Source organism: Eleutherodactylus coqui, chromosome 7 (genome assembly GCF_035609145.1).
Source record: "Eleutherodactylus coqui strain aEleCoq1 chromosome 7, aEleCoq1.hap1, whole genome shotgun sequence".
In the NCBI taxonomy this organism is placed as follows: domain Eukaryota; kingdom Metazoa; phylum Chordata; class Amphibia; order Anura; family Eleutherodactylidae; genus Eleutherodactylus; species Eleutherodactylus coqui.
Genome location: NC_089843.1, coordinates 145,130,797 through 145,707,512, shown reverse-complemented (window position 1 = coordinate 145,707,512; position 576,716 = coordinate 145,130,797). Strand labels below are relative to the sequence as shown.

General features: G+C 43.2%; 5 protein-coding genes and 1 long non-coding RNA gene across 10 annotated transcripts; 3 read left to right on the top strand and 3 right to left on the bottom strand.

The window, feature by feature from the left end:
- Positions 1-82,703: 82,703 nt before the first annotated feature.
- Positions 82,704-92,548, bottom strand: LOC136572844 (uncharacterized). Its single transcript, XM_066573786.1, has 5 exons — positions 92,300-92,548; positions 89,237-89,386; positions 87,440-87,568; positions 87,219-87,356; positions 82,704-83,536 (listed from the first exon to the last, which is right to left on the bottom strand). Exons 1-5 carry the CDS (start codon positions 92,300-92,302, stop codon positions 83,447-83,449), a joined length of 510 nt encoding a protein of 169 aa, XP_066429883.1. The 5' UTR covers positions 92,303-92,548; the 3' UTR covers positions 82,704-83,446.
- A 634-nt stretch (positions 92,549-93,182) lies between these two features.
- Positions 93,183-102,256, top strand: BBS12 (Bardet-Biedl syndrome 12). Its single transcript, XM_066573785.1, has 2 exons — positions 93,183-93,287; positions 98,045-102,256. Exon 2 carries the CDS (start codon positions 98,048-98,050, stop codon positions 100,046-100,048), a length of 2,001 nt encoding a protein of 666 aa, XP_066429882.1. The 5' UTR covers positions 93,183-93,287; positions 98,045-98,047; the 3' UTR covers positions 100,049-102,256.
- A 23,417-nt stretch (positions 102,257-125,673) lies between these two features.
- On the top strand, positions 125,674-199,519 carry FGF2 (fibroblast growth factor 2). 2 transcript variants are annotated; one of them, XM_066573784.1, is made up of 4 exons: positions 125,674-125,733; positions 128,717-129,039; positions 176,921-177,024; positions 199,323-199,519. In XM_066573784.1, the coding sequence occupies exons 2-4, from the start codon at positions 128,862-128,864 to the stop codon at positions 199,506-199,508; spliced, it is 468 nt and encodes a 155-aa protein (XP_066429881.1). In that variant the 5' UTR covers positions 125,674-125,733; positions 128,717-128,861; the 3' UTR covers positions 199,509-199,519. The 2 variants fall into 2 exon arrangements, with proteins under 2 accessions (XP_066429881.1, XP_066429880.1); XM_066573783.1 differs by lacking the exon at positions 125,674-125,733 and having other exon boundaries at positions 128,373-129,039.
- Positions 199,520-199,795: 276 nt separating this feature from the next.
- Positions 199,796-233,551, bottom strand: NUDT6 (nudix hydrolase 6). 2 transcript variants are annotated; one of them, XM_066573782.1, is made up of 5 exons: positions 233,478-233,551; positions 228,839-229,042; positions 218,067-218,122; positions 202,430-202,484; positions 199,796-200,206 (listed from the first exon to the last, which is right to left on the bottom strand). In XM_066573782.1, exons 2-5 carry the CDS (start codon positions 228,981-228,983, stop codon positions 199,818-199,820), a joined length of 645 nt encoding a protein of 214 aa, XP_066429879.1. In that variant the 5' UTR covers positions 228,984-229,042; positions 233,478-233,551; the 3' UTR covers positions 199,796-199,817. The 2 variants fall into 2 exon arrangements, with proteins under 2 accessions (XP_066429879.1, XP_066429878.1); XM_066573781.1 differs by lacking the exon at positions 233,478-233,551 and adding an exon at positions 233,114-233,342.
- Positions 233,552-233,698: 147 nt separating this feature from the next.
- AFG2A (AFG2 AAA ATPase homolog A) lies at positions 233,699-558,120 on the top strand. Its single transcript, XM_066573780.1, has 16 exons — positions 233,699-233,853; positions 244,826-244,950; positions 246,130-246,287; positions 251,416-251,477; positions 255,426-256,055; positions 259,423-259,552; positions 262,379-262,435; positions 265,861-265,984; positions 267,942-268,197; positions 293,987-294,141; positions 297,433-297,642; positions 315,071-315,124; positions 318,457-318,536; positions 354,850-354,973; positions 523,336-523,500; positions 557,866-558,120. Exons 1-16 carry the CDS (start codon positions 233,736-233,738, stop codon positions 558,040-558,042), a joined length of 2,625 nt encoding a protein of 874 aa, XP_066429877.1. The 5' UTR covers positions 233,699-233,735; the 3' UTR covers positions 558,043-558,120.
- LOC136573398 (uncharacterized) lies at positions 299,606-304,475 on the bottom strand. 3 transcript variants are annotated; one of them, XR_010785885.1, is made up of 5 exons: positions 304,298-304,475; positions 303,277-303,390; positions 300,206-300,302; positions 299,879-300,068; positions 299,606-299,810 (listed from the first exon to the last, which is right to left on the bottom strand). It is a non-coding gene; the product is annotated as an uncharacterized lncRNA (long non-coding RNA). The 3 variants fall into 3 exon arrangements; XR_010785883.1 differs by lacking the exon at positions 303,277-303,390 and having other exon boundaries at positions 304,298-304,473; XR_010785884.1 differs by lacking the exon at positions 304,298-304,475 and having other exon boundaries at positions 303,277-303,418.
- Positions 558,121-576,716: the final 18,596 nt, after the last annotated feature.

Here is a 576,716-nt window from a genome sequence, read left to right as displayed (position 1 = left end):
TATTAAGATGGGATGACTTTCTAGATGAAGATGGGGACATTACTTGACATAACCAGGAGGTTGTTGGTGTACCCCTTTTTATCAGATATAGAACAACATAGTAATGATAAAAGGTTATCTACAATATACCGACATGATATATTCCGATTGGATAGATATATTCTCCCTGTGATTGGCATGATAGAGAAAGAATGTACTTACCCTGTATCATATCTTCATATTTATTTATTTGATATGCGACATTAATAGATGGATATATACATTAGTGTCCTCTAAACAGGTGTTGCAGGCTATGTGGTGTGTGTCCAGTGTTAGCCATAGAAATGCATGATTGGTGATTGGTGACCCTGACACTCTTCATTGTAACACTGCTGGTGACTAATATATTGAGGAGGTATCCGAGTAAACAGTATGGATGTGGAATACGGAAGTGAAGCTGAGGCGCTGTGGTAGGACCGAGTATCGGCTCTTGTGATGACAGACGACCGGCGCATGCGCAGACGCACTATCAGTGCGCTTTGCCCATTACTGACATGGCCTCTGTGCCCTGCTGTGTCTTAGAGCGTGTTCTCGCGAGAGCTGATGCTCGGCACATGCGCAGATGGCGCGGTACAGCCTAGACGGATACATCAACATGTGAGGAGGTCAATTAAAGATGACGTCATCAACGATGCGCCGGACAACGGCTGAGGCGTGGGGAACGAGGTAATCAGTGATGAGACACTCCTGTGCATGTTTGTACGTTATTGGTTAATGGTTTTCACATCTCCTATATATATGGTGCACTTTATGTGATATGTATTGGCTTGAGGAAGGTCCACTGCGACCGAAACGTTGCTGAAATTTTTGTAATGGGGGAATAAATTTTGTATTTTTCTACATTGCTGAATGCTGCCAGTCACTATTTTCTTTATCTGGATTGCACCCCCGGAGCCTTTCTGGTTCAGGCTTCCTGACTGGCGTTTGCATATCGTCTTGCCTGGCTCTATATGAGGATATATGCTGTGCTGCTGAGAACCTCCTTTTTCTATTCACCGAAGACAATCCGGTTGCACTCCAGTTTTATCATTCATTACACCACTGCCAACAGAAGGGAGTTAGGGCTGGCCTGGGCAGATGGACAGGGATTCCCTATGCCAACCCTCTCCCGTGTCCTTACCTACTTGCCCCCCTGGGCTAAGCCCCAAAGCGACAACTGGGCGACGGTCCCTGTGCTGCACTAGTGTCAGGGACCCAAAGTCGGAGGGACAGGGAAACCAACAGGTAGGAACTGTGTGCCGACGAGGACAGGCAGGTGCAAACCAGAGAATAGTCAGGAAACAAGCTGGGTGAAAACCAAAAGATCACAAGCGAGGTACAGGAGGGCTAAGGCAAAAGCAAGGTCAAAAAACAAGCAGAAGTCTAAGCACAAAAGTCAGGTCACAGAATGCGGGTGTAGTCAGGACTGAGTCAAAACAAACACTGGCACAGAGGTCTGGGCCAGCAGGGTTTATATGCAGACCTACCCCAACCAGAGGGGCAGGAATAAGTCACCTGATGACTGGAGGGAGTTATAAAAGCACCTCCCCCCCACGGCGCGCACTCACCCGAGCAACGTGCAGCCAAACAGCGCACCGGCGAGACATGAGAGCGGGGGAGCCCTGGACAGTGCCCCAGCCACACCAGGAGGAACAGTCCGCACAGACCGGACACCAGCGCCCTTCCCTGAAAAACAATTAAGGGGTGCTGGCAGCTGGCAGATGACAACTGCAGTAGGGAATTCTTTATTCCCCACGGAGATAAAAAACTTCTTTGCTGCATCTGTCACATCTGTAACAGGTGTGGCAGGGGATTCTTTATTCCAAGTGGGAATAAAGAAAACATCTGCCGCATGTGGCAGATGTGTTCTTCATCCCCATGGGGGACACGGCAGCGGTGGACAGGTAAGTGTGTATATATATATATATATATATATATATTCTTATTTATTTATTTACACTAAAAGGGATGATCTTCAGGGAGGAGCTTATATTTAAAGTTCTTCCTTGAAAAATCACTTCAGGGGTGCCGGCAATAGAGCCACCGGCAGCAGCCGTGGCCCCATTGGAGGCAATGCATGGACCTTCATATACGAGTGTTTTTGCGCATACATTGGTGCATACCTATGTATGCACACGCTTGTGTGAAGGCTCCCTAAATGTCATCTACTCAGGGCCCGACCAAAATATCGGCCTGTAATATGTCCGGTTAAAAAAAAAAAATACCTACACTGGTCTGGCTGGAAAAATACCGGCCAGGCCGGTGAATTACTGGCCGGGTGGCAACCCTAATTGCAGTCTGGAGGATACAGGCCAATATTTCAGCCATTTTCAAAATACCATGTAGGGAAGTAGACCCATGCAATAAGACCTGGACACATTGCTTATACTCTATGAATATGTATTTTTTCAGCCTTCCATACTTTGTAACATCTCCCAAATGAAATACACCAGGACAGTGATGTGTTAGCGCATACTTGCCAACGCCGGTGCTTGAGCTGTACATTGAAGGGGTTTTGAGTGAAGACACTTCCAGTATTGTAGGTATTGCTTTAAGCCTGTGTCCCTCTCCAGGATGGATGAGTTAAAGAAGAACGGCATTGCTTGTTTTTATACTGCTGTCCCTTTAAGAGGGAAATTACCCAACTTAAGTTGATGTTCTGTAAGTGGCAATGTTGAGGCTTTAGAAGTGGCGGCCCTGACCACGGTGGATGAATCTGCGTACCTGCCATCTTCACGCTTGCACAGAACTGTCTTCTTCCGGCTTCTCTATACTGCAGATGGTCACCACAGATCGCCGTCGGACATGCACAGCACAGATTTTTTTCTAAACTCCTGCTTTTCCCGCGGAATGCACGTCCCATCCTCAATGTCAAAAACTCCATCATGTCCTTTACGAAGATATAGGACTGGGGGTTACGCTGCTATGTGCTTAGGAAAACACTTTTGCTTGGGCATTTTTAATACATAACATGAAAGAAGGAATGCTGATATGCACCATAATTCTGGTGTCCAAAAAATGCAATTTTGGTGCATAAGGCAAAACTGTAACTTTTAAGGCATTTACACAGTGATATTTTTCAAAAAAAAGGGTGGGACATGGATGATCAAGAACACATGTAGCCTGTCACATTCACTATATATGTGGCACAATAAGGCAGCAGAAAGGCAGTCCTAAGCTCTTACTCACAACCTGAGGGTTGCGGGTTCAATCCCCATGTGGTTCAGGTAGCCTGCCTAAGGTTGACTCATCCATCATTCCAAGGTCAGTAAAAGATGACTGGGGAAACCACCCTGCAAAAATAGTCTGCCAAGAAAATGTCATGACTCTGCGCTTGCACCAGGGGACTTTACCTTACCTATATTTACTATATACTACTCTGAGCTGGTGTATGTTTTCAACTGGCACACGGAATTGTCACCATAATAATTGAGACGATAAGTTACTTATAGAGCTATGGGAAACACCGGTCCTTGTATGTACACAATGGGGCAGATTTACTAATACTGTCTAAGAGCGGTTTCAGACGATCATATGTGCAAATACGTTCACCGGTACGGAACATATTTTCAAATGAACGAAGTTAGGAGATGGCAGAAACAGACTGATACATCCATGCTAACAGATGTTTTGTGAATTGCCCGTTCGCTCGTTACACCCTTACCATTGAATAGAATGGCAATTAAATGCCTAATTAGGGCCATCTGTCTTCTTTTCCCTCCCTATTTTTGGGTAACTCTCTATTTTGCTAACTCCCTCCCCCTCGCTATTTTTGAGCTGCCATACGAGTCTATGGGAGCTTTCTGTGCAGCACGGACAAAGATAGAGCAGATCCGAACTTTTCTCGGAGGAAGATTTTGCGCGGAAAAAATACGTTCAACTGAACGAATCTATTGAAGTCAAAGGCATTGCTTTGGTGCGTTATATGGACGAGATTTTCACGTGCGGAAATGCCTCCGCAAATACGTTCATCTGAAACCGCCCTAATAGTTAGACAGTGCAAACAGACTAGACAGTCTTAAAATGCACCAAGATTATCCCAGTGAATCGGTAAATCTGGTGCATCTTTGGACTGTCTAGCCAAAGTTTGTTAGACTAAGTCTGGACTGATGTCAAGACTTTTAAACCAGAAACAAATGTGGCATCTGAACATAGATGGTTCTATGGTTCATAAGTTTTGAGAAAAAATACAACTTTAATACATAATGTAGGAAAAATTGTAGAGGGTGATGAGGAGAAAGCAAATCTATAGGGTTTTTTTTCAGATATTCACAGAGGAAAATGAAATGTCAGATGAGATACAGAGTGAATAAACTCTCTGCAAAATGTCACCAGTTAAACCCAGGAAGAAGTGCAGAGCCGCCTTCAAACATTAAACTAGACAAATTGCTGGAGCCAGATGGCATAAATAATATGATAGACCGATGTTTCTTATATTTAAGGACTCTATAGTGATAAGTTGAGGGCCTGGGCAAAAAAGTGCAAATGAGGTTTAACACTGGTAAATGTAGGGTTATGCACATGAGCAAAGGAAATACATGTCACCATTATTTGTCTCCCAAAAGTCCAACCAAATGTCCTCGTCGTGGGAGACAGGCAACAATCAAGTAGGGAACTGCCTGACAGGGTGAAGTACAGTGGCCGCTATGGTAGCGGTGAAGGCCTGTCAGGAACCTCGAATACGGCTGGCTAATGAGGCTCTGGTGAAGGCCGGGCAGCAGCAGTTTCTTCCTTGCTGAAGGCAGATACACCTCCTAGTTAAGGCAAACGGCAACAGCATGCAACAGTGAAGGGCCTAGTACCAATACACTTGTGAAATGGGCCTCATTACTGCGCTACCCGTCGCCCCCCCGTGACAAGGCGATGAAGTATCCAGGGACTCCTGATCAAAAAACAATGGCTAACACTTAAAGCACCAGGGTTAGAGCCTTTGACAACCTGAGTTCCCATAGCCAACCAGCACTTCACAGTGCACACATTAAGGGAAGAGCCAAAAGCCATACTCACTCTTAGGCTCCTCTCAGAGATACACAGAGAATTTAACAGACCGCTTCTCATGTCAATCTCAAGGCGGCATTCGACTCGGTCGACAGAGAAGCCCTTTAGAAGGCCCTGTGTGGCATTCATATCCCCACATTCCTTCTAAACATACTAAAAGACATGCAACAGGGCACATCTGCCAAAGTCTATATCAACAGTTCAACCTCTGCTAGTTTTGAAACCTTGTCTGTTCAACAAGGTTGCGTCTTGGCTCCTACACTCTTCTGCAGGGCCATGGACTGGATTCTTCAGCATATTGTCCAACGTAATGGGGTCACTCTTCTGGAGTACCACTTAACCGACGTGGACTACGCCGACTATGTTGCACTTTTGGACGTTGCATCTAATAATCTGAGACACTTATTGAAACAGTTCGATTTTGAGGCGTCCTGTCTTGGGCTTCACTTCTCCTGGCAAAAAAAAAACAAGCTGCAGAATCTAGGAGCCAGCACAATCCCTTCAGATTTAGACGTAAACGGCCAGAGAGGGGACGCTGTCAGTAAGTTCGTAAACCTCGGAAGCATTCAACACACAGATGGGATGGTGCTTCCCATCATCCTGCAGAGAATAGCGCTGGCAGCCTCGGTGATGAGGTCCCTGGAAAAACTCTGGTGGAGGCACAACATAACACTCAGGACTAAGATTCAAGTTTACCAGACCTGCATGATACCAATATTATAGTACAGCTCAGAGACTTGGACTTTGCTGTCGCAAACCACTGAGCATCTGGAGTCCTTTCACATGCAATGCCAACGCCAGATTCTCTGTGTCTGTTTGTTCAACTTCATCAGAAACAGTGAGATACAGGCTTGCACGAGGCTTTAGTCAATCACATAAACAATAACAAGAAGACGATTCGCACTTTTTGCTCATGTTGCACGCTTGTCAGAAGCTGTCCCGGCCCACGGTGCTCTAACCGCAACAATTGCTAGGAAAATCGAGAGACAAACCCCTGCCGGATGGCGGAGGCCTCCTGGTCATCCGTGGTACTCGTAGGTGCAACAGATAGTCAACGTTAACTTCTCCGACATCTACACTGAACGGAACAATGCTCTCGGTCGTGGTCATTCTAAATGGGTGCTACGAACCATTGTCGTCCAAGCGTGAGAACTGAACTGAATTATACACTAAATGGGAAACCACTGTGTAACTCTAACATGGAAAAGGACTAAACCAGATAATTTTTTGCTGTGCAAGAAGAGAATGCAGGGATGATATAAGTGAGCTGGAGGTGCTGTTAAAGAGCTGAAGAAAGAGGCACAATAGTCTTCAGGGAACTTCAAAGAGGAGCAGAGCAGTTGTGCTTTCGCCCTGACCTGGTGGGTGACAGCTGAACATTGACAAGAGACCAAAGAGCATAGTTCAGTAGAGTTGTGCTCCTGGCTCCGGACAGGTCAAAGTCGGTAACAGCGGCGATTCCCACCCGAAGAGACTGTAAGTGAGGCTGGCCTCAAATCTAGTATTATGTATGCGCACCACTAGAGACATAAATGGTTTAGCAATAGGCCTGTTGAATAAGTAGACATTACACTAAAGGATTTTCATGGATAGGTAGAAAGATAGATTGATTAGTGAAAGGATGAGTGGTAGAGAGATGGAAAGCATACGAAGTACCATGAAAGAAGTTTAATCATAAGTGACTTATCTGCTGTAGGACAAAAATAATCTCCACTACACCATGCTGTTTGTATAGTGAAATTCCATAGCAATACTGTTATTTGGTGAATGGGTTTGGTCTCCTATAAGTTATAATTTATGCTGAGCAGTGAGTTTCTTTATTCTTTAGAATGATCTTCAGGTGGCTAAACCTTACTGCAGTATTACAATATAACCTTAGAATAAAGCTATCAAAGATGAAGGAGATATTTCACTCCTGTACAAATGAATGATGCAAATGTGTTCCTCGTCTTAATGGAATATTTGTTAGGATTAATAGCAGGGGTTAATAAATTTATATTAACATTTAAATAACTGAAGACATTACAAGTTGTGAATTGTAATACTAAGTACAAACTCAGATGAGTGAGGTTTATGGACAGTTACAGTATTGTGTTATTAATAATATGTCAATTGTTGGAGTTCCTGCTTTGTAGAACACAAGGTACAGACTATTAAACATTGGAGATATTTGTCTTTTTTCAAAGAGATTTGAGAAGGGGCGCATTATTGGGAGGTGAAGTGTTGGATGGTCGTATCAACGAGCTGCCCACTATCTGGCTGGTCTGGCTATACTGTTAGGAGGTGTTGGGGCCAGTGGATGCGTGAGGGAACACACACAAGGGGACAGGGCTCAGGACGTCCTCGCCAGACCACCAGTAGAGAGCATTGTCCGATTGTGCGACAAGCACGGGCAGCTCCAACTGTTTAGGGGCGATTACCCGCATCAGTGTGCAGCAGATGTCTGTGTATGGTTATTCTGACTTTGGCTCACAATTCCTAGTCATTGTTATAAGGCTTGTTTAAAAAGTCTGACATCGACTTCTAGGAATGATGCCTTCCAATAGGTGGTGCTGCAGAAGTATTGTTTCATCTTCCCAATTACATATTTCCCATAGGAGCATTGATGGCCTTAGCAGTCTCCTCACACCTTCTAGGTGCTCTCCCTCAGGAGAAACGATACCCTTCCTGACCTCAAATGCTTCTGTCCTGCTCATTCCATTGCTGTTATTTTTCTTGTAACCATGCTCCCTCTGCGCACACACATTTACCCGCAGCAACTCCTGTCACATATGAAGCCCTACACTAGTGTACTGTTAAGTGAATGATCTCTACTGCTCAGTGTCAATAGCTGACATCACAAGTGATTGACATGGAGTGCTGGAGACAGCGTTCTTGACAGTACACTAGTGTCAGGCTCAATATGTAATGGGAACTGATGTAGGCGGATGCAGCACTTGCAAAAAGAAAGTAGCAATGACAATGGAGTCAGCAGTCAAATAGCTGTTATGTTAGGCAACCAACCCTGCTTGTCGGAGGAACGGACATGTCCTCTTTAAGTGGACCAGTGGTGATAAGCTTTAAGAGCGAAGTCAGACAAGCGTTTTTTGAATTCAATGAATGACTGAGTGCTGTGACCAATCACAGGCAGCACTCAGCTGTCATTCAATGAATGGCTGAGCGCTGCCTGTGATTGGCTGCGCACTCAGCCAATCAGACCAGCACTTTTAAGAGGATTTTTAAATCCTCGGCTAGAAGAAAGTGCTTTAGATCAGTGCCGGCATGCAAGAGAGAAGACGCACTGGAGCCCAGAGAGCGCTGCTAGGTGAGTAATGTTTTAGGTTTTTTTTCTATACCTTGGGATTATTTTCAGGGAAGGACTTACATTTCAAGCCGAAAATCACACTTCCCCAAAAATCAGCAGCAGCAGCACCGGCCCAATTGAAAGCAGTGGGCACGGAGCTACGGCCACTCACATTTTGTTATGGCGTGGAGCGCTTTTTTTTTGCGCACATAGGTGCACAAAAAAAAAGCTTGTCTGACTGAGCCCTAAGAAGAAAGGATGTGTGCAGAGGTAGAGGATGCACATAGAACAAGTAGAAGATCAAAGAGAACCCCGAGGAGGAAGGGCTGACTAAGGGACCTTTCACACTGAATAGAATTGTCTGCAGGACACAGCTCAGATGTGGGTTTTGTTGGGTTTTTAACAACGGAATGCGTTCTGCAGAACATCTTGTGGAATTTCTTGTTTTTTTTCCCATGGACTATAATTGTGGAGTAACATCTTCTGTTGGTTAGAAATCCACAACAATTCTGCAAGACGTCCTTAATTCCTCAGCAGAAAGCTTAACCATAAATCTTGTGGTTTTCAAGTAAACAATGAAGATTTGAACAGGTTTGGTAGTCAAGCCTCATAGGGTTAACATTATGGTGCAGAAATGTCCGCATGGACTAATTCCATCCCGTGTGAATGGTCCCTAAGACTGACTCTACACTACATTCAAGAGAGCTGCTCATCTGTATATCTTTTCACATCAAATGTGAGAAGAGATCCTACTACAAGGACATTCCCAGAGGTTGTCTTTGCAAATGGCCCATTTTGTAATATGATGCAGGTCGAGAAGGGCATCATCTCTCTTTAAGGAGAGCACCTAGAAGGAGTGTGAGGAGATTTATAAGGTCATGCATGCTCCTCTGGGTAATAGGCAAATAAGGAAGATGAAACAATACCTCTGCAGCGCCTCCTATTAGAAGGCAGCCTTCCTGCAAGTCAATGTTAGATTCGTTATACAGGTCTTTATAACAATTACTGGGAATTAAAAACCAAAAGCCAGAATCCATACACAGACAGCTGTTTTGGGGTTTTTGACCCTAATCAGTGTGTGGTAGGTTTCTGGCTTGGCTCACATGGAGCGTTTTTGCACCCGCATTTCTGTTGGACAAATAAAAATATGTGACATTCATTATTTTTTTGAGTATTTGTGTGCCTGAGGCTCTGCAGGAGTTTATGGGGTGCGCACTTGTCCCTAATGAAATCGTGCACTGGTCAGTGCGATTTCGCAATGTAAATTTTTAACACCAGGGACTAACCAGGCTGACCTGCCTACTAAGCCGTCGGTGAACAGACCCAGCAGCGCATAAAAGTACAAAAAAGGAATGTTGTGGTGCTTGTGAGAGGACCTGATAGCGCTCCATTCAGAATGCAATTACTTCAGGCTCTCACTAGCGTGAAAACGCCATGCCCATCTATGGGAGTCCTTAACGGTGAACTCAAAATACATTCTGAGGGCCCATTCACACTGGTGTATTTTCTGTCCGCATTTAGTCCATATTTTTTACTGACTGACTATGAAACCATTGAATTAAATGGGTTTATCCAGACATGCGCTTTTATAATAATAAATAATCGCAGCTAGAGATGAGCGAGCACGTTCGGATAAGGCAGTTACTCGAGTGAGCATCGCTCTTCTCGAGTAACTGCATTCTCGTTCGAGCAGGCTCGGTAGGGTGGTGGGGGGAGCAGCGAGCGTCAGCACCACACTTCCGCAATAAATACCGTTCATAGCATGCTATGGAAAATCGCTTCTTCCTGCCCACTCGTGGAAATGAATTGCAATTTCCGCAAGCAGAAGAAAAATCACAGCATGCTCTATTCTTAAAATTGCGGACTGGTCGCGGATTTTTAAAAAAAATCTGTACTGCGCATGTCCGGGGGCCCGCTGTCTGGACCTTCCGCGGTACATATGAAGACGAATTGGAATTTCCGCTCTGTGTGAACCAAGCCTTATGCTTTATGCTTAATGGTTTGTTTACACTTTGGTTTTTAGATGCCGTTTAGTAAGGGTCGGAAATATGATTGTGTTCTAGATGAAATTGCATTTGATCTGTATTTGTCTCCCTATTTGTATTACTTGACTTTATTTTCTAGTAGCAAAATATGGATCTATGATACCCAAAATAGTATCATAGCGACATGGTATCATAGCAACATGGTATCATAGCGACATGATATCATAGCAACATTGTAACTTAGCAACATTGTATCAAAGCAACATGGTAACCTAGCAATATGGTATCATAACAACATGGTAACCTAGCATCACAGTATCATATCATGGAAACCTAGCAACACTATCAAAACAGCATCGTTATCTAGCAACATGGTATCACAGCAACATGGTAATCTAGCAGCATGGTATCATAACAACATGGTATGATAGCAACATGGTGACCTAGCAGCATGGTATCATAACAACATGGTAACCTAGCAACATAGTAACATAGCAACAAGGTATCGTAGCAACATGGTATCACAGCAACATGTTGACCTAGCAGCATGGTATCATAACAACATGGTATGATAGCAACATGCTGATCTAGCAGTATGGCATCATAGCAATATGGTTACCTAGCAACATGGTATCATTACAACAAGATATCATAGCAACACAGTATCATAGCAACATGGTTCACCTAGCAACAGGGTATCATAGCAACATAGTTACCTAGGAACATTGTATCATAGTAACAAGGTATTATAGCAACACGGTAACCCAGCAACATGGTTTCATAGCAACGTGGTAACCTAGCAAGTTGGCAACCGAGCAACATGGTAACCTTGCAATATAGTATCATAGCAAAATGATAACTTAGCAACATGGTATCTTAGCAACATGATAACCTAGCAACATGGTAACCAAGGGACAAGGTATCATAGCAACATTGTAACCTAGCTACACAGTATCATAGCAAAGTGGTATCCTAGCAACAGGGTAACCTAGCAACATGGTAGCAAAACAATATGATAACCTAGCAACATGGTGTTGTGCCGCCACAAATCACTATTGTGACGTCACAAAGCGCTATGTGAGCGCTAATTATATTATTATTATTATTTGTGGCTGGCAATTAATTGTGATTTGTTTTGTTCGGACGCCAGTGCCCTCGGGCACAATTTGTAGTTGTGAGTGGTGAGGTGGGAAATAATACACAAAGCCAAATATTTTGCTTAAATTGTTGTAACCACAATATTATTAAAAAAATGCAGTGAGATGAGGTCGTTGTCTTCATATCCAGTGCATAATAACTGAAACACAAATTGCAACAATGTAGACACCTGTGTCTAACTCAATTATACACTGGGAGCTTGCTGTGGATTTCTTCTCTATCCTTCTTTGTGTTTATATCACTTTATTTCTTCATCTCCCTCTCTTCATATTTACATCTCTTTTATTTTTTTTGTATTCACTGTCAAAGCTCTCTCCTCTGTTACTCAGGGTTTCTCAGATTTCTCTCTTGTGTCTCTCTTTCTCTCTCTGTCATGGCTGATCTCTGTCTCTTTTCACTTCTCTTTCCTGCCTGGCACTTTCTTTTCTCCTGTTCGGCGCTTCTTTTTTCTGGAGCTCTCTCTCTCTACCTGGCGCTCCTCTTCCCGGTGCTCTTCTCCCTGTCACCTCTCTTTTCTCACTACTCTTCACTTTCTTTACTTATTGCTTAAACTTATTCTGCCTCCACTCTCTGGCACTTGCTTAGCCTAGTGCACCTCACTCACTCGCTCCTGCGACCGTTGTCTGGCTATTTATTATCTCTGTTACCTGACCAGTTTGTCTATAGCCAATCATAATCTATCTGGTTGCTTGGCTACCTGCCTCATCTGAGTCTCTATGCATTTTTTTCTATCTTGTACAGCTGGCTATAAAACGTCCTAACTGATTGCTAGGTTACCTGCATCGCATGTGTAAACTGACTCAAAATAAACCCCTAGAGCCAGTTATTATATTACCGGTCCCCATAACTAAACGATGCTATGTAGTGCCTATTTTACAGAGCACTACACTAGGAACATGGTATCATAGCAACATGGTAACACAGAAACATGGTTAACTAGCAACATAGTATCATAGCAACATAGTTTCTTTGCAACATGGTAACACAGCAGCAAGATTACCTAGCAATATGGTATCATAGCAACATCACATCATAGCTGCACAGTATCATAGCACAATGGTACCCTAGCAACATGGTATCAAAACAGCATGGTTACCTATGAATTTGGCATCATAGCTATATGGTAACCTAGCAACACGGTATCATAGCAAAATGATACCTAGGCAACATGGAAACCTAGCAAAATGATAACATACATAGCAACCTAGCAACATGGTATTAAAACAGCATGGTTAACTAGGAACAGGGTATAATAGCAACAAGGTATTATAGCAACATGCTCTCATAGCAACATAGTTACCTAGCACCACGGTAACTTAGCAACATGTTATCATAACAATATCATAACCAACAACATGGTATCTTGGCGACATGGTATCATAGCAACATTTTAACCTAGCAACATGGTAACCTAGCAACATGGTTTTAAAACAACATGGTATTAAAGCATCATAGTAACCTAGCAACATGATAACATAGCAACATGGTAATCTAGCAATCTGCTATCATAGCAAAAAGCTAACCTAGCAATATGGTATCATAGCTAAATGGTACCCTAGCAACATGGAAACCTAGGAGCATGATAACCTAGCAACATAGTATCAAAGCAACATGCTAACATAACAACAGGGTATCATAGCGACATGGTTGCCTGGCAATATAGTATCATTGGAACATGGTAGTCTAGCAACATAGTATCATAACAACATAGTAACCTAGCAACACAGTATTATAGCAACATGGTATCATAGCAATGTGGTCACCTAGAATCATGGTATCATAGCAAATGGTAACCTAGTAAAATGGTATCATAGCAACATGGTAACCAAGCAAAGTTGTATCATAGCACCATGGTAACCGAGCAACATAGTATTATAGCAACATGATAACGTATGTATGTAAAAGGAATAAAAACATATCCCGCGCCGTAGCTGGAAACTAATCTTTTTTTTATTTATAAAATAAACAATGCGTTTCGACAGATAAGATAAACTTGAAAAAGACACGTGTAGTGTCGAAATGCGCTGTTTATTTTATAAATAAAAAAAAGATTAGTTGCCAGCTACGGCGCGGGATAAGTTTTCATTCCTTTTTCATACATCTTTTTAAGCTAAGCACGGTCTTAGGAAATTTCCGGATGCCGCTCCAGAACATAGGACACATGGAGAAGCAAGAAACTGACTGAAGGCTAGCGTAGACAACAGGTGCAGAAGGGTTAACTCCTTGCTCACCAGATTAACCCTTCTAGCACCAGGTAAGTCCACTCTTGATTTGGCAACAAGCATTTTTTATTTCAATTGCATGAGAGGCGCATTTTAAACTATAATTTTAACATGATAACCTAGCCACATAGTATCATAGCAACATGGTATCATAGCAGCATAGTTACCTAGCAACAGCGTAATCTAGCAACATCGTATACTAATATCATAGTATCATAGCATCATGTTAACCTAGCAACATGGTATCTAAACAACTTGTTTACCTGGCAACATGGTAACATAGGAACAAGGTATTATAAGCAACATTGTTTCCTAGACACATGGTATCATATCAACATGGTAACCTACAAACAAGGGATCATAGCAATATGGCATCACAGCAATTTGGTAACCTAGCAACATGGTAACCTAGCAACTGGTGTGATAGCAAATATCATAGCAGTAGTAAAAGTGACCCCACATGGTGCCTTCCATAATAAAAGTGATCTCCACATGCTGCCAGCAGTACTAAAAGTGACCCCACATGGTGCATTCAGTAGTAAAAGCGACCCCACATGGTGGCTTCAGCAGAAAACATGATCCCTACACAGTGCCTTCAGTTGTAAAAGTGATCACACAAATGTGCCAGCATTAGAAAAGTGATCCCCACACGGTGCATTCAGTAGTAAAAGTAATGCCATGTAGTGCCAGCAGTAGTAAAAGTGATCCGAGATGGTGCCTTAAGTAGTAATAGTGATCCCCACAAGGTGCCAGCATTAGAAATAATGATCCCATATGGTGCCTTCTGTAGTAAAAGTCATCCCCACGTAGTGCTTTCAGTAGTAAAAGTGATCCCACAGGGTGCTAGCATTAGTAATAATGACCGCACATGGTGTCCTCAGTAGTAAAAGTGACCCCACGTGGGGCGTTCAGTAGTAAAAGTGATTCCAACATGGTTATATCATAGAGACGGAACTGAATTATACTATATTATTATGGGGCATTAAAATGCAAGAAAAATTTACTACAGGTTTGTGCTTTTGCGATGCGACTTTAACATTAGAAAGACCCATTGAAAAAAACTCAACGATATCGCAGTGTTAAAAAAAAAAGCTAGGGGGTAAAAGCCCCTGTTAGCGCAAAATTCGCTATCTTAGATATACTGTGCGTTTCCAAATTAAGATAATATGTGCAGGCCTGGAGAGCCTTTCAAAGAAACACACGGCTACATCATGTGCCCCAAAAAGCAAACTCCTCTTTATTCAGCGCGGGTCAAAACTTAAATCATTTCCAACACAGGAAGTCAGGCAATTTAGCAGTTACAGTGAGCTGATAGGCTACTTCTCAGAGGGAGGTATTTGTGAGGTAGCTTGTGATCTCATCCATCTGGGAGGAACTTCAGTGAGCACGCTCAGTTCATTCTTGAATTTAGCTTCATGAGAGAAACATCCTGTGTTTCTCCTCTCTGTTGTCCAAGACAAAGCACTCCTAGATAGCTTTCTGCCAGTTAGAACCGGTTTTTCCAGTTCTTGAGCACACGGCACTAGCTGTGGAGGTGGGGGGGGGGGGGGGGGCGATGTTCCTTCTCCCAGAGGTTTAAAACATTATAGAAAATACATTATATTCACAGTTGATAACAGAAAATATATACAAAATGGTGAACATATAGGATATCTCCCACAATTCCCTCCTTTGTTGTGCGTATTTTCATTCTCCTGGATGGTTTTTCCTTCCTATTTGTGTTCTCGGGCCTTTCCCTACCACCTACAGGGGACCCTAGCTGTCACCTCCGCCATGTGGCTGCCTCCTGCCTTATCCCTTCCTGCTGCTGGGTGATATCCAGGATATGGAAAATACCACACAACACGTTACAGTTTCCCAACGGTATTTTAGGTAGATGGCTCCTGAAAGATTGATCTTTATTCCACGTTTTCTGCATAAGCCACCTTGTTCATAGTTTAAATGACATACAACATGTTGAATGTGACTGGCTTTCCAAGTGTGATCTCAGGTTATATTGTTTGTTACATGTTAACATTGGTCTGATTACACAATATGGCTGAAACATTGGTACACTTACTGCTACCTTATTGCATCTGTCGACCTTTTTTTTTTTTTTTTTTTGTACTATTGCGGATTTTCTTAAAACAGCAACATTTTTACACTATGCCAGATTATCACAATCTTCTTTTAAAAACAAACTAGTATATTACTCTCTGCGTAATCCTGTTTCCAGCGCCATTTATGTATTGCTGCAAGGAGCAAGACTTAAGTTCAGATTACGCTTTTTAAGAGAGTAAGACACTATAAAAGGTTTTACGATAAGAATTTATTAAAACCAAAATGATAATTGAGCATAGTGAATAATTGTCCTACATTTGTAAACTATCAGATCTATATACAAAACATAAAGGTTGCAGATGTCACATCACAAAGTATAAAGATAGCAAGTTACATTATTACCTATCTATTACAGATCACATATTACCATCACCAAAGGTTCCCTCACTTCTAGGGGTTCAACAGATGTCATCCTAATCTGGTATTGAAGTGTACGGACTACCCAGAGCTTTTCATCCTAGATTCCAAAAGCTACCACTCCTTAGTCCCTCTCCTGTCCTTCATACTAGTATAACTTGTTGAGTCATAGGCCATATTCTCCAAGCTTTTCAAACCAAGATGTTATCAGTCTGAGACCCCCCACCATCTGAAGGAGCCAGTTTCATTGATCAAAGGTTCAGAATCAACAACTCAATTCCCTAGACAATGCTGATGGTATCACAGGATTAACAAGACAACAGGTTCCTGGCCATACAATGTATGTGGACAGAGTTCAAACAAACCTATACAAATGGAACTGTAGTTAATGCAGTTAGCATTGTTCTGTCACATTTCACAGTTACATCAAAGCTTCCTACACCAAAAAGGTTTTGAAGGCCACATGAATGTTCATAGCTATTCGTATGTAAGATACAAAATGGAGAATAAAAGAAAATACAAAATGGAGGATGAAGGACAAAATGGAGGGCTACAAATAGCCAATTATATTTGCACCACAATCCACCCTTTGGCTATTTGTAGCCATCATACAACTATTTCATCAAGATGCATAAAATTAGCATACAATTTAGGGTTGGAATATGTACTTTGACATATCATGGTATGATCTTCAAGTTCTATTAATCAACTTCTGAAATATATTACATAAACAACCAAATACCTGTTCCCTATATATATCCATTTGCTATCAACATAAAACCAATCTTGTCAAATCTGGGCTCGAGAAAATAATGAAAACAAAAAATTCAAAAACCGTTAGATGTTGAATACAAATGTCTCTTCCTGTAAAATTGTTTCTTCTTCTCTTGATCTTCTTTAGATCCTAAACCTATAGGATCTCCGATGCAGGGAAGCAGGGGGATTATTGTGCCCTCACCGCTTTCCCTGGTTAGCCAAAGAACAGACCCTAAGTAGGAATCTGTCCCGCCCATTACATTGGTATCAAACAATCTTCTCCATATCCAGAAGTATCCACAGCTGACTATAGAGCCCCTTTATTCCAATGTAGCAGCTGCCTCTGTACAGCATTTTTTTGCCCAAGGCCTTCAGGGAGGAGCGGTGATGCTTCACCCTCCTTTGACGTCATCTGCTGGCGGTTATTGTGCAGAGTATGAGGATCACCCCAGTGGCAATTTAGCAGCAGTCAGGCACACTTGTCAGTTCTTCAGGCTCAGTTGAATAGTCATAGCGTGTGGATAGGTGCAGCATGCACTTAGAGAAGATGAAATTTCAAATCACACTTAGAAAGTTCCAATGTCCTGGTGGAAATAAATCAGTTCATAAATTTTCTCAGTCCCAAATAAACTTGATCCAAAATAATTCAGTCCATGGCAAATCAAACAAAACAAAAACAAAATCACAATCTGGGGTCTTGTGTGCTTTTCTTCACCCCTTCATAAAAATAGATGAAACAAAAAAATCTGTAGCTCAAAATTATCAATGCAACAATCTCTGCCCAGAGAGACTTGATAAGTTTTCTGCTGTAGCAAATGAATATTTTTAATATTCCTAATCTTCCTACATTATAGCACAAATAATGTCTATATACAGTAGACATATCATTTAAACAAATAAAATAATATCAAATATTGCAAGTAAAATCAATCAAGTAACCATACAATAATCTTCAATTTATCATTATCATCAGCACTATTCTTGGTTTATCACATATGTTATTAAACACTGCAAACCAAGTTAATCAAATATATAACCCAATATTCCTAGATTTGTCATGATCCTCTTCATCAGTAGTTACGTATTTACCACATCCCTTATGAGGAAGAAGAGAAATGACAGCCCAATGACCGCAGGGGTCCTACATATAACAAAGGATTATGGGCCACATTTGTCTCCTTCCTTGATTATCTTTATTCAATGTCTGACATGAACCCAAATTAGCTTTTCTTGAAGTTTCACTGAGACCGTAGTGGTTAACAGCACTTGAAAGGATTCTTTGCATTTTGATCTGGAAACACGGAGAATACACATTTATGAGTGACAGATGATATAACTCCTGATATAAGGCACTCACATGGGAGGTAAGGCCCTCCTTTGTGGCCTGGAATAGGCATAGGCCTATTACAGCAGCATTACCAACCAAAACCTTCATAGGGCCTCAACTTAGTCTTATATTTAGGCGTGGTTCTAACCAAGTAGATGACTAATAAAATGTTTACCTTTATTATTTATTATTACTTCTGGTGTACCCAAATATTCAAAATTACTTTCATAAAACATATTTTTAGGTCATATTTTAAGCGTGTTAATTATTTTTATTTTATTTATTTTTATTTCTCAAGCCACGCCTCCAAATAACATGAAAAGAGGTCTATGCAAACCAACAACTCCAAACACCTACCTGTGGTAGCTGTATGCTATCATCCTACAGTCACTGATACAGATAGTCTGGCTCGCATTTAGAAGGTACCTTGACCAATTGGCCTGGATTGTAACGGGCGCATATCGTGCATCCCTGTACAAACCCTATTGCAGCAGTGTTGAACCCTGGGGTAAGCCAAGCAGAAGACACCATACCACACATTACCTCCTTGGATGAATGGGTTAGCTCAGGGATCAGGTGTTGACATCATGGAGTACAGCGTGCAGGGGAGGCACAGGCATTTACCTTTCTGCCAGACCCCAGTAGCATTCCGCTCGCTTTTCCACTCCTCCTTTTTCTTCTTTTGAGGCCTGTTCCTGTAATTCAAGCAACAGAGAAATATCTACACCTGTTTTAGGTGCAAGCAGGTTACCAGCCGTTACCTCATTCAATGGAAGTCAGGCTGCTGCGGTGCCTGCTCTCTGGTTCCTTCCAGCCTCAGTGGTTGTCTCTGTGGCATAAGCCTGGACTCTGATGATAAGTCACCTGTGCGGAAAGAGCTAAAACCTGGTAGAACAAAGACACTGCTTCTGCATTCTGGATTGGCTTACTCAAGGACCCCATGAAACTTCCACTGTGCCCCATAAGATGTGAAATCGTGTACGATTCCCAATGTGTACCTTAAGTCGGTGCAGACTCAAACAGTCTTACCTGCAGCCAGCTTACATATTTCAGTGAGCGCCATCACCTCTATTTCCTGAGTAACTGAGTGTCTCAGGAGGGAAAGAGTGGTTTTTGTATAATTACCTCTTTCTGTCGGTTACCACTGCATAGCCTGTTTTGCCTGTCCATTTCACCGATATTTGGAACCATCTATGGGTAAAACTCAAGATTTACATTAATCATGGCAGTTACAACATTATTGTTAGGACCCCTAGTATCTCTTTCTTCTGCATTAATCTTCCAACAATCATACAACCATGTGCTTGCTATTGAATGTCATGGTCTGCACCTGCTGCCCCTCCCCTCAACCTTCTAAATTCAGTAAAATACATGAAACGACATTTGGAACTATACCCCTCTTGATTGCGATATGTGAGGGTGCTAGCAGGGCAGTCTCATACATAGTTAGTCTGGAAGCTGAAAGATGTTTAGTTTGCACTCTATACAGTATTTTATGACCCCTTGAGGGAGCATGATGTTACGGGGCCCCACATCATTTCTGGTACCTGTACGAAAACATACTGCAAACAGGAGAGGAAATATTGTTATTACAATCTACAACCATAACAACTGCACAAATGATGGTTAACTACTGGTTTACTAAGGGACTAGTATCCCTAATACCATTCGGGATATACTCAATTACTGGCATCAAAAATGTACTTATTTTTCAAATGTAACGATTTTTCATGTAAAATACTGTTGTTAATTGAAAATGAGATACATTATAAAATAGAACTTTTGTTATTAATTTGACTAAAGTACTTATCAGGTGTCCCAAGTACACAACTATCTCATTTCAGTATCTTAATTCATTTTTAAATTCTCCCCATACTCCATGAACCTATATATATATATATATATATATATATATATATATATATATATATATATATATATATATACTGTGGTAACCCTGGACTATTATCTCACACAACTACCCTCAGGAATAAATTAGATGCTCCTCCTTTGGTCACCTACATTTGTTCAAGTGAGAGACTTAACATGGAGTCTAAGAGTGACCTCCCCTCTATACATTACCACAATATATATATATATACACGAACATCCACTTAAATGGAGACACACTTCTCTCCTAGGCTGGTCTGTGTGGAGGGTGGAGCAAGACCTCTTCCTATTGTTCTTCCCTCCCATCTCCTTACATCACCTAGCTCCACCTCCTGTGGTCTGGCTCAGCGTTTGGTCTTTCTTGCCTCATTTAGTTTCTAGCCACCGGACAGTATACACCATATAACACAGTCTAACTCTCATACGGGCCCTTCATTTTATACACACAAATTCACACTCACTGGGGTTTTTAACTCACTCATATACACAGACTGCTAAGTATCTCATGTGAAGTAGAAACTGGGATTGTATTTACTGTTCATAGAACTTCCCATATTGAACAAAGTATATATTTATAAGAAAACTCTTATGTACCGCGGTTTTTACATATTTTGTTCAGAATAGGCTATCCAATGACAAACACCATACAACTTATGCCCATTTCCACCCACATACTTATATTCACCACTCCAGATAGCAACTATTATCACCGTTCATTGTTAAACCTTCCACCTTTCCTTAACTCATTGACTTGCTTTTTCCTTCACCCATTTTTGTGTGTCCAGTTATGTTTTTACAAACAAAACATCATCTCATTGAATTTGCTTGCGAGTCTTTGATTTTTCTCACACCTCACGACGCAGGTTTGGCTTATCTCACTAATAAGCACTTACAGTTTCGACCCTGCTCTTTTATGTCGTAATTAGAAAAATCCTATTATTATTGAGATTCTCTACTCCCGCACCTCATGGCGCAGATCTGTACTTTTGGCACCACATTGTGGAACCTCAACAGCCTGCTTGGCCTGCCATAATCGGAGGAGACTTCTCTGGCGCGCCCACATCTACCATCAGACAGGCCTCTCTGCTGTCTGGTATCAATTACTCCAAGCCAAAATCCTTTGAGTTGATGTATGCCAACATGGCAAATGCAAGCACTCCATGTGCGCCCCTCCCCCCACATAACAAAGGGAGACCTCTTCAGCCACATGTTGCACAATGGACACTCTCTGACCGCATGGACACACGACTCTGTTTTTAATCACTACTATAACCTTCAGCTAAAATTGCTTATATCAACTTTCCTTTTTGCTTTTCTTTTAACAAGTTATACTACACATTCTTTGTTCCTTATTAACCTGCACAGTCTGTTCACACCATTCACTTCTACAGAGAATATATAAACCCCCATAGCTCACACCTTCTTTCACTCAGGACATTTTCTTCACAGACAAACATAAAAACAACACAGTATATCTATTTCATAGTTCTTTAGATACAGACTTATCATATTTCAACTCACCCGGCCTGGGGCGGATCATAGCAGAGAGGGAGAGATGGGACAGGTACAAGAATAACTTATTACCTTGTTTGAGCTCATTATCTGTCCGTCTCTGCTTCGAAGTCCCCTTGTGTCCGGATAACGATGAAATATCTTCATATCTCTGTATCTTCATTATCTCAGCAGTGCCTCCAAATTTGTTAGCGCAAAATTCGCTATCTTAGATATACTGTGCGTTTCCAAATTAAGATAATATGTGCAGGCCTGGAGAGCCTTTCAAAGAAACACACGGCTACATCATGTGCCCCAAAAAGCAAACTCCTCTTTATTCAGCGCGGGTCAAAACTTAAATCATTTCCAACACAGGAAGTCAGGCAATTTAGCAGTTACAGTGAGCTGATAGGCTACTTCTCAGAGGGAGGTATTTGTGAGGTAGCTTGTGATCTCATCCATCTGGGAGGAACTTCAGTGAGCACGCTCAGTTCATTCTTGAATTTAGCTTCATGAGAGAAACATCCTGTGTTTCTCCTCTCTGTTGTCCAAGACAAAGCACTCCTAGATAGCTTTCTGCCAGTTAGAACCGGTTTTTCCAGTTCTTGAGCACACGGCACTAGCTGTGGAGGTGGGGGGGGGGGGCGATGTTCCTTCTCCCAGAGGTTTAAAACATTATAGAAAATACATTATATTCACAGTTGATAACAGAAAATATATACAAAATGGTGAACATATAGGATATCTCCCACACCCCTAAAACGTATATATTTATTTACAGCATTTTCTGCTAAAGAGGTTCCACGTCAAGCTGCTCCTATGCGTGCTGATCGCCGTATACATGTTAATTATCTCCTCCAATGCTTGCGCCTCTTTATTAAGAGGCGATGCCCAAAAGTGGATATCCCTAGTGCCAGAGTTAGTCATGCGGCTGAAGAATATAGACTTTAATCTCACTATGGAAGATAAACAAGTCAGGAGCATATTCATCCCCAGGACCATAACATTCTTCTATATGCTGTGCCACGAAGCGAACTGATCTCTCCAGAGACAGACTACATAACAGAGCTCTGAGCAGCGCTATATGCATGTTTCTATCTAATATATAGCTATGTTGGCCAGGAAATATCTTACCCAGTAAGGCCATTCTTAGTAAAGAATTCCAGTAATGATTTTTGGGACCGCTGTCTGTCGTATATTTGAGACATGAGTTCCAAAATGCTGCTCATCCACAACAGCCACAAGATTTACAAGACGCTTCTTTGTGAGCTGAAGGCCTATAGTACACAGTAAATACCATCAGTCACCACCTGCCAGTCAAATACCATCAGTCAACACCTGTCTGCCAAAACACCATCAATCACCACCTGCCAGCAAAATACCATCAGTCACCACCTGCCAGCCAAATACCATCAGTCACCACCTGCTTGCCAAAATACCTTTAGTCCCCACCTGCCTTCCAATATACCATCAGTCACCACCTGCCTGCCAAATACCATCAGCCACCACCTGCCTGCCAAAAAACCATCAATCACCCCCTTCCTGCAAAGTACCATAAGTCACCACCTCCCTGCCTAAATAACATCAGTCACCACCTGCCTGCCAAATACCATCAGTCACCACCTGCCGGATAAAACACCATCAGTCACCACCTGCCTGCCAAAACACCATTAGTCCCAACCTGCCTGCCAATATACAATCAGTCACCACCTGCCAAACAAAAAAACTACCAATCACCACCTGCCGGCAAAATACCATTAGCCACCACCTGCCTGCCAAAAAACAATCAATCACCACCTGCCAGCAAAATACCATTAGTCACCACCTGCCAGCCAAAATACAATCAGCCACCACCTGCCTGCCAAAATACCATTAGTAATCACCTGCCTGCCAATGTACCACCAGTCACATCCTGCCTGCCAAATACCATCAGCCACCACCTGACTGCTAAAAAACCATCAATCACCCCCTTTCTACAAAATACCATAAGTCACCACCTGCCTGCCAAAATACCATCAGTCACCACCTGCCTGCCAATATACAATCAGCTACTACCTGCCTGCCAAATACCATCAGTCACGACCTGCCTGCCAAATACCATCAGTTACCACCTGCCTGCCAAAACACCATCAGTCACACCTTGCCTGCCAAAACACCATTAGTCCCCACCTGCCTGCCAATATGCAATCAGTCACCATCTGCCAGACAAAAAACTACCAATCACCACCTGCCGGCAAAATACCATTAGCCACCACCTGCCAGTGAAAATACAATCAGCCACCACCTGCCTGCAAAATACCATCAGTCACCTCCTGCCTGCCAAAACACCATCAGTCGCCACCTGCCAGGCAAAATACCATCAGTCACCACCTGCCTGCCAAAACCCCATCAAACACCGCCTGCCTGCCAAAATACCATCAGTCACCACCTGCCTGCCAAAATACCATTAGTCCCCACCTACCTGCCAATATACAATCAGTCACCACCTGCCAGCCAAAAAACCATCAATCACCACCTGCCGGCGAAATACCATTAGTCACCACCTGCCAGCCAAACTACAATCAGTCACCACCTGCCTGCCAAAGTACCATCAGTCACCACCACCCTGCAAAATACCATCAGTCACCACCTGCCTGCCAAAACACCATCAGTCACCATCTGCCTGCCAAAACACCATCAGTCACCAGCTGCATGCCAAAATACCATTAGTCCCCACCTGACTGCCAATACACAAGGAGTCACCACCTGCCAGCCAAAGAACCATCAATCACCACCTGCCGGCAAAATACCATTAGTCACCACCTGCCAGCCAAAATACAATCAGTCACCACCTGCCGGCCAAATACCATCAGTCACCACCTGCCTTCCAAAATACAATCAGTTACCACCTGCCTGCAAAATAACATCAGTTACCACCTGCCTGCCAAAATACCATTAGTCACCACCTACCTGCCAATGTACCATCAGTATCCATCTGCCGGCCAAAAAACCATCAGTCACCACCTGCCTGCCAAAATAGCATTAGTGGCCACATGACTGGTAATATACAATCAGTCACTACCTGCCAGCCACAGAACCATCAATCACCACCTGCCAACAAAATACCAGTAGCCACCACCTGCCTGCCAAAGAACCATCAATCACTACCTGCCGGCAAAATACCATTAGTCATCACCTGCCTGCTAAATATCATCAGTCACCATCTGCCTAAGAATATACCATCAGTCACCACCTGCCTGCCAAAATATCATTAGTCCCCACCTGCCTGCCAATATACAATAGGTCACCACCTTCCAGTCAAAATCCATTAGTCACCACCTGCTTGCCAAAACACCATTAGTCCCCACCTGCCTGCCAATAAACAATCAGTCACCACCTGCCAGCCAAAAAAACATCAATCACAACCTGCTGGCAAAATACGATTAGCCACCACCTGCCTGCTAAAAAACCATCAATCACCACCTGCCGGCAAAATACCATTAGCCACCACCTGCCTGCCAACCTACAATCAGTCACCACCTGCCGGCCAAAATACCATCAGTCACCAACTGCCTGCCAAAATACCATCAGTCACCATCTGCCAGCCAAAACATCATCAGTCACTACCTGCCTGCAAAAATACCATTAGTCACCACCTGTCTGCCAAAATACCATCAGTCACCACCTGCCTGACAAAAGACCATCAGTCACCACCTGTCCACCGAAATACCATCAGTCACCACTTGCCGGCCAACATACTATCAGTCACCACCTGCCTGCCAATATATGATCAGCCACCACCTACCTGACAATATACAATCAGCCACCACCTGCCTGCCAAAAAAACAATAATCACCACCTGCCAGCAAAATACCATTAGTCACCATCTGCCTGCAAAAATACTATCAGTCACAACCTGCCTGCAAAAATACCATCAGTCACCACCTGCCTGTAAAAACACCTTAAGTCAATACCTGCCTGCAAGAATACCATCAGTCATATTCTGCCTGCCAAAATACCATCAGTCCCCAACTGCCTGCCAAAATACCATCAGTCACAACCTGACTGTCAAATACCATCAATCACCACCTGCCGGCAAAATATCATTAGTCACCACCTGCCGGCAAAATACCATTAGCCACCACCTGCCAGCCAAAACACCATCAGTCACTACCTGCCTGCAAAAATACCATCAGTCACCACCTGCCTGCCAAAACACCATCAGTCAATACCTGCCTGCAAAAATACCATCAGTCACCACCTGCCTGCAAAAATACCATCAGTCCCCATCTGCCTGCCAAAATACCATCAGTCACAACCTGCCTGCCAAAACACAATCAGTCACCACCTACCTGCCAAAATACCATCAGTCACCACCTGCCGGCCAAAATACCATCAGTCACCACCTGCCTGCCAAAACCCCATTAAACACCACCTGCCCGCCAAAATACCATCAGTCACCAGCTGCCGACCAAAATACCATCAGTCACAACATGCCTGCCAAATGCCATCAGTCACCACCTTTCTGCCAAAACACCATCAGTCACCACCTGCCTGCCAATATGCGATCAGCCACCACCTACCTGCCAATATACAATCAGCCACCACCTGCCTGCCAAAAAACCAATAATCACCGCCTGCCGGCAAAATAGCATTGGTCACCAACTGCCTGCAAAAATACCATCAGTCACCACCTGCTTGCCAAATACCATCATTCACCACCTGCCTGCCAAAACACCATCAGTCAATACCTGCCTGCAAAAATACCATCATTCACCACCTGTCTGCAAAAAGACCACCAGTCCCCATCTGCCTGCCAAAATAGCATCAGTCACCACCTGCCTGCCAAATACCATCAGTCACCATCTATCGGCCAAAATACCATAAGTCACCACCTGCCTGCCAAAATACCATTAGTGGCCACATGACTAGTAATATACAATCAGTCACTACCTGCCAGCCAAAGAACCATCAATCACTACTTGGCGGCAAAATACCATTAGCCACCACCTGCCAGCCAAAATACAATCAGTCACCACCTGCCTGTAAAATACCATCAGTCACCAACTGCCTACCAAAACACCATCAGTCACCACCTGCCGGCTAAAATACTATCAGTCACCTGCCAAATACCATCACTCACCATCTGCCTGTGAATATACCATCAGTCACCACCTGCTTGTCAAAATACCATTACTCCCCACCTGCCTGCCAATATACAATAGGTCACCACCTTCTAGTCAAAATCCATAAGTCACCACCTGCCAGTTAAAATACCATTAGTCACCACCTGCCTGCCAATATACAATCAGTCACCACCTGCCAGCAAAATACGATTAGCCACCACCAACTGCCAAAAAACCATCAATCACCACCTACCGGCAAAATACCACTAGCCACCACCTGCCAGTCAAAATACAATCAGTCACCACCTGCCAGCCAAAAGTACTATCAGTCACCATCTGCCAGGCAAAAAACCATCAGTCACTACCTGCCTGCCAAAATACCATCAGTCACCACCTGTCTGCCAAAATACCATGAATCACCACCTGCCTGCCAAAATACCATCAGTCACCACCTGTCAGCCGAAATACCATCAGTCACAACCTACCTGCCAAATACCATCAGTCACCACCTTCCTGGCAAAACACCATCAGTCACCACCTGCCTGCCAATTTACGATCAGCCACCACCTACCCGCCAATATACAATCAGCCACCACCTGCCTGCCAAAAAAACAATAATCACAACCTGCCAGCAAAATACCATTAGTCACCATCTGCCTGCAAAAATACTATCAGTGACCACCTGCCTGCAAAAATACCATCAGTCACCACCTGCCTGCAAAAACACCATCAGTCAATACCTGCCTGCAAGAATACCATCAGTCATATTCTGTCTGCCAAAATACCATCAGTCCCCATCTGCCTGCCAAAATACCATCAGTCACAACCTGCTTGCCAAATACCATCAATCACCACCTGCCGGCAAAACACCATTAGTCACCACCTGCCAGCAAAATACCATTAGCCACCACCTGCCAGCCAAAACACCATCAGTCAGTACCTGCCTGCAAAAATACCATCAGTCACCACCTGCCTGCCAAAACACCATCAGTCAATACCTGCCTGCAAAAATACCATCAGTCACCACTTGCCTGCAAAAATACCATCAGTCCCCATCTGCCTGCCAAAATACCATCAGTCACAACCTGCATTCCAAAACACAATCAGTCACCACCTGCCTGCCAAAATACCATCAGTCAACACCTGCCAGACAAAAAAACATCAATCACCACTTGCCGGCCAAATATGAGTAGTCACCACCTGCCTGCCAAAAACCATCAATCACCATATGTAGGCAAAATACCATTAGTCACCACCTGCCAGCCAAAATACAATCAGCCACCACCTGCCTGCAAAATACCATCAGTCACCACCTGCCTGCAAAATACCATCAGTCACCTCCTGCCTGCCAAAACATCATCAGTCACCACCTGCCGGCCAAAATACCATCAGTCACCACCTGCCTGCCAAAACCCCATTAAACACCACCTGCCTGCCAAAATACCATGAGTCACCACCTGCCTGCCAAAATACCATTAGTCCCCACCTGCCAATATACAATCAGTCACCACCTGTCTGCCAAAAACCATCAATAACCATCTGCTGGCAAAATACCATTAGTCACCACCTGCCAGCCAAACTACAATCAGTCACCACCTGCCTGGCAAAATAGCATCAGTCACCACCTGCCGGCCAAAACAACATCAGTCACCACCTGCCGGCCAAAATAGCATCAGTCAGCACCTGCCTTCCAAATACCATCAGTCACCATTTGCCTGCAAAAATACCATCAGTCACCACCTGCCTGCCATAATACCATTGGTGGCCACATGACTGCCAATATACAATCAATCACCACCTGCCAGCAAAATACCATTAGCCACCACCTGCCTGCCAAAAAACCGTCAATCACCACCTGCTGGCAAAATACCATTAGGCAACACCCGCCAGTCAAAATACAATCAGTCACCACCTGCTGGCCAAAATACCATCAGTCACCACCTGCCTGCAAAAATACCATCAGTCACCACCTGCCTGCAAAAACACCATCAGTCAATACCTGCCTGCAAGAATACCATCAGTCATATTCTGCCTGCCAAAATACCATCAGTCCCCATCTGCCTGCCAAAATACCATCAGTCACAACCTGCCTGCCAAATACCATCAATCACCACCTGCCGGCAAAATACCATTAGTCACCACCTGCCGGCAAAATACCATTAGCCACCACCTGCCAGCCAAAACACCATCAGTCACTACCTGCCTGCCAAAACAACATCAGTCAATACCTGCCTGCAAAAATACCATCAGTCACCACCTGCCTGCAAAAATACCATCAGTCCCCATCAGCCTGCGAAAATACTATCAGTCACAACGTGCCTGCCAAATCTCATCATTCACCACCTGCCTTCCAAAACACAATCAGTCACAACCTGTCTGCCAAAACACCATCAGTCACCAACTGCCTGCCAAAATACCATCAGTCACCACCTGCCTGCCAATATACAATCAGTCACCACCTGCCAGACAAAAAAACATCAATCACCACTTGCCGGCCAAATATGATTAGTCACCACCTGCCTGCCAAAAAACCATCAATCACCATATGCCGGCAAAATACCATGAGTCACCACCTGCCAGCCAAAATACAATCAGTCACCATCTGCCGGCCAAATTACCATCAGTCACCACCTGCCTGCCAAAAAAACCATCAATCACAAGCTTCTAGCCAAAACACCATCAATCACCACCTGCCGGCAAAATACCATTAACCACCACCTGCCTGCCAAAAACCATCAGTCACCACCTGCCGGCAAAATACCATTAGTCACCACCTGCCAGCCAAACTACAATCAGCCACTACCTGCCTGCAAAATACCATCAGTCACCACCTGCCTGCAAAATACCATCAGTCACCTCCTGCCTGCCAAAACATCATCAGTCACCACCTGCCGGCCTAAATACCATCAGTCACCACCTGCCTGCCAAAACCCCATTAAACACCACCTGCCTGCCAAAATACCATGAGTCACCACCTACCTGCCAAAATACCATTAGTCCCCACCTCCCAATATACAATCAGTCACCACCTGCCTGCCGAAAGCCATCAATCACCATCTGCTGGCAAAATACCATCAGTCACCACCTGCCAGCCAAACTACAATCAGTCACCACCTGCCTGCCAAAATACCATCAGTCACCACCTGCCTGCAAAATACCATCAGTCACCACCTGCCTGCCAAAACAACATCAGTCACCACCTGTCGACCAAAATAGCCTCAGTCACCACCTGCCTTCCAAATACCATCAGTCACCATTTGCCTGCCAAAATGCCATCAGTCACCACCTGCCTGCCAAAATACCATTAGTGGCCACATGACCAATATACAATCAATCACTACCTGCCAGCCAAAGAACCATCAATCACCACCTGCCAGCAAAATACCATTAGCCACCACCTGCCTGCCAAAAAACCATCAATCAACACCTGCCGGCAAAATACCATTAGTCACCACCTGCCAGTCAAAATACAATCAGTCACCACCTGCTGGCCAGAATACCATCAGTAACCACCTGCCTGCAAAATACCATCAGTCACCACCTGCCTCCCAAAACACCATCAGTCACCACCTGCCGGCTAAAATACGATCAGTCACCATCTGCCTGTGAATATACCATCAGTCACGACCTGCCTGCCAAAATACCATTAGTCCCCACCTTCCTGCCAATATACAATAGCTCACCACCTTCCAGTCAAAATCCATTGGTCACCATCTGCCTGCCAAAAAACCATCAATTACCACCTGCTTGCCAAAATACCATCAGTCACCACCTGCTGGACAAATACCATCAGTCACCACCTGCCGGCTAAAATACCATCAGTCACCATCTGCCTGCGAATATACCATCAGTCACGACCTGCCTGCCAAAATACCATTAGTCCCCACCTGCCTGCCAATATACAATAGGTCACCACCTTCCAGTCAAAATCCATTGGTCACCACCTGCTGCCAAAAAACCATCAATTACCACCTGCCTGCCAAAATACCATCAGTCACCACCTACCTGCCAAAACACCATCAGTCACCACCTGCCTGACAAAACCCCATTAAATACAACCTGCCTGCCAAAATGCCATGAGTCACCACCTGCCTGCTAAAAACCATCAATCACCATCTGCTGGCAAAATACCATCAGTCACCACCTGCTGGACAAATACCATCAGTCACCACCTGCCAGCTAAAATACCATCAGTCACCATCTGCCTACGAATATACCATCAGTCACGACCTGCCTGCCAAAATACTATTAGTCCCCACCTGCCTGCCAATATACAATAGGTCACCACCTTCCAGTCAAAATCAATTCGTCACCAGCTGCCTGCCAAAAAACCATCAATTACCACCTGCCGGCCAAAATACCATCAGTCACCACCTGCATGCCAAAATGACATCAGTCACCACCTGCCTGCCAAAATACCATCAGTCACCACCTGCCTGCCAAATACCCTCAGTCACCATCTGCCTGCCAAAATACCATCAGTCACCGCCTGCATGCCAAAATGACATCAGTCACCACCTGACTGCCAAAAAAACCATCAATGACCATATGCTGGCAAAATACCATTAGTCACTACTTGCTAGCCAAAATACAATCAGTCACCATCTGCCGGCCAAATTACCATCAGTCACCACCTGCCTGCAAAAATACCATCAGTCACCACCTGCCTGCCAAAACACCATCAGTCAATACCTGCCTGCAAAAATACCATAAGTCACCACCTGCCTGCAAAAATACCATCAGTCCCCATCAGCCTGCCAAAATACCATCAGCCACAACCTGCCTGCCAAATACCATCAGTCACCACCTGCCTTCCAAAACACAATCAGTCACAACCTGCCTGCCAAAATACCATCAGTCACCAACTGCCTGCCAAAATACCATCAGTCACCAGCTGCCTGCCAAAATACCATTAGTCCCCACCTGCCTGCCAATATACAATCAGTCACCACCTGCCAGCCACAAAAACATCAATCACCACCTGCCAGCAAAATACCATTAGCCACCACCTGCCTGCCAAAAAAACATCAATCACCACCTGCCGGCAAAATACCATTACTTACTACCTGCCAGCCAAAATACAATCAGTAACTACCTACCTGCCAATATAAAATCAGCCACCACCTGCCTGCCAGAGAAAACCATCAATCACTGCCTGCCGGCAGAAAACCATTAGCCACAACCAGCCTGCCAAAAAACCATCAATCACCACCTGCCTGCCAAAATACCATCAGTCACCACCTGCTTGACAAATACCATTAGTCACCACCTGCCGGCCAAAATACTATCAATCACCACCTGCCTACCAAAAAAAACATCAATCACCACCTGCCAGCCAAAACACCATCAGTCACTACCTGCCTGCAAAAATACCACCAATCACCACCTGCCAGCCAAAACACCATCAGTCACCACCTGCCAGCCAAAAAAACATCAATCACCACCTGCCGGCAAAATACGATTAGCCACCACCTGCCTGCCAAAAACCATCAATCACCAGTTGCCGGCAAAATACCATTAGTCACCACCTGCCAGCCAAACTACAATCAGTTACCACCTGCCTGCCAAAATACCATTAGTCACCACCTGCCTGCAAAATACCATCAGTCACCACCTGCCTGCCAAAACAACATCAGTCACCACCTGCCAGCAAAAATAGCATCAGTCACCACCTGCCTTCCAAATACCATCAGTCACCACCTGCCTGCCAAAATACCATTAGTGGCCACATAACTGCCAATAAACAATCAGTCACTACCTGCCAGCCAAAGAACCATCAATCACCACCTGCCAGGAAAATAACCTTAGCCCCCACCTGCCGGCAAAATACGATAAGCCACCAACTGCCTGCCAAAACACATTCAATCACCACCTGCCGGCAAAAAACCATTAGTCACCACCTGCCGGCCAAAATACAATCAGTCACCACCTGCTGGCCAAAACACCATCAGTCACCACCTGCCAGCCAAAATACCATCAGTCACCACCTGCCCGCCAAACACCATCAGTCACCATCTGCCTGCAAAAATACCATCAGTCACCACCTGCCTGCCAAAATACCATTAGTCCCCACCTGCCTGCCAATATACAATCAGTCACCACCTGCTGGCCAGAATACCATCAGTAACCACCTGCCTGCAAAATACCATCAGTCACCACCTGCCTCCCAAAACACCATCAGTCACCACCTGCCGGCTAAAATACGATCAGTCACCATCTGCCTGTGAATATACCATCAGTCACGACCTGCCTGCCAAAATACCATTAGTCCCCACCTTCCTGCCAATATACAATAGCTCACCACCTTCCAGTCAAAATCCATTGGTCACCATCTGCCTGCCAAAAAACCATCAATTACCACCTGCTTGCCAAAATACCATCAGTCACCACCTGCTGGACAAATACCATCAGTCACCACCTGCCGGCTAAAATACCATCAGTCACCATCTGCCTGCGAATATACCATCAGTCACGACCTGCCTGCCAAAATACCATTAGTCCCCACCTGCCTGCCAATATACAATAGGTCACCACCTTCCAGTCAAAATCCATTGGTCACCACCTGCTGCCAAAAAACCATCAATTACCACCTGCCTGCCAAAATACCATCAGTCACCACCTACCTGCCAAAACACCATCAGTCACCACCTGCCTGACAAAACCCTATTAAATACAACCTGCCTGCCAAAATGCCATGAGTCACCACCTGCCTGCTAAAAACCATCAATCACCATCTGCTGGCAAAATACCATCAGTCACCACCTGCTGGACAAATACCATCAGTCACCACCTGCCAGCTAAAATACCATCAGTCACCATCTGCCTACGAATATACCATCAGTCACGACCTGCCTGCCAAAATACTATTAGTCCCCACCTGCCTGCCAATATACAATAGGTCACCACCTTCCAGTCAAAATCAATTCGTCACCAGCTGCCTGCCAAAAAACCATCAATTACCACCTGCCGGCCAAAATACCATCAGTCACCACCTGCATGCCAAAATGACATCAGTCACCACCTGCCTGCCAAAATACCATCAGTCACCACCTGCCTGCCAAATACCCTCAGTCACCATCTGCCTGCCAAAATACCATCAGTCACCGCCTGCATGCCAAAATGACATCAGTCACCACCTGACTGCCAAAAAAACCATCAATGACCATATGCTGGCAAAATACCATTAGTCACTACTTGCTAGCCAAAATACAATCAGTCACCATCTGCCGGCCAAATTACCATCAGTCACCACCTGCCTGCAAAAATACCATCAGTCACCACCTGCCTGCCAAAACACCATCAGTCAATACCTGCCTGCAAAAATACCATAAGTCACCACCTGCCTGCAAAAATACCATCAGTCCCCATCAGCCTGCCAAAATACCATCAGCCACAACCTGCCTGCCAAATACCATCAGTCACCACCTGCCTTCCAAAACACAATCAGTCACAACCTGCCTGCCAAAATACCATCAGTCACCAACTGCCTGCCAAAATACCATCAGTCACCAGCTGCCTGCCAAAATACCATTAGTCCCCACCTGCCTGCCAATATACAATCAGTCACCACCTGCCAGCCACAAAAACATCAATCACCACCTGCCAGCAAAATACCATTAGCCACCACCTGCCTGCCAAAAAAACATCAATCACCACCTGCCGGCAAAATACCATTACTTACTACCTGCCAGCCAAAATACAATCAGTAGCTACCTACCTGCCAATATAAAATCAGCCACCACCTGCCTGCCAGAGAAAACCATCAATCACTGCCTGCCGGCAGAAAACCATTAGCCACAACCAGCCTGCCAAAAAACCATCAATCACCACCTGCCTGCCAAAATACCATCAGTCACCACCTGCTTGACAAATACCATTAGTCACCACCTGCCGGCCAAAATACTATCAATCACCACCTGCCTACCAAAAAAAACATCAATCACCACCTGCCAGCCAAAACACCATCAGTCACTACCTGCCTGCAAAAATACCACCAATCACCACCTGCCAGCCAAAACACCATCAGTCACCACCTGCCAGCCAAAAAAACATCAATCACCACCTGCCGGCAAAATACGATTAGCCACCACCTGCCTGCCAAAAACCATCAATCACCAGTTGCCGGCAAAATACCATTAGTCACCACCTGCCAGCCAAACTACAATCAGTTACCACCTGCCTGCCAAAATACCATTAGTCACCACCTGCCTGCAAAATACCATCAGTCACCACCTGCCTGCCAAAACAACATCAGTCACCACCTGCCAGCAAAAATAGCATCAGTCACCACCTGCCTTCCAAATACCATCAGTCACCACCTGCCTGCCAAAATACCATTAGTGGCCACATAACTGCCAATAAACAATCAGTCACTACCTGCCAGCCAAAGAACCATCAATCACCACCTGCCAGGAAAATAACCTTAGCCCCCACCTGCCGGCAAAATACGATTAGCCACCACCTGCCTGCCAAAAACCATCAATCACCACCTGCCGGCAAAAAACCATTAGTCACCACCTGCCGGCCAAAATACAATCAGTCACCACCTGCTGGCCAAAACACCATCAGTCACCACCTGCCAGCCAAAATACCATTAGTGGCCACATAACTGCCAATAAACAATCAGTCACTACCTGCCAGCCAAAGAACCATCAATCACCACCTGCCAGGAAAATAACCTTAGCCCCCACCTGCCGGCAAAATACGATTAGCCACCACCTGCCTGCCAAAAACCATCAATCACCACCTGCCGGCAAAAAACCATTAGTCACCACCTGCCGGCCAAAATACAATCAGTCACCACCTGCTGGCCAAAACACCATCAGTCACCACCTGCCAGCCAAAATACCATCAGTCACCACCTGCCCGCCAAACACCATCAGTCACCATCTGCCTGCAAAAATACCATCAGTCACCACCTGCCTGCCAAAATACCATTAGTCCCCACCTGCCTGCCAATATACAATCAGTCACCACCTGCCAGTCAAAATCCATTAGTCACCACCTGCAGGCAAAATACAATTAGCCAACAACTGCCTGCCAAAAAACCATCAATCACCACCTGCCGGCAAAATACCATTAGTCACCACCTGCCTGCGAAAATACCATCAGTCACCACCTGCCTGCTAAAATACCATTAGTCCCCACCTGCCTGCCAATATACAATCAGTCACCACCTGCCAGTCAAAATCCATTAGTCACCACCTGCCGGCAAAATAAGATTAGCGACCAACTGCCTGCCAAAATACCATCATTCACCACCTGCTTGGCAAATACCATGAGTCACCACCTGCCTACAAAAACACAATCAGTCACCACCTGCCTGCCAAAAAACCATCAATCACCACCTGACTGCCAATACACAATCAGTAACCAACTGCCAGCAAAATACCATTAGCCACCACCTGCCTGCCAAAATACCATCAGTCACCAACTGCCTGCCAAAATACAATCAGCCGCGACCTGCCTGCTAAAATACCATCATTCACCACCTGCTTGACAAATACCATCAGTCACCACCTGCCTGCCAAAAAACCATCAGTCACCACCTGCCTGCGAAAGTACCATCAGTCACCACCTGCCTGCCAATATGCAATCAGTCACCACCTGCCAGTCAAAGAACCATCAATCACCACCTGCCAGCAAAATACCATTAGCCACCACCTGCCTGCTAAAAAAACCATCAATCACCACCTGCCTGCCAATATAAAATTAGCCACAACTTGCCTGCCAAAACACCATCAATCACCACTTGCCTGCCAAAATACCATCAGTCACAACCTGCCTGCCAAACACCATGTGTCACCACCTGCCTGCCAAAACACAGTCAGTCCCCACCTGCCTGCCAATATAAAATTAACCACAACTTGCCTGCCAAAAAACCATCAATCACCACCTGCCTGCCAAAATACCATCAGTCACCACCTGTTTGACAAATACCATCAGTCACCACCTGCCTGCCAAAACAACATCAGTCACCACCTGCCTGCCAGAATACCATCAGTCACCATCTGCCTGCCAAATACCATCAGTTACCGCCTGCCTGCAAAAATACCATCTGTCACCACCTGCCTGCCAAACACCGTCAGTCACCACCTGCCTGCCAATATAAAATTAGCCACAACTTGCCTGCCAAAAAGCCATCAGTCACCATCTGCCAGCCAAATACCATCAGTTACCGCCTGCCTGCAAAAATACCATCAGTCCCCATCTGCCGGCCAAAATACCATCAGTCACAAACTGCCTGCCAAATACCATCTTTCACCACCTGCCTGCCAAAACACCATCAGTCACCACCTGCCTGCCAATATAAAATTAGCCACAACTTGCCTGCCAAAAAACCATCAATCTCCACCTGCCTGCCAAAAAAACATCAATCACCACCTGACTGCCAATATACAATCAGACACCACCTGCCAGCAAAATACCATTAGCCACCACCTGCCTGCCAAAATACCATCAGTCACCACTTGCCTGCCAATATACAATCTGTCGTGACCTGCCTGCCAAAATATCATCATTCACCACCTGCTTGACAAATAACATCAGTCACCACCTGCCTGCCAAAACACCATTAGTCACCACCTGCCTGCAAAATACCATCAGTCACCACCTGCCTGCAAAATACCATCAGTCACCTCCTGCCTGCCAAAACATCATCAGTCACCACCTGCCGGCCAAAATACCATCAGTCATCACCTGCCTGCCAAAACCCCATTAAACACAACCTGCCTGCCAAAATACCATGAGTCACCACCTGTCTGCCAAAATACCATTAGTCCCCACCTGCCAATATACAATCCGTCACCACCTGCCTGCCAAAAACCATCAATCACCATCTGCTGGCAAAATACCATTAGTCACCACCTGCAAGCCAAACTACAATCAGTCACCACCTGCCTGCCAAAATAGCATCAGTCACCACCTGCCTGCAAAACACCATAAGTCACCATTTGCCTGCAAAAATACCATCAGTCACCACCTGCCTGCCAAACTACCATTAGTGGCCACAGGACTGCCAATATACAATCAATCACCACCTGCCAGCAAAATACCATTAGCCACCACCTGCCTGCCAAAAAACCATCAATCACCACCTGCCGCCAAAATACCATCAGTCACCACCTGCCTGCAAAAATACCATCAGTCACCACCTGCCTGCAAAAACACCATCAGTCAATACCTGCCTGCAAGAATACCATCAGTCATATTCTGCCTGCCAAAATACCATCAGTCCCCATCTGCCTGCCAAAATACCATCAGTCACAACCTGCCTGCCAAATACCATCAATCACCACCTGCCGGCAAAATACCATTAGTCACCACCTGCCTGCAAAAATACCATCAGTCCCCACCTGCCTGCCAAAACAACATCACTCAATACCTGCCTGCAAAAATACCATCAGTCACCACCTGCCTGCGAAAATACCATCAGTCACCACCTGCCTGCCAATATGCAATCAGTCACCACCTGCCAGTCAAAGAACCATCAATCACCACCTGCCAGCAAAATACCATTAGCCACCACCTGCCTGCCAAAAAACCATCAATCACCACCTGCCTGCCAATATAAAATTAGCCACAACTTGCCTGCCAAAACACCATCAATCACCACCTGCCTGCCAAAAAACTATCAGTCACCACCTGCCTGCGAAAATACCATCAGTCACCACCTGCCTGCCAATATGCAATCAGTCACCACCTGCCAGTCAAAGAACCATCAATCACCACCTGCCAGCAAAATACCATTAGCCACCACCTGCCTGCCAAAAAACCATCAATCACCACCTGCCTGCCAATATAAAATTAGCCACAACTTGCCTGCCAAAACACCATCAATCACCACTTGCCTGCCAAAATACCATCAGTCACAACCTGTCTGCCAAACACCATCTGTCACCACCTGCCTGCCAAAACACAGTCAGTCCCCACCTGCCTGCCAATATAAAATTAGCCACAACTTGCCTGCCAAAAAACCATCAATCACCACCTGCCTGCCAAAATACCATCAGTCACCACCTGTTTGACAAATACCATCAGTCACCACCTGCCTGCCAAAACAACATCAGTCACCACCTGCCTGCCAGAATACCATCAGTCACCATCTGCCTGCCAAATACCATCAGTTACCGCCTGCCTGCAAAAATACCATCTGTCACCACCTGCCTTCCAAACACCGTCAGTCACCACCTGCCTGCCAATATAAAATTAGCCACAACTTGCCTGCCAAAAAGCCATCAATCACCACCTGCCTGCCAAAATACCATCAGTCACCACCTGCTTGACAAATACCATCAGTCACCACCTGCCTGCCAAAACACCATCAGTCACCATCTGCCTGCCAAATACCATCAGTTACTGCCTGCCTGCAAAAATACCATCAGTCCCCATCTGCCGGCCAAAATACCATCAGTCACAAACTCCCTGCCAAATACCATCTTTCACCACCTGCCTGCCAAAACACCATCAGTCACCACCTACCTGCCAATATAAAATTAGCCACAACTTGCCTGCCAAAAAACCATCAATCACCACCTGCCTGCCAAAAAAACATCAATCACCACCTGACTGCCAATATACAATCAGACACCACCTGCCAGCAAAATACCATTAGCCACCACCTGCCTGCCAAAATACCATCAGTCACCACTTGCCTGCCAATATACAATCTGTCGTGACCTGCCTGCCAAAATATCATCATTCACCACCTGCTTGACAAATAACATCAGTCACCACCTGCCTGCCAAAACACCATCAGTCACCACCTGCCTGCCAAAATACCATCAGTCACCATCTGCCTGCCAAAATAACATCAGTAACCACCTGCCTGCCAAAATACCATCAGTCACCACTTGCCTGCCAATATACAATCTGTCGTGACCTGCCTGCCAAAATATCATCATTCACCACCTGCTTGACAAATAACATCAGTCTCCACCTGACTGCCAATATACAATCAGTCACCACCTGCCAGTCAAAGAACCATCAATGACCACCTGCCAGCAAAATACCATTAGCCACCACCTGCCTGCCAAAAAAACATCAATCACCACCTGCCGGAAAAATACCATTAGTCACCACCTGCCAGCCAAAATACAATCAGTCACCACTTGCCGGCCAAAATACCATCAGTCACCAGCTGCCTGCCAAAATACCATCAGTCACCACCTGCCAGCGAAAAAACCATCAATCACCACCTGACTGCCAATATACAATCAGTCACCAGCTGCCAGCAAAATACCATTAGCCACCACCTGCCTGCGAAAATACCATCAGTCACCACCTGCCTGCCAATATACAATCAGCCGCAACCTGTCTGCCAAATTACCATCATTCACCACCTGCTTGACAAATACCATCAGTCACCACCTGCCTGCCAAAACACCATCAGTCACCACCTGCCTGCCAAAATACCATTAGTCCCCACCTGACTGTCAATATACAATCAGTCACCACCTGCCAGTCAAAGAACCATCAATCACCACCTGCCAGCAAAATACCATTAGCCACCACCTGCCTGCCAAAAAACCATCAATCACCACCTGCCGGCAAAATACCATTAGTCACCACCTGCCTGCCAAAATACAATCAGTCACCACCTGCCGGCCAAAATACCATCAGTCACCACCTGCCTACCAAAACACCATCAGTCACCACCTCAAGGCTTAAAAATACCATCAGTCACCACCTGCCAGTCAAAGAACCATCAATGACCAGCTGCCAACAAAATGCCATTAGCCACCACCTGCCTGCCAAAAAAAAATCAATCACCACCTGCCGGAAAAATACCATTAGTCACCACCTGCCAGACAAAATACAATCAGTCACCACTTGCCGGCCAAAATACCATCAGTCACCACCTGCCTGCAAAATACCATCAGTCACGACCTGCCTGCCAAAATACCATCAGTCACCACCCGCCAGCGAAAAAACCATCAATCACCACCTGACTGCCAATATACAATCAGTCACCAGCTGCCAGTAAAATACGATTAGCCACCACCTGCCTGCGAAAATACCATCAGTCACCACCTGCCTGCCAATATACAATCAGCCTTGACCTGCCTGCCAAAATACCATCATTCACCACCTGCTTGAAAAATACCATCAGTCACCACCTGCCTGCCAAAACACCATCAGTGACCACCTGCCTGCCAAAATACCATTAGTCACCACCTGCCTGCCAAAATACCATTAGTCCCCACCTGACTGCCAATATACAATCAGTCACCACCTGCCAGTCAAAGAACCATCAATCACCACCTGCCAGCAAAATACCATTAGCCACCACCTGCCTGCCAAAAAACCATCAATCACCACCTGCCGGCAAAATACCATTAGTCACCACCTGCCTGCCAAAATACAGTCAGTCACCACCTGCCTTCCAAAACACCATCAGTGACCACCTCAAGGCTTAAAAATACCATCAGTCACCACCTGCCTGCCATATACCATCAGTCACCATCTGCCTGCGAATATACAATCAGTCACCACCTGCCAGCCAAAAAAATATCAATCACCACCTGCCGGCAAAATACGAATAGCCACCTCCTGCCTGCCAAAAAACCATCAATCACCACCTGCCAGCAAAATACCATTGGCCACCACCTGCCAGCCAAAATACAATCAGTCACCACCTGCCGGCCAAAATACCATCAGTCACCACCTGCCGGCCAAAATACCATCAGTCACCACCTGCCTGCCAAAATACTATCAGTCACCATCTGCCAGCGAAAACACCATCAGTCACTACCTGCTGCAAAAATACCATCAGTCACCACCTGTCTGCCAAAATACCATCAGTCACCACCTGCCTGCCAAAATACCATCAGTCACCACCTGTCAGAGGAAATACCATCAGTCACAACCTGACTGCCAAATACCATCAGTCACCACCTGCCTGCCAAAACACCATCAGTCACCACCAGCCTGCCAATATATGATCAGCCACCACCTGCCTGCCAAAAAAGCATCAATCACCACCTGCCGGCAAAATACGATCAGTCATCACCTGCCAGCAAAAATACCATCAATCACCGCCTGCTTGCCAAATACCATCAGTCACCACCTGTTTGCCAAAATTCCACCAGTCACCACCTGTCAGCCAAAATACCATCAGTCATGTTCAGCCTGCCAAAATACCATCAGTCACCACCTTCCTGCCAAAACACCATCAGTCACCACCTACCTGCCAATATACAATCAGCCACCAACTGCCTGCCAGAAAACCATCAATCACTGCCTGCCGGCAAAAACCATTAGCCACAACCAGCCTGTCAAAAAACCATCAGTCACCACCTGCCTGCCAAAACACCATCAGTCACCACCTGCCTGCCAAAATACCATCAGTCACTACCTGCCTGCCAAATACCATCAGTCGCCCTCTGCCTGCCAAAATATCATGAGTCACCACCTGCCTGCCAAAATAAGATCAGTCACCACCTGCCTGCCAATATACAATCAGTCACCACCTGCCAGCCACAAAAACATCAATCACCACCTGCCAGCAAAATACCATTAGCCACCACCTGCCTGCCAAAAAACCATCAATCACCACCTGCCGGCAAAATACCATTACTCACCACCTGCCAGCCAAAATACAATCAGTAAATACCTACCTGCCAATATATAATCAGCCACCACCTGCCTGCCAGAGAAAACCATCAATCACTGCCTGCTGGCAGAAAACCATTAGCCACAACCAGCCTGCCAAAAAACCATCAATCACCACCTGCCTGCCAAAATACCATCAGTCACCACCTGCTTGACAAATACCATTAGTCACCACCTGCCGGCCAAAATACTATCAATCACCACCTGCCTACCAAAAAAACCATCAATCACCACCTGCCAGCCAAAACACCATCAGTCACTACCTGCCTGCAAAAATACCACCAATCACCACCTGCCAGCCAAAACACCATCAGTCACCACCTGCCAGCCAAAAAAACATCAATCACCACCTGCCGGCAAAATACGATTAGCCACCACCTGCCTGCCAAAAACCATCAATCGCCACCAGCCGGCAAAATACCATTAGTCACCACCTGCCAGCCAAAACACCATCAGTCACCACCTGCCAGCCAAAAAAACATCAATCACCACCTGCCTGCCAAAAAACCATCAATCAGCACCTGCTGGCCAAATTACCATCAGTCACCACCTGCCTGCCAAAAAAAACATTAATCACCACCTGCCTGCTAAATACCATCAGTCACCACCTGCCAGCCAAAATACCATCAGTCACCTTCTGCCAGCCAAAAAAACATCAATCACCACCTGCCTGCCAAAAAACCATCAATCAGCACCTGCTGGCCAAATTACCATCAGTCACCACCTGCCTGCCAAAAAAAACATTAATCACCACCTGCCTGCTAAATACCATCAGTCACCACCTGCCAGCCAAAATACCATCAGTCACCTTCTGCTGGCCAAAATACAATCAGTCACCGCCTGCCTGCAAAAATACCATCAGTCCCCTTATGCCTGCCAAAATACCATCAGTCACCACCTGCCTGCCAAAACACCATCAGTCACCACCTGCCTGCCAATATACAATCAGCCACCACCTACCTGCCAATATACAATCAGCCACCACCTGCCTGCCAAAAAATCATCAGTCACCATCTGCTTGCCAAATACCATCAGTCACCACCTGCCTGCCACAACACCATCAGTCACTACCTGCCTGCCAAAATACCATCAGTCACCACTTGTCTGTCAAAATACCATCAGTCACCACCTGGCTGCCAAAATACCATCAGTCACCACGTGTCAGCCAAAATACCATCAATCCCTGCCTGCCTGCAAAAATACAATCAGTCCCCATCTGCCTGACAAAATACCATCAGTCACAACTTGCCTGCCAAATACCATCAGTCATTACCTGCCTGCCAAAATACCATCAGTCACCACCTGCCTGCCAATATATAATCAGCCACCACCTGCCAGCCAAAAAAAAACATCACTCACCACCGGCCGGAAAAATACTATTAGTCACCACATGCCTGCCAAAATACCATCAGTCACCACCTGCCTGCCAAAATTCCATCAGTCACCACCTGTCAGCCAAAATACCATCACTCACCTTCTGCCTGCCAAAATACCATCAGTCACCACCTGCCTGCCAAAATACCATCAGTCTCCACCTGCCTGCCAAATACCATCTGTCACCACCTGCCTGCCAAAATACCATCAGTCTCCAACTGCCTGCCAAAATACCATCAGTCACCACCTGCCTGCCAAAATACCATTACTCCCCACCTGCCTGCCAATATACAATCAGTCACCAACTGCCAGCCAAAGAACCATCAATCACCACCTCCCTGCAAAATACCATTAGCCACCACCTGCCGGCCAAAATACCAACAGTCACCACCTGCCTCCCAAAATACCATCAGTCAGAATCTGCCTGTAAAAATTCCATCAGTCACCATCTGCCTGCCAAAAAACCATCAATCACCACCTGCGGGCAAAATACTATTTGTCAACACCTGCCAGACAAAATACCATCAGTCACCACGTACCTGCAAAATACCATCAGTCACCACCTGCCTGCCAAAACACCATCAGTCACCACCTGCCGGACAAAATACCAACAGTAACCACCTGCCTGCCAAAATACCATCAGTCACAATCTGCCTGTAAAAATTCCATCAGTCACCACCTGCCTGCCAAATACCATCAGTCACCTTCTGCCTGCCAAAAAACCATCAATCAACACCTGCCTGCAAAATACCATCAGTCTCCATCTGCCAGCCAAAACACCCTCGGTCACTACCTGCCTGCAAAAATACCATCAGTCACCACCTGTCTGCCAAAGTGCCATCAGTCACCACCTGTCAGCCAAAATAGCATCAGTCACCGCCTGCCTGCAAAAATACCATCAGTCCCCACCTGCCTGCCAAAATACCATCAGTCACAATCTGCCTGTAAAAATTCCATCAGTCACCACCTGCCTGCCAAAAAACCATCAATCACCACCTGCCGGCAAAATACCATTAGTCAACACCTGCCAGACAAAATACCATCAGTCACCACCTACCTGCAAAATACCATCAGTCACCACCTGCCTGCCAAAACACCATCAGTCACCACCTGCCAGCCAAAAAAACATCAATCACCACCTGCCGGCAAAATACGATTAGCCACCACCTGCCTGCCAAAAACCATCAATCGCCACCTGCCGGCAAAATACCATTAGTCACCACCTGCCAGCCAAAATACCATCAGTCACCACCTGCCAGCCAAAAAAACATCAATCACCACCTGCCTGCCAAAAAACCATCAATCAGCACCTGCTGGCCAAATTACCATCAGTCACCACCTGCCTGCCAAAAAAAACATTAATCACCACCTGCCTGCTAAATACCATCAGTCACCACCTGCAAGCCAAAATACCATCAGTCACCTTCTGCCGGCCAAAATACAATCAGTCACCGCCTGCCTGCAAAAATACCATCAGTCCCCTTATGCCTGCCAAAATACCATCAGTCACCACCTGCCTGCCAAAACACCATCAGTCACCACCTGCCTGCCAATATACAATCAGCCACCACCTACCTGCCAATATACAATCAGCCACCACCTGCCTGCCAAAAAATCATCAGTCACCATCTGCTTGCCAAATACCATCAGTCACCACCTGCCTGCCACAACACCATCAGTCACTACCTGCCTGCCAAAATACCATCAGTCACCACTTGTCTGTCAAAATACCATCAGTCACCACCTGGCTGCCAAAATACCATCAGTCACCACGTGTCAGCCAAAATACCATCAATCCCTGCCTGCCTGCAAAAATACAATCAGTCCCCATCTGCCTGACAAAATACCATCAGTCACAACTTGCCTGCCAAATACCATCAGTCATCACCTGCCTGCCAAAATACCATCAGTCACCACCTGCCTGCCAATATATAATCAGCCACCACCTGCCAGCCAAAAAAAAACATCACTCACCACCTGCCGGCAAAATACTATTAGTCACCACATGCCTGCCAAAATACCATCAGTCACCACCTGCCTGCCAAAATACCATCAGTCACCACCTGTCAGCCAAAATACCATCAGTCACCTTCTGCCTGCCAAAATACCATCAGTCACCACCTGCCTGCCAAAATACCATCAGTCTCCACCTGCCTGCCAAATACCATCTGTCACCACCTGCCTGCCAAAATACCATCAGTCTCCAACTGCCTGCCAAAATACCATCAGTCACCACCTGCCTGCCAAAATACCATTACTCCCCACCTGCCTGCCAATATACAATCAGTCACCAACTGCCAGCCAAAGAACCATCAATCACCACCTCCGTGCAAAATACCATTAGCCACCACCTGCCGGCCAAAATACCAACAGTCACCACCTGCCTGCCAAAATACCATCAGTCAGCATCTGCCTGTAAAAATTCCATTAGTCACCACCTGCCTGCCAAATACCATCAGTCACCACCTGCCTGCCAAAAAACCATCAATCACCACCTGCGGGCAAAATACTATTTGTCAACACCTGCCAGACAAAATACCATCAGTCACCACCTACCTGCAAAATATCATCAGTCACCACCTGCCTGCCAAAACACCATCAGTCACCACCTGCCGGACAAAATACCAACAGTAACCACCTGCCTGCCAAAATACCATCAGTCACAATCTGCCTGTAAAAATTCCATCAGTCACCACCTGCCTGCCAAATACCATCAGTCACCTTCTGCCTGCCAAAAAACCATCAATCAACACCTGCCTGCAAAATACCATCCGTCTCCATCTGCCAGCCAAAACACCCTCAGTCACTACCTGCCTGCAAAAATACCATCAGTCACCACCTGTCTGCCAAAGTGCCATCAGTCACCACCTGTCAGCCAAAATAGCATCAGTCACCGCCTGCCTGCAAAAATACCATCAGTCCCCACCTGCCTGCCAAAATACCATCAGTCACAATCTGCCTGTAAAAATTCCATCAGTCACCACCTGCCTGCCAAAAAACCATCAATCACCACCTGCCGGCAAAATACCATTAGTCAACACCTGCCAGACAAAATACCATCAGTCACCACCTACCTGCAAAATACCATCAGTCACCACCGGCCTGCCAAAACACCATCAGTCACCACCTGCCGGACAAAATACCAACAGTAACCACCTGCCTGCCAAAATACCATCAGTCACAATCTGCCTGTAAAAATTCCATCAGTCACCACCTGCCTGCAAAATACCATCAGTCTCCATCTGCCAGCCAAAACACCATCAGTCACTACCTGCCTGCAAAAATACCATCAGTCACCACCTGTCTGCCAAAGTGCCATCAGTCACCACCTGTCAGCCAAAATAGCATCAGTCACCGCCTGCCTGCAAAAATACCATCAGTCCCCACCTGCCTGCCAAATACCATCAGTCACCACCTGCCAGCCAAAACACCAACAGTCACCACCTGCCTGCAAAAATACCATCAGTCACCACCTGTCTGCCAAAATACCACCAGTCACCACCTGCCGGCCAAAATACCATCAGTCACCACCTGCCTGTCAAATACCATCAGTCACCACCTGTCAGACAAAATACCATCAGTCACCACCTGTATTATTCTACTAGAATAGATTTTTATAATCATAATTTATTTATTTGTTTATAATTAATAGATTTATTAAATATATATTTTATAGTATAAATAATATATTTTACGAAATAAATAATTTTGAAAAAACCTTTTCTCCTCTCTACTGTATTTATACTATAACAACTGCCACAAGAGAATACAGAGTTGGGTGGCTTTACATGGGACAACTATCAGTCGAAAAATATCTCTGATGAGTGATTTTCAGCGATAGTTTTCCGTGTAAATCAGGGACAAGACAGGCTGCCATGTGAGGAAGAGCTCCGTAGTTTGGTATGATTGTACTTTGATGCCACCAGGAAGCTAGGGGTTTGACAGGGCTTGGATTGCTGAACGATCCTGTCTCACGCCTTGTTCCCGATAGGCTGACTGCGCAAAGGTCCTAGCAGCACAGTGTTTTCTGATTGTTGGCTGCCGTGGACGGTTAATGCTAGGGATGTTTTTCCTGTTAGCCTTACATTATTAGTTGTAAATACTTCCATGTTACACCTGTAACATGGAAGCCTTTACAGTTAATAATGTAAGGCTAACAGGAAAATAATCCCTAACCGTGAATCTCCATGGCAGCCAACAATGAATTCACATGAAGCAGCAATTCATTTTGCAGTGCCATGGATCTCCTGCAGCCGCCGCACAGGAGAGATGGGAGAGGGTCAGCGGGGATCAAAAACTGCAGCGGTGAAGGGCCGCCAAATACACTGCAGCATCGGGAACCACATGTAAGTGCCAGGGACAGGAGTCGGTATGGGGCGTTTCAAGTGGCCTTGCAGCGGACATCAGCAGCAGCAGCGCCATAGCCCAGGTAAGAAAACAGCAGGAACAGGGAGCACAGGGCCAAAGACTAAACATCAGCAGCAGCGAGGAGCAGAGGGTCAGGGAAGAACACACCATGAGCGGGGAGCACAGCGGTGCGGACAAAAGACCAGAAGCAGGGAGCAGAGGGCCAGGGACGAAAATGCAGGAGCAGGGAGCACTATTAGGAGCCTGGGAGCTGGGACGGGATTATTATACTGACCTGCCAGGACCTGCAGCTGAGCCATCTCTCCAGCCAATGAGCTTTAGGGGGCGTTACCGGGCAGTCAGTCTTGTCTCCACCAGTACTTCCTGGTGGCATCAAGATACAATAATACCCAGTAGTTGCTAGATGCTACTTTACAGCTCACTTAAATGAAGTGAATAGTGAGTTCTCCCTCAGTGCAAATAGGCAGTAATTCATCAACGACTGCCTGTTCACGGCAAATGGAGGCGGACAGCTGAAGAAATCTCTGGTGAGTATCGCCTCCATTCACCGAACAACTATCGTTCTGGAGTGAAAATCTTGGCATTGTAATGAAATAAATCCACAGTGAATTCCCCACAAGTAGAGCATGCTGGGGATTGGAAAATCCGCAACATCATTTGAATCCACAGTGAATATTTTACACGGTTAGTGAATAGGGGTTAACCCTTTCCAACCCACTGTCTGACCTGTGAAGACATTATGATTCAAGGCTGTACAGCTCTGATGTTGGAAGACATCCGTCGGGGTTCTCTTACTGTATATTGCCAGCCTCTCTGCTCTCAGAGCCTATCCAACGTGTCACCTCATGCAGTGCTGGCTTTAGCCAGCAGATAGCGCCGTTGTATAACAGCAGAAAAAGAGTAAGCCCCCTAGGAAAACCAGGATACAAATTGGACTGAAAAGGGTTAAAACTGCGGATTGTCACAGAATTTTGTGAACTGAAAGGCCTGGAATAAATTTATTCTGGTCGGACTGTTTTAACCCTTTAATGACCGCCGATACACCTTTTGACAGCCTGTATCAGTAGTCTATGTATGAAGAGAGATCGTGGGGTGATATTAACCCCACAATAATATTAAGCCTCTCAGTGATAATATTAACCCCCCTGAGTAATAATATTAACCCCCCTCAGTAATAATATTAACCCCACAATAATAGTAACTCACCTTAGCAATATTAACCACCTGCAGCAATATTACCCCCCTCAGCAATAGTAGTACCCCCCCAGCAATATTAACCCCCCTTCTTCAGCAATAGTAGTAACCCCCTCAGTAGTAATAGTTCCCCCCAACCTATATACTGTAAGACGCACCCCCTACTTCCTACCAAAATTCTGGGAAAAAATGTACACAAAAATAACTATATTACACTACACTACACCTAAAAAAACAAACACCAATACTCACCTACCGCCGGCGTTCCGGTGCGCTTCCCCATCGCTCCTGCAGGCTGTCGGGATGTCCTCCTTGCCGGCAGAGCATTTCTTTCTGGAAGCGGGGCTGTTCTGACATCATTGAATGGCTGTAATTAGTTAACCTAGCACCGGTTTCTAATTGGCTGATACCAGCGCTGGCTAGCCAATCAGAGCATTATCTTTGCTTAAGGCGGAGAATTCAAACCCCGCTTCCAGGAAGAAATGCTCTGCCGGCACAGAGGACATCGAGGCAGCGGGACATGCAAGCGCACTGGTACGCCGGCGGTAGGTGAGTATTAGACCCCGCAGTGTGATTACCAGTGGGGAGCTGCGGCACCCTGGTTGTGAATCACTGAAAATACCAGTCTTGGTGTCAGATGGGAGGTCGGGGCTGGTATTCAAAAATACCGGGCTGTAATATGGTCGATTAAAAAAAAAATGCCACTGGCCTAGCGCGCAAAATACCGGCCAGGCCGGTGAATTACCGGCGGGGGGAGAACCCTAATGTAGACTGTAGATACCGTTTGGGAATGGGCATTCTACTGCTATCCGATAAGGTGCAATAAGGTAGCTTGGCAGAACAGGGGCCCAATTCCTACTGTGGCAACCTCCACATACCTCTGGGAAGGTCAAACCTAACAAACTTAACCACTTTTGCATTGAAGTATATGGAAAATATAGGTGCTGAAAATTGATGAGTAGGGAGTTGGTGAGACCTGCCCTCATCAGGCATTTATGGCATATTTTAGGTATATGCATTAAATGCCTAAATTGGGAATACATTTTAAACCAATTGTGAACCCTCACTAATCTAAAGTTTTAACCCCTTATTGATGGCTAATACATCTTTTTACTGACCTCACTAATGGACTTTTATTCTGCACATACAGGTAGTAGCTTAGATCAGGGGTCCCCAACTCCAGTCCTCAGGGACCACCAACAGGTCAGGTTTTCAGGATATCCTATGGTAAGAACACCTGTGGCAATGTCCGAGGCACTGACAATAATTACATCAGCTGTGCAACACTGAGGAAATCCTGAAAACATGACCTGTTGGCAGTCCCTGAGGACTGGAGTTGGGGAACACTGGCTTAGATGACTACTGACAATCAGGGTCCTGCTCTAAAAGCCATATGCAAAGAAACCGCAGATCCTAGAAGTTTAACCCCTTACACGTCACAATCAATTGCAACTTCAGCAGGGGGATCCTTCTGTCACCCATTGGCACCCTGCAGTATGATTGCAAGGTACCAATGGGTTTCCATTGCAGCTGGAATCCTGACAGAGGCCCCCATGTCTGCTACGTAATATGGCATATTAGACCCCTGCTTTCATAGGCTTAGCAGAATGCATTACATGTCATGTAGTGTACTATGTTAGTGATTGAGTTATTGCATTTTCAAATTCCCTTGAGAGACTAAAAATAACATCAAAAATGTTCAAAAAAGGTTATTTAAAAGAAAGAAAATGTTTCCCCCACAAAAACCCTTTTTAAATGGATAAAATACTAAATAAAACTTTACAAAAGCAATACATAATTGGCATTATCACGTTTGTAATGACTTAGACAATTAAAACATTTTGTTATTTATTGCACATGGTGAACACCATAAAAAGAATTATAAAAACTAATGACAGAATTGCTATTTTTCTTTTGTTCAACTTCTAAAAACCGCAAAAATTTTCCAACAGTCCAGCGTACCTCCAAATGGTACCAATAAAAACTACAACTCTCCCTGTAAAACACAAGACATCACATAGCTCCATTGCCAGAAAAATAAGAATGTTATCGATCTTGGAATGTGGCAATGCAGACTTAATTGTTTTGTTTTGTTTTTAAACGTCTTTTTATTGTGCAATAATAGTAAAAATAAAAAAATTATAAAAATTTTGTATCGCGGTAATCAGGCTGATCCATGCTGTTATTTTTTCCGAATGGTGAGCACCGTAAACACAAAACCCAGAAACAATGGTGGAATTTCTGAGGGTGTTTTCCATCTCTACCCCCCAAAAATTAATAAACGTTATACAATGTAATATATGTACCTAAGAGTGGTGCCATTAATAAATACAACATACAACATCCCCAGAAAAACAAGCCACATACAGCTGTGTCAGCAAGTTATGACTCTTGCAATGCAATGATGACAATCGCTTGTTCATTAAAGCAAAAAAAAGCAAAAATATACAGTAACAGAACTAAGCACTTAATCTCTGTCTTGGATTTCAATCTCTCTGTTCCAGTTTTGGAGCAGAGAGATGGGGAAAAAATGGCAGTAAACAATTCCATTTTTTTACCCCATTGATTTCAGCGTTGTTTTTAAAAAAAAATGGAAAGCAAACAGAAAGACTTCTGTTTTCAAATAAAAGTATTTTTTGCTTTCTATTTTAAAAATGCTATTAAAATCAAAAGGGCAAAAAATGGAATTGTTTAATTCCGTTCTATTTCCTCTATTCTTCTGTTCCTTTTCTGGACTGAGGTTAACTAATAGTAAACATAAGTGTAAATGAGCTCTTCCTGAAGAGAGACGGTACCAAAACCAAATGTACTGTATAGATATTGTACCACAGCCAAGCTTACTACATATGTATGGTACCACAACCAAGCTTGCTACATAGATATGATAGATATCGTACCAGAACCAAGCTTACTACATTGGTATGGTATCAGGGCCAAGCCTTAACTGCAAAGATATGGCACTAGAATTAAGCTTACATTTACCTCTGCGAATTGCTTACCAATAAGGCGCCGTAAAGCAGAATGTAGGATAGGTCTATGCAGCTATCAACTCAGTCCACTACCATTATAGCCATGTAACACATTCATGGCTTTAAGCTACTGTATACGGACATTATACCTGTTGAAAGCTGCATAGACCTGTCCTACATTCTGCTTTACGGTGCCTTATCGGTAAGCATTTCGCAACCTCAGTAGCGGCATGACATCATGACGCTCTACGCCGTGATGGCCCGATAGAGGTGGGGCTTGTATGTATTATCTGCTGACAGTAGCTGTATAGACCTGTCCTACATTTCCCTTTACGGCGCCTTATTGGTAAGCCTGATCCGGCACAACGTCAGTAACAGCATGACGTCATGACGCTCAGCGTCGTGACGGCCCGATAGAGGTGGGGCTCATATGTATTATCCACTGTTAAGCACGTCCCTTAAGACAGACCTCTAACACCATCCGGAAATTCAGGCATTCCCCTACCAGGACGCCATTATGCCCCACCTTCTTACACACGTACACACGTGATGTGTATGCGTCATTACGTCTATCTGACGTCCCCCACGTGACCGCCCTCCAACATGGCGGACACCATAGACAGTACGGAGCAATATGGGCAGATACAGGTAATTGATCCTTCTTTTATTTTTTATATATAAAGGGTGATGTGTTTGTAACATGGTTATGTGCTTGATAAAGTCGGTGTACGACGAAACGCGTTGCACATTGTTACTTGCTTTTTAATAAAAGGAACGTTTTTCTTTTATGGATTACACCTGTTCCCTGGAGCATTTCTTCCTTAAACAGCGCTGAGGGGGGTTTTCCTTTGCACTTTTTTGCACTTTTCTCCTCATCCTTTGAGTGGGTCCAACCGGCCAGTGGGACCCAGATACTCAGCGGCTCTACAGATATAGCCCCTCTGGATTGTTGGAAGCGTGGGAACCATAATGATACTATTTACTACAGGCTAACTTGGACATGGAGGTGATAGTGGAGTCTCCTTAGGCTTCACTATTCACCGGGTAAGTCCATATATATTTTGTCTACCCTCATTTAGTTATCTTGCTCTACCCAGGAGCGCCATCCTAATATCTTCTCTATTACACTGTATGTTGGTGTAAACAGCGACGTATGTTAGGTCTGTGCAGGGTGCCAAACATGGGCTTTATGTGCAGTCCTGTTCTGTATACAGAGTATGTGAACAGTGTTGTGTCCTGTGTGTTTAGTGCATCTCTCCAGCTCCCTGATCAGGAATAGCTAGGTCAGTAGAAGAAGATAGTGAGGCTGCCTTTATCGAGGCGATGACTCCGCTTTTAGGCAGGGGTGCCCCTCTTTCCCTGTTTAGTTAGGGACAGTTATCAATTCAGTTTCCTGGAGAGGTGCAATTAGTCCGTGCAAGTACTATAATGTGTTTGTGGTTTTAAATGGACACATTTGAGTCCGTTTTGAGGAGTGGCGCTTTTGTGCGCCAGTCGGACGTAACAACGTGTTTTTCTCAAAATTCCATGCACAGATTTTGCCCACTGACAGGTCAAACTTCCCCTATTATAATCCACCATTGCCTTCAACAACCACCAGTGTACCTTTTACCTTTGAGGTAATAAAGAGTGCAGTCTGGTCGTATGTCCAGAAATTACAACTCACAGCATATACTCAACCTCTTCCTGTGATGTACACTTATGGCCCTGGTGAGAAGACAATAATGAGAATTGCTGTATATTTATAACACAGTGATGGCAAAAATGGGCATATGTGCTTTCAAATGCCAGTGTTCAATCTCAAACCTAGTCTGGCCATGTGCTGGGCCCAACAAAGTGAATGATTCTGAGGGCAACCATCATTTTATACAGAACATATGCACGTCTACTTTTAATTTTATTGCATAGGATATAGACATTAGTAGTAAGTGACTGGGTCTAAAGTCATCTCCAAGTTGAATAGATTTCTGTTGTACCTCAGAGACCCTCTTGTATTAAGGGTACATAATTGGGGGGCAGTTCAAGTATTAGCCCTTATAGTCTTCTAAATAAGCTACAGACCATAAGTATACAGTCAGAAGGTTGATCTCCTCTATTATAACTGTGTGATGGCAGCCTCTAACCATCATCAGTAACTGTGACAGGAGTGCATGTGTTCCCCATTAGGCAGTTCCTGTGGCAATAGCTGTGGAAACTGCCTAGAAAATGAATCCATATACAATCAGTCCTGCATACTTACAGGACTGAATATGGTATTTGTGCTGTCTCTTTTAACCTAATTTCTGTGCTTTCTGTCTATAATTAGGGCTTAAAGAGATGGGTGTAATTTAGTCCTGTTATGCAGCCGTGATAATCACGGCCGCATAATCTGACAAAATGAAACCATTGATTTCAATGGCTTGGTTTTTAATAGCGGTACTCTTGCCTGTTAATAGTACGGAGCTTGAATACTCAGAGAAGAAAAAAACCCGTTCATGCGTAACTACACTCCGTAGCGGGAGCGTAGTTGCGCATACGCCCATGTGAAGAAGCCCTTAGTTTGCAATTCATTCTTTAGTGTTTTTAATGCAGTTTTATTGTGTACTGCATTTGTCTTGCATTGTGCTACAGACAGTACATCTTTTTTTCTATGTTTTCACTCACAAAGTCAATTCTCTAAATTAAATCTCTGTATTAAAAGTTAATAAGATCTGTTTTACCCCTTCCCACCCAAGGCTGTAAGCTTATGTGATGGCTGCGAAGGGGTTAACCCCTGACATGCTGCAATCAATGTTGAATGTGGCATGTAAAGGGTTCAAAGAGGGAGGGCACACCCTCTTTGACGTCATAGGCCCTTGGCTATGTAACTACGGAGGGCCGATGGATTGCCATGACAACAAGACGCCAGACAATGGCCTCCCCGTCTGCCATGGCCTATGATCATTATAAATAGTGAAAATGCATTGCAGTATAGAGGCACTGCAATGTGTCATCAGACCGATCATAGAATCACTGGTTCAAGTCCCACACAGAAACATAAAAGGGGTTCAAAAAATGTTGAAAAATTGTTTAAAAAAATCATTTTTTGTGCACTTTCCCCTCTTTGTGTAACAAAAAAAAATAAAAATAAAACCATGTTTGACATCGTCGTATCTGTAAGAACTAGAACAATAAATTTAACACATTTTTTATCCTGCACAGCAAACTAAATAAAAAAGAACACACAACTGAGCCAAAATGCTTTTTTGGGTCATTTCACCTCACCAAAAGAAAAGTGATCAAAAGAAAAGGTAAAAGTGATCAAAAAATTCATATGTAACCCAAATTGGTATCAATAAAAACAAGCCCTCACAGAGCTCCATTGATGGTAAAAAAAAAGGTATTGGACTTTGAATGCAGCAATACAATAAAATAAATAATTTACAAAAAAGAGCTTTTTTTTGTACAAAAGTGAAAAAATACAATTTTGTTATTTTCAGCAGATTTTTGATGTTTTTTTTCCCCTACCCTCCCAAAATATTGGACCAAAGGTATACAATACATCATATGTACTCAAAAAGTGTTTTAATTTTTTAATCCAAACTACAGCTCGCCACACAAAAAAACAAGCCCTCATACGGCCATGTCGACGGAATAGTAATAACTTATGGCTTCTGAAAAGTGGAGATGTAAATCCCCCCAAAATCCTAAAGGGAGATGTTTAATCTTAGTTTGTTGCCTATACATTAATAAAATAGTTTTAGCATAAAAAGTTGTAGAATATCTCAGTACCTTCATTTCAAATGCCTGCAAAATCATCGGATGTCGCTCAAGTGGTGCTTAAACGAAAGCAACACATTTCCGATAACAGTTAATAATCTCAAAACATAAAGTACAGATAGTCCAATTCCAGTAAAAAGAATGTATTCCCCACAAGAACCAGAACTTTATTTCATATTGTATTAATTTGTTTTAATCATTTTTAGACTGTGACTAATGTTTAGTTACTTGGCTTTCACAGGTATTGAAAGTTAACGAAACTTCAAACTTTCAGGTACTTTCCTATTTTTTGAGAAAACAAGATGCGTACATACAAAAGGCTGGAAGAATGCTTTGTGGGGTAGACCGATGGCGTGTCTATAGAAAATGCTGATGGAAAATGTGTGATTTACCTCCACAAACTGTCATAAGGATACACCGCTATTATATGCTACGTACAAATAATATCTCCACTATTATGTTCCTTTCATTGCTAACCACTAACTAGAGAATAGTGCTGCATAAAATGGAACATACTCCTCGGTATGACATTTATTCTCATATTGTATTTTACTGTGAATTATTTCTGTATTTCTACATACATTAGTATTCTATTGATATTCATTTAATGAAAACGTTTAAGAAAATAACTATTTTGAAATGTATCTACAAATAATTGAAGTCCTGAATCGTATAAGACCCAATATATCACTGGAGGGTAAGATGACCAGACTCAGACTCACGTATTTTGGCCATGTCATGCGAGCAGAGTCGCCAGAAAAATCTATAATGCTTGGACAGACCAGTGGCAAAAGAAGACCTGGCCGCCAAAGGACACGATGGCTGATACTGTCAGAGCAGATACTGGTATGGATATCACACAACTGAAAAAAGAAAAACTGAATATCATGGAGGGAGCTCGCCTTTAAGGTCGCCGAGGGTCGTGAGTGACTAAATGGCTAACAACAACATAGAGCTATCTCACACAAGCTAAGTCTACCGACTTTTAGGTGTGCGGGCTTTGCATGTGTAATACGCAGTATCGATCTCACTTTTCATTGTGCCTCTCACACACAGCACGCGAAATGTGTGCGCAAAAGAGAAAGCAGCGTGCACTATCTTGTCGCATATTATGTGCGCATACACATCAAGATGATGTATGGAGATTGGCGGCATGCAGCAGGTACGCATGTCATTGTGTGTCATTGCATACTTGCTGCATTCTCCTGCACAGGAGATACATGCATGGAACATGATCGTGTGAGAGAGCATAAAGGCTTGTTCAGATAAGCATATTTTTTCACCAGCATGACCTTTCATGGTGCACATTTGAGCACAAGAACCCAATGAAATCAATGGGTGTGCATAAATGTAAAAAGTAGAAAAGCTGAGCATTTACACACAAAACCAAAGTTATTTTATGCATATTTTTTTGTGTGCGCGAATATGTGGTGCCCGACACTCATCCCCGCACATACTCGCTCTTGTGCTGCTGCAGGGGAGCTAGTATAGCTGGCTCACAGCGGGGCGGCCGCAGAAGATTTCTCTCTTCGCTCTCCCTCGCCCCTCTCCATTCACTTAATATAGCAGTCGTTCAATAACTTATCATCAATCATTTATGCTGTCACTATGTTAAGTCAATGCAGAGGCGTGGCGGAGTGCGAGGAGGGGAATCTCCTGCAGCTTCCCCGACCCCCTGCTGGCCGCTCTGTGAGTGAGCCAGCGATACTAGCTCCCGTGCAGCAGCACAAGGGATGAGTGTCGGGCATCATTTGCACGAAATTCGTCCCGTCTAAACGGGCCTTTACCATTGACCAATCCGGGGTTCCAGAGGTGGACATACTGACTCACACATGTGCTCCCAATTTTACATAAAGAATGGAGACCCAGGAATCCCTTGATCCTGGGTTCAGTGTTGGTTGTGTTGGCTGCAACCTTTATCGGTCCATCAATCATACTTATCTAAATCTAATTAATAAGCTAAAGAGGTTGACTGTGTGAAAACACCTTCAAATTTTGTATGTCCCTCTTATTAGTCCCTCTACTAGTAATTATTCTACACATCTATAGAGTTGTGAAGAAATACACGACCAGTTTAACAATTTTCATTAGAAACTCATACTTTTATTCAGCATTAAGGTCTCTTTCACATGAACATATATGCAATTGAAGTAGGTAGATTTGCGCATGTATCAGCGCTTTTTACTATACTTTTTGCGCACGCAGGGCAGGCTTATTTGAGCACGGGACACTACCATCCCCCGATTTAAAATGAGGTCCAGAGGTGTTCTTCATTTCATGGAATTGCACAGCGTACTGCGAATTTGCATGTATTGAGTGTGAGGCAATGCCATCCACAGGATGTAAGTTTACATCCTGTTGCATTAACTACCACCCTGCCAGGACGTAAACTTATGTTCTGTGGTGTTAAGGGGTTAAGAACATAATTAAACCCTCAAATACCAATGCTTCAGATACTCAAGCAGCCCAAAGAAGGCCATTTATGTTTAAAAAGGACAATAGTTGTCAACTATGCAAACATAATTCCACAATAGTTATCTAACGATGCGTTAGCCTTGTAAACCCTACCCATCGCAGCAATATTTTTTTGTCATTTTTTTTCACCCCTACCTTCCAACAGCTGTCACAAATATATATTTATTTTTCACAGGGCAAGTTGTTAAAATTTTCAAGTGGGGCACAATGCAAAAAATTCAATGCTGTAATTGTTTTCCGGATAAAACGATCACAGACTTCACTGAGTGGTTACAGTGACGAGCTAGCTTATTCCTGTGTCAATGCGATTATGGCAATACCAAATTTTTATAATTTTTGTTATGTTTTATTATTACAAAAAAGAAAAAAAAATTGCTTTGTGTTGACAAATCTGGAGCTCCATAATGTTATTTCTTCATCAATAGAGATGTGTGTGGACATGTTTGCATTGCATATTTTTTTCTTGGACCATTCATTATATAGGATAGATAACATTCTAGATAACATTCTATTTCATTAGTTTGAACTTTTCTGGTTATCACTTGTGGTTCTTATATTTTTATGAGAAAAATGCCTTTTTCACTTTTAATATTTTTTCAGTATGTTTTTATAATTTTGCTTTTTTTAGTCTGCTCCTGAGGGACTTCACTTTTTTAAGTCCCTACCTCAGCTCCTGAGCATGTTCCATAGTGCCCATTGAATATCAAAGGTAAATCTCAGCTAATGAAACATACTGCAGAAAACACTGTAGGTGTAGAGCCACACCAAAGAATCCAAAAAGGTAGAGAAAAAGCCGGTGTTCACATGTACACATCAAGTTTGTCAGTAAGTACATGTGGATCCAGTTTGCCACATACTGATTTACCTTTAGACTAAGTCTGGAGGCAGCATTTGGTGTACCCTGGTTTTTACCCTTTCACCCCACCAGGCTGTTTCTCATAGAAGTAGTCTCAGTTATCTGGTAGCTGATGCTACACAAGACCAAGACATGGTACCTGAGGGTGTGAACACAGACGTACCAGGAGACTTAGCTGAGGTCAAGGCAGGCAGTATATACTACAGTAAGTTAAAGTGCATTTAGAAACACAGATGATCGCTCAAAATTCGTCAGAAACTGACAGTTTGAGCGATCATTTTGCATAGGTATTAATTGGCTAATCAGCCCTTCAGTATTTAATGTGCATGTATTTAGAGAACAGCAGGTGGTCTGTTCTCTAAACACATCACTATCGTTCTCCAGAGGAATAGCAGCTGTTAAAGAATGTTATCAGCGCTGCCCACGGAGAACTAAGTGTGCGGTCCATCTTATCGTATTGTCCTGAGGCACGAGGATTTCACGCGGACCTGAAGTCATCAATAGACGAAAAGGCTGCCTGTCCACAGGCGCTATTGAATTGCGTTCCCCGCGGTGATAATCCGGCCGCAGGGAATGCAATGCACGCGGGCTTCAAATCGCAGTCAGATAGACTGACAGCGGAGATCTGTCTGCCGGCTCCTGCTCCCGGGCAGCGGTGATCCACCGTGGGATACCACAGCGCCTGTGGACAGGCAGCCTTACACACAACGATTATAGCTCAAGAGGTCAGGGCTGGCAAAATACTATAAACAGTCCGAGTCAGAGCAAGCAGCAGGCAGAAAGGGTAGTTCGGGTCAGGGATTGAGAAGTCAGAATACTTATGAAGATGCAGAATTCAAAATACCAGTAAAGTACAAACAACTGATCAAGCTTTAACAGGTGGAACCAAATTGCTTAGGCATTCTCCTTAGGCTGGTTTCACGCGGCCAAGAAACTCGCGTGAGACTTGTGCGTTGTAAGATGCACAAGTTTTGCGTGAATATGAACCCCATTCTTTTGAATGAGTCATAAACATAAGTGATCTTTCGCTGCATGCCCTATCTTTTCGTGTTCCTCAGAACGCATCGCCCATTGTTTTCAATAGGACAGTAAAACACATTGCACAGCGTGTGATGTGCATGCAAGTGCTATGCGAGGATTCTCATTGAATACTATGGGAAACACTTGCCAATACTCTAACACGGCTGAAAGCTGCGCCAGAGGATCGCTACTTTACAAAAGCGATGGGAGACATTTTTTGACACAAAAACGCCTCGCATTTGCGTGCAAACGCACGCCGGCGAGCACCTAATATAGCCTGCACTGACAATGAATAGGTTGGAGAAAAATTAACTGAGCATGCACTGGTCCTTTAAATGTGGGGTGGGCGTATGCACAGGCTTTATGGGCAGTTGCAAGGGACTGAGCATTTGGAAGGATATGTTGTCTGCCGCATAAGAGAGAGGAGTGTGAATGGTGGCCATCCGTGGCAGTGGAAACAAGATCTGATGAGTAAAGATGGAGGCCACAACAGCACACCATAACTAAATCCACAAAGTTTATTCAGGCATTAAAATAAAAGGGTGCAATACAGATATATAATTTAGTAACTCCAGGGAACTATATAACCTGTTAGATATTTTACCACAGATCTTGCTCCTTGGCTACTTTTTAACTCCGTTCTATTAGAACAGAACCGTGATCTGTGACTATAGTTTAGCTACAACGCCTAATCTGAAGTAGTCTGGGACACACCTCCTGTCTCCTTATTGGTTTAGGATTCATTCTGTTCTGCCTGAAATCAAGATTAAAAAGAGGGTGTGTCCCAGGCTCCTTCAGATTAGGCGTTGTAGCTAAACTATACTCACAGATCACAGATCTGTCCTAATAGAGAGCTAAAAAAAAGCTAAGCAGCAAGCACTGATGATAAATAGCAGGTAATCATCCCCCGTAGGTACTGACTTCCATATCAGTTTTAATCTCCTGACTAGAGGAATGTGTTAAATAGGTTCATACATCCAGTAAACATTAATAGAGGGGTCACGTGAAACACATAACATACAAAGTCACATGATCAGTACCTTAAGATTGCATTCACATGTAGCGGATTTTCTGCAGTGGAAAAAATTTGCATCGAATCCACACCAAAATCCATTTTGGTGCAGATCTGCAGCAGATTTCACCCGTTTAATTGAATTTTAATTAAAAGCGTGAAATCTGCTGCAGATCAGCCCCAGAATCCACACTAAATGGTGCCGATTTTCGTGCAGATTTGCTGTGGATTATTTCCATTGTGGAAAATCTGCAGCAAATTTACTATATATATTTGCTTCCTAAAAAGAATTATACAAATGGCAAAGCATGAAAATATATTATTAACTAATACAAACTACTCAAATGTAAATATATTATTAACTAATACAAACTACTCAAATATGATCTAATAATTTAATGCCAAATAATTATTTTTTCACTTTTTTAAAATTTATTCCATATGGTACAGAAGTATTCAATTAATTCATTTATGATAGTAGTCTCCTCCCTTCAAGACCAGACTAAAGGCCCATTAACACGGGACGAATGTCGAGCAAACAATGGCCAACACTTGTCCCTGCATGTACTCAGTGCTGTCACACAGGAGAGAGTATTGCTGGCTCGCTCACAGATCGGCCAGCAGAGAGGTGGGACGGCTGGAGGAGATTTCACTCCTCATGCTTCCCCGCCCCTCTCCATTTACTTAACACAGTGGCAGTTCAGTACTGAACAGCTGCTGTTTACACTGAATGATCAGTGTTTAGGATTTTATGCACCCTAAAAGATGAAAGATGATCTGAACAATGAGCGTTCAGTGTAAACAGCAGCCATTCCGTACTGATCGGTTGCTGTGTTAAGTTAATGGAGAGGAGCGAGGAGTGAAAAATCCTCCAGCTTTCCCTGCTGTGAGCCAACGATACTCAACGAGTACTTGCGGGGACGAGTGTCGGGCATCGTTTGCCCGACATTTGTCCCGTGTAAATGGGCCTTTACTCTCTCTATTCCTTGCAATTAAAAGATGCCAACCTTGATGTAGTTCTGTAAAATGAGATGGCACAGCAGATTTATTTTGTTGATCTTAATAATAGAGACATCAAAAAGATGATAAGTTTCACGTGACCCCTCTATAAATGTTTATTGGATGTATACAACTATTTAAAGGGAATGTGGCATCAGAAACTTACCTATTGTATAAATTATGCTTTGACCGTAAACATGTTTTTAAAGAATGTTTGCTGTTTTTTTCTTAAAATTCTGGATTTTCACATTGACCACTAGAGATGAGCGAGCACCCAAATGCTCGGGTCCGCGTTATTCGAGTCGAGCTTTTCGTAAAATTCGAGAGCTCTACTCAAGTAACGAACTCCATTGACTACAATGGGAGACTCAAGCATTTTTGGATGTGGGACACCGGGTTCCGAGCTTTCTTTTTTTTTTTCTCTCTCTCTCTCTCTCTAAAATTTGCCAATGACGCACGGTGGGGAGGGGCTAAAAACTAGGGCGGGGGTCGAATACGACTTGATGCTCGTTCGAGTGATGAGCACCATCTAGTGCGCTAATACTCGAACGAGCATCAAGCTCGGCAGAGTATGTTCGCTTAACTCTACTGACCACTAAGCCTAATATAAAAAATACTGAGTTTGCTGAATGGTATGCTGGGAAGGGCATGGGTAAAATAAAAAGCTGTTCATTTTGTAATAACTAATCATTCATCCGATTGAGCACTTGTGGGATGAACAGGAGCGAAAGGTACGACACTGCCACCCACGCCTATCTTCACAACAGTCTCTTCTTACAAGGAATGGCGAGCTATTCCTGTTCAGACTTACAGAGAACTTGTGGAAAGTATGTCTCGACGTGCTGCCGCTGTAATACAAGCAAAAGGAGGGCCGACACATTACTAAATAGAAGAATAAAGCACTTTTTCTGAAAAACATGCATTGTCCAAATACTTTTGTTCATATAGTGTACTGTTTTGTTCAGATTTTTTGATGCAGTTTTTGAAGCCAAAACCAGGAGTCGATCTAAAAAGAAGAGAAGTTGTATCCTTTTTTTCTTCCTTCTCTCCTTTTATAATCCTCACCTGGTTTTTGTTTTGAAGATTGCAGCATAAAACCTAAACAAAACCTTTACTTGTGAACACACACTAATGCACAACTGTAATAGTAAAATGAATACTAGTAATAATTAGAAAATTATAGCACTAATGTTTCTGATGGCGCAATGTGCCACACAGCTCTACTATATGCACGCCACATACACACAGCTCTACTATATGTACATCACATACAGCTCTGCTACATACATTCTTCATCCCATACAACTGGGATCACAAGCAGCACACTCGGGATAAAGAACCTGCGAAGGATGTCACTGGCACGCTCCGCGTCTTATCAAATTGACAATGATGTAATTACAGGTCCTTTATCACCTGGCCGGACAGCAGCCGTGTGCTTACAGGACCTGTGATGACGTCACTTGCATGTGATAAGGGGCGGAGCATGTAACTCACTCATGCACAGACGGACAGGTGATCCTTAGTATTTTAAGATTATTTCCTACTGAGTAGGGTTGTGACTTTAAGAGGGGTCAGAAGTGAGAAGCAGACGTCTGAGTGGGAAAACTTGATACTGAAAATCGGAAGGGTGGAGTGCGGCAAAGCTGCAGGAAGAGGACAGACATGTTCTGGAGTGTCTCCCGTTGTGCTGCTGGGTTGCAGTAATTCTTTCCCTACAGGTGAGATTTCCTCTGTGTAGATACTGAATATGAGAATCCTCATGGCCTAATGCTAACTCGCTCCCTCTCCCCTTGCTCCAATCACGACAACATATTTGGATATGTTGTATGCCTGTGAATCCTGGTTACCACGTAAGCACTATAAAAAAGACTTTAAGAGAGAAACCTATTGCACGAAAATAAGACTTGCACCTACCGACCTGTTAATGGTCGTGGAAACTACAGGGTCAGGAATTGTATCATTCATCTGCAGTTAAATGTTTATTGTTAATAATAAAGATGTCTGCTCTAGTATCTTATGGAGCTTTCTACAGAGCCTCTGGATTGTTGCAGCAAATATTCCCAAAGCCAGCCCTCTCCAGAACTAGTCTGGCCAGAAGCAGGCCACGAATCCATGTTGGCATCCCTGCCTGTGTATGTGAACAGGGGTACCATGGTAATGCTAAAGGAGTTTGCCTTAGCCCTCCTGGTTCCAGAGCCAGCCCAGTCCCCTGAGTCCACGGAGAGAATCGTTCGGGAGCCTTTGGTGGAAGGGCAAGACCCTGCGCCTAGACCTGAAAGCCCCTCACACAACCACAGTGCTACTCTAATGACAGAAAGCAAAGAAACCTGATCTCTGCAATTTAACCTCTGTATGCTGCAATCAAAGCTGTCTGTGACATACAAAGTAGGAAGTAAATTGGGAATCCCCCTTTTATTGCATCACAGGGAATTCCTGAGATGCAGTCCATATCCTTCCCTTATAAATATAAAAAGCCAGTTCAATGAAGGATACAATATTGCTTGATAGTGCATGAAGAATTCTTTTTGGATTTTCAAAACATACATTTATATAAATTAAGGAGTGTTCCCACAGAGTTTCTTACCACATTGTGGGATTCCAAAAACTGCACTGTGGCACAACCCCCGAACAGAAATAAGCATAACCATTCTGTTAACCGTGTGCATCTGGGACCTGTGGTTCCACAGGCTTCCTTGTGCACACCTTCACAGGTAGGGGTTAATTGAGCTGGCTGGGTGTGGTATTGTCCACCAGCCAAATCCCACTTGACTGCGGCAGATAAATACCAGCAAACTCTTGGAGAGATTGATGGTCATTTTATAAATCACCGTCTTCAGCCCACTCAGAGTTGGCGTGGTGCATGCTTTTCTGTAGTGTCCCTCTCTCCTTCCCTGAAGATGGTCTGGACACCTGCTGTCCCTCCGTTCCTTGCGTTGTGTAGTGTGTGCATTGTGTAGTATGTGGTACAGTGACCACACAGGTGCAGGCGGCCCGCAGGTTTCTCCCTACCCCATGGTAAGTGGGGCCTCCAGACATCTGATGTCCTATCTGTGTGACAGATGGGTGATATCTGACACTGTTCCTTATGTCAGTATGGTGGCTGACTCTCTACCCTCTTGGTGTGAGGACACTTAGACTGGTTATGGTTGACCACCTGTATGCATGTGAGCTCTGGGTGGGGTTCCTGTTATGTGTTGTATGCACAACCTGGTGTGTTGGTGTGAACAGTGACGTATGTTATGTCTGTGCACGTGGCCAGACATGTGCTTTAAGTTCAGTCCTGTTCTGTGTTCAGTGTGTGTGAACAGTGTCATGCCCTATGAGTGTGTTTTGTGCAGTTCTCCAGGTTCCTAAGTAGGGGTAGCCAGGTCCCAGGTGAAGACAGTGTGTCTGACCTTATTGGGACGAGCACCTCAATTTTAGGCAGGGGTTCCCCACTTTCCCTGATTAGTAAGGGACAAGGGTCCTTCCATCTTTTACCTGGACTGGTGCAATTGGTCCTTGCAAATGCTGTGAGAGTGTTTGTGGTTTTATTTGGAGACCATCATGCGTCTGTATGGAGGCGTGGCGCTTTAGTGCGCGGAATGGACGTAGCACATTCAATGTCATTAGTTTAACAGACTTCACTTCGATATCCATTTGACAAGAATTCTCTTGGTTTCTGTTATATTAAGAATATATAATAGTCTAGTCAACTAAGTTATTCCATACTCCACATATTATACAAACTAACCAAAGTGGAGTCCATTTCACTAATAATAATGAATACTTCCATTTGTCTCTGGCTAGAGGTGCCGCCATAGTGCTGCTTTCGGATTCCAGCTTAGTAAAAAACGCAGTGGGAACAGTGCCTTAATCACTGGCCTACGATGCATGTACTCTAAGATGGAACCAAGAGAAATTACAACTAGTTCTGCAAAAAACAAAGCCTTATACAACTACGTCAACTTGAAAAAGTTAAGTTATGAACATTGGGATACCAAAGAAAAAAAAACTTTTGGTTGCTTAAAGCGAATTTCCAGCTTCCACTTTCTTTTTTGTAAATCTAATGGGTTCCAAATAACCTGCATAGACATAAATGTAAAAGATAAGGCTGGCTACCTGCAGCAGCCACTAGATAGAACATAGGAACCTTTTGGATACTGTTCAATATACAGTAATAGAAGGCATCAAGCTCCCTCTAGTGGTGGCTGCAAATATTTAGTATGCTGTCTTTCAAATTGATGGTAAATGCAGGAGATTTGGAGATCTGTATCAGAAAAACAGCAGCCTGACTGCTATAAATATGTATTAATAATTAATAAGCACAGAAATCTGGACCTAAAAATGGATGGAGATTCACTGTACGTTCACTGTAATAGCGTCCCTTTGTGCTCTCTATACACAAGGAAAAACGCAGTTAGTCTTTCACAGTTACAATACTCCCTTTGTTCTCTTTGTGGGGGGCACTAAGTTATATTGCCTACACATGTTTAGAGTACCTCCAGAGGTTTTGAGTGCCTTCTTTGTACCCTACAAGTTAACGCTGCCTCCTTAGTACCCACATGAGTTAAAGGGGTGGTCTCGTGAAAGCAAGTGGGTCTATACACTTCTGTATGGCCATATTAATGCACTTTGTAATATACATCGTGCATTAAATGTGAGCCATACAGAAGTTATTCACTTACCTGCTCCGTTGCTAGCGTCCCCGTTGCCATGGTTCCGTCTAACTTCGGTGTCTTCTTGCTTTTTTAGACGCGCTTGCGCAGATGCATCTTCTCCCTTCGGCTGGTCTTGGAAGCATCGGCGCTTTGGCTCCGCCCCCTTGTACGCATCATCGTGTAGCTCCGCCCCATGACGTGTGCCGGTTCCAGCCTCCTGATTGGCTGGAATCGGCATGTGACGGGGGCGGAGCTACGCGATGATGCGTACAAAGGGGCGGAGCCAAAACGCCGATGCTTCCAAGACCAGCCGAAGGGAGAAGATGCATCTGCGCAAGCGCGTCTAAAAAAGCAAGAAGACACCGAAGTTAGACGGAACCATGGCAACGGGGACGCTAGCAACGGAGCAGGTAAGTGAATAACTTCTGTATGGCTCACATTTAATGCACGATGTATATTACAAAGTGCATTAATATGGCCATACAGAAGTGTATAGACCCACTTGCTTTCACGAGACAACCCCTTTAATACTGCCTCATTAGTAGCCCTTAATGCCCTCACAAATTTACAGTGCCTCCCTAATGTCCCCACAAGTGAATAGCAGTCGTCTATGCCTGCCCCTTGAGTCCTGACTGTGCTGTTACTCTCAGTCACCTCTTTTCTTCCTTTGTCAGTGGGCATGCTGCACAACACTGTGTATTTCGATTGGAGCAGAGCTATGCAAGGCAGGATGGGAAGTATGGGGGAAGACATACTGGCTAGTATAGTACTGGCAGAATAGTTGGTTTAGGAAATGCCTCCTACCTGTAAGTGGATTGCAAACGGCAGCAGAAAAATAGGAAGATCTACATGAAAAACTGAATTGTGGAGCTCAAACTAAGTGCAAACAACAGCAACCCATGCAAGACCTGGACTGCTTTTGTTAAGAAAACTCAGGATAGGGGACAACTTGCTGATCGGTTGGACCCCGACCAATTCTAAGAACAGTGGTCCTGTGGTCACCTCCTCGTCCCTTCGGGATGCTTCTCCCACCCGCAGTGACGTCAAAATGAATGGAGCACTGGCTGATGCTCTACTCATTTCATTAGGGCTGGTAGAAATACCCAAGTCTTATTGAAAATAAATGGAGCAGGAGTAAAACTTGAATTTGTCGCCTTATTCATTCTCATCACTGCAGGGGGTGCAGTAAGCCCGCAATGAGGAGGACAGGGGGAAACCTATTCTCAGTATTGTGGGTGACTCAGAGGTAAGACCCCCAAAGTTATCCTCTATCCCATGGATAGGGATAACTTGTAATTTTGATACAACCCTTTTAATGAACATCTAAACTTCGTAACCCCTTCCCGCTGCAGCAAGAGGATGTGCAAAATACCGCGTTCAAGTGGGCAAAAATGAATGAAAATCTTTCAGTGTAAATGCAGCCAACAATAGAAAAACAAATATCAAATTGCTCGCTTTTTGTTTGTTTATTGTATGCAGGCATAAAAATCATTGCTGGGACTTCGAATCATCACCAGCGTTCCGCAACCTATATTCTTAAGGCCTCTTTCACACGGGCTACAAAATCTCGCTACAAAACCATGTATGTGAAGCCCATGGTTTCCAGTGGGGTCTTTCACATGAAAGATGTTTGGTAGTCTGAAAGTACCCATTGGAAGCCATGAGCTTCACATATATGCATTTCGCAGCGAGATTTTGTAGCCCATGTGAAACAGGCCTTAAACTCACATGAGACTCAGAGTCATCCAGCTTTCTTTGCTAGAAGACAGGGTTTTCTATCTTGAACCCCCTGCCTCACTCCCCCCACCCCATGCCACACTTATATATCTGTATATTATTCCCCCTTTTCTCTCTAATTTTCTCTCTCCCTCTTCTCATCTTCAATCTTCACTTTTCCTCTTTGGTCGAATTTTTTTTGGATGATACTAAGTTAGCTGCCTACCTCATTGTTGGGATCCACTTGCACAACGCAACTCTGTAAAGGATTGGTTATGTAGGTAGTTGCTTCGTCTTTACATTGAGCTGTTCAATACTCTGTGAATGTCAGAAAGAGTTAGGGATGGCACAAGTTTCTTAATAATGTCTTACCCTGTTATTAAAGGGGTTGTCCCGCGAAACAAAGTGGGGGTAAGCACTTCTGTATGGCCATATTAATGCACTTTGTAATATACATCGTGCATTAAATATGAGCCATACAGAAGTTATTCACTTACCTGCTCCGTTGCTGGCGTCCTCGTCTCCATGGTGCCGTCTAATCTTCAGCGTCTAATCGCCCGATTAGACGCGCTTGCGCAGTCCGGTCTTCTCCTTTGCTGAATGGGGCCGCCTGTGCCGGAGAGCGGCTCCTCGTAGCTCCGCCCCGTCACGTGTGCCGATTCCAGCCAATCAGGAGGCTGTAATCGGCAATGGACCGCACAGAAGACCTGCGGTCCACCGAGGGTGAAGATCCCGGCGGCCATCTTCACTAGGTAAGTATGAAGACGCCGGACCGCGGGGATTCGGGTAAGTGCTATCTGTTTTGGTTTTTTTATCCCTGCATCGGGTTTGTCTCGCGCCGAACGGGGGGGCTATTGAAAAAAAAAAAACCCGTTTCGGCGCGGGACAACCCCTTTAAGGGTCCTGCATGACCTACTTATTAATTTGTATGTATTTTTATTTACTAAACATCAATAGAAAATAATTAAACACAAAAATCACCGTTGGCTCCTTCACTAATCATTCACTTTGAATACTGATCATTCATTCGTTCTCATTCACTTATACAATAAATTAGAACGATTTCTCATTTGAACGAGTCAACATGTATTTGCCTGTATAAACAGGATGTACGACTGAAATCAGCAGGTCTAATCAGACACTAAAGGCCCATTTACATACGATTATCATCAAAATTCGTTCAAACTACCGCAAATCAGCGATATTCATTGCGTGTAAACGCTACCATTGTGCACTTTTCGTCTGAACGATGATTTTAAGGTGAACTTAGAGATAAAGTATCTTTCAACAGACTGCATGCTGTGTTCTCACTGGGAGTTGGGAGATTATATTGTATTCTGCCAGCAGCCCCAACGAGAATAATGCAGCTGTGTGCAGAACCTAGCCCACATGCTGGGCTCTGCGAACCGCTCCCGGAGGCCCTTTTACATGCAAATGAAGATGATAAAGTGTTGATGAACATTAGTGTCCATTAACTCTTTCTGCAAAATGATCACTAAAACGTTCAATCTTTGCTTGTAAATGGGCCTTAAGATTGTCGATAGTTGTTCATATGTCCCAGAAAAAACTGTGCAACAAAAGTGCCACGGTGCTATCCTAACGTCACTGCTACTTTGTTCTAATGATCGGCATGAGTTGGTGGGTGCTGCACTCCTATTGGATTTAAGACAACATTTCAATATGTACATGTGCTATAGATGTCTACACAAAAATAAACCGATATATGGGTTCTTTCAAATGAGCGTTTTTTTGATGCACCAAGAAAATTGCGCTTTTTTTTATGCCGAGATTTCTCGCCGTCAAAAGATAGGACATGTCCTATCTTCTCACAGCACAGCGCCACTGGCTCCTATAGACTCCTATGGGAGTTGGCTGGCAAAGGGAGGTGGTGTGACACACTCGCTAATAGCAGCCACAACGTGCTCATCCAATTTAACGCTCAGATAGCCATGCTGTTTCGGCACAGCTATGTGGGCGTTAAAACAGCGCTCATGTGAAGAGCCCTTATATACAGTAACTTAGTAGTACATTGTTCACAGAGGCTGCTTATGGACCTATAATAGCAACCACAGGTTACTACAAATATCAGTTTACTGATGAAAAAGCAACTCATCAAATTCACTGCAGCAGTTTCTTCATACAAACTGAGTCTAGAGCTCTTTTACATTCTAGGTGTCCAGAAGGGGGCACTAGTGCTTCATGCACATAGGAACCAATGATTATATTACAGAATGTTTACGATGTTATTTATTATAATGTGTAACGTTATTTCCAGGTTAGTCCAGTATGTAAGGAACAAGTTTCTGACTGAAAAAAGTTAAATAGTATTTTAACACCATTTCCAGTGTTTTATTGACATATTTGACTTTATTACTGACTTATAAAGTTGCATGAAAACTTCTAAGAAAACACTTCTGTGTAAAACTACCCTCAGGCCAGGACACATGAGCATATTGTAACACATCCATAATCAGAATCCGTAATACAAATGTATTACAGAGGATGTTGCAACAGTATGTCATCAGTATTTTATCTTTATTTGCCTCGTTTTCTGTCGATGATTTTATTTTATACCGCACATAAATAAGAATCACAACCGAGCCAATTATTATGAAATAATACAACAATCTTTATTACCAAACTATTTTAAAAAATAACCAGGAAGGTTTACAGTCATAATAAAAAAAAAGATAAATGGCTACCAAAAGACACATAGGAATTAGTATGAACACTGTTAGACTAATAACAATACTTAGAGAGAACACGTGTGTCCTATAAAGTTTAACACAAATAGCCAAATGAAATATTCAATTCTATCAAGTATCCAAAAAATACAATAGCAGCATATATGATAGCAAACTTGGAGTCTGCTGCCCACGACGCACGTTACACTCTGCTATGTATGCAAGCTCAAATGGCCACATGTGTAAAACGCTAAGTGTATAACACAGAGTTTTACCGCCGCGTGAGCTGGCGTATCACTGCATAGTTAGCGATTTTGCACTGCGCATGACTGCGTATCTCACACAGGGTGTCTTGTTTCTTTTTCTTTCCCACTCTGTCTCTTAGTGGTGTTGCATATGTACAGCGTTTATTACATGCTCATGGAGAACAATAGGGCTCTATCGCACGTAATACGCGGTAGAATAGAACATGCTGCGTTATTTTTTACGCGCGTATTATACACAATAAAAAAAAACGCGAGTGGGTCAATGAAAATCAATGTACTTTCATTGACTCCATTCATCTCATATTACGTGGTGAAATTACACTCGTGTGAGCCTGCTCATCAAGGATTACAACATTCCAGTCATGTGTGAAGTCCAGCGGCAAGTAGATTGGACAGATAAATCAGGAGTTACATTGCCAGATATAATCTCTAATAAACATACAAAGTAAAATAAAATTAAAGTGCCAATTTTCACTTCTTCAATTACTGCAACTCCTAATCAGATTAATCAGTAGAGAGAACCATCAATGAGAGTAACGAGTGGGGGAACACAAGAGGAACACATAAGGGAAAAACGAAAGGGAAGAAAGGGATGAGGCTGTAATATGATTTATTATGTGGGTGAACCTGAAAAGGAAAATTAAAAAGGAATTTATTGTATTAACCTGGCTGGACCCATGCTCCTCTAAATCTGTTAGGGGAGTAGATGAAATGCTTGAAGGTAAACTAGACCGCCCTGGAAGGGTCAAAGTCTGGCTGTTGTGTTCCATAGGTGCATAGTCTGCGAATAATGGTACCAGGACGACCATGTTTTTTCGTACAACCCTTCCCGATCCATAAGACAGTCTGTTTTTTATTATGGCTCTACACCTTCCTAGTTATTTATTTTTTAAATAGTTTGGTAATAGAGATTGTTACTTTGTAATGATTGGCTGGGCTGTGATTTCTGTTTAGGTGTAGTATGTGTTTTGTTTCACAGCTGTTTACTGTTGGTCTAATTATAGTAACATAGTATGTAAGGACGAAAATAGATATATGTCCATCCAGGTCAGCCTATTACCCCACAATGATGATCCAGAGGAAGGCAGAAAAAACCTCTAATGAGTGAGAAGCCAATTTTCCCCATTTAAGGAAAAAAATTCTCCCTGACTCCAAGTCTGGTAATCGGAATAATCCTTGGATCACCAACCCCTCTGAAGTAATCAGTGACTATGACATGTAATATTGTATCGCTAAAGAAAGACGTGCAGGCCCCTCTTATGCTCTTCTACTGAGTTCACCATCACCACGTCCTCAGGTAGAGCGTTCCATAGCCTCACTGCTCTTACAGTAAAGAATACCTTTCTATGTTGGCGTAGAAACCTTCTTTCCTCTAGACGTAGAGGGCGCCCCCTTGTTAGCGTCGCAGCCCTGGGTATAAACAGATGATGGGAGAGATCCATGTTTTGTCTCCTGATATATTTATACATAGCTATTAGGTCCCCCCTTGTTACAGTCACAATACTGTGTATAAATAGATCATGGGGGGGGGGGGGGGGGGGTGTCACATTTATTTTATACTGGGCAAATACAGATTCATGTTTGTGCAATAAAAATATTATTTATCAATCAATGCAAATACGGAGACAAATGCAGATCAAGTAATTATGATATACTGATGACATACGGTTGCATCCGTATTTTAATCACTTTCCATAGACTATAATGGGCATATTTTTCATGCAATGTGGACAAAAGTAACGTATGCTACGTTTTTAAATACAGCTGTGAAAAATATGCTCAAGGAAATTACAACACAGATTTACATTAGCTCCATATTACGGACCGCAAAACACGGACTAAGTATGGGCTAAACATACGCTTGTCTGTAAGCAGTCTTAGGGCGCATTCAGACGACCGTATATCGGCTGGGTTTTCACACCGGCCGATATACGGCGTCTCTCTCTGCAGGGGGAGGAGGCTGGAAGAGCCGGGAGCAGTGCTCTGAGCTCCGCCCCCTCTCCGCCAACCGCTGCTGCAAAGTCCATTTACGATGTGCTCGTGTGAATAGATGAGAAAATGCTAATTCCTTTTGGAATTGGATTGCGGCAATGCAGTGTTGCCGCGATTTTTTTCACGTGATGCGTTTTGCGTGGGCACGCGACTCTCCTTTGAAAGAGGCCTTAGACAGAATTTTTTTAAACTGAGCATTCAAAAACCACTTAGCAGATTAATTCTGACAAGAAATGCTGAAAATACATATCAGCGATCAAGTGTTACTTCTTTCCTCTCGAAGGGTTTAGCCGGAACAGAGGTAGCAGCTTGGTAGTAGCCCTCAAATAGCACAATGTCTCTTGAGAACTGCATTTTAATGAGGTAGGAAAACAACTCCTCACTAGTAACATGTGGCAGGATGTTTTTGTCTACACGTAATACTTGGACCCCGGAGGACCGAGCGCTGAGTTATATTCGGCACAGCTATATTAGGCTCTGATCAGATTTTCGTTTTATTCCATTATGGAACAGAAGAACAAAAATAAAATACATGACAGATCCGGGCAGCACTTGACAGAAATCATTGACAATAATGGGTTCTATCTGGTTCCATCCAAGGGTCCCACAATATACCCGAAAAAATAGCGTACTATGCTTTGCTATTTCTTCTGGCATTTAGGAAGAAACTCCTTGATGGAGCTGACAGAAATATGAGCAGAGCTTTCGGCCCCCTTCACAGGGGCATATTTGTGGGCACAATACAGAGAATAGAACCCATTCATTTCCACAAGTTCGCTCACATAAGCGTATTTTTTCTATGCCTTTCGCTTGCACAAAAAAAAAAACCCGCAGCATGCTCTACTTTTCTGCACCCAAGGTCCCCATTAAAATTAATGGGGTGCACAAAGGACATGTATGATACGCTGCGTAATTCCGCTGGAAAATGAACACATTTGGAACTCATTAGACTCATTAGCTATTTAAATCGGTACGTCTATTGCCTAATTTAGACACAATGATTATTGCTCAAAAGATGCTTTTGAGCGGTAATCGTTGTGTGCATTTACACGGCATTAAAGTATCGTTAAAACCTTATGTGCAAACAAACAAACAAACAAAAATATCCGGTAAAAGGTAGGGAATGAATAGATATGCTGTCTAATCACAGTTCAAAAACCGGTACCTATCATAGGACTTTATACAATCTATATCTGGCTATGGTCAGCATAAGATCTCATTTGATCTAATAGTCAACGAAAGACCGCAATCTGAGACTTCTCAATGTCTGAGAATAGTATGTTCCCAAACACTAGTATTTAATCAAAATTAGATGTATTCCTTATAGTCCAATATAAAGAATGATGGATGATACAATTATAAGATAACTCTCCTATTTTCCCTACGCGTTTCGCCCACAGGGTGGGCTCCTCAGGGGCTTCAATTTCTCCAGATCTATTTTCCTGGAGTGTGTCTAATAGAAAAAGGTAGCCACAGATAGTATTCAATGGAGGGGACTATAATCCGTTAATCAGTGCGGATAGTTTTGTACCGGGTACTAAGTTAATTCTGTACCCACTGCTAAGTATAGTTAGTCAGATGGTTAGTTCCTATTGTAGACTGGTCAGTGCATTAGGCAGTATTATACTATCTGGGAGTAATGGCATAGACCCAGGTGCTATGGTCCCCTTTGGGGTGCTATCTAGATCGATACCATAGATAGTCTGCACCCAGGGGCTATTCCCAGATTTACTGTACGCCGTAGGTTAGAATCTTTCCAGAGTGAGCTGGTATATACCTATCAAAAATGAATTGATTATGGTGCTCATCTATCTAAGCTCCTCATTTTTTGTATATGCTGTCTCAAAGTAACAGAGAGGGTTCTGCATAATGTAACAATATAGAGTCCCTTTCCTGTCTAGATAAAAGATAAATCAAATAAGCAGCAAAACATAATAAATGAAAGAAAAAACGGCGGCATGACTGTCCTAGTGGTGGACTGTCAATTTTCAGGGAAGGCCTTATATTTAAAGCCCTTCCCCAGAAAACACTGCAGGGGTTCCGGCAATATTCCGGCTGTGTTCACTGAGTGCTCAGCTGGTATACAGCTGTGCACACCATGCAGGGTATGCGGAGGATAGCTGGACCGCTGTCTTCTTCATACTCCGACTATATTCTCCAAGCGGGATACCAGCTGAAACAATAGTATCAGCGGTATCTCAGCGGCACTGATAAGGCTCATCGTTCTCTTTCAGCTCACTGAAAGAGAACAATGATCGACTTGTTACCGAAAACTGCGCGATGTTCGTGCAGTTAGACCCAACGATTCTCACTCAAAAGACGGCTTTGAGTGATTTTTGAACATCGTTGGGTCTAAATGGGCCTATGTTTGCTGCTCGCAAATGAACATGCACTGTGAGCACAAAAATTAGAGTAGAATACGCTGATACACGTGCAAAAAGCCTTGTTTAGTAAGCAAATAAAAAATTGCGGTGAGGTGCACATAAATGCGCATATGCTTGTGTGAAGGGGGCTTTACCCATGTACTCGGGACTGAAATGTAGCATAGCTTTATGTAGCAAGGCTGTAACATTACCTTGCAATTAACCCCTTACCAACATCCAAAGTACATGTATGGTGGCTGCTGTGTCAGTATGTGCAACTCATCCTGCATAAAAGAAGCATCATGCAACTACGTTTCCCGAAAATTAAAAAAGTTATGATTTTTTGAAAGTGGGGATGGAAAAATGAAAAGGCGCTGCAGCAGGAAGGGGTTATTATCAATGGTGCCGCTTGTTTTGGAGCAACGCATGCCGTTGTGTTTAATAAAGAGTGAGATTACTGTATATCTCCTGGGATCACCTTCATTCACACAATAACAGTTTTTTCTCTACTGCAAATTTTCCTCCATGTCATCATTTCTGCAAATTCGCAAAAAGACTGAGTGGGGGGAAAGATTTCTGGTAAGACGTCCACCTACACAGATCCCCTGCAGAAAATAGAAAGTGGATTATTCAGGCTTTCAGTGACAAACCTTACTTTCAGTGTGATGAGTCACAAGTTTTTGGTTGCGCTCCCTTCTTAATACAGTTCTCATCCAGCTGTATGAATGGTGGCCAGCTCCATCCATCACTTTACAATGTCTGAAACTGACCAGGAAATAGGGGTCTACACCATACACTTTAGGGTGCTTTCACGTGACAGCTTTTATGTTCCGGAGTGGAGAGAAAGTATAATGGAAAGCTTAGAGCCTCGTGTGGCGCAGAGTGTAAGCTCTTGCCTACGACCTGAAGGTTGCAAGTTCAATCCCCGCTTGTGTCAGGTAGCTGGCTCAAGGTTGACTCAGCCTTCCATCCTTCCAAGGTCAGTAAAATGAGAACCCAGCTTGGTGGGGGGTAATTAAGTAATAATTACCTGAAAGCGCTGCGGAATAAGTTGGCGCTATAGAAATACCACATTAAAAAAAAAATTAGCATGTCTAGCTCTGGTAGCACAGTCACAGATGGGAGATCACCAGGTGGTACAGGCTGGCAGCGGGATGCGGAGGGCTAACACTCTGGCACTGGTGACAGCAGCAGCAGGGGATTCCTTCATCCTTGCGGGGGAGTCCCCTTATCACTGAACACTGCTGCCACAGTGTTTAGTGATGAGGGTACTCCCCGCAGGGATTAAGGAATCTCCTGCTGTCACAGCATGCTTAGGAGATCGCAATGTTCTCCCATTGCTGGCACGTGTCATTGAAAGCAATGAGATAAAGGGATTCCTTGCAGTGATGCAGTTTTTACATGAAAACACCTCACATGTTTTTTTAGAAGTTTTGCGAGAGCGATATTGGGAATACCGGCCCGATATCGCTCTTGTCAGTGTGCAGAAGCCCTGAATGTGAGTTATTTTAATAGTTAACAACCGCCGGCAAGTTCGCTCCAATCATGGCTGTAAACTCCCAAGGCTTTGTTCACATAAGCGTGGTTTTAGCGCATTATAGGCACGTGAAAAGATCGCGGCTATACTGCACTAAAAATAGCCTGAACGGGCTATTTCCAGCTATTGAGTCTCCAGCTTATTTACAGTGAAATTGCCCATTCACATGATCAGGAGCTGCGTGGTGCGTGTTATCCTGCTCACATAGGAGTCTATGGAAACTCCTGGACAGCTCGCACTAGAGATAGGTCAGGTCCTATCTTTTCCCGCAGCACAGACCTAGATGTGAGCTTTGCAGTCGCATGTTCTATCTTTGTTAGATGCAAATTTTTTGCGTATCTAAAATTGCTTTATCTGAATGGTTCCATTGGAAACTACTGGTTCTAACAGACAATATCTTTTCTCGCGCCTATAATGCACTAAAACCATGCTCGCTCGCGTGAACGAGGCCTGAGATCCCACAGCTGGCTGCGGGATTCCAAACCCACAACACATTCTGGGGGTGCCAATAGGTTCACATGGCAGTGCAACCCTAGTGAAAGTTCTCAGGACTACCATTTACAACAATCTATGTAGCTCTGCTCTCGCAGCAAAGCTTAGTAGACAGACATTCACCCCTTCCCGCTCCAGGATGTACATTTAGGTCCTGGAGCATTGGGGTATGTATGAAGAGAGGTTGCGGGGCGACCTCTCTTCACACAGCGCGTGTGTCAGCTGTTTATTACAGCTGACACGCACGGGCAATAGCCGCTATCGGGCGATTGCGGCTATTAACCCTTTAAATGCCGCTGTCAATTCTGACAGCAGCATTTAAATCCCCAGAACGATGTTCGGGGGTCATGTACGGCCCCCCCCCCCCCCCCCGGCGATGAGATCGGGGAAGCCGTGCACGTGTCATGGCAGCCGGGGGCCTTCTGAAAGGCCCCAGGGCTGCCTTAGCAGACTGCCTATCAAGCAATCCTCGTGGGGTGGCTTGATAGGCTGCCTGTCAGAATGCAGTATGATGTAATGCTGTAGCATTAAGTCATACTGCAGGAGCGATCAAAGCATCGCATATTGTAGTCCCCCAGGGGGATTTAAAAGTAAAGTTAAAAAAAAAAGATCAATAAAGTTTTTTTAATTGTAAAAAAAAAAAAAAAACCTTTAAAGCAACCCCCTTTTGCCATATCTGTAATTAAAAAATCTAAATAATAAAATAAAAATACATAATTGGTATCGCCGCGTCCGTAAAAGTCCGATCTATCAAAGTAGTGCATTATTTTTCCTGCACGGTAAACATTGTCTGAAAAAATAAAGAACGCCAGAAATGCACTTTGTTACCCTGTCTCCCAGAAAAAGGGTATGTTTTCCAAATTGGTACTAACGGAAACTACAGGACATCCTGCAAACAATGAGCCCTCGCTCAACTAAGTCGACGGAAAAATGAAAAAGTTATTGCGCACACAAGATGGCAGCAGAAAATAATTGAAAAACATTAAATGTCTTTGAAAAAAAAAATTGTATAGTTAAAAAAAAAACTATACAGCTTTGGTATCATAGTAATCGTACCGACCCATAGAATAAAGTTATCATGTCGCTTTTGTTGCAGTTTGTGAGCCGTAGAAACAACATGCACTGAAAGATGGCGGAATGGGGTTTTTTTTCCATTTTACTCCTCTTTTTTTACAAGTTTTTCAGTACATTATATGGTACTTAAAATAGCACCATTGAAAAATACAACTCATGCCACAAAAAACAAGCCCTCATACATCGACCGATAAATAAAGGAGTTACGATTTTTTTAAAGGGGGGGAGGAAAAAACGAAAATGGAAAATAAAAGGGGGTGGGCGTCATTATGGGGTTAAAAATATACTGTATAAGTAATCACAAGTTTAGTTTCCTTAGGGGGGACTAAAGTAAAACATAAAAATAATTTTAATACAATTTTTTAAAACATTAAAAAAATACAACTTGAAAGGACAAAAAAAGAAAAAAACCCCACCTTTTTCCAATTTTTTTTATATATAAAAAAATAAATAACATTTTTTGTCGATTGGTGCTTGTTGGGTCGGGCCAAAGATCAGACTATGTAAAAAGGACCCTTAGGGCTCATTCAAACGAATGCGTTTTACACACTGCTAAGCAATGTGTTAAACACGCTGCTGACATGCAGGGAATTCTGCATGTGAACAGGGCTGCCTCTAGTTCCATGGAGTAGCCCGGTTACACATGTGTGGTGCGGGCAGCCTGTTTCCTTGGCTCCCATAGGAGCCTATGGTAAGCACCCTGTCCTTTCCCTTTTAGATGTGCAGATTCTGCACTTCTAAAGAAAAAAAAAAAAAAGGGTCCGTGTGAGCACTTCTATAGCAACCTATTGGTTGCTATAGATGCGTGGCTTTACAGCAGCAGCATGTAAAGCTCACTCATCTGGCCAAGCCCTTAATGACAGCTATGCGGGACTTCTGGAGACAGCTAAGTGCCCTTTTACACAGACAGATTATGGTTTAAAAAAAAAAAAAAAAAAATAGGATTGTGCAGATTGTTCAGTATAAACATAGCCGATGATAAAGCATTATCAATTCGGCCATCACTCACTGTTCATTTTCTATAGGCATAAAAATATGGTTCTGAAGTCATTAGGTGTAAACTGCAATCGTTTAGTCGTTCACATTCACTGGAACAGCTCCCCGACCAATCGGACAAACTAAAAACGTTAATTTATGCGTATATGAACTGGCTGTACAAATGAACAGTGCTGCGCCATTACCATCAGCTCTTTTTAGTCTCATCTTCCTGTTCGCCTATGCCCACTCAGGATAGGCAGCCACTTTTTCCACTACCTATACTACCATCGCATCCCTATGGCCTCTTTCACAGGGCAACGACGATATTCCTTTCTTGTGGCAATATTGCAACTTTATAGTGCTCTGTTGCTGGGATTTTGGGGGAGGAGGGGGGGTTGAAATATAAGCTCTACCCTGAAAATAAGCCCTGGCTGCATTTAAAAAAAACCAAAAAAAAAAAAAAAAAACCACAACATTACTTAACAGGTACTGTCCGCTCCACTGTACTTCTCCTCCGGTAGTTGAATGGCTGTGATTGGTTCTCAAGCACCATGGCTCACCCAATCAGAGCCAGCGCTTCCTGGAGGCAGGATTTTTTGAACCCCCTGACCAGGAAGAGCTGGCTGAAAACTACAAACAAGTGCCACGGAGCAGACAGCACCCGTTAGGTAATGTATTGTTTTCTTCTTATGCAGCTAGGGGTTATTTCAGGGACAAACGGTGGGACTTCCTACTGTAAAAGTTGCATCACACCACAAGAAAACCACAATTTTGTGTGATGCAACACAAAGTAAGGCTCCATAGGGAAACATGGGCTACAAAACATTGTATAGAGCATGCTGCGATTTTTTCCCCCCTCACAATGTAGCAGCCTACACACTATTGCTAATGTAAAGGAACCCATATGATGGCATGGGCTCCACATACATGCGATTTGCAGCACTGTTGTCACCATTGTGAAAGCAGCCTTAAGCCCATGTGTTTTGCTCCATCCTCCTTTTCCATATCCCTATTAAAATAAGGGCATGCCGTGCGATGTGATATTTTCCATTGAAGTCAATGGGAAACACTTGCAATCCTCTACAGGACATGCTCTATTTTCACATGCATTTGCACACCCGAGGCCCCGTAGGATTCTATGGAGTGCGCAAATGTGCACATGTCCCAAATGCAATCGTGCACTGAATGGCATGATTTTGCAGTGTTATCGATAGCACGGGGGACCAATTAGGCTACCTGCCTATTAATTAGGATGACTGCCTATTCAAACATGGTGTGATTGTCCCGCACAAATGTGAACAGGCCCGTCAGCGCATAAAAGTACACAGTAAAGGAGAGTGGTTAGGCTTGCGAGAGGATGCGATAGCGCGCCATTTAGAGCACGCCATTTAGAGCACAATTATGTCATACTCTCACAAGCACAATTACACAACATTTGTCTGCAGAAAGCCTGAGTGTGATATCCTAATAGACCTGTAATAGTTGCCAAAAGTCTTGGTTTTCAAGGGACTGTCTCATCAACTGGGCAGCGTTTATGCGCCAAAGTTGCCTGAAAAAGATTATTTCTTAGGCTTTCCTGGTGAACAGAGTATGGTCCAGGCAGCATCAGATGTATCCAAAATATTTTCTTTATTCCTCCATAAAAAACCGGCAACGTTTCATGGTCTATACTAGTGAGGATGATACCAGCAAGCAAACAGCCTCCCCCCCCCCCCAAGTGCCAAACTGGTGGGCTGAAATAATTCGGTTCTGTAGTCCCAGCACTTTTACAGATCGGAAATGTATGCTATGGAAAAGCTACAGAATTGGGACACTCTTACTAGACTTCACTGGTAAAATGACAGCTGCGCTGTGATTGGTTCTTGTTGCCACCTGCATCAGTTCTAATTTTAGGCCTCATGTCCACTTGAAAAATACAATCCGCGCAGAATCTGCCGCGGATTTCGCACGGCTTTGCTTTAAAATGGTATTTTTTTTGCATGCAGATATCCGTACACATTGCTGTCAATGTGATAGCAATGTTGCCGATCCGCGGCAGAATGGAGCATGCCGCGTTTTTTCTCCCATGCGTGAAAAACGCAATTCTTTTAAAATGCCATCCGCGGCTGCAAAAATCAATTTAATGGACCGCGGATGGCCAATGATTCCCTATGGGCAAAATCCGCAGCGGAATCCACAATTCCATTTAGCTAGTGGACACGAGGGTTTTGGGTATGTTGACACATTGCACATTTTGTTGTGGATCCATGCCAAATCTGCGCCACATTTTGTGGCATATACCATTTGATGCGGATTTTGACATGTTTTTCCCACACATCAACAGATTTGACTCTTTCAATTTAAGGGTCGAATTCTGCTACAAAATCCACACCAGTGAGGCAGATTTTGATGTGGTTTCTACGGTGGAATTTGTTCGGGTATTTCCATTGCATGTGAACACACCCTTAGACAGTTTTGAAAAAGGAGGTCCAGTGATCTGGAATCCCAGATCTCCAACTGACGGATCGTAAATGGAGTGCGTTATAGTTATGTCCTTACAGTATAGAAATATATACTATACAAGCACAGCTCAAGAGCTCCCCCTAGCGAACAGTGTAAGAGTTGCAAGAAACAAAGAAGGATGGGGAGGGGGGCAGGAAATAAAAGCACTTACATAGTGAAAAATATAACATAGCTATTTAATGAAATGAGAACACTGAACCTGAAGCATCCCAGAACCAAACAACTTTAAAAAATAGGTTTATTACAAAATATTCAAGTCACTATATAACAGTGCACTTTAACAGGATTCAATCACCATGTTCATGACATTTGACTCAGAGCTGAGCTCCGAGTCATGGAGGAGGGCCGTGCTGGCCTCTTCCCGCCGGCAGCATGCAGAATGACTGCTCTCTCTCTATACGTACAAGGGGAGGGAGGTGCTTGCATGATTCCTGCGGGGAGAAGTCAGCACGGCCCGTCTCCGTGACTCGGAGCTTGGCTTAGAGTCAAACTCCATGAACCTGGTGACAGAATCTCTATAACAAACACAAAGCCAACAGCAAAGAATGAACCACCCGCCATTCATCCAACACAAAGCAATAAACAGGTGCCAAGACACAATGGAAATAAAAGGCATCTCTAAGCTAGGCCTTACTTGGGTGAGCAGAGGTAAATGCATAAAATAATGCATCTCTGCATACCGGTCACTGTACGGATGTTAAAGCACAGTCAATAGTAGAGATAAAGGTTGTATAGCCATGCGGTGTATAATGGCACATTTCATATAGAGGCTGGCAGATCACAGAACACATACAACTGGGAAACAACTCCCGGTACAAGTCTTAGGACCAGGCATTCCAAACAGGTTTTCTTTCCTGTAGAGCTTCACAGTGTGAACAGGTTTTCTACAACCAACTTAGTACAGGCTCGTCTTCCTCATGATCCTAAGAAATTCCTGCTCGTTAATCTCCCCATCTCCATCACGATCAGCTTCGTCAATCATCTCCTAATTTTAAAACAGTGAAATTTGTGAAAAAAACAAAAACCAAAGAACTGACAATAGGTATCAGCATTATACGGAATAGACTATACAAGTCCTGGATTTAACACTTACTCTGGGAACAAGGATTAGGTGTGTACTAGTAGTTGATGGACACGGGTACAGAACGTCCATCAGCTGATCATCCGGCCCGATGTCGTAGTCATCAGTGGTCAGAGGAAGAAGTCGGAGTGTTGACTCCTGTCAATGGGAATGCTGCGCTGCAGCTACACTTCCTGTTCAGGTCCATGATCAGCACATCATGTCCCGAGTAGAAGTGTAACAGCAGCAGTGCAATATTCCCATTGACTTCCTCCTCTAACCACTACTGATGACAACATCCAGCTCACTGCACTGACATCAGGTCGGACTGATGGATGGGGGTCCCGAGTGGTGGACCACCCCACCATCAACTACTGATGGCCTATTCAGGGGACAGGTTAACAGATTAAAAAGCCCGAAATACAGCTTTAATGTCACTTAATAGTCCCAACATTAACCCCTTAAAGATGCAGCTCTTGTAGGCCCTAAGGATGCAGCCTTTGTTTTTGGTCTTTTTATTATTGCACTTCGATAGTCATTTCTTTATTTTTTTGTTTGACGTAACCTTATGTGGGCTTGTTTTTCTATGACAGTTTCAACGCCACGATTTTGACGCACATACAACTTATTAACTTTGGGGGGAGGATGGAAGAAAAAACAAAGGCAAAGATAACAGCAATTCTGCTTTTTTTTCCATATAAAATTCTATGGAGTTTACCAAGCAGCATAAATAACGGGGGTTTTCTTTTTTGCAGGACGGTACAATTACACTAATATTTTGTAAATATATTACTACTTATGCAGATTAAAGACAGTTGAACTAAAATATGTTTTGGTTTTGGGTTGACTGATAACATTATTATTTTTCCATCAACGTAGATACATGAGGGCTTGTTTTATTGTGATGACTTTTAGAATTTACTGGTAAAATTGTAGAATTAATATGAATTTTTGATCACTTTTAATTGCATTTTTTTTAAAACTCGTTTTATTAAACAGTATGCGTTACATACAATAACAAATAGTTTAACTTTGCATACATCAGAGAGCTCTTTGGTATCGGTGTTCGGTACCCAAATAAGTTACTTTTTCTCTATATTTACCCAGCATATCTTAATACATACATCTGTAATGTTAATAACATTGTTGCTTATTTTTACCTGCCGAGCCTGGGTGTGGTTTGTCTTAATAAATTTTGAAACATTTCTTGCGTGAAGTTTGTGTTTGTCGTCCCGCACCAGATCCCCCATACCCTGTCGAATTTTTCGGGATATTTCCTGTTTTTGTAGACTATTTTTTCATATGGTAGGATAGTATTGATAATACTCTGCCATTTTGTAATTGTCGGAGGGCGCCTATCCATCTTAGCGCTATAACCTTGCGGGCATAAAAGAATACTTTAGTAAGGAATATTTTATCATAGTGTTGCCATTGTTCCTCATCTATGATCCCTAGCAGACACGTCGCTGGATCCAGCGGTACTGGTATTCCCATCAGTTGGGTTAGGAATAGAGATGAGCGAACGTGCTCGGCCCCGCCCCTTTTTCGGCCGAATACCGCGATTTTCGAGTACTTCCGTACTCGGGCGAAAAAATTCGGGGGGCGCCGTGGCGGCGCGGGGGGGTTGAGGGAGAGAGAGAGGGCTCCCCCCTGTTCCCCGCTGCTACCCCCCGCACCGCCGCGCCTCTCCCCGCCCCCCGGCGCCCCCCCGAATCTTTACGCGCGAGTACTGAAGTACTCGAAAATGGCGGTACTCGGGTGCGTAAGTACTCATTACGAGTACGTTCGCTCATCTCTAGTTAGGAACTCTGTGACCTCTTCCCAATACGTGTATACCATTGGACATCCCCATATTAGGTGGTTAAAGTTTGTGTTTGTTGCGTGACATCGGTGACACTGACTGGTAACTGATCTGTTCATGTTATGGAGTCTAGTTGGTGTCAGATAGCATTGGTGCAGGATATATAATTGGGTTAGTTTGTTGTTCGCGGCTGGTGAGACCCCGGTGTACGTTGCCATTGCGGTCTCCCAGTCCTCATTAGTCAGTGTTGGGATAAGTTCTCTCCATCTTTCCAATACCACCATTTGTGTATTGGGGATCTTAGAGTATGGCAGATGGGTATATAACGTCGAGATTAGGCCCCTAGGGCCCTGTGTGCGCAGTATACCTATTAGTGGGTATGTGGAGAAGGGTCTTCTGGGTTCTGGGAATTGCGCTATCAATGCGTGTCTGAGTTGTAGATATCTAAAAAATCCTGTTCTAGGTACCTGATATATTTGCTGTAATTGCTCAAAGGAGACTAGTGTCCCATCTATATATAGGTGTTCCAATGTGGTAATTCCCAGATTTAACCAAAATTGTCTGTCTGGTAGATTCAATAAATGCGGTAGCGCTCTGTTATTCCATAAAGGGGTTTCCAGGGGGGAGGGGGGGTGTCTTCTCGCCCCGTCAGTTTCTTACATGCCCTCCAGACACTTGTTGCAAGTCTGTGAATGGGCAGCATTTGTTTTGTCAACAGTCCTGGTTTTTCCAGGACGATCCAGAGTGATGCTTCCAAAAGGAAGTACATCAGATGGTGCTCGGAGTTCGGGAGAGAGGCGCCCGACAGCCAGCAGCGTATGTATCTGACTTGTCCTGCCAGGTTTTAATTGCATTTTTGAAGGTGAAATAACCATAAAAATAAGCAATCCAAGCATTATTTTTTTTAGGATTTTTTAAAATTAATATATTTTTAGTGTATGGGTTGTTATAGACACCGCAATATCAATTATGTGTACTTTATTTACACAATAAAAGCATTTTATTTATATATTTTTTAATGGCAAGAGGTTTTTTTTTTCCTGTTTAATATTTTTTTTACTTTTTTCTCTTCATCTAGGGGATTAGACCATGTTTGATCGCTCATATAATACACTGCAATACATCTTGATGACAGTAATTCACAGCCATTTAGATATATAGCAACCCGCCATTAATCCTCACTGAGAGGGGCATTGGGAAGCGCTCTCCTCATTAATAGGAGTCCCCGACAGCACTAGAACTATGGGAGGACATTTAAAGAGGTTTTTACACAAGTTTTTGACGTAAAAAAGTTGCAAAATTTTGAGCAAGATTTGCTTGCACGAAAATTTTTGGGCATTTGGCAGTCAGCAGTGCCGTCCACTACTTCCCTGCTGCTGATGTCACAAGGCAAACCTGAAGCAACAGAGCAGGAGATCCAGAGAGCTGGGAGAGGCAAGTATATGCCCGTTTGTTATGTTGTTGAATAGGGAACAGGATTTAAAAAAAAAAAATGACAACCCCTTTAAATGATAAAATTCTGGCTTACAGCAACTTTCACAAGGAGAAACTCACTGCAAACATATTTATACAGCTGCTAGTGCAGGCCACATAAATACATTGAGAACACCTCTTTTTGACTGCGACAACCCATTGTTGCCTGCATTGCTGATGGTGCCGAAGATCTGCCACTATTTCTAGAGCCTCCATGGCAATTTCAGAAAGTAGTCAAGCAAGTCTTGTACTACAGGTACTTCTGATATATGAAAACAACACAAGTGAGGAAGACAGGTACACTTTATCTTTTATTAGGGTGCCATAACATACCTGTAACTCCTCATCTGTCAGGTTCTCACCCAGTTCTTTGGCAACCCGTTTTAGGTTTTTAAAGGAAATCTTCCCTGTGCTGTCATCGTCAAATAAGCGGAAAGCTTTCATAATTTCTTCTTTAGAGTCTTTTTCACTCTAGTTGTAAACATGAATGCAAAGTTATATAACGCTCTGAAAAGGGATTTTAACCTAAAATGAAAAGTGTGCCTTCCACTTACCATCTTCTGTGTCATTAGAGATAAGAAATCCTCAAAGTCAATGGTGCCAGAACCATCTTTATCGATGTCGGCGATCATTTTTTTCATTTCTTCTTTCTTTGGCTCAAAACCTAAGGCACGCATAGCAACCTGTATGACGAGAAATAAGAATACATCAAGAGAGATTCAGATATCATGACACATTATAAAAGAGTCCACCAAGGAGAGAGATGGCTGGGGGCACAAAGGCGGTGGACATGATCAGAAATTCAATCAATTAGCAAAAGGAGTATCTTGACTGTGCATCTCATAAGCTCCTCCTCTTCCCCTGTATAGTTCAGGCTTTCCCAAAGGCACTTTTACATTGGCCAATCACTTGACACGTGTTCGTTTGCTGAACCAATCATTGCCCTGTGTGAACAAGGCAGCGATCAGCCAACATCATCGCTTTTCAGCCGATTAAATGTTTTGTGCCGCCATGGAAATCTGTGTTGTCAGCAGCACATCGCTCATATAAACGGGGCATGAGCTGCCAACAATGATAAACATATATGAAGGATGATCGATCACGTCAACGATAGTTTGCCTCCCCATCTAGTCTGAATCAGCTTATGCGAAGGCCATTTCAATGACAGATCTCGTTAACTGGTGCTCGTCATCAAGCTATGTAATAGGAGTTTGAACAAAACCAGGAGTGGAAGCTGTTACAATGAAGAGTGCTCTGCCCATCTGTCAAGAAGAACACACACCAAATCCCTGATATTAAAAGGAGCACATCAGGATGTCTATGGCTTAACCCCTTAACGACCAAGCACAGTAAATTACAGCACTCTGTCCCGGGCTTTAGGCCTGCTTCACACGGGCTACAAAGTCTCACTACAAAACGCCTGTATGTGAAGCCCATGGTTTCCACTGGGTTCTTTCACATGAGAGATGCTTTGTAGCCTGAAAGAACCCATTGGAAACCATGCGCTTCACATATATGCATTTTGTAGCCCATGTGAAACAGGCCTTAATCCCGGGCAATAGTAAAAATACGGCACTGGATTAAAGCTCCTGTTCCTGCAATGTAGGAGGAAGTTGGGTCACAGCTAATGACTCGGAGGAGAAGGCAGAAGCAGAAGCATTAATTTCGCTCTTCAACCCAGTGATCACATGACCGCCAGTTGCCCCCTGCCAAGCCAGAGCTGCAGGGTCCTAGCAGACCCAGATCAGATCTGTTAGTGACTAGGGTCTCTACAGGGGAATGTTATCCCTGTCACTGGGCTCCTATGGATGTCCCACCTACAGTGGAAAAGTGTGAAATGAAAAAAAGAGGGAAAAAAAGAAGAAGAAGAAGAAGAAGAAGAAGAAGAAGATGCGATTCTCCCCCACAAGTTTTTGATTATGTCATGGGGGACATAGATGTTAAAAATAAATAAAATTACAGAATATATACATACAAAGAAAAATGTGCCTTGTAATCTGAGACTCTACAAATCATATATCAAAACGTCTGAAACAAAACGATAGTATATTTACGCCAAAGTACAAACAAAAAACTATCAGAGTTACAATTTGTTTGCTTCTCGTTCTTTGTTCATTTTACGCAGACATAAAAATAGTAGTTTGCATTTCGTTGGGTGTGAACAGCGATTGTTTAGTTGTTCGCCTTCACCAATACAGTAAATGACTGAACGATATGCCAACGCAATTGCGAACTATCTTCCTGCCTGCATAGACAGGCTGAAGGAGCGAACTAACAAACTCACGTGTGCAAACAATCTATCCCCCTGTGTAAAGGAGCCTGAGGCTTTGTGTAAAGATGTCAGAACCCACCTTCAGCTCCTTCACATCGATAGTCCCAGACCCATCAGTGTCAAACAGATCAAACGCTTCTCGGATCTCTTGTTTTTGTTCTTCCGTTAATTCGGGCTTTGCTCCAGTTTTCTTCCGTTGGGCAAGTCCGGGTTTTCTCATTACAGATGCCTAATAATATAAAAATGGTGAACTTTGTGGTCAGCATACTATAAATGTAATAGCCTTTGTACAAAAGGAAGAGACTTGGTTTACAGTTCCAGAGTGGATAGAATTTACTGTGTAAAAGGAGTGATGGACTAAGATGGACTAAGATGGAATATACCCCGTAAGCCTTATTATTCAGGACCCTCCAGATCCATCCCATATAGAATGGCCCTACAGATCTTGGATGAGAACAAAATCATCGATCTGGCAGGACTTGAGTTAGATACATTGAATCCAATGCAATATAATTTACCATTCAAACTATACCATGAGCTTATAGTAAAACATGAGACATAAGGTTCACTTATGGGGACATAGGGGGCATTCCTATAATTCATTACAAGGACATACGGATCGGACTCGCTTCTAAATCCAAGAACTAAAGATGCTGCTCCGAACACTGTATATAGGTGACCAGTCACATCTGCCCATATGTCCCTGGTCTGCAGTCCTAATACCCCCTGTGCACGATATCCCATATCCTACAGGTAGTAGCACAGATATTACCGTCAGGTTGGTCTGCAGTCCTAATCCCCCCTGTGCATGACATCCCATACACTACAGGTGGTAGCACAGATATTACCGTCAGGCCGGTCTGCAGTCCTAATCCCCCCTGTGCATGACATCCCATACACTACAGGTGGTAGCACAGATATTACCGTCAGGCCGGTCTGCAGTCCTAATCCCCCCTGTGCATGACATCCCATATCCTACAGGTGGTAGCACAGATATTACCGTCAGGCCGGTCTGCAGTCCTAATCCCCCCTGTGCATGACATCCCATATCCTACAGGTGGTAGCACAGATATTACCGTCAGGTCAGTCTGCAGTCCTATTACCCCCTGTGCATGACATCCCATATCCTACAGGTGGTAGCACAGATATTACAGTCAGGCCGGTCTGCAGTCCCAACACCCCCTTTCCATGACATCCCATATCCTACAGGTGGTAGCACAGATATTACCGTCAGGTCAGTCTGCAGTCCTAATCCCCCCTGTGCATGACATCCCATATCCTACAGGTGGTAGCACAGATATTACAGTCAGGCCCGTCTGCAGTCCCAACACCCCCTTTGCATGATATCCCATATCCTACGGGTGGTAGCACAGATATTACTATCAGGCCGGTCTGCAGTCCGAACACCCCCTTTGCATGATATCCCATATCCTACAGGTGGTAGCACAGATATTACTATCAGGCCGGTCTGCAGTCCGAACACTCTTTGCATGATATCCCATATCCTACAGGTGGTAGCACAGATATTACCGTCAGGCCGGTCTGCAGTCCCAGCACAGGATACGTTGGCCGTATTGGTGGCACAAACAAGGGTGGAGGACGCACGACATGGGACGTACTGAGCAGAGAGGACGAGGCTCCCATCCTGATCCACTAACCGCCTCTGTGACTATCATCCTACTAGACTACAGAAATACTGTGCCATCCCCCTCATGCCCCGAGGACCGCAGCAGCGTGGCAACATCCCCAGTCACTGCATTATTACAGGCCAGCGGGGGTTCCTACGTATAATCAGCTTCTTCCTGTTAAGGCTAGTGTCACACGGACATTTGTGCAACCGGCATTGAGTTTTTGTGCACGCATCTGTACGTTTTAATGTACTTTCGTGCACACTTGCGTGTACAAAAAAAAAAAAAAAAAGTACACAAGCATGCTTCTATTCATTGAAATGGCCAATTACGTTAATTCAATAGGTGCTATTTTCATGCGCAAATGCACAGAAACATAGAACACGCTACGTGGTTTTTTTGCAGATGAAATGGGTGCGCAAAATGTGTGAACGAGCCTATTAAAATTAATGGGCTCTATAGACTGCACTAATATGTTCATATGACACAGGCCTAAGGGCTCATATCCACGGGCGTGACGGTCAACATCATCGCTGCCGGTGGAGACAGCGCACGGCCCTCACGGACAGTGGGACTCTTTATTCACCGCTCTGAAACAGAGCCGGAGCGTGTGTGAACGCCCAAGCAAGAATCGCGATAAGCACCTTGTGCGCAGCGGTGTAACCCAATAGCGTGCAGGTCCCGTCGTACGCCGCTATCAGCGTGCTCCGGGATAGTAGAGACGCTCTGCAGAGGATCCTCTCAGCTGTCGTTTGTCCCTTTCAGTTACTATCTTGGGTCATCCGCTTCTTGGTTTTGGTGCAGTACGTCCCTGGCGCCTCCATCTTGTGATCACGTAACTCGCAGCTGATCGAGGTTTTAGCGGAAATGTCACAAAGCGACCGTTCAGTAATGTGACAACCGACAACGTTACCGCGTGTGAACTCTGTGCATTCTTCGGAACGCGGGAGGTTAAGGGAAACAAAAAGGGGGGGCCTGCATCCCGTGTAGCATCTTGTGTAAAGGGGGTCTGTGCCCCGTGTGGCGTCTTGTATAATGGGGGTCTGCGCCCCGTGTGGCGTCTTGTGTAACGGGGTCCGCTCCCCGTGTGGCGTCTTGTGTAACGGGGGTCTGCGCCCCGTGGGAAGGGGGTGGTTTGTCTGCACCCCGTGTAACGAGGGTCTGCATCCCATGTAGCGTCTCGTGTAACGGGGGGCCTGCACCCTGTGTGGCGGGGGTCTGCGCCTCGTGTGAACAAGATACGGATAGGGGCACCCAAATACGTTGGGTAGGATAGTGCAGGTGTTTCCATTCACTGAAAGCAAACAAGAATGACAAGAAGGGGTAGACAGTCATTGGGCACACATAGTGGTGGGGTATCCCCAGACATGTTGTCACCCTTCATTATAATGGATACATAGTAACTTCCAGTGCTGTGAAGTTAACCCTTTCCCTCCCCAGGCCCTAGATGGTGATGGGGGTGATCCGCTTGTACCGCGGCTCCCGTTACCTGCACCATACACACCAGCACCTACCATTTCCTGGAAAGCCACTCGGGTGCCGCAGTATAACCGGCCAGTCGTCCTCGCAGACTGTTACTGGGTTACGGCTGTGGCGGCAGTACACATTGAGCCCCCGGAGCCGCCCAGCCCCCTAGAAGAGCCCGCCTACAGTCCCCAGGTGTCAGTACAATGGCCGCCGGCACTGCCCGCCATTCCTACACAACGTTAGCACAACAGACGCTAATTAGAACATCTCCGTGGCAACGACACGCCCCTCATTTCATTCCCCCGAAAAACTCCGCCCTCTACCGTTGATGTCAGCCCGCCCATAATACTATCTGAACACTCCCATATTTCTCTGGTGAGCACTATGCGCAGGCGCGATAATAAAGGAGCCACGCCCTCCGTATCCATGGAAGGTGACTAGAGTTCTGCACATGCGCAAATGATTTGAAGCGCTAGATAATATCCTAGGTGGTGACTGTTGTAATCACTTCCGGTTCACCTGTGACAACTGCCGCTGTAAGCATATATCTATATTCCACAACACTTCTGCTCGATTCACAACCTGATTGATTGTTTGGGTTGGCTGATTCACAGTGATTGGTTGTTTGGGTTGGCTGATTCACAGTGATTGGTTGTTTGGGTTGGCTGATTCACAATGATTGGTTGTTTGGGTTGAATCGAGCAGAAGTGTTGTGGAATATAAATATATGCCCGCATCTATATTACACGCAAGTTCTGCACTAACAACCAATCATGTTGATGCAGGGAACCCAAACAACCAATCAGGTTGAATCAGACAAGCCAAACAACCAATCAGGTTGCTGGAATTGTGAATCAGAACCAATGAGGTTGCTGGAATTGCACCATAGTGCCGAACTTGAGTGTAATATAGATATATGCCCGCGGTAACTAAGGAGAGCTGCGCTTCCGTTCCCAGAAGTAATTGCGGTGCCGTAGTTCTCATGACAACGGGGTAAACGGTGCCGTGCCGGACATAACCCCTTGTAGGGGCTTGGTAAGAGTGCCAGCAGTATGGAGGGGGCGCTGTAGCTTGTATGCACCCCTACTGGTGGTGTTGGCTTGTTCTATAGAGGTGGTTTTTCCACATACAATGACTGTTTAGTTTTGCTGTTGGTCCCTGTAGATATTTTCCCACAAGATGAACCCTTTGTCCTATAGGAATATTCCAGAAGTCGGTTGATGGTGGCACATGCCATGTAAGGCCGGGCTCACACGGGTGGATTCCAATTGTGGAATTCATGGCAAAACGTGGGCATTGAAAAGCGTGTAAATTCACATTTTTGCTCACATTCACGGATACGAACTGCATATTCCACGAGTTGAGGAAAAATCGCAGCATGCTCTATTTTGAACTCAACGGAGGCCGTCCGACCTGCAGCTTGTACGCAATTGACATTGTCTATGTGCCACAGATACCTGCGTCACCGCTGAGCGACGGCGCGGGAAATACAAACCTGAAAAAAACCTGTACTGCACATGACCGGCGCCGGGCCACCGCAGTCATCCGCAATACAGCAAAGTAAGGTATGCATAGTGACCGGCCGGGCTGACAGCCGGAGTCTGCTGCGGGCCTCCCCCATACAGAATCCGGTCCGGCCGGCCTAAATGTGGGGCGGTGTGAAGAGACACAGGAAGGAATAAGAAAAGGGGCGGGGATTATCAGGTGACCACTAGTGGGCAGCGCTGGCAGTGGCATACGGGCCCTGTGAGTGTTAGGGTCCCGCAACGACCCAGCAGAATAATATGGATTTAATCTTGAAAGAAAATCAAATTTTCTTTCATTGTTTTAAAACATTGAAAAAAGGAATCGATTTTACAAACCCGAAATCTTTCGTCTGGGGTCACACGGGGCGGAAGTAACGTGCAGACGTTCTGCACGGAAATTCTTCCAGCAATTGTTATCCTGGGATAAAGCAGCAAAGTGGACGGGATTTGCAAAACCTCGTCCACACGCTGCAGAGACGCCATTGCGGCCAAGCCATGATGAAACTGACAAGCCGTGTGGGATTTGTAGCCACGGCATGTCAATGTTATCATCGTCTCTGCTGCAGCCTCTCTGTGGGGAGAGATGGCCGCAGCAGAATGCAGGTGGTGAAGCCGCTTCAAACCCTCATCGAGCAGCGCGAGATTTGAAGCTGCATTTCTGCCGCGGAAATCTTGTGGTATTTCTGCGTGGTCATTCCGCTGAATTTACGCCTCGTGTGAACCCAGCCTCACAGTAAAGGCTCTACCGAGCGAATACTGTACTTATGTAATGTAGCCATTAACGACTTAAACCAGTACGTAAACCACAGACAGCAGCGTCACATTACAGCTTCTCTTATAATCTCCCGTCGGTGCGACCTCCGTGGTGTTATGTACAGTAGTGATGTCTTCACCACCTGGCGGCCGGCGTGCGCACTAGACTACTTCACGTTATCCCACTGGAGCGCATGCACCAGAAACGTCTAGAAACAAAGCTTCCTGTGTGCTGGGCTACCCACATGCGGGTGGGCGCGAGACACTCACCCCGATATCACGCTCGGCCACCAGTGCCTTACTCGTGGATGTGGGGTGATTTAGAGACAAACCGTATCACATCTGTGAAATCCTCTCTCACGATGAAGGATCGGAATTGATTTCCATGAGAACCATGGACGCATTAAAGGTCCCATTGAAATCAACAGTCAAGGCATTCCGAGGAACACGAAGAGATACGACGTGCCATCGCTCGTGTGTGTGACTCCATTTAAAAGAATGTTGTTCATATTTGCGAGTTTTGCGACACACAAATCTTGCGCGAGTTTCTCAGCCGCGTGAAAGTGGCCTTAGTATTTTGGGAGTTCCCAATGATTCCAAATCCTAGTGGAATACTCGCGGGTAGAGACTTCAAGAACAGCGATGGCTACGTTTACCCAACATCTCTATACACAGACGAGCGCGATATTGGGCCGCGTTTCACAGCCCAATATTGTACTGTCCAACATGCGAAGTACTTGGGAATACGAGACGTACTAATGTAAAAGATGCCTCCTATCGCTTCAGTACAGTTGCGCCGGGGATTAGTAAGTGTTTTAACCCCTTAGTGACGGCGCTATCGTAAAACTACGTCCTATGGAGGGAGGTAGCACCGCTATCTCCCTCCATACAGCGCGGGCATCAGCTGTTTATTACAGCTGACACCCGCGGGCAATAGCAGCGCTCGGCCGTTCGGCCGATCGCGGCTATTAACCCTTTAAATGCCCCGAACGCTGTTCGGGGGTCCCGCACGGCCCCCCCGTGGTGAGATCGGGGGAGCCGTGCAGGTGTCATGGTAGCCGGGGGCCTTTAGAAAGGCCCCAGGGCTGCCTTAGCAGACTGCCTATCAAGCCATCCCCGTGGGCTGGCTTGATAGACTGCCTGTAAAAAAGCAGTATGACGTAATGCTATAGCATTACGTCATACTGCAGGAACGATCAAAGCATCGCATGTTAAAGTCCCCCAGGGGGACTTCAAAGTAACATAAGAAAAAAGATCAATAACGTTTTTTAAATTGTAAAAAAAAAAAGTTATAAAAGTTTAAATAACTCCCCTTTTGCCATATCAATTACTAAAAAATCTAAATCATAAAATAAAAATATGTATTTGGTATCGCCGCGTCCGTAAAAGTCCGATCTATCAAAGTAGTGCATTATTTTTCCTGCACGGTGAATGTCGTCTGAAAAAAAAATAACGCCAGAAATCCACTTTTTTAGTTACCCTGTCTTCCAGAAAAAATGCAATAAAAAGCGATTAAAAAGTCGTATGTATTCCAAATTGATACTATCAGAAACTACAGGACATCCCGCAAAAAATGAGCCCTTGCTCAACTACGTCGACGGAAAAATAAAAAAGGTATTGCGCGCACAAAATGACCGCAGAAAATAATTGAAAAAAATTAAATATCTTAAAAAAAAAATACAAGTACTACAGCAAAAAAAAAAACTATATAAGTTTGGTATCGTAGTAATCGTACTGACCCATAGAATAAAAATATCAGGTCGTTTTTGTTGCAGTTTGTGCGTCGTAGAAACAGGACGCACCGAAAGATGGTGGAATGTCGTTTCTTTTTTTTCCATTTCTCTCTGCTAAGAATTTTTAAAAAGTTTCTCAGTACATTATATGGTACAATAAATAGTGCCATTGAAAAATACAACTCGTCCCGCAAAAAACAAGCCCTCATACAGCGACGTCGGTGGATAAATAAAGGAGCTGCGATTTTTTTTTTAAAAGGGAGTAGGAAAAAACAAAAATGGAAAAAAGCAAAAAAGCTCCGTCACTAAGGGGTTAATGTTAAACCTCACATTGCACTTGCGTGCACATCTCACAATATTTTTTTCCGTCCCCATTGCAAACAATCGCAATGCCTTCTGAGGGAACGTCCCAAGATAGGACATGCTGCGATTTTTCTTGCCCCGCGATGTGGGGGAAAAAAATCACTCATGTATATGACCCTATCCAAAAGAATGGGTTTCGTATTTGTGCGAGATTTCTACAGTGATAATAAAATTGGTTTATTAAAATTGTTAGTTGGTAAAATTAAAAACGTATTAGGAGGTAATCTGCGAGGGGTCCTGAGATTTTATTGCCAAGGGGCCTCCAGCACTGTTTGATGAGCCACATTCCTTGTGACTTCGGAGCGCCATTCTGTTACGGTAACATATGCGCTGCTCAATCCTAGATTTTTTTTTTGCCCCGACTGTAGTAGATTAATTGATACATCTGATACAATGTATCTGTGATTGCAGTCATTGGTCTTTTGCTAGTATAAACTTTTTGACTTCTTGTCAGTCTTGAATATTACTTAAGAAAATTCAACAAAACGGCGTTCCATAGTGCAGACGGACCGACTACAGCAGAATGTAGGTGAGCTACTAAGAATAACGGTATCTCCAACGGATGTGCAGCGGTACTACACATGTTAATGCAAAGCACTCAGCTGCCACCAGAGGTCATGGAATCCATGGAGAACTGAAGAACAGTGAAGGACAAGCGGGTGCGCTGAAGAAGGGCCAGTGCAGGATGAAGGACAATTCTATATTGAGATGCGGACAACTCGTTTCTGTGCCTGCATTTCAGTATCGCATTCTTCTTCATCCCACACTGGTCTTACCTCAGCACCGGGTTTTTTTTCACTGTTGGCTGACTGCGCCATTTGTGCCATTTGAAGAATAGAAATGAAATGGAACAGAAATAAATGAAAATATATGTTTTTAATGTAACCATTGAAATCAATGGGTAACAAAACAGAAATGTTTGATTCCATTTTTATTTCCGCTTCTTTGTTCCTTAAACGGTACTGAGAAATGGAAATATTTAACTGAGCCTAACGCCAGGGTGAACGAGTCCTTATTGTATGGACTGTAATAATATTTAACTCTTTGTAATCCGTATAGTATTATAAAGTTGGTAGAAAAGTAAATGACCTTGTGAAAATGCTGAGCTGTGCATAGTGAGAGATGACAATCATTGGCTGTAGGGCGGGGGGGGGGGAGGGTTGGCCAGCCTGCACCTCATGAATACACAGGACTAGTTCTGTGTCTGGCTGCTACTGATTACATTCATGTTTCTCCAAAACTACTGCACAGATACATACAGCAGAGATATGATTGTAATCAGTGGGACAGGCATTACCTTATGTGCTCTCAGGGAGGAGTGTAAAAAGGTGGTAATCAAGTCTCTTTAAGTGCAATTGGAGTACCTATTTACACCTAGGTATGGCCACCAGAATAAAGGCATTCTCTTTAACCTTAGGCCATGAATTACATGGAATTAAGAGGCCACTTGGGACTCATTGAATTAGTCAACATATCATCTTCAGTGAAAAGCTTCTTAGGACCACGGAAATCGTACAAGTTCATTTACGATCAAGATACTCAAGAAAGCACTTTGACTTGCTCATCATTTAGGCTTCTGGAGAGTCTAGATTTATCCAGTGCGGTTGGACAACTCTTTAACGAAACAATTCAAGCCCATCATAAAGCTTATAAAACGGGTACAACAACTCTGTTTTTCCTCGTTGGGGTGTGGAGCAAAGCTGTTCTGGAGTGTCTTCATCATGGAGTTCCCGTTTCATTGATTGTCTCAGTGATGATAGAAAGCCTAAATTCTTGCATTGAAAGCGTTGAGGCTTTACACATACCACTTCATAACATACCGGCAACAAAGCAGAACTCAAGTCATGGGGAATCTGTAGTGGATGGAAGGAGTGGTCATGATTCTTCTAATGAAAACCATTGCTTGGTTTCTTCTAGAGGTGGGAACTTGGGCTTCGAATATGCAGAACACAATCCTAACATTGTTGAGCACATAGAAAGTGTTCCACCTAAGAAAGGAAACCTAAATAGTAAAAGTTTGCAGATGGGCAAACTGTCTCATAGTAGACACTTCTGCAACCCAAAAATAAGCAGTTGTCAGAATCCTTCACGAACTAGTAGCCCCAGTTTAGAGGACCTGACAAAGTCTTTGAGTCATGGGAATTGGCAGGTAATGGAACTTGTGGGGATGGCTGCTACTCTTCTGTTCAAGACTGCTCATGAAATATATGCGACCAAAGTGCTCTTCCAGGCTTCCTGTCTAAATATTTGCTTTTTCAAAGGTCTACCTGAAATGAACTCAAGTGCTACCTTAGGATATGTGACTTTAGTTGGACCCGAGTATGCTACCGTTGTCAAAAACTTTGAGGGAAGATCTTTCAAAGTTCTTCTTTTGGATGGAGAACTGACAGAAAAATATAAACATCTTGGCTTTAATAAGGCAAGTAATCTAAAATCAGTATCTGAGTTTGCAGACCATGAAAGAACATCTGAAGATTTCTGGATAGGCACAGCACTTCAGATAATAATTCAAGCCAACGTAAACTTAATTTTAGTAAGGGGTGATGCCTGTCCACAGCTTATAATGCAATGCCTTCACAGAAATATCCTTGTTGTTACTCATGTAAAGCCGAATGTTCTTCAGGCATTTAGCGATTGCACAGGTGCAGAACCGGTGGTCTACCTCACACAGGTAAGTCGCCATAACATAGGCTGTGAGGTGTATGCCACTATGTGCTCAGAATGGCTTTCAGAATCAAACCAAACCATTGCTGTGAGTCTCCATGCGTGTAAGATAAACCTGGTCACTGTCATGCTGAGCTGCAGGGTGATGCCCAAAATTCAAGTGATGGAAGATCAGTTTTGGACCTGCACTTATAAACTACATAATGCCCTTCTTGACCAAAAAGTGTTTCCTGGTGGTGGGGCAGTTGAACTTTTTTGTCTTAATCATCTGCAAAAGCTCGAGGAAAGGCTAGTATGTGTTAGACCAGTCAACAGAGGACCCCAGTTCTGCATGTCGTCATGGTTGTCCACCTCTGCAATCCATTATAGATCGTTCATCTATAAGTGCCTGGCCAAAGGCTGGACTAAATATCTTTCTACTCTTCTGCTTAACATAGGTGAATATTCTTCAGAATTAGAAGCTATGACTTTTATACAGAATGAACTCCACAATATCGGTGCTTTCTCTTCTGCTTCTGCATATGTGTTTAACGAGTACTCCAGAAATATTGTATTGATTGATGATGTGGAACTTCCCATTGAACACAAACGGGTTGCTGTGTATGACAATGTTGTTCCAAAGGTCGAGGCATGGCGTAGTGCTCTGCACTTAGTTCTCACTGTGCTTCAGTCAGATGCAGAGATCGTTACAGGATCAACCACACAAAATCCGATAATCACGGGAGAATCTGTAAGTGATGATTATATATTTCTCTGATTTTCCTAATAGTTATATTATAAGGTCCAACCATGCGATTATGTCACCATTTTCTAGCAAGATGTTGGACCAGGTTGCAGGAGGTGCAGTCATCCCTGTTACAGTTACTGATGATGATCACATGACTCCTGTCACACAGCTAGGACAGAGGAGATCACAGCTCATCCTCCTGACTGTATAATTATGGTCTGTAACTTATTAAGAAGACTATAGGAGATAATGATTAAATGGTACACCCCCCCCCCCCCTTGTAGAAAGAAATGGTATATTTGTGCTGATGCATCATGGGATAGATGGGAAAGTGAAACCAAAATCTTTCAGTATCCAGATGGTGGCTAATAAGGGGGCTATACTGCAGGGAAGTGACTGGAATACATGGAGACCTCCAAAGTGTGATAGGCAATCAGGTGAAAGGGGTCAGATAGAAAAATGTGTTTTCAACAGAGTGACCCTTTAGGAATATATAGCTTGTAGGGCTATACACATAGACATTTTTTCACAGCGCCTGGCAAGAAATAGGAAAGGCTAATGCATATAAATGGCTAGTGTCTGTATACTGGACAGCACATAGACTGGTGCTGTCTGATGTGAGTTGCGCCCAAGTCGCTGACACAGTTCACACTTATGGCTAGTGTGCATCTAGTCTTCTATGGGACAAGAGCAGTAAGGGTATATTAATTGGGCACATCATGGACAGTAAGGAGCCTGCATTCAGCTTCCCTAAACTCGAGCAGCCCACACTTTAGTGGTGTAGAGTAATAAAATCCTAATTGGCTAAATAATGTGTGTCTCTAATCGCCCCCCCCCCCCCCCTCCGCCCATTATAAACCTTGTTACACATATTCCTCCAGTATTGCAGTATATTGCATTACATGAAAGTGTAGAAAATAAACGGTTACAACATTTTTTAATACCAGTCAGTTGTAAAAATGATTTTTATGTGAAAATACACAAATTTACAAAAACATGTCAGCAAAGTTATCCACAGCCTTTAACATCTACGGTATGCCTCATTTATCCGAAAGTGCAGGTATGTTTTATTAAAGGGAACCTGTAATCAAGTTTTTACAATGCAGTCCACAAAAACCTTTCACAGTACTGCTAATGAGATGTCTTTAGCGCTATTTGGTTTTGTAATACGCGCCCCGTTCCTTTACAATCTGCTTTTGAATCTTTCCCATGCTGTATTCTAATGAGATGAAAAGAGTCAGATTTTTCCGCGCCAGCACGCCCCTATTCTTGATTGGCATGCTTACTGATTTCTTCGCTGTAATCCCGCACATGCCCCATAGCAAATCCTGCCTGCACCTGCGCACCTCAGCTCTTCTTTACTAGTTACAACTTCAGCGGCATACTGCGCATGGGTCTTGAGGATTGTTACTCCAACTGCGTCCGAGGTCAGATGACTGTGGGAGTATTGATCCTCAAGGCGCAGTATACCACTGAAGTCTCAGCAAGTAAGGGACATCTGAAGTGCGCAGGTGCGGGCAGGGTTTGCTGCAGCGCCTGCGTAGGATTACAGTGAAGAAGAGAAAACGGTAGGCATGTCAATCAAGAACAGGGAAATATCTGACTCTCTTCAGCTCATTAGAATATAGGCAAGAAAGCTGCAAAACCAGATTGTAAAGTTATCAGGGCATGTATTACAAAACTAATTAGCAATAAGGAAATCTCATTAGCAGCACTGTCAAGGGCTAAAGCCCATGGATGGATTTCTGCCGCATTCCCCGCGGCGGAATAACGCAGCTATTAGGTTCCATTGAAGCTAATAGCTTTCTGCCTGTCAGTGCTCACATGCGTGATTCTGCCACGGATTTCCGCTGTGGTTCTATTTCACCACATTTTTCCGCAGCAGTTGTCTCCATTAATATAGTATTAATAGAGACCGCAGAAAAATGTGTGACTTTTTTTTTACCAAGCGTAAATCTGTGGGCGTATCCCGCTCTGTCCGTGGGCATGAGCCCTAAGGGTTTACCATATTTTGCATTGTAAAAACTTGCTGACTTTAAGGACAGCTAGTTGTGTTGTACCACTAGATGGCGCACCCCTCTATGTTTAACTGCTGCAATGTGTTGTGTGTCATTTGCTCTTCATCTTTTGAGCACCTCTTATTTCTTCACTATAAACAGCCCATCAGTTGTTTTCTAGAACTACACTTTTACCATTTTGTAAAATCTAATTAAAATCCTATGAGTATCATGTTTCAAAGTGTTTTCTCGAGTAAACATTTTCTCTCATGGTTGCCAAGGCAAGAAAGCAGGATGTAAAATAGCACATGCTGATCTGTCTTCACACACTAATGGCTACAAAAGACATGCTACAAAAAGAGATTTTTTTTTTATACTTGGGAGCTCTTTAAATAGTATTTGGTTTTACCTTATACCATAAGCAGTGAGAAGTAACTACAAAATTAATACAAAAGTGTGTGTCGATGTTTTTATAAACGCATTGTCTTTTGTGGTAAGGTTGTAATTACATTTAATAATAATCTTTATATAGCATCAACATATTTCGCAACTCTTAGAAAAACAGCAGGATACAGTATAACAAAAGTACAAAAATACAAAAACCAGTTACATGTAGTAATCAATTGATGGAAACAGTAGGGGTGAGGGTCCTGCTCCAACGAGCTTACATACTACGAATAATGGGGTGATACAGAAGGTAAAGGGGCTGGAGATGGGCACGGTATGGTGAGGTGGAGAGTGAGGGATGCTATATGCATAAACAATGGTCAGACTTAAGCCGTGTGGTGGCTGAATTGGTATGACTGCAGGGGGTGGTTGATGGCGGCTGGCAGGGATTGCATGTTATCAAGCGGAGTACAGAGGGGTTTAGTTTAGTAGATGTGGTATGCCTCCCTGAAGAGGTGCGTTTTTAGAGAACACCTAAAGTTTTGTGTGTCAGGGATTGCCTGGATAGTTTGGGTAATGCGTTCTAGAGGACTGGTGCTGCTCTGGAGAAGTCCTGGAGGCGCGAATGAGAGGTTCGAGTTAAAGGGGCACTCGGTCTGATTTAGTTAGCGGAGCGAAGGGCGCAGGCTGGGTGGTGGATTGAGATGAGGGAAGCAGTGTAGGGTAGCACAGTGATATGGAGAGATTTGTGTTAGAGGTAATGAGTTTAAATTGAATTCTATTTGACGGGCAGCCAGTGCAGTGACTGGCCTAGAGCAGAGGTGTTCGAGAAGCAGGTGGACAGGAAGATAAGCTTGGCTGACGCATTCAGGATGGATTGGACAGGGGAGAGTTGGTGTCGGGGAGGCCGATCAGCAGCGAGTTGCGGTAATCAAGCAGATGGTGGTTAACGGCAACAGTGAGTGTTTTTAGCATGACCACTGTGAGAAAAGGGCAGATTCTTGCGATGCTCCTGAGGTGCAGGTGGCATGTTTGGGGCAGAGACTGGAGGTAGGGGGTAAAGGAGAGATCAGAGTCGAATATCACCCCAAGACAACGGGCGTGCTGTCTGGGAGTTATGGTGGTGCCACACACTGAAATGGAGATGTCAGAATAAGGTCGGTTAGTAGGGGGTTAAAAAAACACCAGTAGGTCAGTTTTTGAGAGGTTTAGTTTTCGGTAGAGAGAGGACATCGTGTTAGAGACAGCGGACAGACAGTCAGTGATGTTTTTAAAGAAAGGTGCAGAGATGTCGGGAAGAGGTGTATAGCTGGGTGTCGTCAGCGTAGAGATAATATTGAAGGCCAAATCTCCTGATTGTTTTCCCAATAGGGAATGTGTAAATGGAGAAAAGGAGGGGGCTGAGGACTGAGCCCTGGGTGACCCTAACAGCAAGGGGAAGAGGAGGGGAGTTAGAGACAGCAAAGGGGACCCTAAATGAGTGGTCAGATAGCTAGGAGGAGAACCAGGAGAGGGCAGTGTCCTTTAGTCCAATGGAGTGAAGCATACTGAGGAGGGATTTGTGGTCAACAATATCAAATGCTGCATACAGATCGAGGAGGGTCAGTAGGGAGTAGGCAACTCTCGATTTGGCTGTCCGGAGGTCATTTGACCTCTTTCTAAGGGCGTTTTCTGTTGAGTGTAGAGGGCGGAAGCCAGACTGTAGGGGTTCGAGAAGAGAGTTTTCTGATAGATAGCTTATAAGGCAGGAGTAAACCAGGCGTTCTAGCAGTTTGGAGATGAAGGGGAGATTTGAGATGAGTCGGTAGTTAGCAGCATCAGTCGAGTCCACAGTTGGTTTCTTTAGCAGTGGGGATATGATTGCATGTTTGAAAGAGGTGGGGAAAATGCCAGAGGTCAGAGAAAGGTTGAATATAGTGGTGAGATGGGAGATAACCACTGAAGAGAGTGACCGGAGGAGGTGTGAGGGGAGAGGGTCGCTAGCGCAGGTGGTGGGGCAAGCAGAGGAAAGCAATCTGGAGACTTCTTCCTCTGTCATTGGTCTGAGAGTGATTAGGAGCTAGATGCAGTACTGATGAGACTAGGGTCAGGGCTAGTCTGCTACTGGGAAGTTATTTCTTGCTGGATGTCGTCTATTTTCTTTTTGAAGTAAGCAGCCAGCTCCTCGGCGCTGAGATCCATCACGGGGGGCTGCAATTTAGGGCTGAGAAGGGAGTGAAAAGTATCAAAGAGTCGTTTAGGGTTGTAAGATAGTGAGGAGACGAGAGAGGTGAAGTAGACTTGAAGTAGACATTTAGCTATTATTTAATAAGTATTGTTTACAATGTAATGAGGTACAAAAGAAATTAACATAGGCAGCACATTACTGTAGTACCTTTTAAAGGGGTTCTCCTCAAACTCTTCCCCCAAAGAGAAGCCGGACCCCTCCCTCCTCTGCTGGCAACCAGCTGATTGCTGTGGGTCCTCTTGCTGAAATCTGGCTGTTCTCATATGAGAAAGCTGTGGGCTGCCCATTTCAATGAATTGGCTACAGTGTAATACATTACTGTGACAAGTCTTGAAGCCACTCTGGCAAAAAGAGTTGAATTGCTTAATTGACTTTAGTGGTAAAATTAACTGGCCATCAATTTATTTGTTACCAGGTATTATAACGTAGTAGGCAAAAAACAGCTGATACACAGAACAGAGACTGATGCGTATTGTGGGCATTTGCCATCAAGAAAGTCCTGCTGAAATGAATGTGGCCATGAAAGGGGTTGTTCCACAGCCCAAAAATAATAGATATGGAGCAGCCAGAGTGCCAGCCCCTTTCTCTTGTAATAGTTGAGTTTGCCAGAAGGTAACCCATTTGCAAGTTCACTGGTTGTCTTTCCTTGGACCACTTTTGGTAGGTTTTAACCACTGTATGCTAGAGACACCCCACAAGACCTGCCATTTACACTGAACAATAAACTTTCAGATTCTCACTGGATTGCAGGAAACCGATGATTATTGGCCTGTGTAAAAGGGGCAGGTATTAAGGCCCTTTTATCTGCTTCCAACACATCAGTTTCAAGAACCAACTGTTCATTTACATCCTAATACGTCCCACCCTTTAAGTGCCACTTTCACAATATAATTAATGTCATTCACATCCTGGAAAGCCCTTTTAATGCTATAGTTAATCTGTATAACGTGCATGCACTATCCTACCAAAAGTATTTGGATACCCCCTATCAGTAGAATGAATCGTGTCATATTAGCATGTCACATGTCCTAAACCATGCTACATAATATGCAGACCCTTGGAGGTATCGGGAACTGCACGCTATTGGATATGCAGGTTATGCCACACAGAAGCCGTCCATCACAAAGCTCAATACATCGGGCCATCTACAATGGTGCAAGAAGCATTGTCATTGAACAGATGGGGAATAGAAGAATGCTGTATGCAATGACAAATTGCACTACTTGATCTTCAAATCAAGTGGACATACCTGGGTTCGGAGGAGGCCTGAGAAATTCCTTTTGCCTGTGTGTGTGTTGTGCCAACAGTTAAGTACAGCAGAGGTTCTGTTATGGTCTGGGGATGGTTTACATGGCATTGTCTTGATCCATTAGTTGTAGTGGAACCTGGAACTCTGAGATATACCTTGATATCCTAGACAATGTGTTTTCGATAATTTGGCGATACTCTGTGACTGGTCAGCCATACTTCCAACAAGATAATTCTCCTTGTCACAGATCCACCGCTGTTTCACATTTATTTGAGGATATGGTTGTTCCACGATTGGACTGGCCTGCATAGAGTCCAGCCTTGAACCCTACTCAACATTTTTTGGAAAAACTGGAAAAATCAGGTCAGGAAATATGAACATCAACCATCTCCTTTGAGAGAACTCATCAGATATTTGCAGGATAAATGGAGAGAAATGCTAGCTGGTGCATCAGACGTTATATTAAGTCTTTTACACTAACGAACTGGCGAAACTCTGGTGGAACTCAGAAACAGTGGACATAACTCACAGACAGACATAATGCAGTGACTGACAAATGCCCAAAACACGACCAAGCATTCCCGCTTGCATAGACAGATGTAAAAAGTACAATGCGAGGCATTGGTTTGTATTTTGCCCAAGATTCTTAAGCCCGCTAGCCCACTTCAAGGGTCCTTGTTGTCTCATGAGTTCCTCTTCTAACAAGACAACTTCCACATGAAACCTGCCTGCATGCGGGGTAATTGTCCCAAGAGGGGCGGCCCCATGCTGGAACCTAGGGACATACCTAGACCTAGATCACAACCAAAACACAGCAGGTCTGAATGCAGCTCACACCAACATGCCAGGGATTTGCATGTAACACAACACACCATACACTCTGAACAGGACTGTTCACACCACGTCAGACACATGCACCAACACATAGGAACATGACACTGAACAAACGGGGAAAGCTCAGTAACCTCTAGCAGAGGAGCTGGTATATATGAGCAGCAGACTGATGGTGATTGGCTGGCTGGAGAAATCCACACCCAGCCAGCTCAATCAACCCCCACCTATGGGGCTGCACTGGAACTTAACATGCTAGTAGAAAGTATGCCACTGAGAGTATTTAATGTCATTAATGCCAAAGGAGCCCCACTAAGTATTAACATTGTGGCAGTGTCTGTGTGGGGGGTGGGGTCGGCGATGACACAGCATCTCACTCAGTCAAGGCAAGAGTCAAAATTTATCATATCTGTATACAGTATATTTGTATATTTTTGGTATCCACAGTGTTAACTTGGTTTTACCCTGTCAGTTGCTTGAAATGGCCAAGAACATATATTGCAGTAAGGAGCTCTGGTGGTCTATAATTCTTGAATAGTAGTGTCACATTTGTCACATAAAGTCTGGTAGGTAAAGTTTCACAGCGAAAAACAGATGAACATCTGTCCATTCTAATCCAGCATTCCCCATTTCCTGATAGGCAGGGAGAAGTACAAGATGTTGGACTATTGAATATTAATTGTATTTACCTGCTATTACATCACTATCCAGTCCTAAACCAATGATTTCCTTAAAGGGGTTGTCCCACTTCAGCTGTTTTGCTGTATGAAGGAGACAGCTCCCTACATTGTGCAGTGGCCCAAGTTGGTACCACAGGCTGAGTTCCATTAAAGTGAATGGCCACTGTGCAATGTACAAAGCTGTCATCTGTCTGCAGCAAAACAGCTAGAAATGGGCAATTCTTAAACCTGAGTCAGGGACTGGAACTGTAAAACGCTTTGGACAATTGAAATAAGTTCATGTTTTGAGAGGCCGGCCAAGCTGAAATATGTTCCATCTTTTCATCCCAACTTTGAGAAAATGAAGATTTTGCTCCAAGTTAGGTCTTTTGTATTTTTACTTATTTTATTTAATAACTGTTTGCTTGTCTTCTGTAATATTATCTTCTTTTTACCTTTTGTAAGCACTGCATCTTTTTACGTTTAAGCTTAAAACATTAATAAGGTTAGTCCTCCTGGCTCCGCAACTATAGTCTTTGATAGTGTTAACCATTTGACTGCAGGAGAGCAGTTTGTGTGTGTTTGCAACTTCTGACTGTTACACTGAATTAACTCAAATGCATGTGTATTTGTGCTGTCTTTCTGCACATCGGGCGTTGTGTTTTCGCACAGTCAAGTGCATTTTTACTGTACTTTTTGCACGCGCAGGAAAACCTACAGCCATGGTCCTGTTAGCCTAATTAGTTTCATATGTTCTATTTCCCTGTGCAAATGTGCATGAAAGTAGAATATGCTGTGTATGTTTGTGCATGACGGAATTGCAAATATGGTCATGTGAATAAGCCCTTATGGGAGTAGTTTATGGTCATTTTGTAACCTGAGTGCAAGATTGAATGATTGAATTAGATTATCCCGGTATTAGTGTATCTTGATGTGATTGGCTGCACAGCTGCTTGCCCTGTAAGTCCTGGAAGGGCACTAAAGGATTGGCAGTAGCAGCAGCAGAGGGGGCAGGTGGGGGGGGGAAGTCAATGTAATGGAGCCCCGAGCCGGCGGCCAGCACGACGGATGTTAGGATGGATAGCGGGACGCAGCACAGACCAGCCGGACAGACGGCTGCCCGGATCATTACCGGCAAAGCACATGCGCATCCTGCAGCCGCAATTGGGACCAGAGAGCAGGGGAACTGACGTTATGGAGCCCTAAGGTGGTGGTCCGCACGAAGGTGACAGGCGGATGTCAGAACGCAGCGGACAAACGCCGGGCGGCTGTCCTGGCGGTAAAGGCCATGTGCGGCTTGCTGCTGCCGTGGAAAGAATAGGGAGTGGGGAAACGGGGGTCGGAGCACAGAGGCGGGAATCGTGCGGCACGGACCTAATAGCCAGAATCGCTGCGGCGCGTGTGTGTATTGATTAGTGCCTGGGCTGCAGCCTCAATCTGATGGTTACTTTTCTTCAGAGCCTTACATTATTAGATGTTAACGCTGCCCTAAAAATGGCAACATTAACATCTAATAATGTACGCCTACAAAGACAAGTAACCCTCAAGGTAAGGCTGCAGCCCAGGCACTAATCAATGCACACTGTGCAGCTAGGGCCTTCCCGTCTTGAGCCAATCAGGAGCTAGAGATGTGAGAGGGGCGTTCTCCCTGTCAAACCCCTAGCTTCTGGTGGTGTCAAGATACACTAATACTGATTATCCCCTTGTATTTGCACACATCACATCATGCTGAAAAAATGTGTACGTGACAATGGACATACAATTTAAGGCTAAGTTCACACTAGCATTTTGTTGTTTCCGTCTAGCTGTTCCTTTGTAGGAACCAATAAATGGAAATAAAAAATGGAGGCAAACAGCTTTCCCTTTACTTTTGTTTTCCATTGTCACGAATTTTAAAAATACAGATCCGTTGCAATCTATTTTGGTTCAGTTTTTTAAACTGGAAACATAAGCGTAGCAGTCGGAGCTTTTGTTCCAGTGTGAAAAATGGAATAGAGACAGAAAATACAGAAACAGATTGAAAATGAAGGTCTTCAGTTTCAATGCTTTTCTATGGGCTGGAAAACTGCAACTTTTTTGTATGCTTTTCCTTGAAAGACATCCTTCCTTTTGCTGGATCTCCACAACATATTCCTAAACTTTATTTTTCAATGTATCAAAGTATATAAATATCTTTTCTGAGCCATGCCTGCAGCGCTATTTCTTCCGGTATTTTGTATGGGATCAGATTGGAAGGCAGCCTTACTAACTCATTCTGTATGCTGTTTATCATTAAGACGGTTGTGATGAAGAACAAAATTATAATTGCTTTTCAAAAAATATATTTTTTCCCATCAGCCTTCATTTGCACAAAAAGAGATAAAACTAAAAAAGTGTTTCTTATTCACTTTTGTTAATTATGAAATATAGAGATGACGTATTTTATATCTTCCCTGGGAATATGTTTATGTTGAAATACATCTCTGACATAAAACAGATTGAGACCTCTGTGCATGTTGCATCCAGTGGAGAAGAATGTAAGTTGGACCGTGTCTCCATGTCCTTTTCTTTCTCTGAATTATGGATTCCTATGGGTAGATTACTTTCTGGTCCGTGTATGGGCCATCTCAAAAGCTGCCAAAAGTTTTAAATGGCTTATAAATAGGTCTCACAAGTATGCAGTTTAACACTTCACATGAACATAGCAAGGCAGCTCAGGTGTAAATCTAACGTTGTTAACCCAAGAACAAGCCATGCCTAAAGTGGCAGCCAAAAACACTAGAAAAACAATTTCTCACAGATTGGTGGAAAAAGCTCCGCTTGGAGATCTCAACTATTTTTAGTATCAGCCAGATATTGTGCAACTGGAGAATTAATATGTCATAGTTAAAATATTCAGGTATGTTCCAGAAGTTATCTCTATTCTTGACAAATTGTTAAGACAAAACATAATGCCTTGTAGTTATCCTAAGGAGGAGAGGGTATTAGTGTATCTTGACGCCACCAGAAGCTAGGAGTTTGGCAGGGCTTGGATGAGTAACACCCCCTGTCACACCCTAGCTTCTGATTGGGTCAAGAGCTGAAGGTCCTGCTACCTTTCTTTTCTTATTCCAGCGGCCGCCGCCGCCACTGAGCTGCAGCGCTCTGACAGCAGTTACCCGGCGTTCCCCCTGCTGTACTCGTAGTGCTGCGGCGCTCTGACATCAGGTACCCGGCGTTTCCCACCTGCTGTACTCCTGGTGCTGCTGTTATCTGTGCCCGGTGACTACCACTGAGAATGGACTCTACAGTGTGCAGTAAATAGTAATCAGTTTTTAATGGTCATTAGTAAAGTGAGTGCTGCTCTTGGTGGTCAGCAAAGGGAACTATGCAGAAACTATTATGGCCACATGTATTTAATACCATCTGGTGGTCCACAGTCAGAGCAGCCCACATTGTCTGGTGGCCAGCTAATGTATTCAGTATCTTTTTAATTGGTGGTATATAAAATATATATCTCTTGTCTGGTGGTCAGTGATATATACAACGTTAAGACATTATCTAGTGGTCAGTGATATATGCAGAGTTTATAATTTGTCTGGTGGTCAGTGGTGTACTGTATACAGTGTATACTATACCTTATTTAGCAGTCATTGGTAGTGTTAGAGTAATCATTTACTTTAGGTGATACTCCACGGGTATGCTAGCCTTATCAATCAGGTATGCCTAATTATTATTCGATGCATTGGAGAAGAATACAATGAGAAACACACAGGTGATGTTTCCAAGATCTTCTGCTTTGTTTTTCCAATGCAAGAGGTTTTATAGTGTAGCATCCCCCACAAGGTAAACAATTCGAAGTCTACAATATGTGTGATACTTTTCCCTTAGTAAAACATTAGTAAAATTTTCCTTACAATACCTGTCTTTTATGCACATACTTCTTGCTATACACACAGCACAGATGTTATACACACGACACTACTGCATAAACTATAACTCAATACTTTCACAATATATGCAGTGCCCAAACCTTGTGGTGATCAGCAGTAGATGTAGTGTTTTTACTTTGATCAGTGTTATATACAATGTGGAAATTTGGCTATTGAAAATTCCAGTGTTCTGGTGCAGATTGCACAAAAAGCTGTGTGGAATGCTTTGCGCCACATTAACTGTGTTTTAGACACTTTTGGACACTTTTTCACTGCGACTGACAATGGGATGTGCCTTTGTTGAAAGGCGGCATGCCCTAAATGCAGCACTGTGCACCAAAAATCATGCCAAAAAGTGGTGCAATTTTTGGTGTCGACTAAGCCAATTAATAGGTCGTATACAGTTAGACTGGACAGTCTTTAGAATTTGAAGTATTTTAAGATTGTCAACTCTGTTTGCACTGTCTAACTATTTACCAGTAGTATTAGTAAATCTTCCCCATTATTTGTATCTTAGCTTTTGGAGACAATATGTTGCTTGGTTTTATTCATGGTTGGTATTTAACTTGGAATTTTTGTGCATATTGGTTCTCAATGTCAGTATGTAAGTGCACAGCCAGGCCTGGACAGGTTGTAGGGAAGCATTAGACCCCTGTAGTTAATCCTCCAGCAAATGCATAGGGATGTATTGCATCCCAAAGCACGCAGCGGCAGCAGCTGTAGCCACTTTCCTCTTCTGTGATTGGACTCCTGTGTGATACTTTCAATGCTTAATTCAAACTCCAAAGGGAGTTTTAAAAAAGCTTGCAAGCGTAGCACAGCAAGATGAGATCATCAGCCATGTGAGCTGCTGACTGGCATTGTGACAGCTTTCTGTTGCATATTTTACTGGCCTGCCCACCTGCTCGCGCTTTTCCCGCAGTTACCACAAGTTCTGTGCAAACAGTATTCAGGGGGAGAGACAGGCCAGGGCAAAGAGTCTCTGCTACAGTGCCATTGCCAAACAGATTACATGGGGCACATGGATTAGGGTTCTTGTTGTGAGACGACCTCTTTAATGTGTTCAGCTATGGCAATCTTCAGATTCCCTCAAAGAGGTTGTCCCACCAACTGAAGTTATCCCCTGTCTACAGTAGATGGAATAATTAACTGAATGGTGGGGATTCAATCGCCAGGATCCCCATCAATCATGAGAACATGGTCTAGAAGGTCTCCAAATGAATTGGAGTGGTGGTCACGCATGCACACAGCCTCTCCATTCATTTTGATGGGGTTGCTGGAGATAACTGAGCTTGGCTGTATCCATCATTGTACTTCAAGGATGGCTGGATCATGGAAAACATAGAAACCAAGACTAGTACTAGGCTGTGACTGCTGCCGGCTCTCTCCCACCCACTTCAGGCTAGCTATACTCTGCCTCTCCCCTGACATCACTACCATTTACACTCCTCCCTGATGAGCATGCTCACTGGACTTATGGGGATTAACCATTTTTGAAGGATGCATGAGCTAAGTGAATTCATATAGGTCACAGAGCTGTGAGGGTGTATTTGTCTTCAAAGGGTTAATCCCCATAAGCTCAGTAAGCAGACTTGTCAGTGGGAGGGTTAATAGTAGAGATATAAGGGTAGAGGCGGAGTACTACAGTCCTGGTTTCTATATTTTCCTCCTCCAAGCATACAATCGGAGTACAATGATGAATATCCCCTTTAAGCACCTGTGGCCCACAAGGTGGAGATTGTAGGGCAGGGAGTGTATTGTTTCCTACTCTAGCATAAGTGTCCACCGTATCTGCATCCACAGTGAAGTGTGGGGTTCGCTCAGGGTTTTGGGACATCGGGTGGGCTCCGCCAAGTGAGTGAAGCTCAGGGCCGCCACCCTGCTTGCCCCTACTAGCTACCCCTCTGGCTTGGACTAAGATTTTAAAAGGATCTTTATAAAACACGCAAGGCTTTATCTATGTCACAGCCACTAGTGGAGAAAAGTTTTCAAAGAACATCTATCTGAAACCTGCTGCGTCAAACAGTCTTGTGAGGTGGGAGAGTCTCCATTCTATACCTACTGCGGAAGGCATTTCCCAGGAGTCTCCACTTTTAGGAGAAAGATTTCTTACAACACAGGACGATGGAGGCACGTGGGTCCTTTACATATTTTTTTTTTTTTAATGTTTTTATTAGGCAATCCGGACATGTATCCAACATTACAGTATCATCTCAGTTATTCTTGACCTTTTCAGTATTCAAGCCAAGACATACAGCAGTATGGCCGCATGCAGACGGGCGGAAATTCCGCGGTGGGAATCCCCGCAGAATTTCCACTCGTACATGCCTGCATAGGATTGCATTACAACACGCAATCCTATGCAAACGGCCGCGGTTTGTCTGCGCGAAATCCCGCGCAGCAAACAAACCGCGGCATGCTCTAATTCTGTACGGGGCTCGCAGAGCCCCGAACAGGAACGTCCCTCACCGGCCGCCGGCACATGAAAGAGCCGGAGCTGCGGGAGCCAGAGTTCGCAGCTGGATCCGACCCGGCCGTCTGCAGGCAGCCTATATTGTAGAATAGTTCTTTGCTGTCCATTGGCAAATACATAGATGGACATAGTCTTAATATAATTTTTTCTTATTTTATAAACTAGCAGTTTACTAATTATAATTAAAATAAACATCAAACAAACAAAAAAACAACCCTAGACCCGCTCTGACCTCAGGACTGCATATGGTCTCCTTTTTTTTTCTTCCTTTAATAAATGTAGTTCTGGATACTTGACCTCACTTATGTGAAAATTACTGCCAGCTGTTTTAACAACTGTTGGTAAATCACCGGGACCTATATGCCAGATTGGCACTGGCACAGCTGAAAATGTGACAACACCTGTTGAACGCACCACAGTGAGGAGTTTTCATTTTGTTGTATTTAAGTATTTCAGGATTTTCCCATTAACATGAATTGCCTTAATAATGCCCCAGTGCACAAACTAAACAACTTTGTAATGTACACCTTTTACAAAATCTGCACCATTTCTGAGCTCTGCAATTACCTTCACTCCATGTGTCAGAAGCAGGAAAAAGCAAGTTTATAACATTTTCTGCCTGCTACAGTGTTCCTTCATAGGTCCAGTATACACATTACATTCCTCTTTCCCCATCTGAGCAGCACTCATCCATACAGTTCTTTGGGCTCCATTGAAATCAATGGAGCCCATCTAAAACCATAATAAGGTAAACCCAGAGTAAAAGTGTGATTGTCGGTACAGCCATCACACCTAGACACCGTCTATTTTATTCTTGATCCCGCACTGTAAAGTGAAGTGAAGCCTCGAAAGCCAAGCCGCACATCCTTGCATGCTTGGTCGTATCAGTAAGCGGAGCGTTTGCAGCTACACTGTCCGCTGTGACCTGCGCTTACTGTGCATGCTCAGCTGCATAATTGCTTTCTATGGCCTTTATTGATTTCAATGGAGCCCATAGAAACACTATTAGGCGATCATGCACAGTAAAACTGGTCTTCCGCAGAGTGCTGAGATAGAGAGTAGAGCCCATGGAACAAAATCTTTTGATATGTTTAACCACATTTTTTTCCTAGCAGCTAATGCTAATATCAAGATGTCCCCAATCTTTCTCTTTTATACCCATTTCACCACCACGTTTTTGTACTTCCCTGTAAGTATTTGAGCATATAAACTCCAATAGTTACACACACACTTATATCTGCTTCATTTTAAATGTATTGGATTTTTGCACAGCAGAAAATTTGGTGCGGATTTTAACTCAGATTTGCAACAGACTTCGCCTCTTCAGTTAAAAGGGGAAATATGCTTAGAATCTGCATCAAAATCTGCACTAAAATCTGCTGTGGACTTTTGTGCGGATCCATACCATATCCCACCATATAGAAATGCACCTATACATATATACACATAAGCATATATGTATGTGGGGTGTATGTACCCCAATAAAGTCTTGGGGTGCATTAAAAGAGGTATAGGGGCCAGGCACGAGAACATTATTCTTCCACTATATAAGGCACTTGTCAGGCCTCACATGGAATACTGTGCACAGTTCTGGACACCGATTCTGAGGAAAGATGTTACAGTGCTTGAGGGGGTTCAAAGAAGGGCAACTAAACTAATACATGGAATGAGAGGACTGAAAACCCAGATGGGCTATCAAAATTAGGATTATTCACCCTGGAAAAAAGACAGCTAAGGGGCGACCAAATAACTATGTATAAATACATTAGGGGACGATACTAGGGTCTCTCTCACGGTCTGTTTATTCCCAGGACTGCGATGGTAACAAGAGGGCATCCGCTACACCGGTGCTGAGGAAGAATGTTGCAGCACTTGAGGGGGTTCAAAGAAGGGCAACTAAACTAATACATGGAATGAAGGGACTGGAATACCCAGAGAAGCTATTAAAATTTGGATTATTTACCCTGGAAAAAAGACGGCTAAGGGGTGATCAAATAACTATGTATAAGGGGACGATACAAGGATCTCTTCCATGATCTGTTTATTCCCAGGACTGCGATGGTAACAAGAGGGCATCCGCTACATCTAGAAGAAAGCAGATTTCATCACCAACACAGAAAAGGGTTCTTTACTGTAAGAGCAGTGAGACTGTGGATGCCTGAGGATGTGGTGATGGCAAAATCCATAGAGGAGTTTAAGAGGGGACTAGATGTCTTTCTAGAGCGCTATGATATTACAGGATATAGATATTAGGTGAGCAGCCGGGTTGTTGATCCAGGGATTACTCTGACTGCCATTATGGTGTCAGGAAGGAATTTCTTTCCTCTAAATGAGCTAAATTGGCTCGTTGGTTTTCTTTTGCCTTCCTCTGGAACAACAAGAGGGGGGATGAAACAGGCTGAACTAGATGGACATTGTCTTCTTGCAGCCTATCATACTATGTTGCTATGTGTATATACCTAATGCGGCAGATTTTTACATGACATTTGATGCCGAATTTTCCACTATAGAAAGTTTGCACAAAAACTAATCTAATATACAGTGGATTTTAAAAAGTCTACCCACCCCTGTTGAAATGTTTTGTCATGTTAAAAAAATCTGACAAGGATGAATAATTTCCGATTTATTTCCACCTTCCATGTGTCCCATTATCTGTACAATCCCATTGAAAAACAAACAAATCTTTTAGGGTGAAAAAAACCCAACTAAAAGTGGTTGCAGAAATATACACGCCCTAAAACTAATTCTTTGTTGATGTACCCTTTGACTTTATGACGGCATTCGGTCTTTTGGGGTAGGTGTCTATCAGCATGGCACATCTTGACTTGGCAATCTTTGTCCACTCTTACTTGCAAAAGCGTCCAAACCTGTCAGATTGCAATCTCATAGGATTCAGGTCTGGGCTCTGGCTGGGCCATTCCAAAACCTCTTTTGATCATCTTCTGGCAAAGCCATTCTCCTGTTGATTTGCAGATATGCTTTGGGCTGTTGTCCTGCTGAAAGGTGAAATTCCTCTTCACCTCTAACTATTCAGCAGAGGCCTGAAGGTTGAATGTTGCTCTGTGCTTATGCACAATTTATTATGTGGTCGTTTCATGTTTGGTGGGTGTTTTTATATCTAACTATAATATAAGCTGACTACTTCTGTTTATCTACTGTCTGTTTTATGTCTGAGATATGGATACAAATATTCCTAATGTCAAACTGAGAGTCAAGCAGCCCGATGAAGCGGTCTCAAGCCATTGTGTCGTAGGGTTTACTTCTCTGCAACATGTACAATATGCCAATTCTACAACACCACCCATTGTCACACTATTGAGGATACAGTGATCCCTCCTATATCGCGGTTCAATGATTGCGACTTCAGTGCATCGTGGATTTTAGATATTAGACCATATATAATTCTGTTTTCGCAGAGTTTTTCGCTATATCGTGGAATTTTGCGGTACATACAGGAAAAACAGTACATCACTAGCGCTTGCCAATGCGAGATTGTACGCGGCACACTATTGGCTGATGGAATGTGCTCTGTATCCTGGACGCTGATTGGCTCACTGATCGTAGCATCGGTCTGTTTGTTCACTTTTGCGATTGTTTAGCAGTTCACCCGACAGATTGATTTGTGTAAATATAATGCTGCTACTTCGCTGATTTTCACGTATCGCGGGGGTCTCTGGAACGTAACCCCGCGATAGACGGGGCATCACTGTATTACTAATATAGTCTGGAGATAATGGTCTCCCATGTAACTGCACATTCATTGTATTAACCCTTTCCAATCCAATTTGTATTCTGGTTTTCCTAGGGGGCTTACTCTTTTTCTGCCATTATACAACGGCGCTATATGCTGGCTAAAGCCAGTACTGCATGAGGTGACACGTTGGATAGGCTCCGACAGCAGAGAGGCTGGCAATATACAGTAAGAGAACCCCGACGGATGTCTTCCAACATCGGAGCTGTACAGCCTTAAATCATAATATCTTCAGAGGTCAGACAGTGGATTGGAAAGGGTTAAGAGGAAGATTTGTGATCCTAAGGATGCTTTTACACACCTGACTGTCATCCCAGCAATACAGAAGTGAGGATTGCTCAGTGAATGAAAGCGGAGCAGTCCGGAGATCGTTCTGGCCACCCACCTTCATTCACAGTAAACAAACCGTAGTTCATAGATGAATGACTACTTGTTTACAGATTCAGATTCCCACCATCCAGCAAGAATCTGAACGATTAACATTCCGTGTAAAAGGACCCTCAATCATATATCTTACATGTTATATCTCTTCGGCAACCAGATGCAGTATTCATGCCCCGTATCAGCAGAACTAATAAAGACACAATGTGATGTAATTTGATTACTCACAATCCTCTTACTTCATTGTCAGTGACTTTAGGAACATACAGATGGCATGACTAAGTCCAGTTCTAAAGATAGGACATTAGACGTATGACTGATGTCAGAAAAATAACCTAATTCCTGAGAAGTGAGAGGTCAACAAGTTAGGTCCAGATTCGGAGTTAATCTAAGAGAATGTATCTGTATTTCTGGGCTGATCTCATTCAGGAGTACTTTATTTCCACTCAGTAGGATATCTTGGATAGAACTCCAGAGCCAAAAGCCAGGGTGTGACTATATTGGCCTGGGATCGCTACCAGCCCGCCCGGAAGCTTCTGCTCATGTCTTAAGTAATAGGAGCTTTGCTGCAGGCAATCAGGTAAGTATAGATGCCCAACAAATGGGCGCAGCCAGTCTGTCTCACGCTAAGATGGTTTCAGCCATGTGGAATGGGGTGCCAAGCCTGGGTTATCACAAGAAAGAGATGTGTTTTGGTAATGCTGTATATTTCAAGGAAATATAGTACCTAGTGCAATTTTATTTTTACATCACGTATCCATTAACATATGCAAAAATATTATTTTTTTCATGTCAACATTGCACATACTCTTTAGGGGCTTACACATACTAAATCCTTTTTGTAACTGCAAGTAGGCTTTCAAAAGCACTTCCTCTGGCTGTTAAAGGGACTCTATCACTGTAGAACCCACCCATTAACCGTTATGGATGGATAGAAGAAAAGATGCTGACTCTGAATATCTAGATTTTATCTCAGTACCCACTGGCATTGGTAAGCCCACAATCGGTTTGTGCACTGACACAAGTATGAAGCTCACCAACTGATTTGGGGTTTACTGCAGGGGAATGCCAGTGAGTAATGAAATAAAAGCTACATATTCTGAAACTGCATCTTTTCAGCTATCTAGCCATTGCAATGGGTTGGGAGGAGCGGTGCATTCTGAAAATCCTGCTATGGACACCAAAAGGACTTGTACAGGTAATGTTTGCTAAACAACACAGCTGATATGAAACTGATTTGCCAGACTTTACACAATTTAAAGGGGGTTTTGGGGGATTTTTCTATTGATGACATTTCCTTAGGATAGAATCGTAGGGTTGGAAGGGACCTCCAGGGTCATCAGGCTCAACCTCCTGCTCAATACAGGATTCACTACATCATACCAGACAGATATTTGTCCAGCCTCTGTTTGAAGGCTTTCATTGAAGAAGAACTCGCCCACTCTTGTTCCACTCATTGATCACCCTCACTGTAAGAAAGTTTTTTTCTAATATCTAATCTGTGTCTCCTTCCTTTCAGTTTCATCCCATTGCTTCTAGTCTTTCCTTGTACAAATGAGAATAGGGCTGATCCCTCTGCAGTGTGACAGCCTCTCAGATATTTGTAGACCGCTATTAGTCTCCTTTCAGCTTTCTTTTTTGCAAGCTAAACATTCCAAGATTCTTTAAAGGGGTTGTCCCGCGGCAGCAAGTGGGTCTATACACTTCTGTATGGCCATATTAATGCACTTTGTAATGTACATTGTGCATTAATTATGAGACATACAGAAGTTATAAAAAGTTTTTCACTTACCTGCTCCGTTGCTGGCGTCCTCGTTTCCATGGAGCCGACTAATTTTCGCCGTCTAATAGCCAAATTAGCCGCGCTTGCGCAGTCCCGGTCTTCTTCTTTTTTCAATGGGGCTGCTCGTGCTGGATGCCGGCTCCGTGTAGCTCCGCCCCGTCACGTGCCGATTCCAGCCAATCAGGAGGCTGGAATCGGCAATGGACCGCACAGAAGCCCTGCGGTCCACCGAGGGTGAAGATCCCCGCGGCCATCTTCATCAGGTAAGTAAGAAGTCACCGGAGCGCGGGGATTCAGGTAAGCGCTCTCCGGTGTTCTTTTTTAACCCCTGCATCGGGGTTGTCTCGCGGCGAACGGGGGGGGGGGGGGGTTGAAAAAAAAAAACCCGTTTCGGCGCGGGACAACCCCTTTAACTGTTCCTCATAGGACATGATTTGCAGACCACTGACCATCCTGGTAACGCTTCTCTGAACTTGCTCCAGCTTATCTTTTTTAAATTGGGGTGCCCAGAACTGGACACAATATTCCAGATGAGGTCTGACTAAGGAAGAGAAGAGGGGGATAATTACCTCACGTGATCTAGACTCGATGCTTCACTTAATACATCCCAAAATTGTGTTTGCCCTTTTTGCTTCTGCATCACATTGTTGACTCATGTTCAGTCTATGATCTACTAGTATATCCAACATGTGCTGTTGCTTAGCTCAGTTCCTCCCATTCTGTATGTGCTTTTTTCATTTATCTTGCCCAAATGTAGGACTTTGCAATTCTCCTAGTTAAGTTCCATTCTGTTAGTCACTGGCCACTGTTTAAGCTTTTCTAGATCTTTTTGAATACTCTCTCTGTTCTTTAGTGTTAGCTATCCCTCCTAACTTTGTGTCGTCTGCAAATTTGATCAATTTCCCCTCATTTTTCTCCTCCAGATCATTTATAAAAATATTGAACAACACTGGGCATAGGACTGAGCCTTGTGGTTCCCCACTTGATACATTCTTCCACTTTAATGTGCAGCCAGTTATGACCACTCTTTGAGTACAATCACTCAGTCAGTTGCGAATCCACCTTACAGTTGTTTTGTCAATCCCATAGTTTCTCATTTTTTCAATGTATGCATAGGTCATCAATAGTTGATCTAGTGGTGAACCCGGTCAATCAGCTGTTCGGGCTCCCGCTGTCAGCACCAAAACAGTGTATGGAGTGGAAGCAGATTGCTCTGACCCCTATGTAGTGGCCGGCACTGGTAATTGCAGCCACAGCTCTCATTGATGTTAATGGGAGCTGCACCTGCATATACAAGCAATAGCAACTACATAGGGGTCAGAGCAGCAACTTCCGCTTTATTCTCCTGTGTATATCGGAAATGACAGCAGACGCCAAAGCAGCGAATCCTAGCTGATCAACTATTGACTATCCTGAGGAAAGGTCATCAATATAAATAGCCCAGAAAACCCCTTAAAGGTATTAAATGATTAGTAAAATTGCCTTCATGAACTATACATTAAACCCTTTGCTTACATTCTGCACAAAGCAGGCATTTAATTTTCTGAACCTTGGCATACTTGTAATATACGGAAAATTAAAAAATCAACCATTGCATTTACAGAGATAGGTCGCGAAGGTCTGATAGATGCAGAGCACACAGGTTGGACTCTTCTACAGTATGAGACATTTAGAGCATATCCTGTGGCTATACCATAGATGTCTAAGATAAGGATAGTTTTTAATGGCAACCTATTTTCAATGTTCCTCTGCTCTACAAGTAGACAACCCTTTTAAAGGGAATCTCACACCATATTAATGTTGCCCTATCTGAGGGTCGCATAAATTGGTGAGAGACCCTTAGTGCAGCGGGTGGTGATTTAGTTTAGTAGCTGTTCTACTTTTCATAAAATCAGTCTCTCTGTGCTGCAGCGTGAGGCCAGCATGTAGTCCGCTCTATACCGTGCTTGCGCCGTGTAGTCCATGGCATTCATGAGCTCCAGCTGCTCCCGCCACTGATTGACAGTTTGTTTTTTTTCCCTATAAACAGAAAACCGTCAATTGTTCTCAGGGGAAGGGGACAACCACAGCTTATGCATATTCTTGGCAAAGTAAGTGAACCTCCTCCCCACTTTCCCTGCTGCCCTTGGATATGAAAGCATAAATATGGTAACAAATTCCCTTTAACCCAAGCCTAGACTGTGCCCAACTGCTAGAGGTTTATCAACTATATGTAGCTTGTATTTAGTGGCTACCCTGCTATGGCTGTGGGGTGCAAGCTTGTAAAGTAACCTCTCTCTGGCATGTGACCATTATCTTATCCAGACCGCTCCTCAGAATTTAGCAGATGTCTTTATGAACACATGAGCAGTTAATAAAAGTTGACCTGCTAACAGTATTTATTCTACTACTAACAGAAATCTGGATTATATGTGTGTTACACTACCAACGTGGTAATCGCTGATCACAGGGATACTTTTACTGTACATATCACCCACAAAATTGTTATTCACAGAAAATTACTATTATTAGGCTTACCTTGATTATATTTGGTTATTTTTCACATTGTGAGGCTTCAGTCACACAAAACCAAGATAATGCAGCATACAAAATGTGTATATATAGTTGCAAAAACATGTAGCTGCTAGCAGAAAGACTGAACTAGAATGGCGTTCATGGGAGGAGGTCACGAAGGGAGCTGCCATTGTCTTAAAGCATTGTAGTCCATCTCAAGTTTGTTTGAGACCAATGGAATGTTTCAAAATGCTTTGGAGAAAATGTTCTATGGACATAAAAAGTGGATATAAAAAGTCTACATAAGCCTCTTAGAATGCCATGTTTTTGTCATCTTAAAAAAATTCAACGAAGATCAATCTTTTCAGATTTATTTCCACCTTCTATGTGACCTGTTACCCATCGAAGAACAAACTGAAGTCTTTTAGGGTGGAAAAATAACAAAACTAAAATAATGGGGTTGCATAAGTGTGAACACCCTCTTATATTTGAGGAGGTGCTTGTGTTCAGAATTAGCCAATCACGTTTTAGGCTCATGATAAATAGTAGTCAGTACTCCGCTGCCACTATTAATAGTGATTCTGATTTCCCCCATATAAAGTTCAGCTCTTCAAGGGGAATTTTTCTGACATTTTCTTAGTTGCATCTTTTAGCAAAAGTCGTAAAGAACTTACAACGCATCAAAGGGATCTGATTGTTGGAAGGTATCAGTCAAGAGAAGGGGACAAAAAACCCTGCAAGGCATTACATATACCACAGAAGACAGTGATGACTTTCATCAAGAAGTGGATTAAATTTGGTACAACAGTGACATTACCAGGAACTGGATGTTCCTCAAAAATTGATGAAAAGACCAGAAGAAAATTGATCCGAGAAGCTGCCAAGAGGCCTACAGCAACAATAAAGGAGCTGTAGGAATGTGTAGAGCATGTGACAGCCACCTCCCGTATTATTCATATATCTGGGCTGTGGGGTAGGAGGGCAAGACCTCTTCTAAGAAAGTAAAAACATCCAAGCTTGACTATGTTTTGCCAAAACCTACATCAAGTCTGCCAAAAGTATGTGGGAGAACTTGTTATGGTCCTATGAGACCAAGGTTGGACTTTGTGGCCATAATTCCAAAAGATATGTTTGGCTCAAAGCCAACAATGCACAGCTTTAAAAGAAAATTATAAACACAGCGAAGCATGGTGGAGGCAGCATTATGTTTTGGGGCTGTTTTTCTTCTGCTGAAACTGGAGCTGTAATGGTTTATTATGTGGGTGAACCTGAAATGGTAAATTAAAATAAACTTATTCTATTAACCTGGCTAGAAATTATGTTCCTCATAAATCTATTGGGGAGTAGATGAAATGCTGGATGGTGAACTAGATTGCCCTGGAAGAGTCAATGCTCTGGCTGTTGGGTTCCATAAACGCGTGGTCTGCGTATAGTGGTACCAGAACTTTTTTTCATGCAACACTTCACGATCTGTAAGGATAGCTGCCAACTTCTCACTGACCATGATCCACGATAATTTAGTTTTCACAGAATCAATGGTAACTGAAGTTTTCCTCCAGGACCAAGTGACTGCGATCCACACAGCTAGAAGGCAATGGGATATCCATTTGTGTGTGTACTTGGGGATGTTAGGAATTTGTTTACCCAGTAGAGCTTCCCAGGGTGACTTTTGCAGTGACAGGTTTGTAATGGAGAATATTAGAGTATATATCTGGATCCAGACTCTACGAAGCCTAGAGCAATTCCACCAAATGTGTAGGAAGGAACCCTCACCTCCTCTGAAGCATAAGCCTGACGTCCCCGGGAACATACTGGCTAATCGTCTCGGAACCATATACCATCGCATTAAAAGTTTATAGTCCACCTCTGTTATTGCTACATTAATAGAAAGCTTTGCGGTTGAAATGCTAATACATAGTGTTTCATTTGTTCAAGACAAAATATCTCCAAGTTTGGAATGGAATGGACAGCCCGGAAAAACTCAAATTGTCTGAAGCCAAGTCTATCCACAAAATCAACTATTCTGTGAGGTCCTGCTCTATCCACCATCCAAACTCCTTTTTGTTCATACCCGAGGGATAGGCAGCATTACCAAATATTCTGGGTATGGGGAGGTGTCTAGATATCAGGTTATATCTTTTAGAGATTCTATCCCAGAGAGCCAGGGAGGAAGAAAGGGTGGGATTCATGATTGCTTTTTTATGTTCTGTGCCAAAATATGTCTTCAAGTGGCAGAGGAAAGACTGCCTGTGCCTCAATTAATACCCAAAGTAGTTTGGATCGTTCAAATTTGAACGATAATCACTTAATGTAAATATAGCCAACAATCGAACAATGAATGATAATTCGTTCGCTTATCGTTCATTTCATGTAAGTATGGAAATCATTGTTGGCTCGTTTGTTACTCGCTCAGTTTAAATGCCGATCGTTCATTCATTCTCATTCACTTGTACAGTGAATGTAAACAACTTAAAGATTTGCAAGTGAATGATTTATCCCTCGTGCAAACAAGCTGCACGGTGGAAAATTTTTAATGAAAGTGTATTGTAAAAATGATTTTTAGCCCAAAGTATATGCATTTTAAGTTAAAACAAATTGCCCCCAAAGGTGTCCATAGCTCTTAAACATTCCAAACCCTCCACACAGGTGAGCAGTTATTGTTCTCCTTGATTATTATTAGTATGTTGTTTTAACACAGCTTAGAGGGTTCATTAGTCACAATTAACCATTTCACCGCTCTAAGCCTCCAGGAATGTTACTATCCATACTATCCATCTCTCTACCACCCTAGGTTAAAATCCGCCCATCAAACCACCCAATGTGTAAATGAAAAAAGACTTCGGCAGCATCCGGGGTGCAAATTGATATCCAAAGTTTTATTCCCCCATCACAGAAAAACAGGCAACGTTTCGGCCATGTTGGCCTTTGTCAAGCCCTTGGAGGGATATACAATTTATGCTGCTGGCGACCTGCTTTCTCTAAACCACCCAATGTGTAGTATATTGTGGTATTCGTTTTTCATTTAATTGCTGTATTATTTGAGGAGTGGCCTTTGCATATTAGATATTATTTCCATACCACACAGTAGCATTGCTTTTAACAATATAACTGAATTATATAGCCTTAATTTGGCAGTATAGTATGAACACTGTATGGGAGTATTATTTAGTCATTGTATGGTGTTCTTATTTGGACACTGAATTCCAGTATTGTGTAGGCACTATTTAATAGTATGTTTTGGGTAGTTTATGGTAGTATAATTGTGGCACTATATGCCATTGCATGGATATTTGTATATTGCATGAAGATCCTATTGTGTAGACCCTGTGTGGAAGTATTATTTATGAGGGTGGGGTGTAAGAAATTGCAAGTAGAACTGCATAAAAAATGTTGTGTAAAGGGCCCTACTTTGCTTTTTGCAAAGAATTTCATTTTTATTAAGGCAGATTCTACTTTTTAATGTGTTGTTTAATCTCTTGTCCCCTAGTCAGAATGAGATGACTCTGCTGACTATTTCCCAGTCTACATAATACAGCTTCAAAATGATCTGCTGAAAACATGTCTCACAAAGTAAAAAATGCCCCATTCTTGCTGGTATGTAAATCTTATTTGGATGATCCACCTTATAACTTTTACTTTTTTTTTCAAAGTTCCATGTCAAATTAAAGAATGGCCAAGAGTATACCAAAATATCGGACTAGCGCACTACAATGTCAGAGATTGGGGGATCCTTCAGTGGCCTTGGTTTGGACATCATAAAAGGAAACACACAAATACTAAAAATGTAAAATATTCCTGATATCAGTGCCACCGATATATTGTGGTGGGAGGATGAAATTGTACCCACCTGGTGTGTGTCTCCTGATGGTGACACACAATAATCCGGTAAAACCGAATATCAATCATGTAAAGGTTAGAAGATCCAATGTACCTGTATTCACAGCCAGACCAGCGTTAGATATGTACCATCCCCAGGAATGCAAACAGGTCGAAATAACAAAAAAAGAAGGGAGAAGTCAGGCGCTCAATCACCCCTGGCCTCCCTCATGCATAGACGCAGTGCTTTGCCGTGTTTTTTCTTTTGTTTTCGACCGTGATCAAAGACATGTCTGCGAGGCCCCATTGATTTCAATGGGAGCATTATACAGCGATTACTGCAGATTTCAAAATGCTGCGTTAATCGTGGTAAAAAACGCCTGAGTGAGAGAGGCCTAAGGGGTATAACAGGAAAAAAAACCTTTCTTAAACATATATAATTTTAGATATCATTGAGAAAGGGTTTTTTCCTGTTATATCCCTGAACTGCATTGGTTAATAAAGTAATTCATCTACATCTGTACCTCCAGACCTTTTTGGGGAACTTGTGAAATTGTGAGATTTGGCGGCTCTGGGGTAAGAGGTTTTCCTCTGCCCCCTTCTTATGTAAGTGCCTTTCTTTATACTTATTTCACTGGAAAAGAGCCAAAAATGCAATACCTGATGAGATGCAGAGCAGGCATAATCGTCGTTAAGCAGGCACGATCGCCGCTAAGCAGGCACGATCGCCATAAGACCGGCACAATGGCCGTAGACCCTAACAATATGCAGCAAGCCAGACTATAAACCAGAGGAGCTAAACTGTCCACTGTAGACCTATATGCAGCCACCCACTCAACCCAGCCCAGATTGGCAAAGAGCGACTGCATGCAACCAAATCTGCAATGTGCATCTTATCAGGTATTGCAATTTTGGCTCTTTTCCAGTGAACTATGTTTTTGTGTTCCCCCTCACCTCTGTGATTTTAATTTACTTTGCAGTGAGATAGTGTAGGTTCTGACGGATGCGGTGTGGCCTTGCCGTCGGCCCGTCAGCTTATGCGTCTTGCCCAAAATGCTAACACCTGCATTTTATTAGTGTGTATCAATAGTTCCTTTATGCAGTTTGCTATAGACTTCTAGGGGAGCCCAAGATGTCAGCCAGTGCGGCCCACTGTTGAGATACAGGGCAACCCACTGCTATGTCAATGTGAGTTGTAATCCTGTATTGTGGGACGCACCCATCTATTGGCTGGCTTCTGTGGTATCGTTCACATTGCAGATTTAGTTGCATGCAGTCTGGGCTGGGTTGAGTGAGTGGCTGCATAGAAGTCTGCAGTGGACAGCTTAGCTCCTCTGGTTTATAGTCTGGCTTGCTGCCAGGGGCGTAACTAAAGAGGGTCCAGGGGATGCGATTGCACTCGGGCCCAGGAGCCTTGGGGGGCCCATAAGGCCTCTCTTCTCCATATAGGACTCCCAGTACTATGAATAAAGCATTATAGTTGGGGGCCCCGTTCCAGGTTTTGCATTGGGGCCCAGGAACTTCAAGTTACGCCTCTGCTTGCTGCATATTGTTAGGTTCTACGGCCATTGTGCCGAGCCTACGGGCATTGTGCCTACCCTACGGCCATTGTGCCTGCTTAGCGGCGATCGTGCCTGCTCTGCACTTTATCGGGTAATGCATTTTTAGCTCTTTTCCAGTGACATATGTTTTTGTGTTCCCCTCACCTTTCTTTATACTTACCCTGTTACATAGAAATATACCAGCTTCAGCGGCGATTGAGCGCCTCTCTTCTACCCTCTTTCTGTTATTTGGTTTGGACATGTGTAAAAGGGTCCCGAGCATAAAGTTGGCAGTACAAGGGAAAAAAAATCATGAAACCTATTTATATTAGGGAATTTCATATACAACAACACTCTAATGTACTTCTGTTATTCTTTTAGGAGTTATTTTATACTGTATCAGGTCCTGCAAGAATAAAAGTATATTAGCTAACTTCTACAGATGCAAACTCCTTAATTACTGCCTGGAGTTCTTGTTTCACGCATGGGGGTAAAAACTACTTTTTAATATAATCTAATACTCTATGAAAGACATTTTCAATCATTTTCTGTAATAACGTAACAAGTGAGACGTGAAATAGTTCCATCGAATGCACATGACTTGAGGCCTGGAACTTGAGCTATTACTGTTAGTTTCATCACCGCGATGCCTGCTTCTTCTGAAAGTTAGCTGAATAATAAAAGTACTGGCAAGCTCCTGGTGCACAAACACCCCCATCTCCTCTCCTGTCCTTCCCTCCTCCTAGGATTGCCCTGCAAAGTAATTCAGTGCTGGGGGAGGGAGCCTAATGCTGAGAAGTGACTGGCAGAGCCTGTCTAAGAAAATACCCAGGAACACTATACTGCTTCTTATAGTTTATAAACTTTCTGGCACTGTACTTTCATGTAGCTTCCTGGGAAAATACAGAGTGCTCACAACATCACTAAGGAGCAGAAGTAGGAGGAAGAAGAAGAGGGAGGTGGAGGAGGGCTTCACCTATTTTAATAAATAAGACCATTTTGACAGAACAAGTACTGATGGTAGAGGGTTGGACCAGGATGAAGATCAGTCTGCACAGTGCCGCAGGCTCAGGCCACTTCTGCCTTCATCACTGAGGAGCATGGATGACACAATTTTAGGATATCAGGAGGCAGACATATAGGGCTGGATGCAACATCCTCATACTTACATCATGAATCTACAATAGAGTGACTCCTAAGACTTGGTCTTTTACTTGCAGCTGCCAGTAATTGAATGAACAGTGAGGAGGCCCAGGCGAGGAGAGACAGCTAACGCAGGACGCATATCTGTCAGCCACTGCTACCTGCCGGATCAGGGCCACCCTGCCAAGAACAAGGGGAAAAACATTTAATACTGAGGTGGGGATGGCAGCAGGGAGTATCACTACTCTCCCACCAGCGGCAGATGATGGGGGTAGCACTCCATTCCCCCCAGGAAACTTTAAGGACCCCAAGAGACTCTACTGTAAGAATGGAGGATACTTCCTAAGGATCAATTCAGATGGGAGAGTAGATGGCTCTCGGGAGAAGGGCGACTCTCATAGTAAGTATTTGGAATATTGTAACATTATTTGGAATGATGTATTTTTGTTTGTTGATAAATATTGGTGGAAATGAATACAAGGTTAATGCTGGTTTTATTGTAACAATACAGATCCAATGCATATAATTCATTGCAACAGTCCTCACAAGGGTGTCATTTTAAGAAGAAAGAAAAGTTGACTGTTAGTTTGTACTGAATGTGGCAATTCCTGTTTGCCCAGTCTTTCATTCATGAATGATCCCATCCTCCTATAGATGCTAGGTGATAGCCACTAATGGAAGACATTACTGCATTGTTAGGAGCTGCCACACAACTATTCACCACTACATCTGTATTTTTTAGACAGAGCTATATCCCCTGCTGCCTCTTCCCTACTTCTTTCTATATCTATGTAATCTGTAGTCATAGCACTCTTTATGAATCAGGAGGATTAGGATGAACACTGCTATAAATCCCATCCAGGTAGTTCAATATGTGAGTTACCTGCAGTGAATGGAAATGGCTGGGATAACATCAGCGCTATCATTTTCTGTTATTCAGCTTCGTCCTTAAAGCCAAACAACGGGAATAACAAAAGTGCCAGATTTGGCATATGCTGGACCAAAACAGCACCTGACAGACCCCATTAAGGATAATGGAGTCCATACCACTCTATGTATGCCCGCCGGTATTTTACCAGACAAAATAGCACAGCATATTGCGTTATGTTGTCCAGCACTTGTGCTACATCTGCAGCGGAGACATGGAGCCTCCAGCCGGTGTAAGCATAGTCTCAGATACTAGATTTGAATAGCACCAACATAGTCTGCAGCGCTTGGCACTTTTTAGACTCAGAGGCTGAGAACATCTTGTAAACAATGACAAATATTAGAAACCAAACATCTGGCAATAACGAAGCACAAAAGAGAGGATAATGCCCTCTAGGGCTTACAATTTGTAGAGTAACCCTTATGACAGCCAATACTGAACTATTTACTGTAACCAATAGGACCCCACTAGAGTGCAGCGTTTATCCTACACCCATAACCATGAATAGATAACGTGTGATATATATCTTTCTGTGTACGTAATACACATATATGCACAAAAATATACATACATCATAGTAATGATATAAAAAAAAACTTATTCTGCAATCCAATTGGAGAACACAATCCTCGCTGAGGTAGTTGCAGACCCGTTCCTGTGGAAGGAGAGAGCATTTCCGTAATTCCTTTCAGCTGCCAGTCAAATAAAATCCCAAAATGAATCATTGTGTAGTGCAATCTATAGTTTATAATATTATATATATATATATATATATATATATATATATATATATGCATATGCATCTTTACTGCCATTGTTATTTTCCTTTGCTTCTGTACTAGACTGCAGCATTTCCCTGGTTCACACAGTTGCACATGTGGAAATTGGTGGCAATATCTAAAAGTTGTGTGTATCTATAATGACTAATAATGAAAATACTCAGATCAAGCCAATTAAGAAAAATGTATGTCATCTGGCACAGCAGGCATGCCAGCTGGTTCGCCTGCCATGGACTGACTGCCAACCACAGGGGATAAAACATCACATTTATTTGTTGTGTCAGCACTTTGCTGTAACAGTAACCCTTCATCAGTACTGCTGTACTAACCTCAACAATGTGATATAAAGCCGGGCACTATTATATATCAACCTCATTTCAGTTTATCAAATGGATAGACAAGTTCTGTACAGCCACTAAACAAAAACCAAAACATTACGTAAAGAGTGCATTTTCATAAAAGATATGCTATAGAGTTATGGGTAAAAACCTACAAAGCTTTGTTCACACTAGTGTACAGTTGTCCCTCAACGTTGGTGATTGTTGTAGGATGAATCTGTTTTCGAGTTACAATGGCCCTGGAAAAACCATTGTATGTTGAATATGTTCTATACTGAAGCCATTGTAACTTGAGGGATCACTTGTAGTGGTTTCCATGTATAATGCCCTGAGATTTTTGGGCACAACTCGCAACAGACAGCACACGGACACAAGTCCAAGCGGCAGAGACCACAGACATTGTATGTCTTATTCTCAGCTGTGATATGGGTCCAAATTAGAGATGAGCGAGCATACTCGCTAAGGCAAACTACTTGAACGAGTAGTGCCTTATTAGAGTACCTGCCCGCTCGTCTCTAAAGATTCGGCTGCCGGCGTGGGCGAGCGGTGAGTTGCGGGAGTGAGCAGGGGGGAACGGGGGGGGGGGGGGGAGGAGAGAGTGAGAGAGATCTCCCCTCCGTTCCTCCCCGCTCTCCCCCGCCCCCGCCAGCAGCCAAATCTTTAGAGACAAGCGGGCAGGTACTCGAATAAGGCACTACTCGCTCGAGTAGTTTGCCTTAGTGAGTATGCTTGCTCATCTCTAGTCAGAATAGGACAAGTGCTCATGCGAGTAGCCTAATTGGTTGTAATGGGACCATGTGCTGTGCATAAAATACATGGATAGAACGCGGATGGGATATATGCCCATCTGAATAGGCTCTTATTAAAATGGAAGACTGCAGGTAAAATACTGTGTTCTACCTTGTGATTTTCTCTTTGTTGTTCTTTGAGTCCCTGTGTCATGCACTGCCGCCTTGTCCCTGTATCAGGCATGGAACGGTTTGGACTGGAATGGTCTTTTTAAAGGATGGGCTCAACAGGGCACCCTATGTCTATATGCTATATGAAGGAAAGGGGCTCCACCTTTGGAGGACTTTGGGTACAAATTACATAGTCGTCATGCATTCATTTGAATACGTACTAAACTATGTAATACTACGTTTCCCATATGGTGGCCGCAGGGTAAATGTATTGCTAGCTACAACTAAATTCAACCATTTCCTCTGATCACCAGGGTTTTCAAAAGCTGGACCATCCACTGTATCAATAAGCAAGGATATGTCATGATATAATTGTGTATATGAATGCTATATTGCTGATTGTTGAGTGATTTCAATTTATCCACTTCCATGTTTAAGAGTTCCAGCAATCATATTAGGCAACATTCACACTGCATTTTCTGTGTATGTTGAACATATGAGTTAAGGTATGCATCACAAAAGTGTAAAAATGTATGCAAAGGTATACCTCATTTGCAGTATTCATTTTCATTAAAAAAAATTTCTCTGAAGTTAGGAAAACATACTCTAAGTGGCCTCCTTCTGCTACGATAGAATCATAGAGTCATAGAATTGTAGAGTTGGAAGGGACCTCCAAAATGATCTGGTTCAACCCCCTGCTCAGTGTAGAATTCACTAAATCATCCCAGACAGATGTATGTCCAGCCTTTGTTTTAACACTTCCATTGAAGGAGAAAGCTCCACCTTCTGTGGTAACCTGTTCCACTCATTGATCACCCTCACTTTCAGAAAGTTTTTTGTAATATCTAATTTGTGTTTCCTCCCTTTCAGTTTCATCCTATTGCTTCTAGTGTTTCCTTGTGCAAATGAGAATAGGGCTGATCCCTCTGCACTGAAAGCCCTTCACATATTTGTAGACAACTATTAAGTCTCTTCTCAGCCTTCTTTTTTGCAAGCCAAACATTCCCAGATCCTTTAACCATTCCTCATAGGACATGATTTGCAGACTGCTCACCATCTTGGTAACTCTTCTCTGAACTTGCTCCAGTTTGTCTATGTCTTTTTTAAAGTAGGGTGCCTAGATCTGGAAATAATATTTCAGATGAGGTCTGACTAAGGAAGTCAGGAGTAGAGGGGCATAATTACCTCATGTGATCTAGACTCTATGCTTCTCTTAATACATCCCAGAATTGTGTTTGCCTTTTTGGCTGCTGCATCACATTGTTGACTCATGTTCAGTCTGTGATCTATTAGTATAGGGGTCCCCAACTCCAGTCCTCAGGAACCACCAACAGGTCATGTTTTCAGGATATCCTATGGTAAGAACATCTGTGGCAATGTCTGAGGCACCGACTATAATTACATCACCTGTGCAATACTGAGGAAATCCTGAAAACATGACCTGTTAGAGGTCCCTGAAGACTGGAGGTGGGGAACACTGTATTAGTATACCCAAGTCTTTTTCACATGTGCTGCTTAGCCCAATTCCTCCCATTCTGTATTTGCTTTTTTCATTTTTTTTGCCAGATGTAGGACTTTGCATTTCTCCTTGTTAAATACCATTCTGTTAGTCGCCGTGCACTGTTCAAGCTTTCCAGATCTTTTTGAATACTCTCTCTCTCTCTCTTCCCTAGTGTTAGCTATCCCTCCTAGCTTTGTGTAGTCTGCAAATTTGATCAGTTTCCCATCAATTCCCTAGATCATTTATAAAAATGTTGAACAACAATGGTTTGGGAAGAGCCTTGTGGTACCCAACTTTGATACATTCTTTCACTTGGACGTGCAGCCATTAACGACTGCTCTTTAGTTTCAAAATACTTTATTCAGGAGTCAAACATATAAAGTACAACTTCTTTTAAAATATTCAAGAGTGAATTTCCCCTCGCAGGGGGTGTAACATAACAAACAGCATTAATCCTATTCCTAAATTGAGTGTACTATTCTCTTATCCAATTTAATTCTAACAATATTATTCCTTAGACTCTCTATCTCCGGTTTTCACTAGAAATATTGTTTCAACAAAAAACAAACAAACAAAAAAAAATAAAAAGTAAAATAAATAAATAAAATTTAAAAAAAAATTTGTAGGTCCTAAATATCGTGGTTCAAACATTAAACTTTTAACGAAGATCAACTGTGGTCGTCTCTCATTCCCTTATTGGGTGCTTTCGTATTTCTCTCGTCTATTCATCATATGGGTCTTATTTTTATGTCGACTGGAGGATGTGTCTCAATCCTGGTATTTCTACAACGACTGCTCTTTAAGTACGATCACTCAGTCAGTTGCGAATCCACCCAACAGTTGCCTTGTTAATCCCATATTTGGTCATTTTTTAAAATAAGTATGGTATAAGATACTTTGTCAAATGCTTTACTAAAGTCAATATATACTATATCCACCGCATTTCCCTCATCAACCCAGTCAGTGATTCTGTCATAGAAGGAAATTAAATTCATCTGGCATGAACTGTTTGTTACAAACCCATGCTGGCTCTGGTTAATTACTCTATTTTTATCCAAGTACTTGCATACATGCTGTTTAATAGGGGCAGATCATGCAGGAAGTCATCCACCGTTATCCGCAGGAGATCCGTGTTGAGAGTCTCTGGAATGAACATAGGTCCAGCAATGGCTCCATGCATGTATCGTAGTCAAAGGAGGCCACGAAATCTGAAATCCGTGTTCCAGGGCCCACAGGGGCCTATGTGCCATACCATCATGTAGCAGGTCTATGCCTTCCTATTCAAGTATGCTGTTTTCATTTTAATATATTGAGATACAGCGGTGGATCAGTCTTTTTGACTATACACCCTGTATAATCATTTTATTTGGTTTGTGCCAGACCGTTGAAACATACATACGGTAGTAGCAAATTATAGCAATCATTACTTGGCAGCTGAATAGCAGTCACTTTCAGTTATACACAGGAATTAACAGTATGACCAATGCAAGTAGTAGATGGGTTTCAATGGTACAGGCACTTCAGTTGGCTTAGGGGTTGCAGAACATTGTAAGACAATTTCAAATACTCTGGCAATAAAATCAAGAACATTCAACAGTAGACTTTGAACCTCTATAACACTAAATTGGCTTACAGGTCTTTGTAGAACCAGGTGCAGTCTCTTAACTTCTTTGTTCAAGTGTGATTGTTCTCAGCAAGAGAAACAAAGTAATTTTGTAGATATGATAACTTTTAATGGATAACAAAAATATATGATGTTATAGTGAGCTTTCCAACCTACGCAGGGTTCTTCCTCAGGCATAATGGAACAGATCTAAAAACGTATTAATATAAAAACATATCACATGGGAAGGCACAAACGCAGTCCAGTTACATATATACAACACTACCTTCGGTACTTGTGACACACTCTGGAATTTGCTGCCCGCGCAGGATACAACACTGTTGCTTTTGTATTCTCAGTCACTTAATGTTCCCAAATGCTTGTTTACACAATCTCTTTACACTCTTTGGTTACTCAGTCTCTTTGGCTACTTATCTGGGCTTTTGCACACTGTAGATACCCAATACGTCTTCAGCTAGTTCTGTCTCATAGTCTCTCTCAGGGACTCGGCAACTCAACAAGTCCCCCGACTGAAGCTACCACAGCTCCAATGGTCCAAACTTTCCAGGCTCTCTCTTCCTTTCTACAGGAGACTCCTGGAATTACTCAGCCTCTACCTCATCAGGCATCCACGGCTTCTCTCTTGGCTCACGACTCCAGGCTGCACCTAACATCTGCCCAGAACTCACACACCTCTCTTGCACACTCGACCAATCTGGCAAACACAACCAACAGTTGCACCTCGCACCCTACTTCTTATATTTCCACAGGCAGGGCTAAACATGCCCTCTGATTCATATATCAGTCATCGTTACAAGTCTCTAATAAGTGTCAGCAACTATGTCACTCAGTTATGATATACATATTTGCAATATCCCATATACCCATGCAGTTGTGCAATAAACTACATAGCATTTCATTTGCTAAATGTCCATATCTTAGCATTAATCAGCTATCACTGCAGAATTACTATTGTAGTATTTCGAACAATATCTCTAATGAACAGTATCTCTAGCATTTCCCTCACATTAGCATATCTTTCCTACATATGCATAACTGTTTACCGAAAGGCCTTTTTACATGGAACGATTATCGTTCGAAAATTTGTTGGATCATGCAAATTTAAACGATAACCATTCAGTTTAAACACGGCCAACGATTGAGGGACAAACGAGAAATCACTTGCTTCTCGTTTGTCGTTCATTTTATACAGGCATAAAAATAATCCTTTGCTCGTTCGCACATCATTGCCTGTGAACAGCAATCGTTTAGTTGTTCACATTCACTGGTACATAAAGTGTAAATGACTGAATGACGTGCTAATGTAATTTCAAACGATTTATCTGCCTGTATTGACAAGCTGAATGAGTGAACCCTATCATCAGTCACTCATGCAAACGATTTATCGTTCCATGTAAAAGGAGCCAGAGTCTTCACTAAACATCAGCATTTACAATACTACTTCAGCTAAACCCTTATATTACATCATCTTTACAAATAATCTCTATCTACAGCAGCATTTGACTATCTACTTAGCGTTAGATTTCACATCCCCCTTATATATAAACACATAGCTTAAAAATATAAATTTCCAGAAATACGTCACAGAAGGGGAAATATAAAGACATAAAAACAATCACAGAACATGGCCATATACTTACTGACTAAGGAAGGCAGATAGCTGCATCCTCTCATCATGCAGGTAGCAGACTACCAAATGAGGGAGCTAATTACACCTGTGAGGGACACCGATGAGACAGCCACTCACACTGCCTCTTAATATGTAAGAAAAGATTTCAGCGCTCTGTCAGAAATATACAGATTCCCTATTAAGGGTCTTACTTGTTATCGGGTGCCCGATTCTGTGGCACCCCTACAATTCCAGAAGGCGTATAGTAAAAGTAAGGAGATGATCCTAGATCAAATTCTTTATTGGCGATGCGTTTAGGCCTGATTCCCAAGCCTTTTTCAAGCATAAACATAAACATTAAATATGCATCTATTTATACATATAGCACTCACATGTATATGGGCGCCAAAATCCGGCGTCCTCCCGCCCTCAACGTTGTCGCTCTTAATATAGAGGGGGATAGATACTCCCACACAGAGTAGATACAGAGTGTCAGACCTTCTGATACATGTAGTCCAACATCCAGACCAGCAACCTAATAATGACGCCATAATAGTTCTCTGGGTTGCCCTGCATCTCAAAAAGTGAACCATATTGGTTCTATTGGTACTTTTGGTAAATATCCAGAAATGTTGCAACTGTTTGCAAAAGGTTGACAAACACTGTTGCAGGTGACTTGTGCCATATTCATTGAAGTGCCATTAAAACAAGAAATAACATAAAATGTAATTCTGCCTATAGTAACTGGTTAACTTAATACACATTTACATTAATGGCCATTAACACTTTATCATCTTCATTTGCATGTAAAAGGACCTCCAGGAGCTGTTTGCACAGCCCAGCATGTGTTTAAACATGCCCAGCTATGTATACAGCGTCCAACACATTCCTGTATTCTCCTCAAGGCTGCCAGCAGATCGCATTGTTCTCCTGGCAGCTAGTGTAAATATGCCGCGAGAAGAACATCATACAGTCTATTGAAAGCTGAGTAAAATACATTCAAATGGAATGTATTTGCTCAGTCTTTCAGCGGCTAAAGAATGGATTTTAAGTTTAACTAAAATCCATCGTTAAAATGAAAAGTACACTATGCCTGCATTTTCATGTAACGATAATTACTCATTTTCGGCCATTTGGATGAATTTTGGCAATAATCATAAAAGGGCCTTTAGATCTGAGATTTGTCTTGGCCTTTTAAGAAACTTCCATCCAGGGTTATCATATAGTCAAACCCTTTCCAGCAGGTTGGTTTTGGTTCTGAATCCCCCACCTGGTTTGGAGGCTACAGAAATCTGAGAGAACTCACTCAAGGATTGAAGCATGGAAATTCTTCTTGCGGGATAGGTAGCTAGATCTCTACATGCTACAGCTGCATCAACTTTTGAGGGAATCCCCATTCCTCCTGTTCCTCATCAAGCAAATAGAGGTTAAACCTGTCTCTCGGATCAAATTCATGGCTCTGACTTTCTTCTGATTCAGTAACACAAGGGTCTTTGATGCTCTAGAGGAATCCTGGTCAGCATACAAAACCCCTCATTTGCGATTTTATAAAAAAAACTGTTCTGATGAACTTTCTCGCTTGCTCCACAGAAAAGAGGGCTATAAAAGAGTGTTCTTCAGCAGAATCAGATTTGACTGTTCAATATCCTCCAAACATGGAGTGTATTTTTTCCTTACCTATGAGGGGAGCGTCAAATTTTTGCAGTTCTTCCAGGTGTCTTGCCATGGAGGACCGCACAAAGACCTTAACCCAGGACATCATCTACTGGGAAGCAGCTGAGATTGACAACCCTTATTCCTATCTAATGTTGTCTCTACAAGACTGGTCATTGCATCCATAAGGAAACTGAGCATCGCCATACCTGCAGGATATGGCGATGCTCAGAAAATCTCACTTAGTAACTCCTCTTGGCAAAAACCTAAGTCCTCACTAGACATCCTTCCTAGTGAAGACAGTATTAACATGGTAGCAGCAAAAACAAAATGGCACCCGGATAAGCATTCTGACATTCAGTATAGAATAGAATGGCTGTTGACCACCATCTCGAATTACAGAAAGAAACTGGCCAGGACATCAAACCCCTCTTGATATGGTGCTGGTAGAGTTATTCTTCAATTCTAAAATTGCATATAAGAATGACTGGTGTAGAATGTAGTGCCGCATAACTAGGCAAATTTATACCTCAGTCGTGGTCCATGGGTGACAACCCAACGAGGGCTGAAGTGGCTACTATTGTGTTTTTTTTCCTCAAATTTATGTCTATTAAGGTTTCATGTTTTAGTTACAGTTGTAAACTTAAAGGGGTTGTCCCGCGAAAGCAAGTGGGGTTATACACTTCTGTATGGCCATATTAATGCACTTTGTAATGTACATTGTGCATTAATTATGAGCCATACAGAAGTTATCAGAAGTTATTCACTTACCTGTTCCGTTGCTAGCGTCCTCGTCTCCATGGTGCCGTCTAATTTTCAGCGTCTAATCGCCGGATTAGACGCGCTTGCGCAGTCCTGTCTTCTTCTTTTCTGAATGGGGCCGCTCGTGCCGGAGAGCGGCTCCTTGTAGCTCCGCCCCGTCACGTGCCGATTCCAGCCAATCAGGAGGCTGGAATCGGCAATGGACCGCACAGAAGACCTGCGGTCCACCGAGGGAGAAGATCCCGGCGGCCATCTTCACCAGGTAAGTAAGAAGTCACCGGAGCGCGGGGATTCAGGTAAGCACTATCCCGTTTTCTTTTTTAACCCCTGCATCGGGTTTGTCTCGCGCCGAACGGGGGGGGCTATTGAAAAAAAAAAAAAAACGTTTCGGCGCGGGACAACCCCTTTAACAACTAGAGCAGGTATATTAACAGTAGAGTAGTACAAAATAAGATTACTTGTAGTACAGAACAAATGAGCATTATGAAAGCATAGTATTGATTTTAATTCAGTTATGATTGTTCTCAGTGAAAGAAACCAAGTAATCTTGTAGATATGATACCTTTTAATGGCTACCAAAAATACATGATGTTACAGCAAACTTTCGGGGATATCTGGCCCCCTTCGTCAGGCTAATGAATGAAACTAGTTTGGACGGCACATCATTATAACATACAGATGCAGAGGGGAGGGGAACACACTGCTCTTGATCTAAATAAATGTTCACACATAGAAATTTGAGACTGTTTTGCACTCAAACCTTAAAACAACAGACAAACTGACCTGAGACATAAATCCCAAATCAGTCCACTGTGCTCAGGACAGCTTTATGATGTGTCTTATCTCTCCTTCAACCTGCACATGAAAGGAGATGCAGGACCACCTATTGGATGGCAACATTATTACGAGTCAAGTTCTGAATTTTTATGACGTTTTAAAGAAAGAAAAAATAAATAAATTATGATTGGGAAGAGGACATCCCTCCTGACCTCCTTCAGACCTTTCATATTTTCCACTTATGTAAGAATCCCGGGCTAAGGTTCATTCCATTCTTGAGGATATCAAACATGGCCATAAATTTGTACTCCCAAATTTAGAGCTGTCTATAGGCACGGGCTTCTTGTGCCTAATGGGAATTTTAGCCCTGAATTTTCCCTGTCTGTTATTTGCTGACGTATAATATCAATTCTGCATCCCTACTTATTTATAAACCCACTGCTATATGAATACATGATGCATACTGCACAGCTCAGCATTATTCAGCTATTACTGTATGTGGAACTATCAATATTTGCTGTATTTCCCTTATGTATGAATTATTGCATTTGATTGCTATTTTACTTACATGTACACAACTTAATAGCAGGATTAGTAATTGTATAAAATATCTAAATTAAACCCCTTTTAAATTAAAATTAATGTTCCATTAAGTTTGAGTTGAAATCTAGGTAACTCTCCTTATTTGCATGCCTAGCAGGTCAGGAAATGAAGTGTTTTTCTGTTCTCAACAAACTCTTATTTATACCTTGTGGTAAGAACACTGTTATGATTACATGTCATTACTCATTATACACATGGACATCATCATTCATCAAACATAGACTAGCCAAAAAATGGAGACATTGTCCACCCCACTCATCAAATTCCAGTGTTAGTGCAAGACTTCCACCATTTGTCCTCACGAGCTTTGATAGATTAGCATGATGATCCCTTTAATACTCATTCATTGTAGTTCTAGTACAGTAACTAACTGTGGACATTCTGATAATGCACAAAGTCATGTTTAGGGTCATTATAAATTCTCTATATGACAGAAAATGAAACAAAATTCAGAATCATTTTCAAGATTTGAAAGAATACATTTAAGTAACCAACTTATATGCATCTATACCCTAAATAAAAAGCTTTATAGAGGTATACTTTGCCCTTTGCTATTAACTTTTTAAAATAATGTTATTTAACTGAACTGTTTCTTGAGTCGGATTTCTAAATGGTGTGACAATGAGTTCATTGATGAAAATGGTAAGAATTTAGACAGAAAAATATTAAATGGGCATGATTACGGAAGATTGCTGGTCATTTCCACTAAAATTAAATCCAAATAGCTCCTTAAACAAATTTTCTTCAGTTTGAAATTACGAATAAAATGTTCCAAAATAGAGTGAGGAGCAGAACTATTGGAATGTTTGTGGAAACGCTGGATAAATTCATACTCACTGTCTTGAGTGACTCTTCTGATAGGAAGCAGTTAAAAAACAGTTCTAGATGAATGTTACAGAAAAGAACCCAAACAACCCTTGGAACTATTTTCCCAAAAGACATCTGTATTAGAGTACATCAGCCTGTCATCCATAACATCTAAAAGGGTTTGAACCTGGAAGTAGGTATAATTTACTTAGTCAATTCTTCTTTCCTGTAGTCCAAGCAGCAGCACATATATCAGTGTGGTATGGGGATTTATCTCCCTACCACATGCTTTGGACAGATAACGTGAAGAATGAATTCATATTAAACAGACCCTATAAGAAGGGCCTTGGTTTCTCCCGTCCTTGTATAATTGAAAGACTATAACGCCATTATTGGGAGGGTAGATATGTGTTGCTGCTTGGACTACAGGAAAGAGGAATTGCGTAAATAAATTCTACCTTTCCTGGGTGTCTGTACAGCAGCACATATAAATATGGGGATGTTTTTGAAACATAAATTATAAAAAGGAAAAGTGTTCTTTATAAAGAAGTCTAGGAGATAATGGTGGTTAAAGGTATTTGGTGTGCTTCACGGAGCCACCTGATGTTCTCAGCAGGAAACCTGGGCAGGGACATAAATATAATGGGTGCAGTCACATCATGCTTTGGAAATTTCGGGGCCCACAAGACCTCTCTTCCTCATATGAGACCAGTACTAAATGAAGTGTTATAGTTAGGTGGCCCTGTTAGTTTTTGTATTGAGGCCTGGCAGCTTCAAGTTATGCTTCTGCCTCTGAGGGAGAACTTTCTTTGCTTTTGTAGAAAGTGCTAATAGCATCTCTGAGCCACCTAGCTATGGTAGGTTTACCAAGGCCAAAAGAGCAGAGATTAGGACCCATTTTATACTTGGGGTAGGTACGTTAAAGTTTAGGAATCCCATGGGCTTAACTCTTTTTTTCAAATCCAATCTGTAGGATTTGGAGGATTTTCCTTCTGCCAGGAGCCTTCTGTCTTCACACCACTCCTGAAGGTAAACACTATGTGGGCATAAGCTTCATGTGTTGTTATTGTTCCTTAGCAAGGGCCAGTTAATTTGCTGTCAAAATGCTGTCAGGCCAAATACCCTCAGGTTCTTGGACAGCTGGCTGTTCTAAAAACACCAGGTCCAGTTTGAGCAGAAGCCTCTGCAGGCTCAATAACTCACCCTCAGAGGCAGGGGAGACCACTCTCTTGGCCATATTTCTATGACCAAGAGCTAGATCTTGTCTGATAATTGTCAGTGCTCTAGAGACCATCGGCATGAGAGGGAAAACATAAGCCAACTAGAAATTTCACAGAGTAGGAAAGGCATCTAGGGCATATGGCCTGTTGGAGCGATAGATTGAGCAAGTCTTCTTGATCTTTGCAGTGGCTCGTATTGGTATCTGGTTGATCCCTGATAATCTTTATCTCTCTACTAGCTGATCAAACATTTTGGAATGAAGAGATTACTTGCCTGGAATGGGCTGAAAATGGTTGAAATGATCTGACTACTTTTGAAAAAAGTCCTAGGAGATGTAGGAATGCCCAAAGCAAAGAACCCAAAGTTGAAAATGTTGAATTTATTTCTCCCATCTCTTGGTTAGCCTCAATAATTTCCTGTGGGCTCCTGTGGACATGTAAGCAGTAGAGATGAGCGAGCACCAAAATGCTCGGGTGCTCGTTACTCGGGACGAAATTTTCGCGATGCTCGAGGGTTCGTTTCGAGTAACGAACCCCATTGAAGTCAATGGGCGACCCGAGCATTTTTGTATATCGCCGATGCTCGCTAATGTTTCCATTTGTGAAAATCTGGGCAATTCAAGAAAGTGATGGGAACGACACAGCAACGGATAGGGCAGGCGAGGGGCTACATGTTGGGCTGCATCTCAAGTTCCCAGGTCCCACTATTAAGCCACAATAGCGGCAAGAGTGGCCCCCCCCCTCCCAACAACTTTTACTTCTGAAAAGCCCTCATTAGCAATGCATACCTTAGCTAAGCACCACACTACCTCCAACAAAGCACAATCACTGCCTGCATGACACTCCGCTGCCACTTCTCCTGGGTTACATGCTGCCCAACCCGCCCCCCCCTGCATGACCCAGTGTCCACAGCGCACACCAAATTGTCCCTGCGCAGCCTTCAGCTGCCCTCATGCCACACCACCCTCATGTCTATTTATAAGTGCGTCTGCCATGAGGAGGAACCGCAGGCACACACTGCAGAGGGTTGGCACGGCTAGGCAGCGACCCTCTTTAAAAGGGGCGGGGCGATAGCCCAAAATGCAGTACAGAAGCAATGAGAAATATAATCCTGTGCCACCGCCATCAGGAGCTGCACACATGGGCATAGCAATGGGGAACCTATGTGCCACACACTATTCATTCTGTCAAGGTGTCTGCATGCCCCAGTCAGACCGCGGTTTTTTATAAATAGTCACAGGCGGGTACAACTCCGCAATGGGAATTCCGTGTGCACCCACAGCATGGGTCACCGGCTGTACATAAATGTATCCCATTGCAGTGCCCATCACAGCTGAGGTAACGTCCGATTAAATGCAGGTGGGCTTCGGCCCACACTGCATGCCCCAGTCAGACTGGGGTTCTTTAGAAATGGACACATGCAGTTACAACTCCGTGTGGACCGACAGCATGGGTGGGTGCCAGGAAGCCACCGGCGGTACATAAATATATCCCATTGCATTGCCCATCACAGCTGAGGTAATGTCATGTTTAATGCAGGTGGGCTTCGGCCCACACTGCATGCCCCAGTCAAACTGGGGTTCTTTAGAAGTGGACACATGCAGTTACAACTCTGTGTGGACCGACAGCATGGGTGGCTCCCTGGAACCCACCGGCTGTACATAAATGTATCCCATTGCAGTGCCCATCACAGCTGATGTAACGTCAGCTTTAATGCAGGTGGACAAAAAATTAATTGGATTACACTGTAGGTGAGGGCCCCAAAAAATTGGTGTACCAACAGTACTAATGTACACTACCGTTCAAAAGTTTGGGGTCACCCAAACAATTTTGTGTTTTCCATGAAAAGTCACACTTATTCACCACCATGCGTTGTGAAATGAATAGAAAATAGAGCCAAGACATTGACAAGGTTAGAAATAATGATTTGTATTTGAAATAACATTGTTTTTACATCAAACTTTGCTTTCGTCAAAGAATCCTCCTTTTACAGCAATTACAGCATTGCACACCTTTGACATTCTAGCTGTTAATTTGTTGAGGTAAGCTTGTGAAATTGCACCCCACGCTTCTAGAAGCATCTCCCACAAGTTGGATTGGTTGGATGGGCACTTCTGGTGTACCATACGGTCAAGCTGCTCCCACAACAGCTCAATGGGGTTCAGATCTGGTGACTGCGCTGGCCACTCCATTACCGATAGAATACCAGCTGCCTGCTTCTGCTGTAAATAGTTCTTGCACAATTTGGAGGTGTGTTTAGGGTCATTGTCCTGTTGTAGGATGAAATTGGTTCCGATCAAGCGCTGTCCACTGGGTATGGCATGGTGTTGCAAAATGGAGTGATAGCCTTCCTTATTCAGAATCCCTTTTACCCTGTACAAATCTCCCACCTTACCAGCACCAAAGCAACCCCAGACCATCACATTACCTCCACCATGCTTAACAGATGGCGTCAGGCATTCTTCCAGCATCTTTTCATTTGTTCTGCGTCTCACAAACGTTCTTCTTTGTGATCCAAACACCTCAAACTTGGATTCATCCGTCCACAACACTTTTTTCCAGTCTTCCTCTGTCCAATGTCTGTGTTCTTTTGCCCATCTTAATCTTTTTCTTTTATTGGCCAGTCTCAGATATGGCTTTTTCTTTGCCACTCTGCCCTGAAGCCCAAAATCCCGCAGCCGCCTCTTCACTGTAGATGTTGACACTGGTGTTTTGCGGGTACTATTTAATGAAGATGCCAGTTGGGTACCTGTGAGGCGTGTGTTTCTCAAACTAGAGACTCTAATGTGCTTATCTTCTTGCTTAGTTGTGCAACGCGGCCTCCCACTTCTTTTTCTACTCTGGTTAGAGCCTGTTTGTGCTGTCCTCTGAAGGGAGTAGTACACACCGTTGTAGGAAATCTTCAATTTCTTAGCAATTTCTCGCATGGAATAGCCTTCATTTCTAAGAACAAGAATAGACTGTCGAGTTTCAGATGAAAGTTCTCTTTTTCTGGCCATTTTGAGCGTTTAATTGACCCCACAAATGTGATGCTCCATAAACTCAATCTGCTCACAGGAAGGTCAGTTTTGTAGCTTCTGTAACGAGCTAGACTGTTTTCAGATGTGTGAACATGATTGCACAAGGGTTTTCTAATCATCAATTAGCCTTCTGAGCCAATGAGCAAACACATTGTACCATTAGAACACTGGAGTGATAGTTGCTGGAAATGGGCCTCTATTCACCTTTGTAGATTTTGCGCAAAAAAACAGGCATTTGCAGCTAGAATAGTCATTTACCACATTAGCAATGTATAGAGTGCATTTGTTTAAAGTTAGGACTAGTTTAAAGTTATCTTCATTGAAAAGTACAGTGCTTTTCCTTCAAAAATAAGGACATTTCAATGTGACCCCAAACTTTTGAACGGTAGTGTACGTCAGAAAAATTGCCCATGCCCAACCAAGAGGGCAGGTGAAACCCATTAATCGCTTTGGTTAATGTGGCTTAATTTGTAACTAGGCCTGGAGGCAGCCCAGTTAAAATAAAAATTGGTTCAGGTGCAAGTTTCAACGCTTTAATGAGCATTGAAACGTATAAAAATTGTTTACAAAAATTATATGACTGAGCCTTGTGGGCCTAAGAAAAATTGCCCGTTCGGCGTGATTACGTCAGGTTTCAGGAGGAGGAGCAGGAGGAGGAGGATGAATATTATACACAGATTGATGAAGCTAAAAGGTCCACGTTTTTGATGGTGATAGAGAACAATGCTTCCATCCGCGGGTGCAGCCTACGTATTGTTTAGGTATCGCTGCTGTCCGCTGGTGGAGAAGAGAAGTCTGGGGAAATCCAGGCTTTGTTCATCTTGATGAGTGTAAGCCTGTCGGCACTGTCGGTTGACAGGCGGGTACACTTATCTGTGATGATTCCCCCAGCCGCACTAAACACCCTCTCTGACAAGATGCTAGCTGCAGGACAAGCAAGCACCTCCAGGGCATACAGCGCGAGTTCAGGCCACGTGTCCAGCTTCGACACCCAGTAGTTATACGGGGCAGAGGCGTCACGGAGGACGGTCGTGCGATCGGCTACGTACTCCCTCACCATCCTTTTACAGTGCTCCCGCCGACTCAGCCTTGACTGGGGAGCGGTGACACAGTCTTGCTGGGTAGCCAGAAAGCTGTCAAAGGCCTTAGAGAGTGTTCCCCTGCCTGTGCTGTACATGCTGCCTGATCTCTGCGCCTCCCCTGCTACCTGGCCCTCGGAACTGCGCCTTCGGCCACTAGCACTGTCGGATGGGAATTTTACCATCAGTTTGTCCGCCAGGGTCCTGTGGTATAGCATCACTCTCGAACCCCTTTCCTCTTCGGGTATAAGAGTGGAAAGGTTCTCCTTATACCGTGGGTCGAGCAGTGTGTACACCCAGTAATCCGTAGTGGCCAGAATGCGTGTAACGCGAGGGTCACGAGAAAGGCATCCTAACATGAAGTCAGCCATGTGTGCCAGGGTACCTGTACGCAACACATGGCTGTCCTCACTAGGAAGATCACTTTCAGGATCCTCCTCCTCCTCCTCAGGCCATACACACTGAAAGGATGACAGGCAAGCAGCATGGGTACCGTCAGCAGTGGGCCAAGCTGTCTCTTCCCCCTCCTCCTCATCCTCCTCATGCTCCTCCTCCTCCTCCTCAACGCGCTGAGAAATAGACAGGAGGGTGCTCTGACTATCCAGCGACATACTGTCTTCCCCCGCTTTTGTTTCCGAGCGCAAAGCGTCTGCCTTTGTGCTTTGCAGGGAACTTCTCAAGAGGCATAGCAGAGGAATGGTGACGCTAATGATTGCAGCATCGCCGCTCACCATCTGGGTAGACTCCTCAAAGTTTCCAAGGACCTGGCAGATGTCTGCCAACCAGGCCCACTCTTCTGTAAAGAATTGAGGAGGCTGACTCCCACTGCGCCGCCCATGTTGGAGTTGGTATTCCACTATAGCTCTACGCTGCTCATAGAGCGTGGCCAACATGTGGAGCGTAGAGTTCCACCGTGTGGGCACGTCGCACAGCAGTCGGTGCACTGGCAGATGAAACCGATGTTGCAGGGTGCGCAGGGTGGCAGCGTCCGTGTGGGACTTGCGGAAATGTGCGTAGAGCCGGCACACCTTTCCGAGCATGTCTGACAAGCGTGGGTAGCTTTTCAGAAAGCGCTGAACCACCAAATTAAAGACGTGGGCCAGGGCTGGCACGTGCGTGAGGCTGCCGAGCTGCAGAGCCGCCACCAGGTTACGGCCGTTGTCACACACGACCATGCCCGGTTGGAGGCTCAGCGGCGCAAGCCAGCGGTCGGTCTGCTCTGTCACACCCTGCAGCAGTTCGTGGGCCGTGTGCCTCTTCTCTCCTAAGCTGAGTAGTTTCAGCACGGCCTGCTGACGCTTGCCCACCGCTGTGCTGCCACGACGCGCGACACCGACTGCTGGCGACGTGCTGCTTCTGACACATCTTGATTGCGAGACAGAGGTTGCGTAGGAGGAGGAGGGTGGTTTAGAGGAGGAAGCATACACCGCCGCAGATACCACCACCGAGCTGGGGCCCGCAATTCTGGGGGTGGGTAGGACGTGAGCGGTCCCAGGCTCTGACTCTGTCCCAGCCTCCACTAAATTTACCCAATGTGCCGTCAGGGAGATATAGTGGCCCTGCCCGCCTGTGCTTGTCCATGTGTCCGTTGTTAAGTGGACCTTGCCAGTAACCGCGTTGGTGAGGGCGCGTATAATGTTGCGGGAGACGTGGTCGTGCAGGGCTGGGACGGCACATCGGGAAAAGTAGTGGCGACTGGGAACTGAGTAGCGCGGGGCCGCGGCCGCCATCATACCTTTGAAAGCCTCCGTTTCCACAACCCTATACGGCAGCATCTCCAGGCTGATAAATTTGGCTATGTGCACGTTTAACGCTTGAGCGTGCGGGTGCGTGGCGGCGTATTTGCGCTTGCGCTCCAACACTTGCGCTAGCGACGGCTTGACGGTGCGCTGAGAGACATTGGTGGATGGGGCCGAGCACAGCGGAGGTGAGGGTGTGGGTGCAGGCCAGGAGATGGTAGTGCCTGTGTCCTGAGAGGGGGGTTGGATCTCAGTGGCAGGTTGGGGCACAGGGGGAGAGGCAGCGGTGCAAACCGGAGGCGGTGAACGGCCTTCGTCCCACCTTGTGGGGTGCTTGGCCATCATATGTCTGCGCATGCTGGTGGTGGTGAGGCTGGTGGTGGTGGCTCCCCGGCTGATCTTGGCGTGACAAAGGTTGCACACCACTGTTCGTCGGTCGTCTGCACTCTCAGGGAAAAACTGCCAGACCTTTGAGCACCTCGGCCTCTGCAGGGTGGCATGGCGCGAGGGGGCCCTTTGGAAAACAGTTGGTGGATTATTTGGTCTGGCCCTGTCTCTACCCCTGGCCACCGCACTGCCTCTTCCAACCTGCCCTGCTGCTGCACTTGCCTCCCCCTCTGAAGACCTGTCCTCAGTAGGCGTAGCAAACCAGGTGGGGTCAGTCACCTCATCGTCCTGCTGCTCTTCCTCCGAATCCTCTGTGCGCTCCTCCCTCGGACTTACTCCAATTACTACTACCTGAGTGATAGACAACTGTGTCTCATCGTAATCGTCCTCCTCACCCACTGAAAGCTCTTGAGACAGTTGCCGGAAGTCTCCAGCCTCATCCCCCGGACCCCGGGAACTTTCCAAAGGTTGGGCATCGGTCACGACAAACTCCTCCAGTGGGAGAGGATTCGGAACCGTTGCTGCCCATTCTGGGCAGGGGCCCGAGAACAGTTCCTGGGAGTCTGCCTGCTCCTCAGAATGTGTCATTGTAATGGAGTGAGGAGGCTGGGAGGAAGGAGGAGCAGCAGCGGACAGCGCAGAACTCTGGGTGTTCGATAGATTGCTGGATGCACTTTCTGCCATCCACGACAGGACCTGCTCACACTGCTCATTTTCTAATAAAGGTCTACCGCGTGGACCCATTAATTGTGAGATGAATGTGGGGACGCCAGAAACGTGCCTCTCTCCTAATCCCGCAGCAGTCGGCTGCGATACACCTGGATCAGGAGCTCGGCCTGTGCCCACACCCTGACTTGGGCCTCCGCGTCCTCGCCCGCGTCCACGTCCTCTAGGCCTACCCCTACCCCTCAGCATGCTGTATTACCAGTAGTGCAGAAACAGAACGCTGTAATTAAATGTGCCGCTTATTGGCCTGTGGTTGGAGGCTGACTTCCCTTACGGAACGCACAGCAGATCCAGGAAACAATTATGCGCCAGCCTGCTGTAACGCTTAGCTGCGTATTAATTAGGACTACTACCCCCAGCAGATAGATACTGTAGGCAGCATATAATATTATGTATACTGTTTCCCTCTGGCGGGATGACGGCGCTGATGTAACAGAGACAGCAGATCCAGGAAACAATTTTGCGCAAGCCTGCTGTAATGCGTAGCTGCGTATTAATTAGGACTACTACCCCCAGCAGATAGATACTGTAGGCAGCGTATAATATTATGTGTACTGTTTCCCTCTGGCGGGATGACGGCGCTGATGTAACAGAGACAGCAGATCCAGGAAACAATTTTGCGCAAGCCTGCTGTAACGCTTAGCTGTGTATTAATTAGGACTACTACCCCCAGCAGATAGATACTGTAGGCAGCATATAATATTATGTATACTGTTTCCCTCTGGCGGGATGACAACGCTGATGTAACAGAGACAGCAGATCCAGGAAACAATTTTGCGCAAGCCTGCTGTAACGCTTAGCTGCGTATTAATACTACCCCCAGCAGACACGCAGTAAACTGAAGACGGTCACAGGCAGCCCAAATATAGTATTTTTACCCAATTTTTTGGAAAAAGCCCACTGCCTATATAGCCTGAATATCTCTTTCCCTGCCTCACCAGTACTGGCCCTATACTTTGTACAATGACTGCAGACTGAGGACGCAATGCTCTGCACGGCCGATATACAAAAAAAAATGTGCAACACTGCAAAAAGCAGCCTCAACAGTACTGCACACGGTCAGATGTGGCCCTAAGAAGGACCGTTGGGGTTCTTGAAGCCTAAAATCACTTTTAACGCTCTCCTTATAGCAGCTCCGGCATCAGCAGCACTTTCCCTGATCTCTGTCAGAATGCATCTGTGGCGAGCCGCGGGAGAGGCCGATTTATATACTCGGGTGACACCTGATCTCGCCAGCCACTCACTGCAGGGGGGTGGTATAGGGCTTGAACGTCGCAGGGGGAAGTTGTAATGCCTTCCCTGTCTTTCTATTGGCCAGAAAAGCGCACTAACGTCTCAGAGATGAAAGTGAAAGTAACTCGAACATCGCGTGGTGCTCGCCTCGAGTAACGAGCATCTCGAACACGCTAATACTCGAACGAGTATCAAGCTCGGACGAGTACGTTCGCTCATCTCTAGTAAGCAGACATTCATGAGATCTAGGGTTATCATATATTCAAACTCTTTCCAGCAAGTCAATTATGGTTCTGAACATCCCAGCCTTGAGCACTTACTCAAGGCTTGAAGCATGGAAAGCCTTCTTGTAGGATGGATAGATAGACCTGTCTCTTTGACTGTAGCTCTTGGATCTTAACTAGGTGTTGTCATTGAGAAATAAAAACAGTTGCCTGCTTTCTACAGGTATGTTTCCAGTGTCAGAGATTAAAGGGTTTTTTTTCGGGGAAAATACTATCGATCACTTATCCTAAGAATAGGTCATTAATAGTGGATTAGTTGGGGTCCGTCCTCGGGACCCCCAACCTATCAGCTGATTGTGTGCTCGCTGACAGAGCTGCAATTACACAGGAGTAGGAGCCGGAGCAGCAGACGTCTTTATAGTGGGTTGCACTTGTAACTCCAGGCACAACTCCCATTGATTTTACATTCAGCATAGAATAGAATAGCGGATAAGCATTTTACATTCAGCATAGAATAGAATGGTTGTTGACCACCGACTCCAACTACGGAAGGAAACTGGCCAGGACATCAAATCCCTCTTAGCTGGTGTTAAATATTCCTCCTAATTAAGAGAAGGAGGCAAAGTGAGGGATCATAGAAGATGCTGAACTAAACACATTGTATAGTGCATTTTCGTTGCCTTAAAGCCCTATGGCTACTATATGCTTATCTGCTTCCCAAGAAGAAAGGCTAAATGCCGACTTATTTAGATAAATACTGCCATTGGCTGACATTATGCATCCAGTTACGATGGCTACCTCATATCTGCCATGTTTTTATCACTGCACTTGCGAAAGAACTATGAGTGGTGTAGAGAGATGGCACAGCAGCCACAAGCTTTCTTGTACGTGTTATGCAATGACAAATAAGATTGCAATAAACACTCTAAAGTAATATCAAAGTCCTCAACTTTGTTACTTATCCATAATACAAAGATACAGCAATAGGATATTAACAGCTTGGAACATAAACAGATGCAAACTACGCAATTTTAGTAGTATTTCTTGGTTTCCACAAAGAACAGGAGTTATGGCAGCATAGACCCAAACCAGCAATAGCACCTGCCTATAGAAGGCAAGGAAACTCCCAAGCAGCAACTATGTACAGCCAGCTGATTATCACAGCTAGTAGCTCTATCTGAGCAGTCTGTCTGTACAAGTGGTAACCATGGCTTAACAGAAAATGACAAGGGGAAATGAAACCCTTACCCAAATCCAATACTGGAAATAATCCCCGAGGAGAGGAGCAGCCACATGTCCATGAACACTAGGTAGGACGATAAAAACACGAGAGGAAGAGGAGCTAAGGTCCTTCTTATAGGGTATAGTTTAATGGGAATTAATTCTTCATGTCACCTGTCCAAAGCATTTGATAGGACGAATAAGTCCTCATACCACCTATGTATATGTGGTGCTGTGAGGATGCTCAGGAAATAAATACTTCATTTTTTAAGTGAAATTCTTTAGTAAAATCTTTTAATGTTTTAATTATTTCTGAATAATTTTGCTTCTTTAGACTCTGGGACTTCAAAAGTGACAATTTGTAATCAATCTATTTACGACCACTTGTCCGTTATATGTATGTATGTGTGTTGGTGCTTCTCATGCTCCGCCTCTGGTGACATCATCGCAGGTCCTACAACATATATAAAGCACAGAGCCTATCCGACAGAGGGACAACAAAGTTAGAGCTCTTGGAAGGGAAGGACAAAAATAACAAAATGAGAATACAACTAAGCCGTTATTATCTCAGACACAACTCAGCGGTCCTGACACAAGACACCGACCTACGATCACCACAAAGATCTGGTGAGCTAAAGGACATGTGGTGATGTCACTGTCATGTGATCATCGGTGTGGGTAAAGTCAGGGATCACATGACCAGGGGAGGATTACTGTACCCAGGAGTCTACTAAGCTGGTGATGTCTGGAAATCAGCATGGATGTACCATAGCTGTGTTTGTGTGATGTGTGTGAATCAGGATGCCTGTAGTAGAGCTGTGTGTGTAATGTGTGGGGATCATAATGGATGTGCCATGTAGCAGAGCTGTGTGGCCATCAGAAACGCTGGTAATATAATTTCCTAATAATTACTAGTAACAGTTGATATGGTGCTCATAGATTTGTTCCTTAATCCCAAATTAGCATATAATAATAATAATAATCTTTATTTGTATAGTGCCAACTTATTCTGCAGTGCTCATAAGAATGATTGCTGTAGATCGTAGTGCCGCATAACAAGGGAGATTTATACCTCAGTCATGGCCCATGGGTGACAACCCAACGAGGGCTGAAATGGCTACTATTGTGTTTTTCTTTTTTTTTAAATCTATGTTTATTAAGGTTTCATGTTTTAGTTACAGTTGTAAACTTAATAACTAGAGCAGGTATATTAACAGTAGAGTAGTACAAAATAAGATTACTTGTAGTACAGAACAAACGAGCATTATGAAAGCATAGTGTTGATTTTTATTCAATGTATTTATTTGCCATTCAACATATGGCAAAACATAGAAAACAGAATGCCCAGGGGCACAAAACACATAGCCATCAACAAAGACAGCACAAATCATAAAGTGCTAATACTTTCACTATCGTAAACCGAAGCGACAAAAAAATCTTTGCAGGTAGGATACTATAAAGTAGCATGTGATATTAGTACGTTCAGATTATCGGATATATAGAGAAAAAAAGGTAAATAGGATGTTATGAGGAACGGCTAAATGAAGTCGTTCTATCCCGCACAGAAAAAAACCTGCCCTCTAGTATCTCTTGCCCATACCATTAGTTCCTCAAATCTACATAGCTGATCAATTTTTTCAAATTGCATAGTAGGAACATTTTGAAATCTCCAGTCTTTTGTGATTTAACAATTTAGCAGTTGGATCACCGGGTTATACTGTTAGGGTCTGAAAAGGGAGGTTGGGGCCCAAAGCAGGATCAACTCAGAAGTGAAATAGATGTCTATTTTACATACTTTGTTGATCACAAACTTCACTTGACTCCAAAATTGCAAAAACATACGACATGAGAGCCATAAGTGGGGAAAAGTGCCTGAGTGGCATCTCCAACAGTTATCAGAAGTAGATAAATGTGCTCTTTTAACAAAGACGGGAATCTTATACCGCTTTGTCAATGTTTTAAAGGAATTCTCTTTTTTCATTTGACCCCAGCCAGAGAAGCTGGGGGAGTGCCTAAGGATGAGCTTTACCCATTTACCGAAAACGTCTTTCTAATTCATCCTCCCAGGCTTGAATGTAAATAGGAGTAAAAGGTGAAAAGGAGTCAAATAATAGCCCATAGATTCTAGAAAGTAATTTAACTGGGAGTTTGGGAAGGAGTATGAAGCTCTCAGGCCAGCTGGCATCTCTCAAAGAAGAACTCATTTTCTTAATTAATCCACTATGTTGTTGTGTAAAGGGCCCTATTTTCTCTGATGGTATTAATTTTTTCTCTATCAACTGGTTGCTTATGGTCAAAGATCAAACTTAGGCTGCGCTCACACGGAGTCCACTTGCGGAGGCCCCCAGCGATTCCATGGCGGTCTGTACTCCACGCCATGTATGGTGGTGAAATTGTATGGGCTGCAGGTATATCCACGACCATAGAGAACAATGGGCTCTACGTTACTGATATCTGCGGTAAAATAGAACATGCTGCGTTCTGCTTCCTGCTAGTGGATTATGCAGTTCCGATCTGCTAATGTGAATGGAACTGCGTAATTCAATGCATTTGATTGATTCGCTTATTACCGCAGATCATACGCTAGCGGAATCTGCAATTCAAATCCGGTCATGTGAGACCGCCCTAAATGTGAGGCTTCTCAGGGAGGATCAAGGCAATGAGGCTTCTATTTGATGTTCATTAAGAAAGGAAGGAGCTAGGATAAGTCATGTTAGAGGTGAAGGAGATGACCAAGTGAGCTGGCCCGACTGAACAGACTTCCAAACACGCACAATACCCCTTCTATTAATTCATCTTTTTCTGCTGTCTACCTCCTAAACTACAACTTTCTAGGTGATCTTCTGTTCTATGAAAGCCGTCCGCGCGGAATCCACGCAAAAATGGAGGATACTGCGATTTTACCTCCATGAACTGAAATCGCAATTGATTTCCACTCGTGTGCACGAAGAATTAATTTTCCATAGCATGCTATGGGCAGTATTTGCTGCGGATTCGCAGCAAAAAGCTGCCCGTGTGAAGTCAACCCTAAGCTTACCTCTTTCAATGTAAAAGCCCAAACAAAAAAGAAATCACATTTTTTCTAAAGAAAGTTAAGGCTGACATAGTCTATTTTCAGGAAACCCATTTTAGATTTAATGACATTCCCAGCCTATCTTAAACCAACTTTCTGATTTGGTTCCATAGTCCATATACCTCGGCGTTCTGAGGATTGAGTATTGCTTTTGCTAAGCATGTCCCTTTTAAATGTCTGCCTCCATTGCAGATCCAGGTGCAAGATACTTATTTTTGAAAGGAGTTCTTGCCAACACTGCAATGACCTTAATTAACCTACATGACCCCAATGCAAGTCAAATTGCTTGGCTTACTTCTACAAAGAGCGAGTTATTACCATTCACAGAAGGAGGAGTACAGCTGAGTGGTGACTTTAATGTTACTATAAATCCTTGGATAGACCCCTACAAACAAACTGCTACCGTGTTTCCCCAAAGATAAGACAGTGTCTTATATTAATTTTTGTTCAAAAAGGTTTAACTTTTTTACATGTATAGCTCCCTGGACACTATTTAAATTGACTTTTTTAATTAACTGTTAGCAGGGCTTAATTTTGGAGTAGGGCTTATATTTCAAGCATCCTCAAGAAGCCTGAAAAATCATTTTGCATCCTCAAAAATTCTGGAAAATCATGGTATGTCTTATTTTCAGGGAAACTGTGTACTTTGTCCCATGCTGATCATGGTTAACTCAGGAGGAACCTTTTCTCTGTTAATCTAATAAATGTTTGGAGGCTTCACAACCCTAATGTCAGACACTACACCTTCTTCTCAGCCCCACACATTGCATACCATAGATTTGACCATATATTTGTTTCTAACAGACATATCAAGTGTGTCTCATTCCCAGAAATAGGCACTATTCAGTCTCTAATCACGAGCCTATATCCATCACTATCACTTTTTAGCTTCCTGATGTGAGGTCTTGGACATGGGTATTAAATAAAACACTACTATATGATACCAGACATTGTTCTATAATAGACCAAGCAATAAGGCCGGTTAGAGGTTCTGCCACAGATCTGGCTCAAAATATAGTTTTTTTCTTCCGGCTAAAAGCTGGGCAGCTGAGCGGAAACCGAAAGACCCCATTATGGTCAGTAGGGTTCGTTCAGTGCTGTTTGGTTCCGACTTGAGACATAGCTGTTCGGCCGTGGGGATTCCCCTTTCCTGCTCGCTGAATAGAGAAGGAAAGGGGAACCCCAGATGTTGGTGTGAAACCACCCTTAGAGTATTCCTGCATTATTATTATCAGATAACTCACTCTTGTCGAGGTGTACATACTTCTTAAAGGGGTTGTCCAGGTTTTCTTTTAAATTCATGTTGCCCATGAATAAATGTAATAACTCACTCCATGTAACTCCAGTGCCGCAGCTCTGGTCTCCTCCTGTGATGCTATATTGACAGACTGCAGTTCTCTTATGTACGGTGATATCACAGGCTGCTGCAGCCAATCATAGACGTCAGTGTTCAAATTGGCTGCAGCAGCCTGTGACGTCCCGTAAACAGACTGACTGCAGACTGTCAACACAGACCCGACACAGAGAATGGAGCTGCAGGACTGGACATGCTGGGACTTGGTAGAGGGGAGTATGGGATCTTCTATTACTTTTGGGCACGGGGATATCAAATTTTTAAAAATAACGCAAAGAACCTCTTAAATGTGTTCCTGTTTCAATACATCTAATATTTTCTTCTAACCCAATAGTGTTTCTGTTTCCACTACACTTACCTGGAGTAGACTGTTTATAGCCATTTCCATTTTCAGCTTCCACCCGAGATTGTTTAGTCTGTGACTACTATATCCCTTGTCCTTTGAATATGAGACGATGGGTGTGCCCGCTGCCCTTTGTAATATATCACAGAATGTATGAATAAGAAATGGAGTGGGGTGACTGTCTAGTCATATGGAATAATGTGATGGTATTTACATTACTCCAGGTTGTGCTGGTGGGCTGCTGTGTCTGGATATTAATTATTGGAAAACATTAGCAGTCAATGGAAACCTTTTACTAGCCCTTATTATTGAGCCTTTCCAGAGTTTCATTTAGCTCTCTTGTTGATGGATGAAATGTCAATTTTGAAATGGAATTGATGGTTCCAGCAGATTAAAGGGTTAGCCACCTTAAACTTAAAAAGTCATAGTTGAAAATATGAACAACTACCATATTCTTCAGACTATAAGATGCACCTCAAGTTTAGACAACAGAAAATGTGGTGTTCATAGAAGAGATGGGATCCCATAGCAAAAACCTAAATGGGCCCTCCCCATTGTGATGTCTGGTTTCACCATCCAGGACAAAAGAGTCTAATGTTTGCTTCCCACTCCATGCCCTTTAAAGTGACCCTTAGGCCGATTCTCTACCTCCTAGTTTGCTTACAAAGCATTTCATCTTTGGAGAAAAGTCCTGATATGTTCTTACTACCCAGTAGCAAAAGAGTCATAGAGATGAACGAGTATACTCGCTAAAGGCAATTGCTCGAACGAGCATTGCCTTTAGCAAGTACCTGCCTGTTCGAGACGAAAGGTTCGGGTGCCGGCGGCGGGCAGGGAGCTGCGGGGGAGAGCGGGGAGAAACAGAGGGGAGATCTCTCTCTCCCTCTCCCCCCCCCCCCCCCCGCTCCCTCCTGCTGACTGCCGCTACTCACCGCTCCCCCGCGCTGGCACCCGAACCTTTCGTCTCGAGCGGGCAGGTACTCGATAAAGGCAATGCTCGCTCGAGCAATTGCCTTTAGCGAGTATACTCGCTCATCTCTAAAAAGAGATATTGCAATCAGAGCTGGCGCCTTCTCTACGGATCCCATAGCAGTTGCATGGTCTGCCTCTATGGTACGTATGCCATTTTGTGTCTGTGTAAATAACAGATCCTCTTTTTAGTGGCTCTCTTCTTGACTAATTGAAGAGTATATTGAGTGAGAGACCACCCTCTATTACTGTATGTCCACAATCCATATCTGTAGCAGGCAACCCCATTTGGTTTAGAACGTCTGAGAAGTCTTCACATTCTTCTGTGTCTTGGCTCGGTAGACATTCTACCTTGGGTGTAAAGTTAATTCTCAATCTTAAATACAATAAAAATAAAACAAAGGAAAGAAACACAAATCCACGACATTGACTGCAGCCACCACTAGAGGAAGCTTAGGAGCTTATTGCCTATTGTTATACACTGAGATCAATAAGACTGTATGCAGTGAGCCCTCTCTAGAACTAGCTGCAGGTAGCCAGAATATTATATGAAAATCTGTGTCAAAACAGGGGATTTGGAACTCTCTATCAGAAAAACAAAGTACTGAATATTTTAAAGGGGTTGTCAAAGATATTTATATGTTATAATGAGGGTGGGAAAAGTGATAAAAAAGAAGCTATACTTACTTGCACTCCACCACTCCAGTTCCAACGCTCTAGACCTCCCGGTTGGGCTTTATTTACATGGCTGCAGCGGTGCCCATACACCCATGTGACCGCTGCCTCTGCAATGTGCATCATGAAACCACTGAGACCAGTGATTGGTTGCAATGGTCACGTGGGTTTACAGACATATAACAGAGCCGAGTAGGGAGGACTGCAGTAGCAGCTCTGAAGCAGCAGGTGAGAATAGCTTCTTTTTTTATTTATTCATTTTTCGTGTCCTTAAATTTTTTTTTTAAATATCTTGGACAACCCCTTTTAGAAATTAATCAGCAAAGAATTTTGGATCTAAAAAGAACACAATAAAAAACACTTTAAAGTCACTTTAACCCGTTACGAACCAGGGTGTGTTGGTCCTAAAGGACCAGACACCTTTTAGGGATTTTACCTATCTGGTAGTTTTACTGCCCTATTTTTTTTTGTTCTTCAGCTACCAAAATTATTTTTGCAGCCTTTTATTTCTTCCGTGACATATAGGGCTGTTTTATTAGATCTTTTTTCACTGACTTTTTTTTCCTGTTTAGTTTTATTGGGGATAAAAAGCTAAAAAAAAACATTTTTAAAAAAAAATTATAGTTGTTTCTTTTTAAACTCAGTATATTTACACTAACCTAAAAGTACAGGGTTCTTTATTTTGTTATTTTTTTGGTCTCCGATTAGAAGGCGCATATGGCTACGATTTAGTTTTGTTTTTTTTAACTTATTTTAGTAACTATTTTTTATACTGCGTCACCCATGATATCATATAAGACCTCTGGTAGTCACTCATATTGTCTTTTGTTTTCCCCCACGCTTTTGCTCTGTAGCTGGGGCATCCATAGGAGCCCCATTTACAGGGAAAAACATTCCCCTCTGGTGACAATAGTCACTAACAGAGCTTATCAGGGTCTGCTAGGACCTTTCAGCTCTGCTGTATCAGGGAACACCCAGCAGTCACATGCTCACCGAGCCGAATCGTATTACTTTCATTTTCTCTCTGCACTGCATAGTGCTCACTGAGTACTATGTAGCCTGGAAAGGAGAAAGCAGATTCGGTTAAAAACCATGTTAACCTTCTACTCTGGGTTCTCGGCTGTGACTAACAGCTAAGGACCCAACCTGCTCCTGCTAGATTGCATAAGCAGGAGCTTTAATCCTGCTCCGTACTTTTGCTATCAGCCGGAATTAAAGCCCAGGACCGAGCACCGTGTATTTACTGCGCTTGGTTCTTAAATGGTTAATGCAAGAATTATCTGAAGCCAACTAGTTACTAACAATGTGCTGCCTGACACCTCGGTGGAAACGGCTGCAGTAGGCCGGTGGTGTATATCCAGCAACCACAGTGTGAGGCATAATTAAGCTGTTCAAAGATCAATTAAGAGCAGCGAAGTGAAAACCAAACTCTCAGGATGTAATACTTATTTGATTTAATAAGGTAAAGTCACAGCAGGCTTAGTTCTTTAGGTAACCAGCTTGGTATCCTACCGTTAACATTTCCCTAAAGCCAGACTTTACACTTCTAAGAGACCTTAATATTTTTGCACATGGTGTGGATGAATGGGTTAGTGGTTAAAGTGCTGGCCTTAAATATACAACTTTGTGGGTTTGTTCTCGGCCTTAGCCACTTAACCTCTGTCTGATGTTGGGCAAATCTCTTTCCCCCTCCTTTTCCTGGTTTAGCCACCTGCACTGGAGAATTAAAGATGTTTTCATAACACCCTGTGGGACTTTACTGTACAGAATGAAATGTGTAGCGCCGCTTCCCATCCAGCCACTGAGGAATCCTTCATGAATTCTCTCTAGTGAACACCACCAACATACTATCAGATAAATCTTACTACATTCCCTGCCTGTCAGGGGCAAGATTACAAATCCTTTAGGATTAATAGGTTTTCTCCACAACATCTCCAGCTGTTTTATTTCTTTACCCTCTGTCTAGAAGATCAGGGCAAAGATATATTCGAAAGATCAGAGGATATATTTGATCTTCAGATTCCTCACTTTATTGTGTCTGGAACACATGTGGCTTACATTTCTCAATGGTCCCAACTATTTCTGTTCATTCATCCCGGGATCTTGTTTTATCTATTTACCGATTGTCATCCACTTGGATGCCCTAGGCCAGTGGTGGCGAACCTATAGCACGCGCGCCAGAGGCGGCACTCAGAACCTTCCCAGCTGGCACTCGCCGCCTTCGGCCGCTCACCACATTAGTGAATACTGGCAGGGGTGCCGCAGCTCCCCTGCTGGTATTCACTCAGCAGCGCTGCTAGAGGCGCTGATCCCGGCGCACACTGTGATGTCAGTGTGCAGCCGGGATCCTCCTCCCCCCTCCTCTGATGTCTCCTACTTGGTTCCGCGAGAGCAGGGGAGGGGAGAAGGTGTCCAGCAGCACATCACATTGTGCTCTTGGGATCAGTGGCAGCAACAGCACCAAGCAGAGGAGGTGGTGGTGGTAGGGGGAATTTGGGTCTCAGAGGGGGGGCGCTATTACTACAGGGGCCACTATGGGATGTCGCTATTACTACTGGAGGCCACTGTGGGATGTCACTATTACTACTGGGGACGCTGTGAGGTGACACTATTACTACTGGGGGCTGCTGTGGGATGTCACTATTAGTACTGGGCTGATGTGGGATGTCACTATTACTACTGGGGGGTCACTGTGGGATGTCACTATTACGACTGGGGCCACGATGCCGTGTCACTATTACCGCTGGGGCTGCTGTGCGGGGTCACTATAACCACTAAAGCCGCTCTGGGTTGGGTCACTATTAGCACTGAGGCTGCTCTGGGGAGTCACCCTTACTGCTGGGGCTGCTCTGGGGGGTCAGTATCACTGCTGGGATACGTTTACACAAGGTGGAAATGCTGCAGAATGTCCTCAGCGGAAATTTCCGTGGCACATTCCACAGCATTTCCGCATCCAAAAGAAGTCAAAATCTGCACGCTGTCTATTTTGAAACAGCTTTGTCCTTTTAAGAACGACGGGAGTAAAAATCATACATCGTGATAAGCCCCATGCCCTGACATGTTGGCACTTTACAATAAATAAGTGGGTTTTGGGTTGCAGTTTGGGCACTCAGTCTCTAAAAGGTTCGCCATCACTGTCCTAGGCCATGATTCCAAAGCTAATCATGACACTTCCTCCTACCTTAATTTCATATGCTTCCACATCTATAAAGATATTGTGTACAGAATTAATAGGTATTCGTTTATATAGTGAATCTGATGATATTGCATCTATTTCTTATAATCATGTTTTCTTACGTGACTTGGGTGACTATGGACAAGGTGTTGGGGCGCAGCCAGGATTGCAAATTCTGAAAACTCCATAACTACATTATGAAGACCTCTTGAATTCTTCTCAAATTCATGCAATATGTGCAGCACAGGACCCTTACCAAGGTACAAAACATGCCCCTTTAAGACCAAGCCTGCTTATGCTTTAATCCCTTAAAGAGGTTTTCCAGGGAGAATACTACTGATGACCTATCCTCAGGATAAGTCATCAATAGTTGATCGGCCGCAGTCTGTCGCTCGGGACCCTGACCAATCAGCTGAGCAAGCGCATGCTGTCTGTGCCACAAATACACAGAGGTCGGAGTGGAAGTCTCCACGCCAACCTCCATGTAGTGGCCGGCGCTCATAGCTGCAGGCATGGCTCTCATTGAAATTCACGTGAGTTGTGCCTGCAGTTACAGGCACCATCCACTATACAGAGGTCGTCGTGGAGACTTACGCTCCGACCTCTGTGTATTTGTGGCGCAGATCTCAGCTGATCGGTCGAGGTCCCAAGCGAAAATGCCCAGCCAGTTAACTATTGATGACCTATCACAAAGTGCCAACATGTCAGGGGGCGGGGCTTATTACGACGTATGATTTTACCCCCGTCGTTCTAAAAAGGACAGGGCTGCTCCAAAATAGAGAGTATGCAGATTTTGACTGTTTTTTAGAAGCAGAAATACTGCAGAATGTCCTCAGAGGAAATTTCTGTAGAAAATTCTGCAGCATTTTCGAATCCAAAAAGCAGTCAAAATCTGCATGCTGTCTATTGTGAAACAGCCCTGCCCATTTCCACCACATGTAAACATACCCCAGTGGTAATAGTGACCCCGCCCCAGCGGCCCTCTGTGTAATAATGGCACCCCCCCAGCGGTAATAGCGACACCCCACAGCGGCCCCAGTATAATAGTGACACCCCCTAGTGGCCGCAGTATAAAAACGACACCCCACAGCGGCCCCAGCAGTAATAGTGACACCCTCCAGCGTAATAGCGACACCCCCCAGTGTAATAGCAACACCCCCCGGTGGCCCCCAGCGTAATAGCAACATCCCACAGCGGCCCCCGGCGTAAAAGTGACATCCCGCGGCGGCCCCCAGCGTAAAAGTGACATCCCACGGCAGCCTCCAGAGTAATAGTGACATCCCACAGTGGCCTCCTTTCCACTCCCCACTCAGTCACTCACAGTTGTGGTGCGCTCTCCTCCTGCGCCTCAGCCTCTGCAGCTCCCAGCCTCACCGCTGTCCTCTATGCCAGGGCTGCTGGCCAGGCTCTGTACTGCTTGTGTCAGCGCTCCCAGCCTCAGGCCCGTTGCTTTCAGCCTCGCCACAGTCCTCCGCCCCCAGCCAATCAGAAGCTGGGGGCGTGAATCAGTTGCTTGACAGGTGTTTTATGTCGCCACCCCTTACTTCCGGTGGTGACATAATACACCAGTACTGAGGAGATGTTGGGGAGGAGGATCTCGGCTGCACACACAGCGAAGCTAGGTATTTACAAGTGGTGAGCAGCCGATGGCGGCGCATGGCAGCAGGGAGGGCTCTGTATGTCGCCTCTGGCACGCATGCCATAGATTCGCCACCACTGACCTATGCTAACTAAATAGTATAGGTGATTGTAATACAAGGGAGTAAATGTATGCTGTTTCACAGTAGGCTCAGCCGCTCTCTCCTCCAATCTCAAACTGACAGGAGAGAGGGTGGAGAGTGGAGAAGACAGAGGCTTTCACAATGCTAAAATGACAGGAAAGTTTGTTACTATAACAAACTTTCCTGGACAGTCCTTGGAGTGCCTCAAGCGGTTGTCACTATGATACCATCGTCAGGACTTGAATCAATCAGGTCTCAATAACGACACGTCAGCTGTTAGTAACAATCTGTTTCTCATGTTTCACCCTGCTGAGGTTGTTTTGACTGCCGGCAAAGTGGCTGACATAAATTTACATTGCTGCTGCACAGAACCCATGCAGCAGTGACGTAAATTTACTGTTGGTAGTTGCAAAGTGGCTACAAGAAGGAGAAAAAAGGAAGGAGCGACTCACTCCATTATTGTTTTTAATAACTATGGAGGCAGAATCCACTGGCCTGGATGGTTCTGTAACTCTCATGGAGGTAAATAGAGAAGTCCCCCTATTGCTTCTTCTCCTCCTTCTTGTGGCTACAGTGACCTGGTTTAACAGTGTTATTTTTCACAAATCACTGATATTTACAAAATCTGTATTAATTTTCCTTTTATATATTTCACTTAGTAACATAGTATGTTAAGCTGAATGAAGACAATGTCCATCTAGTTTAGCCTTTTTCCACCCTCTAGTTGATCCAGGGGAAGGCAAAAACCCCAAGAGGCAGAAGCCAATTAGCTCATTTGGGGGTAAATTCCTTCCCGACTCCGGCAGTCAGACTAATCCCTGGATCAACCTTTTATAGTTCCTACCTGACTGTAAGACTCGGAACTACAAACTTGCTGGTCACCAAATGTCTATATCCTGTAATATCCTTCCGCTCTAGAAAGACATCTAGTCCCCTCTTAAACTCCTTAATGGATTTTGCCATCACCACATCCTCAGGCAGAGAGTTCCGCAGTCTCACTGCTCTTACAGTAAAGAACCCCCATCTGTGTTGGTGATGAAACCTGCTTTCTTCTAGACATAGCCGATGCCCTCTCATTACCGTCGCAGTCCAGGGTATAAACAGATCATAGGAGAGATCCTTGTATTGTTCCCTAATGTATTTATAAATAGTTATTTGATCACCCTAAGGCCTCATGTCCACGGGGAAAATCAAATCTGCTCCGGATTTGTAACGCGGATTTGGGCCGCGGATGCAGTGCGGATGAGCTTAAAATAGTATTTTATTGTATTTTATTGCATGCGGATGACACGCGGATGCGTTTTTTTTCACGCGTGTATGCACGCGGATGGCATTTTTGCATCTGCGCGTGAAAAAAAAGCTGCATTCCAAGTCCTGTAGCTTTTTTATTTTTCTAAATACGGAGCTCTATGTGGGCTTATTTTTTGCGAAATGAGCTGTAGTTTTTATTGGTACCATTTAGGGGAATGTACGGCTTTTTTGATCACTTTTATAGCATTTTTTGGGAGGCAAAATGCTAAAAATTAGCATTTTGCCTCTGTTTTTTAGCGTGTTTTTTTACGCTTTTTGTCGTACAAAATAAAAAGCGTGTTCAACTTTTTGTACACGTCGTTACGGACGTGTCAATACCCAATATGTGGGGTTTTCATTTTTTTTCCCTTTTTTTATGCTAATATTAGAAAAAGCATAAAAAAAGGTGTTTTTTTACATTTTTTTTACATTTTTCTTTTCTTTTCTTTTACACTATTTGAGTCCCTCTGAGGGACTTTCAGCAGTATGCCTATGATCGCTGTCATAAGGCATGGCAGAGCTACTGCTCTCCCATGCCTTATCGCCTATACAGCGATTATAGGCACAGGCAATACAGGACGCCAGTGTCTGGCGTCCTGTTGCCATGGCGACAGGCCGGGCTCTCGCGAGAGCCGGCCGGAGACACCGAGGGAGCGCGATCTCTCTGTCAACTCTTTCCCTGTCGCGATCTACTTAGATCGCGGCAGAGAAGGGGTTAACAGCGGGGGGGTGGCATGCCCCCCCCCCCCCCCCCCCCCCCCCCCCCGCTGTTGCAGCGGGACGCCGGCCGTGACTGACAGCCGGCTCCCGCTGCAGGATAGCGCGGGATCTTATGTGATCTCGCACTATTCCCAGGACGTACCGGTATGTCCTGTTGCGGTAAGTACCATGCTCCGAGGACGTACCGGTACGTCCTGGAGCGGGAAGGGGTTAAATCCGCAGCGGATCTCATGCACCCGATAAATTAGTATTTACAATCCGCAGCGGATCTCCCACACCCATAGAGGTCTATGGGGGCCATCCGGAGCGTGATCCGCACTAAAATGGAGCATGGCACGTTTTTTTTCATGCTCCAGATTTTTTAAATTCCTTTTTATTGACCATCCGCGGGTATTTATCTACCCGCGGGTGGTCAATGCATCCCTATGGGGTGCGGATCCGCGCGCGGGAGATCCGCTGCGGATTTTAAATCTCATTTTGCCCGTGGACATGAGCCCTTAGCCGTCTTTTTCCAGGGTAAATAATCCTAATTTTGATTATTAAAATTTGAAGCTACCTTGGAGGAATAAAATGCTAATTTCAGATGAAGTCACATTGACTATAAGTTCAGTTCAATAACTAAGTAAACCTACTGCACTATTTAGCTTGAAAACACAGAAAAAGGGACCAAATCTATTAAAAAATCACAGATATAGGTCTTATTTAGGGCTCACACCCACTTGCGTTTTTTTAACACTGCAATATTGCTGCGTTTTTTGTAACGCGATTATCAATGGGACTTTCTAATGCTAAATGCTATATGGACATCTACTGGTGCAAAATACTGATGAACAGCCATTGCCACACCTATCACATATTGGAGGCGGGACTGCTTAGTTGACATGATTATCATCAGCAGTTTAGCTAACTCAAATACTATAATGCAGGGTGACAGTTTTTCCAACATAAAATTACTGTAAATATAAAATTACTGTAAATCTCCTGTGGGAAAGGCTAGACTTCCAAGAATAACGATAACTAAATGACAATGAACCAGCAAGGGATACTGAGGGATTTTAACTTTGAAACTTGTAAAAGTAATTCATACTGTACTAGAAAGTGTAAAGAGGGTCTCACTTTTTTCTGTAGATTGAAGAGTTTGAGAGGGGTGCATTATTGCAGTTCGAGCAGCTGGATGGTTGTATCTGTGAATTTTCCACCATCTGGGCTGTTCTGACCAGACCGTTAGATGGTGTTGGGACCAGTGGATGTGTGAGTGCGTGTACACAAGGGGACCGGGCTCAGGACACCCTCGACAGACCACCAGTAGGGAAGATCGTTTGATCATCTGACAAGCGCAGGAAGCTAAAACTATTTCGTTGTTCGCCATCCAGACAAAGGTGGCATCATTGTTAAAGGTCTCTGTGTATCTTTGAACCATTTTAAATCGCTTGGCAAAAGGACATTTGGTCTTGGGTGCCCATTATCTGTACTGCCTTTGATACCCATACACCATTGCCTCTGTTTGCAGTGGTGTCAGAAACAATGAAACTGAATGCCTCTACAATGCAAACAAGGCAACCAGGCTCAGGATGCCCTTGACAGACCATCAGTAGAGAGGATCCTCCGACAAGCTCGAGCAGCTCCAACGTTTTTATTGTCCACCATTCAGAGACAGGTGGCACCATTATTACGGGCTGCTGTGTGTGTGTCAAAACCATTTCAAGTTGCTTGGCTTAAGGACATTTGGTCTTATTGTGCCCATTACCTGTACTGCCTTTGATACCCACCCACCATTGCCTCTGTTTGCAGTGGTGTCAGAAACGACGAAACTGAACTGCTGCTGAATGGAACAGTTTAGTTTGGGCACTCATGATGGCTGTGTCTGGAGACCTAAAAGTGAGTGGCTCAATCCTGCATTTGCTGTGGAGCTGCACACTACCCCCACTGCTAGTGTAAAGGTCTTGCAGGCCATCACATACGATAATCAGTCATCTGTAGTATTGGCAGCTCAGTGAAGTGTTCAGGACATCCTGCAGCCACATGTGTTCCTCTCATGGCGGCTTCCAAGAGGGATTTTCCAGCAGGATAATACTCGGCCGTACATACAAGGGTGTCACAGAAATGCCTCCACAACATTGCTACACCTCCATGACCTGCCTGGTTGCCAAATTTATCTACAATACAATATGTATGGGACCCTCTGGGATGCCAATTTCGACAGCCTACCAGTTTGCACAATGTAGAGGCTGAGTTACAGCAAATGTGAACCAATATGCCACAGGATACCAGACAGAACCTGTATGCCTCCATTCCCACCCATATCATATCTTACATCCAAGCTAGAGGTGGCCCAATGAGGTACTAGAGCCTCCATGCCCTTCCGTATCACATGTTGTATCTAAGTTGGAGGCGGTACAACAGGGTACTAGAGCCTCCCATCAAGTGTTGTTTTCTGCATTAAAATATCCTTGTCCTCTGATATTGTAACCACTTATATCAATGTTACAATCACACATATCACATCACTTCATTGTATTCTGACAATTCCTTCTAGGTGCTTGATTTTTTGACAATGAGTGTACATTAAGTGACTGCCAAGATCATAGAAAAATCAGATGCCGAAGGTTAAAGTGACACTGTCACCTCTGAACAGCACCATAAAGTACCGTGTTTCCCTGAAAATAAGACAGTGTCTTATTTTATTTTTTTTTCCCCAAAAAGGGCACAGTGTCTTATTTTCGGGGGAGGCCTTTTACTTACCTGGTCCGCTGCGTCCTGATTCCTCCCGATGGTGTCCGGCGGTGGCGCAACGTCCTCCTGGTCTTACAAATTGAGCGCTGGCAGCCAATCACAGCCATTCAGTGATGTCATTCACTGAATGGCTGTGATTGGCTGCCGGCGCTCGATTTGCCAATCACAGCACTTGCTTTGCTGGAGGCGTGGTATTCAAAGCCCCGTCACCAGCAGAAGGCAGCTGTAAGACGGAGAAGGACACCGCCGCTGCCGACACCGCCAGGACACCGCTGATGCCGACACCACCGTCGGGACATCGCCGACCATGTGAGTTTTTTTTTTTTTAAGTGGGGCACCCAAGATAGGTCTTATATTTCAAGCCTCCCCAAAAACCCGATAGGTCTTACTATCGGGGTAGGACCTATTTTCGGGGAAACACTAAGTTATGGTGCTTTTTAGGGAGGTGAGTGGGAGCTATATTTTCATACTCACCCACTCCCCGATTCCCGTGTGGACACCTGTTGAAGTCTGCACATGGTCTGAAAATCTGGCTCTTTTTAGACTGCTGTGCACATGCTTCCCCGCAGAAGTCTAAAATCCCTTAATGGGAAAAATGGAAATAAATGTCAGGAGAAAGAAGGATTACACATGTTGACCTTCAACACTTGATCCTTTTGTCCCTCCTAGAGATAAGCCGGTGGTATCTGGCTATGACATTCCCCACTTTCCCCATGTAAAACACATGCTAAATTGAGTGTTATTGTGTATGGAGAACTGGGGGAAATAGCTGACGCCCGGACATTATTGAGGGAATGTGGGGGCACCTTTAAGTCTACTCTATGATTCTGATTGGTCTAAGGAGCTCCGACACAGTAAGAGAACATACTGCACCTCCCCTGATTATGGAAGCATTCCCACATCGTTTTTTTTACTAAACTGAGGGATTACGTCAGTGGCTTCCATCACAGCTGCCAAAAACCACAGTGATGAAAACCCTGAACACAAAAGAAAGGAGCCATTCACTTGCAGTAGTAAAATACACAGCACTTTGCTGTCCGTTTTACATGGGTTCTGTTCATTTCTGTTACATTTGGAGCGAAGAATAGCTCAGTTGGCTAGTTATTCTATACTCCAAATATAAGGAAAACAAACTGAAACCCTTGTAAACCCTAATAATGTAAGTTAAAGGTTCCGTTTAGGGGTTCCATCACAATGTTGTTTTTGGGTGCAGTAGCGGAACCCCCTGATGTAATCCCATGGTGCAGTAAACAACGCCGTGAGAACATTCCCTAAGAAGAGGTTGATTGGATGTGAATGATCCTGCCTTCTTCTCTATAGTAAGGCATCATTTAAAACAATAAATAAAGTATAAAAGCAAAGTAAATGTATTATAATTGTATTTACTATCAAGGGAACGCTAAGTGTAGACTGAAAATTCACTACTGAAAAGTTAGATCATTTCGCTGTTTTAATTGTGGCTTCAGATAATTGCTTTTGAGGTCAGATGATTCAACACGTTTTGGTAAAGTTTTATATAGTTCACATTTTCCATTGTGCTGTGATGCCTGTCTTTAACTTTCATGACCGGAAGAAGACTTTAGACGGCTCTTCGGTGTATGCTGAACACACACACTATTAGTGGTTTCCTTTGGCTGCTGGCGGGAGGTGTGGGGGCAGGATCTGCATCACGCAATTACAAGTCTTGGAACCAAATGAATAACAATACTACCGCAGCATGCTGTAGCTGGGGGACTTACTCATCTGGGCCTCTTTAACCCCTGGAAAGCTGGGGCATCCAGTCCTCAACTAATCAAATCCTCTTGTGCAGTTCATCCTTTGCCAGTTTGGAGGGTGATGAAGAAGCATGGTTATATTTAAGTGAACTACAAGCAATGCCGTGTTATAGGAATACGGAATACTATTCTCATACTTATTACTTAGGCCACTACCTGAAATACTGCTATGCTGTAGAAGGGTTAACCATGAGTTTGTTAGAAAATAGTTTTGCCAAAAAAGGGTTTTAGAGCTAGTAGTAAATGGAGAATTAAAAATAACTTTGTAATATACACGCATTGTCCAAAAAAACCAAGCACGTAGAAGGAGTTGTCGGAATGGAACGAAACTTTATATGTGTTATTGTAACATTGTTATAAGTAAGGTGACCAGATTTTCCTAGGGTCAAAGCGGGACAGAGGGGTGTAGTCAGGGGTGGGGCCTTATCATGATGTATGATTTTACCTCCGCCATTATAAAAGGTACAGGGCTGTTTCAAAAAAAGACAGGGAGAAAATTCTGCAGCATTTCTGCATTCAAAAAAGTTAAAATCCTTACCATTGGTGCAGATTTTGAATGGAAATCAGCCGCGTATCCACAGCTGATTTCATACTATGCAGCGCTCCCCCTCACCTCCTCCCTAGGCTTCCAGCTGTCAGTGCTCCCCGGCTTCCAGTTCCCAACCGCCTGTAGTGGCCTTGACTGACCAGTGGCACTGCACCTGACCAGGCTGCTGGGAACCAGAAGCCGGGAAGTGCTGACTTGTGGGAAGCATGCGGAGGAGGTGATGGGGAGTGTCGCATAGTAAGAAATCAGCTGTGGACATGCGGCTGATTTCTGGTTAAAATCTGCGGATTTTGACTGTTTTTTTGGATGTAGCAATGCTGCGTAATTTGCAGCAGAAATTTCCGCTGCAGACATTCCTCAGCATTTCCGCCACGTGTAAACATACTCTAAGTCAGCTTGAGGTATGTTGCCACGTGCATAGTGGCATCAGTAGTAATAGTGTCCCCTATATTGGCCCCAGTAGTAATAATGGCCCCCCACAGTGGCCTCAGTAGTAATACTATTACTACTGGGGCTGATATAGCGAACAGTATTTCTAATAGGGTCCCCTATATCGGCCCTAGTATTAATAGTGACCCCCAGAGTAGCCCACCTGAGACTGATATACTTGTCTTTAAAACGTCACTGCTCCTCTGCCCGGCACTGCTGTGGGCAGAAGTGTGTGCACCCCAGACGCTTCCTCCCTATTCCTCTCCTCCTGCGGAACCAAGGAAGAGAGTTCAGGGGAGGAGGATCCTGGAGGCATACAATGTCGTCAATGTGTGCATCCCGCAACACAGCCAGTGAGTGATTACCAGACGGAGAGCCACGGCACCCCAGCTGATAATCACTTTCATGGTTACCAGATGTCCCGAAAGCGGGACAAAAGGCTCTCCCGCTTATGGACCCTGTGAAAAGCAGGACTGTCCCACCTAAATCAGGATGTCTGGTCACCTTAAAGTAAGTGATTACAATATCAGAGCAAAAGAATATTTCATTGTAGAAAGTGGAACACTTGTCGGGAGCCTCTAGCTTGGATCCAAGATGTTAAATGGGTGGGCATGGAGGCATACAAGTTCTGTATCATATCCTGCAGCATGTTGGTTCACATTTGCTGTAACTGAACCTCTAGATTGTACACATTTGTAGGCTGTCAAAGTTGTACGGGACAATCTGGGATGCCATGTTCTGTTGGCGATAAAGCTGGCGACGGACAGGCCACAAAAATGTGGTAGTGTTATAGAGGCATTCCTGTGTGCAACCAAGCATTATCCTGCTGGAAAATGCCTCTTGGAAGCTGCCATGAGAGGGACACACGTGGCTGCAGGATGTCCTGAACATATCTCTGAGCTGTCATTGTCTCTCATACCACTACTAGGGGTGACCGACTGTTGCATGCGATGGCCCCCCCCCAGATCATCACACCAGTAATGGGAGCAGTATGCTGCTCCACAGCAAAGGAAGAATTGAGGAACTTACTCCTAGACCTTAAGACAGTAACACGGCCATTGTTGGTGCCTAAGCCTGCATTAATCGCTGAAGACAACCTGATTCCAGGCTGTAGCAGTCAGGTTTGGCATTCACAACACCACTGCAAACAGAGGCGATCTTGGATGGGTATCAAAGGCAGTACACAAAATGGGCGCCATGAGACCAAATCAGCAATTAAGCAACTTAAAATGGTTTTGACACACACACAGTGACCCATAATGATGGTGCCACGTCTCTGGATGGTGGACAAGAAAACAGTTGGAGCTACTCGTGCTTGTCGGATGATGTTCTCTAATGATGGTCTGCCAAGGACATTGTTTGCATTGTAAAGGCGTCTAGTGGTCAACAAGCTCTACACAAGCACAAAAAGAGGTCCACTACATACAAGTAGCCTCTGAGAGCCTTTTCATTGGCTAAGGGGGAAACCACTTTTAGGGCCTCGGGTGGCAAGGCTGTTCATCTAATCATGCCACAACTCGAGAAAGACGTCTAGTCCCCTCTTAAACCCCTCAATGGATTTTGCCATCACCACGTCCTCAGGCAGAGAGTTCCACAGACTCACTGCTCTTACATTAAAGAACCCCCTTCTGTGTTGGTGATGAAACCTGCTTTCTTCTAGACGTAGCTGATGCCCTCTTGTTACCGACGCAGTCCTGGGTATAAACAGATCATGGAAGAGATCCTTGTATCGTCCCCTTATACATAGTTATTTGATCACCCCATAGCCGTCTTTTTTCCAGGGTAAATAATCCAAATTTTAATAGCTTCTCTGGGTATTCCAGTCCCTTCATTCCATGTATTAGTTTAGTTGCCCTTCTTTGAACCCCCTCAAGTGCTGCAACATTCTTCCTCAGCACCGGTGTCCAGAACTGTACACAGTATTCCATGTGGGGCCTGACGAGTGCCTTATATAGTGGAAGAATAATGTTCTCATCCTTCGCCCCTATACCTCTTAATACACCCCAAGACCTTATTAGATTTTGCAGCAACTGACTGGCATTGGTTGCTTCAGTTAAATCTACAATCCACTAGTACCCCCAGGTGTTTTTCCATCTCCCTTTTCCCCAGCAGTACCCCATTTAGTGTATATTGGTGACATCAGTTTCTCCTGCCCATGTGCATAACCTGACATTTATCAACATTGAACTTCATTTGCAATTTTTTTGCCCAAGCAGCCAGCATATCTAGGTCCTTTTGTAGTCGTACATTGTCCTCCATTGTATTAATTACCTTGTATTTTGTATCATCTGCAAATATTGATGTTTTGCTGTGCAGCCCCTCTATCAGGTTGTTGATAAATATATTGAACAGAATGCGGCCTAGCACTGAGCCCTGTGGCACCCTACTAGCAACGGTGGCCCAATCTGAGTACGCACCATTTATTACCACCCTCTGCTTTCTATCTCTGAGCCAGTTCTTTACCCAGATACACACGTTTTCACCCAATCCAAGCTGCCTCATTTTGTATATCAACCTATTATGAGGCACGGTGTCAAATGCTTTAGAGAAATCCAAATATACGAGATCAATAGACTCTCCCAGGTCCAGTCTAGAACTTACTTCATCGTAGAAGCTGATCAGATTGGTCTGATATGATCGACCCCTCATGAACCCATGCTGGTGAGGAGTTGTTCTCCTTGAGGTATTCTATTATGGTGTCTCTCAGAAACCCCTCGAATATTTTTCCAGTTATTGAAGTGAGACTTACCGGGCTGTAGTTACCAGGCTCTCTTTTGGACCCCTTTTTGTAAATTGAAACCATGTTGGCAATGCGCCAATCCAATGGTACAACCCCAGTCTTGATAGTGTCCATAAATATAAGAAATAGTGGCCTAGCTATCACATCATTTAGTTCCCTTAGAACCCTTGGGTGTATTCCATCTGCACCTAGTGGTTTATCGATTTTAATCCTCTTTAACTGGCTCTGCACTTCCTCCTGTATTAGATATGCTATATGCAGCAGGGGGTTTATTTTATTCCCCTGCATCTCATGTAACATTACTTTTTCATTTGTGAATGCACTTGAAAAGAAATTATTTAATAGATTTCACCACCCTCCCCAATCGTCTTCTATGATCTCTCCTGCATTATTTGTTAAAGGGCCAGTGCTCTCAGTGCAAATCCTTTTGCTGTTAATATAGTTGAAGAATAGTCAGGGTTGTTTTTGCTTTCTTTGGCGATCAGTCTTTCTGCCTCCTCCTTAGCAATCTCGATCTTTCCTTTGCATATTTTTTTCCCCTGTATGATTTTAGTGCTTCTTCGCTGCCCTCTTGTTTTAGTAGTTTAAACGCTTTTTTTTGTTTGTTTATTGCCCCCCTTACAGTCTTGTCAAACCACATTGGTTTTCTTCTACTTGAAGTTCTCTTTTTTTTTAAAGGGTATGACCTGATCACGAGGTGATTAGGATGTTTTTAAACGTTTCCCATTTGTCATCTGTACTGATATTTTTGAGGATGTTATCCTACTTAATGTTACCGATAGTAGTTCTGAGCTGATCAAATTTTGCTTTACTAAAGTTTAGCTTTTTTGTCGCTCCCTAATGAGGTTTCTTATTGAATGACAGCTTGAAAATTATTATATTGTGGTCACTATATTTCCCAAGTGCCCCTCAACCTGCACCCCCATTATTTGGTCCGGTTTGTTAGTTAATACTAAGTCCAGAGTGGCCCTCCCTCTCGTTGGCTCCTACACCAGTTGGGTAAGGTAGTTATCTTTAATTGTTCTCAAGAACTTATCATCCTTGTGAGACTTACAGGTTTCGTTTTCCCGTGTTATATCCGGATAATTAAAGTCCCCCATAATAATTACTTCATTGCGGTTTGACACCTCTTCTATCTGCCTTAATAATAAGATTTCAGTTTCTTCTGTTAAACTACAACTTTTTCTAGGTGCTTGATTTCTTTTTGACAAAAGAGTGTACATACTGTATTAATTTTCTCTCGCACACTGCCTGTGCTTTGATAAAATGACTAGACAGTAAAGTTTTGTCATTTTTTTATTGATGTGCAGATACTATCATGACTCACATCAGTGTCTATCAAATACACACTTAAGTATTGATATGTCTTGGAGTGAGTGCAGAAACCTATGCAATCACCAGGAGAACATACAAACTCCATGCAGGTGGGTTTTCTTGTATGGGTTTGAATTCAGGAATCAGTGCAAGGCATTTGTGTTAATGACTGATCCACTGTGCTGACCTTCCAAGATAACATCAAGCGACCACAGTGAATTTTTGTCCATAGTGACATAATATCTCATGGCAGCCTTTGGATGGTATAATGTGTGATGTTGCATTACTATGGATAAAATGTCAATGTCACCTAGTCATCACTAGTCATGCAAAACCCAGAAAATCCATTTACGGCAACTATGGACATCGCTAGATTTTGATTGTCCTCCGACTACCAATGCAGAGTATATCTCAGGCAGTTAGAAGAATCTGGTGGCCATCTCGAAAGAGTGAAAATGGGGCCCAGAATCAGCGGATCTGTGAGACATCAGCACAGAAGACAAATGGCATGTAATATACACTATCCTCCCCAACATAAGTGTGCACCTGAGAAAGAAATAAAAGTAGTATTTATTTACATATTTTAATACTTAGTGGGTCCTCCTTGGTCCTAATGACAGTGATTACTCTCTGTGGCATACTTTCTACTAACGTCTGATACACTTCAACTGGTATTTCCCTCCATTCATCCCGCAAACATCTGGTGAGTTCTCTCAAAGAAAAATGGACGCAGTTCATATTTCCTAATGTGAAATTTCAGTTCATCCCAGTGATGTTCAGGGCTGAGGTTTGGACTTTGTGCAGGCCAGTTCAATCATGAAACATTCATATCCTCGATTCAATGTAAAACAGCCTTGGATTTGTGACAAGGCGTGTTGTCTTGTTGGAAGTATAGCTGACCATTCCCAGAGTATTACCACATTGTCTAGAATGTCAAGATACACCGATGTGTTAATGATTATTGCCATTACAACCAATGAACTGAGACCATGCCATGTATAATATCCGCAGACTATAATGGAATCACCACCGTAGTTAAAGGGGTTGTCCCGCGCCGAAACGGGGGGTTTTTTTTTCAACCCCCCGCCCCCGTTCGGCGCGAGACAACCCCGATGCAGGGACCTAAAGAAAGCTTACCGGAGCGCTTACCTTAATCCCCGCGCTCCGGTGACTTCTATACTTACCGGTGAAGATGGCCGCCGGGATCCTCTTTCTCCGTGGACCGCAGCTCTTCTGTGCGGTCCATTGCCGATTCCAGCCTCCTGATTGGCTGGAATCGGCACGTGACGGGGCGGAGCTACACGGAGCCCCATTGAAGAAGGCAGAAGACCCGGACTGCGCAAGCGCGGCTAATTTGGCCATCGGAGGCCGAAAATTAGTCGGCACCATGGAGACGAGGACGCCAGCAACGGAGCAGGTAAGTATAAAACTTTTTATAACTTCTGTATGGCTCATAATTAATGCACAATGTATATTACAAAGTGCATTAATATGGCCATACAGAAGTGTATAGACCCACTTGCTGCCGCGGGACAACCCCTTTAACTGTTGGCACAATACACTCGGTCAAGAGGTGTTCACCAGACATCCTCCGCACCAGGAACATCCATTGGATTTGAAGATGGATTAGTGTGGGTCGTCACTCCATAGAACGTTCTTCCATTGCTCAACTGCCCAATGACAGCCCTCTTTGCACCCCTCAAGACGGCCAATACATCTTCTTTGAGAGATCTCGCCAGATGTTTGCAGGACAAATGGAGGGAAATACCAACTGATGTATATCAGACACTAGTAGAAAATATGCCATGTAGAGTACCAGATGTCATTAGGACCAAAGGAGGCCCTACTAAGTATTAACATATGTAAATAAATACTGTTTTTGATTGTTGCTTAGGTGTCCAATTACTTTGGGTAGGATAGTGTATCATCTTCCTCTGATCCCCGGACAAAATTTTGCCCTGGAACGAATGGATCACTTTAAATTGCTTTTACTTAGCAGGGATTTTGTGAACCAAGTGAATAACTGCAAAACACAAGCATTCTAATGCCTAGTCTTATCAGATTAAAAATGTAGAAAACTAATTTTTTCTATTATTTTATGGTTCTTCCCGGGAGGGAGGAGAGGTCATGGCCGCTCTTATCATTAATAACTAGAACATGTTTAATTGACTGCTACTTTATTTATGCTTAAAAATGAAACAATATAAATTGCAAAATGAAAACCTTCTTCTTCTGTTTCTGTCCATAAAGTGGGTAATAGAACTAAACTGAACACAATTTTGTTTTGTTTGCAGTAAAATTACAGCTTCAAGCAGAAGAGCGAGGTGTTGTGTCAATCAAGGGAATCAGTGCAAACCGCTACCTTGCAATGAAAGACGATGGCAGATTAATAGCACTGGTAAGATTTTAATCAGGTGCTTAATGTATGCGTAGAAAGTATATCATGATTTTTGCATGAGTAAGAACAAATGTCTGGTATGGTCAGTGAATGTGTAATATCCCAGTCATGTGCTTTAGTATCTATGTGGTCAAACTCTTTCCATAGACATGATAAAATGTTACATTAGGCATGGGATGTATTGGACATTTTATTGGCCAACTAGAGGGTTTTCATATACAGTGAGTAGCTGATCTCCCGACTTTGAGAATGAGGATATTGGTTTGATGTTTTTATCAACAGGGGCATATTCTGAGGAGGGAGGGACCCCAAAAAGACAACATTTTAATAGGTGATGATGATTATCCGTTCAGTCACATCCAACCTTCTTCGGTCACTCCATGGATCAATGTCCTCACGCATTTCTGTCTTCCACAGCTTCCTTCAGTTCGTCAATTGACATGTTCGTGGTTGCCTTGATTATATCTAGCCCTCTTGTTCTTTGTCATCTGATCTTCTCTTTCCACTGACCTTGCCAAGCATCAGTACTGTTTCCAGTGAGTTAGCGCGAATCACGTGTCCAAAACAAGAGAACCGCTGTTTGATGATTTTCCCCTCTAGTGATATTTTCGGTCTGACGCGATCTAACACTACTTGTTGTCACTGCAGTCCATGGTATCCATAGCATTCTCCTCCAGCACCATAGTTTGAACGTTTCCTGAGCGTCCAACTTTCTCAACCATACATCATTATGGGAAAGACATTACATTGGACAGTCTGTTTTTTGTTGCAATGCTAATGTCCTTGCTTTCCCAGATCTTTTCCATTCCTTGCATTGCATTCCTACGAAGTGTAATCCGTCTCTCGATCTCAGGTCCAGATTGCCCGCTGCAATCTATTTTAGATCCAAGGAAGATGAAATCTTGGACCGACTCGACTTCTTTGTTGTTAATGTTTATGTTCACCATACCATTGCTTACCGTGGTCATGACTCGTTTTCTTGCTGTTGAGGAACGTTCTAATGTGTTTGCTTTCCTTTTGCACTCGTCAGATAAGGTTTTTCAGGTCCCTTTCACTTTCCGCATGCAGAGTGGTGTCATCTGCATATTGGAGGTTAACATTTCTGTCACCGATTTTGACTCTGATTTATAATTCGTCCAAATTACATCGCCTCGTGATCGTTTTTGCATACAGATGTAAAAGGACTGGTGATAGAATGCAACCTTGCCGTACGCCTTTCTCGATTTCAAACCAATCCGTGTTTCCATAAGCTGTCCTGATTGTTGCTTCTTGGTTGTTGTAAAGTGACCTTATATGACCTCATATGTTCAATATGTTTTTAATATCTATTATAAGTAGTTATGACTCTATTACAATGTACGTAATAATATATGTTACAGTTCATCATTATATGGTAGTAGAATACTAATAAGACTTGATCACTTTTGAACACTACATCTCTACATTGCTTACACACATGTATATTCATGGACTATGTCATGGATATTCATATACAGAACAGAAGTGGTCATACAGGACTTTAATTCAAAGTAAATAAAGCAATCAAATACAAGACATGGCAAATTTTCCCACAGCTAAATCAAGAGTCTGATGTTGACGTTTCAGTACCTACTGCACAATGCTCACCTTGTTTCATGGTGAAAAAAGCTGCCGGTTTACAGTTTTCAATACTCGGCTTAAGTGTGAAAGTTTATAATAATGTTAATGAAAAGTATTTCTGTGAAAGTTCCTATACATTTTAGACTTTACCTCTTTGGAAGTTCATCATGATCATGAAGTTTTTATCCTGTATATAAATTTCTTAAAGTGTATAGTTTATTTATTCAAACATGAATGGAGTAAACTGGAAATAACCTTTTTGATATACACTGAAATAAAATCTGTACTATTTGGCCAAAATATCTTCCGCAATGACCTTTAAAGGGTTTGTTCAGTGGGCCTATGCAGGAGTGTGATGAAATGTCAGTACTTTATGCCCCCAATTCAGTCCTGGGCTTGCCGAATTTTAAGGGTGGCTTGGCGAAGGTAAGTGGCAGAGGCATCGGAGGACATTGACATGTGGCTGCTACAGTCTATGTGTGGCTAACTTTAGCTGTAATGGGGCATGTGGGACTGGTCTAGGCTGTAAAGAGGGGCACCTGAGACTGCCACAATGTGAAACTTAGTGGCATGCTCAATAATAAAGTTAATGGGGTCAATATAAAGTGATGCCTTGCCTAGCAATTTGTAATATGACACACTAATTGGTTCTTCTTTCCCTCCTGTGGAGACAGGCCTATTTAAAGGGACACTCCAGTGATTTTTAAAATTCATTCATTAAATAGGCTAAGATCTGCTTGGAGGTTATGGATTAATTTTCTAGTCAATTTCTCAGTCTGTGTGATGCTGTTACATGAAACTATCACATAAACTGCTTAGAGGGGGACACAGTTACTGATGATGATCACACAACTCTTGTCACACAGTTATAATAGAAGAGATTACGGTTCAACTTTCTGACTGTATAATCATGATCTGTAGTTTATACAGGTGGATATAGAAGGTAACGATAATTAAACTGCGCTCCTGCAGGCAAAGATTGTATAGCCTTAAAGGGGGTGATTAAAAAAAAACAAAACAATAACTTACCTATTCCTCCCCCGTCAGTCTACTTACCGCATCTTCTCCTGGCTCCTCCAGTTCTCCGGGTCACCTCACCTCCAGCCAGCAGGATCCCCTTCTTCCTGTTACGCAACGACTTTCTTCTTCCTGCAGGTCAGTGCAATTCAGGGGGCGCCGAATGCTATGCCGGGTTATTGCCAAAACTACGCATGTGCGCTGTCTCGCGGCGTTAGATGACGTGACCCGGGGAACTGCAGGAGCCAGAAGAAGATTGGTGAGTAAGAGATGCGGTAAGTAGATTGCTTGGGGAGGAATAGGTAAGTATTGTTTTGTTTTTGTGTTTTTTTTTAATGACAGAACCCCTTTAACTAATGCTTGGCTGATGCATCATGGAATTGATTGAAATTTAAAGTAAAAAAATCTCACTATCATGGTGTCTAATAAGGATCAGACAGGAGGCTATACTGCATGGAAGTAACTGGAATGCACAGAGAAGACCTCCAGAGTGTGACAATCGGGTGAGGGGGGCAGGTATGGAAAAATGTGTTTTCACCAGAGTGGCCCTTTAATTGATGGTCCATGATCACTTAACTCTGACTCAGCAAAAAGTAGCTGTCATACCAGTAACATCTGGCTATCCCTGACTCAGACTGATACATTGTAACAAACAGCTGTATAAGCAAGCTTAGATCAGGATGGGTTTTCAGTTCTTAAATGTAAACCAGAATATATCCCTGCATTGACAACAAATAGACCTTTTCCAAATAATGAGGAACTGAAACCAAAACTGCGCAAGAAAGTCCAATAATGCCTTTATACAAAGAATGAAGTGTATTAGCAGAAGACGAGACTGTTCATTTATAGCATCAAGTAGCAAATGCTGGGGTATCCAAAATTTACGCAGCTCAAAGAGGTCAACAAACAGCTTGAAAATTTGTGAAAAATAACTAGGTTTATGAAGACAACAAAAAATATTTTGCAGAATCAGAAATGTCCAAGCGGGCAATGACACATCTCAAGCTACAGGAATTCAAAGAAAGAAATGTGGTATGGTAGTACATGACCAGAGGAAAGGTATATGAATTTGGACGCTGAAAAAATAGTGGATCTAGAAGGATGTTTTGGATTACAGATAAGACAGAGAAAGGCAGCAGAGAAAGGCATATAAGAGAGTGGGGCCGGATTCACACTGGCAAGGGCGATATCTGGCTGTGAATCATGGCCTGATATCGCCCTCTCAATCCTTGTGAAACCCCTGGATTCGAGGAGTTTTCATGTGAACTTTTTGGACATCACCATAAAAAATTCGAACAGCTCAATACAGACATCCCTATACTGCAAACCGATTGATCAGCCCACATACCTCAGATGGGACAGCTTCCACCCTCAACACATCAAAAAGTCCATTGTTTACAGACAGGCCATCAGATACAACCGGATCTGCTCCAACCCAACAGACAGAGAGGAACATCTATACCATCTTAAAAGTACATTTTTAAATCAGGGCTACCATCCCACCTCAATTGATGACCAAATCACCAGAGCCACCAGGATACCCAGGAATCAACCACTCCAATACAAGGAGAAGGAAAGAAACAATCATGTGCCTCTAGTAGTGACCTCCAATCCACAGCTAGAGGTACTAAGGGAAACCGCAAAGAAACTCCACCATACTCTACACAAGGATGACCGTCTGAAAACCATATTCCCAGACCCTCCGCTTCTGTGTTATAAACAACCCCCAAATTTAAGGAACTTTATTATCAGGAGTGCATTGCCCTCTGACAAAGAAAAAGGAACTTATCCCTGTAATGTAAGGAGCTGCAAGACCTGCTCACATGTACTGACTGCGGACAGGATACAACTCCTCAACACACAATGGGACTATAAGATCCCGGGGACATTCACATGTTCCACGTCTGATGTTGTGTACCTGATCCGGTGCAGTAAATGTCCTGTTGGGGGCCTTTATGTTGGAGAAACAGGACAAAAACAGAGCCAGGATGGGCTCTCACTGCCATACAATTAAACAGAGAAAGCACTTTTCTAGTCAGGGACATGACTTAGAAAATATGAGAGTTATGATATTGAAGGGCGGTTTCAAATCACAAAACCATAGAAGAATTTGGGAATATAAATTTATAACAACTTTTGACACTTTCAATGGAGGATTTAATTATTCACAAGGATTTATGGGTGAATGGGAGGTATGAGACATCTATAGCACAGATAAGACTGCTGGCCTGGTGAACTCCCCAACAGTAATTCAGGCACCATGAAACTGTCATTTCCTTATCAGTGTCTTTTTAAAAATGTTTGCAGTATTCCTTTAAGTGCAAACCAATCACATCCATGTCTGTGCCCTTTCATAAGTATATGTGTCATAAGTGTGTATAAATATGCATACCTCTTCGGATGTATTTCATTTAAGCCTGAAGAAGAACCCCGAATTGTTTTGGTTGCTCGCTATAACATAATGTATTTTTGTTAGCCATTAAAAGGTATCATAGCTACAAGATTACTTGTTTTCTCTCACTGAGAACAATCACATTCTACAATGGAGAGACACATGCATTGTCTCCTCCTGTCTAGAGTGCTGATTTGGGGAAAAAGTGACGACCCCCATTCTCCCAATAGGTGGGAATTCTGGAAGTGGAACTTGTTCTGATTTATTGCGGCATATACTTAGGATATACCATAAATGTCTCAGATGGGAATACCCTTGCAAGTGATTCAGTATGGCAATGTGGCCCTCAGACCAGAAAAAGTTGTGTGCCCTCTTTGATTAAATTATACTGGTAGATTGCCACTCATTTTTGTGTGCCAATCTGCCACCTTTCTGGTCTGGGAAAAGTTAATTAGATTTAGGCAGATGTTTGAGTGCATTTCCTGCCAAGCAGAACCCATCAGTATTCATTCAACTGCCTTTCACACCTGCATCAGAGGGGACTTTGATCCTATTTGCTCCTTTTGGGACTAGCAAGGAAGCCATTTGTTGTAGTGGTAACAAAATTAGTATTTGCAAGAAATCACATTGTCTCCCTGCACCTCTAATATGCATCCTCCAGACTTGCTGAATGCGATTTTTCTCGACTGAAATGGGATAATTGCTCAACGGGAATTTTTAAAACCTTGAGTGTACCGCACAGAAATAGAACATGCAGCGATTTGTTTTCCTCATGTGTTTTCACGCGAATGAATCACGGCCATCTGCCTAGGATTGTGTTTTGCAATCCCTTGCAGGCGGGCACAGGCAGAAATTCTGCGGGAAATCCCGCTGCAGAATTTCCGCCTGTGTGCAGGGGGCCTTACTCTTTTCTGTTTGTTGTCATGTTATGGGGTTTGTTGTTTGAAGAATACTTAATCTGGTTAAGTGTAGCTGATCCAGTTCTGCCCTAGGGTAATGGGCAATTTTGTCTCTTTTTCAAATAGTTTTTGAGGACAGAGTACTATAGCTGACGTTGTCAGTGAGACCTTGAAGCCCACACACACACACACACACATTATATATATATATATATATATATATATATATATATATATATATATACACATATATATATATATATATATATATATACATATATATATATATATGGCCTCATTATGCATGTTAATGTATTTGTCTTTGTTGTTTTGTTACTTGCTTGCAAAGTTCAATAAGCAGATTAACCATAGTTAAATCCAGCACCTAATTGTAAACATATTTTGTATTTACATGTAATAAATAAATCTTTCTAACCCCAGATATTCCAGGACTAATATTAGAATAGCGCTACCTGCTGTTTCCATTCTATGTCCACCTCAGTCATTGCTCCAAGGTGGTCACACATGCTCAGTCTTGCTTCCTTCTCTGGCCCACTGGGTATGTGAAGGGATCCCTGGTGTGGTGAGCAGCTGCTTCTGAAGCTCCAGCATCTTCTCTGCCTGGCAGAAGAAATGCTAAGCAATTGAGGTAACTCTGTCTCACTCTCTTCTCACAAATGGAGCCGCTGCAGATTCAGAGATCTCTCCACATACTGAGTGGTGCAGAATGAGAGGCAAAACTGAACATGTGTGACCACCTTGGAACATTTACGGAGATGGACACAGAATAGAAACAGCAGGCGGTGCCATTCTGACATTAGCATCGAAATATCTGGAGATATTCTTGATAGGTGTAAAAACAGACAATGTTTAGAAATATGGGCTGGATTTATCTGTAAACAATATTTTTTTCATTCGAAAACCCCTTTAATGTTTCAGTGTGTACCCTAAAAGGTTCGGACAACCCATTTAATACGAATTCATTACAGTTCTAATACATTGACTTACTGCAGGTACTACTTTGATAATGCCAAAGTTATGTTGAGAGTCCTCAGATATCACTAAATGACATATAGTTAGTAAATTACACTAACGCACATCTTAAATTTACAATGCATAAAAATGTAAAACATTTAAAGGCAAATTCAATTTATTACATGCCACAAAGTGGTGGATGCTTGGCTAAATAGTTCTTGGCACTCTCCATCGCGCTGTTTTTGGCGGGTTCATTCGTAATTTTCTCGGACATAACAAAATTTTTCATTAATACATTTATTTGGAGGAAAGTGTGTTGTTATGGTAAAAATAAGTTTGTTTGTCATGGAAATAATTCAGAATTCTGGCCTTGTACATGCAGAGATGGATCAACCTCATTCATCAGTGGCAAGGCTCAAGGGAGCGAACTTGTAGGCTTTCCCAGCATTTCCTGTAACTGGTAGTACATGGATGCTGTGACCTGCCTTTGTTTTCCGTTGAAAAACATTTACTGCTACAAAATCATATTGTTAGTTCTCTCTCTCTCTCTCCTCTCCCCCCCCTCCCCCCAGCCACATACTGCTGTGGACGTGCGGACGCTAGAACGTCACAGCAGGAAGTGGTAATGCGGGGAGGGGGTCGAACTCAGCGTGGTACTCGCTCGAGTAATGAGCGCCATCGAGAATGCTGATACTCGAATGAGCATCAAGCTCGGATGAGCATGTTCGCTCAACTCTAGTTTTTAACCCCTTAGTGACGGCCCTACAGTGTTTTTATGTCCTGCTGTTGCATGACGCGTATGGAGGGAGATAGCACCACTATCTCCCTCCATACAGCGCGGGCGTCAGCTGTTTATTACAGCTGACACCCGCGGGCAAAAGCTGCTATTAACCCTTTAAATGCTGTCAATTCTGACAGCAGCATTTAAAACCCCCGGACGATGTTCGGGGGTCCCGTACGCCCCCCCCCCCCCCGGCTGAGATTGCGGGAGCCCTGCAGGTGTCATGGCATCCGAGGGCCTTCTGAAAGGCCCCAGGGCTGCCTTAGCAGACTGCCTATCAAGCCATCCCCGTGGGGTGGCTTGGTAGACTGCCTGTCAAAAAACAGTATGACGTAATGCTATAGAATTATGTCATACTGCAGGAGCGATCAAAGCATCGCTGGTTGTAGTCCTCTAGGAGGACTAAAAGAAAGTGTAAAAATAAGATCAATAAAGTTTTAGTAATTATTTTTTAAAAAAAGTAATAAAGTTAAAGAAAAAACCCTTTTGCCATATTTGCAATAAAAAAATAAAAATAATAAACCAAAAATACGTGTTTGGTATTGCTGCGTCCGTAAAAGTGTGATCTATCAAAGCAATGTATTATTTACCCCCCACAGTGAACGTTGTACAAAAAAAAAAAAACACCCGAAATGCACTTTTTTGGTCACCCTATCTCAGAGAAAAAATGTAATAAAAAGCGATCAAAAAGTCAATTGTACGCAACAATAGTACCAATGGAAACGACAGGACGTACCGCACAAAATGAGCCCTCACATAACTATGTCGACAGAAAAATAAAAAGGCTATTGTGCGCAGAAAATGGACACAGAAAATAATTTTAAAAAATTTAATTAAAAAAAATACTAGTACAGCAAAAAAAAAAAAAATACATAAGTTTGGTATCGTAGTAATCGCACTGACCTATAGAATAGAGCTATCAGGTCATTTGTGTTGCAGTTTGTGCGCCGTATAAACAGAACGCACCGAAAGTTGGTGGAATGTCGTTTTTTTTCCATTTCTCTCCGCTTAGAATTTTTAAAAAGTTTTTCAGTACATTATATGGCACATTAAATAGTACCATTGAAAAATACAACTCGTCCTGCAAAAAACAAGCCCTCATACAGCGACGTCGATGGATAAATAAAGGAGTTAAGATTTTTTAAAAGGGAGGAGGAAAAAACGAAAATGGATAAAAGCAAAAAAAGCTCCGTCACTAAGGGGTTAACAATCAATGCAGTTTTCAAAAAAACAGATGCGTTTTTTGATGCAGCTTTTAACTGTGGAACTGCATTGAAAATCGCAATAAAATGCTGTGTTTTAATGCAGCCTAAAAGGCTTATCCAGGACTGAAAAACTGAAGACCCACTCTTAGGACAGACCATTGATTTCACTCTCAGAATCCATACTGATTGAATGGGACGCCCTCTTCATAGTTTACCAGGCACAGCTCCATGCATTTGGTAGTGGCTGTGCCTGGTATTACAGTTCAGTAGGACAAAGATGTAGTGAGCTGTAATACCACTAGACTCTTGATTTGCAGCAATCGCATAATTTAAAGGAACATTAAATACTGAAAATAAAGAAAAGTAGAAACAAGCTTAAGAATTCCTTCCTTAATCTCCCCCTTTCTTTTGATCTTATTTTGTCACACATTACAAATTAGAAGCATTTCAAGAAATCTTTTCTATGTGTCCCAGTAGATCAGCCGTGTTCCCCTTTCTAATCCTGCATCTAAGACAACCGGCTGCAGCAGGAGCTTCCCCCCGCTGCTCTGTCTGCAATGAAACATAAATCCCTCCTCCTTAGTTAAGCCACACCTTTCCCCACTGTTTAGCAGTCAAAAATTGAAGACGTTAGCAGAAAATTAATTTCTATTATTTAGAGAATTTCTACATGACCGTTTCAAGAACATGCAGAGCATTCTGCAAATTTGTCTCCTTTTTTCATTCCCCTGTAGGTGTAGTTTTCCTTTAATGGCCTCAACATTCGCCAGGATAAAAATAATTCTTGGTACATCAAATTAAAGGAATATTTAAGGAAATTTTATACATTGTGTTACGCTTAGTGGAGGTTCATGACACATATTAAAACCACCAAAGAAAGCGTAGTAGTCATTTTGTACTGCATGCTTCTTTCACCGATGAGTGGGTGTTTAAATCCTCCAGCTCTGTTGTATGCCAGACCAATGCTTTTTTGGCTCTGCTGCATGCCAGGCCAAGCCTTCATTGGCTGTGTTGTGCACCAGACTGACCCTTTTCCAGTTGGGTTGTGTGCCAGATAGGCATTTCTCCAGCTGAGAAGACCCTGTAGATCACAATGCTATAGACTTATTCATTACAAATTAGGCAGATAGGTGAACTAAAATGATAGAGATCAGCCATACAGCCACTAATTATACCTAAATTAATTTTGTAAAAAAAAAGGTATGACACAGTTAGGTGTTTCTACAAAAACAAGGACAGTCCTTTGGAAAACAAACTTTAGTCACGGCTATTGACATACTATGTGTAACCCAGTAGCTGTGACATCATCAGACTATGACACTAGTTCCGGAGGCTGAGTCACCACTATGTCAGGGAAGGAGTGGCAGGAAAGGGGGCAGATTTGGACTGGTTGTAAAGTCATGGGGTGGATGGAGTGACAGGTTTTTCTTTTTTGTCCTCAGTAAGTTGTGATGTTGAATATAAGTTTTTCGGATTCACTTAGATTTGTACGGACGTCCCGGTGTTTGAATTGATCAACTCCAGAAGAGATCACTGCAACCATTCTTTTAGATCCTTTTAGTCGAATGTGCTCAGTAACAACATGGAGGCCAAAGAATATTCAAGGCTGCTTGACTGGCAGTGTTAAGGAGTAATACACGTCACTGATTTTCCTGGCCCTGACTGTGCAGCGATGCATTCGGTCCGCACATTAAATGTTTTCCAAGTGAGTTACATTTACGTACGGATATAACAGATCCCGTTTGCCAACGATTCCCAGGCCCACGATAACTGAGTATTTGGGACTTGGAACTTTGCGGATGTACAGTAACAGCTATTATGGTTTCTTAACTGTAATGTGTTTTAAACAGGCATCACATTGTTTTAATGCCAGTGCTTCTTCCATTAATCATTAAATATAGATTATTTTAAATCTATGAGTTAGTGTTGGAATCCTTTGGGCATATAAAGCATTATTATTACTAGAGGCAGCTGACCTGGGTCTGAAAATGTGCTTGTTAAAGGGGTAAATGTTTGATGATTGTAGATCCCACCTCTGGGCACTGCATCTATCTGAAGAGCAAAGGTCCTCCAGCCCAATCCAAATACAGTATGCAGATGTCCGGCGGCACTCAAGAGCGGATCCCAAAATAGGGTGAGGTCTACTTATGCACAGCCACCAAAAAGTGGGATTGTGGACCTTCAATCCCCAAGATCAATCCATAATAATAAAGAGATGGCAGCAGCATTAAGGGTGTAGAGTAAACTCTAAGTTCCTTTTATTGCTCCACGTCATTAAAAAGGCAACGTTTCGACTACATGTCTTTACCCAATCCAGCCTGTGGAGGTGGCCTCTGGTCACCGAATCCAAGCTCCGATTGAATGCACAAGTAGCTGGGATTATGGAAACAAAGTTTTTGTGTTAGGCCGTTTCTTTAACTCTCACAGAAACGAATAGTGTAGCTTACTGTGCTTATACTTTTTTTCTGTAACTCCTGCCGTTTTTCAGCAATTTGTTAATGAAATCATACAGGACAATCTGTACCAATATGTATCGGTAACCTTAACAACATCTTAACTTCTTTCCAGGAATTTGCATGTTCATTCTGTCTTATTCGGTCTTTGTGAAGATTCAAAGTTATAGCGCCAGTTTAACCCCTTAAGGACATGGTCCTTTTCTCTCCCCATTTTTGTTTAAAAAAAAATTAAAAATCATCCCTTTAAAAAAATCTTAACTCCTTTATTTATCCATCAATCTAGCTGTATGAGGGCTTGTTTTTGTGGGTTGAGTTGTATTTTTCAATGGTACTAGTTAATGTACCATATAATGTACTAAAAAACGTTTTCAAAATTCTAAGTGGAGTAAAATAAAAAAAAACCCAATTCCGCCATCTATGGGTGCGTCTTGTTTCTATGGCGCACAAACTGCAACAAAAATGACATGAAAACTTTATACTATGGGTCAGTACGATTACTATGATACCAAATGGCATTTAAAGGGTTAACAGCTACGATCAGATGCGCGGCTTATCGGAGCCGTTGCTGGCGGGTGTCAGCTGTAAGAAACAGCTGGCGCCTGCGTTGTATGAAGAGAGATCATTGCGCGATATTCCTCCATACATACCCCAAGGCTGCAGGACGTAACTGTATGTCCTATAGCGTTAAGGGGTTGAAGGGCTACTCTGGCAAAAAACAAAAAACAAAACATTTTTCCATCTCTGCCCCCTCAAATGATTTCCTGTCACACTCTGGCCATCTCCTATGTATTTTGTAGTCACTTTCATGCAGTGCAGACTCTGGTCTGATACTTATCAGACACCATCTTGGTGCTGAGATTGGGGTATTTTTCTTTCTGTATTCTATATTCACCTAAATAAACTACAGACCCTAATTATACAGTCAAGAAGATCTCCTTCACTATAGCTGTGTGACAGGAGCCTCTAATCATCAGCATTAACTGTAATAGAAGTTTCTGCCCCCCCCCTCTTATGAAGAACTTGTGTGGTACAGTCAATGTAATATCACACTGGAATTATGCTGACTAAAAAACTGCTTGACAATATATGAAGCCAAATAAATCTCAGGTGGTCAGAATGAGATCACATGACCTACCCTGAGGAGAGAGCCTCCAGGAAGCTTGACATAGACAGGAACTAATCAAGGTAATACTGTGTGACTAACCCATGCAGGGGGGCCTCGTTACATAATGAATGAAAAAAATTCACTGGAGTGGCCCTTTAAGCAGGAACTGCTTTTCCTGGGTTATATTCTTTTTCATTAGAGGTCTCTCCGTGGATCAAGAAAATGTCCCTGCTGTGGTAAATTGACTTTGAAATGACTATTCTTAAGTAATTGTAGCACTCACCGCCCTAACCCAGAAAGGGAGAAACCATCGTATCTGGTCCCACTTGCCAGTTCAAGACTTTGACTATGAAGTCCTACTTCTCATTGGTTCTGGTCCTCTATCACTTGGATACAAAGAGACCATTCTTTTTGGAAGTCGTGCAGAAAGAAACACATCTCATCTCTGCATTTTTCACCAAGAACATCTCCCTGGCCAATAATACTTCCTCCATTGATGGCCGTGATTCAGTGGTGGGGAGGATTGTTCTGCAGGAGTGCTGTCATCTTTTCAATGGAGCTAAATTTCCTGTGACCATATTTACTGACCACAAACATCTGGAATATCTTCAGTCAGCCCACAAACTGAATTAACGCAGAGTCTGGTGGGCATGCTTTTTCTCGTGCTTTGATTTCATCCTCACCCATTGTTCTGTTTAGAACTGCAGAGCAGACGCTCTTGCCAGATCCTTTGTCTATATTCTGCCTGCTGTGCTGACATGTCATCAGATACTGATACTTCTCATAAAGTTTGCAATATTTTATCCTGGCCTTGTTCCTCAGCCTGAAGTTGCACCTAAAGTTTTGCTCCTTTTTGAAGCTTTGTCCCAGGCTTATTCTACTACGTTCTATGGCTTTTCCGGAGGGCTATTCTTATGCTAAGTGTGGTGGCTGTTCCGTTTGTGCCCATCAGCAGGCACAGTTGGATGTTCTCTAGCCATTGCCTATTCCAAGGGTACCCTGATGTGATATATTTTGTTACACACATTCCCAGGTTCCTGTGTTCCTTCGGCAATGCAATGGTTAATGTTTCCTTGTCCCAATTTCTGCAGCTGGTTAGCTGTCAGAATCAACACTCACTGTCTGAAAATAAAGGTGTTTTCCTTGTAGGTCTTGCTTTCCTTGTGCTTTACCCTTGTTATTGTTCTTTTTGCTGACTTTGGCTTGCATCTTGCTTTGCTTTCTGGATCCACATTTGGCACTACGGCACTTCTATGTTACCGACTTCAGTTTTGCTTCTGATCTTGCTGTCGGATTGTGGTATAGAGGATCCACTTGTTGGAACATTACAGGCACTTAATCTACACCAGGATTTTTAGGTTTGATTGGACTTGGATTATAGTATCTGACCAACCTCGTTGTAGATGCTCCAATTGTCATCATTTTGATCTTATCAAGCATTTGATGGAATTGCAGATTCCGCAGCGGATTTTGCCCATAGGGAGTCATTGGGCATCCTCGGTCCATTAAATTGATTTCTGCACCCGCGGATGGCATTTTTTAAAGAATTGCATTTTTCTCACGCGTGAGAAAAAACACGGCATGCTCCATTTTGCCGCGGATTCCGTGCGGATCGGCAACATTGCTATCACATTGATAGCAATGTGTGCGGATATCTGCATGCAAAAAAATACCATTTAAAGCAAATCCGCGCAGAATCCTAAAATGTTGAGCGATCACTTTGCGCTCTGAGAGGGGGATGCCGAAGACAAGCAGGCCCGCTTCTCTTCTGCATGCAGCTGGTATACAGCGGAGCACTCCGCAAAGGGGGATGCAGAACACAGCTGGAGCGCTGTGTTCTTCATACCCCGCCTGTCTTCAGGGAGCGGGATACAGCTGAAACAATAATCTCAGCTGTATCCCGCTGTGAATTCCTGATAAGGCTGATCGTTGTCATTCAGCACTTTGAAAGAGAACGATCAGCGATTCCTTAACGAAAACTGCACGATGTCAGTGTGGTTACACACAACGATTATCGCTCAAAAGATGACTTTGTGCAATTTTTGAGTGAAAATAATTGTCTAAATCAGCCTTAGGCCACTTAATTGATGAGGCACCACCACCGTTGTTCAGCATGCATTATAGGACAGCTTTGTCAAAAATCAGGTCAGGATGACTCAATCCGATTCTGAGACAATTCGACTAATTTTACCTGCTTGCCAATCAAGATGAGCAACCCTACTGATAGTCACTAGAAAGAAACAATGGCAATGACTTAACATAATATAATGAATCTTTCAAAACTGTAAGACCCATTTACTTGTAACGATTATTATCGCTCAAAATTTGTTCAAACGACCGAAAAGGAGCGATAATCGTTGCATGTAAACGTGTGCATCGTGCACTTTTCGTGTGAACCATGTTTCAAAGTGAACTTAAAATCCATGGTTCAGCTACTCAGAGATAAAATGTCTGTTAATAGACCGCATGGTGTTATCTTCACGGGAGACAGCAGATAACATCGTAATCTGCTGGGAGCCAAGAGCAGAACAATGTAGCTGTGTGTACAGTTGGGCGTGTGATTAATCACATGCTGAGCTCTGCAAACAGCTCCTGAAGACCCTTTTACATGCAAATGAAGAGGATTGCAAAATCTTTAAATCTTTAAGTCATTTGAAAGATTATCTTCGCATGTAAATTGGCTTTAGTGATCCATTTATGTGCCCTACTTCTAAAGGATTGACCTGACTGGATTTTTAATGGCCATTTGTATTGTTTCAACCATTTATGATATATACCAAAAATATTGATCAAATAAATCAACAAATTATATGTGTAGCTCCTATGCAGATCTGTATGTACCAGGCTCACGGGGCTGTGCCAGTGTTACAAACAAACCTTGCATGCAGTCTGTTCCTGCAGTCATGTGCTACTTCCCCGATTATTGCCAAACCACCCTTGAGCATCACAAAGCACATAGAGAAAGCAGGTTGGTATTATTCATACATAGCATATCCACAGAATAACCATAACATTAACATAGTAACTTAGCTTGTAAGGCTGAAAATATACATCTATCCAGCTCAGACTATGATCATCTTGTGTCTGTGGCACCTGTTATATGACCAGTGATTTCTTGAAGTTGACGAGTTGATGTGAAAAAATTGGCAAACATAAGGATGTGTGTCCATCAAGTTTCCCCAGGGTATGGGTGAGGATGTGGATGAAGGAAAGGGTTGTGGATAGATTTTAGAACTTATTTTCTTTCTGATCCCAAGTGACAATCAGACTGAATCTACAATCAAAACAATAATTCTATATATTAACTCAATTGTTGATCTCATTTGTATTAGGTAGGCATCTAAGCCTTTTTTGAAGCCATCAACTATTTCTGCTTTGACAATGACTATCCACGTACCTTATACCAACGTTTCCCAAACTCCAGTCCTTACGACCCCTCAACGGGTCATTATTTGAGAATATGCTATAGAAAGAACACCTGTGGCAATGTCTGAGGTGCTGGCAATAATTACATCACCTGTGTAATACTGTGGAAGTCCTGACCTGTTGGGAGCAGCAAGGACTGGAGTTTGGGAAACACCGCATTATACTTGTTGCCTCCAGAGACTGAACCTCTCATTCTCCAGATGGAGGGGATGTTCCATTGTCTTTTAAATAGATTTTATATGGAACATTTATATACTTATACAGGTTAGTCATCTCCCTCCCTTAGAGGTCTCTTCTCAAGACTAAATACATTTAATTTGATTAATCTTTCCTCATTAGTAAGGGTGGCTTTACACTGGACAACCATCAGCCAAATAGTCGCTAAAGCGAGTTGTTAGCATTCAAACAATTTGTGTGCTTTTAGACAAAACAATCGTTGTTTAGTAGTTGCTTCACCTCGAAGGAGAGGAAAAAGAATGAAAATATTTCCAGGCTGATTCATTCGCAAGTTGTTCAAACACTAATGATGGAGACTTTAACCCCTTCCCACTCCAGGATGTACATTTACGGCCTGGAGCGTCGGGGTATGTATGAAGAGAGGTCGCGGGTCGACCTCTCTTTATACAGTGCGGTCGTCAGCTGTTTACTACAGCTGAAACCCGTGGGCAATAGCTGCAATTGGCCGTGCGGCTGATCGCGGCTATTAACCTTTTAAATGCTGCAGCAAATTCTGACAGCGGCATTTAAATCCCCTGAACGATGTTCGTGGGTCTAGTACAGCCCCCCTTGCGGTAAGATCCAGGGAGCCGTGCAGGTGTCATGGCAGTCGGGGGCCTTTTGAAAGGCCCCAGGGCTGCCTTAGGAGACTGACTATTAAATTGCAGTGTGACGTAATGCTATAGCATTACGTCATACTGCAGGAGTGATGAAAGCATCGAATGTTTAGTCCCCCAGGGGGGCTTAAAAGTAAAGTAAAAAAAAAAATCAATAAAGTTTTTATTTATAAAAAAAAAAGAAAAAAAAGGAAAAAAAAAAAGAAATGAGTTTAAATCACCCCCTTTTTGCCACATCTGTAATTTCAGAAATCTAAATCATAAAATAAAAACACATGTTTAGTATTGCTGCGTCTGTAAAAGTCACCCTGTCTCCCAGAAAAAAAGCAAAAAAAAAGCGATCAAAAAGCCGTATGTATTTTGAATCGGTACTATCGGAAAATACAGGACATCCTGCAAAAAATGAGCCCTCACTCAATTACGTCGACGGAAAATTAAAGTTATTGCGTGCAGAAGATGACAGCAGAAAATAATTGAAAAAAATTAAATGTCTTTAAATTAAAAAAAAAAAAGTACAGTAAAAAAAAAAAAAAAAAACCATACAAGTTTGGTATCGTATCAATCGTACCGACCGATAGAATACAGGTATGTCGTTTTTGTAGCAGTTTGTGTGCCGTAGAAACAAGGCGCACTGAAAGATGGCGCAATGTCATTTTCTTTATTTTACTTCACTTAGAATTTTTTAAAAGTTTTTCAGTACATTATATGGTACATTAAATAGCACGATTGAAAACTACAACTCGTCCGGCAAAAAACAAGCCCTCATACCGCGACGTCGATGGATAAAGGAGTTACGATTTTTTTAAAGGGGGGAGGAAAAAACAAAAATGGGAAAAAAAGGGGCTGCGTCATTAAGGGGTTAAATCAACCAGCAACTTTTTTCTAGGTGAGCTGAAACTAAATAAATAGCGACTAGTAAATGAATTATTGCTAGTCCCTCTATTGGTTGCCAAGTTTACGCGGAATGACTGTGATTTGCATTTGCTCTTTTTAACGATTATTTGGATAATCATCCTCCTATGTAAAGCCACCCTAACATGTTCTATGTCCCTTATCAGTAGAGTTGCGCTTCTTTGTACGGTTTCTAAACGTGGCTTTACACAGGCCAACTATTGACTGAAGAAAAAAAAACGCTCAAATGAGCAATTTTCAACCATAGTTGTCTCATGTAAATACAGGACATGACAGGGTACCGAGTGAGAAAGAGCCTAGTTCACAATGAAGAGAGATGGTTGAATCTCCATGTGGTTAATTCACTAGACGACTATCGCTCCTGTGTGAGAGCAGAGGAGTAATAGGTGTTGGGACAACTATCGGGCGTTTGTACAGAAGAGATCTCCATGCACCTAATTCACTGAACGACTATCGCTTCTCTATGATGGGCGTTGTGACAACTGTCAGGCTTTGGGCCAACTGCACCCAAGAATCACACTGCGTAAAGCCACCCTTACTCCAGGGAATACTTTCTATGATCTGGCCTAGAATTGAATTGCATACTCTAAGGCCGGTTTCACATGTCCAAGATTCTCGCGCAAGATTTCTGCGTTGCGCGATACACAAATATGAATCCCATTCTTTTGAATTGGGTCATACACATGAGCGATTTGTTCCCCGCACCGCATGACAATGCAGGAAAAAAATGACGTCCTGTTCTATTTTTGTGTGTGCCCTCGCATAGCTCGTTGTTTTCAATAGGGCCGGAGGTGCAATGTTTCCCCATTTAAAACAATGGAAAAAAAACACTCCACGAGTCGCTACTTCCCCGAAGTGATGCAAGGCGGTTTTTGATCAAAAACGACTCGTATCATGGCTAAATAGAATGTCGTCGAGTGCAATATCGGGCCGATCAACCCAATATCGCGCTCGCCCATGTGAAATTAGCCTAGGTGAAGACACACTAATGTTTTACAGAGTGTATGCATTAGTACTGAGACTTTACATTTTTCCACAGTGAATTTCAATTGCCATGTGGATGCCCAAACACAGCTTGTGATCATCTGCAAAAATGGAAACCAAATTATTAATACCCTCTATATCAATAATAAATAGGCTAATAGTAGAGATGAGCGAGCATACTCGCTAAGGACAATAGCTCGATCGAGCATTGTCCTTAGCGAGTATCTCCCCGCTCGGAAGAAAAGGTTCGGCTGCCGGCGCGGATGAGAGGCGAGTTGCAGCAGGGAGCAGGGGGGAGCGGGGTGGGAGAGAGAGCTCTCCCCTCAGTTCCTCCCCGCTCTCCCCGCCAAATTTTTTCTTCCGAGAGGGCAGGCACTCGCTAAGGGCAATGCTCGATCGAGTAACTGCCCTTAGCGAGTATGCTCGCTCATCACTTGCTGGTAGCAATGCCAGCAGTGACCCTTGGGGTACAGCACTTCTAGGCAGGGACCATAAGTACAACTCTCCAAAATATCGTTCTTGAGTCCGTTTTCTATCTAATTACAAACTACTTTTTAAAGCATTAAACCTTATTCTATCCATTGGGTGTCTATGAGGGACAGTGTCAAATGCCTTTTCAAAGTCTAAAAATACTATATGCCCCTCTGTGCAGACTTCCACTCACATCTTCATAACAACCTCCGTTCTTAGCACAGTTTTACTAACAGTTGTAACGCTATTTTCTGTCCTGTACCCCTATATATAGTCCGTTAGGAGCCCTCACATATTTTCCTACAATGGGTGTTAAATGGGTTTTTCCCCCCTAAAGACATTCTGATCGCTAGGACCCCTAGACCTCGTGGACCAAATATGACAATTACAGCAACAATTTAATGGATACGTCCATGGAAGAGATTCTTCTAATCTGTTCTCCCTTCATACAACATGAGCAGAAGCACAGGATAACAATTGTTAATGAAAATTAAATATACTTGCCCTGAAAAGATGATATTGCTCTGCAATGGGATGTACGAAATGAGAAATGAAAAAATATATGCTCGTTAGAGGTAATCTCACTCATTGCACATCTGCATTACAGATGCCACTACCAGTGAAATGCTATGCAAAGTTGGATGTGTACAGCATGTCCAATCATTGTACGGATGAAAAAGCTCACTAGATGCACAGTCGGTGGCTTAAGAGAAAAGACCGGATGTGTACTTTAGTAAATAGTTGCATTCCCCATAATACTGAAGCACCTTTTCTTAGATCTGTGTTGAATAATTCTTCTGTTATTCCTCCTGGAAACTGTGTCCGTACGCAGTGGCGGCAGCGTCCAATCCCTGGCGGCAGCGTCCAATCCCTAGCGGCAGCGTCCAATCCCTGGCGGCAGCGTCCAATCCCTGGCGGCAGCGTTCCAGTGAGCTCCTCATTAATGGAAGGCCAATGTAACTTAGGATTTCAATTACAAATTGGCACAACTACTTGAGTAGGAGACATTTTCTTACACAAGCTCAACTCAATTAGCCATCAATGTGAACAATTTTGCGAGTTACGCCATATCTTAATAGAAGGCTAGATGATGGGACTGGCTGTTTTTCCAAACCCACATTAATAAAAAATGGCCCTTAACACGATTAAATCTAAACTAGGTTGCGTGAATCACTGTCTAATATACATTAGCTTCTCTGGCACTGAACAGTGTTTAGAGCACTTTACAACAAACTTCAAAAGATGGCTATCTGAACTAAACAGTAATAGACACAGGAAATACTTAACGGTCATTAACGTTATGTGACAGAAAACAGTCCCTGCCGCTGCGCTCGTCATCACACTTTACTGGAATAATATCCCAATCTGATTACTTCTACTGAGTTTACCCTTACAATAGTTTATAGTCTATGCCAGCGCTTTTCAAACTTTTTCTACTGCAGCTTCACCAGTCCGAAAGGAAGTAGCAAAATCATTTTGCCGTGTATATATAAAATTTGCCTATTTTTTATATTTGTGGTGAAATGGTAAACATATGTGAAAAAATTACGATCAATAGGCTCTAGAGATGAGCGAACGTACTCGGTAAGGGCGATTTCGCAATCGAGCACCGCGATTTTCGAGTACTTCACTACTCGGGTGAAAAGTACTCGGGGGCGCTGTGGGGCGGGGGGTTGCAGCGTGGAACAGGGGGGAGCCCTCTCTCTCTCCCTCTCTCCCCCACTCCCCGCTGCAACCCCCCGCTCACCCACAGCGCACCCGAGTACTTTTCACCCGAGTACTTTTGAGTAGTGAAGTACTCAAAAATCGCGGTGCTCGATTGCGAAATTGCCCTTACCGAGTACGTTCGCTCATCTCTACTAGGCTCCCATGAGGAAGCCATGGCCTACTGGGTCACCATACTTTCTTCCGTTAAGACCTCTAACAGCACCATGCTATATGATGTGGTCAGAACTGACCAGTCAAAGGGTCAGACCAAAATTTCCATACATGCTATGAGCTATCCTCAGGATAGGACATCAGTTGTTGATCATCTGGGGTGCACTGCTCAGGAACCCAGCTGATTGGCTGACTGGGCACGCCCGCTGTCAGTGCCGCAACATATGGCTACAGATCAGAAGGAGTTGACTCTGATTCCTGTGTAGTGACCACTGCTGCTAATTGCAGGAGCAGCTCATTAAAATCAACAAGAGCTGTGCTTGCAATTACAAGCGCCGGCCACTAAACAGGGATCGGAGCGATCGGCTTCCACGCCATACTTCTGTGTGTTATGGCTCTGACAAAAGGCGCCCGATTAGCGGGGATCCCAAGCGGTCTAACGCAGCCAATCAACTATTGATGATCATCCTGAAGGTAAATCATCAATAGTATTCACATGGGAAATTCCTTTAAAGAAAAAGCTCTGATATGTGCTGTACGGGTGACATAAGGAATTTCATGCTTTCATGAAGTTATGATGTATAATATCCTGTGTCAATACGTTATATCACATTGAAACATCTAGTTAGGATCTCTTTTTCCCTATGTTAGCCTAATTAACTAAGTACTCTGGTTCCTAGTGTCTATATTCGGCACCATGACAAAATGCATTATCGTCCCATTTTTTCTAAATTATTGTTGTAATTATTTTACTTCCTGTTTTTGTATGTATTTATATGTATTTGTATACGTGTGTATCTTTACTTTGTTAAAGCAAGCCATTAACCCTTTCCAATCCACTGTCTGACCTCCGAAGACATTATGATTTAGGGCTGTACAGCTCCAATGTTGGAAGACGTCCGTCGGGGTTCTCTTACTGTATATTGCCGGCCTCTCTGCTGTTGAAGCCTATCCAACGTGTCACCCCATGCAGTACTGGCTTTAGCCAGCATAATGCGCCGTTGTATAGCAGCAGAAAAAGAGTAAGCCCCCTAGGAAAACCAGGATACAAATTGGATTGGAAAGGGTTAAAACAGACTGCAGGATTATTTTTTGCTATTAGTGACATCAATTAGACTTTTTTCAACTTGTTAACATGATATCAATCATATCTTTTTCCCCCCCCTTTGGTCCCAAACAAGAACCATTATTAAAGGGATTGTGTAATTAGTGCTTTCCTTTGCTTAATGCATTTATTAAACACGTTTGTGATGTTTTTCAGCCTGACGCTCCAAACATAAAATGAGAAATAAAACTCTGTTTTCTATGGGATACACTGTCTTAATGATATATTGCTCCAGTAACCCTCTTCTATCTCTCTTACAGAAATGTGTAACCGATGAATGCTTCTTTTTTGAGCGACTAGAAGCAAACAACTATAATACTTACCGGTCTCGCAAATATAGCGATTGGTACGTGGCATTAAAGAGAACTGGGCAGTACAAAAACGGATCGCAAACGTCACCAGGACAAAAGGCTATCCTATTTCTTCCCATGTCTGCAAAAAGCTGATCTTACCAGAGACGTCTTTTATTCAAAGAAGGAATTCTATTAAACATAGGCTATATTGTAAATATATATTAAGGGATTAAAATACAGTTTTCTTGTATGCCAGTGATTAAAAATGAAAAAAAATTATAATCATTTTAAAGTATACCGAAATTACACTTAAAATATTGTAAATAAGTAGACAAACTTGGCACACTTATTACAAAACTATTGCCCTTGATGAGGTATTCTTTCATTCCTGAAGAGTCAGTTGGGTAGGAACTGACAAATGTGTGTACAGGGGTATTGTTTTACTGTGAAACCCGTTAGAGGTCATTCCTGAACTTCATAAGCTGCTGGCAATTCTTTGTGGTACAAGGAATAAAAGAGTCTAGAGTAAACGGCTGGGAAGGTCCTCATGGGCAGGTCAATGTTGTGAAACCCTTCCTTATAGCCATAAAATAGCAATTTAGCAATTCTGCTGGTGACAGGAGTGGTGCGGCTAGTGTATGCAAGTTCTTTGAGGTCCATCCATTCACACTTCAAACACTCCTGAGGGCAGAAATTAATGTTGTAAGACAAGGGCTTCATACGACATATAAAGTACATATCTGACTTTCCGAAGGCACCAGGATGATTATGTTGCTGCCTTATGCTCAAAAGGGACTGAAACTCTGACTTAATGCCAGTCTCTTCAAGTACTTCCCGTACAACAGTAGCTCCTGCAGTGAAAAATAAAAGAACATGTGTTACAATTAATGTAGAGTCGTATGCCGATACGTCAAGACAACAAATGCATCCACTCAACACAGATCTTGTAAAATGAGGTTCAAACTTATGTAATATCAGTAGTCCCACAAGATGCTTCACGTACTGTAAGACTCTAGCAGAGCATTCAGTAGTCACATTCCTATTATGGAATGGCCATCTTCAGAAAAGACTGGTCGACAAACCCCCAAGTGGTTTTCACTCATTCTATATATAAAGTAGAGCTTTGTTAACTTGACTGTCTGGGTAGATACTGTAGGTCAATGACAGAACACAAGACTGTTTAACCCCTAGAGGACCAAGCAGGGAAAATATACAGTGCTTGGTCCTGAACGTTAATCCCCGACGATAGCATAGGTACGGCACAAGATTAAAGTTCCTGCTCCTGCAAATCAAGCAAGAGCAGGTTAGGTTCTCAGCTGTCATACACAACAGACGACCCGGAGCAGAAGCATTTTAACTGCTTCTGCCTTCTATTTTTCAAGCTACATAGTGCTCAATGAGCGCTATGTACTAAAACTTGAAAGTATTATTTCCACTATGTGACCTGGCAATCACTGAGTGCCCCCCTGACATTGCAGAGCTGCAGGGTCCTAGCAGAGCCGGAACAGCTCTGTTATTACTATTGTCACTACAAGAGAATGTTTTTCCCTGTAACTCCTATGGATGCCCCAGCTACGGTGCAAAAGTGTGAAATAAAAAAAATAAATAAAAGACAATGTGAATGACCCCCAGAGGTCTTATATGACATCATGGAGGACACAGAAGGTAAAAAAAATTGTTACAAAACTAAGTAAAAAAAATTACGGAATAAAATAAAAATATATACCGTATTTTTCGCATTATAAGAAGCACCGGTCTATAAGACGCACCCCCGTTTTAGAGCGGGAAAATAGGGGGAAAAAAAATCAGTACTCACCTCCCCCGGCGTTCTGCAGGCTGTCGCTCCCTCCTGGTCCCCGGCAGAACATTGCTTTCTGGACGCAGGGCTTGAAATCCCCGCCTCCAGAAAGCTAATACTGTGATTGGCTAAAGGTCATTGAATGGCTGTGATTGGCTGACAGCGTGCGTTAGTCAATCACAGTATTAGCTTTCTGTAGGAGGGGATTTCAAGCCCTGCGTCCAGAAAGCAATGTTCTGCCGGGGACCAGGAGGGAGCGACAGCCTGCAGGAACTTTCCCCCCCGCTTTGGAGGCGGAAAAAGTGCGTCTTATAAAGTGGAAAATACGGTACATAAAAATAAAAAGACGCAATGCAGACGCCAACCAAAACACTTGCCGTTTGCATCCTGTAATCCAAAACTGTACAAATTATATATCATAACATCCAAAACAAAATGAGGAACCCATTCCCATACTTTATTTTAGCATAAATATACTAATTAAAAAAATACAACTATAAGTTTTTAAAAAATCTTTTAGCTTTTCACTCCCAATAAAACTAAAATACGTTAAAAAAAAAAGATAAAAAGTAGCCCTAATGTGTCACTGAAAAAAATGCAGCAAAAATAATTTTGGTAGCTGAATGAAAAAAAAACAACCACATGGGTACAATCCCTAAAAAGTGTCTGGTCCTTTAGGATCAAAACAGACTGATCCATAAACTGATCCTTATGGGGTTAAAGAGCATTTGTAGATTTCTAATTAATCTTGTATAAATGAAAAAAGTTTTCAGGAGTTAAAAACTAAACAAATAAAAAAAAAAAATCTGTCCAGAAAAAATGTAATAGAGTACCAAACACATTACTGACCTGTTAAATCCCTTGATGGTCCTGTGGACCCTTCACTGTTCCTTGTTTGCATGCCAGCAGCAATAATAACCTGCTGCAACCAATCACGAGGCGCTGTGGTCACATGGTATACTAATACCACTCTGGCTGCAGCGGTCGTGTACCAGTATGACACATATCACTGCTGCCATGAAAGCATACTGGAGATCCAAGGCAGAACAGACTGTGGAAGAAATGTTTTTGTTGTTGTTTTCTACCATTCTCTTTGGGCAGATTTTCCGTTTTTTTTTTTTAACTACTGGACAGTTGAGAGAGATGAACAGAATTCCTTCCCTATAAGGTCTCACAATGACAATTAAGATCCAGTGGAAACTTTACATTATTTCCATAATAAGCAAGAATCTGATACTTTTGCTTTAAATGCAGAGACACATAAAAGGATACTAACCGATATCCTCACCAGGATCAGACAATCCTCCGGGAAATTTCCATGCGTTTACAGTCTGAAAAGTTAAAAGACATATGTTACATTTTGCTTCTTTCCGTGGTTCTCTCATGCAGGCTGTACTTGAGAAAGTAAGGCTCCGTTTACATGTTTGAGGCCTCTGTCAGACGTGTTAGTAGGGAGTACTCCTTGATGGAAGGCTTCAAGGTACCCTACTGTATAGGTATATAACGGCATGTCACGCACAGCCACTAGAGAGGAGCGAGCCTACTCGGCGGGGCAGTTACTCGAGCGCGCATCGCTCTTGAGTAACTGCTTAGTGATCCGAGCAGGCTCGGGTGGGCTGCAGGGGGGTGGAGCTGGAGGAAGAGTGAGAGAGATCTCTATCTCTCTTCCCCCCACTCCGCTCGCCCTCGCAGCCCACCCGAGCCTGCTCGGATCACTAAGCAGTTACTGAAGAAGAGCGATGCTCGCTCGAGTAACTGCCCCGCCGAGTAGGCTTGCTCATCTTTAATAGCCACTAATGTTTAAAAAAATATATACCGCTTGGATATGTTTTTATTTTTTTAAGGTGGCCTACTGCATAGGAATTTGCAGTTTCCTGTGCTTTGCTATAGGGGTAGAAACCCCCCCCCCCCCAAAAAAAAAGTTACGTATAGCATGCAAGTAGGCACAATATAATCAAAAACCAGTATGTGAAGAAGACATCCTCATTTATAGTAATCAAACAGGAAATATGTGTTGTACACCTCTTTACGAAATACTTAAAGGGGTTGTCTCGCGGCAAACATCAAAATTTTACCTTACCCCATTCCCCCTGTCACCCCCTGGCATAAAATAGCAATTTAAAGCGGTTTTTAAACCACTTGGCTACTCACCGATCCGACGAAATATGGAGTTATAAAAATCTTCTCCCTAAGATGGCCGTCGGTCCTTTCCCAGGGATGCACTGCGGTTTTCTCCCATGGTGCACCGCGGGTCTTCTCCCATGGTGCACCATGGGCTCTGTGCGTTCCATTGCCGATTCCAGCCTCCTGATTGGCTGGAATCGGCACACGTGACGGGGCGGAGCTACGATGACGACGCGGTAACCAGCTCTCCGGAACGAGCGGCCACATTCACCAGCCAGAAGCACGGACTGCGCAAGCGCGTCTAAAAACGCCAGAAGACATCAGAATTAGATGTATCCATGGCGACGGGGACGCTAGCAAAGGAGCAGGTAAGTGAATAACTTCTGTATGGCTCATATTTAATGCACGATGTACATTACAAAGTGCATTAATATGGCCATACAGAAGTGTATAACCCCACTTGCTGCCGCGAGACAACCCCTTTAACCCCTTGAGTGGCACGCCCGGAAATTTTCCGGGTCGAGCTCCACTGCTCATAGCAACATAGCCCGGAAAATTTCCGGGCTATGTATCACTATGGGAGCTGCAGAGCACAATGCCACAAGCTGTGACAGTGTGCTCTGCCTGCACAGACCCACAGAGAGCAGTGCAGGACTTTGAAAAACCAGCAGAAGATATTGCCGGCATATCGGCAACCTCCTGCTTTGTTTACAAGTTGCCATAGAGACCATCGGCTTGTCAGAAGCAAGCCTATGGTCTCTGTGGCAGGGAGAGCTTGGTGCTTGGCTGTGAGAGGACAGCTAGGTACCTGCTCTTACAGCAGAGATCAGAGAAAACCTCCGATCTCTGCTGTGTTAACCCTTTACATGCTGCAGTCTATGTGACTGCAGCATGTAAAGGGCTGTCACTGCAGCATGTAAAGGGCTGTCACCATCAGACCCCCGGAATGTGATCAGGGGTCCTGATGGGTCCCTGTGGAAGTCCCCTAAAGGGACAAAAAATTAAAATAAAAAAATAAAAAAAAAAGTTAAAAAATTATTTAAAAAAATATAATAAAAACACTTGTCTCCCTTTACTTTGTAAAAAATCAAAAATACAATCACACATGCGGTATCCATGCGTCGTAATGACCCAGAGAAGGAAGTTAATACATTATTTAACCCCTTAATGACATGGCCCCTTTTTTTCTTTTTTCCCCATTTCTTTTTTTCCTCCCCCGTTTAAAAAATCACAACTTGTCCCGCAAAAAACAAGCCCTTATATGGCCATGTCAATGGAAAAATGAAAAAGTTATGGCTCTTGAGACGCAACTGCAAAATTAGTTGAAATTCAATGATTAGACCATTTTAAAAAACCTGCCCTGGTGGGCACGACAGGGTGGTAGGAAACCCGCCACTCAAGGGGTTAAAGGGGTTTTCCAGGGAGAATGCTACTGATGACCTATCCTCAGGATAAGTCATCAATAGTTGAGCAGCTGGGGTCTGTCGCTTGGGACTCCGACCGATCAGCTGAGCAGGCGCATGCTGTTAGCGCCACAAATACACAGAGGTCGGCGCAGAAGTCTCTCTGCTGACCTCTGTGTAGTGGCCAACGCTTGCAACTGCAGGTACGGCTCTCATTGAAATCAACGCGAGCTGTGCTTGCAGTTACAAGCGCCAGCCACTACACGGAGTTCGGAGCGGAGACTTCCGCTGCTTCTGCTCCAACCTCTGTGTATTTGCTCAAGATAGGTCATCAATAATTGATCAGTGTGGGTACACCACTCGGGATCTCTGCTAATCGGTTGTTTACTTGACCTGCTGTCATTGCGGACAGAGCAGGATGCAGACAGCTCTGTCCATATTACAGCAGCATGGAATGGTATTGCAGGTACAGCTCTCATTGAAATCAATAGGAGCGGTGCTTGTAATATAAACTTGGGCTGCTGCAATACTGACAGAGCTGTCTGGTGTGCCTGCTGTCAATTGGGACAGAGCCAGAAGCTACCAGCTAATCAGCAAAGGATCCTGGGCAGCGGATGGCCACAATCAACTATTGATGACTTTTTTTGAGGATAAGTCATCAATAGTAAAGTCTAAGAAAACCTTTTTAATGGTTAAAAGTATCTTATTCCAGCATACCAGAGTTTTCATAAAAATATAACAGATTCTCCTTACCCACTCATTTGCTGCTGTTTGCAGTTTCATGTTTTTATGTTTTGATTTTCGGTGGTTTTCCACATTTTTCTGTTGCCCTGTCATTTGCAATCCACTTTCATGCAGGGGGAGTGCAGCTAGCATTCTGCCAGTAGTTCACTGTCCTGCACTTGCTTGCCCAGACTTCCGATGCTGTATTACACAAGCTGTGGTCCAATCAGCAGGGGCAGTATCTGAATGCCCACCCCTCTGATCTGGCCAAATGGTAAGTAAATCCAATACAATGTGTGTACACACATGTATATACACCCCCAAGAGAGGCAGTGACTGAGGAAATCATTATCACAATATCTTCAGATCTGGCAGCCTGCAATCTCTGAGTGCACAGGAGCACCCTATGAACATAGCTCTTCCCTACTTTGCTAAGAAAACTTCCCTGTGTTTTTGTTACTACAGAAGCTTTGTACCTAACAACAGACAGTAGATTGCAGAGGAGATGGAAGGGAGACCCCTAGTGACAGCCACTTCAAACGTGATTTACTGTGGTCAAGTAACACATTTTTAATGCAAATATATTACAGAAATGATGAGACTAACACAAGCTAGTAGATAAGCATTATCTATCTGAAAATTAGTGCCCCTTTAATATAATAGTCATCAAAAGCTATTGCCTAATATACCTCCACTCCTTAAGGTTAAGGGTACTGTTATTTGGAGTTAATGACAGCTTCCCTTTTTGTTGTATAACAAAGCTAAATATGGGGAATAAGATAACTAGCTCGATCAAAAATGCTAAGGATGATGCCAATCATACTACATATAACTAAACTACCTTTTTTTAGTGTACAGAAGTATTCTCATGTACAAAGTTATAAATACTACAAAAATCACGTAGTTATTTACATATTTGGTGTACAATTACTGTACTGTAGACTTCTACTACAGTTATACTACTATGGGATCAGGTTGTTTTATATTGCAAAATATAGGAAAACTTGTATGGAACAGGAAAGACCATTCTAAAGGCCAAATGCACACAGCTGGGTCAAATTGCGCAGCAGAATCCGACCTGATGCCAGACGGTGACCCCTGCGTCTCCCTTCCGGATCTCTCTTGTAGATGTGCTGGTTGGCCCATGCGCAGTACAGATGATGTGGATTCCTGCGTCTGTGTCCCCGGCGCGATGGTCTCCCCGACGCTGCGGCATGTTGCTTGAGAATTCTCCTCTCTGTGATCTCCCTGCTCAGCTTTGAATTCCCCCGCCAGCACTGTCATTGGCTGGCACTCGATCCAATCACAGCGCTTACCTACACAGCGCTGACGGCAGGGGAATTGAAAATCGAGCAGGGAAATGACAGTGAGGAAAAGTCTGAAGCAGGTTGCCACACTGCCGGGGAGACCATCGTGCTGGGGACACAGACACCGGCTGGGAGGTGAGTATTGCGTTTATTTTTACCTAGAATATAATCTAGTCTAGCTAGGCTTATACTCGAGTCAATAAGTTTTACCAGTTGTTTGTGGTAAAACTTATTGACTCGGCTTATACTCAGGTCGGCTAATACTCGAGTATATATGGTAACTAAACGGTAAAATTATTTTATTGCAAAAATACATAGATTAACCCCGTAAGGACCATGTACGGTAAATATATGATGCTTGGTCCTTGGTTTTAATCCATGCCGATAGCAAGAATACGATGTGGAATTATAAAGCCTCTGCTCCTGTAATCAAATTAGTGCCAGGTGAGAACCCAGAGGGGACGGGAGAAACTGTTTTTTAACCGCACCTCTTCCTCCTTTCCTGGGTACATAGTGCTCAATGAGCGCTATATACTAAGAAGTGAATGTGGAAGTGTTTCTTTCACTATGCGACCCGGTGATCAAATGACTGCTGAGTGCCCCCTGTTTTTTAATTCAATAGTTTATTGGGTTTTGACATTTTTTCCAAAACATAAACCTATATTTCTATCCCCCTTCCAACTCCCCTCTTCCTGTACTTTCTCACATTCCCAACAGATCAGCTTGTAACACTATATACATCAATTATTTCTGTTGATACGTAATGTCCTTAGATGAAGAAAGCCTTTTTCTTTGGTAACTTTGATAACTTGTAGTTCGATCCCCTCTTCCAGAGAACAAGGGGGAGTACCCACTGTCACGGCAGAGCTGCAGGGTCCTAGCAGACCCTGATCAGCTCTGGTAGTGACTCCTGTCACTACGGGGAGAGGATATTTTGCCCTGTAACCGGGGATCCTGTGGCTGCCCCAGCTACAGGAAAAAAAAGTGTAAAAAAAAAAAAAGACAAAGTGAATGATGCCCAGTGGTCTTATATGATGGGGGTCATAGATGGCTAAAAAAAATAAAAATAAAAAAATAATTAAAAAAAAACAACTAAGAATAAAATAAAAAATATATACATAAAAAAAGAAAAATGACCCAAAGCCGACACCAACCAAAACAGTCTGTTGTATGCGCCCTGTAAACCACAACCATACATATTATATATCAAAACGTCCGAAACAAAATGAGGAACCCATTCCATACTTTATTTTAGTATAAATATACTAATTTAAAAATGGCTATAAATGTTGAAAAAAAATATTTTTTTTGCTTTTTGCCCCCAATAAAATGAAAAAAAAAAAAATATTAAGAATAGCCCTGTATATCACAGAAAAAAAAAGCACGGCGAAACTAATTTTGGTAGCTGAAGGAAATAAAAATAATAGGGCAGTAAAACCACAACATGGATAAAATCCCTAAAAGGTCTCTGGTCCTTTAGGACCAAAACAGCCTGGTCCTTAATGGGTTAAAAGGGAGTAATGGTGTTCTTATTTTTTAGGTAAATAAAGGGATTTTTACTTTTGCTAGTTATTACTTTGGCTATCATAGTAACACAAGTTGTCTCCAAGTGCAGTGACCATTTAAAGTACAAAGACTTAAACCAGCAAGGTATATGAGAGAGCTGCCCAGCTTAGTACTATACATAGGACTACACCGCACCACCGACTGCTGGAAGGTATTTACAGGACAATGCTGCTAGTCATCTTTACATCAAATTTAGAAGGTTTACTTCAATTCTGTAGAATTTTTCATGAGAATGCAATACTTTAGATGTTATTCTGTACATAAGGCTGTTGGGATGTCTTTGCTGTAATTCTGCTTTTCTGTACCCGCTGTGCATCACTGCAGCCAATCTATAATTGATTTTTGTGCAATAGCAATAAAGAAGCAACCAACACTAATAAATAGCCTACGTTAATCACACTATTGAATAAATGTGACATGTTCTATATAAAAGAGGTTCTGAAGTTAAGGAATTAGATTCATATAGTAGTGAAAGATAGAACTGAGCTCCTTTGGGTGAAGATCTGGGTAATCAGGGACTACCTGGTCGCTAGTGGTACGCTTTATGACAATTGCCATGTACCCAAGCAACCTCTCTCTTATGACATGTCTGACTGTGCAGCTCCAAGCTTGAGAAGACTGTAGCACTTTGCTGCCAGTAAAGGAGGGTCAAGCAGCTTGGCAGTCATTCCTTGTTTCAGTTAGCACTCATAGGTGGCGCTAAAGAGGTATTGTTCCATCTCCCTTATTTGCATATTACCCAGAGGAGCACGAATGGCCTTATAAGTCTCTTTACTCATCTTCTAGGTGCTTTCACTAAAACCTCGAACCTTTGTGCACAAAAAATGCGCTCCACGGAAGTGCAAAATGCGCGTGACTGAAGCTCCGTGCTTTTTTTTTACATGTGCGCAAAATAAAACGTGGGAACGGACAAAGTTTCATATGCCCGTTCACTGAAGCAGCTGTGCTTGTACAGGTGCAGCTGCTCCACGAAGGTCCCCTCATCACTGAACACTGTGACAGCACTGTCGCAGCGTTCAGTGATGATGGGACTCCCCAAGAGATGAAAGAATCCACTGTCACAGCTGTGGCAGGGGAGGCTATGCTATCCCATTGTTTTCAATGGGGCCAGTGCTGCTGCCACCCCATTGAAAGCAATGGGACGAAGGCAAACCCTGCAGTGATGATTTTCAGGGAAGTGAGTGGGAAAAAGGAGCTTGAACTATAAGCCCTCCCCCGAAAATCATCTCTAGGTGTAGGAAAAAAACTCAAAAATAACTCACCTAGAAGCGCTGTCTGGCTCTTCTCCCCGTCAGTCTTCTTCTGTATTCTGGGGGCTGGGGCTTGAAAACTCCCTGCCTTCAGAAAGTGCTGCCTCTGATTGGTCACAGCGCTCAGCCAATCAGAGACAACACTCAGCCATTGAATGACAGCTAAGCACTGCCTCTGATTGGACACAGCGCTCAGCCAATCAAAGGCAGCGCTTTTCAATCCCCAGCCACCAGAATAGAGAAGAAGACTGGTGGGGAGAGACGGACAGTGCTTCTAGGCGAGTTAAGTTTTTTTTGTTTTTTTTTCTACAGCTTGGGATAATTTTCGGGGTAGGGTTTATATTTCAGGCCCCCCTCCCCCAAAAATCATCGCTGCAGGGTTGCCTTCATCCCATTGCTTTCAATGGGGCGGCAGCAGTGCCAGACGCATTGAAAGCAAGGGCATAGCATCAGGGTACTCTGCCACAACTGTGACAGGGAATTCTTTCGTCCCTGTGGGGGGTCCCATCATCATTGAACACTGTGACCCTGCTGTCACAGTGTTCAGTGATTAAGTGACTCCCTGCAGAGATTAACTGAATTTTTATGTGCAGCACAGACTTTACCGGCGCGCATTCTAGGCACATATGTCCTATCTTTTGCACATGTGAGTATTTTGCACCTCTAAGAAATGGACATGTGAACATTTGGAAACCAATGGTTCTAATAGATGCAATTTTTTTTTCTGCGCACATAGGCACGCAAAAAGAAAAACACGCTCGTCTGACCGAGGTCTATGGAGAAAAGATAGCGTTTCTGACCCAGTTAGCACTTATAATCAAGTCTCTCTAACAATACATTGAGATAGAGAACCTCTTTTGTAATATGATAAACGTATAGACGCTGCTATGGGAAGGGATATCAGTGCCTTGTAAAAGCTTTTATTTAATCACAAATGTATTTAAACACAAATGACTGTTTTAATCTATATGGAATACAAGTTGATTTCTAGTGTTGTTCTTAATGCACTGATCTCAGTTATGTCACTTTTAAACTATTAAAATATATCTATTTAATACAATGAACTGTATTGACTGCTTTATTTTCCTATGGACTCATGTTACTGATCATTGTCTGCTCACTTTGACTATGGTACAAAACAATTGGTTGTGACTAATAGAACTCTGTCCCGTTGGTTGAGCACTCATCGATCAAGCCTACAAATCCTTCTTAGTGGTAAAAGCATTTACATTTGGCCACCAAGAGACGTACGGCATTGCAGAGTCACAATATTTTCCCACATAAGGATTCCAATACCAATTCAGGTTTACCTTTCATGAATCTATAATACTTATAGATTCCCTACTGACTGGTATAGTACCGGGAGACTGGCACAAGGCCAACATGGTGCCGATTTTCAAAAACAGCTCTAGGTCTTCCACAGGTAACTATAGACCAGTAAGCTTAAAATGCATGGTGGGAAAAAGGTTTGAGGGACAGTTTAAAAGATCTTGGGTCCTTTGACACAGGACGACAAGCCATCCAAGCAATGATGGTTTTGTGTTTTGGCACAAACAATAATTGCTCAGTGAAAGAAGGCGGAGTGGATTGTGGATCGTTGCGACCTGCCCACCTCCACAGTAAACAGGTAGTCATTCATAGGAGGACGACTGCCTGTTTACACGGGCCATTCATCGTTCACTTTCATGCATGCGGAAACTCAACGATTAGAAAATGAATCATCATTCAGTCGGCGCATGTATTTAGACAGAATGACAAATCATTCACATTCTCACTGGACATGAGAATCAGAACGATCGGCCTGGAGCGGAGAAGGCTCAGCGGTGATAAGGTTTCTATATCATATGAGCTGTGAATCTGTGAAGTAGTCTTACCCATGAGCTGGTCACAGCAGTAACAACTGATGGCTTCCCTTTATCCATGTCCTCCCCATCTGACGGCTGAGCACACCCTTGCCCTACTGTAGCCAAATGTTTATGCTTAAGGCCTGGTTTAAAAGTAGTCCCTGTGATCAAATGGGCATTATGATCCACTGGGAACATTTTCTGCCTTGAGGCTCCAATATTGTTCCTATTCTTGCCAGAAGCCAGCCTGTTGACTGACAGATCTAATTCACCTTAAAGGGGTTGTCCCCCTTCTAGCTGTTTTGCTACAGGAAGCGCACAGCTAATTATCTTGCACAGTGGCCCAGGCTAAGTCCTATTAAAGTACATGGGATTCGGCCTGCAGTACCAACCCAGGCCACCGTAGAATGTATGGAGCTGTCTGCTTCCTGCTGCAAAACAGCTGAAGTGGGACAATCCCATTAATCTTCCTGCGCTGAGGTCTACTTGGGCAGACGAGACGGATGAGGGTTAGAAAGGAGCTGTCAGATGCCACAACATACACGAATGTGCCTGTATGATATATCACTACTCAGAGGAAAAAGTGTATGCATTCTCCAAGCTGCTTGGCAGCCCTTTATACACTATATATACATTTAATTAAAGGATTTAAAAAGTTTCTAAGGTTACATTGGGGGTTGCAAACTTTCTTGTAATGTAAACCTGAAATCCACTTTAAAAATTAACAAGGACACTTTCAAACATTTCATTCCAACAATGCCGAGTACAGGATGATCGCTTCCAATCTTATTGTGCCTTCAATTTAGTTTCCGAGACAAAAGTTCTTTTCATTCTCTGCCAAGAATATTCCTCATCAGGAAAAATGGCCAGAGTGCGGGCTGAGGCCCTGCTGAAGGATCGCACACATCACACACATGAAATGCTATTTCTGCAGGACGCCTGATGCGATCCAGCCCTCACTGTACTGCGCTAATGATGAACGAGGCTGGTGTTTATTAGATGCATCTCGCGGCGTTGTATAAACTATACTATTCTGTAGATTGTTGTATAAACTCAAGACGTGTTATTTATCCAAACGGAAAGAACAGCGGCTGCTGCCAGGGTGTCATAGGATAGACAACTGACAAAGAAGGAGTTTAACACCTTCATTACCACCTCATTTCACAGTATTTTCTTTAGCTGCTTTCACCACTTAAAGGCTCTTTTAGACACAACGAGAATCGCTCAAAGCCGTCTTTTGAGCAATTCTCGCTCTGTCTAAATGCAGGGACATTGTGCAGTTTTCATGCACGCGTCACTGATCGCTATATTCTAGCTTGCTAGAACTGAGCGATCAGCTGTTATCAGCCGGCTGCGCTGATAAGATTCTCTGTGCCTGTGTCCTGCTGTGAATTCACATGGGAGACACTGGCAGTCAGAGTGGAGAACACTACAGCTGTTTGCATATGCAAAGCAGCTGTATTGTTCTATTTGAGGCTGCAGAGGTGTCCCGCTCAGCTTGCATATTTTATAGTAGCTAATTAGCTACTAAAAAGTATGCAAAGATGATCACGCCGAACTGTCACTCAAACTATCGTTTGAGCGACTTTTGAGCGATCATCTATCAGTGTAAATAGTACAAACCAAAATCACAGAAAAGGGAAAAATAATCAGAAAAAAAAAAAATAATCACAGAAAGCTGCCAAATACTTACTGATAGAGGTGAAAACATCCATCCCTCAAAATGCAGGCCGCAGACTGGTAAATGGAGGAGCAGATGGCACTGATGAACAACCACTCACACGCCTTTTTTTGTCTAATTATTTTTCCCTTTTCTGTGATTTTAATTAATATTAGTGTAGGGACTCCCAAGGACCCTTGCCACAGGTTTGTGTATTTTGGCCGAAATATTAACCAGTACCTCATATTTATCAGTAACATGCAGTGTGGCTTTGAACGCAGGGGAAGCCCAGGGTGCCAGTGTGGCTCATGTGTGGGGTGCAGGGCAACCCGCTGGATTGAAATATGGCATTATTAATAGGTTGTAAGCCTGCGTGGTGCACTACATGTACCATGTAGCCTGACACCCTGTATTTACTTTTTTGTGCAGGAATAAACACTAAACAGCTGCCCCCTCAATATAAGGAGGGTGTTTGAGTGGTTGTTCATCAGTGTCCTTCACATGTGCTGTCTGCTCCTCCATTTAGCAGTCTTGCTGTCTGCATGTTGAGGGATAAGTGGTGTATATGCCTGCCCTCTTACATAGTAACATGGTATGTTAGGCTGAATGAAGACAATGTCCATCTAGTTCAGCCTGTTTCAATCCCCTTGTTGATCCAGAGGAAGGCAAAAAAGCCCAAGAGGCAGAGGCCAATTTAGCCAATTCGGGGGAAAAAATTCCTTTCCAACTCCATAATTGCAGTCAGAATAATCCCTGGATCAACCTTTGATAGTTCCTACCTGAACGTAAGATACGGATCAACAACCCCGCTGGTCACCTAATGTCTATATCCTGTAATATCATAGTGCTTTAGAAAGACATCTAGTCCCCTCTTAAACTCCTCTATGGATTTTGCCATCACCACATCCTCAGGCAGAGAGTTCCACAGTCTCACTGCTCTTACACTGAAGAACCCCCTTCTGTTTTGGTGATAAAACCTGCTTTCTTCTAGACGTAGAGGATGCCCTCTTGTTACCGTTGCAGTCCTAGGTATAAACAGATCATGGGAGAGATCCTAGTACTGTCCCCTAATGTATTTTGCCAAACTACTAACAATGACCTGTCTGTCCGTGAGTGACTTACATGCTCCGCCTGTGATCACATGACGGTGACGTTATGAAAGGTTCTTCATCCCCAGTGAGGGAGTTCCGTGCTTCACCAATGACGGTGACATCCTCACAGGTCCTGTACGCACACGGCTCCTGTCTGGCTAGGTGTTCATTAGTATTCCATAGCAACTGAAGCCGCAGGGGGTTTGTAGTCCGCCTGTAATCTGCACAAGGATGCAGAACCTTTGATGACATCACCGTCATGTGGTCAGGGGCAGAGCATGTAAGTCATTCACTCAGGAGGAGTGTCAATGTCATGTGATCACGGGCGGAGCATGATGGTGACATCACCACAGGTCTTTCATCTTCATTGCTGTGTTGCTTCTGATCCCTGTTGTATGGGATTAACAATATATGTAGCAGTGCTGTCTGTGTGACGTGCATGTAGCAGAGCTGTGTGGCGAATTCCCCACCAGAAACACTGGTACTATAATTTCCTAATAATTACGAATATCAATATATCAGTAAGTATATAGCCACTTTCTGTGATAGTACAAACCAACATTCACAGTGCTTCAGTAAACATAAGTGGTAAAATATGGTAAAATGCAAGATAAACAGTAGTGGCCACAAAGACAATCAAGTACAAGAATATCAATGACACTCAGACCACATCCACACCGCAAGGAGTAACCTCAACAATCAGACAAGGAGCATGCTTTGGCTCCCAGTCAGCAACCCCAAATCTTTTGTGGTCTCTCCAGAAAATGAGTTTGTAGAGGGGCAAAGAATCGTTTACCAAATCAAGAGCCTTTCCTGATTGGAAGAGACATTTTTCTCTTCAAAAGCAAGCAAGCCAATGTGTGGGAAGCAAGTGTGATGGAGACACAGCTGAGAGCCGACGAGTTGTGAACCGGTCCCGAATACACATACATGTGGCGGACAACCCCAGATCATTAAGAAGCCTCTGGAGGACTTATGCCCCATTTACATGATTCCCGTTTGAATGAGCGATGTCACCGCTAACTCCTGCCACCCATTCAGACGGCCAGATCATTGCTGAGAATCGGTCACTTCCCGTTCAGTGTTTTACATTGTGTAGCAGTGTTTAAGCACAACGATAAGTGAATAAGCGAATGACAGGTGTAGGATACTTGTTGGCTCGCGTATAAACCGAATGATTATCACTTACTTTCGCTCGTTTGAACGATTTTGTGAACAATAATCATTATGTCTAAAGGCAGCGTTACAAATGGAAAAGTAGATGGGGTGAGGTGAATGCTATGTATCCTTTCTCCCCGGAGAAGAGAGTCTCTCACACGGACGGAGAACAGTTAATCCGGAGGGGGGGGGGGGGGGGGTGGGGGGTGGTATTAGCTTCTGTTACTGGAACACAATATCTCTAAAGACGACAGAGGACCTGATAAGCAGCTCTGGTGCGGATGAAGTCACCAGATCCATGGGATCCTCTTACCCGGGTCACTGTGTCTGCACCGCATCGGTCTATTTCACATCTATAGAAGGCGGACTATGATGAGAAAGAACAATAGCCAGTGATCTGCAAACCTCTCCCATAGGGCTCATTCACACGTATTTGCGCCATGAGTTATGTGTGCAATTTTTGCATGCGTAATACGCAGTAAATAGAACCTATTGATTTTATTAGGATCGTTCACTTGAGCAAAATATGCAATCGCATTTAAAAATACGCAGCATGTCCTGTGTTTTTGTATTTTCTGTGCATTTATGCATAAAATAAACGCGATTTTGTGCATTCTTTTTTAGCGCACGCAAATATGCAGTGTATTTGCGAACACAAAAATGCAGCAGCAGGCAGAATACGTGGGCGTAAGCGTTTTACGGTCGTGTAAATATGCAGCGTATTTATGTGGCCAAAATGCGCTTATGCCCGTGTGAACCGACCCTTAGCTATTGTAATGGAGGTACTTTATTTCAATTAGAACTGGCTAATTATATGGATAATATAGATAATCGGGGATGTCCGTGCTCAGGAAAATTATTCAGTGGATTTAGGATTAATAGTGATGATACAAAGGTGTTAGCTATATGGAATACATACGAATATTTAGGGTGAACCATTGTGGTGGGGGGCTTTGTGGTCTCATTCTCTCTGCTTGCACAGCTTGGCACTCCTCTTTGGTATCACCATGTTTCCCTGAAAATAAGACCTAGCCTGGTTTTTTGAGATTTTCGGGGGAGGCTTGAAATATAAGACCTATCTTGAAAATACTCTCTAGCTAGATTACATTAAAAAGAGCAATACATTACCTAGCAGGCATGGTCCAGGTCCCTCAAGCTGCGCTTGAGTCCCGCAGTCCTCAGCCGCTCATACAACATCACTTTCTGGTTAAGCGATTCATAAATCCCGCCTCCAGGAAGCGATGACTGTGAGTGGTTCTTCGACCGCTGCATTGATTGGTTCTTCGACTACTGCTCAGCCAATCAACAGCCATCGCGTTGTGGAGGCCGCGGCTAGCCAATTCATAAAACCTGCTGCCACAACACGACGGCTGTTGATTGGCTGAGTGGCAGTTGAAGAACCAATCAATGCAGTGGTCGATGAACAAATGCGATGGCTGTGATTGGTTAATCGAGCACTGCATCGATTGGCTAATCAGCGATCAAAGAACCTACCACAGCCACCATTTCCTGGAGGCGGGATTTATGAATTCCTTAACCTGGAAGTGATTTCACAGGAGTTAAGTTTGGAGTTTGTTAAATTGAGATTTTGCTTTGTGAAACCATCGCCATGGAATCTCAGCAGATTGATGAAAAAGTGCAAATTTTACGATGTTGGCTTGTGTGTTCGATTGAGAGAGGTAGCTTTATGCCACTTATATGTATGTAGATGATGTGATGCATGAAGTGTGTTGTAGATGCTATGGTGATGATGAGTGAGAGTAGTATGTAGTATATAAGCATGTAGTTACATAATACACACTGGACGGCAGAGTTGTTTTGATAACAAACCGCACCACAGGGTAAGCTTGGTACCCCCGTTCATCGGCTGATCATCCGGCTCTTTTATTGCTTGGCATGTTTCCAAGTGCACACCACCCCAATCCCACATATACCAGTGTTAGACATACTGTGTGACACAAACATGTTTTCGGAGAACGGGGGTCCTGTGTTAATGCTGAACCCCCACCAATTATAAATTATCTCTTATCCTGTGGATTTTGGGATAACCCCTTTAAAGAGACACGTAAATAAAGCTGGCTCAAACCATAGTTGATATTAAAAACATCTGTGTGGAAGCGAATTGCTTCGTGTGCCACTTCTCTTAACTGGATTTCTGCATTGATTACTAATAAAATGATAACATGTGGAGATATGGTCTGATTGGTATCCAAGTCACAATTATAGCCAAAACACAGACTAAGTAAACTAACAACATACAAACCGTTGTACCACGTTCATGTATTTTACAAAGCACATTTGAGTAACTATCCACAGTACTCAGAAAAAAGGTAAGTGAACCTCTGTGTTAATGAGTGCTCCAGGAGCTAATTGGCAAAGGGTAGTTCAATTAAGGAGATGTGATTGCAAATGTTGGTTTCACGGGTGCTTTGCCCATTAAATGAAGGCACACAAAACCTGGTTACTGAAAAATCTGTTCACCTCAATAAAGAGTGGCTAGAGTGAACCTTTAAAAGAGACACATTGGTATATTGTATAGAGGTTGCACCCCTACTACAGCAGTGTCACTTACTGACACAGCTTGTGACACAGGCACAGTGAGGACGCCTACTCTGTGCCATATAGGCGTGTCCAGAACATTGCACAGACATTGAAAGATAGCGGGCCAATGTATGTTTCAGAGTGCCGCTGCAATGTTTATATACATTGTGCTTACGTAATGAAAAAAAGGGCTAGATATGAAAAGCACACAGCCTGGAGTGACCCTTTATTAATGAATTTATGTACCTTATTTCTGTCTTGGACAACCAATACTTTCCCAGAGACTTCATCCAAAACAGCACCTGGAATAGATTAGATTACATTACGCTCTTCTATTGAGCATTGCAAGCAGACAAAACATAGAGGCTTGTGTTCAGATCTCAGATCATTTGTTGTCAAGCCATTTAGAGAGCTAAAACCACGAGAAAAACCTGTATTGTTAAGCCGGGCTCACGCGAACGTGTAGTAAACTGCTCCGTGTATAACGCAGCATTTCTCCGCTGTGTGAACCCAGCCTATAGCCACGTATGGCAGTGATTTTGGACTACGCATGCCACGTATCTCACGTGCGGTCTCCATTGTCTTTTTTTTATGTCCTGCTTTGTCCCTTAGCGATATTGCGTATAAACGTTGCACATACATAATGTAATTGCGTATGTATTACGCACCCATAGAGATCAATAGGGCTCTATCGCGTGTAATATGCAGTAAAATAGAACATGCTGCTTTTTTTTTTTACGCGTGTATGATACACAATGTACCGTATATACACGAGTGTGAATAGATCAATAAAAATGAATGTACTTTAATTGACCCTATTCACTGCGTATTATTCGCACGTAATACGCTATTAAATACTACTACTGACCATAGAGCCCCCCACACTGAAGAGTGCGATATCAAGCAATGATTCACAACCAGATATCGCACTTGCCGCCATGTGAAAGCCCTGTAAATGCAAGGCATTTTCGTGTGATAACAGCCTCGCATCACTGCGAGGCTAAAGGAATCCCCCGCCGCTCCTGTCACAGCCGCGGCAGACAATTGCAAAGTTCTCCCATTGCTTTCAAAAGGGCCCCATTGAAAATAATGGGCAATCTCGCAGAAAGACAGGACATGCTGCAATGGGTTTCCCGCATCATATCTAGGTGCCAAGCAGGAAAACATCACTCACATGTATAAACCCATTCAGAAGAATGGGTTTCATATTTGTGCAAGGTCTCACAATGCACAAACCTTGCACAATTTTAACGCTAGTGTGAAGGCAGCCTTAGTCTGTGACACACAAGCGTATTCTGGCTGCCTTTTTGCATCCATAGTACAGATGAGTATCCCAACCCAAAAATGGGTGGGTCTCCTGACCCGAACTCTGAGCATCTATTCAGGTTGGGAAGCCCACAATTAGGCTGGGACACTCGTCTATATTACAGATGTATAAATACGCTCGCGTGTCATCATCCAGGTGTATTCAAATGCTGCAGTCATATAGCGTTTTTGCAAAAAACATGTCGAAATCTGCAACATGACCATAAAGATCGCTGAGCCCGGTTAGGGTCTGCTGTCCCTGTGACGTCCCACTAAACAGGTGGGACTCCAGTGGTAAACTGAAACCAGAGTGGAGGAGCCAGCACCGGCGTGAGACACAGCAGGAGCGAGGAGGGGAGAGTATATGGCTATTTGTTACTTTACTGCCTGGGAAGGGGTTGCCCCAATGTCTTACAACTTGGACAAGCCCTTTAAGGTTTGAATATGCCCTCCCCTTCTATTTCTGTGCACTTTCAATGGAGTAGAGTGACAGCTTTTAATACTACACAAACAGTAACAGGAAACGTTCCCAGAATAGTTACCTTCTGCCAACCACAAGGTTTATCCTAGTGCCGTTCTTTCCCTGCTCAAGTCAGTGAGGAAAACCATCAATAACACCAAAGCCGGAGCGGCCGGCAGCCCCGTAATAACCTCAGACCCACCGCCACAGACCTGATCTATATCAGCGGAGCGCCAATTATCTGCCGAACGAGAAATTGTTTGCTTTTCACTTCTTTTATGCCGGCACAAAATACATCGTTGGCTTGTTCACTAATCGTTCGCTTCAACCAGCGCTCCTTCAGTCGTATTCATTCACTTATACAGCGAATGTGAAAGACTGAATGATTTCTCATTTGAACGAGCCAATGATGTACCTGCCTGTATAATCAGGCTGCCCGAGTGAACTCCAACATCGTTGGCTCACTCATACAGGAAATCGGCAGGTCGAAACGGACTTTAAGGATGCATTGACACGTTGTGGATTGTGCACCAAGGCACAGAAATTGACACGGATTTTCTGATACTGAACATCTAATTCCGCTACATGTGACCGTACCCTTATATAAGATTTTATTATGTCATTATATAAACATTTTCAAGACTCAAGATGGAAATATGGCAGGAAAACCGGCAAGGTGGCTGAAATCTAACTCCCCTACAACACCAATGCACGGGGACAAGATGGCTCGTTATAGCCGTAATACCTATAGTAAGTGAAATTATGGAGTAGCTACATCCAAGTAGCCGTCATGCATCTTATTCCATAGGTCTAAAGTAAGAGCCACGCTGTAACCTGTGAATGTGCTCTCCGGTCGGAGCAGACGCTGTTTATCTGCACTCATCTATGGGACTTGGGATGTGTGCCCAGAGAGGAAAACACAAACAAGGACTTCTCTGCACCCGCAATTCCTGAAACTGTTGCTCGGGGACAGAATTAAAAAGTTAGAGCTCAGTTCAAGTTAAGTAATCAGAGCGATTTTAATATTGTTCTAAGTGTGCTGTCTGAATAATTTAACCCCTGCTCTACAAGAGTGGATTACCTCAGTAAGTGCAATGCCCATTAAAGGTGTCTTTCACCATTGAACTTGCTTGGGTAAACTAACTATAATATGAATGGACTGCCGCTCCCCCTGTGGGCACTAGGTCTGAAAGGGCTTTTACATGGGCAGATCTTCTGCCCATTAATGAAAAGGAATCAACAATATAGCATGTTTATCAGCGCTCATTACTGCATTTTGCATATAAGCAGACCTTAGTTGGGGCCAACCGTTCAGCCTCAAACATATGGCCTTTGTTGGCAACACATCCCTTTTTCCACCAGAGGATATTCTGTTAAAAATAAATTACCTGAAAGCGCTGCGGAATAAGTTGGCGCTATACAAATAACAAGATTTATTTTATTTTGTTATGTACTATTTTTATGAACTTCTGCTTTTACAGGCATAGTAGTGTCATTCCCATCTTTACTACTCCGGTTCTACTTGCTGATAGTAATCTCTGTAAATGCTTGTATCATTACGATGCGTCTATCGCATCTTTTACGTGAATTTGTTGTGGCTTCTATTTATATTTCAAAGAAAACTTTTTTTTTTTCTTAAGAAAGTCCAAAGAATACAAAATTGGAAATTCATTGAAAAAGGCCCTATTTTATTATGTACAGTGAATTCCTAGTGTTACAGCTTGGTTAATGGCAGGAAAATATAAACGACAGTACAGCGTAAAGAATGCACAATTCAGAACATGTAGCAACATGTCTGCCATAGTGTTTTCTTGAGTTGCTGCCCTCTGGTGGGAAAAAGGCCTAACCACTTGCATTAGATTTAATCCTAAAATTATAATTAGGGTTCCTTCACAAGGTCAGTGTTGTTTTCCCACAATTTGCACTAAATCATAGCACAAACTGTACATTTGGCAGAACTCATTGTAAAATATGTGATTTAACCACACTGTATGGATACTACCTTACATATCAGAGTAACGCTGCCTGTCCACGGGCGTTGTGATATCCTGCAGTGGATCTCTGCAGCCTTGGAGCAGGAGCCAGCTGACGGATCTCCGCTATCAGTCTACCTGACAGATAGGCTCACTGCGGAGAATCGCTGCAATTCGCAGCATGCTGTAATTTGCCGTCCGCGAGCAGAGAATTGTATGATTCTCCGCTTGTGGACAGGGGGGCTGCGCTTTCCATAGCAACGCTATGGAAAGCATTCACTGCTTTCCTCGCGGCCGGATTATCGCCATGGGGAACGCACTGCAAAAACGCCCGTGGACAGGAGCCCTAAGGCTCCTTTTAGAGTGAACGACTCTGAATGAGGATCGTTTGCACGGGTGACGTCATCATCAGCTTGTTCACGCTCATGCAGCCTGTACAAGCCTTACCTGTGTCCAGGTATATTAAGCAGCCCCCACAATGACTGGTAGTTGTGTGAGAGGTTGTTCATAGGTATTTTGCACCGGAGCTCCCTCTCCCATATAGCTATAGCATTTTGTCTTCTGCATGCTGCTGGGAAACAGTGTCTATACCTGCCCTTGTATCAGTAAATATGGCCGCTGTTCAGTGATTTTTGTATGGATTGGATCTTTTTCTCAGTGAATTGTTTTTTTCTGTCATTAGATGGCAACTTTAGCGTAAGGGGGGAGAAGCTCATCTAATTTACATACTGAACCGGCCTCGCCGCCTCTGAAGGGTTGTTGTGGGGATGGATTACGGGTGCAGCAGCACCCAGTGGAAGGTTTTACTTACAAGTAGATTACAGGTGCTAGGAGTACCGTATGCCCAATTATTCCTTCCTTCTGTACACATGTAAGTGACAGGGCATTCTACACACTAAGGGCGCGGTCACACGAGCGTAGGCGTATTTACGTTCGCACGAGTGCAGCGTATAATCGACGGAAAGAACGTTTTTCGCCTATCACGACCAGAGCTAGAAAGCGTATTTTCGTTTGTTCCTACTTTGCAAACTATCTTTTCGGCCATCGAATATGCTTTGGCCCGTATTTAGGTCGCATATGTTCCGTTTTTTTTTCGGGTTGCCGTTTTTACGCGCCGTAAAATCGCCCGTGCGAACGAATACATTGGAAACCAAGGCCTCAGATGGTCACGTTTATACGATTGGACACAAAAACGCGCCATTTATGCGCTCGTGTAAACGCACCCTTAAAGAGACCCTGTCACCATCTTTTTGCAGCTCTCGCTGAGTACCATTATGTAGTGCCTGCGCCACTGTCATATCTGCTGTGCGGATCTGTGCAGTAGTTTGGAAAAACTTGCATTTAATTGATAGCAGGGAGACACAGAAGTAGTCCTCTGTATTCATCAACCGCAGGTTAGCCACACCCACCCCGCCATCCAGTGACGGACTGGCAGTTCTATCTCTATGCACAGTAGTGAGCAGAGAGCTGTCAATCATTGCCTGGAGAGTGGGGTGTGTGTAGTTGGCCTGCAGCTCATTAATATGCAGGACTACTTTAACCCTTTCCAACCCAATTTGTATCCTGGTTTTCCTAGGGGGCTTACTCTTTTTCTGCTGTTATAAAATGGCGCTATATGTTGGCTAAAGCCAGTACTGCATGAGGTGACACGTTGGATAGGCTCCGACAGCAGAGAGGCTGGCAATATACAGTAAGAGAACCCCGATGGACATCTTCCAGCATCACAGCTGTACAGCCTTAAATCATAATATCTGTAGATATCAGACAGTGGATTGGAAAGGGTTAATTCTGTGTTTAGATTTGCAGCAATGATCCAGTGATGGATTTTGAGAAATTCCATTCATATTTATTCTGTATTGGTTGTCAGTGTGAAAAACTGCAGCAAAAATATGAGTATTTTGCCTTGTCTGAACGTGGTCTTAAAGGGAACATGTCCGGGCAGCACAGCATGCTGATTTCAGGGCCGTCTCTTATGCTGCTCCATGCAGAGGTTTTTAAAAACACACTTGACAGTGTGCAGCACTACTTTTGAGGAGTCCATTGATATTTATGTATTCCCACTCCCAGCCCTCCAGCGGCTGATTGACAGGTCTCTCCCTATGCACGGTGGATACAGAGACCTGGTATTCATTGGCTGGGGGAAGTTGGAAAAAGAGTGAATACATGATCATCATCAGACTCCTTTCAGACACTGTCAAATCTATGATTTTAAAAACTGCTGTAGACTCAGCTTAAGCGACAATCCAGTGAAATCAGCATGTCTGTCGCTAAACCATGCTGCCCTCAGCTAGGGTAGTACAAGGGACCTGACAGCTTCCATTTACATGATAGCAATAGCAGAGACTGAGTCTTGAAAACAACTAGTTTTCATAGTTGATTAATAAACAGCTGATATGACAGCAGGGTGGGGATCACAGATCTCTGGATTAAGGAGACACAGGAAAGCTAAGAAACTCAGAAATCAATGATTCTGTATTTTGGGTGTTGTTACCTTTAAAGGGCACTATCACAGGTTTCATTCAGGGATAGATTCAAACAAACAAGAAGGGAAGCAGCATCTGTCCTTTAGGCTGCTTTCACGCTTTAAAAGAAAACAAACAAAAACAGCAAAAAAAAAAAAAAATGTTTCTGAACCTAAGCAAAAAAACATAACAAAAAAACGCACGTGGCTTCTAGAGAACGCATTCACATTCTAAAAAACGGATGCAGTTTTTAACAAGACACGTAGTTTAAAATAAATAAATAAAAATCAAAGTGCCAAGGCAGCCTTAGGCTCCCTCACACAGGGCGTTTTATACAGCGTTTAGCGCTGCCTTTTCAGCCCGGCGCTAAACGCTATACAACACTCCCATTCATTTCAATGGAGCTGCTCACACAGGGCTGAAAACGCTGCGCCTTCCAACGCTGTGCTTTGACAGCGATGCGAGTTCTATTTTGGGGCGTTTTTAGCCCTGCGTCGCCCATTGAAATGAATGGGCAGCGGTTTTAGCACTGCTGAAAACGCGGCAACACTTGGTGCCGCGTTTTTGGCAGCGTTAACTGCTCGCCGATTTTCGGGGTGAGGGCTTGTAATAGAAGCCCTACCCCAAAAATCAGTCCCAGCGGGCTAGAGAAAAAAAAAGAAAATAATACTCACCTAGCCGCTGCAGTCCGGGTCGCGGCCGCTGGTCTCTGCCGCTGATCCGGGCTTCCTCGGCACTCCCAAGTCTATTGCCGGAGGCCAGGTTTGAGAACCCCGCCTCCGGCAATAGAGTGCTGTGATTGGTTATCGGCACGCTCGATGCCCAATCACAGCCCTTCATTGACTGTCTAAGCCAATCAGCGCCGGCAAGCTCTGATTGGCTGAGACAGTCAATGAAGGGCTGTGATTGGGCATCGAGCAAGCACCGACAACCAATCACAGCACTCTATTGCCGGAGGCGGGGTTCTCAAACCTGGCCTCCGGCAATAGACTTTGGGGTGCCGAGGAAGCCCGGATCAGCGGCAGAGACCAGCGGCCGCGACCCGGACTGCAGCGGCTAGGTGAGTATAGCTTTTTTTCTTCTTTTCAGCATTCTTGGCTGCGTTTTCTGCCGAGCTGAAAACGCTGCCATAAAGTATGCCAGTGCTGCGGAAACTGCAGTAACGTAGCGTTGAAAAACGCTGCGTTTCTGCAAACGCCCTGTGTGAGGGAGGCCTTAGGCCGCTTTCACACGGGCAATAATCGCATGTATGAGAAGCCCATGCTTTCTTAAGGGTTTTTTCACATTAGCGATGTTTTGTAGGATGCTACATTGTGAGAAAAAAATTTTTTGCTATGTTTTGTAGCCCATGTTTCCCTATGGACCCTTCCTTTGCATCACATAAAAACGCAGTTTTCGTGGGGTGCGATGTAACTTTTACAGTAGGAAATCCTACTGTTTGCCCCTAAACTGAGCCCGATCTAAAAGAAAAAAAAACAAAACCAATGTATCACCTATCAAGTGCTGTCCTCTCTATAACACTTCTTCTCCCGATGCTCTGCCACACTTGTCTGCAGTCTTTAGCGAACGCTTCCTGGTCAAGGGCTCAAAAGCCCCGTCTCCAGGAAGTGCTAGGTCTGATTGATTCTCAAGCCCCACAGCTCAGCCAATCACTGCAGTGCTTGATGAACCAATCACAGTCATTCAATGCAATGGCTGTGATTGGTTCATCAAGCGCTGCAGGGATTGGTTCTCGAGTGCTGCAGCTCAGCCAAACACTGTTTGGCTAAGCTGCAGCGCTCGAAAACCAATCACAGCCAGCTTATTGAATGGCTGCGATTGGTTCATCGAGCGCTGTAGTGATTGGCTGAGCTGCAGTGTCCGAGAACCAATCAGAGTCAGTGTTTCCTGAGGGCGGGGTTTTTGAACCTCTAAACAGGAAGAGTTGGCTGAAAACTACAAGTAAGTGTACTGGAGCTGTAGAGAAGTGCAGCAGAGCAGACAGCGACAGATAGGTGGTGTATTGTTTTGCTTTTTTAAGGCAAATAAGAATTATCATTAAATCCCTCCCCCCTTGAAAAATCCCGGCAAAAGAGCGACTTTGTAGTGCCACAAAATTGCAATATCGCCACGAGAAAATGCAGTGATATTGCACAGAATGCAGCTGCGATATTGCTGCGGTTATCTCACGGGGATATCTCTGCCGCCTGTGTGAAAGAGGCCTTCTAGGGTGGCCAGACATGCTGCAAATGATCTCCTGTAACAGCATGTGGGTCATTACTAATAACTGGGCAGCACCTGGACTTGTCATTAGATTATTTCAATTAGGCAATTAGTGGTAATCGGCACGTGCAACAAGCTGCTGCAAAAATCCACATCAAAACCCACATATGTAAATACAGATATTGATGCAGAATTGCCCGCAGAAGTTTCAATTCTGCAGAATTTTCTCCATATTGAGGCCAGATTCCGCCCCTCTGAAGGTCACTTAGGATCCTCATACACAGCATTTTTTTTGTCTGCATTAAAAATCACATCAAAATTGCACTTTGAAAAATGCATATAAAAACTTATGCGTTTGTGGGAAAAAAAAAACCCCATGCATTTTGCATTTTTTGATCAATGTTAAAGGGGTTGTCCCGCGCCGAAACGGGTTTTTTTTTTTTCAATAGGCCCCCCGTTCGGCGCGAGACAAACCCGATGCATGTATTAAAAAAAAAAACGGATAGTACTTACCCGAATCCCCGCGCTCCGGTGACTTCTTACTTACCTTGCTAAGATGGCCGCCGGGATCTTCACCCACGGTGGACCGCAGGTCTTCTCCCATGGTGCACCGTGGGCTCTGTGCGTTCCATTGCTGATTCCAGCCTCCTGATTGGCTGGAATCGACACACGTGACGGGGTGGAGCTACGAGGAGCAGCTCTCCGGCACGAGCGGACCCATTCAGAAGGGAGAAGACCGGACTGCGCAAGCGCGTCTAATCGGGCGATTAGACGCTGAAATTAGATGGCACCATGGAGACGAGGACGCTAGCAATGGAGCAGGTAAGTGAATAACTTCTGTATGGCTCATAATTAATGCACAATGTATATTACAAAGTGCATTAATATGGCCATACAGAAGTGTATAACCCCACTTGCTTTCGCGGGACAACCTCTTTAATTATTCGTAAAGATGTAAAATGCAAAACTCTTGTGTATTTTTCAAAAACACATGCAATTTTCAAGTGCATTGTTTTTAATGCAGACCAAGAAAAGTAAACATGTAATAGCAGCCTCCTACTTTCTCTCCTCTCATGATGCACACCCGATTTTGGCTTGAAAAATAGGCGTTAGACTGTTTTCTCAGAAGTGGAATATTTTTGCAATGAATACACAAAGTTCCGCACCAAAATCCACATGACTTAAAACTGCTTCACAACCACTCTGGTTGCTGTTAATCGGCACCTGTGACTGCTGCAGCCAATCACTGACAACAGCAGTGACCTTCTATAGCCAGTGATTGGCTGCAGCAGTCACATGTCCTGGTAAGCAGTAACCAGAGAGGTTGTGAAGCAATTTTAAGTCATGGGGAAACCCCTTTAAGCCCCTCTCACACAAGTGCTTCCAAAACACTGCGGTAATCGCGATATAACACTCCCATTGATTTCAATGGGGGCTCGCAGACATGTGCTTGATTGTGATGCTTTCCAGAGCCGCGGTTTTCGAGCGCCATCTGCTCTGTTTTTTGGCATTTAGCTCACCTCTTCACCATCCCAATGATGGGGTGCGCTAAAACAAGCTGTGGCTGAAAACTAAAGTAAAATCGCAGCAAAGCGCCAAGTGATTGAAATCAAAGCGTTTTGCCGACGGTATGTGTGAGAGTGGCTTTAAGCTGCGTCTTAAGGTGAGTATTGCAGAAATATTCCACTGGTGTGAAACCACCCCAAGGATACATTCATGTGGGTGGAATTATTCCGCCAGGATGCACCACAAGACACAGCTTAAGCTGCCGCCGTGGATTCCACCACAGGGCTAACTGCAGATTTTGATGTGGAATTGCAGGAAGATTTAACCCATTTTCAATTCTGCATCAAAATCCGCAGTTAGGCCTGCAGATATTGCTGCGTGTATCAGTGCAGACTGTGAGCTAATTCTACCCGTGTGAAAAGGACCCTTAGGCTTTATTCCCACAAGCGTATATACGCAGCTGTTTACCCATGTAAATACGCTGGCTAATCCTAAATAGTGAATGTTTGTAATACTATTGCAATTTCAGATGTGTACCCGATTTGGTTAATAAAAACAAATTTAAAAGAAAAAAAAATATGCCGGCCATCAGAAGGAATGCATTGGATTCAATTGTGTATAAGGAACCCTTAGGCCTCATGTCCACTAGGAAATGCGCCATGCACTCTTTTTTTTTTAACTCCTGCTCTCCCATGCTGGAGAGCAGAAATTTAGCTGCGGGTGTACTGCGGATACGGACGGCTTCCATAGGCTTCTATGGAAGCGTGCGAGAGACCCCCAGAAAATGGAGCATGCTGCGGGTGATTTCCCGCACACGTGATCCGCGCAGCAGGGAAAATTGACATCCGCAGGTATTTACTTACCTGCTGGTGTCCAATGCATCCCTATGGGCGCGGATCACGCGTGCGGTACACCCACGTGGATTTGCTAATTCTAATTGTCCAGTGGACATGAGGCCTGAGGGTGCCTTGTACACAACTTGGTTCTCAGTTGATGCTAGGTGGTATCTGGTCTTGTCAAATGAAACAAAATGAGAAATCCAGGTGTCGGCTGGCAATCTGTGAACCACTGCAGTAAACCAACTTACAGGAAATTAGGTATTGAACTAACCTGCAACTCCTACTTGGTGTGTGGCATACCCAGGCAACTTGTTTGGACCATTCTTTAACCAAAGAGTCAACGTAGAGGTGTCCTTTTCAGCATGATGAAATGTAAATCCTTCCGAGGCAGCGCAGGTTATTAGTCCGCTTAGCATGATAGGGATGTGCAGCCACACCGCAATCCGGCCTTCTTCTCGCCATCTTTTAAGGGCACCTAAAATTAGAAACAGTTATTTTTTTCTGTATTGCAGCACATTTTGATGCATTCTGGGCAGCTTACAGCAACAACTTCTGATCCGAACTGCACAGACAAACTTTTCTTTTAAAGGGTCATTTGAAGGGTTTTTTTCCCTTTAATTTTTGCTCCTCGTGGCCAAAACATTAAAGAAATTCCTGCCCTCTCCTCTCCCGGCTCTCCACGTGTCCAGTGCTGCACCTCAATACTCCCGCCGGGTCAGTGTTTACAGGCTGCTGATAGATGTCACTACATAAATACCGCACCAGAACTGAGCTTACGGCATAGATACAGTAACAGAACCAAGCTTACTGCATAGATATGCTAACAAAACTAAGCTTATATGTGTCTCTGTCAGCAGAAAACCTATGAAACAGCATACAGCCGACATACAGTTGGGTCCCCTTCTTTTGTACTATGCCTTGCTATATTTGAAAATGTCGCCTAATATGCCCCAAACATGTGTTTTCAAACACAAATAAGTTATGGCCAAATAAGGCTGCTCTCACAGAGGCGTTTGTAAAAAAAAAGCGTGTTTTTAAATATGTTTTCAACGCATCCCAACATTGCAATAGGCGATTTAACTGGACTATTCCGACGCCTTTACAGAACTCTGAAAGCCCCTTTAACCCCTTAAGGACATGATCTATTTTGGACATAAGGGCGTAATGATTTTTGAGGGATTTTCATCTCCATTTTTCAAAAGCCATGGTTTTTTTAATTTTTCCATCGATGCGGCCGTACAAGGGCTTGTTTTTTGCGTGGCGAACTGTAGTTTTTATTGGTGCCATTTTTGGATACATAGACTATATTGTAAAACTTTTATTATTATTTTATATCAGGGAGAGAAAACGCATCAATTCTGCCATTGTAAAAAAAAAGTGTTAATCCTGCAGCATAAGGCTGCCCGTCCACGGGCATTAGTGCATTGCGTTATTCGCAGCGATAATCCGGCTGTGAATAACGCAGTGCACACTTTCCATAGCGTTGCTGTGGAAAGCGCAGCCTCCTGCCCATGAGTGGAGAATCATAGCGATTCTCCGCTCACAGGATTATCTCCGTGGTGAGCCTATCTGTCAGATAGGCTCGCCGCAGAGAACGGACAGCGGTCCCCCCCTCCTCCCCCGCTGTGGAATATCACTAGCGATATTCCGCAACGGCAGTGGACAAGGGGCCTAAAGGACAATCCATTTTTTCTGCGGATCAGTACGATTACAATGATACCAAAATTCTTCTTTTTTTTAGGTTTCTCCACAATGAAAATCTTCTCTTTTTATTTTTCCACAGAGTTCTGCGAGGGCTTGGTTTTTTGCTTGACAAGCTGTAGTTTTTAAGGGTACCATTTTGGGGTACATAAGGCTTTTTTGATCCCTTTTATAATGTTTTTTTAGGAGTCAAAATGAAAAAAAAAAAAGCATTTTGCCTTAGTTTTTTTTAATTTTTTCCGCTTTTTGCCGTGCAGCATAAAGTGTGTTTAATGTATTATACAAGTTGTTACAGATACGACAATACCAAATATGTGGGATTTTAATTTTTTTTTATACTAATAGGGAAAAAAAAAAGCACAAAAAAAAGGTTTTTGTTTTTTTTTTACACTATTTTTTTATCCCTGTAGGGGACTTGTACCATAAGGACTCCCACACACTTGCGATTTTGTAATACTGCGTTAACGCTGCGGTTTTTTAACACGAATGTTAATGGAACTTTCTATTGTTAAAAAAGCATGGCAAGTTTGTGCTTTGCGACTTTTATGTGATGCGATTTTAACATTAGAAAATCCCAATAACATTCACGTTAAAAAACGCAAGTCCGTGGGGAGCCCTAACAGGTATGATAAAGCATTGCAAGACTGCTGTCCTGCAATGCCTCATCGCTTGTAATAGCGATTATAGGCATTCTGCGATTACATCGCAGGGGTCTGATGACGCCACAGTGGGAGCGCACTACATAGATAGCGGCATGTAAGGGGTTAACAGCGGGGGGGGGGTCACTGTCTTTATGCACCCCCGCTGTGTCTCTTCTGATCTCGCTCCATCTACAGGACGTAAGTGTATGTCCTAATGCGTTAAGTACCCCACTACCAGGACGTACACTTACACCCTGTGGTGTGAAGGGGTTAATGTGCTCAATAAAACACATGAATGCTACAAGTGTGTGTGTTATAATCGTGACTTCGGGAACAATCAGACCACATAATATTAGGAATTCAGGTAGGGTTTCTTCTAACTTTATGCACCTAAAAACTAATTTTAGGGGGCTATATAGTAAAGTGTGCCAAATGTATCACTCCAGCCGTACCATTAGGATAAATTGACACAAGACGAGCCATTTGCACCTTAGGGCGCTATGAAATGTGCGCTAGCGTTTGACAGATAACCAGCGGGGTGAGGCTGCCGTGGCCGGTGGAGGCCGGTAATTATCCCTATTGTTAGCGGTCTGTGTAACAGTGGCCAAACAAAAATGTTGATAGATCTCGCTTAGGGGAGTTTCACACGAGAAAATCGCGGCATGGTCGCATTTTTACTCATATGTGTGAACCACAGCACTGCTTTATCTCACAAACATCGCTGCCGCTTTGCGATTTTCTCATGCGAAAGACAATAGCAGGTTCTAATGTTAAATACGCATTGCACGAAAATCGCAAGTTTGTGCATTGTGATAAAACGAAGCCTCCATAGGGAAACTTGGGCGATAGAAAAAGAGCAAAACGTAGAACGATGGGACATGCCGTGATTTTTTCTTCACGCAAGATCGCATGAGTGAAAACATTGCGAAGGTGAAGGAAACCATTGAAAAGCATGGGTTTCATAATTCTGTGTTTTCACCGACTCTCGCTTCACGCAAAAATTGCGTACTTTTTTCGCCCGTGTGAGACTGGCCTTATCATTGAGGCAGATGGGCTATACCGCCTATGTGACCCTCCAGGTCCTCCTCCTGCATCAATAATAAGGCAGGTTTGTGAAACAATGCTGCGCGCTTGGTGCGGCAGGAAGAGTGCGGTACTTGGAGGTAAAAAGGAGCACCGTGCGACCCAAAGCAAGGCAGGGGTCACACGGGCGTACGTGTAAACCGCTGCTGGGTCACATCGAGCTGTGAAGCCGGAGGTGACCCGGCGTACGGCTGCGTATGGCGGCAAAATTGTACTGTGCAGTCCACGTTTTTTTGGTTCACATTTCCCGAGTGATTACGTATAGGCACGCGTATATACGCACCTATAGAAAACACCGGCTCTGTCACATGTATGTACACGGCAACATAGAACACGCTGCGCTCTTTTCTTGCGCTCCTATATTACGCCCTTCCGACTCGCTGATGTGAGCAGAACCGCGAACAACAATGTAATTGACTGTCGGCAAGTTACCGCGTATCACATGGCGTACAGCGCCCCGCGTAATATGCGGTAATCATACGCCCGTGTGACCGGAGCCGGAGCTGCATACTCGCAGCTGATTTCGATAAATTCGGCACCAATGAAACATCTGCCATATTTTCCGCCATGTCTGTACATAACCTTACGCTGGTTTACACGCAGGGATGAAGTGAAGGAAAGCGAGGGATGAGGACATACATAGCGACTCGCAGGCGTCCGCACCATCGCCTTTCACACGCCAATAATTGGTTTCTGAGACGCTCATTGCACGTTAGTCTGCGTCGCCGCCATTCACTCCTCTGTGAATGATGGGAAGATGGTCTTCAGACCGCGCAACTTTCCGCTGAGCGACTAACTCTTACATCACTATAAAAGATGAACTCAACGACCGAGTTATCATTCGTATTCGCTCCGCATGACGATTAATCGCGCAATAGTCGGCAACGGGACGGAAGGCTTTGTTCACACCTGCATTGCAGCTTCGGTGCATTACGGGAGCCGCAACACTCTACCGCAACTCATACACGACTTTAAAAAGGGCCCGTGGCGCTTCAGACCGCTGTTCGCCATTTTGATAAGAAAAATAGCACCGGAATGGCACGCTGCGCCACAGATGTGAGCGGCGGACATTACTGAGACCCGGTGCCCCTCGCCACCCCGGACTGCAGGCAGACACTTGCCCTGTAACCAGCTCCTGAAGGCCGCCTCGTCTCGCTGGTGTCCCGGCTGCAGCCGCACAGTCACTGCCCCAAACTTGTCTACCGAGCCCCCCGGCCACAGCTCCACCACACCCCCCGTGCTGACAGAGCGCCCCCGTGTGCTCAAGTACCCGGCACCCCACAGCCGCCGTGCTGCCAGCAGCCACATCCCGGCACAATCTACTCAGACGTCGCTCTTGCACTGAGCCACCATGTTTACAATTGGCACGTCATGTCTACTATTGGCACGGTGAATACGGTACTCGGAGCCCCAGTGGCCGAGCGCTCTCCTCTACTGCTAGGTAGATGTGTTATGGCGCGCACGGTGACAGACTGAGAGCCTTACATCCTATAAGAAGTCTACGAATGACGCCGCTAACCGCTTATACCAGAACACAAGATGGCGGTACGGGCTTCACGACGTCATCCACAGTGAGCCAAACAGCTGTCTCGGCACTAGAAAGTGATGTAAGTCGTATTCTATGTATGACGGACGCATATTACTTGGCGTGTCCCGATTACAGAGAGTTTTGCGCTTTTAGTTCATGCTATACGGCGCCAGGGAAGCGTGAGGAAGTTGTGTGTGTGAGGCCGGCGGTGCGGCATGTCTGCGAGCAAGAAGAAGAGTAGAGGGAAGCCGGCCGCTATGGGCGCCTCTCCCGGGCCGGAGCCCGCGAGCAGCCAGCCCTCTGTCTTCAAGGTTACAGACTTCTTAGAGAAAGGTAGTAGTGACCCCGCTGTCCTCCGGGGGCGCCATTGCTAACTACTGGGGTAGTTTGAAAACAGTTAGTGGCCCACGTGATCACCTGTGGGGGCTTGTTTTGGTAATTTGAGGATGCATTCATGCTGGCGGCTGCATATTTTGGTCGGTGTAGATGCAGCGTATCTGTGGGCTGCAGTGCGCCGCTCACCATCATAGTTTGTTAGGCTGGTGGGGGACAGCGGCCATGCAGTTCAGCCCGTGGCTACCCCCCCTTGTTGATCCAGAGGAAGGCAAAGAAACTCCCACCGAGGCAGACTTTTCACGTGTGTCCAAGTAAATGGCTCGAAATCCCACTGATTTTGTGTGCTAATATGCACGTCTGTGTTTAGTGACATCCACTGATATCTATGGGCCCCGTCACACGGGCGTGCGGTGACCGCGTATCGTTTTGATCACCTCTCTGGGTCTTGTAGTCCGCCCGTTCCAGTTATTACTTTAGTTGCCCACCTTTGTACCCGCTCTGATCTGAGCCGTACCCCTGCAGAGACCTGCGGCTCGCCCCCTCCAGCTTAGCCGGCACATGTGAAGAGTGCATCCGGCACGTCACCAGTGACCCTTCTGTGCGGGCCCCATGCGAGGCACAGAAATAGGACCTGCCACAATTTGTTTCCCGCACGAGTTTTCCCGCAGTCAAATCGCGGCTGTCTTCATAGGATTGCATTATCTAAGGCTATCCCATGGCAGCGGGAAATCCACCTGGGAATTTCCGCCCGTGTGCGTTCAGCCTACGGCTCTTGGTCTTATCGCCTGCTCAGCGTTTCTTCTGACATGGAAGAAGACTCTTCAGGACCGGTCGCCTGCCACACCGGAAATCCCTCCTCCTACCCCGTAGAGCGGAGACGGAAGCCAGACTGAGCAGGTGGAGACAATAGAAACAGCAGGTGGCGCTATTCGAGCAGCCGTCCTGGAATGCAAAAACTGTTGATACTGATTGGCGGGTTTACCTGGAAGCGGCCCCTTAAACTGAACCCAACTGCAAAAAATGCTTTCCAGCCAAAAGTACCGGCATAAAAGTTTTTTTTTTAAAAACCCCCGCCCCAGGGTGTCCATAACCTGATCTACTAGAGCGGGTGGGTATGCCTGTATATATGGTTCAAACATCCAGCAGTAAAGGGTTATAAAAGATGGCGCCCATTATTTATATCTTGCTGCATGTGACGTATGATGGAGCCCTATTCTCTATGGGCGCGTAATAAACGCTGTAGATATGCAGTTACATTGTGTGTGCGGCATTTATACGCAACATCACTAGGTGACAGAGCAGGAAATGAAAAATAAATGAAACCAGTCAGACAGCGCATGATGGCGTGCGTGAGATACTGTCATGGGCATTCAAAAATCGCTGCCCCACGTGGCACTAGACTGGCGCACACGGCGGTAAATGCTCTTATACACGCAGTGTTCTTGTGAGTCCGGGCTAGATGTGATCCCATTGTTGTCTGGGCGGCACAAGTCTATGCAGGAAAATGCTTTTTAAAAAAAAAACCTAGTGATTAGATAAAACATACTATTCGTAAGATTTGGTTTTGCGCCTTGGCATTCCAGGAGCCAGAGCATTATTCTTCCATCCATGGACTCGATGGGGGCTTGTTTTTTGCTGGATGAGCTCTAGTCTTTATTTAGCCAGTTTTTGGGAACATGTAACATATTAATAGCTTTTTATTTCTTTCTAAAAGCAAGATAAAAAAAACAGGTCAGAATTGCAGATTTTGTTAATTGGCGTTCACTGGGCAGTATAACTAATATGTTAAAGGGGTTTACCAGGGCGAATGCTACTGATGACTAACTATTGAGGACCTATCCTGATGATCAATCAGCTGGGATCTGTCGCTTGAGACCCCGACCGATAAGCTGAGCAGGCACAAATAAACAGAGGTCGTAGCGGAAGCCTATGCGCCGACCTCTGTGTAGTGGCTGGTGCTGGTAACTGCAGGCATGGCTGTCATTGGACTAAATGTGAGCTGTGCCTGCAGTTACAAGCGCCGGCCACTACACAGAGGTCGGCACTGAGGCTTCCGTTCCAAATACACAAAGGTCTTGGTTACAGAATGTTGGTGCTGATTTCTCTACAAGTAATGCCACATGTTGGGATCCTCCTTCGTTTTAAGGCCTCTTCACGTGGGTGAACGTGAGTTGCACCTGAAATTCTGGGGCACACCCACGTGAAGAGGCCTTAAAACGAAGGGTGATCCCAACATGTGGCGTTACTTGTAGAGAAATCCGCTCCAGCGTTCTGTAACCAAGTACAGTAGAATGGAGGTTATTGGGGTTTCACCCAATCCTACTTACAGATTCCAAATGCCTGCTTGTTGTAATTCCGCAGCATACCTTGTGCTGTGGGAATGGCGCAGGTCTCCACCGCAGACTGACTTCATTGTAATGCAGTAGAATCTGTGGCTACATTTTGCATTGGAATTAATAACAGACACCGCATGTTAAATAGGGGGTTTCATTGCACATTTTGGTGCAGGTTTTTAGACCGTATGCAATTTGTGATCCCAACTGTCACTTCTCAGACTTGGCCAGTGTGGAGAAACGTTGCACATAAATGCGCATTTTATACCAAGAATTGGCTCTTCTATCCCTGTAAGTTGAAGTTACTGTATTCTATACACTGCTAGCAGCACCCCATAGACCTAGCCTGGTAACAACTAGTACGCTACTCGTGGCTGTAGTGGGGATGGTAGGTATTAGAAGTAATTCAAGGTAACAGTACTTTTTAAGACACTTGCATTGCAGTACTGCAGACATGTTTTTGTGCCCCCCACCTTCCCCATTGAAGTTAATGAACACCTTTCCATAAACGCGAAGGTACACTTAGGCCTCATGTCCACGGAGAAAATCAGGCCCGTCGCGGATTCTCCATGCAGAATCCCGCAGCAGGTCCCTCCTTTCCCGCGGACATGAGGCTAAAAAGTAAGCATTACTTACCTGTCCGGACTCTGCGGATCTGCCCTTCGTCGCGGCCAAATCTTCTTTCTTCGGCCCGGTGGATGTGCTCGGCATGCCGGCAGCGTGCCACGCGCATGTGCCGTGCACTCCATTCTTTTTTTTGACCTCCTGCGCTCCCGCGCCGGAGAGCAGGAATTCAGCTGTGGGTGTGCCGCGGATCCAGACGCCTTCCATAGGCTTCAACAGAAGCCTGCAGGAGACCCGCACTGAAGTCGAGCATGCCGCGGGTGTTTTCCCTGCACACGCAATCCGCGCCTCAAGGGAAAATGACATCCGCAGGTATTTAATTACCTGCCGGTGTCCAATGCATCCCTATGGGGCGCGGAACACGCTGCAGGTGAAACGCTCCGGATTTTAAATTTTATTTTAGCCGTGGACATGAGGCCTAATGAATGGGCGTCGGTGGGAGTTGGGGGTATACTGAGGGGTATGTTGGCGCTATAGATACTGTGAACTTCCAACTATTTGGGGCTTCCGTGGCAGCTGTGGGGCTATAGATCACGGCTCACAGATCTTATTAGAGTAGATCGCCACATTTCACCTGCAGCGGCCCTAGCGGGAAAACTGCCTGGCTGTGGCTTCCCTGGCAGAATGGGTTATATACTGGGGTAGATCTAGGGTGATCCGCTGCCCCTTTTGTTTCTGATGAGATAATCCCTTGAAATATCCAGATGAACATGGGGAAATGGGTACGTTTAGGATTGTGCACCCCTGGAAACAAGAACCTGCTACATACTAATAACCTTTACTGTTGGATTGTTTGAATAAAGCTCAGTGAATATCCAAACTTTTGTCCGACTCTCTTTGGCTGTTTTTAACTTTTTATATTCAAAGGGAAAATCAAAATAGTCTGTCATTGATCAGAAGTGGTCATGGCGATGTGGGGGGTCTTCCATGCATCCCTGGACTCAATCAAAAGCCAAAGATCACAGTCATGCGAGGCTGGGAGAGGCACAGAAGCACATACAGCACTACCTGCAATACATCACATAACCAGGTTGGGCGATGTTTGTATTTTTCACCTCAAAACCCATGTTGGATCCAGAAGGGTAAATCTTTTGTATCTCTCCTCCCCCTTGGACCTGTTCAGAGTAGTGGCCAATAAAGCCGACAGCGATCACATCGGAGCCAGTATGTGTTACCCTGCCATACATGTCACAGCAGTGGTTCCCTTTTCCAGTAGTACCTTTCACTGCTTTTCCTAGTTGTAGCAGTGGCAGGATCCCTCTTTATTATAATAATAATAATAATAATAATAATCTTTATTTGTATAGCGCCAACTTATTCCGCAGCGCTTTCAGGCATGGATAAATGCCTGAGTCTTTATCAATAGTAGTAAAAGCTGGAATACTAACCCCCTACCCCAAATAAGAGCTATCAAGTTCTTTCCGCTATGGTGACAGCATAGTTTTCATTGGTGCCATTCTGAGTTACATGTGCAGTTTTGATTTTTTTTTTTGTGTTTTTGGGAGGTGGTTGAAGGAAAAATGGAAGTTGTGTTCCACCCCTTCACCCACCCTCCCCTCTTTTAAATCTTTTACCATCTGGTTTAATGTACAAAATATTTTTACAATACTAGTTATTACAAATGGGGTGATGCCCAATGTCTTTTTCCCCCCTAATGTTCAGCATTTTTATAAATGATCTGGAAGAGGGCATTGAGGAGAAATGGATGAAATTTACAGACGACGCAAAGCTAGGAGGGATAGCTAACGTTATAGAAGAAAGAGCGAGGATTCAAAAAGAGCTGGACAAGCTTGCACAGTGGCCAGTGACTAACAATGGTATTTAACAAGGAGAAATGCAAAGTCCTACATCTGGGCAAGAAAAATAAAAGGGGCACATACAGAATGGGAGGAATTGGGCTAAGCAGCAGCACATGGGAAAAAGACTTGGGTATACTAATAGATCATAGACTGAACATGAGTCAACAGTGTGATGCAGCAGCAAAATAGGTGAAACAATTCTGGGATGCATTAAGAGAAACATAGAGTCTAGATCATGTGAGGTAATTAGTCCCCTCTACTTTTCCTGCACAGAGAAAGATCGCTCATGTATATGACTGCATTCAAAGGAATGGGGTTCATACTTGTGTAAGATTTGTGTGTTTCACACTGCACAAATCTCACGTGATTTTCTTGGCCGTGTGAAAGTCAGACGTCATCTAGAATACTGTATCCGGTTCTGGTCACCCCACTTTAAAAAAAAAAAAAAAAAAAAAGACATCGACAAACGAGCAAGTTCCGAGAAGAGCTGCCATGATGGTAAGCAGTCTGCAAATCATGTCCTATGAGGAACGATTAAGGCCTCATGTCCACGGGGAAAATCAGGCCCGCTACGGATTCTCCATGGAGAATCTGTAGCGGATCCCTCCTGCCCCGCGGACATGAGGGCTGAAAATAAGAATAAACTCACCTGCTGCGGTCTGTGCGTGTCTTCCTTCCTTCGCGGCCAGATCTTCTTTCTTCGGCCTGGCGGATGTGCCGAGCACATCCGCCGGGCCGGAGAGAGAAGTTTACGGCCGCGAAGGAAGGAAGACCTGCATCGCCCGGAGCAGGTGAGTTTAATTCAGACGCGGGTCTCCTTCAATAGAAGCCTGCGGGAGACCCGCACCTAAATGGAGCATGTCCAGATTTTTTCCTGCACGTGGGACCCGCGCCTGCAGGGAAAAATGACATCCGCAGGTATTTAACTACCTGCGGGTGTCCAATGCATCCCTATGGGGCGTGGATCCGTGTGCAGGAAAAACGCTGCGGATTTAAAATCCGAATGTGCCAGTGGACATGAGGATCAGATCCGCTGCGGATTTGTAACGCGGATTTGGGCTGCGGATGCACTGTAATTGTCTTTTATTTTTCATGCGGGAGATCAATTGAGCTATGTGCTCTATGAGCTCCCGCACGCGTGATCCGCACTAAAATGGAGCATGGCAATTTTTTTTCCTCATGCTCCAGAAATTTTTAAGTTCACTTTTAAATACCATCCGCGGGTATTTATCTACCCGCGGGTGGTCAATGCATTTCTATGGAGTGCGGATCCGCGTGCGGGAAAAACGCTGCGGATTATAATTCTTATTTTCCCTGTGGACATGAGGCCTAAAGGATCTAGGAATGTTAAGCTTACAAAAAAGAAGGCTGCGAGGAGACTTACTAGCTGTCTACAAATATCTGAGGGGCTGTCACAGTCCAGAGGGATCAGCCCTATTCTCATTTGTACAAGGGAAGACTAGAAGCAATGGGATGAAACTGAAAGGGAGGAGACACGTGATTGTTTCCAGCAAGAGAAACCAAGTAATCTTGTAGATATGATACCTTTTAATGCCTAACAAAAATACATGATGTTATAGTGAGCTTTCGAACCTTTCAGGGTTTTTCCTCAGGCAAAAAGTAATAGATCTGAAGATTTTATAAACATACATACATACACAGGACAAGGCACAGACATGTATCTGATTAATTTGCCCTTATAGCAATACCAGAACAGGATGACTAGAGAAATAAATAAATCCTACATAGAACAGGGTGTTGGACCCAATGACACGGGAGGTCCCTTCCAACTCTACCATTCGAGGAAAACTTTTTTTTTACACACTTTTTGTCCCTCGCTTGAAGATGTGATTGGGAATTCCTAACCAGCAGGGTGATGAAACAAATCCACTTATACAGCAGCCACCTGACCACACACTATTGGTGATTGGCGTCCCTGTCGGCTGGGCCAGCACTCTCACATATCGGTGGGCTGGGCAGCTGTTCCATTAGTTTCCTTGTAATTGAGCCACCCTGCACATCTCTCCAGCCCTAGATGACCCTTTCACAGCATATAATGTGGTAGAGGGAGCATTTAAGCCTTGTACAATACCGAACGTTCACCTTCAGCATGCTTACACACAACGATTATTGTTAACCCGCCCCCCCCCCCCCCCCCTCCTGCGGGAGAACGATAATCCTTGTGTGTACTTTACACGTTGTAATAATCGTTTGCCAAAGCGAATAAGCAAATGATCGGTTTAAACGCAAAGATACATCTGTTTTTTTTTTTTTAACAGGATTGTTCTGTCATTCCATTCACTACACCAGTGAATGAGAGCAGGTGAACAATCGATGATTACTGAATGAGCCAACAATGAGTTTAATGCTTGCATGAAATGAACGATAAGTGAATGAATTGTAGTTCATCATTCAGTCGTTGGCATTTAGAATGATAATTGTTCCGTGTAAAATCATCTTAAGGGCTCTTTCACAATGGGCTCTGCGATTTTTGGCCGTTTGCATCGTGGGCGAAAATCGAGTGAACGAGTGGTGTCTGCGACCAAGTCGTGGCTGCATCTCCCATATTACCGCCCATTCAGACAGCTGGGTGCAGTGTATATACGCTGCAGCCCGGAGTACCATCGGCCGGGGGGAGAGAGATCTGCTCTCCTAAACTCCCAACCCCTCTCCGCCCCTTGCTGTCTGTCGGCAAGGGGAGGGGGTGGGAGCTTAGCAGAGCTAGTCGTGCTAAACTGCCTCCCCAGCCTATGGGAGCTGCCAGCCAAGGGAGGGGAGGGACTTTAACAACACGAGCGGTTGCTGAACTCCATCCCCTTTCCCTTTCCTGATGGCTCTCATAGACTGCTATAGGAGCCATAGGCTGCTTTTACACCCTGGAAAATTGCCCATCTGAACAAATGCATTGGAATTCAAAGTTTCCGATGGTCGCGATTTTTGGACGCCGCTTTATTGCGGTTAAATCGCAGTGATAAACCGCTCCTGTGAAACTAGCCTAATGCCTAATTCACATGGCCAAAAAGCGCAATCGTGAAGAATAGTTGCATTCTAATTCCAACATTATTTAGCGTTTTCTCGTCAATTCACATGACCATACCGTATGAAAAAAAACAAAACGCTGCAGCTCAGACTTCCGTCGGTTGAGAGAATGGCTTCTATTAGCTTAAATAGCGCTAACTGTCTTGTTTCCAAGCGCCGGACACAGGTAAACTCCCTCCCCATCCCTTTTTAAGCTCCCATAGGAATCTTTTTTATTAAAGGATAGGTCATCACTAGAGATGAGCGAGTATCCTTGCTAAAGGCAATTGCTCGAGCGAGCATTGCCTTTAGCGAGTACCTGCCCGCTCGAGACTGCAGGTTCGGGTGCCGGCGCGGGGGAGCGGTGAGTAGCGGCTGTCAGCAGGAGGGAGCAGGGGGGAGAGAGATCTCCCCTCCGTTCTGCCCCGCAGCTCCGTGCCCGCTGCCGGCACCCGAACCTGCAGTCTCGAGCGGGGGAGATACTCGCTAAAGGCAATGCTCGCTCGAGAATTGAATGAGGCCTAAGGTTTACACCTTAGTTAGGAGCAGTGTATAGGTAAAAGGCCTTAAAAAGCTACACGGATTACGTGTTTGAGCTGAGCACTTCATCACGTAGGATCATCATGAGCTTTTAGTTTTACCTGATCAAGAACTTGGTTTGAGTAGATAAGGTGTTGTGTAAACTTAGGTGCTCACTCACATGGGTGTATGGGGGCTGCGCATTACACTCGTACATTTCATCCATATGATACTCGGTCATAAAAGACCATTGATTTACATTGGGTCATCCAGACATGCATTTTTTTCACATGAAAAGAAAACACGGCATGTCCTATCTTGGTGTGTAACGTCTATATGAATATCTATATATGCCTCAAATCACAAAGCCACAGAAAAACTTGTGAGTACAAATTTATAACAACTTGTACAATCATGTGAAGACAATGCTAGGTCGTCTGATCTCGGACCGGAGTAAACAGAAAATTTATAACAACGTTTGACACTTTAAACAAAGGGCTAAATTCTACAAGAGGATTCGTGCGTGACTGGGAAGTATGAGAAATCTATAGATAACACTCTGGCCTAGTGACCCTCTAACACTAATTCAGAGACAATAAAACTGGCACATCTTTATCAGTGGACTATTTATGTATTTATTTATTTCTCTATTCATTCTGTTCTGGTATTGTTTTAAGTGCAAATTAATCACATCATGTCTGTGCTTTGTCATATGTTTGTCTATTTCATTATGTCTGAGGAAGAACCCTGAGTAGGTTGGAAGGCTCGCTGTAACATCATGTATTTTTTGTTAGCCATTAAAAGGTATCCTATCTACAAGATTACTTGGTTTCTCTTAGGCTGCATGTTCACAGGCATGATTCCATCGGCGATAAATCGCTGGCGAATCACGCTGTCTAAAGCTTTCCATAGCTTTAGCCTGGCCGATAGACTCAGTGTGGAGAACCGTCAGCTGTCTCCTGCTCCCCAGCGGCGGCTCCCTATGCTATGCCCATGGACAGGCAGCCCTACTGAGAACAATCACATCTATATGAATGGCACTTGCAGAGAGGCATGCACACGCTGCAGAAGCATCCCCGCTCACATCTGTAGAATGGGTTTTTTTAGACAGAAATTTCTGCAAAAAATACTTTTTGTGCGATATCAAATTATTAGTGGATACAGCTGGTTCTGCTGACAACTATCTTAACTACTATAAGCGTTATTGAATATACTCAACAGAATTTACCTATGGGTAAATACCCACTTGCATTTTTCTTGCGGGTTTTTTTACACGATATCGCTGCGTTTTTTTCACGCGATTGTCAATGGGACTTTCTCATGTTAAAAACGCATCGCAAGTTTGTGCTTTGCGATTTTTGTGCGATGCGTTTTTAACATTAGAAAGTCCCATTGACAATCGCGTAAAAAAAAATGCAGCGATATTGCGTGAAAAAAACGCGCAAGAAAAACGCAAGTGTGTATTCCCCCTATCAGTGATGTCTGAAATATACTTTTTCTTCAAATATGACTGTGTAACAAATAACAAAGCTATGCTGGTAATAGCAAATCCAAAAAGTAACAAAGTCCAGCTGGATGGTCAGGAAAAATAGCCGCTTTGAAAGTTTTACTTCCCGAGAATGGAATTCCATCTTCATTTGGGAGTTGGCTTATCAGCTTGTCTCACAAATAGACTGAAAACAGGTTTGGTACCGTTTTAGGCTGCCTGTCCAGGGGCGTTGCAAAATCCCGCGGTGAATCTCTGCTGCGGAAGCCGCCGCCCGGGAGCAGGAGCCTGCAGACAGATCTCTGCGGTGAGCCTATCTGACAGATGGGCTCACTGCAGAGAACCACGGCAATTTGCAGCATGATGTGAATTGCTGGCCACAAGCGGAGAATCGCTATGACTCTCCGCTCGTGGACAGGGGGCTGCGTTCCCCGCAGTCGGATATTCGCCGCGGGTCGCCTGTGGACAGGAGCCCTTAGCCAGTAGAGCAAAATGTTATTGTTCCCAGCAAAAGAAACCAAGTAATCTTGTAGATATGATAGCCTTAAATGGCTAACAAAAATACATGGTTATAGCGAGCTTTCCAACCTACACAGGGTTCTTCCTCAGGCTTATGGAATGGATCTGAAGAAACATGTTTGCGCGCGTGTGTGTGTGTGTGTGTATGTATGTATATATATATATATATATATATATATATATATATATATATATATTATGACAAGGCACAGACATGATGTGATTAATTTGCACTTAAACGAATACCAGAACAAGATGAGTAGAGAAGTAAAAACATATAGTCCACTGATAAAGATGTGAAAGTAGACGGAGCACCACAGTTGAACTCCTGGATGGTATGTGTTTTAGATACATTGGCCGGGGAAGCCACACATGAACTTTTTGCCTTTATGCTGATGATAAACAATGACATGGGATTAAGTGAAAATAAGTACCAAATTGGTTTAAAAGTAATAGATGGAACAGGGCGTCAGTTGTGGCTCGTACTGCTTACCCCTTATAGTCATGTGGTCTAAGGTTTCATAGACCCCAGTGGATAAATAGGCTAGTCCTAAGAACTTTATGATCTTAGTATGTACTTGCATGTGACAAGCTTATATCACAGTAAGGTTATATTCACTACATGTTAGACAATGAATTGCTCATATACAATCTGATTTTTATTCTTGCAGAGGAAGACAAAGTGCCCAAAGCTCACAGAAGCTCCTTTATACAGCTTGGCATCAGCAGTATGAAACTAGCTGAATTATGCATCGGACGGCCGGTTCTACTCACCAGTGCAGCGGGCAGACAGGAGGTAGAATTTACATACAAGTTTAATTAAAATGTAATCCTAGTTTTAAAAAGATTGACCAGTTGTGTGTAAATAAAGCGGATACGGCTTGTAGCATCACATGGTGGCTCGTCAGATGAACGGCTGATCATGTAGTCCTTGGATGAACCAGGTCCAACGGAGCTGCTCTCCAATCTATGTGATAGAGGAAGTCCCAAGCCAGGAGCCTCCTTCTATCACGTCCATATAGACGGGGGTTCTTTTCGCCGCATGCTTACGATAAGACGAAGGCACGTTTTTAGCCACTGAATGTAAGCAATAATGTTTCTATTCATTGACAGCGATTAGAGGTCTTGAAAACTGTAAAATTGAAGCACAAAGTATATTAGTAAGTTGCATAACTTTATTTAAACGCGTTTTTTTAATGCATTAAATTTGCATTAACTGTAAAACCCTTTAATTATACCTATTGCATAGTTTGTTTAAAGGGATTCTTTCATTAAAGGGGTTTTCCATGTAAATACTTTTAATGACCTTTCTTCAGGATAGGTCAACAGTAATTGATCAGCTGGGATTCACCGCTCGGGACCTTGGCCGATCAGCTTATTGGGCGCCTGCTGTCAGCACCACAACGCACAGGGGTACGGAGTGGAAGCAGTTTACACCAAACCCTGTGTAGTCGTTAGTGCTAGCAATTTCAGGCCAACTCTCATTGATTTTAATGAGAAATGTGCCTGCAGTTTCGAGCGCCAGCCACTACACAGGGTTTAGAGCTAACCACTTCCACTCTGTACCCCTGTGCGTTGTGGTGCTGACAGCAGGCGCCCAATAAGCTGATCGGTTGGGGGGACCCACATGGTGGACCCCAGCCGATCAACTAATGATGACCTATCCTAGGGAAAGGTCATCAATAGTATTTGCTCAGAAAACCCCTATAGGTTTTATTTATGCCCTAATAGGACATGTAGACAACATAAAGGGGCTTAAGACCCTCCGTGGTTCTTTCCTCTATTACCCAGAGTGGAGATCTACTAGCAGACAGTGGCTCTCAGTCTGTCGGACCTGGTCTGATCATGTGCAGCAGATGCTTAATTTTCTTAATTACATACAAGCAACCATAACTGCTATGTAGCACAGGTCATAGGACTGTTGGACATCTTTACTTTGCCCTTACGTGTCACTTGTGTCCTGTACTCCCTCCAGGTATGTACTGCATGGCCAGTCAGTGGTTTTCCATCTGGGAAAGTCGGTATAGCGCTCACTGCTCAGAAGAACCTGAAGGTGAAGCCCGGTGATTCAGTCTGTATCCAGCCGGTGAGCGGACATGTGTTACAAGCAGAAGAATTAGAGGTGACACTCAGGTATGAGACGCATACAGAATGGTTGAACACCTTACTATACGGCACATCTGACACAACTGAGACATGCAGAAGTATTATAAATGATGTACTGACAGGGTGCCCGCTGTGTTCACTGTCTGGTGGCCTGCATAGACTTCATGGAACCTCGCAGGGATTGGATATTCCAGCAGGATAATGCTTCGTGCCATCAGACCTAGGGCCTCATGTCCATGGGTAGATCAGATTCAGTGGACGGGAGCCCGCAGCCGAATCTCACCCCGCCCTTAGCAGGAGGACATTATTTACCCATCCGTATCCTCTGCATGGCTATGCGGGTCTTCCACCTTCTCCACTGCGGATGTGGGTTTGGCGCGCCTCTGCACATATGCAGTGGATTTTTTTTTCAAATCTTCTGCTTTCCTGCGGGATCTGCGGCCCGTCTGCAGTGTCAGCTGCAGGCAGGCCACGGATCGGACGGCTTCCATGGACTTCAATGGAAGCCATCCGTGCAATACCCGCAGCAAAATAGAGCATGCTGCGATTTGTTTTCCGGACCAAAAGGTCTGCAAATCAAATCTGCATGCGTAAATTCAGCTGCGGGCGTCCATGATTGTCTATGGGCAGCTTGATCCAGAAACGGTTTGAGGAGGATTCTGCAGAGTTCCTACAAATAGTGCACGTTCACCTAGCATTAGCCTAATTGACCATTTATTGGATGCTTTGGAGGTCATTCGGTCAATACGCATGTGAGATCCTGCACCTACACATACCGTTGAGCTGTGGGTGGCTAACCAGATACATGGCTCAACATCTCTAGACGTCCCCTTGTGAAACTCATGCCACTTTGAGGTGCTGCCCTTCGCCAGGCAGCATGATATTAGTTTCTGTCTCATGACTTTTGACATGGCAGTGTATATGGAACTGACCAAAACACACGTGAATTGTCTCATAACAAAATGCTGTATGTATGTAAGAAAAGATACGGGGTGGAAAGTAATCATTTTGTGAGTCACAAACAGCAATGTGGCATTTTACACATTACAGCCCATGCGCTCTGCTGGCAGAGAATCGGCCGAGTTCGCGTATGGGCTGAGTATGGTACTGTACATGATTTGCGGGGGCAAATCATACATAGTGCATTGAAGCGCTGCATATCTTACACTGTTGTGCATAGAAGAATGACAGTCCATTGTCCGAATCCACCGCATGTCATGCGTTTGTGCAATGTGATACGCGGTGTAAACATGGTTGTGAACGTAAACCCAAACCTACTGATTTATTACTTATGATGTTTACCGTATAACATTTAGGGTGACTTTACAGGAGCCAACAGGTAGTTATTGAAAGTAGAATTACTTATAGTTGTTGCCCCTTGTCTCCTCAACTGATGCAGGAGATATGTGTTCACATTTCTGCAGTGCTATAGCACCATCTAGTGGAGTAATGACATATTTCTTTCAGGTACTCTAGATTAGTAATGCAGCTGTTCTCCCTTGAATGAGTACAATTTTCAGGAAAAGTACTTGTGCCGACATAACTGTTCTGGTTCTCATTGTTCAGCATTATAGAGCAGAATGTTACTTGTCTTTGTAACTTGTTTATCGAATGCATTTTAGCTTTGATTGACATCATATCAAGCAGTGATTTAGCCCTTGCAAGCTATGTCATAGTACCCACTCATTGCTCCATTATAGAACAGTCTTATTTCATTGCCACTATGTTATGTAATGAAAGGTTGAGGGAAACAATATATTTTGATACGTCAGTATAACATGAATGACGTATCTATTGGAAATTTGATGTGCATGAGAAATATTTCCCATGCCCCACATGTATCTTTCTGGGGTGATTTTTAGAGTCATTGATGTAACTATTTATTAACTATTGTAACATTCATTAGATTGTTAAGGCAAATCCTCATGTCTATGGCTAGCTTAATACATAGTGAAGACATTAATTTTATAAGATGTCCTTATGTTCATCCCAAAGCTAGTCATGTGTTTACTCCCCTGTATGGGACCTGCTCATTCATGAAGGGCCACTTTGGTGAAGTTTTTTTTTCATTCCTTATGCCACTGATTTCCCAGTATATATAAGTGAGCTAGTATTACCTTGGTTAGTTATTCCTTTCTATCTAAAACTTCCTGGAGTCCTTCTCCTTGGCTGGGTCATGTGACTTAATTTCTTATTACCTGAGATGTAATTAACTTTTTGTGTTTCTCAAAAAGTCAGATTCTCAGTCAGCATAACTCCTGTGTGATGGACCCTACTGCACAAGCTCTTTACAGGTGGAGACAGACCGTCCTATCACAGCTACAGCTGGTGATTAGAGACTCCTGTCACACAGTTATAATGAAGGAGATGATAGTTTAGCTTCTTGACTGTGTTTCTATGGTTTGCAGCTTATTTAGGTGAATATAAAAGGCAATGATAATTACAGTGTCCTCCCTGTGGGCAGAAATGGTATAGTCTCTACCTGCTCATGCAATGCTGTGCTGATGCATGATAGGATTAATAGCCCAGACTAATGAAAGAGAAATCGGGGAGAAATCTGAGAATCAAGATGGTGCTTGATAAGTATCAGACAGGAGGCTGCACTGTGTGGAAGTGACTGTAGTATATATAGGAGATGTCCAGAATGGGACAGACAATGTGGATAGGTGTCTCATACACACCCAGTTCCCCATTCCAGTGGTGTCCCCCCATCAAAGTTAACGTGTGAACACCAGCTTGACACTTTTCAGAAGGCTCTACGTATGAACTGCCATAGAGATGAATGGGAGTGTGTGGGCACAGTCATCTGATAAGAGTCAAGCTGGCTGTGCATGCACTGACTTTACTGGGGAACACCACCGGAAAGGGGAACCGGGTATGAAAAAAAGAGGCTCCACGGACCCCAACTCACCTAAACTGTAAACACCATGACTTAGTTTATGCTGGTTATAGTTACCCGTTCCCTATAACGCATATTTACGGATACTAGTAAAACACAGAACGGTAATAAACCAATATGTAAGTACAGTACAGCATACACCCTACTCCCAAGACCACAATTATGTCTATGGAGGAATGTGCCGTACATTACTGATCTCTACCTGCTGTAGTACCACTGCTGGACTGGCGTTGGTGGTGACAACCTTGGCTTGATAGATATGGTGTTCACAATGAGTGGTGAATTTTAAGTGCAATTTTATCAGACAAACTAATCATTGCATTGATAAATCTGCCCCCATGGGCCTTGTGCATAAAAAGTGTTCCAAGAAGACATGTCCGTATTGCCTGGAGGAAGAAATCAGGTTCTGGATTTCTTTTATGCAAGGTAGGATGATCTGATTCCAAAGGATCTTATTGATCTTGTGACAACTCACACTTAGAATAGTTATGCCCGGAGCTCTCTTTTAATGCCCCATTTAGACAGAACATTCCAATGATTATCATTCAGTTTTGCTCATTCAGTTTAAACGCAACCAAGGACTGCACAACAAGCGGGAATGGTAAGGTTCTCCCTCGTTGTTCAGTCTCAGCCGGCATAGTGTTATCAGGCAGTATAAACACTGATTGTTCAGTGCGTCACCTAGGGATGTGAACATTGAGAGACTAGTGCGCATGTGCCATTTAAACAGGGTGCGCAAACGAGGACGAGCTGCTAATGATGTCACCAGCTTGTCCTCTGAGGTAAACAAGAATTATGAAATTCGTAGTAAGGGTGCCTACCCACTAGCTTTTTTTTTTTTCTTGTGCTGCAAGAGCGAGTGAAAACACACGCTTAGCAGCGCATAGAAAATTCTGCGATATCGCTAAATGCTTTTAATAGGGCCGGCAGCAGCACCCGCCCCATTGAAAACATAGGGAGTATATTGCAGACTTCTGCCACAGCTGTGGCAGGGGTTTCCTTCATCCCTGCTATGAATGGCTGTGCACTGCCTGTGATTGGCTGAGCTCTCAGCCAATCAGCACAGCCCTTTCAGGAGGCCCGAGCAGTGGAGAGGTGAGTATATAAATTTTTTAATTTTTTTTAACCAGTTAGGAATGATTTTCAGGGAAGGGCTTATATTTAAAAAAAAAAACGTTAGTGAGTAGGCACCCTTAAAGGGGCATTGATGATGATGTATCTGATCAGTCGTTGACCACTTTTGGTCACCTTGTGGATGAGCATATACCATGCTTCCTTGTCTTTGGCAGCTTCCTTTAGATTTTCCAGTCATGTTCGTGTCAACCCAAAGGGGCATTAAGCAAACACAGATTTATTAAAGAGGGTTTACGAGGAGAAAACACTATCCCCAGGATAGGTCACCAATAGCGGATTGTTGGTAGTCTATGGCAGACGGTGTTTTCACACTTTCAGTCGTCCACAGCAGCTTCTCATCAGCTGATTGGCTGGGGTCTGCGGCTCAGGACCCAAACCGTTCTGCTAATGATGACCTATCTTGATGATAGCTCACCAATAGTTTTTCTTCTGAAAAAACCCAAATTATGGCAAATAGCAGAGATTTTGTTTAATTTGTCTAAAAAAATCTGCTGAAAAATGACTTAGCACTGTACACAGATCTATCAACCCTGGTACCCACTGGGGCAAACAATCTCATTTCTCTATCTCATATATACGTCCATAAACTGGAAAGTGGTGCACGATGGGGAAAAAGGGTTATATCACAAAGTGCCTTTTTTCGGTGACTTAACAGCTTTATACCCAAAATTTGCAAGCCATCGTGTTGGAAAAAAGGGACAGACATCACTATAAATCTATTATAAATGTATGTATGTTCAAATAGTTTTAATATCCATCGACATGTTCAAAACCCATAATCCACAAAAGTCAAAATATTTGTCTCATGTTTTTATCCATACTGTTCTGTGAAGAGCGAGGATCATCAGTGGGCATTAATATACAGCAATACCCTCATACACACCTGGTACTGCAGTATATTTCCCTGGCTACAGATGCACAGTGCAGATTGGCTTTGTCTGCATGAATTCCTTTATGCGATATGATTTGTTGTATGTTAGAGGGCTTAAGTACATGAACCATACTAAATAAGTTTATTACTGCAATGATTGATAAGCCGTAAGTAGTACCATCTGTAAACCCCCAGTGCCCACCGCACACATTACACATGAGACGCTAACTTGTTTCCATTCGTCATCACAGGGAGAAGGATGCCGGGGCTGTCAATACTGACGAGCTATCTTCTTTTCTGCTGAGGTTTATGGGTAAGAGTTCTTTGTATTTTTTATATTTTGCCATTATAGCCCATCAGTCGGGGACTAATGAATCCAAGATTTTTGACCAGATTTTTTTAATATGGAGCCAATTTTTTATTCGTTAACTACACACGTAAACATATTTATTTAAATGGTCACTGAGCTTTCAACAAACTTTGCATAAATTAGTAGTACAGGTCAATGTAAAAAATGTTGTAATATGTCTTATCAGAGAAAAATGCTTCTTTCTCCTTTTATCAAACTCCTTTCCCCTCCCTTTTAGGCCTCCTGCACAGAGGCAGATATGCATTGTAGCAAATCTAGCCCAAAGCATGCTATGAGAAAACGCAGTCTCCTGCCCACAAGCGGAAATCGGTTGCGATTTTCTGCTTGCGGGGGAGAAATTGCAGCATGCCACTATTTTATGCGGGCTACTATTGAAGTCAACGGAAGCCGTTCGTTCCGTGGCCATTCTGCAATCATCATTGCAGAATGGTTGCAGATGGCGCGGCGTCCTCTGTACTGCGCATGTGCCAGCCGGCACTCCAGTTGGCCCATTCGCAGCAGAGCAGAAGACAGCGGAGAGGTAAGCTGGGGTCACTGGCCGGGTACTGGGTCGAACTCCAGTGTGCAAGCAGCCTTAAACTGTTCACTTACTTTGAAAGACTCCTAAAATCTGTCTTAGGCCGGTTTCACATCAGTGTCAAAACTTCCGGTTGGAGGTTCCGTCACAGATACAACTGAAAATACCGGAAGAAAAAGTGGTGCATGCATCGCTTTTTCTTCTGTCCAAACGCCGGGCAGCTGAGTGAAAAGCAAATAACTTTTGTATAGAAATGATCTCACCTCCTACGTCCACGGAAGCCCATTCATTAGTAGATCCTGATAAGAAGATACTCATGTCCGAAACCACTCGATCGGGTGGTTGAATACACAAATGGCAGAGAGTTGGGAGTGAAAAGCAGGTGGACCCCAATTATGGTCAATATAGTCCATCCGTCGCTGTTCAGTTCCACCCAGAGACGGAACCGTTCGGCCATGAGATTTCCCTTTCCTGCACCCTGAACAGAGCAGGAGAACAGAATTCCCAATGCAGATGTGAAACCACCCTTACACAACATGGACTATCTGCTCACTGGCAGGTCAGATTACATGCTGCCCATAGAAGTCTATGGAGGGGAGATAGGGAGGTGGAGCCAGGTGATAGAGAAGCAGAGAGACACAGCGATGGTGCTTCAGCAAATAGTATGTGTTTTATTGCATCACAGCTCCTGAAATGAGATCTACTCTGCAAGGACGCGAGCAGCAGCCATCAATGGCTTCATCCATAGCTCTGCTATATATCTGATTGGCCCAAACGCTCCTTTGTATGGATGATCAGTCGGTGCTATTTTGGGGGAAATAAGCAGAATTTATATGAAGCAGTTCCAACCTTTTAGAGTATTGTATGCTAATCGTTAGCTTCATATTGAAGTATTTATGTTGTATATACAATATACAAAGAGTACTTTCTCTGGATGTAATGAAGTCCATTTAAAGCAACGTCTGGTGTGGGATGTCAGATAATGGATTGATTTGTGACATTTTTTGGTTCACTTTACTAAAACATAAATCTAAAGCTATGCGTGACATGATATATGAGATTTGCTCCATTACTGCGGGATCTCCCATTAATGGTTAATGAGGTGTGCAGATTGAAGGATTGTAAAAATCAGACAATTTGCAATCTCCGGCCTTCTTTAATTACAACTATGTGAGGCAAACAGACCATGGCATGGGTTAGGACCTGCGTGCAATATGTCTTTAGACAAAGATGTGGTAATATGCTACCGTTTGCAAGTGAAGTGTAATAAACTCTCTTAGTGAATAAATTAATTGAAGGTACATGCGATACTATCCAGTGAAGCATAAGACATAGACTACACACAAGAGTCAGAGTTAGGGGGCCTTCACACTGGTGAGAAAATCGTGCGAGATTTGTGCGTTGCGAGACTGGTCAGATTCCACTTGTGGATATACACAGCGGGAGACCTGCGAAGGATCCTGAAAGCGAATTGCATCTGGTCGCATATGCGTGTGATACATTCAAGGACAGCATATTGTCCGCGCGGAAGAACGAACACAAGTAGGGAATAGCATCAGAAAGTTGCCCAAACCCTGGAAACACCCTTCTATCACTCAGGCAACATTCGTCTGTGCTGTTTTGAGAATCATGCCTTCACAACAGCTCTCTTGGCTTGGCTGGTTTATACTACTTTTTTGGAAGTAGTATAAACCACTTTAAAAAAACAAAACACTTTCTTGTGTAGGAAGAACCCAGAAGAACAGGCGGAGGTTGCAGACAGCAGTCTGGATGGGGTGTTGCTCCCCAGACTCCATCCTGCATTGTCTGCCCACAAATTCCTGCTTTCTTTATTCCATTTGTATCTGGTCTCCTAGCAACTTGCGTACAAATCCGCATCCATACTCAATATTAATTGCGTATGCATTACGGATCGACGCATCCATACAGATCAATAGAGCTCATTCATACCTGGGGAATCTGTGGTAAAATAGAGCATGCTGCGATTTTTCTTCCGCTTGCGGAATCCGCAATTTCTGCCCGCAAGTGTGAGCGAACTGGCGAAAGTCAATGCATTTCAGTGCCCGTGAATTACCACGTATCATCCACACGGACAGCGATCTCAGAATCCACAATTCAAATCTGTTCGTGTCAGACCGGCCTTAGGCAATTTGTTTTCATGATAGGTATACAAGTACATGATGGTCATTATTTGATAAACTGAATGTTTGCAGCAGATCTGCGGCTTTATTTATTGAATGAACATGGAATAATATTTTCGTTCACAATTTTCCATAAATTTGTATTACATCATCGGTGCTGATGCGGCATTTTTATACATCATTAGTCAAACAGTCAGTTTTCTGATAACCAATGTGATGTTCTAATTATTAGTATGGCCAAAACTTTTCAAAAACTCTTTGCTCAGCGCCATGATATGATTAATATGAGGCCTGCTAGTTGTTAGGTATGTGCCACCTTACTACCTCATTGGGCGGACTGGTTGGTTCATGTATTGGGGTCACCAACCCTTTTTTTTTCTTTCTGGAAAATAATATTTTTTCCCAATTTTCCAAAAATCACAGATGGTCAACATTTTTTACAGATCTGTTCAAAAATGACATTGAATCATAACGTTTGTAAGTCACACATTTTTGAAGCCCCAAATTTAGGCGAGAAGCACCTTTTTAAGTACCGTATATAGTCGAGTATTAGCCGACCCGCACATAAGCCGAGTCAATAAGTTTTACCACAAAAAACTGGTAAAACTTATTGACTCGAGTATAAGCCTAGCTATACTCAAGTATATACTAGGTAAAGAAAAAATACAATACTCACCTCCCAGCCGGCGTCTGTGTCTCCGGTGCAATAGTCTCCCCGGTGGTGCGACAAGCTGCTTGAGACTTCTCCCCACTGTCATCTCTCTGCTCTGCTTTGAATTCCCCCGCCGTCAGCGCTGTGTAAGTAAGCGCTGTGATTGGATCGAGCACCAGCCAATCACAGCCGGCGCTCAATAAACCAATCACAGCCAGTGATGTCATCCACTGAATGGCTCTAAATGATCGAGCACTGGCTGTGATAGCCTGGCGCTCGATCCAATCACAGCGCTTACCTACACAGTGCTGATGGCAGGGGAATTCAAAGCTGAGCGGGGAGATGACAGTGGGGAGAATTCTTAAGCAGCTTGCCGCACTGCCGGGGAGACCATCGCGACGGGGACACAGACGGAGGCTGGGAGGTGAGTATTGCGGGTTTTTGGTTGTTTTTTTTTACCTCACTCGCGTATAAGCCCAGGGGGGCTTTTTCAGCATAAACTAGGCTTATACTCGAGTATATACAGTATATCCTTTCTGTAAAACAATATATTAATTTCCTATTTTTATGCTGAATTTTAGATGGGAAAATAGTATTGCCAGGAAATCTCATAAACCTGAGTTTCTACGGGAGATTGTGCAGCTTGTTAGTGGTGAGTGTGAAAGGACCCGATGGCGGTGTGCAAGAACCCCTTTACAGCACCACGCACGAGACCACTATGGCCACGCACGAGACTACTATGGACACCACCAATGTGGACTCTAGCAGTTTGGACCTATCCTCACAGCTGAGCTTACTAGCTATTGAGGACGGACAGGATATAGCTGCTACCAGTACACCATGCAAAGCCGAGGGGAACAAATCCTCCCTTCCTTCTTCACATTCAGAAACGCTAATGGAAGATCAAAGCAGAGGAGAGGCTTGCCAAGAGACTTTGCGGAGTCCCATCTGTGTCATATCTGGTACCACTGATGTCAGCGCTGGAGCGTCGCCATTTAGGAAAACTGGAGTAAGATGTAATACAGATATATTTTATTATATATCACCTCTAACCCGAGTCAAGTGTAAAAGTCCTAAGCTACTTTCAGAAACAGAAGATGCAAAAAGCAAAATTACATATGATATGATTGGTGGTTTACAGACTCAACTGAAGGAAATCCGGGAAACCATAGAGCTGCCACTGAAGCAACCTGAGTTGTTTAAGTCCTACGGTAAGTGGCCATAAAATTACCTAAAGTGGTTGCCTGTCTTAATTTTTTTTTTAATTCCTGCTTTTCATGCCTAAAAATAATAAAGGGTAAAGCTTCTCCTTGTGGAGAGCAGCTAGTAGTGGCGAGGAGACTTATAAAGCCGTGCATGCTCTGGGAAATTTATGCAGATGGGAAGATGGAACAATGTCTCAACAGCGCCACCTATTAGAAGGCAACATTCCTGCAAATCATTGTCAGACCTTTAACCACTTAACGCCACAGGAGGTAAGTTTACGTCATGGGAGCGTGTTACTTAACGCAACAGGGCGTGAATTTACGTCATGTGGATGGTGCAAGAGCCGACTGTTACCAATAGCTGGCCTCCTGCTGCAACAGCAGTGCTACATAAGAACAGCCACCCCTGCTGTTAAGCCCCTACATGCCTCGATCTATGTAGATCACGACATGTAAAGGGTTCACAGAGGGAGGGCGCTCCCTCTGTTATGTCATCGGACCCCCACAATTTAATCGCGGAGGGCCGATGGGTTTTTATGGCAATGTGTCCCGGTTTGCCATTGCCTATGATCACTATTGTAAGTAATAAGGCATTGCAGTCCTGTAATACATTATCATAGAGATCATAGGTGCTATGATTTAAGTCCCCTATAGGGATATAAAAAATGAAAAACAATGTAAAAATAGTGTTAAAAAAATAACAGAAGAGAAAAACTTTTTTTTGCGTATTTTTACCTCTTTGTATACAAATTAAGAATAAAAGAAGACAAACACATATTTGGCATAATCATATCCGTACCTACCTGTACAATAAATTGAATACACTATTTATCCTGCGCGGCAAAAATTGTAAAAATATACCCCCTAAAAATAGAGGCAAAATGCTTATTTTGTTCATTTTGCCTCCCAAAAAAACCCAATAAAAATGATCAACATAGCCATATGCTCCCAAACTGGTGCCAATAAAAACTACAGTTCTCTATCCAAAAAACAAGCCATCATACGCCCATGTTGACAGAAAGAAAAAAAAAAGTGGAGATGAAAATCCCCCCCAAAATTGTTGCGTCCTCATGGCCAAAATAGGCCATGTCCTTAAGAGGTTAAAGAGGCCTTGTTACAATGACTTGGAATATAACAAGCGCTGCGGAATATGTTGGCGCTATATTAATAAAGATTATTATTAATAATGTAAGACAAAACCAGGGTCTTCTGCAGAAGGTTACAATGACCATGTACAGGCAAACTGTTTGGGGTTTCTTGGCCCTCATCAGTGTTGCCAGCTTGGCTGGGTCTGACATTGACTTGCAGAAATGCTTCCTCTAATAGTGGTGCTGTTGAGGCATTGTTCTAGCATTCCATTTGCGCTGTGGCGCCGTTCTCCGTGGCAGGTCTGTGTTGATCCCAGCTGACAGAAGCCTATAAGCACAGCGTTGTAAGGGAAACCTGAGAATGCGACGCTGGACCTATAAGGAGCCAGGAGAATGGGTATACCATCTGTTATTATCTTTGGGTCAGTAGGCGTATCATTTCTCTTTAAGGAGAGCACCAAGAAGGTGACTTATAAGGCTATCCATGCTCCTCTGGGTAATATGCAAATAAGGAAGATGGAACAATACCTCTGCAGCGCCACCTATTGGATGGCAGTATTCCTTCAAATCAATGCTTCACCCTTTAGAGAGGTTTGTAGAGCAATGATTTGGGAATTGGGGTTTTCAATTCCCAATCAGGGCTCTACAGACCTGTATAAATGGTCAAGCATTGATTTGCAGCAATGCTGCCTTCCAATAGGTGGCGCTGCAGAGCTATTGTTCCATCACCCTTATTTTTATTATTTTTAGGCATGAGTTGCGTTTTAAAAATGGCCCTTGATGTGTATTCCTTTAAAAAAAAAATTCCTGTAGCTCCGTAAAGAGGTTTTCCAGGATTAGAATAACATAGGCGCACACTTGTCCATGGGGGAGGTGCTGAGCTGCAGACCCCCGTGGACAGCTGTGATACCGTTTCTGCAAGAAAACGGCCATGTTTTTTAATCCTGGGAAACCCCTTTTTTAAGGTTGTCCTGATTTATCATCTGGCTTACTGTCACCCCTGCTTAGTACAGCTAGCAGAGGCTTAAGGCAAGAAGTACTCAAAGCAGCTGAATTCGGAGGAAGTTGTTTCCAAGCCTTCCTTGTAATCGTTTTTAATTAGTAATCATCATTTCAGAAATTTCTTTTTAATTTACAGAAAAAAGATTTTTAAAATAATAAACCTTACTAAATTGTTAGATTTTTTTTTTTTTTTTTTAAAGCATTGCAAGTGCCTTACCCTCTAGTAAGAAGCACAAATGGTTTTCATAAATATGGTGGTACGAGTGCCATTTCTTATTATTTCAGTTCTTCACTTGGTTTGCACTGCTTTGCATGCAGTTCACTTTGGCAGTAGAAACAGCTGGTATGAGTAATGTGAAATCTTTAATGCTTTTTTGTTAAAAACATGGCAGGACGTACAGTGTATTTTTGCCAGCTTAGGGGTAGTGCTGGCACAGAGTCTAAACGGGCTCCCTGCTGTTCAGCAGGGACCACCACAAGGCAGCATGGACGTAGCTGCCAGGGACATGCAGGTCGTGGCGCTCTAACTGTCCTTTTAATGTGGCTAGTTGGAGATAGACAGCTGATTTGAAGAAAAGGTACCAAATCACAATTCCAGAGAGTAGTCAATTGAAGCCAACATAAGAGTCAGAAGCAATGGTTCAAAAGTGAAGGCACAAGCCAAGGTGCTAAAAATGCTATTTTTTTCCAAATTTTGGGGAAATTTTGGATAGTTTTACAACTAAATGCAAGACCTAGCAACCAAAAATGTACTAAACGATCTCAGAATCACTTGGATAAGTAATAATATTCCAAAATTAAATAGCATCGCACTTAAAGTGAAATTTGGCTGATTTGAAAAATTGACCTTTTTGACATTGACCAAAACTAGCTTTAGTTGAAAACAGTTAAGCACAAGAGTGCTGGAGTAAGGATGGAAACTAATACTCTGGCACCTGTTGGTGCACTGTACAAGGTTTCATATAGGTTGTCCTATTAGGTGTCATATGACATCAGAGGGAGGTCTTCAAAATTGATAGTGGTACCTCATGCTGGCCAGTAGAGGGGGCTCTGGCATGTAGTGAGTGCTGGCCACCAGAGGCAGCTTAGTCCCACAATGTGGTATGTGTGTCACTAGAGGCAGCTGCAGTTTTGAAAATGGCCGAAAAATGACATCTGACGGAAGAGAGTCCGCATCACTGCTGAAAGCGTCAGACACAAAAGTAGATGCTTTGAGCTCTCTTGATATATTTTTTAACCACTTTAGAAAAAACTGTTTATTCATCTTTTTTTTCAATCTGCAGGAATTCCTCCTCCTCGTGGAGTATTATTATACGGACCTCCTGGGACAGGCAAAACACTGATAGCACGTGCAATCGCTAATGAAGTTGGTGCTCATGTTTCAGTTATCAATGGGCCGGAAATAATGAGCAAGTAAGATGAAACTTTGATTTTCCTTGACTTCCTAATTTGCAGAGAAGTTCCAGTATTGAACTGATATACAGTAATTCAAATGACTGACTTGCATATTTGGAACATTGGGTATCTACTTAATTTAGAGAAGTCCAAGGAATCTGCTTCTGGAACTCATTCTATCCTGTGCACAAGGGTGTAGTGTTCCGAATGCAGCTATTTCTAGAGGAATCGCACGGTTTGGATGTTCATCTCTTAACCCTTTCCAATCCCATTTGTATCCTGGTTTTCCTTGGAGGCTTACTTTTTTTCTGCCGTTATACAACAGCGCTATATGCTTGCTAAAGCCAGTACTGCATGAGGTGATATGTTGGATAGGCTCCGACAACAGAGAGGCTGGCAATATACAGTAAGAGAACCCTGACGGACGTCTTCCAACATTGGAGCTGTACAGCCTTAAATCATAATGTCTTCAGAGGTCAGACAGTGGATTGGAAAGGGTTAATAAGCTGCCATCCATCCTTTTATATTCAAAGTTCTATATAAAGAAGCAAACCCTTAATTTGCATCAAAATCAACCTTAATAGAATCTACATTATACTACATTTGCGGTCTATGTACTGTAGCCAGTGTTTTTTTTTCTTTAGTTGTGCCCTTTAAACTAATAACTGATTGGAAAGGGCAACCCTTTTCTAAATATTGCTCAATTATCCCTAAAAAAGGTAAAATATATATCAGGCCCCCTGTCCACGGGCGTTATTGTATCCCGCGGCGGATCTCTGCCACGGGAGCAGGAGCCGCAGACAGTTCTCCGCAGGTCAGCCTAATCTGACAGATAGGCTGACCGCAGAGAATTGTAGCATGCTGCGAATTGCCGGCCGCGAGCGGAGAATCGCAATGATTCTCCGCTCGTGGACAGGGGGCCAGCGCTTTCCATAGCAACGCTATGGAAAGGTTCAGACGGTGTGATTCACCAGTGGTTTATCGCCGGCGAAATCACGCCCGCGGACAGGGGGCTTTAGATTTGGTGAAAATAATACAAATAAAAGATAAAGACCTAAAAATGTTATTCTGGGTTACATCAGTGAATGGTCCGTACATCAGTAGCGTCGTGAAGAATGATAGTGTTGCAGTCATGAATGGGTTAAGGTGCTTTTGGGAGAAGTCGTTTTTAAATCCTTGCTGTCTGTAATTCCCTTCTTCATATCTGTGTCTGTTTTGTAGCGGCTCAGGATGTAGAGCTAATTCCCTGTTTGGTAAGGTAATATATCACAGTGATACTAAATTGTAAACAGATAGCAATAGTTGGAGTGTCGGAACAGGAAAGCTTCTCTGCGGAGGCTTTCATACTCCCCCAGGAATGTCCTCAATAATTTGATATCCTGCTCAACAGGAAATTAGAGCAAGGTCCCAAACGGTTGTAGTGATTGCATTAAGAGGAAAAGGTTTGAAAAATCTAAATTTCATACACTAAAAATGTTATTAATTGTAAGACAAAAATCTAATTCTGTATGTTTGATTTATAGAACCATTTTAATGTCCATAGCTTTTTAACCCTTTCCAATCCAATTTTGGATTCAGGGTTTTTTCTAAAAGGCTTTCTCTTTTTGCTGTTATACACCGGTGCCATCTGCTGGCTAAAGCCAGTGTGTGTGCGCCAGAGAGGCTCTGACAGCGGAGTAGCTGGTAATAGACGGTAAGAATACCCTGTCAGATATCTTCTGACTTTGGAGCTGTACAAGCTTCAAATGGAATGTAGGAAGACATCAGACAGTGGATTGGAAAGGGTTAATATTAAATATTAGGAATGGTATAAACTGCAATTTCTATTATAGTGTTAGTAAAATATTTAATCTCACTAGTACCAGTAGTTATCCAAGTAGTAGTTTTCTGATTCTCCAGTTTATTAAATAGATGTCAAAAGGGTATTTCCATTTAATACCATGCTCAAACATAGTAACATCAATAAAGTCAGAATTTGCGCTCTGTGAGACGAATAGTTAATGGAAAATGAATATCAACTCTGGTGCGGTGGGTTAACCCTTTCAGGGGTTCCCACTCACACCCGCTGTCCAAGCTGGCGTGTAAAACAATCTATGGGCTGTAATCCAAATCAATTGAGAGACGTTCAGGGTCATTTACAGCAACCAGGAGCTGATAATTGCTCAAAATCAAAAAGTGAAGAACAAAAAGGTACCCGCGCTCTTAAACAAACCGAAATGCTTCTGAAAAATCCGGCATAGACCTTTCTGGCCATTGTACGACTCGTATATGGTATTCTCAATAGTTTTATCCTCTGTAGGCTTCATCTCTAATTGTCAATTTAGTGGGTGGAAGCTGTTATGATGTCAGCCGTACTCTGCACACACAGAGAAGAGGAGATCCTGCTCACTTTATTTCTCATACACACACAGAAGCAGCAGTAGTATGCAGGACATTGTGCAACAGTACTGAGTTGTGTAGATGTGAATCAATCACTGGGTGAGATAAAACTCCAGAGACTTCTGCAGTGTCTTTATGGGTCTCTTTCTCACCCTGCAGTTGGTTCCTCCTCTTCCCTCCCATCTCCATAGACTGCTGTGGGCAGCACATAACCTGATCTCTCAGTGAGCTGATCTGTCTGGAGACTGATTTTAGCAGTATTTTAGAGTGAATGATCACTGCAAGAAGCAGGAGAAGAAGAAATAGTTCATAAGTGTACAAAGAGCAATTTCTCTCTAATTAGATATATGGCAATGCTACTTCTATTCAGTTGCACTGTTGAAACACCTATTATGTAATAAACGCTATACTAAAACTATTGGGGACATCAATGGTTTATTTAGATTTATTCATTTTCTATTGCAGATTTTATGGAGAGTCCGAAGCTAGACTGCGGCAGATATTTGCTGAAGCATCGCAACAGTAATTAAATCCATAAGACTTTTTCTACTTTTTTTTATTTAAAGGTTTTTAAAGCATGTATATAACACAAAGAGAAAATATGTTTTTCTAGAAATGCTTTGCAATGCAGAAAATCCACAGAAAAAAGGCAAATACTAGTTTTGAGTGAAAAGGGTACTGTGCCCCACTGGCCCACAGACGCTTTAGGGTGCATACAAGTATTATTTACTGTGTAAGATAGAAGCACAACACTCTTAGCCCCAATGTCTATGAACGAATTTGATTTGCGGAAGATCCGCAAGTCAAGCCGTCCATAAGGAAGCATGGGCGGCCGCACTGTAATTAAAGCATGCGGATTTGTTTTGCAGATCTTTTGGTGCGGAAAACAAATCGCAGCATACTCCGTTTTAGTGCGGATTTCATGTGGACGGATTCCATTGAAGTCAATGGAAGCCATCCGATCTGCAGCCCGTCCGCATTGGGATGGGCAGCAGGAGTTTGAACCCCCCCCCCCAAAACTCTACTGTGCATGAGTGCCATTCAGCGCTTCTGCACACATCCGCAGTAGTGAAAAAATAACATCCAGACAGGTACGTAGAGTCCTCGTCCGCTGGCAGGGCCAGGGTCCACTGCGGGCTCCCACATGCGGAATCTGATCCGTCCGTGGGCATGAGGCCTTAGAGGTTACTATAGTTCTAAGTGGTACACAAGCATAACAGTTCCAGTCCCCAGAAGAGGTACACACTTTGGCGGGCCAAGTTTCTTAAACAGCAGAAGAAAACTATTGCAGAATACTTACATTACAATATACTGTTTAGTACAATACACAAAGCATATATATATATACACACACACATGCACAGTACTTTGAAAACGCAATGTGAATGAACAAATCAATCATCTAAATCAAATCAATATTTGGTGTGACCACCCTTTGCTTTCAGAACAGTATCAGTTTTTCTAGGTACACTTGCACAGTCAGGGACTTTGTAGGAGTGTAGTGAGGTGTATGGTTAACCAGTTTTAGCAAACCTTGTTTTCATATGTAGATTGAAACACAGTCATTAACTTGAACAGAAACAGCAATGTAGGAGGCTTAAAAATGGGTGAGGGACAGCAAACGCTGTTACAAATGTGAGGTTCTGGAAGACAGTTTCATTCTACAGATCATACATCATGCAACACTGAGCTCAGCAGCAAGACAAAATATAGTTATACTGCATCACTGCAATGATTTCAAAGCAGACTGGTGCTGTTCAAGCTATTTTGAAAACGCACAAAGAAACGGGCAATGTTGAGGACCTTAGAAACAGCAGATGGCCGCAGAAATGTAGTTTTGTACAGGCCTAAAAAAAAAGGGTGAAGGAAACTGTAAAGGAAAGCTGTCAGCTACTTTGAGCTCTATCAGCAAATGGAGTAAGGGATTTGATCAGATTAATGGTGCCCTCAATGCTGAGAAATACAGGCAGATACATATCTATCATGTAATACCATCAGGGAGGCGTCTGATTGGCTCCAAATTTATTCAGCAGCAGGACAATGGCCCCGAACATCCAGCCAATGTCATTAAGAACTATCTTCAGTGTAAAGAAGAACAAGGAGTCCTGGAAGTGATGATATGGCCTCAGAGAGCCCTGATCTCATCATCATCAAGTTTGGAGAGATAAAAGGATTTGAGCAATGCTACATCCACAGATCTGTGGATAGTTCTCTAAGATGTTGGGTACATTTTCCCCGCCTAGTTTCTTTAAAAAACGGGTGCAAGTGTATCTAGAAGAATTGATGCTGTTTTGAAAGCAAATCTTGATTTGATTTAGATTCATCTTTTGTTCATTCACTCTGCGTTTTGTTAATTGACAAAAACGATTAAAGGGGTTGTCCCGCGCCGAAACGGGGGTTTTTTTTTCAATAGCCCCCCCCCGTTCGGCGCGAGACAAACCCGATACAGGGGTTTAAAAAAAAAAACGGATAGTACTTACCCGAATCCCCGCGCTCCGGTGACTTCTTACTTACCTTGCGAAGATGGCCGCCGGGATCTTCACCCACGGTGGACCGCAGGTCTTCTCCCATGGTGCACCGTGGGCTCTGTGCGTTCCATTGCCGATTCCAGCCTCCTGATTGGCTGGAATCGGCATACGTGACGGGGCGGAGCTACGAGGAGCAGCTCTCCGGCACGAGCGGCCCCATTCAGAAGGGAGAAGACCGGACTGCGCAAGCGCGTCTAATCGGGAGATTAGACGCTGAAATTAGACGGCACCATGGAGACGGGGACGCTAGCAACGGAACAGGTAAGTGAATAACTTCTGTATGGCTCATATTTAATGCACGATGTATATTACAAAGTGCATTAATATGGCCATACAGAAGTGTATACCCCCACTTGCTTTCGCGGGACAACCCCTTTAACACTGTTTTGGAAAGCATTCTTACTTTGCCGCTCTTTTTTCCACACCTGCCTAAAACATTTGCACAGTACTATAGTGCTTTAAGTGGTACACAAGCATAACAGCTCCAGTCTCCAGAAGAGGTACACACCTTGGCTGACCAAGTCTCTTAAACAGCAGAAGAGAACTCTGGTAGTAGCAATGGTAGTAGTTTCTTAGGTGTTTTTTTCTGCAGTAATTGTCAGATTTCGGTGTTATTAGACAGATTGTTGTGTGAAACCTTCTTAGTAGTGGAACAAGTTATTTCTATTCCCGTACTGACAATCTACTAGATCTATGGATGCAAATGGTAACATAGTATGTTAGGCCAAAAAAAGACCTATATCTATCCAGTTCAGCCTATTTCCCATCACAATGTTGATCAAGAGGAAGGCAAAAAAAACCCCAATGTGGTAGAAGTCAATTTTCTCCATTCAAGAGAAAAAAACTTACTTTCCAACTCCAGTCTGCCAGTCAGAATAATCCCTGGATTACCGACCCTTTTGAAGTAATTATTGACTATACAATGTAATATTGTATCGCTCAAGAAAGGTATCCAGACCCCTCTTAACCCCCTTTATCAAGTTCACCATCACCACGTCCTCAGGTAGAGATTTCTATAGTCTCACTCCTCTTACAGTAAAGAACCCCTTCTATGTCGGTGTAGAAACCTTCTTTCCTCTAGACGATTCCCCACCCGCAAGTGGAATATCGCAGTTGATTTCCGCTCAGGGGCATGGAAATGCATTTTTCAATGCATGTCCCATGGACTGCATTCTGCAAAGATTCGAGTGCCAGCGGGGGTGAGCGATGGGTTCCGGGAGTGAGCAAGGGGGAGCAGGGGGGTGGGAGAGAGAGAGATCTCTCCCCCGCCGCCCGCCGCCGTTCCCCGAATCTTTGCAGGCGTGCAGGCAGATACTCGAAAAGGACGATACTTGCTCAAGTATTTGTCCTTAAGGAGTATGCTTGCTCATCTCTAATTATAATTCTATTGACAGTTCTTACTATTGTTTTCTTTTGTAGTGTGCCTTCCATTATATTCATCGATGAACTTGATGCACTTTGCCCAAAAAGGGAAGGGGCGCAGAATGAAGTGGAGAAAAGGGTGGTGGCATCATTACTCACACTAATGGATGGGATTGGCTCGGTAAGACCTATTCATTGAATGTAGCTTGAACTTGCTTCTGATGGGGTAAACCTAGGCTTACCACTTGCCTGGTAAATACTGATTATCCTACTCATTGTCACATTAAAATGAGAAAAACCTTTCTGAAAACTTTTTTTATTGTAGATTTTGAATTTATGTCTCGTGTAAATATATTTGGAGCAGAAATTAGACATCTTCAGTGTATTTTTAACTCCTTAGTGACATAACTCATTTTAGTAAGTCATTGATCCAGCAGTTCTAACTTTTTTTCATCAATTTAGCTGTATAAGATTTCCTATTTTTCAGGGCAAGTTCTAATTTTCATAGAAACTAATTTTGGGTACATATAATGTATTGAATAACGTTTTAAAAAAAATTTCTACGGAGCAATGACAAAAAAAGCAATTTAACCATTGTTTTGGATTTATGACATTCACTATGCGGTAGAAAGTTTATGGTAACTCTATTATACGATTATGACAACACCAAATTTCTAGAGGTTTTATTATGTTTTACTACTTTTACACAAGATAAATACATTTTTTTTCTTTTTTAAACAAAGAGACTTTGTTTGTTACCACACTCCAAGAGCAAAGCAGTTATATTTTCTTGTTGATAGAACTGTATGAGAACTTGCTTCATGCAGGGTGACTTGTAGTTTTAAAAAAAGCCCCTTAAATGTGACAATCAGAGAACAAATATGCTCTCTGATTGATTATGGATTATGAAATAAACAAAAGTCCGGGGGGACAGACAGGAGGAGTAACAAATCATTCTCTGCTGCCCTCCTGTCCCTTTGCTCACAAGCAAGACAGCTGTAGATTTAGTATTCTTCACCTTCATTTCAAATGGCAATAGCTCTGGTTCTGTCAACATTACCATCATGCTTTTGTGTCATTTTAAAGCCATGATTACTGTTGGTAGTATTGATAGAACCGGAGCTACAGCTGTTTGAAGTACAACGAGCTTGGTTTATCCAAAACTGCAATGTCCTTCCCCTGTAGAAAGATCTGTGTTTGGTGTAAACTGTAAAGGGGGTTAAGTTTACACTGGTAATACTAATTGCCCGTAATTTAAGTTGTGTTTATATGTTGTGACATTTTCTCAGTTTTGGTGCGATTTCTGCAAAACCATGACAAATACGCTACATGTACCTGGAAATCACAGAAAACCATGATAACTCATTAAAGTGTTTACAAGCACTTATATTCTACTTGGTGAGTGACTACAGACTCCTCCTCCTCCTTAGAATGATGCAGCCTGAGCCCTGTGATCAAACCAACATAGAGCGTTAGGACATCATGGGAATGTGGGCAGCTGATCGGGGGGAATTTATTATTGTAAAACAAGTGAGATGAACCAAAATCTGACACTCTTTTTGTCCTTATAAACTTGACTGGTATTTTGGGGGGAGAAAAGTGGCAATCTTAGGTAGACCCCTGCTACTGTATTACAAAAGGGGTTTTCCAGGCATAAATATTATTGATGACCTGTCATCAGGATAGGTCAACAGTTGATTGGCTGGGATCAATAACATCAGTGAGAGCCGTGCTTGCAGTTACAAGCGCCGGCCACCACACAGAGGTCGGCGCAGAGAATTCTGCTTTTCTGTTATTGCCGTGCTGACAGCACAGCTGATCGGTCAGGGTCCCGACCGGCGACCCCAACCGATCAACTGTTGATGACCTATCCTGATGATGGGTCATCAATAGTATTTATGCCTAAAAAAACCCTTTAATTGCTGGATATCAAACTGCCAAAGCTTACCAGTACTTGAAATTGTACATTTTTCTTTGCAAGGACCATAGTTTTGATACACTTCTGCCTTATATTGTGCTTAATTATCTTAACCATCATTGTGTGCTTCACCTGCATCTTCTTCCTGTCTTCTTCATTATGCATAAGTATAATAACGTGAAATATGAAATATATACTTTATTTTTTATACCATGTTTAGGAAGAAAGTCAGGGCCAGCTGCTGGTTCTGGGTGCGACCAATCGTCCTCACTCTTTGGACCCGGCATTACGTCGCCCTGGTCGATTTGACAAAGAAATAGAAATTGGTGTCCCCAATGCTCAGGGGCGCTTGGACATTCTTCAACGGGTACTTGTTAAAGTTCCACACCAGCTGAAAGAAGAGGAACTAGCAGATTTAGCCAATAGTGCCCACGGCTATGTGGGGGCAGATTTAGCAGCTTTGTGCAAGGAAGCAGGTAAGTGATTTTATACTTACGTAAAGCTGTATGCATTATTAACCCGTTTGTCCTCTGTCAGGTAGATATATGTCACAGAGGTGTGGGTTGGGTATGAAGCTGGTTGAAACAGCTGACATCTGCTGCAAGTAGCTGCATCCGGTGCTAGCTCAACTCGTGTCTGTTTTATAGCTTACATGCAACTGTTAATCCTTGGTGCAGCATGAACGACGTCAAACGGGGAGTGTGGGTTAGGGTATCGAACATGGGGAGCCAACAGTTACCATCGTGGCTTTGGGTCTTGTGAAATCTCCCATGCAATGTATAGGTGAACATTAGGAAAACAATATAAATACTACATACTAAAAGTAAAGTGAAGTCAAATTACATAAAAATTAAAATAAACAAAACAATTAGTATTGTTGGGTCAATAAGAGCCTGAACTATCTAAATATTGCATTATTTATCCAATATGGTGAACACTGTCAAAAAGGGAAAAAAAACATCAGAATTATATTTTTGGTCACCCCATCTTACAATAGAAATTGAATAAAAAGTGATCAAAAATTGTAAGTACCAAAAAATGATAGCAATAAAAAGTACAGCTTAACCCGCAAAAACTAGCCCCTAATGGTATATTAATGGAGACCTCCAGCGGCGTAAATCCACAGCAAATAGAAGATCCCGCGATTTATTTCCCGCGGTAGAATTCCACATGTGAGCACTGGCAGGCAGAAAGCTATTAGGTTCAATAGAACATAATAGCTGCGGAATTCACATGCGGATTTCTGGCGCAGGAAACGCGGTAGAACTCCGTTTGTGGGCATTGACCCTAAATGTGTAGGGCATCCATTTTATGTTATCTTAGGGCAAGTTAGTAAAGCTGCCCCGTGGCACACTTACCTTCCAGAGGATAACAGATAATGGATTTCTGCTGCAGTTAGCCTTCCATGATACTGTCTTCTCATACAGTCCAGTGATCTATGGGACACCACCAAAGAGTTGTCTACCTTGTCCAGGAAGTAGAACAGAGGAGAGGCATATGCCCGAGCCTTCTGTTGAAGGTGTTACAGTAGGTTGGGAAATCTTCCAGGCGTGTAATAAATGTAGGATATTTGAGACTAAAAATCTCTGCTTGCTATGTGCAAACGTAGATTTGTGTCAGAATTAGTGTCATTTTCTGACTTTACAGTTAACTGTCTTAAATTGGGAGCCCACACCCACTGTGTGATAAGCATGCCCAGTTTTCTCCTCAGAAACTGGCAAATGTGGTGAAAAGTGTAAAATTTTGTGCAATTTTATTTACACAGTTTACACCAAAAACTTGCAAAAAGCTCATTAAAGGGTTTTCCAGCACATAAACTATTGATGACCTATCCTGAGGGTAGGTCATCAGTAACAGAGCAGTGGGGGTCCACCAGTCAGCTGATGTGAAGTTGCTACTGCCGGCAGAAAAATTCAACACGCTGTTCGTAACGCAGCGGCTTGGGATAGAACCGCAACTCTCCCATTTTCTGTATTGGGAGAGAGCTGCCATACCGTAATCAGGCCCTACAGACTTCATTATGAGGCCCCCGGAGATCTGCATAAACTTCACATCAACTGATTGCCGGTGGTTCTGATCGGTGGACCTGGCCGATCTGCTATTGATGCTGAGGATAGATCATCTATAGTTTTTGCATCGGTAAACCATTTTAGTAAATGCAGGTCACAGCGTCTTTACCATAAGGGGGGGTATAACGTCTCCTCCCTTTACAGGCTATGGATCTGACATGATAGCTGGGCTTTGCCGCAACAGAACCCTTAATATACCTGTACATGATGTGGATTGTCTGCAGCGTATCCATAGCAAAATCTGCAGCATATCTGCATGGATTACACTCTCATTTTGTTGTGGATTTGCTGCTGATTTCGCTACTGCATTGCAAAGTGTGACATCCACAGTGCAAATCCGCAGAAGGAATCGACATATTGTGGATTTCAAAATCCACAGCACAGGTCAGCTTACGCATGGAAAATACCGACAGCGTGTAGACATATATCCGTATGTAATACGCAACATGTGCATGTAGCTACAAGGTGACGCAGGAGCCGACCCCAGCTTAAGCTGATTTTGGAAACTTTTGCTCTTTAGGGTCTGTCACTTTCCAAATGCACATATTAACCCTTTCCAATCCAATTTGTATCCTGGTTTTCCTAGGGGGCTTACTCTTTTTCTGCCGTTCTACAACGGCACTATCTGCTGGCTAAAGCCAGTAGTGCATGAGGTGACACGTTGGATAGGCTCCGACAGCAGAGAGGCTGGCAATATACAGCAAGAGAACCCCGACGGATGTCTTCCAACATCACAGCTGTACAGCCTTAAATCATAATGTTCTGCAGAGGTCAGACAGTGGATTGGAAAGGGTTAATGGAGGGTGAGCCCTGCAAATAATTAATTTAAACTATTAATTCCCTTCAGATTATTTATAGTGCAGTAGGAATTGAGTTCACTTAGTTAGAAAACTTTCTGCCATGCCGATCCGGGATTCTGGGTTGTGCCTATAGAATGTTCGGAGAAAGATTGAGTGATCACGGATTGTGACAGAAAGCCTATTGTCTGTAGTCCGTGTCTTCACATCCTTCAAGTGAAGCCTTGTCCTTGCTGTATCCTAGGTATATACGGCAGAGTTAAGCTCGCAGGACTCACATCTGCTTCTTCACAATGCTGTATTAATTTCCAGCACTGATTCATCGGCCCTCTGCCCCTGAGCAGGATATTAATCTCCTGAAGCATGCATGACTTTCTAATGTCATGAGAAAGATAAGCCTTGCTTTTTTTCCAAACCACTAGGAAATGTTAATAATGGAGCGGAGAACAAGCTGCGGAGATGGCTGGTTAGCAATCGAGGTTTCCTAATATAGGGATTTATTGCGACCGTGGCCTTCTAAGGCAGCCTGCGCAGCTGCGTCAGGGCGAATGTAAATAGAGCCTGATTTCTTCAAGAAGGGGATTCATGTGATTTGTTTAGAGTGGAAGGAAGTATTTAGTTTGTAATGCTTAAAATTAATCTTCAATATCCGCACGATCTGCACACCATTTTGGCGTGCTGTTATAAAACACTGGGCCTCTGATGTGATAGCATCATGGGGGCCAGAAAGGTTTGAAGGCATTGTTTAAAGAGTAAGACTAGACAGTGAAAGTCTAATTGAATCCAGACAGGACTGTATTATTTGAAGGTTTATTATCATTTAGGGGAAGGAGGGGGACGGCTGCAACAAGAAAAGGAATTGCTAAACTTAAGGTTTTTTTATTCCCTTTCCTATATAGTCTCGTGGCGACCAACGCTGTGGTCTTAAATAAACGCTAGCGTATCGTTTCATCGTGGCATCCCGGTATTCTTTTAGAATGAAGTATTCATTAATATATATCTTTGTGCAGGAAGAACACATCTGGTTCACATGACTTAACTTAAGTTGTTGTGAAAAATTGATACATAAAATATATTAAAAAGTTGCATAATTAGAGATGAGCGAGCACCCAAATGCTCGGATCCGCGTTATTCGAGTTGAGCTTTTCGTAAAATTTGAGAGCTCTACTCGAGTAACGAACCCCGTTGACTACAATGGGAGACTCGAGCATTTTTGTATGTGGAACGCCGGGTCCTGAGCTTTTTTTTTTTTCTTGGTTTGTGTCTGTCTCTCTCTCTCCTTCTCCCCCTCCCCCTCTCTCCCCCTCCCCCTCTCTCTCCCCCTCCCTCTCTCTCCCCCTCCCTCTCTCTCCCCCTCCCTCTCTCTCCCCCTCTCCCCTCTCCCCCCCTCTCCCCCCCTCTCCCCCCCTCTCCCCCCCTCTCCCCCCCTCTCCCCCCCCTCTCTCCCCCTCTCCCCCTCTCTCCCCCTCTCTCCCCCTCTCCCCCTCTCCCCCCTCTCCCCCCTCTCCCCCCTCTCCCCCCTCTCTCCCCCCCTCTCCCCCCTCTCCCCCCCTCTCCCCCCCTCTCCCCCCCCTCTCCCCCCTCTCTCCCCCCTCTCTCCCCCCTCTCTCCCCCCCTCTCCCCCCCCCTCTCCCCCCTCTCTCCCCCCTCTCTCCCCCCTCTCTCCCCCCCTCTCCCCCCCTCTCCCCCCCTCTCCCCCCCTCTCCCCCCTCTCCCCCCTCTCCCCCCTCTCCCCCCTCTCCCCCCTCTCCCCCCTCTCCCCCCTCTCCCCCTCCCCCCCCCTATCTTTCTCCGGCTGAGCAATGGATTTTAAGCTCACCAAAAAAAACATCGTTCAGCCGAAGAGTAAAAGATGGAAGCGCTTACACACAACGATTATTGCTCAAAAGCCATTGTTTGAACTTATTTTGAGCAATAATCGTTGCGTGTAAACGGGGCTTTAGAGATGTTCTGTGACTTGTGCAGGGGTCATTGTACACTGAAGGGGAGTAGATAAACTGTGATTATCACTTATGGGGGACATGCTATCTATGTATAGGTGTCATCTTTCATTGTAATCCTGCCTGTGATGATAATGAGATGACTACTGAAGAGTTTTTTTCTGCAGAACAGGAAGTGTCAAACTATTATTAAACTTGGTGGTTGATGTGAAAACTGCAATATATTAGGAATTTTTAAAAATATAGAATGTTACATGAAAAATTAAAAAAAATCAATGAAGATTCATAAAAAATATGTTTAACATTAGAACTTGATAACGAGACATTTTTTTGATGGCACATTTCCTTTAATGGGCACATAAGTGTATTGATCAATACATAATGTAAAGCATGTTGACTTGGAACATTACATTTATATGTGTGTGTTGCAGATTAAATGTGGAATTTAGTTTCTCCTCCCACACTTTGCCTTTATAACCGCATAGATTTTAAAGCTCTTATGGCCACAGGAAAGGGATTAACTTGCCAATCAGTGGATATCCAACTGCTGAGACCCCAACCGATCCAGAGACATTGCCCCTGGTGCATGACCGAAAGTTCAAACACTCGTCAATCTCTAGCAATCCCATTCACTTCAAGCAAGCACATTCGGCTATCTCCAGCAGTTACCATTAAAGTGAATGGAGCCGTGTCTTGGCAGTTACCGGCAGTCCCATTCACTCCAAGCAAGCACTTGAACTCTGCTATCTCCAGCAGTTCCCATTAAAGTGAAGGGAGTGGTAGTTCGGCAGTTACCCGCAGCCCCATTCACTTGAAGCAAGCACATGAACTCGGCTATCTCCCGCAGTTCCCATTAAAGTGAAGGGAGTGGTGGCTTGGCAATCTCCAGAAGTCCCATTTACTCCAATGGGACCACTAGAGATTGCCAAGTGTTTGAATTCAACAGTTGACATTGAAGTGAATGTAGCGGTAGTGAGCATGTCATGCCACCGCTGTCAAAATTTGGGATGTGTCTGGTACAATATCTCTGGAACTCTGGGGGTCCCAGCGGTCTATACCACACTGAGCAACAGGTTGTTCCCTGTCCTGTGAATAGGGGATAACTTGCAATGATGGGAATAAACCTTGAAAGGGATTATTTGGGGACATAATATTCTGTAAAACCTTGCTCAGTCTGCAGTATTAAAATAACAGGTTACATACTCTCTCCTCCGCACTCCATTGCCATCTTGTCGGTTCTCCAGTCCAAGCTCGTCTTCACTACCGGGTGAGGGGGGCCGGTGATGCTGTCCCTGACAAAAAAGCCATGGGATTGCAATAGCCAATCACCGGCTCCCTTCAGCCGGTGAATAGCTGCAGCGCTCATGTGACCCAGTGTTGGATCTTAATCACTCCCTTCCCGGAAGTGAAGTTCAGCGGGGACCGGTTTTACATGCTATTATGTCCCCAGATAACCCCTTTAAGCCATTGCTGGCAAGATGACACTTGACATCCTTTCCATGACCCCTATAGTGTCCACTACAGTTATCTAAAAGAGTATTCTCCTAAGTTCCCATATAACATTTGCAGCCTCGGTGCTTTCATAACACGGCCAGGCATATTTTCCCCATAATTGCCAGTCACAGTGTCCCCTTCTACGATATGCTTAAACAATACTGGCAATTCTAAGTATATTGGGAGTTATTGTTTCTGTGATTCCCTAACATACAACGTAACTTTATTCCTTGTTTCACTGAAATTAATTCCGAGCACCTGAAAAACCCTGTTCAGAACAGTGTACAATCATATAGGAAAAAAGCGGCTACAGTGGTTAAACTAAAAGCCTATAAAGAATGTAGGACGTTTTTCTAGCGGTATGTTTGTGTTTAGGTGTGATTTAGTTATACCGTTGTATGAACATTCAAGAGGTTAGTGTGTATTTTTGCATGTGGCACTATTTTGGTTATGGATAAATCATGTGTTGTAAACGCAACTAGAAAATCCTTCTTGGCAGCCGGGTCTCACTGTCATTCATCTGCCCTCCTGCTACTTCATTGACAGGGACATGTGACCACACCAGCTCACTTTGGTGTGATTAATTTTGCATTATGTGCACATTTTCAATGAGCCATATAAAACGTTAGTAGCAGTGGTGGGAAAAAAATAAATAAAAACAAAACTTAATACTCACCTGTCCAATTACCTGCTGCCTCCCCGTCACCTCGCCCATACTCCTTTTGCAGTAAAATATAAGTAACTTCAAATGGAAATGGATGAAAGTGAACATCCTAGAGTTACTGACAAGCCTCGTAAGCGAAAGAGGCATCCACAGACACAAGAATGTGATAAAATAGGTCGACTAAGGGGCACAATACAGGACCTTCCTGTGACTGTACGCGGTTCAGGAAGATTGATGAAGAAGAGTGAGGGAGGATTATACATTTCATGAATTTCTTTAAGGATGAAAAGTGTCATATCTTTCATCGTTCATTAAAATTCGCTCTGCAAAACGAAGACGTCCTTGGAATTCTGATGGGGAATCAAAACAAAAAGGAAATTCTTTCACTCTTTGGTAAGATGAATGAAAACCAACGTAGCAGAAGATGTGCACGTCTGCCAAAAAGCTTTTATTACAATTCACAGAATTAGAAACCGTACAATTCCAACCAATCAAGATGGTCTATCGAAAACTAGGAAATCACTCCAGTTTTCATCACCTGTGGAAATCAACCTCAAATCTCAGACAGGAAGTTGCATCTGCCATTCACTCTCAGTCACTGAAATGCAGAAAATCCCATTACGGTACATGTGACAGCTGTTGTTTCTATCCGCCAGAAGAGGTGAACTGCAAGAAACTGTGCAACATGGTCAAGTCTCTACATGCTGAAGCCAAGTTGTCCTACGACACCTCCAGAAATGTCTTTAGTACATCGTACAATATTAGCTCATGTTATTAGCTGAAATACACAATTCACTATCTCAGGAAGTAACTGATTTAGTAGCCATGGAAAAGAAGCTGGAAGCAGAACAACGGATACATCTTGCCAGAGCCAACCATTTTTACAACCGGATTGGGTGGCTCGCCGTACCGTAAAGTGAAATCCAATGAAAGTAGCTATTGCTGTGGACTTTCCAAAGAATGTAACCAGTTCCCAGTATAAGAAGCAGTGATGTTTATTGCACATGACAGCTGTCATTCTTCTCTCTTCACATCTGTATACTTATCCAGACATCGTTGTGAGAAAGGGAAGTGATAAAATGGCTTCAGTGCTGCACCATTCCATCCTCCATCACCTTGATGCTTGCATCAAGCATCTGCCAAACTTTTGTGATTTGTGTTTTATGGTTCAAAATGTATTTCATTTATTTATACATTTATGTTAGCTATCACCATTAGCCATTGAATACAATCTTGTTACATTTCACTCATCTCTAGGCAATAAAGCACATATCAATCTCCAGATCTCGTATAATAAACATTTACACCCAACAATACATCGCCTAGATCCATTTACCCAAAAATTGTATTTTAAATCAAAAGAAATGAGAAGGAAAAAGTATCACTACTCTCAAAAGAATAATAAGAGAAAGAAGAGAATTAAGATATAGCGTTAGGAAAGGAAAGAACTAGGGGGTGTAGGGAAATGGGAGATAAGGGTGGGACAGGGAATCTGACCTTTCGTCACCTCAAAACCACTTATCTATTTTCTGGTAAACCTATGGAGGGGGTATGTTTCCGTTTGAAACATACACATCCACGTAGTCACATCCGGGGTGTCACGGAGCTGGTTTCAAATGGTCCAGATTGGCAGATACTTGTTGTACCTCATCTCATCCCTACTGCATAATTCCTCCATATAGCTGATGTTGTCAAGCGCCTACAACCACATTATCCTAGTAGGCAGAGATGTGGATTTTCATTTTCTGGGGATCACCTGACGTACCGCCAAAATAAAGAATATCAACAATGAATTCTTGGCCTGGGCCAGTGAGCCAGGAAAGATTGACAGTAACGCTGGCTCTGGGGTCAGCCGTAACTGATTCCTACAAACCCATGAGTAGAGGGCGCCAACCTCCTGCCAGAGGCAATGAACCATTGGGCTAGGCCACCAGATGTGGGAAAAAGTACCCCTTTCCGTCAAGCATTTCCAGCAGGTATCCGGGCATCGGGGGCATCACCCAGCTCCCTCTCCCATTGTGTTTTGAACAAAACAAAAATTACCATTTTTTATTTAATTCATTATATATTCTTCATTGTTGGCAATGCTGATGGAGCATCACTGTCACTTTTTCTGGTTAGAGGCCATTCCTACATAGAATGGGATAAGGGCGTGGGTGTAATCAACACAAAGGAGAAGGTGAAGGTCCTTTAATATTGTCATTCAAATCTTCAGATATTATAATTCGTGTTTTGAAATATGACTTGTAGTGGACTTGTACTGTTCTTCCTCTTCACTTGTAGATTACAGAAATGACTTGCATTATACCAGCCCACTGGCTCAAACATCCTCTCATCTGGCAGTGTGAAGAGTGTTTATTCCAACGAACTTGTTTCTTATTTTATGAAGATATCTTTTTAAACGTGGAAACATTTATTAACAAAGTAATTAAGTGAACGAATACTTGATACTTCTAACAGTGTATTTCATGAGGATGCCATAAAAACAAATGTTTCCAGTACAATTGGACGGCATTTTCACTTTATTTTATTGTTGTCTTTAGCAAAGAACTAAACATAAGAAAATAATGAAACCCAGTCACATTCTTTCCGGTTAATGGAAATCAGAAAGGGCTTTTTGTCCCAGCTTGTAAATAGAATTAACTTTGGAGGATTGCTGTCCAAGAGAAGACTGCATGCTCAGTCTATTAAAAATAAAGATGTATGCAGTGTATTGAGATGTACATAAAGTACAAGCCGAAGTGACTAATAAAAGGGATTGTTTGAGATTTATCCTTTTTTATATAGTCTTCTTATTCTTGAAGAATTAAAAGGGCTTTCCAATATGATGTTTATTAAAAAAAAACATATGTGGTACAACCGCAGCCAAACACGCTTTGCACATACAGGGATGCGCCCAATGTACGGACGTGATTGCTGCTACATTGTTTGCAGTGGGGTTTTGCAGTGAGGAGTGCTCTAAATTTCCTCCAAGATGATGTATTTACATGCAGTTATTGCTGCACAAGAGAGTCACACCAGATACGGAAAGCAAAGGTTCACATACTTTTGCCAGACACGTGTGGTATTGGATCATTTTCCTCAATAAAAGGTCAAGTCTAATATTTTTGATACATTTATTTGATTTGGTTCTCTTTATCTTCTTTTAGGACTTGACGTGAAAATGTGATGCAGTTTTAGGTCAAATAGAAGAAATATGGAAAATTCTGAAGGGTTCACAAACTTTCAAACGCCATTGTACATGCAGTGGTGCTCAGTAGAGTGGGCGCTGTAGAGACGGAGGTTATTGTTTAATAAACATCCTATTGAAAAGACCTGTTAATGGCTATATTAAAAAAAATATATAGATCCAGGATAATCCCTTTAAAGATGACTTAATTTATTCATCTGTGACTTGGTTGCTACAGATTGTGCTGTTAGATTTACTTTGAGGTTGATATCTAGTAGGATATATTATGTGGGATGTAACTTGAGTCAATGGCAGATCTGATACATTCAGGCAAGTGGCATTTGTGGCCTGTACCGGAAGCATTTGGTCCATGAACAGTAATTTGGAGCTTTTTTGCTTCAAACATAAGCTCATTCAGTCTATAACTGATGTAATGTCCTCCCAAAGAAGACTTTTTGTGTCCTTACATATTTGACTCGAGGATATAGGGGAAAATTTAGCAGGTACAGGATGAACACAAAAACAGTCCTTGACTTACCTCCTATATCTGTTGGAAATCAAGGACTGTTTGGGTGCTCACCCTGTATAATTTCCCCCAGTGTATGTTGCACTTTACACATGTAGAAGCACACGCCTCTTTATGTATTAAGCACATGCCCTGCAGCTCTGTGTGCTTTTCACAGAAATGTCTAGCCCCTACTAGGCATACATTTCTGGCACAGCGTAAATGTTACATAAATTTGTCGGTCTGGGATGGCCACGCCCCCTCCCGACATGACCGACCTACCTGCTTTTACCAAAAGTGGGGAGGTCGGCGCAGAAGTTTGAAAAGTAGCTAAATTTTTGCACAAGCAGCCCCTGTGCCAATGTTTGTGATTTTTTTTTTCTTTTCACGCCAGTATTTTGGCATAAAGTCTTTGTAAATGTTCCCCATAGCTTTTTCTCCTATCTGTTTCTCAACCAATCCTTTCTCACAGACAGATCAAGTCCAAATATAAGACCACTAAAGCCACCTTATGGACCCTGCTCTTACATAGTCCATACTCCAGAAAGCACTTTTTTACGTTCAAGGGAAAGCAATACATAAGTGTCTCGGAGAGGTAATGTTTTTTTTTTTAACTAAGTGAAGATGTGTAAGTGAGTGTGTAAGAGACTAAACGTGCAGTAAGAGTGAACGAACGGTGGGCAGCGAATCGGTGTGTGAATAGGCAGGAGAATTGTGAATGTTATATATGAAAAAAAAAGCGAGAACGGACGAGGCATGTGACGAGGCGCATGTGGGTGGAGGCACGTGAGGAGTGCGATCTATTTGAGTTTTGTTGCTTTTTAAGTTTAATTGTAGATCCCCACTAGATTGGGCTTCATGCTTGTCAATACTGTCCTGTGTGCTACTTGTACAATGTATGCAGTCCTTAACCACCTTGCAAACTCGGATCACAACCTCCTCTCCTTCTCCATCCGGGACTCTAGCATGTCACCGGACCCCCCCCCCCCCCCCCTACCTATTGCACTTCTAGAAACCTCCAGACCATATCCACCCAACAGTTTGCTGAGACTTTACAGTCTTGCTTGTCCTCCATCTCTCTCTCATCTCATGTCCCAATCTCGCTACCGAACTTTACTCCACTACCCTCAGACTTGCCCTGGATGAAGCGGCACCCCCCATGACCCGAGCCGTCCACTGCAGACTTCGGCAACCTTGGCTCACACCCCAAACGCACTTCATCCGGTGGTGCTCCAGGTGTGCTGAGTGGCTGTGGAGAAAACAGCCCGCAAACTTACTCCACTTCAAATTTATGCTCAAAACCTACAACCTCCATCATGCCGAACAAGTTTATTTCACCTCACTTGTCTCCTCACTATACCACAACCCCAAATGACTTTTCAATACATTCCACTCCTTCATCCCCAAAGAACGGGCCCCCATGATAGATCTCAGTGCTGAAGAGCTAGCCGCCCGTTTCAAAGAAAATAAAATCAAAAACATCAATAAAGAAATCAATGAACACTGCATGGCTAGCCCCGATCTCGGTCTATTCAGCACTGCCTCTATCACTCACTCACTATGTATACTAAAACCAACTACAGAGGAAGAAGTCTCCCAACTGCTTTCCGCTGTGTGCCCCACCACCTGCGCTAATGACCCTCTCTCCTCACACTTCCTCTGGTCCTTTTTCCCGGCTATCATTACCCACCTCACCACCATCTTCAACCTCTCCCTGACCTCTCGCATTTTCCCTCCCTCATTCAAACACTCCACCATATCCCCCTGCTAAAAAAAACCAACCCTTGACCCGACTGACGCTGCCAACTACCGAACCATCTCAAATCTCCCTTTCATCTCCAAACTACTTGAACACCTGGTCTATTCCCGCCTCATATGCTTTCTCTCTGAAAACTTTTTCCTCGACCTCCTCGAGTCCGGCTTCTGCCCCCTACATTTAACAGAAACCGCCCTAACAAAAGTGTCAAACGACCTGATGATGGCAAAGTCAAGGAGCAATTATTTCCTACTAATCCTCATTGACCTCTCTGCTGTGTTCGACACTGTTGACCATGACCTCCTCCTTGCTATGCTTTGTTCTATCGGCCTAAAAGACGTTGCTCTTTCCTGGTTCTCCTCTTCCCTCTCTGACCGCTGATTCAGTGTCTCCTTTGCTGGCTCTGCCTTCTCCCCACTTCCCCTTGCTGTTGGGGTTCCCCAGGGCTCAGTCTTCGGCCCCCTCCTCTTCTCTATCTACACAGGTCCAATTGGACAAACCATCCGAAGATTTGGCCTCCAGTATCATCTCTACGCTGATGACACCCAGCTATACACCTCTTCCTGCGAGATCTCAATATGTCTACTCCAAAATATCACCAAGTGTCTGTCCGCTGTCTCTAACACCATGTCCTCTCTTTTTCTCACACTAAACCTCTCAAAAACTGACCTCCTGGTCTTTCTGCCTTCTGCCAGCCGTCCTCCCCTCAACATCTCCATATCAGTTTTTGGCACCATCATAACCCCCAGACAGCATGCCTGCTGTCTTGGGGTCACACTAGACTCTGACCTCTTCTTTACCCCTAACATCTAATCTCTGCCCCGAACATGCCACCTGCACCTCAGGAATATTGCTAAAATCCTTCCGTTTCTCACCACGGAAACGTTAAAGACACTCATATTCGCCCTCATCCACTCCCAACTCAACTGCTGCAACTCACTGCTCATTGGCCTACCCTGCACCAGACTCTCCCCTCTCCAATCCATACTAAATGCGGCAGCTAGACTCATTTTCCTATCCAGCCACTTCTCAGACACCTCTGCACTTTGCCAGTCGCTGCATTGGCTGCCCATCCATTACCGACTAAATTTAAACTCATCACTCTCACCCACAAAGCTCTCCAGGGCGCCATGCCACTGTACATCGCTTCTCTCCTGTCCATACATCACTCCGCCTGCACACACTGCTCCGCTAACACATAGGCTAAATGGCTCTCTAATACAAACCTTACATGCCTGCCTCCAGAACCTTTCTAGAGCATCACCGGTTGTCTGGAACGCACTCCTCCAAAACATGCAGGCAATCCCTGACTCACTGAACTTCAGACACATCTTTAAAATGCACCTCTTCAAAGAAGCATACAAAATCTCATGATCTAATCCCTCACCCCCCACAACATGCCCCCTGCCCCTCCCTATGCCTATCATGTACATCTCGTGCCCCTACACCTCCATATCAACCCCTCCCTGACAGTTTCCTAATAACTGAGTACCACATGTAATTGTCATATTATTTGTGTTCCCTCGTGCCACTGTACCTCTTGTATCACCCCCACTCTGTTTATTTCCAATTAAATGAATACCACATGTAATTGACGTATTGTTTGTGCTCCCCCGTGATTTGAAAGCTCTGCAAAATAAGTTGGCGCTATACAAATACATATTATTATTATTACCGTATATATTAGACCTCTTTTTAGAGCACTATGACATTACAGTATATAGACATTAAATAACCAGCGGGGTTGTTTATCCGAGTCTTGGGGTCAGGTAGGAGCTTTTCTAATGTTGATCCAGGGATTATTCTGACTGCCATTATGGAGTCGGGATGGAATTTTTTCCCCAAATAAGGGCTAAATTATTCTTTTGCCTCCTAGGGTTTGTTTTTGCCTTCCTCTGGATCAACAAGGCGGGGGTGAAAACAGGCTGAACTGGATGGACATTGCCTTCTTTCAGCCTAACATACTATGTTACTATATTAAAAATGTGTTTTACCATTGTGGGTTTCAAAAGGTCTTCTTTCATGACAATGTTAAATTGGTCTATGTGAAGGCCCCAACTGTTTCTTGTGAGCCACATTCAACTTTGACTGATGGTTGAGAGCCACATTCAAGTCAAATATATTAAAGGGCCGCTCCAGTGAAAACACATTTTCCAATCCCTGTCCCCATCAGGATTTGCCTGTCGCACTCTGGAGGTCTCTTCTGTGTATTGCAGCCACTTCCCTGCAGTACAGCCCGCTGTCTGATGCTTATCACGCACCATCTTGAGAGTGAGATTTTTTTTACGTTCAGTTTCACATCTATCCCATGATGCATCAGCACAGCATTAGCTGATGCTATACCATTCTTGCCTACTGGGAAACAGTTTAATGTATATCATTGTCTTCTATATTCACTTATATAAGCTGCAGACCGTATACAGTCAGGGGGATGAGCTGTGATCTCCTCTATTATAACTGTGTGACAGGAGCTGTATGGTCATCAGTAACTATGACAGGAGTGTCTATGTCCCTCTCTCAGCAATTTCTATTTTAGGTGAATGTAACAGCATCACACAGACTGCAACTGACTTAACTTGAGAATACAAAACTTCAAGCAGATCTGAGCTGGTCAGAATTGAGACCACATGACTTTGAGGAAAAAGAAGTTTGGAGTTTCAGACAGAAAAATAACTAACCAAAGTAAAGGTCCATTTACACTCAAAGATAATCTTTCAAACGATTGAAAGTTTTAGCGATCTTTTTGCATAAAGTGTTAATGGCCATTAACACTTTATCATCTTCATTTGCATGTAAAAAGGCCACCAAGAGATTAATGCACTGTTCTCACGTTTGCCGGCAAATCACAATGTAATCTCTCAACTCCAGTGGAGAACACAGCATGCGGTCTATTGAGAGACACTTTATCTCTCTGCAGCTGAACAATGGATTTTAAGTTCACCTTAAAATCATCATTCAGATGAAAAGTGCCTGCGTTTACATGCAACGATTATCGCTCATTTTCGGTTATTTGGACGTATTTTGAGCGATAATCGTTATATGTAAGTGGGCCTTAACACTAGCTTATATATATATATATATATATATATATATATATATATGGGGGATAGCTACATGATGAATTAATTAAATAAAATGTGCCCCTTTAACATATTAAACATGGAGAATCAAAATTTCAAGTTGCAGGTAAATATTTTTGTATAAAATTTGACACCCTGGAATTAACACCCTCCCCCACTCCAAATTGTCAGCGTTTTGGGGATAGGATATGCTTGTAGACTTGTTAGTAGATGTTTTATCACAGCAGGTGAATGCATCTGGGCTTCTATGGAGAGCCATAAAGCAGGGGGTCACAAGCCACATTTAGTTTTCGGTCCACTTGTTGGAAATCAGTGGTCTAGTGGAAGAAAATTGTCAAGTCCATAGTCTATTTAAGAAGAAGACACCAAGGGCTGTTGTTTCCTCTAACCAACCAACTGACCAGGAGAAGAAAACTGCAGCTAAGAAATGACAGCACAGGTTACATTCATGTACGTGATAATATACTAAAATAGTTAAATTGCTATCATCCGGCACCAATGTGAAATGAGCAATGCCGTATCATGTTACTGCAGAAGCATTGGGTCAAAGGCTACAATGGTGGGAATTTTTAAAATCACGTTGGACATGGATGTTTTAAACATTCTTTAATTTGGAATTTTCTTTAGCCTTGTCAGGTCCAAGCATGCTGGATTATAGGACTTATGTATACACTGCAGCTCTCTAAGCAGTCTACCTGAATTTGGGGGATCGTGTTGTCTACATCCTTATATGCTGGGGGCTTTTGGCAGTCCCACATTATGCCTTCACAAACAGTAGAACTTCCTGCACTATTAAGAATTTTGAGAGCGTGTGCATCCACCCACACAGCCTCTCAACAGCCAAAAATATGTCCCGGTTCCTAAGGACTTCTCTAAGTTGTCAAGAGCTGCATTCACATTTAACACAAGGATAATTGCATTTTAGGAAACCACAATTGTTCGGAAAAGAATTATGCCTCCTTACAAAATGTCTAACACATAACAGACATCCAAATAAATCTGAGGCTACCAGGAAAGAGAATGAACAAACCACAAAAACCACATCCTTATTCAGTATGGTAACCTAGGGCAAATGGACAAGTATTAAAGGAAAGAACAGATTTTCACGTGATTGCAGCGAGCAAATATTAAATCCAGACCTGAAAAAAAAACCCTCAGAGGAGGCTATTCAAGTGCATATTTTACTTGTCAGCTAATAGCGCCTGTAACTATCTGTATTGGGAGGATTGCAGAGTTTTCTGGTATGCAACAGTAAACTTCATTTTGGAGTTCCTTTTACATTTGCAGCTTTATACTGCTGGTATATAGCTGGACGAGTTACTAGGGACCTTGGATAACCTTAGCAGGTATGATTCAGAAGACTAACATGTCAATAATTAGCTCAATGTTCTTGGTCCTAGTATGCTCACTTGTATGGATACAAATCCAGTTGCCAAGATGTTTACAGACCATTTGTTGATAGGAGAGATCTCTTTAAATCTTTAAGATGCTGCATTGGCATGGTATGCAGATAATGTATCACCTTTCACTCTGTTCTAGTAGGTGGCGCTGAGAAGGTTCACATCACCATGTAGACTTTTTTGAACATTTCTACCTAGAACAAGTCTACAAGGGAAAAATACAAAAGAGGGTCCTAATTGCAGCTGGAACACCTCAGTAAAAAAAAGTTTCTTAGTTGCATATAGAGCTTGCTAGTTTTTGGCACTTGGCCAGCATTTTGAGGGTCCATTTACTTTGGTGTAAGTGCACTATCTGGCAAACATCTATTTGTACAATGCCTTACTATCAATGGGTTTATGGTATAATGATATAGGGTTTTTAAATCTTCACCAATATGCAAGGTAATAATAATAATCTTTATATAGCGCCAACATAATCTGCACACTTCTAAAACAGGGGGAGAACAGATAGAAAAAGCAAAGATACAAAAACCATGGTTACATGTAGTCATCGATTAATGGAAACAGTAGGGATGAGGGGCTGCTCCAACGAGCTTACATACTACTGATAATCGGGTGATACAGAAGGTAAAGGGGCTGGAGATGTGCAGGTATGGTGATGTGGAGAATGTGAGATGCTATACACATAGACAATGGTCAAATTGGGCCGTATAGTGGCTGAATCGGTATGACTGCAGGGGGGCGGCTGATTATGGCTATCAGGGATTGCAGTCAGCAGGTCAGGGAGCATGTTATCAGGTGGAGTACAGAGGGGTTTGGTTTAGGAGATATGGTATGCTTCCCTGAAGAGGTGCGTTTTTAGAGCATGCCTGAAATTTTGTGTGTCAGGGATTGCCCGAATAGTTTGGGGTAGAGCGTTCCAGAGGACTTGTGCTGCTCTGGAGAAGTCCTGGAGGTGGGAATGAGAGGTTCAAATTAAAGGGGCACTTAATCTAATTTCATTAGCAGAGCAGAGGGCGTGGACCAGGTGGTTGATTGAGATGAGGGAGGCAATGTATGGCGGTGCGGTGTTATGGAGAGCTTTATGGATGAGTGTAGTGACTTTAAATTGAATTCTGTATTTGACAGGCAGCCAGTGCAGTGACTGGCACAGGGCAGAGGCGTCCAAGTAGCGGCTGGACAGGAAGATAAGCCTGGCTGCCGCATTCAGGATGGATCGGAGGGAGGGCGAATCTGGTGCAGGGGAGGACGATCAGCAGCAAGTTGCAATAATCGAGCAGAGAGTGGATGAGGGCAAGAGTGAGTGTTTTTAACGTGTCCACGAGGAGAAAAGGGTGGATTCTTGCGATGGTAGTGCCATCATATCCCTCTGGATTCATGCTAACTCTCGTCTCCTCACAAGCAGCTTGAAAAAATTCTTATACATAAACTATATTCACTGTGTATGCTGTAAGTTACTGGTCCAGGATTGGTTATCTTTCAATGCCAGATGACATCACTTAGCATTGAATGATCTACTGATTGATATATTAAAAATAAGAAGCTATGAGTGCAGGGAAAAGTATTCCACTTCTCTGATTTCGTATAGAAAGAAAAAATCTCCACGCTTGATAGACCGGGAACAAAATCAAGCCGTCTAAGTAATGGGTACAAATAGCCATGGCTTATTATAAAAAGGTTGTGACGCAATTTAGCACTATAATGTGTCCTTCTCAAGCTTGGGAATAGCACATTATAATTCCGAAAAACACGTCACAACCTTTTTATAATAAACCACGGCTGTATTCCATATATGCTTTGAGTATCTTGTTCATAGACTGGATTTGTTTTTGTTTTTTGGTAGTGTACTTTTGCTCCTGTGGCTGTTTCTGGTTCAGTCCATGCCCCATGCCTTGTAGGTTCTTGTTGCTTTCCCTGTTTCATCTGTCTTGTATTGTTACTCAGTAGAGATGAGCGAGCGTACTCGTTAAGGAAAATTACTTGAGCGAGTATCGCCATTTTCAAGTACATGCTTGCCCGAAAAGATTCGGGGGGGATGGGGGGGAGATCTCTTCCCTCCGCTCCCTCCTGCTCACTCCCGCAACTCACCACTCACCCCCGCCGGCCCCCGAATCTTTTCGGACGAGTCGGCATGTACTCGAAAATGGCGATACTCACTTGAGTAATACGAGTATGCCCGCTCATCTCTATTCCTTAGTTTAACTCTGCTCTATTTGATTTCCTTGTCTCTTGGTGAGTGTGAGTTTCTTCTCATTCTTTATTAGGGTCAGTATTTTAGATAGGGTTTCCATTCAGAATATCTTTAGATATACTCAGACAGTGGTGTCTGGCATTAGGGTCAGCATCAGGGATACATTAAGAAAGGGCCAGTTATTGACAGTTTGTATTATCTGCTTATCATCACCATCTTCTGCATTATCTGATACCATCATCATTATTATTATTCAATTACCATCACTATTCTGTTTCTGTCATCCATTGTTGAATTCCTATTGTTGTGTTCTTTACTTACTATTGTTGATATGTGCTTCATGTTAGTGCTCACTCAGCTGTTCAGTTGTTTAACAATTCAGCCCTTTTGTAAATCCTGGGAGTATCTGAGTATTCTGAGTCAACATTAGTACGCACGGAAGACAGTTGCTATAGTTCAAGCCCAGTTCTGCTGTCTTGTGTCCAGCTGTCATTGTTGCAAGTCGAGAATGGATTTTTTTTAACCTAAGAAATCCAGTGCTACTACCCTGTTTCCCCCAAAATAAGACCTACCCTGAAAATAAACCCTATCCTCAATTTTTGGGGGGAGGCTTGAAATATAAACCCTACCCCGAAAATAAGCCTTAGCTGCATTACATAAAAAAGGGAATACATTACCTAGCAGGTATGGCCAGGTCCCTCCCGCTGCTCTCAGGAGCCTTGACGCTCGTCTTGCAGTCCACAGAAGATCACTTGCTGGGTAGAGGATTCATAAATCTCACCTCCAGGAAGTGATGGCTCTGATTGATTGGTTCTCGAGCGCTGCTCAGCCGATCAATGCAGCGCTCAATGAGATGAACCAATGCGATGGCTGTGATTGATTCATTGAGCAATGCATTGATTGGCTGAGCAATGCATTGATTGGCTGAGCAGCGGTCGAAGAACCATTCACAGCCATTGCGTTGTGGAGGCAGCATTTATGAATTAGCCAGTCAGTGCCGCTGCTGAGCGCGTTGGAGCTCCAAAGAGCAGTGGGAGGGACCTGGACTGAGCCTGCTAGGTAAGTATAATAAGACCTAGCACTTTTTGGGGGGCAAACATTAATGTAAGACAGGGTCTTATTTTTGGAGAAACACAGTATGCTGATCAAATGATCAGTCTTGCACAATAACTACATAGCTTTTAGCATCCATCAAAACATTAATAAGTGATATAGCGAAAAACAACATAGATACCTGCTCTTTTCCTATATGAGGGCTGTGCCAAAACTTTTTTTTTCTGGATGGAAGTTTAAAAGGAAGTCATGTGATGATGATCATAGTCCCAATAATCTCTGGAATTATGCAGGCTCTTTGAAAAATATAGGCATGGCAGAGCCACGTCTGTATGCAATATTTAGGTTGTACATGGTTTTGCATGTGTAATTTAGTAGGATTATGGATCTTAAAGCTGACATATGATTTTCCTTGCATTGTGAGCCTGGGAAAAGAACACAATTGCCCGCACATCTGAGATTTGCTGTGGGTTTGTTGTGGTATGTCATACAGCCCGATGCATCTTATTAGGTTTTGTGTGGTCAGGTTTCAGCGCTGGAGTAATGTGGGAGGAGAGACTTATGATTATGAGAACAGCATAAGGAAACAGGAAAATACATGCTCTTATTCCCTGTCTGCTTCTTATTATCGCTCAATGTAAAAAAATATTTCCAGCTCGATGATGACCCCAGAAGTGGCTTGTGCACGCACATTCTACTCGAATGACTTCAGGCTTTGTTTGGAAAGCTTTGATCACTCATTCCTCGATTAGAAGAGGGGAAACTGGATTTTCGAAACATAAATAGATCAGAATTTCTTCTTTTCTGGGGTTTAATAAGAACACAATAGGGATACATCTCTCTCACTTGGTGATTTACAGTTCATAGGTTTTTATATATGATCGCGCATTTACTTTTAACCATAATATAAGGAGTGCAGATGTTAGGCCCTCCGTCATCTATCAGAAATAACACAGCAGTATTGTGGCAGACATTGTTTATTTAGAACGCCGTACACAACCTATTGTAGCACCTCACACATTAGGCTGGGGTACAACTGCTGGTCCACCGTGACCAACCTTCATCGTTGCCCAACTCTGGTTGAATCAGGGACGAGCCGCACAACCTGTGTCCCGTCCAACACAGACAAGTAACCCTGCCACACTGAGGTTGAGGTTGCTACTGGGACTCCCACAATCACTAAAACAGGGATTTTAAGTATCCCTAAAAGAATGAAGCAATTGTCACTCATGGTCACTGTTTCTCCATTCATCTCTATAGCATTGATGTAGATAACTGAACACTTGCACTTAGCTGTCTCCAGCAGTCCCATGCAAATCAATGGAGTGGTAGTGTGCACGCATGACCGCTCGTTCCGGGACACTCAGGACTCGTTCAAGTGTGTCCCAGCAGGCTCCACCAACCAGACACTTGTCACATATGAATAGGTGATAAGTTATTTTCGCAGTACAAACACTTTAAATTTCCCCATACGATGGATGAATTTCCTCTCATCTATTTACCTTTACGCCTGTCGTTCAACAAAAGAGTGCCCCCTCTTCCCTTGTCTTCCCCCAGATGACCTGGCACCATCAGCCATGAGGCCAGCACCATTTTGCCCAAAGAGACCCCTAACCTAGACCATCCCAATTGCTACTAATTATCTGAAGCTTCCTTCTACTATCACTTTCTTCCTAGGGACCACATGGCCCTCTTTATGTTTTCTGTGCCCTTCATTGTCTTTCCCTATACAAGGAACTGTAGCATGGCCCCATTATAGTGATGGGGGCCACATTACAGAAAACTGCAGAGACAGTGGCCAAGAGTACTACTGTGCAAGGAGACCAGAACGCCAAACCCATGTTGCAGCCTCTTTATTCTTAGGATGACTGGTGGTACCAAAAGTCAGATCCCCTCCATCAATCTGAAAGTGTTGGCTTGTTTTGCCTACAGGCAATCGCTTTATGAGATGGATATCCCCTTAAAACCCGTAATTGAATATTCATGTACATCATCTGCGGGGGTCAGTTAGCAAAGAATGCCATACATGTACCTCATTCGATCGAACGATCACAGGAGCTGTGTGCACATGATCGCCATGGGAGGCTGGCTCTGACTGACCCATAGACTAAAGGTTGTACGCTGTTTATGCCACACAATGAACGGCACAAAATGTAAAACCCAAAGTAAAGACAAAATTGCTGTCCACACTCTCCTTCCAGAAAAACGTAAAGGTAACCTGTCATTAAACCTAGTTATGGTGCTTATAGTTTAGGTAACAGGTAGTTCAGGAAGCAGTGTCTCATGCTTACCTGGTTCCCCATTCTTCCAATATCCCCCAGCAAAGTCAGTGCATAATCAGCCAGCATGACTCTCTTCAGAAGGCTGTGCATGCACTCCCATAGAGATACATGGGAGTATGCGCGCACAACCTTCTGAAAATAATGGCTGTGTGCGTGATGACTTTGCTGGGATGCACCACAGGAACGGGGGCTGAGTGGGTACCACACTTAGCTCCCCCGACTCCCTGTCACCTAAACTATAAGCACTATAACTTAGTTTTATGGTTTTTATAGTTAATGTCAGGTTCCCTTTAATAAAATTTAATCAAGTTACATGTACCCCTAAATGGTGCCATTGAAAATTAAAACCCATCCAGCAAAAACAAACCCTCATACAGCTGCATCGACTGAAAAAATGTAAAAAAAATGTATGGTTGTTGGAAGACATTGTTGGAAAAGTGAAAAAAAAAAGTTTGTTTCTTAAAGGGCTTTTCAGGGACCCCTGCTGATCAGCTAATGAGAAGGAGGTGCGGACAGCTGGGACTCTGAAAATGCCTTCTGTAGCACAGTGGCCAGGTTTGGTAGTTCGGCTTTTATCCAAATAAGTGACTGGACGAGAGGTGCACTACCAAACCCGTCCACTGCACTTTGGACAACTTTTTTAGAGCTTTGCCTGTCTGAAGCCCGTCTCATCAGCTGGGTGGTGGGGGCTCCGGGCAGCAGACACCTGAGGCTAGGTCACCAATAATTTTTTTCCTGGACAACCCTTGTAGGCCTGGGTGTGGAGGGGTTAAAATCATCAAATCTTATGTTGATAAAGTCCAATGGGTTAAACTAGTAGGTATGCTTTGGGTGATCCATTCCATAACTTTATGAGCGCTACGTAATATATTCAGGAAGCAGCATTTCTAGACAAACATTAGAAGGATATTCTATTGTAATACGATTCAAGTAAGTTTTGTTACTTTTCCAGCCGTGGTCTTGTTAATAATTGGCATTCATCTGGTGGATACGATAGCCTGTGTATTGTTCGAACTTGTCTGCCATTGCCATTGGGCTTCTTAAAATAATTAGCTTAAAAATATGATCTGCGGTCACAATAGGGAAGATATTTGTAGCATTTCCTTTGCCTGAAGACTGTTGGTCTCTCTTTCTTCTCCAGCTGGCCTCCTGGAATGTTTTTATTGATATTGTACCGTATCCTGTTCATTATGAATGTGCCACATTACAGGAAGTCTGTATTGCAAATATTTGTGATTCTGTAACAGAGCCTGGGGAGTTGAGGCAGGTGTTCATGCCCTTTTATAGCTCTCCAGCCTTGCTGTGTAGGCACCAGATGCTACATTGTACGTGGTGCAGTTTTAGATCAGGTTAGAGCATAGCAGCTCTCGGTAACTGGATTTAGGAAGGGATGTCCAGTATACATTAACATTGTTTCTTTAGTTCAGTTTTCGCCTTACTAGCTCTACAAGAACACAACTGGACACTGAGACTTCGGAGATTGCCCAATGCCTTTATAGAAGCAAGCATCAACAGAAGAGCATAGTTTACGTTCTACTCAATTGTTTATGTGCAAATCCTTCATAAAAAGCTCGAATGATGGCAGGATACATTATACAGGGCATAGTCTATCTATGGTACAATGAAAATTGTATGATTTAGGATCATGGGGTGTATCAAAAGAGGTCTAAGGGCACATGATGAGAACATTGTTCTTCCTCTTTAAAAGTCACTGGTCAGACCACAAGTGGAATATTGTGGACAGTTTTAGGCACTGGTACTCGGGAAGGACATATCAGAGTTTGAGCGGGTACAAAGGCAACTAAAGTAATAAATAGAATGGGCGAACTGCAATACCCAGAGAGGTTATCAAAATTGGGATTATTTAGTCAAGAAAAAAGACGTCCGAGGGGTGACCTAATAACGATGTATAGATATATCAGGGGACAATACTGAGATCTCTCCCATCATCTGTTTATACCCAGGACTGTGACAAATGGGAGGGGTCTTTGCGTTTAGAGGAAAGAAGGTTTCTACACCGACACAGAAGGGGGTTCTTTACTGTAACAGCAGAGAGACTATGGAACTCTCTCTGCCTGAGGATGGGGTGTTGACAAATTCGATAAAAGAGTTCAAGGGGGGCCTGAATGTCCTTCTGGAGCGATACAATATTATATGTTGTAATCATTAATAACTTCAAAAGGGTTGCTGATCAAGGGATTATTCTGATTACCAGATTGACATCAGGAAGGATTTTTTTCCCCTAAATGAGGAAAATTGGCTTCTACCTCATTGGGGTTTTTCTTTGCCTTACATACTATATTACCAAATCCTTATGATTGGTGCAGACAAAAAAATGCACAGCCTCCCCAACACAGCTAACACCTAATATTCCTAATGGTTTGGGTTGTTGCAGGAATTCAAGGAGTATTGCCATCTCTATGTTCCACCTTTTCTTCCTGGTCCGTTGCCAGCTACTTCCACATTCTCCTCCACTTTATGTGTTGGCGAAACTTGCTAGTGGCAGTTGAGGCCAGTGGAGCTGTGCTCATGTCATCGCTCTGCTGGCACGTGTGATCTCGGAAACTATTTGTGTTTAGATCGCTTGAGCAATATAGAACAGGTTCAGGGCTATTGCGCATACCCAGAAGCTGTCCTATAGACCTCTGTAGAGCAGCAGAAGCCACTGTACATTCTACAGCAAGATCCCACCTACAATAAAAAATACAACAGGATGAACGGCACAAGCTCGACCGCCACTACTATATCTCAGCAGCTGTCATAACCCTTGATAGCAAGCTATAAAGAACCAGAATGAGAGTAGAATATACGGATTATGGGATAAAAAGGGGTGCTTTTAATGCAGCCCTTAAATGCAGATGGTTTAGGGTATGAGAATGTACCTGAAATTTAAGTGACTTAATAAAAATTGATCCAAATTTTTTCTGGGGGTCAAAGCTCTTTAAGATGTTAGTCAATGTCTCACTGTATCGTCTAAAATTCCCCCATTTCAAACTCTAGAACACTGAGGCCAGGCTCACAAGGGCGGATTTCATTTGCATATTCCGCACCTGCACAGACGTTACGTGGTAATATGGGGCCATTGAAAGTCATGAACATTCGCAGCGGCGCTCTGACATGCGGAAAAGACTGTAGGCTTCCACGGGCAGAATAAAAATCGCAGCATGCTCTATTTTTGTGTGGATTTCGCACAGATGGCTCCTATTGAAGTCAACAGATGCGAGTATACCATCGCGCATACGCAATTAACATTGCATTGAAATTGTGGTGAAAACGCTCGAAATTCAATAGAAACGCCAGAATGCCAGCTGAAGGGGAGAAAGAGTTTTTTTCCGTGTGGACGATACGCTGTGCATCGCGTTCACCTGCGTGGAAAACTGCTCGCAGAACATTCACAATTACTTTCCGCGAATGATCGCGTGTCTTCCTCTGCAGACATCTGCATGTGGAATCCAACCCGTTTGTGTGCGACCAGCCTGAGGTTTCAGTATTTACCAATATTATGTCCGTAGTGCATGCATAGAGCAGCGGCGGTTGTGAGATGGAGCTTCAGCCAATAACTGCATAGCGGGAAGTGATGTTGCAGAAAGAAATGTCAAAACTTCTGTACAACCTAGCAAGATGCAGCAGCATATATTATTTCCTATGGCAGTAAGTGTACAGAGCACCTTGAAATCTTACATTTGAGGGGTGTGGTACGTTAAATGAGCTGGAACCTAATTGACACTTTTGTTTTGCCGTTATTTGATAGCATTTGATGATTGTTAATAAATTATATTTGTTCTATATTCGTGTATGATGAGGGTTAAATATTCTTTTTTTTCTGATGGCATCCTAATTCTTGACTGATTGGCTTCCTTTGCAGGCTTGAATGCTCTAAGGAGGAAACTAGGCGAAATGAGCGACCCATCAGACAGTGAAGTGGCCGGCTCGGTGGTAATCACTCTGAAGGATTTCCTGCAGGCGATGAATGATGTCAGGCCCAGCGCCATGCGGGAGGTGGCGGTAGATGTGCCCAATGTATGTAAAGCTTCTCTTTAGTGACTGTGAATGTTTCAAAATGTAACGTTTGAACCAAGGCAAAGATGTACAGATATATTGTATCTATAATATTTCTAACTATGAAACTGTTTATATAATATAGCTGAGTAATAACCCTTATGTGCTGGAATATCATTTCCTATAACAAGTTGTTCTTCAGTCATCAAGTTGTTATAAATTCTCTTCTTCATTGTGGTCATATCCGTTTCTGGAAAAGCTCAGTGACCGCTAACTCGACACTTTATTCTACATTTCTTTCTTAAAGAATCACTCTGGGCAAAACTGATAAACTGTATGCCTAGTGCAAAGAGGACCCAGTGTATTATACCAGCCCTGCAGCAGGCATAGCACAGTGTGTCAGCTTAAGGCTGGGTTCACACAGGGCGGATTTGCTGTGGAAATTCTGTGCAGAATTTCGCTGTGGCATATCCGCCTGCGGCTGCTAATCCCGGGATTAGTCAGCCATGTGGATGAGATTTGTTAAAAATCTCGTTCACACAGGACGGCTAATCTGTCGCGGCAAAGCCGGCATTAGCCACAAAGCCGGATTCCCCAGACACAGCATGACTATTTTTTTTTTCCGTTGCGGTCGTGCTCCTCTCTATGGGAGCACCAGCTGCAATGGAAAAGCATGTGGCCAAGCCGCTCCAAAACCCGCGCTTTCCGGGCAGAAATCTTGCATGTTTTTGCTGTGGCAAAACCGCGAGATTTCCAGTGGGATTCCGCCCTGTGTGAACCCAGCCTTAGGCTAGTTTGACATCTGCGTCAGGGGTTCCGGTTTCCTGCTCTGTTCGGGAGCAGGAAAGGGAATGCTCCGGGCTGCGAAGCTCTCTCCTATGATGGAACCAAACAGTGCTGAACAGACCCCATTGATTATAATGGGTCCGTGTGCTTTCCGCTCAGCTACCTGACTTTTAGCCGGAAGAAAAAGGGCTGTATCTGCCATTTAATATATATATATATATATATATATGTATATATATATCTCCTAAGCAGGAAAACAAAATAGTGCCTGGCCCCCCACCATCCCAGTATTGAGTTGAAAATATTAGAAAAGGGAAAAATAATTTCCTCCACTGGCTTGAGTTCTGTTTTCCTGTATAGTTTCAGATTCCAGTAACAGGACTCTGCAAACCTAAACCTTTTGGCGCTCCAGCTGGAACATCTGGAGATGCTGTTGCGTGTCTAGTCATTTCTGAGTAATTAATCCATGCAGACTTTTCTCCTGTAAACTCCTGTTGAGGAAAGACTCTTGAAGCTAGTTAAATAAGCAGGTGATCCCAATGTGTTGCGTTTTGGTAAAAGTAGGATTAAGTTTCCTTTGTGGAAGTGTGTAAGATATTCTATTTGACACATGAAACCCCCCGTGCTAAAAATATCACACAAGATCACATATGGTATCAAGATTTGACATTAGCAGAGCCCTGCACTTATTGGCCTCATATTGGTTGGATTCCAGATACATAACATTAAGTGTACATAATTTAATAGTTTCTATGTGGTGCATACTGAGAAAAAAAAGAACTGGGCAGGGATTGGAGATCTATGCAGTATTGCTTGGGAAAAGTATAGCTATTTTTACGCTTTTTCTTTTATGAGGTGTTTGATGCAGACATATAATGGGTCTATTCTGGAGCCATCACTGTATTTCACATACCCACCCTTACAAATATGATGTCCTGTTAACTAGTAATATTTTCCACATCGCAGTTTGAGATGCCTAAATGGATAGTAAAGTTAAATAATAATAGAGGAGAAAAGTACATGCAACTCTATGATGTTCTCTTTTTCCTTGATTGTGTCCTGTCACATGCCCAAAGGATGACAAATACTTAAAGTGTCCAGGGGTGGTACATATGAAACACTGTATATAATAAAAACTAGGCATGTACTAGACCTTGCCTTATAGGTTATGGAAACATTTGTGCATGGCAAATCAATACTAATTTCCTGCAGGAAAAAGAATCCCTTATCTTTTTTTTTTTTGCATATCCTTGTCATGCATTTAGAAAGCATCATACTTGGTTTGCTCAACCTCCCTTCTCCTCTTTCAGAGGCTGTGTAGCATAACCACGCCTACTCAGAACTACACAGCTGTCTCTCCTCTAACTCATTTTTTCTCTGAGCAGCTGTTGGTCTGTTACACTTAACTATTGATAAAAGCAGAGAATTCACCCAGAATGAATTACAGCACTCTGTAATAGTAGTTTTTTCTGCTCTGCTCTGCTCTGCTCTGCTCTACTCTGCCATCCCCCACACAGCTCTCTGTAATAGCTCAGTGGAAAGTCAATGAATGCACATTCACAACAGGAAAGGAGGCTCGGGGAGAAGTCAGTTAGTTTACTCTGATTGACAGAATTTGCTAAAATTTCAGTCCTCCAGTCTGCAGTGCCTTGGAAAACAATATAGCGTAGACACCAAACAGTCAAAAATTTATGATAAAAACCAATTACGAAAGGTCTTCATGTCCAAAAACACATTGATTAAAGTAAAGAGTGCAAAGGTGTACACAGCCTTCAAGATAGGCCTTAGAAGAAAATGGTCAGAAAGAGAAGGAGATGGGCATTTGTTTTTTATTTCTTCCATATTTCTGCAAGACACTTCATTTTGGGCGGGTTATAGGAAATACTGTAGACATTTGAATAGGCAAGTAACCTCTTTTCTAATTCATTTCTAGGCTTAAGGCTGATTTACATGCAATGATTATCAGTTAGGATAGCCGTTGCGGGTAAATGTGTGTCCATCGTGCACTTACCGTGCACTCTTCGTCCATCGCTGAGTTCAGCTTAGCATAAAAGCCATTGTTCCTTATAAGAGGCACGACATGCTGTGTTCTCCGCAGGCAACGCTGATAGCATTGTATGCAGCCAGCAGCCCACTGGAGAACAGAAGTGATGCATTTAGAGAACAGACCACCTGCTGTTCTCTAAATACATGCAAATGAAGTTAGTTAGCTACTAATGGGCTGATTAGCCCATTAGTACCTAACACAAAATGATCGCTCAAAACTGTTAGTTTCTGATGAATTGTGAGCGATCATCTTTGCTTGTAAATGGACTGTAATGTCCATTTACTGTAAATTTACTGTATGTCCCTTAAAGATCAGATCAGGGAGAGACAATAGGGAACTATGAATATAAAGACAAATCGTTCTCCAATTAAAAATAAAGCCTTTAGTTTCCTCCGTCTTTCTATTAGTAGAATTGTTAATACCACATCGTTCCAAGATAACATAGATTACTGTTGTGTAAGCTGTACTTTTTTTTTCAGGTATCGTGGACTGACATCGGAGGGTTGGAAAATGTTAAACTTAAATTAAAGCAGGCAGTGGAGTGGCCGCTGAAGCACCCTGAGGCCTTTATCCGCATGGGAATACAGCCACCCAAGGGAGTATTGCTTTATGGACCACCAGGCTGCTCCAAAACTATGATCGCAAAGGCTGTAGCAAATGAAAGTGGACTGAATTTCCTGACAGTGAAGGTATTTCACTATATGTTGTATCATTAATGCACTATTTGAAGAACAACGTTATTTATGACCATTAAACGGAACCTATCACCAACATTTCACCGCCAAAACAAAGTTGACTGGCCAGTAGGGAATCAAACATCAATCACTTGCAATACCCTCTCTTTTCATAATGAGCTCATATACCTCCGCAATTGGCTTTCAAAGTTAGGGCCCTTTTAGAGAAGCCGATTTCTTGTTTGAACAAGTGAACGATGTCAGAGTTTGCTTATGTTTATACAGCAGATACATTGTTGGCTCGTTGAGATGAGAAATCCTTCAGTCTTGTTTAGCCTGAGTAATTATCGTTCACTTTTGCTCTTTTGAATGATTTTTTGAACAATATTTATTCCATCTAGAAGCACCTTTATTCTGTACAGTATGCAAATGAGCAGGAAGAGTAATTCTGCTTTATTAGCTGAGGATCTAACCAGATCTGACGCATCACCCATTACACAGGAAACCCTGTCTATCAAGAGAAATGGGGTCTGGTTTCTTTGGCAGCTTACGAAGCAGCATGACTCTTCTTGGCCAGAAGACTCTTCTCTGCCTATTTGGATAAAGTGCAGGATAATTACAAAAAAGGAAAGGGCATTAGAAACAATTGTTTCATCCTCTGCTAGCCAGTGAAATTGGTATTGGGGTAAGATGGTGGTAATGGGTCCCCTTTAAAGCGGAAAAGTCCTAGAAGACTTAAAAAAAACATTCATTGCCATTCAAAATCAACCACAATCAGTCTTACTGCTCCCACACCCCGACTGTAGCACCAAGATGATAGTGGGTAAACTTAGTCAGGGTCTCAAAGAACAGCGAGAAAGCAATAGAGCGGGCCATATATGCTGCGCAGTTTCCTTGGCGAAATTTGTTGCAGCAGATCTGCAGCATTTACACTACAAGCTATGTGGATGGGAGTTAAAAAATCTTGTCCAACCGGAGTGCAAACATTCCATGCTGAATCTGCAGTAAATTTGAAATACTCTGCAGATTCTTAATCTGTTGCCTGCCAATTTATGCTGCAAATTTTGACACCGAATATCAACCTTTGTAATGCAAAGGTTGAAACTCGGGGCAAATCCGCAGCAGAATACGCACCAATTAGGTGCAGTTTAGGGCAACGGCGAATTAGCTGTAAATTTCCTGCCGATTTTTTTGCAGCAGAAAATATGGCTTACGTGAAGGCATCCCAAGGGTGTATTTACACAGGGCAGAAACGCTGCGGAATGTCCACAGCCCAAAATTCCATGGCAAATTCCGCAGCATTTCCGCACACAAAACATAGTCAAAATCCACACAAATATCAGAATCTGTACCAGTAGCTGATTTCAGAAGATACAGCGGTTACCTCCCAAGTCTTCGGCTGTCCATGCACTCCTTCACCCGCTACGCGCCAGCCTGTACTGAGCGCAGTGTCGCTGGTCAGGTGCTGCGGAAGTGCCATCACTTAACCAGTGGTGCTGCGCTCACTAACTTGGCATAGGGGCAGGAAAAATATAGGAAGAACATAGTCCCATCAAAATGTTATGGAATGAAGGAGGTTTGAGGGTACCTGTGAGTGGGGAAAAAAGGTCACCTCTCACCTTCCCCTTCTCTGGGAATGACTGGGAATAAAAATTATATTTATGATACATAAAGACTGCAGGGCAAGGGGGGTAGGTGCACAAGACAAGTGCTGAAGAGAGAGGTTCTTGGGTTATTCTGGGTTTATGTAAATTTCCAGTTTCAGCAAAAAGATTTCTGCAACAAGTCCATTCACTTCTTCTTAATCCTGAAGGTTGCAAGCTCGATCTCCGCATGATTCAGGTAGCCCGCTCAAGGTTGACTCAGCCTTCCATCCTTCTGAGGTTGGTAAAATGAGAAACCAGCTTGGTGGGGGGTAATAAGTAATAATTACCTAAAAGCGCTGCAGAATAAGTTGACGCCATACAAAATACCAAGATTTATTTTTATTTATGCCAAAACACCAAACAAGTGGTCCCCAGTCTAATTGGAGAGGTGTCCGTGCATGAAATCCGTGTTCATTCTGGGAGTCTATGATGGTAGATGGCTGCAGCATTCATCCACTGGGTGCAGAATGCAGCTGTCCACCAGGCCTCCTGTGCATTATTGATGGCTGGTACATGGTGTTGCTTCACCTCTTGTTCCTATGAAGGTAAAATCAGCTATTTCATAATAGGACTACTTGGATGTAGTCTTACTTGTATATACTAACCGAATGCTACCATGTAGGCTCAGCGTATCCATGTGAACTTGATGTCACAATCGCTCATTGTCTTCTCCTAATAGTTTACAACATTTCACTTCTTATCTAACACATCTTTGCTATTGTAGTCCTTCCAACTTTAGCCTTTTTACCTTGATGTTTCAGAAATGTTCTTCCTGTGGTAATTGTTAGGTGTTCTCTGTGAAAGATAAAAGCCGAGTTCAAAGTCTGTCTTGTATATCTGCATCCGCATCTGCTCCTGCATTTACCTCTCTGCAGGTATTCTCTCATACTGACCAGGCCAATAATTAGAACAGCTTTTTCATTGTCTCTCACCTGGAACTTCCTAAACAGACTCTTTTCTCTTTCATCAAAGGAGTACACACCATGCCTGCTGCTAATGATAACAGGTTGGACTTTACTGTTTATTGGCCTGCAGAGAAACACTAGTTAAGGCTAGGGAAAGGGTGATGACAATTAAAGTGTACTGAAAATTACAATTAGATTTAAGGCAAATGTTTCTTTATTTTAAAGAGTTCAGATCTTGGGGATTTTTTTTAAAGTCAAAATTAAGTCATCCGAACTTAACAGCCTAAGTAATGTTAAAAAACAGAGTGTTAGAATGATAAAAAATGCATATACCTAGTTAGACAGTGTACCCAATGTGGGGCCCCCGTCAGTCTCCCCGTCTGTTAGCTAGAGGCTAGAGCAGCTTCCGCTATGGAGAACTCTATTATATTATCTCCAATCATTTCAATGGGCTCTCCTTAAGGAGAAACCATACCCTTCCTGACCACGTCATAGGCTTCTAACTAGGCAAGCCAGCAACCTACTGATGAGGGGCAAAACCCCTAATCGGGCTGTCTGTGCAGGGTTGATCGTCTCCTTCTGCAGAAGACACTCACTTTGGCTCATATTTCTAGTCATTGTTACAAGGCTCGTTAGAAGATCTGACATTGACTTGCAGGGATGCTGCCTTCCAATTGATGGTGCTGTACAGGCATTGTTCCATCTTGCCATTTACATAAATTTCCCAGAAGAGAATGCATGGCCTTATAAGTTTCTTCAAAAGAGTTTTCGAGGGGCCTCAACACCTTTCTTGAGCGTTACAATGTTACATGTTATAGTCACTAATTATTTCAGAAGAGTTGTTGATTCTGGGGATTATTCTGATTCTGAACCATACTGTTCCTGACCTAATGGGCTTCCTGTGATGCCACAATTTGTAATCTACATTAAAACACAAGCTGCATCCGACCATTGGCTTATATACAAGCATATAGCTTTCCTGTATGATTTTATGAGAGGTTATCCAAAGAGCTCTCTCATTTTCTTTTAAGCTGTCGAACTGCTTCTTTGATGCAATGAATTTAGTAAGACATAGTGATTTGCTCCATAATATATACCCCAGATTTTACATTTTGAACTTGGAGTTGATAAAGATAATAAGTAAAGACCCAGCACAGCGGAAACGATAAGAAGCAGACTCCTGTCTCATGCCAGATATACAGAACAGCTGCACAAATATTTTCTGACTATGAAATTTTGTTTTGACATCTTTGTAAACTCTGAATATGTGAGACATTGATAAAAAAGGCAAAACCATGCAAGAACTAAAGGAATAGGAAGAGAATTCTGTTCTGGCCTCTTCTAGAGCTCTGCTTTTTGACACCTACCTTTAAATCCAGACATCCTGCAGTAAATGACCACTGCCTGCCCATTTCTCCCAGGATGTCCTGACATTACCAGGTGGCATTTCCTTTGTACAGATACCAAGTACTGCTAACCTACTTTTACACATTTTCCGACTAACCTGCACCAAATGGTGACGTTGGCACGTCACTCACTCCCATACGGTTTCATCGCTGTTTGCAGAGAGGGATGTACTGCTGACAAATGATGATTTATTGTCCACATATAAGATGCAATTAGCCAACAAATTAGTATTTGCCCCTTTGTAGGCTGATTGCTGGCATGTTTACACAGGGCAATCATTCAGGCATGAATGTTGGTTTGGCCGGTCATCAAGTTAGACAGTTATACAGGAATTGCCTGTCCTGGGGGCTCGCAGCATGCTGCCATACATTTTAAAGATTATTCGGTATGATCTGACCAACTTTGAGCATTCTTCATTGCTGGCTCAATGCTTAAAATGTTCAGCCCCATTCACAGTAAAACTTTGGTAATGACCCTCAAACATATATATGGATTTCACTTCGCAGTTCAGTGGTCAAACAGTGATTATTGCCAATTACTTGGGTATAGTAGATGCAGTAAATATCATTTACATTGACTAAGGAGATTGTCTCAGCAAGACAGCCTCTTATTATTGCTGTGGATAAAGGGAACAGTTTTGTGCCTTTTACATTGGACAACGGTCGGGAAAAGGACTGCAGAGCCCTGACGTCACCGCTAAGGTCGTTAGCGCTCATGCAGAACGTTTAGACAGACTTCGCCGCTGCATCGCAAGCTTCTCGCTCAGCGCCTCACCTTCTGTGTGAAGCGCTGAGCAGGCAGCATTTACACGGAATGAGAAGTCAGCAATCCAGCGATATTTTTTATGTTGACTGAAAGTCAGTGATAGTGACTTGTGAACGAACAGTGAGCATTTTTCCTTGCATTTGCGCTGCACGATTATCGCTCAGATTTGTTCGTTTGAAAACATTTTGAGCGTTACTCGTTACGTGTAAATGGCCCTTTATGCAATCGATTGTTTTAGTAAGAGAATCCCTCTGTACAACTAAAAGAGCAAACTAATTAAGAAAATTAACAAGCTCCATCTGACTGCAGTGGTCCTTACTGCAAAAGTTGGATACAGTCTATCCTTCTGAAGATGAAAAAGGTATTGCGGTTTTAAAACTGAAGTATCTACATTTCTTGCCCTCCCACGAAACCTGGTAGATGAGGATTATACCAAATTAGTGTGTTTTTGAATTTATTTTTTTTGGAATAAGGGGTATAAATACCATTTATGTTCATGGATCAGCGGGATTGGCTCCATCGCTTTGCCGCCATGGCCTCGCTGACTCTGTTGCAGCTTTTCTTTTGTTTCTACTTCCACTCTCCGTCCTTCATACCAGGTCCTGTTAGATTCGGATCCTGGTCCTCTGTATCTGTCAAATCAGCAGTTTCCAACTTACACTGTCAATCAACGCCATCCATTGACGGTAAGTGACAGAGTCAAAGCGTCATGAGCCGAATGTAACAGGACTCAGAACAGGGGAACAAAAGATACGCCATTATAGAGACAGCAGGGATGTGGCTGCAAAGCTACGGGGCTGGCAGTACTGACCCAAAGACATGATGGGTCTTTTTTAACCCTTTCCAATCCGCTGTCTGACCTCTGAAGACATAATTTAAGGCTGTACAGCTTCGATGTTGGAAGACATCCGTCGGGATTCTCTTACTGTATATTGCCAGCTTCTCTGCTGTCGGAGCCTATCCAATGTGTCACCTCATGCAGTACTGGCTTTAGCCAGCAGATAGCGCCGTTGTATAACAGCAGAAAAAGAGTAAGCCCCCTAGGAAAACCAGGATATAAATTGGATTGGAAAGAGTTAATATAGTGTCTTATTTTGATCAATATTTGCATTCTAGGGATCATATTATGAACTTCGATCTAAAAATCTTTAGTGGGTCAGATAATGATCTGATTAGATGAGCAGAACCAACAGTAGTTCCTCATATGAAGAAGCTGCAGAGAACAATTCAGAGTATCATAGTATATATGGCCGAAAAAAAGTTCCCGTTTCTTATGGCGTGAATCTATTTCCAATTAACAATAATTTAGCTTTGTGAGGGGGCGTGGCCAGCGACCGGCATGAACAGTCGCATGTAAGGAGAGCTCCCCAGGGGAAAACTTAAAATCCTGCAAAAATCCTGGCCAAACTCAAAACCTGGAATCCCAAACAAAGCCTAAGGACTCCTAGATCCTGAGGGGGCGATTGGACCGTGGCCGAAAGCGACTAAAACCCCCTGAGACTTACTACAAGGCCGTGGACCGGGGGGGAAGAGGAGCGGCGCCAACGCCCTACCATTCTCCCGCGCACAGCCCTGTGGGCCAGGTAGGAACCTGAGGACCTGCCCTTGCCTGCCCGGACGTGCTGTGCCCGGCGGGTCTCCCTCGGGACCCGGTTGCTCTGTCTGGGCCAACCCTCCCCCTCCCCACCTTGCCGCCGCTGTCCGGACGAGTCCCGAACGGCGGGAAAACCCCTGAGTTAAACCCCGGACCCTGGGACGGAGGGACCTATTCCCGGGGAGAAGCGGCCGCGCTAAACCTGAGGGGCGGACCACGGCTTGTGAGCTGCTATGACCGCCCTGCCGATCCGACACCCCTGCCGCCGCTGGCCGGAGCCGACGCGCGGCTTGCGAGAGACCTATCCTCCCGGATTGGGAGGCCCGCTTGACAGCCCCCCCAGCGCGCAGTACCTGCTGCCGGGTCCCGGCTGGGACCGCGGCTTGCTCCAGCGTCCGCTCACGGGCACCCGGAAATCCTCCACGGCCGGTGAGAAACTGGTCCCTCTTGGACGGGAGGGGCTGCCTGACCTACAGCCTCCGGTCTCTTCTCCCTGCTGCAGAAGCCGAGTGGATCCTACGGCTCGCCCGGCCGGTCGGCCGCCTTGTAACATCCTGCTACCGCCCCCTAGCGGCACAGGACACCCTGCAGAGCCCCGATTTCAGCCCGGAGAGCCGCATCGCTTGCAGACCGGCAGTCTGGGAATCCTCTCATTGGGTGCAGTCACCGGACAGGCAGACGACCACAGACCCATTTGAAATTGCGGTCGACCCGACCACACCATCAGCCACCCATCAGTGACCCGTCTTATGACACCCGGGGATTCCGCGCCGCCATACCCCTCTTTCCACACCCGGCCCAGCGGAGTCGGCAGCTGAATCGTGAGTAAACCAGCGGGGGGCTGAGGGACAACACATCTGCTAAGGGACACTGACCCCTCTGGGGCGACACACCGGGCAGATAGCCCACAACAGTGGACCCCCACCACCCCTTGGGAAAACATCTATAGCTGCTTTCAACATTATATAACAGCACCCTGGGAGGTGCGTGAGGAGTGGACTGCCTCAGATCATAATTCCATCTGTCCGACCTTTTACCCGCAGCGAACGGCGATACGACAAGCGGCCGGCGCCGTTCTTCACCCCCAATTGCAACCAACCCCAAACTCGGTCAAACCACACACAGTTGTGACCCGGACCGCGGGACCTTCGCCCTCTAACAACCATTGTAACCGCATAACTACAAGGACTGGACAGCCAACTATATCCAAACCCCACAAAAGTCGCATCAAACTGCCGATTTTGCTTCTAGGTACCTGCCACAAGCAACAACTTCGACACCCTTCATATCAAACTACACTAAACGGGAAAGGACAGGAACCTTCACTCCTTAATAGCCAGCGCAAGCGCATAACTACAAGGACTGTATAACCAAAACATTTAAATCCTGTAAAAGTCACGTTAAAACACCAGAATCGCTCCTTGGCCTCTGTTACAATCAATAACCCTCGACACTCTATACACCGCATTATACTAAGCGGGAAAGGCCCCTACCCTCTAACAACCACCGCAACTGTATAATTATAAGGACTCTAGCTGACAACATCTAAACCCTGTAAGAGTCATATCAATCCATTACAGTCTAAATCTCAGGTCGGAAAAGAGGAAAAGCCATCCATTTCCATATACCACTATACCAATCTACGTCCCCCCATCATGAGCACACGAGCCAAAAGTGGCTCGGCAGCAGAAAAGTTTAAAGAATTCGCCCATTCCAAGACCCCGGATCATACGCTAAGACCAACACGACCTATCCAGATGAGGGAGCCCGAAGACGAGAGCGGGCAACCCCCGGAACCGACCATGCGACAGCTCCTTGAAGCAATCAACACTTGCAAGTCCTCTCTCACTAATAAAATAGAAGAGATAAAATCTGATGTATCTCTACTGAGAGAGGACTTACAGAACATGAGAGGTAGAATGCGGGAAATGGAGGACCGCATCTCCAACGCAGAAGACTCCCTACGCCCGCTCTCCGTGGCAGTTAAAAAAGCCACGCGGGTAGCAGAATTCTGCCAATCCAAGATGGACGACCTAGAAAACAGGTCGCGCCGTAACAACCTACGGATAATAGGCCTACCCGAAAAATCAGAAGGCCCCCACCCAGAAATATTCGCCGAAACCTGGCTGAAGTCTTTGCTGAGTGACGAAGCCTTTTCTACGCATTTCACAGTGGAAAGAGCCCATCGGGTCCCAACAAAACCACCACAGCCGGGAGCCCCCCCTGCGCCCCTTCCTAGTAAGGATCCTCAACTGCAGAGATCGCGACGCTGCGCTTCGTCAAGCTAGACTAAAGGGCCCATTAAAACACAATAACGCAACAATCTCCATATTTCCTGACTTTTCCGCTGAGTTACAAAAGCAAAGGGCCACATTCATAGAAGCAAAAAGAAAGTTCAAAGAAAGAAACATCCCGTATTCAATGGCATACCCAGCACGCCTGCGGATCGTAACCCAAGGAAAGGTCGTTTTCCTTCAATCTCCCACCGAGGCCTTGGAGTGGCTGGACATGCACCCGCAAACACCGAAGGACGATTGATTCTGCAACATCTATGGCAGGACTTCAAACCTAGTCACAATTTATGCGACCGATATCCCTTTGACCTATAGACGGTGAAAATGTGGGGCAACGATACCTTTGAATTGCCAATGGGCTTGGCAAACACCCACAATCCTCTGTAGGCCACCGGGATATTTCCCCCCCCCCCCCCCCCCGTATTAGAGTAACATTTGCTATTTCTGAATAGATTGTAGCTAAACTGTTTTATTTTTGTTTGCTGTGTTTGACATTTGCGCCGAAATTAAGCAAAATGTCAAAAGTTAAATGTTTAAGTTGTTATAATCTGCTCTTTAACAATACTATTAGCAGGTCTGCATTGACACAATTCCCCTTCCCACACCCACCGGTCTTTCCCCTTTCTCTTCACCCCAGGGACACAGAGGCAACACTTCAATTATATACCCACACAGCCAGCGATGACTTTAAAATGTCTTAGCTGGAATGTCCGGGGCCTCGGCACCGCCCTCAAGCGAAGAGCGGTCTTCGCTTATATTCGGCAAACTAACCCACACATTATAAGTTTGCAAGAGACCCACCTCATCAAAGAAAAGGCCGACGCCCTTGCAAAGCCGTGGGTGCAGTGGGCCGCCCACTGCTTCCACACCTCCTCTTCCAGGGGCGTCTCTGTGCTTATCCATAGGTCATTGCGCTGGAACCCTATCAATGTTTGCAGGGACCCCGAAGGAAGGTTTATATTCATATTTGGCGAAATAAACTCCAAACCTTACATTATCCTATCTATCTACAACCCACCCCACAATAATCTTCATCTTTTACAGTCCGCCATAACATATGCACATCAATACCCTTCGGCGGGGGTGATCTGCTTAGGTGACTTTAATATGGTAATGGACTCTGCAATAGACAGATTCCACACATCCCCCCAACATGACCCCCACCCAAAGTTCTTCTCTAAAACAACTAATCGAAAGTGTCGGCTGGATTGATCTCTGGCGATTTAAACACCCTGACGCGCGGGAGTTCACCTGTCATTCCCCGGGACATAGCGCGCTGGCAAGGATTGATTATATATTTAGCTCAGCAGAACTGGCGATATACCTTTCCAACATCACGCACTGCCCGCGCGGCATATCCGATCACAGCCCCATACTGCTAACATTGAAATTCCCTCAACAAACTATAGTACCCACCTGGAGGCTTCACCCTTCCTGGCTGAAGCTGATCGGAACGGATGACCAAATGCCTTTCCACATATCTCTGTTTCTAGAGGTCCACAGTGAGAACACCCATCCCGCTCTGAAATGGGATACCCTGAAGGCTTACGTTAGGGGATTCCTCAAGTCCGCCATCTCATACATCAAAAAATCGACAGCCCAGGCCGACAGAGAACTAGAAACCCAGACAATAGAGGCTGAAAAGATATACACATCTAACCCCCCAGACGCTAACAAAACAGCCTGGCTCAGTCTACTCCGACTTCATAAACATCAAATATACGCTAAAGCCAAGCGCAAACTATTCTTCACCAAGCAACATTATTTCGAACTGGGAAATCAATCCAGCCATCTACTAGCCAGCCTCATTAGACGGGAAAATAAAACTAACACGGTCCTTAAGATTAATAACCAAAGTGGGGTGGAGCTGACTGACGGCCCATCTATCACAAATTGCTTTAAAGACTTCTATAGCAACTTATACAACTCCTCCTCTCATAGCACAGTGGCTGATATCCTGAGATACTTGGAGGATCTAAATTTCCCAACCCTATCCGCAGATCAGGTTGAACTTTTGGAAGCCCCAATCACGCTGGAGGAGATCCAGCAGATAATTCAGGATATGGCCCCCAATAAATCGCCCGGCCCGGACGGCCTCCCAATAGAGACATACCGGAAATACAGTGAACAGCTAGCCCCGCTACTACTTGAGACACTAAATCAAGCCCAAATAGACAACACCCTCCCACCTTCATTCTACAAAGCCTCCATAGTAGTGATACAGAAACCTGGAAAGGACCCGATAGAATGCAGCTCTTATCGCCCAATCTCATTAGTAAACGCGGACTACAAAATCCTAACTAAAATCCTAGCCACTAGATTTAATCAAGTAATCTTATCCATTATCCATCCGGACCAGACGGGTTTCATGCCTGGGAAATCTACAACAATAAACATTCGTAGAGTCCAGACAGCCATGCAATTAGGTAAGCAATACAATATGCCCTGGGCTTTAGTCTCACTGGACATGGCAAAGGCCTTTGACTCATTGGAGTGGGCTTTTCTCGGGGCTTGTCTGGTTCGCTTTGGATTTGGACCCAAATTCCAACAATGGATCAAAACCATATATAAATCCCCGAGCGCGAATGTAGTAGTAAACGGCATCCCATCACCCGAATTTCAATTGGCAAGAGGCACCCGACAGGGATGCCCCTTATCCCCGGCCCTATTTGCCATAGCCATTGAGGCGTTGGCGATCCGCCTGAGAAGCACCCCCAATGTAAAAGGTATTAGATGGTCAGAGCTTGAGAGTAAGGTGGGACTATATGCGGACGACACAATTCTTTTCCTATCAGACCCAATGAACTCTTTTTCCCAGGCCATGATCCACATAGACAGGTTCTCCAGTTTCTCGGGTCTATACGTTAACTGGTCCAAATCGACAATTCTGTATACAAACCTTAACCCCGGAAATGACCCCTGCGTTACCAGGTACGGGCTAAAACCGGTCCAAACGTTTAAATATCTGGGGATACTTATGCCATATGACCACAACAACGCTATAACAGAAAATATAGACCCGCTACTAGACATTATAAAACACAAGCTAAAAGGATGGACAAAACTACCGCACTCCGTGGCGGGGCGCATAAACCTCATTAAAATGGCCGTCCAGCCTAAATGTTTGTATATACTGCAGCACATGCCAGTAACCGTCCCCAAACGTTTTTTCCAGACATTAAACTCCCTGATCATCTCCTTTGTATGGAACTCCTCTCGCTCCAAACTAAACCTGTCGACACTACAAAGGCCCAAGAAGCAAGCCGGAATGGCCCTCCCGGACCTCCGACTCTATTACCTGGCAGGACAATTGAGGAACATACGGGCCTGGGTCTTAAACGGGGAGCTGCCCATAGCAGACAAACAACTGGCGAAGCAAGTAAAAGGCAATAATCTTTTTAATTACTTAGAGTTCCCGCAACACCCAACCCCACCGACGTGATCCCGCTTCACAAACTAGCCCTTGGCGTGTGGAGGGAGGTGAAGAAGCTGCAGCGATACCAAGACACAATACCCGAGCTCTACCTTTGGAATAACCCTGGTCTTACCGCCTTACAATCAGTCCCAGACCCACAGTACTGGATGGCCCAAGGGGTATACACACTAAAAGATGTATACGCAGACGATACATTCCCTACATTCACGGAGCTACGCGACAGGCTGCAGTCCCCACATCTCCAACTATTCCGATTTTTTTCAGCTAAGACATGCCCTAAACTCCCAATTCCCGCCCACCTCAACACACATATCCAAGTTCCCTACAATTGGCATTCTCAAGTCCCAGGGACCCAGGGGGCTAATCTCGGCCCTATATACACATCTCCTTTCGGCAAAAATAGCCCTTAACCCGCCCCTAGCATATGACAAATGGAAACAAGTTATCCCGTCCCTTACATCCGAGGAGTGGCAGGACATCTCCGAATCCCATCTGGCAGTCTCCCCCGCCGTAAATAATAGACTAATTCAACTATACATAACACACCAGGCCTATCTTACCCCTAGCCGCCTATACAGAATGGGCACCACATCCTCAAATGCCTGCCACAGATGCCGCCAACCAGAGGCGAACTTCTGGCACTTGATATGGGAATGCCCTCCAATTAATGAATACTGGTTGGAAATTATCAACCTCATAAACATGCTACTACCTCCCCCACTAGCTGTAGACCTAGATCCTAGGGTGGCGCTGTTCGGCCTACTGGAGGAGGAGGTGTGGCCACATTACACCCGCGCCTTTCTTGAAAAGGTGCTATTCCTGGCCCGTAAGATAATAGCCATGAAGTGGATGGCCGTCGAGGCCCCCTCAGTCCCACACTGGATCCAAATGGTAAACACCGTAACCTCCTATGAGAAGATCATTTACCAAAACCGAGGATGCCCGGCCAAATTTAGAAACATATGGGGTATATGGATCGACTCCCACTCTACCCTATACACGGAATGAGCCTTGAGACCTGACTTACACCCCCCCTTCCCCCCCCCCCCTCCCAGATCAGTGTCAGCAGACCTGCACTCTAGCTCTACTATTAAAACCGAAAGAAATCAGAGCAGAACCGTTTTGCAAAAAAGTTATAAAGTTTATTGTTATCAAGTTACCTAAGGAATCGAGTAACAAAATTAGACTGATTTAATTATAATGGAAAATGCATATATGTACAATGATACACCTAACAAAGTTTTCTATTCTGTATTCTATAATACCTTTCCTCATTTAAAATAAAACGAATTTAAAAAAAATAATTTAGCTTTGTGTGGCGGTCCATTGTGTGCCCACCAGTTTATATGCAAGGGTTCACTGGTCAGGAGTACGAGGGAAGTTCCCAAGAAGGTCAGGGCGGGATGGGGCAGTGGCCAAAGGTAGATGACATTTCAATGTAATTTGCTTGCTTTATGTCAATCTCATATGCTTTCAATGTCTGCGAGGTCATTATTCTGTAATTGAATACATTTAGGGGACTTTAAAACATGACTCTACGGCACTGTTCATTTTTCAGGCTTCTATGTCTTAACCACACAATAATGTGGAAGTTTTGTTTGGCTTTGGACAGCTTCTCATGACTCATTTTCTAACGATATTATAAATGCGTTCTTGTGTTTCTCATGCCACACTTAGGTCAACTGCATGTGTCTGACATATGCAGCTTTTGAAGTTTAAAGTTATTGTATCTGCTTCTTTATATGACAGATGTAGCTTACTTTGCAGAAAAAGCCCTAAAAAATGCCCCCGTGAACTGTTCACAATACAACTAGAATGATACAAGTTAAAAGGGCATGAACTATTCAGACAATTTCTGCCCATCCACTAGCTTGTGTTAGTATCATCATTTCTATTATATACTTTTATTAAAAATATTGTTGCTTTACCACTGTAAATCACGGCTACCACTATGGGGCACGTTGAGCTGCTGCCCTTCGCTTGACTAGAAAGGGTCCTGGATATTGATGTTAGATAGGTCTCCAAAGGGACTAAATATGCGATTGGACTTGATATATTTTTACTGAAATTATATAATACATATAGGATAAGTAGGAAGGATCAGCATAGACATGGAACATACATAGGGTTAAAGCAACTCTCCAGTTTCTGTCTCGGGACAAGAGAAAGGTGGTATATAATCTGCCGTTGTTCTCTGCTACCCTTCCAATCCACTGGTTCTATGCTGCATTTTCAGCTGGCCCAGATGGCTTTGGCAATTTTGAAACTACCTAATGCATACTGTGCACTACATTCTGATTGGCCAGTGCTGATCACATGATGAGTTCTGACCAATCAGAGAGCATATATAGTGCATTGGTAGTCTAACGTTACCAGTGTATTGTGCGGATTAGGTAGTCTGAAGATTGTGTCGGCCATTTTTGATGGCTGATAACGGGACCTGGAACTGACGGATCAGAGGGATGGCAGAGAAGAATAACTGCAGGCCATGTATCGCCTTAGCACTTTGGTTTTGTTACAGAATTTTGTCCTGAAACCAGAGGGTCGCTTTAAATTTTCTAATTAATCTACTTATGCAACATTTGTAACAGGAAGTTCAGCCTGCTTCTTAAACACTGGTTTTAATGGACACCCAACAAGAGCAAGGCCCCTTTTAGACTGAACGATTGTAGTACGCGCAAGTGACATCACCTCTGGCTCATTCGCTGTCTTGCAGCCTATTTAGACAGGCAGATTCATTGTTGACTTGTTCAACAAGAATTGTTCAGTATCATTCAGTGTTTCACATAAGTGAATATGAATCCCTGAACGATCAATGTTTAAACTGAATGAGAAGTGAAAAAGCCAATGATGGTTTTTATGCCTGCATAAAATGAATGATGAGCGAGAAGCAAACGACTGTCATTTGTCATTAAGTCATTGGCTCGCATTTAGACCAAACAATCATTGTTAACTTTCACTTGGTTGAACGTTTTTCTGAATGTTAATCTTCTGTCTAAAAGCACCTTAAGGGTCAAAACTTACTGGTCAAAATGCGTAGGATGTTTGTCCGTCTATTTATCCCTGTTGTAGAAGTATTCAATAAAAGTAGATGAGTGAGCATACTCACTAAGGCAAACTACTCGAGCGAGTAGTGCCTTATTCGAGTACCTGCCCTCTCGTCTCTAAAGATTTGGCTGCCAGCGCGGGTGAGTTGCGGGAGTGAGCAGGGGGAAGCGGCGGGGAGAGAGTGAGAGAGAGATCTCCCCTCCGTTCCTCCCCGCTCTCTCCCGCCGCCCCCCGTCAGCAGCCAAATCTTTAGAGACGAGCGGGCAGGTACTCGAATAAGGCACTACTCGCTCGAGTAGTTTGCCTTAGTGAGTATGCTTGCTCATCTCTAAATAAAAGATATGTCTTTTAAGGGGTTCTGTCATAAAAAAAAAATTCTATACTCACCTATTCCTCCTCTGTCAGTCTTCTTACCGCATCTTCTCCCCGCCGATCTCCTCTTTTCTCCTGCACTCCCAGGGAAGGGGGTCACCTGACCTCCAGTTGGCTTATTCTTCTGCTTCCTGTGACGAAGCGTCTATTCTCTTCAGTCTTCTTCTGCTGGCCAATGTTTGCTACGTAGCTACGTTTACTACGTGACGTAGCGTTCATAGCCTAGCAGGGGATGTTGAGCTATTGCCGAGACTGTGCATGTGCAGAGCCTCGCTGCAGCAGTATGTGAACTCTCATGGCGAGCCAGCGTGCATGCGCAGTCTCGGTTATAGATCGGCATTCCTTCGTAGGCAGTGAAGGTTATGTCACTAGCGATGTAACCTACACTGTCATGCAGGAAGAAAAATGCAAAGAAAGAATGCTCGATAACAAGAAGAAGAGTATCCGCGCAGCTTACGGTGAGGTGACCCTGGGAACTGGAGAATATTGACAGGGAGAAGATGCGGTAAGGAGATTGCCTGGGGAGGAATAGGTGAATATTGATTGTTTTTTGTTTTTTTTTACAAAACCCCTTTAACCCCTTGAGTGGCACGCCCGGAAATTTTCCGTGACGAGCTCCACTGCCCATAGCGATAAAGCCCGGAAGATTTCCGGGCTATGTATCACTATGGGAGCTGCAGAGCACAATGCCACAAGCTGTGACAGTGTGCTCTGCCTGCACAGACCCACAGAGAACAAAGCAAGGGCTTTGAAAAACCAGCAGAAGATATTGCCGGCATGTCGGCAATGTCCTGCTTTGTTTACAGGTTGCCATAGAGACCATCGGCTTGTCAGAAGCAAGCTGATGGTCTCTGTGACAGGGAGAGCTTGGTGCTTGGCTGTCAGAGGACAGCTAGGTACCAGCTCTTAAAGCAGAGATCAGAGAAAACCTCCGATCTCTGCTGTGTTAACCCTTTACATGCTGCAGTCTATGTGACTGCAGCATGTAAAGGGCTGTCACTGCAGCATGTAAAGGGCTGTCACCATCAGACCCCCGGAATGTGATCAGGGGGTCCTGATGGGCCCCTGTGGAAGTCCCCTAAAGGGACAAAAAAAAAAAAAAAGTTAAAAGTTAAAAAATTATTTAAAAAAAAATTATAAAAACACTTAGTCTCCCTTTACTTTGTAAAAAATCAATAATACAATCACACATGTGGTATCCATGCGTTGTAATGACCCAGAGAAGGAAGTTAATACATTATTTAACCCCTTAATGACATGGCCCCTTTTTTTCTTTTTTCCCCATTTCTTTTTTTCCTCCCTCCTGTTTAAAAAATTACAACTTGTCCCGCAAAAAACAAGCCCTTATATGGCCATGTCAATGGAAAAATGAAAAAGTTATGGCTCTTGAGACGCAACTGCAAAATTAGTTGAAATTCAATGATTAGACCATTTTAAAAAACCTGCCCTGGTGGGCATGACAGGGTGGTAGGAAACCCGCCACTCAAGGGGTTAAGGAACAAGAGTCAAGTGCTGGATACAATTCCTATACAGAGGCCACTGCGGTCTGTTGCTGCTATCCTGGCTCTATCGGAAGCTATTAGGTGTTCTGCTTCATGTTGGCATGGGCTGGCTAAATCTCTCTTCATCTATAGCAGGGGTCCCCAACTCCAGTCCTCAGGGATCACCAACAGGTCATGTTTTCAGGATCTCATATGGTAAGAACACCTGTGGCAATGTCTGAGGCGCCGGCAATAATGACATCACCTGTGCAGCACTGAGGGAATCCTGAAAACATGACCTGTTAGTGGTCCCCGAGGACTGGAGTTGGGGAAGACTGATCTATAGGGTACATCAGTGCACACCAATGATCTGGCACAATCACCCTTAGATCTTGATTTCCTTTAATGTATGCCCCTTCACCAACCATGTGACTTATATGGCCAACTTATATAGCTCCATTTAAAGTTTTGTTCTGTTCATCTCTCCACTTTTAGGGTCCAGAACTGATGAATAAATATGTTGGTGAATCAGAAAGGGCAGTTCGTGAGGTAAGTGTAACCTAAAATGTAAGATCTACACTAACCTATGTGCTACATTACTTGGTGGATAAAGAAAGTACTTTTTCTAGGATATTATGTTTTAATTGTGTTCTGTCACCATAAATATAGTCTAGGTAAAAGGATAGAACTGACGTACAGTAATCAGGTAAAATCACAGCTAGAACCCTAAAATAGCACCTGCCGATCTGCTTCATAACTTCGTTATGTCCCGTGAGCTCACATTTATTAATTTCAAAGGGCTCACTCCTGTCTATAGGTTCTACCCAGTAGACTCATTTGGAGACACCCATAAGATGGCCATACACAGGAGGTCATTTGTGACACACCCGTCAATTTTGAAGAGATTTGTTGACAATCTAAGGCCTTGTTCGCATGGGCATTAACACTTACAGCACCCGTTGTTATGCTGCTTTATAGGAGCAGAACAATAAAAGTAATGATGGTGCCGGATCCATCACATGCACGGTGTCAAAGGAGCTTGATGGACACCATTGATTAAAACAGAATATATTGGGTTTTCATATTGTACTAAAAAAAAAAAAGAACGCTATGCTACTTTTTCGGTACCTTTTTTGAAATCTGTGATGGAAGCTTAAAACCTAACATCTGATGCAGGTGTGAAGGAGTGTATGTGAGTCTATGATCTGGTACTGTGTCTATGTAGTAAGCGCTGTTTTGTTATGGTATCTAGGTAGTAATAATAATCTTTATTTGTATAGCGCCAACATATTCCGCAGCGCTTACATAGACAGGGGGGATACAGAAAGACAAAAGTACAAACATTACAGAACCACGGTTACATAGTAATCAATTGATGGAATCAGTAGGGGTGAGGGTCCTGCTCCAACGAGCTTACATACTACAAGTAATGGGGTGATACAGAAGGTAAAGGGGCTGGAGATGTGCACGGTATGGCGAGGTGGAGAGTGAGCGATGTTATACACATAGACAATGGTCAGACATTTAGCCGTGTGATGCCAGAATCAGTATGACTGCAGGAGCGGTTTATGATGGCTAGCAAGCATTGCAGTCAGTAGGTCAGGGAGCATGCTATCAGGCGGAGTACAGAGGGGTTTGTTTAGGAAATGCGGTATGCCTCCCTGAAGAGGTGCATTTTTAGAGCACGCCTGAAGTTCTGTGAGTCCTGGATTGCTCGGGTAGCCTTTGGTAGTGCGTTCCAGAGGACTGGTGCTGCTGTGGAGAAGTCTTGGAGGCGGGAATGAGAAGTTCGAATTAAAGGGGCGCTCAGTGTGGTTTCGTTAGCAGAGCAGAGAGCCTGGGATGGTTGATGGATTAAGATGAGGGAGGCGATATATGGTGGTGCTGCGCTGTGGAGGGCTTTGTGGATGAAGGTAGGGAGTTTAAATTGAATTCTGTATTTAACGGGCAGCCAGTGCAGTGACTGGCACAGGGCAGAGGCGTCCGAGTAGCGGCTGGACAGGAAGATGAGCCTGGCTGCCGCATTTAGGACGGATTGGAGAGGGTAGAGTCTGGTGCAGTAAAGGCCGATCAGCAACGAGTTGCAATAATCAAGCCGGGAGTGGATGAGGGCAACAGTAAGCGTTTTTAACGTGTCCACAGTGAGAAAAGAGTGGATTCTTGCGATGTTCTTGAGGTGCAGCTGACATGTTCGGGCCAGAGATTGGATGTAGGGGGTAAAGGAGAGATCGGAGTCGAATATGACCCCAAGACAGCAGGCATGTTGTCTAGGAGTTATGGTGGCACCACACACTGGGATGGAGATGTCAGGAGGAGGTCGGTTAGTGGAGGGTGGAAATACCAGTAGGTCAGTTTTAGAGAGGTTTAGTTTTAGGTAGAGAGAGGACATAGTGTTAGAGACAGTGGACAGACAGTTGGTAAGAACAGTACTACATCTAGTACTATATCTGTATATTAAGCTTTACTCTGGTACTGTATGTAGTAAGCTTGGTTATCATATCTATGTGACAAGCTTGGCTCTGGTACCGTTTCTATGTGGTAAGCTTAGTTATGCTATGTATCTGTGTAGTAAGCTGGTTCTGTTACTGTATGTAGTAAGCTTAGTGTTGGAATTAGATCTATTTAGTAAACTCAGTTCTGTTATTGTATTCTTGTAGTAAACTTGGTTCTGTTAGGTCCCTTGTCCACTGCAGTTATTTTGCCGGAATTACGCCGTCTAAAGCTTTTCATAGCATTGCTATGGAAAGCACCGACCCCTTGTCCATGAGCGGAGAATCATTGCGATTCTCCGCTTGTGGACGGCAATTCGCAGCATGCTCCGAATTGCCCTGATTCTCCGTGGTCAGCCTATCTATCAGATTAGGCTGACCTGTGGAGAACCGTCTGCGGCTCCTGCTCCGGGGTGGCGGCTCCACGGCGGATCTCATACCGCAACACCCATGGGCAGGGGGCCTTAGGGCTCATGCACACGAGCGTTGCGTAATTCTGCTGCGGATTTCCGCTGCAGATGTATTATGTTTAAAAACGCAAGTGATCGCGGATTTCCGCGGTCTCAATTAATACTATATTAATGGAGACCTCCTGCTGCCTAAATCCGCGGTAAAAATCGAACCTGCCGCGATTTCTTTTCCTGCGGCAGAATTCCGCCTGTAAGCACCTGCAGCAGGAAGACTATTAGGCTCAATGGAACATAATAGCTGAGGATTGCCGCTGTGGGAAACACTGCAGAAATCCATCCGTGGGCATTAGGCCTTACTGTATTTATAAAGTAAGCTTGGTTCTGGTGCCATATGTATGTTCACACAGGAGATAAGTCTCTGACAGAGGTGTCTGGCAATAGTGTGGTGGTGGGCCCTAGCTGAACTTTGTGCACCTGAGCCCATGGCCTCTAGCTATGCCCCGTTAATTAGTTACCTGTACACCAAATTTTGTAACACATGAAGTCATATTGTGACCGTGCCCCTTTCCATGAGGCCACACCCCTTTGCCAAACTTTACCAAAAAAGGGGCCAAAAGTGTCTTAAACACATAAATGTGGTGCAAAACATTTTAAGACAGTTTGCATTGGAAAACTGTTGAATTTTTAATAGTCATCTGCCTTATGAGGAACTGCTATACAGAGCTGCACAGCCTGAACACAGTCAAGACAAGAAACACCCTTTAAATACCAGCATTCAGAACTTCTATTGTGTGCTTCTTCAGGTTTACTTCATTACATTCTGTAAAGATCAGTAGGATATGGAGTCAGATATTCAATAAGGGACATCTGAAAGGGGGATATAAGTTTTCACAGCTCGTTATTTTTTGTAGTCACATTTATTTGTCATTAGTTGATTTTCAAAGTCTGTATAAGCAGATGATTGCATTATGTTTCCCCTTAGATATTCAGAAAAGCACGAGCCGTTTCTCCCGCCGTCCTCTTCTTTGATGAAATCGATGCTTTGGCTGTTGAGAGAGGAAGGTAGGACTCTGATACTTATCCTTCATGCTTCTTCGGTCTTCCTACATTCTTAACTGTTTATTTCTGAAGCCCGATGTACTGTGAGTTTACAGTAGAACGCAAACATGTCTTCTAACATTTACTAGTTCTATGTTTTACATTTGTGAATTGTGACAATATTTGCTAAACTTTTATTCATCTTAGGATCCCTCTCAGTGCAAAATTCTAGTAAAATTTCCAATCCGGCCATGGGCATTAGCCCTAAGAAGGAACATTAGTCTCATTACTATTCAGCAACACACGGTATCTTTAAAATATTTATGTCACGGTACAGAAATTGTATTCTAACGCAACAAATATGTCAACTTTCTGTTATTCTTTATTATAAAACCCAATTAAAATGATTGAAAATGAAAAAGTCAGAGACACAAGAATTGCAACAGTAAGGCTGCTTTCACATGGGCGATAAAATCGTGCGATTTGTGTGTTGCGACACACACAAATCTTGCATGAATATGAACCCCATTCTTTAGAATCGGGCCATTTCCATGAGCGATTTGTATATTGCAGCATGTATATGTTTGGGTGTTCCCTCAAAACGCCTCGCCCGTTGTTTTCAATGGGGCTGGAAAAAACATTGCGCGGCTTGCGAGGTGCACGGAAGTGCGGGTACATTGCATGTGCGTTTGACGCCGCTGGTTGATACTTGTGGTTGCTTTCTATGTTTCCTATGCATATAGAGCACTCAGGATCACGATAGCCTTTTAAAGTTGTATCTATGCTTATAATGAGTGCGAGGCCTTAGGCCATATAGGATGTAAACATTGGAAAGTTGCCCACTCCTTTCTGATACGACACTGGACATCCCTGTCATCGGTGATTGTATTGCCTAAATAGACACACTAGTTGACCTCTTCCAACCCCTGTAGTTGATTGACCATGATTTAGGCATTTGTGGATGTGGTGTACCCAATTTACATAATCTGTGTCTTCTCGCAGTTAATCCAATAACCAACATCCCCATATTTATTCTAGGTAGCCCTCCAATGCTATATGGGATCTGTAAATGGGCCCCATATATCTCTTTACAAAAATGATTTTTTAAGTGTTAAGTGCACATATGGTAAAACTCTGAATGTAAGCAACTTTTTTTTTCTTATATTTTTCAAAAGAATTATTTTGGGTAGTTTTTTAGAAGTCATTTTTTTTTGTTGCCAGAAAGGAGGGTAAAACTTTTTAGACATGTCGATTTTCTACTGACAGTAATTTGATGAAATGTCCTCCCAGTCACAGTCTACTGCATCTCCTCAGTCTTTTGTTAAAAGGCTGTAGACGTCTAGATCATCCGGACAATGGGTAGCGGAATATTCTACCAGAGCATATATTTTCTTTTTTTTTTTTATTTTTAGAACTTTTCCTCTAAAGAGACATCTATTTGTTTTCAGTTGTTACTAGACATCAGAAAATCCATTGTTTACCATTTACCATTTTTAAAGTAGGCTGCAAAACTTGTTCATCCACTGGGTAATGATTTCCGTCCACAGTTCACTATTTAGGAGTTATAATTATTGGTGCGTATGGCGTAACAGGACAGCGTAACGGACAATTGCTTTTAAAGGAAGTCATGGATGTGGTAATAGCATAACAGGGCAATAGAGGACAAAAGCTTCTGAAGAAAGTTCAAGTTTACTTTTATTTATGTCTTGTATCCATAGCATTCTCTTACAGTTTCCTTCCACCCTGCCTTGCAGCCTGTAGTATTGTTTTCTGTCCCCTTTGTCGACTTCATTCTTGGACTGAACATGACTTTCCCTCCTACTGGATTATATGATTCTTACTATTTTATGTCAAACTGACCTTTTGCTTTTTGGTTCTCCTCCATTATCTCTTGCTTTTCCCTCTTTTTCCAAAGCTTTAGTGAATTAGGCAAATGCAGCGGAGGTTGACATTATGTAACTTTCCTTCCCACCCACACTAAAGAAAAGTACTTTAAGAATTTCCTGATAGAAACGAGAATGGAATTTTAAAGCTGGACTCGCTTTCTCTCATTTGTCTCCATAAAACCTACTCTCGTTTTTTATATTTGGAGCAGTAGAGGAAATCGTAAACCGCTGGGTTCTTTGGTAGGTTGATTAATAAAAAGTTAATTATTTCTTGCCGTCGTCATATTCTAAGACGACACATCTGTTCTTGCAGCTCCGAAAAGTTGGGACGTACAAATGCGTTCATTATCAAATAAGAAGCAGATGGGAGGTAAAATGTGTGGCGGAGTTCTCATTAAAGTCATCTAAAGTCAAATGGTGGAGGGACGTGGACACGGCACTTGTTAGGGGCGGCCTGCTTTTACAAGCTGATTTTGCACAGTAGGAATTTGAAAATGCATTAGAGATGCTAACAATTTGCTGCCTCTGGAGATCAATTTCCTGTACTATTAGCGCTAACCATGCCGGGGTTTTTAGGGAAACACCTGTCTACTTTGTCTCTGCCATTCACTCCCCTGTGCCTCCTGGTTTCTCTGCACTATAAATTAGTTTTTCAGGCCTCAAACAAGTCTGCTGCAATTTGTAGGGAATTATCTGAAACTGTAGAAGTCTATTCAGCAGAAATTCTATCAGCTGAAAAGGATTTTCAGTTGGACACCGTACGGCTGTTTCCTACTTCAACTTTTTACCCATATACTCGTTTTGGGGTTGATCCTTGTTAGTAATGCCACTTCTAACTATCGAATGAAAGTAAACGACTTCACAAGTGAACTCACGGCATTTTTAACTCTTTCCAATCCACTGTCTGACATCTTGCAACATTCTGATTAAAAGCTGACGAGGAAGACATCCGGCAGGGTATTCTTACTGTATATTACTGGCCGCTCTGTTGTCGGGGCCTCTCAGGCATGTCACATACCGCATTGCTGGCTCTAGCCAGCAGATGGCGCCTTTGTATAATGGCAGAAAGAGAAAGGGCCCTAGGAAACCCTGAATTCAAAATTGGATTACAAAAGGTTAATACTGTATGTCTATATTAAATGCGGATCCTCATGGTCATGATTTTGCAGATACTGCAGCAACTAAAAAAAAAAAAACTACCAAAAAAATCACAGAACTGACACTCTTAAATATAATACAAATTTTGGTATCAAACTTCTTAAATTAGGTAATAACATAAATGTTATATCTGCCTCAGGCATACTTAAATGGCCTGTTCATGCTGGATCCAGAATTGGAAGCGGGTGTCTAGGAGACAGAAAAATGAGCACTGTTAACCATTGTAGGGTTATGGCCCATTTAGACACGACAAGAATCGCTCAAAAATAGCTCAAAGCTGTCTTTTGAGCGATTTCTTGTTCTGTCTAAATGCAGGGACATCGTGCAGTTTTTGTGCATTAGTCGTTGATCGCTGAATTCTAGTTTGCTAGAATTGATCCATCAGCTGTTATCAGCACTGTTATCACAGCCGGCTCTGCTGATAAGATTCTCTCTGCTAGTTTCTCACTGTAAATTCACAGCGGGGACACTGACAGTCAGAACAGAGAAGAATACAGCTGTTTGCTTATACAAACCAGCTCTATTGTCCTATTAGCGGCCGCGGCAGTGTCCCACTCCGCTTGCATATTCTATAGTATATTCTTAGCTACTATGAAGTATGCAATGGTGATCGCTCAAAACTGTCACTCAAACTATCGTTTGAGCGAGTTTTGAGCGATCATCTTTAAGTGTAAATGGGGGCTTACTGTGCAGTATGAGTGGCTCACAACAGCGGTAATCGGTAAATGAATAGACCCCATTGTAGTCAATTGGGTCCGTTCTGTGCTGTTCGGTTCCACTCTAAGACTAAAGGCCCAGTTACACGGAGCGTTGATCGCTAAAAAAAAACGCTAAAAGGTGATCGTTTTAGCGATAACCGTTGCGTCTAAATGTGCGCCCATTGTGCATGTTTCGTTAAGTGCTAGCTGATCAAGTTCAGGCCAAACTAAAAATCGTCCTTCAGCCTTATCAGCAGTTCTCCACGGGGAGTGCTGATAGCATTGCTTTTCCCTGGAGAATAAACGATCTGAATGCAGATAAGAGCCCTCGGGCTATTAACTGCTTTCAGTGAAGGCTTCATTTGCACACTTAATTGCTCTTAAGTAGCTGAGTAGCTACTTAATAGTTTATGGAAAATAATCGCTCGAAGCTGTCACTCAAACGGTCGTTTGAGCGATCATCGGCTGGTGTAAATGGGCCTTAAGCCGTTTGGCCACAGGGATTTCCGTTTCCTGCTTCTGGAACGGAGCAGGAAAGTGGAACCCTGGATGCAGATGTGGAACCACCCGTAGCTGCATACTGCCTATTGTTTTACACTGAAGTCAGTATGCAGTAAGTTCTGTTGTCTTTAAGATCAAACTCTGACTGCTATAAAGATTTGTTAACCAGAACATTGGAAGTCAAAATAAATGATCATGAAATGTGGAGATTTAGTTTAACGCTAGGGCTCACTGGCGACTTTATAAAAAGTTTGTGGTGACTTGCAAATATTGCAGGAATTTTGATCATGTCTTGCAGCAACACATTGAGGTTGGGCAGTGATTACGCTAACCTGTGATTTTACAGCAACCAAAAGTTTCTGTAAACAAGTTTGGTCAAATTAGAGGCAAATTGGCACATAGTGCCCCTAGTAAAAAGGTCAGAACATAAAGTAGATGGGTCACAAAATGGAATACCATGCAAATTCACAGCCTGGGGCCAGTGAGGGCTGAAGCGAGTGAATTCTAAACGGTCTTTGGAAGTGACATCACCACAAGAACTGTTTGTCAGGAGCTTCTTCAGTTGGGTTTCCATGAAATCTGTCAAGCCACTGCACATAAGTCTATAATAATCATGCACATTTGCAAGCGTTGTCTGGACTGCTGTATAGCCCCCTGTTACTGGACAATGGGGCAATGAAAGCATGTAGTCTAGAGTGATTAATCAAATTTCACTATCTGGCAGTCTGATAGGTGAATCTGGACCTTTCCTGTTTCAGCATAATTGTGCTTTACGAGGTGAAGTGGCCTGCATAGAGCTCTGGAAGGAACGAATAGTGTCGGGCAGATCCCATTGACTTTAATGGGGTCCACCCAGCTGGCCGGTATTTTCAGCCGGATCTGTGCAGAAACCTCCGTCAGGAGGCTCCGACACAGATGTGAAACCACCCTTACTACAACAAAAGACAGCACAGTGGATTAGTGGTTATAGTTGTTGCCTGTAGGCTCCTGGGTTTGAATCTAACCTATGTGCCAAAAACATGCTGATAGGTTAATTGGCTTCCTATGAGATAGGCCATAGTATGTGCGTATGACATCACAGTGATGTAAAATATTTTTGTGTAAAAAAAAAAAAAGTCAAAAGTATTATACCACACTATTTTTGTACATGTATAAGATAAGGAAATTAGATTATAAACTCCATTGAGGACAAAGATTGACTAGTATGATGATAATCTTGTCGAATATGTTTTGACTCTATGTAAGCAATTGCATAATAAAAGAGGGCCAAACCCCATATTTATGCCCATGGAATGACATGTCTAACAAGATCCTACAGTGGTGACGGTAAGGTGTACACATACCTTTGACCATATACTTTACTTTCTCTTACTTTTATACTTTTGACCATATATTTTCTTTACCTTTGTTGAGAGTGATAATGCCACAAGTTATGTTTACTAGATTTCCTGAAATGGGTTGTTGATCCAGGGACTTATTCTGATTGTTGTTTTTGCAGTCTGGAAAGAATTTCTTTCCCTAAGAAGATGAGGAAAAATTGTCTTTTGTCTCAAGGGGATTTTTGACTTCCTCTGGATCAACATTGAAGGACATTAGGCTGAACTTCATGGGCTTCTGTCTTTTTTCAGGCTTAAAAAATACAGTATGTTTCTATGTTACTTAAATTTGTCTCATATTTTTGCTTTGTTCCTTTAATTAAGTAGGATTTTATTCTACATACAGTATATTACTAAAATGGTTGATATCAATGGTTAAGCTAGCATAGACTAGAGCAGTGAAATATCAGTCATCATGATTTATGGTCAACTACACTTACGGCCTTCAGATTCTTATTGTGTGAGGCTGTGTTTGACTTGTGATAAGCCCACTGCCTCATTTGAGATGAAGAACGGTGTTTATAAATAATAACAGTGGCAATCTTACCTTGAAAAGTATAAGCTAGCACTGCTGTTTGTCTGGCACTGACCAAAGTAAGATGTGGAGTCTAAGGTAACCTTCTTGTCCTTTTACACGGGAATGAGCATCGCTGACTGGATGGAGGCAGAGTGGGCTAGAGATCATTCCGGCCCACCCGCTTCCATTTACAGTAAACAGGCAGTCGTTCATAAGTGACGACTGCCTGTTAACACGGAATATTCCATCATTCTGTCTTCTGCATGCAGAAGCTGAACGATAATCATTCAGATTCTTGCTGGATCGCAGAAATCCTAATGATAATCGTTCCATGTAAAACCACCCTAAGAAGAGCATTGATTGACAGCTGAACGCTGCCTCTGATTGGTCACAGCGCTCAGCCAATCAGAGGCAGTGCTTCAGGAGGTGGGGATTTTCAATCCCCGGCCAGAAGAAGAGTGCCGGGACCTGCAAACAGATGCGCCGGAGATGGCAGCGCTACTAAGGTGATGTATTCTACTTTTTTATTTTTCTACAGTTATTGATTATTTTCGGGGAGGGAGAGGCGTGTGTGTGTGTGTGTGTGTGTGTGGGGGGGGTAATATTTTAGAGCCCCTAACCCCCCCCCTTCACCCCCTTCCCCGAAAATCCTTGTCGTGGACAGTCCCCTACCACTGTACAGTATCTCCTGCTGTGGCTGTGACACAGCAGGGATGCAGACCTGCAGGGATGGGAGGCTGTTTCGCTGTGGAAATGACTCACATCCAGGGCTTCAAGAAGGATTGCGAGAACGATATCGGAGCATCAATCACATCCCGATATTGCTCTCGCCAGTATGCAGGAGCCCTTAACCTTAGATTTTTTTCTTAGTGGGTACTGTCAAATGTTACAGAATCCAACAATTTAATGAGCCTTTTATATTGTCCTTTAACATTAGTAGCATGACACCCCATAGACAAGATGTGACCAAGCATTCATGTGTTTTCAATGGACAGAGAAAGGTCAGCTGCTACCAGAAACCTCTAGGGGCAGCTTATCTCCAGGGGAAGCAAATGGATTGGGCATTGAAATTTAACATGCTCCATCTTTCCTTCCTTTGACGTTGTCTGGTGGGTGACAGTCCAGAGGCTCCCATACACTTGAGATAGTCGTCCAGTTCCATCACCATCAGCAGGTCCAAACAACAATTCCCCAATGTGTATAGGGGTCTTTAGGCATGTCAGATTTTTGCCACAATCTACAACTTCTTATTCCCCAAGCTTTAATAAAATAACAAGGAATGGCGTGTTGATCGCGTACCCAACATTCATCTGACATGTATGGCCAGCTTTCGTACCACTATCAACTTTTTGGATTGATTGGTTTCCATGCCTCAGACTCAGCGGTTTATTCTTTTCTTGTATCTCTTATCTGAAACCTAAACAAGAGATCCCAGACTTCTGTAATTGGATAAATACTTTATGCTGATTGCATCCAAATCAAAATACGTCTTAACGCCTACAATGCCTTGTTGTTCTGAAAGCCAAACAATGCAGACAATCGGGAAGCCCTCTCATCCAGTGGATACGCTTTCCTGATTACACTTTCCTAAAAGCTTTAAGTCGCAGCATATACAGACCCCTCTTAAATTACTTCCCCATCACATCATTCTGTTTAGAAAGATAAATTAGCCAATTGTATCCTTTAATTATACATTCCTTTTACAAGCTTCCCTAGGTTTCTCCCAAAGCTGTTGTAATTATGTGATACTCCTGCTATAAATAACCTGCAAGTGTTTAGTCTCGGCACTTCATGATTAAATCTCATCTCGGAGATGACAAATGGAGGAGTTGTTTTCCTGATGACTGTTTCCGCTATATGTTACTGCATGCTAACTAGGAACTTTCATGATATTAGTAATCATTTTTACCTCAAGGCCACTTCCATACCACAATCTGTACTTGGAGTAATCCTACAGCAGTTTATTAGAACAGAACATAGAAAGCTATCGAAAATTAAGCAAAAATACATATTTGTCAGTATGCATGACTTTTGGAAAGCATTTCAAGTAAACAATCTTGAAGAAATTGTGAAGGAAACATAGGGCTCCATCCAGGGGCGTAGATAAAGGCTCATGGGCCCGGGTGAAAAAGTTTATCTTGGGGCCCCCCAACTTCTCTTAATCCCTTAACACAGACGCATAACTGGAAGCCCCAATGCAAAACCTGTAACAGGGCCCCCAACTATAATGCTTTATTCATAGTACTGGGGTCCCTATATGGAGAAGAGGCTTTATGGGCCCCCTAAGGGTCCTGGGCCTGGGTGCAACCGCATCCCCTGCATCTCCTATAGTTACGCCATCACTCCATGGTCTCATCCATCCACAACTGATAGTGTAGGTCGTAAGAGAGAAGGTTCTCTGTAGTTGTAATAAAACAATATAACTTTATTTTTCTCTTTACTAACTTTAACAATAATGGTCACAGATCACACTTGGTGGGATAAGGAGGGGTAGCTTTCTATTGCTTGGCTTATAGACCCTCTCAGCTTGTAACTGTCTCTACTAACCCTGGCACATGTTGATTTGCTGTATTGAATAAAACAGAATCAAGAAAATGAAAGATATGAAAAGCTCTACTAGTAACCTTATTTACTGATGTGAGCAATGTACATTCATATTTGGGCAGTTCTGAACTTAATTATTAAAAATAAACTGTAGCAATATTTAAAGGGGCCTTTGCATATGTGGCTTTTATGACATTTCCATGGGATATGCCTTAAACGTCTGATAGATGTGGGTCCCATCTCTGGGACTTGCAGCTCTCTCTCGAGACCGATCCACCCAGACTCCCATTCTGTATGTGGCAGTAGGGGATGGCCAGCTGAGAGAAATGATCTGCATTGTTTCCATAACGCCTATAGAAGAGAATAGGTATTATGGAGGCAGCATATTACAGTGAGGTACACTGTTTCTGCAGCTCCCAAGTTAGGGGCCATTCACATCTTTGGCAGAGGTTTTGTTTGCAGCCTCCAGCGCAGATCCGACAAAAATCCCAAATGAAATAGCGCAGCATGCTGTGATTTTTTTTTGTCCGGTGAAATATCTGTCAAAATGCCAAAAGCCAGACAGCCCCCTTTATAGTCTGTGGGCTCTGTTCGGCTCCAGCCTGATCCGGCGGTTCCGGTATTTTCATAGTGCTTCAAGGATGGGAGCCAAACAACGGAAATAACCTGGAGTCCCGATGAAAGGGGCCTTTTGGAAACAGCATAACTCGCTATGCTAGACTGTTTCCATAACTCCCACTCACTACTATGGCTGTTTCCATAATCCACAGCCAGGATGGGGTATAGACATGCTATGCTATTTCATCCAGTATGATGCTGGTTGGAATGCTGAAAGCTGGACGGACATCATTCTAGTTAATACGTTTTGTTCAACTCCGGCATGTGCCAGATCAGGCGGTTCATTGGGCTCCGAGGGCTGAGCTGAACAGAAATCACCCAGAGCCCTGGAACAGATACGTACGGGGCCTTATGGAAACAGCATAGCTTGCTGTGCTACATTGTTTCCATTACTCCCACTCACTACTACTATGGCTAGATGATGCAGAGACTCCAATATTCTAATCTCATGTAATAAAAAACATGGTTGCTGTGTTTTTTTTTTCTTTTGATTCATCCTAATTGTCCTGTCTGTCAGATTATCATTTACATGCTGCAGTCAGTGACAATGCTGATTAAGATTTTTGGCAGGTTGACTGTTTATGCACCCCATTTTGGACTGATTACAGGTTGGATAAGAGACATGGGGACCCTTTAGAGCATGTTGGAAGTTTTTGGAAAAGTAAAAATTCTTTCAAGCTCGGAAGTGTTACTTTTTAAATACTGTATAACAACGTTGCGTATGTTTCCATGTCTCCATAACACTGTTCATCCGTAGTGAATAGCTTGTACTATTTCAGGAGGGAACAGGTTAAAAGGACCATCTGTTATTCTTTTAAATATTATTGATATGAAAGAAAAAAAAAATCTTGGCTGGCCTTTGAGAAGAATGTGCAAAGGAAATAATGTCCAGTGTTGCATGCCAGATTCCTTTCAGTTTGAAATATGGAAATCTTAGGCCCTGGCAGGAATGGCCTCGTACACCCGGGGCCTCGAAATGATTACATCAGGAAGCGAGGGGAAAAATGTGTTTTTCAGCACGTTTGGCACCAATTTACCAAGCCACTTTGTCCAAGAAATGTTTAAATTAAACGAATGCCTGAAAGCTACAGAATGTACTCCAAATGAAAGTAACTCTGGAAAAGAACTATTGCTGTAAGGAAGCCAGGACTATTTATTAGTGAGTGCTTTACTTGTATTTGCATTCAGTGCTTGATTCATAAATCCTCAATTAGAATGAGTATGAGGGCTGGCCTATAACTGTGTAAACTTTCAGAAACTTCTGCAGAGCTGACATAAAGTTCCATTATGTTATCTAGAATGAACTCTTAAGCTATATGACGGGACTGTAGATGAGTTATATTCAGTTAGTGACGGCCTAGTTGCTTCATAACAAAAACACCTACATTACTAGAAGAAAGTAGATTGGAAACTTATAGAAGTAGGACTTATATATCTTGCCAACATGTTTCACTTGTCTGTACCGCACTTTCTTTTGTAATTATTGCAGTGCTCTCAATTATGCTTTGTAAAGCGCTGTAGAAGTTGATGACTCTATAACACCCATGTTATACCGGCGTTAGCATATATAAAAATAGTTTTGTAATATCTTACTCCTATACTGAGATGGGATTGAAGTTGCAGTAGCAAAAACACACACCTCGGTACTCGTGCACCTTAACCCTTTGCAATCCAATTTTGGATTCAGGATTTCCTAGGGGGTTTTCTCTTTCTGACATTATACAATGGCGCCATCTGCTGGCTAGAGCCAGTACTGCAGTATGGGACATGCTGGAGAGGCCCCCCGACCACAGAGCGGTCAATAATATACGGTAAGAATACCCTGCCGGACGTCTTCCGACATCGGAGCTGTACAGCCTTCAATCAGAATGTCTTCAGATGTCAGACAGTGCATTGGAAAGGGTTAAATATCTGATTAAAAATGGATACATGTTATATTTACTAACCACATAAAAATGTAAGCTTCTTATGGCACATGTTGATCAAAGCATGTAGGCCCATCCGCCTTGTCCAGGTGACCATTTGCTTTTGGTCAGATTCTTAACACTATCAGTCATCCCTCGTTGGTATTAAGCCCCCAGTATATTCAGGGACAGCAGGATTCGGGCTATGTACTCTAATTAAAAGAGCTTAAGCCTTGTGGAGGAGTGGCTGCCTCCATATCTGTCGTGCACTCTATTTTCCACATCTGTTCCAAAGCCTTTTATTTAGAGTATATAATATAACCTGGGTCCTACATTTCCTGAATACATTGGAGGTTTAGGCCCAAAGGGAGGTGAGTCTGTTTAGAATTAGGACCCCATCTGAAATAAGTGCTGCCTGGACGTGGCAGATGGATCCACATTCTTTCTATCAAAGTATGCGTGCCACGGTGCTCCCCTTGCTCACCTGCTACTGGGGCAGCGGTTAGATGCTGTCATCCTCTGCATGCCATGTCTGCTCTACTACCTGCTCCCTAGTGTCTGCCCATAGGGCTAACAGTCTCTCCCACCCAGCGTGCGCGGTATGCCCCTATTCTGTCCCCTACCATTCAACCCCAGTTATTTTAGGTGTCTGTCCCCATGGATCATGCCTAAGCTATCAGTCTCATTAGCCATTGTGACAAAGCCCCTGTAGTGTTCTCCTTGGTTCTGACCTCCTGCCTGTTTACCCATTTGTCTGACTTCTGTGCTCCTTGACCATGGCTCTTTATACTGGACCTTGTTATTGCTTGCTGCCTGTCCTGACCATCTGCCTGGACGTCATTGCACTTGTGCTGCCAGCCCCAAACATTGCCAGTCCTCTGGATATACAGCTGTTCACACTGTCAGGTACCACGGCTTAGCCCTGTGCAGTGTCAGCAGCCACATTCTGGGACTATCTCTACGAGTAAGGCTTGGGGAACCTGCAGCAAAGACCATATCCGGCTTGGAGGGGCCAAAGGTAGAAAATGAGGTTCCCCAAGTGCTGTCTCCCTAGATAGCCCTATGTCAAACTAGTGCGTGGCAAAGCTGAGCCACATCCATCTGTCTGATACTGCGCTAAACACCTTACACTTGTATGTGGTTCGAAAATATGAGCTATGTATTTTTTTCAGATATTAAATGCTCAATGCTTACAAGTGCTGAGGCATGTGTTTATGCGATTGTATTTATTACAGCCAGTGGCGTAACAATAGAGGATGCAGGGGATGCGGTTGCACCCGGGCCCAGGAGCCTTAGGGGGGAAATAAGACCTCTCTTCTCTATATAGGGAGCCCAGTACTATGAATAAAGCATTATAGTTGGGGACCCTGTTACAGGTTTTGCATTGGGGCCCCGAAGCTTCAAGTTACATCTCTGCGTTAAGGGGTTAAGAGAAGTTGGAGGCCCCAAGATAAACTTTTGCACCCGGGCCCATGAGCCTTTATCTACGCCCCCGGTTACAGCATGCTTGATTCATTTGTAGGAAGTGCTAACTGAATTATTATTGCATTTGCTTGAAGTTACACGTCTAAATTCTGAGGCTGCACTACTGAGAGATTATGATGACGTCCTTCTTACTTTTGTGTCAGGTGCAGTGTCCTCATGGAGATCATTTGTGACTCCAAATCAACAAATACATCATTATCCTCTTCCTACCTTTAGTTTCTCTGGAAAATATCTTAAATATACTATGGTTGGCTAAAAACAAAGGTTTGTGTTTTAAGAAAATCATGGATTTGTAGATATCTATAGTGATCTCCAAGGACCAGATGATCTTGAGATACCGGTTGATCAAAGGATTTAATTGACTCTCCCTGCCATAGTTGTGCCAGCGTAGTGGTACCTAATGAAATCCAATTAGAGATATTTAAGTCAGGGATGTTTTGTTGGTTTAACCATCCAAAGTGACACACAATAGGGCATGCTAAATATTTAGCGTTGAGCTCGTTTACATGATTTCTCGGTATGCCATTCTTTTGATAGATGTTGGAGAACTTGATTAGAGTTCTTGGTAGGTATGGAGACATCTAAGTTCCATTGTTTTAGAAGAGTGATTGTGTCTTCCAGGGGTTCGACCATGCAGTTAGTATTGTCCTTGGTACTCAGTAGACATGCAGGGAATCCCCATCTGTACAAGATTTTCTGTCCTCTGAATGTTAATGTAGCAGGGAGTAGCTCTCTGGTCTAGGCCAAGATTGTTGCAGACAAGTCTGTGTACAAGGACGGAGGTTGGTAAGGTGCAGGTAGAGGATTTACTTCTCTTGTGGAAGTTAGTAATTTCTCCTTGATGAGGAAAAAGTGAATGTGGACCAAAACGTCCCTCAGTATATGACCTGCTAGGTGTTTAGGGCGAGGGAGTCTATGAGCCCTATCCCATATAAAGTCCTGTGCTGGACACTCTCATGAGGCCCTGCAGTCATATTCTCTGGAATTCCTCTAAATTTCCCATTATTTGTGACAAAACCTGTTTTCCAAGTCTTCCGCTTTAGCCCAGATTTGTTCAAGTTTTGATTCCAGGTTGTAGTGTGCATCCATAAGCGAGTTGTGTGATGTTGCAAAGTCTTTCATTTTGGCCTCAATATAATAATAATAATCTTTATTTGTATAGCGCCAACTTATTCCGCAGCGCTTTTAAGCATGGGAGAGCACAGACAATACAACAATTACATATGATATACAATCAGTTTGAAACAAACGGAGTGTGGGTGATACAGAAGGTACAAGGGGGGGATGAGGCCAGGGGGAACACAGGTAGTATGGGAATTACATGTGGAAATCCGTTAAGAAGCAAATGGGGTGGGACGATAAGGAGGCGAAGGGGTAGAGGTCGTATGCGATAGGTAGGGTGGAAGGTTTGGGGAACCGTGGGGAGGGGCATGGGGACTAGGTGAGGAGATTTGGTATGCCTCCCTGAAGAGGTGCTTTTTTAAGGAGCGTCTAAAATTTTGTGCATCAGGGATTGTCCGGATGCCTAGGCGTAGAGCGTTCCAGAGGGTCGGTGCTGCTCTGGAGATGTCCCAGAGGGTCGGTGCTGCTCTGGAGATGTCTTGGAGGCAAGAATGTGAGGTTTGTATTAGAGGGGTGTTTAGTCTGAGCATGTTAGCGGATAAGAGTGTGTCGGCTGGGCTAATTCTGCGTTCTGCCTCAGTAATGGCAGAGTTGGGAGGTTAGATAAGCTTTGCAAAATGAGATTGCACTGAGATTTGTAAGGCTTTCACCATGGCTTTTATGGTGGTGTCTGTGGGTGATCTGTCGCTCACCAGAATGCCGTTTAGGATGTCTGCTAAGGGTGAGAGTGTGGGATGTTATGCGGAGTATCACTCGCCCTCCGGAGTGTCCCACCTCTGTCTCTGTTTCTCTTGACTAACAGAGGGAGAATATATTGTGAACCCCATGTGCTCAAGTTGTTGATAGTGGCGGGACTTTGTGGGAACTTTCAGGGGGTCTTTTCAAGGTATAATTTGTACGAACGATCGGAGCAGCGAGACCAAGAAAGGAAACTTTGCTATGCAAACATTCGATACTGTGTGCTCCATTGATTCCATACAGTTGGGTGAGCACTCTGCTGCCTTGTGGACTTCCGGCCGCTCCATCTTGGTCCTAAGTTGAGGACCGAGAGAAGAACAAATTAATAGGCTTGCCTGGATTAGCAGCTGATGGCTTTACCCTCTCAGGCATCCTGAATGTATTAGTAACAGGTAAGATTTGGGTTGCAGGTTATTTAGCCACTGTGGCTTAGCTTTATGCACTGGTGGTGTAGGAATTCTGCACTAGGCAGCCATTAATTCCAGCAGCCAAACCACGCACCCTGATTTTCACTTTCAACTCCCTAGGTGTTACTTTGGATCACGCAGTATATGCGCTATATGAAAATACATCTCTTTTCCTGCCAGTGAATAGTGAACTAGGCAACGCGCTTTCTGGGCTTTGAATGATCTCAAAACATAACTATGCTTTTTTTTTGGTCCGTTTCTTATTACATTATGTTGTTCTTGCTCAATCTTTTAATAAACAGCCGGATATGCTAACTTAACTTTGTTTCCTAATGGTGCACATGGGTCAAGTATTTCATGCTTGGAACTAAAAAAAAAGTCACAATGGAGGTTATATATTAGCCTTGGCTGTAACCTTTGTATACTCATCATTTCTTTTGCCTTTTTCCATTTCTTTTAACAGTTTTTTTTAGCTGTTGCTGATTTTATTGTAGGCGAATTTGCCTTTGGTCAGACTTGCAAAACTGTACTTGAAGTGTACCCAAATTATTTATATATATATATATATATATATATATATATATATATATATATATATATATATATATATGTGTATATAATTGCTGTGCAGAAGTGCATTCACAATTTTTTCTATTGGATATGTTCCATATCCATGCAGAAATTGGCCTGAGTTCAGATCTTAAATATGAAGCATGTCTGTTTATTTTCACATTAGATTTCACCCCTTTCAATGAGACGGGTAAAATCTACAGTGAATTTGTGACAAAATCTACATGTAATATATGCAGATTTTGCCTTGAATACACCATGGATTTCAATTTCAATCTGCGGTGACTTCTGCAATGTTTTTTCTCCTTTGCATTTACGTCCCACATGAACAGTGTTACTCAGGGTGCTTTTACATGTAACAATTTATCGCTTGCACGAGCGAACGATGATCGGGTTTGCTCGTGCAGCCTGTTTATACAGGCAGGTAAATCGTTCACTCACTAAATTATTCAGTCAATCACATTAACTGTACCAGTGAATGAGAGTGACTCAACAATCGGTATTTAACCCGAACGATTAGCGAATGAGCCAACGATGATTTTCATGTTTGCATGAAGTGATCGATAAGTTAATTATTTATCGTTCGCTTGTTGGCAGTTTTTACACTAAATGATTATTGTTCAAATTTGAACGATCTAGCAATTTACACGAACCTTTGAACTGGCGTAAGATATTCCAGTCTTCCAAAAAGTGGGTCATTGTATGGAAAAAAACCAAAATGTATGTTTGCTCGTAGGTACGTTGAATAACAACAACATGGCAAATGATCTTTGAATCATCTAAAATTAATTTAAATAAATGGCATACATTATTTCTTAAATTATGATATAGTTTACTATTAACCCTTTCCAATCCAATTTGTATCCTGGTTTTCCTAGGGGGCTTACTCTTTTTCTGCTGTTATACAACGGCGCTATATGCTGGCTAAAGCCAGTACTGCGTGAGGTGACACATTGGATAGGCTCCGACAGCAGAGAGGCTGGCAATATACAGTAAGAGAACCCCGACGGACGTCTTTCAACATCGGAGCTGTACAGCCTTAAATCATAATGTCTTTAGACGTCAGACAGTGGATTGGAGAGGGTTAAATCTCTATTTGGACTGCTACGAAGGATAACTGTGTCATGAACCATTAATACCCAGACTTTGTTTCTTCCATGGTAATTCTGAGGTAGACAACACTTTCTCATAACTGAGGTTTCACTAAATCATTTATATACACAAACTGCTAGTCAAAAGTTTGTCAATTTTTCCAGTTATTTTTTACATTAACACAGTTCAGGTCTATCAAATGATGTGAAATAGTTCAAAGTTTCAACAGTAAGTTAGGCCAGTTTCACTTCTGGATCAGAACCTCCAGGGGGAAGGTTTCATCGCAGATCCAGCTGCAAATACTGGCAGAAAAAGCCCTGCATGCAGAGCTTTTTCTTCCGCCAAAAAGTTGGGAGTAAAGCAGGCGGACCCAATTATAGTCAATGGGGTCCACCCGGGGCTGATCGGCTCCGTCCTAAGACGGAACCATTTGGTTGCGATGATTCCCCTTCCCTGCTCCCTGGACAGCAGGAAATCGGAATTCCCAGCACAGATGTGAAAGCACCCTTAGAAACATGAACATATTATGAAATTTTAACCTGAATTTTAACCAAAGAGCTTTATTTAGGGAACACATTGAGCACATGAAAGCAAACTATGGTTTCAAATTGGATGCAAGCTCTTCCTACATGTGTCTCAACTTTTGTAGATTACTTTTGAACCGCCTAATCACCTTCTATGGGAGGATTAGGACAGTTTCGCTTTCTAATGGCAAAAAAGAGGCAATTAACCGAAGACGACAGACAATTATAACCCTTAGACATGTCAGTCTGTCCTACAGACAAATTTCCAAGAACGTCAAGGTGAAAGTCAGTATAGTCTCCTATTTCTGATGGGAAGTGGTCTGGCAGACCAAAGGCCACTGCAAAACCAGATAACAACTTTTTGAGAGTTAACAGTTTAGTGATCAGCACTTCACAACAAAATCTTCAAGCACAGCTTAAGGCATCAAAAAATAAATAAGTTTCCATTTCAACTGTGAAGGGAAGACTTCTATCTGCAGGTTTGAGCAGTAGAGTATCAGTAAGAAAGCCACTGCTAAGATTGCAAAATAAAAAAGAAAGACTTAAAAGACTTGCCTGGGCCAAGCAACACCTCCAGTGGACTACTAGAAAATAGAAGAAGGTCTTATGGACTGATGAAGTAAAATTTGACATCTTTGGTGATCCGCATTGAAGACAATGGAAGCCGTCCAGTCCGCGGCCTATCCGCAAATGAATTGCAGACGGGCCACAGATTCCGCGGGAAAGCAGAAGTTTAAAAAAACTCTACTGCGCATGTGCGGCGGTGAAAAAGATAGAAGATCCGCAGTATCTTCAGTGCAGGCAGGCCTTAGTTTGTACACCCTAAAACTAATACTTTGTTGATGTACCCTTTGACTTTATAACAGCGCTCAGTCTTTTTGGGTAGGTGTCTATCAGCAGGGCACATCTTGACTTTGCAATCTTTGCCCACTCTTCCTTGCAAAAGTGCTCTTAATCTGTCAGATTGCGAGGGCATCTTGTGTGTACTGCCCTCTGCAGGTCAACCCACAGCTCTTGAATGGTATTCAGGTCTGGGCTCTGGTTGGCACATTCCAAAGCTTTGATCAAATGCGTGGTGAAACTATACTTTTGTTTATTTGCAGGTCTGCTTTGGGTCCTGGTTATGCTGAAAGATAAAATTCCTCTTCATCTTCAGCTTTTTAGCAAAGGCCTGAAGGTTTTGTGCAAAAATAACTGATATTTGGAACTGTATATAATTTCTTCCACCTTGACTAAAGCTCCAGTTCCAGCAGCAGAAAAACAGCCCCAAAGCATAATGCTGCCTCCACCATCATCACTGTATGTATGGGTTTCTTTTGGTGATGCACAGTGTTGACTTGGCACCAAACATACCTCTTGTAATGAATGCAAACAAGTTCCATCTTGGTCTCATCAGACCATAACATGTTCTCCCGCAGACTTGATGTAGGTTTTGGCAAAACATACCTGGGCTTGGATGTTTTCTTAGTTAGAAAAGGCTTCTGTCTTTCCACCCGACCCTACAACCCAGACATATGAAAAATACGGGAGATGGTTGTCATATGCTCTACACAACCAGAACTTGCAAGCAATTCCTGCAGCTCCTTTAATGTTTCTGTAGGCCTCCTGGCCACCTCCTGGACCAATTTTCTTCTGATCTTTTCATCAATTTCTGAGGGACGTTCAGTTCTTGGTGATGTCAATGTTATGCCAAATTTAATCCACTTCTTGCTGACCGTCATCACTGTGTTCCCAGATAGTTGTAATGCCTTGGAACTTTTTTGTTCCCCTTCTCCTGACTGATACCTTTCAACCTATTTTGTCCATTAGGTCACCCCAATTGTTGCAGGAGCATTTGACAAATTCTGCTATTTATTTGAATAAGACAATATCCTTACTGTTCAAATAGCTGCTAATGAATTTGAAGTTCATATGGGTGTTAAATAAATTATCCAAAAGGGGACCAGTCACATTCGAAATGCAGTTCAGTTTGCAAGCAGCATGTAATAGAGCAGAAGGAGCTGAGGGGATTGATATATAGCTTTGTGGGAAAAGATTCAGTAGAACCTTACTGAGTCATTAATTGATCCAAATATCTGCTGATTCTGGTGTTGTAGCATGTCGGCCAAGTGGGTCCAAGGTGATGTGACAATGTTAGCCCCGACCCATGTGCTCGTGGTGATGGCATATGCGCCCTGTTGAAGTAAATGGAAACCTTCTGACCCGCGACCCATCTGCAGTTGACATTGTGGATACGCCACTGGTATTTGCGTCATCACATAGCGATGGTGCAGGAAAACCAAATATTTAAAAAAAAAATCTTTACTGATGGTGGTCATCAGCAGTACAGGAAAACAAGGCATATGGGGTCGCCGGCCGTGGTCAGAGCTGCGAGCTCCCGCATGCGGAATCCGACCTGTCCGTGTGAGACCAGCCTTAGGCTGTGTTCACATCGGTGCCATGGTTTCCATTACTGTGCCAGATTCTTCATATGGCAGATCCAGACCATGTCTGACTATGCCAGCTGTACTTTATTAGGGATCTTTCAGATTGGCGGAATTTGTCCGCATCGCAAGATAGAGAAAATTCTGCACCAAATCTGCATGCCTCCATATGGATTTTGATGCAGAATTGAAAACGGCTTAATTCTGCCGGTAATTCCACATCAAAATCTGCATTTAGACATGCGGATTGTATCACAGATTTCTAAAGCGGCAGATTCAGCCACCTGTTGCGGCACATGTTGTGGCCATATTCCGCCTTTGTAAAATCACCCCATAGGGTTGTGTCACGGCTTCCGATGTTATGTTGGTAAGGATAGTGCTGCATGCCTTATCCTTGATGGAGGTTCTGAACGGCAACAGAAGCTCATTAAAGCTACATGACTTTCCTGAGGAAGTAAGAATAGGGCTATGCCATTTTTGGTCATTTCTACTGAACTTTTTACTTTGATCGTTTTGTAGTTGCCTAACTTCTCAGTTATCACATTTAGTATGGTTGTAGATGCAACATTGATTTGAATATTCTACGGCTGGGGAAGCGGGAGAGAATATAGCATGGCCTTACCGCAGTCAACGTGTGGCCATGGAGTATAGTAATTGTCTTATTCACATTGTGACAATATACTAATTAAAGGTATACGCAAGCCCCGATGAATCCCCCAACACGATTTGTCCTTTTGCTGTTGGTTGTAACAAAAGCTTCAGGAGTTCGAGAGGAAGCTTATAAATCATCTGGCAGGACACAGTGTTACAATAAATGTATACGGCTCTGACACAGTTGTCCATGAGAAGTAGTTACAGGAATTTTTTCTAAATGTCTGCTGGCATTCTTGCACAGTATCGCAGTAAGCCCAAAAGCTCGGTTTCCATATACTCACATCCAGCATTGCTTGCCTCAAGTTTCTGGCACAGCAAAGACATATCTAAACAACGGATGTCAGACTGTTCATGCGTCACAAATTCTTAGCATTTTGCTTGCTTGCGTTCATATCATTTTTTTCTGTTTGGGAAATGTATGGGAATTAGGAGGGTGACATAATTTGTATATCCACTGAGCAGCTGCATGACCATTTATCATGGTCGATGGACACTTTGCAAGGCAGGCCGTTGACCCGACAGTTCATTATGTTACATTTGAACTTCACTTAGTTTATCAGCTAGCTCGCAAATCTCAGTTACTTGGAGGTACGTTTTTCTCAATGTGCGCCAGAGGAGCATTACTATGTGTCTAAAGACTATTTAGAAACTACTTTTCATGGTGTGTTCTCCGAAAAAAATTGATCTATATGGCTAAAACCTGCAGGTACACAGTTTTCGGGGCATACCCAGTCCACTAGTTGTCTTCTAATACAGAGCATTTTCTGGTCTAGAGAATATTATTCCTAGTCATCTCTATAAAGCTTAGTGGGGTTTTCCATGGAAAATACTACTGATGATCTATCCTCAGGATAGGTCATCAATAGTTGATTGCCTGGGGTCCATCACTCGGGACCCCGATTGATATGCTGAGTGGGCACGTGTTGGGTACTGTTCTATCTTGTCTCCACTGGAACTATGGGTGGAGACAAGGGTTTGTCCAGGGAGATTGTAATGGAGCGCCCACAGCTGCCGATTCGCTAGCTCAAATTCCTCGCGGTACGGCCGCTGCCATTCTCCCCTGCCCTCCCATCTTCCCGGTCTAACATAATATCCCCTTGCGCCTCTTGTCAGTGTTGCTGCCACTCTTCCTTCTGCCATCCTGTCTCTGGCGCTGCCTTCTTCCCCGGCACTCTCCCTGCCAGCCTCCCATTAGCGATGCACTCTCTCCGGCCTTGTCAGTCTCCCCCATCACCAGCGGTATAATAGCCCATCAGCTGTCACTTTCCCCGGCGCTCTGCCTTCTCCCCTCCCTGTTCCAGCACTGTCTGTCCCCCACTATGACTCTCCCCGCCGGCCTCCCATCAGTGATGAACTGTCTCTGGCGCTGTCACTCTCCCCCATTTTCGGCGGTCTAATAGTCCATCAGCTGTGACTTTCCCTGGCGCTCTGCCTTCTCCTTTCCGTGTTCCAGAGCTGTCTGTACTGTGCTGTGAATGTTAGCAGCTGCGCTGCTCTCATCAGCGCTGCTCTATCAGCTTCTGTCCGGGTGGGCAGCCACTGCAGCTGGCCCTGCTGTCTGTGTCCCTGTCCCACGATGGCTGTCAGCCCCTGTCTTCTGCCATCGTCAACGTTAACGGCCCCGCTCTAGCTCTTCACATCCCCTGCCTGGTGTGTGCCGGCCGCCTGCAGTAAGCCACTGGCGGCAAGTTAGCGAATCAGCAGTTGTGGGGGTTCCTTTGATCTCCCCTGGACAAACCCTTGTCTCCACCCATAGTTCCGGTGGAGACAAGATACAACAGTACCTGCGTGTAGTCAGTGCCACAAATACACAGAGGTCGGAGCAGAATAGGATAGGTCATCAATAGTATTTTCCATGGAAAACAGCTTTAAAGGAGTATTCTTTTTACTGTAAGGTATCCACTATTTACAGGATAGGGGATAACTTCATCATTGGTGGTAGTCTGACTGCTGGGACCCTATGGACAATGAGCATGTATGCCTTTACTCCATGTATTTCAAGTGTTCGGATATCTCTGGCAGTCCCATTGAAGTGAATAGGGTGGAAGTGCAAATGCATTTTTTCTGCTGCCCACATGTTGGGATGCTCTAGGGTTGCAACTTCAGGATCGGTGGATACGCCGGTGGTCAGACTCCCACTGATCAACAAGTTATTCCCTAGGCTATGGATGGGGGTTACCTTGCTGTGCTATGTTGCCTATTTTCATATTCTGTATATTTCGCATGCTGTTAATTCTGTACATCCTTTAGTTAGGGTGCATATATAACTCTGCCTGTAGAAAAAGAGCAAAGGCTTATAGGGGTTGTCCGAGTTAAGGAAAACTCCTGGCATTGGGTTTCCCATGCTATAAAATAACAAATACGCAGTTACTCACCTCTCCTCAATCCTTCGTTTGTCCTCCGCCAACAGCTCCAGTCTCCCTGTAATGTCAATTTGCATGCTGAGTTGATTACAAGCAAGCTGCAACAGCCAATGACAGCGCTCAGTGATCATGGCTAAACGTTGTCATTGGCTGTTACAGCAGGTTTATGGGAGTCACAGCAGCCTGTAAACAGACAGCGGAGAACGCAGCTGGCAGTTGAGGATGAACAGGGAAGCAGGAAAAGGTGAGAAACTGCTGATTTGTTATTTCATACCATAGGGGATGCAATGACAGGGTTATCCTGATTCCGGACAACCCCTTTCTCAGCTATGCGTAGTGGAGAATAGTGCACATGCTACTACCTGGGATGGTTTAGTTCACTCATTTCCAGTGAATAAAATTGGTGGAAAACATATTACTTAACACTAAGGACGGCTGCACATGGGCGTATTGGCACAGGCAATTTTTGCGTGTGCAATATGCAGGGATTGAGCATATTGATTTCAATTTTCATTCTTTCTGTGATTTTTTTTGGTCTGTTTATATTTCCCTTTCTGTGATTTTAACTAATGTTAATGTAGGAACCCACGATAAATGAGGATCCGTGACGTGGATTGTGGGTTCACGTATTTTGGCCAAAATATCAGCTAATATCTCGTATTTATCAGTATTTAGCATTAACATGTAGTGCAGCTTTAAATGCTGGGGGAGCCCAGGGTGCACTTCACATACCATGTGGTCTGACACCCTATATCTACTAGTTTTTGCAGGAATAAACACCAAACAGCCACTACCCCCCCATATAGGTGTGGGAGTGGCTGTTTCTTTGGTGTCCTCACACGTGTTACTTACTCCTCCATTTAGCATTCTGGCTGTCTGCATGTTGAGGAATATGGTGTATATGTCTGTCCTCTTGTATCAGTATATCAGTGGATATATGGCCACTTTCTGTGATTTTTCTTTTGCCTGCTAGATTTTTTCCTTTCTGTGATTTTAGCATCTGTAGTATGAACTCAGCCTTTTGAAACTTAAATGCTATGTTCCTTCTGCCTACAGAAATTACATTTGTTTAATAAACATGGTATGCAGTGTGAATAATACTATGCTTAGGCCGCCTGCAGACGATTGGAAGCTGCCATAGGATTGCAAACGCAATCCTAGACAGATGGCTGCGGTTTGGCCGTGCGAAATCTCGCGCGGCAAACAAACCGCAGCATGTTCTATCTCTGTGTGGGGCTCTGCGAGCCCCCGCACAGAAACGTCACTCACTGGCCACCGGCTTCCGTCTGCGCAAGCAGCCGGCACATGAAAGATCCGAAGCTGCGGGGCGCGGGTGAGTACGCGCTGCTCTCTGCAAGCGCTCGGGTCGGGTCCCGCGGCAAGAATTCTCGCTGCCGGATCCGACCCGGCCGTCTGCAGGTGGCCATAAACAGCTCATTACCGGGCTAAGGCCTCCGTCACACAGGCGTTTACTGCGATTTCAGCAGCTCTGGCATGCATTTTGCCAGCGTTTTGGATGCGTTTTCAGCACAGCTAAAAACGCAACCAATGAAGCTGAAAAAAAGCAATACTCCTTTAGCAGGCACTGTCCAGGTCCATCTCGCTGTTCTCCGGAGCTCTAGGCAGGCTTCTGGGCACTTGAAAGCGCCGACAGAGCATTTTTTGCTAGTAACAGCGTTTGAAGACCCCGCCTCCAGTCTGTGCTGGATGCACTAATCAGAGCCAGCGCTTGAGCAACCAATCGGAGCACTCTCTTACTGGAGGCGGGGTCTTCAAACCCTGTTAGCAGCAAAAGATGCTATGTTTGCGCTGTAGTGTAGCTAAAGCTTGCGTTTAGCACTGTCGAAAACGCGGCACCAAGTTGTGCCGCGTTTTCAGCAGCACTGAAACCACTGCCCATTCATTTCAATAGGCGACATAGAATTAAATATGGCCAAAAATAGAACAGCTTTGAAAAGGCTGCGATTTGACGCCTGTGTGAACAGCCCCATTGAAATGCTCCGTTGTACAGCGTTTAGTGGAGCGCTGTAAAGGCAGCGCTAAACGCTGTACAAAAAGCACCTGCATGAGGGAGGCCTTCTTTTGTCTGTATTTTGTTTTTGGTTTTGTATCTCCACATTAAGAGGCAAACATTTTATATTTCTGCATCAATATTGCTGTACAAGGGCTTGCTTATTGTGGCATGACTTGTATGGTTTTATTTATTTACTGTGAACACGTTTTGTTCTTTAAACTATATTTAAAGGGATTGTCCAGCCTTGCACTATTGATGACCTGTCCCCAGGATAGGTCATCAATAGTTGATCGTGGAGTTCTGTCACTGTCTTGATAGATAGGTCATCAGTAGTTCAAAGCTTGATAACCCCTTCAGTAATATTTCTAAAGGCCCATTTACACAGAGCGATGATCGCTCAAAAATCACAAAAAAGCGATCGTTTGAGCGATAATCGTTGCGTCTAAACGTGTGGCCAATGTGCACTTTTCGTGCACTGCTGGCTGATCGTTAAATTCAGGCCAACCTAAAAATCATCCTGTGGTCTTATCAGGAGTTCTCCGTGGGTAGTGATGATAGCATTGGTTCCAGTCGGAGAACAGAGGAACTGTAAGCAGATAAGAGCCCTCGGACTATTAACTGCTTTCAGCTAAAGGCTTCATTTGCACAATAAATAGCTATTAAGTGGCTGAGTAGCTACTTAGTAGTTTATGCAAAATGATCGCTCAAAGCTGTCACTCAAACTGTCGTTTGAGCGATCTTTGAGCGATCATCAGTCCGTGTAAATGGGCCCTTAGTCCCATTAGGGGACTTCACAATGCAATCTGTCAATTGCTTATATAATACTTTAGTAAGCTCAGTACTGAACTGATAGGCAAATACAATCTTTAAAAAAAAAAACATCAAGCACCTAGAAGAAGTTGTTGTTTTGCTGCAAAACTCGGCATGCAGTTCCATCTCAGGTAGATAAGCCGATGATGAGAGTTGTGGTGTGATTAGATGAACGGTCTTGTCACCTGCGGCACTAAAAGTGGTTCCACCCTTGGCCTATAAGAGGCTCTTGAAGACTCCTTGTGTGTAGTGACCTCTTCTTCCCCTTGTGTGGAGCCTGTTGCCCACTAGACGCCTCAACGGCGCAATTATAGAGATTTTGTCCAGTTAACAGAGTTTGAGAGGGGCGCATTACTGGAATGTGAGAAGCTGCATTGATGTATCGACGAATTCTCTGTCACCTGAGCCGTTCTGACCAGACTGTATGGCCGCTCTCACGCTGGACGCTTTTTACCGGAATATCGCAGCTTTCCGAACACTAACCGCAGTCCTACGCTCCCATCAATTTTAACGGGGCTTCGCAGACCTGCGTTTGAACGCGGCGTTAGATTTTTAAAGCTTTGTCTGTTTTATTTTCGCACATTATAACGCACCTTATCACAATGTTGGGGTGTGTTTAAAAAGCGCTGCCAAACGCTTTGCAATGCATTCAAAAACGAAATTGCGGTAAAATGCCGTGTTTTCAAGCAGCGTTTTCTGAGTGCATATGTGCGAACAGCCTTAGGAGATGTTAGGACCTGTGGATGCCTGAGGGCACGCAAACAAGGGGACCGGGCTCAGGACACCCTCGACAGACCACCAGTAGAGAGGATCGTCTGATCATCCCACCAGCACGAGCAGCTCCAACTGTTTCATTGTTCGTCATCCAGAGACAGGTGGATATTGGCATTTTACAGGACTGACTAGTGCAGCATTCTGCGCTACTTCATCCCTTTTTTATGGGATTCAGTGACAGAAGTGCCAAATGGGTAGAAATATGTAGGTCCGCAGCACTCAAAATATGGCAATAAAACTCCCGCAAGGGAGGAACCGCGTCCAGTATAAAAAAATGTAACAGCCACGAACAGGTTGTGAACTGTCAACCTCCGTATGATCAAATATAAATGAGTGTGGTAGCATAAACTGGTGCCGATAGTTGTTAATTGCAAAAAATCAATACTGTATTATTCCATGGAGCAAGTATCAGGAAGTTCCAGATGGAGCGCTAACTCCTTCACATATCCGGCTGTCCTGCTGGTTGTGACATAAATCCCACAGCATTCTGCTTGTGGATCGGCTCTCTGTATTTTTCTTCTCTCCCTTGTCTTCTTAATGTTAGGCCGCTTTCGCACAACTGACAAAATCGCGCCATTTTGCCGCGATGCGATAGCGCGAGTAAACGCATGTATGTGAAGCCCATGCTTTCCAATGGTTTCCTTCACATTAGCAATGTTTTCTCTGATGCTATCTTGCGAGAAAAATAAACCATGCTTGCCACGGTTTGCGGGTTTTTTTTGTAGCCCATGTTCCCCTATGGAGCCTCCTTGTTTATCGTATTGCACGAACTTACGATTTTCATGCGATGCGTTTTTAACATTAAAAATTTCTACTGACTTTCTCAATTAAAAAAAATCGCTCGATTTTTATCTCAAGCGAGATTATTCTCACAAAAAAGCAGCAACATCCCTGAAAAATTGCAGGAACAAAGACGTGATTTTTGGCGCGATTTACTTGCGCTAAAATTGCTGTCGTCCATGTGAAGGAGGCCTTAGGGCTCCCTCGCACAGCCGCTTTTTTTTGCGATTAGCCCGGCGTTTACAGTGCCACGCTATTTGCGGTATAACGCTCCCATTTTTTCAATGGAGCTTCTCAGGCAGCCGCTCGATCTCAGCGCTCTCCAGTGTTGCGATTTTTGAGTGGAGTCTGTTCTATTTTGGTCGTTTAGTGCACCTCATCAGTGATGAGGTATGCTAAACTCCCCTCTTGGCCGCAGCCAAAAGTTAAAGTAAAATACCGATAAAGCGCCGCGATTTCAATTGCGCCGCTTTGCCGAACGCCTGTGTACGAGAAGCTGTGAAGGGGAGGAAGTTTTACACAACAGATGAGAGTTAGTAGAGGGGAAGAGTGTCCAAGTCTTCTGAGAAGGCAGATCACACAGGCTGTACTGGGTCACCATGTAAATAGATATGAAAGAACACATAACACTCTGAATTAGGGGCGACTCATATAGGCTGTGTATCAGGGCTCGGTCAGACGAGCGTGCATTTTGACGCATCCATGCTGTACAAAAAAATGTGCTGAACGGATGTGCAAAATACACGTGACCGAAACTCAGTCCCATTGCTTTCAATGGGGCCGGCGCTACAGCAGCCAGACCCATTGAAAGCAATGGCATGCAGGCAACCCCTGCAGTGATTTTCGGGGAAGGTCTTGAAATATGAGCCCTTCCCTTAAAACCATCCCTAATTTGTGTAAAAAAAAAAAAAATAAAAAAAAAAATTATATATATATATATATATATATATATATATACATACATACATACATACATACATACATACATACATACACGCACACTCACCTCTCCACTGCTGTTGGGGCTCGGCGCGTCTGATGCTTTGCTCCCCGACACTGTACTGAAGTTCTTTCAGCAGGTGGGAATTTAAAATCAGCACCCCTTGAAAGGGCGGTGTCTGATTAGCTGAGCGCTCAGCCATTCATTATTAGCTGTGCGCTTTGACCAATCACAGGCAGCGCTCAGCTGTCATTCAATGAATGCCTGAGCACTGCCTGTGATTGGCTGAGCGCTCAGCCAATCAGACACAGCCTTTTCAGGAGTCAGGGATTTTAAATCCCCGGCTGCTGAAAGAACTTCAGTACAGTGCCAAGTGCCAAGATGCAATGGAGCCGCAACAGCGCCGGAGGTGTGAGTATATGTATATTTTTTTTAATTTTTACACAAGTTAGGGATGATTTTCAGGGAAGAGCTTATATTTGTAATTCACTTTTTATCACTAATATTTAAAGGCCTTTTGTACACCTTTGCTCACTTTTTTAAGAACCATGTATTTTTGCCCCCAAATATTTTTCGTAATTGGAAGTAATTAAAAACGTTGCACCATTTCTCCTTTACCCTTGCAGTGTAAGCACTGCACTGCAAGCTGGAGGACTCAATTTCTTGCAAAAGAAGGGAAGGAGGGGAGAGTTGATACATAGTTTACAGATTGGCTAGGAGGGGGAATGTAGGAGCTCCATAACAATTGCCAATGGCTGGCATGACTAGATGCTTGTCATTACAAGCTCTGGCTGCAGAGACCTGGCTCCTGTGAGCAGCACAAGCTGGGTCCCATCCAAGATAATATCGTTTTCTTCGCTGTTCTCACCGCCATTGCTGCCAGGGGTCCAGTGGCTGAAGGGGAGAAAATTTGGACTACGGGCAGCAGTGACAAAAATAGCATATAGGACCAGTCTAGCATCACTCACAAGAGACAGGTCCTAGTGGCCAGCACTTATAATGACAAGCAGTTAGTATTCGCTGGCCACCAGCACTTGTTAGTTAGATTGTGCTATAAAATTAATTATTTATCATATAATCGATGCAGCTCACACATCTCCACCATCCCCTTTCCTGCAATGAACTTTTTATCATTTACCCTATTTCTTGCTGTAAACTAGCATTTAAATATGCCCCCCCCCCTGACTCACTGCTGCCATTGGCACACATATTCTGCACTTAAGGCCCATTTACACGCAACGATTATCGCTCAAAATTCGCTGAAACAATGTCTTTTGAGCGATAATCGTTGCTTGTAAATGCTACTAACGTTTACTTTTGGGCAAAATGATGGTTTTAGGTGAGCATAAAATCTATTATTTGGCCGGAGAGCTGGTAGCAGGGAACGCATGCTGTGTTCTTCACAGGAGCACTGATTACACTGTATTCATCTTGCAGTTCCGCAGCAGAACAAAGGAGCTGTATGCAGAGAACAGACCCCTGCTGTTCTCTGCATACAGCTTCAGAGGCTCATTTACATGCAAATGAGGGCAATAAACTGGTAATGGACATTAGTGCTCATTAGCAGCTTATGCAAAACGATCACTAAAACTGTCACTATTTTTTTTTTTTTTATAGATTCTTTATTCATTGCAGTTATTTATTCAATAACAACTGGGTTGTGACTTTCAGAAATCAATACAATACACATTTCGGAAGAGACTCAGTGTTAGAAGATTAGAAAAAAATGGGAAACATTTTCTATGTATGCATAAAAACATGACATGAGGTAGATTACTAAAAATCAGAACTTGCCGGTCTTCAAGTCTTCATATGTAGTCCTTTCCATTGGGCACTATGGGGGGCCTCTATGTACTGTAAGTTCTATTCAAGAGTATCTAACTAAACAAAACACGACACATGAGGGGTGAACAGAGAGAATGCGGGTAAGAATATAGCGAGTAGTAGCGGAGATAACAGAGAGTGTAGGTATATGAAAGGGAGTAAGTTAATTAGTTTGGGGGTGAAGAAGCAATCGATATTCTTCTGAGTCCTGGAACACTATCCAGTGGTACCATGTTCTCCGAAACCTTTCTTGTGTACCCTTAAGTGATGCAGAAAGGTCCTCCATCTCCATAATCCAATTAACTTTGTTTAGCCACAGTGCCAGTGAGGGCGGGGCTGTCTGTCTCCAGAGTCTGGCAATACAAGACCTCGCCGCGCCCACCAAGAAGTTCACCACAGATTTTTTGTAAGCAGCCAACGGTATGTCACTGTGATGCAGGAGAAATAGAGCCGGGGATTTTGGTAGAGAAAAATGGGTACATTTTGAAGTAATCCGCCAGACCTCTGACCAGAAGCCTGCCAGCATCGGACACTCCCAGAAGACGTGTAACATAGTCTCTTGCTCCGCTCCGCAACCTCCAACATAGGGGAGAGACCGACGGAAATATTTTGTGTAAGTGGGAGGGCACCGTGTACCACCTGGAGAGAATCTTAAATCCAGATTCCTGTATTTTGCTGGATATTGATGAAGAATGTGTGATGGTGAAGATTCTGTCTCTTTCCTCCGGGGCGAAATTGATTCCCAGCTCCTCTTCCCATTTCTCCATGTATCTTGGGGGAGAGGCCTCCAGGTGTGTATTGAGGGTGTTATATAGTCTGGATAGGGTGTGTCTAGAGGGGCCCTCTTCACTACAGATTGATTCAAACTGTGTTTTTTGGCAGAAGAATGCGTTAGGGTGAGGCAGGGACTGTAGCGTCTGCCAAGTTGGGAATGGGGCTGGGACAGTAGTTCCTCTTAACATTTCCATCGAGAGCCACTGGCCATCTTGTATAAAGTGTTCTGCCCTAAATCTGCCCTCTGTAAACCATATACGGAATACTCCACTCTCACTGCCTGGTGGAAATTCTGGATTGCCTGGAACCGGAAACGTTGGGGAAGGCCTGGGGGATATATCTGCCCTTGCCAGTACTCTGGTAGCGATTGACAACGTAGGGCCGATAGTGGGATGGAGCGCGAGATCCATGGAGCCTGGGCCGTCAGACCAAGGAAGAACTACCAGTGGCACTGGAGACGCAGCTTGTTCGATGGTGACCCATTGCTTGAGTGCTGAGTGCCGGTGCCAGTCTATGATACGTACCAGGTGGGCTGCCTGGTGGTACTTCACAAAATCTGGGAGTCCCATGCCGCCCTCTTTTTTTCGGTCTGGACAGCGTATTCGGCGCTATCCGGGAAGCCTTTCCTGCCCAGATGAATGTAGATATGAGCGATACTAGATGCTGGAAAAAGGTTTTTGGCACGTGTATGGGAAGGGCTTGTAATAGGTACAGGACTCTGGGAAGAATATTCATTTTAATGATTGCCCCTCTACCAAACCAGGAAAATGTGCCTTTGGTCCAGGAATTAAAGGGGTTGTCCCGCGAAAGCAAGTGGGGTTCAGCACTTCTGTATGGCCATATTAATGCACTTTGTAATGTACATCGTGCATTAATTATGAGCCATACAGAAGTTATTCACTTACCTGTTCCGTTGCTAGCGTCCTCGTCTCCATGGAGCCGTCTAATTTCAGCGTCTAATCGCCCGATTAGACGCGCTTGCGCAGTCCGGTCTTCTCCCTTCTGAATGGGGCCGCTCGTGCCGGAGAGCTGCTCCTCGTAGCTCCACCCTGTCACGTGTGCCGATTCCAGCCAATCAGGAGGCTGGAATCGGCAATGGAACGCACAGAGCCCACGGTGCATCATGGGAGAAGGCCTGCGGTCCACCGTGGGTGAAGATCCCGGCGGCCATCTTCGCAAGGTAAGTAAGAAGTCGCCGGAGCGCGGGGATTCGGGTAAGTACTATCTGGTTTTTTTTTTAAACCCCTGCATCGGGTTTGTCTCGGGCCGAACGGGGGGGCTATTGAAAAAAAAAAAAACCCGTTTCGGCGCGGGACAACCCCTTTAAGGACTTGTCTGAACTGTCACGAATTTTTAGCGATCATTTTTGCGTGTAAATAGGCCCGTAGAGTTTCTGCTAGTGCTGACTCTTTAGCTCATAGAGGATTGCCTGGACTGAACACATTGCAGTAAACCCTAAACTGTGAGAGGGCTTTGGATGTAACCAAGAATGTTTCCATTCAATGACATTTACTAAAAACTATAAAAGTGATAGGGAACAGAAGCAGAAATTAAATCAGAAAGCTGCATACATTTTAGCATAATGTGATTACGCTTTATTTACATAAGGTCGGACAACCTTTTTCGTTAGAAGGAAATAACTTTTACATGGACCCCTGGACAGGAAAAATGCAAGGTCACAGAGTTTATTTCCATAATCAAAGTCCAGGCTGTCGCGCTTCACATATCCCTAACCATAAAAAGTTAATGAGCAATCTGATTTGTGCTTGTTTAGTGAAAGATGTCCCCCACTCCAACCTCTAATGTATCGTCATCCAGAGGCTGCTAAGAGCTGCTTAGCATTCCATGCTTCAGTGGAAAGAGACAGTATTACAAGCCCCGGCTTCCTGCCCTTCTATCTACACTGGATCACAATGTCAAAAACATCCTGCTTAAACTGTGATTCTCCTGCTTTATGGCTGATGAAAACCTCTTGGATATCAACCAGCATACTTTCCAGACCTCCTGTCAAAAATGTAAATTACAAAAGGGAACACTGGAACTCACTCAAAGGATTTACAGTCCTCTATGTTCCTGTTAGACTAATGTTAAACAATAGGCGCACGAACGATACTCTTTATATGTTACTTTTCTGCAGAACCTTCTTCTTTTTTATTGGAACACAGCACAGACCTTGTATAGGGAATCGCTCTGTTTATTTTCCTCTTTATTGTGTAGAACATATTTATATAATGATGTACTGTAGCATTTTCTTTTGTTCTTCAGGTGCCAACCGTTTGGCTTTGTCTGCTGGGGTAATGCTGGTACGGCATCATGCCTATCCTCCAAAACATTCCATTTAGAACCTTTCAGCTTATTCCCCGTGGCTTGCTGCATTCATCCATTTCATTTTCCCTTTGCTCATCCTTTGTTCATTTAACCATACTTGCATGCTTAGATTGGCTTTTAATAGTTTGCAGTCCAATTAGCCACTAGTCTTGCAGATGTCCTTGCACTCTATGACTTTAGATCACTAGACAGTACCCCAACTGACACAAGTCATGTCCACATTGTTTTTCTTATTTTTGGAAATAAGTATATTTTAGAACTAGATACATGTATTTCATTTAAAGAGAACCTGTCATGTCCGCGGGTCAGTGATCCTGGCTGCATAGCTTTGCAGTCTTGATCCGGCTACATCTAATGCAGTTTGTCTTTTGTCTGTACTCTCTCATTTTCCCACACCAACCTTTGTTCAATTGTGCTCCTAGTGCTTTGAATTGGTCAAGTGGGCGGTCTGCACCACTTACTGTTAATCAAATCTGATGTAATCATTTAACAGTGAGTAGTGGAGACTCATATAGGCTGTGCATCATGTAAGGCCTCGGTCAGATGATCATGTATTTTGACGCATCCATTCTGCGCAAAAAAATGCGCTGCACAGATGTGCAAAATACGCGTGACCGAAACTCTGTGCCCATTGCTTTCAATGGGATGCAGGCAACCCCTGCAGTGATTTTCGGGGAAGGGCTTGAAATACAAGCCCTTCCCTGAAAGTCATCCCTAACTTGTGTAAAAAATAAAAATATATATACACTCACCTCTCCGCTGCTGTCGGGGCTCGGCGTCTTTTGACGCTTGGCTCCCTGGCACTGGCTAAAGTTCTTTCAGTAGGCGGGGATTTTAAATCCCCACCTCCTGAAAGGGCTGTGTCTGATTGGCTGAGCACTCAGCCAATCACAGGCAGTGCTCAGCTATTCATTAAATGATAGCTGAGCACTGTGACCAATCACATCATTGATGTCATCATTTAACATTGAGTAGTGCAGACTGCCCAGTAGAGTCAGGAGTCAAATAGGGGAGGGGAGTACAGACAAAAAATTAGCTGCACCAGAGTCAGCAGGGTCTCAGCTGCAAAGCATTACAGCTAGGAGTGCTGACCGAGGACATGACTGATCCTTTTTAAGTATGCTCGTTGATATCCTTATCCTTTTAATTGTACATTTCCTCTCTCGAAAGACTTTCTAGACTCTTTGCCAGTGCACCCATTCTCAAGCCATTATTTTTTTTCCTCTTTTCCTAAGTACTTTCTCCCATGCATTACATTTATGTTCACTTTCCTTTTCCTCTATTTTGAAAAAATTTAAAAGGCCACTCTGGCAAAAATACATTTTTCCATCCATGTTCCCTCTTGATTGTCAGTCACACTCTGGACATCTGCTATGTATATTGCAGTCACTTCCATACAGTGTAGCCTCCTGGGGGGAGTCCAGTGACCAATCAGCACAGCATTAGCTAGAGGATATACTTTTTCTGCCTGCTGAGTGGGCAATTTAATTATCATTACCTTCTATATTCTTCTAAATAAGCTACAAAACCATCAGTATCTTGCCAGGATGATGAGCTGTGATCTCCTCTGTTATAGCTGTGTGACAGGAGCTGTGTGATCATTATTAGTAACTGAGATAGGAGAGTCTGTGACCCCTCTAGGCAGTTTCTGTGGTAGGGTCCATGCTACAGCATCACACAGACTGTGAAATTGACTAGTTTCAGGCTGCATAACTCCAAGTAGGTTGAGAGATGAGATCACATGACCTATTAGAAAAGAAATAGGCCAGGAGTTTAAAATAGCAATAACTAACTAACCAAGGTAACACTAGTATATATATATATATATATATATATATATATATATATATATATATATATATATATATATATATCTCCATATATATCCTGGGGGGCTAGCTACATAATCAATTAAATTAAAAAAAATCACCCTTTTTGTCCTTTAACACATAATAAACAGTTGTTTTTTTTCTTCAAAAGACACATGGTTAGTGCAAGGGTTTTTTTCCCCCCTCCCTAAGGCCAAATGTCCATGGGCGGGTTTGATTTGCAGGAGATCTGTGGGAAGCAGTCGCAGTATGTTCCATATTCCTGCGGAACCCACAGGGACGGCTTCCATTGAAGTCAATGGAAGCTGTCTGATCCACAGCACAGTCACAGCTGTCATTGTGGATGTGCCGCGGGAAAGCAGGAGATTTAAAAAACAAAAAATTGCACTGCACATGCGTCCCGCATGTCGTCTGGTGCGCCCGGTCGCATCCATCATGTGAATGTGGCCTTATCAGGCCTTCTTCACCTGGAAGAACTTGCATGAATTCTGTGCCAAATCTGTGGCAAATTGCCAGGTTTTCTAAAACCCATTATGTCCAATGGGAAATTGACGTTTACAGCATAGAAAAAAAAACAAAAAACCAAGATGTTGTTCCCTGTCACGGTTTGGCCCATTGAATGGGGCTAAATTCATTCCTGGATCCGCTTTTTTTTCAAATGCAAATATTTAGGCTGAAAGCAGACGGTCAGCCTTCGATTTCTGCCTCAGAATATGTGGCAGATCGGCGTTCGATTTTTCCGAAGCGTGTGATGCCATGTGAACGAGGTCTTAGGGTCTTTCTCCTTCCTTATGAACAACATTGCCAGTAGTCGGCCTCGGAAGTTCCAAAAGCGCTGTAATGTCCAGTACTGATTGGTTGCTCAGGTGACGTCCCACCATCATACTCTGTTGGAAGCCTCTCTGCTCTACACCGGGTGACATTCTGATGGTTTCTGTACTGCTATATACCTGTGTGATACTCTCCTTTATAGCTGATGCTCACATCGAGCGGTGCTGCTCAGTAGTCCACTCATTATAAAATTAGAATGGGCGGACTACTTAGTAGTTCTGCTCAATCCACTGAGCTGCAGCTTGCAGTGCTCACATCAGGGAAATGACAGCGCAGGTAAGTATAACACTCATATCTCCAAACTCAGCAGGTCACCTACTTTCAGCCCATCAGCATAGCTTAATGGGGTTAAAAGTAGGTGACAGATTCACTTTGGTAATGTTATAATAAGCTCGATAAACATGCAATGCAATTCAGATGTATGGTTATAGATAATTGTATCCAATGACAGCTCCAATCTTGATGGCATGACAGTTCTGTGTATTGTCGAGGGTGGTAAAATGAGAACCCAACTTGCTGGGGGGTAACAAATAGATAGATTACCTGAAAGCGCTGCGGAATAAGTTGGCGCTATACAAATAAGAAGTCCCCTTTCCCCCCTATAGTGGAGTTATTGGAGATGAGTCTGTAACTCCAAACGCCAATTCACTGCATTGATACACTTCTTGCGGGTGCACGAATAGGTGCGGGTACGCCGTAAACAGCAATAGAAACATTTATTGTTTTGCTTCTATTGGAAATAGTATGGCAGTCTTATTTTTTTGCTGGCAGTCACATCCCGGTGACATGTTTTTACTTTAATCGATATTGACACATATATTGGTATATGTTCTGATTTATATTTCTTCCATAGCTCTGGCGCTGGGAATGTGGCTGACCGGGTTTTAGCTCAGCTTTTAACGGAAATGGATGGAATAGAGCAACTGAAAGATGTGGTGATATTGGCAGCTACAAATCGCCCCGATTTAATAGACAAGGTAAGACTAGATTTTACTATTAGATGCTCCGAAATTCTGCAGTACACACATTCAAAATCCAGCCTGACAAACCACATTTTTTGTGCACAACAGACTACCGGCAATCATTGCATATAATGTTCAAGCTACGGTCGCCAATAGCGGTCTTTTTGAACGACTTTTATCTTAAGCGTATAGGCAGTTTTAGAATATCATAGCTTCAGGGAAGTTTGACACTGGGGCTAGAACTCTGGGGCAAGCAGACGACAACTACATCACTGCCACTTGGCGCCTGGTGCAGCATCATACACACGGTTCTGTACCAACACTGTGGAATACTTGGCATCTGCACATTAGTGTTACCATTCATTGTTTTCTGCACTAATATTTACCCCTGGTTACTTTATTTCCCCTTTAGTTTGTCATGCAACATACGTGAATATGAATCTCGGTAATATTTAAAGGGCTTCATTGAGACCCACATCTGTTATTAATTAAACTATTACAGCGACCAGTAACATTTTTGCAAGACAGTTGCCATTAAAAATATGTCCCCATCCGCCGGATGGTCACATGTCCAGGGAGTCGAAAACTCTGAACCTCCGATGGCGTCACGTTCACAACTCAGGAACCTTTGTTTTCTGGTGTGTATGTGTACATTAGCAGCTGCATCCCTGGCAGTGAACTGTGCGGGCACCTGGAACATCAGTGCATGCCCAGTTCACCACCAGGGATGCAGCCACTGATGTTTGCATAAACACTGAGCCGCAAAGGCTCCTGGATTGTTTACGGGACATCAATGGAAGATCGGGATTTTTGACAACCCAGGCATGTGACCATCTCGTGGAACGGGGCATCTTTTAAATGGTACTTCTATTATAAACATGTTACTGATCGCTGTACAAGTTTAATTAATAGCATGTGTGAGTCTCGGAGAAGCCCTTTGATGTAATTTTTTCTTTAATACATATTGTGACTCAACACTATATATGTATGTGGACTTCTAGCTTATATTTCATTTAAGGATGTGTTACTATATTGCTGCACTGAATGTTACTTTTTAACTCCCTTATTATTCTTTTTAACTTCATCTATACATGATCGGCTTTAGCAAAAGAATGTGCTTGATAATTAGTACAGCAGTTTTTAAAGTTGTTTTAGCCAAATGGAGTTAAATGGTCACTAATTTTTAAAACCATTTCTGTTTATATGATAGCTTAGTGTGATAACTAGCAAAAATGTAAATCAATTCATTAGCCTAAAATTATGTTTTTCTGCTGAAAAATCACTCTAAACTGCTATCCACAAGAGGTCTACTTTCCTTCTAATTTGCTGTCCACCACCAGTTGTCGTGTGATGCCTGTCTCTAATGAAGAAGAAAGCAAGATAGAGAACATGAAATGGAGGAGGGTAATGACTCATGCTGCCCATAGAAGTCTATGGAGCAAAGAGACGGGGAGAGTAATCTGCTGGAGTGATACATAGGCAGAGATACACACCCAGATGTGTCTGCTGCTAATAGTATATGACTAGTTATTAGTATTATTTATACTACTATTCTTTCTGTTGGCACAATGCACCACTTATAATATTGTGAATGAGATCATCACATGTAACTTACTGAAGGACCTATGGTGACGGTTGGAGTTGGTCAAAATATTCAAAGACCTGTGATGACATCATCGTCTTGTGATCAGGGGCGGTACTCAGAGCTCCGGGAATTCAGCTGCTTGCTCAGGTGGGATGAAGGGCCTATGATGATGTCACCATCATGTGATCATGGACGGAGCATGTAACTCAGTCACTCACGGACAAATTGATATTACATCTCAGTACTGCTGTATAATATCTCATTGTGTTACAGACAGGGAGCAGACGAGGCAGTTTTCACTGTGCACAGAGTATAGAAGACATCATAGCAATCAGGCTATTCCCACCAGCTTAGAGAGAACTGAAAATTAGATATACAGCCTACAAATGGGAAAAATTAGTCATAAATGCAGGATGCAAGCCATATAGTGGCTAGAAATTTGGTTATTCCTCGTACACACATGACAGTTTGTTTTCAAAAGTCATCTGGAAAGTTAGGCATGCCTTAAATGATGAACCTATAGCTTATTGAATATGAGACTGCAATATAGCTAGGTGTAGGAGCCGAGAAGAATTAATTAATATGAAAAGCAGTTATATGAGCAGTGGATAGCTCTTCAAAATAGTGCTGTACTTTACAGTAGCAGGTAGTTAGATTGTGCATTTTGGTATTTTTGCTTTACTGTAGATACTATAGTGTTCCCGATTGAAATCGGGAGAGATCTGCAGCTTACCCTTGTAGTTCAATGTCTTATTAAAGAGGCCCTCTGGTTGTGGACAAACAAAGATGGCAGCACCTCTTCTCTGACTACCTGGTGTACACTGTATTAGGCCTCATGTCCACGGGGACAGATCCGCAGCGGGTCACCCGCACACGCGATCCACGCCCCATAGGGATGCATTGGATACCCGCAGGTAGTTAAATACCTGCGGATGTCATTTTCCCTTGAGGCGCGGATTGCGTGTGCGGGAAAACACCCGCAGCATGCTCCATTTTAGTGCGGGCCTCCCGCGGGGACGGCTCCCACAGGCTTTTATTGAAGCCTATGGAAGCCATCCGGATTCGCGGCACACCCGCAGCTGAATTCCTGCTCTCCAGCGCGGGAGCACAAGAGAGCAGGAGTATAAAAAAAAAAAAGAGTGCACGGCGCATGCGCGCGGCATGCTGCCGGCGTGCTGAGCACATCCGCTGGGCCGAAGAAAGAAGATCCAGCCGCGACGGAGGGCAGATCCGCAGCGTCCGGACAGGTAAGTAATGCTTACTTTTTAGCCTCATGTCCGCGGGAAAGGAGGGACCCGCTGTGGGATTCTGCATGAACCCTGAATCCAAAATTGAATTGCAAAGGGTTAAAAACCCCATCCTTAAAATTTAAGTTTATAATGTAGTATATTGCAATTTACTGTAATTTTAATGAGGAATCAACATCTTCTATGGTATTTATGGTCATTTGAAGTCCTTGAAAGTGTCCCAAAAATGATCTGGTACTTTACATAAAGCAGAGATGAAGCAATTTTGTTTTGCATTTATCCATGCCTGAAAGCACTGCGGAATAAGTTGGCGCTATACAAATAAAGATTATTATTATTATTACATAAAACTACTTGCATCTTGATGAAGAACATACCATACCATGGCCACATTTCCATTGTGACTGTAAAATGGGCTTCGGGCCGAAATAGCTCTTGATTTTTTTATATGGCCTAAATAAGCCTGCAGTTTACATAGCACTTATGCTCCTATTTAAGGGGTTAATTTCCAATGCCCCAAAACAATGAACCTCAGGAGTGTTATATGACACGGACTACTACAATGTGGGTCTTAGAGGGAGCTGAGAAATGGGATTACTTGGTCTCCCATTAACCTGGATGTTAATCTCCGACACATTAGCAGAGATGCAGAGAATAAAGACGGGGTCTGCTGTCTGTGATGGCCCCCTGGGGCCCTTGACAGCCTTTCTCCACCTTATCACAGAGTGTAGAAAAGATGCATCCTCAAGTGTCCAATTTACATAAGAATGACAGGATGTGATTGGACAAATGAAGATGAATGAAAGGCAGTGATGTCAGCCAGGGCTATTGTCTAAAGATGGATGGGGGGCCTGAGCTCCATCAGGCTGCAGGGGCTTCCTCGCAGCTACAGAAAGGACAGCGGAGCACAAAGGGGCTTATTGAACGCCAGACAGATGGGAGTTTATATTTTCTTAGTAGCTGTCATTTGCTGTGATCTTGTAAGGCTGGAGTGTCTTCATTAAAATAAACATTTCCGTGACAGACTCATGAAAGATTTCTTGGTTACATGAATGGAAGGGAGGCAGCAAACACTTTCTGGTGCTGTTGCTGTCATGTTAGGTAAAATACATGTACTTCTTAATCAGGTGGATGCACGGCACTGAGAATGCTGCATGCAGCTTACTACTTCCATCAGAGTTTGTCTACAAGAAGATAAAAGTTTTGCTGCAAACTTTTAAGACCAGGCCAGAAGTGGATACCAGAGAGCGGAGAAGTAACAGTGTTGCCTTGATACTTTTCCTTCTTTTTTTGTATCCACTCCTGATATGGCGATAGGCAAACTGCAACTAGATGGCACATGTGCATCCGGCGTAAGGCTGCTTGTACATGGGCAGACCTTTCTGCAGTATTCCACCTGCGTTTTTCTATCTAAGGCCGGCTGCACAAAAACAGATATTTGCGGTGGACTCCGCGGCCGGTGTCCATACGAAGGATCCGCAGCAAATACTGTTCAGGACGTGCTATGGAAAACCTCTTTTTCCTTCACACTCACGTAAACAAATTTCGATTTCCGTGAGCGGAGGAAGAATCGCAGCATGTTCTATTTTTGTGCGGGCTCCGCATAGATGGCTTCCAACGAATTCAATGGAAGCCGTCTAACTGCGGCCCATCTGCAATTGCCTAGTGACGGTGCAGACAAAACAAAGAATTTAAAAAAAACCTGTACTGCGCATGACTGACCGCGAGCCACCGTGGTCATCCGCAAAGCAGAAGAAAACAGGTAGCCAGGGTCACTGGCCGGAGCCGGATTCCGCTGCGGGCTTCCGCATGTGGAATCCGACCCGTCCATGTGCAGCCGGCCTAATACAGAGCTAATGTTAATGTAATCTGTATGTATTTTAAAAGCACAGCATGCCCTACTGTCATCCATTTTCGAGATGCAAAATGCCGATTAAAGGGGTTGTCCCGTGCCGAAACGGGTTTTTTTTTTTCAATAGGCCCCCCGTTCGGCGCGAGACAAACCCAATGCATGTGTTAAAAAAAACCAAAACGTTTAGTACTTACCCGAATCCCCGCGCTGCGGCGACCTCTTCCTTACCTTACTAAGATGGCCGCCGGGATCTTCACCCACGATGCACCGCGGGTCTTCTCCCATGGTGCATCGTGGGCTCTGTGCGGTCCATTGCCGATTCCAGCCTCCTGATTGGCTGGAATCGGCACACGTGACGGGGCGGAGCTACGAGGACCAGCTCTCCGGCACGAGCGGCCCCATTCACCAGGGAGAAGACCGGACTGCGCAAACGCGTCTAATCGGGCGATTAGACGCTGAAATTAGACGGCACCATGGCGACGGGGACGCCAGCAACGGAGCAGGTAAGTGAATAACTTCTGTATGGCTCATATTTAATGCACGATGTACATTACTAAGTGCATTAATATGGCCATACAGAAGTGTATAACCACACTTGCTGCCGCGAGACAACCCCTTTAAGGTCTACGGAGAGTGTTTGAAGGGGGTGTCTGGTTACCGGACAACATGTTTGCAATAGCTTCAACCACCTTAAAATAACAAGCAGAGCTGTTCTTACCTGTCCTCTGCCGCGGTGGTCCAGTGATGTTGCCCTGCCGTCCTTCCAGTGCTTGTTGTAGAAGATCACGTTAGCGGAAGTCATCTGACTACTGCAGCCAATCAGAGGCTGCAGCGTCCCCGCCAGTGTGAAAGTGGCCTAGGGGGTATAGTCACGTGTTGGTGATAATATGCAATAGAGCTGTACCATTACTACTCAGTAAAATACGCAGTTGTGGCCTTACAAGGGTCACAATTCTGGGAACATCTCCTTTGAACTGAATTTATGAAGAAAAGTTTTGTATTGAAGGGGTTGTCCATTTACAGGATAACATCCCTTCAATAGCGCTTATTGTAGTAAATGAACTAATAGACAACCGATCAGTACTACTGTGGTCCCAGTGTCTGTTGTGACAGCTGACGTTACCGGAAGCCCGGTGACCTCTGCAGCCAATTAGGCAGTGCAGTGTCACCGTTCAGCTTTCCTGGCATCAAGGCACCCAAGATGTGAGCGCCGAAACCAGGAGAACGAGCATTGATATTGCAGCAGTCACTAGACTTCCAGTAGCGTCAGCTGTCTCAACAGACGCTAGGACCACGGCAGGGCTGTAGCGCTGGACACTAACAGCGGTAGAGGGGTATGTGCCGCTCAGTTTATCATTTGACTACAGTGAGCACTACTGAAAGGTTGTCTGATAACTAGACCGCTCCTTGAATACGGAGTGTTCTTGTAACGGATTTTGATGTGGATTCCGCACTGAAATCTGCAGCGGAATTCGTAGTTCTTACCGCGCAGATTTTTACACGTTCGTATTTCTTACATTGCAGGAATAAACATCTGACTTTCTCATTTTGGATGTGGAGTCAACATCATTGTTTTCGTATCAGGCGTTCAATATTTGCATGCGCAACTGCATTTACTACTGAGCTTTTTGCGCATGGGTCATTCCGTGTCAGTTCAACCAACGCTCCCAGTCGACCATCTCAGATTTCAATGAAACTTTGCACAAAGATAGACCCTGACCCTAAACTAAGATAGCCAGAATATTAGGCTTCAAACTGCTTTGGTTCACAAGCTACAGGTCTTAATCTAGGGGGTTGTCATGTGATTACAACGTGCAACCTGAAAAAAGTGGCGATTTCAATCCATTGCCAAGCCAGTTCTAATGACTCTAGAGCAATGAAAGGCTAGCATTTGTGGAATAAATAACTAGTTATGTGATCAAAAATTGCATGGCGAGTTCAGAACTAGTTATTTATTCCACAAATGCTAGCCTTAGATAATCTTAGTATCCAATATGGATAGAGTGCTAAATAAGCCCAGTGATTACTGTAATATACCACAATCATTATGCAACACTCAATGAGATTCTGACCATCTTAGGCCAAAGCTTGTGGCTCACCTGAACTTGCCATGCAATTTTTGATCACATAAGTTTCTTGAGCACAAAAAGTTGTCTCATTCCAAAAATAATTTACCTTCTCATGATTTCTAAACTAATTATACATCCATGCAAAACTTACACTTATTTTATTATTTGACCTCCGCGAGTGCATAGGACCTTCACAGGCATTGATATTTTCCCATCTAGAAGGTCTGGGAACAAAATGAAAAACATCGAATCTTGTAGAGCAAAAAATTCTCTTCCAAATAGAACAAAAATGGAAAAAAATAAAAATGGAGTACATTCCGATTTTCGCCTTTGAAAAAGGGAAAAATTAGCAAAAAAGTGTTTTTTGCCATTTTTGACTCATTGTATCTTAAGAGCTATGCATCCTTTTGGGTCCATAATGAGAATAATGAGAAACATTTCTATGGAGTACACATTGATAAATTCAGAGCTGAGTTGGATTGCATTGATTATGAGTTATTACTGCTTAAAATATGAGTTTTATTTTGCGCGATAGAATTTTTCAGCTACTTTGACATGCAATGGTGGCAGAATGATGATAAGAGTGGCAGTCTGAGTAGCTTAGCTGGATTCAGCACCAAAAGTTCTCCTAGTGTGTGAAGTTTCATTGCTCTAGAGTCATTGGAACTGGCTTGGCAATGGATTGAAATCGCCACTTTTTTCAGGTTGCACGCTGTAATCACATGACAACCCCCTAGATAAAGACCTGTAGCTCGTGAACCAAAGCAGTTTGAAGCCTAATATTCTGGCTATCTTAGTTTAGGGTCAGGGTCTATCTTTGTGCAAAGTTTCATTGAAATCTGAGATGGTCGACCGGGAGCGTTGGTTGAACTGACACGGAATGACCCGCATGCCAAAAACACGCACTGATGCTCTCGGCCACTGAAATGGCTAATTAGCTTAATGAGTTGAAGATGTGTTATTTTCGTACGTAAATGTGCAGCAAAATAGATCATGCTACAGGTTTTTTGTTTTTTTTTAGTGACGGAATTGCGCACGCCAAATACACACATGTGATCGAGTCCACTGAAATCAATGGGTTCTATTTTCTGCGTAAACAATTTTGTTGCGTGCAAATTCGCCAGTTGAAAACCGACCTTAGAGCCGGTGCATTCACCATTTTTTAAAATCACTACTACCGTGTTTCCCCAAAAATAAGACAGTGTCTTATATTCATTTTTGTTCAAAAAGGTTTAACTTTTTTACATGTACAGCTGCCTGGACACTATTTAAATTGACTTTTTAAATTAACTGTTAGCAGGGCTTAATTTTGGAGTGGGGCTTATATTTCAAGCATTCTCAAAACGCCTGAAAAATCATTTTGCATCCTCAAAAATTCTGGAAAATCATGCTATGTCTGATTTTCAGGGTATGTCTTATTTTCAGGGAAACAGGGTATTTCCTTCTGTTATATGTGAAAACAATGTAGTGCCCCTTTTATCCTTTTTTTTTTCTCAGTTAAGAAAACGAACGCAAAAAATGCATTAGTTGTATTTATTTTTCTATTTCCAACTGATTCCACTGTTGACGGCTAGATAGACCCCAGCCTTGTACAACTTTGTGTTATTTATCCATCATAAAGTTTTCAGACTTTTCAGGAAGCATCACTTATGTAATTGCATCAAGTGTTCTTCTCGTTGCTGTCCTGTACTGCACCTTCCGCTCTCAGATATCTATAGTAAATACTCTTGTAGTCACCGCCTGGCTGCTGACAGTAGGTGGCATCGCCGGTGGCCCGCCAGGATACTCCTGTCCGTGAGCAGTTCATGTTGATATGAATACCTGTATGTCACTGACATCCTTTCTCAGTCAGCAATGAGATTTTTACCACAACTTTATTTTAATGCTCAACAAAAATTTCTACCAAAACAAAAATGTTAATGCTTACTAACGATCAGACGTGTCATTATAACAGAAGTGACCAGAAGATATTAAAGCAAAACAAAGCATTTTGAACATATTTATTTTTCATATTGTTTGTGCCCATGTCCTGTTTTACTAGCTGACCTTAAAGGGGTTGTCCCGCGAAAGCAAGTGGGGTTCAGCACTTCTGTATGGCCATATTAATGCACTTTGTAATATACATCGTGCATTAATTATGAGCCATACAGAAGTTATTCCCTTACCTGTTCCGTTGCTAGCGTCCCCGTCGCCATGGTGCCGTCTAATTTCAGCGTCTAATTGCCCGATTAGACGCGCTTGCGCAGTCCGGTCTTCTCCCTTCTGAATGGGGCCGCTCGTGCCGGAGAGCTGGTCACCGCGTTGTCATCGTAGCTCCGCCCCATCACGTGTGCCGATTCCAGCCAATCAGGAGGCTGGAATCGGCAATGGAACGCAAGGAAGGAGAAGAAAATCCATGGTGCACCATGGGAGAAGACCTGCGGTCCACCGTGGGAGAAGACCAGCGGCGCCATCTTCACAAGAAGAAAAGAAGAAGCTGCAGAACGCTGATGCAGGTAAGCGCAATGTGCTTTTTAAAAACTAACCCATGCTTTCTTTTTAACAGGGCAGAATGCGGGGGTAAGTGAAAAAAATTTTTTTCACTTTCGCCGCGGGACAACCCCTTTAAGCAGCCTGTAATCTGAGAAAGTAGAACACAGGTCAACCTTTTTAGACCCCATTTACACTGAAAGGTGATCGCTCAAAAATCGCTCAAACGACAGTTTGAGTGACAGTTTTCAGTGATCATCGTTGCATAGTCTCTAGTAGCTAATTAGCTACTAGAGTGCTATGCAGGCAGAGCGGGACACCGCCGCTATCGCTCAAGAACAATACAGCTGTTTTGCATAAGCAAAAGCCATCTTCTAAACGATAATCGTTCTATCTAAATGATCTGCCATCGTGCACTGTTCGTTCATCGTTAATTTCTAGCAAGCTAGAAACTAGCTATGAGCCTTATCAGTGCCGCACGTTGATTTTCTTAGTAGGTGGCACTTATTTCAGCTTGTATCCCGCTGGGACTTCTCATCTATCAAAGTAGCACGTTATTTTCCCCCCATGGTGGACATAGTCCGAAAAAAAAAAAAAGAACGCCAGAAATGCACTTTTTTCGGTCACCCTGTCTCCCAGAATAAAATGCAATAAAAAGGGATCAAAAAATCTTATATATTCCAAAATGGTACCAAGGTAAACTACAGGATGTCTCGCAAAAAATGATCCCTCGCACAACTACGTGGACAGAAAAATAAAAAAAATTATTGTGTATATTATTGCGTAGAAGATGGCGGCAGAAAAAAAAAAAAGTTAAATGTCTTTGAAAAAAAATAAAAGCAGTATAGCCACAAAAAACCTACATAAGTTTGGTATAGTAGTAATCATACAGCCCCACAGAATAAAGTTATCTTGTCATTTTTGTTGCAGTTTGTGTGCCGTAGAAACAAGACGCACTGAAAGATGCCCAGAATGTCATTTTCTTTTCATCTTACTCTACTTAGAATTTAAATGTTTTTCAGTACATTATATGGTACATTAAATAGTGCCATTGAAAAATACAACTCGTCTTTCAAAAAACAAGCCCTCATACAGCGTCGTCGATCGATAAATAAAGGAGTTTTGATTTTTTTTGAAGGAGGGAGGAAAAAACTAAAATGGTAAGAAAAGGGCTGCGTCATTAAGGGGTTAAATATCATAGGACCAAGATGTCTAAGTGCAACTTAGGGGCTAACTTTTTTTTAATGACAGCCAACATACAGAGTCCATTGGAGCATACTGAAAAAAAGCTCTGTATGAAATGGGAGGCTTCCGCTGGTGCAGTAGAGGCCTCTTTGCTGTCCTATCAAGCCTCTGTACAAAATAGAGTTGTAAAGCCACGTTCACACAGGGCGGATTTCTGTAGAATTCCGTGTTGGAAATCTGCGGCAACTCTACACCATGTGAACATGGCCTAATACAGTTGTGTGCACCAGTCTTAAGTTAGCAATGCTAATCTCGAGTAATCGATAAAACCACCGCTCAAGATCTTTTGCTCTTCTACCCCTATTTCACCAACCACAACAGTTGGCATCTAGCATAGCTTACGTGTGTTCCCGTGTGATGGAACATATATGGTTTTGTCTGTTTATTTCCATTTCCCTGTCATCGGGTACAGGGGCTTTACTTCGGCAGAACTTATTACAGTGCTCAGGAAAACAGAGGGCTTTTCCTGAAGTACAGCTAATAAATATTTCCCAGGTGTTCAACAGCGATTTTTTTTAACTGCTAGATTGTCAGAGCTTTAAAGAAGTGCAGTAAATCAGTGGCCCCAGCCTTCAGGCCCAGGTATAATAAAACGGGGTGGTGACAGCCCAAGTACACTGCCACTTTTTGGGCAAAGATTTATTGCAGAGAGAAGAGAGGTTGCCTTTTTAAAGTCCCCTCAGTTTGGAAATGATTCGACTTCATTAGGGGGAAATGGATGGCAAATTTATAAACTGCTTTTATATGAAAGAACATTTTGTAATATGCATAAGTCATCTATATTTTGTTGTAAATGCATACCAGAAAAGGAAAGTGTCAGGTGTTAGGAATGGTTATAAATCTGCAGACAAATAGCCCAATGTCATGGAGCTGGATGTATTAGAAAGTGATTATTGGTCAACTGATCATCATTGAAAGTGACCTGTTTATGGATTCTTATCTTTTCATCTTTTACTGGACTTTTCTTTACACTTGCCAATTCCTCCAGAGCATCCTGAAGGCTCCTGCAAAAAGGGGAGACCTCCCAGATTTCAAGAAAGGTTGGCAAGTCACCCGTGCTCTGCAGAACCCCAACAGAACGTATTGGAAAGCAGCATTCCCTTGCCCAGGCATTTCTTCTTTTGCCAAGCTAGCCACTACACTAAGCTAATGGCACTTCTGGTAATTCCTCGGGCGGTCCCTGATTTTGTGCACAGAGACTACAGTTAAGCGTACAGTTAGGGCTGTAGCTGAGCTCGAGGGTGAAAAATGATCTTGGGCTGTCAAATTATGTTTCTGTTGAGGATGTGGGGGTGAAAAACTTCTTGAAAATGGAGAAAGTAGGGGTGAAAAATGTATTGAAAAACGGAGAATGTGGTAAAAAAAATAAAAAGTACTGTATCTGGTCATATGTCACTCAAAGTCCCCCTGAAGCACACTTACAAACATTTCTTAGTATGCTTTAAAATCATTGTATGCACCTTAGTAATTGGATGCTAGTGTTTAACCCAATAAGGACCAAGTACCGTAAGCCTGGGGCACTTGCTTCTCTGCTTTATACCATGCCATTGTAAATATACGGTGGGGGTTTAAAGATCCTGCTTTGGAATCCAGTAAGAGCAGGTCAAGTGCTTGGCACTCCATAACGTCTACTGCCTTCTCTTATTCAGCCTAGTGAATAGCGGAAATGGTGATGCCGTTTCCTCTATTAAGGCCCATTTAGACATAACGATTATTGCTTAAAGCCAACGTCTTACCGATAATCGTTGTGTCTATCTTGCGCCCATCGTGCAGTTTTCATTAACGATTCGCTAATCGTTGTATTTTAGTCCGATTAAAATCCGTTGTTCGGTTTTTTTGCTTCTCATTTGGTTAAAATGACATTCGTTCAGTGACTCAATGTAGCGTTCAATGCAAACACCACACAACAATAATACAACGACTGGAAAGCCCTGCCGATACATCCATTTTCCAACAATTTTCATTAGGTTAAAAACTTCCGTTTTTAAAAGCAAAACCATTGCTCACTTTTATCATTATAGCAAAAATTGGACGATAATCTATGGGTCTAAATGGGGCATTAGACCTGGTGATCACATTATCTGCGGTGACCCTCAGTATGGCAGAGCTGCTGGGTCTGAGCAGATCCAGTTCAGCTCTGCCAGTGGCTAATGTCACCATAGTAGGATGTTTTTGGTTTTTTTTTATTCCATATTTTTAGACATTTTTTTACAAACCGAAGTGTGATCAATCAGAGAGTTGAATAAAGTGATATCATAACCCTGTGGTATCAGTCTATCAATTTCAAAAATTTGTATCCTTATTACTTTCACCACAGAAGGGAGATTCTGGTTAATGTGGGGGATAGCCACTTAAGGTGATGTTCTCATAATGTACTATAGAGCATCAAGTGTGTGAGACATCAGGGGGTATGAAACCTTAGGTCGATAAGGCTGCAAAGAGCGCCAAAAACATTATTTTAGCCAACTGTAAGAAAAGCGAGGCAGAAGGGAACAGATAAAAAAAAGGGGTAGATACAAGGACAGGATAGGGAAAAGAAGAGAGTGAGAGAAAAAATAGTCCGGACCACCCAGGTTGGCTTGGTACTTGACATAGCCTTGAAATAGTATCCACGGAGTCCTTGACAGGATAAAAGACTGGTGGAGGAGCTCACCACATCGCCATCTCAATTATCTCATCCACCATGTGAATCCAGTGAGAGAGTGTCGGGCTGAAACAGACCTCCAAAGAACAGGTATATATGCCCTGGCAGCATTAATGAAATTTTTCAGTATCGACTTACGGTTTGACTTTGCTGGTAGGTCCGCGAGGTTAAGGAGGTACATAAGAGGTGACCTTTGCAAGTCAAAGCATAGGATGTTACAGGAAATTTAATGAATCTCATTCCAGAAAGTCTCTAATTTGGGGCACTTCCAAAAAATGTGACGAAGGGAGCCCTCCGTTGAGTGAAAACACTAGCTGAGGGGAAAATTGTATGTAATTTAGTGAGCACATACCGGTAGTACCACCAGGAAACTAACTTGTAACCTGCCTCTTGACATTTTTTATAGCTATAGAAGATTTGTGGGTGAATTCTATCCACTTTAGGTGCAATCAAGATCACTTTCCTAGTTAATCAAGTAAGATTGCGTGAAGTCTACATTTAGGGAGTAAGTAGAGTCGTGATCCTAAAAATGCGGACTAAAATGGATCCGTTTTCTAATAAAAGCTTAGGGTGGGAGGAGGGAGGCAAGGAAGAGTGATAACAGAACAGCTCTCCAGAAACCCGGGGGAAGTGGATCCTTTATAGGAACGAAATTCTTTAGTCAACAGGTACGTAGCTCTGTACCTATCAGCTAGCCGCCATTTGTGAAATGGCCTTAGTTCTTAACTAAAGTGAAATTGTGGGTTCCCAATTATAGGAAATAACGCAGAGGGGTATAGGGATATATTTGACCAGTGAAACAGTTGTTTACAGATGGAGAGAGAGTATCCTGTTGTAGAATGCATGTCAAATTCAGGTGGTAAACTGATTGGCAGCCAGAGCTCTAGAGCAATGCACAATTTAAAGTGTGTGTGTGGCGATACCAATCTAGTACTCTTTTGAAATGAGAAGCCTTGTGATATTTTTTAATATATGGAATAACTACTGCACCTCTGTCTTTGGGGAGAAAGAGAAGAGAGCGACTCATGCATGAGTGCTTGTTTCGGCATGTAAAGTGCGTAAAGGCCTTGTTTACTGGGAAGGAATAGTGCAACAGATAAACCAAGAGTTTGAGTTTGTAGACCACTTGCGAAGATCATTCTTAATAACTGTCAGAAGATCCAGGAGATTGTGAGAGAATATGAAGGGTAGATGTTTGGGAAATCCAAACATCCAGGTATTATAGGGCCTCTAGGGTCCAGCTAAACAGAAAAGACCTAGAAAAGACCTTAGAGGGAGGAGGATAGGGTAATATTTAGCCCTTCAGACTTTGAAAAATTAATCATAAGGTTTGAAATCTTCTGCAAGCAACTGAATTCTGCCATAAGGACAGGAAGAGAGGTTTATGGAGAGGTCACAAAGAAAAGTAGATCATTTGTGTAAGCCATGATTTTAATTTCCCACTCCATGAAATGAAAGGTCTTTATATCTGTATTTGCATGTGCCTTCCTCAGAAAGGGTTCTAAGGTGAGGACAAAGATCATCGGTGAAAGGGGGCATCCTTGACGAGTACCATTATTTTTAAAGTGGCTGAGAGTATGCAGTTGACTTTTGTCGATGCCATGGAGGAACTGTAAAGAGACGAGACCCAAGACAACATTGATGGGCCAAGACCAATTTGTTTCAGGATAGAGAGGAGAAATCGGTCAGAGGCCTTTTTTGCGTTGGTAGACAACAGACACACAGACCTTCTTGATTTGAGCCTAATGAATATCACTAAGTATCTTTACCGCATTGTCTTGGGCTTCTCGAGAGTGTATGAACGCTACTTGATCTATATGGATTAACTCCATAAGAAGAGGGAGTAGGTGCAATGCAAGGACTTTAGAAAACAGTTCTAGGTCCACATTTAGTAGGGAAATAGGGTGGAAACTAGCACAGAGGTTGGGCTGTTTACCTTCCTTATGTATTACTGTAATGTGAGCACGCAACATATCCAGCATTATGGGAGGGCAAGTGGCTATAGTATTAAAGGCATGGACCAGAGTGTCGCCCAGCAGTTCCATATATCTTTTATAATAACGGAAGGTGAAGCCGTTGGGGCCTGGAGCCGTACGAGATGGCAGGGAGCGAAGAGCACCTGCTTATTCTTCTCCCGTCATAGGAAGCTCCAGCTCCGGCATAGCTATATGTTCCGTCTTCAAGGAGGGTATACTGTAGTCTAATAGGTATTCACCTATCATCCCCATTAAAGTTGGGTTGTGAGAGTCTTGTGAGGGAGGGGTGAGATTATAAAGATTCAAATCAAATCTTGAAAATTCTGCAGCCATTTTATTGGGGTCTAAGTTGTGGAACGATTATGCTGATTGATAGACAGAATGAAATTTCAGGCTTTTTGTTCTCACAAGAAATTAGCTAAGGACCTACTGCACTTGTTGCCATATTTATAAAAATGTCTCCTACCCTGGCTCAGGGAAGCTTTAACTTTTATGTTGAGCTTTTCTTGGAGCTGCTTGCAGGTTGAGGCTAGATGATGTTGGAGGATGATGGCATGTGATTGAATGGGGGAACTCTCCAGTGATTCAATCTCATACAGCAGGGCCTTAATTTCTCATGTCTGCTTTCTTCTCCCATGCCCCATGCTTCACCAACACACTTCTACTTGTGAGCGGCCCCACTGCGAGCCAACGATACTTGCTCCTGTGCACGGGAGCAAGTACATGCAGGGACAAGTGTCGGGCATCGTTTGCAAGTAGTGCAAGGAGAAAAATGCTAATCACAGCTAATCAGTTACTGCATTCATTTTTACAGTGGCCCTAAAAAACAGAGAAGTAGAATCTGATTGGTTACTGTGAGCAATTACTCAATTTTGCTCTAGATTTGATAAAACTTGCTAATTTAAAAAATAAGTAAGGCCTTGCTTGAGTTTGATGAGGTGCCAATGAAAAAAAATAAATCAAGAACAGCTAGGTAGTAATAGTATTTTTTTTCTTATGTAGGAAGAAAAACCCAACAAATTTATACTAAATTTGGGAATCAAGAAAAGTTTGGAAAAATAAAATCAAGATTTTAATTTTCATATTGTGCAGCCCTGGTGCAAGGTATTGCAGTGTTGTCCCATTCAAGTGAATTGGGAGAATGCTGTCAAACCTTGCATCGCCACTGTTCAAGTGAATCACACAACACTGCAGTACCTTCACCATTACTACAAAATGATGACGTTTGCAAGTAAGAACTGGGCTGAAACTGATATAAACATTGACTAGGTTGAAGCAGATTGGGTCTCCCACAGATTTTAATGGCCTATCCTGACGATTGCCCATGAGTTTTACAAGGCTGATAACCCCTTTAAATCTCTTCACTAGTTGCAGCTGGTGCAAAACCAATTCCAAAAGGAAACTAGGCCAATACTTTTGCTGCTAATGTCGGAGGAATATAGAAGAACTTTTGCACTTGTAGTCACTGCTTTTAGGAATTTAAAGGCAAATTGGTAGACTGTGATATAAAATAACAGTAGTTGGTGTTGATTCCTTTTATCTGGCCATTCACTTTAGTTACCTGTTGACCGAACACTTGATCCGCTGACAGCTGTTTTCCCAAAATTGATAGGTATCCTTTAGCAATATCTCTCATGTGTATGATCCTCTTTAGAATCCATGATGCAGTCAATAACCACAATGTTGGATAAACTGGATGGGGCTTTTTAACCCTTTGCAATCCAATTTTGGATTCAGGGTTTCCTATGGGGCTTTCTCTTTCTGTCATTATACAATGGTGCCCTCTGCTGGCTAGAGCCAGTACTGCGGTATGGTATATGCTGGAGAGGCCCCCGACAACAGAGTTGCCAGTAATATACAGTAAGAATACCCTGCCGGACGTATTCCAACATCGGAGCTGTACAGCCGTCAATCAGAATGTCATCAGACAGTGGATTGGAAAGGGTTAAACCCAGTGGATTAGTAAGAAGCAGTATAGTGTTCACAGCCTTAACTACGCCTTGGTGCTTAAAGTGCCTAAAAAGCAGCAGCACTAGAAGTATGACCCCCATGTTATTAAAAATGCACAAATATGTGGTAATGCAGGTATTTATCATTTCACCTAAGAATTGGTTGAAATTACGAGAATTCGGATTTTCATTACTATAAGCGGTCTTCTTATTAGACCATAAGAATGTTGGCTAAAGCCTTGTTTACTTCATGCAATGTCCTTATTTCCTGTTGCATATTATAAAAATATGTTTTTATATTCCTGTTGCATATTATAAAAATATGTTTTTTATGGAAAATGTTGAAAACATGTAATATATTTTCGTTCGGCTGACTTTATTCCCATTGCACTTTAATTTCCTCGCATTGTGAGTTGTTCTCTTGTTAAATTAAATCCAGGAACCATGAAAATACTTTCATTACCATTTAACTCTGAAATATTGTGGAAATCATTATTAAAAGTATAAAGGGAGTGATCTCAATCCTAAAAAAGTGATAGTTAAAGCATTCATAACTTTTCCAATGATTTTTCAAAATAAGCTGCCATATGAGAAATAACACTCTATTTGGCCATTATATCACTGTACTTTTCTACATTTCTCCTTCTGCTGGGTGATTCTTAGTCCTCTCAGGTCAGGAGGGAGGATCCTGGCTGCTGTGCTGTGTCATAAAAGCTGTACACAGAGAACTGCAGATCCTGCTCTCTACATGTCTGTAACACACACAAGCATAAAATCATGTAGTACTGTGTAGATTTGATACCTGTGGCTAAAACACAGTAAAAGGTGACTTACTGTAAGCTCGCAGGTCATGCCTGTGAGTCTCCCCTTCCCTCCTCCACAGTGGTGTAGCTATAAGTGTCTCAGGGGTTGCATTTATGACCCAACCCCTAAGCCAGGGAGGGGGGCCCACAGGGCCCCCTTACTATACTAATAATGCCTGCACTGTCATGGTTACGGCCTCTGCAGTGCATGCCGTGTAGCAGGCACTGTCTCATATCTTTATTTGATTTCTTCTATCTGCTCCACTCCAGCGCCGCAGACAAAAAACAATGAAGCAAGATACTGCATAGCGCTGGAGTGGAGCAGACAGAAGAAATTACCTGGTAGACATTCCAAAAAACACATCAAACCGCATTTGATACCAAAAAGAATAACAATAATAAATGAATCTAAAACACTACTGTAAAGAATAAATGAACATTTAACATGTTATTGAACATGTTACTGTGTGTTATCTGTGGTGTTACATAGGAGTGCAGGTCACATCTACTACATCATCTGTCCTCAGAGTTATCACTGTGTTCTATGTGCTGTTACATAGGACTGCAGGGGACATCTGCTATACTACAGTACATCATCTATCCTCAGCGTTATCACTGTGTTCTCTGTGGTGTTACATAGGATTGCAGGTGGCATCATCATCTGTCCTCAGTGTTATCACTGTATTCTCTGTGGTGTTACATAGGACTGCAGGTCACATCTACTGCATCATCTATCCTCAGCGTTATCACTGTGTTTTCTGTGGTGTTACATAGGACTGCAGGTCCCATCTACTACATCATCTGTCCTCAGCATTATCACTGTTTTCTCTGTGGTGTACATAGGACTGCAGGTGGCATCATCATCTGTCCTCAGCGTTATCACTGTGTTCTCTGTGGTGTTACATAGGACTGCAGATTATATCTGCTGTAATAGAGTATATCATCTGTCCTCAGCGTTATCACTGTGTTATCTGTGGTGTTACATAGGATTGCAAGTCACATCCACTATATCCTGTGTCCTCAGTGTTATCACTATGTTCTTTGTTCTGTTTATAGGACTGCAGGTGACATCATTATCTGTCCTCAGCGTTATCATTGTGTTCTCTGTGGTGTTATATAGGATTGCAGGTTACATCATTATCTGTCCTCAGTGTTACCCCTGTGTTCTCTATGCTGTTACACAGGACTGTGGCCCTGCACACGCCAGTGTTATTAGAGGCAACCAATGTTACTAAAGACAACATATTGGCTAAAAAAACGGCCTTATTCGAAATCGGCCTTAGTAGATGTCAATGCTAGTAGAAGTTTTACTGTAGGTGTGTGTGTGTGTATGTGTATATATATACATATATATATATATATATATATATATATATATATTCACACACACTGTATCACTGTATATACATATACAGTGTATATACATATCCAATGATACCTGTATATACATATACAGTGATACCTTGGGTTGAGTGCCTCAGCTTACAAGCTTTTTGACTTAAGAGCAGACTCTCTCCGGAATTTGTGCTTGTTATTTGTGGAACGAGCTGTATTTTTAATGGTGCTGTTTAATGTACCATATAATGTACTTAAAACCGTTAAAGTTTTAAGTGCAGTGAAATAAAAAAAATAATAAAAATTCTGCCATCTTTTGGTGCATCTTGTTTTTACAGCGCACAAACTGCAACAAAAATGACATAATGACTTTATTCTTTGGGTCAGAACGACTACTACTATACCAAACGTATGTGTTTTTTTTTTTGCTGTACTACTTTTATTTTTTTTTTACCTCCCTAATGACATGGCCTATTTTGGCGTTGAGGACCAAATGATTTTTGGTATTTTTTATATCCATTTTTCAAAAGCCATAACTTTTTTATTTGTCCGTCGACACGGCCGTATGAGGGCTTTTTTTTGCGTGATGAACTGTAGTTTTTATTGGTACCATTTTTGGGTACACAGACTACATTGTAAAACTTTTATTATTTTTTTTATGATCGTAGGGAGAGAAAACGCATCAATTCTGCCATAGATTTTTTTTTTTAAGCGTTAATTATGCAGCATAAATGACATACTACATTTTTTTTTGCGGGACGGTACGTTTACAACGATACCAAAATTCTTTTTTTTTTTTAGGTTTTTCCACTTTTCCACAATAAAAACCCTTTTTTTTGGAAATAATTTTTTTTTTCTAAACTCGCTGCATTCAAAGTGCTATAACTTTTTTATTTTTCCATGGACGGAGCTCTGAGGGCTTATTTTTTTGCGAGATGAGCTGGAGTTTTTATTAGTACCATTTTGGGGTACACACCTTTTTTTTAATCACTTTTATTGCGTTTTTTTGGGAGGCAAAATGCTAAAAATTAGCATTTTGCCTCAGTTTTTTAGCATTTTTTAAAACGCTTTTTGCCGTGCAGGATAAAAAGCATGTTCAGTTTATTGTACGCGTCGTTACGGATGCATCAATACCAAATATGTGGGATTTTAAATTTTGTTAAATTTTTGTTTATGCTAATATGAGAAAAAGCATAAAAAAAGGGTAGTAACTTTTTTATTTTTCCGTCCTCATGCTTGTGTAAGGCCTCACTTCTTGCACCACTCCTGTAGTTTGCATTAGTACCATTTTGGAATACATACGATTTTTTGATCGCTCTTTATTGCATTTTTTCTTGGGGAAAGAATGACCAAAAAAGCGCATTTTTGGCGTTCTTAATTTTTTATTCGGAGGACATTCACCTTGCGGGGTAAATTAATGAGTTACTTTGATAGATCGGATGTTTACGGATGCAGCGATACCAAACATGTATTTTTGTTTTATGATTTTGATTCTTTTGTTTAGTCTACCCAATAACCTGTAAACACAGCTCATTAATTACATCTTGCTGGTGGATGATCTGCAGTGTTTACACCAAGTGGAAACATACCCTACATGTTACATAAACCTACCCTTCTAGTGTTCAGTCAGCACGCGGTATGTAACAGTGATTTCGAAATAGTTGCCCAATAACTTTTGTTTTTTTTTATTAAGCAAGGTTAATAGTGAGCCGACTGGATTAATTGTAGAGGCATATTTCCAAAAAATACAATACAACGGCAATCGGATTATATTATTCCCCATAATTGGAAAACCTTAGTTTATTTAAATCCAACATACTAAATTACTATAGGCGGCCTATCTGCATATCGTTTACAAAAATTGTGTTACACAGTGTTATAGGCCTCCTACTACATCCATCAGCCTCCAGAAACACTGGTTCTGCACCCTTACAACTATCGGTAATCCTATGCCCAAGCATATTATGTTTCTAAAAGCCACATTGTAAAAATTCTGTACAACAGTATCTATTCAAATGTTCAGTGACAGCCTTCTTTCTCTCCATTAAAGGGGTGGCGCCAGAATTAACTTTTGCCACCTTTCCATGGGATGGATCATAAAAGTCTGATCAGTGTATGTCTCACCGCTGAGACCCCCCACCAATCCTGAGAATACGAGTCCCATTTCTGCCATCATCACTGTGGGCTCACTACACCCCCACTTTGAGAAGGAGATTGAATGGAGAGATGGCAGAGCATATACGATGCCACGCTATTCATTTTTAATGGCATTGCCGGAGATAGCCGAGTACAAGTGCTACTTCTCTTTTTTTGTATCCACTCTTGTTCTTGGCTCAAGAACTACCTAAAAACTGCTTATGTAGCTCCAGTCTCATGGCACAAGGTAAAATATTTATTGCTGTGGGGTATTCCCATCTCGGCCACTTATGACTGAGCTGGCAATAGGCATTTGTGAGTTCTGGCCAGGACTAAGGAAACTGCCAAGCTGGCTGAGCTACACTGTTTCCTTATCTCTCACAGTTACAGAAACAGCATAGCACATTGAGCTCGGCTGCTTCTGTACTCCCGGCCATCTCTACTACAGTAACAGCCACATCATCAGGCAGGACCGGGATCTGGGAACTCCAGTTCTAAAGACAGGTGCGGGTACCAGAGGTGGGACCCATATCTATCAGATATTTATATAGAGTAGAAAGAAGATGATTTAATGTAAAACACTAATGAACTCAACATGTGGGATCTTCAATATGTTCATAAATAAACCCTATTTCGACCGGCTCACACGGCCGTATGTGTAAAACTATCACGCAGGGTTTTACCGCTGCAGAGCCGGAGGTAAGACAGTCTATCGCTGCGATATTGTACTGCGCATGACAACATATGTCATGCACACTGTCATGCACAGTCTTCCTGGTTTTTTTTTGCTTCACAATGGCGCTTATATATGCCACCCATACGCAATTTAATTGCGTATGGATGGCGTTAATTACGCATCCATGGAGAACAATAAGCATCAAAATAGAACTTGCTGCATTCTTTTTTGCGCTCGCATATTATGCAATGCTTACACGCAAAAGTGAGCGAAACCGCGGAAGGCATTGTATTTCATTGCCTGCAAATTAACGCTTTTCACACGTGCGGACATCGCCCACGTAATAAGCGGTAATCCTACGCTCGTGTGAACCCGGTCTTGAGCAGCTGACACTCCACCCAACCGTGGCAGCCAAGGGACGAATGATCTTGCTGATAGGGTTGACAAGATCATGTGGCTATTGGCAGCTGGCCAGAGTCGTCTTCCATCTCCTTACCTAATGTGGTATCTACTTTTGCTTAATATTACTTTCCTTTTAAGTAAGAGGTATTTTTGGAGCTAATGGAAAGCTTTAACCCACATGGGTGTTTCAGATGATGGACATCATCTCAGCAGACAGTGCCCTAGGGACTTGAAATCAATAGACTGTGCAAAAAGCAAACACTTGAGTTGGCCAAAGACAGTAACATCTCTCGTTTAGAGTGAACCTCTGCTTTTCCTACTTCTGGTCCATATGTTGACAGAATCCATCAGTGCTGGTTACTGATACCTGGCCTATTTGTCTTGCCTTTATTTCTGTCTCTTGTTGCCTAGTGGAATCTTCTTCTTTGTCTTAGTGTTCACTTGTGAATGATTGGCTCACCTAATTTATACTTACTGTTTCCGCAGCTAGTATTTGACATTTTTACTGTGGCCGATGTCTTTATGTTCATCCAGTAGATTCCATCCCATTTATCAAGATTGATGATCTGTAGATATACAAGTATGTATCTTAGGATGAGACTTCAGAGGTGTCTGTATGTTTTTTTTAGGGTACCATGCTTCGACATATTTAATGAGTTTGAAAGCACCAAATCTAGCTGTGCACCTTCTGTAGAATTTTCAATTTGACCTACCAGAAGATAAAAGTAGAAGTCCATCATGAGAATTTAGGCAAAGAAACAGAACATTAATCCTAGCCCCTTAGTGACAGAGCTTTTTTTCCATTTAGTTTTTTTCTCCCCCCTTCCCTTTAAAAAAAATTGTAACTCTTTTATTTATTTAGCTGTATGAGGGCTTGTTTTTTGAGGAACGAATTGTATTTTTTGATTATACTATTTAATGTACCATATAATGCACTAAAAAACTTTTAAGAAACTTGAGAGAAATGGAAAACCACAGTTGTATGACTATATTACAGCTCTCTCTTGTTATGAGATTCACCTTTGTTTGCAACTTGTGAAAAATGTGAGGAATTTTAATGCAAAAAATACAGTAATAGAAAAATTTGTATAACCCTCTAAACGTGTGGCCTGTTCAAATTTCTTGTATTGCTCCTTCCATTTCTGCACTCTGTATTAAGGCTCATGGCTTTACAACATTTATTAACCTACATTGTCAACAGCCTTCAAATGATTGTGGAAGATTTGGGTGGACTATAGCTAGGGCACATGTATTTCATTTCAAATAGAAGGTCCATTTTAACCCTTTCCAATCCACTGTCTGACGTCCAAAGACATTCTGATTGAAGGCTGTACAGCTCCAGTGTCATAAGACATCCGGCAGGGTATTCTTACTGTAGATTACTGGCCGCTCTGTTGTCAGCGGCCTCTCCAGCATGTCACAAACCACAGTACTGGCTCTAGCCAGCAGATGGCGCCATTGTATAATGGCAGAAAGAGAAAGTCCCCCTAGGAAACCCTGAATCCAAAATTGGATTGCAAAGGGTTAAGCTTTCATTCATGAACATGCACAGTAGATTATTATCCCCTTAAACTCCGCAACATTTCCTATATGATTTATTGTAACATTGTTTCTGACCCACTCCGTTCTAGAATGAAATGTGCATTGATGTGGAGGATTAGGAGAACAAAATGTACTGCTAAATGACAGTGTTCATTTCTTTTTATAGTGCGATGTTCATTTATTCCAAGACCCCTAACCACATGAAACATCGCTGTGTGTTCTACGAACCATAGTTAGTGGGAAACCATCCTGAAATGAAATGTTTCTTTAGTTTAGTATTTTGTCGTAATAGTAGTCGTCTGAATTTTATACACATGTTCTGCTATTTTGGGCATCAGCCTTTATTAAAATGAAATTTTGGTAAAGCCTATGAATTGTGGTCTATCTACAGTACAACTCTAGTGATCCAACATTGAGGCTAGAACATGTGCTGACTATTAATCAGCCTTATAAAAATTACTCCCTCACCCCGGTAGGCCTTTACTGAGCCTATAATTGGCTCACCTATAAAAAGTTCTCTTTTCTTGATAAACTCCACAGATAGATGCAGTCATCCAGTTAAAGGGTAATAATATTTCTGAGTTTATGCAATGATTGGCTTTGTGTTTAATTCCCAGTCATTGTTACAAGGCTTGTATAAAGAGTCTAACGTTGGCTTGAAGGAATGCTGCCTTCCAATAGGTGGCACTGTGGAGGTATTATTCCATCTCCCTTATTTGCATATTACCCAGAGGAGCATGAATGGCCTTTTGAGTCTCCTCACTCGCAATCTAGGTGCTCTCCCTAAGGAGAAAACATAGCGTTTCTGACCCCCGTCCCAGGCCTCTCACTAGCAAAGCCAGACTCCTACTGTACATTGATGAAGGGCAAATACCCTGAAACAGCTGTCTGTACATGGAGTCTGGCTTTGCTTTTAATTCCCATTTATTGTTACAAGGCTTGTATAAAGAGTCTAACTTTGGCTTGAAGGAATGCTGCCTTCCAATTCTAAGGAGAAAAGATAGTGTTTGTAACCCGCATTCGGAACACACACATGTCCAACTGAGCCAACCTCGCATATGTATGGATGGGTTGAAAAAACTAGCTATAGCTATTAAGTGTTTAGAACCTTTAGAGGCTAACAAGATGTTCATGTATTTCTGACACAATTGCACAAGATGATGTGCAAGAATTCTCCCATTTATTGATAGTAAGCCTTGAAAAATGGTAATAATATGATGTATTTGCTGAAATTTGTATAACTGATTAAGCTTTAGTAAGCGTCCCTTTACACGATCGCTCAGTGAATGGAGTGCAGGCCGGAGATCATAGATGAACGTCTGCCGTTTTCTACAGGCCGATCATCGTATGATTTTTGTGCCAGCTGAACGACAAACGAATTATCCTTCATCATTCAATCGCTGACGGAATTTACAGTGAACGATTATTGTTCAGATTCCTACGACCCAGCAAGAATCTGAAGAATAATGGTTCAGTGTAAAGGGGGCTTAAGTTAAAACTAGAACGCTTTATTTGATTTTATTAAATTATGACTTACGATCTACCGGTAAAACAAATGTCTCTGATATTGGCAGCAGCACAAAGTATATAGACTTCCACTGTTATCTGACGTGTGCCTTATTACTTGTTCTGTAGATGCCGTCCCCTGCTCTACAGAAAGGAAAGTCATCTGGAAGTGTGAGAATCTGATGTTTGGGTATCATGCTGTGGTTGCTTGGCTGGCACTTGGTGGCACTGCATGCCCTTACAAGTCAGGAGACGCTTTCGTCTTCCTCTCTGGTACTTGCATGCACAGAGCAGCTCACTGTGTTATTTCAAACAACGTCTACAAACATAATAATCACCCATTTCCGAAAAGCTGTGGAGAATGTTACGAATATACACAATTGAGAAGAGAAAGTCAGGGAGGAGGGTGAGCGGGAGGAAGCAGCGACACATAATACAAAGCTTTATCAGATTGTGAAGTGCCCCTGTCTGCTCCATCCACTTCCATATTGCAGGATTAAACAATCCATTTATTTGTACTTTGGTGAAAAAGTTTGCAGCTTGTTGAACTCTGCAAACTGTAAACACTTTCTGCCCCGCACATTCCTAGAAGACCCGTTACTGGGGATCCTCATGGCTGTACATGAGATTAATGTGTTGGGATCTATTTGTTTTATGCGTAAGGCTTAGTATTACTTTAAATATACAGAAAGCTGACAACATACATTATTTTGTGCTTGACAGTAATGCTAAATGCAAAATTGTCATTGGGATTTCCAGTAGGTTTAACCCTTTCCAATCCATTTTGTATCCTGGTTTTCCTAGGCGGCTTACTCTTTTTGTGCTGTTAGACAACGGCGCTATATGCTGGCTAAAGGCAGTACTGCATAAGGTGGCACGTTGGATAGACTCCAACAGCAGAGAGGCTGGAAATATACAGTAAGAGAACCCCGACGGACATCTTCCAACATCAGAGCTGTATAGCCTTAAATAATAATTAGAGATGAGCAAGCACCCAAATGCTCGAGTCCACATTATTCGAGTCGAGCTTTTCGTAAAATTCGAGAGCTCTACTCGAGTAACGAACCCCATTGACTACAATGGGAGACTCGAGCATTTTTGTATGTGGGACGCCGGGTCCCGAGCTTTTTTTTTTTTCTTGGTTCGTGTGTTCTCTCTCTCTCTCTCTTCCCCTGCCTGCCAGCCAAAAAATTTGCCATTGACGTGCTGGGAGGGCCAAAACAGGCACTTCACAGCAGGGAGGAGCCAAAAACTGGGGCCGGGTCGAACACGGCGCGATGCTCTTTCGAGTAACGAGCACCATCGAGTACGCTAATACTCGAACGAGCATCAAGCTCGTCAGAGTATGTTCATTGAACTCTAATCATAATGTCTTCAGACGTCAGACAGTGGATTGGAAATGGTTAAAGTAAAATTAACTAATTATTGTGAAGCAGGAAAAGTGCAGTAGTATAAGTATTCAGTTTGAAGGCTTACTTACATGGGTGAGAAAATCGCAGGCGTTGCACACAACTCGCGTGATTTATTAACCCATTGTTTCCAATAGGTTAAGTTACACAGCATTTGTCCTATTTTTTCTACGATATCACAGAAAATTCACCTATTATTTGCAATGAGTGAGATAAAAAATAGCATCACACTCACATGTATACGTAAGTTTCATGGGAGTGTATTGCAATTTTATTTATTTTTTTCTATTAAAACAACATGCGTCCTTAAACCCAAAATAGGCCGTGTCCTTAAGGGATTAAAGAACCATTCCAGTGAATCTTTTTTTCATTTATTTTGTAGTTAATCCCCTTATATATTTCAGCTATAATAAACTTGCTTAGTTATTCCTCTTCTATATAAAACTTCTGGATTTCTTCTCCTCGGGTGGTCATGTGATCTCAATACTGACCAGCTCAGATTTACTGGGTGTTATGTCAGTTGTCAGTTTTGCAGACAGCATAATTCCTGTGATGGACAGCTACCACACATGCTCTTTAGAGGGGGACACAGACACACAGTTAGTGCTGATGATTAGAGGCTCCTTTTACACTGCCAAAATGATGGAGATTACAGCTCAGCATGCTGATTGTATGCGTATCATCTGTAGTTTATTTAGCTGAACACAGGAGTTAGTTCCCATGTCCTTCCTGCAAGCAGAGATGGTACTGGCTTTAGCTGGTCATGTGATTTCGGCTGATGCATCATGGGATTGATAGAATAGAATAATGAAAGAGGAAGCAGGGAGAAATCTCAACATCGAGATGGTGCCTGATAAGTATCAGATAGGAGGCTGCACTGCATGGAAGTGTGTGCAATATATTGAGTGTTACAGCCAATAAGGTGCGGAGTACAGGGATGGGAAAATGTGTTATCCTTGGAGTGGTCCATTAATGGGTTAATAAATTCAATAACAATCTACATACTGAAGCAGGACATTAAAACAAGGTGTGCTTTCTGATGTATGATGATAATGCCTGTAAACGTAATTTTAAAGGGGTTGTCTGAGTTATACAATTGTAATGTAAACAGGCTTTACATGGGTTAAAAGAACAAATCAACTTATATTCACCTCTACTGGCTATTTCCTGTGTCCAGCGTCACTGCTTCGGGGCCTCCCACAACGTCATGATTACAGGCTGCAGCAGCCTGTTTACAGGACTGATGTCACAAGCTGCTGCAGCCAATGAAATGAATGAGAACTTTGCCTGCAATACGAAGTCTAGCTACTGTAGAGGGAATGTAGCTGTCTGCTTCCTGCAGAAATCAGCTCATTATATGAACACACCAACCCTGTAAACAGCAAAGTAGTGGTGGTCCTTAGTGGCAGATCCCACTGATCTATTATTGATGGCCTTTCCTGCTGATAGGCTATCAATAGATTACAATACGACAACCCATTTAAGGAATAAAATAAGCAGGGCTGGCTGCACAGTTCTGGAACTGCTGCCCTGCTGACTCTATCACCTCGTTTTGCTTGAACGAGTTTTTCTTCGAACTTGCTCCCAGAGCTGTCAATGCATCATGTGGGCAGTCCCAACTACTCACTCTCATTGGGTGACTATGAACTGTCAATCAAGTCTGATGTCACCCAATGACAGCAAGGGGTAGGGACTGCCCACTTGACACATTGACAACGCAAGGAGCAGGACCCTAAGAAAAGCTTGTGCGGGCGAAGGAAAAGGAGTATGGATTAAAGAAAAAACTTGGATAGAGTCAGCTTAGACTCACCTGTGGAGGTATGCAGCCAGCCACACTAATTTAATGCAGGTCCTTTTTAACCCTTTCCAATCCACTGTCTGACGTCTAAAGACATTCTGATTGAAGGCTGTACAGCTCCTATGTCGGAAGACATCCGACAGGGTATTCTTACTGTAGATTACTGGCCGCTCTGTTGTCGGGGGCCTCTCCAGCATGTCACATACCGCAGTACTGGCTTGAGCCAGCAGATGACGCCATTGTATAATGGCCGAAAGAGAAAGCCCCCAGGAAACAGAAAATCCAAGATTCGATTGCAAAAGGTTAAAAGACAAAACAATAAAGGGCTGCTTATAGAATAATATGATGAAAGAAATCCATGTATATCATGTTGATTCCGCACAGCACCAGTGAGTATAAGCTTTCTTTGATTTTGGTTTTAGTTTTTTTTGTATTTTTTTCTTTTTTTAGGCTTTAGAACCCATTTAATGAGGAACACTACTGTTGCATGCAAGATTTAAGTAGCTAGGTACAGATTTCTCGCTCAGACATCTGCCACTCTCAAGGTTATTAATCCTCAATATAATTAACACTGTTGCACTGCCTAGGTATTTTCTTTTTGTTAGCCTGCTTCCTCCCTAGCACTCCTAAGGCTGAATAGGTAATCCAGTAATACCTTATATATGTATATAGATTTTTTTTTTTTGCATATTACCAAATATGTACACAGTACTTTGCAAAAGATACATAAGAACACCGGGAGCCATGATACAATACAGGGATAAGTGCATCCAAGCATGAAGACAAACACAGAGGAGAAGGAAGCTTACTGTCTGAGTGGTATATTGGAAAGCGCACAGAGAAACTTGGAGTGCGTATAAGTGCATAGGTTTGTAGTGTTTGATCAGACTGGTGAAAATATTAGGAAGAGGTTTGTTGAGTCTTGATATGAAGTCATTGAAATGCTTTGTTAACAAGGTGTGTTTCCAGTAGGTGAGGCAATGACCATTGCTTGTCCTGTAATACGGAAGCTCTCTTGGCACCCGGATAGTTCAGTCAATGGAATTTAATATCGGAGAAAATATGAAGCAATTATATTCTGAAAAGATAAGATGGTTATATTCAACGCTATTTATAAGCAACAGGATGTATTATATTATAAACCCAATGAGAGATGCCAAGGTAAATATTAGTAAAGGCAAACTGCATTTAACTACTGTCAACATGTCAGGTCAGGAGACAAGCAACATATTTACCATGAAAGATTGCCATATATGAGGTAGGTGCATGCGCAGACTTTACAGTGAGTCATTCTCTATACAGGTTCCTGGGCAGGTCAGGACAACCATTGCCCAGGATAGACCCATGGGCTCCCTGATGTGTAGTGACTAGCTTTAGGGACTGTAGCTGAAGTGGACATCTCTCGGTCCTGGCAGTAGCTGGACATCTGATTGGCTTAGTGCACACACTACAAAGTTTCCACCACTTCAGGAAGTTTCCGTCAACTCTGCAGAGATGGAGAAATTGCGTTTTATAGAAAGCAGCAGAGAGAAGGGAAAAGGGCCTACGATATGAAGTCTAGAAGCAACATTTGGGGTTGCAATACAAGAGTGCAATTGGTATTTTCAAAGGAATGTTGAAAATTGCACCGTCTAGAAACAATGGGGCAATCTAATTGCTTCATTGGGCCATATGTTCAGTTACTTCCGTCTAGATAGTATGTGGACATTTTTTTCCCGTTGCTGTATGTAGATGTATGGTTTTCTGTGGTTTCATTGAAGAATTAAGAGCTAGATGTATATGACAGTACTAGCTGATATACCCGGCTTCGCCTGAGTTAATTTGATACAGGTGTTTACGTGTTGTTTGCACTGAAAATTTTATGAAGTCAAGGTTACTTTAGAGTAACCGAGGAATAAAATACGTTTACACATAGAGGAGCGTTAGATTCCCCTCAGGCTGCATGTACCGATGTCCCTCTGCAGAATGTGCCACCCCTCCCACTCTCCTCATTTAGAACCTAAAGAATGCTCGCCCCACATTTCATGCTTTTCCACACCGAGTAGTTACATTACATAGGGGTGCACTTACTTTTGCACTTAGCATTGAATAAATGAGTTGTGACCTATTTACTTTTCCTATTTAGGACCTAAAGAATAGTCGTGACAAATTTCATGTTTGTGCAACACCAGGAAGTTACATTACATAGTGGTGCCAATACTTTTGCACTTAGCATATAATAATTAAGTTGTGACTAGAGATGAGCAAGCACACTCGGTAAGGTCAGTTACTCGAGCGAGCCTCGCTCATCTTGAGTAACTGCCTTCTCCTCCGAGCGTGCTCGCAGGGGCAGCGGGGAAGAGCGGAGGGGAGATATCTCTCTCTCCCACCCGCTACCTCTTCCCACCCCCCAAGCACGCTCAGAGGAGAAGGCAGTTACTCAAGATGAGCAAGGCTCGCTCGAGTAACTGACCTTTCATGTTTGTGTGACATCGAGAAGTTAGAGAATTAGATTTGGTACATTACACAGGGGCGCCAATACTTTTGTGCTTAGCATTGAACTTTTGAGTTGTGACCCCTTTTACTTTTCCTATTTAGGACATTAAAGAATGATCCTCCCAAATTCCATGTTTGTGGGACATTGGGAAGTTAGAGAATTAGTGGCGATTCAGTCAGTGAGTGAGGCTTTCACCTTTATATATCCATAGATATGCCATACTTCAAGAGGGTCTGTTGCAGCATCTATAAAGCGTACTTTATTCCAGTTTCTTAGACACTGTACACATGATAATTGAAATGAATGGTGTCCACAGTATCACACATCTTGAGTTGCATAAGCACTCTGTCAAGCCTTTTAAAGAGGATCTTTTGCATTTTTTCCTAAGAAATCTATTTTGTGTGAACAACTTTTAAGAAAGGCTTTACATATGCATCTCTATCGGAAGAGATACAGACACTGGTTTATAACTTGTTGCACTTTACAGTTTGTTAGCTTGACAACCTACGTCTCTCTTATCAGCCCTATTCTTTATTATTGATTCTAAATATTTCTTCATTTGTGTTTCAAAGTACAAGGTGATCAGTTTGCATGAAGTAGGGATAAAAAGGTTGGCTCTACATTAATTACATTTAGCGTTTGCTGTGGCTTTTCAATGGGGCCGACGGCCCCATTGAACGCAATAGGATGCCGGCAACCCCTGCAGTGATTTTCAGGGAAGGGCTTGAAATATAAGCCCTTCTCTGAAAATCATCCGTTTGTGTAAAAAAATAAAATTTTATATATATATATATATATATACACACACACATACACACTCACCTCTCCGCCGCTGCCATGTAAATATTTCCTGCAGGTAGTCCCCTTGTCACTGAACACTGTGACAGCACTGTCACAGTGTTCAGTGACAAGGGGACTCCCCATGGGGAGTAAGGAATCCCCTGCCACAGCTGTGACAGCTGTGGCAGAGGATTGCAATGTTCTCCCAATGCATTCAATGAATGGCTGAGTGCTGCCTGTGATTGGCTGAGCGATCAGCAAATCAGATACAGCCCTTTCAGCAGTCGGGTTTTCAAATCCCTGTCTGCTGAAACAGAGTCAGATCCGTGCAGTGAGAAGACAGGCTGGCTGAGGAGAGGTGAGTATATTTATTTTTTTATTTTTAACACATTCTAGGGAATATTTTCAGGGAAGGGATTATATTTAAAGCCTTTCCCAGAAAATCCCTGCAGGGTTTGCCGGCATCCCATTGCTTTCAATGGGACTGCAGAAGCGCCGGTCCCATTGAAAGCAATGGGAGAACATCGTGATCCTCTCTCACAGCTGTGACAGGGAATTCTTTACTCACCATGGGAGTCCCCTTGTCACTGAACACAGTGACAGTGCTGTCCCAGTGTTCAGTGACAAGGGGACTCCCCGTGGGGAGTATTTACACGCACCATGGACCTATGGTGCACGCATGTCCTATCTTTTACAGGTATGTGCATTTGCATACCTGTAAAACACGGACATGTGAACACACCATAGGGAACCAATAGTTCTAAAAGACGCGTGGTTTTGTGCGCACAATGATGTGCACATAAACACGCTCGTCTGAATCCACCCTCAAGGACCACAGTTGCACAAAGATGGGGGGTTTATGTACTTGCATATATCCTCGCAGCACTGTGTACTATAGAGCCTCATATGGTGCAGAGTTCCAAGGCAGCAGAAATGCAGCTCTAAGCTCTCGCTCACGACCTGAAGGTTGTGAGTTCAATCCCTGCATGGTTCAGGTAGCTGGCTCGAGGTCGACTCAGCCTTCCATCCTTCCGAGGTCGATAAAATGAGTACCCAGCTTGGTGGGGGGTAATTAATAAATTACCTGCATACACTGCAGAATAAGTTGGCGCTATACAAATAACAAGATTTTGTATAACACAATGCGAGAAAATTAAAAAAGGTGCATCTGATTGCTCACCAAATTAATACTTGAAATGAGTTGTTTGCTATCTTACTAAATCTTCTAAACTTTGAATCGATTCTTAGTCGGTTATGGAGTAGTGCCCATTGAAACATCCTTTTTTTTTTTAGCTCTTCACATCATATTTCCTTAACATACCGTACATTCCTTCCTCTGGTTCTGATCAAGTTGGAGCTGCAGTTCAGTTCTCTTCTGTGGTGTGACAACTGGCCTATATGAAAGCATTACAGTTACGCATGTTCTTTGCAATGATTGCAGATTACCCCAAATTAATTGAAGCATCACTTTAGGCAACTCTCTTTGGATATACCGCACTGGGAAGCAATAATTTTTGCTATATATATTGCACATCGCAATATATATGTATATAGTGCATTATCATCTTATCATTGTTAACTTCATCTTAAAGAAACAGTGAGGGATATTTAAAACAACGGATAGGCGAAAACTAGGGCATTTACCAATACTAACTAGTTGGGTTCCCACACTCCTTTTTCCGACCCTTTAGAATGTATTTATGTTTTTAACTAGATTTTCCAACATAAGTACTAATGGACAACACAACTGCTTTTGTATATAGCATACCAAGTCATGTTGTTTTAGACTTCTGTAGAACAATGCACTATCACAACCCTATGTAATTCTAATAAGAGAAAGGAAGTCCAAGAGAAAATAAAAAAAGAAAGCACTGTGCTCTGAACTTAGGGACAGTCTTGTGCCTGTGAAGCGTACTCCCTTGGGGTAGTGCAGCTGAACAGCCTGTGAGCTTGGCTGCTTTTCCGTTTGCTTTCCCTCTTCCTTCCTCCTCAGAGTCTATCAGTAATGGGTCCCTTGTTCACGAAGAACAAAAACCAGAACTTAGCGGTCATTCAAATGAATTTATTAAAACCAGGAACAAGGTAATTGTATGCAGACAGCCGTTCTACTATACCTTAGGGCACAGGGCACATGTTTTTTATTCTGTTGGACAACTTTTTTTTTCCCAAGTAAGGAAGCAGAAATGACTTTATCCACAGCAGAGATTGCTAAGTACAGTAATTTCTTCTTCTTCTGTATGCATATGGGAGATATTCATTTTGATGTTTTAAACCAAGAGCTCAGTAGGATATAATATACATACTTGGTATTCTAATTGCACACAAATACAACTTCTATAAAGGCGTTGTTCAGTTTCCTAAAACCCATTTTCATGTATATTTTTGGGAATTATTCATTAATAGAAGAGAGTTCCCTGTTCAGAATCCTTGTCTCTTGGCTGACTTAAAAAAGATCTTCTCTCGCTCTGAAGGATCTGTCCTGTCTTAAATTCTACTGTGATCTGTTCAAGTCTCCATTTTACCTGGGGTGGTGCTGAAGAAAGGCTGAACATTTAGGTCTCATTCACATCTGCATCTTGGGCTCCGGATGATTTCTGCTGTTTGGCTCTATCCTCGGAAACGAAAAATGAAATTAGCAGAACTGCCTGATCCGGCACATGCCGAAGTTAAATGGCACTGAAAAGACTTCATTCACTATACTTGCACTTCAAGAACATCGCAAGAATCTGCCCTTTTCTCACCATGGACACGATAAAAAAGCTCACCATTGCCCTCATTCACTCTTGGCTACATTATTGCAACTCGCTGTTGATCGGCCTCCCCCGCACCAGACTCTGCCCCCTCCAATCCATCCTGAATGTGGCAGCCAGGCTCATCTTCCTGTACAGCTGCAACTTGGACGCCTCTGCCCTGTGCCAGTCACTGCACTGGCTGCCCGTCAAATACAGAATGCAATTTAAACCCACTACCCTCATCCACAAAGCTCTCCACAGCACCACGATGCCCTACATTGCTTCCCTTATCTCAATTCAACACCCAGCCCGCGCCCTCCGCTAATGAAATCAGATTAAGTGCCCCTTTAATTCGATCCTCTTATTCCCACCTGTAAGACTTCTGCAGAGCTGCACCAGTCCTCTGGAACATACTACCCCAAAACTATCCGGGCAATCGCTGACACCCTAAACTTCAGGCGTGCTCTAAAAATGCACCTCTTCAGGGAGGCATACCACATCTCCTAAACCAAACCCCTCTGTACTCCACCTGAACATGCTCCCTGTCCTACTGACTGCAATTCCTTCTAGCCATACTCAACTGCCAGCTGCAGTTATACCGATTCAGCCACTGAACGGCTTAAGCCTGACCATTGTCTATGTGTATAGCATCCCTCACTCTCCACCTCGCCATACCGTGCACATCTCCAGCCCTTTACCTTCTGTATCACCCCATTATTTCTAGTATGTAAGCTCGTTGGAGCAGGACCCTCACCCCTACTGTTTCCGTCAGTTGATTTCTTCATGTAACCGGGGTCCTGTTTTTATTTCCCCTGACTCGTAAGCGCTGTGGAATATGTTGGTGCTATATAAATAAAGATTATTATTATAATGAGGTCAATCCAGAGATGGGCTACAAAACTGGTGGAATGCCTCAGGAAAGACTTGAAGAACTTAATTTGTTTAGCTTGGAGAAGAGTAGGGAGAAATGGGACATGATCAAAACTTTTTAAATATGGTAAAGGTATGAATGAGATTAAGGAAGGAAGTGCTTTTTTTTAGAAAGTTAAGCACTAGAACATGGGGGAATCTGAGATTAGTTGGGGGTAAAATCAGAAGCAACATTACAAAGTATTTTTACTGAAAGAGTAGTGAATGCTTGGAACAAACGTCCAGCAGACATGGTTGGAAAATCAACAATATATGAATTCAAGCATGCCTGGGATAAGCATAGATCTATCCTAAGAGAGGAATAAAAAGGAAATAATGCAGACTAGATGGACCAAGTTTTGGGCCCAAACTTGGCAATGAAATGGTCTGTTACAGGTCTGATCTTATATAAACGATTGGGGTCATCACTGGGTGGACACTGTATTATTGTTATAGTGTAGAAATCTAAGGATCACTTCAAAACACGTCCTTGCCATTGCCATGCGGAACATTAGGGTGTGGTATACAATATTCATTCTTCATCAGGCCCTAATGTTCAGTTCCTCACTAGCCTCATGTTTAATACAATGCCCCAAGATTTGACTTTCTCTGCAGCATCCACACGGGTTCACCTGTGGGGTTTAGCTTCAATAGAGGTGTTTTTTTTCTGATAAATTGTTGGACCTACCAATCAGATTAAGTCACCATTAGGCTAATAAAAACAACCGAAAAAAAGAACTTAGGAAAAGTCCACACCTCTTGCTGTGTCAAACTGTATTCCTGAATTCCCAGTCCTTAGAACCTTCTCGGGGATTCTTCAGAATTGCTAAATGACGTAAAGCATAACATCAGGAAAGATGTGTCTTCTTCACCAGCCTTGTCTGTGTTGGATGCAACAACGGCATACGCCTCATCAACAGCAAACATCCCGCAGGCCATGTTTTTGGTGTAAAAATTATTTTGCACAAAAAATTATTTACTGGAGCTAAATGCATGCTAAAGTTTGTATAATGGCATACAAACTCTGCACTAAAAATTATTCACTGGGTAGATGACTACGAGACAGGTGATTATCGAGTAGGTGACCATGGGGCAGGCGATCACTGGGACGGGTGATCACTCAGCAGTACCATGAATATTATATTACATTCAGACTACATTGACTGATCGCACAGCACTGACTGACCAATCACAGCTATCACTGGGGCAGGACTGCACCGATTGGTCCCCAAGCAGCTTGTATTGATTGGCTGTTAGCAATGTCAGCCACTGTCACAGCAACATCTTAAAGAATGTTGTTAATATATGGCAGTTCACGCTAACTACTCCACATATTTTTGGTAAACTGCCTAGTATCCGCAAAAAGGCCCCAGAGTCCCACGTTATATGGCAAATATGGTGTGTGCCATAATTTACAACTATTTTGTGCCTGAAATCTGGGGGCATTGGAGTTAATAAATTACCAACATTGTAGGAGATTTAGCAACGTCTTTTTAGCATAAAAAGTCACATAATTTAGCTCAATTTGGCAACTTTTTGAGCGATATGCTGCTCTGCACCACTTTCGCATATAGGGTGTGGCCACCCCGGACCAACATATTTACGTATAATTTACACCAAAAACTTGGAGCAGTAATAGATAGAGTTGAGCGAACATACTCTGCCAAGCTTGATGCTCGTTCGAGTATTAGCGTACTCGATGGTGCTCGTTACTTGAACGAGCATCAAGTCATGTTCGACCCCGCCCCAGTTTTTGGCTCCTCCCCGCTGTGATGTGCCTGTTTTGGCCCCTCCCCGCCGCGACGCAGCGAGCGACATTGGCAATTTTTTCTGCAGGCAGGCAGAGAGACAGAGACCTAGGAAAAAAAAAAGCTCGGGACCCGGCGGCCCACATACAAAAATGCTTGAGTCTCCCATTGCAGTCAATGGGGTTCGTTACTCGAGTAGAGCTCTCAAATTTTACGCGAAGCTCGACTCGAATAACGTGGACCCGAGCATTTGGGTGCTCGCTCATCTCTAGTCATAGAGGAGCTGGGACGTGCATCTCCTCATATATTATTTGAGGAAATTATATTAAGACCGGCATTAGCAACACTGTTCTTAGTAAATTTTACCTTTGTGTTTTCTCTTCATTCTTCTGGGAATTAGTGCAGTCAGTAAGCATGGCCTCTTTCATTTTTATGTTTTTGATCTGATCCCCTTTTCAGTTATTTTCTTATAAGACATGTAAATGGAGATCTTCTATTACTTGAAGACGTGACCTTTTCTTAAAATTCCAGCCATCGTTACTACTCTTTACAGTTTTAGGAGCAATATGGATATAGATTTGATTTCCTGCGGCAAGCCACTGTGAATGCTAATCATCAGACTTCCTGTTGGATTCTTTTTGGCTTCGTAATTACCCATGATTGGAGTTATGGAATAGCGAGCCTCGGGCATCAACATGGAACAAAAAACAAGGTTAATTTAGGTCTACGGGAGACTACTGAAAACGACTGCAATTAGTGCCGGTCAAGTGCTCCCATTTGATTTGTCAAAGGAAATAATTGTTTATACTCCATCTATCATAGCTTATGAGGATTCTTAAATGACCAAAATGGCTCTAAGTATATGGAAGTTAAATTGATGAATTGCATTTTATGTAGTAGCTGCTTTTGTTTCTTTTTATTTATCTCAGATAAAAAATAACTATTCTGTAAAGCGGAAATTTAGCAGCAATACCATAAGAAGCTGTTTAGTTTAAGTCAGATATGCATGATTTTAGATATTATATTACACAAATTATGTTTTTACAAGATATATACAAGATGTCAACGTTACTGGACCAACGCAATGTCAGTGGCTATCCGCCACTATACATAGTTGGTTAACCTTTTCACATTTGACCCTTCCCCAAACTGATGCTATCCCTCCCCTACCAAAGCACAAAGGTACTTTAGACAATATGATATTAAATCACATTGGAGCTCAACATTATAGTAACTTCTCTTTGATATTTAATTCCTTTAACGGTAGAAGAATGAACACCCCAGAAAAAAGGTTGCAGGTTTCTACTTTTTTTTGAAAATATAAGGCTGATATTTGCTGATATTTAAAGCATGGAAATATCTCTAACCTCCCACTCTGTTATTTCAAATGATTGTATCACAACTGTTTTCACAAAATCACCAGAGTGGGGTCAGCATTGCAATTAACAAACACATTCCGTTTGAACATCTTCTGACCCAAGCCAATTCCGAAGACCACTTCTTATCTGTTAAAGGGAGGATAGGTAATATTCCTATCTCTTTTACAAACCTTTATGACCCTAATGCACACCAAGTAAAGCCCCATCTACACTGATAGATTATCGCTCAAAAGTCGCTCCAATAGTTTGAGGGACAGTTTTGAGCGATCATCTTTGCATACTTTATAGTAGCTAAGAAGCTACTATAGAGCTATGCAGGCACAGCGGGACACCGCCGCTATCTCTCGGCGAACAATACAGTTGTTCTGAATAGGCAAACAGCTGTATTGTTCTCCGAGCTCACTGCTAGTGTCCCCGCTGTGAATTGACAGTGGGACACAGATAGAGAGAGAATCTTATCAGCACAGCATGCTGTGATAACAACAGAAAGAGTGGAGGGTTACATTTCTAAGCTCTCTCCTATCTCAAATTTGTGCTCTTGAATCAACTCATGAAAAGAAAATCTCAGAAAGTGCAACAAGATTTATGTAATCTTAGGAACCAATTACGAAATCACTTAAATGTTAAACTGGCTAAACAATACCAATTTGCTATGTATAAACATTATTCTTACAGGATTAAGGGGGGTAAGTTAATGTACCATTTCTTGAAGAAGAAAAAATACTCCTTATTTTTTAATAGCACTAAAACAGACTACAGCATCGGCGTATCATGTAAAAAACATCGCCAAGGAGTTTCAAAAGTTTTATCATTCCCTTTATAACTTATCCAACCCACTACCCTTTATTCCTAAAATATTTAGCATTCTTTAGTCTCTCAAGTCAAGAGTATGAGGCCCTTCTGTCTCTAGTGCCAGCAGACAAGCTTTTAGGGTTTATTTCCTCGATGCAGCCAGGAAAAAGACCAGGCCTGATGGCTTTCCAGCTTGCATTTTTATAAAAAAATGTCTTCCTATTTTCTTCCCCCTAAATGGCAAAATGGTGCACTGCACTAATGGAAGGTGCAAGCCTCCCAAAACAGGCTCTGGAGGAGACTATCTCCATAATTCCGAAGGAAGGGTAAGATCTGGAGGACTATCCCCTAGTTATTTCATATTAGTCATGGAAATATTGCACCAGCACTCGGGTAACATCTTGGCATTCGGGGACTCAAAATTGAAGACTAGACCCACCAGATCGTGGTATTTGCCGATGATCACTAATCCTGTACAAGCCTTCCTCCACATTTTAGCAACCCTCAAGAGATGTGGAGCCATTCAAATTTTAAAATCAGCTATAGCAAGTTGGACGCATTAAGCGTTAATGTTTCCTCAACTCTAATGAAAATAATACAGAAGGATTCTCCTTCAAATTGTGGCAACCCTTGCAGTTAACATACTTGAGTATCCAACTCACTAAAGATCCTTCTTAGCTATATAACACGAACTACTTACCTATGCTTTCCAAATTAGACATCAATTGCATTTAACTGTCCATCCATTTATTTCCTGAATGGAGAGAAAAAACTTCCTCAAAAACTATATTTTACCAAAACTCCTATATATAATGTAGATGGTCCCAATCCACCTACCAGATCATTTAAAAATAAATATTATCCCTCTTTATATAATTTGTCTTGAAGAGGAGACATCCAAGGTTACCAAATGATAGACTGATCCTTGGACATGTTTTGGTGGGTTTGGTCTCCATGATATCCGTGCATATCGGGAAAGATGACTACAGCTTTGCCACACAACTTTTAGAACTCTAGGTTTGGATATTGAGTTGACCTTGGTGGGTACGGAGGAATTGACTTGGCTCTGAGATTTCAAGAAGCCAGTGGTAAGCTTTAATTCTGTTGCAAAAGGGACAGTTAAGTCCTTCCTATTTTTACAACCTTGTTTCAAGCACACCTCCACAGATGTCACTCTCACTTCTGCTGGCCCTGTCAAGATCGACTTATGATCTGACACAGCCCTTTTGAGAAAGCTTCTCTAATTTCACAATCTCCACGGACAGACCTCAGGCACAGGTTTTCTGAGCCTGAAGTAGCCTGTATCTTATCTAAATCTCATGATTTCTCGAGGTGTGTCCATATCCAATAGGGGTTATATAGACTCCTAACAAGGTACTACAGAACTCCCCCTTTTTTTATGCTAATTGGACTTACTGTAGATGTGACTGGTATGGTAGGCTTCCTAGTACACATTTTCTGTTCTTGCCCCAAGATCCAGTCTTTTTGGAAAGAAATAGAGAAGCACATTAAAAAGATTTGCATGTCCTCCATATGATTAATACCCAAGTCTGTTGTCCACTGGGTCCCCCTCTCTACTTGGATACAGAGAAAACACAAACTCCCCACTTAGCTGATACAAGGAGCGAGACTTCTGATAACTCTGAACTGTAAAAGTACAGAGCCCCCATCAATAAGCATATTATTCAAAATAGTTGAGCTCTTCAGGTTGGAGGAGTTGGCTAGTTGGGAGGTGAGTACTGAGGACCATTTTATTGACATCTAAACACCATGGATCATGTTTAGAGCAAATACCCTAAACATGTGATCTTGTGCTTTCTCCTTCCATCCTCACCCCTTTTCATTTTAACCTTCCATGGACCCTTGATAGCCAACAGAGAAATTGACCTAATGATGATGTTCTAGAGTATATGTCTTATACACTTAAACTCATCTTTCACCTTTTCACTTTTTTCTTACAATTCACTCATTATCCCAATTTTTCTTCAACTCTTGTGTGATATTTGCTCCTAACCGGTGTGACAAAGCCTTTGTGCTGTATCCCCCATGCCCCGTTCCTTTCCCCTTCCTTCCCCCTTCCTTCCTTCCTTCCTTCCTTCCTTTTTTTCACTCTGTTCACTATTTACTTAAGTTGGTTTAGTTTTTATTTTAAGATGGTTTGAACTGTTTAGCGTGGGTCTGGCATCTCAATGGCCCAGTATAATAAGCATTTTCAGCTGCTTGTTATCTATCCCTTGATCCATTCCATTGTGCTAATGCTTGTGTATATGTGTAATGACACGAGATGCTATTATCCCTTTTGTTCTTGTTTATCGTCAATAAAAAGAATATTGGTAAAGAAAAAAAAGGTACGGGACCATTTGTGTGGTGCTGATTATAATATGGAAACTTTTGATATGACATTCGGTAAAATGGTATAAGGGGTAATTAGAATTTTGGAAAAGCAAAATTCATTTAATTAAAAGAAGCAGTGAACGGCCTTTTGGATGGACAGATTTTCTTACCATTAACGAGAGCCAATCGTGAATGTAGCACGTTGATCAGCCCTTGTTACAGCAGTTTACATGTGACAGATGATTGCAATATTCATTGGCAGAAGATCCTTTGTTTGAATAGAGAGGTATGTTACCAACAAGCGAGCATTTGAATTTTTTTGTCCGCTTAACTATGCAAACGAGTGTTTTCTCAAACGTTGGTTGATCACTGCAAACATCGACCCAAGGCCTATTTAGACACAATGATTATCGCTCCAAATTCTTTTGAGCGATAATCGTTGTGTGTAACTGCACTGACATGGTGCAGTTTTCGTTAAGCCATCGCTCATCGTTGTCTTTCAGCATGCTGAAAGACAACGATGAGTCTTATCAGTGATTCACAGCGGGATACAGCTGGTACTATTGTTTTAGCTGTATTCCGCTCCCTGATGAAGAACAGAGTGGTCCAGCTTTGTTCTCCATACCTGGCATGGAGCGCTCGGCTGTATAACAGCCGGGCGCTCCATGCAGGAAACATCTGGATGCAGAAGACAAGCGGGGGCACCCTGCTTGTCTTCTGCATCCTCTGCACAGAGCGCTCAGCTGTATAACAGCCGGGCCCCCCATGCAGAAAACAGCTGGATGTAGAAGGCAAGCAGGAACACCCCACTTGTCTTCTGCATCCTCCGCACTGAATGCTCGGCTGTATAACAGCCGGGCGCTCGGAGCGGGGAACAGTTGGATGCAGAAGACAAGCGGGGACACCCCGCTTGTCTTCTGCATCTTCCGCTCGGCTGTATAACAGCCGGGCACTAGAGCGGGGGAACATCTGGATGCAGAAGGCAAGCAGGGACACCCCGCTTGTCTTCTGCATCCTCCGCTGGCAGCGCAAGGTGACTGCTCATCTTGAGCAATCATCTTGGGCTGCAAATGACGCAACAATTATCGCTCAAAAGTCGCTTGAGCGACATCTTTTGAGCGATAATTGTTGTGTCTAAATGGGCCTTAAAACAACTTTAGTGTTATCTTATAAGGTTCATACCCTCTGGTTACAGATTATCTAGGAACAGATCGGTAAATAGAAAAGTCTTGGATATAATAAAGGAAAAATGTGGACATAGAAATCTAGACAACTGGCAGAAAAAGTCCAGACAGTCCACCCACCCTTATATTATTTCCTTATGATTTCCCTCTTAGAACAGGTTTATGTTTATTCCAGGTATGTTTAAGTTCACCTACTGTAGATTTTTCAACTACATCTGCTGTTTATTCCGAGCATCTACTACTCTTTCAACAGAATCGTATTTTCATTCATTGCTTCTGATCTTCTCCTCCAACTAATTTCTGGTTGTGCCCCCTTGTTTCTAGTGTTCAGTTTCTTAACAGAAACCTGCATTTTAAATATTGAGCGAATGTACTAAAAAAATTACAGACAATTTCAAAGGTGAGGAATGCAAAATAAAATATTCGTAGCAACATTAGACGTAGAAAAACACATTTGTAACAATAGTAATAGAAATCACCAAAGTTACTGCACAAAGTATATAAATGCTAGGAAAATATAAATTAGAAGATGACAAATATGGTTCAGGAGGGATCAGTTTATTATGGCTGGTCCTGCTTGATCTTTTGGTACTTGTTTTGTACCAGTTTTTAATATTTTTCATATTTTTTGTACTCCTAATAAGGCATTTTTTGATTATGTAACTGCTATACCAGTGCATGTTTGTGTTCCTCATGCACTTATTTTTTTAGTTGGGGCCTGGATAATAGTCCCTGTTTAGGGACAATCCCAAGGAGTTTCCTGCACTGCAGTGCAGATCCCTGGGGAATCCCTTAATTCTGTAAGTCTGGTCTTGTGTAATTGACATAATGGACCATCAAGCCAAGTTCTTGTGCTTGGGTATTCTAAGAGGGCAAAATTAGAAATAAGCCCAGCAGTTTACTGTAACAAACCGCTCTGTGTCAGGTAATTAGCTGCATAAATAGTGTATGGTCTGCATACATTCCTAGGGTATTACAGCTGCCTCACTAATGTATGTGTATGCATGCAGCTTTTATGTGAGTGTTACTTTTTATGTCCATAGACCATGGCAAATATATGTTTTTATCTGTGCAATTTAGTCCTCACAGCTGGCAGCCCCATGGCCAGGAGCACCTGCTCACTTTGATGCTACTCACGAGGGCCATTGCACACATGGCTATGCTTGCCAAATGTTGCAGTAAACTGAGATGTTTGTGACTCGCTTCTGTGTGTCCTTTATTTTTATGGGAAGCTTTTACTTCACAGGTCATGATAATAAGTTTTAAAGCATTATAAATTTTATTATCGTCTTATCTAAGAGTTCAAATACTAAGCGGTTGCTTGAAGACAAACTCGCCCAATCTTCTCAAGTTCTTGTTAAGGCATGGTGAAGAAGTTATATTTAGTGTTGGAGAAATAGTTTTGGGACAGGAATATAACATGGATATATACCATGACGAGCGGTTTGAAAAATAATTGATAGCTCAGTCGTTCGAACAGCTGCCTTGCAGCACTGGGGCCACAAATGTGATCTGCTGTGCAGTATCTGCGTAGGGATTGAGTTAGGGCTCTTTTAGGCACTCTGGGTTCAGTCCGGGACAGTATATAAAAATCATATTAAAGTACCGCAAAGGCTATGACCATACACTGTCTTGTACATTTATAGCATTTGCCCTTTTTTTTAATAATACATTCATTTATTGGGCAGGTCGTTATGGACGTGAAAATACCAATTACCGTATATACTCTAGTATTAGCCGACCCGAGTATAAGCCGAGTCAATAATTTTTACCAGAAAAAAATGGGAGAACTTATTGACTCGAGTATATACTGAGTAAAAAAAAAAACAACTCCATACTCACCTCCCAGCCAGCGTCTGTGTGGCAAGCTGCTTGAATTCTCCCCGCTGTCATCCCCGCCAGCCAATCACAGCTGGCACTCAATCCAATCACAGCGCTTACTTACACAGCACTGACGGCAGGGGATTTGAAAGCCGAGCAGGGAGATTGCGTGCAGCAAGCTGCTCTAGAATTCTCCCATTGTAATCTCCCTGCTCAGCTTTCGAATCCCCCGCCGTCAGCGCTGTGTAAGTAAGCGCTGTGATTGGATGGAGTGTCAGCCAATCGCAGCCAGTGCTCGATCATTCATAGCCAATCAGTGAATGTCATTCACTGATTAGATGTGAATGATCAAGCGCTAGCTGTAATTGGCTGGCGCTCGATCCAATCACAACGTTGATGGCGGGGGATGACAGAGCTGAGCAGAGAGGACGTCGGGGAATGACAGGGGGGAGAATTCAAGCATCTTGTCGCATCGCTGCTGGGAACACAGGAATTAAAGCAGCTTGCCGCACCACCGCCGGGGACACAGACGCCGGCTGGGAAGTGAGTATAGAGTTTTGGGTTTTTTTAACCCTTCCCTAACTCGAGTATAAGCCGAGGGGGGTCTTTTTAGAACAAAAAAATGTGCTGAAAAACTAGGTTTATACTTGAGTATATATGGTATGTATTGTTTTTAATTTTAAGTAGTAGGGGCTGATACACTGACAGAAGGAGCTCCCTCTGTTAATCACTTAGATGCCATGGTCAGCCTTGACTGCCTAATACAGCTGGCACATGCAAGTGATGAAGCAGGCATGGCTCCTGAGGCTAAGCTATCACTTCACCATAATAGTACGATGGCTCTTTGGAATGGTGCGTTTCCTGTGACGTACTACAGCGCAGGGTAGAAAGGGTTTATATGTCTTTATAGGGAACTATCAGATCTCCTGACATGACTGTTTTAGAAAATAATTGCATTCCCTTTGAAGTAATAATTCTGGAACATCTTTTCTTGGAACTCTGCGTTGTGCCATAATATTTGAATGACACAATGCAGAACTCTAAGGAAACACACTCCAGAATTGTTAATAGGAAATACAAGTATTTTCTAAAACAGACTTGCCAGGAAAGACTCTTTAAATAGTTTTTTTTGCAAATTGTGTCATAAGGCTAAGTTGACACATTGCACCAAACCGACTGTTATGCATGTAGATTGGATGTAAGTGGGGGTCAACCACAACAAAAAATGGCAGATTGGTTTGCTGCAGTGTAGGAAAAAGGACTGGGAGTGTTGCAAGTCCAAAGAAATGCAGTTACCGATACAATGTTTAGATTTTATAAAATATCATTCACCTATAACATCAGCAATTTTCCAACCCTAAGAAAAGCTCCAAACCTCAAATTGCTGCAGGCTATTGATAAAGATTGTGACATAACCTGATGGTAGATACAAGTCACTTACTACCCTGTTTCCCTGAAAATAAAACAGGGTCTTATATTAATTTTTGCTCCAAAAGATTTAACTTTTTATTTGTATAGCTGTTTGGATACTATTAAAGTTGACATTTTTATGAACCGTAACATGGGATTATTTTTGGAGTAGGGCTTATATTTTAAGCATCCTTAAAAACCCTGGAACAATCATGCTGCATCCTCAAAAATCCTGAAAAATCATACTAGGGCTAATTTTGGGGTAGGGCTTATTTTCCAGAAAACAGATTATTGTAGGCTTTGTTCACATAGGTGGTGTAGGCTTTATTCAAATTTGATGGGAAGAATAGTGATGCATGCAGTGTTATTCTTGCCGACAGAATAACACAAAGCTTGACAATAACCCTGATGGATCCCATTCAGCAGGGTACATCGGAAACATTGTATAATGGATCCAGCATGGCATTATTATTATGAATGGAAGCCATGTATGTGAACGTACAGGGGGTGGACAAAAATATGGAAACACCGTACAAAATCCATGCCTTAAGTTACATGGAATTCTAAATCCTATTTCAATAAGACAGGTAGAGACCGACTTTAAGTAGAGGTGATATGACAGCTGCTAATGGGCAGAAGTGAACATCTGCCCGAGCAACAGGGCTCCATTGGTCAGGGGTTTGAGCCACTCAGCTGCTGTTACCAGCTGGCTCCCAAAACCACCCAGAGCAGGGCAAGAGGTGAAGTAAACACAAATTTGGCTGTAATGCTTAGAACCAAGCAGGGGTCAAAAGGGCAGCTCAGTGCTAATGATTGAAATCCCAGTACTTTTGTAAGGTGTTTCCATATTTTTGATCACCCCCTGTATATGTGAACAGAGCATTATCCATCTGGTTCTCATTGGGCTATGTGTTTTTTTATTTCATGCTCTCGAACACAAACATCATTTACAGTATATTCTTCTAATGGGTTTGAATAAATGATGGTCCAGCTCTAAATTCTACAATAAATTAACGGTTACCAGAGCATACTGTACATTGATAACCGCATATTCTCTGCCAAAAAGAAAAGGCCCGTCTTATTTACCCCTAGGGCATTTATTTGGATTCACAAAACGTCTGTTATCTGAAATGTGAAGATGCTTCATCAAAGGTTGATTTACGAAACTGCTCGCTCCAGCTTGGAAGGAAAATAGTAATTTTCTAAACAAAGGCCTGTCATAATTATAAACACCAACCTACTTTTGAAGTGGTAAGTGCTGAACACATTAACCGCGCTCTGTCTTTGTTCCGTCATTACCAAACTTAAAAGTATAAACAGTGTACAGCGATGGGTGCCAGGTCCTTAAGAGGCACCGCCGATAAAGTTACATTTGGAAAGAAAAGGCATCACATTAAGTGAGAATAAATAATGTGTGAATCCGAGGGAAGTGTATCTTCTGGAAACCACAATGTGATGATAAAGCAGAGTAATTACCCTGAATGCTACGTTCCCCTCTTTGAAGACGTCTCAGAGGTAATATTTATCTTTAAGCAAAAATAATCCACAGCCGGAAATTTCAGAACAAAAGCAGAAACATTTTTTATTTGAATATGAGATGTTCTCCGAGTCTTAAATGAGCTTTACTTGGGCTTAGAATGAAATCTCATTTCATTTGTCGAGGAAAGTAAGAATTGCCTTTTGTATTGTTACAAAACGCATCTCCCTTGGGGGCGGTCACATTGTGGTCCGCACATTGGTGGGGGGGTGAAGCATATAGCTTCATTATTAAAACCATAAATGGGATACTTGTACTTACTACTGCCTGGATATTTGTATTCTGGTGGTGTTATAGAAGTTCCATATATTCACTCTCTCTTAGGTCTGGCTCACACAAGCGTAACTTAATAGCGTGTAATGTGCGTGATGTACTCGCGCATAATTCGCAGTGGGTGGAGTCAATGCAAGTACATTGATTTACATAGATCCATTTACATTTGCCTATATATATTGCGTATAATACACGTGTAAAAAAAGAACGCAACATGTTCTATTTCGCCTCGATAGACCTTATTGTGCCCTACGGGCACGTAATAGATATTGGACATACACAATTAGATTGGGTAGGTTCGGCATTTATAAACACCTTCTCTAAAGAAAAAACAGCGGAAATAAAAAGAAAAGACTGCGCATGACTGTGTGTGTGAGATACGCTGTCATGCGCAGTCAAAAATCACGTCGATAGGCCGACTCACACAGCGTTAAAACGCAGTGTCATACCACATGCTTGTGTGAGCTCGGCCTTATAATGATGGTTACATGACAATTCACTTGTGTGGCGTCTAAAATTTACCACCCCATGGTGTGTCATTACTTAAGCCCCATTTACACTGAGAGATGATCGCTCAAAAATCACTCAAACGACTGCCTGAGTGACAGTTTTGAGCGATCATCTTTGCATTGTCTATAGTAGCTAAGAAGCTACTAAAGAGCTATGCAGGCGGAGCGGGACACCACCACTATCACTACGAGAACAATACAGCTGTTCTGCATAAGCAAACAGCTGCATTGTTCTCTGCGCTTACAGCTCGCGTCCTGCTGTGAACTTCCAGCGGGACACGAGCTGTAATAACAGCCTGCACTGCTGATAAGAGTTCATCTCTCAATTCTAGAAAACTAGAACTGAGCGAGAACGAATTGTGCACGAAAACTGCACCATGTCCGTCCATTTAGAGCCAATGGTTATCGCTCAAAAGACAGCTTTGAACAAATTTTGAGCGAGAATCGTTGTGTCTAAATGGGCCTTTAGAGTCCTTTTACATGGGACGATTGTTGGACAATTATTGCTCCTCTGCTGTCACAGCGGAGTGATGATCGCTCAGTGATTGGAGGTGGAGCAGGCCGGAGATGGCTTCCGGCAACCCCCCTCGATTTACCGCAAACAGGCCGATCGTCATTTGATTTTTATGCCTGCCTAAACTAAATGACGAACAATAAGCAAACAAATTATCATTCGTCGTTCAGCCGCTGGCAGCGTTTACATTGCATGATTATCGTTTAGATTCGCACTATCCAGCGATAATCTGAACAATAATCATTTTGTGTTAATGGGGCCCTTTAGCCACAAAAACTGGTTGACAGCTTCTTATATTTGATATGGCTATTCAAGGTTAAAAAGCGTTCTGCTTTTTTTTTCTCAAAAAAACATCACCTCTTATTTATGGGTCATTCCTGGTATTAAAACTTGAATGCAGACAGAACTATAATACTAGACATAACCAATTGACAACAGTGCTGCTGTTTTTGAAAACTTTTTTTTTTTTGTCATCAACCAGTAAATGACACGGTTCCCTTATTTTCTTACTGGTAATTGATAGACAGGATTTACAGATAAGGGGACTTGCTATTTGTATAGCACCGACTTCTTCCGCAGCGCTTTCAGGTAATTTTTTTTGTTTTATTACCCCCCAACAAGCTGGGTACTCATTTTACCGACCTCGAAAGGATGGAAGGCCGAGTCAACCTTGAGCCGGCTAACTGAACCAATCATCTTTCATGAGATAAGCGGACATCTATAAGATTTTGAGTTTAGGAGATGCGTTTGGTGGGTGTTATTACACCCACTAGCTTATGGGGTGCACTAATGTAGAGGGGCTTGTTCAGTGACAAATTGTTATTTTTAAATTGGATCATACATTTTCAAGTAGTTGGATTACTACATTTCCAGGCCGAATAAAAGAGGAAGGTCAAAATACAGATTCAAGGAAAAGATGCTGCAGAATTGTTATATACACAAAGGGCCTCGTTTATCAAAACTGTCCAAAAGAAATTGTCTTTGTTGCGATACAACCAATCACAGGGCAACTTTCATTTTATCAGAGTGGTTTGAGAAATGAAAGCTGTGCTTTGATTGGTTGATACGGGCAAAAAAAAGACAGTTTTTCTTTTAGACTGTTTAGATAAATGAGGCCCAAAGTATTTAGGGTACAACTTTTAAGACTCTGCTGACTTGACGACATACTCCTTGCCTTCCTTCCTCTGAAACTAGATGTATGGGCTAACAAAAGGACAGATTTGGCTAGGGTTTATCTCTTAGAGCTGAATGGGTTCTGTAGGCAGATTTGTCAAGACTCTGTCCTATGTTTAAATAGCAGTTAGTTATGGATAACACACAAGCAATATAAACAAGCCAGAATAGTGGAAACTGGGAAGCTTGCCATAGCACAGGAAAGAAACACACCGCTACAGTATGCAGGAAGTAAGAATTAAAATAATAATTAAAAAAAGCCAAACAAAGAGGATGATAATTTAACTTGGGCAAACATATGAATCAAATTATGAACGTGCAGCATTTAACTCATTGATAACTGGAGTTTCCACATTCTAAGGTCTTTTTATGTATCAGCACCTCAGTTCATATATTGATTGTATAATCTTTAGCGCAAACAGGATAGCAGTAGCTTGAATGTCCCTCCAACATCTTTCTAGCTCCAGCATTCTGTGCTGATTAGTTTATTAATATATAGCTGTCCTAGTTCCATTTTCCTTAGGCCGAGCTCAGACAACCGGGTTGGATTCTGCACTGTGTATCGGCTGTGGGTCGGACGCCTCAGGCTGCCTGAGCGGATTCCGCGGGAAAATAGAGCATGCTGCGATTTTATTTTCCGCTCACAGAATACACAATTTATATCCACGAGTGTGAATGAAAATGTATGCCTTTCAATACCCGCATTTTACTGCAGAACATCCGCGTGCGGAATACGCAATTCTAATCCAGTCGTGTGAGACCAGCTTGATAAAGAGCTATGAATCCCCTGCATGGACATAAGGCTAAATGATGACATTCTGGCTGCCTGAATACAATGTATCAACAGTGTACAGTAAGCGCCAGCCAGAAATGTAGAGACAAACAGAGCTCTAGAATTGTATCATTCTTCCACAGTTGGGACAATGTAGAAAGAAGCAGAGCTCTGACTGGTATAACGATATTATAAACTGGCACTGACTTGTGAACCTGATTAGATTGTGAAAAATATTGTGTTCATTGGCGGATGTGAAGTTGTATGTTGTTGGTTTTTTTTTAAATTTGATGTAGCATCAAAAGCCGAACCTTGTATTTGGTGGAAGAATGTAGTTAAGAACTTTGGTGAAATTCCTTCAACTGGTTTGGTGCAATAATATTACCTTATACAGTATGTGACATTGCCAGATAGTCTTGGCCTTGCCGTGCACACTACATAGCTAGCTGCTGAACACTCCTTCAGCTGACACTGCTCGCCCAAGATGCATGAACACTCACCTTATGCATGTGTCTGAATGTAAAGAAGGAAGTCAAGCTGTGTTTAGACTGAATGACATTCAGAAAATTGCTTAGTTTAAACGGGAGACAACGACTCAACGATGGAGGATAATCACCAGGTTCTCATTCATTGTTCAGTTTCAGACAGCATAAATTATCAGCACCGGCTTGGATCGTGAGATTGTTGTTCTGTCTAAAAGAGCCATAAGCTGCTAACAGACACCTCTGGCAGCGGCTTATCTCCAAAGAAGAAAAGGATAGGCAGTTGAAATCCAACTGCTCAATCCTCATCTCCCCAGGCATCTACCTGCGGGGCGAAGTCTGGACATTTCCATACAAACTGGATTATTATCAGGTTTGGCCGATATACATCTAAAGACCCATTTACACTCAACAATTATCGCTCAAAATGCGGTCAAAAGCCGTCACTTGAGCGATAATCATTGTGTGTTAATACTCCCATCTTTCACTCTTCGGCTGAACGATGATTTTTAGGTGAGCATAAAATCCGTTGTTCAGACGGAGAGAAGATAAAACAGGCACATGCTGTGTTTGCTGTCTATGGTGCTATATTCTCCATGGGAGTGCTGATTACATTGTATTCAGCTTGCAGCCCCACGGCAGAACAAAGGAGCTGAATGCAGAGAACAGACCACCTGCTGTTCTCAGCATACAGGTCATAGAGGCTCATTTACATGCAAATGAAGGTGATACGCTGCTAATGGACATTAGTGTCCATTAGCAGTTTATGCAAAACAATCGCTCAAAACCTTTAATCTTTTGAACAATTATCTTTGCGTGTAAATGGGCCTTAACATCTATGGTCATCTTTAACACTGGTTGCTGTGAGCATCTACAGTGTTTCAGCGATACGTGTATATTTTGCTCTCCGGATCTCTGGTATTCCCTAGCCTCCGTGCACAGAGGGAATAAAAACCCTGCTGCAGTGAGGGTAAAATACTTATGTTCAGTCTGAGCATGATCTAAGCCATGAAAACTAGATTATTGCAGTCATGTCAGCACTGGCTTTGTGCCCAACCTACCAGAATGGTACTTCAGATGGGAAATTATACTACCGGCCAGGGAGTGGCAGATCCTGTAGGAATACAATTATAATACAAGGACGAAATAAAAAGTTACAATTTATTATAATATCATCATCTTACAATATCAAGTAAGCCGTTATTATCGCTGGAAAACCCCTTATGCCTGCAATAGATGCTGACATATTTCTTCCTTCTAGTAATCATCCTATATTTTTAGTGGTCAGGTTTATTATTAGTGACAGATTTTTATCTATTTGTGTGTGGCAGCATTTATCTGTTATAAGATGCACTACTGAACGGACATCCCTGCATGCTTCTTGCATAACCCTATCGAAGACCTGTTTGATGGTCATTCATGTCTGGGGGACCATATATGAAGTCAGTGACCTAATTTTGAATAAATGGTATTTGCATAGAACGCTGTGCACATTGTAGTAAAAACATGGGTCGCCTTTCATTACAGTCCTCAGAATGTGACATGCCAGGCATCACAAATCATTCATCTATGAATGACTGCCTCTTTACTGGGAATGAAGGCAGGCAGCTGGAGTGATCTTCATCCCACTCCACCTTTGTTCACTGAATGATGATCAGTCCAGTGCGAAAGCACAGGAGCAATAATCGCTGAGACAGCAGCGAGCCGCTTAACCGCCCGACAGTTGACCCGTCTAAAAGGACCCTTAAGGCCCATTTACATGCAACGATTATGGCTCAAAATTTGTTCAAACGACCGTAAATGAGCAATAATCGTTGCATGTAAACGCTACCATCATGTACTTTCCGACTTGATGATTTTAAGGTGAACTTAAAATCTATCGTTCAGCCACAGAGAAATAAAGAATCTCTCAATAGAACGCATGCTGTGTTCTCCTCGGGAGTCGGGAGATTACATTGTATTCTGCCGGCAGCCCTGATGAGAACAATGCAGCTGTGTGCAGAGCCCAGCCCATATGCTGTGCTCCGCACACAGCTCCAGGAGACCTTTTTACATACAAATGAAGATGATAAAGTGTTAATGAACATTAATGTCCATTAACACTATATGTGAAATGATTGCTAAAACTTTCAATCATTTGAAAGATTATCTTTGTAAGTAAAGGCCCATTTAGGCACAACGATTATCACTCAAAATTAGCTAAAAATCCAAATTTTTAGCGATAATCGTTGCATATAAATGTGCCCATCTTTCACTTTTCTGCTAAACGATGAATTTCAGTTTAGCATGAAATCCATCTTTTGGCAGAATAGCTGATAAAAAGGACAGCACGCTGTGTTCTGCTCAGGGAGCGCTGATTACATTGTCTCAGCTGTCAGCCCCGCAGCAGAACAAAGGGAATGTATTCAGGGAACAGCATGTGGTCTGTTCTCTGAATGCAGCTCCCGGCGGCTCACACGCTACTAATTGGTACTAATAGGCATTAGTACCAGGTAGTAGTTTATGCAAAATGATCGATCAAAAGCCATCTTTTGAGCGATCATCTTTGTGTGTAAATACACGTTTAATGAGCCTTTAGTCACTACTTATATGCCTTGATGAAATAAGAGAAAGAAAGAAGCCTCAAGACTCTTGAATATGCATCCAAGTTCATAGGATTATCCACTTTGGACTAGAGACCCTCAATAATAAAGGGATCATGTCCCATTTTTTGGGTCCCCCAGCAATCACCTGTAATCTTTTAGTAAACTTGTCAGCATGTATTCACTTTACTTACCACCTCAGGGGAGATGAGGCATTACACAATGAACAATGAAAACAATGGGCTATCCATGTAATGCAAAGATGTGCTGGGTCCTCCAAGGCAACAGAATTGTCTTTCTGAATCCATCGCATTCTGGCTGATCTTGAACGGGGCGCCTCTCTCTATTCACTCAGTATTCCTTAATACAGTAATTGAATAAGGGTCATTTCATATATAACAATCCAGCAGTATGGTTCTGTTATCACTGTTTATGAGAATCATGTAGAAATAGAGCAGGGCAGGCATGCAGCGTTATCTCATGAGTTAATATGCAGAATACAGGCTGCTGGTTTTGTCAGAATTTTTTTCATATACTAGCCAATTTAAATGGTCATAGAGGAGGTTGACTATGCTGATGGTCTATAGACAAATGTATGTGAAATACTCAATGGTGACCATGTTCAGTTACCCGATTGCTCATATTCATACAGGAAGTACTGCAGTGCCGATAAGGATGATGATTGCTCAGTGAATGGAGGCGCAGGAACATTCTGGTCTGGCCACCTCCATTCGCAGTAAATGGGCATAGATGAACAACTGCCTGTTTACACAAGCCGATTCAGCAGTAGACTTAGGCCGGTGGCACACGAACGGGTCGGATTCCACATACGGGAGTCCACAGCGGAATCCTGGCCTGTCCCCGGCCAGCGACCGAGCGTACCTTTTCATTTTCTGTATTGTGGATGACTGCCGAGGCTCACAATTTGATTCCGAGAGTGTGCAGGAAGAAGCGATTTTGCATAGCATGTCCTGAATGGTATTTGCTGTGGAGCCACGGTGCGGACGCTGACCGCAGATTCCGTAATGCAAAACCGTTCGTGTGTGCCACCGGCCTAATGATGATTTTTGGGTTTGTATATAGGATCAAACAAGCAATTTATCACAGATTGTTCTTTTACTGCATGCTTATCAATTATCGTGTAAACAGCTACATTTAACGAGGGCCTTTAGATCCATGTTGTGGATCCATCGACACCCTACCACTTGAGAACTGGGACAAACAGGAGAATGGAAATTACAATGTGTTTACCTTGGCAGGACCTGGGTGATTAGCAGTTAGTGATGAGCTGATGCAGGGTGATAATGGGGAGAGTGGCTTTGGTAATTGTCCTCTTGTATGTTTCAGGAAGAGGTGTGTCTGTCTCTTGCCTGCAGTAAAACTGATGACACTGTCTGATAGACAAGGGCTGCACAAAGACAGAGGAATTTATGGGCACCTGAAGGCAATACAAGTCAATGATGAAAGGCCTTCTCAATGTTATAGACACTAATTCATAGTGAAATGAAATCCTCACCAGCGCTTTGTGTCTGCTAAGAAGCCTCCATGGATGAAAGAAATCCCCAAACTCTTAAATGCCAAGAGGTCATAACTCAAGTGTGGCTCGGTGCCACTATAAAGTTTATAGTGGGCATTCAAGGAGTAATTAGGGAATGGTTCATATTCTATGCTGCTCTTTATCACATATGGCACTAGCTCTTCAATAGGTTTACAGGGAAATACTGTACATGCCATTGTTCTAATGAACAGACTAAAGTACCATCAACGGAGATGGCCAGAAGAGGTATGAGGGCTGCAGTGCTGAATGATCAAGTATAAAAGAAAGATACTTTTCATTACCTAACAGAAAAACACAACAGTTATTCATAGTTAAACTAGCCTTATATACCAACCAATTGGTTCCAGAAATTTGAAACTTGCTCTGATTTCCGAATTCATTAGACTGAGTCTACATATTAAGGATACATGCACACTGGTGGTAAAAAAGTTTCAGCCCAAATTTTCGGATGGGACTCAGATCAGGCAGAAAGGCAAAAGTTTGGTACCGAGTTAGCCAATAGAGCAAAATGTGATTGTTCTCAACAAGAGAAAACCAAGTAATCTTGTAGATATGATGCCTTTTAGTGGCTAATATATCTGTATATTAGAGATGAGCGAGCATACTCGCTAAGGACAAGTGCTCGATCGAGCATTGTCCTTAGCGAGTAACTCTCTGCTCGTCTCTAAAGATTCGGCTGCTTACGCGGGTGACAGGTGAGTTGCGGCAGGGAGCGGGGGGGAGAGAGGGAGAGAGAGATCTCCCCTCCGTTCCTCCCCGCTCTCCTCAACAGCTCCCCGCCCGCCGCCGGCACCCAAATCTTTGCTTCCGAGCGGGCAGGTACTCGCTAAGGGCAATGCTCGATCGAGCAATTGCCCTCAGTGAGTATGCTCACTCATCTCTACTGTATATATATATGTATGTTTGTATATATATGCACGCCTTTTCGGATCTATTCCGTAAGCCTAAGGAAGAACCGCGAGTAGGTTGGAAGGCTCGCTATAACGTCATGCATTTTTGTCATCCAGTAAAAGGTATCATATCTACAAGATTACTTGGTTTCTCTTGCTGAGAACAATCACATTCAGATCAGGCAGCACATGGACATCCCATCCGTGTGCTATCCAATGTCCCAGAGACTACACATTAACATTTGCTATTCTCAGCCAAAAATAAGATTAAGAAATGCTCAATTTTTTTTTTTTTACTTGGACTATTCGTCTAAGTAAAAAAAGAGTCCATATGCATATACACATTGAGCTGAGTGGCTTATGGACTCCGATGGGGTCAATATTTTAGGTTGAAATCAAAGAATTGCCTGAAAGCGGAAACAAGTGTGTCTGTCGAGACCTATACACATTAGATTGCTGGTGGGGTATATGCTTCCATTAAGTTTGAACCTCTTAAAAAAAATAAATTTCCAATGGCTCAATATATGGAAAAAAATTAAAGCTAATATACTTTCTTCAATATAAGGAAAGCCATTGTGTCTGTGCTTTGCTCTATTTCCATAGCATAAACAGTGCATAGTAAGTGCTGATAACAGTGAACAGGCACATTACCAAGCTGTTGGTCTGGATATTGTATCAGTAGAGCAAGAAATGTTCAAGCCCTTTTATGTGTCCCTGTTAAAGTTAATGGAGAATATGTAACAAAGAAAGTGCAAGGAAACTTTGAGGAGTTGCCCATTGCAACCGATTACCTTCCAGCTCTGATTTTTTTTCAAAGGAGATTTCAAAAATAAGTGGTACAACAGGAAGGTTTACTACTTCTCCAATTTTGCACTAGTTTTGATAAATCATCCATAGTGATATTATAAATGCGAAAGTAAAGGCCCATTTAGACACAACGATTATTGCTCGACAGATGTCTTTTGAGCGATAATCGCTGTATCATTTACATCGCAAGATGATCGCTCAAACATTAAGCGATCACCTTGTGCTCCGGAGGCTGCAGAGAACAAGCGGGGGCGCTTGTTCTCTGCATCAAGCTGTTCCCCGCTGGGAGCGCCGGCTGTCTTACGGCTGAGCGCTCTGAGCGGAGGATGCAGAGGACAAGCAGGGTGTCCCCGCTTGTCTTCTGCATCCAGCTGTTCCCCGCTTGGAGCACCCGACTGTTATACAGCGGAGGATATAGCCGACCGCTCCATGCAGGGTATGAAGAACACAGCGCTTCAGCTGTGTTCTTCATACCCCGCCTGTGTTCAGGGAGCGGGATACAGCTGAAACAATAGTATCAGCTGTATCCCGCTGTGAATCCCTGATAAGGCTCATCGTTGTCTTTCAGCACGCTGAAAGACAACGATGAGCGATGGTTTAACGAAAACTGCACGATGTAAGTGCATTTACACACAACGATTATCGCTCAAAAGGCGGCTTTGACCGATTTTTGAGCGATAATCGTTATGTCTATATGGGCCTTAACTCTTTCTTTCTGTCTGTCTGTTTGTTACCTTTTAACGGCCAAACCGCTGAAGTGATTTTGATGTCTCTGGCTGACCTAAAAGGCTTTCTAATGCACTACTGTACTGATGTATAACAGTGTATTAGAAGAGTAAAGAGAATGCTGATATTCAGGCCCCCTAATGGGACAAAAATAAGTTAAAGTATACAAAAAAATGGTCAAAAAATAATAAAACCACACCTTCTTTCCGTTTACTATGTAAAAAAATAAATTTAAAAAAATCACATATTTAGTATTGCTGCATTATAATGACCCAGAAAAAGTTAGTACATTATTTAAGGTGTACAGTGCACGCCATGGAAAAAAAATACAAAAACCATGTCGAAAATAGCTAATTTTGCCTGTCTCGCCTTGCAAAAAACAGAATAGAAAGTGATCAAAATGTTGCATGGAACAATAACTGGTACCATTAAAAAGTGCAACTCATCTCGCAAAAAAAAAAAAAACCTCATATAACATACTGATAAAAAACAAAAAATATATTCTTTTAAAAGTTTGAAAAAGTTGCATTAAAAAAATTTGTTAAAAACTAGAGATAAGCGAGCACCCAAATGCTTGGGTCCGCTTTTTTTTTTCTTCTCTCTCTTCTCTCTCTCTCTCTCCTCACCAAAAATTTGCCAATGACGCATGCTGTGGCGGGGAGGGGCCAAAACAGGCACGTCACAGCAGGGAGGAGCTAAAAACTGGAGTGGGGTCAAACACGGCTTGATGCTCGTTCGAGTAACGAGCACCATCGAGTATGCTAATACTCGAACGAGCATCAAGCTCGGCAGAGTACGTTCGCTCAACTCTGGTAAAGACCTAATGGTACTGGCCTGCAGAATTACTTTAACATATTATACTGCATAAAAATACAAACCAATGACAGAGTTGCAGATTTTGTTTGCCTTTTTTTTGTAGAAAAAATTGAATAAAAAGCAATTAAGATGTTATATGTTCCCAAAAATTGGATAAATGAAGACTGGATTTCATTCCTCAGAAAACAAGCCCCCATAGAGCTGTCTCGGTGGAAAAATAAAATTACTATGGCTCTTGGAATGCCGCAACACAAAAGCACATTTTTTAAAAAAAAGTGTTTTCTGTGTACAAACATAGCAGAGCATAAAAAGCGGTATAAACTTGGTATCTCTGGAATCGTGCTGACCCAGAGAAAAATCTTATCATAGTATTTATTTTGCAGACTAAATGCGTAAAAATGAAATCCAAAAAAACAAATAGAAATATTTCTTTTTTAATCAATCCCCCTGAAAAAAAAAAGAAAAGCTATTCAGTACATTATATGTACCCAAAAATGATGCCATTAGAAGATACAACTTGTCCTGCAAAAAACAAGCCCTCATAAGTTATGTTGACAAAAAGTTTAAATAGTTATGGATCCTGGAATGTGATGTTGAAAAAAGAAAAGAAAAATTAATTGGTCATTAAAGCACAAACAGACTTAGTCACTAAGGGGTTAAAGTATAACTAAACTTTTTAAAAACACCTGACATGTCCGAGTGATATTTTTCATCCCTGATCGCTTTGTTGTCCTATTTATATATGCTATAGGAACGCTCATCAGGTGGGAAACCTTATAATGAACATTAGGTATCTTGCACATCAGTGTTCTTCCATATAAAGATTACGTAATCTTGTAGATATGATACCTTTTAACCCTTTCCAATCCAATTTGTATCCTGGTTTTCCTAGGGGGCTTACTCTCTTTCTGCTGTTACACAACAGCGCTATATGCTGGCTAAAGCCAGTACTGCATGAGGTGACACGTTGGATAGGCTCTGACAGCAGAGAGGCTGGCAATATACGGTAAGAGAACCCCGGCGGATGTCTTCCAACATCCGAGCTGTACAGCATTAAATCATAATGTCTTCAGAGGTCAGACAGTGGATTGGAAAGGGTTAATGGCTAACAAAAATTCATGAGCTTCCAAACCTCTCAGGGTTCTTCTTCAGGCTTAAAATAATTTTTATGCATGAACAAGAACCCTGCGTTGGTTCGGAAGCTCGCTATAACATCATGTATTTTTGTTAGCCATTAAAGGGTATCATATCTACAAGGTTATTTTGTTTCTCTCACTGAGAGCAATCACATATTGCTCTACTGGTTAACACGGTTCTAAATCTTTTTCATTATCCATATAAAGAAGTATCATCGAGTGTTCTTGCACAGGGGACCACTGTTTGCCCTTGGACAAGTTACTGTGATGTCACAAAAGTGACATCATATACAGTATATGCACAGAGCTCTTCTCCCCTAGAAGCAGTGCTTCTACTTCATTTCATGGCCCATACCATCATTTTAATGAAACCCAACAGACAAATCCTCTATATGACATTGGGTATATGGAGATACAATGCACAGTACACATACACTAGAATGTCTCTGTACAGATTTGTTTTTTGTAAGGATGAGATTTCAGCTCCTTGCCAGCAACATATATCTGCGTGTAACTGGCGAGTTTTGGCTAAATATGCATTTGCATGAGCGTATTATTGGGCACGAACAGAAGGATGTAGCGTACTCTCACACACGCCATACTTGCTGCAGGCTTTCTAAGGCATAAAGTGATAACTTATCTCACATACACAGTTGCAGGAGAGATGACGGCTTCATAGATACCAGAATGTTTGTAAATTCCGTACAGGTAGCTTAATACACAGGGTCAACGTCTAAAGTAATGATTCAAACCAGTAGAGGGCAACAGTGGACAGAACCTTCCATCCTCAGTACTCTGGTGGTGAGGACGCCTATTAACAAAAGATAAATAAGGTATTTGTGCTTAGGAGTGACATTACTGTAGAATTACTATGGTAGGCTCATGTCAATGCATTCGTTTGCAGCTATTCCTCAGTTTATGGCAGGCCTGCACAACTTGGCAGTAGATAGGGGCCAAAATTCAAATTGGGGCAAACCTCTTGGGGCTGCAGATAGGTTTTTTAATGGCTTACTTACAAAGTAATCTATAGTTAATAGAGATGAGCGAGCATACTTGCTAAGGACAATTGCTCGAGCTTGCATTGGCCTTAGCGAGTACCTGCCCGTTTGGAAGAAAAGGTTCGGGTACCGCCGGGGGGGCAGGGAGTGGCGGAGGAGAGCAGGGGGGAACAGAGGGGAGATCTCTCTCTCCCCCCTCCCCGCTCCCCCCTGCTAACTCCCGCAACTCACCGCTCCCCCGCCCCAGCACCGGAACCTTTTCTTCCGAGCCGGCAGGTACTCGCTAAGGACAATGCTTGATCGAGTAATTGTCCTTAGCGAGTATGCTCGCTCATCTCTAATAGTTAACTGATTGAACTATTTTGCAAACTGCTTTGCTTAGTGATTCAAGCTTTTAAACACATTTTACAGTTTTGCCATTTTAAAGCCAAATGACCTTGTTATTAAGGGGTCAATAAGTAAATACATAAAAAAGGTCAGATTGGATGGACTTCTTGGTCTTGTTCTGCCGCCATGACTCTGTTTCGAAGCCTTTACTTTTGAGAAACTAATGCTTCACATTTACAAAAGCTCATGCGGAATCATATATTTTACCCTGCAATGCACTTACTACAGCATACACACACGGCTCCAAATACTGGAATATTCTGCCGCACCGCCACTCCCAGGGTCTACAGGACCTTCCCTGACTCGAATGACAGTCATGTGTCCAGCAGCATGACTGTCATTCACTGAAGGTCCTTTACCTTGCAGTCATGTCACGCTAGGCTTTACCGCTAGCGTGACATGACTGTGCCGTGGACTGTGACATGATCATGATGTCAAGAGACTAGTGACTAGGTTCTTGACATCATAAGCATGTCACACTTTGCGGGCCACCAGAAATACTCTGCTTGGCTGCATGTGGCTTGTAGGCTGTATATTGTTGTGCAGGCATGGTTTTTGGCATATCGCTAAAATGGACTGTAAGGCTAATTTAACACGGGTGAGTGCGATATCGGGCCGGGATTCACGGTCCAATATAGCGCTCGACAACATGCGAGGTGGTTTTGTTTTGAAAACTGCCTTGCATCACTTTAGGGAAGTAGTGATCCTTCCCCGCGGCGGAGCATCGCAGAGTGTCTCCCATTGTTTTCAATGCGGAGACCTTGTTTCGCATGGCGTGCACCTAGCAAGCGATGCGATGCTGCCGCCGGCCCTATTGAAAACTATGGGCAATGCCATCCAAAGATAGGACATGCCATGATTTGTGTATGACCCCATTCAAAAGAATAGGGTTCATGTTTGTGTGAGATTTGTGCATCTCGCAACACAAAAACAGACTTATAGGCCCACTTAGGCCGCCTGCAGACAAGCAGGTCAGATCCGGCGGCGAGGATTCTTGCCGCGGGACCCGACCCGAGTGCCTGCAGGGACGAGCGCGTACTCACCCGCATGCATGTGCAAACAAATTTTTTTTTATTTCTGTATATCATTATTTCTTGCATGTCAGAGTAAAATTGCAGGACTACGGTGAGCGCCCTTTGATTTTAATGTTTCCATAGCGAGTAGGAGGCTCTTGTGGACTGTTGTCTCTTTCTGTTAGTACAGGTCTCATTAGTGTGTTTTTGCTAATATACAACAGCACTGAGCTCCATTGCACCATTCAAGTCTTCATGGGTCCAGCCTTTTGCAGCCTTCACATTACTCACCCTCTGCATGACAATATGTTATTATGTCTATACTTAACCTCCTGCATATAAAAAATACCCCACAGCAATTTACAAAGTCGCTGGATATTAGATGTGTCACTTCAGTAGGAACATTTGTCTGGGAACTCTTGAGTGACAGTCATGTAATCCTAAACCGCTGGAAATTGTTAAATGCAATTTTACTTTAGGTAGAAAATCTTTTTAAGAGGCTATGCCCACCTTTGCAACCATGTTTTTTTCAAATACCACAATTTAGCCTTTGTCCCAAGTTTCCATCCTGGTGCTGCATCTGGATCACCAAAAACGGCATCCAGCTGGGACCACAAGCTGTCATTGGTCAAACAGAGGCCAATAAGGTCTCCATTTGAGTGGGTCTCCATTCCTTTGTGCCAGATACAAGGGGGTGCTGATAAGTATTGAGCCTTACCCAAAAAAAATTGAGCTAGGAAACTGAAACTGCCCCACTATTCTACATATTCCTTCAAGACAAGAGATGCACTTGTGACATCTCTCCTGCAGCTTTTAAAGTCCCTACAAATAGAAGTCTCCCGACTGCTGGTCAAAACACTCATTTGCAGCATTAGTTGCCTCTAAAACACTCCACAAATGGTGTCCCTTTAGGTCTTTTTGGGGAACAGATGATAGTCAGACGAAGCCAGATTGGGCGAATAGGGTGGATGGGGCATCAGTTGAAAGCCTAAGGAGGTATTTTTTGCACCTCTGGCACCTGCAGTGTGTTACAGGGTATTGCCATGCAACAGGATGACACCTTTGGAGAGCTTTCAACGTTTTTCCTTAATATTTTGCCTCAGCTTTGTCAATAATGAACAGTAATATGTTGCATCGATGATTGAACTCTTTGGGAGGTAGTCCACGAGCAGAACTATCCTTTAGGCTGGATTCACACGAACGTATATCGGCTCGGTTTTCACGCCGAGCCGATATACGTCGTCTCTCTCTGAAGGGGGGGAAGATGGAAGAGCCAGGAGCAGTGCTCTGAGCTCCCGTCCCCTCTCTGCCTCCTCTCCGCCCCTCTGCACTATTTGCAATGGAGAGAGGCGGGCCGGGGCTGGGCTAATTCTCGGAACTTAGTCCCGCCCCCGTTCCACCCCCATTCCGCCCCCTTTCATTGCAAATAGTGCAGAGGGGGTGGAGAGGAGCCAGAGAGGGGGCGGGAGCTAAGTTCTTGCTCCTGGCTCTTCCATCCTCCCCCCCCCCCCCCCGCAGATGAGGACGACGTATATCGGCTCAGCGTGAAAACCGAGCCGATATACGTTCATGTGAATCCAGCCTTAGACTGTTCCTTTGTCTCTGGATCATAACAGTAGATCCATGTCTCATCATCAGTTAATGGTTTGTCCAGGAAATCTGACTCATTTCTTAAAAAATGCTGAAAAAAAAACAATTGATGTCTCCACACGTCTCTTCTGTTCGGTTGTCACAAGTTTCAGGATCCACTTGGCTATAAGCTTTCTCATTTCCAAGTCCTTGTGGATAATGGCACCAACTCTCTCACTTGTTATCCCCAGATATGTAGCAATACTTTTGGCTGATATTCGGCAGTCCGCCATGATCATGTCATGGATGGCTTTCACATTTGCAGGCAATGAGATGGAGACAGGCGTTTCACTGGGTTTCTCACTTTCAACACCGATATGGCCAGTTTTAAAATTTACAACCTAACAGTTAACTGTTGCATATGAAGGGCCACTGTCACCCAAAGTTTGTGACATTTCATCATGGATCTGCTTAGCACCATTCCCTTGGAGAAACAGGAACTTAATTATGGCTCTATAGTCTTGCACACTGAATGTCTTTGGAGATGCTGCCATGCTCACTTTGGACCCGAAAAAAAAGATAATTTACAAACATAGGTAGCTGATTTTTGCATCATTGAATATAGACAAGTACACCCTGCAATGTACAGCTTCCTACCTCAATTATTTCTGGGTAAAGTACAATACTTATCAACACCCCCTCTTAAATACCATAGACTCACATATTTTGATCATATAATGCTTGGACAGATCAGTGGCAAAAGTAGACCTGGTCACCAAAGGAAACAATGGCTGATACTGTCAGAGCGGATACTGGCATGGATATCACACAACTGAAAGAAGCAAAACCGAAAAACATGGAGGGAGGGAGCCTTTAAGGTCCCTGAGGGTTGTGAACGGCTAACAGCAACAATAACTACCATAGTTGACCATACTCTAAAAACTTGCAAATATAATCTTTCTTGTTAGCCTATAGAGGTATCACTTCTGTATTACTCAAACATCTGTTATCATATGATCCCAGTAGGCGCCATGTCTCTATGTATTAGAAACATCTTGTGTCGTCGTTTGCAGCTAAAAAGAAAAATATATCCACTTCGAGCTGTTTCTAGTGTCTATTATACTTAAATCTATTGGAATGGGGTGGCCACACAACCTCCCGACAAACCATGTCCACTGGCATGAGCTAGCATAAAGGTAGAAATTTGCAATTTTTGTGCGCAAGTAAGTCTTGTGCCTAAATTTGTGACTTTTGGCATCATACAAAAAAAGTATAACAGGGTAAGCAGGTATTATCCAAGCAACCATATGAGGATTATTTTTATGAAATACAGGAATAAAACAACATTTGTTTGGGGTTTTGGTCTACATTTTGGTTACTTTAATGTAATGGCTTTCTGGGATAGGAACTAGAGCAGCAGTTTCGTATACTAACCACTAATGGTACTAACTAGATTGCTGAGATCCGTACCCAATCTATCAAACATGCTGTGAGTTTTACCCTTATGATGTGCCTTAAAGGAACATTCTATACATTCTATATACTAGGAAAGCATGAAAAACAATTTTCCTCTCCCTTACGTGGCCTATAAAGATGTGAAAAATGTCAAGTTCAAAGTTTATAGGATATCTTTAAATATGTTATATAAAAGTAATTAGAATATTGCTTTTCTTAAATGTACCTATAGCAAGTACTTTCATACAAAAATTGTTGTCATGCTTGTTAGCCTAAACAGCGGCTTGACTCTGCGGAGTACACTTGGCTCTATGCCATGTGTTATGAGTGCATTTGGTTTATGAGTTGAACTAATTAGTGAATAAACATTTTGCTACTGGACAGCTCCAATTAGTGCCACTTGGCCTAACATAGCCCTGGAGAGTACTTAGACTAGGATCATGCCATCCGAGTATCTCAAAGAGATAGAAGAAATATGGTGGAATTTTAATTAATATTAAAAAAAAAACAACCAAGAACAATGAAATAGCTTATTAAATGGAGGAGCAGTCAATTAGTCATGGAGGAGCAGTCAATTAGTCATTGGATTGGTATATGTGAACATTCAGGCTAGGAAATGAAGCCTAGAGAAACTGATCCCGATGTAATACTGCAATATTACCATAACTTATGTGTACTTTGTGTTACTGTTAAGCCTGGCTTTAAAGAATAACTACACTTTTTTCATAAATCTATAGTACCAACTTTGTAACATATCAATTACACAAAAATGCCTCTTTCCCTAGATATCAGGATCTTCTCCTCCTCCCTACAGCAATTATCACTCACTCTGAATGCACTGATAAAATCCATACAGCTACACCCCATAAACATCTATAGGGAGAGGTGGAGGAGGAAGTAGCTGCTGGACAGATACACACAGTCAAACAGAGCTGCTGCTGTAAGCTTTAGCAAGCATTTCATCTCACCCCAGTACCGCATTCACACTGACACTGCTCAGTACAGCTGTATAAAGTCCTTCATGCTACTGTTACTTATGAAGATGTGTTACAGGGAGTTAGGGAGCAGGATCTACTCTTCTCTGTGTGTAGTATGTGGGAGACATGATAGCAGCTAGTCTTCACCTGTTAGCTCAAAAGAAACTAAGAACTAGAGTGCCTGCAGAAGAGGGGAAAAGTGCTAAAAATGCAGGTTACAAGTCTTAAAATGCCCAGAAATAGTGTTATTCCTCACGTGCGCACACAACGGCTTATTCTGCAGAAATAACTTGCTGTATTGTTTAACAGCTCTTTTGCAGACCTATGTGTGTGCTTGGTTACAGACTACCAACCCTGTGTTTAGTCTGATTCTACAGACTAAACATAGACAAAAGACTTAAGGCAGAAGATTCTGTCTTGGATATTGTCATCCTCTTGATAACTTATACATAGTTGGAGAGGAAGCAGATGGAATCCATCAACCAAATGCAGAAGCCAGAATATGCCTTGATGTAGCAAATCCTGGCGATCAGATGGAGGAAGCAGCGTCTAGGTATAAATGTATCCTGCAGAAGATAATACTTCAGTGGAATAGGAGAACTCCTTTTGGCCCCTCTGAAACATGTGGCAGGCAAATGCCGCGATTTCAATCGTGGCGTTTTGCTGCAATTTTACTTTCATTTCGGTCTCATGTTCCTGCCTCCGACAGCGGGATTTAGCGCACCCCATCATTGATGAGGTACACTAAACGCGGTAAAATAGAGCAGACAGCACTCGAAAATTGCTTGTCCGCGAGGCCCCATTGAAAACAATGGGAGCATTATACTGCGATTACTGCGGCGTTCACACGGGGCAGATTTGCTGCAGAGAAATTCTGCACCATACCTTTCCAGATTTGACTTAACATTTTATAGTGGAATGTAATAGCACAGGCTACCTGCAGCCAGTAAACGGTTCGTCAGCGGGAAGACCAGGAACCACCAGTGGAGGACAATTGGGGATCAGGGAAGATGAGCGCTTATGTTTTGCACACGAGGGACCCAATTTTATAAGGAAACTGTATCTCGTACAACCCCTTTAAGGAAAAGTTGAGATTTACTTAAAGAAGTTGGCTAGCTCTGGCCTCCTGCAAACAGCGGATGTATCCTGAGGAGACCATAGCCAGCCAGGTATTTCTTCTGCAGTGACTGCTGCATGGAAAATGTGGCATTACATGGCAGCCATGCATATGAGTGGCCGTCTATGTACGAGTGGTGCTAATGACTATTTTGCCTACTTTTAGATTAATAGTACTTTCATCATACCAATATTTATTAGTTTTTATGTCGCTGACTTAAATTTCATAGTTTTAGCCTGATTTTTTTTTTTTATTGTAAAATATGGTCTCAAAATTTTGAGGCAAGTTTTGAAGGGAATCTTGTTTCTTCAAGAGAATACTTGGAGTTCTGAAACACCCGGAGTACTCATCTGATCTGGAAGTTTCCTTTCAAAGGCTTGCCTCAATATTTGAAGACCATATTCACTGCAGATGGGCAAAAAAATAAATTTAAAGGGGTTGTCCAGTGACTAAAAATATTTTTAAAACTTGGTGGATGCTTATAAAATAGTAAACGAGCACGTACTAATCTGTTTTGGCCCCCCGCCATTCTAGTGCTTGACAGTCTCCATTTCCCTTCAGACAGCTGATCACATGCCTTTTAAGTATGTGAACATTGTGGCCAATCATTGATCTAAGTTGCTGGTTTTGCTAAGGCTAGTGATTGACATCATCGGTCATGTGATTAGATGGCACATGATCAGCTGCCCAGAGGTAAATGGAGACCGGCAGGTGAGTATAGAAGTGTTCACTTAGGGTTTTTTTTTTTAAATTTAGTTACCGGACAACCTCTTTAAATAATGAGGCTACAACTATGAAATTTAGGTCAGGCACAAAATACTTTTATCAACTCAAAGTTTATTGTTTGTCGTTAGTCTAAAAGTAGTTGAACTTAAAAAAGTCGAAAGATTTATCAACACCACCCCATGATATCAGGACATCTTGAGTCCACATACAAAGCAGATTTCATACTGACTCATAGCAGTGGAGCCCAAGTAACGGCCCATTTAGACACAACGATTATCGCTCAAAATTCGCTCAAAAGCCGTCTTTTGAACGATAATCGTTGTGTCTAACTGCACTGACATCGTGCAGTTTTTGTTAAGTAGTCGTTGATTATTCTCTTCAGCATGCTGAAACACAACGATCAGCCTTATCAGGAATTCACAGCGGGATACAGCTGATACTATTGTTTCAGCTCCATCCCGCTCCCTGAAGACAGGCGGGGGGTATGAAGAACACACCGGTCCAGCTGTGTTCTTCATACCCCGCTCGGAGCACACAGCTGTATACCAGCTGAGCGATCCATGAACACAACCAGGGTATGAAGAACACAGTGGCCCAGGTGTGTTCTTCATACCCCGCTCGGAGCGCTCCGCTGTATAACAGCTGGGTGCTTCGAGCAGAGAACAGCTGGATGCTCGGAGCGCACGACTGTATACCAGCTGAGCGCTCCATGAACACAACCAGGTTATGAAGAACACAGCGGTCCAGGTGTGTTCTTCATACCCCGCTCGGAGCGCTCAGCTGTATAAAAGCCCGGCGCTTCCAGCAGAGAACAGCTGGATGCAAAAGACAAGCGGCCAGCTTGCCTTCTGCATCCCTTGTTCGGAGCACTTAGCTGTATAATAGCTGGGCGCTCCAAGCTGAGAACACCTGGATGCAGAAGACAAGTGGCCCCACTTGTCTTCTGCATCCACCGCTTGGAGCGCTCAGCTGTATAACAGCCGGGTGCTCCGAGCAGAGAACAGCTGGATGCAGAAGACAAGTGGCCCCGCTTGTCTTCTGCATCCCCCGCTCAGAGCGCAAGGTGATCTCTCAACGTTTGAGCGATCACCTTGCCCTGTAAATGCACACAATGATTATTGCTCAAAAGACATCTTTTGAGCGATAATCATTGTCTAATTGAGCCTTAAGGGGCACCCTCCATATGCACTAATAGGAGATAACCCCTTTAAAGACAACTTCAAGAATTCCGCACTGCTATATTTATGAATGCTCTCAAAGTGACATTTAGTTGCTTTCTGCTTTCGCTGTAACTTGCGGGAAAATCTGGCAGCAACTGTTCAGATCTCTTACAGCATCGGCACAGAGGAAATGAAACATTACATGATGCCCATTAAAATCAATGGACTGTCCTTGAAATTCTTGAATGTGCCGAGTCCTCTAGGGAGAGATAAAGCTTCAGAAAATAGGAATAAAAGTTTTGATTATACTTTCAAAGTCTTGTATCCTGGTGAAGGATTACATAAAACGATAGTTTATTATTTTTTTTTCCTAGTCCATTCCATATTGTCCTCTGCTTCTGGGAGCGCAAAATTATAGTTTCAGCATCACCATTTATTAAATAGTTTTCTTCTCATTCATTTTAGTGTTTCACAAAATAAAACTGTGTAAAAACTGCGAGCAGCATTAAAATGAGCATATTTAATGAGCGAGCGTAAAAATGGAAACCATACATTTATGAAATGTAGCAAATATTGCAGCTGCTATGCTTATTTACTTATAAAGTTGCCAGAAAGTGTTATTGAAAGGTGCTAAAAAGCATTCACGGATTAGAAATTGAAAATATTTCTTTTATTAAGTAGTGAACATAAAATTAATGTTAATAAATGTAAATAAGCTAAGCTAGAAATATGATTAGTGGAAATAAAAAGCATATAAAAATTAAATTTCCGTTATTAATGTTAAAAAAAAATATTGGTCTAGCGCGAATGAATAAAATAGTGTATCCTGAAAATTAATAAAACGGTTTAATGGAATAATAATATTTTATTGTATGCATATTGTGTTTTTCTCAGCACATGATTCATTATTGCAACATTTTATGCAGCTGTCATGTAATTCCAATTAAGCTAATAATAATTGTATTCATTGCTGTTTATGATCTCATATTTTCATACCACACGCTAAAAGTGGGAAAGTGTCCCTGTTACCTACACATAGTAGAGGTTGTATGAGCAGCACTAAATTACTCATGCGTTGTTGTAAATGTCTAAAACATTTCGACGTAAGGGTCAGTGCACAATGTATTCGAGCCTCCCCTCGGAACGTATAGAATGGAAAGATTTCCTGACATGTACCTCCCATGTATGCCACTGTATAGCCATATAGAGGTGTACATCATCCATTGGCCACAATTAAAAATGTGTATTGTGCAGAATACAGTGTTTTGTGGAGTAATAAAAAGAAATGTCGACGCATACAACCTTGATGGAGACCAAAAGGACACTTTTCTGGTCTCCGTCAGATGAAGGAAGCTCTATGGTTGCGCTTGACTAGAGATGAGCGAGCGTACTAACTAAGGAAAACTACTCGAGCGAGTAGTGCCTTATGCGAGTACCTGCCCACTCATCTCAAAAGATTCGGGTGCCGGCAGGGGAGAGCGGTGAGTTGCGAGAGTGAGCAGGGGGGAGCTGGGGGAGAGAGTGAGAGAGAGATCTCCCCCCCCCCCCCCCCCCGTTCCTCCCCGCTCTCCCCCGCCGCTCCCCACCGGCACCCAAATCTTTTGAGACTAGCGGGCAGGTACTCGCATAAGATAGATTGAATCACCAGTAAATAAAGCATTCAGTTGTCCTCTGCTATTAAAACTCTATTTAGTGGTTTACAGTGAAATCTGTTTCTTTCCTCCATGTTTTTCTAAAGTTCCAACCACTGATGGCCACTTCTACAACTTACTGTGAGGTTGTTGCCAGTTCTTCCAGACTAGTAAATGCCAAATGTGTCTACCTTTTCAGTTATACATAGGGTGGTATGCTAATAAGGACTCTGTAGATCTGGCCATAGACATAATTTTTTAGAATAGCCCATCCGAGGTTCGCCATCCAGTGAATCGGGAATCTGACAAGTTGTATTTCAGCCAGTTGACTTCAGTGGATTTCTTGTTAGATAAACATTGCCATAGATGTCTAGTAGTCACCTTCTCATACTCCCTGCAAAAAAGATAACGTGCATTTGCCCAACCAGAACAGGAATTTTCATAGTAGAGTCAGATGTGATAGAATCATATAATGGTAGAGTTGGAAGGGACCTCCAGGGTCATCGGGTCCAACCCCCCTGCTCAGTGCAGGATCACGAAATCATCCCAGACAGATATTTGTCCAGCCTCTGTTTGAAGACTTCCATTGAAGGAGAACTCACCACCTCCCGTGGTAACCTGTTCCACTCATTGATCACCCTCACTGTCAGTTTTTATATATAATATCTTATCTCTGTCTCCTCCCTTTTAGTTTCATCCCATTGCTTTTAGTCTTTCCTTGTGAAAATGAGAATAGGGCTGATCCCTAGAGCTCAGACAAAAGTTAACTTGTCTTTATGATGGACTTAAAATTCTTGAAAAAAAACATCTGTATGATTTAGAAGGGGGGCCATTTTCCAAAAGAGAAAATGTGTTCTCTGCAATTTATTTATTGCAAGAGCTTATATTTTGTAGTTTGAATTATAAAGGAATTCTCATTTTCTCTGTGCATAATCCAGTCTAGTCCGGTTGTCAAACTCTAGTCCTTAAAGTGGTTTTCCAGGGAAATCATATTGACTTATCCTCAGATAAGGTCATCAATAGTTGATCAGCTGAAGTCCGCTACCATCAACCCCAGCTGATCAGGCAGCCACTGTCAGCGCTACTAAAAACAGAGATGCAAAGTGGAATCTTCTGCTCTGCCCCCTGTCTGGCTTGGTGCGTGTATCTGTAGGTGCAGCTCTCATTGATTTTAATGATAGCTGTGCCGGTTACAAGCTTTGGCTACTACACAGGGATTGCAGCAGCAATTTATGCTTCATACCCCAGTGTGTAAAAGTAATGACAGCGGGTGCCCAATCAGCTGATCATCCAGGGTCTTGAGTGCAAACTTCAGCCGATCAGCTATTGATAACCTATCCTGAGGATGGGTCAACAATAGTATTTCCCTGGAAAACCGATTTAAGTGCTGCCAACAAGTCTAGATTTGAGGATATCCCCTTAGAAAAGCACCTATAACAATTCCTGATGCTCATGAATTGCTGTAGTAAGAGCGGCGGAATCAATGAGATAGAGCCTCATGTGGTGTAGAGTACTAAGGCAGCAGAAATGCAGTCCTAAGCTCTCACTCTCGACCTGAAGGTTGCAGGTTCAATCCCTGCATGGTTCAGGTAGCTGGCTCAAGGTTGACTCATCCTTCCGATGAGTTTACACTAAACAAGATTTATTTATTTGATTAAACCCCACAGTGTTTACAGTACAGGCTATGTGGAGGAGATTTTTTAGAATCTGGTGAGAACATTTTGAAACCCTTGAAATACAAGGGTTAAATTCCGCAGCTGTCCGCAATTTAAAACCCGTCGAAATTCGTACCATTTAGGTTTGGATTTAACCATGGCGTATTTCAAGTGGAATTGCTGAGGTTATTCCGTTGGGGAATGCCCACAGCGCTTTCGCGAAGTCTGAAGGCACCCTTAGACTTGTTGGAAACCATCAATGTTCACAGGTGACCATATTGCCGTGGACTCGGAGATCTTCGTTCAATGTCCGGATTGTATGCACCTTTGTATTAGCAGAGAATAGCGCGTTGTGAAGGTTAGGATAGTGACAGCCGGTGACACAAGGCATCACAAACTAACTTGTGCATTACACTTGTAGATGATTTCTGTATGCCTGGGCGTTGTTTATACTTTTCATTTGGGAATAGCAGGTAATCGCCGTACAAGCCGGCCCGTGACTCAAGAGATTAATGACTAGCTAAAGGGAGGAAACTCTTAATTCATTCCTGTTCAGACTACGAGCTAGCTCGCAGTGCCAGTCAGTTGCAGTGGCCCATACTTTACAGCTGTGCCCCCTGTCATTCACTCTTACAAAATATGGCATAACAGGACCAGAAATGTTATGCCGGTAAATGACTTGTTTGGTGTCCTTATATGACAGCTGTTGTTTTCTTTTTCTAATCTTTCCTAAAAATGTAGGCCTTACCCCTATTGAGAAAGCTTATGTTATGATAGCATGCCTGAGCTTGTTGAAATAAAACATGCCCGCCAGTGTGAAATGAGACCATTAATATTTCGTGCAGGATCATGAATCTGACTTTTAAATGACTCAGGGGCTTTGAAAAAAAAGACCCATAGGAATACTCTTTTTTGTTAATGTGTTATGCTTTCTGCAGTCATAGTTCACATTATAGCTGGGCAATCTGCCCCTATGCAGCTGCTGTTCATCCACTAATTCATGTGTACTGTGACCGATGCTCCAGTCCAAACACAATGGGGTAAATCTAGCCCTAAATTCTGCAGCTATTTTTGTCTGTAAGGCCGGCGGCCCACGGGCGATGCGGTATCCAGCGACGAAGCTGCACCGCTGGAGCCGCCGGCGAATCTCCGCCGGTCAGCCCTATCCAATAGATAGGCTGACCGCGGAGAATCGGGGCAATTCTGCCCGCCGCGAGCGGAGAATCGCAATGATTCTCCGCTCGTGGACAGGTGCCGGTGCTTTCCATAGCAATGCTATGGGAAGCATCGGCCAGCGTGATTCGCCTGCTTTTTACCACCGGCGAATACACTGCCGTGGATAGGGGGCCTAAGGCTGCGTTCAGACTTTGAGTTTTTTTGTGTGTTTTTTGAACCTGCAGCAGAAAACATCATTTTTAAATGCTTGCATTGTTAAAAAAGCATACATTTCTTTTAAAACTGCGTGCGTCTTCTAGAAACAGCATGCATTTTTTTTAAAAAGGCATCCTTTTTTTAAAAACTGGATGTTTTTTTTTTTTTTTTGAGAAACACAAAGTGTGAATGAACTCTCAGATATTTAAAGAGCCACTACAGTCAAATTCATTCATCATGTAACTACCGGTAGCCCTCAAGTGTGTGTGTAAATATATATATATATATATATATAAGTCGGCTAGTATTGCCTTGTTTAAATTGTTTATTAAATTATTTAAATAAATTATTTATTTATATCTGAAACTTTCTGGAGTCCTTTTCCTCGGGTCAGTCATGTGATCTCATTCTGACCACCTGAGATTTACCTGGCTTTATGTGTCTCTCAAAAAGACAGTTTTTTGGTCAGCATAATTCCTATGTGATGGACCCTACCACACAAGCTCTTTAGAGGGGGACACAGAGACTCCTATCACAATTACTACTGATGATTAAAGTTAGGCCACTCTCACATATACTGTCGGCAAAACCAGTGATTTCGATCGCGGCACTGTGCCGCGATTTTACTTTCCTTTTTGGCCGCAGGGTGATGAGGTGTGGTAATCGCAGAAAAATAGAGCAGAAAATAGCACAATCCAGTGCCGTGATCAAGCGCATATCTGCAAGGTTAGCGTTATACCGCAATAATTACCTCTGTGTTCAAAACATAGTGGTAATCGCAGTAAAAAGTGTATGTGTGAGAGTGGACTTACAATGAAGGAGAAAACATTTTAGCCCCCTTACCGTATACTTATGGTCTGTAGCTTATTTAGGGGAATATAGAAGGTAATGATAATCATAGTGTCCTCCCATCAGGCAGAGATGGTACTGGCTCTAACAAGTGCTGACTAGAGATGAGCGAACGTACTCTGTTCGGGTGTTTTTGGACTCGAGCACCGCTTTTTCCGAGTAACTGACTACTCTGACGAAAAGATTCGGGGGGCGCCGGGGATGCGCGGTGGGTTGCAGAGGGGATGGGGGGGGAAGAGAGTTCCCCCCTGTTCCCCACTGCTACCCCCCGCTCCACCACGCCGCCCCCTGGCGCCCCCCCCCCCCCCCGAATCTTTTCGTCCGAGTAGTCAGTTACTTGGAAAAAGCGGTGCTCGAGTCTTAACACACCCGAACCGAGTATGCTCGCTCATCTCTAGTGCTGACGCATAATAAGATGGATAACACAGAATAGTGAAAGAAAAATCTGAAGTATCAGATAGGAGACTACACTGCATGAAAGTGAGTGCTTTCATGCAGTGGCCCTTTAAAATACTTTATAGTTTGCCTACTACGTGCAGAATATGAAAAGTGTTTCCAGTGGTCGCATAGGTATTTGACAAAATGCTGGAAAACTTCCTGCTAACAAAAATACAATGGTATGAGCAGGAAACGCTGCTGTCCTCTTTCTACAGAAGCAAACTGAGAATAGTCTTCACTTACGGCCCAATGGTAAGGTTTATAATATTTGGCCACACCCTATAAGGAGGCAAGAATAGGCAGATCTCTTACCTGTGTTATTTGCTCTTTTAAGCTGTCCATGAGCTTTGGGTTACTGCTTGTCAAAGGTTGGTTGGATTTGTGGACAATAAACTACATGAACAGATTGAGGCTATGCACATGCCCAATCACAGGTTTCCCAGAAGTTGACCTTCTACGTGGCTTTCGTGTTTTCATTATGTACTTGTCTATGTTCACATAGGAGAGTGCAATTTTGTTCAGTGAAAAATTGACCAATTTCACTGCGAGTGTTTGCATTTTACATCAGTTTCTGCATTTTTAATGAGCGAGTGTCATTAGAGTTTTATTTGTTTTTCACGCTCACCAAAAAAATGCAAGGTGGCCCAAATTATGTTACTTAAAACTCCAATTGACGTTAATAGGTGCATAAAAAAAAGCAGCATGCCATTCGAGTGCATTCCTTTTTTTTTATTGCACCCATTGATGTCAATGGGCGATTCTGGTCCAAGAATAGGACACACAGCGATTTTTTTTACACATGCCATAGGACCGTGAAAAAAAATTGCACGCATGTGAATACACACATTGGCTTTAATAGGTATGGGTTATGTCAGGGATTTCAAACTCAGACTGAGCTGGGACTTTAAAATCGCCCATGTGAATAAGCCCTTAACCCTTTCCAATCCAATTTGTAGCCTGGTTTTCCTAAGGGGCTTACTCTTTTTCTGCCGTTATACAACAGCGCTATCTGCTGGCTAAAGCCAGTACTGCATGAGGTGACACGTTGGATAGGCTCCGACAACAGAGAGGCTGGCAATACACAGTAAGAGAACCCCGACGGATGTCTTCTAACATCGGAGCTGTACAGCCTTAAATCATAATGTCTTCAGAGGTCAGAGTGTTGTGCCAAAAGTCACATAGGGATTTGCAACACTTATGAATTTAACACTTGTCACAAACAAATTGCACCAATTTTGGCAACAAAAAATTAGTTGGCAAGATGACTTTTTTTTAAAATAAATGTGACCATAACCTACATAAAGAAGCAAAGTAGGAAAATCTTTGCCAGTTGTGTTGTATTTAATGACATATGTAATAATGGATGTATTAAAGCCTGTTAAAGGCATATGATTTATGCTAGGAAGTATTTGTTCCATAAAACATCTTGCAAAGTTTACAAGGGAGTGAATACCTATACTTGACGTCATGATTAACCTCAGTGGTAAGGTTCAGCTCCACCGAATACTAGATACTAGGCTTATTGTATGAATGTCAAAGGATTCGTTTTAGTGCATATCATCTATCTCTATCAGTAGCAATTGACTGCTACTGTAAAAAAAAAACAGTGGCTCTGTTTGTACAGTGCTGAAGAATGTATAGGTAGAGTTACAATGAGTGGCAATTTATGGTTCGAGAGAACCATAAAGGCTGAAAGCTTTCACTAGGAAGGTCCTGCTTGGGATTGAAACATTGATGATGTTGATTTATAAAATAATAGCATTCTAGTGGTGTCTACCTGTGAGTCCTTATATCTCATTACACTCATATCATAAACCTGCTAACAAAGCTAGGGGGTTTAGTTTATAGCAGCCTCCAGTATGCCTCAGCAAATTGGACTCTTGGTTTTGGTGCCTGACTGTCTGTCTCTACCTGGACACTAGACAGTGCGGAGCTGAGAATTTCCTCCCAATATTTCTGCTCAATGTGGCATGTAAGCTTAAGTGGTCAGAGGTGTAACCCAAGGAAGGTTTACTCTTAATATAAGCTAAGCCTTAGCTTTCAGCGTTCCTTGAAAACAGACATGGAATTTGTTTTAAGATAAAAAAGTATTTATGTTTAAGTACTTTTGCCATGGTATGCAATTCTATAGAAGAATACATACAGGCAGAAGACAGAAGGTCACATCATGGTACCAAACATAAGAGGAGATGAAATGACTAGTTCAAGCTCACAGACTGAGCAGCTGGATTAGCAACTTAGTCTCTTTGATAATACCTCCCAACATCAAAAGTATGGATTAGTTCAAAGAGTATTAGTACTCTGATGACACCAACAGCCAGAGGTGATGGGTTCTTCCATACATTTATTTGAAGTAGTAGGGTTGGAGTTTGCATGAATGTACACTATGGTTAAATGGTGAGTCTGTTTGGAGGTTCAAATTATTACACTGTGAACATATACGTCTGCAGAATTGCTGTCAGGTTTCAAACTCATGACCTCCTATACTCCAATCAGTAGTAGCTCCCCCCAGTGAACTATCCAGCTTGCTGAATAAGTTCTCCTGAATACCTCAGCCTTGTTCTCTAGCTCCTGCCTCCTGGTCCTGACCCCGCCTCTGTCTTTGATTGCACTTCCTAGATATGCCTGGCCCTGCCACTTCCTCAGATTATTCTACTCTAGTGTTTGATGCAGCTTCTATTTGCCTGCTATTGCTACAAGACTTCTCAATATTGACTCCTGGCTTTTCCTCCTGGCTACGTTACCCGCCTCAGCCATTGTATTGCAACCGAGATTAGCCGTTACCAACTCCAGGCCTCCATCTAACTACTCTCTAGTGCCCTGCACGGCTACTACTCTCGCGGCTCCTCCCCAGCGCCAGTAAGACCTTACAGTTCCTGTTCAGGACTCTTGCAAAGAGTCCTGAGCAGTAACTCTTCTGAGATAGGATATACTGATCAGGCATAACATAAAAACCACTGATAAGTGAAGTGCATTGATTTCATCAAGACAATTGCATCTATCAAGCAATGATATATATTAAACAGCAAGTGGACAATCAGTTCTCGAAGTTGATGTGTTGGAAGTAAGAAAGATGTAAACATTAACATCTAAACAACTTTGACATGGGCCACATTTTGATGGCTAGGCAACTGAGTCAAAGCATCTCCAAAAGGCAGGTCTTGTAGGGTGTTCCTGGTATGCAGTTGTTAATACCTACCAAGAGTGGTCCATGCAGCGCTTTTTCTTCCATCCAAAAGCTGGGTGGAAAGAAGACGGACCCCATTATGGTCAATGCGGTCTGTCCAGCACTATTCGGCCACAGAGATTCCCCTTTATTGCTCCACAACTGTTTTCTATCATGTGGATGGCTGGGTGTATGTGCGTTGCTTACCCGGGGAAGATAGATGGCACCCGGATGCATTTTGGGAAGAAGGCAACTTGGCGGAGGCATTGTGATGTTCTGGGCAATGTTCTGCCTTGAAGTCTTGTATTTTGATTTTCACATAGATTTTATTTGGACATGTACTCATGTACCAGCTACTTAAGCATTATTGCAGTTGAAGTGCACCCCTTTATGGTGAATAGTATTCCCTACTGGCAGTAACCTCTTTCAGCACAACCATGCACCCTGCCACACTGCAAAAATTGTTCAGAAATAGTTTGACCCTTTCATGGAATCTGTCATAAATAAGCAGACATTTGCAGGGTTAGTATGGAGGGGTCCAGGAAATCAAGCCCACTCCATACATGGTGGGTATCGTCTGTCTTTGACTGCAGCAGTAGCAATAGGAGATACCTTCAACCCTGGTGATTAAACATTTCAATGGCCTGACAGAGGGAGGGGATTCCCCATAGTAAGATCAAATAATTGTTAGCTCAAGTCCCCTATGGGGACTAAAAAACAAAGTGAAAATGAGTTGGTGGTCTTCAGTTATACAAAAAAATTAAAAATATTGTTTAAAAAAAACATTTTCCCATTTTTAACATTAAAAAATTCTAAACAAAAAAAAACACATTTGGTATTGTCGTGTCCATAAAAAGTTGATCTATTAGGTCAAATGTATGTACTGCGAATTGGTTCCCTATACAACTACAGCCTCATAGAAAACAAGCCTCCACACAAGCCCAGCAACAGAACATTAAAGGGTTGTCTGTTGCCGCTGTGGATGTCTTTATGTATAGGAAGAGAGCTCTGTCCTCATGCATTCCTTGGGTAGAGGCTGGTGCGGTACCAACCCCGTGACTCGGAGCTCAGCTCTTAGTCAAACTTCAAAGTGTATTTACTCTAAATACAGAATAAAACACCCACAGGGGGCACCATGCATCCCTGTCCTGGGTTCAGGCAGCATGAACCTGATGACAGAATCCCTCTAAATAAATTAGGTGATAAAAAAGATGGCAACAGAAAGAATTTTTTAAAAATTTTTATATTGTACTACTTTTAGTAGTACAGTGAACAAAACAAGTATGTAAATTTGATATTGTCGTAATTGTACTGACCCACAGAATATAGTTAACATGATCTTTACCACATCAGGTATGGAGGGGCCTCATGTGGCGCAGAGTTTTAAGGCAGCAGTATACAGTTTGATCTGCAAAAATTAAACCCTCGTATGTCTAAATCGATGGGAAAAAATAGAAAAACTAAAACATTTCTGCTACTGAAAGGACTAATAACACTAATATTTACTTACGTAGCACCAACATATTTTGCAGCACTTTACAAGAAGATGAGAAAGAGTTCGGAGTGATGACTTGGCCTTAAAATTTCCCAGATCTCAATCTGTTCAAGTATCTGGCCCCACCTTGCAACTTACAGGACTTAAAGGATCTACTGCTAACGTCTTGATGCCAGATACCACAGGGCACCTGCAGAGGTCTTGTGGAGTTTAGAGCTCTACAGGTCAGAGCTGTTCCCACAGCATAAGGTAGACCTACACAGTTTAGGCAGGTGGTTTTAATGTTATAGCTGAGGGTTGTAGGTAATATAATAATAATAATCTTTATTTGTATAGCGCCAACTTATTCTGCAGCACTGGGAGAAACACAAACAATACAACAATTACATGTGATATACAATAGTTTGAAACAAACGGGGTGTGGGTGGTACAGGAGGTACAAGGGGGTGGGGGAGCGAGGCAGTACAGGGATTCCATATGGAAATCAGTTATTGGAAAGCAAACAGGGTGGGGCGGTGGGGCGGTGTAGGGGTAGAGGTCAAATGTGATAGGCAGGATGGAAGATATGCGGAGGCATAGGGAGGGACAAGGGGAACAGGTCAGGGGATTCGATATGCCTCCCTGAAGAGGTGAGTTTTTAAGGCCCGTCTGAAATGTCGTGGATTGTCCGGATGCCTTGGGGTAGAGCGTTCCAGAGGATGGTTGCTGCTCTGATGAAGTCCTGTAGGCAAACATGTAAGGTTCGTATTAGACGGGTGTTTAATCTGAGTGTGTTAGCATATCAGAGTGTGCAGGCTGGGTAATGTAGGGACAGAATGGAGGCGATGTACGGTGGTGCGGCGCCATGCAGAGCTTTGTGGGTTAGGTTGAGAAGTTTAAATTTAGTTCTGCAGTGGATGGGCAGCTAATGTAGTGACTGGCATAGTGCAGAGGCGTCTGAGTAATGGCTGGATAGCTCTATATATATATATATATATATATATATATATATATATGAAATTTGTAGTAAATATTTGCATTTTACAATGTCAAAAACTAGGCTAAATGTCTACAGAAGCGCAGCTGCTCAGGAGCGGTCTGCAAACCATAGTTGGCATTGTAGTTGTGGTAAGTAAACTGGAATGCTCGGAGCAGTTGTCACATCTGTCTATGGAAGAGCAGCTGTAGTACCAGACACATTTTTTCTCTCCAGTGTGGTTTCATGATAGCGCGGTCCACAGTGATCTCAGTGTTATTGCATATGGAGATTACAGAGAGACTGCTGAGTAAACAGTCATGGTTTATTGCACCTTGCCAGTCTGCCTATGACATGTGTATGTGCAGTGTGTGCTACAGGTCTTACAGATGCATAGAGTTTTCTATTTATCTGGTAGTCATTTCTCACTTAAGTTAAAGAGGTTGTACCAGAATACACTTTTATCGCCTATCCATAGGATAGGTGATAAATGTGTGATCGGTGAGGGTCTCACCATTGAGACCCTCATGATTCCGACAACCTGGGTCCTTTGTCCCCCTCTCCTTGTTATTGCGGCTCACTACACCCACCCGCAGTGACATCAGATTGAATGGAGAAATGGATAAGCATGCACGGCCACTACTGCATTCGCTTCAATGGGGCTGACAGAAATAGCCAAGTCCAAGTGGTCGGCTGTCTCCAGTAGTCCCATTGAAAATGATTGGAGTGACACTGCCACCGTTCCATTCAGTTTCTTCCTCACCTCAGAGGGTGCAGTAGGCCTTCAGTGAGGAGGAGGTTGGACATGGAACCCTTGTTCTCAGTATCAGTGAGGGTCTCAGCAATGAGACCACCACTAATCAAACTTTTATCACCTATCCCATAGACAGGTGATAAAAGTGTATTCTGGTACAACCCCTTTAATATGCAGTTAAAGTAATTTCTATGAGAAAAACCCGCTTCAGCCTTCCCTCTGAAATCTCTCACTACTAACTTCATGGTTATGCACATCTTTGTAACCACTTATTTTCCAATGAATTTATAGTTACAAATAAAGTAATTTTGTAAAGAGTCTTGATTAAAAATTTCTGATTTTTTTTCTACAGTTCCTATTCAGATCCTTATGTCTCCATTATAACAGACTAAAGCGCAGTGTAGTCAAATTCTGCATTCACATTGTCTTTTATCTGTCCTTTACTTCTTGTTAACCTGCCTAGTACATACTAGGAAGTGGAGGACAGATGGAAGGGATGTATGGCTGCATGATCAGACTATCTTTTTTGTAGCCTGTGACTATGGAGATACTTAGCTCTGCATAGGAAATGTAGATAAGAATGATGGGAAATTTTGAGTGAAGACCTGAGAAACATGCAACCGCTACTTCATTCGTGCGGGGACGTCAGGACCCCCATTCACAGGATCAGAGGAGGTTTTCGCGATAGGACCCCCACTGATCATAAAGTTATTCCCTATCCACTTTATATTTTGATACAACCCCTTTAACTCCTTCATTGGCAGGTTTATTATTACCATGTCAGAGCAGCAAGCCCCGGAGATTTTCCTGAGTTAATTCCAAGTGGCAAAAGTGTATAGTGGCACTATAACTATTTGTCATGACCAGCATTTCAGCACTAGAGCTGTCCACAGAAATCTTCCGGGGTTTAAAGAGGTTGTCCCGCGGCAGCAAGTGGGTCTATACACTTCTGTATGGCCATATTAATGCACTTTGTAATGTACATTGTGCATTAATTATGAGCCATACAGAAGTTATCAAAAGTTATTCACTTACCTGTTCCGTTGCTGGCGTCCTCGTCTCCATGGTTGCCGTCTAATTTTCGCCGTCTAATGGCCAAATTAGACGCGCTTGCGCAGTCCGGGTCTTCTTCTCTTCTCAATGGGGCTCGGTGTAGCTCGGTGTAGCTCCGCCCCGTCACATGCCGATTCCAGCCAATCAGGAGGCTGGAATCGGCAATGGACCGCACAGAAGAGCTGCGGTCCACGGAGGTAGAAGATCCCGGCGGCCATCTTCACCGGGTAAGTAAGAAGTCACCGGAGCGCGGGGATTAAGGTAAGCGCTGTCCGGTGTTCTTTTTTAACCCCTGCATCGGGGTTGTCTCGCGCCGATCGGGGGGGGGGGGGGGGTTGAAGGGAAAAAAAAACCCGTTTCGGCGCGGGACAACCCCTTTAACTGCATGGTCAGTGCAGCAAGCCCCGGAGATTTTTCGGGCGTGCCACTAAAGGGGTTAAATAAGAGGGCATTTCAAGGAATTGTGGTATTTATTAGCAAAATGTATTATTTTATAGGGACATACTCAGGAAGGAAGTGTTGCCCCTTAAATGAGGAAAATTGGCTTCTATCTCATTGGGGTTTTTTGCCTTCCGCTGGATCAACATTGTTGGGGGTAACGGGGTGGGGGTGGGGGGTTCTAGGCTGAACTGGATGGACATATGTCTTTTTTCAGCCTAAAATATTATGTTACACTCTTTACACTATAATGTTATGGTAGAATTCCAGCTATTCCATAGCCTGTGCTAAACATACATCTTGGACTGTTTATGTCCATTGTGATCCATGAGTAGCTTAGTTGGTTCAGTACTGAATCCTCCTCTATATTGGTGTGGTATCTTGGTGACTACTATCGTGTATGGTAAGTTAATGTGTACTAATATATCTATGAGATGTGTCAATCATGACCAGGATGGTAATGTTAGTGATTAGCACTTTATGAATCACTTCTCCTCTTGCTCTGAATGGAAGCTAGAAGCTTTTGGTAATACTCCTGGAGACAGCTAGGAGGGATTATAGCTCTTGTCCTGTTTTGGCTTAAGAGCAGTGTTTGCTTTAAATAGCCCCACTAATGTGATAGCTTTTCCAACTCTTAAGAAAGCAATTTTCAAGGAAATGTCAACAGTTTTTCTGAAAGTCAGTTGAGCTGTGTGAATACTCCACTTGTTGACTGCTCAGTGAAAGTGAACGTCTTCAGCATACTGACTATAAATGTTCGTAGGAGCATTGATGGGGAAATTCTCTGCTCTAATTGCCTTTTTTATTTGCTTCCTCTCCTTTAATAGCCTATTTAAGTTTATTGATGTGGAAATTAAATACATACATGTTTTTCTATTGCTATTATGTTTGTGAAACTTGGAAATGTGCAGTAAGAAATGGGGTAATTCCATGTGAATGGGCCGGACAGGTGGCAGATTATCTTAACGACATGCAAATTATGAAGGGAAAGATGAAAATATTGCCTGCAGTAGTAGTAATTGTTAAGTCCCATGCAATCCCCCAAACACCCTGTAGTTTTACTTCTGATAAGCTATGACTGGTCTGATTTAAGATATAAAACTTTTTTTTCACATACATACTGGTTTGTTTGCACTACTGTAAACAACAAAAGTTTTAGGTATGTCTGGATTTGTAGAAAATGGGTCCCGGAGCGATCAGACAAAGTAGGCTATTCCCCTCTTTACTCAGCATTTTAGACCATTTTTCACTTAAGGGGAATCTGTCGCCTACTTCTAGCCCTATAAGCTAAGTTTAGGGGCTGAAAGTAGGTGACCTGTGGAGTCTGGGGATGTAAGTTTTATACTTATGTTCTTTGTTGTTCCCCCGGTGTGAGCATTGAAAGCCACTGCTGAATGCATTGAGCGCATTCTAAGTAGTCCGTCTGTTTTAATTTTATAATATACAGAGTAATTAGCAGCATCTCTCAATGCATTTAGCGCTCACATTGGGGGAACAAGGGGTAGGGAAGGTAAGTATAAAAATAACAACCATAGGTCACCTACTTTCAGCCCATTAGGTTAGCTTATAAGGCTAAACGTAGGTGACAGACTCCCTTTAATTTTAAAATCCCTGGTGGGCTAGGGTAGTTGTTTGGTGGATTAGGCAGTAAAAAGGTTAATTTTACATTCTTTGGTTGTCTGGAACATTAGAGGGGTAATTAGTTAATCTGGTCTGGGTTGCTTCTGGAGGCCCAGTCCGTTGGGGGGGGGGGGGGGGCGCTAGACATTAAGGGCGTGGGCAGTTGCCCGGTTTGACACCGGCTAAAAGCAGCCTTGGTTGTAATGGCTCACTGTGCCAACTTTTTACATATCTATTATTTTTTTTGTCCTCTCATTCTAAAAATAAGTTTTGATTGTTGTAATTAAAGCTGTGCCCGCTTTATATTTTATTCAGAATATTTCATAGTCTGTAGCTGCATATTGTTAGAAGTCCATTGTTAGCAAACAGCATTATTTAACATGTAAAAAGGATCAAAATAACCAAACTCCAAGCTAGAGGGAAACGCAAGCTTTTTTTAAATTGTAATTACTCAATAAAAGGCCCTTCAGACTATAATTAGGCTGATTTGAAATGACGCAGTTGGCACCAGGGCTGTGAAGATGGTAACTTAAACTTTCAACTTGGACAGCTCTACTTTTCAGCACTTCCACTCTTTCATAAATGGCTCTTGTATAATAATTGGCTTTATTGCAGCAAATGGTAACATCAGGCTTCATTTATTGTATAATAAAGGGGTTGTCCGAGTTATATAATAAAACACATGTTCCCCTTGCCAGAAAATAATAAACAAGCTTGTACTCACCTCTTCGGGGTCCCTGCAGCTCCTGCACTGCAACCAATCACAGACCTCAACATTTGTGTGACATCCAATACACAGGCGGACTGCAGCTTGTAAGCATAAACCCGGCATGGAAGACTGAGCTGTGTCATGAGAGATGCGGGAACCCAGGAGAGGTGAGGGTAAACTTATTATTTTCTGGCACGGGGAACATGTTTAAAAAAAATTAGTGTGGACAACCCCTTTAATGTACAATATTTAATATGTTTATTTTGGAGCCAGAGTTGGGGGTCTGTATGTTTCTACTAACTTTGGTTCCACCCAAAACTGACTCACTCCATGACCCTGGTTGACACTCCAAGTCCCAACACTAATCCGGCTATTAGGATATCACAGATCATTTTCTAGGATCTGTGAAGCTCAAAATATTGCAGTCTGCTGAGTAAAATATGGAAAAGCTTCAGACATCGATTCTGCAAATGCATTTAGCACTGTTACAGTATTATGTATGGAAAAAACAAAATATTGTGCCTACTTTTAAAGTACCTCTGATTTAGGGAGAGAATTTTTTACCAAGACCAGAGCGGTAGGCGGTACGTACATTACTTGCAGTGATCAGCACTGGCAAACCAGAGAGCAGTGCACAGTATGCATAAGGTAGTTAGGAAATGGCAATAGGCGACATGGACAGCCGAAAACCGGGACTGTAATCAGCAGATTGGAGGGACGCCAGAGACAAACCACAGGTAATATACTTCCCCTGCCCAGTCCTGGGACAGAATTTTGTTGCTTTCATAGAATTAATTACTGCTGGCTATTGTGATTTAGTGGCATTGGAAATATTATGCCAACTTATGGTGGTTTCACTTTCCTAGTGCGGTCAGGCAGCAGAAAAGGGAAATCCCCATGGCCAAGCGGCTCCGTCTCTGGATGGTACCGAACAGCGCCAGATGAGCCCCATTGAGTATGATGGGGTCCGTCCGTTTTCAGCCCAGCTGCATGGTTTTTGAACAGAAGGAAGAACGCTTCATGCAGTGTTTTTTCTTTGAGCCGGATCTGCGGCGGAACCTCCAACACTATGTTAATAGTAATTCTGCTGATCCATATTGTAGCACTACTGTCATTTATTTCTCCTTTGTGTAAGTATTTCAAAAGTCATTTAACATAAAAATAAATGTTCCCACTTTAGAGCGGTGTAATGAAATAAGTGTTAGTGAAGAGGTGAGCTCTTGCTTATACGAAGGATGTAATATTAGGCGCTGGCCGCTCATGCAGAAGTATCAGTCTGTTTTTGAAGTGCATCAGTACGAATGATAAGTTTGTATTCCTAGTTCCTGTTCAGAATAGACAGAACAGATGTGGTCCTTGGCTTAAAAGGTTTTAGGCTCTTACAGGAAATGCTAAAGGTGGCGTAATGATATGAAATCCTTATGTTTCCATCAGCTTTGGGGCCAAACAACAATTTGGGTGAAATCTATGTTAAACTAATACATGTATGATGATGGAAAATCTGTTCTCCGCTTACACTTTTGACAGGCTCAGTAATAAACCACTTGATTTATTTAGCAGAAAGCTCTTATTCCCTGACGAGGGAAACATCTAATCAAGTAGGCACTTCTCACTGCGTGCAGCCACTGGGCAGTAATGGATCTCTGCGGCTGAATACAGTGTTTTTGCCCACTATTAATGTTATTCTCAGTATTACTTGTTCCTATGTCTCGATCGTCTTTTGGGGTGCTACAAAACAGATATTAGAATAGTGCATCCGACTAAGAATCCATTATGTAACAAGACAGATGTACACAGTATGACCTTAGAATCTATAAGAAATAGGGCTGAGTCGGGGCATTGTATGCTTTGTTATAGTATGGGAGCAATTGAAATGCAGGTTGGGGCAGGTTTTAAACCTGTGGGAAAAGTGAGTTGCTATTACATTTGAAGTTTTGGAGAATGATAAGTAAGGTTGGTTTTACATCTGCATCGGACCCTCCAGCCGGAAGTTACGTCACAGATCCGGCTTAAAATGGGAAAGCTGGGCGGATTTGTTAATTTTTATTTCCTTGTCACTATTTTGAAGAAAAGAAAATCATAAAATCTTGCAGTTTTTACCTGACCACTGAGCCTTATAATAGGTTTACACTTCCTAATCTGTTGTCAGTAGTTATCTCATTATCATCACAGGCAGGATTACAATGATAGATGACGCCTATATAAAATGTGACAATTTAGGGTATATCAACTCTCTGGGATCGCCATGTTCCTGTGTAAGGGCTTATTCAGACGGGCATATATCGGTCAGGTATTCACGCCCGGCTGATATACGTTGCCCTTTTTTCTGCAAGGGGAGGAGGTGGAACGGGTTGGGAGCTAGTCCACTGAGCTCCGGCCCCCTCTCTACCCCTCACCACTGTTTGCAATGGGAGGGAGCAGGGGAGAACTTAGCCCCTCCCCATCCCACCCCTCCCATTGCAAACAGTGGCAAGGTGCGGAGAAGGGGCAGGAGCTCAGTGCACTAGCTTCCGTCCCGCCCCGTCCTGCCTCCTCCCCTTGCAGAAAGGGGCAACGTATATTGGCCAGGTGTGAAAACCCGACTGATATACGCCCGTCTGAATAAGCCCTACTGCAGTTGGCACAGAAAGTAACTCACTTTGACACTGAAGTTTTTCTTTTCAAATCTGGCTTCAGAAAGATTCTTTTCAGCACACACTTTACAGACAGTGCAAGTACTTCACGGATCACAAACAAAATCTTAGGCTTGTGTGACCTCCAAAACGTTCAGCTTTCCCTAGCTGATGAAGATGGAGGTCTACCACCTGCCCCCTCAAAACCCAAATGTTTGTTACCACTTTTCTTGGTGTGCCTGGCACCCTTAGGCTTACACTGCCTCTTCTTCCCAGACTGGCGCCAGGACTGAGAGCCTCACCCTTCTCTTTGAGAGCATGCTCAGTTTGAGCATAATAATTAGCCTAATTGGTCAGCTCCAAAGCAGAAAATCCTCTTCTCTTTTGCACAGGCTGCTTGAACTGTTTTGTAATTAGGCCCTCTAGTGGCCACTTCAGTAGCTGCACTACTGTAATAGATAATAGGTTCCAACATTCACAATAGGTGATGGTCAAAGCTCACCTCCTGCTTGCGCAATGACCTCTGCACAGGTTACAAAACATGCCAAGAACACTATCCCATAGAAGTCAATGAGTCATCTCCAAACTACAGGTTCATGTAACTGCTGCAAAGCATATTTCAGAATGCTTTTAACAGCAGGTCAGGCAAGATAGCTGCCCCATTAATTGTATGCAGAAAATAAATGGAATTTTAAACATCTGCAATGAGAAAATAGAATAAACACATTTAAGTAGTTTTAATTGATTAAAGCAGGTTAAAAAAAATATGCATTACTTTCTGGTTTCAATTACAAAAAAACATAGGCGATACATTTAGTTTGTGGTGTATGAATAGTGAGGTCAGCAGCTACATAGAACTAAACTGGAAAAAGTCATGAGACCGCCTTGGTCTCCATTCCCTTGTACCGGTATGCAGCTTTTGCAAGTGTATGTGAAGTTCTATGCATTACAGATTCATTGAAGGGGTTTCCCAGCAGTTAGTAATCAATGACCTATCCATACTGCCGGTAATTAAGAGACCATCACTTTTCTTATGTTTTCACACAAAGCCTGAACAAATTTCACTTTTATATTTTTCTCACCAGACAACCCAGTTAATAGATTTATCATTTTGGACTTTTATGACAAGTCGGTAGTTTATTGGTTTGGCTCGGGTGGAAATTACATTAGTAGAGGAGCGCTCTGAGGATTGCTTGACATTCCCGACTGCAAGATCTCAAGCGATCAGACTCTTATAATGTGCTGCTAAAAAGTCAGATATGGAAAAAACCTATATAAGTAGATGCTTCAATGCAACACAGTGGTATTACATAATGGCAATGGCTGGACATTTTAAGAGAGTTTTCTGGAGGCTGACACAGACCACAGATACAATTACGACCCTATTTTTTAATTTGCTCATATTCTATTTAAATTCACTTTTTTCAGTCTAACTGAACAATCAAGTGCGGTGGAACATTTCTCTTTCTCTGGTAAGCAGTTGAGATTCTTTGAGTCCCCCCCCCCTGTTGTCTTTCTCCCCTCCCACCCCCCCATTGTCTTTCTCTCTCTCCTCCCACCCCTCATTGTCTTTCTCTCTCCCCTTGTGCACTCTCCTTCCTTGCACTATATTCCCTTCACACTGTCCCTTCTTTCTCTCTCTCTTCACCTCTCACACTCCCCCCACCCCCTCGCTCGTTCTCTGCCTCCCATCCTGGTAATGAAGGTTTCCTTAAATTCACTTTTTACAGTCTAACTGAACAATCACGTGTGGTGGAACATTTCTCTTTCTCTGGTAAGCAGTTAAGATTCTTTGAGACCCCCCCCCCATTGTCTTTCTCTCTCTTCTCCTACCCCACCCCCACCCCATTGTCTTTCTTTCTCCCCTTCCACCCCCCCATTGTCTTTCTCTCTCCCCTCCCTCCCCCCATTGTCTTTCTCTCTCTCCTCCCACCCCCACCCCATTGTCTTTCTCTCTCCCCTCCCACCCCCCCATTGTATTTCTCTCTTCCCTCCCACCCCCACCCATTGTCTTTCTCTCTCCCCCCCCCATTGTCTTTCTCTCTCCCCTCCCACCCCCCCATTGTCTTTCTCTCTCCCCTTATGCACTCTCCTTCCTCGCACTCTATCCCCTTCACTCTCTCCCTTCTTTCTCTCTCTCTTCACCTCTCACACTCCCCCACCCCCTCGCTCGTTCTCTCCCTCCCATCCTAATAATGAAGGTTTCCATGAAGCTCTATTTCATATGTATTGTTTGAATGGTTGTATTTATATTGTTCTTGCCGTGTTGCATTATAAATCACAGACGTTGGACTCTGAAATAAGACAGACTTGTAAACTGTTATTTCCAGTGTGACAATCACTCAAATTATATGCACGACAGCTTGGTACTTGGATGATCCAATAAACATATATATAAAAGTTATATAAAAACCAGTGGAGGGCCTTTCTGGATACAGCATCATACAGAAAAACACCATTAAAATGCAACAGGTAGCCAGCCGTACATTGTTTGGATCGTATTGTGCTGATATAGTCCCAATTGCCACTTATTCACTTCGCAAGGCGATTAATTAGTAAATCTCATGTCAATTGGAATCTGTTGTTTCATAATTACTAGAAGCAATAAATATGTTGTCTTATTGGATAAAGGCTGTATTGTTCACAGGGTATTGCATGGTAAATCAAGCAATCATTTTGTAATGTATGATTTTCTTTTATTAAAACTTGGCAACAAAAGCTACTATTCACATACTACCGAAAGTGTAACTATGTAGAAACCCACAACAACCAATCAGCAATTAGCGTTGTTCTGTGTAGTGGAAGTAGAAACAAGCATCATTCATTAAACAAGGTGAATGTTAGGCTTCTATTCATACAGTTGCAATCACAATTATTCAACCCCCATTGCAAATTATGTTTTCTTGCCTGATTTACAAACTTTCAGCTGTTTGCAAAAAAAGCATTTAAACAAGACCAATTTAAAAAACTCAATGCAACTAATATAACAAGTGTTTTTTTCCCCCAATGCAATACAAAATGCCACTTTTAATGACTACTGTGGTCTCAGAATTATTCAGTCCCTTGAATAGAATCCTTCATAAAAGCAGACATTTGCAAATCACATGTTGTCTCCAGCACACCTGAGGAAACTAATCAAAGGGGTTCATTAGTTACATCAGGTATGTTTGAGACCTAATACATCAAATACCTGGACTGGATAGGGTTTTTTTGACTGCGATGTTTGATTTCATGTTAGCGATATGGCTCGGTCCAGGGAGTAGTCCAAAAAGTTACATGAAGAGAGCATTACCTTGCACAAACAAGGCAAAGGATAGAAGAAGATAGCAAAGGTAGTTCTAGAGGAGGAAAAATGAAGCATTCACTGAAAAGAATATCCCATCCACAGTGAAGCATGGTGAGGGCTCAATGATTCACTGAGGCTGCTTTGGCACTGGAAACCTGCAGCATATGAAGGGAAAGATGGATTCAATCAAGTATCGTAAAATCCTAGGAGAAAATATCATGCTTTCTGTGAGGAAGTTGAAGATTGTGTGTCATTGGACCTTGCAACAGGACAGTGATCCCAAATATAAGTCCACCAAAGCTTGGTTTCAGAAGAAGTAGCAGATTCTGGAGTGGCCGTCATAGTTGCCTAACTTGAAACCCATAGAAAACCTTTGGTGGGATTTGAAGAAGACAGTTATAGTCCACAAATTTAAGAATATTAGTAGACTGGAGGCCATTGACCATGAGGAATGGGCTAAGATTCCTCAGGAATTCTGTTAGACTATGCATCAGTTCACAACAGCAAAAAGATGTTCTACTAAGTACTAAGGACACTTGACATGAAGGGTTGAATAATTATGAAACTTCAGTAGCCAATAAAAGTGGCCTTTTGTGTTGCATTTGGACAAACCACTTGTTATATTAGTTGTGTTGAACTATTTAAGTTGTTCTTCATTTTTCTTTTTGGCAAAAGTTGTAAATTTGGCAAAAAACCCGTAATTTTAAATGGGGCTTGAATAACTTTGCAGTTGTAAATGTTCGTGTGCCCCATTGTATACTTTCTATAATGGATTTTTGGAATAAGGCTGGACAAGTACAGTATTTGTGCCATGCAGTGCTTGTCAAAGTAGGAGTACTAAATAGTTAAACAAGTTCAGGTTCACTGCAGGCTTGGAGCTTTTCTAAAGGCCTCTTCCATCCCACACTTATGTCCGGTCCCACTGATGGTACCCTGTTTGTAGCTGTGAATGATATAGATTATTTCCCAATCTACTGGCTATTTTTGACCGTCAGCTAGTTGATTGGTTTAGTATCGCTCATTAAAACAGATCAGCAGCCTGTGATGTCCGGGAAGCAGGCCAACTGCAGCCTATCAACACAGACCCAGAACAGAGCTGCAGTTCTGGACATGCAGGGAGTATCAGCTCTTTTATTATTTATGGTCACATGCAGCAGGACTTAAAGAAAAAAAACTCAGAAGACCTATTTAACCCCTTAAGGACCAGCCTGTTTTGTACTTTAGGGACCAGACACTTTTTAGGGGTTTTAGCCATGTGGTAGTTTTACTGCCGTATTTTTTTTCCTTTTAGCTACCAAAATTATTTTTTTAATATCTTTTTCACTGCCTTTTTTCATTTTTTTTTAGTTTAGTTTTAGGGGTAAAAAGGTAAAAAAAAAGTTTTTTTTTAAACATTTATAGGTATTTTTAAAAAAATTAGTATATTTACACTAAAATAAAGTATAGGAATGGGTTCCTCATTTTGTTTTGAATGTTTTGATATATAGTATGTATGGTTCTGGATTATAGGGCACATAAGGCAACGGTTTTGGTTGGCTTTGGCTTTGTGTTATTTTCTTTCCTATGTATATATTGTTGTTTTATGCTGTAATTTTATTTTTTAACTTATGTATGTCATTATTCTTTTTACTATCTACGTCCACCATGACGCCATATAAGACCTCTGGTGGACATTCCAATGTTTTGCAGGTTTTTTTATTTGACATTTTTCCAGTGTAGCTGAGGTATCCATAGGAGCCTCAGTTACAGGGAGAAACATCCCCTGTAGTGACAATAGTTGCTGGCAGAGCTGGCCAGGGTCTTCTAGGACCCAGCAGCTCTGCTGTAGCAGAGAATCCCGACGGTCACATGACCCCCGGGCTCCCGTAGTGAAAGAAACACTTCCACTTTTACTTTTAGTACATATCGCTCATTGAGCGATGTGTACTGAAGAAAGGAGGCAGAAAAGGTTAAAACCCACTTCTCTCTCCTCCTCCGGGTTATCAGCAGTAACTAACAGCTGACAACCCGTCCTGCTTCTGATTGATTACAGAAGCAGGAGGCTTTAATCCCCGCCGTAATTTTACATACGGCTGGGCTTTAAGCCCGGGACCAAGTGCCGTAAATTTACAGTGCTTGGTCCTTAATGGGTTAAAGGGGTATTCCTTCATTTTACAACTGATGACTTATCCTCTAGATGTCCAATCCTGACCATGAGAGTAGCAGCAAATGTAATAGAAGCATGGTGCTCTCATTAATTTCAATGTGAGAGAAACCAATTTTATCACTTTCTGCCCTGATCACTGATGACAACATCCAGTCCCGTTGCATTGGCAGTAGACCAGACGATCAGCTGATGGACAGAGATGCCCAATGGTGGATCTCCGTTGATCAACTAATGATAATCTATCCAGTTGTAAAAGGCCGGAATAGCCCATTAAGCTAAATACTGTATGTAGACTGGGTCTGAGAAAAGATGTCCTAGTTTCCCTTGTTCAAAAACCATAGCTACAATTTTTGTTTTTATTAGGAAAAATTTTATAGAGACTAGGCCTGAGAAAAAATGTCCTAGTCACCCATGGGTACAAAACAAAACTGCAATTTGGAAAATAGGTCAGAATAGCGCCTTGTGGGATACACACACTATAGCTAGCTTGAAAGAAATGAACTTACCTGGTGCATGGTTGGTTAACCCTGGTAACGGAAATCCCACCGGCACCCGCAGTCCAAGTAAGCATGTAGTAATACCCTTAGTCCGCGATCCAGGGGTCTGGAGAAACATCCGGAGCAGGTTCTCAAGCATTAGAAAGGCAAAGACGTTCTCAAGCATCAGAAAGGCATTGGTTTAAAATGCCGAAACGCGTTGCAATAAACTTATGGTTTTGACCTCTACATACCGCACATTTATGGTATCATCCCCTTGTGCCCAATTTGGGTTTTTGTAGTCGAAATTAGAAGATAATGATTGACTTCGGGTTCTGAATGGTTCCCTTCACTTGTGGTCAGATAGAATTTGGTCACTTTATCTCCTTGCTTACATTATACTAGTTGTGTCAGTTGCTTTATTGTAACATTGCTGGTTGAATGAACAGATGATTGCCATGACTTGTATTAGTATGCGGTCCCCCTGTTCTGTCCAGGAAGGGGAAGCTCTGGAGCTGTCTGTCACTTGCACACCTGGATTCTCAGCTCTATGTGACAATACCCTGCAGATGGGGCTGCTTCTGTTTGCTGGGTTCATATGCACCTTGATCTCTGTGGGTCGTTTCCTGTGTTATTTGCTATTTGAAGCTAATGGTGAAGCCAGGCTGCCTACTAGGACTTCATCTCTGTGTCCTCCAGCATTGCTGAATTGTACTAGGGAAGTGAAAGGACTCTGCAAACATTGGATTTACCCAAGAGACCACCTGTAGAGAAGATTTCAGTGTTTAGAAAGCTGTGCTTACACTTTTTTAAATTTCACACAGCAAATGCATTATAAGAACATTATAAGAACCGGAATCAATCCTAGGACTTCTGCTTCTCACTGTTATTTATGTGCCTTGTAGGAATCAGATGTTGATTAGAGGGTTATGATAAAATTATAGACTAGCATTATAAAAGACTTTAAAGGGAACCTGTCACCTGCCTAAAGTACCATAAACTAACTCATCGTGCTGTTACGGAAGGTGACAGGGAGCGGGGTGCTGAATTTTTTTATACTTGTCTGTTCCCACGGTGCCTACTGCCGAAATTCGCCCAGCGTCCGAAAATTCAACAGTGCACACGCTCTCCTATATAAGTCTATAGCGCATACTACCCTGTTTACCTGAAAATAAGGCATACCCTGAAAATAAGACATAGCATGATTTTCCAGAAATTTTGAGGATGCAAAATGATTTTTCAGGCTTTTTGTGGATGCTTGAAATATAAGCCCTACTCCAAAATTAAGCCCTGCTAACAGTTAATTTAAAAAAGTCAATTTAAATAGTGTCCAGGCAGCTATACATGTAAAAAAGTTAAACCTCTTTGAACAAAAATTAATATAAGACACTGTCTTATTTTCGGGGAAACACGGTAGTAGGTGAACTTTGACTCTGAGCCTCAATAAAGACATCAAGTAATCTACGAGATGGAGATAACCCAGAAAAAATGCCTGCGCTCATAAGCAGGTGTAGTAATCGAAAACAGTACTTACTGGAGAGAGGGGGGTCTATTTACCAATAGAAGCCCCTCCAACAGTAAAGTCAAGGTAGCCCAAGCGGTGGAGTTGATGAACAAACAGGTTTATTATTTAAAACATAGGACAGGTTGTAACGCGTTTCGGTGATGGGTGGTCACCTTTATCAAGCATAACCATATCACACAAAGTACAACATATATAAGCATGGAGAAAATGCAATACACAGAAAAGGAAGGAGGAGTTAAAGATGGGAAGTACTAATGCTCCAATAGTTACCATACTGTGATTTAGAGTGATGCCTCTCGGTGGGGTTAGATTGCAATCTGGAAAGGGTCCAAGTATTAGCATCCAAAGGTTGATTCAAGTTATATGTTCAACTGTAAATACGCATTGCACATTATCTGTGATATAGGAGCTAGCTCCTTGCGGGTACCAGTGTGAAGGGATTCTTGAGAGGGCCGAGATCTACAGCGCTGTGGAATAACTATGTACTATATAAATGTATAAATAGCCTATACAGCCAAAGACATGGTACCCATTTGTATAAAATGACACATTACGGCTGCATTAAGTGTGTTGTAACAAGCGCCGATCAATAAAGGATGCCCATTGGCACTCATTTGTTGCCATTCTAACATGGTAAAAGATCGCTGGTATGGGGTCGAATGATTGCTAATACAAGTCTTAGAGCCCAAACAGCGATCATTGGCCCGCTGTACATCTCCAGATGTTTACACAGGAAGATGTGCAGCCGACCAGTTAACATCTTTATTCTTGTCTAAACAAGTGTTACCATGCGGCGGCTACGGGTCCTTTCGGGGGCGGCCGGGTGCTGGGTCCCGCGGTCGGGGCGCGTCCCCCTGGCTGGTTGTCCAGCTGCCGGGGGCGCAGGTGGCTGGTCGGCACGGTGCGCTCGCGGGTCCGGGCAGCAACGCGCGCACGCCTGTGATTGCGGATCCGTGCACTAGCCCCTGTATATTAGATCCTGCTGGATGGAGGCTTCTGTTTATAAGGCTGGCAGTGAGGTGCATTCACTGCCAGTTATTGGTTTCTGTCAGTGTGCTTGCATCCTGCCTCTGTCAGTCTCCTGTTTGTCAGCTTGTTTGCTAGTTCTGCCAGGTTATCCATCTGCCTCGGTCTGCGGTTATTTTCTGTTGGAATAGTTCATCAGCCCGTCCTGTCGATATTTTACCTTGTTCCATCAGGGTACGCCAGACCTCTCTCTCGGTCTCTAGTGAGTGTAGGGATCGCCGCCCAGTTGCCCGCCTGGGGTTAGCCAGGAGTGGATGCAAGTAGGCAGGGACAGGGGTTGCGGGTAAGTTCTAGGGCAACCTGGGCTGGCGTATCATTGGGTAGGATCCTGCAACAACAAGCTGATGAACTCGCGCCTACTCATTTCTCGGCTGATCATGGGCATATATACATGGCCTGATGATCGGGCAAACGTTCTTGCTCGATAAATATGCAGTGTAAAAAGGCTCTTAAAGTTTATATAAGTCGATATATTTCAAGTAAAACTTTTGGTAAACTGTAAATGAATTGCAGTAAAGCTCTGTACAACCCCTTTTGACAGGTCATAAAACACTACTTTAGGAAACTATCACTTAGAGTTCCTAGTGAACTCCGTTAGGTAGCCAGTGAAAGGACTAGCAGATGGGAGAGGCAGGCGAGTAAAGCGGGGAGAGGTGGAATAGTTGGGCAGTAGAGTTGGGAATGGATTGGAGACAAGAGTGTTGGATCATAGGCCACAGAGAAAGATGTTGCAATAGTCTAGGTAGGAGAGAATGAGGGCATATACTAGTGTTTTGGTTGACTCTGGGTTGAGGAAATAGTGGAATAATTATGAATAACATATCACTGAGGCAGAGGAATTCTGACAAGTGATGTTTAGTCACTGATAGGCTATAAATTTAAGATTGATGGAGGTTCAACCTTTCAGCTCATACCTCTTGAGAGAATGAGGCCCATTTGTGGAAAGTTCAGGTTTTTCACGTTTATCAAAAAATGTCTATAATCATAATATGGACTATAGCAGCCATTAAAACTTCTGCTATCTTTTTTTTTGTAAAACACTGCCTATCTTGAGCAGAAGGTTATGGAATTAACCCTTTTCAATCCACTGTCTGACGTCTGAAGATATTATGATTTACATAATACAGCTCTGATGTTGGAAGACATCCGTCAGGGTTCTCTTACTGTATATTGCCAGCCTCTCTGCTGTTGGAGCCTATCCAATGCGTCACCTTATGCAGTACTGGCTTTACCTAGCATATAGCACCGTTGTATAATGGCAGGAAAAGAGTAAGCCCCCTAGGAAAGCCAGGATAGAAATAGGATTGGATAGGGTTAATAGGAAGAAGTGATTAGTAGAGGGATGGGAGGGGTGAATGCTTTAAGCTGCTCATTCGCTTTATGACCTGGTAACTAGTTTTTGCAGATGCTGAAATCAATGTAAGCCAAAATAATAGACATAGTTGTCACGACGTTCTGTAGTATTTCTCTGGCATTTTACATTTCCTGTCATTTCCACATAGGGTAGGATATGTTTCTCTGAAAGCGACTTGTTGCCTCCGGGCCTGAGCAAACTATCAGGTGCATTGTTATTTATATTTCTCCATTTTCCAGAATTGAGTTTGAGCCAGGACTTTTGCAGGGGAATGGATAACATTAACCTTCTCTGCTTACTTTGCTTGGAGGAAGAAATTAAGTACTCTGAACCTAACTAGAGCTAACTATCTGGCAGCAGCAGAGCGCTTGTAGGATACGCTCATCTGCAGGCTGCTCAGCTTAGAGGAAGCTACACACCAACATAAAATGTGCTCTGATTCTGTATTAAAGCCCTGCTTAATAGGCGCCTTTATGGTTTAGTTCTGCTTTAGTAGTTGTTGCAATATGGGTCGAATAACAAAAGGAATAGTATGTATGTATGTATATATATCTATATACCGTGTTTCCCCGAAAATAAGACAGTGTCTTATATTAATTTTTGTTCAAAAAGGTTTAACTTTTTTACATGTATAGCTGCCTGGACACTATTAAAATTGACTTTTTTTTAATTAACTGTTAGCAGGGCTTAATTTTGAAGTAGGGCTTATATTTCAAGCATCCTCAAAAAGCCTGAAAAATTATTTTGCATTCTTAAAAATTCTGGAAAATCATGCTATGTCTTATTTTCAGGGTATGTCTTATTTTCAGGGAAACAGGGTGTATATATATATATATATATATAATATATATATATATACACACATACATATGTATATATGTGTGTGTGTGTGTGTGTGTATGTATATATATGTGTGTGTGTAAATATATTATAATATACAGAACCTCAATTCCAAAACAGTTGGGACACTGTATAAACTGTAAATAAATGTAAAGAAAAAAAGAATGTAATGATTTGGAAATTTCATATAACTATACTTGATAGAACAGAGAAAACATATCAGAAGGTGTCAGTGAGACATTCTGCCATTTCGTTGAAAAAAAAAACTACCATATATACTCAAATTATTAGCCGACCCGAGTATAAGCCGAGTCAATACGTTTTACCACAAAAAACTGGTAAAACTTATTGACTCGAATATAGGCCTAGCTATACTCCAGTATATACTAGGGAAGAAAAAAGTGCAATACTCACCTCCCAGCTGGCGTCTGTGTCTCCGGCGCGATTATCTCCCCCGCGTGCATTAAGCTGCTTCAGACTTCTCCCCACTGTCATCTTCCCTACTTGGCTTTGAAGTCCCCCTCCGTCAGCGCTGTGATTGGATCGAGCGCCAGCGAATGACAGCCGGCGCTCGATAAACCAATCACAGGCATTCAGTGATGTCATCCACTGAATGGCTGTGAATGATTGAGCGCCGGCTGTGATTGGCTGGCGCTCGATCCAATCACAGCGCTCACAGCGGGGGATTTCAAAGCTGAGCAGGGAGCTGACAGCGGGGAGAATTTTTAAACAGCTTACCGCACCGCCGGGGAGACCATCGCGCCGGGGACACAGACGCAGGCTGGGAGGTGAGTATTGCGGGTTTATTGTTGTTGTTTTTTTACCTCACTCGAGTATAAGCCGAGGGGGGCTTTTTTAGCATTAAAAAATGTGCTGAAAAACTAGGCTTATACTCGAGTATATATGGTTACTCATTTAGAAATTGATGGCAGCACCGCATCTAAAAGTTACAGTACAGACATCTCGCACACAGTGATGTCACAGCGCAATGGTAAGTATGCACACAATGATGTCACAATGCAAAGTTTAGCTATTCAATCAGGGGTGTAACTATAGGGGATGCTCTCGGGCCTAGGAGCCTTGGGGGGCCCATAAGGCCTCAGTTCTCCATATAGGGAGCCCAGTACTATGAGTAAAGCATTATAGTTGGGGGCCCTGTTACAGGTTTTGCATTGGGGCCCAGAAGCTTCAAGATACACCTTTGTATTCAATAATATGCTTAGGCACTGGACAGGGATGCAAAAGCAGGGATGGCATAACACAGGAATACATAATGGGATGTCATAATATATCGACATCACAGCACAAGACATGGTGTAAATATATTGTACACAACTATGTCACAATAGTAGGATAATGCAGGGATATCACAGCACAGAAATGCTGCATAAAAAAAGTAACACGGCAGTTACATTTTTCTCAATCAGTAAAGCGATTCACCAGGGGCCATAGTGTTCAAAGCTAAAACTGTTAGTTCCTCTGTACATTCTTTATACACACGGATTCATCATACAACATTGTTTTCTGGCTGAAACTAATATCAGCTTAGCTCCTGAACTTTATAAGGTTGTCCAGTGTAAACTATTGGTGGCCTATCATCAGGACACATCATCAATAGTAGATCCATCATTTGGGATCAGCTGTTTGCCAGTTCGGCATGCTCATGTGCCAAGCTCATTTGTGCCGGAAGCAGACAGCTCCGTTCTTATAGCTGTGGCCAGGCTTGGTATTACAGGCAGTGTTACCACTGAAATGAATGGGAACTTAGCCTACAATACCACTTTTGGCCACTGAAGTAAGAACGGAGCTGTCTGCTTTCGGTACAAATCAGCTCAGTGCAAGAGTAGGACAACTCGGTGAACAACTGATTTGCGGGAGTCACAGGCGACAGACCCCACCTGATCTACTGTCGATGAACTATCTTGCGGGTAGGCCATCAATAGTTTACAACTGGACAACCAGATTAATATATACATGGAGGAATATAGTTTTTCCCTTCAGTTGCATGGTGCAGCGAAAAAGTAGTTAACAGGAAGTGTTTCATGCTATGATCCACAATAGACTGTTGGCTTAATTTCACGGTGAGGTATTGATTAGCTCAGGTTGAATGTCGTACATTGTGGTATCAGCTTACCTTTTTGCAGCACACCTCTAACAACTGCCTTTACTGTATGTGTGTTTACAGTTAAGAGGCAAATTAAGGACAGAATTCTATCGACATTTCTGGGAACTAGGATCAGGCCTGTTAATCGTCATCACTTCCCATAATACAGGAACTCCTTTAAGCATTTAGAATATTGTTTTTTCAGATTTCTAGATTAGAGGTGAAGCATTTAATTATATGGTTGTTCCCAGTGTTTGTGCTTTGGCCAGTGCATTCACACTTTGCAAAATGTTACAAAAGCTAGCTTCAATTTTGAACAAGCTATAGGACTTCTGCAGCCCAGACATATAGCTTATATCCAACCTACCCCTGCAGAATGTAAGGGATATACTATACCTATGACAATAAGAGTTAACCCTTTCCAATCCACTGTCTTGACGTTTAAAGACATTCTGATTGAAGGCTGTACAGCTCCGATGTTGGAAGACGTCTGGCAGGGTATTCTTACTGTATATTAATGGCTGCTCTATTGTCAGTAGCCTCTCCAGCATGTCCCATACTACAGTACTGGCTCTAGCCAGCAGATGGTGCCATTGTATAATGGCAGAAAGAGAAAGCCCCCCAGGAAACCCTGAATCCAAAATTGGATTGCAAAAGGTTAAAGAAGCTCTGTCCCAAGGAGTGAGATTTTTAACTTAAAAATGCCCTAGTAGTCCTATAGAATTTGATGCAATCACAACCATTAACCCCTTGAGTGGCGGGTTTCCTACCACCCTGTCGTGCCCACCAGGGCAGGTTTTTTAAAATGGTCTAATCATTGCATTTCAACTAATTTTGCAGTTGCGTCTCAAGAGCCATAACTTTTTCATTTTTCCATTGACATGGTCATATAAGGGCTTGTTTTTTGCGGGACAAGTTGTGATTTTTTAAACAGGGGGGAGGAAAAAAAGAAATGGGGAAAAAAGAAAAAAAGGGGCCATGTCATTAAGGGGTTAAATAATGTATTAACTTCCTTCTCTGGGTCATTACGACGCATGGATACCACATGTGTGATTATATTTTTGATTTTTTTTACAAAGTAAAGGGAGACAAGTGTTTTTATATTTTTTTTTATAATTTTTTTACTTTTTTTTTACATTTTTTTTTATTTTTTTGTCCCTTTAGGGGACTTTCACAGGGACCCATCAGGACCCCTGATCACATTCCGGGGGTCCGATGGTGACAGCCCTTTACATGCTGCAGTGACAGCCCTTTACATGCTGCAGTCACATAGACTGCAGCATGTAAAGGGTTAACACAGCAGAGATCGGAGGTTTTCTCTGATCTCTGCTGTAAGAGCTGGTACCCAGCTGTCCTCTGACAGCCAAGCACCAAGCTCTCCCTGCCACAGAGACCATCGGCTTGCTTCTGACAAGCCGATGGTCTCTATGGCAACCTGTAAACAAACCAGTGCAGGAGACTTAGAAACAGGAGATTGCCGGCATATCGGCAATATGGCAATATCTTCTGCTGGTTTTTCAAAGCCCTTGCTTTGTTCTCTGTGGGACTGTGCAGGCAGAGCACACTGTCACAGCTTGTGGCATTGTGCTCTGCAGCTCCCATAGTGATACATAGCCCGGAAATCTTCCGGGCTATGTTGCTATGAGCAGTGAAGCTCGGCCCAGAAAATTTCCGGGCGTGCCACTCAAGGGGTTAAATGACTTTACAAAGTGTTAAAGGGGTTTTCCAGGCAATTTTTTACCCTCATAAGATGTCATCAATAGCTGATTGGTTGGGGTCCACCACTTGGGACCCCAAATGATCAACTGCCTGTCGCCCGCTGTCACCAGTAAAAGACAGAGTATGGAAGGGAAGCAGATAGCTCTGACTCCTGTGTAGTGACCAGCACTGGAAATTGCAGGTGCACATTAAAATCAATGGTGCGGATTTTGACATGAAAATGGTGGGGATTTTTGTGCTTATTTTCAACTGTGGAAAATCCGCACCATTTCCATTCAGTGTAAATGTACCGTTAAAGGGGGTTGTCTCGCGGCAAGCATCAAAATTTTACATTAGCCCATTCCCCCTGTCACCCTCCTGGCATAAAATAGCAAATTAAAGCGGTTTTTAAACCGCTTGCTACTCACCGATCCGACGAAATAAGGAGTTTAAAAAATCTTCTCCCTAAGATGGCCGCCGGTAATTTCCCAGGGATGCACTGCGGTTTTCTCCCATGGTGCACCACGGGTCTTCTCCCATGGTGCACCATGGGCTCTGTGCGTTCCATTGCCGATTTCAGCCTCCTGATTGGCTGGAATCAGCACACGTGACGGGGCGGAGCTACGATGACGACGCGGTGACCAGCTCTCCGGCACGAGCGGCCCCATTCACCAGGCAGAAGACCGCACAGCGCAAGCGCGTCTAAAAAAGCAAGAAGCCAGCGAAATTAGACGGAGCCATGGAGACGGGGACGCTAGCAACGGAGCAGGTAAGTGAATAACTTCTGTATGGCTCATAATTAATGCACGATGTATATTACAAAGTGCATTAATATGGCCATACAGAAGTGTATAACCCCACTTGCTTTCGCGAGACAACCCCTTTAAGTTGAGAGTAAGACCCCCCTCACACAGATGTTTTTGTACAGCGTTTAGCGCTGATTTTTCAGCGCAGTGCTAAACGCTGTACAAAGCCCCCATTGATTTCAATGGGGCTGTTCACACAAGAGTCAAAACGCAACGCCTTCAATGCTGCACGTTGACAGCAATGCATGTTTTATCTTTGGCTAATTTTGGCTGCGCGTTGCCGAGTGAAATGAATAGGCAGTGGTTTCAGCGCTGCCAAAAATATGGCACAACTTGGTACTGCATTTTTGGTAGCGTTACACACCCTTGCTACACTACCTGAGGGAAAAAAAAGTCCACACTCACCAAGCTGGCGCCGTCGGGGTCCCAAACGATGTTCTCCTTAGTTCGGGACCGGCTGCTGGGCACTTGTCAGGCCGGCAAAGCATCTATTGTGAGAGATTGCTCTAATTGGTTGAGCCATCTGTCACTCAGCCAATCAGAACAATCACTTGCTGGAGGCGGGTTCTTCAAACCCTGTCACTAGCAAAAGATCCTCTGTCGGTTTGACAAGTGCCCGGCAGCCGGCCCAAAACTATGGAGAACTCCGACGGCACCTGCTAGGTGAGTATGGATTTTTTTTCAGCATCCTTAGCTGCGTCTCCGAAACCGGGCTAAAACGGCAGTAAATGCAGCTTTGAAAAACGCTGCATTACTGCAAATGCCTGTGTTAGGGAGGCCTAAGTGCAAGGAAGCATGCCACACCAAACTTTTTGGCCACATCCATAACCCTCAATTCATGGGGACTTGTTTAGTGGATCTGATTTCATGCACTAATGTCAAAAAGAATCACCCCAATTGCCATGTTGCCTCCAAACCCTCTCTGGGAATCATCATTCCTGAGACTGAATCTTACCAGGTGGATTAGGAGCAACACCACTGCAAATGTTCACAATGATGGTGCAGTGCGTGGGGGCAGGTTTTACAGCAGATGGCTTGACCGCATACCTGCCTCAGCCAATATATGTGAAACTATTAGGGCTCATGTCCACGGGGAAAATAGGATTTAGGATCCGCAGCGGATTTCCTGCATGCGGATCCGCACCCCATAGGGATGCATTGACCACCCGCGGGTACATAAATACCCGCGGATCGTCAATAAAAGTGATTTTAAAAAAAATGGAGCATGAAAAAATCTGGACCATGCTCCATTTTCATGCGGGTCTCCCGCGGGGACGGCTCCCGCGGGCTTCTATTGAAGCCTATGGAAGCCGTCCGGATCCGCGGGAGACCTAAAATAGGAATTTAAAGCATTTACTCACCCGCAGCGGACCGCGAAGCTCTTCTCTTCCTCACGGCCGCATCTCCCTTGCTTCGGCTCGGCGGATGTGCCCGGCGCATGCGCGCGGCACGTCGACGACGTGCCGGCGACGTGCCGCTGGCGTCAGGAATTCATCCGCCGGCCGAAAATGAAGATCCGGCCGTGAGGAAGAGCAGAGCTTCGTCGCCCGCGCCGGAAAGGTAAATGCTTTAAATTGCTATTTTCGGCGCTCATGTCCGCGGGGCAGGAGGGACCCGCTGCAGATTCTCCATGGAGAATCTGCAGCGGATCTGATTTTCCCCGTGGACATGAGGCCTTACTGTCATCGTCCATATTGAAGCATTGTAATGTATCTGTGCAGAACGTTGCCAGCCGTGGATTGTGAAGCCACCAGTGCCCGACACTGGATGTGTCCATCTGTGCATAGTGACCTTCGTCTCCGTGCTCCAATCTCACAATAACAAGGCACATTTTGTTCTAATGACCACCATATTCAAAGTTTACCCACGGTTGTGGCATCCCATTGAGTTTCTGATACATGACAACGCAAAGACCAACCAGCTGTATGTAGTCTTCTGACGAAACCTTAGTAAACTCATCCTTTCGAGGAAATGATTGCTGATGGGCTTAAAGCCTCTTCATCCCTTAGGGCTTTTACCCACTAGTGTTTTTGTAGCGCTCCGATATTGGTTCGTTTTTTTAATGCAAATGTCACTGGGACTTTCTAATGTTAACAACGCATCGCAAGTTTGTGGTTTGCAATTTTTGTGCGATATGTTTTAAATGCAAGAAAGTCTCATTGACATTTGCATTTAAAAAATGGAGCGATATTGGAGCGTTAAAAAAACGCAAGTGGGTAGAAGCCCTTAATCTTTATTCAGTCACTAAAAATAAGGTTGCAGAGCAATTTCGGTGGTTGGGAGAATGTTTCCAAATTAAGTTTCAAAGACTGGTTTTCCCATGTTGCCAGCTCATGCGATTGGCTCGAAACGATCAATTTGCATAACTTGGTGTGGCATTTTCGCTGTGAGGCAATGTGTGTATGTATGTGTGTGTGTGTATATAAATAGATAGATAGATAGATAGATATCTATATCTATATATATATATCTATATATATATATATGTTAGAGATGAGCAAGTACCAAAATGCTCGGGTGCTCGTTATTCGAGTCGAGCTTTTTGTAATATTTGTAATATTTGAGAGTTCTATTTGAGTAATGAACCCCATTGAAGTCAATGGGAGACCCGAGCATTTTTGCAATGGACCCGCCGAGTGCCGATCTCTCTCTCTCTGTCTCTCTCTCTGTCTCTCTCTCTGTCTCTCTTTCTTTCTCTCTCTCTCTCTCTCTCTCTCTCTCATATATGTGTGTGTATGTAATATAATAACTCCTGGAAAACTATCATCATTAAAGGAGTTGTACCAAAATTGCAAATTGTCCCCTACCCACAGCAGGGCGGGATCACTTTCTGATCATTGAGGGTCTCACTGCTAAGATCCTTGTGAATCTCAAGAATAGGATTCTCGTGTCCCCCGTCCTCCCCTGTTACTGCACCCCTGCAGTCAGGAAAGACTGAATGGAGCGCTGGTTGTACAAATGCACTAGTCTTCCATTCACTGTCAATGGGACTGCTGAGATACCGGAGCGTCACCTGCTTTCCATCAGCCCCGTTGACATAAATGCTGACCACGCATGGGTGTGGGTGGAGAAGTGACTCCCGCAGTTACTGGAAAGCAGGTCATGGGAATCCTGCTCTTGAGATCGGTAGGGGCTTCAGTGGTGAGACCCCCACCGATCAGCAACTTATCCCTATCCTGTGGATAGGGGATAACTGGCAATTTTTTGTACAACCCCTTGAGTGGCACGCCCGCAAATTTTCCATGACGAGCTTCACTGCCCATAGCGATATAGCCCGGAAGATTTCCGGGCTATGTTTCACTATGGGACCTGCAGAGCCCATTGCCATAAGCTGTGGCATTGGGCTCTGCCTGCACAGACCCACTCAGAGTAGTGCAGGACTTTGAAAAAAGAAGCAGGAAGATATTACAGATCTGCTGGCAACTTCCCGCTTCTATTTTCAAACTCTTGCACTGCATTGTTTACAGACTGCCATGGAGACCATCGACTTGTCAGAAGCCAGCCGATGATCTCTGTGGCACAGAAAGCTGGTGCTTGGCTGTCAGAGGATAGCCAGGCACCAGCTCTTACACAGCAGAGAATGGAGAAAACCTCCGATCTCTGCTGTGTTAACCCTATACATGCCACGGTCTATGCGACCACAGAATGTAAAGGGCTGACAGAGGGAGGGGACTCCCTCTGTCAGATGATTGCCGGGCACCAGCTCTTACACAGCAGAGAATGGAGAAAACCTCCGATCTCTGCTGTGTTAACCCTTTACATGCCGCGGTCTATGTGACTGCAGCATGTAAAGGGCTGACAGAGGGAGGGGGCTCCCTCTGTCAGAGGATAGCCGGGCACCAGCTCTTACACAGCAGAGAATGGAGAAAACCTCCGATCTCTGCTGTGTTAACCCTTTACATGTCGCGGTCTATGTGACTGCAGCATGTAAAGGGCTGACAGAGGGAGGGGGCTCCCTCTGTCAGAGGATAGCCGGGCACCAGCTCTTACACAGCAGAGAATGGAGAAAACCTCAGATCTCTGCTGTGTCAACCCTTTACATGCCGCGGTCTATGCGACTGCAACATGTAAAGGGCTGTCACCATCGGACCCCTGGAATGTGATCAGGGGGTCCTGATGGGTCTCTGTGCATGAGGGCTTGTTGTTTACGGGACAAGTTGTATTTTTCAATGGTACTATTTAAAGTACCATATAATGTACTGTAAAACTTTTACAAAGTTTTAAGTGGAGTAAAATGAAAAAAAAAATGACATTCCACCATCTTTCAGTGTGTTTTGTTTCTACGGCACACAAACTGCAACAAAAATGACATAACTTTATTCTGTGGGTCAGTAGGATTGCTACGATAACAAACTTGTATAGTTTTTTTTTTTTTTTTTTACTGTAGTACTTTTCTTTCAAAGACATTTAATTTTTTAAAATTATTTTCTGCTGCATCTTCTGAGCACAATAACTTTTTAATTTTTACGTCGACATAGTTGAGCAAGGGCTCATTTTTTGCGGGATGTCCTGTAGTTTATGTAAGTACAAATTCGGAATACATATGACTTTTTGATCGCTTTATATTGCATTTTTTTCTGGGAGACAGTGACAGGGGAGGGGGTGGAGAATCCTGAAACAGTGCTGTTTACAGGTGGGTCATTCTTTCTTTTAGAGGAGTCTCCATTTGGCTGACATGAACTAAACTTTTCCCCATGGATGATCACCTGAGAAATAATTCTCCATGCACCTGCTCTGTATCTGCAACGAGAACCAGTACCCTCACTGAGCGGCATCTCATCCAACCAACCTCTACTCTGCTCTGTACTGATGAGGGCAAGAAACCCCAAACAGTACTTGGCTGGCATGAGTTAATCTACCTACAATATGGAGGAGAGATAAGCTGCTGCAGACACCTTTGGTGTTGCTTATCTCACCAGTGCTGGTCCTAGTGTTGGGCTCCTCTCATATACACATTGTAAGCCACCTGCTATGCTCAGGCCTCTTCCTTGTGCCTCTGGGGTCCCATCTCATCCTATCCTGTAAGGAGAATCAGGGGTTGTTCACATGCTCAGATCTATTGTAATAAATATTTTAATGACCTGATGATCAACAGAACTATGTGATATGGGCCCTCTATACCTCGATTATTGATGCAATTGTGTGGAGCAGCAGAAAAGCGGAACATCTTGATTTCTAGTGACTGTGTAGCTAGCCAATGTAGAAAAGTTAATAGAACTTTTAATTATAGTGTGGTAAGCAACTAGTAAGTATTCCATTGATTAATCTTCATGGGTATTTACAAAACTTCGGAATAGATTTTCCTCTCCACGAGTGCATCTGACAGCACACTGTTATTTCACTTACAGTATATCCAGGCCAAGCCCATTGTCAATAAATCCAGCCTTCCGCGCAGCGATACAATTCACAGCAGATGTTGCAATGAAAGTAACTTTTTGTAACATTTTGTATTTTGCAGTGATATGTCATCGCTGTCTGATTATGTATTTCATATGTTTCTACTCTGTTCATTGAACAGAAAAGCTGAATTTACTATCGATCTTCTGAACTGTAAACCAGGGGCTGCTCCAATAAGTTGTGTAACAGTTTTGCACGTCAGATAGGGTTAATTTCCGAGAGCGGGGCATTATGCAATTGATATACATGCAAGCTGCGACTATGCTCTGCATAGTGCTATCTCCTTCCACTAGCCACAAGCCTATTTAGTTTTGTAGCTCTCACTCATCATTGTGTACGGAATCATCATGCTCACCCTCCTTGTCAGCATCAGTGGCGGCAGCCAGTCTGACCTGGAAAGAAGCCGACACACACTGGAGGTCTCCTTTAAACCCGGAAGTGTCAGTAATCCAATGCTTTCCTCCAAGCTGGCTCTGTGTATAGTGGATATGAAGTGGTTTCCTTACCTGATTCCACTGTCACCAAGTATCCTGAGGCTCTAGCACTGTGTTGTCTGACCATTAGTTTTCTTTTTGCTGGGTCTCTCCATTTGTTTCTTCCTGGAAATAAATGCATGCTCCAAAGTTATCTGGTTTCATGGACAATGATCCCCATTCAACATGACAAGTTCGATCTGTTCCAAAATAGATATACTAAGGAGTAAGTAAATCTACAGCACACCTTGAAGCTGAACAATAATGGGGCTTATTTACAAATATTGTCTTAAAGTTAAGACAGTGTAAACGTAGACTAGACAGTCTTACAATGCGCTACCCCGTTTCTCCAAAAATAAGACAGTGTCTTATATTAAGGTAGTAGCTCTGCTAATTGATACAGCTGTTGGATTTTAAGAGTGTCTAGTCTTTTAGAGCATCTTTTAGGGCTTAAGGCCCATTTACATGTAACAATCATAGCTCAAAATTCATTCAAATAACCAAAAATGAGCGATAATCGTTACATGTAAGCGCAGGCATCGTGGGGTTTTTGCTTGAACGATGACTTTAGGGTGAACTTAAAATCCATGGTTCAGTTAGGGAGAGATAAAGTATCTCTCAATAGACCGCACGCTGTTATCTCCATGGGAGTTGGCAGATAACATCCTAACATTGCTGGTAGCCGCAAAGAGAACAATGCAGCTGGGCGTGTGATTAATCACACACTAGGCTCTGCAAACAGCTCCTGGAGGTCCTTTTTATAAACGTGAAGTTGATAAAGTGTTAATGGTCTTTAATAGCCATTAATACTTTATGCAAATAGATCACAAAATCTTTCAATCTTTCAGTTGTCTGAAAGTTAATCTCTGCGTGTAAATGGGCCTTTAGTTTACACCAAAACATAGTGCAAATCAGAGAGATATCAGACATTACAAATTGACAATTGAAATACTAGGAGTGAGAACCCTGCTCGGAAAAGTTTATAATCTATGAAGAGATAGGGAAGATTCAAAAGGTAAAAAGGGCCTGTTCTATATAATGGTCCAGCTATCTTTTATAAAACAAGTAATACACAGAAACCTGCATGAGCCAGTGACCCGGCAGAATCTGTGTGCACGTACATTAGAGTGTAAGGAATTGCGGAATACTGTTAAATGAAGCAGATAAGCCAGCTGATGTGCTACTACAGCTACCAACATAAAGAAAAATAACAGCTTTATTGAATGTAGGTACTTACGCTATGAGTGTGGGCCCCTAATCGGCATAAAGATAAACCAATTAGTTAATGAGGAAAGAATAGCGAACACATAGAGGTTAAGTCTGGTTTAGACACAACGATTATCTTTCGAGCGATAATCGTTGTGTGCCTCTATAAGCGCAAGGTGATTGCTCAAACGTTGAGCGATCACTTTGCGCTCTGAGCAGGGGAAGCAGAAGACAAGCGGGGCCGCTTGTCTTCTGCATCTAGCTGTTCTCTGCTTGGAGCGCCCGGCTGTTATACAGCTGAGCGCTCCGAGCAGGGGATGCAGAACACAGCTGGAGCACTGTGTTCCTCATACTCCGCCTGTGCTCAGGGAGCGGGATACAGCTAAAAACAATAGTATCAGCTGTATCCCGCTGTGAAATCCTGATGAGGCTGATCGTTCTCTTTCAGTATGCTCAAAGAGAACGATCAGCAATCTGTAACAAAAACTGCACGATGTCAGTGCGGATACACACAACGATTATCGCTCAAAAGACGGCTTTTGAGCAAATTTTGAGTGAAAATCGTTGTCTAAATCAGCCTTTAGTTAGACTACCTGAAGGGGGCATAATTTTGTTTGAACAGTCCTGTATCCAGATTCCTTCAGGTTCCTACCAGATAGTAAAAAGTCCACCATGTACCCAGTTTCCCTGGCAAGCATTCTTTAACACAGACTAATTCATTTATTTTTACCAATTAAGGGCCCACACTTCCAGTGTCGGTACCCACATTCAGTTGAAGGGGTTGTCCCGCGAAAGCAAGTGGGGTTATACACTTCTGTATGGCCATATTAATGCACTTTGTAAAATACATCGTGCATTAATTATGAGCCATACAGAAGTTATTCACTTACCTGCTCCGTTGCTGGCGTCCTCGTCTCCATGGTGCCGTCTAATTTCAGCGTCTAATCTCCCGATTAGACGCGCTTGCGCAGTCCGGTCTTCTCCCTTCTGAATGGGGCCGCTCGTGCTGGAGAGCTGCTCGTAGCTCCGCCCCGTCACGTGTGCCAATTCCAGCCAATCAGGAGGCTGGAATCGGCAATGGAACGCACAGAGCCCACGGTGCACCATGGGAGAAGACCTGCGGTCCACCGTGGGTGAAGATCCCGGCGGCCATCTTCGCAAGGTAAGTAAGAAGTCACCGGAGCGCGGGGATTCGGGTAAGTACTATCCGTTTTTTTTTTTTAAACCCCTGCATCGGGTTTGTCTCACGCCGAACTAGAATCACAAAATCTTTCAATCTTTCAGTTGTCTGAAAGTTAATCTCTGCGTGTAAATGGGCCTTTAGTTTACACCAAAACATAGTGCAAATCAGAGAGATATCAGACATTACAAATTGACAATTGAAATACTAGGAGTGAGAACCCTGCTCGGAAAAGTTTATAATCTATGAAGAGATAGGCAAGATTCAAAAGGTAAAAAGGGCCTGTTCTATATAATGGTCCAGCTATCTTTTATTGGAAAAAAAAAACACGTTTCGGCGCGGGACAACCCCTTTAAGCTGTTAATTTGCTGTATATTGGTAGATGTAGCAGCACATTAACTGGCTTTTTTTGCTGTATAGAGGGTGGACAAAAATATGAAAATCGCTGACAAATGGAATTGGTGATGTTCACTTCTGCCCGCAGCATCTGTGTCATATTACCTCCACTTAAAATCGGTCTCTCTATGTCTTATTGATATAGCTATAATTTACTGGTAGTATTGCGAAATATGATTTAGAATCCCATGTCATTTAAGGCATGCATTTCCTTTTTGTCCACCCCTGGTATATGTCTATTTGATTTTAATTGTGACCAACAGGAGACACTGCTGACTTCTGATATTCCTTATATTCCTGCTTGGAATTGTTGATAAGGCACCAGTATATACGATTTTGCGTTTTTACTTTTGTAACACTGTTGAATGAAGGGATCGGGTTCTGAAGAGTTAGTGTAGATGTTATTAGGGCACACTTAAACTGGATATTGAGTATTTTAATTTGATTGCCTCGGGTAACACATTTCAGAGAACTGGTGCAGCTCAGGAGAAGTCTCACAGATGGGAGTGGGAGACTCGGATTATGGAAGCTGTTAATCTTGAATCATCGGATAAGCTCATATAAGGTGGTAAACAGAGATGAGGGAGGATATACAGATTTAGCATGCGCCAAACTAATGTTTTACATGCTAGATCTGTTATTTTTTTTGACATGTTGGGCTATTTGTGTAGCCTTTAACAGATAATAGCTGTCAGGCTATGCAAATAGTGTAGGTGCACTACATTAATGACATGGAGTGCCACAATATTCAAGTTTTAAAGTGTTGTATCTGTATAGAGCAGTGCATCACTGTGGAGAGCTATATGGATGTGAGTGAATGTGAATTTGAAACTGGATGGACAAGCAGTCCATTGACAGGCACAAGGTGAAGGCATTGGTGAAGAGGTTGGACAGGATGATGAATCTGGCTGCTGCTTTCAGGATAGATTGGAAAGGTTAGAGTTTAGTGAGGGGAAGGCCAATTAGTAATGATTTAGAGAAGTCAAGATGGGAATGAATCACATCAACAACAAGTAAGAAAAAAGTGGATTCTGGAGATGTTTTTGAGTTGCAAGTTACCATGATTCAATATAGGGAGTAAAGGAAGAATATGAATCAAAGATAATCCCAAGATAGCGGGTGTGCTGCCTATCAGTTATGGTAGTGCCACACACGGAAATGGAATGATCAGGTTTTGGTAAAATAGTAAAAACACAAGAAGTTCGGTTTTGGAAAGATTCAGTTTCAGATAAAGAGAAGACATGATGAAAGAGACAGCTGACAGACAGCCATTTGGTGTTTTGTAGTAGTGAAGGAGTGATGTCAGTGGAACAAGTATATCATTGGTTGCCGTCAGCATGAAGATGGAACTGAAAGCCAAATCTGCTGATAGCTTGCACGATACGGGTGTGTAGAGAGAACAGAGGACCGAAGAGTGTCAGTAAGGGTCCGTTTACATGGGAAGATGATTCGCTTGTAGTAATCGGCGGTGACCAACAAGGAGCATATCAGTCAGCACTCTTTAATGATATCTACATGAGCAGGTGATTTGCATTATGGAGGCAAAAGAGATGGCTCTGCTCAATGCAGATTTACATGGGAATATCTTGCAGCTATGATGAGGTAATATAATGTATAAAACATGATGTTTAATAGATATACATTAAAAGTGCAATAAAAGCCCTATAAGTCCTCCAAGAAAACATATACATCAAACTGATACGCAAAAAACATCCGTGAGTTTAACAAAATACTGGAAACACCTAGATGTTTCATGATTTAAAAGAAAAAAAATTAATAACATATAGGACCGTCTTTGGCTGTTAATATAGCCTGAATTCAGTTTGGAATGGTCATACAACCGCTGATTAGTGTCTAAAATAGTGAAATAAAAGACCACTCGTCATGAATAACTGATCAAGCTCCAGTTGGTATGTTAGTCATGGATAATTAGAGATGACCGAGCATACTCGCTAAGGCAAACTACTCGAGTGAGTAGTGCCTTATGCGAGTACCTGCCAAGATTCGGGTGCCTGCGGCGGAGGGCGGTGAGTTGCGGGAGTGAGCAGGGGGGAAGAGAGTGAGAGAGAGATCTCCCCCCGTTCCTCCCGCTCTCCCCCGACACTCCCCACCCCCCGCTGGCACCCAAATCTTTAGAGATGAGCGGGCAGGTACTCACATAAGGCACTACTCGCTCGAGTAGTTTGCCTTAGCGAGTATGCTCACTCAACTCTATGGATAATGTGTTCTTACTCTTGTTTCCAAAACAGACCATACTGGCTTGATGATGTGGAGGTCTACAGTGAATGTGCAGGCATAGGAAGATGCTGAACCTCATCTTCATGCTCCTGAAATCACACCTGGACATAACGAGCTGCAGGCATAGGGGCACTATCATCTGGGAAAATTGCATCTCCAACAGGAAAGAATGTCTCTCCCATTGGTTGTACCTGATCGGCCTAATGTCAGAATAGTCCTTACTGTTACTCTCCCTTTTAAGGTGATGATGGGTCATGCAGAAAGCCATGGGATGGCTGCCCAAGCCATGATGGATCCACCATCGTATTTGACTGTGGGAAGCATACATTAAGGATGAATGCTAGGCTTCCTTTGATATTCACCAGACATAAACATGTCCTTTGATAGGAAATAACGTAAAAGATAATTTGTTGGGCCAAAACATGTTTTCAGTCTTCAGACAAGAATTTGCCCTTGTGGCACCATTGTCATTTTTTGAAGGCCTTATAGGACTCTTTTAATGCATTAAGTGTTACTTTTTAATATTAACCTTATCATAGCTGCAAGATTTGTCTGCATTTTGGAGAGCTTTCTAATCAGAGTCAGGTGGACTTATGGACTTATTTCATGGGCTTATTATCAGGAGAGTGCCCCTAATAGTGTGCTTTTGAAAGGTCCCAATAACTATGTCATTCTGTTCCAACTAATGAAACTGTCAGAAGATGAGCAGAATTCATAAAATAATATTTTGGCTGCAGTTTTTTGCACCATGCCTGTTGTTTGTAAGTGATTGCTGGCGGAGGAGTAAGGTGGTCTTACACAAACGCAATTTCAATTGCGGATTCTGCTATTGCTGTCCACACGTATGATATGTGGTAATACACAGGCATTGAAATGCATTCACTTTCACCGGGTTGCTTACACTTTGGTAGAAATTGCAGCATGCTGCATTTTACCACAGATTCCGCGCGTATGATCTCCATGGAAGCGTTCGATCCGCAGTGCATACGCAATTATATTGCATATGGACTGCGAATTGACTGCAAATTGCTAGGACAACAGATAACAAATGGTATAAAGAAAGCAGGAATTTGTGGGTACAAAATGCAGGACAGGGTCTGGGGAGCAACACAACCATTCAGACTGCTGTCTGCAACCTCCAGTTGTTCTTCTGGGCTCTTCCTCCAGAAGAATAAGTGTTTTGGTTTGTTTTTTTTAAAGTGGTTTATACTACTTTCCAAAAAAGTAGTATAAAACCAACCAAGCCAGAGAGCAGTATCCTGTTCTGAATGCTCTCAGAACAGCTCTCACCATTACAACACAAGAGAATGTCGCCTGAGCAATAGAAGGGTGTTTTGAACTTTCTGATGTCATTCCCTGTTTGTTGCGTAGACGATACACTGCCCTCAAATGTACGGTACATCCATACAGAAAACAGCACGCATACGTGACCATATGCAATTCATTCACATGATCAATCGCAGGTCTTCCGCTGCTGATATCCGCACATGGACTAATTTATATATAGTATTAGTCCCCTCACATGGCACCGAGTGATCTTTTAAGTGATCCCCGCAGGCTCATACACACAGGTGTAAGCGTTGCCTCTGCACCATCTATTGTTACCCTTATGACCAAGCATCCATAACTGGGGTAAAGTTGTCCCGTGTACACCCGTCGCAGTGCTCTGCTATGTGCTTACTTGATTTGAATCTCAATGACTGGACCCATTTAGTGTGGCAGCTTCACTTTTATATAGTACCATAAAGGATCTGTTTACATTAATACTATGTGGATAATTCATTAATTGCTACTAATGTAATTCTCTGACTCATTGTTATGCTTTATCCAAGCTTGTTGTGCTTTGGGCTGGATGTCAGCACAACCCATGCCAATAATTGCGTTTCAATGAGAAGTTGGCTGCCTTATATTAGTGTCAAGCAACGTATACAATTTTGTATATAGCTTCCTTATTTCTCTTTTATTTTTTTATACCCATTCAGCCTCCTGGCATGTGCCCCCTTTTGTCAACAAGGCATCTTTCATCACTCAATCAACATCCAGAAGCTTTTAATTGGTCTTTAGCCCTGTTTTTCCCACAATTCGCCTTGTAAAAACTTTCGAGATAATGTTGCCAAAAGGCCTTTCCTGAGTGAAACAGGATTATCATAAATACTGGTCCTGAAAAGAGGGGGATTACTCCATCCCACTTCATTTCACAGCTCCGAGTTCAGAAAAAAATGCCTTCTAATTATCTTCTCTCTTCTGAATAGGCCTGCCTGACAGGAAAGTCTACTTCATAAAGGTGTCTTAAGCCAGCATGCCCCAAGCACAAGTTCCTTGGAACTAAAGGCCTCTGGAGTAATGAGCATGTTAATTAATAGGTTATGGAAGGAGACTTATTGTTGGAGAGGAAAGTGCGAACCATTTTTGTTTGAAAAGAAAGAAGCTAATGTTTCTGTTCTGCCCTCAGCTCTCTGTGGTCACAGTAACAACAGGTACACATATTGGATAGAGCCATGCAGACTTCCGCAGTGTGTGAACACCAATTACATTAGTGTGTCATGGGTTTGGTAGCATACACTGCAGCAAGCCGCTGCTTAGAAAGGCAGTGTGGGCTTTAAAAAGTAAAGAATAATTCAATGACAGCAGAAAACTTGGACCTTTTATATATGTTTATAGTAGTTTATAGTAGTAGCAAGGGAAATAAGACTTACTTACCCTTTTTCCATAACAAACAGTAAAGAAAAGTTGTTCCAGGCACTAAAATCTAGCAACCTTCTGAAAAGTGCAAAGTAGAGTACTGCTCATTGCCCATCAACACCTCCGAAGGTGACTACACTGATCTCTGCAGGATGTGAAGATCCAGCAGGATCACCTCTGGTGCTAAGTAGCAGCATGAAATCCTTTAAGGATGTTCTAGCGAGCTTGGCACTTTTAGAAATCCTGTAGAACTCTGGTTCTTTGAAAAATAAGAATGGGCAACTGGTTAGGTTCTGTAGCTCAGGCTTTTCTGGACATGGTAGCACTTCTTGGCTTATTGGGCTAGACACTACCCAGTGCACCAAATTATTTTGGGTTCTCGAATGAGAGGTAACTGGTGATGGCATCGGCAGGAACCTCAGAAGTGAATAACTACCCACTTGGATACCAGAATATTGTTTGAAAAAGTTGAACAATGGATGACAGACAGCACACATTTTGGCAAGAGATATCTCATCCTCATATGGAGCACTAGTAATTATTAGGAAATTATAGTACCAGTTTTTCTAGTATATGGTACATCCATTGTGATCCCCACACATCACACACACTGCTTTACTACATGCATCCTGACTCACACACATCACACCCACACAGCTGTGGTACATCCATGCTGATTTCCAGACATTACCAGCTCAGCAGACTCCTGGATACAGTGATCAGCCCCTGGTCAAGTGATCCTTGACTCCACCCACACAGGTGATCACATGATGGTGAACTCATCATAGGTCCTCGTGGCTGCTGACGGCTTATCCAGTGTACAGTACTTTTTATCAAACTGCACAATGGCTCCTCCCACAGCAGTGATGTCACTGTAGGTCCTTCGGCTCACCGGATCTCTGTGGTGGTGGTAGGTCAGTGTCTTCTGTCAGGACCGCTGAGTTGTGTCTGAGATAATAGCGGCTTAGTTGTATTCTTATTTTGTTATTTGTTGTCCTCCCCTTCCAAGAGCCCTAACTTTGTTGTTGTTCTGGCGGTCAGGCTCTGTGTTTTATATATGTTGTAGGATCAGCAATGATGTCACCAGGGGCGGAGCATGAGAAGCACCCACACACAAACATACATACTCAAGGACAAGTCATCGTTAATAGTTTGATTTATCAGGAAGAGTGAATGCAGCCAAAAGCCGGATTAAGGTGGCATCACTATTGCTGCATTTTAATGTCCTTATTATGGCTGCCAGACCCAGACCCGTTATGATTACCTGAGATCCTACAGTTATCTCCATTCAGTAAAACCACAGGTCCATCTTTATGAAACTAAACTTTGAGACTTCTAAAAACTGTCTAAAGAGAAGGCCCAATCAGTCAACTTCAGCCATTGCGCGGCATTCCCAAACCTCCAAGTATAGGAACATGTGGGGCGCTAGCACTATAGTATAAAAGATTTCTCTTTGTATTGAAGATCCATTTAAAACCACTCATCAGCAATATAGCAGCTGGTGAAGAAATACATGCAAAACATCCATACAGGAGAAATCTGTGACCCAATGGTCTTTAGTCATAGCCTCGGGGATGTAATATACACAATATATCCTGTTGATGGCAGTGAAGGGGAATATCACTTGTACACAACTTTTGATGTTGCTGATAAAACCTTTATATTACAAATGTTTGTAATGCAGTTGACTGTCACAATATGGCTGTAAATTTTTAGCATTCCAATATATGTATGAGATATACAGTAGAAATGGAGAATATGTAACATGTCACTTGGCATCTCAATCAAAACTGGAAACCTTAGAATCCAGCGTTATACTTGTTACATCACGCATTTCAAGCCCTGTTTAACTGGAAGACTCACGTAATGATTTGTAAAAGTTGATGTGTTATAAAACATTACAGTATTTGTGCAGCTGCCTATAGATTCAGGAAGAACGCATAAACTTAAGGAGCATAAACATTTTTTCTGCTTTGTTTTTAAAATCAGTAACAGCAGGAGCATTTCCTGCCACAAGACTCAAACAAGTCGTCTTTTGTTTGCATTTCACATAAACAAGAAAACTGGCATGACTGCACATTAATACGTTCTCATTCCCTTTTAATGTACCTGTTTACAGTGGGTTCTCCAGATGCTGGCTTAGAAGGGTGGAGGCAGGGTTTTAGATCCAGCCACCCCCTCAACAATCACTCATTTTAGAGTTATTTTCATGTATGATTGGTCTTCTTAATCATCATAAAGTAAGGGTGTACTCAGCATCATTCTAGTAATGCCTGCACGTTCTTGGATCATTCATATAAAGGGGTTGGCCACTTTCTAGGCAGTCTTTGTAAATGAGTATCAATTACTTTTATGGTACTTTATAATACAGTCTGTTTTGAAAATGTGGCTTGTTATCGTCATGATAGTCCCCAATTTCCCACACCACTTGGCCAGCCTCCCTTGCCCTCTCTCCATAAAATGCCTTTATATGGTGGGCTATAGATAGAGGTCTGACAGACTATAAGGCAGTGGTTCTTAATAGAGATGAGCGAGCATACTCGATAGGGCAAACTACTCAAGCGAGTAGTGCCTTATTCGAGTACCTGCCCGCTCGTCTCTAAAGATTCGGCTGTTGGAGCGGGTGACAGGTGAGTTGCGGCGGTGAGCAGGGGGGGCAGGTGGAAAGAGAGGGAGAGAGAGATCTCCCCTCTGTTCCTCCCCCGTCGTCCCCGCCCCCTGCCGGCACCCGAATCTTTAGAGACGAGCGGGCAGGTACTCGAATAAGGCACTACTCGCTCAAGTAGTTTACCTTATCGAGTATGCTCGCTCATCTCTAGTTCTTAACCTTGTTGGAGGTACTGCACCCCACAAGTTTTATACGTACATTCACCAAACACTTCGTAATTGGAAAACTAAAATATGATTTTTTTCAAATTCAAGACATTAATAATTGATTTGCAGTAATATATTTTATTAGCGCATCAGTTGTACACAATGAACCTTTTCTTTGATTTTATGTCTACCATTCTCGAAATGGATGGCTTGCAAAGATACGTTGTAACAAACAGTATAAGTATCTCAAGGGCTTTCTTAGCAATGAGAGGGTACGCTACGATTTGATGACACCAAAGCGTTGAGAGCCTTGTTGTTCTGAAGAGCTGCTGTTGAACCTGGCTCTGCCGAAGTTCAATGATTTTGTCGAGGTAGTCACCATTGACCTCTGCTGTCGCAACACTAAACGTGAACGGCTGTCTCACCCATGCTGATTATGACTCTCATACCAATGGGGTGAATGGAACGTACACACTCACACAGTGTGTGTCTTGGCCTCTGCTGAACCCCTGAGACTGACTCACCAAACCCCTGGTCTTTGATCGAACCCAAGTTAAAAACCACTGCGCTAAGGGTAATGTCAAGTCCTGCAAAAAAACTCTCTTCGTATGTTCAGAATTAGAAAAACACAATACAAGAATGGTTCTCGTGGAGGGACACTATTGAAGTCGCTACTGCTGTCTGTCTACTACCACCTCTTAGTGACACCATACTGTACATAAAGCAAAGTATTTGTAAGGTGTGTACATATGAAAAAAAAGTTTAACTTAACACTTAAACTGGGGCACCAAATTTTTTCTTAACTGTCTTTTACCTATTCGATGGCTTTTGTTATGTTAAGATAACTTGTTGCAGCAAGTTATCACAGTTAGGCCCCCTGTCCACGGCAGTTTATTCGCCGGTGGTAAACCGCCAGCAAATAACGCCGGCCGACGCTTCCCATAGCATTGCTATGGAAAGCGCCGGCACCTGTCCATGAGCGGAGAATCATTGCGATTCTCCGCTCGCGACGGGCAATTCGCAGCATGCTGCGAATTGCCTCGATTCGCCGCGGTCAGCCTATCTATTAGATAGGGCTGACCGGCGGAGATTCGGCGGTGGCTCCTGCTCCCGGGCAGCGGCTCCCGTGGTGGAGCTTCGCCGTGGGATACCGCATCGCCCGTGGAAAGCCGGCCTTAAGCTAAATTTGCTACATTCTGTGACAATCGCTGAGGCTAATTCTGATGATTTAGCTGGACATAATTGTTTTCAATCCTTTTTTAGTATGGAATGTTTTCAGAAATCAACAAGACAGAGATTAGGTTTGAGGTGGTCTGTCCTGTGTGGCATCTTTCAACAGCAAGGCTCTAGAGGAAGTACATAAAATCCTGTTACATGAGGTTCAGTGGAGCACAGAGTACAGGAAGCACTGCAAACATTTACGTGTTACATGGACTGTTGTCTTAGTAAACATTTGGAAGCAGGTGCTTGCTGGAAAAATGCTATACACTTGAACCTTAAACTGTAGGTGTTGTCTTTTGCACATTACAGGTAAAGTGGTTTTTAGATACATAGATGGAGCTGGTGTTCTTTTGATTCCTTTTCAGAACATCCAACTAGTGTGTCCAGTAAGAATCAACACACAAGAATCATCTTCTCACCAGCGCTGAATACTGTGGGTCACAGACAATACAGAAACCAAAATCAACCCTAAATTATTAAAAATCGTTTCCTAGGACAGACCAATGTAAAAATAGCTTTCTTACTACTCCAATAATGTGATTCAGAAACATCAGGATCCCATTAAGTACCCGAACCATCTGCATTTCTCTGGAATGGATTCAGTTAGAAATGGTCTCAGTGGCTTTAGGGAATAAAAGGCAGCACACAATCCAACCTTTATCTCTGAGTGTAAAAGCAGTCTAAACTTACCCTAATAGCAGAGCACCATCCCTGAAAAGGGCAACTCCACAGATATTCCATCCTCTGTGCTCCTATTCGACTTGCTAAATAAATCACCAGTTTGTAGTACTAATGTAAATAGGCATGAGTCCCATATATGTGTAAGACTCCATACACATCATGGCTTTCTCGTCCTTTCTTTGCCTGCTTAACATCGTAAGCGATAGTACATTTACTTTCTCTCCTTAGGAAACCACTGACACAGATGGCAGAAATGTGTTGGTTAGGGACAAGTGTCACTGGGATTTGTATCTGTTTACATAAGTACGAAATACTGGTGATTTGTTTAGTAGTTCAGTGGTTATTAGGGACTCAATACCTGTGGGGTTGCCCTTTTCAGTGCAGGTGCTGTGCTTTTAGAGTAAGTTTAGAATGTCTATAGGGTCAAAAAATTAGGCTGGATCAAATTCCCTACAATCACTGACAATTTCCAATTAAATCTCTTCCAGAGAAAATAATTATTACTATGTACTTATCTCTCCAATACTGCATTGCCTCGATATCTGTGTGTTTCCCATTTTTGATAATTATGGTATAGCCATTGATGCATTCATTGCTATATGGATTCATTTTTTGTCTTATATGTTGGGACAAGATTTTAGGTACACTATTTGAATAAAATCTATGTTTTACATTGCCCTATTCCGTGGAAATGCACAGAATATGTTAGATGGACGTGTGAAGGGAATCAAAAGAATACCTGGAGGAACCATAGCAATTTTATGTAACAGCAATATCTAGATACATGAGCATGTTTAAGATGATTTCAATTAAAAATAACTTTATTTTATGCAATCTAAACTATAAACCTGAAAGGCTCCCACTTCATAAATATTAGTTTTTATATAGATAGACTAATAGACCTTTCAAGCACAAAATTCATTAAAAATTGTTTTCTTTTTTTTTTCTTTTAAACTTGTTTAAGGGAGTTTTCCTAAATATTTTGCCACTTCAATCCCAACTGTCACCATTGCTGGATTTATTGTTGTTTTTGTTAGCTGTTTAGTTGTTTACGACCCTCAGCAACCCTAAAGGCGAGCTCCCTCCATGTTTTTCGGTTGTGTCTTGCTTCTTCCAGTTGTGTGATACCCATGCCGGTATCAGCTCTGACAGTATCAGCCATCGTGTCCTTTGGTGGCCAGGACTTCTATTGCCACTGATCTGTCCAAGCATTATAGATTTTTCTAGCGACTCTGCTCATATTACATGGCCAAAATACGTGAACCTGAGCCCGGCCATCTTGTCCTTCAGTCATATATTGGGTCTTATACGATTCAGGACTTCTCTGTTTGTTACTCTCACTTTCCAGGGCATACGCAGCAGCTTTCGCCAGCACCACAGCTCAAATGCATCAATCCTCCTATCACCTTTTTTCACAGTCCAGCTTTCACATCCATACATGGCTATAGGGAAAAAGGTGATTTGCACTATCCTGCGTTTAGTTGCTATATCCCTACTTTTCCAGATTTTGTCCATATTTAGCGTCAGACTGCACCCCAATGCTATCCTACATTTTATCTCTTGTATAGATTCTCCAGCCTGGTCAATTTTTTGAACCAATGAATATGAAGTCTCACACGCATTCTATGACCTCATTGTCGATTTTTTGCAGCTGTCATTATTTTTGTCTTCTTTAAATTCAGGTGGAGGCCCATTTTTTCACTTTCAGTATTAATCTTTCATTTCAGCTGCTTCAGATCAGCTTCTGTTGCTGCAAGCAGAGTTGTGTCATCCGTATAACCAAGATTGTTGATGTTTCTGCCACCTATCTTCACCCCGATTTCCAATTCGTCTAGGTCCATTTTCCACATGATCACATCTGGATACAGGTTAAACAAGAAGGGTGAGAGAATGCAGCCCTGTCGGACACCTTTACCGATCCCAAACCAATCTGTGTCACCATACTGTGTTCTCACGGTGTCTTCTTAATTGATATAAAGTGATTTTATCAGCTTGACTAGATGTGCCGATATGCTCAGCTCTTGTAGGGTCTGCCATAGCTTGTCATGCTCGACGCAGTCAAAGGCCTTGATGTAGTGCATGAAGCACATGTAGATGTTCTTTTGGTATTCTCAACCATTGCTTTATATAAGATGTACTAAGCTATACAAAGGGTTTTTTTTTTACTACTGACATACATAGCTGTATCCAAAATTCAATGTTTTGCAACTTAGGATCTATCATGTGACTGCTATCACCTGACTTCTAATAATGTAACATGCTTGAATAAATGGATTCAGACATGCCTAGGATTAGTACAGATCTATCCTAAGAGAAAAATAAAAATGAAATAACATAAGGGCAGTTTAGATGGACCATGTGGTCTCTTTCTGCCATCAGTTTTCTATGGTTCCAGGTTAACCGGAAACCGGAAGAATTTTTAATTTAGCTTTGGCATTCTGAAACTGAAAATTTGATCCAAATAAGGCAAAATATTGGCATGAAAGTTGTTCCAAATGTGAAACTCCATTCTTAATTGGTAAATGTTGGCAGGTATCTTATTGTATTTGATTAAAAAAGAATTCCTATGGAGCCCTGGGGACTGTTGAAGGTACTCTTAGGGAATAGTTATCCAAAACCCATACATGAAAATGCATTTCTGCCCCTCTAATTAACTCTATTGCTTGATAAGGGAGGGGCTTATAAATAAAATGTGTTTTAGTTAGCAAGGAAGGGCAAGCAACGTTTAGAACTTTTGGCAGGAGCTATATGTGGTGTATTACCGTTCCTATACATCAATGGAATGTGGGGGATGGAAAGTGAAAGTGAACTTAATAGACGTTTATTCAGCCTTGATCACTGGGTTGCTACATTGCAGTTCATTACTATCTCTTTAATTAGTCACTGAAGTGTCATGATGGAATTTATGAGTCAATTAAGTAGAAAAATCTGTTCTTCATAATGGGGGATTGTGTTGAATAGTCTGTACTTTTTGTCTAGACAGAATATATTTGGGTCAATTGATGACATTATGACTGTATGGAAAAGTTTTGATGAATTCCCCCTATTGTGTTGTACAGAAAGTTCCAATGTGAACAGTGGAGGAAATTCATGCAATGGAAGTTCCTTTTTATTAGAAAATGAACTCAAGTAAATTTATGACATTTAGTTGTCTATTTCATGAATCTCCGTAAATCCTTCAGGCATGAAGAATATAGGATGAACCTATATTTATATGAAGAGCAAATTCCTAGTATACTGTTATTATTGGATTGGTTCCCTTAGAAGCAGGAAACATCTCATTAGAAAGGATTCTATGGAAATTCATCAGCAGAATACCAGCTGGCATTTGCAGAATTAGATACAGAGGGCAATAAAGAACATACATGTCAAGACTGTGGTGTCCATCCAGCCTGAGGCCCTCTAGCTGTTGCAATTCCCAGCCCAAATATATAATACTAGCTGATATACCCGGCTTCGCCCGAGTAAATTTGGTACTGGTGTTTATCTGGTGTTCACACGGAAAATCTTATGAAGTCGTGGTTACTTTAGAGATACTGAGGAAAAACATATGTTCACCATTTTGCATAGTTCTCTGCGTTACCCAGGAAACACCACGTGGAGGTAACCATGCAACGTTTCCTTCATATAAAATGACATCAGGAAGTGAGAGAATTAGATTACGTACATAAAATTTGGACACTATTTCTTTTGCGCTTAGAATTGAATAATCGAGTTGGGACCCATTAACTTTTCATATTTATGACACAATCAATGCTTGTGCCAAATTTCATGTTTCTATGACATTGGGAAGTGAGAGATTTAGATCATGTACGTAAAATTTGGACGCTAATTCTTTTGCGCATAGAATTGAATAATCGAGTTGGGACCCATTAGCTTTTCCTATTTATGACATAATCAATGCTCATGCCAAATTTTCCGTTTCTATGACACCGGAAAGTGAGAAAATTACATTCCTCACGTAAAATTTCGACGCCAATTCTTTTGCGCTAGAATTTAATAATGGAGTTGGGACCTATTAACTTTTCCTATTTATGACATAATCAATGCTCGTGCCAAATTTCATGTTTCTATGACACCGGAAAGTGAAAAACTTACATTCCGCACGTAAAATTTAGACGCTAATTCTTTTGCGCATAGAATTGAAAAATCGAGTTGGGACCCATTAGCTTTTCCTATTTATGACATAATCAATGCTCGTGCCAAATTTCCCGTTTCTATGACACCGGAAAGTGAGAAAATTAGATTCCGTACGTAAAATTTGGACGCTAATTTTTTGCGCATAGAATTAAATAATAGAGTTGGGACCCATTAGCTTTTCCTATTTATGACATAATCAATGCTCGTGCCAAATTTCCTGTTTCTATGACACCGGAAAGTGAAAAAATTACATTCCGCACGTAAAATTTCAACGCCAATTCTTTTGCGCTAGAATTGAATAATCGAGTTGGGACCCATTAGCTTTTCCTACTTATGACCTAATCAATGCTCGTGCCAAATTTCCCGTTTCTATGACACCGGAAAGTGAGAAAATTACATTCCGCACGTAAAATTTGGACGGTAATTCTTTTGCGCATAGAATTGAATAATCGAGTTGGGACCCATTAGCTTTTCCTATTTATGACATAATCAATGCTCTTGCCAAATTTCCCGTTTCTATGACACCGGAAAGTGAGAAAATTACATTCCGCACGTAAAATTTGGACGGTAATTCTTTTGCGCATAGAATTGAATAATCGAGTTGGGACCCATTAGCTTTTCCTATTTATGACATAATCAATGCTCTTGCCAAATTTCCCGTTTCTATGACACCGGAATGTGAGAAAATTACATTCCGTACGTAAAATTTGGACGCTAATTCTTTTGCGCATAGAATTGAATAATGGAGTTGGGACCCATTAGCTTTTACTGTTTATGACATAATTAACTAATATTTCTTACATGGCATCCATATATTGTGCAGCAGTGTACAGAAGCTGCCGTCACTCATTGTTCCCATGTGGGCTCACAGTCTAAATTTCCTATCTCAAAGTTTTCGGAGTGTAAAGGCTGATTTACACACAACAATTATTGCTCATAATTCATCCAATGACCGCTTTTGAGCGATAGCCGTTGCGTGTAAATGTGTGCCTACAGTCCATCACTGAGTTCAGCTGAGCATAAAATCCGTCGTCCCTGATAAGAGGGACGGCATTCTGTGTTCTCCGCGAGCAGCGCTAATAGCATTGAATGCAGCCATCAGTCCACAGTAGGACAAAAGCGCTGTATTTAGAGAACAGACCACCCGCTGTTCTCTAAAAACATGCAAATGAAACTCGTTAGCTACTAATGGGCTGCTTGTCCCATTAGTATCTAATGCAAAATGATCGCTCAAAACTATCAGTTTCTGACAAATTTTGAACGATCATCTTTGCGTGTAAATGGGGCTTAAGCTTATGTTCACACAGGTGGAATTTGCTGTGGAGTGTCTGCAGCGGACATTCCATAGCCATGTAAAAGCCATGATTTGGTGCAGAATTCACCTCCTGATTTGAAGACGTGGAATCTGCAGCACAGGTCTGCAGCTGTATTTGACATGCTGTGGATCCAAAATCTGCTTTGTCGGTCGATTTATTCATAGATTTTTTTTCTGTAAAATGTGGACGAAATTTTGAAAATTTCATCCACTTTGCTGTTACTGTGAATGGAAAACTATTCAGTTGAGTTAGGAATAATAGTTATAGTGCAAAGGCATCAGCTATTTCAAACAGGGCAAACCAACATGGAGGTCCCTTCAATGTCTCATTCTCTCTGCTTGCACAGCTTGGGACCCCTTTTCGCTATTTCATATATTCAAGTTCCCTAGTGGTACGGAAGTAAAAAAAAACAAGAAAAAAGTGTAAAAAAGAAATTACAAATAAGAAATCAAAATCCCACTTTTCCTCCTTACCATGTAAAAAAAAAATCTCAAATTTGATATCGCTGTATTCACATATTACATTATTTAACCCACATGGAAAGAAGTCAAAAAGTCATCTGGATCAACAAATGATACCATTGAAAAGTATAACTTGTACCGCAAAAAAATACAGACACGGCAGCATTGACAGAAAAAATATGTTAGGCATTTTTGAATGTGCCGATACAAAAAAAATGTAGCAATTATACATTACACAAAATGATACCATTAAAAATAAAACTTGTCCTGCAAAAAACAAGCCCTCATACAGCTATGCTGATGAAAAAAGTTATGGCTTTGGGAGTGTGATGATGAAAAAAACTGAAAAATTAGTTAGTCATTGGGACCTAAAATGGGCCCATCATTAACTAAGTGGTTTCCATTACAGCATATAACTCTGATTTGCTTGCCGTGTTGGTAAAAGCTTTCATGGACACTGTAATGGCTGCCATTATTGTTTGTCATACAACTTATGTTACCCAAGTTATTGATTAAAGAAAATGGGAGGATGGAAGAATACCTTTGCAGCACCACCTATCGGAAGGCAGCATTCCTGCAAGTCAGTGTCTAACTTTTTAAGCAAGACTTATAACAATGACTGGGAATTGTGAGCCAAAGTCAGAATAACCATACACATACAGCTGTTTGCCCTCATCAGTGTGCAGTAGGTTTCTGGTTGGTTAGTGAGAGGCCTATAGATGTGGGTCGGGAACGGTATCATTTCACCCTAAGGAGAGCACCTAGAAGGTGTGTGAAGACACTTATAAGGGCATCTATACTTGTTTTAGAAGTCTGACATTAAGTTGCAAGAATGCTGCTTTCTGGTAGTTGGCGCTGCAGAGGTATTGTTCTATCAACCATTTGCATATTTCCCAGAGGAGCATGCATGGCCTTATAAGTCTCTTCACACCTTCTAGGTCCTCTCCTTAAGGAGAAATGATACCCTTCTTGACCCATAGATTAACCCTTTCCAATCCAATTTGTATCCTGGATTTCCTAGGGGGCTTACTCTTTTTCTGTTATACAATGGCGCTATATGTTGGCTAAAGCCAGTACTGCATGAGGTGACACGTTGGATAGGCTCCAACAGCAGGGAGGCAGGCAGGCAATATACAGTAAGAGAACCCCAACAGACGTCTTCCAACATCGAAGCTGTACAGCCTTAAATCATAATGTCTTCAGACGTCAGACAGTGGATTGGAAAGGGTGAAAGAGTAATTGAGTTTTTAACACGATTTCTAAAATACACCAGATTCTCCTCATTTGCTGTTTGCACCTCTTCATGTCCGTAAGTTCTGAGTTTCAGGTGGTCTTCCATTTTTTTTTTCTGTTGCCCCTTTGCTTGCACTACCTTGCTGGGGGGCATGCAGAAAGCCTAACATTCTGCCATTATTTCACGGTCCTCCTCTTGGATTGCATAGAAGCTGGAAGGGAGACCCCTAGTGGCATCTACATCAAATGTAATTTACAGTGGTAAAGCAACAACATGTAAGTGTATTACAGAAATGTTAGGTGCATGGCCTAGTATGTGATGTGAGCACAGGTGGCAAGCCAGGAGAACTCCTACTTACAACGCTGGTTTCATCCTCTTCCTGAAGCAGTTTTTCGTTCTCTGCTGTGCCGCTGCCTTGCTGCTCCTTGGGCCACTGGTTGTGCCGTGGGGGGTTCTGTGCCATGTTTTTTTTACTACGGGAGAGTGGAGGAATGATGAAGCAAAATATCGGTACCATCTGAGGCTGACAAGGGTAAGCATGGCCCTATTTTAGATACTTTAGGGTGCCTGTCTACGGGCATGATTTCGCCGGCGGTTTATCACGCCGTATGAAGCTTTCCATAGTATTGCTATGGAAAGCGCCGGCACACTGGCCATGAGCAGAGAATCATTGCGCCGCGGGATACCACAACGCCCGTGGACAGGGGGCCTAAACTGCTTCATCTGCCTTGGCAAATGTTATCATGTAGGCTACTTCGGAACAAGCTGGCGGTGTTGATACACAAAACTATATACAAAGTGAACCTAGTCTGCGTGATGTATTTTTCTGTGACTAAAGCAATACGGTCTTGGCCTCCCCCTCTGCTCAGGTGGGTAGCCTGAAACAGGATATTGGATTCATAAGACACGATTTGCAGAAAGTTATTGAACTATTGTCTGAGGGTGCCTTTACACTTGCGATCGCGATATCGCTGCATTGTTTTAACGCAAATGTCAATAAGACTGTCTAATGTTAAAAATGCATCGCACAAAAACCGCAAAGCTGCAATTTTTGTGCGATGCATTGACATTAGCATTAAAAAAAACGCAGCGATATCGCGATCGCAAGTCTGAAGGCACCCTGAAGCAGAGACATGTACTAATGAAATGGAAGAAAAAATGGCCCTATGCAGGATGCTATTAGGAAATCCGAGCAGTCTTTCAGGGCAAATAAGACCTACTCCAAAATCGCAGCGATATTGCGCAAAAACGCTGCAATGTCGTACATAGATCGCAGAAACACAACTGCAATACCGCTACGATTATCTCTTGGCCATATTTCTGTCGCCCGTGTGAAAGAGGCCTTAGGCTGGCTCCACGTAGGCGAGAAAATTGCACGATTTTCGCCTCCTGCGATAGTCAGTAAAGAAGCAGATTATGGAACCAATGATTTGCGATGTTTTCACTGATTCGATGTTGAGGGGATAAAAAAATCTTGTCTTGCAGTATCTTTCTGCGATGTGCGATTTTTTTTTTTTCTCTCCCATGTATTCCTATGGAGGCTTCTTCTTATCGCATCGCAACGCTACAAACACGTGTTGCGATGCAATTTTTAACATGACAAAGTCTTATTGACTTATGCAATAAAAAATTGTGTGAATTTGTTGCAGGCAGCAGCGATACGAGATTATTCTCCAAAAAAAGCATCGCTGACGCTCCCAAATCACAGTGAATACAGATGCAATTTTGCGGTGGCAAAATTGCGATCGCCTGTGTGGAGCCAGCCTAAGGGCTCCTGTCCATGGGCGAATTTTCATTGAGTTGCCCGCGGCGATAATCCGGCCACGGGGAACGCAGTGAGCGCTCTCCATAGCAACGCTCTCCATAGCAGCCACCCTGTCCACGAGCAAAGAATCATTGCGATTCTCCGTTCGCGGATGGCAATTCGCAGCATGCTGCGAATAGCTGCGATTCTCTACAGTGAGCCTATCTGTCAGATAGGCTCACCGCGGAGATCCGTCTGCCGGCTCCTGCTCCCAGGCGGCAGCTCCCGCGGCAGAGATTTGCCGCAGGATTTTGCAACGCCCGTGGACTGGCAGCCTTAGGCTGTTGCCTCCTGGATTGAGAAACACGAGGCATAGATTGTGGAGATCGTTATCACAGTGTCTGCTAATCTGTCAGCCTGCAGCCTCTGAATGCACTGGAGCACCCATGTGGAAACAACTCCTTCCCCATTGTTAAGGAAACTTCCCTGTTAGTACTTTACCTAACAACCAACAGTAGATTGCATAGAAGCTGGAAGGGAGACCCCTAGTGGCCATCACTTTAAATGTGAATTACAGTGGTAAAGCAGCAAAAATTTTAATGCAAGTATATTACAGAAATGCTGAGACTAACACAAACTACTAAATGACCATAAATTGTCTGCATAGTTAGTGCCCCTTTAAGATAATGCACAGTTCTCATTTGTAGAGGAATACTTTTGTCCTGGTCGCCATCGCATGCTCACAATCTCACTTTCATGTTTTCTGTCATCAGGAACAATACAGAATAAATCAGATGTTTTCAGTCTGCTTCCTAATGGCTGCCGGACTGGTAAACCTGATCTAATAATTGCCATGTTTCTCGGTTTTCAGTGATCCCCTTAGCTGGGTCCCTTTGCTGAAGATTTAGCTTTCTTGCTCCGTCTAGGATAGCTGGAGCAGGTAAGAAAACAAATAAAGCCTTATTGTCTCCTCAGCCCAACATCTGCATCTTAAACAGCCCCCTTGCCTATTACTTCTCCTTCACTCCAGCTTGTTTTCCAGGATGATTTTGTTTAATTATCCTTCTGGAGGAATTCTTCTTGTTCTCCTGAGAAGACAGAATTTTTTTTTCAAGCCAGAAAACCACTAACACATGTTTGTGTGCATACACAATGTTTCAAGAAAAAAAAAGTTGTTTTTTTTTCGTCTTATATTTTCGAAGTTCCAGCCTTTTCACTGGAGACAGGATGAAGCCGGACAAGATGTTTCCTATTAGTAATGAGGTTAAATCTTGGATACGAATCATTCAGCATTGCTTGAAAGGCTTAGAATACAAGCCCAAGAAGTCCGCTGCATACAAATTACTTACTAATTCAAATGCTTTATGATTTGCATGCAAATGCCCACAGTTTGCAGTTTACATTACCAAGCGAAGAGTCCCCTACAAGATTGTTTACACTGGCCTTCATGGCTTATGTTTATATTGGAGCCATGACGGATCCGTTATGATCTGTTTTGTATTGAACCTTAACAGATCCTGACGGCTCCCGTTGACTATAATAGGTCCATCAACTCTCCACGTTTTAGTTAACTGGATAGAATAGTGAAGCATGATACTCTATTCTGGATGTGGGAGAGCAATGGAAACCTGACGGAGAGACCTGAAGTAGAAGCTGGGTCTCCAAATCAGAGGGTCTCCACCAGGATGTCAGTTAGAAAGTAACGGCTGAACTTCCTCATATGCTTACTAACTTTCACTCATCTACTTTCCACTTGTTTACTTCTATCTTTCTGGAATTTGAGAGAATAGACGCCCCCTTGTTTTACTGTTAATGTATGTGAATGATTTCATAAATATTTTCATTACATAGAACATCTGTTATTTTGGGACAAGAATCAAGTTTTGAGGAATTTCACATGCTGGAGCTACATATCCCAATTGTTATAAAAGCATGTGCGAGAATTGTTGCAACCTCTGCGGGCTGGGTGGATATTGCTTGATATGCACTAAGGTTCTATAAATTGCTTTCTTGTGCGTTGTTAGGGCCAGCGTGAAATAATCACTGTTTCGCACATATATTTCCATATGTACTAAGTATGAGTCATTCGTAGCCTGAAGATATGATGCTCATTTCTGCATTACCATAAGATCTGCTTAAAGGGGAATCTTATCAAAATGATCGTTTGATATGTGATAGTTAGAGTCATAAGAAACAAATACGCATAAACTCTTTGAATTCTATGGTTTTATGTATTGGGACATAATAAAAATAGTTTGGTTCTTGGAAGATTTTGTAATTAGGTAACTACAAGCTGAGATGAACAACACATGACATATTACACGTGTCGGTATTTATTTCACAAAAACTAGGCCAAAATGCAGAAGCAGTGTGTGAAAAATTAAGTATATCTCATGAATCAATGGATTATAGAACCACCTTTAGTAGCAATAACCTGAAGTAATTGTTTTCTCTATGACTTTATCAGTCTCTCACATTATTCTGGAGGAATTCTGGCCAACTGTTTTTTACAACTTTGCCTCAGTGCATTGTTGTGGTTTGTGGGCATTCATTTATGCACAGCTCTCTTAAGGTTCCGTCACAGCATTTCAATTGGATTGAAGTCTGGACTTTGGTTGGGCCATTGCAAAACCTCAATTCTTTTAATTTTCAGCTGTTCTGAAAGAGACTTGTCCATGACCCAGTTTCGGCCAAGCTTTAACTTTTGAATAGATAGGTGCACATTTGACTCTAGAGTACTTTGGACTGCAAGATGCCCAGGTCCTGTGGCTGCAAAACAAGCCCAAATCATCGCGCCTCCACCACCATGTTTGATAGCTGTATGAGGTGTTTGTGCTGATATGCTATGTTTGGTTTTGCCAAATGTCACGCTGGGCTTTATGGCCAAAAATGTCCACTATGTTATTGTCTGTCCAAAGGACATTGTTCCAGAGGTCTTGTGGATTGTTGAGATGCAACTTTGCAAACTTTAGCCACAATTCCATATTCTTTTTAAAAAGAAGAGGCTTTCTCCTGGCAACCCTTCCAAACAAGCCATACTTGTTCAGTGTTTTTCTAATTATAAGGTAATGAATTTGAACATTTAACATGCTAACTGAGGCCTTCAGAATCGGACATGTAGCTCTTGTTTTTTTTAAAATTTCTCTGGGCATTGGGGTGAACTTGGTGGGACTGCCACTCTTTGGAAGATTGTCAACTGTCTTGAATGTTTCCCACTTGTGAATAATATTTCTCACTGTAGAATGATGCTTCAAAATGGCCTTTCAACTCTTCCCAGATTACCTTTCTAAGATCAGTGCTGATATCTTTCCTCCTTGGCATTGTGTTAATACATGCCTGAATGCTCCAGACCAGCAAACGGCCAAAACTTCAGATTTTATAGAGGTGGTCACACTTGCTAATAATCATGTAATCAAGGGCATTTGATTAGTAGCACCTGGCTGCTACTTGCACTCTTAATTCCTATGGAAGCAGTAAGGGCTCCTTCACACTGGCAATCAAGAAATCATAGCAAGAAAAACATGGCATAATGGCAACTTTTTTCCCTGTGATTTTTGAGCGTCATGCCAGTGTTTCACATGTTTGTAAGATACAATGTTGCTGTGTTATCCAAACATTGACCCTGCATTGCGGTAGGGGATTGAAACACGCAACAATTTTGTGACTGCATTACAGGGTCACTATAAAAGAAATAAACACTTTCAACGTTGTATAGAACAAAACTGTTAAACAGGTAGACACGCAATATACATAGTAGCATAGTGTTGGGATCAAAGTTTTTGTGACTACTGTTTTTCATAAGCACCCGTGGAACAAGACATTTCAGAGCACTGGTTGTTTATGCAAAAAAAACCAACCACTTTTAGGGAAAAGTTCTGTAGCAGAGGAACAAGTGAATTATGTTCAGGGAAAAGCTTATACATAATTTGTAAATTAGGGTGGCTGTACACGGAACAACTATCATCCAAATAATTGCTCAAGCAAGCGAATGTAAGCGATAGTTGTTCCATGTTAACAGCTACCAACAGAGTAAAGATCCATTTATTCACCAGTTGCTTCATTTCAGGTCACTTAAAAATTGTAGCTGGTTGATTATCATCTGGTGTAAACAGACAATCATTTATCTCTTAATGTCTAGCCAAAAAACCTTGCAGGGAGATGTGCACTTCAGTGACCACGAACATGAACAATCATTGTGTGTAGAATCACAAACAGTTGCCTGTACATTAACAACTTGCTGTCTCCAGTGACTGTTCGAACACTAGTTGTCCCGTGGAAACCCACCCATAGTCATATAAACGTAAAAGCATATAAAGTATTTTGGCTATATCAGTAATACTTTGGTTCCTTTTATGCGAGCAGTAAACTTGTACATTCCTGCTCATGTTATCTCGCTCAACCACTAGTCCATGCATACCTTCCTTTCAATTTGCGCTCTAGAATTGCCAGTCAGCATACAACAAACTCCCCACCATCCACGACTCTTTCACTGCTAAATCCCTAAATCTGCTAGCTCTCACAGAAAGGCCGCCTGCACACGAGCGGGTCGGATCCGGCAGTGAGAATTCTCGCCGCGGGACCCGACCCGAGAGCCTGCAGGGACGAGCGCGTACTCTCCCGCACCTGGCGGCCCCAGCTCTTTCATGTGCCGGCTGCGGCGCAGACCGGAGCCGGCGGCCGGGTGAGTGCGTGCCCCGCACAAAAATAGGACATGTCACGGTTTGTTTGCCGCGCGAGATTTCGCGCGGCCAAACCGCGGCCGTCTGCATAGGAGTGCGTATTGTAATGCACTCCTATGCAAACTTTCAGTGGCGGAAATCCCGCGGGAAATCCCGCGGCGGGATTTCCGCCCGTGTGCAGGCGGCTAAACGTGGATACTGCAGTCTGACACTGCTTCCCCTACTGCACTGTCTTACAATGGCCTTAAGTTCTCCCATACCCCATGACCGAAAAACAGGCGTGGTGGAAGAGTAGGTGCTCTTCTCTCCCCGCAATGTATCTTCCAGGTCATTGCTCCAACCTCACTGTCCCATCGTTCGAGATACATGCCCTACAACGTTTCTGTTTTCTGTCCATGTGACCACCCCCCCGGGTCCTTCTTACCTGTTTCTGGATCACTTTGCCACCTGGCTCTCCTACTTCCTCTCTTGCAAAATCCCAATCTTCATCTTAGGCGACTTTAACATCCCCACCAATGACCTCATCTCCTCATCTGCCTCTCAACTTCTATTGCTTACCTCCTCCCTTGGTCTCTCACAACTCACAGCCTCTCCCACTTACAGAGATGGCAACACTCTGGATGAGGTCTTCCTCCGTCTCTGATCTGCTTCTCACTTCACTAATTCCCCTCTCCCACTCTTGGACCATAACCTCCTCTCTTTCTCTGTCAAACTCCCTAGTATCTCCCTAGGCCCTCCTACCCACTGTACTTCCAGGAACCTTGAGGCCATTCACACCCAAAACTTTGCGGAGTCCCTACAGTCCTCTCTGTCCTCTATCTCTCTCCTTCCCTGTCCCAACCTGGCTGCCACACATTACAACACCACATTTAAACATGCCCTGGAAGAAGTTTCATCCCTCGTGACGCAAGTCATCCGATGCAGACCGCAGCAACCATGGCTCACGTCTCAGATGTGCTTCATCCGGCAGTGCTCTAGGTGGGCTGTATGGCTGTGGAGAAAGTCACAAAAGCCTGCAGAACCTACAACCTAGCTCTCAACCATGCCAAACAAGTCTACTTCACCTCTCTCCTTTCCTCACTATCTCACAACCCGAAACAACTCTTTTACACTTTTCACCCCCTTCTCAGCCCTAAACTGCAGCCCCCCGTGATGGAGCTCAGTGCTCAAGAGCTGGCTGCCTACTTCAAAAAGAAAATCAACGACATCCAGCAGGAAATAACCACCCAATCCCAGACTAGCCCCGACTCTAGTCTCGTCAGTACTACATCTAGCTCTTGCTCACTCTCTGTACTCAGACCAATGACAGAGGAAGAAGTCACCAGATTGCTTTCCTCTGCTCGCCCCACCACCTGTGCTAGCGACCCTCTTCTCTTACACATCCTTCGGTCCCTCTTCCCGGTTGTCATTTTCCACCTCACCACTATATTTAACCTCTCTCTGAGCTCTGGCATTTTCCCCTCCTCATTCAAACATGCTATCATATGCCCACTGCTAAAGAAACCGACTCTTGACTCGACTGATGCTGCTAACTATCGACCCATCTCAAATCTCCCCTTCATCTCCAAATTAATAGAACGCCTGGTTTACTTCTGCCTTATAAGATATCTCTCAGAAAACTCTCTTCTTGACCCCCTACAGTCCGGCTTCCGCCCTCTACACTAGACAGAAACTGCACTGACTAAAGTGTCAAATGACCTCCTTATGGCTATATTGAGGGGACCACTCCCTACTGATCATCCTCCACCTCTCCACAGCGTTTGACACTGTTGACCACAAACCCTCCTAAGTATGCTTCGCTCCATCGGTATGCTTTGCTCTTTCCTGGTTCTCCTCCTACCTATCTGACCACTCATTTAGCATATTCTTTGCAGGCTCCACCTCCTCTCCTATTCCCCTTGCTGTTGGGGTACCCCAGGGCTCGGTCCTCCGCCCCCTCCTCTTCTCCATCTATACAGCCCTATTGGACAAACCATCAGGAGATTTGGCCTCCAATACCATCTCTACGCTGACGACACCCAGCTATACACCTCTTCCCATGACATCACAGCACCATCCCTCCAGAATGCCACCGACTGTCTATCTGCTGTCTCTAATACTATGTCCTCTCTCTACCTAAAACTGAACCTCTCAAAAACTGACCTACTGGTATTTCCACTCTCTACTAACCGACCTCCTCCTGACATCCCCATCTCAGTGTGTGGCACTTCCATAACTTCCAGACAGCACGCCCACTGTCTTGGGGTTCTATTTGACTTTGATCTCTCCTTTACCTCCTACATCCAATCCCTTGCCCGAATATGTCACCTGCACCTTAAGAGCATCGCAAGAATCCGCCCTTTCCTCACTGTCGACACGCTAAAAACGCTTACTGTTGCCCTCATCCATTTTCTGCTCGATTATTGCAACTGGCTGCTGATCGCCCGTCCCCCCGCGCCAAATTCTCCCCTCTCCATTCTGAATGTGGCAGCCAGGCTCATCTTCCTGTCCAGCCGCTACTTGGACACCTCTGCCCTGTGCCAGTCACTGCACTGGCTGCCCATCAAATATAGAATTCAATTCAAACTCACTACCCTCATCCACAAAGCTCTCCACAGCACCACACCACCCTACATTTCTTCCCTCATCTCAATCCAGTTTGCGGCCTGCGTTCCGCTAATGAAATTAGATTAAGCACACCTTTAATTCAAACCTCTCATTCCCGCCTCCAAGACTTCTCCAGAGCAGCACCAGTCGTCTGGAGTACGCTACCCCAAACTATCCGAGCAATCCCTGATTCACAACTTCAGGCGTGCTCTAAAAACACACCTCTTCAGGGAAGCATACCATATCTCCTAAACCAAACCCCTCTGTACTCCACCTGATAACATGCTCCCTGTCCTACTGACTGCAATACCTGCCAGCCGCAATCAACCACCACCTGCAGTCATACCGATTCAGCCACTATATGGCTGAAGTTTGACCATTGTCTATGTGTATAGCATCCCTCACTCTCCACCTCGCCATACCGTGCATATCTCCAGCCCCTTTACCTTCTGTATCACCCCATTATTTGTAGTATGTAAGCTTGTTGGTGCAGGACCCTCACCACTACTGTTTCCATCAACTGATTACTACATGTAACCATGATTTTGTTTCTGTTTCCCCTGGTTTGTAAGCGCGGCGGAGTATATTGGTGCTATATAAATAAAGATTATTATTATCTTTCCCTTAAAGGGGTTGTCCCGCGCCAAAACGGGTTTTTGTTTTTTTTCAACCCCCCCCCCCCCCCCCGTTCGGCGCGAGACAACCCCGATGCAGGGGTTAAAAAAGATCACCTTACCTGAATCCCCGTGCTCCGGTGACTTCTTACTTACCCGGTGAAGATGGCCGCCGGCATCTTCTCCATTCGTGGACCGCAGGGCTTCTGTGCGGTCCATTGCCGATTCCAGCCTCCTGATTGGCTGGAATCGGCACGTGACGGGGCGGAGCTACACGGAGCCCCATTGAGAAGATAAGAAGACGCGGACTGCGCAAGCGCGTCTAATTTGGCCATTAGACGGCGAAAATTAGACGGCAACCATGGAGACGAGGACGCCAGCAACGGAGCAGGTAAGTGAAAAACTTTTTATAACTTCTGTATGGCTCATAATTAATGCACAATGTATATTACAAAGTGCATTAATATGGCCATACAGAAGTGTATAGACCCACTTGCTGCCGCGGGACAACCCCTTTAAATTAGTTTATTTCTGTCTGTCCTCTCTTTATTGGCTTACACATACCTAGAAATCACCACCAGTTAAAGGAAATGGCTAAATAAAAAAAAGGAAACACTTGGCTATATAGATAATCTACATATGTTAAAGGACCACTTTGGTGAAACCTTTTTTTTGTCCTCAGGGTGCAGTTGGCACAGAGGACATATTGCGGCAGATAATATGTTTACTGATGAGAGAGCCGCTCTGCACTGGTTCCCTGCCATCCCAAGTGACCTGCATTGTGACTAGCTGGATCCTCAGGCAGATCGCATATCACAGTCTGTATTCTTATGAGACCAACTTTGCGGCTCTTCCAAGAATGAATAGAAAAAGCCACTTCTGATCCACACAGCAGATGCAGGAAAATTTGGCTAGTCGCAGTGGGGGTCCCATGAGACAATGGGTTACCACAGAGGTCCTCTCATCAGTGAGGGTTTCAGGAAGTAGTATATTATTTGCCAGTTTCACTCCAAAGAAACAAAAAAAGTTTCCCCGGAGTGGCCCTTTAAAGATATTTGTAACACTTTGCATCCAATATTTTACAATCTACTAAAAATAATGTTTTTAATCGCTTTTATTTCAATTTACCCTTTCCAGTGTTTTTGTATAGTTCTCAATTGTTGGAACACACTGACATTCCTGTCATAAAGGTTCATTAGACATCTGATAATTCAGCATCTTTGGGTGCTTACAGTACCAGATTATTAGATTTTTTTGGACTCTTTTATTTAAGAGACAGGAACATATCAAACTTGTAGATTAGTGTACAATGTGACAAGGCCACAGACAGATTGGCAATAAGATAGATGTTGCATCAGACCCTCGTGCCTAAATATGTAATGAAAAAAACCCTATGCCACAAGAGAAGACAGCAGTGTTACAAATGCACATGGTATGTAAGGAGTCCTGTTACAGATTTTAGGGCCCAGGACTCTTCTGGAGAGACCGCAGCACATGCCACCTTTATCTCAGCTGCTGTGCCCATTACACGCCCCCATATTAACTCTTAAGTACCATCCAGTGATGATGGCGACTATTACGGGGCAAACGTTCCATAAGTTAGGTTTTGGTACTTTAAAGGGGTTGTCTCGCGGCGAAAGCGAAAAAAAATTCACTTACCCCCGCATTCTGCCCTGTTAAAAAGAAAGCATAGGTTAGTTTTTAAAAAGCACATTGCACTTACCTGCATCAGCGTTCTGCAGCTTCTTCTATTCTTCTTTTAAAGATGGCGCCACTGGTCTTCTCCCACGGTGCACCGCGGGTCTTCTCCCATGGTGCACCGTGGATTTTCTTCTCCTTCCTTGCGTTCCATTGCCGATTCCAGCCTCCTGATTGGCTGGAATCGGCACACGTGACGGGGCGGAGCTACGATGACACGGTGAGCAGCTCTCCGGCACGAGCGGCCCCATTCACCAGGCAGAAGACCGGACTGCGCAAGCGCGTCTAAAAATGCAAGAAGCCAGCGAAATTAGATGGAGCCATGGAGACGGGGACGCTAGCAACGGAGCAGGTAAGTGAATAACTTCTGTATGGCTCATATTTAATGCACGATGTACATTACAAAGTGCATTAATATGGCCATACAGAAGTGTATAACCCCACTTGCTTTCGCGAGACAACCCCTTTAAGTAAGTATTTCTATATAAACAAGTTCAAGGTCAGTAAACTGACCTTCAACATGTCACAGGGGCATTGCTAGACCCTTGTGCAGGTTGCACTACATTTCATATACTCAAAACAATGTACTTGTTTTAGTTGTGGTTTATTTTTTTCCCTTCTCTCCATTACTTTTAGTAAGAAGCTTGTGTTGCATAAGATATTCAGTATCCTGTTCTCATATAACTAATGTTGCAAATACCTGAGCCGGAGCTATTAAGGCAAATGCTGTGTTTCCTAGATATGGATGTCTCTGGCTTCCCTAATACCCATGTCTATGTAAATTGGTGGTATTAACGAAAGGCTAGCTCATAAAAATGCAACCAATGTTTCCTCGAGTCGCTGATTATAAAGAACTCATTTGCATTCACTTGATGCGACAGAAGATGTTGTGGGAGAAAACCAAAAATGTATTTAAAGTGCACATTTCCTCACCCCCCCCCCCTCCTTCCTTCCCCCATTAATAATGTAAGACTTATTCCATACCGCAGTTTATACATTCTTTTCTGAAAGCCTGAGCCTGTTTTGCTATTTCCTTGGCACTGCTACCTGTATTTCGCAATCAAGGGGCTTCCTTGGTAACTGCATCTGGCTGTTCCTTAAGATTTTTTTTTTCAGCACTGAAAGGAAGGAGGTGATGAAAAGGATCTCCTCAACTCGATGGTCTGGTTCCAGCGACTTGCTACAGCTTGCCCTCCTCCTCCTATACACTGCCTGGCTCTTGGCAGCCCCGTCTGAGGCATTACATAAGCATGTTTATTCTTATTCCCCACAGCTCTTCCTTCATTGTTAACATGAAAGTGAGAATTTCCTTAATGAAAACAAAGGCAGAAAATAATATCTTGATAAAGTTAGAAGCCTACCCCTCTCGCATGGAAAAGACTTTAGAATCGGGTCCTTTTGAACACTCTACATGTCTTCTTTCAGACCATCTTACTCTTGTTATGTTAAGCCTGAAGAGGAATTTCCCTGAATGAATTTTGTAGGAGATTTATGCAAACTAACATAGAAGAGTTGCCCATAGAAACTGACCCACAGATGCAGATACATTGCCCACAGCTCTCTAGAACATACTTCTACTAACCCAGCTACATCTGGACCATACTTGGTGTCCCACTCGTCCATATACTTCTTACTCTCTTAGGTTCTTCCATATTACAGTGGCAGTCTAAGGTTAAACTTTGTATTGCATATATATGGATTTCTTTAACCTTACATTTGAGTATTGGATTGAACAAATAGTTAACACTGTATATTATAACTGTGATAGTCATTGGGGGAGACTAGTAGGAAAAATCAGAACAGTTGCCCATAGGATGTAATTACAGCTCTTCTTCTATATTACAACCTTCCATATATTTTCAGCTATAATTCAATTGGCGTCCAGAGAAATTAATCTTCCTTGTACCAATTTTGCCAATTTTGTAAGAGTGCAAAGAATCTAGGCCTCATTTATGACCTCACGCAACCATGGAAAAGTAGTCCTTAGTGGCAGCTAGTTTAACTGTAATAAAAGCTGGAATGTGATTGGATGGCTGCTAGCAACCCCTCATAATCTATATCTTCGCCGCTATACATTCCTTAGGAAATTCAGAAAACAAAGCTCAAATATTTTTTTTCCAAAAATTCCAAAATATCTACATGTGTTTTGACATGTTATACGAGCATGTTCTTCCCAAAACCTATTGATATCCGGTCTTGGTCAGAATAGTTCTCGGCACAGTAGCACAGGAAAGTCCCCTACTGCTCCCTGACAGCTTTTCGCTGTACTTGCAAATAATGGGGATGGAATAAAGAAGCGGGCTGCTAGTTTAGCATGGCAGCAGGGGGCTCACTTAGCATGTAATGTAGGCAATCCAAAGGAATGACAGATATGTTCTCCAGCTAAAAAATATCTTGTTAAATGAGTCGCCTCCTCAAACTACACAAATTTCATATTAATTGTGGGTTTTTGACCAATGAGAACTTCAATCTTTTAGTATAATGGTAGAGCTCTTTACTTACCTCCCCACATAGCTGCCTCGCTCTGTCAATGTCTTAGATGCCACAGTCACATTGACCGCAGCATCTAAAGGGTTATTGTTTGGGATTGGAGCTAGTTGCAAAATTCATGAGAAAACTCATTTATGTTGATTATTCAGTAAAAGCTTGAAGAGGTTGTGCCATTTGTAGCTGTATTGCTGCAAGAAGCAAACAGTCAGTATATTGCACAGTGGCCTTGGTTGATACTGCAGGCTGAATCCTACTGAAGTGAATGGGACTCAGCGCTTGCGTGCACATCACACGCCATGCAATCCTGGGTCGGCCACATTGAAAACAATGGGCCATACGAGGTGTTCTAAGGAAACGCCCAAAGATAGAACATGCCGTGATGCGGGAAAATATCGATCATGTGTATGGCCCCATACAGTTTCGTGCAAGATTTGTGCGTCTCGCAACGTATAAATCTCATGCGATTTTCTTGACCGTGTGAAAGCGGCCTTATACTGAAATTCTGCAGTGTTTAAGAATTAACACTCTTTAAAGTTTGCCTATTTGCTTGAGGAATAGAGATTTCAAGTCAAAGAGGCGGGCCGTGCCGGCCGCACCCTGCCTGGACGGACAGCTCCTCTCCCTGCTTGTGTATAGGGACAGAGAGTTGGCAGTCTTGATGCTACAAGTGGGGTGAAGTCACCTCTTTGACTTGAGAGCTTCGTTCCTGAGTCACATAGGCAAACTTTCCAATGCGTCTATTCTGAAACTCCACAGCGTTTCAGAATAACACTTACATGGGGCACTGTGCAGATCGGTCGCGGGCTCACGCTTTCCATGGTTCGGACTGCATGAACTCGTTGACAGATTCTCTTTAGAAAGTCCCTCTGCCCGCCATAAAAAAAGAATCAAAAAGTTATCAATACATTCAGATTTTGTTCTTTCCGTCTTTATGCGTGCAATGGTTGAGACAATATATCATATATAATTATAGTTAACAGAGCCGGCTACCTTAGCTTTAACCCATTAGTGACCACCGATACACCTTTTCATGGCCGTCACTCTTCTGATACACGCACATTTTTATGGCACTGCATTGAAAGCCCGGCAGGGCTATCCCATGACAGTTATGGCAAGACCTTGGCTGTTTGAAGTCAGCTCGGCTCCTGCACTAACCCTTTAGATGCTGCGGTCAATATCACTGCGGCATGTGAAACGTTAACACAGGGAGGGGGCTCTGTATCTTTGTATGCGTCCATCCCCCCAAAATATGTATGTTATTTAAATAAGTGTTTCTATTCTGCAAACGTAGTAAAACACAAAACCTGTAAAAATTTGGTATCTCTATAATTGCATTGACCTCAAAAATTTAATTAACTTGTCATACATACTGGACAGTGAACATAATGAAAAATAACCTAAAAAGAATACTTTTCCAGAATTGATGTTTTTTGTTGATCTTGCTTTAAAAAAAATGGAATAAAAACAGATCAAAATGTCATATATTCCTACAACTAGTATCGATGAAAACTACAGCTCATTCCACAAAAAAAGCACTTCTAAAACTCCTCTGATGGAAAAATAAAACTCTTATGGCTTTTGGAATGCAGCGATGCAAAAGCATATATTTTTTTAGGTGATTTTAGTGTGCAAAAGTAGTAAAATATAAAAAAACCCCTGTATAAATGAGATATTGGTGCGGCTGTGCTGACCTGCAGAATAACACTTTCATGTTATTTATACTACGCAGTGAACGCTGTAAAAACAAAGCCCAAAAAACAATGAAGGAGGTTTAAGGTTTTTTCCCTCCCCCCCATAAAAGCATAATAAAAGTTATATGTACCCTAAAATGATGCTTTTAAAATTTACAACTTGTCCCACAAAACACAAGCTATGTATAACCAAATCCAGCTATGTTGATGAAATCGTAAAAAACGTATTACTCTTGGATTGCGACATTGAGAAATAAATGAAAAATTGGTTGGTCATTAGGACGTAAAATGAGTGGATCATTAAGGGGTTAAGCTACCAATTTTTCATTGTTTTTGGCCTTTTGGTTCGTTCACGCTTGGGCTCATGAGGTCTATCTGCATTTTCGCTATTTTTGATGGTAACCACAATGCTGTCTGCAGCAATTTTTGCTGTCAACCAAACCAGACCACCTTAAGGACCCCATTAAAGGGAGTGCCGCAGGAAAATGGTATTTCCTATCTACGATAGGGCATACCGGCTAGACCACCACTGACCCTGAGAATCAGGGTCTCAAAGTCCCAAGAATTAATGGAAGAGAGGTAACACATGCTCTGCTACTTTATTCCTTTTCGAAGTGACTGCCAGAGATAGCTGAGCGCTTGAACTGGGCTATAACCTGCAGTCCCATTGAAAGGAATGGAGGGGTGTTGCGCATGCAACCAATCAATTAATTATCCCTATCCCATGGTTAGGGAATGTCATGGGACAACCCCATTTAATTATTGAGACCAATCCGGATTTACCGGTATCCTTTTTGAAAACTGATGAAGAATTGGTGCCATGACACTAGTTTGAACAGAGCAAAGTAATTCAAGAATTGCAGTGTGATTGTTTTGTTTGCGCTTGTTTTATAACTATATATCCACATACTCTGCTAGCGAAAAAAAACAAAAAAGCAATATCTCTTCCACACAAAAAACCATGCTGTTTTGCATGAAGGCAAGAAGAAGGTGCCTGTTCTCCCAGTAAGGCCGGCATCGCACGGGCGTATGCGTATTTGCATGCGCATGAGTGCAGTATTTCTGTGGAATGAACTATGCTTTTTTTGCGCATGCACTGGCGTATTTTACTGCACTTCTTCCACGCACAAAGCATGTGCATTTGTGCATGGCAAAAAATTTGCACCGATTGAAATGATCTAATTCATCTAATTAGTTTCAGATGTGTTCTTTTCCCTACACAATTATGCAGTTCTTTCCAAATCACCTAGCGTATTTTGTGCACATGTGCACATCCCCATTAACTTCTATGGGGAATTATAGTGCGTACATGCGCAGGAAAATAGAGCATGCTACGTTTTATTTTTTGCATGACTGAAATACGCAGGAAAATACACGTGTGTGAATGAGCCCATTGAAATCAATGGGTGCTATTCCCTGCATAATGTGCGCACAAATACGCCCAAGTGATGCCGGACTAATACTGCAGTCCTGACTGCGTTGTATTATATCCCTGAGGTGACATTAAGTGATGTCATATAGCAGTGTCATGTGATGGGACCAATGCAATGTGGAACCAACGCAGACAAGAGCATGCTCAGGATTGCTTGCAGCTTTTATTGCAGTTGCATTCCTTACAATTCAAGACGGTCGTTGAAAATTGCAGCAATTTCAAATTCTTAGTAAATAGCACTTTTTCGAAATGTAAATTTCTGCACACGTCCTAAAATCCATATAGACTCTTTATGCTGTGTGTGAACGGGATTTTGACCATTACTATAGTGTAAGTCAATTAACCAGGCATCTGATAGTCCAAAAAGTTTGAGTATTTGGCATTTATTTTTAGGAGAAAGCTTGAAGCTAACCTTGAAGCTAATAACTCTGAGACTGTCTGGTAATTCCAGAATTTTAACTGAAATTAAGATGCAACGGCTGTACTATGGAGCACAGCAATAATGCGTGTTTATAGGGCCTTACCTGTTTGTAACCTGCATGCCAGTATGATACAACACTGGTAACTCAATCAGCCATGGCAGTGCTAATCTAAAGGACTGGCTGTGCAAAGCAAATCCAGCAACGTGACACAGATATTGTTACAGCCTGCCGAGAGAATTCACTTTCCAAAAAGGAGCAGATATTTTTGGATAAGGACCAACTTCTTTTTCTATAATGTCATTTTGAGGTTATCGAGTAACATCTGTCCAAAATACCATGAGCTCTGTCATCCATCTGTTGCCGCAGTGGCATTTTCATTCAAGTCTCCAGATCTACAATCTACTCCCCTCTTTGGTCCCTCCTGCAAACATCTGCCCTATCTCTGAAATTGTATGAAAAAAAATCAGGTGGAATGAAGTGGTTAGAAAAGCATCTATCAACACATGTGGAGCCTGCCAAGTAAAGTATTTGGGTTGGAAGTCATGCCTTCCCAACTGCTTGAAAACAGGAAGTATCTCTGTTAAGTGATGGATAGCCTTACTTCGCGGAGAGTTGGAAGAAGAAAAAAAAAAAAGAAACCTCTTACATATGTGCTGCACAGTATAATGTCACACGTGTACCATAATCTACTACAATGATGCAGTAGGCTTGGCGTTTATTATTAGGGACTAGTTTACCATGGCAAGTCAAGAATGCGAAAAAGAAAACTTTGGAGCCAAACTACGCACTTAACTCTTTGTAGTTGCTCTACAGAGCTATGAACAGCCTTGCCCATAGCACTTATTCATATGCTTCTATGCAATACAGCACTACAGTATATGTGGCACCATATTGCTACAAGTATGGAGAACCATATATCGCAATGCATTGCCCACTTAGAAGACCTGAAAACTGAAGAATGTATCTTGATGTATGGCATTCAATGGAAGTTGCTGCAAACTTTCTAGACAGGCCCTATGCAAAAAAAAAAATCCTAAAAAACACCACCGTATACTGTCATTAGAAAATATGGAGGTATTCGTGACCCAATTGAAATGCATGCATGCTTCAGGCCTTGTAGGAATAGACACTTTGCAATTTAAGTAGAAAAGGTAAATACGACATATAAAAAGCAAGTTGGTTCTGGCAGGAATCTGTAGCCTGATGAAGTTTTAAGAGATGAGCTCAGTTTCGATCACCACTTGTAATGCAAATGTAGGTGCTGAAATCAGTTTCAGACCTGAAATAACCTTAGCAACAAGTTCTTGCAGAAATCAAGATGCCTCATAAGAGGAAGCATTCCAAGATTTTGCTTTACTTTCAGAAGGCAGATGAGGCACACTGGCTTTTCTTACAAGCCTCTGCAGAGACCTAGGACTCTATCATCTACAGCTAGTTGTTTTTAGATGGTGTATTGGCCAACTACATGGTTAAAAGGGTGACACATTTTATGCACTCGGTACAGTTTATTCGTTAGTAGGGACTGTACTGAGAAATGCTAGGCCTCATGGAAAAACTAGTATACACAAGGGTTGGAGCTGTTGCCTCATAAATACTACTCTGCAGCAATGTGGGCATAGGTATTACAGGGCACCTCATTATTGGGATCCTATTAGAGTACATGGACATCATCGAGGGGAATCCTATGATCAGGACCTCTTCAGCCAAAGTGAAAAGCCACTGCAGAGAGCTGAATCTCACTCTGAGGACTTGACAAATGAATATACTCCCACCTATTCGAAGTTTCGGCAATGGCAGCAGTAATAAGCATCTTTTCATAGACTGTCCAGGAATTTACAGATGGTTGGCAACCCTACTCTAGCAACCAGTGGCCTGGTAATTAAGTCACTGTTAGTGGAACTACTTAAAGGGGGGGTTCCAAACGAAGAGCCAGATGTGGCGTAGAAATGCTGTCCTATTACTCTGCACCATGACCTGAAGGTATCGGGTTCAATCCTCGTATGGTTCAGGTTGACTCAGCCTTCGATCTTCCCGAGCTTAGTAAAATGAGTACCTAGCTTGGTGGGGGGTAAAAAGATTACTGGGAAAGGCAATGGCAAACCATTGGACACCAAAAAACAGTCTGCCAAGAAACGTCGGGGGCCTGTACCTTACCAAAGATTGCAAGTTATCCCCTTTCTACATCACTTCATTCAGTACTCCATTCTCCCGTAACCGGACCCCCGTTATCAAGATTGGCAGGGGTCTCAGCTCTGAGACCCTCACCATCAGCACCTTATCTCCTATCCTCTATATAGTAGATGACTTGGAATCTTTGGTACAGACCCTTTAAGTAAAGAGGGTTGTCATAGCAGGCCAAACCCCCTTTAGTCCACCCAACCATTGCTTCTGTAGTCCAGCCTGTAATTATCCCAGTCTCCTTAGGGAGTTTAAAAGATTCCCTAAGTAATAATTGCCAACATCTCCTCTTAATAAACTCCATGAAGACTGTATATCGTTAGATCGGTTGAACCTAACAAAGCCGTTTCTCTATGTATTCATTGTGTTCTACGTATTAAGAGTAATGCCTTTTTGCTGGCAGACCCTGATAAGAAGAATCCAAGGAAAATGCTGAGAGGACGTTTCTTAGAACAGAACTATATTAGTATATAGTAATATTCAGTGCATTAGTAAGACATTCAATATTTCAACGTCGGATCCCAAATGGGGCCGGCATTGTGTTTTTTTAGGAACATTAAGTCTCTGGAGTATGTGAGGATAGACTTAAATCAGATGCAATCATGTTCCAAGAACAATTTTGGTAATTTATCTCAGTTACCTGCATAAGCTGAGAACATGCTTTATGAAGACAATATGCAGACAGTATTTGTTTTCCCTAGAAAAGAGGCCCCAGGAAGGACAGCAAGCTGAACGCACAATCATGCTTTCTAGGGGATTAGAGCTGCAGGGCCTGAATGTAGAAGTCTTAGAAGCAAAAATAACCAGATTCACCATGAATTGTGATGTTAGACTAGCTAATTAGAATCAGCTTATAGCACTGTACTTTATCTTGATGTCTGTCTTTATGTATCTTAAATTCAATTATTCTCGTCATATTATGTACAATGGATCATTATAAAAAAAAACCTCCCTAGAAACTCTAAATTTAAAGTGAAAATTTGGGCAGAAACTTGAGATTTAGATTTTGACCAGCTTCCTATCTCGATTTACGAAGCCTTTCTTACTTAAGGTCCCAGGATATTTGTGGCAATAGGCATAGAGCTGTTTACATTGATTTCCCTTTATAGTTACAGCTCCGTTTTAACATAGTAACATAGTTTGTTAGGCTGAACAAACACATATGTCCATCCAGTTCAGCCTATTACTTCCAATGTTAATCCAAAGGAAGGCAAAAAGAAACCCAATTTTCCTTATTTAGGGAAAAAAAACTCTTCCTAACTCCAAGTCTGGCAATCGGAATAATCCCTGAGTCAGCAACCCTTCTATGACATGTAATATAGTGAGAATGACATCCAAGCTCCTCTTAAACTCTTTTATTAAATTCACCATGTCTCAGGCAGAGAGTTCCAGAGTCTCACTGCTCTTACAGTAAAGAACCCCCTTTTATGTTGGTGTATAAACCTTCTTTTCTCTAGAAATTCTGGGCATAAGGGGGGAGGGATTTGTTATTTGTATAGCACCAACTTCTTCCGCAGCACTTTTAGGTAATTTATTTATTACTCCCCCCAGGAAGCTGGGTACTCATTTTACCGACCTCAGAAGTAGGGAAGGCTGGGTGAACCTTGAGCCAGTTATCTGAACCATACGATTGAACTTGCAGCCTTCAGGTCGTGAGTGAGAGATTAGGACTACATACTGCTGCCTTAACACTCTGCGCCACACGACGCCTGTGTAAATAGATGATGGGAGAGATCTCTGTATTGTCCCCTGTGACATGGCTAGATAGATTGCCTGTCAGATCGTGGTATAATGTAATACAATGGTATTACATCATACTGCAGGTGCAATCAAACCATCGCAAGTTCATGCCATCTAAGGAGTTTAAAAAAATTTTTTTTAATCAATTTAAAAAAGTTTTTAATAAATAAATTTTAAAAAATGTAAAAAATTAACATATTTATGATTTAAAAAATCTAAATAAAAACCTCAAAACATATAAAAGCTATAGGACATCCTGCACAAAACAAGTGCAGACAAAAGAATGAAAAGGTTGTGGCTATCGGAAGATGACAGAAAATGATTTCATTTTTTGAAAAGATATTTTATTTTTTAAAAGTAGTACAGCAAAAAAAAAAAACTAGATAAATTTTGGTATCGTACTGTCCCATAGAATAAAGTTATCGTTATGTCATTTTTGCTGCAATGTGTACGCCGTTAGAAACAGCACCTCCCCCCAGAGATGGCGGAATTGCGTTTTATTTGCATTTCACTCCACTTAAAATTTGTAAAAAGTTTTTCAGTGCATTATATGGTACATTACATAGTACCATAGAAAAATACAACACATCCCGTAAAACACAAGCCCTCAGACTGTTACGTTGATGGATAAATAAAAGTTATAATTTTTCAAACGTGCAGAAGAAAATCTGAGAGTGAAACAAAAACGCTGTGTCCTAATGGGGTTAAATGCTTTATTTTTGCTGTTTATTGCCCCCTTTACATCTTTATTGAGCAACATTGGTTTATTTCTATTCCTAATTCCTTTATTCCTGTAAATTATGGAACGCTCACAGTAAATATTTACGATGGTTTTAAAAATTTCCCATTTATTGTCTGTACTATTATTTTTGAGAACATTGTCCCAGTCAATAAATTTAAGAGCAGCTCTACGCTGATGGAACTTTGCCTCCCTAAAGTTTAATATTTTTGTAGCTCCCTAATAATACACCCTTTTCAAAGACAAGTGGCAACTTATTATATTATGGACTCTATTTCCTAGCTGTGTCCCAACCTGCACCCCTGTTATTCTGTCAGGTCTGTTGGTTAATATTAAGTCCAAAATGGCCATTCCTCTAGTTGGGTCCTGTACAAGTTGGGTAAGGAAATTATCTTTAGTTCTTGACAGAAACTTGTTACCTGCTTCATCTATTTGCCTCAGTAATAGATTTTCAGTGACTTCTGTTTATATTTGGTGGTCTGCAGAAAACCCGTATGTGGATTTTATTATTGTTTTTCCCTTCATGTATTTCTACTCATTAAGACTCCAGTTGTTCATCTCTCTCACATATATCTTCCCATAGTGTGGGCTTTAAACAGGATTTTACATAAGGACAAACTCCTCCCCCTTGCCGTTTTTTTACTATCACTGTAAGTTCACCGCCCAGTTACAGCTTTCATCAAACCAGGTCTCAGTTATTTCCACTATGACGTAATTTTCCTTAGACATTACTTCCAGTTTGTCAACTTTATTGGTCAGACTTCTAGCATTAGTCACCATACCGTTTAGAACATTTTAGTTATTTTTTATTTTAAGTGTATCCTTATTAACTGTTTTGACAGTTCTAATTGTACAAACCCCTCCCACTGCTCCATCCACAATTTCCATTACGTAGTCCCAGATTACTTCTCTACTGTCTTCCCTTCAATCTCAGTGATTGTCCTCCCCCCAATCCCTAGTTTAAACACTCCTCCAACCATCCAGCTATCTTTTCCCGCAGCACAGCTGCATCCTCCGCATTGAGATGCAGCCCATCTCTACGGTAGAACCTGTAGCCAAAAGCAGTCAGCCCAGTTCTTCAGGAACCTAAACCCCTCCTTCCTTCACCAACTCTTGAGCCACTTGTTTACCTCCCTATTCTCCCTCTGTCTTTCTTGTGTGGTACAGGTAGTATTTCAGAAAATACTACTTTAGAGGTCCTTATCCTAAGTTTACATCCTAGTTCCCTGAAATCGTTTTTAAGGACCTTCCACCTACCTTTAACTTTGTTATTGGCGCCAATGTGTACCATGACCACTGGGTCCTCACCAGCTGACATTGTTTGCTTGTTCAAATGATAAATCTTTTGTTATAAACGGACCCGTAGGCTAGGTCCACACGGAGGCCGATTTGCAGTGAATTAATCACCTGTACATTTGACCTCTGGGAAAAAAAGACAATATAGCACAATGTATAAGTTTAAAGATTACTGTGACTTGATACAAAACACAAATAAACAAATGTTAATAAAGCAGGGAAAGATGCACTTAGCTATTCCAATAATCCCAAGTCACACACTTAGGATACAGCTCGCACACTCACTTATGTTTGATTTAGATACTGTGTTTCCCTGAAAATAAACCCTAACCCAATAATAAGCCCTACCCAATTTATTTGCCCAATCAATGGCCCACATAAAACGACTTAAATCTACAGAAAAGACTAGATCAGTTGACAAACGAGCATTTTCCATTTTTTGGTCTAATCGACAACATATTCACAAAGGCAATAATCTTGCAAAGGTTCGTTTGACCGATTATCGACCCCAGTAAAAGAGCCTTAAGTGCGCAATACATTGACCTTATGCAAGAGTGTGAGATATCTGAAAGTGGGAAATATGGAGACAACCTCATTTAAATAAAGCCTATTCCCTGGAAAATAGTCAAGTAAAATAGTGGTATCTGTGATAATGTTATCAAGTTTTAAAAACCATCTGTGGGATGTAAAAATTCATAGAACACTCAAAAAGGATTATTCTAGTTATGCACAAGAGAATAGGGTTAATGTAATAGACAGATGTGTGAGAGCCCAGTAGATAGCAGGGGGATTTCCCTTTTACTTAACACAATCTTCTGTCTACATTTGGCCAATAGAGGCTTGTTAGTGCTCAACCACTTGGCAAGAACTTGGTTTCCATTGTGGCTAAACATCAGTCTAACAAACTAACAAATGGCAGATGCTTTTGACTAGCGAAGCCCTAGGGTTCAATCTCGTAGAGGAATTAGTTTCTATCACTGTAACATAAGCCACAAGTAGTTTTGTTGAATTGTATTGGCATAAATGTAAGTGTTGTGGTTAGTCTTCTACATAGGGGAAATATTTGATGTATTTTAAGAGCGATTGACAAAGTTTGGGATTATTTACAATTTTATTTAATGCTACAATCAAAATTTATATTTGAGATTACATTGTAGAGTAAAAACTATGGTTGGGATTTTGCAGCCTTGCAATATGTAAAATAGGCACGGTATGGGTGATTATTAGAGATGAGCGAGCGTGCTCGGATAAGTCAGTTACTCGAGCGAGCCTCGCTCTTCAAGAGTAACTGCATTCTTGTCCATGGACACCCATGGAGCAAGAAATTTCACAACACTGGGTGTTTTTGCAAATGGAAAAGTTGGATGGTGTTCATGAGAAGGCTCACACATGGAACATTTGTAACTAGGCATATACACTTAGATATATACTAAAGATATGTAAGTATTTCGGCTCTATCAATACTACTTCGGTTTCTATAAAGCATTGTAAAGTGTCTGTTTCTTTTATAATAACCCCGTATAATTCTACAACAAGACTTTCACTTGCCTCTTGTCTTAGGAAAGACATTATAGCCCAGGTGTTGAGAAGCGAGCGTCAAGTCACATGAAATGATGGTAGGAATTGGGGATAACACAGCGAAAAGAACTAAATGGAGAAAACAAAGCCAACATACCTTCTAGTGCCCATCGCTCTGATCATTTTATGCCACTTCAGCTGATTGTTGGGTTAGCAGGAACACTTGACCATTCATTTTGGATTAAATGGCACATACTGTTCGTTAGTGTAATTTATTAACAGAGTAAGATTGGTTCACTAGAAGACCAGAGGATTCTCATGGGCCAAGAATATGTGATGGTAACATGAGCCCATCACTACATGAGGTCACTCCATAAGGAGCTAACAGAATGGAAGATCACATAGGCTCTGTTTACATTGTGTTTGTTCCATACATTGGAGGTATACCTCAAGGATATTCTCCAAAGTGTATTACTTTCAGCTTTCATTTTGGTAATTAAGACTATGTATGATGGGGTGCTGATAAGTCCTTGGCTTTTGACCACAAAAAACAAATCACATGGAAAAATGAAATTTCAGAGTTAGTCCACATAGTCCCCTTGGATATCAATGCACTTCTGACTGCGGTGTTGCAACTTCTTTAACTCATCCAGATAGAATTCCTTTGGTTGGGCAGCAAACCGGGCAGCAACCACTGCAATTGCATTAGAAATAGCAGGAAATTTGGTTCTCTTGTGGTGTTTCTTCAAATTAGACAACAGATGATAGTCTCAGGGTGTCAGATCAGGTGAATAAGGAGCATATTCAGCAAGTATGCACTGGATGAAGGGCACTGTGTAGGCCAAGGCATTATCATGAAAAAACATGACACCTTGGACCAACTTTCTACCACCTTTTAGACTTCAATGCTTCTTTCAAATAATCCAGAAAAGATGTGTAATACACAGCTTTGATGGTAGATCCCTTTGGAAGGTAGTCCACAAACAGTATCCCATCTTTATCCCAGAAGAAAAGCGTATCACCTTGGATGACAACGTTCCCACTTTGAACTTCTTTGGACGCGGGGAACCACTGTGTCTCCATTCTTTTGACTGCTCTTTTGATTTAGGATCATACATAAAACCCATGTCTCATCCATCATCACCAGATGAGACAGGAAGGCATCAGCATCCTGCTGAAAATGCTGCAGAATTTGCTGAGCTTGCACTCAGTCACCCTTTGGTTTACAGCCGGACATTGCAGGACTCACTTGGCAGATGCCTTCCCCATGGCCATGAACTATGGACCCAATTATTTCCCTTGAAATGTTCACAGCCTCGGCTATTGTATTAGCAGAAATATGCAGATCTTCCAGAATCATGTCATGGATGGCATCCATGGTTACTGGAAAGGTCAACATTAGTTTTCACCTGGAACAGTCTTCATCATAGGTGTTGAAGTGTCCGGTTTTAAATTTGGCAATCCAATTTTTCACAGTGGAGTTTGAAGGGCATTTGTCACCTAATGTTTGCACCATATCACCCTGATTGTCTTTGGCCATCATGCCTTTCAGTAACAGGAACTTCATCATTGTTCTGATTTCCATTGTAGTGAAGTCCGCTGCAGATCTGCCGTGTTGCCTTCAAACCTGCATAACATAAGAATGGCACATGAGATCATGCCGAAGTATTGCAAAAATTAAGCTTTTCGATCATATAGCTTTGACTAATGTGAAAATAAATGGGGGGTTGCAAAGCCAAGGACTTATCAGTACCCCTACATATATTACTATTGATTATATGACCTGTGTCTACAAAAATATCAGCAGAATTTACAATGAACTGAATGTGGCCATTTGTTCTATTTACCTGGAGACTGGGCCCTCGGGGTAATTTACAATGTAGTTTGATCCAACAGTCCTTGTTAACGCTTCTGACGGTGTATGACTTATTTATGCCAGATTTGATAACCCTGTAGTTTACAATCTTTGGCGTAAACTGTTGTTGTGTATGTACTGAAAGGTCTCTTTGTGCAGAGGCAAAATGTCGATTGATGGAAGTGAACAAGCCCTTTTTTTAGAGGCTGGCATGTCAGAAGTGCTCACTTCCAGGGTTGGTGCCATGTTTAAGTAAGGGTACACGGAGTACAGAATGAGTAAGTGGTGAGGTCACTTCTGCTGAACTAAGTACACAAGAATGGCTTTTTACCTGCTTGAATACCAACTTTTAGTCTAAGGCGCCTTTGTTCTTTATGTTGAACAATATTACACATGTGATATCAGAAACATAGGGAAATGATATACATTTGCATGCCAGCAACCCCCAAGGGCATCCTTATTCACCTCTGAGAAGAAAATCTGTTAGATGAGCCTGACAAAAGGAATCCAGAAAAGTTTAGCTATGTTTTACGATGTAGAAAATGAGTTCAAAGGCGGATGACTGACTTCAGCCTGCATATGAAGAGCCCTCTGTGAAAGGGAGTGCAAACTGTTTGTATTAATACTAGCAGAGCGAATCTTACTGAAACCCGAGACAACAGCCTCTCAGACCTGTCAGAACATATTCCGAATTTTAGCATACCAGAATTATGTAGGTGTCCCTGGGAATGAGTGCGCTCCGAGGATGCTCCGATTTCAGTCTTGGCCAATGCAAACATTCTGTGATGGAAACAGTCAGGAGCAAGGACAAACATCTTCAGTTGCTTGGTGGATTCATGTTATTTATTGCATAGTTAAAAAGAGTTATAAAAGGTCATAGGCAATAGTTTCCAGCACAACAGCCTTTATAAAGAATCATCAGGAAGGGTGTTAGCTATATTGGTGTGTTACAGGAAGGAAGGCGCTTTCCTTCTATTTTTCTGCATGACTTTCACTGACACCATGAAGCTGGGAAAACTCTTATTGGCCACCAGCCCAAGGCAAGCATGCAATATTTCTGATTGATGGGAACTTATATTACCTAGGGGACACGTGGCACACAACTGTTAATAAAAATGTAGCTTAGAAGTAAATATCCTACGTGGTCGGCCATATTGGTATAGAGCTTCCATTTCGCAATTCATTACACTGTGAATATGGATCGTGCAGGCGACAGGCCCAAGAACTCATGAGGCATTGGCCTTTAGACAATAATAAATCATCTCTTCTTTGGTGGCGAGTTGCCTGGAGATACTCTGTAGAGTATATGTCTTCATTTTATAGTTTACTGTATCTACAGATAAATTCTTCACAATCTCGCAGCATTCCCAGCTTACAGATTTTGGACTGGTGACTTGCTTTCTGAAGTGTAGACCCTTATACCAGACATGATTAAGTAAGGGTGGTTTCACATTTGTGTCAGAAGTTCTGCTCTCCTGCTCCGTTCGGGGCACAGGAGAAGGGAATCCCCACGGCTGAACATCTCCATCTGAAGATGGAACCAAACATCACCAAATGGACCACATTGACTATAATGGGGTCTATTTGATTTCTGCTCAGCTGCCCTGCTTTTGTACAGAATTTTAAGCCAGATCTGTGATGGAACCTCCGACCAGAAATTCCAATGCAATTGTGAAACCGGCCTAATCTGTGTTGATTATCGACTATTTTCATTAGTAACCCACATAATCATGACTGCAGTTCTGTCAATTGAACAGCATGATTCACTTTTTTTTTTTTCCTGTGGATCATGAACATGTAATCGGCCTAGTAAACCAATGACATCTCATTGTATTCATTTTTGGGCAACTGATAGACAGTACTAAACAGCTCACTCACTGGAAGTGTATAGTGATATTTCGAATACGAAGTAAATATGTATAATTACAAAGATGTAATGGTTTGGGAGTCAAAAAGAGAGTCCAGTTGCTGTAACAATTCTGGGTACTAATAGGCAGTGGCCAGAAACAAGCCAGAGTTTAGTACACAGGTATACACAGAAATGTTGGTTGGAGTAGGACAGTATGTAGTAAATACTTAACCAATAGTTGGTACAAGGATAATAGTAACAGTTATCCAGGAGGATTGCAGATGTATGAACTAGGCTAAGGCAAAAGCAGAACAATTTTGCACCGAAGAAGTGAAAGGGCTAGGCCTTTACAGGAAGTCCAAGGGCAGGGCCAATCAGAAAAACAAGGCCTAAAAGTAACAAGTTACAAGGACCTAGATAATTTAAGTGATGAAGACACTGTCTGGCAAGACTAGTAGCTCAGTGAGAATAGCCACTGCCTAGGACACAGGAGACCTCAGGTTTTATTCCTAACTAGAGATGAGCGAGCATACTCGCTGAGGCAAACTACTCGAGCGAGTAGTGCCTTATTCGAGAACCTGCCTGCTCGTCTCTAAAGATTCGGCTGCCGTTGGGGGGCGGGGAGCGGCGGAGGAGAGCGGGGAGGAACGGAGAGGAGATCTCTCTCTCCCTCTCCCCCCCCCTCCCTGCTCCCCCCTACTCACCGTCGCAACTCACCTCTCAACCGTGCCAGCAGCCGAATCTTTAGAGACGAGCGGGCAGATACTCGAGTAAGGCACTACTCGCTCGAGTAGTTTGCCTTAGTGAGTACACTTGCTCATCTCTATTCCTAACTAAAGATTGGTCTCTTATATGAACTACTACCCAAAGAAGCACAAAACATTTAGTAACGAGAAATCCGGAGGTGCTTCATATATTCCACGTGCATTACTACAATTATTACATATTCTTGTGATATTCTGCAAATGTACTTGGGAACCAGTGGGACTGATGGACTGTGAAATAAACCATAACCTTACAGAGGACATGAGGGGGTCGTTCATTACTTTGTAGGATGCCAAACATTATGTAAGTAATTACAGAAAAGCAGCACCACCAGTAAGGAAATATGAAAAAACTAAAAAGAAAAAAGACATATAAGCAAAATAGTTCCTCAGTGCAAGATTCTCCTGGAAATTAGAAATATTCATGTTTTCTATTCATTATGACTATATGTATATACTTATTATATATGTGCTATGACTAATAACAGTATAATTACAATGACACAACCTGAAATGTCCAAAGATATTTCATCACTTTCATGTTTGCTGTTGTAAGCGATCGTATAATAGCATAATATTCAGTGATCTCATGTTCATCATAGGTTACGATAATTCTTAGCATTTTTCTGCATTATGATTGCTGTGGTATTTTACTACATAAGACAAATGTTATATGTTACTGAATACGATTTTTAACCTGTTTTGTGACAGTAAATTTATGTCGCTGCTGCCTAGGCTCTGTGCGGCAACTATGTAAATGTATGTCAGGCACTCCACTGCCGATCGCGGCTCTTCCCAGCCAGTAAAACATCCACACAGGCTGTTACTAACATCCTGTTTGGGTGTCATCATCGGGACCTGATTGGTCCAGGTCATGATAATATCAGCAGTGACAGCCAACCACAGTGCTGCCTGGGAAAGTTTGTATACTACAAGTTCTCCAAACATGACAGTGTTGTAATATGTCCCCCTCTTGCTCCTACAGTCTCCTGTCTGTGTGAGATCAGAGGAGAGAGAAACCCCCACATTAACTATATATATATATACATGTCATAAATTAATGTAAGGGTCCATTCACATTTTTTTTTTAACTCGTTTTATTGAACAGTATGTATTATACATTACATGGATAAACAATTTCTCAAACCGTGTGTATTTACATACACTAACAAATGGTTAAACCTTACATACATCAGAAAATTCTCTGTTAACGGCATTCAGTACACAAGTGCATTACATTTTCTCTATGTTTATTCAATATATCTCGGCATGTACATCTGTACTATTCATAGCTTTGTTGCTCGTTTTACCTGCCAAGCCTGGATGTGTTCTGTCTTAATAAATTTTGGAACATTTCTTGCGTGAAGTTTGTACTTGTTGTCCCGCACCAAATCCCCCACACCTTATCAAACTTTTCAGGGTATTTCCTGTTTTTGTAGACTATTTTCTCGTATGGTAGGATGGTATTGATAATACTCTGCCATTTTGCAATTGTCGGAGGGCGTCTGTCCATCCATCTTAGCGCTATAACTTTGCGGGCATAGAATAATACTTTAGTGAGGAATATTTTATCATAATGTTGCCATTGTTCCTCGTCTATAATCCCCAGTAAGCACATTACTGGATCCAGTGGTACTGGCAATCCCATCAGTTGGGTCAGGAATTCTGTGACCTCTTCCCAATATGTGTATACTATCGGGCACCCCCATATTAGATGATTAAAATTTGCGCTTGCTACGTGGCATCTGTGGCACTGGTTGGTTACTGATCTGTTCATTTTATGCAGTCTAGTTGGCGTTAGATAACATTGGTGTAAGATATATAACTGGGTCAGTTTATTATTCGCGGCTGGTGAGACCCTGGTGTAGGTGGCCATTGCGGTCTCCCAGTCTTCATCGGTCAGTGTTGGGATCAGCTCCCTCCATTTTTCCAGCACCACCATTCGCGTGTTGGGGATCTTAGAGTATAACAAGTGGGTATATAACTTGGAGATTAGGCCCCTGGGGCCCTGTGTGCGCAGTATACCTATTAATGGGTACGTGGAGAAGGGTCCCCTGGGTTCTGGGAACTGCGCTGTTAATGCGTGTCTGAGTTGCAGGTATCTAAAAAATCCTGTTCTAGGTACCCCGTACATTTGCTGCAATTGTTCGAAGGAGACTAGTGTCCCGTCTATGTATAGGTGTTCCAGTGCGGTGACTCCCAGATTTAGCCAGAATTGTCTGTCTGGGAGATTCAATAGATGCGGCAGCGCTCTGTTATTCCATAAGGGGGTTTCCAGTGGGGTGTCCTCCTGTCCCGCCAGTTTCCTACATGCCTTCCAGACACTTACTGCGAGTCTGTGAATGGGCAGCATTGGTTTCGTCAACAGCCCCGGTTTTTCCAGGACTATCCAGAGGGATGCCTCCGAAAGGAAGTACATCAGGTGGTGCTCGGAGTTTGGGAGAGGAGCGCCCGACAGCCAGTGACGTATATATCTGACTTGCCCTGCCAGGTAATATATTTTAAAGTCCGGCAACGCCATCCCCGCCAGCTCTTTAGGCTTTTGTAGAGTTTCCATACGGAGTTTGGCTCTGGCCTTTCCCCATACGAATGATGTTATTAATGAATTAGTTGTTTTAAAGAATTTTTGTGCTACAGTTGTTTCTGCGTGTTCTAGTCGGTACAGGAATTTGGGGAGAATTATCATTTTAATAAGATTTATTCTTCCTGCCACAGATAGTGGCAGGGAACTCCAGGCTTTTAGTTTTAATTGCAGGGTCGCTAATAGAGGTGCGATGTTTAAATTAAAACTTTGAGTATGGTCCCTGGTGATGTAGACTCCCAGATATTTAAATTGGGGGACGATTTGCAGGTTGTGGTATACCTCCCCCACCTTCCATTCCTCCTCTCTCAGTGGCATAAACGTAGACTTCTGCCAGTTAATACGCAGGCCTGAAAAATTCCCGAATTTGTCCACCTGGGAAACGGCTAAGGGCAAAGTGTTCTGGGGTTCTGACATATAGAGTATTATATCGTCCGCATACAGTCCTATCTTGTCCTCTCTAGGACCAATTTGGGTCCCCTTATATAGTGCGTGTTGTCGAATTTTAAGTGCTAGGGGTTCTATAGCAATCGCGAATAGGAGGGGAGAAAGTGGGCAGCCCTGTCTGGTTCCCCTGTGAAGCGGGAAAGAGGCGGAGACCAGGCCGTTCGCCATTACTCTTGCCGTCGGGGCTGTATATAGGATGGAGACCCACCTGATGAACGGCTCCCCGAACCCGAATTTCCGCAGAACCTCCATCAGGTACGGCCACTCCACTGAGTCAAATGCCTTAGCGGCATCCAATGAGGCCAGTGCCCAGCCTTCCCTCCACCTCCGCCCCACCTGCGTAATTACCTGGGTCCTTCGGATGTTATCGGATGTGGACATTCCGGGAATAAATCCGGATTGGTCCGGATGTATGATATCCTTGATTGCTTGATTTAGCCTGCAGGCTAGCACCTTGGCGAGGATTTTGTAGTCTGTATTTAGGAGGGAGATAGGTCTATACGACCCACACTCCTCCGGGTTCTTTTCAGGCTTTAGTATAAGGACTATATTAGCCTCCAACATCGACTCTGGAAGGCGTCTTTTCTCAAATATATCCTCATATAGTGAAAGTAGTTGTGGTGTTATTTCCTCTCTGTACTGGAGATAGACTTCTACTGGTATGCCATCTATACCCGGGGTCTTATTTTTTGCCATGCCCTCCATTGCCTCCTGTATTTCTTCTATTGTGATAGGGCCATCTAGTAGGGATCTATGTGTTTCTTGTAATACTGGGAATGTTATGTTAGTTAGATAGTTCTCTAGCTCTGCTAAGGTATAGTTAATCTGGGACTTGTATAGGTCTTGGTAGAATTGTTGAAATCTCTCTAGTATATCTTGGGGGTCTGTGAGCACCGCACCCTCGGTCGATTTGATTCTCAATATTGGGGGGGAGGTATTTTCTTGCCGGGCCATATATGCTAACAGTTTACTGGACTGATTACCTAGCTCAAAAAAGGACTGACGGGTGAAGAATAGTCTCCTCTGAGCCTTTTCTTTCAAGTGTGTCAGATACTCTCTACCTACTTGTAGCCATTTATCTCTTTTTTCATTTGAGGGTTGAGCTATGAATTCTCTCTCTAATTGTTGGCATTGCTGCGCTAACTGTTCTTCTTCTCTAGCTGCGTTTTTTTTTATGTAAGAGATTGAGGATGTAAAGCATCCTCTAAGGTATGGCTTGAAGGCTTCCCACACTAGCATCCTGTCCCGGCTTTCTTCATGTGCCTCGTAATATATTTGAATTTGGCCTAGAATTCGATCGTTTGGGCCAAGCAGTGAAAGCCAGAACGGGTGTATCCGTTGCTTCCTAATTGCGGGGGGACCTGGTTTTTTGAGGACCATACAGATTGGTGAGTGGTCTGAGACCCCTCTTGGGAGGAATTCTATAGATTCTATTTTTGTGAACAGCGAGGGGGATCCAAATATATAGTCTATGCGGCTCAGTGCATGGTTATGGGCTGCATGGCAAGAAAATTCCTGTTGGTGAGGGTGAAATGTTCGCCATAAGTCCAGCCATCCAGCCACTGAGATCATAGAAGCCAGGCGAGTCGGTCCCCCGTCTCCCGCCCCCCGAGCACCCCCCCCAAATCTGTCCTGGTGTGGGTCCATGACCATATTCATGTCCCCCATACAGATAGTTGTTACATCTGGTGTAAATGAGGCAAATTGTATGCCTTCTGCCAGCAGGGCTGTTGACGTTGTTGGTGGATTATAGTAGCATAGGAGTACATATGGTTCATTGTTTATTTTGGCTCTTACGAAAATATATCTACCCTCTGGGTCTCTTTTTAATTGTTCTACCTCCCATCTGATGGACCTTTCTATCAGTAGGGACACCCCCCTAGAGTACGATGTATGGTATGAGTGTGCCGACCACTGAACCCATGGCTTTAGCAGGCATTTAGAAGTTTCAGGCGTGAGGTGGGTCTCCTGGAGGCATAACACATGCGGTCGCCAGGAGCGTATTAAGGAGTTTATTATGACTCGCTTCCTGGGAGATCCCATGCCTCTGACGTTCCAGGATACAAAAATCATCTCAGCCATTGGCAAAGGTGTTTTAATTGAGCCCGGATGAAATTATTTATGCTACTCAGTCCGCCAGGAGACCCCCCACCACGCCCCACCACGTCCCCCCTACCCGCCATGCAATCGCACTTCAATACATTTATAGAGAAAACATTGAATATCTGATGCATACACTCTAAAAACATCATGGCAGCGTACTACCAAATTATAACTCTTAAAACCGTTTACAACTGAACAGGCTTTGAATACTGACTATCGTTGCGTTAGTATTCGTGGCTAACTTTAACTCGGGGTAACCAACTTAGCATAGCTCCATCGTTGCTATACTTGTGGTTTTGGTTGTTAATACAATGATGTGAACCGACCATGTCATATTGTGCATTTATTAGGTGGACTCCCTTCCAAGAAGATGGGAGGGAATAAGGAGTTCTGGGGGAGGCGGAGGGGGGGGGGGGGGGACGGGGAAAGGCGAGCACAGGGCGGTTATTGTCAGGGGTGACCCGGAGGGGGGAGTGATTCCCCCCCAGATCAGCAACCCACATCACAACTAGGCGGCCCTGATGGGCCTCTTACATATAATATGAAAGTCCCGTCACCTACAGGAGGACAGAAGTAATGGTTAGGTTTTGATATACATTACAGTCTCTCTGGCCGTCGTCTGGTGTTCAACCACTCCCCTGCTTCAGATGGTGAGGAGAAGAAACGGGTGCGATCTCCGTCTATCACTCGTAGTCGCGCTGGGTACATCATAGAATACGGGAGCTGCAGATCTCTAAGTTGCCTTTTAATATTGAAGAACGAGGCTCTTTGCTTCTGGAGGTCCGCCGAGAAGTCCGGGAAGATGGAGACCGTAGCGTTATCGTGGCGTAGGGGTCCGCCTTTTCTGGCAGCTTGCAGGATATTATCCCTGTCACGGGAGTTAAGTAGCTTTGCCAGTAGCGGTCTGGGTGGGGCGCCGGGTATGGGTGGCTTCATTGGCACTCGATGAGCCCGTTCGATGACAAAGACCTGCGATAGTTCTGCATTGGGGAGAAGCTCACGGAGCCACTTCTCTAAGAATTCTTCTGGTCTCTGTCCCTCGGTTCTTTCTGGCAGGCCGACTATACGCAAATTACTGCGTCGTGAACGATTTTCGAGGTCGTCCGCTTTCTGTCTCCAGTAGTCGGCCTTCTGCGTAAGATCTCTTATTGCGGCTGACATTGGGGGAACAGTGTCGTCTAGCGTAGAAATTCTATCTTCCGTCGCTGTGACTCTTTCTCTCAGATTTTGAAGGTCTTGTCTAAGAAGACTGACATCCATTTTAACTTCATCGATTTTACTGGTAAGAGTAGTCGTGGATGTTTGGATTGCTGTCAGTAGCTGTTCGGATAATTGTTGTAGAGTTTGAACTGTCCCTTCTGTTAGATTTGGATTAGTGTTCTTTATTGGAGGGGATGAGCCCCCCGGGGCCGGCGGCCCAGAGTCGGATCCTGCATCTCTGCGATTTTCATTTCTGACAAATGCCTTTAATTTGTCTGCTGCAGCGTTCTGCCTGGTAGGCCCCATGCTGCTTAGTCAGAGGTATTTAGCGGCGTATTCGGCTGTCTGTCTGTATTTTATAGTGCTGGGTTCACCAGTATACTTGTTGCAGGGCTTATCTGCGTGGTGTTTGGTCTATGCTTTGTAGCCAGCTATGGTGGTCTTTTGCAGGCCTTACTCTCTTCTCCCCCTTTGTTTTGGGGGGTATTCTGGGTCTGTTTCTTTTGGCCTATTCTCTAGGTATTGTGGGGGAGGGGGGGTTCCACTCTCTGGCACGTGTCTATTTAGTATACAGGAGCTGCTGCTCCTTTTCTCCCCTTCCCCCCCAGCACACTTAACTGTTTGTTGCTGCTGGCGCTGCCTTTCTCCTTCAGATAGGGGACCTCTGTATGACCTCTTCTCCTGACCTCTCACCTTCAGCTCCAGCAGTCCAACTCTCTGAGTAGGGTTATGTCAGCCGCAGCAGTGCAGATCTGCCGTTTATGTCGCTGTGGCTGTCGGCACTTTGGTTGTTTCACCCGGCGTCTAATCGCCCCCCCGCGCTGATAGAGGCTCACCGGGCCCAAGCTGTTGCCGGCTGGGTCCTCTTCCGCGAGATGGCGGCGGTAGCTGCAGCACCACGTGTGCCTCCACCGGGTCCCTGCCGTCAGGGGGCGCCTTATAAGTATCTCGGCACCCGGGGCGCCGCCGGTCGTCTCAGCCCCCTGCCTCCCTCTATGTGGTCTCCTCCGCACAGCCCTTCACCATTGGGCCCGTCTGCCCCGTCCTCAGGATGGCGGCCGTGTCAGCCGCGGCGCTGCAAGCCTGTCGCCGGCGTCGCTATGGCTGCCGGCGTCACAGACTCCGCACCGGGGCTCAATCCTCCTCCTCTCTGTGGTGGCAGTGGGGGCGATAGGCCCGGGAAGTCGCTCGCCGATCGGGAGCCCTCCTCACAAAATGGCGGCCGCAGCTTCCCGCGCTCACCTCCAGGGTCCTCTCGCCGTGGTGTCCGGTAAGCGTCCCTCCGCTCTGCAGCCCCGCCGGTGGTCTGGGCACTTCACTCCTCTCCCTCCGCTATGTGGAGCGCCAGGTCCAGAGCCCGCCAGTCAGCCGGTGACTCCCGCTCCGCAGCGACGGCTCTCTCCACCTCACAGGCCCCGTTTCTAGCTCCGCTCCCGCCGCACCTCGGTCGTCAGGGGTGGCCGTCCGGAGATGCAGTTTCTTCCCCCTTCCTCCGGTGATGGTATATCGGGGTTGGGAGTCCTCAGGATCAGTACAGGATTACCGGTAGGTCAGCTTGAGCAGGAGCCCTTCTTACATGCGGCCGGTCAGGACGGCTGCTTGGCCACGCCCCGGGTCCATTCACATTTAGCGGAATTTGTGTGGATTTTCTGCTGTGTGCAATTTGTGTTAAATTCCGCAGTTCACAACTGCTAAATATGCTGCGAATTGAGCCCAACACTATATACAATATACATGACCTATAACTTGTTAAATAGTGTGTGTACATATAGATATACCGGTACAGTATGTACATTATGTAACAATTTATAGGTGATGTATATTGTATATGGTGTTGGGTTCAATCTGCAGCATATTTTGCGCTGTAGATTTTGGCGTGAATTTGCACCAAAATCTATGTTAAATTCATACCAGTTGTGTAATGCCGGATTTTATACAAATTTTCCGCAGCAGAAAATCCGCACAAATTCCGCCACATGTAAACGTACCCTTACATTAATTTATTACATAAAATAGGTGTTCCATCAATTAATTTAATAATCAATACCATTTATATAAATTAAAAATTGTAAAAAAAAATCTACTACCGTCACTGGGGCAGAGGAATCAGATATACTTTCAGGAAATTTCACTGGATTGATTCCTAAGGCTGGGTTCACACGGGGCGGATTTGCCGCGGAAATTCCGTGCGGAATTTCGACGCGGCAAATCCGCCTGCGGCCGCTAATCCTAGGATTAGCCAGCCATGTGGACGAGATTTCTCAGAAATCTCGTCCACACGGGGCGGCAAATCCGCGCCGCAGCGGCGGCTTCTGCGACTGCAGCATGTTCTTTTTTTTTTTTTCCCCGCTGCGGCTGCGCTCTTCTCTATGGGAGCGCCGTCCGCAGCGGAAGAGCGAGTGGCCGGGCCGCTTATAACCCCCGCTGGTTTTGAAGCAGCGGTGCTCCTGGAGGAAATCTCGTGGTTTTTCGCTGCGGCCAAACCGCGAGATTTCCGTCGGGAATCCGCCCCGTGTGGACCCAGCCTAAAACTTAACTTTTCTTTCTTTCTTAGATAAAATTGTAGGCTGCAAAAGACAAACAAAAACATAAAAAAAGTATTATTATGAGTGAATAAATTCCCCACCACTGTTATCTCAATTCAGTGGTTCTTTTAGCTCCAAGGTATGAGTAGACCACATAACTGGATAGAAGCACCTAAAATAGTGTATCCGAGATATCAGACTAGATTCTCATCCTCACGATGATTTAGTAGGATCGAGATCTATTCCGTCTTCCACCATTAACCTCTTCAGTGGCAGGTTTATTATTACCATGTCAGCGCAGCAAGCCACGGAGATTTTCCTGAGGTAATTGGAAGTGTCAAAAGTGAACAGTGGCACAATAATTGTGTGTCCTGGCCAGCATTTCAGCACTAGAGCTGTCCACAGAAATCTTCCGGGGTTTAACTGCATGGTCAGTGCAGCAAGCCCCAGAGATTTTCTGGGCGTGCCACTAAAGGGGTTAAAGACCTATAACCTGTGGGTAGGCCCATCTATAGTTTTAAGAAATGCCCTAAACAGTAGCCCACATGGTCAAATGGCTCTTTGAATCTCATTTTAATGATTTTGTGTAAATTGGTGTAATTTATGTGCAAGTGGTGTTTTTAGCACTTTTTCTAATGAACTAGAAATCCCCTTAGGAGTGAAAATGAATAGATCTGTACTAGGTAACAGACGGATTCCAGATCTTAGTATGGCTAATACATGCCCTTCTGGATAACTCTTTTCGGAGTCCAGTGTGCCCAATACAAGTAATAGACTCTAAGGTCCAATATCCACGGGCGGATTTTAATTATAGAATCCACACGGGAGATCCGCAGCTCTAGGCGCCCATAGGGCTCCGAAAAAAGGTATCCAGAAGGGCATGTATTAGTTCCTGTGTTAAACATAGGTGTGATAGGCAGTGGGTCAGCAGTCAGGCGCTTATGTTCCATAAAGATTGAATTTTTTTTCGTGACCTGTGGGTTGAGATAACTTTCAAGTCGCAACGTGATACCACTGACCTCAATGGAAGTGCAAGGTCACAGGGCTACACAGCAGTCTTTGGATATGCAACCCCTGTCTTGGTTAAAAGTTGTTGTGTAGCTGTAGCCTAATTCTTACACAGGGAAAGGTAAACTTATTTGTGATACTGTATTTATGTAGTAAGCTTGGTTCTGGTATTGTATCTATATAGTAAGTTTGATTCTAGTACTGTATTCGTACAGTAAATTTGGTTTTGGTAGCATATCTATGTAGTAGACTCAATTCTGTTATTATATCTATGTAGTAACTTTGATTCTTGCTCTGTATATATGTAGAAAGGTGGTTTTATGGTATATTCACACAGGTTTGGATATATAATAATCATACATATTTTGCTATATTTCTCTGTTTCAGGCTCTTATGCGCCCAGGACGTATCGACAGAATCATTTATGTGCCGTTGCCGGATGCTGCCACACGCCAGGAAATCTTTAAACTTCGTTTACAAAGCATGCCTGTTGATAGCGAGGTCAACCTAGATCGTCTTGTGTTACTAACGGAGAAGTATTCAGGAGCAGAGGTAAGCATGGACATAATCGTAGTCACAATCTGCAAATATGTACTTGTATGTTTTGGAGCATCATTTCGCACTTTACAGCTGGATAGAATATTGAGTGACAAATACATTTTCCTACTTACCTTTCACTTCTCCTGAGGTCCAATTCCTGAGAGTACATTCTCATACAGAGCTGCGTTTAGAATGGGTGAAGAATAACTAGGGATAATCCATACAAGGAGCCATAAGGGAATTGAATCTATATATTGTATTGTGCAATCTGTTCCTGGTATGCAGGAAATAAAAGATGGCACTTGGCTTCCAGCTTGGGCATGAAGGGGGGGGAGCTATATTTTTTAACAATATTGCCAAAAAAAAGTATGATCATGGACTGGCTCAGCTGAGCTGCTAACTTACAGTTTGCTAATTAGGTAAGCTGCACCAGAGAAATTTCAGGAGTTACGCTATAAGATTAGGTTTTTACATTTCTACCCAAAGTGTGGCGCTGTGGCTTTTTCAATATGTTTTTATAAAGGCTTTGTTGATTGCGATATTTTGACTTTTTCCCCCACGATTTTTGAGTGTCAGCGCTGCTTTTTCTCACAAAAATTTTGCTGCCACTTGCGATTTTCTTGCGCGTTGAAAGTGTGCTTTGCGATGCAATAAAAAGGAGGCTCATAAGGAAATATGGGAGCTAAAAAAAACACAGAAAGATAGGACATGCCACGATTATATTTTCCCGCAACATTGCATGAGTAGAGACCTCGTTAAGGTGAAGGAAACCATTGAGAATCATTGGTTTCATAATTCTGTGTTGTCAGCCACTCTCGCATTGCGCAACTGTATCGCCAGTGTGAAGGCACCCTTAGCTTGGATCGCAACGCTTTACTCACCTGTGTGAGTTAAAAGGGACTGTAAAGTTTGGACACTAATGGTACCCTACAGCTTATCCTTCAAGTGAAGCGGTACTTGCTGTTCTGTAGGTTTCCATATGATTGGCCTCAGTAGCCTTCAATAGGCACTGTAATAGGCACTGTTTCAGCAGCGCTGGTATGTGTTTTTAACAACATTTTGGCTGCGTTTTCAGCACAGCTGAAAATGCAGTCAAGGAAGCTGAAAAGAAAAGAAAGCAATACTCACCTAGAAGGCGCCGTCCAGGTCCCTGCCCCAGCTCTTCCGCCTTCCTGCAGGCTCTGATTGGCTGAACCAGTACTCAATGAACCAATCAGAGCAGTCTCTTGCTGGAGGCGGGGTCTTCAATCCCCGTTACGAGCAAGAGATGCTTTGTTGGCACTGACAACTGCATGGGAGGCTTGCCCGGAGCTCCAGAGAGCAGCAGAAGGGACCCGGACTTCGCCTGCTAGGTAAGTATTATTATTTTTTTCCAGATAGTGTAGCTAGGGCTGATTTTTGGGGTAGGGCTAATATTTCAAAATGAAAATCAGTGTGCATTTAACGCTGCCGAAAAAACACTGTACCAAGTTGTGCCGCGTTTTCAGCAGCGCTGAAACTGCTACCTATTCATTTCAATGGGCTTTAAAAACGCTGAGAAGCCCAAATATATAACAGACAGCGTATCACATATCAAGGGGAAGGCTTAGATTGTGGAGTGACTAGTACCCAACTTTTTGGGGCTCTGCCTATACTTAATGTCTACACGCACATGTGCATAGATCAATGTAAATCCATTGACATTCACCGTGTATCACGCGGCTGTGAAACGCTCACGAAATATGTAGCGAAAACACGGTCATGGACATGAATCCTTATACAGTACTCTGACTTCCCACAATCCATTGCACTGCAGCTTAGCTGAGCCACGAGTATTAGGGATATTACTGGCAGGGTAGCAGTTTTAGGAATGCAGCTCCGAATGTTAAAGAAGACAGGAATACATAGTGTTACTCTTCATCAGTATCCTGTTTAGGCCTTGTTCACACGGGCGACATGGCATCGCCATCAGAAAATTGCAGAGATATCGCATCGCTGGGCTGTGTGATATCGCTGTGGTTTCTCGTGATGATAGCATGATTTTGTAGCGTTACATGCTAGGATTTTCACAAAGGGGGTTGGTGTCAGCCAATCAGAAGTGGTGCCTCCAAGAGGCAGGGATTGAAAAATCCTCAGCCAGAAGAGATGAAGAATAGGGCCGGGGAGAACATGCGTCGGAGGGTTGTAGCAGGCTCCAAAACATTGCATGTGTGAATTAACCCATAGGAAAGCATGGGCTTCACATACATGCAATTTGTAGCATTGTCGCAACACGACAAAACCGCGCAACTCTGTCGTCCGTGTGAACAAGGCCTTAGTAACATGCATACAATAGGGAGAGTCATGAAGTTAATTTGGACATAATGTAGACCAGATCAGCAGCTGATTGGACGCTGTGGAATTAGTACCACCTATGCTTATGATGGCCACTCTAGGCCACGCCAGCGTGCTGGCATGAACAATGCCGCTTATTAGTGTGCATATTATGCTACAGGTGTTTGTATGTAAATTTGTTCAGACAGGTTTGGGTTTCATAGGTTACGTAAATTGGCAGACAGCTTATCCTTTACTACAATTTGCTGTAGGCAAACCCGGGAAAGCTGTTTATCGCAATAACATCCTCCTCCCCCAGAACACTGTGTGCTGCCCTGACTCAGACCCTGTCGGCACGCCAGCTATTTGGATATGCTGGGAAGCCATGTTACATTCCAGAGTACTACATAATAATACAATTGGTCCCAGATCTGTGTTGATTTGCACAAACATGGTGTCTTTCTCTCAGATTGCTCTCTGTTTGCACTTTGCAGAAGTGTATATGTATTGGATGGTGGCCATTCATAGTCAGTGAAAGCATTGTTTCTGTTGTGCATGTTCCAAATCCATTAATCTCAGCAGCTGACAAAATCAGCAGTTCTCGCATCTGATTGAAGGCACTATGAGTATAGGGTTTGTGCATTGTGCTGAATGTCCAGCCTTCCATCTTTTACTTATGAATGTTTTGTTTGTGCCGGAGACCCGTCCACGGCTCTGCGAACAGCCCACTTCACATCTTTGGGGAGGAAGACTCCAAACAGGCTTTGTATCTCATCGCAGAAGGATTCTTCTATCTGCCTTTTTTTCAGTGTGGACTTGTGATGCTGTATTGTATACATTGTAAAGCCAATATATACATAGAATCTGGTATATAATAAGTGTGCAAATAAGTTGTTTCTTACAAGATAAGGGTATAATATTAATTAAGACAAATTTGCTTCTAATGCTAGGAAACTTCTATGAAGTTATATCATTATGAAGTATTAAACAGGCTTGCCTTTTTGTTGGGAATCTGGTTTTCTATTTACCACAAGTATACTTCAGTTTATGGACTAATCTATCATTACAAAGTCCAGGAGCAGAGAGTTGGATAGTCTCACTGCTTTTACACTAAAGAACCCCTCCTATAACTGGTGTAACTATAGGGGATGCAGTTGCACCTAGGTCCAGGAGCCTCAGGGGCCCATATAGCCTCTCTTCTCCATATACGGAGCCCAGTACTATGAATAAAGCATTATAGTTGGGGGCCCTGTTACAGGTTTTGCATTGGGGCCAAGGAGCTTCAAGTTACTTCTCTGTGTTAAGGGGTTAAGTTGGAGCGCCCCAAGATAAACTTTTGCACTCGGGCCCATGAGCCTATAGCTACGCTCCTGCCTCCTATGCTGATGGTAAACCCGCCTTTCCTCTAGACCTAGTAGATGCTCTCTTGTTAGGCCACATTCATTCCTACAGGATCCTATCAGGATTAACCCTTTCCAATCCACTGTCTGACCTCTGAAGACATTATGATTTAAGGCTGTATAGCTCCGATGTTGGAAGACGTCCGTTGGAGTTCTCTTACTGTGTATTGCCAGCCTCTCTGCTGTCCGAGCCTATCCAGTGTGTCACCTCATGCAGTACTGGCTTTAGCCAGCATATAGCGCCGTTGTATAACGGCAGAAAAAGAGTAAGCCCCCTAGGAAAACCAGGATACAAATTGGATTGGAAAGGGTTAAGATGCGGATCCGACACCTGAATCCTGATGGAATTTGCTGACATTGCATCAAAAATACAAGTGAATGTGGCATTTGCCGTAGACAAATCCAAACCGTTGTTTATTTTTGTCAATTAACAAAATGCAAAATGAATGAACAAAACAGAAATCTAAATCACATCAACATTTGGTGTGACTAACCTTTTCCTTCTAGGCAGCATCAATTCTTCTAGGTACACTTGCACATAGTTTTTGAAGGAACAAAGCAAGAAGGTTGTCCCAAACATCTTGGAGAACTAACCGCAGATCTTCTGTGGCTGTAGCTCGCTCAAATCCCTCTATCTCTTCATGTCATCCCGGCCAGACTTGGTGATGTTGAGATGAGGGCTCTGTGGGGCAATATCATCGCTTCCCGGACTCCCTATTCTTCTTTACGTTGAATGAGTTAATGTCCTGCTGCAGAATAAATCAGAAGTCAATTAGACACCTTCTATTTTTGAAAAAATTCGTACTTTGCAGCATTTTTCCCCACACCTGCCTAAAACTTTTGCACAGTACTGTGGCTATATGGCGTGCAGAGGGAGCAATCACATGTGCACCCTGGTACTGGAGGGGCCCAAAAGCCTCATAAGAGTAAACTACAGACTCAGCATTGGAGTTCTAGTTTTGCTAATATATCTGGGCGCTGTAGTTCAGCCATTCACTTAGTTACCCCAGATCTGAACCTGCTCTGTTTCACTACTATGAAGTGCAGGAACATCTCTTGTATTCCTGTATGATTGTGGTATGTACCTTGGCTGATTGACTTGAGCAAACTATTCCATTGAATTACAGACTGCAGAGAAATCACTCACAAGTTGCGTGACAAGAGTAATGAAATGATTAACAGCTGCATATTTGCTCCTTTGCCTGGGGGGCTTCATATTTCCTCTGCGATCCTATCTTTGTATTGTTAGAAGACGTTGTTTAATCCTTCCATGTTCCTTCTCTTCTGTCTCTCTGCCCTTTATGACTTTCTCACCTCCTATCCTCCCGGGCTAAAACACTTTGCAGATTCTTCCATCTGTTCCATACAACATGTGCATGCAGTAAAAATACAGTGCAGCCTAGTAAATTCATGGTTTTAACTAGCAATGTTCAAGTTTTCCTATCAATATTGGGTATATTCTGCTATACTGTATAAGGCTTCTTATGTTTCCCAAGAGGCAAGAATGTTGTCAAATGTTTAATCTATAAGATGCACTGCTAAAAATTAATTGCATGAGTTTACCTGCACAAACTACACCACCACCAATTTTCCTACAGGGGAGCTGCATGTAAACCCATGGTGTATGCTAAATACATTGCATTTCTTAATTTCCACTGATCCTGACTGATCACTTGTATGATAGTCCAAAGCTGCATTCAGAATTTTGATGTCTGTCAATGGAAACAGTCAACAAGCTTGTCATCAATCACAAATGTAACTTAACTAAGTTCCAGTAACACCATGAGTGCCTGGTGTATAAATGTAATTGAGGCAGATGGAACAATGCCTCTGCCTGCAGAGTCGCCTATTGGATGGCAACATTCCTGCAACTCAATGTCTGACCCTTTTATACAGGTCTTTACAAATACCGGGAATTGAAAATCAAGTTAGAATCCATGCACAGACAGCTGTTTCGGGGTTTTTGCCCCTCATCAGTGTGCAGTAGGATTCTGGCTTGGCTTATGACGTGAGTCGGGAAGGGTATTGTTTCTCCTTAAGGAGAGCACTTAGAAGTTGAGTGAGAAGACTTATAAGGCCATGCATGCTCCTCTGGGTAATATCTGTATAAAAGGTTGGACATTGATTTCAGGAATGCTACCATCCAATAGGTGACGCTGCAGAGGTATTGTTCCATTTGCCTTATTAGCATATTACCCAGAGGAGCATGCATGGCCTTATAAGTCTCCTCACTCACCTTCCAGGTTCTCTCCTCAAGGAGAGATAATACCCCTCCCGACTGGTGTATAAATGACACTTTCTTGAATGCAAATCTCTAAAGCGTGACACTGAGCCAACAAAGAACGCTAGAAGATTTCAGCTATGGAGCCTGAAAAATTGTGAATGCAGCTGAATAAGTGTGCTGTGAACAGTTCTTTATGTCAGCGGGGTAACTTCCAACTAGCTGAATGTCAGCATTAAAGGGTACATACCCCCTAAAGAGGTAGAAAACCTTTCCACTTCCTTATGGTTGGGGCTTGCTCAGATGAGACCTCCTTGGACAGTAGATCGCTGCGGTTCAGTATCCTCGCACAAATCCAGGAGAGTGACATCACAAAAGGCCATTTGCGCTGTTCTTTTGCATTTATGCTTGTCGCTAATGACCTTTTCAGCTTCTCCACTGTGCTTTGTGTAAACATTCATTCATGATCACAAGACCTTTACTCCTTTTCATCCTGTTCAACTTTCCCAGCTGTTTCATTGCTTCCTTCCTGTGGCTTTATTTAGTCTTTGTTACTTAATCAACCATTCAAATACCATAGCTATATGTTCATACTCCCCATCTCCCATGCTCGGTTATTTCATTACTTGGATACATGTAAAGAAATCTGTGTCTGGGCAGCTGTTTGAAGACTAAACTTTTCAGCCGGTTCCCTCCCAGTCCGTTTCATAGGAGTCAATAATATTCTGATGTATTTTCATCTTTCTGCTGAAGCCGTTAACTGCTTAACAATGGTTGATGTGAGACATGTGACCTCCACGTGTAGGGAAGGGGAGGCCTTACATAGAATTGCATCTATAGGTAAACTGTTTCTAAAGCCTTTCTGGAAAAGGGAATATTTAGTCTTCAAAAACAAAGTTGTGTTTTCCACATGGACGCAATAGAAGGTGTATGGCGGCTGCCAGATATTATTTCTCACACTCGATTTTGCTAATGCTTCTATCTTTTACAAATAATTCAATTCTAATGCCTTGTAAGGCCACAGGCACATGCCCTTTTACTGTCCAGTATATAATTTCCCTTGTTCAACTCCACTATAGGAAGTGAACAAAGAAAATACCGAACACGCTGGACCCGGCTCATGACAGACACGAGTGGCACAGGATGGACCCTATTGACTTTAATTGGGTCTGGCTGGCTTCTAACATGGTGTCCAAAATTTTTCCAGATCCATAATTTTTCCATAACCCAGTATCAAATAACAGCTAAATCTTCTATGCGCTGCAATAGGCCACACAGTGCTTTGTGGGGGCAGGTGGAGGTGGAGTGAAGTGCATCTTGTGGATACTGAATCTCAACCAACATGGGAAAAGGTGATCAGAGCACACAAATGGTCGATGGAGGTATTAATGATGAAGTAATTCCTAGCAGTATAGCAGGGACCTCAACATGAACAATAATCATTAAGCTACAAGAAAGAGAACAGGAGAAAGGAAGAGAAGGGTAGAGTAAAGTGAGAGAAAGAAAAGAATGACTAAAAGTAGAAGGAAGAAATAGTAGAGGAGAGAGTAGGGAAGGGGTGTGGAGAGGATGGGGGGTAGCATGGGTAGTGGGGTTGGGGCGACCTGGGTGAGCCTACTTTATGTATCTAAAGGTATCTAAGGAAGAAAATGTCACATCAGGGCCAGGAAGGAGGAGAGGTGAGGGTTGGCATAATCAGTCCATGGCTGCCATATCTGCAAAAACTGTTCATGTTTATCAAGAAGTGTACTTGATAGCTTCTCATTTATGAGGAACCCATCCATCCTAGATTTAACCTCCTGTAAGGGAATGGTCATATTTTTGCGAGCGATAGTTTGTTTTGCAGCCAAGAGAGGGAAAATAAAACTGGTTACAAGTTAAAGCTCATGTGCTGTGATGTAGTAGGGCCACCCACAGATCACAACAGAGATTCAAAATCATTCTACTCAAGGGCAAGACCACCATTTGTGGAACATTGTACCTGGATTGGGGCAGCCTCGAAAACAGGAAGAGGGGAAGTTTGGTATATAATGCGCTCTCCGTGTTGGCACCAGATACCACCGCATGAGCACCTTGTAAGCCATTTGTAGGGAGATGATGTTGATTAACCATTTAAAAACCATAAGACACATTTTGCGCCAAGCTGCATGGGTCCCTATTTTTAGTCAGGTTTAGTTCCCATGCCCGGATATAATGGTGCCTAGAGGAATGGGGAGACTTGTTTATCAAGAAATACAATATGGAAATTAGGCCCGAGGAGTGGGGAAAGTAAAAACAAATGTGCTCGAAGGGAGTAAACTTGTGGAAATCTCCCGAGCTTCGCATGAGGGTGGACACCCAATGCTTGAGTTGGTGTAAAGCTAACTATAACCCAAAAACGTTACTGGCCTGTTACAGTGCATACAGCATATGTCCAGTTGGTCAGGGCTACAGCATTACTAATTGCTCTTAACACTCAAGTGACAGCTGCAGTTCACCAGATCACATATTAGTCAATGTATTCCTTTGGACTGTAGCTGTAGCTCAATAGTTAGGATGAGTCAGTAGTCCTACAAAAAGTCTCCATGTAACCCTAGCCTTACTTGTTCTACATTGTGAGTGTGACTGAGCTGCACATGGAAGTTAAGTGGTTGATATACAAGTGTGTAAGTCATATTATTTTATTCTACAGCTGGCAGAATTTCCATGTGGTTTTGCTGGGATCTCAAGAGACTACAGGGTATTGCCTGTGATGCCCGTAGTCCATCAATGCGACCCAGACTACAGTATGACACAAATTTAAGATCCCCCCCCCCCCCCCCCCAGACCTGCTTTAAGGGAAAATACATGTTACCATTACATAATGTACTAAATGAGAAAACACAAAGTAAAACTGACATGGAAAAAGACTTAGGCATTGACTGTATACTTAATTGGAGCTACCAGTGTCAGACAGCTGCTGCCAAGGGTGCATTAAAACAGACATGGGTGCATGACAAGAACATTGTTCTTCCTCTTTACAAGTCACTGGTCAAACCACACATGGAATATTGTGTAGTTTCAGACATCGGTGTTAAAGACACATCAGAACTTGAGTGTGTTCAAAGGCAAAGTAATAAATGGAAAGGATGGACTATAATATCCAAAGAGGTTATCAAAATTAGGGTTTTTAGTTGGGAAAAAAAACGGCTGAGGGGCGACATAATAACTATGTATGAATATAGCAGGGGACAATACAGAGATCTCTGCCATCATCTGTTTATACCCATGACTGTGACTGTAACAAGGGGGCGCCCTCTACGTCTAGAGAAAAGAAGGTTTCTACACCAACATAGAAGGGGGTTCTTCACTGTAAGAGCAGTGAGATTATGGAACTGTCTGCTCGAAGACGTGTTGATGGCAAACTCGCATAAACTGTTAAAGAGGGGGCTGGACACCTTTTTAGAGTGTAATAATACTATATGTTATGGTCAGTAGATTTCTGGAGATGAGAAGAGTTTTTCCCCAAAATTAAGAAAATTGGCTTCCACCTCCATAGAGATTTTTGCCTTCCTCTGGATCAACATTGCAGGTTATTAGGCTACACTACATGGATGTATGTCCTCTTTTCAGCCTTACAAAGAATGTTATTATGTTACTGTCAAGCCAGTAACATTTCCCCAATGTCATTGAATGACATCATTGAACGGCTGCAATTGGTTCATCGAGCACCAGCTTTGATTGGCTGAGGCGGTGCTCCTGAACCACTCAGAGTAATCGCTTGCTGGAGGTGGGGTATTCAAGCCCCATCACCAGCAAGAGATGCTCCATCGACATTGAGGACTACACGGAAGCCTGCAGGAGCGCCGCAGCCCAGCCCGAGAGACCTGGACGGCAACTGCTAGGTGAGTATAAGACACCTCCCGAAAATAAGACCCTGTGCCTCTTTTGGGGCAAAAATTAGCATAAGACAGGGTCTTATTTTCAGGGAAACGCGGTATGTTGGATCCGTTTTTAAATGAATATTGACAAATCATGACAGACCCCATTGAATGTAACGCAGTACATTGGGTTTCCAACACAAAAGCAGTGCTGCAGATTGCACTATTCCTGGTGTCAAAAATACTGCAAAGCCCTACAAACCAGAATAAACAGAGCCTAATACTGCAATTAACACTAGTAACTATATAAAACACAATCACCAGTGCATTGCCCAAAACAACGGAGCTGACGTTTGTATTTTGCTCACTTCATGTGCCTTCTGTCTTTGGCTTTCAGTTGAGGTTGAGGATTTGTTTTTGTATCTTGGCGCATTGGCTTTGGTCTGCGGTGTGATAGAAAGGATCAGTCTGCTGTTGATTAATCAGTGGGTAGACGTGCCTTGGCTGCTAGTTCAGCTTTCTTGTTTATGTTCAATAAATAGACCGTGCTTGTTGTACAATAGTTGACAAGCCCTGTGTATTTGTGCTCTTCCTTTCCTTAAATATTCCTAATCCCTCTCCTAACTTTATGTGATATATTGCATCCTGTAGTTGGTCTCTTCCTTCAGTGCTTGGCTGGATCCACTCGCTCTGGTATGTGCGTGTACCACAACCGTTATACATCAGCATAACTTGGCTCATGTAACAGCATCTTAGTACATAATGCTGAAATAAACTCTGTTATTCTGGGTCCGTTTTTTCTTGTTGGTAGAACATTATATGATGGAATACATCAGTTTGCTGAGAACAATTAGAGTGGAGGGAACTACATTAGTGCTTGTTGCTAGATTTAAGGAGATTAGGCGGTAAGGAGCCTCTGTCATAAATTACTAGGACATAAGAAGTCACACATTCCATGACCATCTTAAAGCACAAGGCCAATGTGACTTTCAAGAATTTACAGTAGAGTGCACAGTGTACGGCAACTACTGCCAAGGAGGAACTTCATGTCAACTGTTTATTGAAGAGAAATCTACAAAGACACCACTTTGTACTACTTACCAGGTGAATTCGGTTTCTTAATTCTTCTCCTTGGATTAGCCAGTGAAAAAGTATTATATTGGAGGAAATATGTTGCTAACCTATGAAATATGACCTTGTTGTATAATATCAGCCTGGATGGAGTTAGGTTTATTCACTTGTGCTGTGGCTTCCATTCGTAACAGAAGCTAATATGCTCTGTTGGATCCAGTGCACAATGGATACTACAGGATCCCGACCCCATTGACTTATAGTTGGGCCTGTTGGGTTCCTCTGAGGTGTTTTCAGATCTGACCAAATGGAGGCTCTAACCAAGATGTGAAGACAGCCTTAGCCACATTTCAGTAACAATGTAGGTAGAGGCTTGCTTACTCCTTCCTTGGTAGATGTTTGAAAATAAGTTCTACTCGGTTTCTGCATTTCATTATGCATGAGTTTGTTTTCCCTAATCAAAAGAGACTTTTTCAGTTTATTTGAATAAGTGTACATAATACAATTACAGTCATACTAGTGAACATTCAATGACCCTGCATGTCCACACACAGCTTATTTTGTTACAAAATCTGAAATTACAGACATACTATCTCCCCTACTGATTACCCTGAGCTCTGCCCGTTCAGCAAAGACAGGGCATTACTCTTTTGTACTAGCACAGCACAGTGCAATGTGACTGCAGTGGGAAATGCACCTAAAGGCTTTAGGCAAATTCAACCTTGGCTTTAAAACACGGGCAGGATTGTGGCTCTAGCCACAATCCAGCCTAACCTACAGCAGGTTGAAGTGGGAGCTACACATACTATACTTACAGCTCTCACTACAACCTGTGCGAAAGAGGAGAGAGAGAAGTCAGCAGGGAGGGAGTTGGATGGCAGCAGGTTGCAAGGAGAGGAGGAGGATCGCAGATCTTATGTTCAATGTATGGCTTTAGATAATCACAGAGGGAGGTGTTGCACGGACTTTTGTTCTTGTTATCATATCCCCTCCCCCTAAGTAATCAGAGAACATATAAAGAAGTGGGAAGATGAGCACTTATCTAATCACTTCACTGCCCCTAATTTTGACATCATGACCTCTTTACCTTCAGATGCCGCAATCAATATCACAGCATCTAGGTGACTTTAATGTGATACTTATCCCTCTTGGTTAACGCAGTAAAAAAAAAACTTTAAAAACAATATTAGAATAGCCATTTTCTGTTCATTCCACCTACTAAAAAGAGAATAAATGGTAATCAAAAAGTCATTTGTACCCCTAATGATACAAATTAAAACTACAAGTTGTCCTGCAGAAAAACAAGCCCTCACGTAAACGAAAAACTAAAAATGTTATGGATTGACAAAACAACAAATCCTTTTGTAAAGTAAAAGGTTGTTACTGTGTAATGTAGTAAAAAAAACAATATAAATTAGCATTGTCATAATCGTAAGATAGAATAAACTAATGCATAAGAGTAAAGTAAACACATTAAAATAAATTGCAAAAAAGGCAATATCGCAGGTTTTTTTTGAATTCACCACTTAAAAAATTAATAAAAGTTAGTATTATTCATAGTATATGTATCCCAAAATGTTTTTTTATAAAAACTACAACTTGTTCCACAAAATACTGTCTCATATAGCTATCTTGGAGAAAAAAATTAAAACTATAACTGCTACAAAACAGAAGATGAAAAAATGTTACTGGTCCAATAAGCTGTCTTATGTGTACATGAGGAATAATACTATTTTTCACCATTATGACTTATATCCTGCAATTTAGCAGTTTTACACTCTGAATGCTCAGTCTCTTAATTTTCTGTTTTCCCTGAGCTGGTGTTTAGTATACTGACTGCTATGATGTCTTCCATATACTATAGGCATAGAGAAGAGCATATTCTGATCCTGTCATATACAGAGAAGGAGAAGTAGCATGGAGGACATTCTAGTAGTACTGAGCAGTGTAAATATGATTGCAGTAGCTGTGAATCAGTAAAACACTCACTGTCAGCTGCAGCAGCATCTGTGTGTGTCTCTCTGCTTCTCTCTCACTCAGTTCTTCCTCACTCTGCCCTCCATAGATTTCTATGGACAGCATGTAATCTGGGCCATTAGTAGACTGTTAAAATCTGTCTTTCTAGGCAAGGCAGGCTAACAGTTTTTCAGAGTTAGCAAACTGTTTAGGGTCGGGGTGATAGTGGAAAAAGGCCCTAAAAGTGGAGAAAGAACCTTTTTTTTCTCTATTAAGATAAATGACATAGTTTTTAATATTTGCATGTACTAAATCAGTTACGTCACTAAAGGACTTAAATGCACTTAGGCATATTATGTGCCAATCATATATATTTGCATCAGGAATTCAAAATCTACAATTAAAAAGTGACATTTTTCCAATTTTAATGTGATTGTTAGGGACTTAAGTATCACTACCTATATGTCTAACATAGGGAAATATTAGTGCAAACAGGGTCCTTTCTTTTTAAAAAGCTGTAAAAAGATGAGTTTTATCAGCTCTGTTCATAACAATAGAAATAAATGGCTTTGTTTTTCTGTGGGATGTTGGAAATAGGCTGTAAAAAAGCACTCCAGGGGGCATATTTAGTATTTCTTCTGCTGAAATGGATTACAAAGGAACGTGAACAAAGCAGAGTTAAAACAGACCAACGGATTTATGAAAAAGGCTAAAATTAACATCTTACTTCAAAACAAACCAAATATCTGAAAACTCTGTTTGATTCCCATAAATCTCCTGCAATGAATTCCGAAATTCCGTGTCCCATTCAGTCGCGGTTTTCTTGGAATTTTAGACAAATCAAAAAATCGAACTAACAAGCTGGCTGCTCACACCCTTAAAAAGAAGTCCCCACTTTTTATTAGCAGATCAGTATCTAAATAGTTTCTATTTAATTATTGTCTCGATGCATGTTTAGTTTTGTACCTCTAACATTCAGTGTACTGATTGTTGTGGTCAACACAAAGTGCGCTGTAAATGGCACTCTTAAAATGAGGCAGATCTATAGAGTCCAACAATCTGTTGGCCCCCAAAGCGCTGGTACTTGGAGCAACGCTGGGCAGGTCTGAAGAAGAACTGTTGGTCAATATGATGATTGCAATGTGTAGACTGAATTCAACTGTAGCAAACCATCAGCAATGAGAGCTGCGCTTGCAATTATGAGAGCTGGCCACTGCACAGGGGTTGGAGCAGTTCTTCTGTTCCGATCCCAATGGCCACTTCGTGGATAACCCCTTTAAGTCTGTAGATGTAAACAGGAATGTCCCCATTCACTCAAAGTGAACAGAGATCTGAACAATAGTGAGAAATTGAAGCACACGCATTCCCCCATCACTTCTTCTGGATGATACCTGCCCCTCTCTGTGTCGAAAGTGGCATGATGACGCGATGTTCACAGTCCTGTCACATGGCTATGGCGCCCAATTATTGGGTAGATTTATCAATATATTTATTCTAGTTATGTGGCATAAATGCATTGAAAAGTGTAGTGTTCAGGTAAACCTTGTATCTATGAAGCCCCTACCGCTACTTCTTCCAACCAAATATGGCAGAAAAAGTGGAAAAGACTCAAGAGATTCATTTATCAATATTTTGTAATTATAGAGGTGGTAGAAAATAATGCTGATACAGCATACTGCAGCTTTTAGCCCATTCATCAGCTGGGTGTGTGCCTTGTTTATGAATGTGGGGGGGGGGGGCGATACTGGTGCACCAATGCTAATAAATCTGTGCCATGTTGGATAAATGTAGAGAGTTTACTTAGCGTCTTCTGCAACACATTCAGATACATCTACCCAAGGCCGGGCTCACAAGAAGGGATATCTGCAGCGGAAGACTTGTGAGTAGAGATGAGCGAGCATACTTGCTAAGGACAATTACTCGATCGAGCATTGTCCTTAGTGAGTACCTGCCCGCTCAGAGGAAAAGGTTCGGCTGCCGGCGCGGGTGAGAGGTGAGTTGCGGCAGTGAGCAGGGGGGAGCGGAGGGGAGAGGGGGAGAGAGAGATCTCCCCTCCGTTCCTCCCTGCTCTCCCCCGCCCGCCGCCGGCAGCCGAACCTTTTCTTCCGAGCGGGCAGGTACTCGCTCGATCGAGTAATTGCCCTTAGCAAGTATGCTCGCTCATCTCTACTAGTGAGTGATCGCAGAAGTAAATTGCGTATGGTCGCGTATGCGGTCGGTTTTCCGCGTGTAGGGACAGCATATCGTCCGCATGGAAGTAAGCTTGCAAGCAGAGAATAACATCAGAAAGTAGCTGAACAACGCACAGTCGACCGTTCTCTCTCCAAAATTCCCCCTTTTGTATCCGGTCTCCTAGCAAGTTGCAAGCGAATCCGCGCCCATACGCAATGTTAATTGTGTATGCACTGTTGTTCGCATGCATCCATAGAGATTAATAGAGCCAATACACGCAGAATCCGCACCTAACTAGAGCATGCTGCAATTTTTCTTCCAGTCACGGAATCCGCAAATCCTACCCGCACTTCGGAGCAAATCGGTGAAAGTTCATGCCTTTCAATGACTGCGTATCCTCCACATGGGCTGTGATTGCGGAATCCGCAATTGAAATCGGGTTGTGTGAGAACGGCCCAAGCCTTGAGGCCCATTTAGACACAACGATTATCACTCAAAATTCGCTCAAAATCCGTCTTTTGAGCGATAATCGTTGTGTGTAACTGCACTGACATCGTACAGTTTTCATTAAGCCGTCGCTCATCATTGTGTTTCAGCGCCCTGAAAGACAACGTTGAGCCTTATCAGGGATTTGCAGCGGGATACAGCTGATACTATTGTTTCAGCTGTATCCCGCTCCCTGATGACAGGCTGGGTATGAAGAACAGAGCAGTTCAGCTCTGTTCTCCATACGCCGGCTCGGAGCGCCTGGCTGTATAACACCCCGCTTGTCTTCTGCATCCTCCACTCCGAGCGCTCGGCTGTATAACAGCCGGGCGCTCGGAGCGGGGAACAGCTGGATCCAGAAGACAAGCGGGGACATAGTTAAAGGGATTTTCCGTGGAAAATACTATTGATGACTCAGCTGATTGGTCCGGATCCTGAGCGACGGACCCCAAGCGATCAACTATTAATGACCTATCCTGAGGATAGGATATAGAGATATCACAAGCAGTACAACAACAGTCCCAATATGGGCAGGAACCTGTTATAGGACATCGATAGTATTTTCCACGGCAAACCCCTTTAAATGTGTCTCTTATGTGTGTGTATATCAGCCTCTAAAGACAAACAGAAGATATGATCACTCTAAAAATGGATATACATGGCCTGGCAATGTCACATGGCACTGATGTGGGTTCTACATTACACGGCCGAAATAGGACATTAATGTTGCTGCTAAATATGTAGGGAGGTCAATGCCTGGGACCGTAGACCTAAGCATTTCACCTGTTTCTACCCTCCCTAGATCTCCGAGCACATGAATGTATGTTTTCTTGCTCACAGTTAGTATGTGGTCCTCTTTCCAACTTGTGTGCAGCCTCCCCCGATTATCTCAAATGACTTTCACATGGAGCTGAGGTTAGCTGTTATTTCTCTTGGCTTGTCCCCACTGCAACAGACACTTCCTCTCCGCCTTAAAAGGACCAAGTGATGTTCAGCTGACTGGGCTCCAGCCCAGCACTTGATTTATACATTATTTAATTTCCTTCAGAAAATTGAAAACAGTGCTTTTAGGAATGGAAGTTGATATTTTTCATTTGCTTCAGAACTCTTTTAGGGCTAATATAATCAGTGGTTGCACATATCAGCTTGTTTATGGAGGCTCTCAGTAATGGAACATGGAGCTAAAGGGCGTATTATCCAAGTTCAGTAAACACAGGAACAGAGCAACCCAGACACAGAACAGAAAGCTGAGTCTATAACTCCATGACTACGGAGACTATTCGCCGCTGTACATAGAGACAGCTGAGGTGCAGGGGTGTCATCGAGGCAAAGCTTCCTCTTATCAAACAAAATCACATTTTACTGCAAGAATGAAGAGAATCTGGTCAGAATTTAATTTCGAATGCTGCTATTGTTTAGGAATACAACATACTAAATTATGGCACCCTAGCCTTGGGTTTGGGTCACTTGAACCCATGCAGGGTTGTATACCACTGTGGAGCATAGTAGTTCTATAGAATCTAATATACAGGGACAAGACAATGAGATATTTTATATCTGTCTTGTGTCTGTTGAAAGACATGTTTTTAGCTCTGCCAACTACTGGGTTTTACCTCTGGCCTTCTAAACACCGCCATGGCATAGATATAGCCGTGTCACGTTAGATGTTGCATTATTTGTGCTGCCCATAGCCTTTTCCACTTCATTCTTGAAATGATTGCTGGGGTGTGGTCTGCAAACTACATGGGACTCTAAGGCAATACTAACTCTTTATTAAAGAGGTTGGCCAGTTGTAAGCTACTGATGACCTATACTTGGCATAGGTCATTAGTAGTAGATCAGCGTGGCTCTGTAGCACAGGACCTTCAGCGATCAGGCAGGAAGCAGGCAGCACTGTTCACACTGCAGTGGCCATGCTTGGTATTACAGGCAAAGTTCCCATTTACTTTAATGAGAGTTTGGCCTGCAATACCAAGCCTGACCACTGCAGTGGGAATGGAGCTGTGTGCTTTCTTCAGAAATCAGCTCAGTACATGAGCACACTGGCCCTGCAAACAGCTGATTGTCGGGGGATTCCTGATGATAGAGCTGTGCCGATTAACCCCCTGACAATATTGGGCAGAAATGTATGCCCTCCAGGATCAAGGTTTGTCTGGAACGGGGTCAGTATCCAATTTCACTATATATAGGGCGAGTGCTGGCTGTTTCTGACAACCAACACCCACCAGCAAGAGTTGTGATCAGTGGTCATATGGGTCGCAGCTGCTAACCTTTTAGATGCCTGAATTGGAGTTTGGGGTTCTGAACAACCCCCTCACAATGAGATTGCGAGGTGCTGTTTGCTTCTCATAGTAGCCTGGGGCCTTCTGAAGGCCCCTAGGGCTTCTGTTTATTTCTGCCTTAGGGCTGGCAAAAATAATAGTTTTTAATAACACAAACTTTAATAAAGTTAACAAAGTTTTTCATTTATAAAGTTAATAAAGTGTATTATTAAAAATAAAGAACACTGAAAGTTAAAAAAAACTTTTCTTGTATCTAACTAGAAAACCCCAAACATATTTGGTACCACCGTGTCCATAAACGTCCAATCAATTGAATTAACCCACTCGATGAACATCGCAAGAAAAAAATGTAATAAAAAGCAGTCAAAAAGTCCTAGGTACATCAGATGGTACCAATAGAAACCACAGGTTGTAAAGCAAGGCCCCACACAATCCTATCAACAGAAAGATAAAGTTATGGTGGTCAGAAGATAATGACAGACAATATATATTTTTAAAAAGATATTATATTTTTTTAAAATGTAGCCAAAAAAATGAATAAACTTGGTATCGTTGTAGTCATAGTGACCCACAGAATAAAGTTATGTAATGTTCGCCGAAGTGTGTACGTCGTAAAAACAATACCCTGCAAACATCGCCTCCCTACTGTCAGTACACCACCCAGCGCTCTCACTCCGATCGGCTAACACCCTCAGACTAAACACCCCTGTAATACGAACCTCACATGCTCGTCTACAGGACTTCACCAGAGCAGCACCCATCCTCTGGAATGCTCTACCCCAAGGCATCCGGACAATTCCCGATGCACGAAATTTCAGACGTGCCTTAAAAACGCACCTCTTCAGGGAAGCATACCAAATCCCCTGACCTAGTCCCCCACCCCTCCCTATGGTGCCCCACCCTGTTTGCCTTCTAATAAATGATCTGTACATGAAATTTCCTATTGCCTGTGTTCCCCAACCCCTGCACCTCCTGTACCACCCTCAACCCATTTGTGTCTAACCCAATGTATCTCACATTGTATTGTTTTGCATTTATCCATGCCTGAAAGCGCTGCGGAATAAGTTGGCACTATACAAATAAAGATTATTATATTATTATTATAGATGGTGAAACTGCATTTTTTCCCATTACACTCTATTGAGAAATCTTTAAAAGTTTTTCAGTACTTCATATGGTTCCTTAGATAGTACTATTGAAAAATACAACTCGGCCTGCAAAAAACACCCTCAGACAGCTACACTCATGGAAAAGTAAAAGAGTTAGGGAGGAGAAACATGAAAAAAGGGCTGCGGGTTTAATGAGCAATCCTGAGTGTAGGCCACCAATAGTCTACGACTGAACAACCCCTTTAAAGTCCAGCAAAAATTGTTAGGTACAGTTGATAAGAACAAGTTACCTCTAACCCACCCCCTCCCCCTTCCCGCTCCTTCCCCAACATTACATAACCACTAGAGTTGAGCGAACATGCTCGTCTGAGTATTAGTATACTCGATGGTGCTCGTTACTCGAGTGAGTACCACGCTGGGTTCGACCCCTCCCCGTTTTGACCCCTCACCGCATTACAACTTCCTGCTGTGACGTGCCAGTGTCCGCACGTCCACAGCAGTATGTGGCTGGGGGGGGAGGGAGAGAGAGACTGACTTCAATGGGGTTCGTTACTCGAATAGAGCTCTCGAATATTATGAAAAGCTCGACTCGAATAACGAGCACCCGAGCATTTTGTTACCTGCTCATCTCTAATAACCACCAACATCTTGGAAGCTAGATAGACTTTAATGATGTGGGCTGCTTGCATGAAGACAACTCTCTTGTTTACCCGCCCATGGCCAAGTCTGGAGAACTATGAGAAATATTCAGCATCCCAATATTGTTTTCACCTCTTATTTGCTAAAGCGAGCTCCTACTTATATATCTTGTGGTCCCGAGTGCCGTTACGTCACGTCCACCTATTGCACTTCTGCTAACTGAGTGCATACAAGCTTCCATTTATCTATAAAAAGTCCAGTTTTGTAGCTTTACCAATAATAAAACTATCATTTCTTATACCACATCCAAAGTTGTTTATACTGCTGATATAAATATAATGTATATTCTATACATACTTATATTATGAGGATCATGCCCTTTATATAGACATATAAGTAGACATCAAATGTAAAATCTGTGTTTGTTCCATCCTGCCCGGTCAGATATTTTTATGTCCAGCGCACGGACTCCATAGTCTGCGATAAATACGAAGAAGGCAGATAGTGTGTGCCCCCCACAGCAGCCCGGGGTCTCGCATACATCGCTCAGTGCAGCACTGGAACATTTGTGAGAGTCTCATTTTACAGAGGTTGTTGATCTGGTCTGGTAGTTCCCTCTTGGGCTGACTGCATTCACTCTTGTAGTGAGGTCCACATATGTTGTGAAAAAGAGCCAAGATTGTTTGAGCATTGCAGCGAGGTCAGGAAATTAAAAATTAACTCTGGAGCAAAGATATTACAGTGTTTGAATAATGTGTCCATTAGGAACTGAATTCTTTCTGTGCACCCTTTGAGGAAACAAGAAAACTGGCTCCAGAAAGTAGAAGACTAGTCTGCAACTAACACAAGTATCTTATGGGATACATTACTTTATTAGACTCCGAGGGAAACCCTTCCCTGGAAGAGTGATATTGAATATATTTAAAGGGATATTACTATCATAGACTTTTATTAAATATCCTGTGGATATGCTATAAACAGCTTGCATATGCAAGATCCTTATATACCGGAGGATAAATGGAGGAGGTGGGGGTTGCTAAAGGGAGAAATGTTCCTGGATGTGTAGTAACTTTGTTCGGTCTTTCTCTTGTAAGCTCTATTGTTTATGATTCAAACTGGTCCTGCCTTCAGTTTCTGCTATAGGAAGTAGTTACCGTTGCCTGCCATGTTTGTTCTCATGCAACTAATGTCTCTTTGCCCATTTCCATCTTTCTCCCTGGTCCCCTTAGCAATCAATCACAGTAAACCTCTCCTCCCAGTATGTAGGTACCTGCAGGATTGAATCAATGCCTATAGAGGGTAAAACATGATCTGAAATCAGTGACCTTATATTGAAGGGGTATTTTGGGCATTTGACCTATCCTCAGAATAGGTCATTAGTAGTTCATTGGGTAGGTGCACTGCTCAGGACCTTGGCAATCTCTTGATCTCAGCCCCAACACTTACTGTAGCATGGCTGCTTGACCACATTGGGATCAAAGTCGGAAACGCTATAGAAGGTATAGCACCCACTGATTTCAATGAGAGCAAAGCCTTCTATTACACTTACGCCTAAAACCTTGGGGTCGGAGCCGTAAGTGTAATAGAAGGCTTCACTCACATTGAAATCAAAAGAACCTATACCTCCTATAGCGCTTCAAGCTCCGACTCCAATGCAGATGGAGCCGTCATCGTCTGTCCCACTGCAGTGAGTGCGAAAGCTTAGATCAGGTGATTGATGGGGCTCCCAGGAGGCTGATCCTCACCAATCAACTACTGATGATGAATTTTGAGGATAGGTCATCAGTACTAAAAGGCATTGCCCTGAATATCCCTTTAAATTTGTCTATCAGGGATGTATCAGCCAGTGCTGATGACTGGGGAAGGCAATGGCAAACCACCACGCGAAAACAGTCTGCCAAGAAAACGTCACGATGAGGAGTCAACCATGACTCAGTGCCGGCACCAGGGGACTTCACCTTTATCAGCCAGTGCAGGATATTCACAAGAAGGTTCACAAAGAATTCCGGAAAGTTCTCTGATGACATCGGTGATAAAGGAAGGAAGTAGCGAGCAGCTCCTTCTGCTTGGGTATAAAAAGAATCAAAGTATCAATATAAAAAAAGGTAAAACTGAGGCTTTATTGAAGACCCAAAGGAGTGGAGGCATAACTGGAAGCTTCTGGGACCCAATCTGTAAGAGGTGGCATTTCTCATACTGGTGGTTTCTTCCATGCCAAAGAGCCCCCTAGGGCACCAGGGCTTGTACGACTGTATTTAAACCGCTGACCTTGAGCAATTTGTATTCACATCTCCTGAAATAGGCAGCACAGTGATGTAAAGGCTTTAGATTGGGGTTTTCCTTAGCAGCACACAGTATCCTGCTTTCAGGGAAGTCAAAGAAAACAGTGCTTGCTGTTAATGCGATGCCCGCTCCTACGGCATTAAACTATTTGCCAGCTGGAGCACTTTAGAGGCTCTCAGAAAGAGGAAACCCGGCACTAGCTCTGTGTACAATCCCCAGTCTAATCTATCGGAGTATGTTGACGCAGCGCCGCTAATAGCGAGCTGGTATAAACGGACATATCTTCACTCCCTAATGTTCTGCATCAGCCTCATACACTGAAGTCATCCATTTAGAATGCTGCTCCAACTGAAGCGTATTGGATGTTTATGCAAAGTTTGTGCTTCCATTTCCTCTCGGACTTGTTTCTGTATAGGCTGACATTTGTTTGCTGCCTTTTACATGCAGATGTTACTTCCTTTCACAATTCCATGGCTTATTCCCCTAAATGGCAATCTTCCCCTTCAGCTTTGCATCTAAAAATAGGATTGATTTTCATGGCATGCGCTGCTGCAACCAGAGACCTGAAAAACTCCACTGATTTATGCTTTGTCCCGTCTCTACAATCAAGGTTGCTTACACAGGAAAAGCACCTAGAGCTCTATCGGATGTAGAACCAAACAGTAAGAATGCGCCCTAATTTACACATCCACGCCCGTGTTTATCCGTGGTCGAGCCTTACATGTTCTATCGTTTAATTCACAATACATATACTCATTAATGGTAGTAGATGCAGGTGACAATGCTTCTGTAGGGCCCAATGGTCATACTCCCACGTAGGGCGATACCAGTCTTTAATCACTTTATTCATTACTTCTGTGTCACTACGGTAAAGAGAAATTCAAAATAACACCAGAATTTATTAGAGGGGGTGACCGGGAATACGGGCATTTGTTTCTATTGATGACCTATTCTAGGAGTTGCTCCTGCACTACCAACCTGGGCCGCTACAGTACGGATGGCGCAATCTGCTTCTTGTACTGTGGGTATTGACGGCGGTGCCAGGAATCAGCGTGGGTCCCGAGAGGCGGCCCCATGCTGATCATCTATCAATGACCCGTCTTGAAGATAGGTCATCGGTAGAAAAAAATGCCTGAAGTCCCAGACAGGTCTTTAAAAGGAGACTGTCGGCTTGCACACGTTGTCTATATTGCAGGCATGATGTTATAGAGCAGGAGGAGCTGAGCAGAATGATATATAGTTTTATGGGAATAGATTCAGTATAACTTGTATTTTACTCTTTTATACCTCTGCTCATTGTGAGCTGAACAGTCCAATGGGCGGAGCTGTCAGTGATTGACAGAGATCTGTGTAATACTGTACATACAGGAGCAGCTGATAGGACCTCTAAGAGTAAAATACAAATTATACTGAATCTTATCCCATAAAACTATATATTAATCTGCTCGGCTCCTCCGGCTCTATAACATCATGCCTGCAGTTTGGACAGCCTGTTCGAACCAAAAAATTACCTTTACTCTTGCCTTCTAAAAACAGGATAAAAAGGGATCAAAAGTTGTATGTACCTCAGAATCAAAAAACCTGCAAAAAGGCCCATTAAATACGCATGTATGATGAATATTCGCTACATAATTACACATTTCCAGCCACTTCAATGACCTATTTTAGTGCATAATACACACCAGAATAGGATATGCTGCGTATTTTGTCACGTGATCAAAAATTGCATGAAAATTGCGCACATTTGAACAACCCTATTAAAATCAATGGGTTCTATTCACTGCACATTATGCAGCATATTTACACCCATGTGAATAAGCCCTTAATTTGGTAACATGATACTAAACCACAGAATAACGTTAACTTGTCGTTTATACCACATGGTGAACGCCGTAGAAGCAGAAAACCGTGGCGGAATTGCTTTTTTTTTTTTTTTCTCAACCCCCTTGAAAAAACATTTCTAAATGTTAAGCAACACATTGTAGCTCAAAATGGTGACATTAAAAAATACATCCTACAAAAAACAAACAGCTTCTGGTGTAAATTATACATAAATGTGTCTATCCGATGTGACCACGCCCCTCCCAACAAGTCACGGCCCCTTTTCCAGAAAGTGATGTAGAGTGGCGTATAGATCAGAAGGTCACTAATTTATTTGCATGAGCTGGGCTTGCACTAAATTTAGCGAATGCTCTGGGGTACTAATGAGATGATAAGTCTTCTCAATATTTAAGGGGTTATTATCACTTTGGTGACCGCCATTATGCCTTTTTATAGTGGTCACTAAGGGACCTTATTCCAATCCATCTTTCTATGGCATATCGGAATAAGGTCACTGGTGTCATATGGTCGGTGGGGATCCTAGCTGTCACAATCAGTGCCAAGACGGTATGTAAGATGCTGACAGAAGGAAGGGGTTCCTCCTGTCACCCACTGGACCCCCATTGATGTAATAATCTAATTTCAATGGTTTTCTGTGGCACCCAGAGGCTTGACAATACCATCCTGGTCTGCCACCTACGATAGCCTATGAGACCCTGCCAGTGTGCTACACAGTGATACTGAAGTACTGCAGTGTATTATAAGAGCTATCGTTCTGAATGGCATTCAAGTTCCCTAGTGGAGTAAAAAAATCAAAAACCTAACCATTCCGCCCCTATTATGTAAAGGCCAAAAAAAAAAATCACAAATTTGGTATTGCCATATTTGAAATAACCCACACAAAAAGTTAGCACATTATTTAGCCAGCATGATGAATGCAATAAATATAGCAAAAAAAGCTAATCTAGCAAATCTTTCTTCACAAAAAAAACAATGAAGAGATGGACCTATGAATCACTAAATGCTACCATTAAAAAGTACAACTTGTTCTACAAACAAAAAGCCCTCACACAGCACCAATGACATAAAAAACGTTAGAGGTCTTTGAATGCAGTGGTACAAAAATATACATTATTTATTTATTTTTTTAAATTAGCAAAAGTAGTAAAACTTAAAAAAAACCAAAAACATAAATTTGGTATCAGCATTATTATTACTGACCTGCAGTATTAATTTAACGTAGTATTCCTACCACACGGTCAATACTTTAAATAATGGATTAAAAACTATGCCAGAATTGCAGATTTTATTAATCTTGCCTCCAGGAAAAAAAATGGAATAATATGTGATCAAAATGCTGTATGTTCCCAAAATTGGGATCAATGAAGACTCCAGCGCATCCCGCAAAACACGAGCCCTCAATGTGCTCTGGCAATGGAAAAATTAAAAAGTCATGACTCTAGGAATGTGATGGTGAAGAAAAGTAGAAAAATTGGTTGGACATTAAGGGGTTAACTATTAGCTATGAAAACACTTTGTGGCAAATGATGTCACCTGACTGCTGCACCATCACCATTCCGAACTCCTTGCATCATGGCACCAAGGATGTGGACAGCGCTAGAATCGAGCACCCGGTGAGTATGAAGCCCCAGTTCTTGTTCCCCCTCCCCGTAACGCAGTTTAAGGTTTATAGACGGCGTACCGGATTCTTTTAATGACAGACTCCAGCGGCTACAATCGGTTCTGTCCACTTTCTGTCTCTTTACCGGAAAAAATAACACAGCTTACTGCACTATTTTCCCTGGCATTTATGATGGAATCCCAGAACAGAAAGCACCAATGGAAGCGTGAAAGACATAAAATTTGTTAGAATTGGTACATTTTTGGAAAACAGTTTATGTTCTCGTAGGAAACAAATCTTGCGGGCAAGTTAGAACCAGCGACAGGAACCTCTGGCCTGAACCCTCCCCACCTGTTGAATGCGAAGGTAAAACATTGCTCTGTGAGAGATTCCTCAGTTTAACTCATTGTGTCTGTTGGGTTAGAATTCAGTATATAGGGGGCTCTATATAGTCATCCCGTACCCCTTGCATGCCTGAGCGCTGTACGGACCGGGAGAGGTGCTGCATCACAGGGGTGGCGAGCGGCTGCAGAACCGCTTAATAGTAACGAATGTTTGACTAGATACAGGCGGTAGGGTTACCAAGAATTTACAGGGTTAAAGTAGTGCACTACCGTATGTATATAGGGTAGGAACGCCGCTTTTTGCGTAAATGATAGTGTCATCAGATATATTATACTTGCGCTATGTTCTTGTGTCTCTGCGTGCGCAAATAAAATCTACGCCATTTCCGATTAACCAAACTTGGCAGCGAGGTGTAAGCGGTGCCCTGTACTTTATTGTGTGTCCCAGATCTATGTGGGAAGCTTTTCAGTATAGTAGTTCTGCTGCGAGGTGGAAAGCGTGTTTACAATTGGCTCACTAATCATCCGTGTGTATTTCATTCATATTCATCACCACAAAGGAATGTCAGGCCGCTCACCTCCTTCCCATCCACGTTGTATTTCAGGCCGCCTGTTCTTTACAAACAACAAGCTCCGACATGGAAAGTTTGGAGCGAGTTAAAAATCTGTTAGAAGCATGCTACCTGGTTCACCTCCTTCCAGCACGGGCATGTGGCTAGATCTGCAATTAACACCTGTTTATGGAGAGCCTGCTGCCTGTATACGGCGAGGTAGCCATTTTATGAGCAATGCTAATATTTACACAGGGATAGCCTGTCATTTCAAGAATAACTAGTAAAATAAATCACTCAGGAAAGTTACCGATCGGCAGACGTAATGCAAAAAGTCTTTACTCTTGTGGCCAGATATGCATTTAATTTAGAATGATTTGCATGGCATTGTTCTATAGATTGTGGACCCCTTACACGCAAAGATGATCGCTCAAAATTTGTCAGAAACTGACCGTTTTGAGCGATCATTTTGTATTAGCTACTAATGGGCTAATCAGCCCTTTAGCAATAATAATAATAATAATAATCTTTATTTGTATAGCGCCAACTTATTCCGCAGCGCTTACTAGCTAGCTTCATTTGCATGTATTTAGAGAACAGTGAGTGGTCTGTTCTCTAAATACATCACTTTCGTTCAGCAGCGAGCTGCTGGCTGCTCACAATACTATCAGCGCTGCCCGCGGAGAACATAGCATGCCGTCCCTCTTATCAGGGCCGACAGATTTCATGCTGACCTGAAGTCAGCGATGGACGAAGAGTGCACAGTAAGTGCACGATGGGCACACATTTAAATGCAACGGCTATCGATAATTGTTGCATGAAAATCAGCCTTGAAAATGGAATGTGGATAGTGGCATTGTGTGCAAGGAAGATGATTGTAAGCTTTTGCGGGCAGGGCCCTCACCTCTGCTGTGCTATATGATTATTCGTTTAATAGTAGATGTAATGCTGGACTTTGTCTCTATATGTAGTCTCTGGTTTGATTGGTAATATACTGACGCTATACAAATAAGGGTTATTATAGCTGCATGAATGACATGTTAGTCCAGGTAATGGGTCAGGAGAGGTATCATCACTCCTTAGGGAGAGCACCTAGAAGGTGAGTGAGGAGACTTATAAGGCCATCCATACTCCTCTGGGTAATATGCAAATAAGGAAGATGGAACAATACCTCTGCAGCACCACCTATTGGAAGGCAACATTCCTTTGAATCAGTGCTTGATCCTTTATACAGGTCTGCAGAGCAATTCCCAATCATTGCTCTACAGACCTGTACAAAGGGTTAGGCATTGATTTGAAGGAATGCTGCCATCCAATAGGTGATGCTGCAGTGGTATTGTTCCATCTTCCTTATTTGCACTCCAGGTAATGTAATATGTATAACTAACAAAACAGCAGAAAACTGTATATAATCAGTCCGTGCCCGAGAGGACAGCCATATTGAGAGTTTTGAGCAATTAGTACAAAAATGGTTCAGGCTGACCAAGGTGGTTGCAGATGAAATATAAAGAGGACCTGTTAGAACTCCTACATAGAGATGAGCGAGTACCAAAATGCTCGGATGCTCGTTATTCGAGTCAAGCTTTTCGTAATATTCGAGAGCTCTATTCGAGTAACGAACCCCATTAAAGTGAATGGGAGACCCGAGCATTTTTGCAATGGACCCACTGGGTGTCGAGCTTTTTTCTTTTTTCTCTCTCTCGCTCTCTTTTTCTCTCTCTCTCTCTTTCTCTTTCTTTCTCCCTCTCAAAACGGGGTAGGCTCGAACACAGTGTGGTACGCACTCGAGTAACGAGCACCATCGAGTATGCTACTACTCGAACGAGTATCAAGCTCGGAAGAGCATGCTCGCTCATCTTTACTCCTAACATATCTGTTTTACTAAATACTTGCATTCCCTGTCAAGTGACAATTCTAGAACATTTTTTTAGAATGTTGTGTTATGCCATTCCTGCGTTATTCCACATGGCAATGTATGAATAATGTGACTAATGAGCCGGGCTATTCCCCTTCTCAATGGGGTGTGCTCCTACACAAACAGCACAGATTGGACATGCCCTATTGAAGTTTGAAGTGACCAATTCAATTCAATTATAGTTCACCTTGTAGCATTTAACACTGGGCAATAGTATGAGCTTTTCAAAAAGCTTTGTAAGTAATGTAAGAATCAACATATTTAGAGTAGAGGCAGTACTACACTAATGAGCTCCCTACATCATCTACAGGTTGCAAGAAAATTGTCAAAGGGCACCTGTCACCAGGTTCATGATGCCCAAGCCACGGGCAGCGTAAACCCGGCACAGATCTGCACAGTGCCTCCTTGTATGCTACACTGTGGCGTTTCAGAATAAACACACTTGGAAATTTGCCTGCTTGACTTGAGAACAGAGCTCTCAAATCAAAGAGGTGGGCCACGCCAGGTTCTCTCTGCCTGGATCATGTAGACTGACAGCTCCTCTTCAAGTCTTCTTCCTGCTTGAGTATAGGGAGAGAGTTGTCGGTCAACATGCTGTGGGCGGGGAGAGCCCGGCATGGCCCACCTCTTTGACTCCGTTCTCAAGTCAAACAGGCAAATTTCTAAAGTGTTTAAATTCTTAAATGCTGCAGCATCTCACTATAGTGCCTACTTGGGGGCACTATGTATACATGGCATGGGTTTATTCTGCCAGTGCTTTGGGTAGCAGGAACCTGGTGACAGGTTCTCTTTAACAGCCATTGTGTCTTATCTCAGTATAGCCTCAAACTGCTATTATCACCATCTGATATTGCTAGTAAATTATATTGACAGGCCAAGTCAGAGCTGGGTTGTGGTGCGTTCATGTAAGACGGGAATGTTTACCAGATCTTTCAGAGACCTAAAACATTGAAAGAATGGAGAAAGAATCATTAGCAAAGCGCATTGAATGGTATAGAATTTCCCTTGCACCGACAGGAATTCAGTGCAGATTTTTAGCTTCATTGGCCCTGTAAAAACCAGCCGCATGGCACTAAGTGTAATATTGTTGCATGACAAAGCCACCTAAAGCCGTGCATGTTTTTGTGAAAGCTTCCTAAACATGCTGCTAAATCCTCTAAAATGCGACTTAACTGCTTTGGCTTCCATCAGCATGGCATATGCAGGGCAACAGCAAATGAACAAACAGAAAAAATATGCTGAATGGGCAAACAAATAGGGTTCAGCTGGTCCTTTGGTTCGCAGCGATGGGCGCACTGTGAATACCAATCACTGTATTCTCTGCTGTACTGAAAACTCACAATATCTCTTTTCATCCCGCAAGCCTTTTTCACAACAGCAATGTGTCTTTATGTCTTTAGAATGACACCAGTCTTGGCCTGCATCCGCTGTCTAAAAGCCTGGGAGCTGGAAAGGAAAAACATTCAGAGCTAGGGGAAAAAAAAACACTTTTGCCTATTTAGTTTTCTGTACTTATTTGTCAAGCCAACATTTAGACCAAAAAGTTTCCTCCGTTGTATGGTTGATAGGACGGAATCTGATAATAAGTGCAACTGGAAACAACAAGTAGCTGACCAGAACAATTTACTATATCGAGACTAGTTGTGAATTTCATATCTTTGAATTTGATTGGACAGATGGTCTAACCTACTGAGCATTTGCTGTCATCATCCCTACCTGCCCCAACGTCAGGGTCATGGCAGCAGGGGCTGGGAGTAGGGAGTACATTACACTGTAGTAGACGGGGCAATAGATTTACTATGGGGATAATCAAAATGTATCTGTTAGCCCATTATACCAAGTGATAACTGCACAGAGGTTTGAGATAAGTAAGCATTCTCTGTAGATTTTGGTTTATGCAAATCTCCTTATTGTATTTTTGCAAGCTTTCCGGCTTCATGTTGCCCAACAGCCACTTCACTCCTTCTCAGTGGGATTAACATTAGATTACACAGAGGTACACCCAGCAAATACAAAACACTGACTCTCCATGCTTCGGAGTCCTTTGTTCTCTCTCATTAATGCCTCGTTTAGGCTAAACGATAATCATTCAAACGAATGAAACTGAACAATACTCATTCAGTTTAAACGCGGGCGAAAGACTGAATGAGAACGAGAATCGTAAGGTTCTTGTGCGTCGTTTGGTTGGGCACTTCTCGTGCCGTTTAAACATTGATCATTCAGTCTTTCACATAGGAATATGAACCACTGAATGACAGGTGCGAGTGGACTGCACGGTTCTCAACAAGACTCTTGAGTTTTAACAGGATGACCGAGCACAAACAAGCTGATGACGTCACCAGATCCCATTGGGCAAGCGAGAATCGTGAAATTATGGGCTTGTAAAAAGGCCATTCGAAAGTATCAGATAGTGGCCACTCAAGGTTTGGTGTTGCTTGTGAGGAATTGGCATAGCCACCCCAGACCAACACTTTAATGTATCATTTACACCAAAAACTGCCATAAATTATATCAGAAATCTAGTTGATGTAGATTTCTGTGTAGGCGCACAGAGCAGCCGAGATGAGCATAATATATAAAGAGATGAGCGCCTCTTGATGTATTATGTGCATCATGTGACGGTGGGGACAATATTGAGACTGGCTGGTCTTAATGAATCTCCCTCACAGTGAGTAATGTGCTGCCCGTAACCGAGATGGAGGCTTGTGTAGCAAGGAGAGATGGTCCGGACAATTTAATCCAAGTCTTCAGTTCTAAAACTAATGGCCCGATTGATCAAGTATCTTCCAACCAAAGCGATAGCAATATCTGGTACATATATGACCGGAATAAATTATACAAGCATGAAAATCTGGAATGCTGTTTGACAATCTATTATTTTCACTAGTTTTTTGGAGAGTTGGTCATAGACGTGTATCCAAGTAACCAAATGCAAAACGGAGAGATAGGCAGAGGGTAAGCCAGGCTGCAATCAGGGAAATCATAGTTAAAGAACAAGCCAACAAGCTGCGTTCAGGACATCTAGAAATCCTATAGTTTTCTTTCTAAATTTGATGGTGATGTAGTTGCTGATACGAATGGGGATCCTGATGGGCACGATAATGTAACTAGCCAGAGAGAAGCTGTTCTGCATGAGGTTTCAAGTGTTGCTATCCAGCCCGATGCAGTTGATGGAGTAACCAAGAAGAGAAAACATGTTCTTAGTGGTCATTCAACCATTAAAAGTGTTGATTTAAGACAATATTTGCATAAGGTGAAGTATCTTCCAGGTGTCATAGTCAGTAGGGATAAGAGGTGTAATGTGAATATTGTCAAGGCTGCAAGTAAAGATAGTGAAGTTGATCTTGTGCTGCATCTTGGAACCAATGATTTAGTTTATGCACAAAAAACATTCCACATTTTTAACCAGAAGCTTCGCAAAATAACAGATTTAGTTACATTTTCAGAGGATCTGCCGGTCTATAATCAGATGAACAAGGTTCTCTGCATGTTAGAGTTTAATGTGTGGCTATGACAGTTGTGTAAGGACTCTTACCCTCTAGCGATATGTTTTCTTGCAATGCGAGGGTGTAGTGAAAACGCATGATTATGAAACCAATGATTTTCAATGGTTTCATACTCATTTGTGATGTTTTCACTGAAGCCTTGCAACGCTATGAAAAATCTGCATTCAATTTCAAAAATTCAATGCGCCAGCAGCGCCGGGCCCATTGAAAACATAGGGAGTACATAGCGCTCCCCTGACACAGCTGTGGATGAAGGAATCCTCTGCCACAGCTCTGGCAGAGGTCCGCGATGCTATCCTATTGCTTTCAATCGCGCCGGCGCTGCTGCCGCCCCATTGAAAGCAATGGGTTGCAGGCAACCACCGTGTTACAACGAGGGGGTCCTATGACGTCTCTTTGTGCCCTTTACATGCGGCAATCTACATAGATCATGGCAGGGAAGGGGTTAACCGCATGGGGTTGCTGTACCGATGTACCCACGTTGTTTCGGCGGGAGGCCGGCTATCAGGGACAGCCAGCTCCCGCTGCCAGATAGAGCAAGATCTTTTCTGATCTCGCGCTATCCACAGGGCGTAACTATACATCCTGTTGCATTAAGTACCAGGGAGCCAGGACGTACAGTTACGCCTTGTGGTGGGAAGGGGTTAACAAGGAAGGTAAAACAATTTCAGGTATATTAGTGACAGAAAGACGAAAAAACATAAAACATGGGGATATTAACTTGAATAATGGAGATAAGGTCGTTGCTAACCATCTGAAAAGCTACTTTTGTTCTGTATTTTCAGAAGCTAGTCTTCAGAATGATACTATGATTTGGCCTGGCAGTACTTCTAGTTGTAAGAGCTCAGATCTAGTGTCTTTGGAGGCTGATGTTGTAGGTGAACCTGAACATTTAAAGCTGATAAGGCGATGGGTCCAGATAGCGTCCACCCCAGAGTTCTTACAGAACCCCAACCTGTGATTGGCACACCGCTAACAGATTTGTTTAACCAGGTGATGTTCCTAATGGCTAGAGGATGGTCAATGTTGTACCCATCCATAAGAAGGGTAATAGAGAAGAAGCCAGGAACTACAGGCCAGTCAGATTGACATTTGTAGTAAGCAACGGAAACTCATGAAAAAGAGGATATTAGACCACCTAAATACCAACAACCTGTTGTACCCTAAAAAGCACGGCTTTACTGAGGGCAGATCAGATCGCACTAATCTCATTGATGTCTTTAACTATGTCACAAACTATGGTAGATGAAGATGGTGCCGTGGATATGATATCCGAATTTCAGTAAAGCCTCTGATACAGTTCCATATGAAGAGCTCACAGATAAATTCTTGAATATTGGACTGAATCACATGGTAGTCCGGTGGATTCACAATTGGCTAGAAGATGCCAGATTGGTGGTGTTAGCGGAGTGTATTCTTAACAGGGATGACTTACAAGTGGTCACCACAAGGTTCTGTTGTGGGTTCTATTCTTTTTAATAAGTTCATCTGTTTCTTTATGACACAAAAGTACAATAGGGTTGATACTGCTGGTGGTGTCTGAAACATGGAAAACTATTTAGCTTTACTGGATAAATGGTCAAAACTGCAGTTCGATGTTTCCAAATGTAAAATAATGCATTTAGTAGGGTGTTTGGCTTCATAGCTAGGAGATATAACCAGCAGAAAGAGTAAGATTGTGATCCTGCTGTATAGAGCTCTGGTGAGACCACATCTGTGTGTTCAGTTATGGAGACCTCATCTACAGAAAGACTTTGATAAAACGGAATGAGTCCATATATGGACTACAAAAGTGGTGGAAGGTCTCAAGAACCAAACTTCTCAGGAAAGAGTGATCGCTCCTATAGTTTCACACAGCAGCGAGAATCACTTAGTGAATGGAGGCAGAGTGGGCCAGAGATCTCTTCCAGCTGCTCGCCTGCCTCTAGTCACAGTTGTTAGTGAAATTATAAAGATTATGTAGCAAGCCAATCGCAGTTTTATTGGTATTCCTGCACGATCCGAACGCCGCACACATTTTGGTTCGTTGTTCAAATCATGCAGGCATTTACATTGAATGATTATTGTTCAGATTCCAGCTACCCAGCAAGAATTTGAATGATTATCCTGCAGTGTAAAAGGGCCCTTAGCATGCTTCTATTTGCCGTGATTCTCTGCGGTGAGCCTATCTGGCAGATAGGTTCAGTGCAAAGAACCGTCAGCTGTCTCCTCCTCCAGGGCCGCGGCTCCCACGGCAGAGGTCAACCGCGGAAATTGCTATGCCCATGGACAGGCAGCCTTAATCTGGAGGAATGAAGAAGGGGGGGCATGATCAAAACCTTTAAAACTTAAAGGTACTTAGCAATTCACTGACTTTTTCTCCCTGCTCTGTCGATGTTTATGTAATGTGCTCAATAAAAGACATAAATGGTACAACAGTTTGTGTGATATTAGTTCAATTATGTTTGTGTTTGTCTATAATGGTAACTTAGATAACAATCAGACCACATTTCCTTAGCAATCAATGCAGAAATCCAGGTGATTCCAAAGTCTTCACTTATTATTTAGTGCAACTGCATAACTCCGTAATTGGAGGATCAGTTTACCCCTTGCTGCACACATGCCAAGACTAAGTCACTAAAGTCAGGATGGGATATTTTCACTTGACATTTTGAAGACTTCAGAACCACCTGCTAGGTTTCCATAGAGTTCTATTCTCAAGTTCCAATGTTTATAACTTACAGCGGTCCCCCCAGATTACTATGAGTCTTGTATGAATAGTGTAACACGAGTAACCACTTGTACAGGACGTCTATACGGTTGCTTTAATATTTGTCCTATTCATTTCTATGTATAAAGATTAATTTCTCATTGCCTCTTTCTTTTGCAGATCACCGCTGTTTGTCGGGAGGCCGCGTTATTGGCTTTGCAGGAGGACATTCATGCTAATTCTGTTACGAGAAAACATTTTGATCAAGCTTTGACCATTGTGACACCAAGGATTCCCGACTCCCTTATTCAGTTTTATGAGACTTATCAACAAAAAAGTGGGCTTCATAATGTATAGGTTGTAGATGGAAAGCACATGACATTGCAGGGTCATCAGGATGCGATCATTGTCGGGAAATAAATGGCTAATAACAAATCAATGGCTTGTGAAAATGTTACCTAATGAAACCCAATCTGACAGGTCATATAGCAAAATGGGCATGAAGTTCAGATGAGTATTTGTGAATCCGTAGACAGTGCATTCATCTGCCAGGGGAGCTGCTGAAATGTTACCTCAGGGGGTGAATTTCAAGATGGGCGATGAGAGAATGTGCCGGACAGACAGTGAGGGACAGCATTCCTAAAGTAGGGTTAATGAACAGGAGTGTGAAATGGGAAGTGTTATTCCTATGGAGGTTTGTAAGAAGTACTGTTGAGGTGTATCATGTTAGACGTAGGCAGGGCGCATTTCCTTAAAAGAGAATTGAAAGCCATTTTTTTCCTTGTTTTGCCTATTTTCATACTGTATATTACTTCATCGAAGCTGGAGAGAATTTGTTGGTAAATTTTGCCAAAAAATCTAGACTTAACATGCACCTCAACTGCACCCTCATTCACACAGGCGTACGCAATCCTGGTCCCACCACTTTCACTGCATTTGTATGTGCATTTTTGGTGTATTATGCACATTTTGTAAGTTCGTGCTGTTTCCGTATTTACTGTGTTTTTGACACATGAAAAAAATGCAAAAATGCCCACCTGATGTCACTTTTTTCCACAGTCTCCTGGCAACATGCGTCATAACCGCCATGATGTAACATCTATTTTCACTGCATTTTTTTTTACACTTCCACAAATTTTCATGGGCAATTTTGGTCTTTGATGTAGACCAATATAGGACATGCTATGTTTTGGATTTTTTTAACGTGCTTAAAACACACATCTGAATACACCAATTTATTTCAACGGGTCCGTATTCAGTCAGTAAAAAATATGGACAGAAAATACGCCTGTGTGAATGGGCCCTATGGCAGGATGTACACGGCAAAGACATTCATATGGCATTTGCATTAAAAAATGTGGTGCCCTCTATAACATGCCTATTAGGTTGGGTTCACATTGCGATTTTGCTCTGCGTTTCGCAGGTACACCAGTAAAGAAGCTCCTAATGTGCATGCTAAACATGTCCATTGGTTTCCACTGCCGGATGGAGGCCAAAAGAGTGTCCATTTGGCCTCTGGCCAGTGTATATTGGTATATGGCCTAAAAGAGAAGATGGAATATCGTAGTAGGCTGCACTATTCCATCGCAGGGAGTTTGTTAAAAAAACTTATATTTCAACATTAAGTCCTATGGTTGACGGATGCTGATGTATTCATAAAACAGATGTCATTATAGCCTATGGGTGAAGTACGCATTAAACAGATGCTTAATGGAGGCATCCGTCATTCATAAGCTGCAACTGAATTCATTAAATGGCTATGTCATAAAAAGCTATTGAAAAGTTATGTATTTGTTAAATGGATGCCATTCTAATCAATGGGTGACTGATGCCACTGTTAGGCGTCTGTCATAGCCTCCGTTTAACTTAGACTTCTGGAGTTTTCCTCAGCTTATATGTTAAAGGGAGTACTTCAGCTAAGCTATGCCTAAACCAGTGTTTCCCAAACTCCAGTCCTCAGGGACCTCCAACAGGTCATGTCTTCAGGATTTCCTCAGTATTGCATAGGTGATATAATTTTCAGTGCTTCAGGCATTGCCAGAGGGGATCTTACTATAGGATATCCTGAAAACATGACCTGTTGGGTGCCTTGAGGGCCGGAGTTTGGGAAACACTGGCGTAAACAAAGCAATTCCAGTACTTGGTAAGGGACTGTCACACGTGTAGAAGCCACCGATGTCTCCATTGACAGAATAATACCCCCTTTACACAGGACAGTTATCTCGTGAAATTTGCTCAAACAAATGAAAATGCGCAACAATCGTTACGTCTAAATGCAAAGCCATCGTGCGCTATTTGTTTACTTATCGTTTATCACTCAGTTTTAGTCTGCATAAAAATCATCACTGGTTCACGTCCAAACGCGATGACATCACCGTTTCGTGCAGAACATTTAGCCAACAGTCATTCCGTGTAAATGGGGCATTAGACTTGCAGATAAACCGTACTTTACTCCTCTATGCAAAAGAGCTCACAAGTGTTCGGTGGGTTCTCTCAAACATGGCAAGTGCTCTGGCTCTTGTCACAGTCATCTCTTCAAAGCCTTACCCATGGTGCTACTTGAATTGCCAGTCATTGTTATAAGGCTTCTATAAAGAGTCTAACATTGACTTGCAGGAATGCTGCCTTGCAATAGGTGGCACTGCAAAGGTATTGTTCCATCTCCCTTATTTGCATATTACCCAGAGGAGCATGAATGACCTTATAAGTCTCCTCACTCACTCACCTTCTAGATGCTCTCCCTAAGGAGAAAAGATAGTGTTCCTGATCCACTTCAACTTGTGCCTGAAATTTCACACTGGAGCTGTCAATCAACATTAAGGGGAGGTGTTTGGGAGAGTTCAATGACAATAGCTAAAGCACTTACCATTCTTAAGACCACCTGGCAGGCAATACTAGCTCATTTGCATATAGGAATAATGTTAGTGCTCTCTGCAAGACTAAATCTATCGACAGCCACAAAGGTATGCTTCTACATGTGTGCAAGTTCCAATCGTTACCCAATGCTGTTATTGCTTTTCTAGACATAACTGAGCTGGCAGACTCCCTTTAAACGAAGGCCAAAAATTACAAAAGACTTTGCTTCCATGAGATACTTTTACTGTGCAGTACCATATAGAGCGCCATATTGGTGGCACACGGAGCATGCAGATTGCAACTTTATTAGGAGACGAGAGGATGAAAGTAGGGACCGCATACTGGAGAAATACCAAAGAGAGAACAATGGGTGGCAGTGCACTGGAGGGGAAAAATATTTGAGAGGTCCCTATTTGTGGCATATATGAATTAGAGATGATAATAAGGTTCTCACATTTTACAAAATGATGAGTTAATTGAAAATACTTGTCTGGAAAGCATGAACCTGTGGGCTGTTATGTAGAACATGGCTAGTATTTTAACCCCTTAGCGACCACCCATACGGGTTTGCACATCCTGGGTGTCTGGCCAAACTGTGATCAGCCCCTTTCCCACAAAGTGAAGAACACCCGAATTCATTTTTTTTTTTTCCTAACTACAGTTTCAGTCCCTAAGGCGCCTCAGTATCTAGCATCCCAGGCAATGCTTAGGACCTGGGTGCAGAAATGTCAGAGACATCCCAGGGATTAGTGAAGAACACCAGTGTTCATTTTTTTTTCTCCTTCTTCAGTGTTTTCTGTTTATTCTTACATGTCCAAAAAACTACAAAAAATTGTTCTAAAATGGCACGTAGGAGGTATAGTGCAAAGCAGGCCTATGCATTGCTTTGTTCCAGCGGTTCTGGTAGCAATATCGAAACTGTGTCAGAGGCAGAAATAAATTGCAGCAGTGACGACTCTAGTTCTACTGCTAGCCCTATGATGCTTGAAGTAGTTTGTTGAGTCACCCGGGCCGAGTACTGCAATGCCTCCTGCAATGTGGGATTCTGCCGTTTCATTTCCCCGCCAAATACCCCAATTTGTAGTGACTCTAGGTGTAAATGTGGATGTCACTAATTTTGTCCCCCTTGATTTTTTGAAATTCATTAGCCAATGCATTTCCTCCATTTCTCCGATAATTCCCAAGTCCCCCCAGGAGATGACCCTGCCTAATCTTCCTGCTGAAAGAATCTTTTTAAAGTATATATACCCCAAGAAAAACCTGTCAGTCGACAAGTCCCTGATGAGCTACAAGGGCCGGCTTTTACTTCCAGCAGTTTATCCCATCTAAATGCTCCAGGTATGGCGTCAAATTATATAAGGTGTGCGAGAGCACCACAGGATGTACATCTGATTTATTTATATATATATAGGCAGGGACCACCACCATAATCCCCTAAACTGTCCACCAGTGTCCCACTATACAAATCTATGCATGTCGCAACCCCTGGTGTTCAGACGAGTGGAAACGGGGAGTCATACACGCTTGCAAGGGACCCACTGTTTATAGTAAAGGGGCTAAAAAAAAAGGACATCTACATGCTCCCGGCTGTGCACAGAGACACCTTAGTAAAAGTTTCAGGGAACGCTCACTTTCCTGCAGTTCCTGGAGCAGCTTGTTGAGCCAGAGGAGGTGTGAAGGCTTACATAGTGCCACTCTTTACACCCTATCCCTGTCACTGAGGTCAAGAAATACCCTCAAAAAGTGTTGAAATTGCAGCAAGAATGGGAAAAATAGGATGCCGATTTCAACCAGGCCTCTGCAATTACCCCTGTTTCAGGACATACTAAACAGTTTTCAAAATGGGGTTACTTGTGGGGGTTCTAGCAGTTTTCTAGCAGGGTTCTATTAGTTTAGCAGCTTTAAGGGGTTGTCCCGCGAAAGCAAGTGGGGTTAAACACTTCTGTATGGCCATAATAATGCACTTTGTAATATACATCGTGCATTAAATATTGGCCATACAGAAGTTATATACTTACCCCCCCACCCCCCCCCCTCTGGTGTTGGCGTCCCCGTCTCCATGGCGCCGACCGAAGCCTTCTTCTGCCTCGATTAGACGCGCTTGCGCAGTCTCTCTCTCTCTGTCCCATTGAATATCTCATCAAAAATTTGTACAGTATGTTTGCACATATTTGACAGCTCTTGAAAATATTTCACATTTTTCCCAATTTTGGCGCTTTTCATAAATATACACAATATTGATCAGTCTATTTTTACCACCTAAATGAAGTACAACATGTGGCGAAAAAACAATATCATAATTACTTGTATATGCAAAACTTTTACAGAGTTATTCTATGTTAAAGTACACATGTCAGATTTCCAAAACTTGGCCTGGTCATTAAGGTGCAAACAGGCCTGGTCACTAAGCATCTGGATGTGGTTGGCCAAACCAAATTGATCAAGTCATTAGTTGTTTAAACTAAGCCCCAGTGTCTCCTCAAGGGAGCACAAAAATCCTTCAGACCACAAGTCTTTGAAAACATAAAAGAGAGAGCAGTTTACCAATAGATCAACTTCCCTGTTCAACCTTCAACAGATATTGGCTGTTGAAGGTCGAACAGTCTGCCTCTGTTTTGCCATATTACAGACCACCATAAAAAGATAGTTGATTGATTCTGAGAACAAATGCTGAGAATCTACATTCCCAACAATAAAAGCAAGTTTATAATGTGATTATTCATACTTGTACAGACCAATTCCAACAAGAATATAGTAGGGAGCTCCTAACAATTCATTTTGATGAATCGTGCCTTAGTTCAATGGTGAACTAAGGCCCCACTCGCATCTGCACCCACAGTTCCAGGCTATTTTCATTATTCAGCTCTGTCATCAGAGCTAAACAAAAATAGTACAAGAACTGCTGGATCTGGCACAAGCTGGGCCTGGAATGATGCCGAACTGACCCCATTGTTTATAATGGTGTCCATCCAGCCTTTGGTAATCCAACCGGTGTTTTCCCAGCATGCTTCACTATTTCATTGAGTACTTAGGGCAGGATCTGCACCAGAGGCTATGCATGGAGCCTTCAACACACGTGAATCGGGCCATACATGTGGTCATTGCAGGCGACAAGTCAGTGTTGAACTGCCTGAAAATAAACTGAGAGAGATTCTGTGGATTGCCTTGAGCTCGATTTACTATCAAGTAGCAATATATTTAGTAAAACATTATATTTAGTAAGTGGACATACAAGCAATAGAAGTATGATTACTTCCCGTCTCTCTCCTGATCATATTTTGTAAATTCTCTTTCTATTTGTTCTGTCACAGCTATTATACTCTCTGGTTCTCACTGCATTCTCATGGAGATGTTTTATAATAGTTGCGTAATACATCTTTCTCTATATGCATGAAATGTTTTTATCCCGGCGGCATATTATGTAAAGAGATAAACAGCTAATGCATTCCCCAGGATAACAAATCTGTCAACATTCACATATAACATAGAAGCTGCTACTATATTAACAGCCAGTAAAACAGGAAGCATAAGTACAGCACAGGTGATGCCTTTATTGGCAAACTTTCCACATCACTTCAGCCTGATCCTAAAGTCTTAGTTTTAGAAATGTTCATTATTACACAGAAACATTTCCCATAAAGAAAAGTTTTAGGAATTTTCTTTTTTTGCAGTTCACCTGACTTATAGAGGCCCTCTAAAAAAATGCATGTCGCAATTTTAAAGGGAATGCATCATTAGAAAATAACCTATAAATTCAGTGTTTATGTTAAACATATTTAAGATTTTTGGGGTGATTTTTTTCTTAATTTTTGTGATCTGGATTTATATTTTACTTAAAATCCTGAAATCCTGCAGTTTTCACACAGACCATTATGCCTTATAATTAGAGATGAGCGAGCACCAAAATACTCGGGACAAACTTTTCGCGATGCTCGAGGGTTCGTTTCGAGTAACGAACCCCATTGAAGTCAATGGGCGACCCGAGCATTTTTGTATTTCGCCGATGCTCGCTAAGGTTTCCTTGTGTGAAAATCTGGGCAATTCAAGAAAGTGATGGGAACGACACAGAAACGGATAGGGCAGGCGAGGGGCTACATGTTGGGCTGCATCTCAAGTTCACAGGTCCCACTATTAAGCCACAATAGCGGCAAGAGTGGGCCCCCCCCCTCCCAAAAACTTTTACTTCTGAAAAGCCCTCATTAGCATGGCATACCTTTGCTAAGCACCACACTACCTCCAACAAAGCACAATCACTGCCTGCATGACACTCCACTGCCACTTCTCCTGGGTTACATGCTGCCCAACCGCCCCCCCTCCCCCAACAGCGCACACCAAAGTGTCCCTGCGCAGCCTTCAGCTGCCCTCATGCCACACCACCCTCATGTCTATTTAGAAGTGCGTCTGCCATGAGGAGGAACCGCAGGCACACACTGCAGAGGGTTGGCACGGCTAGGCAGCGACCCTCTTTAAAAGGGGCGGGGCGATAGCCCACAATGCTGTACAGAAGCAATGAGAAATAGAATCCTGTACCACCGCCATCAGGAGCTGCACACGTGGGCATAGCAATGGGGAACCTATGTGCCACACACTATTCATTCTGTCAAGGTGTCTCTGCATGCCCCAGTCAGACCGGGCTTTTTAATTCATAGACACAGGCAGGTACAACTCCCTATTGTGAAGTCCCTGTCGACCGACAGCATGGGTGGCTCCCTGGAACCCACCGGCGGTACACAAAAATATCCCATTGCATTGCCCAACACAGCTGAGGTAGTAATTTCGTGCTTAATGCAGGTGGGCTTCGGCCCACACTGCATGCCCCAGTCAGACTGGGGTTCTTTACAAGTGGAAACAGATGCATTTATAATTCCCTGTGGACCCACAGCATGGGTGGGTGCCAGGAAGCCACCGGCGGTACATAGAAATATCCCATTGCATTGCCCAACACAGCTGAGGTAGTAATGTCGTGCTTAATGCAGGTGGGCTTCGGCCCACACTGCATGTCCCAGTCAGACTGGGGTTCTTTACAAGTGGACACATGTAGGTTAAACTCCGTGTGCACCTACAGCATGGGTGGCTCCCTGGAACCCACCGGCGATACACAAAAATATCCCATTGCATTGCCCAACACAGCTGAGGTAGTAATGTCGTGCTTAATGCAGGTGGGCTTCGGCCCACACTGCATGCCCCAGTCAGACTGGGGTTCTTTACAAGTGGAAACAGATGCATTTATAATTCCCTGTGGACCCACAGCATGGGTGGGTGCCAGGAAGCCACCGGCGGTACATAGAAATATCCCATTGCATTGCCCAACACAGCTGAGGTAGTAATGTCATGCTTAATGCAGGTGGGCTCCGGCCAACACTGCATGCCCCAGTCAGACTGATAATATGTACCTTAACAGTAACCGCGTTGGTGGTAATGTGGTGGTGACTGCGGACCTAGTAGCACGGTTTTATTTTGTTGGTTTTCGGAATGTGGCCAGGATTAAGTGGGCCGTGGCGGGGGATGTTTTGGAGGCACTACGTGTCCTCTCCACGTGTCCGTGGTTATATGCACCTTAACAGTAACAGCGTTGGTGGGAAATGGCCTCGCCGCCATCATGTCTTTGGGAAGCCTCTGTTTCCACACCCCAGAGACATACCATTAGCAGCGGTATAGGCAGAGCCCAGAATTAGTAACATTTCAGCCGTAGCATTAGCGACAGGCCCCACTAACATATCACTAGCAGCATTATAGGGGGAGCACAGTCTTAGTTCCATTTCAGTAATAGTAGCAGCCTACACAGGCCCCAGTAACAATTCCGAAGCAGCAGTATAGTGGGAGCGCAGTCTTCGTTCCATTTCAATAATAGTAGCAGCCTACACAGGCCCCAGGAACAATTCCGAAGCAGCAGTATAGTGGGAGCGCAGTCTTAGTTCCATTTCAGTAGCTGCAGTATAGCCAAGGCCCAAGTTACATTTATGTAGCTAAAGTGTAGACCAACCCCACACACACTTCTGTACCATGAGTGCAGGCGAAGAACATACAAATTGCTATGATTACACTGTAGGTGAGGGCCCCAAAACATTGGTGTACCAACAGTACTAATGTACCTCAGTAAAAATTGGCCATGCCCAACCAAGATGGCAGGTGAAACCCATTAATCGCTTTGGTTAATGTGGCTTAAGTGGTAACTAGGCCTGGAGGCAGCCCAGTTTAACTAAAAATTGGTTCAAGTTAAAGTTTCAACGCTTTTAAGAGCATTGAAACATATAAAAATTGTTTAGAAAAATTAGATGAGTGAGCCTTGTGGCCCTAAGAAAAATTGCCCGTTCAGCGTGATTACGTGAGGTTTCAGGAGGAGGAGCAGGAGGAGGAGGAGGAATATTAGACACAGATTGATGAAGCAGAAATGTCCCCGTTTTGGATGGTGAGAGAGAACGTAGCTTCCATCCGCGGGTGCATAATACGTATTGCTTAGGTATCGCTGCTGTCCGCTGGTGCAGAAGAGAAGTCTGGGGAAATCCAGGCTTTGTTCATCTTGATGAGTGTAAGCCTGTCGGCACTGTCGGTTGACAGGTGGGTACGCTTATCCGTGATGATTCCCCCAGCCACACTAAACACACTCTCTGACAAGACGCTAGCCGCAGGACAAGCAAGCACCTCCAGGGCATACAGCACGAGTTCAGACCACGTGTCCAGCTTCGACACCCAGTAGTTGTAGGTGGCAGAGGCGTCACGGAATACGGTTGTGCGATAGGCTACGTACCCCCTCACCATCCTTTTACAGTGCTCCCGCAGACTCAGCCTTGACTGGGGAGCGGTGACACAGTCTTGCTGGGGAGCCATAAAGCTGGCAAAGGCCTTGGAGAATGTTCCCCTGCCTGCGCTGTACATGCTGCATGATCTCTGCGCCTCCCCTGCTACCTGGCCCTCGGAACTGCGCCTTCTGCCACTAGCGCTGTCGGATGAGAAGTTTACCATCAGTTTGTCCACCAGCGCCCTGTGGTATAGCATCATTCTCGAACCCCTTTCCTCTTCGGGAATGAGAGTGCAAAGGCTCTCCTTATACCGTGGGTCGAGCAGTGTGTACACCCAGTAATCCGTAGTGGCCAGAATGCGTGTAACGCGAGGGTCACAAGAAAGGCATCCTAACATGAAGTCAGCCATGTGTGCCAGGGTACCTGTACGCAACACATGGCTGTCTTCACTAGGAAGATCACTTTCAGGATCCTCCTCCTCTTCCTCCTCCTCAGGCCATACACGCTGAAAGGATGACAGGCAAGCAGCATGGGTACCGTCAGCAGTGGGCCAAGCTGTCTCTTCCCCCTCCTCCTCATCCTCCTCATGCTCCTCCTCCTCCTCCTGAACGCGCTGAGATATAGACAGGAGGGTGCTCTGACTATCCAGCGACATACTGTCTTCCCCCGCCTCCGTTTCCGAGCGCAAAGCGTCTGCCTTTATGCTTTGCAGGGAACTTCTCAAGATGCATAGCAGAGGAATGGTGACACTAATGATTGCAGCATCGCCGCTCACCACCTGGGTAGACTCCTCAAATTTTCCAAGGACCTGGCAGATGGCTGCCAACCAGGGCCACTCTTCTGTAAATAATTGAGGAGGCTGACTCACACTGCGCCGCGCTAGTTGGAGTTGGTATTCCACTATTGCTCTACGCTGCTCATAGAGTCTGGCCGCAGTGTCCGCAGGGTGGCAGCGTGCGTGTGGGATTTGCGGAAATGTGCGCAGAGCTGGCGCACCTTTCCGAGCAGGTATGACAAGTGGGGGTAGCTTTTCAGAAAGCGCTGAACCACCAAATTAAAGACATGGGCCAGGCATGGCACGTGCGTGAGGCTGCCGAGCTGCAGAGCCGCCACCAGCTTACGGCCGTTGTCACACACGACCATGCCCGGTTAAAGGCTCAGCGGCGCAAGCCAGCGGTCGGTCTGCTCTGTCAGACCCTGCAGCAGTTCGTGGGCCGTGTGCCTCTTGTCTCCTAAGCTGAGTAGTTTCAGCACGGCTTGCTGACGCTTGCCCACCGCTGTGCTGCCACGCCGCGTGACACCGACTGCTGGCGACGTGCTGCTGACACATCTTGATTGCGAGACAGAGGTTGCGTTGGAGGAGGAGGAGGAGGAAGGTGCTTTAGTGGAGGAAGCATACACCGCCGCAGATACCACCACCGAGCTGTGGCCCGCAATTCTGGGGGTGGGTAGGACGTGAGCGGTCCCAGGCTGTGACTCTGTCCCAGCCTCCACTAAATTCACCCAATGTGCCGTCAGGGAGATATAGTGGCCCTGCCCGCCTGTGCTTGTCCACGTGTCTGTTGTTAAGTGGACCTTGGCAGTAACCGCGTTGGTGAGGGCGCGTACAATGTTGCGGGAGACGTGGTCGTGCAGGCCTGGGACGGCACATCGGGAAAAGTAGTGGCGACTGGGAACCGAGTAGCGCGGGGCACCCGCCGCCATCATGCTTTTGAAAGCCTCCGTTTCCACAAGCCTATACGGCAGCATCTCTAGGCTGATCAATTTTGCAATGTGCACGTTTAACGCTTGAGCGTGCGGGTGCGTGGCGTCGTACTTGCGCTTGCGCTCAAACTGTGGCGCTAGCGACGTCTGGACGCTACGCTGAGAGACATTGCTGGATGGGGCCGAGGACAGCGGAGGTGAGGGTGTGGGTGCAGGCCAGGAGACGGTAGTGCCTGTGTCCTCAGAGGGGGGTTGGATCTCAGTGGCAGGTTGGGGCACAGGGGGAGAGGCAGTGGTGCAAACCGGAGGCGGTGAACGGGCATCGTCCCACCTTGTGGGGTGCTTGGCCATCATATGCCTGCGCATGCTGTTGGTGGTGCCTCCCCAGCTGATCTTGGCGCAACAAAGGTTGCACACCACTGTTCGTCGGTCGTCAGGCGTCTCTGTGAAAAACTGCCACACCATAGAGACCCTTGACCTGTGCAGGGTGGCATGGCGCGAGGGGGCGCTTTGGGAAACAGTTGGTGGATTTTTCGGTCTGGCCCTGCCTCTACCCCTGGCCACCGCACTGGCTCGGCCTGTGCCCACACCCTGACTTGGGCCTCCGCGTCCTCGCCCACGTCCACGTCCTATAGGCCTACCCCTACCCCTCAGCATGGTGTATTACCAGTGATTTGATTTCCCAGTGATTTGATTTCCTGCAGCCAAAATAGAATTTTTTCCCTTGTTTTTCAAAGGACAAGCCACACTGCGTGTATTCAATGAATACTACTAAGTTTAATAACTGTGTTGTGGCCCTGCAAATGTGTCAGAGAACTGCAGTGATGCAAAGTTATTTGCTCCAGCAGATCAGGGATTTCCCATGCAGGAAAGAAATTGGCACAAGCCTGCAGCCAAAATAGAATTTTTTCCCTTGTTTTTCAAAGGACAAGCCACACTGCGTGTATTCAATAAATACTACTAAGTTTAATAACTGTGTTGTGGCCCTGCAAATGTGTCAGAGAACTGCAGTGATGCAAAGTTATTCGCTCCAGCAGATCAGGGATTTCCCATGCAGGAAAGAAATTGGCGCAAGCCTGCAGCCAAAATAGAATTTTTTCCCTTGTTTTTCAAAGGACAAGCCACACTGCGTGTATTCAATGAATACTACTAAGTTTAATAACTGTGTTGTGGCCCTGCAAATGTGTCAGAGAACTGCAGTGATGCAAAGTTATTCGCTCCAGCAGATCAGGGATTTCCCATGCAGGAAAAAAATTGGCGCAAGCCTGCAGTAAAACGTAGCTGGCTGCGTCTGATTTTTTTTAACGTTCTGCACGCAGCACACACGTACCCAGAGCCCTGAGGACTGTCAGAGGCAGGCGAAATAGAATTTTTTCCCTTGTTTTTCAAAGGACAAGCCACACTGCGTCTATTCAATGAATAATGTATGTCTTCTGGCCCTGCCTACACAATTCTATCCCTGTAGTATTAATGCCGGGTGCAATGGTCTGCACAGCCGGTTTTGAGAAGAAAAAAAAAAAATGCAACACTGCTAACAGCAGCCTGGACAGTACTGCACACGGATAGATGTGGCCCTAGAAAGGGCCGTTGGGGTTCTTGAAGCCTACACTCACTGCTAACACTCTCCCTGCCTAACCCCCACTTCTGTCCCTATTGCTGGGCGCAATGCTCTGCAGATCCAATTTTGAAAAAAAAAAAAAATACAGTGCTAACACAGTACTGCACACTATTAGATGTGGCCCTGAGAAGGACCGTTGGGGTTCTTGAAGCCTACACTAACTCCTAACGCTCTCCCTACAGCAGCTCCAGCACGATACCACTGTCCCTCAGCTAACTCACAAGGCATCTGAGGCGAGCCGCGGGAGGGGCCGACTTTTATACTCGGGTGACATCTGATCGCCCCAGCCACTCACTGCAGGGGGGTGGTATAGGGCTTGAACGTCACAGGGGGAAGTTGTAATGCCTTCCCTGTCTTTCAATTGGCCAGAAAAGCGCGCTAACGTCTCAGAGAGGAAACTGAAAGTAACCGGAACACCGCGTGGTACTCGTTACGAGTAACGAGCATCCCGAACACCCTAATATTCGCACAAATATCAAGCTCGGACGAGTACGTTCGCTCATCTCTACTAATAATAAAGGCTGAAATTTCTTCTTCTGTAGAAATGATAATTTCTCAGCAGCCATCTCATTATCAGGCAGGATTACAATGAATGGTAAAGGTATCATCTGTCACAATCCATAACAGCAGTTACCTTTTCTCCTTCCTTTGCCAGCCGCTGTCCCCATCCCCTTACTGTTGTCAGGGACTAATACAGTGACTGTAAAGAACAAATATCCTGTGTCCCTGATTATGGAACTGTTTGATAAAATCCAAGAAACCAAGATCTTCTCTAAACTTGATCTACAAGGGGCATGCAATGTAATTCGAATACATCAAGGCAATGAAAAGAAAACTGCGTAGTCGGCTCATTCAAGCATGAATCGTTCAGTTCCTGTATAGGGAATGAGAGGGACCGAACGATTGCTGTTTAAACTGAATGATAAGCCAACAATCATTTTCTGCAGGCATGAAAACCAACAGCGAATGAAAAGTGAAAGATTCTTGTTGATCGTTCAGTTGCTGGCTCGCGTTTAGCCTGAACTTGTATCATTCACTTTTGCTCGATTGAATGATTTTTCTGAATGATAATCATTCCATCTTAGGCTTTGAAAATTATGGTCTCTAGATTATAATGCACTTTTCCACCCTCACTGCTCCAATCTTTGCACACAGCTGGTGAGGAGCAAATGCCAAACAATGACGCTCTAAAGCAGAAGAGGCCTTTCTGAAGCTTTAATAGGTTTAATAGGTTTTTTCAACAGCTCCATTTCTTCATCGACTGGATATTACCAAACCTTTTTATCTACAAATCCATGCCTTCTCCATTGGTGTATCAAGAGTCCCAGAGGAAGAATCTGACCTGGAGATGTTTTTTCCTCTGACAAGAGGAGTGGCAGCATGTGCTGAAAGGCGCCAGTCATTTAATCAGTATTTATACTGATCGCAAAAATGTATCGTATGCCCAACGTACAATTTGCCCAACGTCTGAAGCCTAGTGGTCCTTATTCCATGCCCAATTTGACTTCTAGTTGCACTTTCAGCTTGCTGATAAAAACATTAAGACAAATGTCCTCTTCTAGTCATTTGATGTCACCAACCTTTTCCCAGAGCCACATCTGCAAACCCTGTCTTAAAGTCATGAAGGCTATCACTATTCATGGCTGTCCTTGTATAAAGATTTACAAGAATATGTAACAGCCTTCCAGATCTGCAAAAGAGAAAATCCTACCTATCAGCAACCTGGAGGATTATTTTTGTCTTTACCTGTATTGCAGTCTACTTGGTAACACCTGCACTTTAGTACTGATCTGACCTCCAAATGTTCTATAATCTTTGTCGTCAAGGACCAGTTTCCAAAATGGCACATTTTATTACTTTGGCTGGTCTCCCATCTGCAATGTCGCTGGCTCTTATCTTCGTTAAACATATTTTCCACTCCACAGACTTCCACAACATATCAGTTCAGACTGTGGAGTACAATTACTTCTCACTTTTGGAGGGTGCTATGCTATTTGCTGGACATCAAATTCGACTGCTGCTCTGCTCATCACCCCCAATCCAATGAACAAGAGCATGTTAACCAAACACTAGAAATATACTTATGACACTTTATGCCTTCTCAATAACACAAATGGGTTTCGCTTCGGATAGTCGTGTAAACACATCTGCAGAAGTTTCTCCTGTCTTCACAGTTTACAAAGAACATCCATGAGTTCTGCTTCCAGTTGCTCCTGCTTCTGAGGTACCAACAGTTAACATCACACATAAAGAATTATTTAGGAATTGTTGGGAGACCAGGAAGTCCTTGTCACTGGCAACTGACCTAATGAAGAGAAGTGCTGACAGGAAGCGGAGACCTCCCTCTAAGTATTCACCTGGAGATTAGATCTTGCTCTCTTTCAAAAATATTTGTCTGACGATGCAATTTAGCACCTAGGCACCTGAGATCATTCCAGATCGCCTACAAATTTTGTCTTCCTCTCTTCTGATAGATCCCCAATTATTTCAACATCTTCCTCCTGAAATCTTTAATTCTGAATCGGTTCTCAAAGTTTTCTATCCTGACTTATGTATCCACCAGTACTGAATAGGAATTTGAAGTACAAGGAATCCTGGATGTCAAATGAGTAAGAGGGAGACTGCTTTACTTGGTGGATTGGAAATGTTTTGGTCCTGAGAGACTGCTGAAAACATCAGTGCCCCAGCCCTCTTGAAGAAGTTCCATCAACTTTTGAGCTAAAAAAGTGGGGTTGTAAAGAGGGTACTGTCAAGTTCTATCACCATAACCACCACATCTCCTTCCTCTGGTGGTCATAGTCCCCTTCCTGCTGTCAGATGTGGCAAATGCCGCATCCTCATGTCACATATGTCCCTGTTTCTGTCACCACATGGCCCATCTCTTAAAGGGCAAGAGCGCACCCAGCTTTTGCATCCCTGGCCAATCCGGACACGTCTTTTATCTATATAAGGCTCCCTCCACTCCTGAGGATGCCTATGCAATTAGTCCATCCTGATTGGTGGGTTTAAAGAGTGAATATCAGGGGTCCCCAGGTCCTGCCCCCAGATTCAATGCAAAGCTATGTCACAGTGGGTCTATATCTGCTGTCTTGACAAAACCTAAATAGAGATAACACAGGGTCTACCTTTCACAATAGGTGATGTCACAGCTCACCTCATCCCCCTTCCTGCACAAATATATCTGCACAGATCACATTCCATGCCTAGAACACGCTACAACATAAGTCAGTGGGTCATCTCTTGTATATTGTTTCCTATGGTTCATATGGCTGTTGTAAAGCATATCTCTAAATGCTATAAATGCAGTTCAGGGAACATGGCCACCCTCATAATCACATATAGAAAATGGAATGAAAAAATCCACAATTGGAAAATACAAAAAAAAAACAGATTAGAAAACTAAAGTAGGTTTCACTATCTGGTTATAATTAGTAAGAATATACAGGTGACACATTGCTTCTAAAGGGGTTGTCCACAATTCATTTTTATCTTTTTTTCCCCCCTGAGATTGCCATTCTTGTCCATGGGCTGTATCTGATATTGTAGCTCATATTAAAAATAAATAAATAAAAAAAAAAAAAAAAAAAAAAAAAAATATATATATATATATATATATATATATATATATATATATATATGTATGTATAAAATGTGGACTCTGCAGCATGGAGCAACATAGTCCGCTATGCTTTTTTAATATATTTTTTTCCGTTTCCAGCATAGGAAAAAATCCAAAAAAGATTTGTTGCATTATGAGGAAGGATCCTGAGAGGTTCGAAAGCTCGCTATAACATCATGTATTTTTGTGAGCCATTAAAAGATATCATATCCGTAAAAGACGAAAAAGTTTATGCGTTTTGAGTCCGCATATGTCTTTATTTATAGTTGAACTTTGTTTTGCAGTATGCTCACATATTCCAGCCCAGGAGAAGGCAAAAAGAACACTTTTTAGATCTTTCTGACTACAGAATTCCCTGGACATGTTTAGTGTGTACATCGAGTACATGCTAAACTGCCGGGTGAACCCTGTAAAAACAGTCCTCATATAACATTGATGAATGTGCTGTCCCCCCACCCCAAAAATAAAAACTTAAAATTCATTCAATATATTATGTGTAACCCCAAAATGGTGCACTTTGAAAGGAAATTAAAGAATTGTTGCTCGGGATGCAGTGATATAAAAATAAAAAAACATACTGATTGTGTCCTGAAGGCCCAAGACAGGCTGTGCTTAAGGGGTTAAGGGTGTATCAGAGCTTTGAATAAGCTTTCACGTTAACTTAAAAACCCCTTGACATTGAAATCATTGTGTGGATATAGAGTCAAAGAGAAATTTGTGTATTCATATCCAGCTTCAGACCAGATATGATGATCCACTGTACTCCAGGGTGAATATATCAGGTAGTCAGAAAACAGGGGGAGCAAACTTTTGACTTTTTCCCGGTTGTGAGAGATTTTGTCATATTTGACTATAGTAGTTTTCCTTGTGTGAGACAGCCAGGAAGAGGCAATCTGTGGTCTTCCCGTTTTTGTTTCGTCTACAGCTCCCAACCCAATGGGGATTGTGGTTCTTCAACAGCTGTTTAGGTACAGGTTGCCTAAGCCTCGTCTACAGAAAGTAAAATTCACAGTGCAGTATTCAGTAAGGCCAGACAGAGGCTGCCTTCTGTTTATAAGCACACCTCGAGCACTCACTTCCCTTCTACCTGCCTCATTACTTTTTGTGTGTGTACGGAAACTGCAGGTTCACTTCCGTCACTCATTCATTTTTAACCTTTCAGTACAAGGCACTGAAAGGAGCTACTATGCTTCTAAAGCGTTATGTGCATGGACTGCTTTCATTGGAAGGTTTAAGGAAAAAACAGCTAATTTTGCTCTTAACTTTTTCCCCGTGTTTCATGCCCATAACAGTATCATTCAAGTTTAACAAAACCGCTCTGTAATAAAGTAACATTACCTTTGCCGGTGTTTTAGCTACAATATTTTCACAATAACCATAATCATGGTTTCCATGACTACACGTCAAAGTACATGTACTGTCATTCAAATGGCACAAGGTCTATTTCTATGCGAGAAATGTATCTATTTGGACAGTCATGTTAGAATTCACACAAATACCCAAACTGTAAATTACATGTAGACTTTTTATGATACACAATGTATTGGTGCCCATCCTGCATCAACAGGGCATTACCTGAACCGGGGGCTTGAGACTTTGAGATAAACCAACGGACCTACCGCAGTTGGGTAATAGACAAAATGACTGCTTGCTTTTGCTTGTACTTCTGTGGGTCACGGGCTATACAACGGCTGCCCTACTTAGGCATTCATTACTCGTGGGGTTGTACCAGTCACTTTGTAAAAGTAGGCCCTGCGCTTCCGTAGGTCTTTATGACTGTTCAGTCACTGCACATCACAGTCTTGTCCAACCATTCAATCTGTATGGCCCACAAACTACATTGTGGATAACGTAGTCTAGTTCCTTCTTTTTAAGGACCTCTCTCCACGTTTGCCTTGCATTAACAATATAGTAGTACAATTGCAGCAGAACATCAGAAAGTCAAACTTTACCTGCAAAGGTCAGTGTTATTTTCATCCCAACCACTTTATGTTTTCTATTCACAAAGGTAGAAGGATACTCTCCATTCACTTGCTTTAGTCTCTGGGGATAACCTCTCCCTCTATCGTCCACCAGTTTACTTGACCAGACTGGATCCAGCAGAAGACTTTGCAGACTACAGGGCAGCCAATCTCCCCACTGGCCACTATATATATCCCAAGGCTGCTCCCAGGCCTGAAGTCCCATACAGCCCACACATTAATAATAATTACCACAGGGTTGGAATCTCAAACAGTCCATGCCAACTAGGCTACGACTCCTCTCAGGTCTGAAATCTCAGAGAATCTACACAGGCCTGGCTCTTCTCAGGGCTGAAGTCCTCAGCTCATACAGTCCCTTAGGCACTCTGCTTCAGGCCACTTCAGCACCTCAGGTCCACTGGTACTCTCACAATAGTAAAGTCCAGGCCTGTAGGTCTCGCAGGCTAACCACAATATTCACCCTTCTGGCACCAATATTCCCATTGCCATATATACATTCACTTTTATCTCTC

What these genes read in the sequence shown, in the direction of transcription:
- AFG2A (XM_066573780.1), top strand. Translation starts at nt 233,736, where the DNA reads ATGTCTGCGAGCAAGAAGAAGAGTAGAGGGAAGCCGGCCGCTATGGGC. An exon ending in GTGCAGCGGGCAGACAGGAG is followed by an intron (nt 244,951 to 246,129) that starts GTAGAATTTACA and finishes TACTCCCTCCAG; the next exon opens with GTATGTACTGCATGGCCAGT. An exon ending in AGAAGTATTCAGGAGCAGAG is followed by an intron (nt 523,501 to 557,865) that starts GTAAGCATGGAC and finishes TTTCTTTTGCAG; the next exon opens with ATCACCGCTGTTTGTCGGGA.
- NUDT6 (XM_066573781.1), bottom strand. Translation starts at nt 233,300, where the DNA reads ATGTGGCTGCTGGCAGCACGGCGGCTGTGGGGTGCCGGGTACTTGAGC. An exon ending in CTTCAGGAGCTGGTTACAGG is followed by an intron (nt 229,043 to 233,113) that starts GCAAGTGTCTGC and finishes TTCTAATTTTAG; the next exon opens with GTGCCCTTAAAAGATGGCGA. An exon ending in TGATCCTGGTGAGGATATCG is followed by an intron (nt 200,207 to 202,429) that starts GTTAGTATCCTT and finishes TTTTCACTGCAG; the next exon opens with GAGCTACTGTTGTACGGGAA.
- FGF2 (XM_066573784.1), top strand. Translation starts at nt 128,862, where the DNA reads ATGGCAGCAGGGAGTATCACTACTCTCCCACCAGCGGCAGATGATGGG. An exon ending in GGAGAAGGGCGACTCTCATA is followed by an intron (nt 129,040 to 176,920) that starts GTAAGTATTTGG and finishes TTTTGTTTGCAG; the next exon opens with TAAAATTACAGCTTCAAGCA. An exon ending in ATGGCAGATTAATAGCACTG is followed by an intron (nt 177,025 to 199,322) that starts GTAAGATTTTAA and finishes TCTCTCTTACAG; the next exon opens with AAATGTGTAACCGATGAATG.
- BBS12 (XM_066573785.1), top strand. Translation starts at nt 98,048, where the DNA reads ATGAATTACATGGAATTAAGAGGCCACTTGGGACTCATTGAATTAGTC.
- LOC136572844 (XM_066573786.1), bottom strand. An exon ending in TCGATGTGAAGGAGCTGAAG is followed by an intron (nt 87,569 to 89,236) that starts GTGGGTTCTGAC and finishes CTCGTCATACAG; the next exon opens with GTTGCTATGCGTGCCTTAGG. An exon ending in TGACAGATGAGGAGTTACAG is followed by an intron (nt 83,537 to 87,218) that starts GTATGTTATGGC and finishes TTTTAAAATTAG; the next exon opens with GAGATGATTGACGAAGCTGA.